Below are 542,619 nucleotides of genomic sequence, written 5' to 3'. Positions count from 1 at the left end.
GATTCATTCAAGGGAAAACATGTATCCTGGTAAGTTGCTGCTGCCCTATGAAAAGGAATCCATGGGCTGCTGTTATATTCAGAGTCAAGAAAGTGTGGTTTCAGGACAATGTGAGAGTGGAAAGTAGGGGATGGGAGCTGCCTTCCAAGACGCCGGCAAGCCCATCACTAGGAGGACCATGGCCCAAGGGCATGGAAGCAGGTGGCCGCTGAGAGGGCCGTCGGACATCCCCACCTCCACCCTCGTGCCAGGTCGTGGGCACAGGCTGGCATTGAAAAGGACACTTCGCCTGCTTAGTCAAAAGGTGGCATTGAATAATCTCGGCTGTCACATGTTTTGTTTAGTTTCATGGATAGTATGGGACCAAACTTGCAAATTAATCATTGCAACCTAAGGGGAAAATAGAAGAAATTAAGGTGGCGGAGGGAGCCCATGGGGACAAAAGTAATTAAAATCCACTGAATTTAGCTATTTCACTTGGGGCAACATTTAATCTCCAAGATTAAATCTTGGTTTATGGGGAACATTGTATATTTTCATCTCATTTTTATGTATCGTCTTTAAGACAAATCGTTAAGTGCAAATGAAAATCAGGTAACATACAAAGGCAGTTCACCAAATAGTTAAATTTCCTATGAAAGTGAGTGAAATACGTATTTTTATAATACCATGTTCAAGTGAAGTGTTTTTCCTTTCTGCCAAGAGTCATTAAATGATATAGCAAGTATTTGGGTCTCTCTTGGTGTTATCAGGATTAATTGCCCAAGGCTGCGATTTTGTGAGCATAGAAAAGGAAAGCAAGCATCTCGCACAAGCAGTGACGTGAATCTGTAATAATGAGTGAGGCTGTTAGCAAATTTTGTCTGATGGCAGATAACTCAGTTTTGGAGAAAATTAGAATCACAGCTACCAAGAAGCACATACCGTTTCAACTTTCCTACCCAAGTATTAGTGAAGTGATTTAGGACCTTGATTTATGTTTCTTCGATAAGCTGGCTTGAGGCCTTTGCTTCATTACTGTTTGATGAGGCATGATCACTTACTTTAAAAAAAAAATAGGTGAATGTATTAAATATACTTAAAGACATAACAGTAAAGGTTATTCTTAATGGACTCTCCTAAGAAGCTAAGTCAGGCAAACTGAGAACGCTTGGCGTGTTCATAACACCTATTACCTGCTCATCTGAAAACACTCAAAAAATGGACCTTCATGCTGCCTCTGACACCCCAGGCTTAGAGTGGCCTTCCAGGTTTGCAGTCTAATAGGTGACCCTCCACAGGACACCTCCAGGCGATGTCTACATTGCCACGCCCTGGGTGAGTCTCTGGCCCTCCCACATGCATGCCCTGCCTTCAGAGGACAAGTTGGCAAAACTGAGTTTCTAAAAGAAAACTTGAATTTGGCGGTCTGTACAGAGTTGTGCCAAACTGCAGTTTGCTCCTTTGCTCTGCCAAGCTGGGTGATGAGAATGTGTTTATTTTATTGCTGCTAGCTTTCTTCTCCAACTGACCCTGTTGTAGGGGCTGAATCCCCCACCGTGTTTCCTACTCTGGAGCAGAGCCTACGTGGCAGACCTCTCCATCCAGAGCCTTTGGGGAGTGTTACCAGGGGGTGGACCCTCCCTGCAGCCGCCATCTCCCTGTGTCCTTCCATCTCCCATCAGGCCATGGCGGCCACAGCTACTCAGATCCTTCCTGCAGTCAGGACAGAGGTTACACAGCTAAGACAACTCTAGTGACAATCTCATAAAAACTAAAGTAAGACCTCTTGTCAGAAGATAAGGATTGAGGAAACCTCTGCACTTGGCTTGCTCATGGGCCAGCTCTGGTTCTCTTTTCAAAGACTCATGACAAATGGTTGTAAAGTATCTATGGAATCAGCACATGACCAAGTATCTCAACTCCCTGTTTCGCAGAGATGCCTGGATGCGGCATGTGACGCAGTGAGTGACAGGGAGGCTTGGCTCCGCAGTGGAGAGTGCCTGCAGGAGGGCCGGGTTCAAGTTTATCTGGAGTGGGAGGTAAAACTGCACTTCCACCTGCCAGGGTGTGGCTCTGCAGCAAACCAGCCCGCATCCCAGGTTCTGTCTTTCCAAGGGTCTCCCACATACAGAGATCTTCCCTGGGAACTGTGAAAATGTAAGGGCTCGGAGTTGGGGTGGAATCTATATGCTTCAGTGAGCATGGTTAGCTTTCACTTCTCAATATTGTAAATGTTACTGAAGGAGCCAGAGAGAAGGGCCGGGTTAGAAAATGCAGGGTCAGGTGAGACCCTAGAGAAACATCCACAGCGCTGACGGGAAGAGGGCATTCACCTTGGACTGTTTCTTCAGGTTCAGGACTAAGCCCATCATAGCCCTTAGCAGACTCAAGAAAGAAGAAAGGAAGGGAGGGAGGGAGGAGAGAGAAGACAGAAGGGAGGGAAGGCAGGAGGAGAGGAAGGAAGGGAAGGGGAGGGAGGAGCTCCTCCCTGGGAAGAGGACCCAAGCGTCCACTTGGCTGTGTGTGAGACCAGGTCCTGGGAGACTGGCGTTTGCCTTCTCTGTGCTGGCCACATTTGCCTTCACCACCAAAGCTCAAGAAAAGGAAAATTACATCAAAATGAACATGAGGACAAAGTCATTTCAGCAGGGGGTGGGGTTGGGGGTGTCCTGGGCTTTTACATTCAGAGGCTGCAAGGTTAGGGGTTTCTAACTGCCAGCCCTGTGAACGGATAGTTTAAAAATGAAAAGCCATCTGGTAAGATCCCGTTGTACTCACCAGCTCTGACCTACTGAGCAGGAAGAAAGAAATACACAGATCTGCAGGATGATCCGTACAGGCAGATAATACTCAGTGGCCCTTCATCCAACCGAGGAGAAGGTGGCGGTCTTGCTGCACAGGACGGGTCAGTGCCCTGCTCAGGCACTGGAGGCACAACGGAGGGCATTGTCCCTAAAAGCGAAGGACCTCAAAAAAAAAAAAAAAATTCCCTGCACTTCTCCCTTCCTTTTAGAAACGTCGCTGTCTTCCTACTTGTAGTATCAGCAACACCACCTAGAAGTCAGGCTTCGTCCTCGTCTCCGGGGGTGGAGAGTTTTATCTTGTAGCCAGAGAACCTAAGTTAAAGTTTTACAGAGAGTGCCTAGGATCAGGCAGGGCACACAGAAATATCTTGGGCCAGGGTCGCCTGGTCACGTTTATCGAAGAAACTAAACAGAAACCAACCCACCATCCGCTTCCCAGTGAACCTAATAGGCCCTAGAAAGTCCAGCAATTCCACCTAATCTACCCAATTTGTGCCTTTGATATGAGCTTCAGCATTATATCTTACTTTTTCCACTAGTCGCCAAATCATTTTGAGTGGAGTGTCATCACACGTTAATTACCTAGCCTGACAATCCCCAGGGCAGCTGGTTTTCTTGGGCTGTGTCTGCCAGGAGGCAGCGGGAGTTATTAGAAAAGTTTGGGCTGCCAGGTTAATATCATCCCTTCCAGTATCAATATGTAATGTCCTACTCCGTGCCTGGGCTTTAAGTACCAAAATTAAAAACAGCTCTCTCAAATACATGACAGGCTGAGAATCTTATGACTATTCTATGTGGCTCCAAACTTCTAAATCACTGCTCATAGTAGCTGCCCTATGGCCAAAGAGCTATGCCATCTCAAGGCTTGAGGGAACTCAGTGCCATGCTGTTGAGTGGTGATATCCAGCATTGGCTAATGACAGGCAGGCCAAAGGGAGGCAGAAGCCTTCTTAAAGACAGTGGCATCCCCAGTAAGGACAAGGAGCTAAGTCGCAGTACTCAGGAAGTATGCAGCTCTGAGTGCTGACTCAGGAAACCTTTCTTTGGTTTTTAATTTTCAATTTGTTTCTTTTTCTTTTTTTTTTTTTTTTTTTTTTTTTTTTTTTTTTTTTGAGACAGAGTTTTGCTCTGTTACCCAGGCTGGAGTTCAGTGGCGCAATCTTGGCTCACTGCAACCTCCGTCTCCCAGGTTCAAGCAATTCTCCTGTCTCAGCCTCTGGAGTAGCTAGGACTAGAGGTGCACGCCACCATACCCGGCTAGTTTTTGTATTTTTAGTAGAGACGGGGTTTCACCATATTGGTCAGGCTGGTCTCGAACTCCTGACCTTAGGTGATCCACCTGCCTCTGCCTCCCGAAGTGTTGGGATTACAGACGTGGCTTCCCAGGAAACCTTTCTAAAGCCATTTGGTAGCTTCCTGTCATGCTGCTAAATACAAGTTTCCTCCAATCAGGGAGCAGTATTGCTGGGGTGCTGGCTTCCCCGAGCTGCAGCTTCCTCCTCTCATTTCTCTTTATTTGACCCTTGGTTGCCAGAAAAAGTTATCACATCTCCTTCTGGGCCTCAGCCTTCAGACTCAGCTAGACTTTATCTTCTTGCCTGACAGTTCCTCCTCCTGCCGCACAGAACACCTGGAAAAGCAAGATGTGAATTTGATTCCATTCATCAGAAAAGGAGCATTCATGGTCCACTCGCTACAAACTGTGGCGTCTCCCCAGCCTCTTAGCAGGAAGAAGGGCAGGGCAGGGGCTCACATCCCTTGGGTTTTTGATGACTTCTCATATTTCTCTGGGTATCCTGCACCCCCGCTTCCAGATCTTTCTTCTGATATCCTTCGGGGTCCCCTAGGTGGGTCCTATCCCAGAACCAGCCCCAGCTCTCCCGAGAGGAGACGATAAGGCAGATGGACAGCCTCCTGGCAGGTTCAGTTGGCCTCAGCCTTTTTTCCTTCCTCTTTCAGAACAAGGACATGTTGACCAGTGACGTGGCAATGTGTGTCCAATTAAATGTTTTTAACCTATTCTGCTGTGCCAACAATCTGCCAGCCACATTTTTCCCTTCAGATAAGTTGCTGATTTTTTCCCAGCAGGCAGCCTGCTCTCCAGAGCCCCGTGCTCTGGGCCCTGGGGAAGGCCTGTGAGTTCTGCCCAATGCCCTTTGCTCAGCTAGGAGCGACCTTCCTGGACCTGGAGCGGTCACTTCCCAAACCTCATCCATTTCCCACTAGTTATTAACAGTCTATTCAGCACTGCGCTATGCCAGAAACATTTTCTCTGCAGCTAACACTCCTTTATGACAAACCTGCCATTATAAAAATTTGAAACACCCTTTACAATTACGAGCACCTGTGTAACGGGCAGTGCCCCCTAAAAGGGGGTACCCTGGGTCACTGGTGGGTGAAGGTGAGATCTGTGTCCCTTCACTCCAGCTCCTCTGCGACCTGGCCCCAGTGCCCAGTCCTCCTCCAGCCTCCCAACCATGATGGTTAATTCTAGGTGTCTGCTTGACTGGATGAAGCAGTACCCAGAAACCTAATGAGGCATTATTTTGGGGTCTGTCTGTGAGGGTGTCTCCAGAGGACACTGGCATGTGAGTCTGAGTGGAATAAGTGGGGAAGATCCACTCTGAATGTGAGTGATACCATCCGATCAACTGGGGGCCCGCAGAGAGCAAAAATAGAGGAAAGGCGAGTTGGTGTCTCTCCCTCTTGGAGCTGGGGTGCTCTTCTTCTCTTGTCCTTGGACATCAGAACTCCAGGCGCTCCAGTCTTTGGACTCCAAGACTCACACCCATGGCCTCTGGATTCTCAGGCCTTCGGACTGAGCCTCACCACCAGCATCCCAGGGTCTGCAGCTTGCAGATAGTCAGTGGTGGGACTTCTTGGCCTCCCACAAATGTGTGAGCCAATTCTCCCAACAAATCCCTTCTCATCTAGCTATCTAGATAGGTGTAGACAGACAGATACTATTGGTTCTCTCTCTCAAGAACCCTAATACATAGCCTTAATCTCCAGCCGGGGCCCCACCACCCACAGGCACACCACTGACAACCCGGATGGCTTGGGACAAATGACCCCATGAGGGCCTCCTGTCTTCATCTCTGAAACAGGTGCATGCACTCCTGTGGCATCACATTGTAGGGAGGGTTAAATGAGGGTTCATGCAGTACCCCGCTTCTGAAAGGCCCCAAGCTGCATGGCTGGCCCACTGGATTTGATGTTAGTCAGTTAGCAGAATAACACCCCAAATGCACCTCCCACAGCACACTATTTACACCATCAGGGCAGGTTCCTCCCAATGCTTGGGCCTCCAAACCTTGCCCACCCTTCACCTGACACCCAACGTTAGCCTGAATCAGAATCAGCTGAGGAGCTGATTAAAGCACAGGTTCCTGGCCCCACCCATAGAGCTTCTGATTTCTTCCATCTGGGGTGGGGCCGGAGAATCTGCATTTCTCTCAAGTTCCCCGAGGCTGCTGTTGCTGGAGAACCATTGCCCTGTGGTGTGGTTCTGATGATGGCACTTTCAACATAATGTGTCACGGGAGTGCGTCTTTGCTAATCACTCACTTGCTAGCACAGACAACCTTGTGAGACCTCTGTAGATAGCGGCAGTAACATGGGTCCCGATTCTCACAAATCCAAAATGACTGCATTCACTGGACTGAAAAATGCATCAGTGGGTGTCACCCTCCGTGGCTGCCTCCCTCTCCTATTGCCTCTGAACTCCCTCTCCTGCAGCTGCAGGAGCTGTACTTTCACCCAGGCAGCCCTGCCCTTGTGAGCACCCGAGGAGTGGGCAGAAGCACAGGCACATGACAACACAAGACCTTGGACCCTTCAGAAGCCATGCGGAAAGACGTGGGGAGCACTTAGGAGGACCCCCCCAGGATGTGGTCCACAGGTTGTTTTTGATATAATTGGAGAAGCAGACAAGGTCACACTGAGTTAACCCACCAAGACCTTGGTGTGGTTGATGACCCCAGAAAGGGAAAGGACAGTGCAGATAAGAGTCAGAGAGAACAACCTGGAAGAGGCCAAAGAGGAAGGGGCTTTGGGAGATGGGCTGAGATGGTATGAGACAGAGTAGGAGCAGGAGAAGCCCAGAGGAGCAAGAGAAGCTCAGAGGAGCAGGAGAAGCTGGCGCCAAGAGCAAGACTTGTTGGTGGCACAGTGAGCCTGAGACCACGGTGCAGTTGGTGGTGGGACAGGCAGGACGGAGAGAGGGAGATGAGTCAGAAAGGTAGGTTAAAGGCTGGGTGTGGTGGCTCATGCCTATAATCCTAGAATTTTGGGAGGCCGAGGCAGGCGAATCACCTGAGGTCAGGAATTTGAGACCAGCCTGGCCAACATGAAGAAACCTCGTCTCTACTAAAAATACAAAAACATTAGCTGGGCAGGGTGGCGCATGCCTGTAGTCCCAGCTACTCAGGAGACTGAGGCAAGAGAATACTTGAATCTGGGTGGTGGTTGTAGTGAGCCGAGATCACACCACTGCACTCTAGCCTGGGCAACAGAACGAGACTCCATCTTGGAAAAAAAAAAGTAGGTTAAGACCCATGGTTAAGGGCAGTTCATAAAAGCATAAAAGGCCTTGACTGGCCAACTAAAAGGTTTGCACTTTGCCTATAGCTACAAGAATATAAAGTTAATAAAGTTTTCTGAGCTTGTGACATATAAAACTGGTATTTTCTTTCAGTCATTCGTTAATTCATTTAAAGCACAATTATCAAATGCCTGGCCAGCACTAGGTGGGGACATAGCAACAATTATACAGTCCCTTCTTTAAGAACTCCCGGTAATCTGAGGGGGCAGAGGAAGGCCACTGTGACTGGAGAATGAACAGGAAGAGTAGAGGCCCTGGCAGTTCCCGGGGAGTGCCACCTTGGATGGCCAGTAGGAGGTGGCTGGGCCTGAGCCAGGAGGACCAGAGCTGTTGGCTGTGGGCCCCCAGCGGCTGGGGACAGGAAGAGTGTGCACTGTGGACTGTACAGTCCATAGATCCTATTGGCTCTAATTTTACTCTTCTCTCTCTCTCTCTCTCTTTTTTGTTTTGTTTTGTTTTGTTTTGTTTTTTGATTTTGAGACGGAGTCTAGCTCTGTTGCCCAGACTGGAGGGCAGTGGTGAAATCTCAGCACACTGCAACCTCCGCTTCCCAGGTTCAAGCAATTCTCCTGCCTCAGCCTCCGGAGTAGCTGAGATTACAGACCCGCCACCACACTGGCTAATGCTTTTTGTTGTTGTTTATTTGATTTTTTTTTTCTTTTTTGCATTTTTAGTAGAGACAGGGTTTCACCGTGTTGGTCAGGCTGGTCTCAAACTCCTGACCTCAAATGATCTTCCCGCCTCGGCCTCCTAAAGTTCTGGAATTACAGGTGTGAGCCACTGCACCCGGCCACTTTTCTGTTTTTAAAAGAAAAGAAATGAGAGTGGATGGCAGAGCTGTACCTGAGCAGGGCCCCGCACTGTCTGTCCAGGGGCAGATGTTGATTTGGATGTCAGGGTGGCTGTGGGTGCAGCACCTGCCCTGGGCCTGTTCCTGGTCCGGTGCAGGAGGGTGACAGCGGGGCCACATGCACTTCCCGTTCACCGCACTGGAGAAGCTGGGAGGCAGCTTGGGTTCCAGGGAAGGGGCACCAGGTCTCACAGCACCTCCAGGCCTCCACAGTGAACTCTGGCCGCTGGGCACACGGAGCTGCCAGCCTAGGGTCTGCTCCTGTACTTGGGGGTCCTGTGGGAGGGAGAATTAGGTAAGACCCACTTAGAGAGGAACAGTCACTGATCCTAATATTGATAATAATGACAGCACCTATGCAGCATTTACTATATATCAGGCACTGTTCTAATACATAGATTAACTCATTTAATCCTCACCCTCTCCGCGAGGTGGACCCTGTTATATCCTCATCGTACAGAGGAGGAAACTGAGGCCTCCATTCGCATTATTTATTCATAGTGTATCTTGGGGTCACATGGCTGGAATGCAAATCAGGTGAAATTTTTGCCCAAGGTCACACATCTAATAAATGTCACAGCTCGGATTCAAACTCACATCTAGCCTACAAAGCCCCCACACCCCGTTGGCCCAGGCAGCAGACTAGAAGGGAAAGACGACTGTAGCCTGAAATTGAGCATTTGCTAGGTCTGGGGCAAGAGTGAATGCAGGCCCAGGTCCCAGACACCTTCGTAAAAGTTATGCGCAACAGTCATCCACCAAGCTCACAAGCTGGGAAGTGAAATGTGCTACGTCTCCTTCCCTGACAGACAGCTTCATGGCAGCATGGACGGCCAGGTTCAGATCTGGAATTCTCAGACTCCTCAGAGGCCCAGCACGACACAACGTGGGGAGAGCCGCCGGTCCGGGCTGCGCCCTTTCTCCTCCCTCAGCCGTGGCTCCACCCTGCACCACAAGGCTTCGCTTGTTTTGTTGTTGTTTTAGTCTCTGCCTTCATTGATTCTTTTTTTTTCTCTTTCAAATATTTTTTATTGAAATGACAATAAAATAAAAAAATAACAGTGATCACTTTAACCAAACTTTTACTTTACAAATATAAAAATATAACCAAAACTTGTTTCTTTTATACATTTTTGTAAACGTAGTATCAGAAAAGTTCTCAAAGCCAAACTATAAATGACGCTTGTATACTGTGATGTGAACACAATAACCAAAAGTTTAAATTTCTAAATACATGACCTTTCCCTCAACAGAACAGCATAATCGATATATCTTCCCAACTTATCTCTATTTTTATGATATGATCTTTTTCATTCTTTCATTTGGACAACAGACATCTTCTGTAGGCATCAGGCATTGTGGTAAATCCCAGAGAATCAAAGATAAATCAGATATAGTCCTTGCCCTCCACAAGACCAAACTCTAAGACAAGAGAAGATACCAGAGGAAAAAAAAAAGAAAACAGAAAAAAACTATAATAAAAAGTAGAAAGTCATGAGAATTTTAGGGGAGGGTTAGATAAAGGGCCAAGAGAGCAGAGAAGAGAGAGAAATTGCTTCTCCCTCCCTCCCTTTCTTCTTCCTTTCCTTTCCTTTCCCTCCCTCTCTCTCTCTTTCTTTCTTTCCTTTCATTCTTTCTTTGTCTTTCTTCTCTTTTCTTGTTTCCTTCCTTCCTTCCTTTCCCCACTCACTCTCTGGCTTTCTTTTTTTTCTTTTCTTTCTTTCTTTCTTTCTTTCTTTCTTTCTTTCTTTCTTTCTTTCTTTCTTTCTTTCTTTCTTTCTTTCTTTCTTTTTCTTTCTTTCTTTCTTTCTTCTTTCTTCCTCCTTCTTTCTTTCTCTTTTCTGTCTTTCCCCTTCCTTCCTTCCCTCCCTCTCCCTCCCTCCCTCCTTCCTTCCTTCCTTCCTTCCTTCCTTCCTTCCTTCCTTCCTTCCTTCCTTCCTTCCTTCCTTCCTTCCTTCCTTCCGTCTGTCCGTCTTTTTTTCTTTGTCTCTGTTGTCCAGGCTGGAATGCAGTGGTGTATTCGTATCTCATGGAAGCCTCAAATTCCTGGCCTCAAGCAATCCTTCCGCCTTAGCCTTCCAAAGCACTAGGATTACAGACTTAAGCCATTGCACCCAGCCCAATCTGATCCTTAAATGTCAACCTCTAAACCCACAGGACCTGAACAAATGCAGGTAAGAAGCCCTTTTAGAAGGGAAAAATGGACCATCAGGGTGGCTCACACCTGCAATCTCAGCACTTTGGGAGGCCAAAGTAGGCGGATCACCTGAGGTTAGGAGTTGAAGACCAGCCTGGCCAACATGGTGAAACCCCATCTCTACAAAACATACAAAAATCAGCCAGCCGTGGTGGCAGGCGCCTGTAATCCCAGCTACTCGGCAGGCTGAGGCAGGAGAATCACTTGAACCTGGGAGGCAGAGGTTACGGTGAACCGAAATTTTGCCACTGCATTCCAGTCTGGGCAACAAGAGCAAAACTCTATCTGAAGAAGAAGAGGAAGAGGAAGAAGGAGAAGGAGAAGAAGGAGGAGAAGGAGGAGAAGAGGAAGAGGAAGAAGAAAGAAGAAGAGGAAGAGGAAGAAGAAGAAGAGGAAGAGGAAGAAGAAAAAGAAGAAGGAAGAAGAAGAAGAAGGAGGAGGAGGAGGAGGAAGAAGGAGGAGGAGGAGGAGCAGGAGGAGGAGGAGGAAGGAGGAGGAGGAGGAGGAGGAGGAGCAGGAGGAGGAGGAGGAGGAAGGAGGAGGAGGAGGAGGAGGAGGAGAGAAAAGTGTTAATCTGCTCTAGTCTACCTAGCCTAGAGGAAGCCTATGTATAGTTTTCATGGTGGTGTTGCTTTTTCACAACCTCTCAAGTAGCATTATAAATATAAATGGCAGAATTCCACAGTGGATCAGAAATAACAATGATTATAGTAACAAGCATGTGGACAACCCAGCCTGCAGTCCAAATTCCCCTGCCCCTCACTGGCTGCCCTGGCCCTCCTCAGGCCCAGAGGCATGAACACGTGCAGGGCTAGCCACTGGAGAGGGTGGACCCAGGGCAAAGGCCAAGCCTCAGGGGTCTCAGGGCTGACTGAGCAGGAAATGACAGGCCCTGGCCTTGTGGATTCTTCACCTCAGGGTGAGGCAGCTGCAGGCGTAGGCACTCTGCAGCTGGGGCTGGGCTGGGCCCCTTGCCTGGGGCCTGGTACAGCGGGTGTCCCACTCCAAAGCCCAGGCTCACCACACGCAGGAGAGCTGGACCCTCTTCATCACCTAACTCAAAGGCCCTTGTAGGAGTCACCAAATGAACACAGTACTGGAGACCCGCTGATACCCCTCGGAGACTAATACATGGGTTACGATTTTCTTTTCTTTATTCAGATACTGAAGTGCATGCCAGCCTTCACATTCCCATCTTTGCTTTGGCCATCAGAAAACTCGGAGCTAAATTTAATCTTGCATCATAATAATCTTAGCACCTTCTTGACTCCCTCCTTCTTCGGCATGAGTTTTCAATTTTCTGTTCCCATTTTAGCAATCTTATTGTGCGTGTATCTTTTATTGGAAGCTGCCTCCAATCCTTTTTAGAAGCTGACAGGGTATAAATTGTAAATAAAAATAAACACTGCTGAAATCTTCCCATGGTAGCTTTCTTATTTCAGGGGGTATCTGAAATCCTGACTTGACTTTTGTGATAAATTCAACACAAAACATCTCGTGCATCAACTCAGTTTTAAGTTTCTGCTTCTGTAAAAGATCCTGGGTTGCTATAACCCTGAGCTCTGAAATGAAAACTTTTCAATGGCAAATGGTGGTGGCTGTTTGCGACACCCCGCTTTCATCTTAAGTATTGTTTAAAATTTGGGGATTACGCTTAGCTAGCTGGGACTAGCTGGAGTGGGAGGCTGGGAAATGTGGAGTCACTTCTGGCTGGAGGAAAACAGTTGGAGAATGTATGCGCTCGTATGGAGATTCCAAGTCATTCCTTATTGTCTGCCATGAGCGGGACCAGAGGAGAGAAGGGCATCCCTGCTGGCTGGAGTGCAGGAGAGGAAAATGAAGGCTCCTCTGGTGTGGGTTTAACTCTAAAGAGAGTTCCGGTTCTGGATGAATGGAGACCCCTGAGTTTCCCAGGTTAGAACAAAGGAAGTTTCTTATCTCAGGACGGGGAGAAGACACCACGAGAGAGAGCCCAGTGCACACCTTGGTTTCAGTCCTTTCTTTTTTGAAATCTAACTCTGTGAGATTAAATACTTGTTATTTAAGGCTATTGGTATGTAGCAGTTGTAATAGAGAACTCTACATTGTTCAAAAGAAGCGGTGGACACACACACACACACACACACACACATACTCCCCTCTCCGTGCAGCCCCGCACCCCCTCTTTCTCACCTCTCCCACAGCTAGCCTGGCCCTGCTCCTGGCCTAGGAGACCCCGGGGTCTCTTCCCCACCCCATCCTCTCGGGACACTTAGGCCTCATTCTTCCAGCACCGATCCTGCTTATTTACCAGGGTCGTGTCTCCTCAGAAAGTCACATCCCCTGGTTCTGCCAGAGCGTGGAAGAAAGCCTCCTCCCCAAGCTCACCTCCTCAAGAGAGGCCCAGACTCTCCACATCTTCTGAGCCAGACGAGCAAAGTACCTGCCACTTACAGAGGCACTGAGTCCTAACTGCAGGTCATATTTGGAGAGAACAGCACTCTTGGTGCGTCTAGGAAACTAAACTTAAAAAGTGATGGCAAAAGTCATAGTTCCAGAAAGGCTGGCATGTGGCATTATTCCATGTGGACAGTGACATTCAACCCACTTAGGTAGACAGATGCATCTTTTCACGTGCGGCCATCATGGGGCACTGGGATTTTAAACCTTTATAATCTACTTTCCCCATTTTCCCTCAGTGAACATGGCTCGTTCTTCTAACTTAAGAAAGTGAAGGAGGGGTATTTGTGGGATGGTTGTTTTTTGAGAATAAAATAATCGTTGCCTGCAATACATGGGTTGATCTAACACCCCAAGCAGTCCCCAGGCCCCGTCTCTCCCTGGGGAGTAGAAGTGCTTGGAATCCTCCTTGCTGGGGCTCCAGGCTGCGCTCTGCCTTCTAGGACCACTCCGGTGAGGTGAGATCATGACAACTTTCAAGGTTCTCTCTGCCTTGGGAGTGAAGCCCTATGGACTTTGCATGCCCACCTGGAACAGGCCTGCTGTAGGTGGAACTGTGTCCCCACAAAAGGTATGTTAAAGTCCAAACCCCTGGTGTTGAAGGTTTCAGTGTTGAAGACTTCTTTGAAAATCAGGCCTTTCCATTTTCATCAAGTTAAAACGAAGCTATACACACACACACACACACACACACACACACACACACACACATATATATACAGGGACACACACACACTTTATTATTTTTATTTATTTATTTTGAGAGGGGCAGGCTGGAGTACAGTGGCACGATCTCAGCTCACTGCAATCTCCACCTCCTGGGTTGAAGCAATTCTCCTGTCTCAGCCTCCTGAGCAGCTGGGATTACAGGTGCCGCCACCAGCCTGACTAATTTTTTGTATTTTTAGTAGAGAAGAGGTTTCATCATGTTGGCCAGGCTGGTCACAAACTACTGACCTCAGGTGATCCGCCTGCCTTGGACTCCCAAACTGCTGGGATTACAGGCGTTTTGTTTGTTTGTTTGTTTTTGTTTTTTTGTTTTTTAATAGAATCTCACTTGGTCACTCAGGCTGGAGTGCAGTGGCGTGATCTGGGCTCACCGCAACCTCCACCTCCGGGGTTCAAGCGATTCTCCTGTCTTAGCTGGGATTACAAGCGCCCGCCACCATGCCTGGCTAATTTTTGTATTTTGGGTAGAGATGGGGTTTCACCATGTTGGCCAGGCTGGTCTCGAACTCCTGACCTCAGGTGATTCGCCCTCCTTGGCCTCCCAAAGTATTGGGAGTGCAGGCGTGAGCCACAGTGCCCGTCCAAAATGAAGCTATATTTGATGAGAGTGGGCTCTACTCCAAGACCACTGTTGTCCTTGTAAAAGGAGAAAAGACAGACACAGGAAGACAGGGCCATGTGGCCACAGAGGCAGAGACTGGAGTGACGGGAGACAAGCCCGGAACACGGAGGACCCTGCAGCCCCAGAGGCCAAGAGAAAGGCGTGGAACAGATTCTCCCCCGGGCCTTCGGGGACCTTGACTGTGGACTTCCCGCCTCCAGAACCCCGTCTGTTGGTCGAAACCTCCGGGTCTTCGCGGTGCAGAGGAGGGCCAGGCCTCCGGAGCCTCACCTCCCGCCGCCCGCGCTCGGCCCCGGGTCCTCCCTCGGACGCCACCTGTCCGTCTGCCGTCGAGTCCCACCGGGCTTCTGCCGGCACGGCCCGTTCACCTGCTGTCCCTCCCATGCCTCCCGGCTCCTGGAGGAGCTGGGACCGCGTCTAGCTCCTCAGTCCTCCCCGCGCGCTCGGCGCCCCGCACGGCCCACGCTGGACAGATGTCCCCCGCCCGCTCCCCGGACGTCCCCAAGGCCCCTGCCTTCCCGGCCGAGCCACCGCTGCCGCCGCTTGCCGGTTCTCGGCCGTCCCCGCGGCGCTCCCGGGGAGCCGCTCGGCCGTGGTGCTCGCTTCGCCCAGCAGAGGGCGGCCGAGGCCCGGGCCTAGGCGGGGCTGTAGCCGTCTGTGCCGGGCGGGCGGAACGAGGCACTGCCGACCTGACAACGAGGCCCGGGGGCGCGTCCCCACAGCTGCCTCCCGCCGCGTCCGGGACCAGGGCTGCGGGGATGACCGCTCGCTGGAGGCCTTGGCTGCCTTTTGCTCTTTTGTTTTCTCTCTGGTCCCCTGGAACCCGGGCCAGTGGAGGCTCCCGGAAACGCGCAGGCGACATCTCCCCGACTGTCCTCATCAGAAGCCCACGCAGCCCGTCCCGCCCACGCGTCCTGAAGGCGTGGCTGCGGGTCCCGTGGTCCCCGGGTTGAGCGTCCGGCCGCGCCCACCGGGCATCTCCCTGGACGCCCCCAGGCGCAGAGGCTGAGCCTCTTCCCGGCTGCAGCGTCGGTCCCCGGGCGTGGCCGCCGTTCCCCTCCTGGGGTCCCCCCTGTCCCCTGCGCGTGCTCCCGGGAGAGCTCAGTCCTCAGCCTCCGCAGCCGCACCCTCTCGGAGCCCCTCATTTACCCACCTGTATCCCGCTCCCTACCCCGGAACTCTCAGCATCCAGGGGCCGCCCTCTGCATGGTGGGTGTCAAAACCCAAAAACCAGATGTCGGCTTTTCTTAGTGCCTATTTGAGATCTAAGTGGTGTTTCTGGCGGTTTGGGTTTTAAAGTGCCATTTTCTGTCTACTTTCTTTACTTTCTCTAATGACTTTTTTTCTTGTTATAAGTAACTACATGTTCAAGGTCAAAAAATGAGAAAACATAAGCAAAAAAGGCACCTGAAATCTCCGCTTCCATCAATAACCATAGGGACATTTTGGTGTCTGCTGCCACATTTTCCCCTCTGCGTGTGGGTGTGTGTACGGTGATATGTTATTTTTCCAAAAGAGGGATCCCTCCCATCCACCTCTGCAATCTGCTTTTCCACAGAGCAAGGCAGTGAGAACCTCCGTAAACCACAGTGAAGACGCACCCCGCAGGGGACAGGAGCTGGGTCTGCTGGGAGGGCGAGTGTGGGCGGGGCATAGCCTGAAACCCAGCCCACCTGAGGCCTGGCCAGGGGAGGGCCCTCCCTGCGAGCCTCCTGGGGGCCCACGGGCCCTGTCACCTATGTCACCTTGGTTGGTGAGGTCTCGTCCCTGGCTGCAGCTACCAGGCTTCAGGGTGTCCTTTTTAAAAGAGTACCTCGAAGAAGAAAATCCCATTCTTTCCTCTAGTCCCCGCAGAGTCCATCTGCAGTTGAGGACGGGCGCGGTGGCTCACGCCTTTAATCTCAGCACTCTGGGAAGCAGAGGCGGGAGGATCACGAGGTCAGCAGATCGAGACCATTCTGGCTAACACGGTGAAACCCCGTCTCTACTAAAAATACAAAAACATTAGCCGGGCGTGGTGGCGGGCACCTGTAGTCCCAGCTACTCGGGAGGCTGAGGCAGGAGAACCGCGTAAACCTGGGAGGCGGGGTTGCAGTGAGCCGAGATCGCGCCACTGCCGTCCAGCCTGGGCGACAGAGCAAGATTCCGTCTCAAAAAAGAATAAGAATAAAAATAAAGAGTACCTCGAAGAAGAAAAAACCCATCCTTTCCTCTAGTCCCTGTAGAGTCCATCTGCAGTTGAAACAACTCTGCCTTTTGTAGAGTGACTCTTTCTTGTGTGGATTTAAATATAAAACAAATCAATATTGACCCCAAGGAGCCCCAATCCTCCCTCCGCCTCCGGACAACTAAGGTGCCTCCAGATCAGCAGTTCTCAATGAGAGGCTGGGGGCAGGGGTGGGGGGGGGGCGCGGAGTTTTGCCTTTCTTCCCCAGGGGACCCTGGTATTGCCTAGAGACATTTCCCCCCTGGTAGGTAGAGGCCAGGATGCTGCTAAGCATGCTGCAATGCACAGCACAGGCCCCCACGAAAAAAGAATTAACTGCTAAAAATGTCAGTAGTGCCCAGATTGAGAAATCCTGTCCAGATGTTTCCCGACACTCTTCCAGGGCCCAGGAGTCCCGAAGCCTTGGTTGCCTACGGCACCGTCCAAGGGGTAATGGCCCTGGCTAATCACTCCTAAGCCATGTCCATTAACCCAGGACCCGAAAGGACTGATGACCAAGAAGGGCAAGAGGTTGCAACTGCAGTCTGTGGAAATGAGAGGCCCTGGGCAAGGGGGCATCAGGGGAGGAGATGAATTCAGTAAATGGGGCTCTATTTCCTTTTGTTTCATTGTGCATGGATTCAGGCTGTTTCCTAAGGTTCTGGGGGAGAGATGTGCCTCGTTTATGAGTCTTTTCTTTCAAGACAATTCAAGATGTCCCAGCATTTCAACCCTCTGACTGCAGAACCCCACATTGCTAGAGCTCAAAGGAACCTGAGACATTTTCCGCTCCAACTGTCTTGTTTTCCAGATGGGAGCCAGACTGAGGTTTATGCACAGCTTCAGTGCCTCAGTTTCTTTCTCAGTAAAATCACAAATAATGATGTCTCCCTTTTGCCAGGCCCACCCCCACCTCCATGCCTCAGGCACTGTCACGCACGTTATGTGTGATACACGGACCCTGGGAAGGAAGTTGCCCTTCTCATTTCCCAGGTGACAGTGCTGGGCACTCAGACTGCCGGGAACTGACCTGTGACCATACAGCGAGCAGGTGGAGGAGGCGAACGCCAGCCCCAGGTTTCTCTTGCCCTAAGACTGGACCACTGGCTGCCTGTTGGAATCGTCTGGGGAGTTTTAAAAACCCTGATGCCTGTCACACCCCCTACCCCTGTCATGGATGTGATGGAGGCCAGGAAGACTCAACTTCAAGAAATGGTGAGATCTTTGAGTACCTTCTTGGTACCAAGCCCGTTTTTTGAATTGAGAACCATTAGGATTAGCTCCAAATGACTTTTCTTTCCATCTGAATATTGAGACCTGTGTTTTCTGGCTGCTCTTTCCTCCCTGGGTGTTTGCAAAGTTGAAAAATCAGCTAAAAATATACACAGGGGCCACACAAGGCAGGAAGAGCGAGCCCAAACTTCCCAGCTCTGTGCGGGTGATCAGGGCCAGCCGCTTCCCCAGGCTAAAGGGCCCGAGGCACCACATCTCCCGGGGATATTTGCATTTTCAGCAGAGACTCCGGAACATGGAACAGTCCTCAGATGAACAGCATATCAGAAGGCAGCATTTCAGGCACCAAGAGGCCGAGGGAGGTGACTGGGTCTGCAGGGGCTGCTACCTCACCTGCCCACCCCTGTACAGTCTCTCCACAGCCCCTCTGCAAGTCTATCTGCTCATCTCTCTCTAAACTGCCTCAAATCTGAGGCAAAGCATACAGAACTCTCTAAGCAGGTTGGCTTCTCTTGAATTGGATGTACCGTCTGCATTTTAGTCTCACTTTTGGTTATAAGAGTGCTTTGAGCCTTGCAGAGCAATTGGGCAGCTGGCAAGCTCTGACTGTTGGCATTTTGTGTCATTGCGGAGAGGCTAAGTGAGTGCCAGCAGGCGACAAGGGCCAGGCTTCTGACTCAGGGTCCCCATTTTCCACCTCTCCACCGCCCCCCTTAGCTGCTGGCCTCTTTCGTTGGGGCCTTGGTCATGTCTGAAAACAGGTGCAGGCTGTGCCAACATTTTGCGATGCTGCTGACCGGGTCACCAGGGACACTGTGTTCACACACCTCATGACCCCTCTCGCCTTCAGCAGGGCTCCTCCCTACCCACTGCTGGGCGTTGACATCACTGCTTGCTGCTTCTCAGCTTATCCATGGCTACACCTCGACATTACAGCTGCTTCTGAATGGTTCCATCTCTGTCCTAGCATTGGACAGGTTTCTTTGACTTCAAAACTTCCTATTTTCTATATGTCTCCAAAATTTACATCTCTGGACCAATCATATTATAACATTACTTTTCTCATCTGGTTAAATGGTTTTATCATGTCTTTAGCTCTCATTTTGTTTAATTTTTATTTCTCCACATTCTCCAAGCTCTACTTTGACAGAAACTTTTACATAAAAAAGGTTTGATCCGTTCTGCAAGTGTTTCTCTGTGTGTGTGTGTGTGTGTGTGTGAATGTGAGTATGTGCCTCACTTCTGTACCGATTCTCGAGTGTGGCCCCAGAGCCATCACCTGGAACCTGTTAGAAACGCAAATGACTAAGCACAAAGCCAGACCTGCTGAATCAGGAACTCTAGGTGGAGTCCTGGAGTCTAAGTTTTAACAAGCCCTCTGGGTGATTCTCTTGCGTGATGAAGTTTGAGACCCACTTATCTATTGTTGTTTTATAGGATCTGCTCCTTACCAAGGAAAGAGGGAAGTTGTGCCTTTGTTAAGACAGAAACATGTAAATAATAGCATTCTTGACACCATTGCAGGAGGTCAGCAACTTTTTTCCTTCAAATTTCTTCATTCACTATTTAACTTATAAAATGTGTATGTGTGCGTGTGTGTGTACACATGATGATGGCTAGTGATGGAGGTGGAAGTGGTGGTGTTGTTAGTGTTGTTGGTAGTAGGAGTAATAATATTGTTACTCCTATGGCGGTGGTAGTAATGGTGTTGATAGTGATGATGGCAGTGGTTGTGATGGTAGTGGTGGTGATGCTAGTGGTATGGATGGTGTTTGTGGTGGTAATAGTGTTGGTATTGTGGTGGTGATGGTGGTAGTGATAGTGGTGATGGTGGTGGTGGTGATAGTGATAGTGCTAGTGTTGGTAATGGTGGTGGTTGTGCTGGCAATGGTGGTGGTAGCAATGGTGCTGGTGCTGGTGTTGGTGGTGATGATGTTGCTGGCGATTATGGTAGTAAAGGTTTGGGCAGTGACGGTGATCATGGTCATGATGGTGGTGGTGATGGTGATGGTAGGGATGGTGGTGTTGGTGGTACTGGTGTTAGTGATGGTATTGTGGTGGTGGTGTTAGTATTGGTGATGATGGTTTAGTGTTGGTGTTGGTGAGGATGGTGGTGGTGCTGGTGGTAATGGTGTTGGTGTCATTGGTGGTGTTATGGTGATGGTGGTAGTGGTGATGGTGATGCTGTTGGTGGTATTGGTGGTGTTGGTGTTGGTAGTATTGATATTGATGGTGTTGGTGGTAGCGATGGTGTTGGTATTGATGGTGATAGTTATGGTGTGTTGATGGTGGTGGTGGTGGTAATGGTGCAGAGATGGTGTTGGTGGTAGTAATGGTGTTAGTGTTGGTAGTAGTGTTGGTGGTGGTGGTGACAGTGTTTTAGTGCTGGTGGTGATAGCAGTGATAGCAGTGGTGAGAATGGTGGTGGCGGGATGGTGTTGGTGTTATTGGTGGTGATGGTGATTGTGATGGCAATGGTGGGGATAGTGGTGATAGTGTTTTTGTTGGTGGTGGTGATGGTGTTGGTATTGGTGGTGGTGGTGGTTTTGGTTGGTGGTTGTGGTAGTGTTGGTATTGATGTTGGTAGAGATGGTGGTGATGGTGGTGGTGGTGCTAGTGTTGGCAGTTTTGGTGTTGGTGATAATGGTGATGGTGAGGATGGTGGTGATAGTGGTGATGTTGGTGTTGGTGATGGTGTTGGTATTGGTGGTGGTGTTGGTATTGGTGGTGGTGGTGGTCATGGTGTTGTAATGGTTTTGGTGGTGGCGGTGATGATGGTGGTAGTGTTGGTATTGATATTGGCAGTGATGGCATTGTTGGTGATGGTGGTAATGATGGTGATGGTGGTGATAGTGGTGGGGGGGATGTGGTCATATTGGTGCTGGTGATGTTGTTGGTATTGATGGTGCTGGTGGCCATGATGTTGTGATGGTTTGGTGGTGGTGACAGTGATGGTGATGGTGGCGATTGTGATGGCAGTAGTGGTAGTAGTGTTGGTGTTGATGCTGGCAGTGATGATATTGCTGATGATGATGGTGATGATAGTGATGGTGGGGATGGTTGTAGTGGTGGTGGTGGGGATTGTGGTGATATTGGTGGTGGTGGTGGTGTTGGTGATGATGTTGGTATTGATGGTGGTGGTGGCCATGGTGTTGTGGTGGTTTGGTGATGGTGGTGGTGGTAGTGTTGGTATTGATGTTGACAATGATGGTATTGTTGGTGATGATGGTGAGGATGGTGGTGGTGGTGGTGGTGGTGGGGATGGTGACAATAGTGGCAGTGTTGATATTGGTGGTGGTGGTGGCCATGTTATGGTGGTTGGGTGGTGGTGGTAGTGTTGGTACTGATGTTGGCAGTAGTGGTGTTGTTGGTGATGGTGGGAGTGCTGGTTACATAGCAGCCCCTTAGATCATATTGCCTGACTCCCCCGTGTCTCACCCGAAAGGCCTGCCTGGCTTGTGCCATAGTGTGTGTGATGGTGTGTGTGCACATGGACGTGTGTAAGTCTGTGTCTGGCCACTTCAGCCTTAGTGCCTCTGAAGTTTACAAAACCCCCAAAGTTTTAAAATAAAATTGGGGTTAAACCATTTGGATCCTGTAAATTAGAAAAAATAAATGAACCACCCAGCTGCAGTTATAGGCAATTAATGTGATTCTGGGAGGGCTTCACTGCAAGATAATGGGAAAGCTGATTATAAATGAGCCAGGAGTAATGAGGGAGGTCATGAGTCCCTTAACTCTGAAGGAGAAGCCGGGGCTCCACTCCGGCTGATGCTGGCTGCTTCGAGGTGCATGCAGATCTCTTTCCACACGCGCTTCCAATCCTGGCCGCTGGCCCACACCCAGCAGGGAAGGCAGGCCAGGCCCGTGGGGAAGGGCCCAGCTCAGCCTGGTTTACCGTGGCAGGGAGGGGCCTGGGAGCGCTGGAACCTGGACTCTTCTATGCTGTCCCTGCAGCTTCACAAGAAAAGGCTTCTGAAAATAAACCCAGAGAAGGGCCAGAAAAATGAGGACAGGAAAGGAGTGCATGTGAGGGGAGGTTCCTATGAGAACAGATGGAAAGCAGGACTTCTGACCTGGAAAGGCCCTGGCAGAGACAGCCTCGGAAGCCGAGAACCAGGGAGACTGGAAAGCACAGGCGTCTGAATCCTGACCAGATTTCTCTTTTCACTCCTGCAATGAGGAATCTCAAACCCAGGCGTGCAGGCTGGCCAGGGACCTCAGGCAGCTTCCTACAGCTTGGCTATTTGCATTCTCGTTTTATCCTTCTCTTGATTTTGTTTCTAACCAGTCCCCTGGGTCTTGTAAATATCTTTTACATCTTTTGTGTTTTGCTTGCACATATCCTACTGCAAATTCTTTTCTAACAACAATAGCCTGTGAGTGACTAGATGGCTGCGCAAGCCACAGCACCTCACACTCCGAGCGTCTGCTGCCAGCTGACCAAGTCCGCTAGGCAAGTCGGGGTTCGGGTTGAGCAAGAGCGATCTTCAAGCACAGCCTCATTTTCTTCAGAACCTGCAGGATTTGCTGCGTTCTCGCTGGAGACCTGGCCCGTGGTCAAGGAGTCTTGGCCCTGACTCGTCATGACCCTGGCCCAGGCCTTCTGTTGTGGAGTAGATGGAAAGGCCCTCTTTCTGACCCTATTCTGGTCTCAGAGGAGTTCTCTGTCCTCACACTCTCTGTAGTTTTGAGGCAAGAGGAGCTTCATCCTCTTCCTCACACAGTTGGGGTGCAAGGAGCATTCCCACTCTGTGCCTCACCCTTCAGGACACAGAGATGGCTCCTTAGGGGAGGAACTCAGGTGCGATCCTTATGGGATGTCATTGTCCTCTGGAGAACGAATCCGTCACTCCCAACCTAGGCTTGTCGTGCTGCACCTTGTGAGTGATGTGTGGGACCCACGGCGCCCGTTGGTTTGTAGTGTGCATGGGAGTGAGGTGGCAGCTCATGTCCACACCTCGCGAAGCAACAGCCTGACTGAGTGGCTCAGAGCACAGTCCCAGGCCAGGCTGCCACTGCCCCCTCGTGCCAGCCTCTCTGCGCATCACTGTCCTCCCTGTCAAGTAGGGATACACCTACCTCACTGGGCTACTTGGAGTATTTACAGATAAGAGACTTAATGTGCAGTTCAGGCCAGGTGCGGTGGCTCACACCTGTAATCCCAGCACTTTGGGAGGCCAAGGCGGGTGGATCACCTGAGGTCAGGAGTTTGAGACCAGCCTGGCCAACATGGTAAAATCCCATCTCTACTAAAAATGCAAAAATTAGCTGGGCTACGTGGTTCACGCCTATAATCCCAGCTACTTGGGAGGCTGAGGCAGCAGGATCGCTTGAACCCGGGTGGTGGAGGTTGCAGTGAGCCGAGATTGTGCCACTGCACTCCAACCTGGGTGACAGAGCAAGGTTCCATCTCAAAAAAAAAAAGTGCTCGGTTCAGCACCGGGCAGATGCAAATTATGACAATGATCATGTTTATGGTGATGATTTCCCCTGGGCAACAGTCAGACACCAGCCTAATGGCCTATTGGAGAAATTGCACCTTGAGTAGCTCTGTCGGGGTTCAAAGCAGGTGCCATCAGGAGCCACAGGGCCTGGTACCGGTACCCGCACCCAGAACTCCCCAGCTGGCAGAGGCTGCCCAGCTCCGGAATGCTGGCTTTGAACATCCAGGGCTCTGTTTCCCAGGCCTGCTGCCCCCTTCCCCACAGACACCAGGTAAGGCCCCCACAGAGACCTATGCCCAGGAGGCCTCAGATGCAGAAGCCAAGCCCTTGGCCTGGGTGAAGGACACTTTCTGAAGCCTCCTGTTATTTGTTGGTTTCTTTTGCGTCTCATGCTCCCTGCAGCTCACAGCACTGGGGCCTCTTCTGAAGGTGCAGAGTTCCCATTGACTGCAACTTTGGAGAGGCCAGCTCATCCCGGGTGTCACGCCCTCTTCCTCCAAATAACCTTCCTCTGTTGGAGGAAATCCCCTGTTATGAGCCTTGACTTCTCTTTTTTTTTTTTTTTTTTTTTTTTTTTTTTTTTTTGAGACGGAGTCTCGCTCTGTCGCCCAGGCTGGAGTGCAGTGGCGCGATCTCGGCTCACTGCAAGCTCCGCCTCCCGGGTTCACGCCATTCTCCTGCCTCAGCCTCCCAAGTAGCTGGGACTACAGGCGCCCACAACCGCGCCCGGCTAATTTTTTGTATTTTTTTAGTAGAGATGGGGTTTCACCGTGGTCTCGATCTCCTGACCTTGTGATCCGCCCGCCTCGGCCTCCCAAAGTGCTGGGATTACAGGCGTGAGCCACCGCGCCCGGCCGAGCCTTGACTTCTCGACATGGAAGCCAGGATTCAAAGCCCAGTTCCCCCTGCAGTGAGGACGCAGGCTCCACCGCCAGATGCGGCCCAAGGGGGTGTCAGCTGCCAGGGAGCGATGCGCAGGAACAGGCTCTGTGGGTTCCTTTTCCCTGGTGCAGGTGGAAGCAAGTGCCCCTAGTTCTCGTGGTGACAGCAGTTGGGGCTGTAGTGGCCCAAGCTGCAACTCCCAGCTCCATGCAGAAGCCGCATGGGTGTGGGTGGCAGTGCGGTGGCCGGGGAGCCGATTTTCAGCACTGGAATCTCGGCCTTGACCTGTCTCTGCAGCCCTAGCAGTGGTCCCATGGACCATCGCATACACTGTAATAACTCCCCTTCTACACAAACTTCTCAGGTGTGTTCTGTTGTTCAGAACTGAGACAGCTGGCAGAGAAGCCATGGCTGCATGCAGAGCCTCCCACATGCTCACCAGCCTTTTCCTACATCACCCCATGCAGTGCTCATGGCACCTTAGTGCAAACGGCCAGCTTGAGAGATTGAAGCCACCTCGGGGCACTGACTGGGGCCCAGTGTTAGGCCTCTTGGAGGGAGACTAATTTTTTGTCCTCAAACCTAAAATCCACTCCTGGCCCTCTCTAGAGGAGACCAGAGTGCAGGGATGGGCTATGGGGATCACCCCGGATCTCAAAGGTGCTGCCCGGGGCTGGGTCTGAGGGCAGACGCAGCAGGACCTCAGCATCCTGGAATTGGGGAGTGCGAATCTCACCCGGGCCCACCGGTCTATGCCCTTGGAGCCCCTGCCAGACACAGGTCAGGGCTGTGTGCAGTCTCTGCAAAGCGCCTGCGGCCACTCAGAAGGAACGCTGCTGCCCTAAACTCGTGTGTGTGCGTGTGTATATGTGTATGTGTGTATGTGTACGTGTGTGTGTGTGCATGTGTATGTGCATGTGTGTATGTGGGTGTACATGTGTGTACGTGTGTTTGCGTGTATGTGTGTGTTTGTGTGTGCATGTATATGTGCATGTGTGCATGTGTGTATATGTATGTGCATGTGTTTGTGTGTGTATGTGTGTGTTTGTGTGTGTGTGCATGTATATGTGCATGTGTGCATGTGTGTATATGTGCATGTTTGCGTATGTGTATGTTTGTGTGTATGTGTATGTGTGTGTGTGTGTTTGTGTGTATGTGTATGTTTGTGTGTATGTGTGTATGTGTTTGTGTATATGTGTGTGTGTGCGTGTGGTGGTAGTTCTTCCAGGCATTGTCCTTTACCTCAGTCCTAACTTTATTAAAGCATCAGAGCCACTCACTGAATATTCAGAATACCCAATTAACCACATCTTTTGAGAGGCCAGTGCCAGTACAGCAAAGGGATGGCCGTACTCAGTTTCCTCTCCTTCAGTGACCCCATCCCAAATCAGAATCACAGAATATTAACTCTTCCTGCGAGCAACACTTTTTGTCCCTTTAAATTACTTCCTCTAAGCCTAAAACAGAATCTAAATTCTGGAATCAGATGGTTGCTTTATGCTCTTCATTCATTCAACAGTTTTCCTGAGTGCATGCTCTGTTTGTGTGTGCCAGGTGCTGTCTTAAGCATGGGGACTCCAGTGTACACACACAGGTGGCACGGCTCACATGGAGCTTGGCGTGTAGGGGAAACCAGGCACCACAAATACAGAAGATAGCTTACAGGGAGGGCGAGGGCTGTGAGGAGCTGGGCCATGCAGCACAGTGGCAGAGCCTGCTGGGTTTCAGGGCAGTGCCAGGCAGGGGAGTCCTCGCTGGGAAGGCAGGTCCACTTCAAGGGCTGGGGAACAGTCCTGAGCACCAAGAAGAAAGGGAGAGCTTTGGGTGTTCAGAGACTGATGGAAAGAGTGTGGGGACAGGACAGAGTCTGTGGGATCAGTGGGATCAACTGCAGAAGGAAATGCGGCCTCCTGTCCAACAGCTGGTCAGATTTCAAAAGGACAGCAGAGCGATGCCCAGGTTGGGGCCCCCAGGTCATAGGCCTCTGCAGATGCCGAGGGTCCCCGAGGCTGGCCCTGGGTGAGAAGAGGGGCCTGAGGGGTAGCTGGGGCCAGATCACAAGGCCTGGGTCCCAGGGAAAGATCTGGGCTGGGTTCCTCTCACAGTGGAAAGCCTCAGGAAGGTTCTAAGCAGCAGTGAGCTCTGGCACAGCTTCTGTCTCTGCACGGTCACCGGGAGGCCATTCTGGGCCTAGGGAACAGACAGGGCCTATTGCAGAAGAGTGAGCGGGATAAAGAAGAGGAGAAGAGAACAAAGCGGGAAGAGGTCGGATCCGGCTCTGTTTAGAGAGGGGGCGGGCAGATTAGCTGTGAGGGGAGAGAACAGGAAACCCCCAAGTTCGACCTGAGCCTGCAAGTTTAAGATGCCCATTAGATCCCAATAGGGTATGAAACGGGCCACCTTGTTCTACGGAATCAGCGCCTTGTCTAAGCAATGCTTTTTTCCTCTCCTCACAGAAGGCCAATGCCAGCACATGACCGACCGCAGTGCTTGTTAGGAGACTCCTCGCAGTTAGAGGCCGTGTTGCCAGATGCTAAATCTCCCCCATAAGAAATCTGAAGACAAAATCGCCGCAGCCACTGTCCAAAACCAATATGTACAGAAGAGCCCAGAGCCCCGTCAGAGCAGCAGGTGCCGCAGCCGTAAACACGCGAGCTGAGCGTGTTGACTTTGGCAATGCTCATGCGTGTCTTGCCATGGAAATGGAGTTTATTGAAACTGAAACCTGGGAATAGATGGCTCAGCACAGACCATGCCCTCCACCAGCATCCACAGTAACATCAGGAAGAACAGGGGGACATGTGTGGTCCAGTCAAATGTCCTGGACACTGTCCACATATTCTCTGACTTAGTCCTCCCAACGGCCCTGTGAAGTGAGAATGATTATCCTATTTTTCAGATGCTGGAAATGGGGCTCATGAATGCTGAGTGATTTGCTCAGGATCACACAGACAATTAAATGGAGCCCAAATTAAAAACCAGTGTGGCAGATCCTGTTAGCTGCCTACCAACTTCCAGCGCCCGCCCCCCCTTTTTTTGAGACAGTGTCTCACTCTGTCACCCAGGGTGGAGTGCGGTGGCACAATCACGGCTCACTGCAGCCTCACACTTCCAGACTCAAGCAATCCTCCCACCTCAGCCTCCCAAGTAGCTGGGACTACTGGTGCATGCCACCACATCCAGCTAATTCTTTTAATTTTTTTTGTAGAGACAGGGTCTCATTATGTAGCCCAGGCTGGTCTCGAACTCTTGGACTCAAGTGATCCTCCTACCTCAACCTCCTGAAGTGCTGAGATTACAGGCACAAGCCGCAGCACTGGCCGCACCTCATTTTTATGGCAATCTGGCTGGCCCCAGGGGACGGATTGTGATTGGTCTTAGCTGATCACAAGAATCCTGTTCCCCTTTGGCAGGGGCTGGTATGGGATGAGCATGTAACCCATTCTGGCCAATGGGATGGAAGAGAAAGCTTTGGGAGGAGGGGCTTGAAAGATTTTCTCCCTGGTAAAAACTGGGGAACAGTTCAAGGGCCAGTGCCTCTTGATCCATTGTCTCCTTCCTGTCTGTGGACATTTATGGAAGTCAGGTGTGTGGCCTGTGGCAGCCTTCTGAGACCCATGAGGTGACATGGAGAAGGCCAACAAGCTGAAGAAGCGAAATGGAAGCTTGGACCATGCCCAGGTCCAAAATGGCATCAGGAGTTGTCAAACCAGCCTAAGGGTCACCTGCCTCCAGACTTCTTGGTGAGAAAGTGATAAATGTCCTTATGGTTGAAGCCACCATTAGGTATTTGTAAGTTATTTTCAGCTGAACACCTCCTAACATAAACCCCAGGTTGGTCTCACTTCAAAGCCCATGATCTTTGTCCTCTTACACTCTGATGTTTGCATGGGGGTCCAGCTGTCATCCCACGTCCATTGTCAATGCCCAACAATTATGGCAACGATCAGAATTAGAAACTGAAAGGAAAACTGTCAGTTTAAAGAAGGAGAGGTGGTCAATTCAGCAAGATCAGAAATCTGGCTCTGGCCTTAATTGTTCTTGGCATGAATCCTGGGTCACAGAACTTCAAAGCTGGAATGGACCAAAAATATCATCTGATCCAACCCCCTGTTTTGTAGAGGAGAAAATTGAGGCTTTGAGAGGCTAAGTGGTTTGCCCAGCGGCCCACCGATGGCATCAGCCTTGGCAGTGGAATGCAGCTCTCCTGGACGGCTGTCTGCCAAGCCAGCCCTTTCTTGCTCAGCACTCAGACTCACTCAACTTTGTTCCACACTCTGACTAGTCAATCGCCTCGAATCAAAAGGAGGTTCTCAATTTAATCATACGCTTGTGACAGGATAAACTTTAGAGGCATTACCTGAGGTTTCTTTCACATACATTTTCTTATTGTATCAAGTTACCACCCTCTTCCAATTATTTTTTATTTTTTAAGATAGGGTCTTGGCCGGGAGCACTGGCTCATGCCGTAATCCCAGCACTTTGGGAGGCCAAGGAGGGGTGGATCACTTGAGGTCAGGAGTTCGAGACCAGCCTGGCCAACATGGTGAAACCCCGTCTCTACTAAAAATACAAAAATTAGCTGAGCGTGGTGGTGGGTGCCCGTAATCCCAGCTACTCAGGAGGCTGAGGCAGAAGAATCACTTGGGCCCAGGAGGCGGAGGTTGCAGTGAGCCAAAATCATGCCATTGCACTCCAGCCTGGGCCACAAGAGCAAGACTGTCTTTAAGAAAAAAAAAAAAAAAGATAAGGCCTTGCTCTGTCACCCAGGCTGGAGTGCAGTGACGCCATCATGGCTCACTGCAGCCTTGACATCCTGGGTTGAAGTGATCCTCCCACCTCAGCCTCGCTGGGGCCACAGGTGTGCACCACTACACTTGGCTAATTTTTAAAAATAATTTTTGTAGAGATGGGGTCTCCCTATGCTGCCCAGGCTGATCGTGAACGCCTGGGTTCAAGCAGTTTCTCCATCTCAGCCTACCATAGTGCTGGGATTATGGCATGAGGCCATGCACCAGGCCTCCAATGTTAATCTGGAAATACAACCCGATTCTATACAGAGAACCCAGACATACAGGGGAGTGAGGGACAAGTTCTTGGCTTTTCAGATTAAAATCAATTTTTGAATCTCATCACAGATAATTGTCTTGAAAGCAAGCGCTGGGTATTTAGAAGTGGAATGGCTAAGCCCTGAAGGGACCTGGTCGGAAATGTGTGCCAGCGACTTGCATACATGAAGTGGGAAGAGAAGAGATGAAAAGTCAGATGACCCCACTTAAAGGCTTCATGAAGACTATCAGGCTGGAGGGAGAGGAAGCTTCACTGCTGGAGAATCCCGTAGAAGGGGACTGATGTCCAGGGAGGAGGGGAGGGAGGACAATAAGGATAGCAGACAGGCATGAGGGGGTTCCCAACTATTCCTGGCGGGAGCCAGGAACAGTTTGGAACTGTTGGGGGAGTTGAGGGAGGTGGGGGCGGGCAACAACAGATCGGTAAGACAGGTTTTGGGATGTGAGCACAGAGGGCTTGGCTAACTCCTGTCTGGAGGTCTGGGAGGCTGTGCAGACAAATCCATTTTGTGTGGACTAGGGGATGGAGTCAAGATGTTTTCCTGGGGACCAGGGTAATGATGAGATGCCACCAAGGGAGCCGAACATTCTCCAGTCTCTCACAGTCAGAGGGCAGCCGGCACTCCTGGTGCCCTGCGAAGGCATGGCTGTCCGCTGAGGGGAAGCAAGCTACGCAGAGGACACCACAATGCAGGCAGAGCCACGGGCATCACAGTGACTGTGCAGGCCTGAGGCCCATGGAGCCTTGGCCGCCCCAGACAACGTCAGTGAGGGGCAGTTCTTCCCTTTTCTTTTACTTTCTTTCTTTTTTTTTTTTTTTTTTTGTATCCCCCAGGCTGGAGTGCAGTGGTACAACCTTGGCTCACCGCAACCTCTGCCTGTGGGGTTCAAGTGATTCTCCTGCCTCAGCCTCTCAAATAGCTGGAATTACAGGTGCCCACCACCACGCCCAGCTAAGTTTTGTATTTTTAGTAGAGACGGGTTTTCACCACGTTGGCCAGGCTGGTCTCAAACTCCTGACCTCAGGGGATCCACCTGCCTTGGCCTCCCAAAGTGCTGGGATTTCAGGTGTGAGCCGCCGCGCCCGGCCTGTGAGGGCCAGCTCTGTCCAGTGGATCTCACAGGGAATAGGTATCAGTAATGAACTACAAGAGGAAGACCTTCTATTTCTGCAAATGCAAGTGCAAGAAGGGCAGATGCTTCCCCTAGATAGCACAACCTCGTGTGCATCGTCCCTTCACTGCGATGCTGCCTAATCACAAGGAACACGTATTTAGCTCCGAGACTGCCGGACTCAGCGCCCCTAATGCAGGGTCTCCCCTGAGCCTGCAGTAGCTGTGAGCTGCTTTCTCATACGTCTGGGGTTGCTGGCTACAGTGGCCTCCATCCCATCCAGGTGAGCCAGCTGTGCTCCACCTGCCTCTCGTTCTCCTGGGATCCATGGGCTGGCATGGGCATGTCCTTCTGGCAAGGGCAGAGGGGAAGATCAAGCAAGTCTAATCATGCAAGTGCTTTGCAAGCCTCTAGTTGCCTCATACTTGCTGATATCTCATTGGCCAAAACAGGTCCTACGACGGAGGCTGGCGTCACTGTGGGTGGACACACGAGAATTATGTGGCAAAGGGCAGAATAGAGGGAGAGGTGAAGTCAGGCCATGCTTCCAACCTACCACACCAGGTAAGCTACCACCCATCCAACCGCCGCACGATGAGATGCTAGCGAGAAAACTGGCAGAAAATCCTGCTCTTAGCTGCTCTTAAGCACAAAAGGGGCTGCTAGATCATGAAATTGTCTGAGTTTACCTGCAATTGACTAAGTTGGGTTTTCTAACCATTAGAAAAGAAGTTCAGGATAAAAATTTAGCTTAATTGTAGGAAAAAAATTACAATTTTTGCTTATGTGATTTTGTGACTGCAATTTGTATGCACTACATTCTTGAAGCCAAAGGTTCAAAATCACCAGATAGATCAATAAGTCAGCTTTAAATACTCTAGAAGCCAGCCTTCAGAAGACCTCCAGCCAAACCAGGAAGTGGCATCCAAAGCTGACATGGGCTGACTTCCAAAGAGCAGATAGAGAGGTGAAGAAACTGATTAAAAATTCTGAGTTTGCCTACAAGTGTGGATTCTGGAACAAAGTGTCCTGGAGCCTCTGACACTTTTCCTAGCATATCACCTTTCCAGTGACAGCCATCGGTGTAATTACAATGATAATTGCTTCCAATGTAAAATACCACTTATCTGGCTAGAAGAGCCAGCTGGGTCAAGGCAAAAAACAAAACACAAGACAAAACAAAAAAACAATGTTCAATTGCTTGTTGTCAAATTAATAATGTTATCATCATTAAACCAATTCTAGAGGATAATCTTGTGGAGGAAGGTGGCTTAATTTAGGACTGGCGGGGACATCAAACTAAATATGAGCGTTGTGTATTGTTCCACGCACCAGAAGTCCTTTCTCAACGTTTACAGTGAGACACCAAAAGTAAAAGACAGGGCCCAAGCCCAGGGAATTGGGAGGCAAGCAGGAAGGGACTTAAATGCCACAGAATGGAAGGCAGGATTCCACAGATGTGAGCAATTTATCTCCAAACAAGCATTTCACAAGGCTGAGAAAGGAAAAAAGAGAGAGAGAGAGAGAGAGCAAGACCTCGCCCCCCATTTTCACAGTGATAAAAGTGGGCTACCTTTCCCAAGGTCTCTGCCATGTCAGGGTCTTTGTGTGTGTGCATGTGTATGTGCGTGCACACGAGTGTGTGTATCCATGTGTGTGCACACGAGTGTGTGCACGTGCGAGTATGTGTGTGTATGCATGTGTGCGTGTGTGTGTCTGTGTGATGTTCTGTTCCAACGTTTCAAAAAAGTTTTCGAAGAATAAAATGTTTGTGTCCTAATTATAAGCCAGAGTTTCATGGCTAAGGGGAGAGGAGTTGACCAGATTGGTTCTTTTGGTCCTGATATTTCCCTGTGACTTAAAATCCCAGGGCTCCTGTGGGCCTCTTGGTCAGGGGCTCTGCACAAAGAGGGATCTCTTGAAGGGCAAGGACTCCTTCCACCAACTCAACAGAAAAAATGAAGTCCAAAAGGGCCTGCGATGAGCTTCCACTCCCCACAGGTGACTCGTGTGGCTCGTAAATTGTATCTCAGCAAAGTTGTTAAACAGAAGTGGTTGTGGAGCATCCGGCTCTGCCATATCTAGGGGCCTTGGAGGCTCTCACAGCACCCCAAAAAACCACCCTCCCACGCTGGGCCAGCTCTTCCTGTTTTAACACCTGCGAGGCCACCCTGAGCAAGGGTTTCTGGCAAGTGGTGTGCACACGGCCGTCCATGGCAGAACCACCAGCGGTGGCTCCAGGGTGATGGCGTGGTCACACACGGAGCTGTCCTCACCCATGTAGGGATGATCACAACCACCATGGCCATGTCAACCAGGACAGAAAGCTGCAGCCACTGGTCTCAGGTCTCCGCCAACTTCTCAGGTCTGATCTGCAATGCCAAATCTCCCCATCCCCAAACTCAGATCTCCCACCTGCGATGAGCACTCACAGGGGCTGGGTCTGTCCAGTCAGAGGGTCCCCAGCCTGTAGATCAGGGCATTCAGCCTTCCCAAGAAGGAGACTCTTCCTGCAACCCCCTGGAATACCAGGAAGCTGGGAAAATCCAACTACACCCACAGCAGCCAGTCCAGGAATCACTTCCAGCCCTCTTCAGACCCCAGGATGGTGTCAAGCAAGAGCCAAGGTGAGCCCAGGGCTCCTAGTGGGCTTGCCTCGGAGAGAAGTGCACAATGATCACGTGACTCTTGAAATCGGCTGCGGCTTCCCAGTGCAAAATGCTGGAAGCCCCCCAGGATAATCTGTGGTGTGGAAACTGAGGACCAACCCTTCACCTCTCCCTCTGGCATTAAGCTTCTCCTTAGCTATTGTGACACTCAAAGCCCTCTGGCTGAGCCTGACCATTGCACAGCCCCTGATGCTCCCAGGTTGTGACAAGAAAGTCACCTGGGTCCTGGAGCAACCTGCATACTGGGCTGGGCTGGGGTGACCCAGAGTCAGTCCCTGCAGATGCTGTTTTGATCCGGGTCAGATGCTGGACTCTGTTAAAATTTCATGTGAGGAGGGCATGTGGTCTGTTCTAGATCCCTCGTGCACCACTTTGTATTGCAGCCTGTCGTCCCTGTGCAGGGAGTCCCCAGCTGACCCCTCATGGTGGACAGCAGCGCGGCTGTCTGCCCAAGACAACTTTTTCCAGGCTGCAGGTGCTGCCAGGGCGCTGTGCCCCAACCCTGCTGGGAAGTCCTTTCTCTACACCACATCCCCTTCAGGATTTAGTGGGTGCTGTGGGTTGCCCAGACAATACTCCCGATAACTTTTTCTTCTTCATAGACCCCAATTTTGACTCAGGGCCAAGCAACTGTGCCTGCTGCTCCAGGGCTACACTGTGATTGGCCCGAGCCCAGGATCATGCACTCCCTGCAGTGAATGAGTGTGCAGGTGGGCACAAGACCAGTGTGGGAAAGAGTCTTGGCTTTTAAGAAAGAGACCAGGAGAGACAGTCCCTCCTCTGAAGACTGTCTGGATGCCACAGCCTAAGGGGGACCCAAAGCCCAAGAACCAAATCTGGTGCCACCTTCCCTTCCAGTGCCGGATTTGAAAGAATCCGTTTCCCTATCAAATGAGCCAGCTTCAGCCGGGTTTTTTCATTCCTTTGGCTGAAAGTACCCTTATGGCCACCCAATCCCATAAATGCTGGCAACACCCCCTGGCTTTCTGGAGCCCAGTCCTGTTTAGTCTTGCCTCTTCCCACACGGGCATTTCCTTCTCCTCCTCACCTGCGTGCTCTGTGCTTGACCTTCTCCAGCCATCCAGATCTTCAGTAAGAAACTATTGACTCTTCCACCGGAGTCCTGACCCATCCTGCTGGGATGGAGCAGCAGCAGGGGAAGAAACTGCTGTTTGCCAAGACCCTGCCCTGGGTCAGACTAGTAGTTTGGCCAGGGGCTTATACATTTTAATTCTTTTCTTTTAAATTTTGAGTCAGGGTTTCACTCTGTCACCAGGCTGGAGTGCAGTGGTGTGATCATGGCTCACTGCAACCTCTGCCTCCCAGGCTCAAGGGATCCTCCCACCTCAGCCTCAAGAGCAGCTGGGACCACAGGCATGTGAGATCACGCCTGGAATTTTTTTTTTTTTTTTTTTTTTTTGTGGAGATGGGATTTCACCATGTTGTCCAGGCTGTTCTCGAACTCCTGGGCTCAAGGGATCCACCCACCTTGGCCTCTGAAAGTGCTGGGATTCTAGGCAGGAGCCACTATGCCCAGCCTACACATTTTCATTCTTACCATCACCTCAGGGACCATTATTATTCTGATTTTACATGCATGGTCACTAAGGCTCAGAAAGGTTAAGTGACTTTTCCAATGTCACAAAGTTGGCAGTTAGTTGGCAGAAACAGAATCCAATTCCGGAGACAAAGTCCTGTTCCACATGGGACATTCCATATGGCTGCACTGGCACCTGCATCCCACCACTCCACTCCTCTTCTTCAGTGTCCCCTGCTCTTCACCACACTCTGCATCCTGATATGGCTTCATGTTGATGATGGTGATGATGGTAATGATGGTGGTGATGGATGATGGTGATGATTGATGGTGATGGTGACGATGATGGTGATGGTAGTGGTGTTGATGGTGATGGTGGTGGTGATAGTGTTGATGGTGATGCTGGTGATGATGCTGGTGATAATGTTTGTGATGAGTGTCATGGTGATGGTGGTGATGGTGTTGGTGTTGGTGACAGTGATAGTGATGATGGTGGTGGTCATGGTGGTCAATGGGGTTGATGGTGATGCTGGTGATGGATGATGGTCATGGTGATGGTGGTGGTGGTAATGGTGATGATGGTGATGGTGGTGGTGGTGATAGTGGTGATGATGGTGATGATTGTGGTGGTTATGGTGGTAGTGTTGATGGTGATAGTGATGGTGGTGGTGATGGTGGTGATAGTGGTGTTGATGGTGATGGTGGTGATGGTGTTGATGGTGATAGTGGTGATGATGGTGATGATTGTGGTGGTTATAGTGGTAGTATTGATGGTGATAGTGATGGTGGTGGTGAAGGTGGTGATAGTGGTGTTGATGGTGATGGTGATGGTGTTGGTGATGGTGGTGATGGTGGTGATAGTGGTGATGATGGTGATGATTGTGGTGGTTATGGTGGTAGTGTTGATGGTGATAGTGATGGTGGTGATGGTGGTGATAGTGGTGTTGATGGTGATGATGGTGTTGGTGTTGGTGATAGGGGTGATGATGGTGATGATTGTGGTGGTTATGGTGGTAGTGTTGATAGTGATAGTGATGGTGATAGTGATGGTGGTGGTGATAGTGGTGTTGGTGATGATTGTGGTGATTATGGTGGTAGTGTTGATGGTGATAGTGATGGTGGTGGTGATGGTGGTGATAGTGGTGTTGATGGCAATGGTGGTGATGGTGTTGTTGATGGTGATAGTGGTGATGATGGTGATGATTGTGGTGGTTATGGTGGTAGTGTTGATGGTGATAGTGATGGTGGTGGTGATGCTGGTGATAGTGGTGTTGATGGTGATGATGGTGATGGTAGTGGTGATGGCGATGGTTTTCTGCATCATTCATTCTTTGGAGGAATTAATAGAATGCAACCAGTGTAAGGCCCCTAAACCAGATGGCTCAGGAGGGGAACCAGAGGCTTTCATGTGGGGGTAACTATGGAGATGATTTCATGATGGCAGAGGAGCTATGATCAAGGTGGCTACTGGGGCTGTGGTGGGGACTGTAAGGGTTTCCCAGGGGGTTGGGGTGGTGGAGACAGAGGCGGCTTTGGCCGTGGCAAGATGGACTCCAGGAGTGAGCACAGACAGGATTGCAGGAGAGGTTGTATTAGCCTGACTCCTGAGATTCTGGAGCAGTTTTACTTCTTGTATCCAGTGTTACCTTCATTACTTTGGAACCTTCCAACTCCTGATCACCCACAGGTCTTTTTGTGCCGGACTATGTAGTAATTGTCCAACCTCTGGTTCCCATTAAAAACCACCATTTTAGTTTTAAAAATAAAACCTCTGTGTGCATGTGCATGTGTGTGTATGTGTGCGCACACATGTGTGTGTATTATATAATTCAGGATGGAAAATGCAGAAAAGACTCTATGGGTTTCTTTCATCTTCATATTCATTTTATTATAAATTTAATGTTTTCTGATTGTTGAAGTAATACATGCTTATGGCAAACATTTCTAAAATACATAAAAGTATTTTTTAAATGATGGAAAACATATGGCTACTGGTCATATATCACATGTAGGGTTAGAGTCATCTCAAGGTTAGAGTTGCAGAATCTTTTTCTCCCCTATTTGGATATATATTATTAAAAATCTGTCTTTCTTATACCTTATCAGAGGGCTGGAAGCAGAAAGGCTTCTCTATCTCTGGAAGTTTTCTATATTCTATGTTGCTGTACGACCTGCACAGCATGTTTAGAGAAATCCTGTAGGTTAGAAACACATAAAATCTTAATCTCTCTCTCTCTCTCTCTCTCTCTCTCTCTCTCTCTCTCTCTCTCTCTCTCCCCTCCTCCCTCCCTCTCCCTCTCTCTCTCTCCCCCTCCATCTCTCTACTCCTCCCTCCCTCTCTCTCCCCCCCCACTCTGTGTGTGTGTGTGTGTGTACTCTTATAGAATTCAGGATGGAACATGCAAAGTGAAGTTGATTCAACTTCCAGTGCTGTTCAGCAGGACTTGCTATTATTTGCAGCCTGTTCACTATGGAAACCCACCCCGGGCCTGTTAGAAACTCAGGTGTTCCTTGTCTATCCTCAGGGCAGGTGCCTTGTCCCTGCCAGGATCTGATCCTATGGCTGCCTCCCTGGTTGTCTGGATCGGGGGGACAAGGGACAGGAAATTCGAGAAAAGTTTTTAACTAAAGGATGGACATTCTAGATCTTGCACCACTTTCAAGTCAGCTTTAGCTTGCTGAAAGCAGTTCTTCCCTTGATAGGAATGAGCATGAGCTGTGTGTGGCCAAGGGCTTGGGACACACCAGGGTAACCTGCCCTCCATCCAGCTGCCCCACTGGAGGGGAGAGGCATCCTTCTCTGGCTCTCAACGTTCTATCTCATATCTCCCAACACTCAGGTTGGATAGTGAAAAGAAAATAATTTCATCAAGGGTTAAGCCAGTGGATTAATTATCCTTCTTTTGTACAATGCTTGGCCAATTACTTTGCATAAAGCAGGAAAATGGGTCAACATAAAGAGGCTGGGTGGGCAGCCCCTCTGCAGAGCACACCCTCAGCAAGCAATTCAGGGGGCAGAATCGATGCTTCCAGGGGGCACGTCCTAAGTCCACACCACAGACAGTGATGAGCACACACTCCCATTACTTCTCAGCATGACATACTTGGAGTAACAGCCAGGCTGCAGCTGCTCCCATTTCATCTCTGGAGTTCTGGGCCCAGCCTCTTTCAACTCCCCTTGCCCGAGAAGGCAAGTTCTTGTTTTCTTTTCTTGTGTTTTCAAGGTTGTACCTGTGAGTTTTGGTAGAAAGTCCTTGAGGCTTCGAGGCTACTGTGCCTCTGGGCCCTTGAACTTGAATGCTCTCTGATTCCAGTCTTCTTTTCTTTCTGGGCACTCGGCTCCTGGTTTCCTTTGAAATCCTCATAGATAAAATGATGAAACAGCCTGGAGGCTGTTGAGGCTGAGTGACTAGTTGAACAAGTATGCCTGAAACATGCTCTGTAAGCAGAGGGGTGTTAACTGCAGGCATCTCCAGCAGAGGGCCCAGCTGCTTGGAGCACATCTGTGTTCTCTATTTGTGTCTGCAATGACTGAATTCAGACATGATCCAGGTGTAGACAACATGTTAGCCTGAGAGTTAAGAGTATGACTGGCAACAAATTGCTGGGTTTAAGTCCAGCTCTGTCACTTACTAGCTAATTGTCCTGGAGCAAGTTATTGACTGTGCCTCAGTTTACTCATCTGTAAGTGGGGATCATAATAGTTTCTATTTGAGAATTGTTGCGAAGATTAAGAGTTGAGACTCAGGAAGCACTTAGAGTTTATTGTGGAGTGCTGGCTGTTGTTACTGTAGTGATCATGCTTATGAATAACAGGCAGTGGAGAGTGGAGACACCAGTGGATGGCAGGAGGACTCAAAGCACAGTGGACAGAATCAGGATCCAGAGGATCTCAATAAGCTATGGTGATGGGTGATTTTCACAATACATTATTGTGTTCCCAAACCCCCAGCTGCAGAGGATGGGAAAAACGTGACTTGGCAGTGGTATGGGTGAAAATGGCTTAGGGGGTTTAACAGTGTTTCGTGTGGGACAGCCACAGGGTGGGTCTCCCCCAGTTAATGGTATCTTACCCAACACCCCTAGAGATAGGTGTGGGAAGAGAGAGAGCATTGGCCTCAGCCTTGGATACACAGACCACACCTGGACTCTAAAAAAGGAGTCTAGAGGCAGGAATGTGTGCAGAGGAGTGAGCTGGTCACAAAAGGGCTTTGTGGCATGTGAGTCAGTCAAAGTGATTGGAGCTGCTGTGACAGGTAAGCCCCTAACCACAGAGACCCAGCACAACCGCTTCTGGCTTGTTCACCTAGGAGGGGCTCCTGAGTGGAGATCAACCCTCCCCTAGCAGTGACCCAGGGCAGCTTCCCGTTGTGCAAGAGCATGGAGGACTGTGAGTGGCCACATGCCTTCTGCTCACATCCTAGAACTCCTGTGGCCACACCTACCTGCAAGAGAGGCTGGAAAGTGCAGAAGAAGAGAAGAGGAGCCTGGCGATCAGTCAGCAGCCTCTGCCACCTCGCACAATATGAAGGAGGTCCAAGAAATTGAGGATGTTGAGCCTAAGAAGTGGACCCAAGATGTGTCTTCACTCACTCAGATGTGTCTTCACTCAGAGTTGGGAAAGAGGGGATCATCTTTGTTTTGTGCCACTCCAAAGGGGAGATGCAGAACCCATGGACAGATGTAGGGAGGCAGGTAGGGTGAACAGCTGTCCCTATCTGGCTTTAGCACTGAAGGTTCACTCTCCTGGGAAAGCCCTCAACCCAGGGCAGACCGGGATGGGCTGGCCCTCCTAGCTTGGGCAACTTTAGGTCCACACAAGTGTATCTATGCTGAGAGCTCTCCAGGAAAACACTCCTCTCCACAAACCTCCACCCTCTGAAATATGAGTTGAAATGCTGTTGGCCGTAACGTCAATGTTAATGAACCAACAATATATATATATATGCACATATTATGCACATATGTATATAAATATATAGATACATTATATATATCAAATTAGTTGTCTTTAAACAGAAATACACATAAAACAAGATTACATATCGATCAGTAGGCAAAAATGTGACCAGAGGCTTGCAGGAACCTAACCCTGTATTTCCTCTAGGGGCAGTGGTTCAATGTTTGCTAATTCAATGTTTGTGGTGACTTTATAGAACAGAACTACCGAAAATAAGGAGAACCACTTGTATATCAATACAACAGAATACGATTTGGTCATTAAAAAACAATGAAGTGCTGATGTGTGCTAAACATGGATGAACCTTGGAAACATTATGCTAAGTGAGAAGCCAGACACCAAGACCACATATTGCATGGTTCCATTCATGCGAAATGTCTGGAATAGGTCAATCTAGAGTGACAGAAAGATTAGTGGTTGCCTAGGGCTGAGGGAGTGGGAAGCTGGAGACTTGGGAGAATATGACAGCTAAAGGGAAAAGGTTTGTTTTGTTTTGTTTTACGTGATGAAATGTTCTAAAATGGACTGTGGTGATGGTGGCACCTGTCTGTGACGGTACCAGAAACCACCGAATTGTACACTTTAAATGGGTGAATTGTGTTGTATGGGAATTATATTTCAGTAAAGCTATTTTTAGAAAGAAAAAACCCCTCCCTCCTGGGGAACTCACAGGAGGAAGCAGAACAGGGCATCCCTGGCCAGCGCAGCTCTCACCTGAGTGCCTCCCACACTGGGGCTTTGACAAGCCCTGCTCTTTCCGGGCAGGCTCCGGGAGGGGCTCAGCCCCCACACCTCCCAGGGAATGCTGTCTAGCTGAATTCCCTCATCACAGAAGAAAGACTCTGGCAGAAGGGCCCACAGGTGGCATGAGTGGCCCGGGAGAGAGTAAGCTCCTCCTTCTCTAATTGCCTAAGCACAGGTTGGTGGAAATGCTGGGAGGGGATTCAAGCAGCTGAGAGCAGAGATTCCAGGTGACACAGTTCTAAGGTTTCTTCAAAGAGTCTTGAACCCATCAGGAATGCTTTTGATCACAAGTAACAAAACAGCTGACCAACAGGCACTGGGCAGTGAAGAGAGGCCGTCAGCTCATGCGGCCAGAAGTCCAGAGGTGGGAGGTCCCAGCTGGCACAGGTGCAAGAGGATGAGTGTTGGCACCAGACTTCCTGGTTACCTGCTCTGCCACCCACAGCACACGACTGTCCGTGCCAAGCCTGTCACCTCATGGTCACAAGATGCCACCATGTTCCAAGTATCACATCATCACACAGAAGCATTGGAGGCAGAAAGTTGAGGAAGGTGCAGAAAGGTCTTTTCCCTACATGTCTTTGTCTTGTATATGAAGAGAAATAAAAGTATTTCCTAGAAGCCCCATCAGCAGGCTTGCTCTGTGTCTCATTGGCCACAATTGGGTCCCATGCTGAGTCCTGGGCCAAACATGGGATTACAGTGATTAGTTTGGACCAGGCACAGTGTACTTTGGGTGGTTGAAATTATGCAATCGATATCCCTCTACCTAAACCCAATCCAGCTTCTACTACAAGGGAAGAATGGAAAAGGGGAATGGCTGTTGGGTGAGCTGTGAACAGTATGGTCAAATGTCATAGAAAGTAGAAAAAAAGACTGACGGTGTTCTCTTGCAGGAATACTATTTTGACATTTTGCAGAACTACTAGAAAAATAAAGACTTCGATGTTTGCGATTATGAGCTCTAAATATAACCAAGTTCTAGTAGCTGTAACCCCAAAGCCCCTAGGGCTTAAGATACCAGAGCCGGCCTGAAGAATAACAGTGCCAGCACCTCTGCTTCTCCACCGAGCATTTCCTTGGTACAAGAAGGTGAAACTTTTCATTGTGTTACTGGAAATACATCATGAGGCCACCGTCTTGCCTCGGCATGGCCCCTTCATTAGCAGGTTCTTCAGATGTGGAATGCAATTTGGAAGTAATCTGTTTGCTTGGACACGGCTGAACGATGGCTCCTATCTGGAGATAGCTGGTGCTTCTGCGACAAGAAGTCGATGCCTTCTGCATGCATGAGACTCAGAGACACACGCCCTAATGTGCCCACCATGTCTTGTCAATATAGCAAAGCAGCTGCAACCTTCTAAAAATTAATTGGTTTCTGGATCATTTGCATTTTTTATAGTTTGCCAACAACAGATAGGGAGAGGGGAGGGAATTTATTAATGTTTGAAGAAATTCTCCAAAAGGGGAAGAAGTGAGCATTTTTAGCGCGACCCAGAGATGCTCATCTAAATATGACATGGCATTACCTTTCAAGCTGCCTCTCCCGGCAAGCCCCTCTGAAGGGAGAATTGATATACAGCTCTAAATGTAGACAGCTGCTGCAGACCTCCAGAAACTGCCTGGGGCTTACAGTATTTTATTTGGGGTCTACATTATGGTTCAGTAACAGCCGTTTTCAGAAAACAACCGAGGCAATTTCAGGATTCACTGTCACAACAGGTCCACTAAAAATAAAGTCAGCATAAATAGATTAAGAAATGGACAGAATAACAAGGCATAAAGAATGAGAATGAATGCGCCTGCTGCAGATGACGGGGCAGCACACTGTGTGGGGAGCTGGGGAGCGACGAGAGGGAAGGTTGGAGCTTTATCTGCTGACTCTGTGGTTTCCAGATGTTTTCTGACTGTGGGGAGAGTTTATTTCACAGGGACAGTCAGCCCCTAATCTAATTCTGCATTAGCAGCAGTGGAGGCTCTATATGAAGTGGGGAGAACAGCTTTCATTGTGGCATTCCGTTTTTTCATGGCTGATACCTCTTAAAAGACAGAGTGGGCCAGGCTCGGTGGCTCACACCTGTAACCCCAGCACTTTGGGAGGCCAAGGCGGGTGGATCACCTGAGGTCAGGAGTTCAAGATCAGCCTGACCAACATGGTGAAACCCCGTCTCTACTAAAAATACAAAAATTAGGCGGGCACGGTGGTGGGTGCCTGTAATCCCAGCTACTTGGGAGGTTGAGGCAGGAGAATCTCTTGAACCCAAGAGACGGAGGTTTCAGTGAGCCAAGATCATGCCACTGCCTTTCAGCCTGGGCGACAGAGCAAGACTCTGTCTCAAAAAAAAAAAAAAAAAAAAAAAAATCTTAAGTCTTCCATAGCAGGATCCCTAGTCCCAAACATGAGTTTGGGGAAGGAAGAGATACAGTGCAGAAGGAAGTAAGTTGGAAAAAAAAAAACAAAAACTGTTTTTAATTCAGTCATGTCATTTGGAGAAAACGAATCTCTTTAGAAAACTGGCAGGAGAGAAAAAGATAAAAACTATCTGCTATACACTTACTGTGCAATCATAGGCCAGCGCATACCGTGGTAAGCTCGGGGAGATGGACTCTTTCTGATCTGGGGGTCCAAGCAGTCTTACTCAACTGGTTAATCACAGAGCTCTGGTTGGGGCTTCCAGCCCCCACTTGTCAGGATCGCTGGAAAACATCATGATTTATTTTCACATCTGGTCAGGCCGGGAATGCCAGAGAGAAGCAGCCAGGGTGCCTGGTGTGGCCCCCAGTTCCTCACCGTCTCGCCCTTCACCGATTCTACAGCTTTTGTTGAATAGAACAGAGCAACAGATACTGCTTCTATGGCAACATTTCGTGGAATTTTCTGCAAAGTCATTTCCCAACCAAGTTCCCTGGTGTTAATAAGTATTAGGTGAAAAAAAAAAAAAAAGAGTTCTCAGCTTAAGTACGTTGCAAAAACAGATGAATTTAGCTAAGCAGGTGAATCTCTTTCAAGACTTCTCAGCATCTTTGCTAAGGTGAACTGCACTGTGAATCTTACAGAAGAGAGAAAGTGGACAGCATTTCTCCAATGAATCTTAACATTAAAATTGTCCCTTTGGAAAATATTTTCCATGGAACACCTTGGTAGGACTCTCTGGAAGTATGTTTCGTCCTCGATACAAATCATATGATTTTCAGTTGATTGAATATAAGAATGTGAGGGAACATAGCTCTCTACATTTCTGCCTGGCCAGGACCAATTTTCTTTAAAAAAGGAAACTTTTTATTATTATTTTTCCAGTTCAGTAATCATTCAATTATCTCCAGGGGACATGACTTAAAGAGCAGAAACGATGGCACTGAGTTCTCCAGGCTGGGAAAAAAGAGGGGACTAGGTCGGCCCAAACCATGCCTGGTGGCAGATGCCTGCCCACGCCCCTGCATGCCACGCTAGTGTTTTGGCAGGCATTCATCAGAGGTCAATCAAAGTTACATCAGTGAAATGAAGCTCTGCTGTGGAGACATTTAATCATTTCCTTAAGCATACTATTGTGTCCAGGTGCTTTGCCAAGTATAGTGCTGGTTATGGCTTCATCTAATTCCTAACTGCTGGGAAATGTAGCCAGCAGCCCTCAGACGCTCGTGCTCTGCCTCCCCAGGCAGCTGCTGGAGAGGCGGCCAAGACGGGCTGCTGGAGGAGTTCACCTTCCATGTATTCCAAAGGCAAACAGGGTCTTCTTGTCAAGTTTCTCCAGCCTGATTGGAGTTAAGGGAAGGCAAGGATGCGGCAGGAGTGGGAGGAGGTGGAGGGGATCTGAGGACTCCAACTTGGCCAGGGTTTCAGAGCACCTTGGGCATGCAGAACTTTGGTCCACAGTGCGGAGTGCTCTTCACATGACAGGCTTTCTGGAAGACATGGTGTGGGGGACTCCCCCTACCTCTCAGAGGCCTGTGCACCCATCTACAGCCAACCTCCACTGGGACAAGGCTCACGGAACTTCAGGGTACAGAAGATCAGTCAGTGCCTTTCGTGGTGGGGACCCCGTACAGTGAGCAGTGCCCATGGATGAGAGTGGGGGACCCTGTCTGGGTATAACGGGGAGGAGTTTCAGGCGATGAAGGCCAGGAGCAGAGAATTTTAATACAAGATTATAAAATGAATTAAGATGCTCCCTAGAATAGACCCCTCATCACGTAGGTGGTTCACTGATTTTCAACAAAGGTGCAAAGGCAATTCAATGGGGAAAGGATCATCTTTTCAATAAATGATGCTGAAATAACTGGACACCCATATGCAAAACATGGGACCTCTATGCAGACTTTGAATCGTATGCCAAACTTAGCTTTGAAATGATCCTGGACCTCAGTGTAAAAACTAAACTATAAAACTCCTAGAAGAAAATGTAGGAGAAAATTTTGTGACCTTGGTTTGGCAAAGGTTTCGTAGCTACAACATCCAAACGCATGATCCATAAGAGAAAAAAAAAAGTGATAAATTAGACTTGTTCAAGATTAAAAACTTCTGCTCTTCAAACGACAATGTGGCTCACACCTGTCATGCCAACACTTTGAGAGGCCAAGCTGGGCTAACCGCTTGAGCCCAGGAGTTTGAGATCAGCCTGGGCAACATGGTGAAACCCCATCTTTAGAAAAAATACAAAAAAAATTAGCTGGGTGTGGTGGTGTGCAACTGTAGTCCCAGCTACTCATGAGGCTCAGGTGGGAGGATCACTTGAGCCCAGGAAAGTTGAGGTTCCAGTGAGCTGTGATCATGACACTGTACTCCAGTCTGGGTGACAGAGTGAGACCTTATATCAAAGAAAAAAAAGACAGTGTTAAGAGAACAAAAACACATGCTATAAATTGGAACAAAATATTGGCAAAATACTTATAAAGGACTTGTACCTAGAATATAGTTGTTAAACTCTCGAAATAATAAAAAAGAAAACAGTGCAAAAACAGCAGAAGATTTGAACAACTTGCCAAATTGTCAGATAATGTCAAAGAAGATATATAGATGGGAAATAACCACATGAAAAGATGCTCAAAATCATTGGTCTCTAGGGCAATGCAAATTAAAACCACTCCCACCTGCTAAAATGGCTAAATTAAAAGGAACAAACCTACTAAGTTCTGGTGAATACACTGAGCAGGGGGATCTCAACTCTGAGTCACAAATCATTTGGTTACTTTCTAGAAAAAGATATTTTGGAAGAGTGCAATATTACAAAATAACAGTCCGTTTGATGTCAGGAACCTAAAACTCAGTGTCCAGGGTCCACAATCCCAGGAAGAGGGTATTATCCTTATCATCCCTGTTTAACAGACAAACTGAGACCTGGAGAACTTGGATGGCAAAATGAGTTCATGGTAGGGATTAAAAGCAGGTGGATGAATTCCCCAGCCCACTGCCTAAACATGGCCTCAGTCATGCTTAGGCATGACACACCTAAAGACCACATGAAAAGAAACACCACACCAGCAAGGACAATGAGAACCGCCCCACCCCAGATACACTGCTAACACCCGGACGTTCTGCATCCGTATTTGCCAGAACATGGTATGATTGGGCCAGGCATGTTGGCTCACACCTGTAATCCCAGCACTTGGGAGGCTGAGGCTGGTGGATCACTTGAAGTCAGGAGTTCAAGACCAGCCTGGGCAACATGGTGAAACCCTATCTCAACTAAAAATACAAAAAAATTAGCCTGGCGTGGTGGCACATGCCTGTAATCCCAGCTACTCGGGAGGCTGAGGCAGAATTGCTCAACTCGGGAGGCAGGAGAATCGCTTGAACCTGGGAGGCAGAGGTTGCACTGAGCGGAGATCGCACCACTGCACTCCAGCCTTGGCAACAGAGCCAGACTCTATTTAAAACAACAACAACAACAACAAAAACTTGCTATGGTTGCTTACTCTACTACACAGAAATCTGGGCTACAAAGGAAACCTTTTAGAAGTTTGGAAAGAAAGAATATCTCTAGAAATAAAAAGTAGGGATTGTCAAGGAATCTTCTTCTGTATATAGTTTCTCATTCCTTGCTACCCTCAACCAGAAGGGGGAAAAAAAGTTAAATATAGACTATTGGGATACTTCCAGACTTGAGCAAATAGACATTCGGAAGATTGCTGAGAGTTACAGAAAACTGAGAAACCAATCAAAATTGTGTTCTTTGATGACTTAGTATTCACCCGGTACTATTCTAAAGGCTTTATAAGTGATAATGCCATTCAACCCCTGCAGGAAGGTATTATTAGCCAGATTTTAAAGATGATTAAACCAGCCATCAGAGAGGGTAAGTGATTGCCTAAGGTCACACAGCTAGTTGGTGGTAGAGCTGGGATTCAAATCCAGGTTTGTCTGATATCAATGGCTGACTTTTCCATCCCATCACTGCCATTACCAATAAGCAAATAAACAGTCCTACCTGGGCAGGTTCGTATCCTGTCTCTATCCTATTTGTCCTTCATGTTTACATAGTGGTACCAGATGTGCATCCACAGCTCTGTAATTTTCAAGGACCTGCCTGTCCTTCCCCTCCCAACCTGTTGGCGTTTATAAATGCTTCCCAGGCACCATATAGGGTCGTTATCTCTCCTCTCTCTCTGCGACTGCACCTTGGCCTGTACCCTGACTCTAGATAGAAACCTTATAAATGGTTAGTGATTACTCCAGCCCCAGACAAGGAAAGCCGCCCTTGCCCGAGCCCCCTAAAGGCCTAAGCGGATTAATACCACCTCGGCAAACCTCCAGACCGCCCAGGATTGGGGGCAGGGGTATGCTTCAAAATTTCTTCTCTGGTCAGCTGTGAAAATGAGTCCATGTCCAACAAACAGCATTGTTCCATGTGAGCAGCCGTCAATGCATTTGGCAAGAATAAGGACTTGGAACACACTGGTGATTATTTTTAATTGGATGGGCCTCGTGGCTGTAACAAAAATCAATGTATTTCTGACGCGGCTGCGGATGCACTGATACATCTCGGCCCTGTGGTGCTCTGGCGGCCAGAGGAGACCAGTGCCCCACAGAGCAGCCTTCTTTTGACTTTGGGGCCCTGAGGACCAGAGGCTCAGGGCTTCCCCACAACAAGGCCACAGGACCCCGCTGGTGGGAGGGCCGGGGCCCCGCGCTGACCAGACCAAATAGAGGCCCCCATTGGGGGATGGGCCCCGCGGTGCGGGAGAAGCGGGTCTGGGGAAGGAGGGGACTGCACAGGGGGGCGCCTGCACCCTCCGCTCGGCTGTAAGCTTGGAGGGTTTGCGTTTCATGGAAAGTGCAGAGGCCTGCTGAGCATTTGCTGCTTGCATCAGGAGTGACGACCTGCCCACGCAGGACAGGGCCAGGCAGGGGGCTTATGAGCCAGAGAGCCTTTTAATGCTTTCATTTCTGGCTGGAATCACCATTTGTGAAATATTAAAACCAAACAACAGAACATGGCCTCCCTGGTGTGATGAAAAGCACGTGGCTCTTATCCCTGCTGGCAGCTGCCCAAGGTCTTCAAGGAGATGGGGTTGCTGTCTGGGGAGACTGGGGTTTGTCTTTCTTGGGGGGAGAGTGGGGGTTGTCTGTGAGCAAAACAGATCAGACAAGTGTTCTATGGAGCCAATTTTTTAAATGATACATTGAGGGAAAAGAAAAGTAATTGGATACCCATCCAAGGCTTAAGGAACCCTTGAACCTGGTTTAAAGGTTTTTCTCAAGAAAGACAATAGCATGGGCTCTCTTGTCGTCCGGCAGTTCATGGACAGGGTGAGGTCTCCGAGCGGCTCACATGGAACAATGCTGTTTGTTGAACACGGACTCATTTTCATAGCTGATCAGAGAGGACATTTTGAAGCACCCCCTTGCCCCTAATCAGGAGAGGACCCTGAGTCTGGAGAGCATTCCTCCACGAGTGGCCCAGGAGCAGGTAAGTGCCGCAGGCAGATCCCGGGGTGCAGACCGCAGACTGCAGCACCGTTTCTTCCACAGCGTCTGCAGAGAAGTGTTTTCATGCACACGGGAGCTCAGAGAGTGAGCAGCCACCATCTCAGTGACGTGTCTTTTGAAGATTTTTTGGAAGCTGCTTCTAGACCACAGTGCAGCCTCACTAACAATAAAAGGAAAAATTCCCTGGAGTGCCAGGAATGCTACTGCCATTCCCGTGAACTGTGTCACCTGTCGCCCCCGTGTCCTAACTGAAAAGCTCCCCGTTCACACTCAACAGAATCAGTAACAATTTAAACTACTTTATGGTGAGCATGATTTGTTTCTAATCCCTCTTTTTTTTTTCTTGAGACAGTCTTTCTCTGTCTCCCAGGAGTGCAGTGGCACAATCTCAGCTCACTGCAACCTCTATCTCCCAGGTTCAAGCAATTCTCCTGCCTCAGCCTCTGGAGTAGCTGGGATTACAGGCATGTGCAACCATGCCCAGCTAATTTTTGTATTTTTTAGTAGAGAAGGGGTTTTTGCCATGTTGGTCAGGCTGGTCTCGAACTCCTGGCCTCAAGCAATCCACCCTCCTTGGCCTCCCAAATTCCTGGGATTACAGGCATGAGCCACCTTGCCCGACCTCTAATCCTTATCTCTGGGGTTTAGTATAAACACGCACTGGAAAAAGAGATCTCAGCCTTCAGACACCCCCTAAACCCACCTGAGCCTGCTTCTCTGCAAACACCCTTGACATCTCCATTAAGAGCCCGGGGGACCTCTGCTTGTAGGCTGGGTTGCATTTGCTACAAAGCCCCTGATTTTCACAGCCACATAAGCTATTTCTCTCTCAAGGCATTGCTTTTGTGTAGAAATTTATCATATTTTTTCCTCAATCCAGAAGTAAATCATATTTTTTTTCTGAAAACTTGAAGAAAATCCTTTAAGCTGTTTGGACTTATCCGAGCATGTAAAAAGGGTATTTCAACCCATAGTTCAGCTGCTTAGAATGTTCTCAAATAGCTCAAATAATCTGAATTTAAAACTTTGAATTGGGCCTCTTTATATAGCATCTTAAAAAGGTGCCATTGACGAAGAAAAATATGGCCATGAAATAAAGGATATGGGGAGAAAGTGATCCTGCTGGTTACAGTAATAGATTGAGACTCATAAATCTTGGTTTCTATTCTTGGCTTTGGAAAGAATTTATGTGCTCACTGCATTTGGCACATGGCGGCAACAGGGAGATAGACTGAAGGACTTGGTATGAAGGAAATAACATCTTCCTGTACACGTTCAATTGTGAAATCCACACACAAGGCACTGGAGACAATGCATACAAAGCCACCTTAAAGAAACACAACAATTTGCAAGTCAGATGGGGCCAGCCAGGACTGCCCTGGAGGGTCTCAGAGCAACTGCCAGGAGCTCATATCTGAGCAGGGGGAAGGAGAGGAGGGAAAGGGGTGGGAACTGAGGAGAAGTGGGGTGGGTGGGATGGGTGTGGGGTGGCCTGAAGCCTTCTGCTTCAGGGGAAACAGTAAAGTGTCCCTGGCTGACTGGGGATCCAAAGCTCTGCTCTGCCAGTTCTGAGCTGTGCGATCTTGAGTTAGTTACCTAACGTTGTGTCTCAGTCCGTTAAAGCCCCTATAACAAAGGGTGCAGCTTGGCTGAGTACTGGTGATGGCTGTCCAAGTTGCAGGTGGCAGTCCTCTCCTTGTGTCCTTTATAAAGGCACTAATCCCATTCATGAAGTCCCCACCCTCATGACCTAATCTCCTCCCAAAGCTCTCACCTCCTAACGCCATGACACTGGGGAAGAGGATCTCAACACATGAATTTGGAGGAGGACACAAACATTTAGTCTATAACACCTCAGTGAGCCATAATAGCTTCATTTGGGAAAGTGGAGACAACAGTTCTTAACTCATGGAATTAAAGGAGGATAAAATGTGTATACCTCACTTAGCAGTTAGGAAGAGGTGGTGAGGACTGTGCTGGTAGGGGTGGCAGTGATACTGGTGAGGGGATTGCCATTGTGGTACTGGTGGAAGTGGTTATAGTGGCGGTGGTGGTGAGCCTATCATCAATGCAGAGATGGCCAGGTCCAGGCTGGCAGAGCCTGTTGCCATGATCAATGCCCATGAGCCAAAGAAACCAGGAACACATAGTTGAATAAAGTTGGGTTTCTGGGTACTTGTTGCCACAGGGGAAACTGCACACCACAGGGAAGCTTGGGGTGTCTCAGTAAGAGGGTGGTGGGTGACCTTGTTATAGGAGTTGAGCTAATGTTAGGTGACTTGGGGAGCATTTGCTCTGGATTGAGTATGATTGGATATCGCTAGTTTTTATCCAGGACGAGAAGGGATAGAGCGAGCTAAGGCTGTCATTGGTAAGGAAGTTGCCATCATTGACATTGGATGAGAGGGAGGCACATGTGCTTGTTTTTGTGGTTTGAATGGCATGCTGTGTGTGTCTGTGTTTAAACGTGATTACCTTGTTTGAACAAGTGGCCTTGTTTTTGTCTCCCCCATCCAGTCACAGATTTGCTTTGTTTAATGTTGGTGTCCAGGAAAATTGTGTTTGTTCAACAAAAGACCATCATGGTGGAGTGGTGGGCACCAGGCTGGCTCCCAGCTGACAGCTGGCAGGGTCTGCCTGTTTGTTCCTCACCCTCTCACCCCAGAATCCCTGCTGCAGTTCATTGCTCACCAAGAACCTCTTGGATTAGAATGGGGTTTCCCACGTGTGGGGCCTGCAGGAGACAATTGTGGTCAAAGGGATCTGAGTATCCCAGACCCCTGTGGTGATAGTAGTGTGGAACCATATGAAATTGCCACTTTTATAGGGCAGAAGCATTCAAATATTGGCAATTTCCCACAGTAGAGCCGAAATATTTATCACCATGAGTTAATACATTGTTATCCTGCAGCCCACCATAACAGTTTCCTGTGGGCCTCCTGCGAGAGGAAGCCCTCGGTCTCTGGGTGAGAACAATTTGGGGTTTCTGATCCTCTAAGGCAGAGAGGTGAACTTTAAACCACACTCAAAATTATCAAGGTAATGTGAGACCCTCCAGAAAATACCAGGATTTTCCCCCATGGCACCCTCTTGCATTTATCAGAGGGAACCTGGCTCCGCATCCACTTCTGTCTGTCGGTAAGTCAGTTAGCACAAGTTCGTAAGTCTTGTGAAATGACTTACGAACTTCTTTGCCCGGGCTCAGGCACTGCCCATCTCTACCCCAGGTGGAAGGGATGGGCACATGAAGGGAAACAAATGAGACAACTCGAGACACAAGGACCTGGGGCCAGGGTTGAGAATAAATGTTTAACTGGAAAGCGGCTGGGGTGTGGACAAGGAAGTCATCCTGGGGCAGCATGGGTGAGCTGGGTGCAAGCCTCACGCCCGGCATCACAGCTTCCTGTCGCTCGTCCCAAGGTCCATTACACACACACACACACACACCGGGAGCGCAGTGATACGATCTCGGCTCACTGCAACCTCTGCCTCCCGGGATCAAGCGATTCTCCCGCCTCAGCCTCCCAAGTAGCTGGGATTACAGGCGCGTGCTACAGCGCCCAGATAATGTTTGTATTTTTAGTAGAGATGGGGTTTCACCGTGTTGCCCAGGCCCAATTTTCACCTCAGTAAAATTCTGGGGGCACCTGCAGCTTTAAGTGATCCTGTTGCTTGGCACGAGTTGCCGAGTGCCTGAGTAAGTTAACAAATTCAGGCGAACAAAACCACCTGCGCTTTGAATGGTGCTATTATTATACAGGAGTGTTTGCTGAGGCCAAGAGAAGGAAGCTTGGAGTCTTTCCAAGGCTCTGTCAGGCTGGGCTGCCCCCACTGGTTTGGGCACTTCTGGCCAGAACCAGTCATCCCCAGAAATGTAGATCACAGCTGCTGGACTCTAGGGGAGCCCAGGTTTGGGGAAGAGAAGTATATTGGTTTCTGTGGCTGCTGTTACCAATGACCACAGCCTTGGTGGCTTAAAACAACAGATGTTCATTCTCTCGTGGCTTGGAGGCCAGAAGCCCTAAACCAAGTGGCCACTGGCAGTGTCTGGCATTCCTTGGCTTGCAGCCACCTCACTCCAGGCTCTGCCTCAGACTCCACATGGCCTCCTCCTCTCCTGTTTTTCCCTTCTACCTGTCTCAAATCTCCCTTTGCCTCTGTCTTAAAGGACGCTTGCCACTGGATTTAGGGCCCACGCAGGTAACCCAGGATGATCTCCTCATGTCAGGATCCTTAATTATATCTGCAAAGACCCCTTTTTCAAATAAGGTCATATTCACAGGTTCTAGGGACTAGGATGCACACATATCTTTGGGGGCCACCATTCAACACCCCACAGGCAGTGCAGGGCAGCAGCCGGCTTTGCCCACAGTGCTCCTCCTGAGCGCGCTTCATTAATGGGCTGGTGCTTGGGCAACACGACAGCGTTTTCCAAGGGCAGGTGTCCTTTTCTCCATCCCACCTTGGAAGCCTTCCAGAAGTGGCCAGGCCCCTGTGGGACTGTCCCCACTGCAGCGTCTACCTCCATAAACACTTCCCGGGATCCCCCTTGGAGACCTGGCTGCCTGGCTCCCCTCCCTCCACCCTCTTCCTCAGCAATTACCCCAAGCTGGCCGGCTGCAAGGTGCTGGGGATCCCCTGGAGTAGGGGGCTGGAGCCCAGTTCAGCCAGACCTTCCCCTCCTCCCTCCCCAGGGCTGGGTCATCCGCCCCTGCACCCTGGAGTGCAGCTCCCACGTGGGGACACCCTCACAGCCCATCAGCCCTCCCCCAAAACACACACTCACTCACGCTGGCTGCTCATCCCCTGGAATGGCTCCTAATCCCCTCGGCAGTGACTAAGCACCTTCCAGTCACTGCTCCAGCCATTAATTTAAGCGCGGGCGCGGCCTGGCTGTGCCGTTCTCCTGGAGCGCCAAGACTGTCCGTGCAGCCATTGATTTAGGAGACAATATCACTTGCTTCCAAGTTTATGAGGCAATAAACAGCCCCGGCATATTGATGAATGCCGAGGTGTTTGCTCAGCACATTTGCTGTGCGCATTTATTAAGAGGGCTGTGCTTTAAAGCAAATGAAACTGCAACTATTTTCATTTCCTCCGGTAGGGCCGGCCCCTGGCCCAGCGGTTGTCCTAATCTATTTGATCCTGGATCCCTCTTCTCTGGGTACTGGGCTGCAACCCTGTGACCAGCGGAGACGCACACCTGGTCGCTGCAAACACCCCTGTTTGCTTAGGCCTTGGGGAACCTCAAAGGGCCCCAGACACAGGGCTGGGAGGGTCTGGAATAAGAGGGGCAATGAAGAGGCTGCATTTCCAGGGCCCCGCCCTCGAGGCCTCGCCTCCTCCTCCTCTCTGGAGAGAAGCAAGCTTAATAAAAATAGAAACCGCCAGCCACCAGCATCTCCTCCCCTCAGGCAGCATCACACACCAAATAAAACTCCTTTTAATCTTAAGAAGCTGGGACGCCTACAAGGCTGGGCTGCTAGTCCATAAAGATGAATCTTAGAGCATTTACTAGTTGGAATGCCCTGTGAATCGAAACTGGTTTATTTATAAAATATTAGGACGGCTCGGAGGAGGTGGCGAGCCGGCGGGAGCGACCAGAGGAGATTGATTGCGAACTTTGTGCCAACCGAGCAGTTCCCTGCGAGCCGAACAGAGAACAACACTTGAAAAATGTATCAGATTAGCCCCAACACAAAGCTGATTTATAGCCGCAGTAATCCGCATCTTGCCGTCCATTTCGGTAATAGAGAGAGATTAGGATGGTGGTGGGGCTTTGTTGGGTTTCTCCAGCTCAATCCTCTTCCAGCCCCCAACCCCACAATGAATCTTGCAGTAAAATCAGGGGTTAGCAGTTTCACTAGACATTCAGATGTGGAGGGTGTTGAGTTTTGAAGCATTTTTGAGTTTGGCATGAAAACTGACTGGATGAGGAATTTGTTTTTAAAAATCTAATAATATTGATTGCTTAAAATCACAAAGAGTCTCCTGGGGAGATGGAGGAGGCAAGTTCCCCAGTAGACCCCAGGCTGTGTTTAAAAGAGGTGTTGGAGCTGAGTGGCTCCCCTCCAGAGGCACCCACGTTGCAGCCCACCTTGAGCATAACCCCAGCCCATGCACACAGCATTTCAGGCCACCTGAGTCGGGAAGGACAAGGATAGAGCCTACTTTGAGACAACGACATTCACCCCCACCTGTCACTGGCTACTTGTCTATTCGATAGGCATTTGAAGGTATGTACAAAGCACCATTCTAGGTCCCTGGGAGATGCAGAATGTGGGGGTGCCCTCCTACTGCTGCTAATTGCCATGTGGGACATTTGAGGAAGATCAGGGGCACTGCCCTCCAGAGCCTTACCATCCCCGCTGGAACTGGGCACAGGAGCCAGATAGATCAATAAATATGGAACACGCACCAAACCAAAGAAATGACAACTGGCATCATGTCAATCAAGGGCAAAGGAGAGAGACCGAGAACTCCTGGGGATGGGATGAGATGTGATCGAGGAAACTGCTCTTTCTGTGCAAAGGGCTCCTGGGAAGAGCGGGAGATGGGAAGATGCGTGACTGGACCTGGCCTCTCCACAGGACCTGCCTGCTGATATGTTCTGCTTCTCTGGAAGAACCATGACCCCTAAAAGCTGTCTTTGAAGCCTTTCTTCAAGGCAAATCTCATTCCCAAGCTTATTGTTCTAAGAAATAGTTTAGAGAGTCGTCTTTTCTCCCATTGCTCATACATGCACAAGACTGTTCAGGACTCCCTGCCAAAGTCTGATTTGCCTGAGCACGGCAGGAGATCTGCCCTCTGCCCATCCGCCTCATCAACAGATGAATCCCTCAGGCCTGGGAGGAGGGGCTGCTCTTAGGCTGGAGGGTGGGTAATCCCACCACCCGGAAAGACTACCAGCTGCCATAGCTCTGGGCGTGAGCACTGGTTCCTGCCCTATAGAGCTGACCACGGAAGAGGGGTGGGGACAGCTGCCCTTGGGGGTGACTAACAGGATGGGGTGATGAGACATGCTGTGCACCAAAACACCCGGTGCAGACAGGAGGTATAGACATCAGGAGATTCTGGTGATAACACTGGGACCCAATTGCTCAAAGAGAGATGTGGGGTGACCACTGTCACCACCATCACTAACATCACCCTCATCCCCACCGTTACCACCAGCACTAACACCACCCTCATCCCCACCATCACCACCATTATCACCATCACCCTCATCCCCACCATCACCACCATCACTAACATCACCCTCATCCCCACCGTCACCACCAGCACTAACATCACCCTCATCCCCACCGTCACCACTGTCATTATCACCATCACCCTCATCCTCACCACCACCATCACCACCAGCACTAACATCACCCTCATCCCCACCACCACCACCAGCACTAACATCACCTTCATCCCCACCGTCACCACCAGCACTAACATCACCCTCATCCCCACCGTCACCACCAGCACTAACATCACCCTCATCCCCACTGTCACCACCATCACCATCACCCTCATCCCCACTGTCACCACCATCACCATCACCCTCATCCCCACCATCACCACCATCACTAACATCACCCTCATCCCCACCGTCACCACCAGCACTAACATCACCCTCATCCCCACTGTCACCACCATCACCATCACCCTCATCCCCACCATCACCACCATCACTAACATCACCCTCATCCCCACCATCACCACCAGCACTAACATCACCTTCATCCCCACCGTCACCACCAGCACTAACATCACCCTCATCCCCACCGTCACCACCAGCACTAACATCACCCTCATCCCCACCATCACCACCAGCACTAACATCACCCTCATCCCCACCGTCACTACCATCATCACCATCACCCTCATCCCCACCATCACCACCAGCACTAACACCACCGTCATCCCCACTGTCACCACCAGTACTAACATCACCCTCAAACCCACCGTCACCACCATCATCACCATCACCCTCATCCCCACCATCACCACCATCACTAACACCATCCTCATCCCCACCGTCACCACCAGCACTAACATCACCCTCATCCCCACCGTCATCACCAGCACTAACACCACCCTCATCCTCACCATCACCACCAGCACTAACACCACCCTCATCCCCACTGTCACAACCAGCACTAACACCACCCTCATCCCCACCATCACCACCATCATCATTATCACCACCACCCTCATCCTCACCATCACCACCATCACCACCATCACTAACATCACCATCATCCCCACTGTCACCACCAGTACTAACATCACCCTCATCCCCACCGTCACCACCATCACTAACATCACCCTCATCCCCACCGTCACCACCATCACTAACATCACCCTCATCCCCACCATCACAACCAGCACTAACACCACCCTCATCCCCACCATCACCACCAGCACTACCACCACCCTCATCCCCACCATCACCACCATCATCATTATTACCATCACCCTCATCCTCACCACCACCACTAACATCACCCTCTTCCCCACTGTCACTACCAGCACTAACACCACCCTCATCCCCACCGTCACCACCATCATCGTTATCACCATCACCCTCATCCTCACCACCACCACCATCATTGTCACCATCACCCTCATCCTCAACAGCACCATCACCACCAGCACTAACGTCACCCTCATCCTCACCACCATCACCACCATCATCACCATCATCACCACCATCACCACCATCACCCCCATCACCCTCATCATTCCCACCATCCTCACCACCACCATCGCCATTACAATCACCATCACCACCACCAGCCACTATCCTCACCATCACCACTGTTATACTCTCTATCACCACCATCTCAAAGGTGCCTGTGGGGTGGGCCCTTTCCTAAGAGCTTCGTATATATCTAGAACAATCCTCACAATAATCCAGTGCCAGAGGGGCCACGATGATACCATTTTATAGATGAGGGTACTGAGGATTAGCGAGGTAACCCTGATAGTAAGTAGCAGAGCAGGAATTCAGGCACACGCGGCCTGACCCTGCGTGAGTATTCACAATACAGTAAGTTCCCCTTATTGCTGGGGGATATTTTCCAAGACCCCCAGGGGATGCCTGAAGCCTTGGATAGTACCAAACCGTATATATACTATGTTTTTTCTTATACATACATACATACATACCTATGACAAAGTTTAATTTGTAAACTAGGCACACTAAGAGATGACCAACAATAAAATAGAACATTTATAACAACATATTGTAATAAAAGTGATGTGAATGTGGTCTCCCTCTCTTAAAATATATTACACTGTGGTCACCTATTTTCAGACCACGGTTGACTACTGGTTACTGAAACTATGGAAAGTGAAGCTGTGGATAAATCAGGACTGCTGTACCAAACTGCCCCCTCCTAGGCTCCGAGCCTCTGTTTGCTGCTGTTTTCTTGAATGTTTGACCTGGTGAGATTGATCTTTTGATCAGTTGCTGCTGGTCACGGGCCAGCTGCAGGTGTTGTGAGTGGAGATGTTATTGTACCTCCATGAGCTGTTTGTATCACTCATTCCCCCATTCACCGCTGATCTGAGCCGGGAGGGTATGAAGAGAGGAGGCACGCCCTCCCTAGAGGAGTTCATCCTTTTGACCTTCAGGGGTCAGATGTGGCCACATGGCTGTCCTCACCTGAGAGGATCACACAGGGCCCAGACCAGCGTGTGCCCCCTATGCTGTGAGAGAGCAGGGGCCGGGTGGCAGGCAGCCCTGCATCCTCATCTGCTGCCTCCCTTCCCCCACCCACTATCGATCTGAATGTTGCACGTACACACACACACACACAGCCTACCTACACAAGACAAAACCCCAATTCATTTTGCCAAAGACATTTTCCCTTAGATTTAAAACCCTGTGTAATTTAAGAGATATGTAATTCATGTGTCTGCATTTAAACCATCAAAGTGCTTTTAAAAGAGCTATTTGAAATCTTTGGAGCTTTATGAACCTTTAAAGTTCTTTCTTTGAAACATGGGAATCACACACTGCCAAGGATAAAGATAGTCAAATACCAAAGGGCTAGGGGTGGGCTTGAGACTCGAAATCCGTGACATTTCACTGACAAAACTGAATTTCTCCTCTTTAACATCCACTTCCAATTAGGACAGCAGGCTGCCTGGCATTCTCCATCTCTGCGTGCCCAGGGTGGCGGCGGGGCAGCACCGGGCACCCGGGCCCGTCCGCAGGGGCACCTTCCTCCTCGCACCAAAAGGCCCAGGAGCAGGCCCGAGTCTGCGACTCGGGTGCTGCCACGTGCCGAGGCCGGGACTGGTTAAATGCGGGTGCCTGGGCCCCTCGCCAGGGTGGGCTACCTCCGCGGGCCTGGAGGGCCCCGGGCTGCGGGGACCACGAGTCCCCGCGACCCTGACCCTGGGGATGCCCGAGCGCACAAGCGTGGGTACCTGGCAAGGGATGGCTCGGGCGCTGCCCGGCTCATGCCCGCCGTCCCCCGCTGTGTCCCTGGCCCCGGGTCCCACGGAAGGAAGGTGAGGGGTGTGGGCGCCCCGGATCCACCTCGACGGAGCGGTTCCCACGGTCCCCGCAGGGCCCTAGCTCGGGCCGTCCTCGCCGAACCCGGGAGGCAGTCGGTGTGCGAGCCCGCTGCTACCCCGCTGCTCCCCGGGACCTGACAAGCGCTGTTGAAGGCGGCCGAACCGCCGCACTTCCCGGGTCAGGGCCGGCGTGGGCCCGGGAGGCTGCGTGACGAGGCCGAGCCCCTCCACCCGCCTCGATCCGCAGGTCATCAGGGCGCCGTGGACGCACGGTCCCCGCAGCGCTCCGCCTGGGTGGAGCCGCCAGGGCGGGGGATGTCCCCTGCGGAGCCCGCGTCGGAGCTGTCGGGTCCCTGCCCCCAGCTCCGCCGGCGCCTACGGGGTCCGAGGCCGAACGACCCAGGCTTGCAGGAGGGCTCTGGAGTGGGGCCACCACCTGAGCCAGCCGTCCCCGCCAGCCCTGCCCCGCGGATGCCACTTCTCCCGGCCCAGGAAGGGCAGTCCCCAGGCGAAGCCAAGCGCAGCCCCCGGGGGCTCCGAGAGCTGGGCGTGTGAAGTCGGGCACCCATCTCCTCTCCGCTCTCCGCTCCCCTCAGTTCCTGGGCAGCGCCCCCTCCTCTGTGTGCTCCCCTGGAAGGCGGGGTTTTACTCCCTCTTCTGCCCTCCCCACTGCTTGGGACCAGCTGCGACTCCCCTCACCCCTGAACACCTCCCAAGGCAGCCACCACGGAGGAGTGAGGATTGTCTGAGGAATCTGACTCTGAGTGTCACTGCGGCCGCAAGCAGAGCGGGGCAGCAGCCCGGGGCCTCTGGGCAGAGTCCCTTCGGCGGGGAATTGAAGGCTGGGGTGCGCTGCTCTCTCCGCAGCTGCCTGCCCCGCACAGGTCTGTACCCCACAGCGCCCCTCCTGGGCTCCACCAAAAGCCATCAGCTCCCAAGTTCTAAGCGCTAAGGAATGCTTTTAGAAATGGTTATATTCGGCCGGGCGCGGTGGTTCATCACGCCTGTAATCCCAGCACTTTGGGAGGCCAAGGCGGGCGGATCATGCGGTCAGGAGATCGAGACCATCCTGGCTAACACGGTGAAACCCTGTCTCTACTAAAAATACAAAAAATTAGCCGGGCGTGGTGGCGGGCGCCTGTAGTCCCAGCTACTTGGGAAGCTGAGGCAGGAGAATGGCGTGAACCCGGGAGGCGGAGCTTTCAGTGAGCCGAGATCGCGCCACTGCACTCCAGCCTGGGCGACAGAGCGAGACTCTGTCTCAAAAAAAAAAGAAAGAAAGAAAGAAAGAAAAGAAATGGTTACATCTGGTCGGGGGTGGTGGCTCACGCCTGTAATCCCCCAACACTTTGGGAGACCGAGGCGAGCGGATCACAAGGTCAGGAGATCGAGACCATCCTGGTGAACATGCTGAAACCCCATCTCTAGTGAAAATACAAAAATTAGCTGGCCATGGTGGCGCATGCCTGTGATCCCAGCTACTTAGGAGGCTGAAGCAGGAGAATCGCTTGAACCAGGGAGTCGGAGGTTTCAGCGAGCCCAGATTGCACCACTGCACTCCAGAGCGAGACTCCATCTCGAAAGAAAGAAAGAAAGAAAGAAAGAAAGAAAGAAAGAAAGAAAGAAAGAAAGAAAGAAAGAAAGAAAGAAAGAAAGAAAGAAAAGGTTATATAATGGTTATATTTGAACATTGGCATAAGATTTAGAGTCCTGAGGCTTGGGTTCCCTTCCAGAGTAGTAAAGCAAGCCCAGGCTGATGCCTCCAGGGAGGGTGCCTGCCCTGCACACTGACTCCATCATCAGCCTGGCCTGCTTTGGTCCCCACCTAATCCCCACCTTGCCTGAGTTTGCCCATCAGGCCCAGTTCTGACCACTAGCAACCTAGGGACTCCCAGGTCACCGCCCCCAAGCCTGAGTTCTCACTGTGTCTTTTTCTGATGACTTTGGCTGTCCTCAATGACAATGTCATTGGCATGAGAAATCCACCCTGTTCAAAGGAGAGTATCTCCTCCCCAACAAACGCTCCCCTTTCCAATTTCCCCACTTATTGCACCACTACAAGTTGCAATACTCCAGTAAGAACACATTTGACTTATTTTGACATCTTTCTCTCTCTTGCTCCTCTCAACACCAAATTCAATCTGCTCCAAATCTTGGAAATTTGAAAAGTCACTCAGATCCACATGGTGTTCAATGAAGGTTAAGCGTTGAAGGTCAAGAGTGAGGTGAAGGGTGTTTCAGGCCAGGAACAGCGTGTGCAAAGGCAGGGGCCAGTGAAAACACCTAATGGTGAGAACCAGCCAATGGTTTGGGGGTCTCTACTGGAGGGCCCCACCACCTGGCCTTTGTTTCGGCAGCTGGGTCTAGTCTTCTAATCTTCCACCACTCAAAACCTCCTCTCTCCTCTGTTCTTAAAAACACCCAGTGGCCAGCTGAGTACGGTGGTTCACGCCTGTAATCCCAGCACTTTGGGTGGCCGAGGCAGGTGAATCACCTGAGGTCAGGAGTTCGAGACCAGCCTGGCCAACATGGTGAAACCCCATCTCCACTAAAAATACAGAAATTAGCCAGGCGTGGTGGCACTCACCTGTAGTCCCAGCTACTCAGGAGGCTGAGGCAGAAGAATGGTTTGAACCTGGGAGGTGGAGGTTGCAGTGAGCTAAGATCGTGCCACTGCACTCCAGCCTGGGCGACAGAGCAAGATTCCATATAAAAAAACAAAAACAAAAAACAAAAAACCACCACCACAACAAAACTAGTAGCCCTTGAGTCCCATGATCTTTTCTGTCCTCATCACTTGTTGGGGTAGCAATGAGCTTTCAGAGTCCATTTCCCCAGGTGTGAGCAGGGCTTCCTGTACACACACCCAAACAAACACTAGTGACCACATGCGATTGTCTTGCTATTTGTAAACAAGCCTCTGTCCATCTCAACCTCTGAAGATTGGGACTAGGTTACTGTCTTTCAGAACAAAGAGGCCCAACCAACCTTTTCTACCTTAGTCTTTTCTCAAAATCTCCAATAGGCAAGCCTCCCCCGAGCCCTCATCTGGACCCATTCCTGAGCCTGGACTCATGGGAGATGTCACTCACGGGGCAGCAGCAGGTGTTACAATCCTTCCGTGTTGCTGAGATGAAAGCTGGGACCAGGGCCAGATGGAGAAGGGAAGCTCTTTGGGCCTGTTCATGGAGAACATTAGCTTCACCAAACCATTAGCAGCCACACGGTGCAGGGGAACGCTGCTGATCACACATGCAAGGCCTCTTGTTGGAGCCAGCCTGGGAAAAGTCGTGGCTGGGTGGTGTCTGCTTACCTGGACATGTGCTCCTGGAAATGGACTCAGCATCAGCAAATGCAGAAGGCCCCATTCGACAACTTAAGATCTAAGAATTCTGTGAGCCTAGAATTCCTTACTCTGTGCCTCTTCATCCAATTAAATACAAAGATTTGGGTAGCAGCCACCAGTCTTCCAACAAATCACCCGGAAATGGGGAGATTTGATCTAGGACCTTGGATCCTCCCATCACCATGGAAACCGGTGTTGCCACTGCATGAAATAAAGCCAGTTGCTGACCAGAACAAAAGGTTGCAGGGGAGACGGGCCCTGGTCAGCTCACCCCTGCCAGGCTGTACCTGTCTTGCCTGGCTTCGTTTCTTCCGTCCCAGCCTGTGAGGGAGAGGGCCACAGTTCTGTAAAGCTTTCTCTGGGTTGTTCCAAGGGATCCCCTCCTCTGCCTTCAGGGTGGGAGGTACAGTAGAAGGAACAAGGGACTCAGATTGGAGCTTGCATCTATCCTTTCATAGCTGTGTCATGCTGGGGAAGTACATGCCCTCTGAGCCTCAGTTTCCTCAGTGAAGATCAGAATAATAATTGACGTACATTGTTTCCTGTTTAAAGGAGAGTGATTTATGAATTATAGAGCCCTGTACAAATGTCAGCTATTGTTCCGATCCTTGACTTTCTTGCAGTCCCCAGGGGCTGGAATAGGAGCCAGTAACTTGTGGAGTAACAAGAATAATGACTAACAATTTTGCAGCTCTTACTACTCTGAGGAATGATACTTCATATCAAGTATTTAATTTCATCCTCACATCAATCCAAGAGCATAGATACTATTGGTGTTTCCATTTCCAGATAAGTACTGAGGTTCCGGGGCTAGCCAGCCAGAGTTCTAGGTGGACCCTCAGTAAACGCAAACCTCCCATCCCTGTTTGGAGAGTGTCCTCCATTCCTAGCTGTGTCCTCACACCAGCAGTCCCTGAAGGGCACCTGCACGGAGCTCAGCGTGTTCCAGAACTTCTCCGTGCCCTTATTCCACATGTTTGGCTCCTCAGGTCCATTTTCCGCCAAGTGTGGAGGCCGATCTGAGTCCCCAAGGGTCAGGTTAAGGAGTTCTGCTCCAGAGCCGAGAAAAAAAGTCCTGTCCCCAATGGTTGAGGAACCTCTCTGGTCAGGTGGCCTGGCATCTGGAGTGTTGTCTGCCATCAACCAGAATTGTCACTGGGGCGGGGGGGGGGCACCTGCCACATTTTAGAAGGTGGGCTTCCAGCATCCTGCCTTGGGCTGGGGCCCCTCCCTAAGTTTGTGTGCACCCCCTCAGTGCCCTGCTTCTACAGAACTGGGGTGAGGGGTCATGGCCAACACTGCACCGACTCCCTGCCCCTCAACTCAGCGTGGAATCAGACTGTCTTTCCACGCAGGGCACTGTCCTTCATGCCTGTCCCCTGGTACCCTCCATGTGTCTCCTGGCCACCATCAGAGATGGTGTTCCAGGATGCCAGGTCAGGCCTTCCAGGCTCTGACCCCTCAACACACCTCTCCATTTCAACATAGCCTGCCCCTGGCCCAGCTCCAGCCAGGCCCTCGCACTGCAGGAGCTGGGCTGAGGATGAAAGACCCACGGTCAGAGAGGACATCCCCGCTCCAACTCCTACACGCTGCCTGGAAATCCTCCTCTGACCAAGAGACAGTGCAGTTCAACCAGCTGTGGGGCGCCCCAGTGGGCCAACTTTTTCGTGTGTGCGGTATTTTTAAAGCAAAGCCTGCCTGTCACATCACACAGCCACTAAATCAGGTGCACATTATTGGAGATATCTCAGAGGAGGCATATTGGCTATGTTAATAATAACAATGCACTCATAATGTACTTTTCAATTTGAATTAATTTTTGTAGCTAATTCTAGCTACTGAATGTCTTCATTTAAAATATACATATCCATGTGTTTTGTTCAGTGTTTTAATTAGGCCCAAAGGAATATACTTTCCATTTTTGGTCCACTTCATTTGTTATATTAATGAAAAGGCACTCTAAATCAAGTTTCACGTTGATGTTTCATTACGTATGCTGTTCTCACACATCTCTAAAAGAGATTTACGTTGCAGGGAGTAACCACAAATACTGGCAGTGGACATGCTGTTAATTTAAAGTGTAAACTTTTCTTTTGAGCTGCAGCAAAAATATAAGGTCACACTCTTCCCGAGCGCAGCTGACTTCCCTGTAATGTGGCTGCACCTGGAATTCAAAATAGGGACCCTTCACCGCCCCCTCCTAAAGCGTGTGCCCACCCAGGCTCCGAATAATAGAGATCAGAGCCCGACCTGAAGGGCTGAGCCTGACTTCAAGGTATCCATGACTGGGAAGGAGAAGATTCAGGAGCTGTGGGCCTTTGGACTCTGCATCCGCTGTATGTGTGTGGGGCGGGGGAGGCTTAGGTATGGGGGCTGGATTGCAACTTGTGCCGCTGACACGCACACATGTGAGCACACACTCACTCTCAGCAATGATGATGGCGTGCCCGGGGCCCTTGCCACGTGAAAGGCCTCGAAGTTGGTGTTGGCCTTGTCCTGGGCTGCCATTGAATGTCTCCTGTGGTCCGGGCACTGCGTGGAGCCTGTCAACCCTGTGCCATCTGACTGAATCTGCACCAGTGCCTCTGGGTAGATAGCAGCACCCCGTCCCCGTGTGTAGAGGAGGAAGCCGTGCACCTGGCTGGTGCATCACAGAGTGAAGATGTGAAGCCAGGCCCAGTGCCTGCCAGCACAGGCCGTGGGAGCAAGTTCCGCTGGGGACAGACCTCCCCATCCCCACTGGTGTTGGGATAGTGTGACACCCTTTAGAGGTAAACGTGGGCCTAATAACTACCTAAGAAGAGCAAAGCGGTTGAGAGGAGGGTGAATTACAGCTCCCTTCATTGCTGCCACTGATATTTAGCCTTCAAACGTTCAGCTCCATTAGACACAAGCCTCGGTACTAAATTGTACTTTAACACTTAAGAGCAGTTTGTTAAATCTTCCATCCTCCACTCCGCAGACTGAAAGCATGCTACCCAGGAAAACAAAGCTGGAAGATGGTTTTCTGGAACTGCCTGGAAGCTGTGGTCTTGGTAGGTGACACAGACTCTCTTCCTTCTCTCTCAGGAGAAAGAGGAGATAACTGGGACAATTCTGAGAGTAACAGAAATCACTCCACCCCTTCCTTTCCATGGCCCTCAGTGGCCCTCCACACACCCTGACGGACACTGTTTCCCCGCATGGCCCTGGGGCCTGAGGTGTTATTATTCCTGCTTTGTAGACCAGCTGGGATTACAGGCATGTGCCACCATGCCCGGCTAATTTTTTTTTTTTTTTTTTTTTTTTTTTTACATTTAGTAGAGACGGGGCTTCACCATGTTGGCTAGGCTGGTCTCCAACTCTGAACCTCAAGTGATCTACCTGCCTTGGCCTCCCAAAGTGCTGGGATTACAGGTGTGAGCCACCGCACCCAGCCCTGCATTTTAATTTTAAAAGAGTACTTTTAAATGTACAGGCAAAATACGTTATGCATGGCTGGATGAGATTCAGTATGGTATGCACTGAACTAGCCTCTTTATAGAAAGTTAAGATAAATAGCAGTTTAGTGCACCAAAGGATGTGTTTCATGAAATGTTTGGAATTCATATTTGGTGTGACTTTTAAAATTGTCATTTTCAATAATTAGACATAATAGCTACACTTTGTTGAGTACCTACTCCTTGTGGCTGCGTGGATTATGTCATCAATTTAAGTTTACACATTACTTGCCCGCCAGCCACTCCACCCAGCCACACCTGCCTGCTTGGCCTACTACTGCGTCAAACTCTTCCTCACTGCAGAGCCTTTGCACCTGCTGCCCCAGCTGCCTGGAGTGTCCTCCCCTAGGCTTTGTGTGTGTTGGCTCCTCCTATGCTCCAGAATGTCAGGTGGCTGTCCCTAACCATCCACTTGCCCCCTTGGGATGCTTTCACGGCACACTGGCCTTTTCTGCCTAGCACACACCAGAATCCTGGAATGATGTTATTTCTGTATTTATTTGTTTTCTTTCTCTCGCACTTAGGGTTGCCAGACAAAATGCAGGATGCCCAGTTAAATTTGAATTTCAGATAAACAATGAATATTGATTCTTATGCTAATTTAACTGGGCATCTTCTGTATTTGTTTGCTAAATGTGATGACCTTGTTCTCACTAGCCCAAAGGCTACGCGAAGAAGGAGACTGCCTGGTCCCCCAGTGTGTTCCTGCTTCACAGCCGGTGCTCAGTCATTATTTGCTAAATGCATCTTATAAGCTGTTGGGTGATGGTTCCAACCCAGCCTTCCCCACACCACAGCCTGTGCCTCTTCCAGATGCTGTCAGGCCACTGTGTCCCACATCCCCAAACAACATATCAACAACCCCAGCCATCCCCATTCCCCACTGTCCAAAGACTAGAGTCCAAAGCAGGTCAGCAAACCTTCTAGAAAACTATCTTTGAGATGCTTAAAACTGAGCAGAAAACAAGAGAGTTGGTCAGCGGGGAGCACATCTTAGGAGGTGAAGCTAGACCCTCAGCGTGCAGGGTAATCTGGGGAAGAGGAGGCTGTGAGATGGGGGCGTGCACCGGCAGGGAGGTGACAAGTCTCAGCAAAAAGCAGCGGGCGTGACCTCGGCGCATCCATTAGAGGTGCTCGTCGCCATGGAGACCAGACAAGTGGGCGAGCAGCCAGGGGGGCAGGAACAAAGCGGCTGCTGGTGCGATGCTCACGGAGAGCCTTGGAGCTAAATGCACCTGAGGCGGCTGAGTGGAGACTTGGGGTTGCCCGGATGTCCACCGAGACGTGCATGGAGGAAGGGAAGGCCACAGCTGTGACTCCACAGGACAGAAGGAGCTCAGAAAAGTTCCAGGAAATGTCTGGTGGCTCTGAGGTAGCTCTTCTGGAGGTGGCATCTCTGGGTACGGGGGATGATCCCCCAGGAATGCGCCCTCACCCTCGGTTCTGGGCCCACGCACAGACCCAGGCAGTTGATGCTGGGCTGGGGACAGCTCTCCCAATCCTACAGCCTGGGGTTGCCTCCTGGTTTTGGTCCCCACTCAGGGAACCTGATGACAGAGGCTGGTGTCAGGGCTCATCAAACCCCAGAGCTACCCTTGGTCTGATGTGACACTCCGGTACCCTGCAAGGCAGAGCCAGGGGAACTCAGAGCCACTGTCTCCCTGGGAAGCCTGAGGTGTGGAGCAGAGAGGCTGCCACCCGCAGCCCTGCACAGGTCTTCTGACTCTGTCCCACGCTGCCACACACAGATGCCAGGGGCTGACCTCACGGCTGCCTCTTCCTTTTCCAGGCCCAACCATAGAGGCTAAAAACTGGGTTTCCTTAAATTTTAAGAGTCACGACATAGGAATATCTATGAGACATCATGAGCCCCGTGTTGCCAATTCTGTTTTCCTAATTTTAAAAATTATCTTATAATTTTATCAGCTGAATTTCAGACTTGGCCAATTCTGGATCTTGTTAATGACATGTGTTGATAAAGCCACGGAGAGCTTGGGAGAACGCCCCCTCCACCCTCCCTGGGTCCAGGCCTGCCACGGACCCTGACTCTCCTCGCACTCGCGGACACCTGGGAACTGCCCCCAGCATCTGGAGGCAAGCCCTGGAGGGTGTGGTGAGGTGACACCCAGAAGTGAGAGTGCAACTTTACAGGCAACGGCCTCATGGCAATTGATTTGGAAGCAACATCTGAAAGGAAGGAGGGGAAGGGTGTTGCTTAGTGAAGGGTAATTGACATTTGTCATAGAAAAATGCAATTAAAAGAACCAAATAAAAATGGGTAACCCCACCTCCTAGTGGTGGAACTGGTTAATGTTTTGAAGGCTATGCTTCCAGACCCTGGTCTCCACGTGTGGGCATGCGTGCATGTGTGTGCGTGACCCTGGTCTCCATATGTGTGTGTGCATGACCCTGGTCCCCACGTGTGTGTGTGCATGACCCCGGTCTCCATGTGTGGGTGTGCGTGACCCTGGTCTCCGTGTGTGTGTGCATGATCCGGTTTCCACGTGTGTGCGTGACCCCAGTCTCCACGTGTGTGTGTGCATGATCAGGTCTCCATGTGTGGGTGTGCATGACTTTGGTCTCCACGTGTGTGTGTGTGCAAGATCCAGTTTCCACATGTGTGTTTGCATGACCCTGGTCTACATGTGTGGGTGTGCATATGTGTGCATGACCCCAGTCTCCAAGTGTGGATCTGCATGTGTGTGTGTGCGCATGACCCTGGTCTCCATGTGTGGGTGTGCATGACCCCAGTCTCCACGTGTGTGTGTGCATGATCCAGTTTCCATGTGTGTGTCTACATGACCCCAGTCTCCACGTGTGTGTGTGTGTGTGTGTGCACATGATCCGGTTTCCACGTGTTTGCATGACTCCAGTCTTCATGTGTGGGTGTGCATATGTGTGCATGACCCCAGTCTCCACGTGTGTGTGTGTGCATGCACATGACCCCGGTCTCCACGTGTGTGTGTGCCTTATCCAGTTTCCACATGTATGTGTGCATGACCCCAGTCTCCATGTGTGGGTGTGCATGATCCGGTCTCCACGTGTGTGTGCATGATCCGGTCTCCACATGTGTGTGTGCACGATCTGGTCTCCATGTGTGGGTGTGCATTACCCCAGTCTCCATGTGTGGGTGTGCATGACTCCAGTCTCCACGTGTGTGTGTACATGATCCGGTTTCCACGTGTGTGTTTGTATGACCCCAGTCTCCACGTGTGGGTGTGCGTGTGTGTGTGTGCACATGACCCTGGTCTCCACGTATGTGTGTGCATGATCTGGTTTCCATGTGTGTGCATGATCCCAGTCCCCACGTGTGGGTGTGCATGCACGTGTGTGCATGAACGGCTCACATTGTTCTGAAATCTCCTTTTCATATTTAGACATAAATTCTTTCATGTCGCAGAATTGATTATTTCCTCAACCAATAAATGGGGGTAGTTGGGCCATGCCTTGCATTTCTGCAGCAGTTCAGCCTTGCCCAGCATTGGAGGTTCCTGGTGTGGATGCCCTGACCCTCCCCTGGGAGGGACCAGCTCCCACTCACACCTGCAAGCCTGATTAGCGAACCTGACTTGGTTATTCAAGTGTGAAACTCAAACTCAGGCAGGCATTGAAATTCAAGTTTCCTGGAGCTATGCTAAGGGCCTGGAGACCTGAACCGGCTGCAGATGAGGGAGGATTATACCAGACATATCGGGCAGAACGCAGCCGGCTTGAGCTCTTGAAAAGACTTTTGGAGTCAGGAGGTCGTTTGGCCCAGCGATGCATTTTGTAGATAAAGAGACTGAGGTCTGAAACGTAGAACTGGGGGTGGGGGGGAGGAAAAAAGTGACAAAGGAGATATTTTTAATGATTATAATTCAAACAGAATAAACTTTTATAAAAGAATAGTAGTCTGGTTAAAAAAAAATATTGACGAAGGATACAAATAGAAAATTTCCAGAAAACAAAATACAGATGGGTTAGGAACATACCCAAAAAAATTTGATCTTGCTGACAAGGAAATGAAAACAAAACAAATGTCGCAAAGAGGGACAATAACCCAGTGCCGGCTGGGTTCAAGGAGCTGGATCTAGATCCTTTCTTAGACTTCTGCTGGGATTTTCCATGACATTCCAAGAATATAACTTGGCCACATGTCCAAATAGCTTTAAAAATAGTCATACCATTTGAAACACTGTTTTCACTCCCTGGAATTTATCTTAATGAATTAATTAGAGATAGTGACAAAGATTTATCTTCTGGGATGTTTGTTGCAGCATTTTTTTATGAGGGTGAAAATGTGGAAAAGACATAAATGTTCAACAACTGGGGATTGGTGAAATAAATGGGGCCCTAGGCAGCCACAAAGGCTCAAACTTTAGAAAAATTAATGACATGAAGAGGCTTATGATATAATAAAATTTAAAGTTTGCTTATAAAATTGAACACTTTATTAAAGTGGATATTTCTGGGTGCCAGAATTACAGGTAACTGATATTTTTAACTTTGTTTCTCTATGCTCTTGTACTGTTCTAAGTTTCTACAATGGACATATTTTTAGCTTCTCATTTTAAGAAAAGGACAAAGAAGGGAGGGTGAACAGGAGGACGCGAGGGAAAGGACTATTTGTGTGACTGTTTGCTACCTGCCGTCTCCCTGTTAGCTTGTTAGCTGCAGGCTCCGGGACTTGGTTGAGGCAGTCTTGGCTCCCTGTGCCCCTCGACGTGTCCAGCACCCACACCCTGGGCCCTGGCCTGGGCTAGCAGGTGGAGGCCAGCAGCAGATGCAGGAGGTCAGCGGTAGGCAGGTCCTGCAGGAAAATGCAGTGGTGTCCCAGGCCAAGGGCAGCCTGCAGGCCCCCAGCTGGCGCCTGGTTCCAGCACTCAGTCGACAGACTCAGTGGGTGTGGGGGCATTGGATGGTCTCTGGCACCCACTTCCCCTGGGAAACTCAGGGAGGAGACCAGTGTGCCTGGCTGGCGAGTGTGAAAAGACGGCACTAACGCCCCTTTTCCCTACGCCTAAATTGTGTCCAACCCAAGCGGAAGTAGACATGGCTGGCCTGTTAAAAGTACGCTCCTGAAAGGAAAGCCCACGTGATTCCTTCTGCTGGGACAAAACCCAGACATTTGGCCACACTGAGTGAACACCTGCTCAGTGCCAGGCACCCTTCCAGACTCCGAGGACCGAGCAGCGAGTAAAGCAGACCCAATGCCTGCCCTCGTGGAGCCCTGAAGGTTAATGATCTCAGTGCAAGGATTGGGGATATGAGGAGGAACAAGGGAGGAGCGTTGTCAGAGAGAGGGAGCACCAAGAGGCTGCTGGAGCCTCCCGGCTCGCTCCGCAGCCTGGCCGGGCCCCGGGAGGTAGCCGCTGCCTAATTGGCTCCTGCCTGTTTCTAGTGGTGTCCATTTGAAGCCATCTAACGGCTCAGTTCCTAAGAAAGTTCCAGCAGAGGCCCTTGATTGCCCTCTGGAAGGCTAATTAGTCCCAGAAACAGAGCGTCTGTGGGGCCTGCGGGACGGGGGAGCCCTCAGCCGGCACAAATGGCGGAGCCGGCATGGGGCTGCCTTCTAATGGCTTTTTGAAGGTTGCTCTGCGTTTGATTGACAAATGCCATATGTCCCTAATGCGCTTCTCTGAGCTCTCTCTTGTTCACCTCTAAAACAGGTTCCTCTTTGCTTTGATTTCATATATACGATTTTACGAGTCCCTGTTCTTTAAAGGAAGGAAAGTCCTAACAGCTCATCCCCACACGAGGCCCCAACAGTCGCCAACTCCCGGCTCTAATGACTGCAGCCGAGTTCTCCAGCGCCTGCCGCTGCAGGGGACAATGGAGAGGGCCCGCCGGTCCCCCTCAGCCGCTCCCCACTCACCCCCTCCAAGGCTGCCGCTCGGCTGAGGGGGATGCTCCGAGCCACGGGGATGAAAGGCCTGGTGATTGCTGTCACCAAGGCCCCAGAAGCCCCAAAGGCTCAGGAGATGCACGCGGCTAAAAGCACCCGATGGGATGCTGGCCTGGGCCTTAAATAGCCATGCTGTGTCGAGGGAATGTGCGGGGCGCCAAACCCAGGGGCCACCGGAGCCACCTGCACGGGGGTGCTGCCCCAGAGACTGCAGCTCCCTGGAGTCCTTCCCGAAGCCGTCAGCCACAGGCTTCCTCATGCCCAGCCACCTCCTCGCTGCTGGAACCACTGCCCTTTCTTCCTTGTTCTGCTCGAAGCCGAAACAGAGCCCAGCCGTGGCCCTCAGCATCCCCTCGGCAACGTGACAGGCGTTATTAACCTGTGCCTTCTCCTTTCTCATCTTCGCCTCCTCCCCTCCCTCTGGCCTTCTCTTCTCCAGGCAATTCCAGAAACTTCTAATTGCTTTTATCAATCTTCTCTCCCAGAGACACATGGAAGCTGCATAGATCTTATTCGTCACTTGGATCTGCTGGCTGGAAAGGCTTGACTGTGAGGACGGACTTGCTCCTGAAGGGTAATTGGAGGTGCAGGAGAAATTAGAAGCCACTACAGCTGTCACCGAGCACAAGCGACAAGCCCATTACCATGCTCGCGAATGGCCGCTGAATGTTTCCCTTCAGTGTGTCAAAAATAACATCCTCATCCTCGCACAGCACTCCAGCCAGCACCTGTCTGTCCCGCCCCTCCTTCAGGCCAATGTCTTCCTTTGCTGACACCAACGCAGCTTCTCTTCTTCCTTAGGGTCCCCCCCACTCTGTCATCCATCCGCTCTGCCCCATCCAGGAGCACCCCCGGACCACTGTTGCCTGCACAGGACAGACGCCAGCCACCTGCTCTGGGTTCCCTTGGGAGGTGGCAGTGCTCTTGGGGCCCATAACGGGAGGAGGTGCCTAAAACATGAAGAGACCGAGAAGTCGTTCTGCCCAGCACGCTTTTAGCATGAAGTGGCCCCTCAACATCCGCTGAGCAATGGGAGCCTCCTGGACATGAGTGCCAAGGGCTTGCGGGGGACCAGAGGGAGTGACGCGGAGGGGCACCGGCAGTCACAGTCCACTGCCACTATGGGGGAGCGCCCAGCACTTTCCTTTGGTACTGGAGGAGACCTCCTCCTTCCAAATCAACTTTGGGGGTTTGCCTGCCTGCAGGGCATTTGGGCCGTTTCTGGTGCCCATGAGTACGAAAGATCCCCGGCCCTGTGACACCAGTGGGATTCTCTGTGTTTTCTGCACAAAGGTTGCAGCTGTCGCTTCACTCCACCGACCACAGAGCAATGCATATGGGCCTCCTCGGACCAGTCAGGAGCTGCTTGTCACCTGGAGGGCCCCGGGGCCGTCCTCCTGCCTCACCACTGTCCTTCAAGGAGTCCTCCCTGGGGACCCATCTGTGTTCCCCAAGCTGCCCTGCACTGGAGCAGACAGAGCCACTCCCTCCCAGGGAAGGGAGGAAGGAAAACCACAGCTCATAAATGGCCCCACAATGTCACTGAGGAAAGAGGGAACACTGCCTTCTCTCCTTAACAGTAAAATCAATCGATGCCCAGTAAGCTAAGGAGAAAACACACCCACAAGCGTGGGCAGCTGTTTTCCCGGAGGGTCTTCACCTTACCACTGCTACGTGCTTTGCCTTCCAGGGGCCCAGCCCCACCCCAGCTGTGAGCTGGGCAAAGGCCCTGCCCTCACAACTGGCGTCTGGGTGGACGAGGGATGTGACCTATGCCACATATACAGAACACGGCTTCTGACTGTTTACTGAGGAAGGAGCAAGAGAACTGGGCACCACGTGGCAGGAGCCACCCAGGAGGGCTGGGAGGAGGCTCATCTTGAAGAAATGACAAGAGGAACCAGGCCGGGGCCAGGTGGGGGCAACCGCTGTGTGAGCCACTCTCTAAGCTGGGCAGAGCCATAGAGTCATGTGAGAGCTGCTGGGACAACCCTGCCTGAGATGAGGACAGTGACCCAAGAGGCCAGGTCAGAGTGACGCCAGCCCACTCTCTCCAGCCCTGCCAACTGGCAAAAGGGCGTGCGACTGTGATGAGAACCTGGAAAGGCAGGGAAGAGCACGTCTGGCAGCGGGAGAGGCAGACGGCAGGCAGGAGAGCCTGGGCACCCCAGGCTGGGGGCACAGGGCTGGGAGTGAGGGGACATCACCATTCACCAATGGGACGCCAACAGATTCCTCTAGCCACAGAGGGGACGGATGCATTGGAGCAGAGCCCTTGGCTGGGGACACTGGCAGGGTGACCCTTCCTTGACTCAGGAACGAGGCCCCAGGGTCCTAGGAAGGCAAGGGGAGGGTGTCCCAGGACTTCCAGGGATGTGGGACTTTCGGGGCCCAAACGAGAGAAGTCCCAGGAAAGCTGGGACCAGTTGGTCCCCCTATCTAGAGGGAACAGTCTCCGGAACTCTTGCTGCACCCCACTGAGCATGCAGGGCTCACGCCCTCCAAAAGCCACACACCTACATCCCCACACCATGCAACCATGGAGCACGGGCGGGAGGCCTCCCAGGAGGAGACCCACAGGGCTGCTGGGGCTAAGACTGGCAGATGGCAGAGGCCACACCTGAGCACAGCCCTGGGGACCCGAGAATGCAGGTGGCAGGGAGGCAGTGAGGATGCCTGGGTTCCCAGAGCTGGGGGGCCTGGGGGCGCCTGGCTCCAGGACAAGCCCTGGCCCAGCGTGTGTGTATGTGTAGGTATGTGCACGTGTGTACACATGAATGCGAGAGTATGTGTGTGTGACTGTGACTGAGCGTAAGTGAATGAGTGTGTGTACGTGTGTGTGCATGGCTGTAAGTGTATATGTGTGTGCACGCATGTGTGTGTAAAAGTGTGTATGTGTGTGTGCGCATGCATGTGTCTCAGAGTGTGTGCACGTGTGAGTATCTGTGTGGTGAAGCCAGCAGGGAGAGGCCTGTGAGGACAGAAACCAGGGGCCCTGGCATAAACTCTCATCGTCTAGTCAGGGAGGAGGCATCTTCAGAGTCCCTGTGATAGCAGTAACACGAGGGCAGCAGGCCCGCCCAGGCTGAGTCGGCCCCTGCCGTCTAGGAAAGTGAGAACTGGCTGCGGGCTCGCGGAGCTGTTTCTGCGCACGCGCACTATGCCGGCCTGGCTTCCTAGTCGCCACACCGCCCTCTGGTTCGCACACAGCACCGGAGAAACCGGAGAAACAGGAGAAACCGGGAACGGTACACGGGGCCCCTCCGTGCTGTTTTTGCAACTTACTGTGAGTCTACAATCATTGCAAAATAAAATGTTTTTAAAAAGGTATTATATATATTTTTCGTAATAAAAACCTGGCTATGTTCTAGGTCACAAAAGCTGCAGCGAATTCCAAAAGAAACAGAAGAGCTGGGACGTCGTGCTCCCCAGGCTGTGGTGGTGCAGCCACCTGTGGCCAGGAGCCAGCCAGGGGCGGGAAGGGGGTGAACAGAAGGGACTCTGGAGGTGCGGGGTCCCTTCAGTTTCTCTTTACTCCTTTGTGTGAGACTGAACTATTTCAACACAATTTCCAACAAAATCCATCTCAAATCCAATAGATTATGGAGAAAAATAATTGAACGTATAAAAGATCCAGAAATGTAAACCAAGGGAGCTTATGTGAGCAATTCCAGCAACTATTTTCCTGTGAAACTGATGTTCTCCAAGAAATAGAAGAAAACTCTATTCTAAAGGAAACTCGGGAGAAAATTGCCTCTGTGAAAAGAGAACCTGGCCAGGTGCAGTGGCTCAAGCCTGCAATCTCAGCACTTTAGGAGACTGAGGCAGGAGGATGGCTTGAGCCCAGGAAGGAATTCGAGGCTGCAGTGAGCCATGATCGTGCCCACCCAATACCCACACCCCACCCCACTGCACTCCAGCCTGGGTGACAGACAGAGACCCTGTCTCTAAAAGTAGAAGAGAACAATTTGAGACTTTAAAATAGTGTTTTATACCAAGATATGCACAGATATATAAATACAAATAAATATTGTTTTTAGAAGTAAAACATTAATTACTCATTGGTTTTTCAGCTCAACAGAAGCCATGAACAGCACATTGGATATTACAGAGAGCTAAACTAATGACTCTAGAAATTCTCTGAAGACCCAGAAGAAAAGATAAAGAGGCAAAAATAATAAATAACATAAGAAAAAGGCAAGAACGCAGAATATCTGTTGGGTATTCCTGGAGATTCCAGAAGGCAAGCATGAGCAGAGAAGTAATGATGGAAGAAATAAGAGATGAAAAGTGATCAAATATATAAATTATATAAGCCCTATGTTATGATAATAATGCAATAAAACTAAAATTCAATAGTACAAGGTAAAACAGGGACAAATAAAACCTATTTCAAACTAAAAGAGCCTCCAAAAAAATCACGAGTAGGAGAGGAAAATAACACAGCCATCGTGGGTTTTTGTAAAACAACAGTCATGGCATAGGAATGTTCTGAGAAGAAAACTGGTAGTTTTTTGTCTTGTTTTTGAGACAGGGTCTCTCACTCGGTCGCCCGGGTTGGAGTGCAATGGTGCCATCACGGCTCACTGCAGCCTCCACTGCTTGGGCTCAAGTGATCCTCCCACCCCATCCTCCTGACCAGCTGGAACCACAGGCATACGCTGCCATGCTCAGCTAAGTTTTAAATTTTTTGTAACGATGGGGGTCTCACTACATTGTTCAGGTTGGTCTGGGATTCCTGGGCTCAAGTGATCCTCCTGCGTCAGCCTCCCAGAGCTGAGATTACAGACGTGAGCCACTGTGCCTGGGGAAAATGGATAACTTGAATGTGTTTTACAAAATTCAACAGAAATGAAAATAAATGTTGTAATTAAGAAGCAGGATAGTAAAGAACAAGCTAAACTGGAGGGAAGGAGAAGAAAGGGTAAGCTGAGAAATTCATGACTCAGCAGCGAGTGGAATCACTGACACTGAGAGTGGGTTCTCTGCAGCAGACACGCCTCTGGCAAGGTTAATCAAGGAAGAGACAGCGCGAACCCCAACCTCCACACACCTTCATGAGAAGAGGAAGAGCCGCAAGGAGAGGCCAGGCTGGCAGGGAGGGCTGTGGGCAGCTCAGCAGGAGGGGCTTCCAGGAGGCTGAGCGTAGACCAGGGAGCCCTGGGGAAAGGGCAAAGCAGGCTCTCATTTCCCGGGAACACCTGTCAGCCCCATCTTTGGGGACAGGGAGCAGCCTCATAAAAGGGAAACGTGTTGTGTCCCTCTCCACACGAGCTCTTGGTGAGAAAAACCCGGCTGCTGGGCCCTGTGGGTGACTGTCGTGGTGTTCTTTCTGTGCTGGTGCAGACAGGCTCCCAAGACAGGAGTGGAGAGGACAGCAGGCCAGGGCACCCCCACCTTGGACTGCTTGTGACCTGTCCCCAGGCCATTCGCCGGCCCCCGCTCCCCAGTGTGGCTGTGCTGCCTGTGGGGGGAAGGGCACCATCAACCTAGGTGCTTACCTCGGAATGTGCCAGGAGCTTGGAGAAGTCTTGAGGCTCTGGTGGCCAGGATGAGACTTCGAGAGAAATACAGGACCGGCAGAAGAGGAGGCTGGGATGGAAGGTGGATAGGCACCGGCCTCCCACTCCTCGCTCACCCAGGCGTTCTCGCCTTAGTAGTCACTAGCCACACATCCTGGGATCCAATCTGTGCCTCTGGAGTCCCGGGGCCCTCGGTCTGGGCAGGCCAGGACACAGCCACCTTGGAGCTGTCCAAAATGCCTCACTTTCTAGGTTTGTCCCACTAACTTAAGACAAAGGTGACAAAGCCTGTGGTTTCCTTCTCCAGGTGTGGACACCCTGTGAGTGGTGGAGCACGCTCCCATTCTTCTTTCAGCCCAGCCGGGGCCCCTGGGGAGCCTCACCCAGGTCCTCGGCCTCACCTTCAACCCCAGACCAGTTCTCCACGCCTCAGGATCGAAGGTGCAACCTCCAGAACAGAAACACACCCCAGGAGGCAGCTTCCTTGGCCGGAGGAGGCGCTCTGAGGAGTGCTGAAGGCCGTTTTCTCCACCCACACTTTGTGAAGAGTGAAGTAGGATGATTTTTCATAGATGAGGAGAAGCAAGGTCGCTGGTGGGACAGGGCTTTCCAGAGTGGGAGTGAGCCGGGTGCGGAGGATCCCAAGTCCCTGTCCCGAGAAGCCTCTCAAAGGGTGTGTCCATGGAGCAGCCTTTCACAGCAGGCCCTGAAGGTGGGCAAGGGCAGCACTCCCCCGATGCTGGCCCTGTCGTCTGCACAGCCCTCCCCATCAGCCCACAATGCTGGCCCTGGCATCCGCACAGCCCTCCCCATCAGCCCACAATGCTGGCCCTGGCATCCGCACAGCCCCTCCCAGTGCTGGCCCTGGCATCTGCATGGTCCACGAGCTCCCACTGCAGAATTGAGGGAACCATGTGCCGCCATCTGGGCAGTCCTGCAGCCTGGGCCCGGTGGCAGCGTCTCCTGGAAGCCTTCGGCTCTTAACACCAACATGAGCTCCCTGGCCTCTCCCAGCGCCTCACCCGCCCTCTCTGTCCTGTCTTTCTTGGCTCCTCTTTCCAGCCTGCCTCTTCCATGCTCTTGCTGGGAATCTACTCCCACCCTCAGGTCTCCACTCACCCGGCACTCCCCACCTCTGTGGACATGACACCAACCCTCTCCTCGTGCTGAGCCCAGACCCCTGCAATCAGCTGCTCCCTCACCGGCTCCCCTCGGACATCCTATAAGCACCACAGACTCAAAAAGCCCACCTATCAGTGTCCTGGTGCTTCTGCAACAAATCACCACCAACTTGGTGACTTAAAGCAACACAGGTGGATGAGCTTACAGTTCTGGTGGCTGCGAGTAGGCCACAGGCCTCCCAGGCTAGCCTCACAGCGGGGCAAGGCTGCGCTCCTCCCAGGGCTCTATGGGACAGCCTGTTTCCTTGCCTTTCCTGGTTTCTTGGCCATGAACCTTGCTCTGGCCTCTCTGGCCCTCACTCTACAGTATCGTCTCCCTGGGCCGCCTCTTCTACCTGCTGACATGTGTGGCCCCATGAGGCCCACGATGATGCTTGTTATTTGCTTTCAGAATGAAAAAGCGTGATGGTTTACTGAATGTTGATTACATGCTAGACTGTGCTCACGCTTTGCCCACTGTCATGCTGTAGCGATGACACAGACAGAGACATGGAGGTGAGCAGGCTCTGAACCAGGGCCCCTTGACAAAGACCCAGCCCTCCTAGAAGACAGAGCTGGGTCTTGCACCCTTTGGCTGCTCTGGAGGTCATGACCCCTCACCCCAGTACCTTTGCTGAGTGGCGGGGGATGAGAGTTGGGGATGAAGTAGGAGCTCCCCTCCATCGTGAAAATAAAAAACAATACACTTTTCAACTACTGAAAAGCCATAAAGTAAGCCAGGCAAGAGGCTTGAAGCAGTGTTCTCCAAAAATCTAAGTTCAATATCACATTCAAGCATCAGACTGAAAGCAATTCATGGCACTTATAGATCTCACCATTCAACAACGGCTGCTAACGACAGACTCTGGGTGGGTGGGAAGAGATGCCAGTTCCTATCAAGATTTGATTGCTCAGTACTCCAAGCCCACAAGCTAATATATCACATTTAATATTTGAAAACAGGGCCCACCAAGATGAACTTCTACTAATGAACAAAGCCCATTTTTTTCCCCAGATGCATTCCAATCTCCTATTACCCACACAGCAGAAGTCGAATGTTAAATGTGGGGAGCGGGGATTGCGTATGGAAAGTTGGCTGGGAGAGGCCTTCACTCTAAGCTCCCCTTTGGAATTGAAACTCATCTGGATAAATCACTATGGCTCTTTGCCATGGGGACTCTTCTCCCTTCAGATCTTATGGCCAAGAGAAGCTCTGGCCATATGTTCACACCATTTGGTGAAAAACACACTGAACCAACAAAACAAGCATTGCACTTATGGGTAATTTTTAAAAATCATGCTAAGTGTATTCATCTTAAATGTGTAAAATATACCACGCCACTTCCCCCCATAGGAACAAATAAGCTGTCTTACGAGACCTGAATTTTTATAGCCATGAGCCAAACCTAAGCAACTAGTGTCCTCCCCAAATGTCCTTTGTCACTTGTCATTCCTCAGGTGTCTTCTTCTAAGTCTCAATGGATGAATGAAAACTGAAACATAGAAAAAAGTATTGAATCAGAACCCTAAGTGTTGTCTGACAGGGGTGCTGGAGGTCATTTATTAAGTGGAATAGTAGCCCCAAGTCAGCGAAGCTCCCAAGAGGACCTAACTAAACCCAGGGCTGAATGTTACACCAATTCCTGCGGGACAGGCCCACTCCCCAGATGACTATGAATTTCAGCTTTAAGTTGGCCAGGGTTTGGTTAATGTTGACAGCAGCAGAATTCTAATTTATAATAGAGCTTCATTTATTTTTTTAATTTTTAAAATTGTTTTTAGACAGAGTCTCGCTCTGTTGCCCAGGCCAGAGTGCAGTGGTTTGATCTTGGCTCATTGCAACCTCTGCCTCCTGGGTTCCAGAGTCTCCTGCCTCAGCCTCATGAGTAGCTGGGATTACAGGTGCCCGCCACCACACCTGGCTAATTTTTGTATTTTTAGTAGAGATGGGGTTTTACCATGTTAGTCATGCTGGTCTTGAACTCCTGACCTCAAGTGATCTGCCTGCCGTGGCCTCTCAAAGTGCTGGGATTACAGGTGTAAGCCACTGCGCCCTGCCCATTATTATTATTTTTTCTGAGATAGGGTCTTGCTGTGTTGCACAGGCTGGAGTGCAATGGTGCACTCATAGATCACTGCAGCCTTGCACTCCTAGGCACAGCCTCCCAAGTAGCTGAGACTACAGGTGTGTGCCACCTCCTGCCTCAGCCTCCCAAGTAGCTGAGACTACAGGTGTGTGCCACCATGCCTGGTTAATTTAATTTTTTTTCTTTTGTAGGGACATCTTACTATGTTGCTCAGGCTGGTTGTGAACTTGTGGCCTCAAGTGATCCTCCCGTCTCAGCCTCCCACCATGTTGGGATTATAGGCATGAGCCACCATGTCCAGCATAAAATATAATTTATGAAAGCCCATGGGCCCAGGTCATTTTTTGAAGAAACCACAATTTCAATAAAAGTTCTGTGGTGTATTTGAAGATCCTGGTGAGCAGAAAATGTGTCTGACATGCTTTAGGAATTTTACTCCTTAAGAGAGTATGTGTGTCAAATAGGGACTCAAACTTGAATTGCTCATAGGAGTTCACACAAGTCTTGGGCATTAGAATAAGGGAGACCCAAAGAGGTCGTGCAGGTGTGAGCCCTGTAACAGGAGCTGCTTACACCAGGGAGGCATGATAATGCCCTTTATTCCTCAAAACATGCAGGGAAGCTCTGAAGGATTACGAGGATGACAGCAGTAAGGAGACCCTTGGAAGAGCCTGCTATGCAAAGACAGAGCACTGCTGATACCATCCCGATTTTGGGTTAAACAGTAGCATTTTCATATAGGCACAGATATAAAGTGAGCATATGACATTACATCTCCAGAATGAAGAATTAACAAAAGACCCCTCTCTCCCTCTGACTGTGGCTAATGTACATCACAGCTTCTGTTTTAAAAGTCCCTGGTCTCCCCTGGATTTTGTGTAAAGCTGCAAAATATCTTGGGTACATACACATTCCTGGTCTTGGCTTGGTTCTAACTCAGCATGTTATTTTGGGTGTCAGCCTCTGCTTCTGTTTTTGGAGGATGGATGTGATAATGTTCCACACCAAGGCTTCTGTGAAGAACCACTAATAGCCACGACATTCTTTCAAGTGCAGAAAACATCCAGATGTGAAGTCATCACCACTTACCAGCAGGCAACTCGACCAATGCTGTGGCTCTTGCCTGAAGGAAGCACTTTTGTTTGGTGAAGACCATTTTTAGGAGCCACATCCAAGCTTCAGTTCCTTAACTCTTGGGGGAAAATCTAGTTTGTAGAATATACAAATCCCGGGCCAGCTAAATACCAAACTTATGCAGATCAAAGCTCAAGCTTCATTGATTCACCAGACCTTAAGCCTACAGGGAAGGGAAGAGTACTGTGAATCCCACTTCTCCAGCCCACAGTGCTGCGGCCTATCTCCAGCTACGCATGAAGACCATAGCGGCCTTTCTTTAGAGGAGCTCTCTCTGCTGTGTCAGATGAAAAGGAGTATCAAATAAAACACTGTGGTTGGCCATCTGCCACATCTGACCTTTGAAAGGTGTTACAAGCCACTTTTTTAGGTTAGGGCAGGGTAGGGCAGAGCAAATTTACTGTGTGACTGTAGTCCAGAGATTTGCTTCCCCCAGGTCTGCAAAAAAGGTGGGATCTTCCACCACTGCAGGGTGCTGGCCACCCAAAACTGACATTCGGTACCAAAATTATGCAGAATCAAGCTGGTCTTGGCGAGATGCCGGGCGATTTTAAATACGAGTACAACAGAATGGGATCCTCAATCAGAAGGATGCGGGGATCTGAGGAGTGAACTGGAGGCCGAACCCACTGGGGGTTTTGCAGAACCCAAGCAGGGCAGGCCGGGCTGGGAAGGGCAGTGGCCGCCAACTGAAGCCCTTAAAAGACCAGACAGATTCAAGGGTGGGAGGGTGGTGGGATGTAGAGGTCGGGTGGACATAGGGATGTTTTATAGTACAACGGCTTAGTCCATTGAAAGCCCGTATTTAGTGCCAAATACAGGCCTTCAATGGACTAAGCCGTTGTACTATAAACCAAAAACAGCAACAAAGAGTCACACAAACTGTGTGGCTGGTTATGAAAATGGGAAGCTATTCTCTTGGACTTTGTGTGAAACACATTTTAGAACACCAGTCAAAGGAAAAGTGTATGTGTATGTACGGATGGATGTTTGGGGTTAATATACACTGATCACTTATGTGACGAGGCCTTTGTATACATCATCTCATTTAATCCTTACCAATCCCATGAGATGGGTGTCATGCCCGTATTACAGATGAGGAAACTGAGGTTCAAAGAATTTAAGTACCTGGCTCAAGGCCATGGAGATAGCAAGAGAAGATTCCATGCTCTCTTCTCCCATGAGGACATCTTAATTTTGGTTTCAGGAGTAAGAATGCAAGGAGCATTCTGTCCGGGGCAATGCCAGGCATGACCACTGGTGGATAAAGTTGTTTCCCAAAGCCCTGCAGCATGTTTTCAGGAATTGTTTTTTTTTTTTTTTTTTAAATTTCAAGGTTAATTACGTTGGGAAATGCCCAGATTAAACAGGTGTCTCTTCTGCAGGATTTCTATCTTTAATATGGTAATGTGGACTATGGATTGCCAAGAGAGTATGTAAGGAGATTTTCTGGAGATCTCTTCTGTTTCTTAGAACACACTTTGGAAAAAGCTGGGGTAAAGCTTCGAGTCCCTGAAATCAGATTCAGGAAGACAAACGAGTCTCATGTTTAGGACACACTTGGTGGTTGCCCCTTCCGCCTCCAGCCCCACCGACTTCCCCCTTAGGGTTTCATCATTTTAAATCCCAAAGTCAATTAACTCAGCACTTTGACTTTGGCATTTTAGAGGATGACATGACATGGATCGTCATACAACCAAACCAGGACCAGAAACCAAGGGTAGAAGCGCTAGCACAGTGCCTGGAGATGCAGGTGGGTGCACCTGACAGCGTGGGGCTTGGGGTCAGGAGGCCTTGACTACAGTCTTTGCACAGGTGCAGTCAGTTCCTGCATTTCTAAGGGCTGATGGTGTAGGCTGGGAGCACCGGGTACCAAGCCACTGCTGCTTTCTCCTTCCACGTCAGGACTCAGCAGCACGCTGGCGGGAGCCTGGGCAGGCCAGGAACCGTATGCTCTGCAGGAGCAACTCTGAAATGGGAGGTCCTCGGACATCTGCAGAGCACAGTTGGGAGCCTACAGGCCACACCCCAGTTGAGACCTCAACTTTTAAGTGTTTTTGATTTTCAGTCCAGAGCTCATCTCATCACATCCCCTTATTCTCAACAGCCAGTGTCTTACTTTATTTCTTAACAAAAATGAGTGTTTTCAGCCAGGCATGGTGGCTCATATCTGTAATCCCAGAGGTTTGGGAAGCAGAGGTGGAAGGACTGCCTAGGGCCAGGAGATCTAGACCAGCTGGGGCAACATAGCAAGACCCCATCTCTACAAAAAGTTCTTAAACATTAATAGCTGGGCGTGGTGGCACATGCCCGTAATCCCAGTTACTTGGGAAGCTGAGGGGGGAGGATCACTTGAACCTATGAGTTAAAGGCTGCAGTGAGCTATGATCATGCCACTGCACTCCAGCCTGGGTGACAGAGCTAAAAACCCTGTCTTTGAAAAAATAAAAGAAGTGTTCAATGCATAAACATGGAGCGTTCTGAGTGTTTTCAATGTAAAACGCTGCATTTGGAAGACTAGTTTACTTCTGTAATTGTCTGACATGAAAGACTAGAACATAATTGAAACAGGGTCATTGTTTATTGAGGACTCCTCAGAGCCTAGAACAGAGCCAGGCACATAGCATGTGCTAATACATCTCTGTTAAATTCATGAGTAATGTTGCCTGTTAGCAGATTAAATGCTGCTACCAAGTGTATTCATCAGAGTTTTTAACAATCTTGCCTGACCATGAAGTTTATTTCCAAGTTCTCCTAGGCTAGTGCTGAGCAGGACTTCGGGCAGCTGGGCCATGGCCCTTGAGATAAAGAAGTGAACCAACACTCAGCAAGAAGAAAAGGACTGTTTGCACTGTCCATTTGTGGCTCGTTTATAATACTTCCTTTGCTTCCTCAAAGGTGAACAGACACGGGAACAGGTACATGTGGTTTGATAGGAAATGAAAAATTTCCAACAGTTTTAAATGGATGGACTTCAGGGCAAAGGCTGGCTTCTTTTGATAAAGGAGGTAGTTAATAGCTTACATTGTATAAGACTGCCCATATGCCCTGAAAAAAACCATTCTTCATTATAAACTCTGAAAAAAACAGCTTAACTAGTCTTTGAACAGGCCACCTTCATCAGTAAAACATGCTTCTATATCATTCTCGTCCTCGAACAAAACACTGTGAATAGCTATTGCCGAGCAGACACCACCCAGTATCTCTTATGTGACATTAAAAAAATCCACTCAAATACCAACAGATTCCACTTTATAGCACCATTCCAAAATACTAAACTTTCTTTGCACCTTTATTTTTTTATCTTTTTTTTTTTTTTTTTTTTGGTACACATTTAAAGTCTGGGCATCCTGTAAATTTCTGAAAAGCCTCATAGTAAAAAAAACCGACTAATTTTTAGGACAAAGCAATAACTCAGTTTATAGGCAAGATGATCTCAAGCAGGCTGGAAATTCTTCATGGGCTTCTGTAAATCTTGATTCGGGGGTGAGAATATGGAAAGGAGGCTAAAGTCTTCCTGGATTAGTCTAGAGACTATGTTGCACATCAGGATAGAAAAACTTGTTGCGTATCGGTTACAATGCAAACCATAACAACAGTCTTTTGTTAATTATTTTACTCTTTTGATTGACAAAGGAATTGGGATACTGGATATGTTCAGAGTTTGTATACACCTTTTATTTGTACTCTGTAAGAGAGAAGTTAGAATAGTATTGAACTCCCTCTTACAAATCTCCATATTTGAAGCTCGGAGCACTAAAATGTGTTCTTAGCAAGCAGATGTATTTAAAGTAGAATTATAAATGGGTCTTTCATTCAACATATATATGGTTGCATTGTTATGTAAGGAGACTGTTTGACTCAGTAATGTGGGAGTTGACAGAAGAGAGACTGCTTGCAGAAAAGATGATTTTTTTCCTCGTGACACTGGAGAGTCACGTCTCACAATGACTGTAACTGCATGTTCCTGTCTAACTCTTCCATCTATTACTGTGAGTAATGTGAACGGACACAATGTATGCGAGGGGCTGGGTATTCTGAGTATACTGTGATTGGAAGAGGGATGAGAAGAGGTAGAGGTCCACTAACAGCATAATTATGCAGCAGTTTCAAAGAAATTGATTATTACACAGTAACAGTCAATGACCCAGGAAGAGAAAGTTTAAATTAGAAGTGACTAGTATTAAAAAGCTACTGTGCACCAGGTAGGAAGGAATATGAGAACCATAATATGCCCTGAAATAGAAATAATCACTTTGCACTATGTACACCACATACAATATAACAGATTCTTTTTTAACATTGCACAGTATAAATATTATACACGGTGGAGTAAACTAAATGTAAAATAACTTTGAGGCACACAGAAGAAACAAGGAATAGATTGAACTTTGATTAAACTAAGATGGAGTTAGTAAAAGGCAGAATGTTAACATTTTCAGGCCAGTTAAGCTTCTGAGATCTCACCTCAAGTGGGTCGGCAGCCACCTCCCGTAAATACTGGAAATGATCATACCTCAATGTCGTTAGACTAAGTTAATTGCTTCAAAGAAAGACTAATTAGCTAAGTAATTTGAGAAAATCAAACTGTTGCTCCCCACTCTAAAGTAGGTAACCCCTAAAGGTCTCTTCCAAATGTAGGGTTTTATAATGTGAATACACTGCTGCATTCCCCTATTTCTTGTAAATAACTTGATTACTAGGAAACCACTTTAAGGAAACTAGAACAGTATTCAAGAACACCCATCACAGTGCTTAACAAGATTTAATGTACATTTATTCTTAACATGTGGAACATATAAAGATTTTATACTGAATAAATGATATTCATTAAGCCAGAGGAAAAGGAGGAATTTACATCAAGTTTTTTTCTTTTTTTTTTTTAAACTACATTATCTTGAAATACAAATGTGGATTCTCGTCACTGAAAAATCTTTGAAGTTGTGTTTCTTCCTTTTAGTTGTATTTTTTTCATTTTCTCTTTTTTGTCTGTACTGGTAACCATTTTCTAAATCAATCCATATACAACCATTTCCACACCTTGATTCATGAAGCAGTGATCAGTTGCTCTCCTGAAATCGAGCATGACTTTATACATACAGAAACTTGTACATTACCCTCTTTTTTTTTGTTTTTTTTTTCTTTTGTTTTTGTTTTTTGTATTTTTTCTTTCTTTTTTTGGAGATATGGCCCTAATGAAAAAATATATAAAATAAAAATAAAAAATTATTTAAATCTACCATCACTTCGTAGTTACCACATCATGAAAAAGAAACTAAAACTTTGTACTAAAAAAAAAAAAAAAAAGAAAAGAAAAGAAAAAAATGAGGGTATGTTTAATGTACAACTTCTATATACATCACAGCCCATAGGCAGTAAAAAAAATATTTAAAAAATGATTAAAGGAATTGTGAAGAACTGTCATGTGGAAGGTCAAACGCCGACAGCAGGCATGACGGGAGTGGTGAGGAGCAGTTTCCGGATCGTTGTCAGGTATGTATTTTCAATCTTAAAAAACATTGTTTTTGCTCCCAGCCTAGTGGAACCATTTTCCTGTGGAGAAACCAGTATCATTTCATAGTTTTGACTACTGACTGACATACCTCCTTGAGCCCCTATACCTGTATCTGTAGAAATTTCTATTGCACAGAACTTTGGGTGATGGGATGCAGTTTTTTTTCATTCTCTGAGGAGTAAAACGCATAGGAAATGGATAATTTTTCACCTTTTTGACTCAGTGTGGTGAAATTTTCGCATCTTAGCATCTTTTGCCACAACTTTTTTCTTTAAAGTCAATTTGCTTCCCCCAAAAATGCAATACAACATGGAAAAGAACATTAAAAAGATCTGTGAAAAACCAAAAGTGACCTTTGAATGCACTAGACAGCAACTTTGGTTAAAAAAAAAAAGAAAAAAAAAAAAAACCCCAAAGGATGTACTTATACACACAGACAGCAAATATTAATTTCGTAACTGTTCAAATTAATTATTTAATTCCCAATTGGTAAATAGTGAATGGGGCAGAGGAGCAAAGATTTTCTTTTCCTTCTTCCTACGCTGGATAAACAAGAACAGAAAACAGCCAGTTATATGTGACCCTCTAATCTTCACTCACACATGCTTGCCTTCTCACTTATGTCATAACTGCCCAATCTGAAACAGTACATCACAGATGACAGATGCAACCAGAGAGTTCAGGACAGCTGATATCGAGATATCCAGCAACCGGCCCTCGTGCAAAAGGAATTCCGAGCGGTTTTCGTCCACTCTGGCCATGGCTAGCAAAGCCTTGGCCGCCCTGCACATCATGTCCACGCTAGGTGGTTCCAGGGGCGGGGGCTGCATGTGCATGAGGTTGTGCTGGCTCTGCTGGTACTGGGCCATCGTGACCCCATCCTCTAGGAAGCTTATCAAGTTTCCAATGCTTCCTTTCTGCACAGCTATGGCCCTTGCTGCTAGCGCGTCCCCTTGGGCAAGGTTCGATAAAAGCGCCATGGACATTTCTCGACAGACTGGGTTTTTGCGATCCCCAACGTACCTAACTAATGTAGCATAGAATTTCTCCTGACGACTAAATGGAGGAGTGGCCAAGATCAGGTCCACATTATTGTCCTGGATACTGAGTTTACAGAGGGTCTCCAGCACAAGTCTCTGAGGCGACAGGACCGAGTTGGGTCCCACAGTTGGAAAGGGATCTTGTGCCTCTGCAGACGGGCACACCATCCAGTGCAGCAAGCCATCCAAAATTGGCAAGCAGATGCTTTCCGTGTAAGCAGACAAGTCTAGCTGCCCGGAAATGTTGGCCAACGTGACCAACGTGTTATCCCTCAAGACCTCGAGGCAGTCCCACCACCACTCATCTTTGCTGCAGGCCACCCCCTTGTCCTCATCCTCCTCTTTCTCGTAGGTCTGTGGTGCTCGCTTTCTCTCTGGATGCTCGTGGTGAAGAAGAATCAGCTTCCCCAGGATCAGCACCAAGCCTGGATGTTTGGACATTTCGGCATCATTGCCAGGCACGAACGACAAGCTACGGACAATATTGGACACACAGATGCATCGCTTAGCCAGCGAGTCCTGCCAGTGTGCAATGGTGCACAGAGGAGTCTCGTCTCGGCTCCTGGGCTCGTCCTCCAGCAGCTTGATGTTCCGGTGACTTTTGGCTTGCTGGATACCAAAGGGAAACTTACTGCTTTCCGTCTGGGGCCCAGGGTTTGCATCTTCGGGCAGTGCCCCTGGCCGAGCAGAGAGGACGTCATCGATGGTTGCTATGATGCTTTTCTCTTGCTGCTCTTCAGAGTCTCCTTTGCCTTCTTGCTCTTTCTTTCTACCTGCGGAGCTTAAGGGGGGAGGTGGGCGCCTGCGAGGAGGAATTTCCATCTTGCTCTCAAAGTGAGTCTGAATGTGCTCGGTGGTGTCGCCCCCGCCGAGCTGCCAGTGCAGAAGGCCACTATTGAACTCCTGCACACGCCCCAACTTGTCAGATCGGTCAACAACAAACAGGTTGTTCTTTTTGACTATCTTTATTGGCAGCTTATCGAACTTACTGGCTTGCTTGGGCTTCTCCTTTGGGTCTGCAGCGGCATCCGGGGCAGTCAGAGCGATGCTGCTCTTTTCATCGCTTTCTGTCTTCTCGCTGTCTTCCTCCTCGTCCTCCTCGTCTTCCTCGTCGTCATCGATACATTCAGCATCTTCCTCCTCTTTCCCAGAATCGTCTGCCAAGGACTGGCTGTCGTCCTTCCTTGCTGCGTTGTGATCAAGTGCTTTTTGGCTGGGGTCTCCCACTTCATATTCCATAAGAATTCCAAAAATGTCAATCAGGCATTTTCTAAAGTACTCGACTAAAAGTTCCAGAAATCCAGACAACTGGAGAGGAGGAGGAGGAGAAGAAAGAAAGAACAGGTACAATGTCATGACATCAGATATGATCGAGTAGGGTAAAGATCCTGAGACCCGTCAATACCTTTTCATAATTGTCACATGTTTGTCTTCCTTTTTGGCTGGACCATGAAAGATAAACTACCTTTCAGGTACAGCGATTTCCTGAATTTCACAGTATCAACTACACCGACATTTAGCATGTTTCTTATTTGCTGCTTCCTTGCTTAGACTATCTACACAAAAACTTACTTTTTATTCTCATATTTCTAATATTAGCACTGAGGGAGTGCCTTGCTGTTCTTTACCTTTCTGTTCCTGATTTAGAGACAATGTGCTCATTATTAGAAGAGTTAGAACACGGATTTTATAGACTCTTTTGCCCAAAGTGACTCTGTTCTCTTCTATTATTTATCTGAGACTTGCTTGCCAGGATTTTTATGGTTGTTTTTCTTAGGATTTTATGGTTATTTTTGTCTCAGGTACCATAGGTTACCCTAATTTATGTTCTCTATATATCTTTTGGAGGAGGTAATTTCAGCAATGTGGTAGCTCATGAACACTGAAAATTAAAAACAAATCAATTTAGCCTCTGATAAATAAATTAGAATGTTTCATAAAATGCAATTTTACATTTCAGTTATTTATGACTCTAGCTGAAAGACAAAAAAAACTATGAGAGAACCACTGATTACGAGAACAAGTTCGGTTTCCTTTAAGCAAATGTTTATATCAAGAAAAAACCAATACACTTCATGATTAGCAACCGCCCTCTCTCCCAACACCCCCACCACATTTAGGAACTCTAGAGAGTAAGTAACAAAAAGGATTCTTTCCCGGTAGATGTTCTGGAAATCAGCTATACCTTCATATCCTACTATCAGTGTCTTGAAAGTAGAGTTGGAAACATTTTTAAGAAGTCAGGGGAAGCCCCAACTAGAAAGAATTGCTTTTAACGTGCTGAAGGCACAATGTTCCAAGGGCATTTTCCCTTTTTTTCCCAGGGGAGAAGGGAAAGTTAATAAAGCAATTCTGGTTAAGAAAATATGTGATCAACAATTCACCTAACGTAAGGATGAAAGCGCATTTTACTCTAGCAAATGCAGTACACAGTTTTTAAATACTTATTTTCTGTTAACACAGAACTCGTACAATGTTTATGACCTTATTAATAAACTTTCTAGCCATTGAAAAATTGCCTTTCTAGGCTGATAATGAGGGCTTAAATGAGAGAAGAAAGAAGTAGAAGATTCTGGCCTTATTTCCATAGAAGCAAGGAAATTAAGTGTTTTCGTTTTTGCACTGAAAGTAGAGAGTTGTTTGTATACTGTAGGGAAAATGACCTCTTTCCATTTTTTATTTCTAAATATTTCTTTAAAAGTCTATAGTCCAGTGGACTCTTGGGCATTTCTCCCAACCTTCAGTGCTCCTCTCTTCTAGCTATTATGCTGGAAGCTACCTGAAGCCTAACTCCGAACAAAGGAGGGGTTTAAGCTCATTAATAGTAGTAGGCTTTTACATGACTGCTTGAAAATAACCTGGTCAGAGGCAGAAATGGGAGAGCACAGACTAAGAAATAAGTTTAGCCATGAGTTCATAACTATTTTAGCTGACTGAGAGGTGTACATGGGGGTTCATTAAATTGTTCTCTCTCCTTCTATATATATTTATACATTCTATAAATGTATAGAATATAAAATTTCTAATCTTGAGTATCTTTTTAATGAAAATAAAGATGTCAAGTCCTCCTGGAAAGTAGGGTAATGTCCCATTGCAACCAATTGTGTTTCCAATGCTGACTCCAGTCACAACTTAATGTTACATTTTGATTCCTTCCCATTGGCCTGCTAATATTCATTCTAAACAATTTAATGTTACTACTGTCATCTATACCATATACACATACACACAGTCACTGTTCTCTTGTAAGAAATAGAGGTGTGTATGTACACACACTAAAGACTACAATGAATATTATCCCAGATGACTCTACATTGATTAAGTCTGGCTGATAACAACTGCAGTGATTAACAGTGTTGGACGCCTAGTGCTAATCAATTTAGGCATTAGTTCAAGCACAAGTGTGCACGGCCTGATGCTCTCCTATCCTAATTTGGTTGTTAGTTGGACTATGCTGGCTTACCTGGGAGAGATTGAAAGTAGCAACAGTGCTGTCATCATACAGAAGAATATTAATAGTGTCCAGAGCCCACGTACTTTCAGCCAAAAGACCTGATTTAAGGGACATCATCACACGCCACGCCTCTGGAGTAACTGAAGATGGGAAAGAACAAGGGTATCATGAATGTTGACTCTATGCATAAAAGAACAAAAGTTAACAAAAGAATAAGAAAAAATAAGTGGAGTGTTAAGTTAAATATTGACTTTAAACAAATGCTCTCAGGGACAGTTAAGCGTGATCATTTCGGATTTTAAATGGAGGCCATAAGCTGTAGTGAGAAACTTTCGTGGTTTAAGGTCTTCTCGCTCTGTTGGTCACGTAGGAGCCGAAAGTGCTTCTAGAGGTGGAGTGGCTGAGCACAGATGGTCCTTTCTCATGGCCGGGTTATTTCTTTCAGCCACCCTACAGAGTCTGCAATGTGGTATCAGAGCTTTTAATAAATGAGTCAAACCCAAAAGTGGTACTTGTCTTCTTTTGCCTTTGCCACTCGCAAGTGTCTCGAGGTGGCGTCCTGGAAGGCCGCCAAGTATGCAGAACATGGAAGCAAAATTTAACTCCAAAACAGCCTCCTCAGACACACGGCCTTGGCTTCTCAGGCTGCTCTCCTCTAGTCCTATGCTCCTGCCTCGAACATGCTGTGACAAATATCAGCACTTTGATGGCTCAGATTTCTCAGGAGTGTGGTCGGAGCCAAAGAATGGGAAGTGATTTGTTGTTTTCCCTATTCCTGCTACTGAAGAAAAGAAAATGATCAGGTAGAAAGTTTGTAAGATTTGCCATGAGATGGGGCTGTGCGAACAGACTCAACAGGCATCGGAATTTCCCAGGAGTTGTGGCAGCAGTGCAGGGCACCAGCCCGAGAGGGCAGAGACCCAGCTCGGCCAGACCCGTGGAGCCGTCCGGAGGCTGGGGGCATTCTCCAGGTGCCAAGAATCATCGGATGTGCAGGAGGACACTGTGGCTTTTCCGCTTTTATTTTAATTGCATCTGCTTTAAAATTTTCTAAGACAGCTACATATTATTTTTACAATAAAAAAATCAAAATTACTTTAAAAAATAAAAATATGGCTGGGCGCGGTGGCTCACGCCTGTAATCCCAGCACTTTGGGAGGCCGAGACGGGCGGATCACGAGGTCAGGAGATCGAGACCATCCTGGCTAGCACAGTGAAACCCCGTCTCTACTAAAAAATACAAAAAAATTAGCCGGGCGAGGTGGCGGGCGCCTGTAGTCCCAGCTACTCGGGAGGCTGAGGCAGGAGAATGGCGTGAACCTGGGAGGCGGAGCTTGCAGTGAGCTGAGATCCGGCCACTGTACTCCAGCCTGGGCGACAGAGCAAGACTCCGTCTCAAAAAAAATAAATAAATAAATAAAATAAAATAAAATAAAATAAAAATAAAAATAAAAATAAAAATATACATTTCCCTAGGTTGAAGACAAATGCTATATAACCTGCACTGGGAGATTTTTAAAAAATTTAAATATATTTATTTAAACATACACACACACACACACAAACACAATATATGTGTGTGTATATATATATTTCTATATATAAAATGGTGCTCAGTACCTATGTCTCCTTCTCTCCCTCTGCAACCCCATATATATATACACACACACACATATATATAGATACAGATATACATTATATATAAAGGGATAGATATATGTACATATGAAGGGATATATATAAAGGAATATATATATGTGTGTGTATGTGTGTGCATACAGTGGCACAATCACTGCTCACCAAAGCCTCGATCTCCTGGGCTCAAGTGATCCTCCTACCTCTGCCTCCTGAATAGCCGGAACTACAGAAATGGATCCCACTTTTGGCTAATTTTTTTCTTTTTAATAGAGACAAGGTTTTACTAGGTTGCCCAAGGGTGGTCTCGAATTCCTGAGCTCAAGTGATTATCCTGCCCTGGTCTCTCAATCTACATCTCCTTAATGTCCAGTGACTGACCTCTTTCAAATTATTAATATCTTTAATTTTCTAATCACTGCAAAAGATTTTAAGTCAATTTGTTCTTGAGTTTTTTTGAGTAATTTTTCCCAATATAACTCAGACCTATTATCTTTCTTCCTGTGTTAAAAGTACTTCAAAAATAGTGCAGAAACCCTGTGTGTACTCCCAGATAGCGCAGACCTCTGATTAGTATTCACAACATCCCACAGAGGATAAACAAGCAACATCAGCATTCAATTGACATGGTTCTTGCCCCAAGTCTACCAGTGCGTTGGATGATATCAGTTCTATGTATCACAGCATAGCATGTTTTATATGTCATACCATCTATCAATCTACATATTACAGGCAGGCTTTAACTTTTTCCCATGGAAATTCACTGTAGGTTGTCACTAAATTACAGAGTGGCTTGCCTTCAGATTTTCTCAGGTCACCTTTAGCATTTCGTTAGCCTCGTGGGGGAGTCTGTTATCACGTATTGTAGCGATTAAGTGGCTTGGTTAAGTTCAAATCTTTAAGCCCAAAATATAGTATATAATCACTGAGGATTCCCTGATCTCTTACTTGAAGCTCTGATCTTGAACACAAATAACACTCACGTGTAAAACTACCATTTTATTTCAAAACTCTTTTCTGGCACTATTTCTTAATTCAGATTAGCAGCCTCCAACTATTACTCCTATATAAAAATGCATCTTGATAATTTCTAGTCATAATTTTTTCATCCCTTTAAGATGAACAGGAACAGTATCTATACTAAAATTAAAAGTCTACACTGCAACTGGAATTCATTTCGGAATGAAAGCTTCGGAATTCTTACCGATATCTTTGGAGGTAATCTTTCGCCTTTGTTTCAAGACTGGTTGTGATGCTTCCACTGAGCCAGGAGGAAAGGTGATCTCCCTTCTGATTGGGGGTGGTTGGGGTGGTGGCCCGGTGACCTGGGATGCGGGGACCGTGGGCATGACCTTCTGCATCTTCATGGAGGGCAGAAAGGGAGACTTGCTTGGAGACATGCGGTTCTCCAGGGAGCGCTGGAAGGATGCTGGGCTGGGCGCCCTGGAGATGTGATTTGGCAGTGACGGTGGCGTCTGGTAGGACGGCTGTGGCGGGCGCGTGATGGGCTGCATGGAGGCTGAGGACGACATATAAGGCTGACGCTGGCTGACGTGAGAAGGCCACTGGCTCTCATGATTTATCCTCTGATCGGGTACCATCATATCGTCCGTGCGGTTCATGCCTGGGTAAGGGGGCGCCTGTGCAGGGCCGCCAGGGCCCTGCCTGTTCTGGTAGGGATAAGGCATATCATTGCGTGCTGCCCACATATTCTGCTGAGGCCCCTCGCTGGAGGACGACTGCAGCGGGCCACCCATCATCTGAGGCGGGATTCCGTGCGTCTGGATCTGCCCCGGGCCCTGCATCCTCTCCCTGCTGTAGGGATATGGGTACTGGCCCTGGATGGGCCTGCGGTCCGGGCCCGAGTAGGAGCCTCCGTACTGATTGTACATCTCCTGCTGCTGGCTGCTGTACTGCATGTTGTACATGTCGCCCTCGTGGCGCTTGGCTGGGGGCCCGTACATGCCGTCCATATGGCGTTTGTAATTCTGGAATTTGCAGAAAGACAAATCATCCTGATGTGCTCTTACAGGTATAACACACACTGAAATTATGCAAAATAGTTATTACCTGCTAGAATGTTCATTTCACAATGAATATGGGAAGCTTCTATAACAACTGAGAACAATCTATGTTCAATATTTCAGTATTATATACACCATGTCACACACTCAGGAGAGGGCATCCAAAATTTGTTTTCACGTGTTTGAAACTTTCTGTGGGGGGGAAAAAAAAAAAGCCTCCTCTCCTTAGGCTGTGCCACCGGGACAGCCAGCGTTGAACTCCCACACAGGCAGATGGCGCCCGGGCTGGGAGCTGCACTAGGACCACAGCAGGAGGCAGAAGGACCCTCTCGCAGGAGAGCCAGCATCCAGGGGCTGGCCTGAAAGGGTCTCGGGGTAAAAGGGTTTCTCAGGCCTCATTTTATGGAAAAGCCTCCAAACAGGACTCGGCTCTCCAGACTGGTCATCCGACATCCATCCCACAGCTCCTGCCCTGACTTCTGGCCTGGCCAGGTGCGGCTCCCCCAAAGCCCCACTGGTCACAGCACTGAGGACAGGGCTGGCACCACACCGGCTACTAAGCTTGCTTCCCGGGATGCTCCAGGACCAGTGCGGTGGGTAGGTGGGACTCTGATGGGAGGCAGTGAGATGCTGATGTTTTTCACTTTACTTGAAAACTGTTTAAGATCAGTTGGTTTAAAAATGCAATTCACTGGCCAGGCGCAGTGACTCATGCCTGTAATCCCAGCACTTTGGGAAGCCGAGGCAGGAGGATCACCTGAGGTCAGGGGTTCGAGACCAGCTTGGCCAACATGGTGAAACCCCGTCTCTACTAAAAATACAAAAATTAGCCAGGCCTGGTGGTGGGCACCTGTAGTCCCAGCTGCTTGGGAGGCGGAGGCATGAGAATCGCTTGAGCCCAGGAGGCAGAGGTTGCAGAGAGCCAAGATTGTGCCAGAGCGAGACTCCATCTCAAAAAAAAAAAAAAAAAAAAAAAAAAAGGCAATTCACTGTGCCTATATGCTCCAGCAAAATTAAATAACTGAAAAATAACATACATATTATTATATATAATTATTATAATTATATAACATATATATAGTTTTCAAAATTTTTATTTTTTGCATGAGGTCTCAGATCTGAAAAGTTGTTTAAAGATAGCAAAGTCCTGTATGTCTGGAAAGCCACACCATGAAGGGCAGTTCTCTGCAACAGCACTGGTCACTGTAAGGGGGAGATCTTGCATAACTTAGCATCTCTGAGCTGCGATGGTCACCTGTGAACCAGCAAAAACCTGTCCCACTTATTCAAAATAAGTATCATTAGCATCTTATCCCATTTTTTAAAAAGCAGATTCACTTTCACTATTAGTATATAATATTTGAAGTTGCTTTTCTACACATTCTCCTTAAAGCACTGACGAATTTCTGCTCTAAAATGGCTTCTGATACAGTAGTATGCACAACAGATACATGTTTAAAATATACTCACTCTAGCTCGGGCTTGTTATTATTTACAAGGACGAATACACTCAACTTCTTGTTACAGGTTATATTTGTTTCAGGAAACCATGTATCAAGAGTTATTTTTAATGTGCTGACTTCAACATCCCAGGAGTACTTTCTAGCATTAACTATATCCTGAATGCTCAACAAACACTAATCATTTTTGTTAGACATCTGAAAATCTTCAGAAATAAGACAAGTTTGAGTTTTAGCCTCCAGGAGAGAACCAGAAAACACAGCACCCCACGCCCACTCGCCAACTCACCGGCTGCTGTGGGTACAGGCCGGGCTGGTGCCCTCCATACGGCGGCTGTCCCGAGGGAGGGCCTTGGCCTGGATACTGCTGCCCATAAGGTTCATGCCTGGAACGAGGCATTCAAAGAAAACTTAACTGAGAAAAAGCTTCAGGCAAACAGAGAAATAAACAATCCATTTCTGGAACCCTGACTCCCCCAAGCAGCTCTGTGTGGCCTTCCCCGCACACCCCTCCGACAAAGGCCCTCTGAGAGGCAGCTGCACGCCAACTGTTAGCACCAGGGATGGGAACACCCATTTTGGGAACGGTGCCAAACTCCTAGTTCAGGCTGTTGGCTAATAGGTGTCAGAGGAATACCGGTTGAGCAGGCAGGCACCCTGTAAGCACTTGTCAGAGCCTCTGGCCTCTGCCTGGGAGGCCGCAGCCCCGCCTCTCCACTGACGTGTACCTTAGGAAGTGTCATACAATGCTGTGATGTGAAGCATTAATGGAAGCAAGAAACGACGAGAAGAACTGAAGACTCAAAGGCAATGTTCCTAGAAGTACCGGAACATCAAAATGTTTGTACTTTGCACATTCTCATTATGAATGGAAAATGTTTAATTCTTAAAAGCTATACTTCAAATTTAATTCCAATGTTAGCTAATCATTGTATAAATACAAGTTCTCAGAATTTCACAGTCCTATGCCCTAAAAGGCTACAGAAAAGAATGACAGGGATGATTTGAACGTACACCTATTACATCTTAAAATGGAAATGAATAATACATTCATTTTTCAACTACTAGTATATTAAGAAATTATAAATATCATAAAAAATAGCATGTTTTAAAAGGCAATAGATTTGGAACTTTGAAAAATACATTGGTTTAAGTTAATATACTAAATCTTGTAAGAAAGGGAACAATGGACTGAACATATTCCTAAGCTGATCAAGGAATGAGAATAAAAAAAACAAATAAAAGAATTTTTAGATTATCACATGTGAAACAGACATGGGAACTTTTGATAACTACTCTGATATCTAAGAAGGAAGCTCAGAGATCGGAGGAAAGAAATGTATTTGACATGGGTAAAATTTAAGTTGCATAACAAGCAACATTTTTCAGAAGAGAAAACTTAACAATGAGGTAAACCCCTCTTTAATGTGGTAGAGCCAAGATAATTGTTCTTCTTCTAATCTTGCCAGCTACCCCCTCAAAAAACATCTGTAGCTTTTCCTGGACCCTCAAAAACAAAACAAACCTAACTGAAATCCTTGATTCAGCACACTAAACATTACCTTATAGTTAACTGATTAACGAATGTATCACAAGTAAATATTGGCCACATTATGGCCAGGTTAAGAATCAGAAGAGTCAATTCCTAGGTCCCTAGGAGAAAGCACCGTGTCTCCTTAAACATGGGATGGACGCCCAAGAACAAGGCTCACAGACAGTACCACAAGGAAACCTCATTTGGTACAGCCGTGATTTTTCAACGTTTTTCTCCTCTGTATTACACTGAGGAAGCTTTCCCACCGATGGACCTGTCCCTGTGACCCCAGCATGTGGCCTGATGAAACGTGGGCGGCTCTGGCCCAGCCGGTCCCCAGCAGAACAGCGCATGCAGCTTCCGAAGGCAGCGATCCCAAAGCCAGCTCCACCCTGTGGCACACCACTGTGGCTCCGGGGAGGGAAAAGCCCTTCTATTAGGACTCTATCTTTTTTTCTTTAAAAATCTGAAATATCACATGAAAACCTTGCTTATAATCATGTCTCTTACGAGGAGTTAGAGAACATACCAAAGAGGGGAAGCGGTTTCTGTGACAATGAGTATCGAAGTCAGGGCCCAGGCGAGGGACTTTCTCCACAAAAAGCAGCCTGCCCTATGCCATCATCTTAGGAAGCAGTTTTCAGATTACCTTTCAGAGCCATTTCAATCACTTTTCCTCCTAATTGCAAATCAATCTGAATCATCAGTCCTGCAGCTGAACTTGCCATTTTAACTTGCAAGTTTCACTTGCCATTTTAAGTCATTTCAAGATTAAGAGAGGCTGCAGTGAGGCCTGTGCTGTGGGTTTTCTAGAAATGTTGATTAAGGAGCAAAGTATTGTCCCTCTGTTTAAAATAGTCACAGGGAAAAAGCACTGCCTGGAAGACCTTTCCAGAATGCTGAAAGCCCAGTGTGGCTACCACTGCATAGGCCTTTCCCCCAGACAGAAAGAAGGGAGGGAGGGGAGCTGGTGCTCTGGAGGCCCAGGCATCCAGGAGCTCCAGGTGAGCCACATCTGGAGTGTGCAGCTGGCAGTCCCTCAGAAGGAAGCGGGGTGCTGGCGCTGGGTGCCAGCCTGACTTGTGGCGGCCCTGGCTCTTAACTTGGGGAAGAAGATGCCTACCAAGGCCAAGGTCCTTCTCCCTGGTCCTGAATAGCCATCAACTGAGGGCAGTCACCTGACACGCACCTGGTGACCAGCAGCCATTGCCTCTTTACTTTCACAGGAAAGGGGACACTGTATATTGTCATCAGTGGCTCAGCTGCCAGGGCTCAGAAATGTGTGTGTGAGGAAAGCACAGTTTCTAGTAAATCATCTTACCGCCATCTTAAAAAGTACTCACCTTCGGTCGTAACTGGCTCCATAGGGAAACTGCTGGCGCTGCCCCATGCCCAGGTTGGACATTGCTCCGGAGGGACTTTGGTTGTACATGTCCTGCATGCTGCTGTTGGGCATCTGTCCTTGCGTCATAAAGGGCTCGCTGCTTCCAGGCACTGCAATATTTTAAATAAAATGCATACATTTAGGCATTTCTGAAAGTCAAAGGCCCATCCATCCCTTCTAGTAATCTCTATTGTCTTTGTACTTTTTGTTTTTTTTTTGAGATGGAGTCTCACTCTGTCGCCCAGGCTAAGTGCAGTGGTGTGATCTTGGCTCACTGCAACCTCTGCTTCCTGGGTTCAGGTGATTCTCCTGCCTCAGCCTCCCGAGAAGCTGAGATGACAGGCACCCACCATCGCACCTGGCTAATTTTTGTATTTTTAGTAGAGAGGGGGTTTCACCATGTAGGTCAGGCTGGTCTTGAACTGACCTCAGGTGATCCATCCACCTCAGCCTCTCAAAGTGCTGGGATTATAGGCGTGAGCCACTGTGCCTGGCCTGTACTTTTTTTTAATATGGTAGACCATAATACTATTGAAAGAGCCTAAGGTGTGGAGCCAAGATGTGCTCTGTGGGGGCAGAAATCTAAGACGGCCTCGAAGATCCAGCCCCCTCTGCCTGGTGGGCACCTCCCCTTCAGGACCTGTGAATACCATGGTATCACTCCCATGATTATGTTATGTTACATTGCAAAAGGGGCTTAACAGATGTGATTATAGTTACTAATCAGCTGACTGCGAGTTAACCAGAAGGGAGACTGTCCAGGTAGCCCTTTAACTTTGGATCTAGAGCTTAGAGAGGAAGCAAGTCAGAGATATTTTCCTGCTGGCCTTGAAGAAGCAACTGACATGCTGTGGAGGGGGATCACGTGTTAGGAAAGGTGGGCAGAAGACAGTCAACAAGAAAACGGGACTGTAGCCTCACAACCACAAGGAACTGAATTCTGTCAACAACTTAAATAAACTCGGAAGAGGACCCTGAGCCCTCAAGGAGCTCACAGTCCTGGCAGACAGCTTGATTTCAGCCTGTGGGACCCTGAGCAGAGGCCCGGTCACACTGTGCCAGATTCCTGACCCACAGACACTGTAGGATCATACATTTATGTTGTTTTAAGCTGCTAAGTTTGTGGTAACTTGTTATGTCACAACATAGAAAACTAACACAGGCCCAGATCCATTCCTCACTTGGGTAAGTTACCTCTGAGCTTAATTTCGTTTCTTTTTAACATTTTTATTATGTTTTTTAGAGACAGGGTCTCGCTCCATCACCTAGTGATAAGAGGTGCAATGGTGCAGCTGCAGTGGTAAAATCGTAGCTTACTGTAGCCTCGAACTCCTGGGCTCAAGCGATCTGCCTGCCTCAGCCTCCTGAGGTGCTGGAATTACAGGCATGAGTCATCACCTGGCCCCTATTTTCTTGTCTATAAAATGAGGCCAGTAATATTATCCCATGAAATGGTTGTAAGGAGGACATAAAATATGTATACAAAGTTAGTTCCCTTCTCTCATAAGAAAAAAAGTGAAAACCTTAACATTCAGCCACTGATTCACTCCAAAATAAGGATTAAAAAAATTATTAGGGAGTTAAGAATAGCTCAAGATGGGATGAAATACAACTATTTCTAACACAGGATGGAGTGCCAGTTAGGTAGTATATGCAAATCAGCATCAGCTCAGAGCCTGAAGGAAATTGGGTTCAGTCCAGAAACTAGCCTGACGGCAAATTAAACATTTTAATATAAATTTTCATCACTATACAGTATTGCTACCTTTCTCCATCCTAAGATTATGTGAAGCAAAAGCTGGTTAAGATTTTGTGAGCGGATACATTTTGTTAGGCTGGTAGAGAGGGGCCAATGCCAGCATCAAGTATTTTCCCTTGCAATGTGCTTTCACCTATTTTATCTATTTGATCTCACATCAACCTGTGGTAGAACCAGTTTTGAAGTTACTTTCTATTTTGTAGATGTGAAAACAGAGATAAACAGAAATCACGTGGCATAATTAAATAGCTTTTCTCTAATACACAAGGAAATTTAAAAGCAACACCAAATTAAAAATGGGCAAACACATAAATGAACATTCACAAAAGAAAAATAAATGGTCAATCAACATATGAAAAGATGTGTGAGTTCACTAATAATGGAATGAATCCAAGGTAAACAGTAACGAGGCTTTCTCCCTTCCATCTGATTGGCCAATGTGAAAATGATGGACAATGATCATTTTTAGTAAGGGGGTGAGAACCCACACACCCTCACATGCTCTTGTTGAGAACATTAAACTGGTATAAGGTTTGCCAATACCTGCTTTACCTGCTATGGGAGGCTCTGCTTTGGCAACCCCTAAAGAAGCGCATCTCCCAGCATTCGCAGCCTGGGAAGCCCCTCCCATGATGCCTTTGGGCTTGGTCATGTGATTAGCATTGCCTAAGAGGGTTCCAGCAAGTGAGATGCAGGCAAAAGTTTTTAAGTGCTTGCTCCCGGGACCTGTCCTCTTGGAGTGCTCCCTCTTGAAATCCATCTGCCATGTTATGGGCACCTAAGAAACTACATGGAAAGGCCCCATGGAGGAGGCTGCAGCCGACAGCTCCAGCTGAGTTCCCAGTAGAGCCTGGGGATGATGTCAGCCACTCGTGACACATCAGAGCCCAGCAGAGCTCTCAGCCTGGTTCCCAGATGATGGTGGCTACCTCAACGTCCTAGCTGACAACATGACACACAGAGCGAAGAACTACCCAGTCTACCACAGAACTGAGAGATATAATTAAGTGTTACAGTTTTTAAAGTCACTAAGATTTGGGGATAGTTTGTTATACTGTAAAAGCTCAGATATTCAGTAAAAAAAGTTAATATCCTTTGATTCAACAGTTCTACTTCTAGGAATCTATTTTGCAGAAACATTCTTACAAATGTGAAAAAACTGTACTTCAATAATCGCTGCTTCATTGTTTATAATAGCAAAAGATTATGGAACAACTCACCCATTACTAGAGCATTAGGGTGGATCTATTCAATTAAAACAAGTAGAGCTATGTGTACAGATATTAATAGACATTTGATATATACTATTCTGTCAAACATATAAAATGATGTTCATTTATATGTAATCCATCAATTCCTCAATCAGTGAAGTAAGGTAGTAAGAAGGCAGGGAATAGGTCGGTGAACAGGCAGGGCCAGGCCCCTCAGGGCCACTGAGGGCTAATATTAGATCAGACTCTTTGACCATGCTACCATACTACAGGTTAACACCAACAGCAGCAGCAACAGAGACAAAGAGTATGTTTTCCACTGAAGTTAGTCATTAAATAGAAAATCATAGCACCATTAAGTTTACTGACAGAGTAAGGCAAACTGAAGAATGGAAAACTATACAGAACAGGAGTAAGACTCTTAGAAAATCTGTTTCCTGTGGATTTTCTGCTTATCTGCTTTTATTTGGTACTGAATACACCAGTACCATAAGGCAGCAAGTGAACTGAAATATACTAGAGATTGTACTTGCCACTGGGGATCCTTTACATGGTTGATGAAAACATCACAGACAGTCACCAAAGTAGGATGGCTGAACCTTATGATGGCGTGAAAGCGACAGGCATGCAGTATGCTCCTCAATTTAAGATGGGGTTATATCTGGATCAAGTCATTGTAAATCAAAAATATTGTAAGTGAAAGTGTGTTTTCAACTTACCAATATTTTCAATTTAGGATGGGTTTCTTCTGATGTAACCCCACTGTAAGGTAAGAAGTATCCGTATATATCTTACCTAGGGCCTAGCAAGGTGATCCCAGAATCATTCTACCCCAACACACTTTATTTTTATAACAAGAAAACTTCTAGGCATAAGGACACAAGGGAAATACATCTACAGTTGTCTAATGTGGTGTATCGGTGGGATATGGGAATGGTTTGTAAAACATTTTGAGGCCAAATTCCAAATACTACTAATTATTTTTTCCATGTTGTCATATTTTCAGAGTCTAAAGCCACCAAAAGCACTAACGAAATGTTCTGTGTAGCATCTCATACCACTAAGAAAAATAGCTCCCCCAACATTCACAAAGCTTTTGAAATTCTAAGCTTCTGGATTTACTGCATGTTCTGCAAAATCCTCACTTGGAATCAGCAGCCCTGAAACTTCTGAAAGAAAAACAATCATAGATGATCTTGCTTTATGAGTGTTATCTGACATATTATACACAAAATACTATGAATTTCATTTATAAATGGTATATGCCCTATATTTAAATTTTAAAGATTTTCCATTGTTCTTTTTCATTGGTCTATAATACATATGAAAACCAAGGCTTTGTACTTTATGCTTCTCTCCATTCAGACTATATTATCAAGAAATTCATGTACCCCAACATCTAAGCACAACACAGGTACTATTATTTAAGGGATTCCAGAGTAAGTGCTTCCATAAAAATACTATTCACTATTTCTTCTGTATTTTTTTTCCAATAATATTCATATCATTCTTCAATTTCACAGGCCTTGAATGCATTTGGAAGAATGCCCAAGAGCAAAATATCAAGTCTCCACTTGTGGCTTGTAGACTGCGGACAGAACTGAAGGACAGTGACTCAGACAGTCACAGCTTCAGTGCTGCCTCAACCTTGGGAGTCGGCGGGCATCAAGGGAAGGGCCAGCCTGATGTCTCCTGATGGCAGTCACAAACTCCTGCACTCTCTCGCAAGGATCTCATCAATCCCATCACTGCAGATGCCATTTCTACATTTACTACTCCAAGATCATACCGACTCCAACATCTGCTCAGCTCCAGCCATGCATTCCATGCTTTACCACAGTGACACACCCCAGACGGTCTCCAGGTTCCCCTCTCTAGCCCAGTCCTTTCCCAATCCTCCGCACTGCAGGGAATGATGTCTTCACCTGCTCAGTTGTGGTTAGCTTCTCCCTCAGGGCCCGCATTCACTCCGTGAGCACCTCTGATGTACGCTCTGCCGGCGGGTTCCCTCTGCGCTGCTGATGTCCAGCTCCAGTTGGCCAGCTCCCCCTAGACTCTCAGTGATCTCCCCAAAGCTACTCTTGCCTCTTTCCAGTGCATTCTCCAGAGACGGCCAGTTATTTACTTATTTATGTATTTATTACAAAAAAACCTACTCACATCACTTCCCTGCATAACATCTTTCACCTTGGTGAAAAATCCAGATTCATCAATACGCCCACAGACACCGAAAGGCTCTGGCCCCGCTGGCCTCAACGACCTCAGCCTGTCCCCGGGCCCGTGCTCACTGTGCTCTGGACACCCACCACCTGTTCATACACCAAGCTCATTCCTGCCACCACCCCCATGACAGGTTCTCAGGGCCCTTCCCTCCTGACCACCCAGTCTAAATCGCTCTCCCTCTCTCCCACCGCGCCACCCAATGCCACTGCTATCTGTATTCTTTCTTCCTTTCACTTTCCTGTCTTCCACCAACCACAATCTTTAACTGCCTATTTGTGCTTATTTTTTGCTTCCTCCCAGGAATTAAGAAGGCAGGGAGTCTGTGATTCCCTGAAGGTGGGCAGCGACTCTGATTTACCAATCCACGAGCTAGCGCCCAGCACACACTAGCACAACACCATGCCAGGTGCTGTGAAGCGCGTGCTTACTTACCACCGCCGCCAGCCACTCTTGTCTGAGCTCTGTGTGCAGGAACTTAATCCTTAGCATGCCTTTGGAAGTGGGTCCTATTATTTTCCCAATTTCTAGATAAGGAATGTAACTTGGTGTGTGTGAGGAGGTGGCAGGTATCCAGAAACAGGGAGCATGTGCCGGGGAAAAGGCCGAGGGCACTGAGGCCAGCTGGGGACAGGATGAGGGCACAAAGAGGCTAACTGCTTTTCCCAAGGCCACAAGTGGAGTGGGATGGGGACCTGGGACCCACACTGAGGCAGCCTGGGCTCAGAGGTGTTCTGAGTGAAAGGTAAACTGTTGTGGAACAGTAGACAGTAGAATGCCCACTGGTCCACGCCCGGGTGGAGGCCCCTCTGCACATACCTTTTCTCATTCCCCCAAAGGGGTCCTTGTTGGGCTCATAGGGCATCCTGCCCATCACATCGGGCATGCTCATGCCCTGCTGGTAGGGGGCGTTTGGAGTCATGGAGTTCCGTTTCGGGAAGGATGAATCACTCACGTCTGAGAACGGGTCGTGCACACTGATTGTACTGCTTCTGAAGAGATGCAAGGAATGAAAGCTTACTGATACAGCGGGAGTTACCTCCAAACAGTACATTCAGAAGATGAACCAATCTTGAAATGTGCAAATGGCAAAAACCATCCAAAATAAATGACATGAAGAAAACTGGTAGTCATCAACATTTAAAAACTCTCTAGGAAATACCATTTCTTCTCTCTGTGAAGTTTGCTCCAGAAAACTAAAATATGAACAAACGTGACTTTGTATGGCTCATAGAGTTATTGGAACATACCTTCCACCTTGCATTGGGGTCATCTGTCCGTGAGGGGTGGAGGCTGGGGTAGGTGGCTTCAGGTCACCTGGAACCTCTGCCATGGAATTGCTGCCAGTTGACTGAGGGGTCTGTGGGCCTTGCAAGGATCCCGAGTTAGCTGATAGCAGCAGCATCAAGAGAAAACAGGAAGAAATCCAGAGATTACCAAGTAAGCCCAGCCGCCTTGCTAGTTGTATAGGTGAAAGAAATAAATGTAAATAAGACACCATAATGATGTTGTAAAATTCATTGCTTTTATATTGTTTACAGTAAAAATTAGTAAAGAAGATTTTGAGTAAACATATTTCATTTGTGAGCCATAAAACACATTTATATCTTTTGACTGGATACTTATTTTCTGGGGTATTTATCCCAAGAAAATAATCTAATAAAAAGGAGGCTTTTGGCAGAAGAGTGTTTATTCGCTGTTGTCTAGACTGGAAATAATCTAAATGTACATTTTTATATATGGGATGAAAATTTTGGTGCATCAACTCGGTGAATTATTGTGCTGTTGTAGAAACAAAATTAGGAAACTTAGTTCTGGGTCTTAGACAATGTGAAATGTTTAAGATGAAAAGCAAGGACACAAATTGACAATGAGCCTTATGTCATTTCAATAGCTTCTCAACATCTGAATGCGTCTGTGCTCTGTCATTAATAGTGTCACTTGTTGACCTATGAAATCAGAGTTGTTATCAAAAAGCACAAGTCATACTGGTTTGGAGTTTTTAAATGTTATCAGGGTGCTGAGATGTGGCTTTAAGTATAATTACATTATAGTAACAGAATTGAACTGGTTTTTTCCAAATCTTATGTGGGACTCTGGGAAAAAATTAATTAACCTCACCTTGAGGGAAAAACATAACATTTGCAGGGCTCCTGCTCTGTCATCTCTTGTAGTCCTTAGCATGCTAGATCATCAATAGATACTGGTTTCATGTGTGAATTAAATACTTAATAAATGAGTAATACGCCTACTATAGCCTAGGCTCTCTTCTACGCCCACATACACCAGTGGACCAAACTGACAAGAAAGACAACAACCCCTGCCCTCATGGTAAAAAAGTGCAGAACCCCCTGAACAAACGACAGGATTACTGCTGCTTGTGAATCACATTTTCCATGTTATTGTCTAGAATACCTTTCCCTATGACGTTCCCAAGGCTCACTACAATTACTATTATTCACATTTTACTTCAGTGGCAACAGAGGTGAAACAAACCACGAGAAGTTACAGAGGACACTGCGAAGGAGTCAGAAATCGAAAGGAGTACATTGTTTCTACACGGAAAGCCTCAGCTGGACAGAGACATTTATAGTCCGATGAGGTCTGCTCAGCCCCTGGCCTGGGCTGGAATGAACGCTGGCCGACAGAGCTGAACACCGCATAACATCCGTCCCTGTGAACCCTGCACTGAATGACTTAGAGAAGTTCTCAGAGATGCCAGAAAGACTGACTTTTTAAAAAAAGCTTTTATTTCCTTTTTTTTTTTTACTTTGATTTTAAGTTGAGGGGTACATGTGCAGGATGTGCAGGTTTGTTACACAGGTTAAACGTGTGTTATACGGAGAAGATTGATGGCTAATGTAGATGCCTAATGTAGGTATAAAAGAAAAATGTATTCACTCATACTTACAAACCGAATTTGCGTAAAACCCTGGAAACGCATGTTAAAAAGGTATATCGGAATAACGGAAGAAAGTCCTCTTTTGCAGATATAAAAGGGTAATCATCCTGCAGACATGGCTGCCTGCCTAATGCCGTGGAAGAGCAGCGACTTGCTTCCAAAATTCAGGCAGGCTCTGCTACAGCCTCGACAGCTTCCTTGGAAACATCACTTGCAAGGCTTGATTTCAGAAAGACCCTTATTTACAAGTATTCACATTTATAGCTAATAAAAAAAAAAGGAAAAATCTCTCTTGCCAGTGTTTTTTTTTCCTTTCATGAAAAAAAAAAAAAATGAATGCAACCTCTTGTAACTCCATTAATAGAGGAGGCTGGCAGGCTCTCTAGGACATCCCTACCTTTTGCCAGAAGCTACAAATGTATACTCTAAAGTAAACAATGGAAAGGTTACTGAAGGTTAAGCACATTCACACACTTCAGACAGCATGGCCAGGCTCCTAGCTGGGAAGATAATTTACCCGGCACGAACCTGGTGCCCTAGTTCTGGCTGGGTTGCGGGAAGTAGGGTGGGGAGAAGGAAGAGCTGATATGTCCCAGGTCTACAGTGACTAGAGGTCAACCAGAGGGCACCTCTGTTTATAACCCGAGCCCCTTTCTCATTTATCTTCCACTGAGGATTCCCTAGTTGGATCCATGACAGGTTTTGTGACATCACCTGTCAGCTAATAATAGAAATTCAGTCAGCCACCTGCCAGCCAAGATGGATGGGTTTTTGGTTACAGACTTACTAATTGAATGTGGAGCTCCATGCCCCACCCCTGCCCCACTTCTCCCAGCCTGGTCCCTTCCATTCCCCTCCCCATCTCCAGCTTACAGGCTGCAGAGGCCATCTGGGGAGGCGCTTCCTACAGCACTCATTGGAAATCCCCCACACCCTTTTCTAGATGCTTTATAACGAGATCCCCACTGGCACCTTAAAGACAAACCACACCCCAAGGCCTTGCCTCGGTTCACCTGGGAGTCTCAATCACTGACTTGCTCTGGTGGCTGGAAGACAGGAACCCAGAAACCCAGTGTGAGAAGCCACATGGCAACTTGGCAGTGATGTGTGGGGTGCAGCCCCAGGAGCCAAGGGGCTTATACCTCCCAGAGGCTAACAGAATTGAAGCCTAGAGCTGTATTAGCACCCCAAATCAAAATCTGACTAGAGACAGATGACTTGGAGTGCTCTTAGAATACAGTAAAAAGACTTAGGATTTTAGTTGGTTCAGAGCAAAGGCTGGGGGAAAAAAATCTAAAATGTTTCTTCAGAATCTTTTAGTTTAGTCTGCCTGAATGTGCTGGTAAAAAATAAACTACAATGATATTCTTCCGGGAAAAAGTGATTCAAAGAACGTCAATTTTTACTGTAAATTTGTGTTTAAAAATTTTGTAATAAATGAGACTCTAACATGGCCAATACTTGGGAATAATTTTATTTTCCTTTAACAACAAAAATGTTTCCAAGACCATGTCCCTAATGATGGGACTGGAATTGGAGAGGCCACCTGCCGTGTGGGTGGCACTGAATCGAGAGGCTTCTAAAGACCGGGGTGCCTCCGCCTGAGATCCCCGGACGCCTGTGTGTGCCTGGAGCTCCCTGCACGTGCTCTTGGGGCTGGGCGAGACCAGGAGGCTTTCCTTCCACTGCCTCCTGTGTCACAGGACCTCGGCTCCCTCTGGACTACTGAGAAGAATGTATACCAGGAGTCCATCTGCAATCCAAGCTCTTTTGTGTAGTTAAAATGATAATGTTGCCATAAAAATGGCAGTTTAAACAAGGGGAAAAGGGAAGGGCTGGCTGTTAAGAGAACAGGCCCTCCACTTTCTGAAGGATCTATACGCCTCAGCAGGGCCCCCGTCCTGAAGCTGATGCACACTGGGAAAGCTATTCTCCATACACAAGGGCAGCCCATTCAGTGACACGAGTTCTTTCCTGGCAAATAAAATGTACCCTTAGATCTTTGCAGACATCACCACTTTGCTCCCTACGCCCCACTGGGTTTTTATTTTGGAAAAATAGTTTCAGAGCTGTTCATGGGCAGCTTGTTTTACTCTGTGAACTGGATGTAATGTTGTGAGATTTTTAAAATTAGATTTCCCAGTTTTTAAGGGACACCAGAGTTGGCAAAGCCTTTGAATCTTTATGGATGAGGTTAGCGAGGATTTCTCCTTGTTTTTAGAGCCTACGGATGTAATCCTAGGTATATTCACTACAAGTGCACTTTGGGCCTACAAAGTATTTATATGAGATCCCTTGATTAGGAACCTTGGCTATCAGCTTTACCATCCAGACAGCAGCTAGAGGAAATCATTAAAAGCAAAATAACTTCTTGCTCTGGCTTCTGTATGTAAACATCTCATGTGTTAGAAAGGTATTTTCAACGCAGGCAGAGGTGTCTGGTGGGTATCATGTATACTCTAGCACCAGATGCCCCAGGAAAGACCTTCTACTCCCCAGCTAGTTGGCTTTGGGCAAGGTACTTAGATTCCACGAGACCTTCATTTTCTCATGGATTTTAAAATAGTTTCAAAGTCACAGGACTGATGTGAAGATGAAATGATAGCACTTAGAAAAGGGCCCGGCACACTGGAAGTGCCCAGGAAACATGGGCTGCCAGCCACGCTCAGAACAAGCTGTGTACAGGAGCGGCGGGTGCAGCCACCTCTCGTAGCCAGGGACCAGGAACAGTGAGGCTACGTGCTGAAGGTCGCTGACTGGGAGCCAGACACAGATAAGAGAATGGTCGGATCTACTGGAGTGAGGTCACCACCCAGCACTAAGGTGCCAAGGTCTTCCCCCCTCTACTACTGCATTTATCAGAATATATGATTTTGTAATTTCAAATTTGAAACCCGAACGGTAGAACAAAGGCTAGCAGGGGAGCTGGAAGGAATGGGAGGGTCTCTGTCAGTGGGGAGGGGAGGGAAGGGAGCTGGCAGGTGTCACTGACGCGGCTTGGCCTGTGAGCGTGTTGGTGACGAGCACTGCACCCATTCCTAAGACCCCTGACTTCCAGGACAAGGCTGCAAACGACCACCTGTTTCCAAAACAAGACTGTGTGAATCCTTACCACGACAGCTTGCTAAACACCCTAGAAGTGAGAACTCGCTGGGCAGGGGACGTTAGAAACTAAGCCCAGGCTTCATTTTGCTAAAGTTCAAATCTGAGGGTTTCTGACAGAGGGTGGGCGCGCTCGACCTGTCAAACCTGCAGGGCGGCATTTCCTAGAAGTGCACAAGTGTTCAAACAGGCCACTGGGGATCTTTATTTTGTGTAGTGGTAGATGGAATCTTTTTGAACACTTGTATAAGGAATAAACGTATATGGCTCAGAATTCAAAAGCCTGTTTTGATTAAGGTATAGCAAAAGAAGGGGTGCCTTCCAAGGGCCAATCAGAAATGGCCACATGCCAGATTTAATTCTCTCATCCCTTAACACTGCCAATGGGCGTCCAATTAAATAAACAAAACGACGCAGGAACCCCGCCTCTCAAAGGTCCCGAGTTCTCTGTTGGCCTGACTGTGAAACGACCTTCCCGGAACCTCCCAGGCCAGACGCCTCGGCATTCCTGGGCCAGTGACTGCAGCGCCGCCACTTACCAGGAGATGGCGGCTGGAGCTTGGGCTGCTTTTTGGTGTCCCCGGTGCTGAAGACTTCCGGCGGGGGCTCCTCCCCGCGTTCGATCTTGCACTCGAAGGCAAACAGGTACTGAATATACTGCTTTTTCAGGGAGCTCGCTGCACTGCTTGAGGTGCCAACGTTTAGGTTGGTGGCCAGCTCACGCCACTTCTTGTTTTTATTCACCTAGCAAAAAACACGGCTGGATCATTGGTTTGCAGCAAAGTGGCTTGTTTAAAGCCAGGAGACAAAAAAAGCACTTAATGTCTTGGTTGACTTTTTTTCATTTGCCTCTTTTAACTAATGCTCATTACTCCCACTCAGGAGTGCATAGGCAGCATTTACAGTTATAAAACCATTAGGGAACCTGCTGATGGCAACAGAAAAAGCACTGCTCCGAGGTCCTTCTGCCCGCTGTGTCTCCCAACGCCTCACACTTATCCCACTCCACCTCCAATTAAGGAAAAAGGGCACGTCAAAACGTTTAAAAAGCAACAACGGCACTATTTTGCAATTTAGGTTTTTGGGCAGTGATGTGAGAGTGCTCATTTCAGCAGCTGCAAGCTCTCAGAAGTGGGCCTGGGATTCTGGGCCGTACCCGTCCCCTCACCCCAAGACTGCTTGGGGTGTCAGGCAAAAGCAAAAGCAGCACCTCGTGCGAAGGCGAATGAGCCCCTGGACCGACGGCCCCCAACTTAAAAAGCCTGATGCGATGCCACTGGCCACCAGCCCCGCCGACGGGGCAGGTGCACGCCTTCCTGTGCGGTGCTCTTACTCAAGGAGGCTTAGGCTGGAGACAACACAGTCACAAAAGGAGAAGAAAGAAAGAGAACTCCTGAAATGCGACATCAAGATCTGAGGCATTAATTTTAACCTTTTGATTCCCACTTGGGAACAGGTTATGAAAGGTTAAACATATGAATGAAACATGAGGATTTGCAAATAACTTGGAGAAGGTTTTGCCTTTTGATGTCTCCTGTGTTGTGTGGCAAGGGAGGGCGTAAGGGGACAGTGGTTTTCAATGAAATATTAAATTTCTGGATTCAGACTTTCTCACACAGCCCTTATGTCCATTTACTTAGTACTTGGTGGTGCATAAGTTGTGGATGCGCCCGGAGATGCCCACCGCCCTCTTTTGGCACTTAATGCAGGGCTGCAAACCGTGGGTCTTTGGGTTACTGCAGAAATGGCAAGCCGGGTGCTGCTCAGTGTGACCTAAGAAGGAAGGCTGGGAGCTAGGCTTTGTGTGGTGGCAGCACCTGTTCCCAACCATATCTGATGCCCATGAGGTAAAGAGCATGATGGGGTGGGGACAAAGATGCAACCCAGGTACATTCCAGCAACTCTCATTACAAGCCCGCGGAGAGTCTCGTGATAGACCCAGCCTGGTTATATACACTGTGGACACAGTCACAGTAAGGAAGTAACCACACAGTATCTACTCTGAGCTGGTTGATAAAATCTAATGGTTTGAGCAGTCTTGGTGATTCTAAAAAAATCCATGTCAGAAGAGGGTAGGTGCAGGGGAGAAAGGTCAGGGGAGTTGAGGGGTAGAAGGCAAAGGAGCCCAGGTGCAGAGAGGAAAGGTCCTTACGTCTGCACCCCAGGCAGCTCCCCTGTCACACTGAGGCCTAGCCCGCTGGAGGTCACAGCACTGGCCCTCCTAACTGTCCAGCTATGGTGGGCATGGTTTGACAAGTATGACTTAATTTTCTGATAACCTGCTCTGGAGAGAGGGAAGCAGTATATGTGACTTATATCTGACACAGATAATTAATTCAGTCATTTGTAAAACATTTCTGAGTATTTCCTATGAACTACTGGCAGATTCCAGAGAATTCTGGAGCTGTAAGGAAACCTACAGGAAAATCTAGTCTGACCCACTGTATACATGAGGAAATTGAGGTCCAAGTACATGACCTGCTGAGGTCACACTGCGAGTTGGTGGCAGAGCCAGGGTCCCCCAGTGCTCCCTGACAGCACACAAACATGGGTTGCAGGAAGGCGACTTTCACACAGGCTTAGCTTTTCCTTTGTGAGAAAAAAAAAATGAGTCCACACATTCAAAGAAAGACAGTATAAGAACTTATCCATAATGCTTCCTTTTTTCCTCCCTCACTCATTCTTACCTGGGCCAAACCCCCAATCTCTTTGACGCAGACATAGAGCCGGAACAGGTCCAGAGGCTTCTTGCCCACGGCAGGCAGACTCGAGACAGGAGAGCCTCTCTCTTCCATGAAGGTGAGGTATCGGTCGACCCAGAGCTTTCTCTCTGGCTCATTCCCCAGTTCGTACACCTTCGTGATCTTCTCCCCAGTGGTGGTGGAGGAGCTGGACTTCTAGTACCCAGAAGCAGCATGTGGAGGTGGGGCATGGGTGGGCAGACGGAGAGGGAAGAAGGTGAGAAAAAAGTAATGAGCTAACAAATACAAGAAGAGAAGAGATTAAAAACTACTGCTATCACACAACAATTAGGAATGAAGGCTACTAGTTCAGGCACAAACTATACATTTTCTTAGTTAGGAATTTACTTTTACTTTAAATAAAAGGCCCAAACTCCCCCTTTTATACACTTAAAAACAAAAACAAAAAAGAACAAAGCCCGTTTTGGATATAAGCGTTGAATCCCAGAAGGCAAAATTCCAGTGATACCTCATGTTATTTTTAAAAACAAAAGGTTCTAGCTCATGGAGTGATCACAGTGAATTAAAATTTTTACATGTGATATTATAGAGCCCAAAACATTAAATGGACTCCTACTTTTCCCTGTCAAAACAAGAATGGCTAAAGGGTGTCTTCGTTAAAATGCCACAGCATCTGGAGGATGAGCAACCACATGGTGCTTGCTGAAAAGTGTAAGGTAGATTTCTAGTCACGGGAACCAGTGATGTGAGCTATAAGCTCGGTTTTCTTTTCTTTTTCTTTTTTCCTTTTTTTTTTTTTTAAGATAAACTAAGGGTCAACCAAAGCTTTGGGATTTATGGATAAACATATACATTTATTTTTATGCCTATGTATTTATATGCTCGTGTGTTTTACACTGATACTCTAGTTCTTGCATTTCTATCTATCTGCTTTTACCTGACACTAAAATATCAAGAGTTGCCATTTCTTAACACCTGAAGCCTACGCCGTGAATTACATAATCTGGAGGACAGATAACACTTTTAGCCCTAGGCGGGGCAACTGTAGCTCTTCCCTTTTTTTATATCGCTATATTTGTAAAAATATTTACAATATTTGCAATACTAGGGTTATTGTTCAAAATCATTTCTCAGTTCTCAATACAGATTTCTTGGAACGATAATTTACTTCATTTATTTATGCATACTTAGGTTATTATTTGCAATATAGAGCAATCATTATAGACAGAATTCTTAAGTTTTTATCCTTTTTCTTTATTTAGCTTAACATAATTTTAAACATATTTCTGAAAATGTGGGGGGTTAAATAACATGGCTGCCATTGAGGCTAGATGTTACCTTATTTAGCAGAATGATCTCCAGTAAAAGTAGGTCCCTGAGAAAGGATGCCTGAGAATGAAACTTACGCAGCACGTGAGGCCCCGCTTTCCCTTTAACTAACACGTGATTCGCTAGAGTCACTGGGCTGCGATTTTAAGCCTTCGGCTTCAGAATTACTGAGGCATAACATCTTTATCAAGTATGTAATGGGTGATACAGTTGATGTAAATATAAAATGTAGAATGATAAAAAATAGTTGTTTTATATTTTAGAATATACTTTGATGCTGAGGTTAAACTTCAAGTCACTTAAAAATTACTTTAGAAAGAGCTTAAAATATATATGTATACATATTCATATATGTGTGAATATATATGTCTATAAACCCATATGTACACTTAGAATATAGAAACTATATATCCAAATAAGTTTTTAAAGCTTATTTTTCATATTCTTGTACCCAAGTCCTACTTGACTAGGAAAAGAGGCTGCTCTAACCCACTTCACACAAGATTCTCATCTGGACGGCACCTCAGAAGCTCTGCCGTCATTAATGGGACAGTTATTAATAACAGGTTCCTAAATTGTAGTATTGAGTTTTCTTTTTATTAACAGGACACTTATTATTAAGAGGTTTCTAAATTTTAGTATAGAGTTTTTTTTTTTTTTTCCTTTGGGGAGTTACAGTTAAAAAAATGGGTCTAACGTTTTTTGAAAGTGAAAATTTGAAATAAGAACATGAAGAAAAAGGCACTATAATCTATAATCAGTTAACAGTAAAACAACTTCCCTCTTGCATTTTATTTGTAAAAAACAGAGGTAAAAGTTTGAGATTCAATTGAAAGATAAGACAAATAAAAGTAATCATTTCAATTTAAAATTTCTCCAATTAGCTCAATTAATATCCTGTTTGTAAGATCCATCTGCCATTCCTGGTTTGGTCCTCTCTAAACTGAAACTGGGGAATGGTTCTGGATGAACAGTTAATCAAGAACTGAGCAATGGGGCACAGAAATGCTTGTTCTTGCTTCTGAAGGGACTGGATTGTTACAAGCTGGAACAGGCCTTAGATAATGATGGACGCAGTTTTACTATATATTAACTTTTCTCTCCTTGGTTAAATAAACTTAAGTTTAATTAACTTGTGCCTATCTCAATTTGTTGTCATAACATTGGAAAAATTAAATGAAGATACTTTCTAATAGAATAGTTCTATTTTTCATAATTTTCAGATCTTCTAAAAAGCATTTTTATGGCACCATAATGTAGGAAAATGAATCTGTATGGAACTGACACGGTCAGGCCTCAGTTTACATGATAAATCCTGAAGAGGCCTCCCGAGGTTGGCTTGCTTAGCTAAACCAGGGCCTCAGTTTCACCACACGCTTTACTTTTCCTTTGCAGCACTATGTCACATGCTGCGTAAAATTGTACGTTTTGCACGTGATTATTTGTCTGACACCCATTTTTCTGACTAGATTCTAAGTTCCACAAGGTAGAGTTTGTGTGGATGTTAATCACCAACACTTAGTGTGGTGCCCTGCACGCTGGAGGGCTGTGATCGCGTTTTTTTTCCTCATGAATGATTACTCCAGTGGACAAAAAGGGTGTGAAAAGCTTGGCAGCATGCTAACAGGAATTAACAGCTGATTCAAATATCCTATAAACAGGATTTCACCGAGCAAGGTGCGGAGTGAACGTGGGCACAGTCTAGTAAGGCTGAAGGCTGAGCACGAGGTTGTGCCCGCTGCCAGCACTCAACGCCTCCACCCCAGCTTAAGGTTCGCATACTGGGCAGACAATGACCACAGCCGATATTTGGTGTCTGAATAGAGGGCAATTAAAGACTTAGTGAATAAAGAGCATGTACGTTATCACTCTCATCACCGACCAGGCTCAGGATATACTGTCTTTGTTCATAGACACTAGTTTTGGATGAAGGTCTTCATCTACACTCCTCCCACTGACAGTGGCCAAACCACCTTGCCCTTTGGAAAGATGGATTCACTTTTACCAGTCACTAAGGCCTACCTAGTACTGCTTCAGTGTTGTAAAAATTGTATCCTACTGCTGTGAAACTTTTGTGGAGGCAAGAAAAAGGAATGGAAATTGCTGTAAAATTACAGCAAGACATTATTATGGTGCCACAAATGTTTTCCTTGCATATACTTTAATTAAGCCTATAAGTACATTTTCCTCAAGTCTTTTAGGCAGATTTACATTTCAGCAGTCTTTACCATATGCCTGGTAATATGTGTATGTGTATGTGTACGGACAAATGTTTATTTTTATTTTAGAATGTTTTGTAACAAAACAATGTTGGTCCACAGTACACTGTCAAAGCATAGAGCATCTTCCTCATTTTGCCTTTTCCAGACCTGCTGTTAGACAGGCTTTATTAAGGACACTATTGAGAGCAATTTTAAGTCCAAACTGAAGTGGCATCTCAGAAAGAGCAGTTAACTATTCCGGGGTTGCATGTATTTGCGGTGATTTGATAGCAGAGATAATGTTAGGTCCTTCATTATACTCTCTTTTGTTCCCCTTTTTGAATTAGCACCTCATTCAAAAAAGTGGCTGTTTTCTCAACACAGAGCAATAGTCTGACATTTTCTACTACTGTGACCTTCAGTTTCTCTTGTTCCTATCTACTACAGGAGCCAGAAGTTTGCTTGCAAATTCTTCAAACTATTTATGGTACAGGAAGAGACCATGTATATGGAAATATTGAGAAAAAATATACAATTTCAAGTTTAATTATAATCAGAAAATAAAGTTTATAATTCAGTTTGCTATTGTCTTACATTAAAGGAGAAAGTCAGATTTTGATAAAGTCTCCTACAGTAGATGGAGATAATCTTAACTAGTGAATTAAAATATTGTGACTAATTCAAGCCTTCTTTATAAGTCAATGAAATTAGAAAGATGAAAAGTTTTAAACAATATAATACGGTCTATTGTTAGTCTTTGTTTTTAATAAGTTCTTATTCTTATTTTTTTTATTTTTATTTTTTTTGAGATGGAGTCTCACTCTGTTGCCCAGGCTGAAGTGCAGTGGCATGATCTTGGCTCACTGCAACCTCTGCCTCCCGGGTTCAAGCGATTCTCCTGCCTCAGACTCCCGAGTAGCTGGGATTACAGGTGCCTGTCACTATGCCTGGCTCATTTTTGTATTTTTAGTAGAGACAAGGTTTCACCATGTTGGCCAGGCTGGTCTCAAACGCCTGACCTCAGGTGATCCACCCACCTTGGCCTCCCAAAGTGCTGGGATTACAGGCGTAAGCCACTGCACCCAGCCCTTAATTATTATCTTAAGTTTTAAAGATTATTATTTTTAACCTCTGAAATTCTCCCTCTGAGCTAACGCACAAATACTTTCAAAAAGTTATCTGAATTCTACCTGTTAACTTGAGAGCATTACTGATTCAGGAATGCTTTTCCTATTAAAAAAAGAAAACAAAACAAAAAACCAGGGTAGACCAAGAGGGAAAAACACACAATGTTGTCTGCCTTCTGAGACTCAAAGCGAATAACACAAAGACATCAAAATGCAGGAGTCGCGCCCCTTCCTGCGAGTTCCGACGCACCCCTCCTAGAAGCGCTCTGTCTGCTATACCCATCCTAGAAGCGCTTTCTGTTTCATCTCGGGTGCTGCAAAATCGAAATGTAGCTACAGAGAAGGTAAGAGCGAATATCGCCCTTTCTTCCTCTGAAAGGGAAAATGCTGGTTATCCTAGAGCTGTATGTGAATTTTACAAACATTTACTAGAACAACCAACTCTTCAAGCCTTCTGGCTCTATCTGTTTAAACCAGTGAATGGATAATTAATAGCAGCCTCCTTTTGGGGTTTTGACTAGATTGCCAGATTCTGCACAGCTAGGGTCTTCTTGCCTCCAACTTGCCTTCCTGAGCCGTGCTCGTCAATACATCGTCTTACAGAAATGAGCATGTTAATTAAGCCTTCTTGGCAAGTAATTGCATGTTAAGGCTTTTTTTTTTTTTTTTTAAGATCTTTTGATGCTTTATATGAATGTAAAATAAAGGTTGCTACAGCACCATTACTTTTTTTTTTCTCTAATGGTACAGAATTTCTTTAGTAGGAAACTAACAGCCCACTTCTAGGGTCAGAAGAACACTGAGGCTTACAAAATTCCCTGATACATCCATGACATTTTTGTTATAATTTATATATCATACAGAAATCAACACTTAATTTCAAGATTATCAGCAGTCTTGTGCAGAATACAACTGTTCTATTTCAATTGATTCTAACATCGGTACACATTATTAAGCTAAAAATTCATTCACATACTAACATTTCTACGCTTTTATTAATTTCAGACAAATGGGTTGAAAATAAAGCAGGGCTAATGTTACGCTAAACCATACCCAGATTGAATATTTACTTCTTTCAGGCAGGCAGTTTTGAAATAGATAGAACATGCAAAATACAGGTCAGGGGCCAAACTTATCATTCAGTCAATGGCTGCTATTAGTTCCCATATAAATGGAGAAGTAACGCATTTGAAAAATCTTCTATAAGTGCATAATGGATTAGACATTTAAAAAAAGTCACTGTGTGAAGGAGTTTGGACCCAGTTAACACACTCGCATGCTTTGTATAGAGGTGCTTCTTTATAACAGTTTTCATTACCAGAAATCAACTTCTCTGATGCACGCAAACTATTCATTTTGTCACTAATATTATTATTTATAAAGAAAACCCTTTCATGGATAAATAATGAAGAAAAAGTCTTATAAAACAAATAAACAAGCAAGCATTCAAGTAGAATTAATTAATTATCAAAAAACCCCAAAAAAACAAAAAACAAAAAAAACAAAAAAAACCAGAGCCACTTACAGGGCTTGATGGAGTCTTTGGCCAGCCTGGGCTGCTAATGCTATCACTTTCATCTCCATGAAATGAGGAGATGCTAGCAGAGCTGGGGGACATTGGGGAAGGGACTGGCAGGTTGCCTGGGGTTGGGGGCTGAGAAATACCCTGAGAGCTGTAGCTATCCTGTGGTAGAGGAATAAAAAAAAAAAAAAATGACAAAGGTAGGGCAAACTTTATTTAAAATAACAAAAAGTACATCCACTTTAACAAACTAATTTATATATATATACTATATATATATAAAGACACGTACAAACAAACACACAAAACCACACATAGATAAAGGTATTAAAACAACATTCTTAATTAGTATAATTGGGTAAGTCTGCTGGATGCTGGAGAAGGCCAGTACGCCACCATGCTTACTTCAAGCTTACATGGAATGCTAAGCATGGGTTACCCCTTATGAAAGAAAGAAAAAAAAAAAAGCTGTTCACCTTATTTATCAAATAAGGCAGGAAAGCAAAATATTAAGTATGTTGTTGTTGCTGAGGCGGCCAAAACAGGAAGCTATAAACTGAAGGCAGAGAAAATGGCTGCAAGTACCGAAACCAGGCAGGACCCCTACCTCTCCCCACCCCGAAGCATTTTTCTTAGGTGGGTCTTGTCCCTCCACCCCTCTCCCCCAACCATGAGTTAATGCCATAAGAACTAGTAACTTTCAGATCCACACCATGAAGGGGCTGGGGAAAGAAAAGAAGACTACGAACATGTTGCACAAAATGAGGGCATGCAGAGGAGACGAAACGAAAAAAAAGTGGCGGCCAACACCAGTGAAGAGAGAACGACATGGCAGCTTTTTGCTAGGCAGACCCCACACTGCGTGCAGAGGCGGAAGGAAGTACCTTTGACTTGCTCTCGGGCTGTGGAGTGCCTTCTTCTTTGCCGTCTGCTTTGAGAGGCAGGGGCAGTTTGGATTCACCAGGAGACATCATATCTGCAAGACCCATAGATGCTAATCGAAAACAGGAGAAAGAGTTTAGGATTATACGTGTGATTCGTCAGACTGTACTCCTGCCAACACAAGTTACAGAGTGAAGCAGGAGGCCCTTGCATTTCCCTTGAAGGAAAAAAAGAAAAAAGAAATTGTAATGGGGAGCATATTAATTTCTGAAATGCAAACAGCACCGCATTCTGGCAAAATCCTTTTTTATCTAAAAAAAAAAAAAAAAGGGCAGTCATTCTGTATGCTTAAGACCCAAACCACTGAAGGTCAACTTATGTCAATATTATTTTTTCAAAATTATTATACCTTTGAAAGAGTAGGCAACAAGTGGAAATAAGGCAAATGTTTAAATTACTAATCAGGAGTTGGAAGCAAATGTTGGGTGTGCATATTTTTTACCTAGGTACTAGAGGATTTAGCGCCTTCTTAATTTCATAGGTGCAAATAATCTATAGTTTGCAAAATTATTTGACATTTCACAGTGTTTCTTCTGAAAACCTTATCTATTGCATGTGGTCTAGTCAACAATAAGGGAAGACAATCACAGCAGACGGCTTCAAAAACAATATAATTAGAAATAAATTTTTGAAGGAAAGGATTTCTGATTACTTTGCAATTGTGCTGGGATCCTTTCAGTCTGAGAGCCTGTGGTCATTAACCCTGACAGCAGCTCGATGCCCAGGTCAGAGGCCCGCAGCAGCTCCAGAGTCAACACCACATTTTCTAGCCCTAGGCTCAGAAATCCAATCAATTCTATGTAGGCTTTAGCATGAAAGGTTCACCAAAGAACAACTGATTTCTACACACATTCATTGCAGATACCAGTAGACATTTTCGGGTTAAAAATATGGGGTTAGATTTCTTTTTAATGGAAGAACAAGGCTAGAGTAAAGAATCAGTGTAGCTATCCAGGGAATAACAGCTGAATTTCTACAGAACCCCACTGTGAAAACCATCTGCGGAACACTGGGCTGCAGGGGCTGCGAGTGAGGCACCAACCAGATGTGAGGAGTCAGAGTGAGGAAGAGAGGGAAGGAGAGAGAGGGGAGAGAATGATGAGCCCTATACATGAGAGGGAACCAGAAACTAGGCCTATTTCAGATGAAAATAAACCTGAGGTTTGATGAACAGGGCCCATTCTACATTCTGCAAATCAAAGTGCTGGCTCAACCAAGACGGGACACATGTAGCGTCATGTGCCAAGAAAAAAAAATAAAAGCTTTAAAAAAGGCTCTGCAGATTGCCCACTACAAAATGATTATTGCACATATTCATGTATTACTATGTTTTAGAAAATAATTAGTTTTAATTACAGCAGTGAGAGAGTGAGCAGGCTCTGGTGAATTAGCTGGCAAGCTTTGTGGTGCTAATTTGCTAATATCGTTAGCATCACTGCAGGTTGAGACCATAGGTCCTGCCAAAAAAGCCTACCCTGCCACGTGCCCATGAGTTTACATCAGCACACTCAACAATACACTTTGAAATCCCGTATTTTCCACGGGCACATTGGCTTGCTTTTCAAAGCCCATTTGCAGCCCAGTCAGTCCTTAAAGTCATCACAACACACACAAATCATAATTGGGATGTTTTTCTTTTTTTCAAATTACTTTCAATACTTAGACTTTAAGAACTGGAACAAAAAGCTTTTTCAAGTGATGCAGCTGCAGAGAAAAATCTATTGGGATCAGCTAAAAATGCTGTTATTTTTGTGAATGTGTGAAACCTCAAGCAGCTGAGAGATATTACACCACGAAGACCGCCTTGTTCAAAGCAGCGGATTGGACTGCTTCCACGCAGTTTTGTCTCTGGGGTCTAACGAGATATGAATTAGTAAACCTGTACATTAAAAAACACCCTGTTCAGAAGAATAGCAGGATAAAAGAGCAGGATGAGTGCGAAAAGAGGGGCTTATGTATGCGAGTCCACATGTCCTGGCTAGTTGATTCAGAGTGGGTTCAAAGGAATGACAGCCAAAACAATTCCAGAGAAAGCGGTAAAGTCATGGGCACATGGCTTCTGTGGCATCGCGCTTCTCAATGGTTTTAAGTGGTAGTTTTGTCAGTATTTACAATAAATTATGTATGAATATTATTTTGAAGGCGGGAATAGTAAGATTCTATTTTACGCATTAAATGTGTTAGCGTACACAAAAGCAACTTGTAAGCACACAGAACTAGGCCAATGTGTATTATGGAAATTACTGACAATTTACACTGATTTGAAAATCAGACTTACATGAATATAAACATATTGTTGGTCTGAAATTCCCCAAATTTCCTCATTCTCTATTATATATTTTAAAACAGGCATTTTGGGTGTGCAAATAGAAAAATTATCACAAGTGGCACTGTTCTATTATTTTGAGAGATAAGTAAGGATAGAATTTAGAGTAATAAAGAGTTCTATTTAATATTTCTACCTTATAAAATATATGGTTTATTTTAACTAAATGGATTAGAAGGTCTTTCCTTACTGTGGTTTTTACTATTCTTTTTATTGAAATGCTTATTTTTGACTTTTTTTTTTTTTTTTTTTTTGGGATGGAGTCTCGCTCTGTCGCCCAGGCTGGAGTGCAGTGGCCGGATCTCAGCTCACTGCAAGCTCCGCCTCCCGGGTTTACGCCATTCTCCTGCCTCAGCCTCCCGAGTAGCTGGGACTACAGGCGCCCGCCACCTCGCCCGGCTAGTTTTTTGTATTTTTTTTAGTAGAGACGGGGTTTCACCGTGTTAGCCAGGATGCTCTCGACCTCCTGACCTCGTGATCCGCCCGTCTCGGCCTCCCAAAGTGCTGGGATTACAGGCTTGAGCCACTGCGCCCGGCCTATTTTTGACTTCTTACCAGAATTCTCAATGAATCACTGAAAAGAGCCATATGCCTCCCAAGGCAATGGGACTCCGGGGACACTATTTTTTCTCCTTTCCCAGAAGAGAAGGGCCACTACTATTACAAGGACGTGTTAAATCAAGGCACTGTTCTTTCTCCTATTGACATGAGTAATCCAGTATGTAAAGTTCAGACATAAAAAGGGGCAGTAAAGAATCTGTGACTGCAGAAAGTGCTGCTTGAGTACTGTAAATACGTTTTAAGCACCAGCCTCTGGCTTTACCATTGAAATTTAAGAACTAGAATGATTTCTTAAAGTAAGTGTGGGTCCAGGTCCTAAGGCAGCTATTCCACACTGGATTTAATATATTCAAAAGGAACGTAAAGAACATATGACATGAGTCAAACCGAACTTCAACACTCATGCCTGCTTTCGTCCGCTTCCTTTACTCAGTCTCCTCACAAGTCTGCAAAATCATTCCCAGAAGATGGTGAAATAGGTCAGAAATGCACAGTTCTTTTCTTTTCATGGTAATATACCAGACTGCAAAATATATGATTTCTTGTTTTTGAAAACACAGAGAACTGGCTGGGCGCGGTGACTCACGCCTGTAATCGCAGCACTTTGGGAGGCTGAGGCGGGCGGATCACGAGGTCAGGAGATCGAGACCATCCTGGCTAACACGGTGAAACCCCGTCTCTACTAAAAATGCAAAAAATTAGCCGGGCGTGGTGGTGCGCGCCTGTAGTCCCAGCTACTCAGGAGGCTGAGCCAGGAGAATGGCGTGAACCCAGGAGGCGGAGCTTGCAGTGAGCCGAGATTGCGCCACTGCACTGCAGCCTGGGCCACTGAGTGAGACTCCGTCTCAAAAAAAAAAAAAAAAAAAAAAAAAAAGAAAACACAGAGAGCTGATCTATGTATGTACATCCATGGATGTTCATGACTATGTTTACATGTGGCAAGATAGAAAGTCCACCGTGAAGGTAACACACACAGGATCTGAGAAGGGCTGGCGAGACGCATTGCTCTCATTGGATATGCAAGGCCCTGACAGCCCTGACCGGGAGGACCCTCCACGGCACAGGGTGGAGCCGACGAGCACCCTGGAGGCCCTGCATACCCCATCATTGCCATCAGCGCCCCTCCCCACTGTGGCCACCCCCAGGACACTGGCCATGCTGGGTGGCTTTCCGAGGAAAGCAGCTCCCCCAGCCACCTACAGAGTCCGGAGCCGTCCACATACTTTGGCATAATCTCAGGATATATTTTCCCCCAGTTTAAGAGATTGGTTTTCATAATTTATCAAAACCCTTTTATCAAGTCCTTTGTATATGGGGGGAGGGCAGCAATTCACCTGAAATCATTACCTTAGAGCAAGCATGCAAGTGGGCACCCCAGCAACCGCTACCAACACCCCGGACAACCAGCCCCTTGCAATGGTGCTGAAGACCCAAACCTTCCTTTGTGAGAGGCCCTGAAGTCCCAAGACAGAAAACAGTGATCCAGCTGGAAGACTGATACTCTAAGCGTAGTTTTGTGAATCTTTTCTTGTTTTTCAATTTCAAAACAGCAAATCATCTGGTAAACAGCAAATGCCCCATAGAGCTGGAGGCAGATCTGCCAGGAGACTGTTGAGCGAAATACCGCCACACTGGCGCTTCTCAAACTTGAGCTTGCATGCAGGAAAACTCCCTGCAGAGGTGCTCAGGGGTGCGGATTCCTGGACTCCCCTCAAGAATTCTGAAGGGAGCCCCGGAATCGGTAGTTTTAACAAGCACTGCGGGAGGTCCGGAGGTAGGAGGTTCACACTTTTTGTGGCAGTGTGATTGTCTTTTTCTTTGTAAAGGCCTACCGGGGTTGGTACCCTGTGCTGGCAGGGCATTAACAGGACATTTGCGTGTGGGACTGAGCGGTGCTAGGTTAGCAGAAGGACTCACTTCTGGAAGGTGCCCAGGGCTCTCTGTGAGAAAAGCCTGGTTCCAGCGGCACATATGGCCGCTCCTGTACTATTTATACGTGGCAGTGGGAGAAATGCCCTACATTTTGTGGAGTAACGTCTGGTGAGGCAAACTTAGAACCACAGATGGGAGATATATTTTTTGGAATTTAGATGTCCACTTTAAGATGATGGTTTATATGCAGACAAGTGTAAATGACTAATGAATATTATAAAACTCAACACAAATAAGTAAAACCTAACCCAAGACACATGTATTGTATGACAGTGTATTTAATAAGGGTATACATGATTTGTAATTTTGCCCACAGTAATACATAATTCTAACCTTTTAATCTAAATAATTGAAACAAAACAAAACCAAAAAAAGCTCTTTAGAGGGAAAAATTCCCACTGCTTACCATCCTACTTCCCTTGGCATTTTAAGTGAAGAAATAGTTGTCACATTTATACTCACACTGACTCCATTTAAATAATTACTTGCTCACTGAAGCCTGTAACAATTTGTCACTACACAGGAGGATTTTGTTTTTGGCCCCGTACACTGTCTACAACACAGTTGTTTGAACTCAGCGAAGAGCATGCTGGAATGCCAGTTGCACTGGCTGCTGAGGTTCAGAAAATTCCACCACCAGACCTGGTCATCATTTGTACTGTCCTCGCTTTCTCCAAAAGTATATTTTGATGGAGAAATGCTTTGCTGTTATCACTGGTAATTTATCTCCGTGGGCCCAAACCAAGGAGACTGAAGTGATGGTGATCCCACCATTTCTGGCCCATCTTTTGTGCAGTCAGGTGGACACTTGCGCATCCCGATGCTCACAGGGCTGTGCTGTAATGCTCTGTGTCACTCCTGTCTCTCTGAGAGATCAGAACGCAGTAACAGCAGATTCACGTGTACCTGCCGCTAGATGCACAGCCAATGCTAAATGGCTACTCCTCCTCTGACGTGCATTTCACTTAATAATGGTGGGATAAAATCAGATCAATGTGTAGAGGAAAACTGGATGTTTAAATTATTAAAAATTCAATGTTTCAAAATGTACAATGCAGTAAAAAATATACTACCACCCCATACAAAAGATCGTGAGGATGGATAGCCTTTCACTGAACTGATTTCCTCTGCATGGAATAACGAATAGTCGAATTATCTGAATAATAATAATAGAAAGAAACCCTCTCTGTAAATCTCCATTAAGCTGGCTGTTCCTTAGGAATACATAAATCTTCTGAGGCAGGGCACTGTGCCATCTGCTTGTTGTCGGTTGTTTTTGTGGCTCTGGGGTCCAAAGGAACAAGGGAAAAATGAGCACTGCTAACAGTAGGTGAAAACTGATTGTGTGGTTTTAATGCTCTCAAGTAATTTTATTTCAGCAAGTCAGACAAAACAGAATGTCACAACCCAATACTCTGTTACCTGGGCCAGCACTGCTTAGGGAAAGAGGAGGCTTCCAGCTAACAGGCTGTTTGCAAGCTTTTCACCTTCATCTCGAATGTAAAACACCCACCAAATTGTGATGGAGAAGCACTCAACGCAGCATCAGGAAGGGCTATTTTATTTATTTAAAAACCTTCATTTTTACCATGAATTTCTATGTGTTCCTCTTTCACAAATCTTTCAAGAGAAGTCATCACGGAATACCACCCCTCAATTAGGTCCTAGAAATCAATGATGCAGCTCAGACAGGAGGCGAGCCCAGCCTCTTACTGCCTGTTCCGTCTGACAGAGAAACATGAACTTCTCGGGAGGCCTTTCAAAGACAAGAGGCGAAAAAGGAAGTGAAAGGCAGAAGAAATGAAAAAATGTCATCAGAAAGAACCAAGGCTCTGGCTCTCCCATGCACTCCTAATGCATCACAGGGCATCACAGGATACACACTGGCTAAGCCACTCTCTGCAGTCTCTGAAGGAGGGAATCCTCCAGTGAGATCCATTCTAACATGTAACAGAGAGTAAAAGGTCGCTTGAAATACACATCACTTTATGTAAAAAGTGGCACTCATTGTCTTAAGGTAATTACGGAACCAGAGGAGGGGGTTGAAGGATCTTGCAGAGTCTAAGATCATGGGAGATGTGCACAGTTTTAGACACTCTCGATGTTTTCCACACATTGGCTACTCATCCACTGCACTCATCAGGCATGACTTTTAAGAATGCTACCTTGGAGATTATGAAATGGGTTAAAATAACTAAACATCGTGAAACATTTAAAACAGTTTCCCAATAGAGACAATCTGCACAGAGCACTTACGAAGCAGCTACTTCCAAGCATACATTTAGAGGTGTAAGGTGTAAATGTAAAAACTACGTCAAACCCCCTTTGCTCTGCCCTTCCAACCATTTCCCCTGAAATGCGAATTCGAAATGTCTGTCTCCATCACTACCCAATGGAGAGAATTTGAGGATCTTCCAATACTAATAATTCCCAAAGAGAAAGAGAACATAGTGTGTATATTTAACAATCTCCAATAATAGTTGAAATGTGTCCACTTGTTATACAAACACAGACTGAATAAAAATAATTTACATAAAATGTAATTCTCAAGTCTTAAATAGATGGAGCGCCTTTCTGAGAAGCAGAAAAGTAGTATGATTCCCACTTTCGCCAACCGATCCACCTTCTCAGGCCGTTTAGGCAGATTCACTGGCGGCGCCTAAGAGGAGGAGAGGGGAGAGGGAGGGGCTCAGGAGCACGGAGCTGCCGAGGTTACCTGTGGAGCTGTTCACCATGGCGGGCGCCATGCTGTAGGGCGGCGCCTGTGTGTTCATCAGGCCAGAGCTGTTGTTCATGGGCTGGCTGTAGGGAGAGCTGGAAGCCATAAGTCCACTCTGGTTCATGCCGGGGAAACTGCCTTGCCTACAGGAAGAGAAAGCACAGCACACATATACCGACCATGCACATTAGCAGCGGTTTGCCCTGGCAGTCATTTCTACTAATGCATTTATGTAAGGGGTGGGGCTATAACTTTTCATGTTTGTGTAAAACAGATTATTTCCTGGAGAGAAAGGCTGAAATCTATTGCTAGGTAACTCTTGAATACACCCCTTTACAATTCCAAATATTACAAGTTCTGCAAATAAATTACACATTTTTAATCATGTCAAGTGTTCCAGGTTACTATTTATATAGAGGAATATAAGCAAGAAAGGGGGAACTTGAAATAAGAACAGGAATTACAAAAGCAAGCAAAATTAACTTCTGACTATTAACACTACTTAGTATCCTCACATAAAAACCCAAAGGTTAAGAAATGAAAAACAATTGGGCAGTGTGGCAATGTTTTTTACAAAAACTTCTTTGACCTAAATTTTCTGATGGAATGAATATGGGAGAAAGCACTTCCAAAACTCTCCCTGACCCTACTCTTTAACTTTGGTAATTAGGTTCTATTAAAAACATACCAATTTCCCTACATTAAAATGCCACAGTAGACATCAGACTTCCACTTCGTGTTAGTTGGGCTTTTTACGTTACAGAGGAGGATGGGCACTTAGATCAGCTGCCCGTGTCTCTAACATGAAGTCGCCCGTCCCCAGGGTGGTGCAGACATACGAGGCGGTCTTGGTGACTTAGTCTTGTTAGTTTTGTCTTACGCCCTGTCAGACTTCTCTTCACTCCTGCAAAGAGGTCAAGGGTATTCTCTCTGATTTGAAGCTGTCACACAATGTCCCTTCTCTGACTGTTGGTAATGAGATGGGGGAGAGGGGGAGAGACTTAAACTGCACAGTGGTGTAGAGATCCCAGGGAAAATTACAATGCCCTAAAAAGAGAAATGATAGCAAGGTGGCAAAAATGTCAAAAGAGTCCACCATTGTAGTCAAGCTTTTGTTAGGTAAAGAGCATACCTTTAAAAATTTTTTCCAAGTTTTGGCTAGTCACGTTTCATCTTAGGAGTACAAGCTAGTAAGAGGGGTAAAACTCCAAAGACATCCTGCCTATCTGTTCCTAAGTAATCACAACCCCCTCCACCACCATTAAGCTACCACTTGGTATAATAGTTAACATTTTAAAATGAGATCCTTTAAAAGATTAACATAAATCTTATTTTTTTATTTTTTTGAGAGGGGTCTTATTCTGTCGCCAAGGCTGAAGTGCAGTGGCGCAGTCTTGGCTCACTGCAACCTCTGCTTTCCCAGGCTCAAGTGACTCTCCAGCCTCACCCTCCCAAGTAGCTGGAACTACAGGTGTGAGCCAGCAGCATCCAGCAAATTTTTTCATTTTTGTAGAGAAGGGGTTTTGCCATGTTGCCCAGGCTGGTCTCGAACTCCTGAGCTCAAAGCGATATGCCCACCCAAAGTGCTGAGATTATGGATGTGAGCCACCATGTCTGGTCCATAAATCATTTTTTAAAAAACAATATACTGTTCCTTTTGTGTACCTATTTTCAGTGGACTCAACTGAAAAATGTCTGTACAAAAAGTTCAAACATGGGCCATCTGCAAAATCAAGCTATCGAAGGCATAACTGGTCTACTTTAAATATTAGACAAACTAGGGAAATTCTGTACAATCTAATGCTCCATGATGGCGTGGAAAGAGCATTGTTGGAAGCTGAAAGAGTCTTAGGTATGAGGGTGGCTCAGGGAGAAATGGGTGTTACTTTAGCCTGCAATTCTTAGCTTCCTGAGGGTCCACTTTGAATAACTGCAGACGGCTAAATCAGAATTAGAATACCCCTTGGAGTTCATTAAGAACAGATCTGAGATCATCCAACAGCTTCTGATTAACCTCTAGGTCATCACATACTTATGCATACATTGCACTGTAGCTATAAACACATCCCTATATGGTTCAGGGCTTTACATCATCTTGCAGAGTGTTGGCATTAAGTCAAGTACCTTAGAAGTATCCCTTCTGAGGTGTTCTTCAAACAACGGACAATTTAGCATTTATATAACTGCTTCAAAAGTGGCACCTGATGGGACTGCTCTGTGTCTTAGCAGATAATCACTGAACAGCACCTTCACTTGTGGACAGTTACGTTTTCTGGAAAGCTACTTCCATGTCAGTGACTGCCTCCAAGTCACAGCCAATTTTGGCCCATTCTCCAAGATGCATGTTAGCAGCCACTGCTCTGTGATGGCTGTCCCTGTCACCCTTCCTGAAAGCAAGCCCTGCCTCTCCACTGAGCTTCATCTATGCTTTTTGCAGCACTGAGCTCTTTCTTTTGCAAATAATTTATGCATGTCTTGGTTCTTCTAGGTACGGAAGCCTCCTGAGAGGAGGAGCTGGCCCTAATTAATCCTTGCACATGAGAGTTACTTAAAAAAAAAAAAATTGTTAAAGGGATGAATTACTAAAGAACATTTTTATTCTTGTAAAAAGGCATTACAAAGATGGTCGCCTTTTCAAGCTTCCATTAAATTCCGTCTCATATATAGTATAACTAACATGTAAGAAACTCATGGTTCCTTGAGACGCTTGTTTGTACTAAGGTAAAAAAGAGAATCAGAATAGAAAATCTACCAGGCAAATGACTGAATGAAGTAGCCATCCAGCCCTCATCCAGGATTTCTCCCCCAGGCTACCACTGTCCATCTTCAATCACCAGAAGATGATGAAGGCACACACTACAGGTTTTAAGAAATACCTTTAAACTAACAATGACAAAGAAACATCAAAGACTTAAAGGTCCATGCCTTGGATGTCAGTTGTTGGTTACAATGGTCCTTCATTAAAGCACATCCTGTAGTTTTAAAAGTTTGGTTAAAAAAGCCAGGGGTCTTGACTCTGTCACTGGAGCTCTGGGAGCTCTGGTCCTTTGGATTTCAGTCTTTACAACTGAACAGGGAAGGGCTGGTAATGATAGTACAGTAATTTATTAAGTATTTATTGCATGCCTGGTGCACATTCTAGGCATACACATTTAATGTTTTAGATTTCTGGAGGAAGGTAGGTGGAATAAGGCTCATATATTAATAAAGGCAATAAAGATCAGAAAAGTTAAGTAACTTGCCTAAAGTCACACAGCTACTAAGTAGCAGAAATAGAATTTCCCTAATCTACTACCAGTGCGGTATACTATACTTCTTTCTCTATGGGACTCTAACACGCTAACACTCAGTGAGACCAAGTACCTGGCTCCTGGCAGCCTGCTGCACCATGCCTTTCTGTCTGTCTGGTGTATGGACCTGCAGTTGTACAAAGCTGACAAACCAGAGGGTGTAAACTCTCCAGGAGTCCTGGAATACAGGCTTCAGGGAGGTGGCCATAGTGAGGGGTAGTGGGAGACATGAATACAACAGCTCCCTGGACACCTGCTTCAGGCCTACTGGGCCTCCAAGGCAGGAAGTGAGTCCTCCCAGAGCGCAGGCCACACATGGCCAGGGCACAGCAGCAGGTGCCTGTCTGGGTGGGGAGAGCCAGTCTTTCACCACTGCACAGGAAATCCAATTTGCTGTTGCTTGAGAAACTACTGCCAAGAGTCTTGGTAATTCTGAACAAGCAACATGAGCGTGATACCAAAATAAGGCTCGCACTGCACGCCACTGATTTTGGTTAGTGGAGACAGCGGGCTCTGTGGATGGACTCCTCGGATGGCTGCCGCCCTAACTAACCTAGCACTCCTGCTTAGCGTGGTGTTGCTAACCTAGGAGGACTCTGTGGCTCACAACAAAAAGCTCCTTGTTTGGTGGGGCTGAAAATACAATGCCCGAGACCACAGCGACCTGGGTTCCGAGGTGACCTCAGCAGCAGCTGGGTCCCTTCCACAGCAGCGCTCCCTGGCTGCTGAACCCCTTCTGACCAACGCAACATTTGGATGGCTCCACATGAATGAGGAGTGTGAAGAAGTAAATCACTTGCTTTTCTCAAAAGCAACAAAACAAAAACAGGCAAAAACACGAATTGAAATGAGCAGCACATTTCCAATGTGACACCCTACAGAAACCTAAGCTGTACCTGGAAAAGCAAAGCCTTCCGCCCAGACCCTTGGGCTCTGGCTTCCAGGGGCCCTGCGGGCTTAATGTCTGTTACAAAGGACAGCTGTCCTGACTCTGCAGATGCCGAGTCCATGGCTGTAGCAATGACTGCCCAGGAACATCTCAGGAGTGTAAGGAGACAAACATTTACAATAAACCGGTAGATGCACACTGTGGGGGTGACCCTGGTTGGGTGGTGCTGCCCCCAGACCCCGGGATGCCGACTGGCACTGCGCTCGCCTAGCCAGGGCTAGATCATGGCACCACTCCCTCCTCCTCTTAAATGGCAATGTTCAAATTGGGGAGTTATTACTTAAACATGCTGACCTGTGGAATAACCAGAAGAACGTTATTTAAATCTGGTTGGGACCAGAGGTATTTAAAACCTGTCATTCTATAAGCAAAGCCAGGTTATTATAGGGAGAATAATTGAAAAAGTGGGGCCTGCGAGTTTTCCCTACGGCACTCCTTGTTCCTGCCCTCGTACTGCACCCATGCCCCAACAGCTTTTTTACTTTTTCCTTTTATTCACTTTGGAGATTTCTCAAACATCACATATTCATATCCCAACAAAGGGCGGTCTTTGGGGGAAAAAGCCCAAAGCAAACACCAGTTTTCAAGTGACTATTTCCAATGGTTCAGTGTGAAAACAGAAAGAGGAATATCGCTTCCCACTACAGTTTGCTTTCAGCAGTTAAAAATATTAGTATGTTCATGGAGTACCCATATCTTTGTAAATATCTGGTTTTAAAATCAACTACAATAAAATGTACAATAATTTTGATGCTTTAGAGAAGAATATTTAGGCCTTATCATCTTAGCAATCAACACTGTATTTTCTCAGCGGTGACAGACGGTGAAGTATGAGGTTATCTTTAAAATGAATGGGTTTCTGAGACAGTTCTTTGGAGAAGGCTAGGGACAGAGAGAGGAGGTGCAGACCCTGTGAGTGGAGCCACTTTAAAGTCCCGTCCCAGTGGCAGACACGGGGGAAGCTCCAGCACGTCCACCGCAAATACCACCCTTGAGTTATGCTCGGAATGAGCACCACGCAGTGCACGCTGTATTGGGAAAATGAGTACGAGTGCCAGGTGTCCATAACTTTCTCTATACGGACTGTCACTGTAGATGCAGCTGAGTTATGAACCAGCAAAGATTGCTTACTGACAAAATAAACTAGGCGAACACTAAAATTTGGGGCAGTTTATCACTTAAACCCAATCGTCATCAGAGCCAGGACTCAAAACCTCAAAAAGTTCCAATTCCAGCAGTTTATTGCTAAATGTGTTATGTTATTCCCTTGGAGAGATCCAGTTGCACACATAACATTACACAGGATGCCCTATTTAAAATGTTTTATAAACACAAACTCTTCTCACACATGTATCTAGCATCATTGGTGAAACAGATTTTCAACCCGAATTACATGGTGACTCTTCCAAAGCAGTACTGAGAAGGACAAATTCAGTCGAGATTATTTTAAATTTAATATTTTAAGACGGAAAACCACTATGTACCTCCCTGCCCCCCAAATTCAATCAAAACAGAAAATACGGCTGTCAAGCCCTGGTCAATCTTTGGTGTGGCTAATCCATCAGCGTGCTTGCAACAACAACTGCATTAGCAATTCCGGTGGCAAAATAATGTAATTTCAACAAGCCAGTGGCTCTGGCTAGGAATGAATCCTGTGGTGGTAAAGTGGCATTTGTCTCATTAGACAAAAGACAAAGAATAGAAGTGTCTTTATTTAAAAATGTAGATGCCTGTAAAAATATATAACCATATGCTACTAAAAAAATAGATTCTACCCCTTTTGCTCAGGGAGACATGCTAGAAATACTTAAAATTAATCAGAAATTCCTACTGCTTAGTTGACAGTTACAATCATTTGTCCAAGATGAGTGTTTTAAGATAAGTATGGAAGAGGAATGAGCACAACAGCAGGCCAAGACTAAAAACCAACGCAACCAAAGTCAAACAACCAGGGCAGCGAGTGTGACGCTGCGACCACATGCGTGGCTCAGAGAGGTCTGTGCGTTCTGTGAGCTCACAGCAAGGACAGCACAGAAAAACGTCCCAAGGAAGGGATGACATCCCCTCCACCCCTCAGATCTGAGGGATCAATCCATTGGAATTAACCAGGTTAGGAGAAGAGAAAAGAGAAACAGCAAATTCAAGGGCCCTGGGGCATCCAGGAGAAAATATGGTAGAACAAAATAAAAAGTGAGAGTGGTGGGGGCCAGGCTTATGGTTCTCTGGGTTTGGTCTTTATCCTAAGAGAAACAGGAAGAGGCTTGGGATTTTTAAGCAGGAGCAATGGCATTAAAATATGTTTATTTTAAAGACATGGTTCTCTGGCCGTGTTGGGAAGAACACATCGGAGGCAGGAAGAACGAGGCTGTTACCACAATACCCAAGGAAGAGATGATGGCGCCTTGGAACAGGCAGTGGAGCACAATGGAGAGAGTTGAGCAATATCGTGGAGGTGAAATGGACAGGATTTGGTGATGAATTAGGTCATCTGGGGGAAAGAAAAGTTGCACCTAGATGTCTCCTAGGTGTCCAGCTTGTGCAACGGGCAGATAATGGGGCAGTCACTGAAATAAAGAACATCAGGGGAGAGCGCGGGCTTAGTCTTGGACATGTGGACAGGGTTTGGCTTCGGACAGGCCTCTGAGTACCTAGCGTCACACAGGCAGGTGGACCCTCGGGTCAGGAAGCAGAAGGTTTGGGGTCATCTTTCCTCCCTATGCAGGAAGCCCCTGTATAAGACTGCATGAGTCTTGTCTAAGTCTTCCTCCGCTGGCGAATGTGACCTGTTCTCCATGCAGTCTGTTCACTCAAAGAAAGCTTCCACGTGTTCAATGCTAGCAGACAAGCTGGAGCAGCCACCAGTTATCTTCCAGTTCCCTGTTAATAACTCTCCAAACCCTTTGGTAGCTGATATGTTTACATTTTGTTTTCTTCCTTTAAGAACGGGCAGAGAAGAATATTGTTTTGTGACAGCTTTATGAAAGAGAACTTCTAAGTAAGGGAACAGTAGTAACTTTGTCACCATACTCTCAAGAATAATCTTTTCAGTGGCTACGCCTTAGCTCTTCAGAATAGAACTTCTCCCTGGCACGTCTTTGCCTGGGCCTTTAAAATGTGGCACTGCCCACAGGGCCTCTTGTTTTCAAAGCATTTCTCCTGATTGTCTCCACATTTCTCCGAAGAGCTGTATTTTTGACTCCTGCATCTTGGCGAAGCTCTTCTTGCTAAGCACTGAGGAATACTGCATATTCCAGTCTGGATTTCTTAAAAGCGTCTAACATCAGAAACAGTTTTCTCTTTTGTTCATACTTCACACAGACTTCTCAGAGGGTTCCGACCTGTTACCAGCTCTGCTCCTGGCACTCCCTGCTGAAACGGCACCTGTTGTGCAATTTCAAGATTCAGCTCTTCCTTTTTGCTTCAATGCAGGTAACCCGTTTTAGTTGTTCCTAAAGCAGCTCACTGATCTTCACCTTTTCTCTCAAAGCAACCAGGAGAACAAATAGAGCTCAAGGGTTCTGAGGCGAGAGGCCTCCTTGTCAGGGTGTGAAGAAAACGCAAACACGGTGTCTGGCTGCGTGAATTTTAGCAACTGATAACTAAGGATGTTCTCTTCATCCTCAAAGTTGATTTTGGTTTGTTAAGCCCATTGTTCTGCTACTACGAACTCTTTCCTGGCAACCATACAAAAGTGAACCTCAACACTGTGAAGGCATTTAGTTCAGAGATTTTGATTTCAGCTCTTCCCTGCTGATCCCCAGCACACGGCCTGCCTCAGGTGTGGATGAGAGCCACAGAGGGTAGCAGTGGCTCCCAAATCCTGTCTTTTCCCGCAATGGATGACTCTCCAGAACTTTGGGGGTTTGTATCACGTCGCATCCTACTGACCTCTGAGAAGATGTAAATGGCACAGCTCCCTGGGCTGCTGAAACTAGATCCATACAGCATGAAACAAACATTAGCTGCCATGGATGTCACCCACAGAGAGAAAGCGCCATCTCTACTGCATTCTATTTAAGGATCTTTACTTTAAAAAGTTTATCTTGAGATCATAGTACCATTAAGAAAAGATCTCCAAGTTATTTCTAAGGAGGGCTATTACTTCTCAGTGCTAGGAATAGCCACATCTTTTATTCCAGGACATCCCCTTCCAGGTGTAAAGGAGAGTGAACTGCTAATCCCAAAGTGGCTTAGCCCCCGAGGAGCCACACGAGCAGAGAGGAGGGAGCAGGTGTCTTAGAGGTCTGGAGCCACGCAGCCTCAGACACAGAGAGCTTATCAGCCCAACAATACTTGGAGTAGATAACAATCCCTGATGGATGAACCTGAGTTTTAGGAGTGTGAGGGTGAAGCACACATCCATCTTATATGCATTCTATGTACCTCTCATGCCTTAATGGGCCTGTCAGTAGGCTTAAGAAACTTAATTTGGGTCCCGAGTTCTCCATCCTATATTACTGTGTCACAGCAATATTGTGTATAAACCTCCAATAAAAAATGCCCTTGTCCAGGAAACAGAAAAACAGTAATTTCTGATCTTAAAAAAAAATCCTCCTAAAAATTCTTAGAGATTTCCTGAGTTAACAGTGGCCTGGGCCACAAAGTGACTTAGTTTGGTAAAGTCAAACATTGTTCAGTTAGGGTTAAAATGCAGGCAAGGTTTGTAAGCTGAGCAAAGCTATAGTTCTTTTTGTCCTCACCAGCCACTCCGTGCAGGACAGGATTCAGACAGGTTCTTACCTGGCAGCAATTTTAACAATCAAAAGTAATCCAGTATGAGTTTACTTTTAAAACAAGGGCCATAATCTTACAGGTTTCTGTGAGTTTTTTGTTGTTATTATTATTTTTTAAAAGACAGGGTCTCACTGTTTTACTCCAGGCCAGAGTGCACTGACAGGTTTCTGTCTGTGAGTTTTTCATTATTATTATTATTATTTTTTAAGACACAGGGTCTCACTGTTTTACTCCAGGCCAGAGTGCACTGGCACGATCCTTGCTCACCGCAACCTTGAACTTCTGGACTCAAGTGATCCTCCCACCTCAGCCTCCTGAGTACCTGGAACTAGAGGCATGCGCTACCATACCTAGCTCACTGTTTTTCACTTTTTATAGAGACTAGCTCACTATGTTGCCCAGGCTGCTTGTGAACTCCTGGCCTCAAGTGTTTCTCCTACCTTGGCAGCCCAAAGTACTGGGATTATAGGCGTGAGCCACTGCGCCTGGCCTGTTTGATTTTTTAAATCTATGTAATGGCAGAAATGGAGTTCAAAATAAGAATGAAGACCAACATTAAGAGGAATCTTAGCATTTTAGTGAGTTGCTTCTCATACTCCTTACTGCTACTAAGATACCCTGTCACCCATGACACCTTCCAAACCCCAAGCTGCAATATAGTAAGACACAGCCACAGCCTCTTCACCACTTACAAACTTTTCCTGCTGCCTTCAGCCCAAAACACTGTTGAGGTTACCAGATTTCAGGGCTGTGAAAAATTCACCACCTGCTGGTCATCGGCCTGATACCTGGCAGGTTGGCATCACTGGCCATTGCCACTCCTGGTGCACACATGCAATTTCAAAGATCCTGGCCTTTCGTAACTCTGAACCGCCGGGGTTTGCTGTGCTGTGCGGCTGATGACGCCCAGCGATGGGTGCGCTCTCATGCTGGTTCTCGCTGTGATGGTCCCAGGACATCTGGTGTGAGAGTGTGCATCTATGGGGGCAGGATGTTAACAGAGCCATGAAGCTGGAAGTGAAGACAGGTGGCATAGACACTGGTGCGCGAGTCACTGGGAGCCATCTCCTAGTGAAGACAGCCACCAGCTGTGAGAGGGCCAGACCCAGACACAGTGACGGGAAAATCTGAATGAAGAGGGCAGGCTAGATGTGGTGGGGAACTGAGTATTTCAGAGGATGAGGAGGATACTGAGTTCTGAGAGGAAGCAAAAGGGCAGAAACCAGGACAAAGCGTTTGGAAGACACACTCTGCCATGATCAACAGATCGCCAGAGCCTGAGTCAGGGTCAGGTCGGCGCAGACTCGAGCTTCTGAGGCCGTAGAGTTCTCCCAGTGGGAGCCCCAAGTGCTCCTCATGCGACATCCCTCAGGAAGGCCGCATAAGGAAGAAGTGTCCAGAGCATGCCTCCCAGCCCTCCCCTTCAACGCTGCCTTCGTGCTCTGCAGTAGCGGCTATTTCCGAGGCCCCCCTCAGACCCGAGCTGGCTTCCACACCAGAACCGCCCGGGGATGTTGGAGTTGAGGCTCCCGTGCCTCGGCCCCGTGGCTGGGTGAGGGTGTACAGTGGCTGCCGAAAGTCTCTGTGTGATACTCATCAGTGGCCTGGGGTGCCTCGTGGTCTCCGGTCCCTCCCAGGTTGGCTGCACATTTCATGCTGTGATTTCTTGGCTCTCATTAAAATTAAAGAAGAAGGCTGAGACGGGCGGATCACGAGGTCAGGAGATCGAGACCATCCTGGCTAACACGGTGAAACCCCGTCTCTACTAAAAAATACAAAAAAACTAGCCGGGTGATGTGGCGGGCGCCTGTACTCCCAGCTACTCCGGAGGCTGAGGCAGGAGAACGGCATAAACCCGGGAGGCGAAGCTTGCAGTGAGCTGAGATCCGGCCACTGCACTCCAGCCTGGGTGACTGAGCGAGACTCCGTCTCAAAAAAAAAAAAAAAAGATTAAAGAAGAAATCTCTGGTCTTTTTAGAATTAGTGTTTTACTACTTTTTGATTTGATGATTTATCAATGCACTTTATGGCTTCCATAATAGTTCTGTAATTCTAAAAGTTTTAATTGAAATCATAATCTTTAAATACTAACATAATAACATTCATTCAAATTCTAAATTTTGAAGAGAAAAAAGGAGCTAAAAATTAAAGCATAGTATTTAGAAGATAATGCAAAGGCTTACATTTAATTGTGGAAATAAAAACTCTGTTTAAGCCTTTGAAATCTTTTCTCTTTGTCTTTCAATAACATGACTTTTCAAATCATAGCTATTATGTTAAAACCTAATTGTCCAAAATCCAAAGGGCTGGATTCTTGGTTAAGACAAATCGCTCACTGCTCTTTAGTGCATGGACCCCACTATAACTGGGGCTTGACACACTTTGAAGTTTTTTGCCCCTTCTCTTTGACATTTTAATGCACTATCTCCATTAACGTATTTCCACATCAGCGGCTCTTCGTCCATCAGCAGAATTGCATCATACTGGCTTCAGAGGAAAATAACACAGAAAAAGTGCCTTGCTGGCAAATGGCAACACAGGATATGAATTATAGATACACCTCAATAAAGAACAGCGGCGGGAAGGTGTGTCTATGTGGGGTGCACATGAGACACAGATACAAGCCCACTGTATATCCAACAAGCCAGACCAATTCATTTGCATTTGTAAATAGACCAGGCTTCTTGCAAGCATAGGAAGGCGGCTAGTCACATCCTCTCACAAAACACTCAGCTCCTCCAACAGCAATATGGTGGGGTTACTACTGATCTAGCTACCTTACGAAATTTATTCATCCTGTTAATGAGTGGCTGTTAATGAGATTTAAAAATAATCTTAACTAAAGTTCCCAATTTCCTAATTGACTCAACATAAAACATGTGAAAGCTAATTTCAGTGACCCTAGTTTTTGGTATGACGTAGTATTAAAATGCAGGTCTACAGAACAATATTTGTGATATTCAGTATTAAAACTTCCCTGCTAGTCAAGAGTAAGAAGACTTCTCAAATTAAATCATTTTACCCTTTTTTTCTGAAATTAAGAAGTCTGAGACTTCTCCTTCTTCTAATACTCAGTTAATCCACCAAGGACTCTCTCAGGGACAGCAAAGGAACAACAGCGCTTATTCCAGCATCACGTAGGTGTGCACCTTTATCCGTGTCAATATCACCACCTTCCCACTCTGCTCCCCGACAACTCGCAAGTACTTCCACAGCCACACTCCAGTCCCAACAATGTTAAATGCCAAAGCAGTGTTGGTAAAAACCTCAAATGGGGAAAAGGACAGAAACTCAAACCGGCCCCTGTGCCAGCAAGTAACTGTTACTTATCTCACAAGGTGCTTGGCTCTGGAAACAATCTAACTCAAGCTACACGTGGAGTCTGTGGAGTCTACACGGGAACATGCAAAGCCTGCATTTCCTTTTAGGTGCAGCAGAGGTAATGAAATTCAGATAAGAGAAAAAAAATCCAGATTTCAATGCAAGAGGTGGAATATCCACTAAGATACTCATTACTATTTGGTTTCTAATAGCAGGATTGCCTTTAGCTATGATGGAGAACAAAAATGAAGAGGTGGTTTGTAACAAAACAAAACAAAAAAGTAGAAAGAAGAGCAACAGGCAGGGCGCGGTGGCTCACGCCTGTAATCCCAGCACTTTGGGAAGCGAAGACGGGTGGATCACGAGGTCAAGAGATCGAGGCCATCCTGGCCAACATGGTGAAACCCTATCTCTACTAAAAAAAAAATACAAAAATTAGCTGGGTGTGGTGGCTCATGCCTGTAATCCCAGCTACTCAGGAGGCTGAGGCAGAAGAATCGCTTGAACCCGGGAGGCAGAGGTTGCAGTGAGCCGAGATTGCGCCACTGCACTCCAGCCTGGTGACAGAGTGAGACTCCATCTCAAAAAAAAAAAAAAAAGAGCAGAAGAACAACAGGACCAGGTGATAGGGGACCCTGCTCCTGACTCAATGGTCCTGAGTGGGTGATGCTGTAGGTCTTTGTTGACTCTACCATAAAATCAAGAAGTAGAGGCTGGATAACATCTAAAACCTTCCCAGCTCTGAGATCCAATCGTTCTGTAATTGAAACTCTGCATCCTTATGAAACCTCTTCTTATCTTAAAGATCCCTACCAGAATTTTGACACAAACAATCTCAAGTCACTCAAGACTTGATCAAAATTTATATATGTGAGTTGCTAGGGCCTTAAGGAATTAAAATCTGTTTGTCCATCTACCCTGGCTTAAAGATCTAGGGCTTGTGAGATCTTCTGTAAATTCAGTGAAATCATGCTTCCTCCTAGAGCTCATTTCCAAGAAAAAATTCTGGATAATGCTGAAATTTTCAAATCCACAAATCAGTTGTATTTTGAAGAGCTGTCAATTGCTGGACATCACCAGGTACCATCTAGGACTCATAAAAGGATGCAAGGCACACGGAATGACCGGGGGGAAGTTATTCTACCTGCGCATGTCTGCACGCACAGGCTTTAAACGTAATGGATTCAGTCATTTAAAAAATGTTACAAGGTCAGGAGTGGTGGCTCACACCTGTAATCCCAGCGCTTTGGGAGGCTGAGAGGACTGCTTGAGGCTAGGAGTTCATGACCAGCCTGGGCAACATAGTAAGAATCTGGCTCTACAAAAAAGTAAAGACAAAATCAGTCAGGTATGGTGGCACGTGCCTTTAGTCCCAACTACTTGGGAGGCTGAGGTGGGAGAATTGCTTGAGCCCCGGAATTTGAGGTTGTAGTGAGCTATATGAAAGCCTGTGTTTAGCCTGGGATCCATAGCTATGCTCTTTAGGAAGTGGTAGGCCAAAGTTCTTCCTAAGCTTCTGGCAAACCTTGGCTCACCTATGCTCAGGTAATGGCTCAGAATCCTCCAAAATGATGCTACAGACAGCCATGAGCACTGATCTGCAGATGGATGGAACCCATTTGCCATTCCTGAAGTAGGCCGTTAGTAAGACCAGCTAGTATTTCCAACTCTCTGTTTCTTGTATCTTCAAAAGTAAATTCCTTAACTAGCAATGCTTTAAAACTGTACACAACCATGCATTTTCTGATACAAAGTGTATCAGTGTGTGGGAGGAGGAGGGCTCTGTACAGATGTTACTTATAAACCATTAACTTCAAATGACTGGATATTACTGCACAGTGAATCTAGTACCTGAACAAGAAGATTCACCAGATTCTACTGTAAATCCTCTGATGATCAAAATGAGGAATTTACTCAAAAGGTGAAAAAGAAAAAAAAATTAATCTATATGTTTCTTAATTTATTCAATGCAGCAGGTCGATTTTACCTTCATACTGTCACTCTTAAAGAAATTAATAAAACAGCTTCTGACCAGTTAAACTTGCATGTTTTTTCTCTATACTATCTTGTGTTTCACCAGCTGAGAAAATCTGAAGCATAATTGCCACAATCCTTCATTTTTACAACGAGCATTCTGTTTCTGTCTAATTGCAGACACACACTCACTCACGCTCCACCTTCATCATTAATTTGTCCTTTTCAGATTCTTCCATGGGCTCCAGGTCCTTTGGGATTGTGCCTTGAGAAAGAAGTCATTCAGACAGACTCTGTGAATCCTGCACTATGCCATTTCTTCCTCTCCCAAAGAGAAACTAACATTTAGCAAACTAGCTTTTCTAATGGCCAACCTAACTTTAACCTAACAGAGCCATCAACGGGGAAACAAACACCAAAGCAAAACCACGACTTTGCTGCAATGAGCTGTTAAATAAGTAAAGCAAAAGGATGTTGAAAATCAGATTTCTCAACTCATAGCACTAAAACATGTCATACACATGTTTTCTCAGATTCAAGCTTCTGCTTTTAAAAAAAGGCACAACACAGGTTATGTGTATTGCGAAGTGAACAGAAGGAAGATTTAAAATAGAAATAAAACTTAACTTCTTTCTTTTTTAGAAAGAATAGTGTAGACATACAAGTTAAAATTCACAGTTAACAGTCACGGGGCTATGAATATGAGCCCTTGCCAAGTGTGCTTTATCAGATTTACATAGAATAACGCCAACATTTTTCTTTTTCTTATTTTTAATTAAGGAGGAGGTGTTGTACTCTAAGGAAGCTATCTGGATGCTGCTGGCTGGAATACAGATTTGATCTCCTTGTGCTGGTTAGCTAACATCGATTTTCTGCCCCAGTGGAAGAGATTTCACTCTGATGCATGCCATTTAAATTCATTTTACACAGCTGCTTAATGTGGCTTGGCAAGGCACAGCCCAACTAGCTTTGTGGGTGTAAAGAGGCCTCTGGAGTTGGTGAAAGGACAGATCCTATGGATTAGCTGCAGATGATGAATGCTTGCTTCCTCCGACTGCTATCTTCCTACTGACTCATGAATTGACCTTGAAGGCACCACAAGAAAGTAACAAAGAGGAAAAGACAATTTCCCAAGAATAAGCACGTTTACCTCATTCTATATTTGTTATTTCACTTTGGGGATGATGTTTACAGGATTCTATATTTGTTGGTCCACATTTAGGGCCATGTTTACAGACTTCAGAGCTCTCGATTCCAAAATTATCATTCGTTCTGTCTAAATAAATATAAACTGAATATAAAACTACTAAAAAGCTCTGTCAGGCATTCATAACCAGTAGTGAAAGCATAGTTCTATAAATTTACTGTTTAAACAAAGCTAGGTGACATTCCCTGTTTGATTTTAACCAAAGATGATGCGTGTCTCTACTAAAACTAACATGATTAAGGCAAACTAACTACCAAACATGGTTAAGTCTGTCCAGGATGATAGCAATAACTTTTTTGCTTAGTAATTCACTCAATACTAATAGACTTTCAGAGCATTTACTAACCTAAACAAGGTGACAGAACCTGATACTACATAGTTTTGTAGTAGGAAAAAAGAGATACTTTTTGTTGCTGTATGTAATTCCTGTGTTGAAATTGAGAATAATATGGCAACACTGTGTTTAGAGAGAACATTCTCTGTTGGATTATTTTGTGGTATTTTCCTGGTGACTTCAATATTCTAATACTCGCTGGAGAAGAAAATAATAGAAGTCTTTGGCACAGACATTTGCTTGGTGGTGATATAATGAAACCCCTCCTAAGTCCTGTGAATAGCCTGTGTCAGCTCAACTGCAGTGATTGTCTTGTCAAATGAGATGCTGTGCTCTTAATTTGGGGGTGGGTATGGCAGCCGCTCACTGTAGTGGCAGGAGTGAGAATACAGTCATGAGAACAGCGCTGCACAACACAGGTTCCTAGACAAAACAACGACAACAATGGGGGAAATGACGCCAGAGTTGGTGACTCGTGTCTTCGACACAGACCAAAGTTTCTATTTCCCTCTCAGGCATGAAGGAAAGCAGCCATGCCGAAAGCCATGCAGACAGGGCCTGAGGACACATGCGGGTTTCCACCGAACGGCCACAGTACTGTTAATACGAAAGGAAAACGAAACAAACACACCAACAAAAATGGACACAAGGACAACCCCCTCGGAGATGGATTTCCTGTTAGGTGTTTCGCTTTCTTGGTTTGGGTGTTCCTTTCGTGGCCAGGTGGCACGATCTTTAACAGTTGCAGAGAAAACGCCCAGGTCCCGCAGCAAGTCGGGGTGCGTTGCTACCTACCCGTACTGGTCAGGCTGGTGCACCATGGGAGCCTGAGAGTTGCCATAGTTGGGGTGCTGGGAAGAAAACATGGGGCGTCCGCCAGCCCCAGACTGGCTGGGATAAGCAGGCGACCTAATGTATGGTGGCCTAAAGTGGAACAGAAGAACAGCCTCTTGGGATTTGTTCTGATGCACAAGCATGAATCCCTGTCCATCTGTCACCCCCACACGTAGGTGCGGGGTTTACAGACCGCAGAGGCAAGCTGAATACCTGCATCCTGCCGCTGCCTGAGGGGTGGGGGGTATAGAAAATGCCTCTAACAACAGGGTGGGGACAGGCAGAGAAAAGTGAGATTTCTCAATTCTAATCTCCATTTACCATTTTAAAGTAAAGCTTTGACTTTGGTAAAAGCAAACAAGAAGATATACAGCCCCCATTTAAAATCCTGGTGAGCTAAAATGGGCAGCAAGTTGAAGGCAAGGCTTTGGAATGATCTACGCATTAGAAACAGAAAATGGCAATGCATGGATGTGTATTTATGTATTGATTACTTCAGAATGATATAAACAGTGACTCAGAAAGGGGGCACGCATGGCTTCGTAACCACACAAAATCATGCCTGGCTCTCTGTGGCTATCTTCTGAGGTCCCTCCCGAAGGCTGCGTGCCAAATGCAATCAAATACTTTCCACTTAAAAAAAGAAAATAACTTGTGCTTTATGAGTTGCAACAATGGACAATTCATTTAAACTTGAATTCGAACTTCAATTTGAACAGCCAAACCAGTTTTCATAGACAGGTTTACAAAAACATTCCCTAAAGCCTGTGTGGGTTCAGCAGAGGGCTAGACTGCTGGAGTTCAGAAAATTTTAAGTAATTGTAATGTGGAGACAGAAAGAAAGATAATGATTGATTTTCATTTTATTTCCTCAAGGGAAATTTATTATTATTTGGAGAAAACAATAAGACTGGAGGGGTCCCACATTCCCCAGATAGCAGCTTCAGAGGAAAAGTAAGAAAAGACACATTTAAAAACACACGCACACACATGCACACACGCACACACACATGCACACACGCACACACACATGCACACACACGCACACACATGCACACACGCACACACACATGCACACACGCACACACACCTTAGCTTTTGTTTCCCTTGGACAAAAATCAGAATCTTCTACCTTTGCTTCTGAAGATACCATTAAGATACACATCTTTCAAAGTACTCTATTTTAAAACATATTTGCATGTGCTTTTAAAACGTATTCACCTTTGCCTTATAAATTTTTAATTATGTTATTTTTATCCAGGTCAAGTATTTACTTCAAAATTAATTTTTAATTCGGGATTAAAAATGAGTAATTGTAGCTAAAGCCTTTCGCTTTATCAGCTCAAACTTTCTAAAATATTATCTTTGCTTTTTAAACCACATTTTGGTTTGGACAGATAGATATGCCTGGAAAAATAAAATATAACGTAAGAATGTAAAGTATCTAAATTTCACACATATACGTTTAGACAAACACACAATAGACGTATGTATACATACAAAGTTTGTATTTTATGAAGATTCTTGTGATAGGCTGAAAAAAAGGTGGGGAGTGTGTTTCCTTTTCAATGTTTTAGATTTTAAATCGTTCCTAAGCTTTAGTATTTCCTGCTTAAAAGTCACTGCTTCAATTGGTACCACGCAGACACTTCCCTGTGCAACCGGATCTGGTTTGCTGCTGCAACGACTATTCACAGGCATTTCAAATCACCTCCCACGACTGATGTGCCCACCGCTCATATTCCTTCCTCATGTATCATAAAACATGGTTCGTCACTTAGTTCTCTGATCTTGACGCTACAGAATATATTTAACACAAAAAGAACGGCCAAGCACAGTGACATTCTACTGCTCTGTGTGACCCCGGGGAACAATGCAGCTACGTGCGCAGTCACGTGGTCACGCGTAGACACACAGCGTACCTGCCCGGGGCGTGCTCCTGGGTGGCGTACCTGCTTTGTGCTGAGTTCGCAGCAGCCTGCATCACTGCTGCGGCTGCCTCCTGTGCCTTACGGTTCACAGTTGGCATTGGCGGCCCCATTCCTGGCCCTCCCTGCTGAGACATGCCAGGAGAACTGGGGGTCATGCTGCTCATATTTCCAGGAAATGGTCTGTTCTGCATCCCAGCTGATGGCATTCGTCCCAGGGGCACAGCACCACATGGCTGGCTTGGCCCTTGTCCATGCATCTGGTTGTTGGCACTGATACCCATACCGGGCCCTGGGCCGCTGTAGCTTGCACTGGGCACCCCACTATACGCTGGGGGTCTGGAGTAGTTACCTAAACAAAAAGCAAACACAAAGTAAAGTCTTTTATTTAAACTTGTGACAACATTCACTGGAAATACTTTTTGTCCAACAATGTGATCAGCAGGAGTATTAGTCATGACCCTTATTGGCCCTTCCTATTGGCGCTGGTGCAGCTGCCAGTCTCAAACATGCTCTCTCTCTGCACACTCCCAGGCCCTCAGAGAGTGACTCAAATACGGACAGCCCCAGAGGACCACTGCACTGATGAAGAGAAAGTCAGACTGGTCATAAAAAGAAACAAACGACAAACAAAAAAACAAACCCTATGAATAGGCAAGGGATACCGAGTGCTGCCTCAATCCGTTCACCACCACACATTCTCATGTTTCAACCAAAATGGTGAGCATCACTCTGAGATCACACCACTAGATCACTGCTGCCTTCAACAGCCATGTGAAAGGGCTCCACAAGACAACGTGTAAGACGAGATGCACATATGGTCAAAATCATCCCTTAAAACCCCACAGGAAGGTGTCGCGCGGGAACCTGACATGAGCCCCAGTTTTCCTCTAAGTTGGGAATAATTTTTTTCTTTCTTTCTTTTTTTGCTTGGGTACCAGATCGAGCAGCTGGTTTGTGCTGGCTGCCACAACTCGAAAAACTGTCCCAGCACAAGCACGGCACACGGCAGAGAAAGAGCTGGCGGGCAGGGGCGGAGGCGGGGGTGAGGGATGGCGGGCAGGGATGGGGGAGGGGGTGAGGGATGGCGGGCAGGGCCGGGGGAGGGGGTGAGGGATGGCGGGCAGGGCCGGGGGAGGGGGTGAGGGATGGCGGGCAGGGCCGGGGGAGGGGGTGAGGGATGGCGGGCAGGGCCGGAGACGGGGGTGAGGGCCGGAGACGGGGGTGAGGGCCGGCGGGCAGGGCCGGAGACGGGGGTGAGGGCCGGCGGGAAGGGCCGGGGGCGGGGGTGAGGGCCGGCGGGCAGGGCTGGAGGCAGGGGTGAGGGCTGGCGGGCAGGGCTGGAGGCGGGCAGGGCCGGGGGCGGGGGTGAGGGCTGGCGGGCAGGGCTGGAGGCGGGCAGGGCCGGGGGCGGGGCTAAGGGATGGCGGCGGGGCAGGAGGTGGGGGTGAGTGCCGGCGGACAGGGGTGAGGGCTCCCGGCGGGCAGGGCCGGAGGCTGGGGTGAGGGCGGTGGGCAAGGATGAGGGCTGGCAGGCAGGGCCAGAGGCGGGGGTTGGGGTGGGGTGACTGATGGCGGGCAGGGCCCGAGGCAGGGAGGCGGGGGGCGGGGCGGCGGTAGGTGGGTGGGGTGGAGGGGTGGGGTGAGGGACAGAGGGCGGGGCCAGAAGCGGGGATGAGGGACAGTGGGCAGGGGACAGCGCGCAGGACCAGAGGCGGGGGTGAGGGAAGGAGGGCAGGGTCGGAGGCGGGGGTGAGGGAAGGAGGGCAGGGTCGGAGGCAGGGGTGAGGGACGGAGGGCAGGGCTGGAGGCAGAGGTGAGGGATGGCAGATGTTTTCCCTTCCCTTTCACACCTTTTACTTTGTGTGTAGATAAATTCAAGTAAATCAAAGACACACGATACTACTTCAATCATAATTGAACTGCTGAACCAGTGTGTGCTGGGCACCTGGTTAAGTGCTTTGCACCAATGAATTCATTCATTTCTTCCAATAACCACGTGAAATATAGATAGCCCCAGGACTCCATTTACAAATGAGAAAAATCAAGAGCTAGAAGATTAGGACTAAAGCTCTAGCAAACTGACTCGGGGACCCATGTCTTCAACCAATAAAACGTGCTGCCTCCTGATAAATGAATGTTGAAATCACATAAATGTAAAAGACAAGTGTGTGTGTGGAATATGGATTAGTGTTTCCCAATCAGTCCTTACTACTTTTCCTTTTTCCATCCATGTAACATAACTATACACTTACTATACACCAGAAGCTGTTCTAGGCACAGGTGACATAAAACTAAATACAATCCAATTCCTGCACTCGAGAAGCTCACAATCTACATGGGTGAGCATGCGTGTGTGTGCATGTGTGCACACGTATGGTTATGCGTGTGTGTGTGCAGTAAAGCAGCAAGGGTAAAAACAAGAAAAAGTATAGAAGCAAAACAAAAAAAGCATGCAATGTGAAAAGTGCAGACAGAAGGGAGAGTGAGTCTGATGGGGGCTGCAGGCTTGAGGGCCCCCTTGGTGGGGGCTGGTGGAGAGTCCTCTGAATGAGCACTTCTGGAGCTGAACCCTCAGGAGCTGGCTTCAGGGGCTGGGAGAGCCTGCAGCTGGGTGAGTCTCTGCATTGCCTGCCTGCAGGACCTTAGGGAAGTTGCTTTCATCTTTTCTTGTTTCATTCTCTTCTCTGTAAAACAAAGAGAATCCTAACATTGTCCACGTGAAGAAGTGTTCTCAGGATTAAACCAAATAATGTACGCAAAGTATCTAAATTGTGGGTGCCACTTGATGGGGGCTTCATTGTTGGCTGGGGGCTATGGCAGAAGAGGGGAAAGGGCACTTATGGCTGAGAGGCTGGGGACACCGGCTCGATGGCAAGGGCAGACTGATTTGGACAGCCACTGGAGCGCTGTGTGTGGCTGTCGGGGGGTAGAGGGGAGAGGCTGGGTCTGGCAGGGCCTTGTGTACCAGGCTTCTAAGTTTGAGGTTTATCTTGTTGATAAGGAGGAGCTTCTCAAGGATTTCCAGCAGAGATAGGACTGGATTAATAACTGCAATAAAAGCAAACACTTAATATTTACTATGTGCTAAGCTCAGTTCCAAGTTCTTTGTGTTAACTCACTTAATCCCCAGATCAGGCCTAGGAGGTACACATTATTATAATCCTCATGCTGGAGATGAGGAGCCTAAGGCATAGGGCTGTGAATAACAACAAATGTGTCATGGTCATGTGGCCCACAACTGGAGGAGGAACCTCTCAGCCCAGGCAGCCCGGAGTGTAGTTTAGAGTCCAAGCATGACACATTCTGCTACACAGTCTCTCAAATATTTAAGAAAAATCACATTTATGTAACAATGTTACCATAATGGTCAAAACCGGCTTTCTTAAATTCACACATACAAAGTTCTATCACCTACAAATCTGCAAGAGACCTCTGCAGACTTCTCCATATTTACTGTGCGCCTGCTCTCTGTGAGAGACACTGCGTGCATTTTCATTTGGCTGTCCGGGAGGCATGTGTTATTCCTTACAGGCGACGCACGGGCCACTGTCCGTGCAGATGTGGGCAGGCACACTTTTGTCAAGGGCCAGATAGGAAATAGTTTAGGCGTCTGGGGCAAACAGTCTCTATCATGATTACTCAATCCTGCCACAGTAGCCCCCAAAGCAGCCACACACACAGATGGGAGTAGTGATGTTCCAATAAAACTTTATTTACAAAAACAGGTAGTGGGCCAGAGCGGGCCACAATCTGTGGACTCCTGACACAGACCGGTCTTGGGACAAGCTAATAAACTGCTACACTAGCAACGGCAAGTAAGACCTGGTCAAGTCAGCAGCTTCCTTAACCCCGAACACCATCTGGAAGGCTGAGAAAGGCTTCAGGGGATGCCGGAGTGCGCAATGGCCGATCTGAGGAACTGGGAAAGAAAGTGGAAGACAAAGGGGAACAGGAAACAGGAACAGGAGAGGCACAGCGAAGACACCTTGGGTGCGCTGGGCCACATGCCATTAGCCTTTTATTGGTGGCTCCTTCAAGTCAAACTGCTTCGGCATGAAGAGGCACTGCTTTTGCACAGCTGCAGTTTGCCGATACCATCAAAACTCTGTTTTCAAGTTAAAATAAAAAATAAAAAAACACCACTGTTCATCAGTTTCAAAGTTCTTTACAAAAATTTCTTAAGTTGCTTCTGAATCTCCCATCCCACGGGACACACATACACTCCGTTTTCCCGTCACGCAGTCTTGGCGGAAAAGGCACCTTCTGTGCTCCCTGGTAGGCGGGCACAGAGCAGGGGCCAGCTGCTGGGCCCTTCCTCTTCCCACGCTTACCCAGAGACAGCCCCAGTCCTCACGACTCTTCGCTGTGAGAAGGAATTCAGACTCCTCCTCCTCCTCCTCCTCCCTGAGCTCACATCCCCTTCGCTTCCAGATGATCTGATAAGATCAGTGAGATACAGTGCTCCTTCTTGGCTCTTGATTTTATTAAAAATAAATATGCTCATTCATAGTTTGAATGCACAAGTAATTAATTCATGTATTTATGCCATTACTTGGGGGCTAGTTTCCACCCTCCCCCAACACTGGATAAGTGACTCAGTTGGTAAGAAACCTTTTTCAGTGAAAACGTATGTGCCTTTGCTTTAGAAGGAAATGAAGTAACGCTTTAATCTTGTTTTAGAAAACAAGCGTTTAGACTATACCCATCATGTAGTTTTATTAGAGAAAGAAGGTTTCTGAGTTTGTTGAACTCTGCTTATAGCTGGAATGGGGAAATGTTGGCACTCCAACTTCCTGGGTTTAACTGGCAGTCAAGGGCTGTATTTTAATGAACACAAAGGAAAGAAACTACTGAGATGTTTAGTTACTCTGTACCCTACCTTCATCTCTCACTCATGTTATGTGCTAAAGAGAGGAGAGCTGTGTTTCAGTAGCTTTGCTCAATTCGGCAGCTGGTCTTCATCTTCTGGCAGGAAGCGTCTGCAAGCCGGTGGAGTACGCGTTTGAGCACAGCCATGCACACCAAGACATGCGTGTGTGCACTTGTGCTTAGAAAGGCGCTTAGGCCTGGGGTGCCAATCTCTCTCTCTCCAATCAGTTGGGTTGATTCCAGGGATTGGCACTCAAAAGCGCGTGTGAAGGAAATACGTTCTAATTACAGAGGCCTCTATCGGATAGAAGAAATACAAAGTCCCCTTTTCTTTTCTTTGAAACTTTCCTCATTAGACTCACGTGCCTGGATAAAAATAGTTTCTAAAGGCTTAAAATGGTTTAAGAGGCAGCAATGGATAAAGCACAGGCTTCAGAATCTGGGTGTGAATACTGGTTCTGACACTCCCTAGCAGCGTGACAAGTTGTTTAGCCTCTGAACTGTGGTTCTGTCATCTGTAAAGTGATGACGATAATGAATAAGAGGCTGAAAGTAACAAGTGCAGCGCCAGGCACAGTGCTGCCGAACAAATGACAGCTGCCATCGTCATCAACGGCCATAACAACATCACTAACATCACCCCCCCATCTTTTAAAAATGTGTGCATGGGGCAAAAAATGATTCATGCCCCCCCAACTACTCGATAACGTATCTTTCTTCTCAAAATAAACAAAAACCAAATATGTAAGCCAAGCAAAATATGAGAGGAAAAGCCAGGAATGAGAAGTGCAATCTTATTTCCATGTTTCTCTAATAGGTTAGTAATTTGTTGGCACTGGCTTTGACAGAAAACAGATGGATCCAGCATTAAGCACAATGAAGGCGGCAGATGCCGGGCCAGCCCACCTCAGCTGGACTGGTCTTGCAGCCAAGTCCAAGAGCCCACAGTTTTCAAGTGGGTTCATCTTGGCACACTAGCTTTGGAAAATTGGTCACCAATAGAATTCAGATTTCTACCCACCAAGAGTTCCATTCAAGCCCAGAGAGAGGAAGCAGAAACTAGACCCTATTCAAGTCACCGTCATCATTTCAGGCAGATCACAAAAAATTCTGTACCTGACTCCAGAAAATTTAAAGTTGCTAGTTACAATACGTATTCAGAGAGTACTGCTTTTTGTAAACTACTAAATGTTTCCACTCATATATGAAATTTTGCTTCTAAGTTTCAATCACTCAACAGTTATGAACAACTACTGTGGGCAAGGTTCTGCATTATTCCCTATATGGTAGAGGAGAAAATGGAGGCACATGCCATAAATCAGAAATCTTACCCTTGTGGGAAAAAGAAATGCATAATTAACTGCATACTATGATAAAGTCAGTTGTGAATTAGGGCTAAATATGCATTTATCTTGTCTTGTAGCCAGCAATGTTTACCATTTTTATAACAGTCACTACAAAATATTGTGTGTGTGTGTGTTTTTTTTTTTTTTTTTGAGACAGAGTCTTGCTCTGTCACCCAGGCTGGAGTGCAGTGGCGTGATCCCGGCTCACTGCAACCTCTGCCTCCTGAGTTTAAGCGATCCTCCCACTTGAGCCTCCTGAGTAGCTGGGTTTACAGGCGTGTACTACCATGCTAGGCTAATTTTTGTATTTTTAGTAGAGATGGGGTTTTGTCATGTTGCCCGGGCTATTCTCAAACGCCTGGCCTCAAACAACCCACCCGCCCTCGCCTCCCAAAGTGCTGGGATTACAGGCGTGAGCCAATGTGCCCGGCTTTGTCATGTCTATATTGAGATATAAAAAAATCTATAATCCTGTAATCGACAGCACAATCAAGGTACAAAATATTTATCTCACAAGAAATGAAAGGAGGAAAAAGTTCCCTCTTTCCCTTCTGTAAGTCAACCTCATGCCCACGCCACCCCCTGGCAACCACTGATCTGATTTCCGTTCATGTCATTTTACTTCTCTACAATGTCGCATGGAGTCGCACAGTATAGGCTTTCGTGCTTGGTTTCTTAGTGTCACGCCTTTGACATCCATCCACACCGTTGCATGCATCTGTGCGTTCCCTTTCAGTGCTGAGTAGTAGTCCATTCTTGGATATGGTTTCTAGTTTTTGGCAATTATGAGTAGAGCTGCTAAAAATTTGTATACAGGTCTTTGTGTGGTAGGAATATGTTTCATTTTTCTTTGTAAAACCCTAGAAATGAGATTGCTTGGCTGTATGGTAAGTACATGTTTATAAGAAACTGCCAAACTGTGGCTGTACTATTTTGTATATATTCCCACCAAATACTGTGTGAGAGTTCTAACTGCCAGCACTTGATATTCCAACTTAAAAAAATTAGCTATTTGAATCAGTATGTAATAGAAATCAATGTAGCTTTAATTTTCATTTTCCTAATGAAAAAAAATTTTGAGCATTTTTCATGTGTTTATTTGTTGGTTATCATATTTAAGTAAGATCTTTTCTGTGAAAAACAAAGTTCTATTTCAATACAGCTTCTTTCAATTCTATCTTTCTACTTGGATCTATCATACAATGCTGCTCTTTTAGCCAGGGAAATGTATCAAGTAGTTAGATGATCACAAATACAGGTTCACTGAAATGAAAGCTGACTTACCACAAGTTGCATCAAGTCCTATTTGTGGGAATAAATACACAGAATTTGTTTTCTGAACTATATATAAGGTACCATATTTCTCTTAGGTCAATATGCATTTAAAAATTACTTAAAATGTAAAACTTACAATGTTACACAAAGTTTGTAAAAGAAGGAGAAAGACCTATTATCTTACCTTACAGTGTCACTTCAATGTTTCACTTTTGGTAGTTTTTTTTCCATTTATGTTACAACAATTATTGCCTTCCTTTTTAAAATTACAAAGTAATGCAAACTCAATGCAGAAAATATGGAAGCATAGAAACAGACAAAAATTATCCTTAGTCTCACCCCACAAGGATAATATACCAGGTACTGCTCTTAGGCATCGAATGGTCAACCCAATACCGGTCAAGCCTCAGGGCAGGGGGGAAGGAGTATCAGTGACTCTGGATTACTCTGCCTTAGCAGAATTCATTCATTTAAGAAAGAGTTATTAAGGGCCTCTTACATGCCAGGCTCTGTGCTAAATGCTGGGGATTCAGCAGTGAATGAAGACAAAGAGCTTATGTTCTGGTGGCAGGAGACAGGCAAATAAAGAAATCAAGACAATGTCATGTGGTGACGAGAGTGATGAAGAGAAACACAGGAGGGAGGACTCTGCAGAGTGGTGAGGGGAAGGGAGCCATGTGCAAGCCGCTGCCTCTCCCAGGGCAGAAGTGGATCCCGGACCAGGGCTAACGTCAGAGGCAGACCCCAAGGATATGTGGGTATGCTCAGAGGCCAGCATCTGATGTCGAGGCAGCCAAGTGAAGAAGAGAGGCCTCCCAGGAGGCGAGTCTCACTGTCTGGTTCTGGGCAGGTGACTCTGGAAAGCTACCTGTTACTCCAAAGCTCAGTTTCCTCCTCTATAAAAAGGGTGTAATAAAAGATTCTCTATCTCATGTGGTTCCTGCAGGGAAAAAATATAGTAACTACTGTAGGACAACTGACAATGAATAGATAAAATCAGCCAAGGAATAGGCAAGAAAGTGTTCTTTTTATTTTTTTCGAGACAAGGTCTTGCTATGTCACCCAGATTAGAGTGCAGAGGTGCGATCTCAGCTCACTGCAACCTCCACCTTCCGGGGTCAAGTAATTCTCCTGCCTCAGCCTCCCGGGTAGCTGGGATTACAGGCGCATGCCACCACATTAGGCTAATATTTGTATTTTTGGTAGAGATGGGGTTTCACTGTGCTGCCCAGGCTGGTCTCAAACTCCAAGGCTCAAGCAATTCACCCACCTCGGCCTCCCAAAGTGTTGGGATTACAGGTGTGAGCCACTGCACTTGGCCTAAAAGGTGTTCTAATAACTGTATAATTAGTGAAAAGAAATTATCTTTACATTATCATATTGCATTATATGCCTAGTTTTACTTTCATCACGCACAGATACACAATTTATTTCTCAAATAGAAGAATGTATAAAAGGTAAGCACTGACATTAAAAAATATATAGAGTCCGGGCACGGTGGCTCATGCCTGTAATCCCAGCACTTTGGGAGGCCGAGGCAGGCGGATCACTTGAGGTCAGGAGTTTGAGGCCAGCCTGGCCAACACGGTGAAATCCCATCTCTACTAAAAATACAAAAAATCAGCTGGGTGTGGTGGCGGGCACCTGTTATCCTAGCTACTCCAGAGGCTGAGGCTGGAAAATTGCTGGAACCCAGGAGGCAGAGGTTGCAGTGAGCTGAGATCGCGTCACGGCACCCCAGCCTGAGCAATATGGTGAGACTCCATCTTAAAAAAAAGAAAAAAATATATATATAAATAAAATATTATATATATATTATATATACATATATACACACACACACACACACACACAGAGTTATTAACCCAACCCAACAGTCAACTGCAGTGTGAAACAGTCAAGTCTCTATGGTAAGAACCGAAGGTGTCTAAGCGTGAGAAGTGGCAGAGTCACACACGGCAGGGGCTGTGTCTCCAGGCTCAGTTGCTGTGCCCTGCACGCCCCACACAGACTGCAGGGGAAAGGCACCCCCTGCAGGTGGGCCAGGGAGGGTCCTGATCAGCCACCACTAACCACAGGCGGAGGGACCCTCCTCCAGGGTGGCTGGTGTGACTCTGGAGGATTTGTGAAATATGTCAACAGGTAATTTCCTTTTAAACATTCGAATAAATGGAAGAGCAACAGGCCTCAGGAAAAGGTACCTTGCTAAGAGGGCAAGTGAAGCTGCATGTCCACACCCTGCCTCTCTACATGCCACCCACTGCTGTCTTAATGAACCCCACCTGACAGGGCATATACGGTGGTGGGCTCGGTCATGCGGTGAGGGCAGGGGGTGTGCCCCTCTTGAGTGCTGCAGATGTTAATTACTGCAGTAAAACAGCCTCACATTAGTCAAAATTAAAGTTGCTCGATTTTTTTTTCTCTGTTTTCATTTTAAGTTGATTTGTACTGTATATTTTCCTGAGTTTTTCTCCCTAATTCCCAGGTTTTGATAAAATCATGATGTGATGATCTTATCAAAATCATGATGATTATCAGTCTAAGAAAAATTCATGCTTAAGTCTTATAACTTGAAGGCTAGATTCAGGCATCACAAGAAGACTTGATTACATTCACCTCTCCTTTGCTATGCAACCATCTAATTCAATTTTTGCTTTTTCTAGTATTAGCAAGACAGATTTAGGAGATTTCCTTAGTCAAACGTAACAGTATAGAACAAGGAATTAATCCTTTTGCTTTGCACTGTCAATTTAACCAAAAAAACAAGGTGAAGATAAGAAGCTGTGGCCTCATCAAGTCTATCAACCTGTTTCAAGAAAACAATAAAATGAGCACACTGAAGGGATGAGTGACCTGCACAGAATCTAGTCTTTGGAACGTCAGAGAAGAGGATCTTGTCAATCTGCGGTACCATCCACGGGAAGTCTTTTGACCACACAAAATGAATCCATGTGGCAGACAGACCCCACCTGTGCAGAAGAGCAGCTGTATTTAAGTCAATTCAATAATAAGACTGAGGTTCTCTCATGCCTGTAATCCTAGAACTTTGGGAGGCCGAGGTGGCTGGATCATGTGAGCCCAGGAGTTTGAAACTAGCTTGGGCAACATGCTGAAACCTTGTCTCTATAAAAAATTCATGTAATCCCAGCACTTTGGGAGGCCGAGATGGGCGGATCACGAGGTCAGGAGATCGAGACCATCCTGGCTAACACAGTGAAACCCCGTCTCTGCTAAAAAATACAAAAAAAAAAAAAAAACTAGCCGGGCGAGGTGGCGGGCGCCTGTAGTCCCAGCTACTCGGGAGGCTGAGGGAGGAGAATGGCGTAAACCCAGGAGACGGAGCACTGCACTCCAGCCTGGGCGACAGAGCGAGACTCCGTCTCAAAAAAAAAAACAAAAAAAACAAAAAAAACAAAAAAATTTAGCCCAGCGTGGGGTGCATGTCTGTGGTCCCAGCTACTAGAGAGGCTGAGGTGGGAGAATCCCTTTAGCCCAAGAGCTCGAGGTTACAGTGAGTCAAGATTGCCTCACTGTACTTCAGATTGGGTGACAGAGTGAGACTCTGTCTCAACAACCAACCAACCAACCAACCAACCAACCAACCAACCAACCAACCAAAGACGGAGGTTCTGAACTTAGAAGAGTAGAGACTGAAATCCTGGGTCTCAGTGACTGCAGGGCCTATAAGGTACCCACAAGTAGCTAGTGGGCCCACAACTCTTGACATCTATACCTTGTCCCTCTAGAACCACAACAGTTTAAGAGTACTGCTGTGTAATTCACTAGTCTGGAACTGTATTCATTTCAACTGAATATCATTTCAAGTTTGCCTCTGTTGAACTTTTGAGACACATATAATGAATGAAGGGAAAAGGAAAATTTCTAGATGGCATCTAATTTATTTTAGTGAAAAAAAAAATATTTAAACCCTTCTGAAAAATACCTTTGGCAAAGTACTTTAGAAATAAAAGGTTCATGAGACTCACCTACTTGTAAGTCCTCTGCTTCCCAAGACACACACAATAAAAATTAGGCATAAACCCAGGTGTCAGCACAACCCATATGGCTGTATGTGGTGGCCCTACCCAGACTCCCATAGGCTAATACAGAGTGAGTGAGGCCTGGGAGGAATCCAGACTCAGAACTACTGTTACCTGCCCAAGGTAACTCGACTTACAGCAAAACTAAGGCCCGAGTGTTTATAATTTGTAACTAGTAACAACGGCTGGGCGCGGTGGCTCAAGCCTGTAATCCCAGCACTTTGGGAGGCTGAGGCGGGCGGATCACAAGGTCAGGAGATCGAGACCACAGTGAAACCCTGTCTCTACTAAAAATACAAAAAATTAGCCGGGCGCGGTGGCGGGCGCCTGTAGTCCCAGCTACTCAGGAGGCTGAGGCAGGAGAATGGTGGGAACCCGGGAGGCGGAGCTTGCAGTGAGCCGAGATCGTGCCACTGCACTCCAGCCTGGGCAACAGTGTGAGACTCCGTCTCAAAAAAAAAAAAAAAAAAAAAAAGTATTTCTGGATAGTCAGTGTGATAGACGTTCCTCTAGGGAATGCAAAAAACAAACAAGATAGTTTTGTCCTTAAGAAACAAAAAGGTTATGGATATGAAATTGATTTTAGCTCTCTTTTTCCCATACAAACTCACTTACTAATAATTAACATGTTAATTACATAATCCTTTCTATTTATTAAAGCAAGTCCCCACAGCCCTTTTCCTTGTAAACACTTTGCAAGGGTAGTTATTATTACATGTGCTTGCTTGAAGGTGGCAAAGTGCTGTTTCACAAAATATACTGTAATTACATATTTTTACACATTTAGATCGGCTTCATTTGTTTATTTAACAATTCAGATTTTATAGTATTAATGTACATTTCTAACATTCCCCCTTCTTCACACCACAGAAATTTTATTTTATTTTTTTGAGATGGTCTCACTTTGTCACCCAGGCTGTAGAGCAGTGGCGTGATCAGAGTTCACTGCAGCCTCAAACTCCTGGGCTTAAGTGATCCTTCGATGCCAGCCTCCCGAGTAGCTGGGATTACATATGTGTGCCATCACAACTGGCTAATTTTTTAATGTCTTTTTGTAGAGACAGGGTTTTACCATGTTGCCCAGGCTGGTCTCTAACTCCTGGGCTCAAGTGATCAGCCCACCTCAGCCTCTCAAAGTGCTGAGATTATGGACATGAGCAACATTCTTAATCTCTTCAGTATTTTTTTTTTTTTAAAAAAGACAGGGTCTTGCTCTGTCACCCAGGCTGGAGTGCAGTGGCACAATCTTGGCTCACTGCAGCTTCCACGTCCCGGGTTCAAGCGATTCTTGTGCCTCAGCCTCCTGAGTAGCTGGGACCACACCGGCTAAGTTTTGTAGTTTTAGTTGAGGCGGTGTTTCACCATGTTGCCCAGGCTGGTCTCGAACTCCTGACCTCAAGTGATCCACCCGCCTCAGACTCCCAAAGTGCTGGGATTACAGGCATGAGCCACCATGCTCGGTCAGATTTTTAATATATATTTCCATGCCTGTATTCTTAAGACGTTTCTTGCTCCATAAAGGCGAGTTGTTTGTCATTTTGGTTTTATATCCCTAGCGGCTCACTGAATGAATGAACTGGCAAGAGGGCAGTGCAGTTAAGGTGTGGGAGGCAACACCACCAGTGACTACGGGAGAGGCCCCTCGTCAGTTAGTTTCCATTGGTGGGAACCCTGGGCTAGCCACTTACTGTAACAGCTGTGGGATCATGGCCAAATCATTACACTTCTCAAGGCTTTGGTGTTCTCACTTATGAAATAGAGACAGCCTCAGAGGGCTTCCCGTTAATTAAGAGACTGGGTGAATCAGCCTGGGTTTGGATCCTGGTTTGACCATTGTAGTCACTGTGCATCCTGGCAAAACTGTTCACCTGTTCTGTGCCTCAGTTTCTTCCTCTGTAAAGTGGAGTAATAACAGCAACTTCTGTGAGGATTAAATGAGTTAATATAAAAAACATTTAGAAAACAGGACCCAGGACATAGTAGCATGTTCGATAAATGCTGGTTGTTATTACTAATAATTTTGGAAAAGCTGCTCATATAAAATGTGAGTAAAATGGTTGCGAAGTATTTGAAACTTCTTTAAAAAAGCAAAACCAGAAGCAAGCCATGAAGTGAAGAACAAAAACAGAAAAAGGAGACTGATGACATCTTGGGTGGCGGCATGAGTGAATCATTCCAGAGATATGAACACGTCTCATGTGAAGAAGGAAGATGAATATGTCACTATTCATCTGAGTAGTTAATCAAGAGGAGAAAGAAAAAACCCTTTACTTGGATCCCTTTCTAAAAGGATAACAAAGACGGAAAAAGCGAAGAGCATTTATTGAATTCAACAATCCATGTTGCAAATGTGATCTCCTGTTGCTGAGTGTTTGCTGAGGACAGGAGGCTCCAAGGGGGAAAAGGTGATGATTTTGAATTGGACATTGAGAGTACCAGGACCCTCACAGCACACAGCACTCAGAGCAGGAACCCAGCGGCACACATGCCTTGGAGGGGAACAAGGTGGCAGTGTCACTCAGGAGAGGAGAAAAGGGTGCATGGTGCTGGGAGGGGTGCCCAACTTTCAGGCACCAGAGAGTGCCGAGTGTGGGAATATCCTTCTCATTTCAGATCGTTTCTACGATTAACCTACACTCCAGGATCATGCCTTAAAACACTCCAACAAAAAGCTGAACTGTGACGCAGGAGCCCAGTGGGCTACCCTAACAGTAAAGGTCCTGGAACTGAAGCAAGGCTTTACTCACAGAACATTAGAAGTGGAAGCAACTTCCAATGAATATAATCTCATTTTCTCGTTTTCTAGACAAAAAGCAATTCAGAAAGAGTAAGCAATTTTCCAAGGAGACACAGCAGTTTGGATAAGAACTCTCCTGGGCTCAGTGCTCTTAAATTAAGAGTCTTCACGTTCAGTGATAGCAAAAACCAGGGATTTAGTCAAAAAATAAATCCATTCTATAGTAATTTCCTTCCCTGCTATTAGTTCCTATAGCAAAAGTTCTTCCTTAGTTGTTCACAAAAGATTTACTAGATAGCCCAAGGCTCAGTCTTCACGTATGATGAGTAGAAAAAGAGGCTACAAGATTGAATTACTAAAGAGTATGGAGACAAATTTCAAAAAGCCCAGGAAGGGCTTATGGTCTTAAGAGTTAACTAGACCACCTTCACCCACACCCAGTTCTGAGAACAAGGTCTGGACCTTGTTTCCAATTACATTAGGAGCAAAAGCTCACATTTTCTGTGCCTACCACGACTTACAAACCGCTTTTCCAACTGCTGCTAAGATCTCTTCTTTCCATGACAGCTAAAGAAGCCTGGCTTTGACAACACCCACCACGTTCAGTAAGGGTGGTGGGTAACCCACAGTCCTGCCTCTGCCCAGCAACAAACAGCTACATGTTATAGTTACTGGCGCTGACAGGGAACCAGCAGATCGTTACTGCCGACTGGGACTGAAATTCCTAATGCTTACTGGAATTGCTAACATGGAAAACTCTTGATGATGTGATATAAAGAGAATTGGGCAAAACCCAAGTCTCACTCTCAGGACAAGCCTGAACAAAGGCAGGAGAGGCTCTCTATAGATGTTTGCTTTCTTGGGTATCCCCATAGTCTTCCTACCAACAGAAATATTTGGAAAGTAAATATAACAAAGCCCTCTAAGGCCAAGAAACAATGCTCCATTGGTAGCACTGAAACTGTTTAAGATCTTTTGGAAAAAGATCTTCAGCACACAAGAAAAGAACTCGCTTTTCAAGCTGTAAAGTACTTTTCATCAGAAAGATGCGATTTTCTGAGAAACGGCAGGTAAAAAGGGAGGTGACTGGGCCTCACCTTATATTTGCCTGGCCTCATAGATGGGTTTGCTAAACAGCTGCAAACGCCTCTAGGAAATACCAAGGGTCTCCCCCAGGCAAACCTGGTCTTGTTGTAGAAGTGGTAAACATTTTACTATGGTTTCCCAGTGGCACTCATCATCTTCACCCGGAATGTTCCTGGTATTTTCAGAAATGAGGGAACTCTGGGAATTGTGCCAGATTATCTCATTCTCTCTAAATTATCCATTAAAGTCTAATTTAAATAAACAAAATAGAAGGAAGGTGGTAAATTCAAATGTCTTATTGCTAAAAGTGACTTAGAAAAAAATATATATACATGTATGTTATATATATGTATACCTACACACATCAGGTTAAAAACCTTGATAAAAGGATTGTATGTGTACGTAACAGAACCTACATCCACTTCCAGGAAGAAGGAAGGCCAGTGGTGCGTGCTGGACATGATTCCACTTAGTTCTCCGCTCCTCCCTTACCTTCTCTTGTGAAAGACATGTAACCATTTCAGGCTTTGTCCTGTCTCCAAAGAGTCAGACTGGGGATGACTGGGGAAGTGAGAGCTACTGCTGACCTGATGCGGCACCTCGGAGAGAAACTGGGAGGGATGTGCGGGGCAATGCCGTCCTGAGCTGTCAGCTCAGGGTTTTGACAGAGATCACTAAGAGGGAGGGGCCAAACCAGAATCCAACCCAACAAAGCCCAAGTTTTACATCAGAAACCTTCTGAGAATGTGGCTTGTGTTTTTTTCTCTACGTTTAGAACCACGTCACAGAAGGTAGGGGTCCCCTACTTCATTAGCAACACAAGGATGATGAGCACTTACCCTAGTGTCTGATACATAAATGCTTAACCAATAGTGACTGTAATTATTGCTCCCGTCATTAGGGGCAACTAAAGTACTGTGGGCTTGTATGAACCTCACAAACCTGTCAGGTAACAGATAATGGATCTTACGATATGTTCACAATATTAAAATCCTGAAGGACTAACACATTAAGAAAACTTCTACAACTTGCTGCCATGCATTTAGGAGAAGCTTTGGTTTTACCTTGTGGTCCATACTGGCTCATCTGTGGACCGTAAGTCCCACTTGAGTTACTCTGCTGAAAGCTACTGATTCCAGCATGCATCTGGCCCCCAGGAGAAGGATGAGGCGACATGGATGGTCCTGTCTGTTGAGGTCCATACTGAGCCATCTGAGGGTTTCTTTGTGTGCCTGCCATAAAACCTAAGTGGGAAATAAATGGAAACATATAAATGCAGGTGTTTCATAATCTCTGCATACATAAAAATGGACATGGACTTATGTGGCAGGTGGCAGGGGATAAGGCTGGTACCATGAGATTTTCCTAAAAAACAGCTAAAGACATCTCAATTCGGCGTGGACAGTCTGGAAGGTGCCCTGGTGAAACCCTGGTCCTAACCCTGAATTCCCAAGAGGACTCCCAGGAAGCCAATGGCTTGTGGACTTAAAGTAGGGAGGGGAGGAGGGGGAGCAAAGGCAGATGACCTCCCCCTCTTTTGCAGATAAAGTTCCTACAAAAAGTAACAGCGACCGACTGCTGTACTGCAAACTTCTGCCCCTGCCAGGCTGGCCACGCCGTGCGTGCCCCCTCCAGGCCTTTGCTCACTGCCCAATCCCTGGGACGCAGCTCTCTGGTTACTCAAAAATCCTACCCTTTAGACCCAAGGTACCAGCTCTTCCCTGCACAGAGCTGTTTTTCTCCCCTCTGGTGTCCTCAAGCAGTAACCGTTAAACTTGGCTCCTAAAGGGCCTGCAGACTTCTAATACCTGACTCGCACCACCCCACAGGCCAACTGCAAACAGCTGCAGGCTTGCACTGTATTCTGCTGCGCCCCAGCAGAACCTTTGACTTTCTCCTTCAAATCTGTTGGGTCTTGGGACTTATCTACCTCTGTAACTGGTATGGCCACTCCTCCCAATGCTCCCTCAGACACATGGGACACCCACAAGGTCAGCCTTTCCTTCTTTCCTCTAAGTGTGATCCATCCATCAGCACGTCCTGGTGACTCCGCTCTGACACAGACGGTGCGAGGTACTTCTTCCTTATTTCTACTCCTACCAAAGCCAGCCCCAGTCGTGTCTTCTGCCCACACCACAGCTGTACGACCGACCACTCAGCCTTGCTAACCCCAGTCTTGCTCCTTTTGGTTTATTTTCCTCAAAGGTGGCAGAATAACTTTCAGGAATACAAAAGGAAATGAGAGCACATCTCTCCCCTGCATAAAACTCATCAAAACTGGCGGGCATGGTGGCTCATGGCTGTAATCCCAGCTCTTTGGGAGGCTGAGGTGGGTGGATCATGAGGTGAGGAGTTCAAGACCAGCCTGACGAAGATGGTGAAACCCTGTCTCTACTAAAAATACAAAACTTAGCCGGGCATGGTGGCAGGTGCCTGTAATCCCAGCTACTCGGGAGGCTGAGGCAGGAGAATCCCTTGAACCCAGAAGGCGGAGGTTGTAGTGAGCCAAGATCGCACCCCTGCACTCCAGCCTGGGCCACACAGTGAGACTCCATTTCAAACATAACAAAACAAAACAAAACAAAACATCATGAAGACTTCCCACTGGCGCTAGAATAAAATGCACACATGTGACCTTGTCTGTGAGACCTTGTGAGCTCTGGCTGCTGCCTTTCTCCCTTTAGCCCCATTTCCTAGAGCTTTCTCCTGCTCCGCTGCCCTGCAGGTCCCAGAGTTCCTAGAAGACAACATCATGCTTCTTCCCTCGGCAAAGCCTCTCTCCCCGATTCCCTCCTCCCAGCTGGCCCACGATCTGCTCTCCACGCCGCTAGGTCATTCTCATCCTTCAGCCCTCCCTCCACACCCGGTCAGAGGCCACACCAACCCTTGTCCTTTCCCACTCACCTTCCTTCGGAGCACTTTTCATAATCACTGGTAATCACTTTATTTTATTTGGACTCACTTATCATCTCTCTTCCCCACTAAAACATTAGGTCCACGAGGGCAAGGATCACACCTGGGTTCACTATCGTATCCTCGGTGCCTAGCAGAGCACTGTGGGATGTGGTGGCTAACAAAAACTATTGTTTTTTAAAAAATGAATGGACGTTTAATTCTTCATGCGCCCAACGGAGTGCTGAGTACAACACGAGGTGCTTGGTGGGTAGATGATTCAAATGGATAAAGAAAACACTTCTTTATGTGTCACTGGAAAGCCAGGTACATTCACTTTCAGGAGTCCAGGCAAATAGAAGTGAGATCATAGACGGAGCTGTGAAATACTCATTAGGACAAAGAGGACCCCAAATCAAGACGGATTTGAGAAAAAGCTGACGTTATCCATCTAGCATGCTAACAAAGGACAGTTTGAAAAACAACTCTCAGAACACAGGGTTTTGTGCTGGGGAGAGGGGCCCACATTACCAGGTGAAGGCTCTAGCTGGAGACGGGCAGGTTTCTGCTCCAGGAGAACCTAAAGCAGTAGCTTCCAAAGAAAGTCCATTGAGGCAGCTGGAGGGTAAGATAATCCTAGATCTAAGGTTGGCTTAAGGAGGTTAAACGGCATGTTGTATTTACAAAAGTGTCCACAGTTTACATTTCAATTAAAAAAAAGATATTCTAACGTCGCTTCTGTTTAAAGAGATAGACATAAAATAAAAGTAAGTTGAACTATTTCTTATTATCCTATTTAACTTATTTATAAAGATAAGCCTTATGAAATTGAGCTCAATTGGCAGCTTCCAGATATAAACCATCATAGAAAACATTTGCTTTTTCAATCTGAAAACAAACAGAAATCAGCGCACTAAAATTACTATGAATGATTGCATCTTAAGATGTTACATGAAATATTTATCTAAGCTTTACTATAAAATTCTCAAGTGTTTCAGATAGAGTCCTGTTTAATCAAAAAATGTGTTTCCATTTCACAGCGATCATGTGGGTCTCCCCCTAAGTTCTTTGAAAATAATGATTGCTTTTTCTTCCTTAGTTAAGGAAAATAACACAGGCCCTTTAATTAGCATTAAATTTCACTCCAACCATGAAGGTATCCATGCCAAAGGGTTTGGAAGCTCTGATAGTATACTCTCTCTCCCTATATTATTTAAATATATACATAAATATATATATTTTATTTAAATATCTATCTATCTATCTATCTATCTATCTATCTATCTATCTATCTACCTATTTTTTGAGATGGAGCCTCACTCTTTTGCCCAGGCTGGAGTGCAGTGGCATGATCTTGTCTCACTACAACCTCTGCCTCCCAACCTCAAGTGATTCTCCTGCCTCAGCCTCCACAGTAGCTGGGCTACAGGTGCACGCCATCATGCCCAGCTAATTTTTGTAATTTTAGTAGAGACAGGATTTTACCATGTTGGGCAGGCTGGTCTCGAACTCCTGACTGCCAGTGATCTGTCTGCCTCAGCCTCCCACAGCACTGGGATAGCAGGCATGAGCTATAGAGCCCAGCAGTATAGGATATTCTTAAGTTTTTGCAGCCTCTGCGACACTCATTATAGGCTTAAGGTTTGTTCAAATGAGTGCCAAGAATTCTTACCTAGGCGACTTATTTATTTTTCTCTTTCCTCAGGCCTTAAAAATACATATGTAATGTTCCACTTGAACTATCTCAATTGTCACTGGCGTTTTACATAAAATCACATTTACAAAAAGGAGGTGGAGTTTCCAAAAGGAGATAAAATCTAAAAGGGAATTCAAATGAGGCTGCTTTACAGCATCAACTTCCCATACCTTAGGGGACAAAGTTCTACTGGGTGTGGAACTTACCTCCTTACAAAGAAATTAAAACTTGAAAGCTATTTTTTTCTTTGTATCACTTACGTTTGCAATGGCACCAATTAAAAGAGCTTCCTGAAATCTTGTTTTCTGTTTTTGGTGAGACTCACCCCTTTCCCTGTGTCCCCCAAACCATGAAAGGGGAAGCTGACACATTTCCCTGACTCCTTTCTAAGCTAGCATCATCTAACGGCAGTGGACTGCGAATGGAAGGCATAGACTGTGGTCTTGTTTGTGTCATGAGCTCTGAATCTAGTAGGGGAGACAGATATGTAAGTAAATGGACTGCAGTGGGTATTGAATACAGCTTGCTGTATGACTTTAGGCAAATCATAACTGTTTGGGTGAGGGAGAAAGGACAAGATGGAGGAAGGTGAACAAGAAGGCACAATCCATGTTGCTTCCGGGTTCTTCCTCACCAACTTTCCAGCGCGCGGGAAAATGCAGCCCACGCCCGGGAAGATGCAGATCAACTGAGCATGTCCCAGGTGATGTAAATCCGAAGAGATCGAAACTTACCCGGCCACGCCTACGTAGACGCCCCTATCACACCCTTATCCCGCCCACTGCCCTCCCCCTTCCAGTACCAATGCATAAAAGTCCGCCGCCAGCAGGAGCCGGTGTGACTTCTTCGGCCCCTGCATTAGTGGACCGGGGAACCTCACCCGAGAGCCGGGCGCGACTTCCCTGGCCCCCCACACCTGAGGACCAGAGAACCTCGCCCGAGAGTGTGGGCATATTTGCAATAAAAGACTGCCACTTTCTTACGTACTTTGGCCTCATGTTTAATTATTTAGCTCTCCTAAATTAAATGAAACAAGACAGTTGGTGCCGAAACCTGACCCAGGAGGAGACCCTTCCTCAACATCCGCAGGGGTCTAACAAACCTCCTCCCCAGTGAACCGGCTCCCAACCCAACCAGCCACCAACACCGAACAAGTGTTCCAGCCTCCCACTGGTGCCGCTCTGAGAATTTCTTCTTTGGTGAGTACTCCCCTTTGTTAACCATCTCCGTCCGTTTCCGTGTCCTTGGCCTAGAGTCGTACGCATGCCCAAGGACGTAGCCACCCTGTGGCGCAGTGAGGTCTTCAACCCGTAGACGTCCGTCTTGAAGTTCCTCAATTCTCCGTTAGTGGCTCCAGGAGCCCCCGGTCTCCAGCAGCGGCAAAGGACACTTTGCCACTGTGTGAGGTCGGTTTCCATTTCTGGTGGTTAAACAATGGGAACCTCACAATCGAAAATCCCTAGGAACACCCCCTTAGGGTGTCTCCTCCAAAACTTGGAAGCCTTACTTCTAGCTCAAGATTTAAAATGAAAGCAGCTAATTTTCCTCTCCACTGTGGCATGGCTGCAGTATAAATTAGACAACCAATCTCAATGGCCACCAGACGGCACACTTGACTATAACATTCTATTAGATCTCTCTAATTCCTGCCAAAGGCTTGGAAAGTGGTCAGAGATTATCTATGTCCAAGGCTTTTCGGACTTGCGCTCTCGCTCAGACCTGTGCGCCCAGTGTTCAATGGCCCAAGTCTTGTTAGTTAAAACCCAGCCCTCGGCCCCCACACCACAAGCAGAGGAAGATTCTACTTCCATCTCAGACGAGGCTGACGGCGGGGCACCTCCCTCCCGACCTACCTACCCCCCTCCCTATGCTCCTCCTACCGCCCCTCCCTCAGCCACTCCTCTTACCTCTCCCATTTCCGCCCACACTCGCTCCAAGACCGTGGTAGCGGCCCCCACTAGTCAGCCCTCTACCGGTCAGCCTGCCCCAACCCCCTCTACCAGTCAGCCTGCCTCAAGCCCCTCTACCAGTCAGCCAATCTCAACCTACCCGACTGGTCAGTCTGTTTCAACCTCCCCTGTTAGTTTGTTGGCCCCCCTCCGAGAGGTCACCGGAGCCGAAGGACTAGTTAGAGTCCATGTCCCTTTTTCCTTGGCAGACCTTTCCAAGATTGAAAAACGGCTCGGTGACTTCTCTGCTAACCCCACCCTATATTCCAAGGAGTTTCGATACCTATGTCAGGCATATGATCTAACCTGGCATGACTTACAGGTCATTTTGTCCTCCTCCCTTAACCCAGAGGAAAGAGAGTGTATTCTGCAGCTGCCAGGCAACATGCAGATCAATGGCATTTAACTGACGCCACCGTCCCGTTAGGAAAGATGGCTGTCCCGTCCATAGAACCAGATTGGGATTATCAACCACAGCAGCCCGGCCGCCATAGGAGAGACATTATGGTTCAATGTCTCTTGGCCGGTATGCAGGCAGCCTCTAACAAAGTGCAATTTTGATAAACTAAAGGAAATCATCCAGCACCCAGATGAGAACCCGGCTTCCTTCCTAAATCGCCTTACAGAGGCACTAGCCCAATTTACTCGGCTAGACCCCACCTCCCCAACCGGAGCAGCTGTCCTAGCCTCCTATTTTATCTCCCAGTCAGCCTCAGATATTCGAAAAAAGCTAAAAAAGGTTGAAGATGGGCCTCAAACCCCCATACAGGACTTAGTAAAATTGGCCTTTAAAGTTTTTAACTCCAGAGAAGAAGCAGCTGAGGCCGCAGAGCTAGACAAGGAGAAAAGAAGGGCTGTGCTTCAGGCGCAAGCTCTAGTGGCTGCCCTCCAACCAGCACTGCCCACTCTGCCAGCAGGGAAGACACAGGGCAAGTCTCCCAAGGGCTCCTGCTATAAATGCGTAGACCTAGGGCACTGGGCAAACCAGTGTCCCCAGGCCAAGCTGGCCACTCTGTCTGGCCCATGCTTTAAGTGTGGCACAACTGGGCATTGAGAAAAAAGGTGTCCAAATCCTCGCCTGCCTACCACACCATGCCCAACCTGCCAACAGGAAGGACACTGGAAGTCTGATTGCCCCGCCAGCAGGGCAGGCATTGCACCTCAACGTGGTGCCTCTCCTCAAGGGTTGGAAAGCTCCTTCCAGCTCCTACACCTGGACGACGACTGATGGTGCCCACACTCAGAGACCCGTCACCCTCGCCGAGCCTAGGGTAACTCTACAGGTAGCGGGTAAGCCAATTTCTTTTCTCATCAATACGGAGGTTGCCTATTCTGTTTTTTCAACCTATGGAGGTCCTAGCCAGCCATCCACTATCTCAGTAGTTGGGGTAGACGGTAAACCGTCCAACCCTCTCCAGACCCCAGTGTTAAGTTACTGCCCGACTATGCATGCTTTGCCCACTCTTTCCTCATCATGCCCTCTTGTCCTACCCCCCTCTTGGGATGAGACATCTTAACCTAACTCAAAACATCTATTCCCCTTCCCTTTCTCCAGGTGACCAGGTTCTACTCAAGGATCAATACCCTTCTCAAATTTTCCCACTTCCTCACCATACTTCATCTTAACTTAACTGACTTTTCCCTCATAAACCCCATAGACACCCTCCTTCCCGACCCATCCCCCAACCAGTAGGTTTCCCAACTTTTTACTCTCATAGAAGACCTAGCTTGGCAAGGTGCCCTTTGTGATTTCCTAATTCCCATACTAATCCTCTGCCTTATGTTATGTCTTGCTCCCATTTTAATAAAATTTCTCCGAGCCAAGGTCCAAGAGATCACCCGAGTCACCTTCAACCAAATGCTCCTGCATCCCTACACCCAACTGCCAACCTCAGACCCTAACTACGCCCCCTAACAGCAGGAAGCAGCCAGACAGACAATGGTGCCCCAAATTCTTATAATCAATAATAGGTTGGACTGTTTGGGTGAGGGAGAAAGGACAAGATGGAGGAAGGTGAACAAGAAGGCACAATCCATGTTGCTTCCGGGTTCTTCCTCACCAACTTTCCCGCACACGGGAAAATGCAGCCCACGCCCGGGAAGATGCAGATCAACTGAGCATGTCCCAGGTGACGTAAATCCGAAGAGATCGAAACTTTCCTGGCCACGCCTACGGAGACGCCCCTATCAGGCCCTTATCCCGCCCACTGCCCTCCCCCTTCCAGTACCAATGCATAAAAGTCCGCCGCCAGCAGGAGCCGGCGTGACTTCTTCAGCCCCCGCATTCGTGGACCGGGGAACCTCACCCGAGAGCCCGGCGCGACTTCCCTGGCCCCCCACACCTGAGGACCAGAGAACCTCGCCCGAGAGTGTGCGCATATTTGCAATAAAAGACTGCCACTTTCTTATGTACTTTGGCCTCATGTTTAATTATTTAGCTCTCCTAAATTAAATTAAATGAAACAAAACAATAACCTCTCTAAGCTACAGTCCCGGATCCTGTGAGGATCAACTGAAACAACATGGAAAGTGTCCTATAATCCGTAATGTGATGTACAAAAAAAGCAAGACATTATAATGTTAATGTTTGGTTTATAAACTCCCAAAAATATCTTTTAACATGGATAGCCTATACATTCAGATGGAGCTTCCAGCTGGGATGAACAAGTTTTTATTTCTGCATGTTTTTTATTTAAATGTCTGGAATCCACATTACTCCAGCACTTAGGTAACTGTGTACAAATTATAAAAGGTTAAAAAGGGTGTATTATGGGAAGTACCTCTCACATCCCTGAGTTCCCCTGGCCAAAGGCAAATGGTTTTTCAATGTATTCTTTCAGAGATATTGTATAATTTGTGGTTGTGTTTGTATTTCGGTTATCATGAGTCAATGTGAACATGTTAAACAACTGTCTTTACTTCCTTTTCTATAAATGTCTGTTTATATCATTTGCCTCTTTTTCTATTGGTCACTCTCTCTCTTGAATATGAAGTATTTCCTCTGGCAGGTACAGCTCCTATTACCAAATGAATGGCTACATGGCTCACCCAAACCTCTGTATCTGCAGTCCTGTGAAAAGCTGGTCTTTCAGTTGGGGTAGTAATGGCATAGACCATATATTGCCATAAGAGGAAATGGTATGACCTGACTTGCATTTGTTTTCTTTTTGAGACAGGGTCTCTCTATGTTGTCCAGGCTGGTCTCAAACTCCTGGCCTCAAGCGATCTTCCCACCTCAGCCTCCCAATTAGCTGGAACTCCAGGCGTAGGCCACCATGCCTGTTGCATTTTTGAATGCTAACCCTACTGTAATAAGCATCATGAAGAAAGGATTGAAGTGGAGAAAGGTTACATGTGAGAGGACCAGTTAGGAGACAGATATGTGACACATAATAGAAAATCACAATTAAATGCCAACACTAGCTAATCCTACTAAAAAAGTATTCCATTATGGATATTTTTAAAGGTTATTGAATATTGCCATAATCTCCGAAACAAATTGATAAAAAATTAGGAGACAGAAGTTAGCTAAAAATGAAGTATTTCTATTCATCCTAAATACAGAAATGATGCAGGTCTATCAGCACTTTCCTCATTTGTAAAATGGGGGCAATCACATCTACCTCATAGGGTTGTAGTGAGGATTAACGGAGATAAACATGCATAAAAGGGCCGGCTCACAGGAAGCTTTCAACAGCAATAGCTTTTTTGTTTCTTTTTTTTATCTGAGATGAAGTCTCGCTGTGTCACCTAGGCTGGAGTGCAGTAGAGCAATCTTGGCTCACTGCAACCTCTGCCTCCTGGGTTCAAGCGATTCTTCTGCCTCAGCCTCGTGAGTAGCTGGGACTACAGGCATGGGCAACCACGCCTGGCTAATTTTTGTATTTTTTGTATTTTTTTTTTTTTTTTTTTTTTTTTGAGACAGAGTCTCACTCTGTCACCCAGGCTGGAGTGCAGTGGCACAGTGGGGCGATCTTGGCTCACTGCAACTTCTGCCTCCCAGGTTCAAGCGATTCCCCTGCCTCAGCCTCCTGAGTAGCTGGGATTACAGGAACCTACCACCATGCCTGGCTAATTTTTTTTTTTTTTGTATTTTTAGTAGAGACTGGGTTTCACCCTATCAGCCAGGACGGCCTCGATCTCCTGACCTCAGGATCCACCCACCTCGGCCTCCCAAAGTGCTGGGATTACAGGCGTAATTTTTGTATTTTTAATAGAGACAGGGTTTAACCATGTTGGCCAGGCTGGTCTCAAACTCCTGACCTCATGATCTGCCCGCCTCAGCCTCCCAAAGTGCTGGGATTACAGGCGTGAGTTCTTGTCACTATTATAGATTCAAACAGGGGTACAGGACAGGTGGCATGGTAACCAAGAGAGCACTGGGTGAGGATCTCATCCTGGCCTCCAAGTCTGCTGTGCAGATTCCAGCCAGTGACTTGACCTTTCTGGCCTCAGTTTCCTCACCTGCACTCAATAGTTGCAGGGGCACTTCCAGCTATAGGTGTGTGTGATTCTGGTTTAAACGTTTTTCTTTCCTAGGAAGAAATCTAAATCAAGTCTGTAATTTCCAAGTATACTTATTTGGAAGGTAGTTCTTTTCTTGTTTTGTTAAATTTTTATTTTTGAAAGAAATACATTTTAAAATGTTTCCCAAGAAATCAGATTTCAACTAAGAATTTTCTTCCTATTTATGGGGACATATTTGTTTGATTGCATCTTGCTTTTTTCAGAACATTCTTCTAAGATGGTGTCTTGTAACAGAGTTTGCGAATAGCAAGCCTGACAGCTGAGGGAATGTAGCTGTGTCTTTAAAAGGTGTGACCTTTTCTAGTCATAAGCCATCTGAGTTTAGAGTACCACACTTTCTAGTAAGGGAAATTCAGAAAACAGAAAAAGAATTTCCTGTATATTGTGAAAGTATATTGAATTACTAAGTGTATTATGGAATTATAGGGTCCCAAGTAAATATCTAACATGGGAAAATTCTAGACAAAGCACTAAATTAGATATCATCTACATGATACAAAGCAAAGTTTCTTAGAAACCTCATATGAAAATATGATTAATACATTCATCCGTAACATAAATCTGCACCAGGTTTCTGACGGTGAATTTCCTCGTTTGGAGTCCTTCGCGCATGCTCACACAGTCACCAAACTTGTATTACCACATTCCAAACGCAGAGTCAGCCTTCTGATGTGGAAAACCAGACTACCCTTTCTGCCCTTTAGGGGAAAGAAAAATCAAGCAAAAGAAAAATCCTCAGAGAGAAGGTAAGGTAGTGGAGTAGGAGAAACACACCCACTATGGATTTGTTTGGAAGCAGATCTGTTTAGAGGCTGCCTCTCCTGCTCGCTGTGTGGGTCCACAGGCTCCTTTGTAAGTGGAGAACGCACATCTCACTCTGGCTTACAAGATCATTCACCCTGAGAGTCAAATAAGAAAAATCCATGCAAAAATGCTTTGCTAAACTGAAAACCACCATGAAAACACTACACAAAGGCATTACTATTGCCTTTATAGTGATTCTGTGAGCCCTTTATTCACTGTGTGGGTTTCTATCTAAGCTATCAAACTGGTAACTTAATCCACAGTAATGTCACACAAATCTTCTACCGGCATGCACCTATTTCACTCTAACATTCTGGGAACTGTGGTAAGACTAAGAGAGTATTTTTTAAAAAGCAAAAGATGTGATCCTTGCCCTTGAGGAACTGAAATTTTAGTTGAACAGAAAATAAAAGCCCATCAATAGGGGAAAATAATGAATTAAAATTACGAAGCAAGGTATAACTTTGTATGAGACAAAAAAAGTAACATCTCAGTCAACTAAATACCACCTCCTTTCTCTTCCATTTCTGGGTCATTCACGAGGTGCCAGGGGCATGATGAGCCAAGCACAGGCAACATCTACCCTCACGGAGTTAACATTCCCGTGGGAGACACAGGCATCTCACAAATAACTCAAAGTCAGTGTGTGATGCGGAGAACCGAAGTGCAGGTGCTATGAGAGTATCAGGGGAAGACCCAATTTAGACTGGGAGGGTGGAAGGTTTCCTTGAGGAAGTCACATTTCAGCTGAGACCTGAACAATGCATAGGAAGGACCTGGGCAAAATCTGGCCAGACAGTTTCTGAGACGCTCCACTGCGACCAGTGGGTGTCATCCAAAGTGGATGTCCCCAGGCATGGACTTGGAAGCTAAAGTTCCTGCACTCATTTGAGTCTAGAGGCCACTGGAGGTGCCCTTGTATTTGGCTGGTTTAGAATTTTACCTTTTTCAAACCATCTGTAGCTCAGCTACCAACTATCAACAAACGAGCGCCCACACCACAAGAAAAGCCAGCACTGATGACTTCCTGCCCTCTAAGCTTTGAGCATCTCCAGCCAGGCCCCAGGCTTATTGGTTTCCTCCTCTAAGAAGAAAACCTTCTGCTTGTGCCCAAGGCTGGTGCTTACACTTAGGCGCTGAACCGCCTTCCGCATCTCTCAGGGATCTGTGTTCATTCAAAAACCACTCACTGTCTCTTGACTCCTCAACTGGCTGAAGTTAGCCCAGCACACAAGTCTGCCACCCTACCCTGGACACGCAGTCAGCAGGTGCTCCCACTCTGGTTCCATCACTTAGGCTCTGAGCTCCCTGTAGCCCCTGGGATGCTTCAGACCTGCAAGTCCCTGCACATCCAGTCACTCAGCAAATATGTATAAACTTAGCAAATCTGCATTCTCAGGTTCTAGGTAAGGTGCCATTCCCTGGCCTATGAGCAGCTGATCTTTAATGAGCATATATTATATGCTAACAGCTTGTTCATTTCATCTTCAAATCAACCTAAAGACATTGAGGCTCACAGAGGTTGATTTGTGAGGCCACTTTCAAACTTCTTTTTTTTCAGCAATCCATACTTTAGAGACATATTTTATGTCATGATCCAATGTGCATGAGTATATATTTACATACTTACACATACTATTCACATACACTCTACATTTCCCAAAACAATGTTGACCTTTATTATGTACTACTACACTCTGATATTTTACATACCATGGAAAGATCCATTAATGGGAGGCATAGCTTAAAAAACAAGCTGGTGTGCTGTGTCCTTTGCTGCAGCTGTTTTTACAGATGTGCCTAGAAGGCCACTTGCCTTCATACAGCTGATGTACACCTGTTCTGTATGACTCTGTTACTGCTATCTTCCATGACACTCCTTGCCCTTCCAGGAAAGCAGTCACTTTTATATGCTTGAAAAGCACCACAAATGTTAACTGTGGCCAGGCAGTTAGTACACTGCTATCGTTTTTTGCGCAACTGTCTCTCTCATCAGACTACAAGTTCCAGAGGCTCTAAAACACACTCTCCTCTCATCTGCCCAAGCAAGGTATCTGGCCTAGAGGTAGAACCAAAAACATGTTGTCTTAGTGAACACAATAAACCATCTTCATTTCTGACCCATTTGTTTTCACTTTACAAAAGCAGCTTAATAAATTGGATTGTTTCGTTCTTCATCTCACGGTGTTTTCAAAGAATCATTTCTGAGGAAAGGGAGACAGCTGTCCAAGAAAGGACTGTTGTGAGAAGGAATAACTGATAGCTGACAGCAAGGCAAGGAAGAAAAACGAGTCTACTAGGCCAGAAAGCACAATTATTTCCATGGTCTAAATATCTATCAGACGCATCCACCCTGTGCATCTCCACAGCCACTGCGAAGCTGTGAGGAGTGAGGGCTCTGCAGATCAACTGCCTGGGCCAAATTGTGGCTTCACCACTTACTAGTTCAGCAGCTGTGGGCACGTAAGTAACTGCAAAGCATCACTTTCCTTTTCTGAAAAATGTGGATGACAACTGAGCCTACCTTGTAAGATTAAATGAGAAAATGTGTAAAGCACACAGCTCAGTGCTTGCACACACTAGAGGTTTAATAAATGATAGCTACTATTATTCATATTATTTTTAATGCATTCTACCATTTATTTCCTGTGTGAATGACTCCAAGTTTCCAAACTAATTTCTCTTGCCAGGTTTCCCTACATGCCATTCATCAGTGAAGCCAGAAAATGTTGCAAGTCCCTGGATGGTGGTTAATCTCTGGAGGTGCAATGCCACACCTGTGGGCCTCCTGGCACGCCTTCCGAGGCTGCCCCGAGGGAGCGGTGGCTCTGGGCTGGGCCTGCCTGTCCCACACCTCCTCTACAAGGCCAGCTAGAGCTGAGGGGGATCCTGCCTCACTTAGCTCACTATGCAGAAAGCCCTGTGCCCTTCCAGATAAATGGTTCCAGGAATAATTGGCCGGCCATGTTATTTGGCTCAGAAAAGCTCAGCTTGTCAGTTTTAGGCCACTCAACCAACAGCTATAGTACTGATTAGCTCTGGGCGGCCTAAGATGCAGCATACATCCTTCCTGATCTGGCAGATTCCCCAGAGTTTGCTTCTCTCTCTCTCTCTCTCTCTCTCTCTCTCTCTCTCTCTCTCTCTCTCTCTCTGTGTGTGTGTGTGTGTGTGTGTGTGTATGTGAGAGAGAGAGACAGACAGAGAGAGAGAGATCTCAAAATCCCCGTCAAGTACCTGAATAGACTCTCAATGTCAGGAGAAGGGCCCTGACTTCTGGTTACCATGGGATCTCAAGCACCCATGGCAGTGAGTAGCTTGATAAACGTTTGTCTTAATGGATGGAACAACCCATTAGGTTTTTTGTGGGGATTAAAGGAAAATCAGTCTGAACTAAGAAGACTATTCCCAGCCAGGTGTGGTGGCTCACACCTATAATCCCAGCACTTTGGGAGGCTGAGGCGGGTGGATCACCTGAGGTCAGGAGTTCAAGCCTGGCCAACATGGTGAAACCTGGTCTCTACTAAAAATACAAAAAAAATTAGCTGGGTGTGGTGGTGGGCACCTGTAATTCCAGCTACTTGGGAAGCTGAGGCAGGAGAATCACTTGAACCTGGGAGGCAGAGGTTGCAGTGAGCCGAGATCGCGCTACTGTACTCTAGCCTGGGACAGGGTAAGACTCCAACTCAAAAAAAAAAAAAAAAAAAAAGAAGACCGTTCTCTTTCTAGCTGTAAGTTAGAGCACGCAGGACCCTGGCCTAGGAAACGGTGCCCTGGCAGGTTCTGCTGCCCCAGAGCTTGTGTGAAGGTATAAGCCCGACCTGGGCAGGTTCATTTCCACCACCTGCTAAGGGGCGAATCACTTGTCCTCAAGTTCATTCCGACGTCACATGGTGTTAATTTAGATAATGGATTATAATACAATTTGATAACTGTTTGAATTCCATATTTGGTATATCTAATAGCTAAAGACAGGGGTAGTGGTGGGCTGCCAGGATATTCCCTGGAGTCATTCAGCCTGCATTTTGAAAGGACTGTTTTATTTAGGGGCATTCTCCTGTGAATAGTAATATTAGCATCAGTGAAAAATTCCTACTCCAACAATCCATTCTCGTTACATGGCAATGTAAGCGGTGTTCACGTAAGTCTAGGGAAAACGCTACTTCAATCTCTATTACGGAGACCTGTGTTAAAGACTAAGCCAAAAGACATTTTTCTTCTATCAATTAAAAACAAGAAATCTCTTCACTGCCCTCTTGGAAAACTGGCCTAGCTGGCCTAATGACAAGCTAGTCGTTGTCACAGGTGCTTAAGACCCAGTGGTAAACAAATTACCATTTCTAAAACATGTCCCTGTGTTATTCTTAGATAAGTGAGTTTTCCAGACCTTTCCAGTGTGTTCTGCAGCAGTGTCCTATCTGTGGTTTGTTTAGCGGAGACTTTCCCTAGTTTATAAAAACGCTATATGTGGGCCAGGCGCGGAGGCTCACGTCTGTAACCCCAGCACTTTAGCAGGCTGAGGCGGGTGGATCACTTGAGGTCAGGAGTTCAAGACCAGCCTGGTCAACATGGTGAAACCCCGTCATTACTAAAAACACAAAAGTTAGCCGGGCGTGGTGACACGTGTCTGTAATCCCAGCTACTTGGGAGGCTGAGGCAGGAGAACTGCTTGAACCCAGGAGGTGGAGGTTGCAGTGAGCAGAGATTGCGCCACTGCACTCCAGCCTGGACGACAGAGTAAAACTCTGCCTCAGCAAAAAAAAAAAAAAAAAAAAAAGGTAGATATGATTCTCTTATTTGTAAAAGAGATAATCTTTATAGCAAAGATCCAGTGTTGCTTTCTAAATCTTAGCAGACCAAAAAAAAAAAAAAAAAAAAATTAAAGAAACTGATTTATGACGTCCTTATAAGCAAATCACATCTTCTACATAAGAGAAGAAAAAAATGAGTATTTTTGTGTAGTAGGAAGACAGAAAAATTCTTCCCCAGTTAAAAGAGAGACCTATCTTTTGAAGCGCTACAGAAACTTTCAAAAATACAACGAAACTGTATTTAATTTTAAAAGTAAACCGAGTCCTTAAAGCATATTTGCGGGTAGACGACCTAAAGGAAACAGTGATGGAGCTCCATGAACTTAAACAGGGCAATGTTGTCAAAGCTCCAAAATCGCCAGGGATAGGTCCAATTAAAGTACCATCCAATGAAAACATATCTCCAAGTTTGAAGGGTGTTACAAAACTGAGTTAGAAACAAAGTCAAATAAAAAGTGAAAGCAAAACTAGGAAATTTGGGAAAATTAAACGGGGAGGAATTTTAACATGTATCTTGTTTAGCCTCCAAATTGTGTATTCTTTTCCTCTTCATGGGACACAACAAATTCTGCAATGTAAGCATTCGAGACTTTAAATTCTGTTGGAAAAAGTAGAGTCAAGCATGAAACCCAAGTCACCATTCATCCTACCCATGAAAGAGAAACCAGCAAAGCCAGAAAGCATGCATGGCCAGGCCAATGCAGGAGAGCACAAAATCAATTACAGAAAACTTTAATTTCTTCATCAAAGGTGCCTCGTCAGCTAGCAGAGAACTACAGCATTGTCAGGATATCAACAAGACGTCCAAGGTAACAGAAGCCACCAAAAAGCAAGCACGTCTTTCGTTTGGCACATGGACAATTTATTTTCATGTTGGCATCTGTTAAAAATTCAGTCCAATAAAAGCGGCTTTGCCATGTGTGTGTGCCACGGTTACATACCATGCCACCTTTGCGGTGTCTCCACCCAGAAATACAGGCAGAGGCGCTTCTCTTCACAAATAGGTGTCACATCCCCATTTGGAGAGAAAAATAGATTAAAAAAATATATTCTCGTTACATTTAACTATGTTCAGTGTTTATCTGCCTGCCTTCCTCTCTTCACAACATGAACTGCTTTGAGGAAGACAGAAACTAATGGCCCGTTCAAGGCTTTAACCCAGGCCCCCCGCGTGGCACCAGCTGTGCTGTTAGGTTAACTGGCAAAACTGCTCCCTGTTGGATACTTGGAGCCGGGCACAGCAACCTCTAAGCTGTCCCCATCCACCCCACACACTCCTCTCCGCTGCTGACTGCTCCTGAAACTTACACCACCTATCACTGGGCAAACGAGAGTGCGGAGAGGGGTCAGACTGAGCACCCAGACGGCAGATGGGGGCAGAAGGTCCAGTCATTCCTTACACAAATCTTTTAAGTTTTAGCTGCAAAAGTCTGCTTCAGTGCTGAGGACAAAGACAATGTATGTATGTCACTATGTGCTGGAGAAGCAGAGAAACTACTTTTTAAGGTTTTCGATCCAGGTCTCACCTGAGGTATCTGAACCTGATCTTACATTTACCATGTTCATGGTGCTTTGCAATTTTTACTGTTAGATACAAAATCTTATTTGAACTGTGCAATTTATCCATGATCCTCATCTCACAAATAGTCCAAGGATACAAAACTAGTTAGTGATAAAGCTTGTACCTAAACCCAGATCTTCTGATTCTAAAGTCCCTGCAGATTAAAATGAGAAGGTAAAACATGAGGCCCTGGAGTTCTGAAACTGACAAGGCCATGGTCCCTTCACTCGCAGAGTTCTAGAGTCTGGAAGACAGTTCAACTGCGAATCAACTGTAATCCCAGCTGTTAATGGGTCACCAATGATGTACACATCTGGGCTGCTTCAGAGGGCGCCTAGCCCACAGGGGCAGCACCGTGACTGGTTATGCTTCCTTCCTTTGTTCACCCAACAAACGCTGACTCAAACACCTACTAAGAGCCAGGCTGAGGATCTGAAGAATTAGGACAAGACACACAGGTAAGAAGACCCACAGGGCTGGTAAGGGTGCGGCTGAGGTGGGATGGCTGCAGAAGTGTTCCAGTTGGAGAGAAGAGTTTATATAAAGATTCCAAGAGGTTCAGTGTGGCAGGTGTTTGAGAGAGAAAGCAGTGTGATGACAAGGAGGCCAGCAAAGGAGGCTGGGGCTGGATAAGGACAGGCCCTTGACCACACAGGTCAGTGCACCTTTATCCAAGGCACAGGCAAGTGACTAAAGGCACAGATGGTGAGGAATGATATGCTCTCATTGGTCTGTGGAGGTGGAATATGATCTCAAGGGCATGAGGCTGGGGACAGGAGGAACAGCGAAGAGGCTGTGAGGTTAACTAGGTGTCTGGACTAGAGTGGTGACAGCGGGTACGGAGAAGGGGTGTGTGGAAACCTCTACTGGCGAAGAGTTGGTGGAACTTGACTAATTAGTTTGGGGCAGATGGGGGAGAAAAACGCATCAAGGATGGCTTCTGAATTTTTGGTTTTGGAAAAAGACAATGGTTTTTCACTGAGACAGAAAAAACACAAAAGGAACAGGAAAAAGTGTTGTTATAAATCAATGAATTTACCTAAGATCCAGATGTTCTCAAATACTTTCAATGAAGAGTAATGAGCCAATTACAAATGAGTATTAAGTACTAAAAGCCCACTTTAATTTGTAATTCAAAAAATTACTGTATATAACAAAAGTAACAAAATATGCTTCTTTTAAAATGTTCTAAAATTTCCACTGATGATTCCTCAGTGAATATAAATGGACTCTTATTGTGTGTGACATTTGTTTTCCCAGCCTTGGGATGCACCTATTTCTGGACAGCAGGTTTAAAAGGAACTTAATGATAAACCTAACACAAGTGCTGGGCCATGACTGCCTTCGTCACTGACTAGCTTTGGCTTGGTCCACAGTCTCGCACAAAGGCAGAGTTCTGAGGCTGAAGAAATTAGAAGTAGCTTTCCAAAGTGGTGTCGAGATATTCTCTTTTGTATAAAGCCTCCCATTTGAGTTTATTTTCATCTTTCACACATCACAAAGAAGGGATCTTCAATTAAGAGCAGAGGCTAAATTAATTGCATCTGGGGGTGAGGGTAGATTATTGTTGATGCCCTACCAGAGTGATCTATAAACTTACACAGCATACATTAGGAAAATGATGCATTTACTCTTTAAGACTAGGAAGGTAGATTAAGAGAACATTTTCTGACAACCAGTATATCTTATGAAACATCTCAGCATCTGCAGATTTACTGTCACACTTACAACTGGGAATCCAATAGAAAGAGGAACAAAATGATTTCTGTAGTTTGCAAAAACAGAAAAAAGTATCAAACCCCACTTCCAGCTCCTTAACAATTATCTGGGTGATCTCCTTCATTTCAGTACTGACTTGTTAATCTATTCCTGAATATTAAGGAATTAGGTCAATTAAGATATTCAAGAGTCATTTTCAAATTAAAAAAATAACTTTTGGTAAAAATATCACCATGAAACTAGTTGACAACAATAAAAAAATTTCGGCCAGGCACGGTGGCTCATGCCTATAATCCCAGCACTTTGGGAGGCCAAGGCGGGCAGATCACAAGGTTAAGAGATCGAGACCATCCTGGCTAACACGGTGAAACCCCGTCTCTACTAAAAATACAAAAAATTAACCTGGCGTGATGGTGGGCGCCTGTGGTCCCAGCTACTTGGGAGGCTGAGGCAGGAGAATGGCGTGAACCCGGGAGGCGGAGCTTGCAGTGAGCTGAGATCCCACCACTGCACTCCGGCCTGGGTGACAGAGAGAGACTCCGTCTCAACATACATACATACATACATACATACATACATACATACAAATTGTACTTATTTCTATCTAAATGCCCCTGGGTCATAAAGAGCATGGTTGGGGTTGGGGAGGGGCCTCAGCACAATCCATTTAGTGCCAGGCTCCAGGTGCAAGGGCTGTGGCCCATACTGACACCCACTGTAGGGCTGTGCAGTCATGGAAATGCATCTGGGAAGAAAGGGGCAGTGGGGAGCAGCAGCGGTAGCTTTAATCTTGTGTAAGATCCAAATACTAACACTGAGTTCACAGGGACAAACACTATGTTACAGCAAATGACATACAGTATTTATCGGTAAAATTGTAAGCTTTCTTAATTCCACAACAGTAAAGATTTTCTAGTTTGGTTGTCCTGTGCTATGAGAGGGTGAGAGAGCTGGATGGCTTTAGTTGTCCAGCTCAGTCTCTGTTGAGCATCTGTGAAGCCCTAGTCTGCTGCCGATATGGGGGTCCCTGGCAGGGGATGAACACCGAAGGCCATGCAGGCCCTGGGGAAGCTCAGTCCAACTCATAGGAAGACGATGAATTCATTCTCTTCTTCCCCTGATTGCATGAAAAGGTAAGAGAAGGATTTGCCCCCAGCCAAAAGATGTGCCCTATGCAAACAGAATGTGACTCGAAATTTGATGAGGAATTCTATTCAGACTTTGTAAAGAAGCTAAAATATACCATTAATTTGTGGGAATAAAATTATACCAAGGCAGTTAACATTTGGGGTTAATAACAGAAGCAGCATATAAAAAATGAAGACATATTGAATAATGAAATATTCAATAATGAAGACTGTTCGGTCTAAATAAAATATCTAAGTTTGAAACCTCAGACTTTTGAAGTATAGAAATTTTGATTCACCTTTTGTGTCAATATGCAAAAAGAACCTCTAAATGCCTGCTCAAACCCCATCTGCTACACACTTTGCTGGGTAATGGCACTGTCTGTATCTATAAAAGTGCAGCTACTGATAAATATTACTCTGCGAACATCAGATTCCAAAGATGAGATTTTTGTGATTCTGCTGACAAACAGCTGTCAAGATCCCTATGTTTGGCTGGACAAAATACCAGAGGCTTAGAACAACACAACATTTTGTTATCTATTTTCTCTATAGAACTATAGAGAAATGTATAGAACTATAGAGAAAATACACAACTCACCCAGCTCACCTAATGTTGATGCCACCGATAAGCAAAAGCCAATTTCAATCAGGTACAGCGTGCTTTGACTACAACTCCTCTTTTTCAATAGTGGAGAGGAAAAGCCAGTCCTTGTGTAGGTTGGAAGGTGGGCAGCAATGAAGGCTGGGGGCTGTTATTCCGTAATTCTGGAAGATTTCACCCAGGATGCTTGCAGCACCGATGTGATGGCCACACAACGGTGCCAGAGAACTGCCTCCAGCAACAGAATACATTTCCTCGTGCCTCACAGTCCTGGAGCAGCATCCATTCTGCTCACATCCATGTCCGAAAGGGGAAGTTCTTAGGGGTTCTGCTTCAGCATATCTCAAGGACTAATTAAATCCTCATTACTACCTTCTAATTATTCAAATACTGTGGGATTACACTAGGAAAGTCCCTGCTGGCTCACGAGATGAAAAGGGTTAAATAACCTGTGTTGGTTTTGGGAATCCAGATCTAGTTCAGACCTTCAGAAAATCGCCGGTATTAACATGAATGTTTAACTAGACACCACTGTGAAATTAAAAGGGAATTCAATTAGAAGGTTTTCGAAAAATTAATTCTGACCTCTCTACATCTGTCCAAATAAATAAGCTTTCTTTCAGCATTTTCACCTAATTGCTAATCCAATAAACTAGAAGGGCATTTGTTAGTTTCATTAAGCTTAGCGTGTCATTGGGGTTAAAAATGTGGTAACTTTAATGTTAATAATTATTATACTTATTTATCTACTCAGATGACTATTCCGTATTCCCTCCAAGACTTCCTGAGAAAGAGGACAACCTATTACTAAGCCGTTTCCTATTGTTCTTTTCGAATTTCAAGACATATAAAGATTAAGAAATAAGGATAAAACAAATGTAAACTTGTCACCTACAATTTTTGTAAGATCCATTTCAGTATTTTAAGGTTATCTGAACTGTTCCTCCAATGCCTTAGGTGGCCTAATTTACACTGCTTGATTTTTTGGCAAGGTGACTTAGTAACAATTCTGTATATTGCCATATGAGATCTACAGAGAGGTTTAAAATAAAAACCAATGGCAAATATGTTACTACAGAATACTAAACTGAGGTTTTGACCATTTTTCTTTAAAATTCATACAAGTAATGAAGAAGTAAAGACCAAAAAATTTGAACTAATTTTCTTTATTTAGTTAAAAAGAAGTTCCGCTGGGCACAGTGGCTCACGCATGTAATCCTAGCACTTTGGGAGGCCGAGGCAGGCGGATCACGAGGTCAGGAGATCAAGACCATCCTGGCTAACATGGTGAATAAATACAAAAAAATTAGCCGGGCATGGTGGCGGGCGCCTGTAGTCCCAGCTGCTCGGGAGGCTGAGGCAGGAGAATGGTGTGAACCTGGGAGGCGGAGCTTGCAGTGAGCCGAGATCCCGCCACTGCACTCCAGCCTGGGCGACAGAGCAAGACTCTGTTTCAAAAAAAACCCAAAAACCCAAAACAAACAAACAAACAAAAAACCCAAAAAAATAAAACCCTTCCAGCAGCACAATACTAAATCAAGTTTTATACTGGAAAACAGAAGAAAATGTAGAGGAAGCAACACTATGTAAGAGAGTAAAGGGCCCAGTAAACATCTAAAGTTTTCCCTCCATTTGTAACCTATGATGCCATGTCTATCTTTACTTGTACAAATACCTTTTATACATAGAAAATATCAAACTGTAGAAACTCACAGTTCTTTTCATCTATGTACCATGTGGGGAAATGGATTTGTGACTGATGTCCTGTGACAAAACTCAATACCAAAACCACTAGATAAAATGGGCACCGAAAAAGCGATGAGGTGGGGACAGGGACTGCAGGTTTACAAAGGACTGCTGTCAGGAAATCCGGGCACTTCACTGACCTTGCTGTCACCAGAGGTTTGTAGAACCTCTGAAACACAGGGTACATGGTTTATCAACACATGCCCTTCCTGAATGGGAACACAGGACCAAGTAGAGAAGAAAGATCAGAGCAAGGGTTCAGCTTCTTGAGACTGGGGGGACTTAGGCTCCAGGGCAGTGTTGCCAGCATCACTGCCCCATGAGGACTTGGAGGGAGGACTCAGAAAACTGCACCTCCAGAGAGAAGTAGGCTGCATCATCTCTCACTCTCCATCATCTCTTGTCTCTGTGCAAATGTGTTTCTAGATTCCTTGCCATTAAAGAAAATGTTATCTCCTGTGGGTACATTAAAGAAAGTAGGTATGCAGTGGAATATTAGTATTATTATCATAATCTTATTTATTAAAACAAATTAAGTGTAAAAAGAACTGTTCAATGTGGTTATTTTAGCACTCAGCAGTAGAGAAGCAATGTCATTATCTTTTCTATCCGGGTCTATGGTTCCCGTGATATACCTTTTTTTTTTTTTTTTTTTTTGGAGACAGAGTCTTGCTCTGTTGACCAGGCTGGAGTGCAGTGGCGTGATCTCAGTTCACTGCAGCCTTGGCTCACTGCAAACTCTGCCTCCCGGGTTCCAGCGATTCTCCTGCCTCAGCCTCCCGAGTAGCTGGGACTACAGGCGCACACCACCATGCTCGGCTAATTTTTTTGTGTTTTTTGTAGAGATGGGGTTTCACCATGTTGGCCAGGCCGGTCTCTAATTCCTGACCTCAAGTGATCCGCCCGCCTCAGCCTCCCAAAGTGCTGGGATTACAGGTGTGAGCCACCATGCCCAGCCTGACATACTTTTTTTTTAAAAAAGACGCTAACTCACTAATGTATTTCTTGGCCTGTTTCTTTCAGCACTTCCCTAAACAGGGCGGGTATATATCAATTGTAAGAGTATAAACAAAGTTAAGTTACTTTCCAATATGGGGGGATCAATTTTAGGGAATTTCTTAGTAAGAGTTTTGTTAGATTTACTTTCCATTGTGTATGCTGCTGGTACATACCAAATGATGGTCCAACAAACATATGGTTTTATTATTGTATGAAAGCATTAAAGTGACTGTCATTTGCCATTTAAACACCTGATCAAGTGGCATTTGATCAAAGGTTATTAGGAGCTAACATTTTTTCCTAAATTTTAACACATAATAAAGCCATTTTCGCTAGAGCCTTGCTACCCAGTGCTGGAGGGAATTTCACCCATGTGAGGCAAAACATCTTCTAACATAACAGTCATTTTAAAATAGGAAGTTTTCCTTTTCAGGGTGTTGCCTAACCAACAGATACACACAAAAGGGAATGCACACAGTGATACAGCTTGGCTTTGTGTCCCCACCCAAATCTCATGTTGAATTGTGATCCCAAATGTTGGAGGTGGGCCCTGGTGGGAGGTGACTGGGTCATGGGGGTGGTTTCTAATGGTCTAGCATCACCCCCCTAGTGCTATCTCGTGAGAAATCACGAGATCTGGTTGTTTAAAAGTGTGTAGCACCTCCCCTTTCGCTCTCTTCCTCTTGCTCCTGCCATGTGAGATGTGCTACATTTACCTTCACCTTCCACCATGACTGGAAGTTTCCATAGGCCTCCCACAGCCTGCAGGACTACGAGTCAGCTAAATCTCTTTTCTTTATAAAGGACCCAGTCTCCAGTAGTTCTTTATAGCTGTGTGCAAACAAACTATAACAATATAATAATGTCTCTTCAGAGGAGGTCTAGAGATCACATTCATAAAAATCAATTCACATTTAGCAACTTATATAATTTATATTTACTATTTGAAAGAAATGGTCATGGCCAGGTGCGGTGGCTCACGCCTGTGATCCCAGCACTTTGGGAGGCCGAGGCGGGTAGATTACCCGAGGTCAGGAGTTCGAGACCAGCCTGACCAACATGGAGAAACCTCCATCTCTACTGAAATACAAAATCAGCTGGGCGTGGTGGCACATGCCTATAATCCCAGCTACCTGGGAGGCTGAGGCAGGAGAATTGCTTGAACCCAGGAGGCAGAGGCTGCAGTGAGCCGAGAATGCGCCATTGCACTCCAGCCTGGGCAACAAGAGCGAAACTCTGTCTCAAAAAAAAAAAAAAAAGGAAGTGGTCATTATAACCACCCAGTTTGTTATGTATCTGGTATCAGTTACCCAAACTACACTACATATAATAAAGGCAATCAAAGAAAAACAATAATCATATTAACATGGTAATTTCCATACAATAGTACCACTAAAAAGCCTAGAATTTGCCTTGAAAGTGTGTTAATTTAAGCTAAAAGTTTGATTTAGCTCAGTTTCCTAATTGTCGTCCTGCTTTTCACATCTGGCTTTCTACACTGCCCAATTTCCCAAGCACGTATCTGTTGGAAAAGGTTGGGAAAGACATTGTTCAAGGAGAGGGTTTCTCTTTTCTTTCTTCTTTCTTTTCTTTCTTCTTAGTAATACAGGTTAAAATTTTAAGACTTTCAAATAAGGGACCTCTTACCCTATAACACTTGTTAAAATAGGAAGAACTGTGAGAGTGATGTTACGGGGTTATGGGGTGAGTCTTCATCTCAGTTCTCTGCCTGACCCGAGCAGGCACCCAGTGCAGGACAATTTCCTTTTTCCCCACAGTGACCCAACCATACAACACAGGTGCAACTCACAACCCAAAACAGGATTTTAGTCAGAGTCACGCTTGCTTGGCACCAGCACACTATGAACTTCTATAATGCCTTCAAGATGACCGGAGCCACATGAGTTAATACAGATCAAGCAATTTATAGAGACGATATGGGATGAAAGGATGATTTACAGCAGGTCACGGTAGAGAATTTAGGGAAACAAATGCACATATTCACACAATTATTAAAATCTATTTTTATTTTTTTGAGACAGGGTCTCACTCTGTCGCTCAGGGTGGAGTGCAGTGAGTGGTGTGATCGCAGCTCATTGCAACCTCGACCTCCATGGGCTCAGGTGATTCTCCCACCTCGAAAACCTATTATTGCACCATTAGAAGGCAGTGGTTCTCAGGTACGGTCCTCAAGTCACCAGCATCAGCAATATCTGAGAACTTGCCAAAAATGGAGGTTTTAAATGTACCAATTCAAACCTTCTGAATTGGAAACTTGGGGGTGGGGCCTAGGAATCTCTTTTAACAAGTCCTCCAGATGATTCTCACATACTCTAAAGTTTAAAAACCATGAACTATTCCATTATTAAAACATTATATTATCAACTACACCTTACACTATAATAAAAAGTTAAATATGTAATGGTATTCGAAAACGAAAAATTCATTTTATCCCTCTGAAACATTTCAATTCAACACAAATGATGTGTAGATAAAACAAATCTATCTTTTCATTGACATTACTTTCTAAACATGCTGCTGAGTTTTTAACATGTAAAATAACTTAAACCTCATAATTCTAATCAGAAATCATAATTCTAATCAGAAGCAAATCATCATCTCTACAACTCATATACAAAAAGTCATCAACAGCAGGAGCTCAGTACATATTAGCTGCCAAGGTGGGAACTTCTGGCCTCCAGGCCTGTGTGAGAGAGGAGGGGAGTGGAGGACAGTGGTATTTCTCTCTTTTGGTATGGGATGGAGCAGGCGAGCCTTGCCCCACAGCAAGGGAAGTGACCTGCCACTGCACCAGGGGTGCACAGGTAGGCTTCTTGTACCTCCTCAGTACACCAATCTGGATTAAAACCACCACAAAGAGTAGCTTTACTGCTTCAAGTGAGAATGAAGACAGAGGTAACTATGGGTGGGCCCAAGGTCTCTGCAAGGCCGTAAGAAACGCATGGCAGGGATGACAGGCAGGACTGAGCTCAGGGTCAAGAGCACTAGCAGATGTGGGGCTACTTCTCTCCAAAGGTTTCAGAAAAGCCCATATTCTTTTTCTCTGGGACTGGCACTAACTAGCTCCTGAGAATAAGGGAAGTCACACCTAACCTCTATACTCCTCAGTTGCTTTAGGTGACCGGGGCCATAGAAAGTTTTAGGTCTGCCCCAGTTCTAAGATTTTACCATTGATTAAGACAGGGTCTTGCTCTGGGTTTAAAATCTTACTATTAAATATCAGGAAATAACCAGTATTAACACACACAACCCCTCACCCCCAACCCACGTACATACGCATTGGGACTGATACCCCAGTTGAGTCATTCACAGTTATTTTTACACAACTAGATCAAATACCAGACTACAGTCACATGTGAACCGTGCTTCATGGTGCTATGTGGACACACACATTCTTAGGGCCTTGAACTGTAGTTTGACAAAGCTTCACCCAACCTGCAAGAAAGCATTCTCCCTCCGCTCCATATTTATTGGAAGGGTTTTTGTTTGTTTCTTCCATCTGATAAGAAAACATAACATCCTTTCAAAAAAGTCATGATAAGGAGGTGCACAGGTAAGCAAACTCACGTAAGCCTTATCGCCTGAAAGCACTATAGGCATGTAAGACATGAACTGGAGACGAACCTCTTTCCTGTGGCATTGGTGACTGGCTCAAGGCGGGATGGGAACTGGATTCTGACTGGCTCCCGGGTGGCTGCGGAGGCATCTGACTACCTGTAAAACACAGGAAGGGAAGTGGAGATGGGGGAACCCTTTGCATTAATAGTGCAGTCATGCAAAACCAAGACACATTTAATTTTTATGATCACAAAAGGTATAGCCCCATTAAAAAAAGACATAGCTCAGAGTGTAATAGTTCATCTTTTCCCTGGGAAACAAAGAGGAAACATGAATAAACATATTTAGCTACACACCTGATGAAAAGCTGTTACTGAATGAGTTCCTAAACTCATATATGAATCAATCTGTAGCTGAAATTTTTTGACACACACTTTTTCAAGGCATTTCAGAAAATGTAGGGCCATTGGGCCAAACTCATCTTCCTGACTCTTACGTGAGTTTCCAGGTGGGCAGGCATGCAGAGTGGCCGACAATTACTCGTGGTAATATCCAATCAATACAGTAATATCAATAGACTTCTAAAAAATCTTCATCATTAGTCAATGAGAGACTTAACATAAACTTAGAAGACCTCCATTAAGAAACAAAAAAAATTCTACTATAAAATGCAGTATATATGATCACTAAAGAAGGGACTATTATTCTGCATCTCTTTTGATCTTTATTGCTAACACAGCAATAGTATCTATTTAATTTCTAGTTTTAAATGTATGCTCAGTTTGTCTTTTCCAAATATAACGTAACCTCCTTAAGATAGGAATCTTATCTGTATTCCTTCAATCCCTTTCTGAGCATAACAAATACGTAATAAATCACAATTTGATAATATTATTTAAAGGAAGATACTTCTTACTATAGTGATAAAAGAAAGATGAGTCATGTGAAGGCAGGAGATGAGATTTTGAAATTTAAAAATCATCAGAGGTAGCTGATGATCTCAACTCACTTTTTGGCTCAGAGGTTTAGATGCATTTCTGTGACTAAAAATGTAATGGAATTAAAAAGGCAGTTGAATTTAGCACAGTCCTCAAGGCACTAGCTCTCGTGACATGAGGACCATGCTATTTTATCTTCTGCCCTCCCCCTTTGCTTCAATAAATTGGAAACACAAATACACTCATACGCACACAAAAAGAACACTGTATAGTCCTCTGGTGTGGTGGTCCTGAGAACCTGGTTGGATCAGGCTAACTGCTCTGACCCCATCAGACCCACTGCTCCACAGTCATGCATATTGCTCAAAAGAAATACAAATAATAAAGAAACAAGTTAATGTCCTAAAGATCATCACCAATTTGCCCCCGTGAAGGTCAGGACACATTCGGCACAAAGCCTGGTATTTGATAATGTACAACAACCAACCCTCTTGTGGTTCTATAAGATGGGTGTGTTACCCACGTGGCCAGGCAGGACACGGTCCCAGAATCTCTCCGGACTGTCACTCCAAACTGAGTCTAATCGTGGTGTATGTGTGGCAGCCAGAGGGTCAGGAATACGATTTTCAGTTTAGATAACATATACAAATAGCTGCTAAAATATTACTATAAAACAATTGTTTTCAGGGGCTTAGGCTTCACTTAGAGAAGAATGCAAAACGTGTTAATGTATTTCTGAGTGTTCCTGAGTGTGTAACTGCCACTCTCATTTTCAGATTAAGTGAAAATCAAAGACCTGAATTTATAGACACTGAGAAATATGCACTGTGTCACTGCTAGAAGCTGCTTTTTACATTAGAACCATACCTAGTCGGGATAAAAGACCTGGACAAACAGCATAGACTTCGTTAAGTATCCATTTAGTGTCAGACATTTGTAGTAAATTAGTATTAGTACCAAATAATTAAATGTAAAGTAAAAAACACTTAACATTCTGAACCAAAACAATTTCAAGGGTAAATACTGGTCACCGACTTGGCTACAGATCTACAAAAGTTGCTGTGTGCTCACTGCAGGGTCATGTGCTTCCTATGAAATACCCTAAGGCCTCCAATCTATAGTCCATTTAGAAATTTAAAGCACTCTGCAGCCAATACTGACTTTTTAAAATGTCACTGGGGAATCAGCTGCAGCAAGACAGTAAGTGCTTACATTATCAGAATCACTTCTGCATGACAGGCTGGATTCATAGACTCACGGCAGTAAAAACAAACAGTAATTCTATGTGAACACAGGGCACCGTGGCTTAGATGGTGCACGCCCGAGGCACTGCTCTTATGCACAATATTTCAAGTAGAAATAAAAAAGGCTGTAAGAAATGCATCCCATGATTCATAAAATACCACCACAGCCAAGCAGCACTACCGGTTGTGTGGTACAATTCTAAAGCAGATGTCCCTTTAAAGCAACGAGAATATTCACATATTAAATTCATTCTGTTAAAGAAACAAGAGCTTTATCATGACACAGATTCACCCAAACCATCTTATTCATTTTCCTTTACTCCCTATCTTTCTATCCATAGTTCCATAACTACTAAGTCATAGTTACTATAATTCAGTAACTATAGTTACTAAGAAACAACTCGATCTTCCACAGGCATAGTTTAAACATCGTCACGGCAGATGATGCCTCAGAAAGTGCATTTGAGAACGTGAGACAGAAGACTCATCTGTGTCCGTGGTCCACATAAAGAAGAAAATTCAGAGCCCTCTGAACCAACCGAATGCAATAAACACCTTCAAAACTACAGATTTTTATATGACATGTGTTGGTCACAAGTAAAACCTCTCAAACAAAGTGTGGTAATAATTTTTAAAGAGAATACTGCCAGGCACAGTGAACCAACCCACTGGATGAAGGCACTTTAACATTAAAATAGTTTAAAAAAAAAAAAAAGAGCCCCGTGTTCTTTCCTCAGCAACGTCTATTATGAGGTAAGCATGATGGAAAAAAATACAACTGGAAAAAACTATACTATGAATTAAGAATAAGTTCCACCATTATACACTTGTGTATTCTCCAATGATCACATATACAACAACATGCAACATTTAGGTGCAGAACTGTCACCTGAATTTCTACTTTTACTGACATAAAATTATCAGCCTAATTCTATGCTATCATTTTAAAAACATACTTTTAGTTTTAATTAATTTCAGACTTACAGAAAACTTGTAAAAATAGTGCAAGGAGCTCCCTTATATCCTTTAGCCTACCTCCTCCAATGTTAACATCCTATATAACCATAATACAATTACCAGAAGAGAAGCTTACCTAAAGACCTCATTTGAATTATACCCATTTTTCCATGTCATGTCTTTTTGTGGGGATCATCGCACATTGCATTTAGTGACTTCCCCTTAGCCTCCTCCAGTTGGTTGGTACCTTAGTCTTTCCTTCTATTTTGTGACCCTGACACCTTTGAAGAGTACTGATCAGTTATTTTGTAGAATGTTGCCAAAGTTGATTTGCTCTGATAATATTTTTATCACTAAAACGAGGTTATGAATTTGGGGAAGTGTACCACAAAAATGTCATATCCCTCTCAGTACAATCTATTTTCCCTTTGTAGTTGGTAAGGATTTTTTAGAAGATATTTGAGACTATGCAAATCCTATGCCTCCTCAAACCTGCACCCACGAATTTCAGGATCCTTTAGAAGATCTTCTTTACATTTACTACAGTGGTATTGGCAACGAGGATTCTCTATTTCCCCTTTTTCTTCCACATTTAGTTACTTGAATTCCATTGTGAGAAGAGCCATCTTCTTCCTCACTTGGTTTTTTATTTATTAGACTATTTCTCTCCACTCACTGTGGCAGACACACCCTCAAGTGACCTCCAATGAGTAACACTGGTGAGTAATCCCCTCCTTTCGACCGAGGGCAGAACCTGTGATTCCATCCACGGAATGTGAAGAAAGTGATGGGCTGTCACTCCTGCAATTATGTCAGATGACAAATGTGAAAGGATTTTGCAGATATAATTAAACTCCCTAATCAGCTGACTTTGAAATAATCAAAAGGGAGAGAGATGATCCTGTATGGGCCTGACATTTCAATGGGCTCAGGCCTTCTAGGATATAGGCCTCTCTGATGTGAACTGAGCCTAAGGCAAGAACGGGGAGGCCTCCGGAATCTCAGGACCTCACTCCAACAACTGCAAGGAAATGAAGCTGCCACAATCTGAATGAAACTGGAAGTCGACTCTTCCCTAGTTGGGCCTCCAGATGAGAATACAGGCTGCCCAACATCTTGAATACAGCCTTGTAAGTCCTGAGCAAGGACCCAGCTAAGAGGTGCCTGAACTCTCTGCCAGGGGAAGAGATACTGAATGTGCCTTGTTTCAAGCTGGTAAGTTTGTGGCACACCCTAGGTATCTTTTGGGCTTTGCTTTTTTTTCACACTGTCCTGGACACACTGTCCTGGGCTCCCCAGTACCTCTCTATGTGAGTGCTCCATAGTTGACTCAACACTCTCCTGTGTACGGACATTTAGACAGTTTCCGATCGTCTGCGGATGTATTTTTGTATTGCTCAGGTCTATGTTCAGGGAAAATTCCCTGAAGTGGGATTGTTGGGTCTAAAAGGTTACACAATTCCAAATTTCCTTCTAGAAACTTTGTACCAATTTACATTGCTACAAGCAATGTTTGAAAGGCCTGTCTCTCCATAACCTCACTAATAGACTGTATTGCTGTTTAAAAAAATTTTACCAGTCTTGGCCAGGTGCGGTGGTTCACCCCTGTAATCCCAGCACTTTGGGAGGCCGAGGCAGGTGGAACACGAAGTCAGGACTTCGAGACCAGCCTGACCAACATGGTGAAACCCCGTTTCTATTAAAAACACAAAAATTAGCTAGGCATGGTGGTGCGTGCCTGTAACCCCAGCTACTGGGGAGGCTGAGGCAGGGGAATCACTTGAACCTGGGAGGCAGAGGTTGCAGTGAGCCAAGATCGCATCACTGCACTCCAGCCTGGGTGACAGAGGAGTGACTCCATCTCAAAAAAAAAAAAAATTAATAATAATAATAATAATAATAATAAATTACCAGTCTTACTGATTCTGAATGAGTTTGACTACTCTTTCATATTTTAGGACCATTTTAATATCTTTTCTTGTGAATTGTTTGTTCAAGTCTTTCTATTTTCTGTTTACGTTCTTAATCCTTTGCCCCGGAATTTTTAAGGGTTCTTTATATATTAGAGATATTAGCCCTTTGTTTGTAGTATATATTGTGAGTATCTTCTCCTACTTTGTCAGTTGTCTTTTAGTTTTGCTTGCGGTGCCTTTAATAGTGGAAATTTTTTTTAATGTAGTCAAATTTATTAGTCTTTATTTTTATTGCCTCTGGGTTCCGAGTCACAGTTAGGAAGCTATTGTCTCTACACCGGGGCCAAAGAGGAATTCACCCTAGTTTTCTTCGAGTACATGCATGGTTTTTTCCCATCTCCCTTGAGTTTATTTGATGTGAGGATGGATCTAACTTTATCTCTTTGCACATGGCTCCCCAAGCATTCCAACACAATTTATTTAAAAATCCATTCTCAGCCCAGTGACTTGAAATATCGTCTTTGTCATTTAATACATTTTCATATGTATTTGGTCAAATTCCGGACTTCCTCTTCTATTCCACTGGCCAGCACACGCTATTTTTAGTTCTAGCATTTTTATACCACGTTTTAATGTCCAGTAAGAATAGTGCCCCTCACCTTTTCTTTTTCAGTGTTTTCTAAGTTTTCTTGCATGTGTTTCTATATGAACTTTAGCATCAACCTGTCCAACCATATAAAATAGCTCACTAATATTTTCATGGCAATTGGATTGAAATCATCAATTAAGGAGAACTTATGACTGCTGAGTTCCTCCCATCCAAGAACAAGAGACATCTTTCATTTGTTGAAGTCTGCTTTAGTTTCTTTCAGGTACCTCGAGGGTTTGCACATTTTATGTTAAGTTTATTCCTAAGCACGTAGTCTTCCTTGCTGTTACTGTAAATGGGATTCTCTTCACCATTATATGTCTTTTAACTGCTTATTGTTTATGTATAGAAAGACTACTGCTTTTTGCATGTTAATTTTATGTCTCACTACTGCATTAAATGAATTCTCTCACTGCTAATTTGTCATTGATTCTCTGGGGTTTTCCAGGCATACTATTATATCATCTGTAAATAGACAGTTTTATTCCTCCTATACTCATCCTTATGCCTTTAATTGAGTTATCTGCCTAACTACATTGGCTAATATCTGTAGTATATTATTGAACAGTAGTGAAGATAGTGATGATACTTGCCTCATTTGTGATCTTAGTGGAAATGCTTCTAGAGCTTCCCTATTCCATAAGTGAAACTAAAGCATATACATTTTACCATGTTGGAAGTGTATCTCTCCATTGCTACTTCCTTGAGTGTTTTTATCATAACTGGGTGTTGACTTTTGTTAAAGGGAGGATTCCCCCCACTAGATGTATATTAATAATAGAGCTTGCAGTGAGCCGAGATCACGCCACTGCACTCCAGCCTGGGAAACACAGTGAGACTCTGTTTCTAAAAAAAAAATAATAATAATAGAGTTGTTAGGCTGGGCACAGTGGCTCATGCCTGTAATCCCAGCACTTTGAAAGGCCAATATGGGCAGATCACGAGGTCAGGAGTTGGAGACCAGCCTGGCCAACATGGTGAAACCCTGTCTCTACTAAAATACAAAAAATTAGCCAGGCATGATGGCAGGCTCCTGTAATCCCAGCTACAAAGGAGGCTGAGGCAGGAGAATCACTTGAACTTGGGAGGCGGAGGTTGTAGTGAGCTGAGATCATGCCACTGCACTCCAGCCTGGGCAAGAGAGTAAGACTCTGTCTCCAAAAAAAACCCGGTTGTTAATATTGAACCAACTTTGCATTCCTGGAATAAATGCCACTTATGGTACATTATTATTATTATTATTTTTTTTTCTTTTTTTGAGACAGAGTCTCGCTCTGTCGCCCAGGCTGGAGTGCAGTGGCCGGATGTCAGCTCACTGCAAGCTCCGCCTCCCGGGTTTACGCCATTCTCCTGCCTCAGCCTCCCGAGTAGCTGGGACTACAGGCGCTCGCCACCTCGCCCGGCTAGTTTTTTGTATTTTTTTAGTAGAGACAGGGTTTCACCATGTTAGCCAGGATGGTCTCAATCTCCTGACCTCGTGATCCGCCCGTCTCGGCCTCCCAAAGTGCTGGGATTACAGGCTTGAGCCACCGCGCCTGGCCTGGTACATTATTTTCTTAATGCACTGTTGGATTCTGTTTGCTAATATTTTCTTTAGAATCTTACACTAGGAGACGTTTTGGGAGAATTTTATCCAATTAAAAATAGCTTTTAAGAACTAAATCAAGATAAGTACCAAACGAAATATTCAAGTAACATAACTCTGAGATTTTAGTATATAACACAATTGGGAAAAAGTGGCTAATACATATATTTTGGTAAATTAGCACACATCCAGTAATGTATAATGTACAGTGGATGGACTGAGACATGAATATATTATAGCTTAGCATACTTCATAGAATATTAGCATACTTCATAGAATAAGATGGTGGGGCAGTACTAACAAGTGCCAAGTTCTATGATTTTTTACAAGCGGACACAGTATTAACACTTCCCATAGTTCTTAATTTAATTCTGTTCTTTGTTTGTCTCATCTGACTACAATGTACATTCCATACAAACAGAAAATTCCGTCTATTTGGTTCCCTGCCATATTACATCTCTTGAACTAGGCATATAGTAACTATTCAATAAGTATTTGTTGAAAAAAAAAATAAATGTATGGCTAATGATTCCAGGAACCAAGCTCAGATTAATAGATAATTAGATATTTATAACTCATCTGTAATCATGCAGTTTTATCTTATTATTCTAGATGAGGATTAGGCAGACTTTTTCTGTAAACTGCCAGATAGTAAACATTTTAGGTTTCACAGACCATATGTTTTATGTTACACTACTCACCTCAGCTGTTGTAGTTCAAAAGCAGCCACAGACAATATGAAAACAAAATAGCATAAATAAAACTTCACTTGCTAAAACAGGTGGTTGTCTGAATTTGGTCCTCAGGCTGTAGTTTGTGATCCCTGTTCTAAATGATAATATCAGTAAAGAAACATTCAGGAGGGCCAGGTGCGGTGGCTCACGCCTGTAATCCCGGCACTTTGGGAGGCTGAGGCGGGTGGATCACGAGGTCAGGAGTTTGAGGCCAGCCTGGCCAATATGGTGATATCTCGTCTCTACTAAAAATACGTGAAAATTAGCCGGGCGTGGAGGCGGGCGCCTGTAATCCCAGCCACTCAGGAGGCTGAGGCAGGAGAATCGCTCGAACCTGGGAGGCGGAGCTTGCAGTGAGCTGAGACTGTGCCACTGCGCTCCAGCCTGGGCTACGGAGCGAGACTCCATCTCAAAAAAAAACAAAAACAAAAACAAAAACAACCAAAAAAACACTCAGGAGGAATACTTGCTGAAAAAGCCAATACAGATGAGTATTTAATAACAACAGCACTGACATATACATCTCACATTCTTCCATATTTAAAGGGGAAGACTTCATAAATAAATGTCAGTAACAGAAGTTGCTTTATGCTCTCTCCTATCTAGATGTAAGAATGCACTGGGTTCCTTAGCACTTAATGCAGGCAAAGGTCTAAGACTTAAATGGTAAGTACATTTAGCAGGTAAATGTTTAGATAAATGATTACTTGTAGTTTTATTTTTCCAACTCTTTTGGATCAGACACAAACCAACAAATCAGATCAACTACTGATCAGATGCAACTGCATAAATTATACTCTACTACTTTTGTGTTGGGATGGTAGGGAATAAACATGAGGTAAATAGGATTCCCACATTAATCCTTTATTGAGGCTAACAATCCCTGGGAATAATTCCTTTCTACATTACTACAGTATACAACTATAGAAACTCACAAGAACACTAGCTCTGAACCACAACCAATTCTGGCAAACAAACCATTTTCAAATAATCCTGCATTATTTCCAGTATTAGTAATACTAACAGATATAGAAATATTCAGAAATTCCATGTTTCAAAAGTAGTAGTGGCCATAGAAAAACCACTCCTTCCTTTCACATCATTATAGCTAAAAAGCCAACTAACCTAAGATGGATTTAGTTACCTGACATGGAATATTGACATGATTAGTCAAGATAGCAAATCTGGAGTCTGAATGACAGACAGTACCTGATTTCAGTTTTAGTGCCTCAGATCCATTCCATCTTCCAATTTTCCTACATTAGCTGACTCTGGGCAAAAGTGAATAAAGAAGGAACTAAAGAAAGAGCACTGCCTAGAATACGCATTTATTTGTCTTACAAGTTTGCGGGCAAACTGGAGATAGTTAGCTTGAATGTACCAAATGAGGTTAAAAAAAAAAAAAAAAAGAGTACTCACTATATAGAGGGCAATGTCCTAAATTATATTCTTCCATGAGTAATTCAAGAAGATTGACTTTTTATAATTAACATGAAAAGACATGTTAAAGCGTGGACATTTGGACAATTTTATTGGCCAGTTATCCTCAATACACGGAGATCATGAGGTGTTTATAGTGGCAAGTACTTGGGTCCTTAAACACACCTATTCTTAGGTCCATGTGGATTAAACTGGTTGTGGTTCTTGTTGAATTCTGAGAAAAAATGAAGAATGCTTCCAATCACTTTGCAAGTAACTCTATCATGATCAAGTTACTCCCATGAAATATGCTACAGAATCAATATGTATTTCATAGCTTTCAGCAATTAGCAATTGAATTAATTCTTCTACTCATCAAGAATTCTTGGTGGTGTCATTAACTTTAGTGAGAAATTAAAAGAACACATTGTAGCAACCAAATACTGATACATTCCTACATGATCGTGTTCATCTTCTAATTCCCACTGACTATGCAATTCTGCTGCATCCAAAACTGAAACACTGGGTTGTTTTATTCTAGTACAGCCTCATGGAAATCGGCTCTTTCAAATCTTTAAAGTAGAATATGGGTCTCACCTGCCACCGTCTGACTTTACTGATCCTCTGGAGGATACATTTCTTATATTCTGCCAAAGCTACTAGTAATTACACTACAGCTTCTTACCATGGGTTGCATTTAGTTGCTCCTTTAATTTCTGAAACATGAAGAACTGGTCAGGATCTTTTCTTCCACCATGATAGATGACAATATAATTGTGTTAAGAGACAGCATTGGTTGGCTGCATGGTAGACTCCACATCTGTGGAAATCACTGTACATCTTATCTAACTTACTAAGAAGCTAGAGTGGGGTAAGATGGTACAGCTCTGCGATACAGCACAAGGATTTCATGGGTCATTTCTTTAAAAACCTGCAGGTATATTAGGTATTAACCTAATGGTGTAAATGAAAAATACGTTTTCCTAGTCTTAGGCATTTATTTAGATGAGTTAGAAAACCCACAAGTTATTTAGACATAGCAACCTTCTGTTCAGTGTTTTCTATTTCACTTGCTTCAAGAACGGAAAAAAAGCCCACTTACTCTCAGAATGAAGAAGCAGGCTGGCTGACACCAACTTCGATATGCTCCAAGCAAACTACTGATACACAGAATCTGCTCGAGCTCCCGCTTAGTGGTTCTGGTTAACAGTTTATCTGAAGAGAGTGGGTGTGAACTTAGAACATTTCCTATTGTTCAGCATGGGGGGTGTGTGCCTCTGCCTCTAATAAGATCATCTCGCCCTTACCAAAAGGTCCTGTATTAGGGCAGAGCGGTGGGGAAGATGTTTGTGAACAGGCTGTCGACACAATTCTTTATTGTGAATAAATCCTATCTCAGATGAGAGCAGTATAAACCAGAAAGTAATGTTCTTCCCTACCTTTCAACTGAGAACACAGAACCACAGCAGCTTGGTGTCCTCACCTTTAAGGAGTTAAGCCTCTGCTTTGGGAGATAAACCTTTTCATGTCATATGGCTCAAAAGTTCATTCAAAATAGGGCTAGACTTTCCTAAATCCTTATGCAAACTGTTACGCACTATCGATGTGTCATTCGGTCCTAAAAGTACAGATAAATGGGCATGTCAGAGGCTATCTGACTGGGATACTCCTGAGCCATGAAGGGAATGAGGATACTTCCAATTCCTGAACTTCACGGAGCAAGAAAGCTCCCGCGCACCGTTCACAGGGCCGCATACCTTCATTCTAAACAAACTAATACACTGCCCAAAACCTGCTGGATCAAGCTTTTCAACTCTTCTCCCTACTGTGGTCTGAGGGTTCCAAGTCTTTTTCTAAACCTCACTGCGAGGCCTGAAGATAAATTAGCTACAAAAGACGATCAGCAAACAGGTAGAAAACAGAAGTGAGTATGATGCGGTCTATGTGAATGATGCCCTCATAAAAGCCCTTAAAGACCAACTTATAAAACGTTATTCACCCAGGCTACTATAATAGATTTCAAACCGGAACTTTTCTTTTATTAATTAAACGTATTAAAACTACATAATGTTTTTCACATGGGTTCTCTTCATAAACTCTGTGACAGGTGCAAGGGTAAGACAGACCCTTGGAAGTTGGTTTAATAGTCTGATCACTGATACCCATGCGATCCCTTTTGGGGAGATACCTTCCCACAGAGAACTTGGGGCAGAGAAACCAGAAAGTCTCTGGCAAGGCAAAGGACAAGTTAAGTCAGAGGATACACAGTGATGCACGGACTTCTAGACTTGACTATTTAAGTCAGCACAGCTTTGACTGAAGATAAACTGGAGTTGGACCAGCGCAACGGCTCACACTAGTAATCCCAGCACTTTAGGAGGCCGAGGCAGGCAGACTGCTTGAGGTCTGGAGTTCGAGACTAGCCTGGCCAACATGGTAAAACTCTGTCTCTACAAAGATACCTGGTGGTGGCCACCTGTAATCCCTGCTACTTGGGAGGCTGAGGCAGGAGAATCGCTTAAACCTGAGAGGTGGAAGTTGCAGCAACCCGAGATCACGCCACTGCACCCCAGCCTGGGTGACACAGCGAGACTTCGTCTCAAAAAAAATAAAAAATAAAAAATAAATAAATAAACTGGAATCATAAAACATTTACATATAAGGGATTCTCCGCATTAAAATGAGACATTTTTAGTCTGGATGACTGCTAAGTGACCTGAAAGGTGTGGGAATATCGTGTGCTTTGGGTTTGACGGAGGCGTGACTCTCAGGGCGGCGGCTGGCGCAGCTCAGCCTGGGTTCCACTGTGCTTGCCGCTCCACTCAGGACCGACTCTGGGGAGGTGAATGAAAACTGTCTTTGTGGATAAAACAGCCATTAAATAAAAGATGGAACTTTAAGGAAAGCTTCTCCACTTTAGTTAACTTCAGGTGTGAAGACATGAATAGTAAATAGGAAATATGACCAAAAACGTGATTTGGATGAAAGCAGGAACCACGTCTAAATTTGGGAATCTGGAGGATCCGGCAGGCACCCCCTGTGAAAGTCCATGATGTCCTGAAGTACATCAGTTACCACGTTGAAAAGCTGGCATTCTCATCAAAACACACCCTTTGTAACAGCTTTAAAGCTCAGGCATACAATTCCCAGCTCTACTGGGCCATGTGAAAACCCACTTGTGAGGGAAAGGTCTATTCTGCACATTTGGGTATGGCATCGCTAGCCCGGCCTTCCCCAGGAAGTCCGGATTCATAACACTCTGCTATCTGTAAGGAAAGAGGTAGGTTCTGAACTTTCCTCAGGCAGAACACCAGACATAAAATGCTGAACAGCCACCAGCTCCATTCTCTCGAATCCTCGCTTTGATGTAAGGTAAGAGGCGGGGGGGGCAGGGGCGGTGGGTGCGACACATAGAGCGGGCGGTTTATATTTCTCTCACCAGGGCAAATTAATAAAAACAAAACCTAATTTTCCCTTCTCTCACCCATTTTTATTCCTCCTCAATATTTTTCCTCTTTCTAAGATTCCTTTTTTGTTTGAGAAGCTTAATATTTGGCTGCCTTCTGAAGAAATGGGTATCGTGACAGATGAAAGACTTGTATTCATCGTCTAATTCAGAGTAAGGGGAAAAATCGACTGCTGTGCATTTAAGATTCTAACAACCTTGCAATTTTGTATAGTCGTTTCCCCCACCCGTTCTTTTGAAGAAATCTGCTTTTATTCTGCTAATAACTAACCACAGTTGCAGCAGCATGGATCCGATTAGCAGTTCTTATGACACAAAGGGGAGAAGGAAAAAAAGCCGTGAACAGGGTTGCCAATTTGTCCACCTGGGCCCCCAGGAGGAAGATTAGCTGAGGCGCCTGCCCGCTCCCTTTCTTCCACTTGATCGCTGCTCTATGCTGCCGGATAGACACAGGCCTTTTGAAAGCCAAGGCACTTTCCTTTAATCAAAGTTTCACTCGCCTCCACCCTCTCTTGTCACAAATTTCTCATTCCGGGTTCCAGTGCTTCGTGACAATTCTGCCTGTAAACACGGGTGGCTGGCTATGAAAAGTGCCACACGCGGATGCTCACTCCCTTGGAGTCATTTTGCACCTAAAAGAGAATATAGCATGTGAGCGCCTGCTGTGCCCTGCAGGTACCAGGGACCGTGTTTTCCAGACCAAAAGGTGGCACACGTGGTCAATCAATGGGCATCTTTATGCTGCTTCTGGATGTGAGAAGAGGGAGGGAAAAATACAGGGTTTGGGAGTTAAATACTGGAATTTGAGGGAAATAACACAGACTGTATAAAGTTGAGACCAACAGATAAAACACTGGTACTATAGGTGGCATGGTTTCTAGAAATTCTCCATTTAGATATAGAATTAAGTGTCGATTTATGTACTAAAATAATATGCTTTTTCTTACAGAGTTTAAAATTTCATTGCATTTGTGATTACACTAAGTAATGACAGCTTGTTTTCATGATAAAACTTAAGATTTTTTAACCCTTGGCATAAAACTCATACTTTTAAAAGTAAGGAACAAGACAGCTAAAAGCACTTACTGTTCTGAAAAACTTAAAAAACAAACAGAAATCTCCAGGATCTAAGGGGGATAAATCAACACTTCACAATGTATATTTAAAGGAAACCAGCACCCGCTTACCTTGCTTAGACATCACAGTTCACAGCATGACATATTAATACATTTGGGTATTTAAATAAGTGCTTTTTCAAGAGAGAAAGAGTTGCACAATGAAACCCGGATTAATCAATAACCAGACTCCTTTTTAACAGTGCTGGGCTTGTGAGGTTGCTGCGGGGAGAGCAGACCTCTCCAGCACGAGGCTAGAACTGGGGGGCCCAGGCGGGTGGCAGTGGGCATCCTCAGGGACCCGCAACTCAGGAGTAAACTCTGCCAGAGGCAGTGCCAGCCTGGGCACGGCTAAGCTCTCCATGCTGAGTGCCAGAGGACAAGGAGGGCTGTGCAGGCCACAGAGCCTCTGACTGTGGCAATGTGGAGAGGAAGGTTCTCGAGCACGACCTCAAGTATTCTTCATTACTTCTTTCAGATTGGACTAAATATTCAGCAAGCACACTTGTGAAAGGTATCTGTCACAGCGGAGTCGCTTTCAGGAGGGAGGGGAAAAGAATGATCCCGTGGAGGGTGAAATGCAAAGGCAGAGAGACGGCTCCAGGCCCACAGGGGAAAGGTTATGTAAGTCACCAATTTCAGAACTCTCTTCTCTTGAATTCCCATTTTTCTAAGAGAACTGGGAGTTCTTTAAGTTGGCCCACGTTTACTGAACGGCGCTACTTGCCAGGCACTGTTCTTGGCACTGGGGACAAAAAGAAGAAAGAGGCTCTCAGCCCGCCAGGGGCTCAGGCAGCTGGGGCAGCCCCGAGGGAGAAGCTGAACTCGGGGCTGCAGGGGCCAGCAAGGACTTTGTGAAGGGAAAGATCCTTTAATGGGGTCTTGAAGGATAAGTAGGAGTTTGCTGGGCTGCATAAAAAGTGGGATGAATGTTCCAGGCAGAAAGGATAAATAACATCATTCTTTAATGCAGCTCTAGGAGCAAAGATCTGACACAAAGTCACGATCAGTGGTATAGAAACAGGGAATTCTGAACTAGTTCCTCCACCTGCTTCTAAGAAAAGGCAATGAGGTCACATGAAAAACAAGTAAGCAGCAAAAATATTTATCCACTGAGGTTCAGTCTCTTAAAACATGGTACCTTTTTTGCCTTTTTTCAAGTAGAATTAAAATAACATGATTCTTGGATTTCATGCGAAATGAACTTAATGTAACAATTATGGAAATAAAGGAGGCTACTGCTAACTGAATTGGACTTCAGAATACAACAGTATTTTTGCATAAGAATTTTTTCTGTGACATAACTTTCAACTGAGCCAAATCTAGTTCTAGAAAGGTCAGGAAAAAAAAAACTCAGCACTATGCCACCCTTAAAACATGAGCTATTCATCCCTCAACTTTCCTGTGAGAAATGTATGTGCTCCTAACCGGGAATACAGGCCTCCTTCTCAGCCATGCCCATGGAGCACTGGGGAAGTGCTAAGCTGTCTTAGACACAGGTGCTCTCTTCCATATTCTAGAAACATTTCTCTTCCATTTCTTTTTCACAGTTTCTATGTTTTTGGGTACCCCAGGGTTTCCTCAGAATTCTTCTTTCAGTGATTCTCAGCCTTGGCTGTGCATAATAACCACCCAGAGAGCTTTAAGAAAGTACTGATGGAATACCCTGCGTCAGACCGATTAGGTAAGCATCTCCGGGGCTGGGCCAGCATCGGTCCTTTCCCAGGCATGCTGTGTGGCGAGTGCTGTGGACCGCTGACCTTCACTCACTCCCTAGGCCAGTACTTCCCAGATCAGCAGCTTCCGTAGAACTAGAAATTATTGGAAATGCAAACTGTCAGGCTCCACCCCACAACTACTGAATCACAAGCCCTTCAAGTGATGCTGAGGCAGGCTGGGTGCCCAGGGGACCTCATCCTGAACCCTAATGCCTCACACACTCATTTTCCCACCAAAATACTGCCTGAGTCCAGATCTTATCCAATCGCCTATTCAAAATCTCCCTTAGGATACCCAGTGGGAATCTCAAACTCAAAATGTTTAAAACCAAACTCCTGGTTCCCCTTCAAACACCTGTACCTCTATCTTCTGTACAGAACCATCATTTACCCATTCCTTTGGCCAAACTCCTTCTGCCGCTACTCCCGCTATGTGTACATCCAAGCAGCGATCAACCCTCCGCGTGCCTACTGCAGGAGCCTCTGGTGTCTCTGCTCCCACCTTCCCCTACAGTATACAGTCCACTTAGCAGCCACAGTGAGCCTCCTAGAACCTAAACAGGATTATGCTATTCCCTGCCTTCCCAACCTTCCAGAGGGTTCACATCACACTCAAACTCCTAAATCAGCCAGGCGCGGTGGCTCATGCCTGTAATCCCAGCACTTTGGGAGGCCAAAGTGGGCAGATCACCTGAGGTCAGGAGTTTAAGACCAGCCTGGCCAACATGGCAAAACCCCGTCTCTACTAAAACTATAAAAATTAGCTGAGCCTGGTGGCACGTGCCTATAGTCCCAGCTACTTGGGAGGCTGAGGTAGGAGAATTGCTTGAACCTGGGAGGCAGAGGTTGCAGTGAGTGGAGATTGTGCCACTGCACTCCAGCCTGGAAGACAGAGCGAGACTCCTTCTCAGAAAGAAATAATAAAAAAACCTCCTAAATCATCATCATCATAACCTACAAAGTCGTTAGCTCTTCTCTCATCTAACTGCCCACGCATTATGCTCCATTGCCCGTGACCACTATGCTCCGGCTGCACTGACTTCCTGGTGTTTACCGCCCAGCACACTAAGCACAATACTAACTCAGGGCCTTTGAGTTTGCTGCTTTCTCTGCCTGGATATTCTTTCCTAGACGCTCACATGGCTTGCCCCTGCCCTTCCTTCACTTCTCTTGTTCAAGTATCAACTTCCAAGAGAGACACCTTCTCTAATTAGCCACTGTTATCTAAAGAAGTAACCTGATTTTCTTCCCCGACTACCTGACAATAAAGTATGTAGTTATTTATGTATCTCCTATCTTTCCCACTAGATTTTTTTCTTTCTTTTTTTTTTTTTTAAGACGGAGTCTCGCTCTGTCTGTCGCCCAGGCTGGAGTGCAGTGGCGCGATGTTGGCTCACTGCGAGCTCCGCCTCCTGGGTTCACGCCATTCTCCTGCCTCAGCCACCCCAGTAGCTGGGACTGCAGGCGCACGCAACCACACCCAGCTACTTTTCTTTTTTTTTGTATTTTTAGTAGAGTCAGGGTTTCACTGTGTTAGCCAGGATGGTCCTGACCTCATGATCTGCCCGCCTCTGCCTCCCAAAGTGCTGGGATTACAGGCATAAGCCACCACGCCCGGCCAAGACTTTAAGTTTCACCAGGACAGGACCCCTTGCAGTTTATGTTCAGTGCCTTTACCCCACTTACTACGCCTGCAGCATAATATACACTCAGTGCTTTGCTAAATTAATGACAGAATAGAATGATAAAATAAGGAAGGAAAATGAACAATTAGGCTAGTTGGCTTTCCACAGGGTATCACCTGGTGTATCCAACACCCAAAGTGCAACATGCTACTTTTCTAAAACCAAAACCAACAAATGAAGTAATATATTTGGCATCCTCAGCAAGGCCACGCTCTTGGCATTCAGCTTTATGCATTTAATGCAGTTTGCAAGTACAAACTCCTATGTTACTTTCTGTTTGGAAGGGAGAATATCAACATTAACAATTCCTGGTTATATCATTTATAAACATGCAGATGTGGATTATGAAAGATTAATGCATTCTAGGATTGGTGAAGGCATTCCGTTTGTCTCATGCCGAAACCAATTCTGCTCTTCATTAGTCAACGACAACCCATATCACCCTGTTATGGAAGAGAAATCAAAGGTGCAAGTGTGTGAATTGAGAATAAGGGATGAAACTGATTAGTAAGAGTCTTAACGGCTATAATCAATCAACACATCATAATAATCCTGGCCTCAGGGTTATCAGAAGATTGGGAAATAAACCTAACACTCTCTATAAAATGGTTTTGTTCCTTACACAATTGTTACTTATTCTCTTTTAGGAAACATGGTGATATACCAGAAGTTTGTGAAATCAACTTTAGGAGCATCTTGACTCTAAGTACTATTCATTTTACCACCCTTTTCCAAAATGTACTCAAGTGATTTCTGAAATGTTTTACTTCCAGGCTAAAATTAGTTCATAAAAGCTTTTGTACCCCTCCATTCTGAATCTTCATTCTCATTGAAGGGAGAAGGCAGCAGGTCAATGCCAACAGCATTTCCACAGAGGCAGCACACACGGAGTCCAGACGCAGTGACATGCAGCTGAGCACAGGTTCGGAGCAGGGACAGCCTACTCAGCTCAAGAGTGCAAACAAACAGAGAACGAGGTGTCTGAAGTGCTTCTCCAGCGAACAATGCAAAAAAGTAATGGCGAAGTGGGAGTGGGAACACATGAAAACACATGAGTCACTGCGGAGATTGCAGAGCTAGAAAAAGGCACATAACACTGCCTTGGTGACACAGGCTTTCTTGTATTTTCATACACAGAAGAATAGAGACAGGGAATGGAAATTGACAGGATAATTTAAACTGAGTTATCCAACTTTTCTTTTTAATTAAGAGAGGGAGCAAAACTAAGTGGGAATTTGTATTTTGATAAATGTCTAATGTTTTCTTATTTCTGAACATGGAAGAAAGAAGAGGGGGAAAAGGCTTCATTTGAGGTCTGTTGGAATGAAAGATTGAGAAGATTTGTGCTTTTGAAGAAAACAATACGCATTCCCCATCTATCAGAATACCTGACTTGGGGTCTGGAGTGACCTCTGAAGGAGAAGAGTAGCTCAGAACGCTGGGGCAGTTCTTCAAACGCAAGGCCTTGGCCGCCAGACAGCAATGGAGCATGCCCTCTAGAAACAGCGCTGAGAATACTCATGACCCATGGACTTGCTGAGTTTCCATAACCAGGATCTTGGCCTGAATTTTAAAGCTGTTATCTTAAAGTGGGAGGTTCAGTATCACACTACCAATAACTAAGCCATACAGCGATGCAACCCCATCTCTCAAAGAGACAAAATATACAATTTGCTTTCTTAACTATTACGAAGCAGCATTTGGAAGGAATGGAAATAGTTTTGTGTAACACCCAAATATTTTACTTTGTCAGGGAAAAAAAATACTGGCTTAAGTTCTCTTTGGTTTGCAGAACCGCTGAATTGGTTTTCTGTGCTGCCACAGATTAAAAACATGGATATATCAATGGCATTTTGTGTTAATTTTTTTTTTCTCCTCAGCCTGCCAATAAGCAGCATGCACCTTCCTTGCAACAAGCTGTTGCAGGATTTCCACCTCCAGTGAAGCCAAAAAGGAACATTCGATAGATATTTAAAAATAAGATTATTAGGTAAGGTGATTATGCAGACTTTCAGATAAAAAATTTCTGTCAGTACACGAAATGCCATTTTAGAGGGTCTACTGCTAATGTTATCACGAAAGGACACTGGCTAAGAACTATTTACATATAGAAATAAACTCATGCTTTTTACCCTGAGTTACATTAAGGCCAAATTAAAAAGTAGAAAGTTTATTTACTTAGGATGGGCTTGAGGCCTAAGAGATCTAGAACTCCAGGAGAAAGGGGTTAAATGAAAGAGAGACACTGGTTTGCATCCTCCATTGTTCATCTGATAGGTATTAATCTTGACAAATTAGACCAGGAGCCATCATTTCCTCTCACTGGAATCCTTCCTGTTCACTCTGGCCTATGACTAACTCCTAACTGAGATTCATTTTTCTCTTTCCCATTATAGCATCCTTCCAGATTCTGCTTGTTTGAATGTCAAATTAAGCAAGAAAATTAGTTTTTTGACCAGAATATCTTCTTGTTTGGATCTGCAGCTATATCGGCTGGTAGAGAAATCTACTTAGCTCTCGCTTGCTGAAGGGTAGGACTGGGTGAGCACTCACACAGAAGAGCTCTAAATATACCCCAGTGCTGCCAAACAGTTCTTTTCCATATTTAATCCAATACGTGCCACCCTTTCTAGAACTCATGCTTTTTGTGTCTGAGATTTTCCTGAGGGGCACAGATTCATCATGGCTGGTTGGTATGCTGGATGCATCCCTCGCCCTCTAGGAATGGCCACGAGAAAGCTGCAGAGAATCAGGCTCCACTAAAAAGGAACTGGTGCTTTGTGGTGTAGGAGGACGAGCTCTGACCAAGCGATTTCTTCAGGCTCGTCACATCTGTGATCCTTTTCAAAGGACAGAGACTGAAGTTCTTCGCTGGGTATGAGTTCACATTAGCAGAAGGGTGCGGGGCACCACATGCTGTGCACTACGGAGGGGCTCCTGGAGGTGGTTACCCTAGGTGGGAGGCACACATGCAGAGGTGATCACTGGAGTGGGGTGAAGCGTAGCTGGCTGGAGAGGGAGAAGGGGAGGGGAGGTATCAGTAGAAAAAGATGGGAGCAGTGAAGGCAGCTTCTGGAAGGTGAGTGAGATTCCTCCCGACCTGGGCCTCCTGGCTTCACAGTCTCAGCTCTGAAGCCGCCCTGACCCATCCCTCACACCCAGCCAGACAGCGGGTAGTCTGTCGAGAGGCCAGGCAGCAGGTGAGCGGCTGGCTCCAAATGAAGCACGGAATGTAAAAAGACAAGGGGTTCCACTTTCATATCTGATGCAACTCTATTTTGCTTCTGTCTGTGATAGCTAGGATGATGTTGCCTTTGATTAGTCTTACCTAGTACGAGGCAAGAAGAACAACAGTCATGAAAACAAATAGCTCCTTATTATCTGCTAGCGTGAAGACCTAATTCTGTATTTTTGACCCTAATCTATTATGATCAGTGGCCTTCTGCTGCCAGATCAAAGTGAGTTAACTCTACTTACACTGGAATTGGTACAGATACCAAATGCCTAATGCCAAAAAAAGAATGGGGAAAAGTCTATTCAGGAATTTTCAGTTACTATCCTTAGATCTTCATTGAAAAAACAGATGAGCTTAGTTGTATAAACAGAAGTGCCAGCCAGGCTATGAACAGTTAACACCTGCCTGTCCATTCCTCACCCCATGGTGTGCTCCCTCTTCTCAATATTTAAACGCTGCCGCTGCTCACAGCACACGGAGGAAAAGCTGACAAAAGCCTCTGGCCAATAAAATAAAAAATTGTAAAGTTTGGCTTATTTACATTTTTGCTTTGTTAGTAAACTGGAATGGCTGGCTCTGGAGGCAGGACAAGTGAAATTAACATCTGCAGAATCTTCTGGCAACAGCAGTGCATTCAGAGGCTGTGCTGAGTCAGCTTCCACCATGCATTAGGGGCAATCAGGCCCAGCCTAAGACCCATGACCTGTTCAATACACATCCAGAACCTGGCAGTTCTCCTTACGCCAAAGTGAAAAACGCTAGGATGTAACCCAAGAAGCAGCGTAAGTGCAACGTGATGGGATCATTTACTAGAACATCAGCATTATGTCTAATATCATACATTTCAGAATTAACTGTACCTGACATTACATCTGCTTAATTTAAATGTAGAGTATATGAATACACACTGCCAATTACAAAGATGGAGCTATTTCATTTCTGACTCTAAATATAAATACATCAGTAAGAAGAGGAGAGAGAATGTAAAAAACAAGAAAATTTGTAATGGCACTGGAGGGAGAGTATAGTGTTTGTGTTTCTGTTCTCAAACGCTTGTTTAGAGTCAACAAGCAGGCCTGAATTCTTACCTTCTAACTATAGAGAGCTGCACTGCTGGAGCCCAGGAACGTGCAAACAAAGGGAGAGAATCCATGTGGCTACTTAACATAAAAAATCTCCATCCTCCTTCTCCAAAGAACGCAGAAGGAAAAGCCCCGCCGAGTTAGGGATGTGGTGGGGCAGTGTTGTACCAGTGTATCATAGTAGTGTTTCCCATGACACTCACAATGTTTGTGAGGCAGCAAGACAGGAGGGCAAATCTGCAGTGAGTGGAGGAAGAGTTTAACAGGCAAGAAACAGAATCAGCCACTTGGGATGGTTTACTGGGCTTCATTTATCTACCTCTGTGATACTTCTCATTAGCTGTCAATTACATTTACCAGGGTAGAGATGGAGAAAAATGATTGTTCTATTTCAACAAATCCTAGGAAAGCAACATCAGGAAGAATTCCCTGCAACATTTGGCTTTACTTCATCCCAGCTATCAGCTACATAACAGCTGCACATTTTACAATGACTTGTTGGAGAGACAATGATTGAAAGAGCCAGTCTGTGAGACATGGAGAGGAGGTGGTGAGATATAGCAGGAGGCAACAGCAGAGGAGAGAGGCCAAACATAAGAGGGTGCTGGGAATAAGAGGAAGGAAGGGGACAGGAAGAAAACCAAAGACTACATATAGAAAAAAAAAAGGGAAATTCCTAACAGATAGCTTGACAGCTTGAGCATCATGCCTGGGAAAGCATGTCATCTCTACATGGCATGCATGCTTCACTGGCAGACTCAGAACCAAAAGAAGGTGGACTGCATATGAGCTTGGGATCTGATGTACAGATCCACACCATTTAAATATAAGGAGTAGAGATGGAAAAAGGAGGAGGGAGATGGGCCTCATTATTCTCTAAAGGAAGGTGTATTTGCATTTAGGTAAAAGTAAATATAAAACAAAAAGCAAAGACAAACTTTATGATCATCTCCAAAATGTGGTTTTATTACCTATGACCAAGTTCACACAAATATATAACATAAAGCAAGTTGGATAACTCGATATATTTAATACTTCTCAGAGAATAAGGATATGAATCTTAGGGCAATTATTTAAAAAATTAAAAAGGACAGGGTGCCTAGGTGGAGGGAAATGGAAATAGAGGACAATCATTTTTTTCCCCCCAACAAAAACCTGTCATGAGCTTTGTGTAAATTCCATTAAAATAGCTGCATATAAAATGTTTGATGAACAGTTATCAAAAACTGACATTTCAGTGCCCCTAGGCTTAGCTGTGGGAACAGAGAGAAGAGAAATGGGTATTACCTGGACTGAAGCCATGGACTACTCCCCCAAGGTCTAGGACAAGGTTACTGAGGGTAACCTGGCTCCTCTGTATGAATGAGAAAATGGTGCCCCTTCCCACAAGAGGGCAGGTAGATGTCAACTCCCATTCACCACTCAGACCCTGTGCAATGGGCTACCTGTTGAAGGGTGTACGGCAGCCCTGGCAGGGACCACTGGGCGGGAAGTACTCTCAGTTAGCTGATGTGGCCTCCGCACAGGCAGAAAGAGGGAAAATAATCCAGGATTTTATACTGCATCTCATGTTAACTTTTCTGTGTGGCAGGCAGGCAGTCTAGCATAAATCAGTTTGCCTATGATCTGACTGAAGCAGGGGCTAAGTGTCCAGCTAAAATTTTCATGTGTAGAGACAACAGTAGAAATTCTGTTAATCTCTGGGGTACAGTTACTTCTATCTTTTGTTTTCTGGTCTTCCTCTTAACCTTTTCAGGCTCAACCTCCAAGAAGAGGAACGTGGACCTTTTTTTTTTTCTTTCCTAGAAGAAAACTGAGTTCAACTTTGTGAAAATATATTTTGCTTTCATGGCTAGCTCTAGCAGTCCTACTGAACTACCTCAGCAAACACACCAAGTCATCACTGGGAACAACATACATGTCTTCTGAATTCCACAAAAACAACACTGGATTAAGAACCAGAAGACCTGCTGCCTAAATCAACCGTACAACTCCGGATAGTAATTGTCACAGACAGTCTCAGTTTGAGTAATATCCATAATGGTGAACATAACATCGCAAGAATCAACAAGCACCGAGTGCTCAGCCTGTACCAGTCTCATGTGCAGTGACACATTTAATCTTTGCATTTCCCCTGTGAGGTGGGGTCATCCTCTTTACAGATGCAGAAGCTGAGGCACAGAAAGGCTTAGAAGCTTCTTCAAGTTGTGTGGCTAGTATCAGATCATTATGAAAGTCCAACCAGTACAAATGTTCGTACTTCCACTTGGAAGAAAGGTGAACAAATGCCAAAACCGCTTATCAGATTTTCTAAGAGGTTACTCCATGGAGAATACACAAAGAAATGTTCTCTTTGTCATATTTATATAATCTGATCCCATGTAGCTTCACATTTAGCAGACAGTTAAGAATTTACTTGAAGAATATCCCACCAAAAAAAAGGTGGAGCTTTTGCTGCCTAATTTCTTCCCGGTACTAAATGTCAATGAATAGATTTACCAAGCACCATATAGATGTTGGCTACAGAGGAGCTGACTTGTAATAGTACAGTGAAGCAATATGGTGGTTAAGGTTTCTGACACAGGTTTAAAAAACAAACTATATATTTTAAATGACATATCCAAGAAAGTGGAAAGCTTTCTAGGGGTTAGGGAGAAATGGTAGTGAGGTGCTTGTGCTCTCTGCCCGCACACATCTGCAGTCACTGTGAAGAATGGGCATCCTTTGTGATGGTGTATAACCCACTCACCAGCTTTTACTCTGTGCAAACCAACTAAACCACAGACTCTGATGACAGTTGAATTTGCTGAGCTACCTTCTCTGTAAAATACTATATAATGTAACACCTGATACCCAGGATCATGTGCCCAAAGCGAGGTATTCTGTTGGGTTTTATGTTCTGTATTGCATCAAAATCCAACAATGAAAGTACAAGTTTAGAAATCCCCATTTGAAATGAGAGACGTGGAAAATCTTCAGATGGCTAACTACTCATGTCAGGAATTTAAAATTTAAAACCATTATATCTTTATACCTCAAGAAAGTTTTCATTTAGGTTTTTAGAAAAAGTCCTTTTGACTCAATTGAGAATGACAGAGTGAGCTCTTTGAATAATGCAATATTTTGCATGTAACTTTCCAACATTTAGGTAGGTGACATCTCACAAACCATGTCAACACCAAAAACTGTGTTAAAAATTCTAGACTATAGTGTATTCATAGCATTAAAAAGTGAAAAGCAGCAGATAAGTCCAGGTTATTACAAACACTGTGAGGACAAACAAACATTTTTGAAAGAAAGATAACATCGAAATGCTTTAATCAAAATGCACTGAGTGTATACCTATATCAAATTACAGATGAATCTTAGAAACACAATGTTTAGTTAAAAAAAGCAAATTTTAGCATATACTATGAGTGGGGTGACCATATTATCTGATTTGCCCAAGACCTTCTGGTTTATGCCGCTGTCCTACTGTAATTGTTAATAGTACAAATATAATATATTTCTGTAAAGCTAAAAACTTAATAAAACAATATATGTATCTATGAATGTTTGTAATAAAATTCTTAGGAAAAAAACCCAAAAACCAAAAAACCAAAAGAACAATATTTTAAAAAAGATTCAAAGGATATTTGAAGTGAGGGAGAGGTATAGAGCTTGAGATAAGGAAGAAATAGACAGGTAGATACAATGGCATTATGATACTCTAATTCTTAAACCAGATGGTGAATTCATGAATGTTTATTTGATAGTTAATGTTTCAAATTGGCGTGCTATATATGTTATTTTATTTAGAGATATATATGTGTAATATTCTAAACATTCCACAATATACTTTTTTTTTTAATATAAAAGAGGTGAAATGTTAAAAAGCACAGACTAATGCCCACGATTTTGGAAGGACAGAATAAATTATCTGGTTTGGTGATAAAGGAAAGCTAGTTGCGTGATAGATTTGAATGGATGAAGTTTGATGTAAGAAAGCTGGATGAGGATGAAGTAACTGACAAATAAATAACCAAATAAAAAAATAGCCTTGAGAACATAATAAAGGGAGCAGAAGAGAGAGGTGATGCAAGACAAGTGAAATAACTGAACATGGAGTTAACCAGAACACGGGCTCCTTGTGTGAAAGAGAAGGCACGCGTTTGTATCAGTAAGAACGCCTCGACCATGCTCCAGAAACAACCATTGCCTGGATGTGATCAGACACTGGTAAGTATAGACCGTGGAAATGTTTTAGAAAGTAAATGCTGTGGCAAGTATTAAACAGAACCACGAAAATATAAGGTCGATCCTCACCAACAATCTCACTTTAGTGGTACTCATCAACAGAAGATCTGATGTAACACAATCATTACAAAACATATGCTAAGAGGATAAATAATACCCTGTTTCTGGCATAAGTTAAGGTAAATATGCAAATTGAAAATAACAATGTAATTGGTCATTTTATTAAAGGGGTAGTTATAATCACCTGTTGAATATCTTCAGGAACTGGGACTCTCATATGCCTTGGTGAGAATTCAGTTATACTCTTAATACGTAGCCACTAGGTTTTTAAATAGTAATGAATTGTGAGTTGCTGTTGATGAACATGAGATCTCTCTTTATCACAAAGTAAAACAATAATTATTAGGAAGGTAAATACCTGGTATACTTGCAGGAGAGATTGGGCCAGATCGAGACTGGTTGCTTCCTACAGGAGAGCCAACAGGAGAGGGAGATGGGCCCCCCGGGATGCTGGAGAGATGAGGCGACGCATGTGGGGAGAAAGGCGACTGCGCGGGGTTGCTCTGATCCCCTTGGCTGCTCGTGGACCCGGATGCACTGACTGCTGAGCTCAAAGTTGCTTCCGTTCCCGTGGGGAGGTCATCAATGGAGCCAGACAGATCCTAAGAAAGGAAAAGATGTATTTATAGAGTGACATGTTTGGATGAATATCTCATCAAAAGACAACTTGATAATCATAATGATGTCCGCTTCAGAGATGAAAGTTTTCTGGGTAACAACCCAAAATTCAAAGCATGGCCACTTTTTATTAGATTTTAATGAGGTCGTTTGTAAGTTGAACCAATAAGATCTTGCCTCTCTCCTAAAAAATGAGTACAGTTGTACTTCTCTTTGATAAAACCATCCTCATACAGTTTGCCCTTCAGCTGTCAGCACCGAGTCCATTAGACCTGTTCAAAGTGCCACACAAGACACACGGCACTCTGCCTGGTGACTTACCATAGGAATGGAATGCCTGGTTCTTAAATGATTACATCATAAAGTAAAAAACTATAGGCTTTGAGTCCTTTTTTTCAGAATTTGACATTGGTGGACTATGTGAATTTCAAACTAGGATATGCTAATGTAATAGCAGTCACAATTTTAACCAAACTTTGTGATGAGAAATACACACACACACACACACATATATATATAGTGATGAAGTCTCACTCTTGTTGCCCAGGCTGGAGTGCAGTGGTATGATCTTGGCTCACTGCAACCTCCGCCTCCCGGGTTCAAGCAATTCTCCTGCCTCAGCCTCCCGAGTAGCTGGGATTACAGGCGCCTGCCACCACGCCCGGCTAATTTTTGTATTTTTAGTAGAGACGGGGTTTCATCATGTTGACCAGGCTGGTCTCGAACTCCTGACCTCAGGCAATCTGCCTGCCGCGGCCTCCCAAAGTGCTGGGATTACTGGCATGAGCCACTGTGCCTGGCTGAGAAATTCTTACAATAAAGTGGCATTAAAAGAAGATAATAATGTGTGTATTTATATACGGTATTGTGAAAATAAATCTCTTAGAAGTTTTGTTGGCAGAAATGGGTCCTAATGTTATACCTTACTTTTTAATACCAAATTTACACTGTCATTGCCATCTATATTTTATCGCCGTACTCTCTGAGGCAGTGATTAAAATCTCCATTGATACAGATACAAAAAAAATGGAAGCTCAGAGAGTCCAAATTACTGTTGAAGGTTACATTACTGAGGACGATCTGCAGGTGCTAAAGACGAAAAGAGGAAGATGAGAGAGGAGGAAGAAGAAACTGTCTTCAGCTCTGTCAGCAGAAGGGGACACAGACAAAGCCTTTACTTCAGCCTGCATCACTGGTGTGCCCCCGCTCCCCGGCTCCCATGGAGGTCCCATCAGCAGGTGCTCAGTGCATCCCCACTGCAATGACTGGACTCCCAGATCACTGACCGAGCGAGCTGCCAGTGAGTTCTCAGGGCTGAGTTACAGCATAAAAGATACTTGTCCTGATAATTGAAGACTACGTACTATAGAATGGAATCAGAAATATCTGGTTATGCTACTGTTTCCAAGGCATATTCAATCCTAATAGATCTCCACCCTCTAAATTTTATCAATGTTAAATTTTACCTCACTGCTTACAACTGGGACTTCTGAGAATAGGGCTTTAGAATCTGGTAGAAGAAGATGCTAAGATTCTAAGAGTAAACCTAGACCAGCAAGTATGAAAAAAAGCAAGGGAAAGCAGAGCTGGTTATAGCTCTTCAGGGCACCCTGAAACGTCACGAAGCAAACTCAGGATGAGGATCCTAGTACCCTGGACAGTTTAGTTTATCTGTTGATCATCTGTTATAGCATATAATTAACTTCTCTCTAAAAACCATATTCTAAAGTATAGCTGACAGAACCTAATCAAAAAGAGAAATGCTACGGAAAAACAAAATGTCTTCTGCTAAGAAGAAAAACATCTTTCTAAGTAAAACAGAAAACGTCTTCATTCCACAAAATCTTCAATGTCCAATGACTGTGCTTATGGGGAACAACAGAACAAGGACAGAGCAGACTGAAAATAGCACTCCTAGAAAAAGTTCATCAAATCTCCAAAACGGAAGCCTGGTGTAGTGGAGCAGCCTGTGGTCCCAGCTACTTGGGAGGCTGAGGCAGGAGGAGTGCTTAAGCCCAGGAGTTCAAGGCTACAGTGAGCGACAAGGGTACCTGTGAGGAGCCACTGCACTCCAGCCTAGGTGACACAGTGAGACCCAGTCTCAGAAAAAATCCAAAATAAAATTAAGTAAATTCCATCTGATTGTTAGAATTCAAAGGTATATAAACATTTATGCTAATCCTTACGATTAGCAGAAATGTCAGGGCACGTGAGATGCACGGTTCTGTACATATTCAGCTGATGAAACTTTATATTTAACTTGATTACTGAGCTCAACAACAGAAGTCTTGACAGAGACCATGGGGGCTGCAAAGTTGAAAATATTGACTCTCTGGCCCTTAATGGAAAAAGCTTGCTGACCCCTGATTTAAAGAACCACGTGTATTCACACCGTCTCTATTGCCTTTGTCTATTCCTTGGGGAAAAAACAGGAATTAGGACAGGCCTCAGCTGAACTGCACAGTAACTTTACATACATCATGACTGGTACAAGCTTTAACAGGAACAGGAACTTACCCCATTACTACATCCCTCAGAAAAATACTGAGTGACAACTCCATATGGTCTTACTGTTTTTGAAGGGATCATAAAAACCCAGGATGGGCGATGGTGTCCATGTCCAGGCCCTGACAGTGCCCATCACACGCGATGACTAATAATCAAGGGGTAGTCAAACAGCCATTGGGCAGGAAATATGCTTTTCATGTTTCTCCACAGAAAAAATCTAGTAGATAACTAGATATTAAATCCCATACTATGTATGAAGTTAAACATGGAAAGGACAAATAAGATTTAATTTTTGAAAAATCATCTATTGTAGTTAAATAATTTTATGCAAATCTCTCATCATAAAATCTGAAATTTTACTTTGAAGTTCTTGTAATTCTCTGCACAACCTACAAGTTTCGTCCCCATTCTCCCTTAAAATTCCATATTATGGTTGAAAAAGTGACTCAGATGGGTATTAAGAGAGCTTGACTCAGGCTGCAAAGGCATCAAAAACATTTCTGTTATTCAACAAGCTGATCAAGGAAGTATCAAGAGAAAAATATGAAAACGGTGGCTTTCTTTGTGTTCACGTGTCATCAGAATTTCAGTGCTCACTAGACCTCAGTGTAACAGAAGAGTAATAAAAAGATATAATTATTATATCACTGTTACATACTCAATGCAACTTTTATATGTAAATTATACAGAAATATTCCCGCCCTGCAGATAGTTAGGGTATCTGTATGTAGAGCTATCTTAAAACATGCTAATAAAAGAAGTTCAACAGTGGTTTAAGTATTCAGCCTAGTTAACAAAGAAGCTCTGTAACTAATACTCCTCTAGAGGACAATTTAGTCAGCAGGGCACCAACTCTATTCTTCTTTTATAAGTACTATCAGATCTATGATGCCTGTAAAGAACAGAGAGACCTTACTGCATCTCATTCTAACCAAGGCACCTTCAAGCTACAGTGCTTCCATTTATCTTGCTGGAAAGCTGGCAGGTGAGGTAATTGCAGGCAGTCTCTTTTAAGGGACAAGGAGAGTCCCCCTGCCCCACAGCATTCCTTAAATCAGTCCTCTTTTTGTGATGGGGTGATTGGCAAGGCAATGACTTCATGGACTCTCGCACATAGTAAAATCACCATTTTGCTATCATCATGTGATTTGGTGAAATCTTGCTATTAAGTTGGGTTTTCAGTATCTGACCTCACTCAGAATACTGATTATTTTTCTGGCACACCAAAAATAACTCCTACTATCAATGATGAATTTTTTAAAATCCCTGCCTTCAAAAACCAAAACCATGAAGCTGTTTTAACTTTAAAACTTAATTTAAATGACAATTCCCTGCAATGACTCTCCCTCTGTAACCGCCATCCTTCCACGGTCTCTCTGCCCATGTAAAATTTTCATTCTGACCCTAGTGACACGTACGAGAGATTTCACTCTGCTTAGAATGAAACGCCACCAAAGCAGTAACAATCTTACCAGACTTTGACAAGAGAAACATTCACAGATTAACACACAGCACAAATATGTTCAGATTCTCTATATTGGGGCAGGCTCGGGGAAGGCAGCATCAGAAGGAATAAAGACGGGACGTCCCACAAAGAAGATGCATGGGAAGGATTTTTAAAAAGCTGTAGATAATTGAAACAGACATTAAGTATAAAGACTCTCTCATGCCTACAGATTGTACATGATCCTCCCTAAAAATATTTTACATTGCTACATTATGACTTGCTCCACATCAAAAGACATATTTGGTTTTGATGGTATTCAATTTAGCATAAGTTAGCTCACCAAAGGATAAATTCAGTCAATACTGGTGGCTTTACTTTCTCAGAGAACTGGGAATAAGTCAGAAAATTTTACTCCCTTGCTTAATTAAATAAGTGGGTTTTTTAAAAAGCAAACGAAAATACTCTAAGCTATGGTTCTCAATACAATTAGCTGATGGTATTAGATCAGCTGCTCATAGAAAGCTGCCAAGCACTGCACATATTTGGGCATCTCTTGCTCAGAAGTGCCCCAGGAGAGCATGAGGACAAACACTGAATCAGAAATAGAGAAGATATTTCAATCAATGAGACCAGTTCAGGTCTCTTGTTTAAGGATTTTAATAGGATACAGTTAATGATTTCTCACTGTGACTTCCCATGGGTTTAAAGCACAGGTTAAAACGCCAGTTCAGTGGTCTTCAAAAAAAAGTCTCTTAATTATCTTAAAAAGCAGAAATAGTGTCTCTTCTCCTTTTTAGAACATTAAAATGAAATAAAGCCATGTACTTTTTCTTTTTCTCTCTTCAACTACATCCTCACCTTCCTAAGGGTCGTGACTTCTTGTGCCAAGTGCGGTGCTAAAGACAGAATGGGTATGACTGTTCATTGGTAAATATCACTAAATTTATAAGCTCTACAGAAAAATACAGCTGCAAACACTATAGAAAGTAATCCAGCCCATGCAAATATTTCTAAATATTTACCAAACATGCTCTACTGAAAACTACTGACTTAGCTATTAAAACTTAGCAATGAATCATCAGCCCTCTGTTTCTAATTAACATCCTGGATATCAAGTATCCAGTGTCATTAGACTCTTGGTTCTTTAGAAACACACTGTAAAATTACTTCACACCTTCCGCCTTATTTTGGAACTATCATTTTTGGTCATGTGCTATGAATACACCTTGAAATTGATACGAGAATTGAGAGACACATACACACAAAAGGAAAATTCTCACAGTGACTGTTTAATTTCCATGATGTTTAAAGGCTTTTTCTTGCATTAACCTGTATTGTAATAGTGTATGTCCAGATACCTACAAAAGTCCCTGCTGCTTTCATTTGTCTGGACAGCAAATGAGTTAAAAGCTCACACTTCCTATCTTAGAGCACATTAAAAAACAAAGCAAAGGCACCAGAAAAATAGAATCCCTGGAAAAAAATCCTTCCAAGCACTAATTATTAGGCCTTAAGAGTATCCTCTTTCCAAGTTAAACATATGTCACTTTTTATTTAAACAAGTCCAAATACGTATTTATTTCCTCATTATGTGACAGTATATACAGTACACACCCTTTAGATGTATGAAGTCAGCTGGAAAAAAAAAGGTCGACGTTAATTTAAAAGTAGTTTTAAGCTCCAAAAAAACCCTATCAAAAGTCAGAGATAACACAAGAAAAACTAATGGGCCAAAATTCACTTTAAGAGAGGTGGCCAAGAACTACCTTTGGGTGAAATGACTTCCACCTGATAAGTTTGTGTTATTTCTCAGGCAAAGATTCCATTATGGATAACTCTCATTTTAAGGGGACATTTGTAGGATAGTCAGCTAAAGTGACACTTTACAAAAGCAAAATTCAGAGTTAGACATACCATTTTAGATAAATACCATTGTAATGGTTACTTTTTCTTTGGTATTTAAAAATCAGCATCTAACATAAAAGCTATTCTCAAAGGTCCTTGGGTTAAAACTCCTGATATGAAACGTGTTGCCATTCTAAACTTAGAAGTGGTAAACAATGAGAGTATGAAATACGCATCATAAAAGGGACCTTCTTCCCCACTGCACAAGCCTCAAGGAGTTCCTAAAATAGTCTCAGTTTTCAAACTTTTTTGAACAGATTCTCCACTCTTCCACTATTAACAGTCTCAGGAGTTATGTCGACTAGAAAGAACAGCAAATAGACCTCTCAACATAGTATGGGCAGTCTTGAACTCAAAAACAATTTGGTACGAAAATGTATGTATAAATTTGTTTTGGGTATATAGAATCTGGGATCTACCTTTATCTGGAAGTAACATTTCCTTTCTTGGTTAGACTCCCAGGACCAGCCTCAGAAACGCTCATGATTATGGCCCTGAGAATGTTGATTTCAGCAACAACTAATACCACCACTGATCAAGGGCCTTCAAAGTGCCCCAGATATTATGCATATTTTCTTATGTGAGAAAGTAACAGTGTCTTGTTAGCGGCAGTTCGTTGTTCCTACCAGTTAAAATGCTTTTTATCTGATTTTATCATACTTAAGTCCAACATGCTTAAGACCCTTCCTGCCCACAAGTCAAGCCCCATATCAGTGCTAAAACACTAAAAAGACTCGTGTGCATAACTGCTGGCCCTTTACTATTCCAGGAACAATGATGTTTTGAATACAAATTATAGTGTACTGATGAAATTAAAGCTTTATAACAAAGTGAGATACTGAATAATGTGGGGAAAGGTATTTTTGTACTAGAGTCACCCTTAAGCAAGCCCTATCTAAGTTTTGTAGTCAGTGCTGTGGGATGGGTGACAGGAGGTGCAGAAAAAGGGAGAAGGCAGTGTTATGTGTGGATGACCTTTTATATTCATATGTGGACTTGTACACTTGAATGTCCTTCTATCATTGAGTCTCAATGAAGAGAGACAAACCACACAAACAATAATAAAGTGCAGAAAATTCTATGATGGAGGGTGAATTAATAAGGGCTAAGAGGACAGACTGACGGGTAAATGTCCAGGGACTGGCATCCAGACCAGAAGTAAAGGGCATTCTAGGACAGGTGGTGGGAAGGGGCACGTGGCAGGGAGAGAGACAGGAAGCAGATGGGACAATCCACGAAGGCACAAAGGGCAGGAAGAGCGAGGGGAGTGCAAGCTCATTTCGGGACAGGAGGCACTTGGGATGCTCAGGAGAGAGGCAGGCTGGGCATGGCCTCACGTGCCTATGCCAAGGAACAGGGGCCTACATTTTTAGGAACCAGGGAGTCACAGAGGTCCAGAGAGTGAGTCTTAATATTATTACAAGAGGAAAACTGTGCAATAGGGTGCCAATGAAGAGACTAAGAATACTTTAAACACAATTAAAATTGCAGGTACTATTTTTTCTTTTCTTTCTTTTTTGTTTGGAGATGGGAGTCTCGCTCTGTTGCCCAGACTAGAGTGCAGCAGCGTGATCTCAGCTCACTGCAAGCTCCACCTCCCGGGTTCACGCCATTCTCCTGCCTCAGCCTCCAAGTAGCTGGGACTGCAGGTGCCTGCCACCTCGCCCTGCTAATTTTCTGTATTTTTAGTAGAGACGGGGTTTCACCGTGTTAGCCAGGATGGTCTCAATCTCCTGACCTCATGATCCGCCCTCTTCGGCCTCCCAAAGTGCTGGGATTACAGGCGTGAGCCACCGCGCCGGGTCAAATTGCAGGTACTATTTAAGAATAAATCTGTAAAGTGCTTCTTAAAAAATCCGTATATTTTTGGCATTATATAGAATTAAACAAATAAACAACACAATGACAACAAAATTGTCTGAGTAACTGAGTCAGGGGTAAATAGCAACATGTTTTCTAGATTGCAATAGTTTTTAAGGATCCACATCGTCATCTGACTCATTTCAGGTCCATGTAACAATCAGTGGGAAACATGAGTTGGAAGATACATGCCTTCACCTTAAAACAGCCTAATGGTATCTAAAAACTATGACTAACATACAGTTCTAAAGATTATAGTCTCTTAATTCTATATTCTACTCCAAAACTGCTGGTGATGACTCTCAAGGTATTTAGTTATATAAAAAAAAATCACCTAATAACACTGAGGAAGAGAGAGATGGGTTTATGGGTTGGTGCTTCACAAACATCATTGCCAGGTATGAACCTATAAATATTAATGATCCATGTGCTTTGAAAGTAAATTGACAAACTAACAAGACCTGTAAATATGTAAGATTTAGACTTTGCCTACAGATTCCTGTTTTTATAACTGAAAGTTTACAATAAATCTTCAGGACAGAAAAGCCATCAACACCACCACTTCCATCTCTCATGGTAAAAAATCCCCACAACAACTTTACTGTTTATCTTAGAAGTACAATGCTTAGCACACATAATCTCTAAAAATAAAACAACAAAAAGGCATGAGCCTTCTGGAGACATTTATTTCTTCAGTAGTATAGCAATAAAATGCTTATGAACATTAAGACTTATAGGAACTGTAAATAAATTAGCAACTTTAAAAAAATTAGGCAGGAGTATTGCTTGAGCCCAGGAGTTCAAGGCTGTAGGACACTATGGTACCCGTGAATAGCCTCTGCATTCCAGCCTGGGCAACATAGTGAGATCTCATCTCTTGGGGAAAAAAAACACAACCTAACAGAAAAACACACAACTTACACACACAACTTACAAATTGTATGGAGTCTGCAATGAAAAAAAGAGAAGTTTTACTTGTAGAACGTTACTAAACTTGGTTATTTTGATATTCCACCCATTCACATGAACCATAAGAAAAAAATGTATTTGTTCTTCATCCTTCACTGAACTTTTTAACTTTCAATTTTGAAATGACTTCAGACTTACACAAAAACGGCAAAGACATTTCTAAGAGTTCCTTTACATCCTTCATCCAGTTTCCCTAACAGCAACATTTCACAAAACATGGCACATTTATCGAAAGTGCAAAATTAACACTAGTACAACACTTAACTAGAGACTTCATTCATATTTTTCCAGCTTTGCCACTTATGTCCTTTTTCTGTTCCAGGACCCAACCCACCATCCATGTTAAATGACTTGCTGTGTCTCCTTAGCCTCCTCCATTCTGTGACGGTTTCCCAGTCTTTCCTTGACATGTTTGAAGAATACATGTCAGGTATTTTGCAAAATGTCCTTCATTTGCACATCTTGGTGTTTTCTCATGATGAGACTGGGCTTACAGATTTTGGGGAAAAATACCACTGAAGTGAAGTGTCCTTCATATTGTACCATAGTGGGGAGGTCAGCATGATGATGTCAACATGATGATGTCAACATGACTCACCACTGGTGATGTTAGCCTTGGTCACTTGGTTTAAGGTGGTGTCTACCAGGTTTCTCCACTGTTAAGTTACAGAGTAATTTTTAGGTTACTATTTTTCCCTGTCCATACTCTACTCATGAAGCGAGTCACTAAGTCCAGCCCACACTCACGGGAGGAGAATTAAGCTCCACCTCCTAGTGAAAGAAAATTGAAAATTTTGTGGATGTATGTAAAAACCAGACAAGAATAAACATTTTGGGTGATAAATATGAAATTATGCAAGTATCCTAGTAGAAAATTTGTATATTTTCATTAAAATCATTTTTAAGACTTCTGAATGCTTTAGAAAAGTAGAGAATTCAGAAACTTTTTCCATAATTAGATTAACTAGATTACACATGGAAATGTTTTATGAAGACTATTTTTATATTTTAAAATCAAATTCAATAAATGCAGTACTCCCGCAAAAGTCAAACTTAAAACCATGCATTTTTCTTATTTTCTGTTATGATTCATAGACTCACTTAGATAAGAGGTTTCCAAAATGAGTTGTTTTTCATTTTTGTACAGGGGCAGCTGGTCACTTAATACCTCAAGTGCTAGCACTCAAGTGCAATTTTACATAATAATTTTTTCCAAGAGCATATAACCACTTTATAACTTGTTACTTCAAAAACTTCAAAAGGAGGTGGTCATAAACCTATTCAGGGTCTCAGAAAGAAACTTCCAATTCCAATAATAATAACCACGATGATAAAGAAAATAATAATAACATCAATAAGGAATGGAACGAGCACTGGACACCCAGTGTGTTTCACACTCAACCATCCTACCTCTCCATAAGAGCCATTCATACACCACGCCATGATGTTACTATACCTCACCTGTATAAATAACTACTCTGTTCCCTGGAGCACGTTCCCAGGCTCTAGAGTAGGATAAAAAGTTTCCTCTGATAATCACTTTACTCCACTAAAAAGGGTCTCAAAGACAGCATAAAATAAGACATGGGACTCCTAAAGGCACAAGAGTAAAATTCACATTTCCTTTGCATTGTAATACCTTTGAACAAGGGACAGACCTAAAGAACTTGACTCACTAGCCCATCATATTGCCTAATTTATCTTTATCCAGGTAAATTCTATATCTGGACAAGTAAAACTGGACTTAAACTCTGATCAATAATCTGTAAATTGGCCGGGCGTGGTGGCTCATGCCTGTAATCCTAGCACTTTAGGAGGCAGAAGTGAGCGGATCATCTGAGCTCGGGAGATCGAGACCAGCCTGGCCAACACGGGGAAACCCCATCTCTACCAAAAATACAAAAATTAGCCCGGTGTGGTGAGGCACAACTGTAATCACAGCTATTCAGGAAGCTAAGGCACGAGAATTGCTTGAACCCAGGAGGCAGAGGTTGCAGTGAGCTGAGAGCACGCACCACTTAGTTCCAGCCTGGGTGACAGAGTGAGACTCTGTCTCAAACGAACGAACAAACAAACAAACAAACAAAAAACAATCTGCAAATCTCTGGAAGGTGCGGTGAAGCCTTCTTGCTACATCTTATTCTGCTCCTCTAATGAAACCTGCTTCTCAAAGGCATGCAATCAATGTTCAAGTTTTCTTTTTGATATTTGTATGGGATCATAACAGTGTTCTTTTTGTTTTGGGGAACGGGGATGATTACAATAGAATTCAGGCTCCGGAACAGACAGCTGCTGGTCAGTTTCACTCACTCGGAGGACTTGGGCAAAGGCCTGAGACACAGTCAAACCCTACTGGCCACCACGCCACTTCTATGTGTAGCACGTGGATAATAAATAATTTACTCACAGTGTTGGGAGAGTTAACTGAGTTGCTGTAGATAAAGCAGCACTAAGCATGATCTGTCTGACACCAAGATCTGTGCTCATTAAATATTTACTGTGATAAAGTGTTAGAATAATAACATGGCAGCTAACTCCTCCAGCAGGAATTGTGGGGTAAGAGCAGTGTAAAATCAGGTCCTGGTGCAATATTTCTTCACCTAACCTTAAGCACGCCCCCTAAATTCACTGAGAATACTTAATTTCACCATGCCCAAAATAGGGAAAATAACATTTATGCCACAGTGAGAATTAAATGCAATTGTGAATCTGAAACATGAAGCATACAATAAGTGCTCAACAAACAGTGGCTATGTATAAATGCATACATCCACATATAAACACAATTCAGACACAGACTGTTTTTAAACACTGCTTATAAGGTAAAATACATTTTGAGTTTGGGCTGGGCGCGGTGGCTCAAGCCTGTAATCCCAGCACTTTGGGAGGCCGAGACGGGCGGATCACGAGGTCAGGAGATCGAGACCATCCTGGCTAACACAGTGAAACCCCGTCTCTACTAAAAAATACAAAAAACTAGCCGGGCTAGGTGGCGGGCGCCTGTAGTCCCAGCTACTCGGGAGGCTGAGGCAGGAGAATGGCATGAACCCGGGAGGCGGAGCTTGCAGTGAGCTGAGATCCGGCCACTGCACTCCAGCCTGGGCGACAGAGCGAGACTCCGTCTCAAAAAAAAAAAAAAAGAACGTGCAAATGACTTGTAGAAAAATATCTCACTTAAAAGATGGGGTGAGTAAGGCCAGGCGCGGTGGCTCATGTCTGTAATCCTAGCACTTTGGGAGGCTAAGGCTGGCAGATCTCCTGAGGTCAGGAGTTCGAGACCAGCCTGGCCAACATAGTGAAACCCTGTCTCTACTAAAACTACAAAAATTAGCCAGGTGTTGTGGCATGTACCTGTAATCCCAGTGACTCAGGAGGCTGGGGCAGGAGAATCTCCTGAACCTGGGAGGCAGAGGTTGCAGTGAGCTGAGATTGTGCCACTGCATTCCAGCCTGGGTGACAGAATGAGACTGTGTCTCAAAAACAAAAACAGAAAAAATGGGGTGAGTCAATAGTGGTGGCATAAATGCATCCCATTCTTTATCAAATATTTATCAGATAATTATGTGTTAGGCAAATAGTCATATTAACAATCAATATTATACTAAGTAAATGGCCTTTGGCACTTCTTTAAAGCATACAAATACTACACACCAAAGACAGCACTGACTAGAGAAGAGAACCAGCCCAGGTTGCAAAGCCTTGGTTCAAGTCTTTGCTGTAATACTTCCCAGTGGTTTGACATTGGGCAAGTGATTCCACATCTCTACGCCTCAGTTTCTTCACCTATAAAATGGATCTTTGTCTCAAAGAAGCCGAGAGAACTAAATGAGTTAAAGAATCCATTTAATATATGTTAGTGATTATTCTGATTTTTGCTTTATAATATCACATAGTATTAAGATAATTTAAAACAGGAAATAAGAAAACTGGACGTTGTAACAGCAATAAGTTAGAAACCATCTAAATCTCAGTTTAGTAGTGAGCAATTTAAAAGTATATAGAAATTATTAAAAATGTATGTTATATTAATATAAACAGCATAATTTTATTGAAAAGATTGAATGAAAATCCAGTAACAACAGAAAATAAACATCATAAAGATTGTATGAGCATGCGGGCTTATTTATACACAAAATACACTTGTGTAGATGTGCCTTTTAAAATGCCTAACAGGTATAGACTGGTGCTGAATAAAATATTAACAGTAACGATTTGGGGTGATCAGATTTGGGAGGATTTTCACTTCCTTCTTTGTACTTGAGAATTTACCAACTGTATAAATGCTGAAGCTTTTTTGGTAAAGGAAATAAAACAAAAGGGGACCCTGGAGATTCTAACACATAACCACAGCACAGCTTAATGAAGAGAATATTAACTTACGCCCACTCGAAGGTGAACAACAAATCCTGTTTGAAAGATGGGAAACAGATGAATAGCAGTAGCATGAAATCACATTAGTATTTTCAGAATAGATGTTAAAACTTCGTGAAGACATATACAATAAGGAAATGATAAGATCAAGTTGGACGAAGAAAAAATTCTGCTCATATGCATACTTTGCACATTTGATCAAGCTAATATTTTTAATAACATTTTCTTTATGGTCCCCGTTTAGGAAGTCTGTAAATACCTGAATAAGATAGCTGACAGCTGGGGAAAACTTCTAAAAAATCAGATTTTGGGTAAGTAGAAAAAAGCAAAAGTCTAAAGATGGGTTTTAATAGGATGGCCTTTTGATATACCAGCCCCAGTCTAACAACCCAACCTTCCCCAAAAGACGAACAAACAAATTCAGACATAGGAACTTCTAGTTAAATGCGTCACAGAAGCTGGCATCTTGAACCTGAAGATTCTCAGAAGAAACAGAAGTCACATGCCTATCAATACTTTACACCGACTTTATAAAATAAATTGTTACTCTGTCACTGCTGGCAACTCTTGGAATAGGACCAATTATCCAGAAACAATGAATACCACTGCTTCAGGTATAGGCAGCACCTGTGCCCGGAATAACTCCTCAACAATCTTGTCAATGATCTCATTCTAAGAGTTACATGCTTAATGTTTGTATGTTTGTTTGTTTTTTTGTTTTGTTTTGTTCTACTTTCAAAGGAAATTACAATTTTTAAGACAATTCTTCGTGAACTGATGCTTTTAAAGTTCCTGTTTCATTTGGAAATTGTAGAAGTCTTAAAGTAATGAAATGGAGTGGAAAGAGTATCCTAGAACTATAATCTGGAGTCCATTTGTCCTACTGAGCTCACTTTTTGCTCTTAGGATGCGTCACCACGTGAGATTGTTTAGGAGCACCACGGCAGTCCATCAGTCTGCAGAGTGTGATGGGACCTTCCGTGATACGCCCTTGTGTGGAGTGCACCTGCCTCTTCTTGCCTTCTGTATCCTGTCCTCTTCTGAATTTTTCTCAACACTGCCAAGTAGATAAGACATTGCACTAAGGATAAAATGAATTTTGGCTCTGAGAATAAAAGCAGCATCTTTAAACATAAACATATGAAGATTGATAAATGTTACTTAGAAATTAAATAAAAGAAGAGTGAAGGAAAAAAATGTAAAGCTATGAGGAGCACAGCAATCTGCTCCGAGCTGCACGAGTGCCAGTTTGTGGGCCCCAGGGCTCGGTAGGATTTCTCTGTACAGTGCCAAACTCCAACAATATTGTTATGGTTAGAAAGGAATTTCTCACAAGAGCTAACAAAGGCAGAAGGTCATAAATAAACCCAGCAGGATTGCCTTGTCAGTTCTCATTATTAGCGCTGCAGGCGTTTGCTTTTCTATGGGCTTCTTACAGGTTCATTTAAGTGTAAGAGTTCCTCCTCAAAAATTCACATGCTCGTAAATAAAACTGTTCCTAATCTAGCAAAGTAAAATACTTGAAAAGTAAGAAAATAAGTAAGCAAGTAAATAAACAAACACATAAAGGCCAGGAGACCTGCAAAGGGCGAGGGATACTGCCGCACGCCCCGGAACTTCATACCTGAACTGCTGGCCTGATTGACTACCCTTAGTACTGACCACAAGAATTGTCTGAAGAATTATATCTGGGCAGGAAACGACGCTGAGCTCCTAAACTGATGCTGACATATGTTATAAACTGAGCAAAGCACAGCTGTGTGATCATTACTGTAATTATGAAGTGACATTCAGTGTTAACTTTATTTTATTGAAGATTTTTAACCAGTAACAAAAAAGGAGGTGTCAGTATATTAGCAATAGGAAGAGATGTTGATATTTAGCAATTTAGAATATCAAAACTTAACAATAATTCCAATACAGATTTTTATGCAAAGGAAAAAAGATCTGATAGACTTCATTTCATGTACTACTAACTAAAAAATATATCTTTTAGCAATAAGAGAAATATATTTTATCTTTCTTTAAAAAAAAAAGAAAATGAACAATTTAAGGTAACACAGCTTCTTATTCTTAAAAAAAAAAAATAAGGGAAACACATTGGAAAACAAAATAGAAAAAAAATAATCAGTAGTGCCACTATTCAGAGCTAACTAAATTGTAACAGTTTGCCCTATTTCCTTCTAGTCTTTTTTCTTAGGTATAGACAACGTATCTTTACACATAATATGTATGCAAAAACAGCTATGCTATCAACTGACCTACTTGCTATCCTCTATCAGGAAAAATGAATAACATCATGCCTTTTAAAAGAACAACTACAATTTCCAAGGAAAAATGTTATTCCTATAGGCTAGGATGCTGGAATGCCGCTTCATGTAGTCAACTAGTCAGTCCTAGAAGCTGAAGTGTTAAGTACTGGTATGTTACAAAGAAAGGTATGTCTGCGGGATTCCTTTCCACTAGCTTGCAACCTCTCATTACCTACCACTCATGATCATTACTGTCAAGCTGATACTGATTCTTCACAGGAAAAAGGCTCCATGTTTGCTTGAGGCACTGGCAATTGGTCTATGCTCTGAGCATTCAAACAGGATTGCCCTTGAATAACATAACATTACTGGTACAAGGAACGTGAATACATGCTGGAGCAAAGGGAATTTAAATGTTCAAGAGTGGCAAAAAACCGAGAGGCCTCACTTTACATTGGTGAGGAAAAGTGGGTTTTGTCAGAGAACATTTCTGAAGCAGCTAAGTAACTGTATTAACTGTAGCCTACCTGCAAGAAATTAGTAGTGTTAAATTTGCAATAGGTTGCAAACATCATATTAAATTTTATTAGATTAATGGCTTTATAACCAGGTGGCCCATGGTTGACAATGAGAGCCATAAACAGTCTTCAGGAACTTGCTACTGAATATTCTGACAACAGCAATAAATAGTAAAAGCAAGGTTCCCATACCTGACACACTCAGGACATGAATAATATAAAAAATAAATGGAGCTATATTTAGACTTGTGACAGCTGACCTATGTTACTCTCAGCCAAACTAGACATCATCATTTCTTAGAGCAGTTTAGCAGATGTTAAGGGAGCTCACACTTGAGTACAGAAAAAGAAAAAAAATAACCACAGTATTTCAGATAAAAACATGATAGAAGGTAAACATTAAAATGTAGGGGGAGGCTAAATTTCACGCAGAAGAGAAACACTTATAACTGCACAGAATTTTCAGAACTGAAAGACCACAGTAGACATTTACTCCTATTCTGTGTTTTCGAAATGTGAAACAGAAGTCCGGAGAAGCTACGTTATTCAAATCAAAACTACGTACAGGTTCTACAAACACAGACTACATTAGGAAGCAGCTTCTAGATGTATTCATTAACAGCATCAGCGCAGATATTGATAGCTGCATCCAAGAGGGCAGAGGATGTTTTGTGTGCACCTGTGTACGCACGTGTGTGAGAGGGTGTATGTCTCTAGTTAAGTGCATTCTCTAACAGTTGTTTCACACTATGTAAGCACATGACGATCTCAAAATCTTGTTTCATTTAGTAAAAATATAACTTTGTAAATGATAAAAGGAAGAGCAAAATGCAAAACTATGCAGCAGAAATGTCACAGTATGCATAAAAGCAGGATACACTTTGATAGATCCTTTGGTGACTTAAAATAGATCTCTTGTTTTCTAATTTCCACCCTTTGGTGGGTCTCACAGAATGTTTTCTCCAGTTCTCCAATTGCTTGGACTTGAAAACATATTAATATTTAGCGTATATCTCCTTGTGGGTGATCCCCAACAGCCTGCGTTGTGCACAGGTCCATAAACCAAGAGTCCATCATCAGATTCAGCTGAAGACAGCTACCTCCCACCAACACAGGCAGAAGAGAATGTCTTCATCATGAGCCTACCTGACCTGTGCAGGAGACCCACCTCTAATACAACACAAAAATTCATGATTACATTCAGAGGGAATTTAAAAAGCAATAAGTAAAATGTATTTTGTCATGAGTGCTAATAATTCTGCTCAAATTGATAAGGCAACGGATTTTTGTTCTGTCGGCTGATTCCCCATGGGATGCACAAGAGTGAAATATAAGAGAACCAAATTGTGAAGACAGAATGTTTTGTGAAATCACAGTCCATGAAGGAAACCATCTGTGATCTAGCACAGTTCTCAACTTACAATGGATCCCTGGTGCCAATGGATGTGATAAATAGTTTATTGTATAAAGTTCTGAAGTTATCTATAATTGTTTTAGGTCTTAAATATATGGGGTATGGCACAAGCTGAATTTAGGTTCCTGAGAACAGTTGACTGTGGAATTAACTGCACCTAAGGAGAAGCTGACCATGTATACTCCACAATTACATATGGCAGGATACAGGAAGAAAGGGGGAATAAAGGGACAAGACGAAAATGGGGAAAGAGAGCAAAAGACAGAAAAACACAGGCACCGCACAATATGCAGAACAAGTGCATATTATAATACTTTCTGTATGAATAAACAAACAGGTCAATGACCATACACAGGGTAAAAAGCAAGGAAAGCAGACAAAGGGTCGGGCAGATCTAGCAAATAATCAATATTATTGAAAACCTTAACCTATCACTGCTAAGCTAAATGATACAGGAAACTCTACGTGCACATTTGAGTGGAAGAACCTTTGTGAGAAGCAAAAAAAGGTGGCCCTATGGGCAAGATGCAGCCCCATACAACCATGGTTCCTCTGTGGAAGGAAACTGTACCCCGTTCTCAGGAATGAGGGGAACAGGGAGACTCTTGTCTTAGCAGAGTGCACCAGGCCAGTTTCAAACCCCATTTGTTCTCAAGAAATTAACACTGGATGCGCTGTCACAGTGACCCTGCTTGGCACTAGTAGATGGCCTGTATTTCCCTGACAGATGAGCAGAGCTTAGTGGTTAGGAGCATGGGTTTTGGGACCTGAACTTGGTTCACTCCTTACTTCTACTGGTTACTAGCCATTCAGCCTTAAACACTTGACTTAGCTCTGAGACCTCAATTTCTTCATTGATAAACTAGTAAAAATACTGCTAAAAATCTTTGTTTATAATGATGTAGAAGAAAGCCGTGGAATCTCTTTGGCAAACAGTGAGAACAAATAATAGCACTTTTTGCTTTTTTATCCAAACCATTTTTTAATGTCATTTAATCCTGACAGCCCACTCAATAAGTAGGGACAACTAACTGCATTTCATACACAGGAAACAGATTCAGAGGGTGAGGTGGTTGGGCCATGATTTCAGTCCAGCTCTCTGTCTTCAAAGCCTGTTTTCAATGTTCTGAAGTCCACTCCTCTAATACATGTTTTTCTCCTTTCTACTCCCACACCAAAGGAAAAAAAAAAAAACAAGCCAGAGAAAGAAATTTTTAAAAATTGTGCTCTATCAGTGTTTTCCAGGAGGTTCACGGTTTTTCTGAAATTAAAATCATTTAATAATTCAAGTGCATCTCCTTCCTCTCCTAGCAAAACAAGTATTATTTTTGCTTTGATGGAAAATGAAATCTCTCCCACTGCAATAATTACCTCCCAGATCTTCCACGGGAACAGAAAATGGCAAAACACCACTCCCAGTATCCTAACGAAGGGACTAAATGATTCTATTATTTGGAACAAAAGACCACCATGAACTCAGACATAAGCTATCCGTTAAGGGCTATAATATCATCATACAAGCAAGACAGTGTTTTGGCCCAAAAATGTCATTAAAATTAAAACTTTCTTCATTGAGATATTTATATATTTAATGGAAGATATTTTAAAACTAATTGTGCATTATATTTTATATTTAATTGTCAGGAGACCATTTAAAATTCTGAGATTATATACAGTCCTCAGAAAAGAGTAATTACAGAAGAAAGAATAGTAAAACCAAAATAGAAAAGAATTGAACTACACCTTTTCTTCCTTTCTGTAATTTTTAAAGGGTAACTCTTGAGTAACTGATTTTGAAAGCAAAGAATATTCTCTTCCATGACATCCATTTTGTCTAAAATTTCTTTTAGTTACTGTATGAAACAGTAAAAACTGATACTGACAGAAACTCCTTGAATAAGTTTTGTGTTTTCTTCACACAAACCCTCTTATATTTTAAAGTGAAGAAGATTGTTTTTTGTAGGCAAGACTGAAAAAAGGCTTACCATTAGTGACCATCGGTGACTGGAAATTTAGCTGACTTTGATTCAGACAGTGTGGTGGGGGTGGGGACGGATGGATAAATTCAGACAGTGTGGTGGGGGGTGGGGACTGATGGATAATGACTCAAAAGAGGCATAAGGGGGCTTTGGGGGTCCTGGTGGTGTTTCTGAACTGAGTACTGATTACACAAGTGTGTTCATTTTGAGAAAAAGTATCAAGCTGTACATTTAAATTTGTGCATGTCCCTGTATTTATGTCACGCTTCCACAATATTTACATTAAAAAATGGACTTCTACACAATGACAGCATAGTCATTTGTCATGGCATTAGAGGAAATAAACCAGCCATCACCCAAATCCTTATGGTCTTATTTCATCCTGATAGGTCAGCACTAATGTGCGTTAAACTCTTCTTCAGTATTCTCCCTGAAAATATGACCTGCTCTCAGAAAAGCAAGAAGTCCAATTGAAACGGAAGTTCCTATGGGTAGGTAATGGTTTGACCCCTGATCCCACTACCATGATTGTTCCAGTTCTCTAATGATTTCTCTGCAGGGGTCATTTACCAGTTCTGGGTCAAAGACCAACATGCCCATTAAGTCAAGGGGTCACCCAAGCAGTGCTGGATGTATTTGAAAGTAACTGTACCATAAAGGCACCTTTCCTCAATTAGAGATGGTTTCTGAATTTAAAATAAAAGTATAAACCACAACATCATCATTATTTATATTAACGAATTCAGAGGCATACACATATGGAATGATAGATCCCGATTATGGTACAGAACCAGTAAATACCCAGAGCCAAAGTAGTTTTGGCTTAAAAAAAGAGAGGCAATTTTACCTTCCTATCTTCAGTAGTATCACGTTTGAAAGCATTCTTCATTTCTCTCTCAGATTTTCCTTCAAGTTTTCATTACTTTGAACTTCTTTTAACTTACATTCCTCACGACTTTGACCAGCACGGTTATATATGGGTTAGATAGGGACTTGGAGAGGTGAATTTCCCCAAATATGATAAAATGCTGCTTTAATACTCTTTTAACTTAAACACTACTTCCTTACTTTCATATCTATAAATGTAACTATTTGCAAATAATAATTTTTGTTAAACAAACTACTCCAGTAGAGAATGAATGGGTTGAGCCATTTGGACTTGGAAATGGAGTATCTGCTGGAATTATAGTCAGTTCCTAATAAAACAACAAAAGACAGTAACTTCCTTTACTGCTTATTTGTCCTGAAGAAGAAGGAAAGGGAGTAGTCATCAAAAAAAGAGGGAGAGAAATTGAGAGCCTGGGCTGAAGGGCAGGGGGCAGGCCAAGGTTGTGGCTGGGGTGCACGCAGTATCAGGCAGAGGCCGGAGCCAGGGGTTAGAAGCTGGATCCGCCAGGGGTTAGAAGATGGATCCACCAGGGCGGAAGCTCTGAAGTATAATCCACTCAGCTGGTCAGGAGAGGGTGTGGGGACAGTGGGGCATGACACTCATCAGGCGCAGCAGCTAGAGGTGCATTTGGAAGTGTTCTCGGTGAATCCAGCCGGGGTTGTGCGTTTTCCACTTGATGGACTTTGTATTGGGTTACAAGTGCTCATGAATAAGAAGCATTGGAAGAGTAAAAATTAAAACAAATCAAGTCTTCACTGTTCACTGGGAACAATGATACACTCAAACCACAGAAGAAACCCTAAGAAGAATGTTTCCACATCATCATAAAAACTGAGCATAGCTTCTAAGTGTTTTATTTTGCTCTTTAATATTACAGACTAAACATGCATTCTGGAGAAAGGAGCTTTAGATTCTCATGACTATTCCTGTTCAGCAGACATATGCAAAGTTAGCTTAAAGAGCCAGGCCAACTCCTAAATTGGCAGTACCTATCATCAGACCAGATATACTCAGATAGCTCAGGAAAAACTGTATCAGTCAAACGAGGGGCTGATCAGCCAGGGAAGAATCTCAGAGGTGCTGCAAGACAAAGATGACAGTGGGGGAGGGAATCCAGGCCAGTGAACATTAGAGATGACTGCACAACCAGAATGGGATTCCTACTGTGGAGATGCAGGTTTCCGGCTAGCCTAGTCGGATGCCGCAAACCTTCTGATTATTTAACCACCTCATGTTCTGATGCCCCCCCTCACAGACTGGCCTCTCCCTGCGGAGGTCGGCCTGCAGGTAGAGCACAGCAGTGCCAACCAGGGTGGCCCATGAGTCTTCATCTGAGAGGGGTCATCTATCTCTCAGTATTCTCCTGGTAACATTGGTTTCTGAGTCTTGTAAAATAGAGAACCAGACCTCGGTCTTACAGACATTTGCTAAAGGAAATGTCACCCTGTGATAAGTCATGAAAAACTAAAACCCTCCCTGATAACACACTAGCCATTTGGATGTTGTACAAGGACTAGATTGTCAGGTCTACCCACCGGCAGTAATTCCATACATAACAATGACATTGAGAAGTCTCACTCATTAGAAATACATTTCATATGAGTTTTATATTTTACACACATTTTATGTTGGTAACTCACACGTGCTTGGTAAGTTAACATACTATTCTTCTACACTCAATTCTTCTGGTATAATAGAATTAAATTCACCTTCTATAGGCAAGTCAAGCAATAGCACAACTATCTAAAAACATATCTAACAGAGGAAGAAATGGCCCCTGTGATAAGCATCTTGGTGTGGGAAAGGCACTGGCTTTTTCTTAGCTGCATGCCTCACTGTATCAGCTACCTAACCTGTAAGGCTGTTTCCTCCTTTGTCAAAGTGGCATGATACCACCTGTCTCTTAAGGTGGGGTGTTAAAAGAAATGCAGGGCATCTGGTATTTGCTTGCTGCTCCGTAAGTGTAAGACCCCCAGCCCCCACCCCTTCTAACCTTACTCAACATTTCACACTGGCATGAAAAAATGGCTGGTGGCTCATTTACCTGTCCTGGAAACTGTCCTCTCTCCCTTGGAACTTGATGGTAATCTAAGATTCAAATGTTTAAAAGAAAAAAAAAGGGAAAAGCCACCATATTAAAGATTCTCTACATTCTTCAAATCCAAGATGAGGATGGTCAGTAGGATCCATCCGTTCTCATTCTGAAAAGTAACTTATTTCTTTAAAACATATTTTAGGCTGGGCGCGGTGGTTCACGCCTGTAATTCCAGCACTTTGGGAGGCTGAGGCAGGTGGGTCACCTGAGGTCAGGAGTCCGAGACCAGCCTGGCTAACAGGGTGAAATCCCATTTCTACTAAAAATACAAAAAATTAGCTGGGTGTGGTGGTGCACGCCTGTAATCCCAGCTGCTCGGGAGGCTGAGGCAGGAGAATCGCTTGAACCCAGGAGGCAGGGGTTGCAGTGAGCCGAGATCGCGTCATTGCACTCCAGCCTGGGCAACAAGAGCAAAACTCCATCTCAAAAAAAAAAAAAAAAAAGCATATATGCATATGCATATATATTTTTTAAAACATACCAGATTAATAGATGCTTTGTATAAAACAACAAACATCACAGGAGGAAGGCAAGAAACGAGTGCTCATCGGACCACTGTCATCAGTTTCTTATGGTACCCTGTCCTCATACCTTCTATGAATATACAAGGGAAAATTTAAAAACCAAACTTCTGTCTACAGCAATTAACAAAAGGAGAAACAGGCCATGTGCGGTGGCTCACACTTGTAATCCCAATACTTTTGGGAGGGCAAGGTGAGAGGACTGCTTGAAGCTAGGAATTCAAGACCAGCCTGGGCAATATAGTGAGACCCCATGTCTACAAAAAAATGCAAAAAATTAGCTAGGCATGGTGGTGTGTGATTGTGGTCCCAAGTACTTGGCAGGCTGAGGCAGGAAGACTGCTTGAGGCCAGCAGTTGGAGGCTGCAGTGAGCTATGGCGCCACTGTACTCCAGCCTGGGCGACAGAGGGAGGCTCTGTCTCTAAAAAAAAAAAAACCAACAAAACAAAAGGAGAAACAGAAACAGGGGAACACACAATAGGAAGAGAAAGCAAAAGAATCTAATGTTGTAGCTGTTACTTGGAAAAGTAGATTCGGCTTATCATGACTGCTTCGTCAAACATTTTATTATCTCCAAAAAGTGACAGCAGTGACAGCACGCATGGGCTGTCTTTAGCTCCTTTCATTCTTGCTGTCTTGCTTTTCCCACTGCAAACTCAGTGGTTATTAGCTGCCGGAGAAATTTACCATGGTGATTCTTCCATAAAAATACTTTCCTCCTACCACACGATGCACGTTCAGAAAAAAAACATGGCATAGACATCTCAGTTTAATTGTTCTTAATTGGGTTGTCTGAAAAACAAAAACAGGCTTTTTTATGCTGTGAAAAAATACACAAAGGGTGGAATCACCTATCTTTTTTATTTCTGGTATATTATTTAAGGAAAGGCACAGAGTAGGCACTTTATTTGGATGGATTAGAGTCATCAGAAAAAATATGGGAACTCAAATTTGTATTTCAGAGAAATAACAAGTGTGTGTGCCATGCAATATTTGGACTTTCACTAAAATTTTATTCATTGCTTATGTGAAATTCGACTACAACTGGGCAATCTTTTTTTTTTTTTTTCCTAAATCTGACAACCCTGAGATGGTAAAAGCAGTAATAACCATGAGTTAAAACACCCATGCCCACTGCCCAAACTCCTCCCCACAACTGTGAGATGTCAAGCAAGGGACTTCACCTCCTGGCTCTTCTGTTCTGTTCTCTATGAAATGGGATATCACCTGCCACACCTCGCAGGGGTGATGTCAGGAGCACTTCCACAGGCTCGGTACCATTCTAGGTGCTGCCGATAAGTAATGTAACTCTATCTTCACCACTTTTTGAGATACTTAACTATTATTGCTCCCATTTAAAACTTTACTGTTATAATTGCCATTATGCAAACAGCTAACAAATGTAAATTCAAATGCAGCTAGGCTCTTAATGCGGTAAAAATAAATATATGATAAAATGAAGAAAGACACAAATAGGAGATACTACAGTTAAAGAATTAGAAGGAATTAAACTCTGACAGAAAAAAAAAAAAAAAAGATCGCCTCGGTTGAGGGGACAGCCAGAGTCGAGAGTCCACAGGAGGTGAGACAGACCACAGAAGACCCTCTGCCCATCCAGAGGTGCCACAGCAGGTTGCGGGGTGGGGAGTGGGCAGAGCACTCCACTCTGTAACATTTTTTAAAAAGGCTGAAAATAAAAAAGACCAGCAGCTCCATGGGGAAGAAGCTGTAAAAGATCATTTGTGAGTTAACTAACCATAGATGGGCAAAATTAACCTTGGTGTGGACAAGGAATTTGTTGAGATGGAAAGGAAGGACAGCCCAGAGAAGCTGAGAAGGAAAAAATAGCAGGGGGTTAAGGACTGAATCAAAAATGTGTAAAGTAGACCATCAGCAGATATTTATTAGCATCTCAGGATCGTGAATCTGTGCCAAGACAGCATGGTCGGGCTCTTGAAAGTGATAAGACAAGGAAAGAATAGTAAAAAAAAATAGTTCAGATTTTGCTTCACATATATTAAAATGCTTTCAAAATTACTTTAAATCTATATGTTAACCAGATTGAAACTTAGTAGTTGTGTGTGAATTTGTTGTTATTGAAAAGTATTATTTAAGAAAAACTACTAGTGAAACAAGTGATATTGAAAAATTAATTATTCTTCTATGGCACTAGACCTTGGAATTTTACATGTATTAATCAAAGTATGTAATGTTTGTGTTTGCATACAAATACATACTACTTTGCAAATAATTATTAATAATTATTTTTGTTCCAGATAATCTTAAAAAGTTGCACACATGCCTATACCCTATTACAATGCAAACATTGAACACTCTCTGCTTTACCATCGTGTTGGTCTCTAAATTCAGAGCTGAGAGGCACTATGCTATATAATTTACCTTAAGAACTGTCTTTATCGACTGATGGATTGTTTTCCCAGATGTGGACTTATCAGTGGTCTCTTTAGTACTGGTATCTAGACAGGGAGTTGGCAGTAAAATTCCTGTTTCACTAATTACATTCCTTTCCAAAAGTTCACCCTGCCTCGGTGTCCAGGTAATTGCAATTAAGTCAGGAATCTGGTAATTAGAAATTCAAGTGCCCTGCCAGGAACAATACACTTCCTCTTGACGTGCTGCCCACAAGAACTAATTCACTTGGAAAGGGCAGAAGCTGATGTGAAGTGGCAGTGTAGATGTTGATTAAGCAACAAGCACTGAAATAAATGTTTCCCCTCCTTGTTCTAAAACAAAATGCATTCTATCGCATTTAAACTCCTAGAAAGCATTTTGTAAATTCTGAAATGCACAGACAAAAGCATAATCACTAATATTCAAAAAAGCTTGCTCTCTCTCCCTCACAAAATCTTTCCCAGGCCAGGCAAGGGCTTTAGAACCCACCAGGTCTCCCAGGCAGTAGAAGTGGTGTGCTAAGGAAATTTAGGATCACTTGTATCTTGCTAATCATTGTTTAACCCCAGAGCTTTCCACAGGGCCTGATCCACTGAAAACAATAAATGTTGAGTAAACCAGTCTCAGAACCTCTTTGTTAATACTCTAATCTCAGAAACCTTTTGGTAAAATATAAGAATAAACATTTATTTGACTTACCAATAGATTAATTTCCATTACGTGAATCAGACTCTTAACAAACCTCATATTCTGCAGTGTATTATCAAATATTTACAAACAATTCACTATGTAATGAAGATTTCAGGTAAGAAAGGAAAACACAAACATAGTAAGTAACTTTATCTCTCTAAAAAGCAAGGGCCTAGCTGATTCTTTAAACCATTTTCTAGGTAATGGAGTAATTTCACCAGCTTCTTTTATTCCTGACATCACATAACTCTATTATATAACAAACTGTTATACATGATAATGTAAAACTTCCATTTATACATCAATTTACTATTTTCCAAGCACTTTCACATTTTCTCATTTGATTCTAAAGATACACAACTAATCAATATATCGTCTCTTAAGTCTTTCTCAAGCCAATAGATACCACATACTGTTGATACATGAATATATTTTTATTTAAAACAAAAAAAAATTCCAAACTAAAGTACCTTTGGCTATAACTCATCTCATTGAAACATCTAGGCAAGGTGTTTTAGGGCCTCCAAGTCTTTCCCACCAAACTCTTCAGCCCCAGCTAGATCTGCCTATTCATTTCCGCCTGTCTGTGAGGCTACTCTCCTCCGCAAGGAGCTAAGTCAAATCTCCTTCAATGCCTGATCACCCCAGACCGCATAGTATTTTCCCTCTTCTGTGTCATATTAACCACATATCGCTGGTCAGGTGCTACCCAGCCCCATCTCTCCAACTGCATTGCCAATGATGAGGGCCAGAACCACGTCTGCCACCGCTAGGGTCCTCATCACCCAGCACAGGTGAGTGAGGCAGGAGGATGCTGTGAGCCACAAGCTGTCTCCTGCGGATCACATGGCTTGCTTCCGTGAACATCAGGCCATATGAAAGAGGATGACTGACTTCACAGTTGCAGGAAATAAATAATTTGACACAAAGATCAAGATAAAGTAGGGCTGGGCGCGGTGGCTCACGCCTGTAATCCCAGCACTTTGGGATGCCGAGGCGTGTGGATCACCTGAGGTCAGGAGTTCAAGACCAGCCTGGCCAACATGGTGAAACCCCGTCTCTATTAAAAATACACAAATTAGCCCGGCATGGTGGCATGTACTTGTAGTCCCAGCTACTCAGGAGGCTGAGGCAAGAGAATCGCTTGAACCCGGGAGGTGGAGGCTGCAGTGAGCTGAGATCGTGCCACTGCACTCCAGCTTGGGCAACAGAGTGAGACTTTGTCTCCAAAAAAAAAAAAAAAAAGGCCAAGACAAAGTAGTTTGAGAAACAGTTGCTGATAATAATTTAGAGAAAAGCCTGATGGCGTTCAGGTGGTCATCTGAGCATACCTGAACTTTGTGGCCCTACTGGAGGTGAAGTGAGGGTGGTAGCAGAGAAGCCACCATAGGATCAGACAGGACAATGACTTCGGTGTGCATGGAAGCTGGGTGTCTGTCTTGCCTTACTATGCCACTGCTTTCCTTAAATACTACAGTTTATCTTGTAGTCACAGAAGTTCCCAAAAAGGGGCACATCTATAAAATACTCCATCAAAACTCAAAAAATTTTGCAAAAGAAAGAAAATTAATTAATAATTTTCATGTCAACATTAGTAATTCTTCTGGAACATCAGAAAACCACTCAATCTACTCATAGAGTATGTTGTTGGTATCATCAACCCTATCTGAAATTAACCCTCCTAAACTTTTGTTTGATTCTAGAATCAAGTACAGGAAATATTTATTGCTATTTTAAAATTTTGACGCATTTTCAAAAATAATGAGACTTGCTTTATATACATTTTTAAATTTTCGGTTCTATGGAATTCCCCCACCTACAGGACTGAAATCAAGTGTGTACAAATCCTATTTAAAATATATTATTTTTCTCGGCCGGGCGCGGTGGCTCAAGCCTGTAATCCCAGCACTTTGGGAGGTCGAGGCGGGTGGATCACGAGGTCAGGAGATCGAGACTATCCTGGCTAACATGGTGAAACCCCGTCTCTACTAAAAATACAAAAAACTAGCCGGGCGTGGTGGCGGGCGCCTGTAGTCTCAGCTACTTGGGAGGCTGAGGCGGGAGAATGGCGTGAACCCGGGAGGCGGAGATTGCAGTGAGCCGAGATCACGCCACTGCACTCCAGCCTGGGAGACACAGCGAGACTCTGTCTCAAAAAATAAAATAAAATAAAATAAAATAAAATAAAATAAAATAAAATAAATAAAATAAAATATATTATTTTTCTCTAAAGTAATTCGGAAAGGAATCAGTGTTCGCAAAATAAGTTCAAAATAATGAGCCAAACATGGTGGCACACACTTGCAATCCCAGCTACTTGGGAAGCTGAGGTGGGAGAATTGTTTGGGCCTAGGAGTTCAAAGTCAGCCTGGGCAACATAGTGAAACCTCGTCTTAAATAACTATCTCATCTATAGAGTTACAGATATAGATACATGTATACATATATACCTGCAAACATAATTGAAAAGGATAAGATTCTTTAAAAGATAAACGATAGTTCAGATTTTTAAAATATGTTGTATTATATTTGATTCACAGAATTTAGAGAAAAATATATAATTATTTAAAAGTTAGCCATGCACGGTGGCTCACGCCTGTAATCCCAACACTTCGGGAGGCTGAGGCAGGTGGATCACGATGTCAGGAGATCGAGACCATCCTGGCTAACACAGTGAAAACCTGTCTCTACTAAAAATAGAAAAAATTAGCCGGGTGTGGTGGTGGGCGCCTGTAGTCTCAGCTACAGAGGAAGCTGAGGCAGGAGAATTGCTTGAACCCGGGAGGTGGAGCTTGCAGTGAGCCGACATCACGCCACTGCACTCCAGCCTGGGCTACAGAGCGAGACTCTGTCTCAAAACAAAATAAAATAAAATAAAAAATTCAAACAACTAGGGTGATAAAATAAACTGCACAACTCTCATGACACATGCTTACCTACATAACAAACTTGCACATGTACTCCTGAACTTAAACGTATTTAAAAAAGAGAAGAAAAGTTTTAACAAAAAAAAATTTAAAACAAAACTCAATTGCCTAAGTTTCTTATTACATGCTCCAAAAATAAGTCAAAACTGAACATCAAAATTTTTAAAATATTGTTTAGACAAAATTTTTTTCTAAGCATTTCAAGTCTATCAAACTAACCAGACACAGCAGGGCCTTCTTTTTCTATTATTTGCCTAGGAAGATTCATGAGATCATAACCAAACATAACTACTGGAAGAAACTGAGATCATAAAAACCTTCGACAGAAGCACTGAAAACAGAAACACAGCACATTCTCCACCCACCCCAGAAGTGCATCAACTGCACAGTAAGAGCCTGTGGTAAGACATTACTTATCTTGCTCTATGGCAAAGGTTCAGAAGCTCACAATAAAACTGCTGCTATGATGGATAGCTCTGTTAAAGATGTTTATCATTTATTTTCAATGTTGTCAGTCAAATATGTTCCATAATATCCCACTCTCATTTTTCCAAAGCTGCATTTTAGAAAAATTCAAGTTAAGGACATTTTGAGTACATGTAGAAAAAAACTTTGTATCTTTAAAATCTGAGGGCAAATGTGAAATCAGTAGCTGTGGGAGGCGGATTTTTAAGATGGTTCCTAAGACTCCCAGCCCCTGGTATACACACCCTACATAATGCCTGATGCTAAGTGTGAGGGGGGCGGGGTGTGGAGATGACAGATAACACTCCTGCGATTGTGTCACTTTATTGGGTAGAAGGGATTTTGCAGATGTAATTAAGGTCCCTAATCAGTTGACTTTGGTTTAATAAAAGAAGATATTCCTGGGTGGGTCTGACCTAATGAGGTGATCCCTGAAAAGAGGTGGGGGAGATTGAATGCAAATCTCCTCCTGCCTGCTGCAATGTTGTGGAGACAGCCACGGAACTGCAGGTCACCTCCAGAAACTCAGAAGGGTGCTGGGTTAGCATGCGGCATGATGGTGGGAACCTTAGAACTCCAGCCACAGGGAAGTAAATTCTGCCAATGAGTGAGGTTGGAAGAGGACCCCAAACCTCAGATGAGACCACAGCCCTGATAATACCTTATCTCAACTTCATGAGATCCTGAGTAGAGGACCCGGTTACTGGACTCTTAGCTACAGAAATTGTGAGACAATTAGGAAGAATAGTTTAAAGCTGCTGAATCTGTGGGTAATGTGTTACTCAGCAACAGAAAATTGATACATTTGAAACCTCACTTACCTTTCAAATCTCACCAGAGGAGATCTGTAAGAATTTTCAAATTTTCCTTTTTGTTAGATAAAATTAGCTTTCTATTGTTATCAAGAATATTATAATCAAATTTAAGGACAAAAGAGGAGTTACTACAGTGAGCAGTAAAGGTTTGAAATTTAAGGTGATATTTACATTGATGTTTTCTTTTTAAAGCAAAAATTTTGAGTAGCTACTTCTAAAAGAGTACTTTGTACAAGTTCTACAGGTGAATTTAAATGACAAAGACAGAAACAACAAAAAAGATTACGTTACTGGAAAGAAGGAAAATCAAAGGCATAAAAATAAGATGGGCAGGCCAGGCACGGTGGCTCACACCTGTAATCCCAGCACTTTGGGAGGCCGAGGAGAGCAGATCACGAGGTCAGGAGATCGAGACCATCCTGGCGAACATGGTGAAACCCTGTCTCTACTAAAAATACAAAAAAAAAAAAAAAAAAAAAAAATTAGCCGGGTGTGGTGGCGGGCGCCTGTCGTCCCAGCTACTCGGGAGGCTGGGGCAGGAGAATGGCATGAACCTTGCGGGGGCAGAGCTTGCAGTGAGCCAAGATTGTGCCACTGCACTCCAGTCTGGGAGACAGCGAGACTCCGTCTCAAAAAAATAAAAATAAAAATAAAAAAAATAAGATGGGCAGACTAATGATTATTCCCTAGTTAACCAATTAATGATCTGTATCTTTTCTACAGCAGTACATTATTGGAGACCTGGCTTGAAGTAGAAGGAAAGATAATTACTCATCATTTCTGAAGGGGGAAAAAAATGTAAATGGTCTCCTTGTCCCCAGAGGAGGCACTAAGCTCCACCCGAGGCACCTGCTGGCTTCAGTGGTGAAGTGGCTCCTCTCTGGAAAGCCCCCTACTTCCCGGCTGATGCCAGCTGAGGAGGATGCTTGCCAGTGGTGAGTTCTGTTCCCTCCTCTGCAGGTTTATGCTACGGGTTCCTCCAGTTCTAAAACTGAATGGAAAATGGACCCAAGTGATGCATCGGTGTGAAAAGAGACCCACCACTGGGGATGAGCGAGCTAGTAAAACGCTGTTGCAGAATGAGGTATGGCCGAGACGGCGGTGAACCATGGACAGGAGGGAGGTACGGGTGAATAGATATTTATGTGTTTTATGCTACAATAAAATGTATTATGTTTGCATCATTTCCAAAGATTTCTGCTTTAACCAATCTGATAATCACCCCCGTAACAGTGACATCTAGTAAGTGGGCCTAGGCTGTGGTTCTTTTGCCTTTCACAGCTCAGTGTGAACAACTGTTTCCACAAACCTTGCTCTTTAGGTAAGAACCACTTCCTCAGACATAGAACAAAAAGCCCCAGATAGGAAGCGAGGAGATGTGAGGTCTAGGTGGTTACTAGTCCTTCCATGAGCCTCACCTCCTACATTTATAACACAGGGATAATGGATTACATAATTTCTCATGTCCCTTGTAGCTCTAAATCCTATCACCAGATTTACATGTTTATTATAAAATAATATAAACACATTATTTCAAAAAACTATAACTCACTACCATTTAAAAAACCAACTATTTAATTGGGCAGTAAGAACATTAAAAGATGCTAAGGAAATTGAAGACAGTTTGATGCTGCCTTGTGTTACAAATCTCAGTTTTAAGATACAGCATTTCCAAGTGGAAAAACCTAATCTAAGGCAAAGAATCACACAGCTTCCGGCCATCTACCTTCTTTTTTGTTTTTTTTGAGACAGAGTCTCACTCTGTGGCCCAGGATGGAGTGCAATGGCACAATCTTGGCTCACTGCAACCTCTGCCTCCAGGGTTCAAGTGATTCTCCTGCCTCAGCCTTCCGTATAGCTGGGATTACAGGCACACACCACCACGGCTGGCTTTTTTTTTTTTTCCAGTCGGATTTTCTATCTTGTTGCTCAGGCTGTAGCACAATGGCGCTGTCTTGGCTCACTGCAACCTCCGCCTCCCGGGTTCAAGCCATGCTTCTGCCTCAGCCTCCCAAATTGCTGGGATTACAGGCACGTGCCACCAGGCCTGGCTAATTTTGTATTTTTAGTAGAGACAGGGTTTCTCCAAGCTGGTCAGGCTGGTCTCGAACTCCCGACCTCCAGGTGATCCACCCATCTCAGCCTCCCAAAGTGCTGGGATTATAGGCATGAGCCACTGTGCCCGGCCTAATTTTGTGGGTTTTTTGTTTGTTTGTTTGTTTGTTTGTTTTTTATATTTTTAGTAGAGATGGGGTTTCACCATGTTGGCCAGGCTGGTCTTGAACTCCTGACCTCAGGTGATCCATCTGCCTTGGCCTCCTAAAGTGATGGGATTACAGTCATGAGCCACAGTGCCTGGCTCATCCACTTTCATAAAAGAAAAATTTCATGCTACCATAATAAATCAAACTTACAGAAAGGCTTGATAGGATATTACGTAAGCAACAAAAAGTCACAGACATGATTCTTTTCCTAATCACATAAAACAAAGCAAACCCCATTCAAACTAAGGTCCTTAAAGAAGGAATCATTTCTACGTTCAAGTGATAATAATTATAGCCAAGATTCAGGAACAAAGTTGCAGGACTGAATAATTGCCTAGTAGGAAGTTGAAATTATAAACTACTAGTATTAAAAAGATGTAGAAAAGTTAATAGTTTTGTATACTGCTCTGTTTATACTATTGACAAGAGAAACCAGTCAAGACAGCACATCCCCAAAGGGCTATTGCTATCTTCAGTATAATTAGCTTAAATTCTGCATGAAAGGCCAGGTGCGGTGGCTCACGCCTGTAATCCCAGAACTTTGGGAGGCCAAGATGGGCAGATCACCTGAGCTCAGGAGTTCAAGACCACTCTGGCAACATGGTGAAACCACGTCTTTACTAAAAATACAAAAAATTAGCCAGGCATGGTGGTAGGCGCCTGTAATCCCAGCTACTTGGGAGGCTGAGGCATGAGAATTACAGGAGCCCTGGAGGCGGAGATTGCAGTGGGCCGAGATCATGCCACTGCTCTCCAGCTTGGGCTACAGAGTGAGACTCTGTCTCAAAAAAAAAAAATAAAAATAAAAATAAAATAAAATAAATAAATACAATAAAATAAATAATTCTGCATATTTTACACTGTTGTAACTCAGCCTGGTGAAAATTGCTCTTAGGGCTAGGTGTGGTGGCTCACACTTGTAATCTCAGCACTTTGGGAAGCTGAGGTGGGCGGATCACGAGGTCAGGAGATCGAGACAATACTGGCCAACATGGTGAAACCCTGTCTCTACTAAAAATACAAAAATTAGCTGGGTGTGATGGCATGTGCCTGTAATCCCAGCTACTCGGGAGGCTGAGGCAGGAGAATCACTTAAACCAGACAGTCAGAAGTTGCAGTGAGCCGAGACTGCACCACTGCACTCCAGCCTGGTGACAGACCAAGACTCCATCTCAAAAAACAAACAAACAGACAAACAAAAAAACTGCTCTTAGGTGCTGTTGTTTGGTATAGGTTGCTATGTTTATCCAATCTTTGTCCATTTCTTAAATTATTTGAAGCAAAGTGCATCTTTTCCTTTGTAACTTCTATTTTGCTTTACAAGATATTCTGTATAAGCAGCCTTTCAGATTATGCCTGTGTAAGTTCCAAGAGCCCACTTTGGAATTCCAAGGACACTGATTAAAATATCCATAAGGAAACTTCACTTTGTTTCACAAGGAATGTGCAAATAAAAGTGCCAATTATATTGGGGGAAAGTAATCAGCCCCAACAAAACTTATTTGAGTAGCATAGAGTGGCATCTGTCTACAGTTGACATCCAGTCCAACAGGCCGACTTGATTCCACACAGATCTATTACCATTCAATATCCTAGTTGAAAGCTATTCCCTGATCAATTCTTCTATATGAGATAAGTCACACGGGTTGAGAAGCTTGACTGTCTAGAGATAATTCAACAATACATTTCTTCATTTTACAAATATATATATATAAAACTTCTGCTACCCAACCTTTATTTTCATTTCTTCATCTACAAGACAAAACAGCACAATTGGAGACATTTTCCTACATCATTACTTGGTAAAATACAATGTACCTGGAAGCCCACAATGTGTAGAAGGCTTCAGCCTTCAGTTTTTAACAGTCTTTTTCTGCAAACTGCTGTCCTGGCTGCATTTTCAAAATATTTACGTATTAATTAACTGGGCAAAACTAAAATAAAGCAAAACACATCTAATCATGTAAATAACCATACAAATTACAAGAGAATTTTAAATACTTTTATGAAATATGGATACAAACTAATATATCATGTGACAAAAGAAACAACATGAAAAGAAATACACCACTCTCCATAATTATTTTTGCATAAAAATATCAATACCTAAGTGTGTGGCGCATGAGGACTGTACCGACTGCCTCAGATCCTGTTACTCAAGAATCATCTGTATGCTCTCTAATTATATTTTTACATTCTCCTGGTATTATAAATATTCATCTTTTTTTTTTTGCTTTCCTCTGCCTGAATTTATTGAAAGATACACACAGGCACAAGAAGTCTAGCATTCAAACATTCAAAAGATACAAAGTATAAAATTCAGAATTGTTGCATATTACATTTCAGTATAACCTAAAGTACAGTGTGAATTTAAGAGGTTACAGATTACAAATAGTCATCTAAAATAAAAACGATTCCTTTAACATTTTTTTTTTTTTGCTTAATATGAGAATCCATTGTAAATTCTTATTCCGATTATTATTTACTGAATTCTAAACTGCATTTTCCGTTAGCATTTAAATGGATAAAGGGAGCTGCCTGGAAGATCTAGTTTCGTTGTGCTCATTTCTATCTGCTGTTTTAGTTTAAGGCACATTTTCCTTTATTTCACTTTTCCACAAGCCATAAAAAAACTCATTTCTAATTCATCCGTTCGTTCAGCTTAACCTCTCTTCTCAGCAATTAAAGCACTCTGCGCATCCCTCATCTATCACACAGCCAGCTAAATAATGCATTGCGTCCCCCGCTCATCTTTTATCATCCCAAATGACAGGTATTAGCATATCTCCCCAGTCAATTACAGTGCAGCAGAATAATCACAGCATAATTGGGCGAAAGCCACTCTAATCACCAGCCCTGCAAATGCGCAGAATAAAAACTGAGTGGCAGTTCAGACAGGCCTTGCTCTTGTCCATGACTCTAGCCAACAAGCCTGGCAGATCTCCATTTCCTGCCTTTTAGAACTTATCCTTTAGGGAGGTCAACTTCTCTGTGCCTCCTATGTAAAAGGAAAGAATGCATACATATGTGAATGGGACATATTTACTGTGCGACACACATATACATGCATCTATTAATATTGTGCCTGTGATGTTTGCACATACTATTACACAGCACATCATAAACATTTCCACTGTCGATCAGAAAACAAAAAAAGTCATTTTATGAGTATGATGTCATTAGAAGTACTATTACAGGGTTCATATGAAGGTAAAACAAAAAAATTAACTTTTTAAATGAAGGTTATTTACTACCAAAATCGAAGCCCTCTAAGTGTCTACATGATAAAGAAGTACCTTCTGCAACATAAAACTCAGGATTTCTTCTTCCCAAATTATTCACTTATCACAAGTAACTTTTTATTTTTGAGATAAGAGTCTCGCTCTGTTGCCCAGGCTGGAGTGCAGTGGCGTGATCTCTGCTCACTACAACCTCCGCCTCCCGGGTTCAAGCAATTCTCCTGCCTCAGCCTCCTGAGTAGCTGCGATTACAGGCGCGCACCACCATGCCCAGCTAATTTTTGTATTTTTAGTAGAGACAGGGTTTCACCATGTTGGTTAGGCTGGTCTCAGGAAACTCCTGACCTCATGATCCACCTGCCTCGGCCTCCCAAAGTGCTGGGATTATAGGAGTGAGTCACCACATCCGGCCACAAGTAACATTTTTTAAATTGAATTATCTGTTGTTCTTCCTTGTCGGGGGACTGGGTCCAGGGGGCTTTATTTATGATACACAAGGTGAAGCTCCTTTGGCCCCTCCCACCCTTCTGGGCATCTGCGATGGAAATTGGGGGTGGAAGAGCCTCAGTGAGGTGGGGGCTGAATTGGGCAGGGACACCCCATAACTGAGAGTGTCTCTCTTCCTTATGCTGGGGCTGATGGTCCGGGGGGCCCTTACCCCTTGGAGACCATGGCATTGTTACTCTTGGACTGCAGCAGCACTCAGTACATGTGTGAAAATCATGATGATATGAAGTGCAGGTTAACACATTAAGATGACTGAAGAAAAGACACTTATCCTTTTATAAGGAGATTAAAACTTAAATAAGACAAAAATAGGAATACAATGTGAGAAGCTTTAATAAATGTAATGTGAAGATTTAAAAAGAAATTCTAGAAATTTTTCGAAAATTTGTTTGAAATTAATTTTAGAATACTTCTTAAAATTTTATTGACTTTACCATGATATTTAATGTGTAAGAGGCAATCTAAGCCTATATCCAATTCTCATTATAAATAATATGTATTCATTTGCTGTTCTGTTCTTCACAGCCCCTCTTCCTCAATGAGATACAAAAAAAAAATATTCTGAAAGGAAAATTTAATTTGTGGAACAGTGAAGGGAGGTTGAGACATTTCTTATAAAAATAAAAATGTACATGGCTTCTTAAGAAATAGCCAATTAAATGCTTTAAACTGCCATGTGTAGCTAGGGGAAAACAACAGAAATTTCCTGTAGGACTTAACTTCCTCTATGCCAATTTCAAGGGCCAGTCCCGCCCTTCCCCTTCTCTTCTCTTCCGTACTTCTCCCCTTCCGTACTTCTCTCCCGTTCCTCACACTGACCCCTCCTTTTCACATGGCCATCTAAGGCCACACCTACTGCAAGCAGAAACCTGCCCAGCTACCAAAGGTAGGTCACACCTGAGGAGCACTCTGGCCAGAGAGAGGGAAGGCTTCACCCCACCTTGGCCAGGGTCTAGAATCAGCCCAGGCAGAGTGGCCTTGCTGGGCAAAGTGAGCAGCAAATTAAGGCAGCAAGTCTTTTTTTTCTCCAGACTGAGTCTTGCTCTGTCACCCAGGCTGAAGTGCAGTGGCATGATCTCAGCTCACTGCAACCTCCACCGCCTGGTTCAAGCGATTCTTGTGCCTCAGCCTCCTGAGTAGCTGGGATGACAGCCGCCCACCACCACGCCTGGCTGATTTTTGTATTTTTAGTAGAGATGGGGCTTTACCATGTTGGCTAGGCTGGTCTTGAACTCCTGACCTCAAGTGATCTGCCTGCCTCGGTCTCCCAAAGTATTGGGATTACAGGCGTGAGCCACTGCGCCTGGCCTCAAGGCAGCAAGTCTTGGTGACCTGGCACACTGGAACACAGAGCCACTGCAGGCTGCCTGGATGCTCTGCTGTGGCTGTGCACAGACGAATACATTACACACGGCAAAACTCTCTGCTCAGTGATTCCATTGTAATCAAGACACCAGCCGAATTCAGGAAAGCATGAGAACAGGCGACTATGACAACAAAGCAAACAAGACATGATATTTATTACTCTTATTATTTAGAACTTGTAATATTGTCAACCACAATTCTGTCAGACAATGTATTCCTTCAATACATAGGAACACACTAAGGCAATAATACATTATCAAAAGCCAACTGTTAAAAGACCAGAGTAAAAGCAGAATTTAGACAAAACAAATAGTCTCCCAGACTTTTTCTTGCTTCCAAACTTGTTATTTTAAGTTATAATGTGAAATGTTTTATTTGCATTATCACTTCCAGAGCTCTGCATGCATTTCTGTTGGCATATCTTTGCAAATGGACCCACAGGATGCATTACTTCGGTTGTAAAATGGTACTTTTATTGCTTATTTGGGAATATCTTTTACAAGTATTTATCAGTGATACATCTGTTATGCAAGTATTAATTCAACAGGTTTCTTAATCTAAATCTGATTTTTAAAAATCATCCCTGATATATTCTTTAATTCACATAAATGTTCTACTTGGCTTTAAGCATCTTCCAACATATTGGCTCTTTCAACACCAGCCACGTTGACATTCTCAACTGACTTGCAAAAATTGACATGGCTTGGGAAGAAGCCAAATTTAAGGCAGGAGGAGGGAAGGAGGAGGGCTTTCACCATCTGAAGAAACAGAATCTGCTTTAAAATTTGGCAGTGCAGACAACCTAAAACACACGCAATCAAAATCACCCCCATCTTCCCTGGGATATTTTCTTTGCTTCTTCCCAACAAAATCTCAAGCAGCTTGATGATTATTAATATGATCACAGTAACTGTATGCAAAGGAATTTTACAGGCAAGCCCCGAAACATGCCTCTAATTATATGTGCATGTCCCAAATGAACAGGTGTTTGAGGGTGGGGATAAGAGAATATATGCATTTTTATTATTACTAGAAAATTAAGTCCTCAAAAACTAGTGCCAAAATAATGTCCCCAGAGAAAACGGGAGTCAATCAAACTCCAAATTATACAAGTAAATAAGCTTGCTTCCAGCATAACTCCTTGCTCTCTTGAAAAGACCACTTTTCAGACACATAGCACGTGAGGCCATGTTTAATTCCTAATGTGTTTTTATAAAAATGAACAGAATCTGACAAAGGCAGGCATGAACGATACTAAATTATGGGCCCCTCCACTGACCATATCTTCACCACCACTAGGGCAGGGCAAACATTTCTGCACAGTGGACTTAGTAGATCTTGGGACAGCCGCCATGCTGTCAATGAATCTATCTAAATACTCTGCCATCTACCATCACCTGACAGAATACTTGGTCCGGAAGAAATGGAGTTCCTACTACACTAAGAACTCCCTTGATCATAATACACTACTTCTGATTTTGCATATAATGCCAAAACATACTCTGGAAACATCATACCTTCTTTGCTGGGCTTTGTGGCTTACTGGGTACGCTCACGTCCTCCACAAACATCTTGTGATCACCTAGTACTTCACAGAGTGTGCTCACACCCATTCCAATAGGAATAAACTACTTCTAAAGAAAAATACTGTTTTCACTATTTTTTTTTTGAGATGGAGTCTCGCTCTGTCGCCCAGGCTGGAGAGCAGTGGCCGGATCTCAGCTCACTGCAAGCTCCGCCTCTGGGGTTTACGCCATTCTCCTGCCTCCAGCCTCCCGAGTAGCTGGGACTACAGGGACCCGCCACCTCGCCTGGCTAGTTTTTTGTATTTTTTAGTAGAGACGGGGTTTCACCGTGTTAGCCAGGATGGTCTCGATCTCCTGACCTCGTGATCTGCCCGTCTCAGCCTCCCAAGGTGCTGGCATTACAGGCTTGAGCCACCGCACCCGGCCGATTTTCACTATTGAAAGTTGATCTAAAATGATATTAGAGTCCTAGTACATTGGGTTGAACCATATGAAATTGCCAACATTACACCATTTTTTGAGCTGTGAAATGTCAATTCTGTAAGATGTAACCTAATATAGAGTTCCTAAACTTGAGAGGACTGATTTAAAAACAACAACAACACAGACATTGCTGGAATTTTTTAATGAAGTACACAGGCCTGGGAAGCAGCAACTTCTAGTTGAGCTTTACCACTAGACAGTGACTAAAATAAGTCACTTTCCCTCCCTCGGCCTTCTTCATTGTGAAAAAAAGAAATTGGAAAAATCTTAGGTTACATTTTCTCTTTGAGAAAATGATGAAAAATAACTGGCCAAGGCAGCTCTAAAGGAAATTAGGAAAGAAGATTAAAGGTGGCAGAAAATAAAAATCCTGTATTTTATCTTTCTTTTAAAATTTTTTGCCTGGCTTCACTTAATGAAAGGATTTGTTTGTGGACAACAACACAACGACAAAATTCTGTTTTTCTCAAGACAACAAGAATACCTTAGTCTACGAAACATCAGCAGGAAGAAATGGAAGAATAATAAATGGTAAAACAGTTGCACTTTGGATGAATACAGGAGGCCTGTTAGCATTAAGGACCTGCAGAATTTTAGGGCTGGAAAGAAATTTAATGATGTCTAGAAATCAATTCTCCAACCTTACAATGGGACTTACAGTAGAATATGGGTGTGTTCAACTCCCAGTCAAGTAGTCTTAATCGTAAAATGGCAGGAAAAAATTCCTATACCATATTTAATCCAAAGCCAGACATCAGGTGAGACCGCTAACAGCTCTCAAGTAACTCCTCATTGGCCACTAAAGGCCTTTCATTAACAGGGCTCTACCCTGCCTCTTCACTGCATATGCTTTGGCCTCATAGTCTTCTGTCTTTTCTGAGTTTTAGACTTGTGTATTCCTCTAAAGACAGAATTGAAAAAAAAGACTAAAATATCCCTTCAAAAGATAATTAAACCTAACAAAGAAAACTGCATCAAAATATTACAGTAAATATACATAAAGTATTTCCCCAAAATCGTTTCCAAATAAAAATAAAGCAAATTTGTTTTAAACTCAAACATGTAACTGTTTGAACTACCAGCAGATGGCAGAAGCAGAGGCTGGGAAATTTTCTAACAAAAGAAGAGAAGAGCTCAATATGGATTCCTGGATTCCCACATCCGGGAGAACTTAAGATCCTTGAGGTCCTAGAGAAACACTGCCGATTCCTCTCCCCACACCCCCTTGAATCTTTCTTTTAGAGGAAATAGTAAATTTTTTGCTTTAACAGTATGTATTCTATAATTTTAATTTTGAGTCAATATTGAAACAGTATGGAATAAACTTGGTCCTCTACTGCTCTCAAGGTTTTGAATAGATTTTAATTAAATAAAAAAGATTAAAATGTAAAAATAAATCATATTATGAAAAGTAATATAAGTTCATACGATTATGAGTTCAAAAAAACTGTTTGCTAGTTTTGTTTCAATGACATTGGTTATCTTAAATATACTTCCACCTAAGTTAAAGTCATCCTCACTCAGAGAGTTAGCCAAGTAAATTCACTAGAAAACACGTCCCACTAAGGGTGGAGCTTGTAGTGAGCCAAGATCGATCGCGCCACTGTACTCCAGCCTGGGCGACAGAGCGAGAGACTGTCTCCAAATATATATATATATATATGCTAAATGTTTTTAAACAGAAGATTAGTATATGTTTTCATGTGGTTACACTCATAAAAGAAAGAACTATTTTATTGGGTAGAATCTTACAATGCAAAATTAAACATTCTAAATCCAAAATAATATATTGGTAGCCTGGGGACACATCTTAGGCAAATCAATGAATTAATGACCCCTTATAAATGTCACTCTAGAAGGATGCCAAATTTCATGACCCTGTTTAAAACTTTTCTATTCTCAAGATCTAATGAAACTTGTCAACTTTATAACAGTTTCTATTTCTTTCCTAAGCAGAACATCCCCTCTGCTTTATAGCACTTTACCCAAACAGCAAATTCCTTCTGTTTTCTCCTATCTTTTCAAATCCCTAGTTTTTAAATCAATTTTTTAAATGACTGTTCTAATTGTGAAATGTGTTATGCTAAAAGCTGTCTGTATATACATACTTGGAACCTGTATTTTCTAGACCAGCTCAGGCAACAGAACTCATTGTTAAGATGGACGGCTCTCTCTATGCACTATGGCAGTGTGGCAGCCACCAGCAACATGTAATTGTTGAGATGTGGCCGGTGCAACTGAAGAAATGCTATTTGACTTTGATTTAGCTTTAAATACTTTAAATAGCCACACATGGCTGGTGACTGCCGCACTGGATAGCACACCTCTACAGAACCAAAATGAGCAATGAGAAATGATTAAAGCTGGAAAAATGTAACAAAAGACACAGAGTCAGAAACGACTAAAAACAAATGGACTTTTAACACACTTCAAACGGGAGCCCTCTAAGTTAGGCGGATCAGAAAAAGAAGCTACAAGTGAACCTCCCGCTTTTTCCTAAGGGTCATTATTTGGTTATTGAGCCAGGAGACCCATTCAGACATGGGCTGCCATTGTATTTTTTTCTGTTTCCTCCTTAGCCAGTATGATAAATCCTATAGTTATAGACTGCATCATTTTGTTTTTATATGAGGGAAGTGAAATATAGATATTTTCATAATGATCAGACGTCAAAAGACAGAAAGCAGCTCAAATTTGATTTAAGTCACTGCCAAATATGATTCCCAGGCTATGTATTTTCCACAATTGAAAATACCTTATTTTAAAATGACAAAATAAATTTTTCCACTTTTATTCTATTTGAAATTATATTTACGGGTGACTAATCCTTCAATTTCCTTAAGTCAAACTGGAATGACATTCCATTTTGTAGAATACAATAAATAGATTCAATTAAGACAATTAAACACCAGAAAAGCATACAATTATATCCAAAGTTTGCATCTCTTCTTGGATTGTTCCCTGACATCAGATCATTCCAAAAGTTGTGTCTACAATGTAAGATCTGTGGAAGCAAGGACTTACTATTCTTACCACTGCATCCCTAGTACTTGACAAATAACATGTATATCCCATAGCTATTTGTTTGAATGGAAAGCAGTGGAAAGAAGTAGAATGATATGAATGAATATAACTGCAGAACTTGATTAATGAACATATTTAAGATAAGCCAGGTTAAAAGGAACCAACTAGTTTCTGATGCCAGCCATACTCACTCAATAGCTTTAACAAACATTAACAATGAATATGTCTTCCTTCAGGTGGGCATTACAGAGCTTAAATAGGAAATGCCAAGCTCACATATTAGCCCAGATAACGGGAGAATCGGCAAAGAAATCCCAGAATAGAGAAGAACACAGTAGGGACATGTTAATATCACACATTTTATGCTCTTAGCAATGATAATTGTTAACACTATCAGTAAAACTCAGAAAATCATCAGTACTTACTCACTGTTTACCATGTGAAAGTCAATATGGATATAAAAAGATGAAAAAAATGGATTTTCTAAGCTTACCATATTACGGGGGAAAATGCCACATAACGGAATTGGGCTAGGCCATATCATGCTGTCTCCCAAATACAAAAGAACACAAAAACAAGTTGGTAGCTGAGAAATTCCAAATGAGTCCTAAAGGCAGTGAGAACTGTTGAGCTCTGAGGATGGCACTCAGAAGGCTCCAATGCTGAGACAAATCATAGAAGAGAGAGGTTAGAATGGAGCCTGGAGGGAAAGCAGGATTTTGAAATGCAGAAAGAGGAAGAGTAAGCATTTTAGGGGAAAGGCAAGGTGGAGATTAGGCTGGAGGGAAGCTAAGGGCAGCAAAGGGCATGGGATATTTAAGGGACTATGTTAGTTAGGGGTTGGAAGACCAGTTTGAATGCTGATGTTATTTTTCTCTAAGATATCTAATCAACCAAAATACAGGTAAAAAGTAATACAAGTCTAGGATTTACTTTAACATCTTATATTCAGATACTTTAGCTTAGACCTTTCTCTTTTATAGTAATAAATTTTAGGTGCCTAAAACAAATATTAAAAATTATCAGCAAAGAGGATTAAAGTTAAGTGTAGCCTTAGTGCGGTGGCTCATGCCTGTAATCCCAGCATTTTGGGAGGCTGAGGCGGGCAGATCACTCGAGGTCAGGAGTTCGAGACCAGCCTGGCCAACATGGTAAAAACCCATCTCTACTAAAAATACAAAAAACTTAGCTGGGCGTCGTGGCGCAGGCCTGTAATCCCAGCTACTCAGGAGGCTGAGGCAGGAGAATCACTTGAATCTGGAAGGTGGAGGCTGCAATGAGCGGAGATCATGCTACTGTACTCCAGGCTGGGTGACACAGTGAGACTCTGTCTCAAGAGAAAAGGAGTGGAGGGCTCCTGTGATCTTGTGGGGCCCAATGATAGCGTAAATTGCATCGTTTTTCTTTTTCTCATTCTTTTTGATATGCTTCCCCTTGATTATCCTCGTAATTCATTTTCAACTGACCTCTCCATGTGTATTTTTAATAGTTTATATCAAATATTATTAAGAGTCATAAAATTCAGAGTTTTCTTCTCCAAAAGAACATGCCAGCCAAAACACCCTATCAAAATATTTTTGATTTTCTGGATTTTGATGTCCATTTAAAACTGGAAGACAGGTATAGCAAATGAATAAACTGGTAATACATATTTCTGTCCCTCCATCTTTCAAAGGGAAAAGTCTTTAAAAATTATTTTGATAACCAAATTACGTTATTGTCAACTAGGCAAGCACTAAGAATTTACCCTAGGAAATACACTGTATTGAACAAGAGATACATGTTTTCATCTTTGTCATAGCTTTATGCATAATTCACTCATTCGGCAGGATATTTAAGAATATACCCTGGAGGAGGAGGGGAAGATGTAACGTGGGGTGTTAGTGATATTATGTAGCAGAGAGGAGAATCTAGGATGAAGCCCTGAACAAATGCATTACTGCCTGTCTGTGAAGAGGAAGACGAGTCTGAGAAATTGAGGCCAGACCTGTAGGAGGCGAATCAACAAAACACTGCTGAGGAAGCCACAGGAAGAGTGTGTGCCAAGGAAGAAGTCCATTAGGTCAAACGCACAAGGAGGCAGGCACAGGGCAAGCAGTGGACTGCTCTGCTAGATTTGGGTGTGTCATTAGGGACCTTAGTAAGAGGAGTTGAGTGGGGCAGAGGTGACGGTGGCTAAGAAGATGGGGAGTAAAGAGTGAGAGGCAGGTACAGGGTACCCCCTATCAGTTCCATCAGTTCTCAGGACATTCAGAAAACAGACAAGGTGCTGGGGCTGACCTTGTTGATGCAAATCCCAGTTCTGTTATTGATCGGTTGTGTGAACTTGAGCAAGTTCTAAACTCTGAGTTCCTGTTTCCTCACCTAATACTGGGGATAACAACAGTGTCCACATCTCATATGAGAGTGGATTAAATAAAAACGTGCTTTTCTCTAATTCTGGACTTAGCTACCTAATCAAAACACGAAAAACATTCACAGTCATGAAATTTTGAAGTAACTTATTAGATTAATAAGATTTCCTAAGAAATTTATTAAGAAGTTTATTAATAAGTTATGTTTACATGTTGCTTTAATGACTCCGGGCTAATTTACATACTCCTTTCTTGTTTACACCCCTTACTATAATTTTCTATACTACTATATGTTAGAATCCATAAGCAACAAGTCAATGTTTTAGTCTTTTCCCTATATTTAGTAATATAATCACATATGTACACATATAAATGCTTAGCTGATATATCATCCCATTATCACCAGCAGCTTTAGTTAGTTCATTAATGATATACACGGCACAGTGATCCTATAAAAAGAACCAACCCATGTTGGTGGCTGCTGGGACTTCTGATTTATTTTTCTATAGAATTATAAGCTGTATAATATATTCAAATCATGATCAAAGCTGAAAATAAGAATAGTGGTCTACAGTTTGCAGAACTTTACCAATAAAGGCATATATTCACCCATTTTTTATTTTGAAGCACTTCTATTCACCTCAAATTCTTGTTCCATTATAAATAGATATAATTTAAAAATAATTATCTTAATTATACCTGTATAGAAACAAACTCAAGAAAATAAAAGTTACTTAAATTCAGAGGAAAAAAACTAACACCACTGGAAAACAGCAGAAGTGCTTGTTTACTATACTGTGAAACAGTTTCAGCATTTCAAATTCTAAGTTACCTTTAAATGAGATAAGCCTAACAAAACAATGAATCTCTATTTGTGCAAAATTAAGATGTAAGAAGTAGGAGAACACAGATACTTGCCATTTGACTAGATGAAAAAGTTACTCTCGAATCAACCCTAATAGTCATGACAGTTTTGTAGGACCACACACTGGTTGCCCTGGGTTGTAGTTTCACCACACGCACATACAAAAATAAGTCGTTCGCACTGCTGGGTCCCAACGTGTACACTCATTTTCCAGTAAGACTGACAAATTTGTGCTAAGTCAATATTAAGCTTGTAAATTTAATTCTGCTTAAGAGAAGGCAAAGCATACAAGTATAAAGAAGTAGTAGAAAAAAAGTACAGAAAGATAAAGGCTCATTAAAGATCATCACTAAAAGGAGCGGCGACACACATGGGACACACACTCCATCCAGTAGGCTCTGAAGTGCTCTGTGCATTTGCCAAGAGGGTAGCATGTGTTACCACAGTGACTCAGACACTTGAGTTACCTTTCCCAGTGTTATAAAAACAGGAAGAAATACCAACTGTGAATGTGTTTAAAAACCTGACCAATGCTGAATACCTAGACCTTCATGAAACAAGGTAATTTTGGCCGGGCACAGTGGCTCACGCCTGTGATCCCAGCACTTTGCGAGGCTGAGGCGGGCGGATCATGAGGTCAAGAGATGGAGACTATCCTGGCCAACATGGTGAAATCCCGTGTCTACTAAGAATTCAAAAATTAGGTGGGCGTAGTGGCACACGCCTGTAGTCCCAGCTACTCAGGAGGCTGAGGCAGGAGAATTGCATGAACCCGGAAGGTGGAGGTTGCAGTGAGCTGAGATCACGCCACTGCACTCCAGCCTGGCGACAAAGCGAGACTCCGTCTCAAAAAAAAAAAAAAGAAAAGAAAAAGAAATAAGGTAATTTTTGTAATTCAAAAATATACTTGCCGAATTCCAGATAATGAAGCAGTAAAATGTCAAATTTCCCATTTTTAATTAGATGTATAAACACTTTGGTATAGATCAGCAAAAGCTAAAAGCATCTCTTATTGTGAAAGTCACTGGATTGTTGAAAAAAATTTTCACTGTTGTTTCAACATATTAAATTTAATGCTATGAGATCAGAAGCCGTGGCTAACACCTGTAATCCCAACACTACTCTTTGGGAGTCCAAGACCAGGGATCACTTGAGGTGAGGAGTTCAAGACCAGCCTGGGCAACATAGTTAGACCCAAATTTTTATAAAAAATTAGCCAGGCATGCTGGCACATGGCCAGCGGGAGCACTGCTTGAGCCTGGGAGGTTGGGGCTGTGATGAGCCATGATCATGCCGCTGCACTCTAGCCTGGGCAACAGAGTGAGACCCAGTCTCAAAAAAAAAAGTTAAAGCTACAAAAGGAATCTGTTAGGTTGGCCACAGAACAAACGCGGAGCCTTCACACAGCAGGACGGACTATGAGGGCTGCTGGCTACACTAATCTTCTATAATATTGCTGCATATTCAGTAAGTATGAAGGATTATGAAAATGAGCTCATAAGAACTGACCCTACAGGTTTATTAAAAATGCAGTGAATATTCCACATGCATGCTGGGCATTAAATAAAAACTGAAAAATTCACAAGACAACCACATGTTAAATACTGTAAATAACACTGAGTTAGGTTCTATTTAGAATTAATAATTTCTTTTGGCCGGGCGCGGTGGCTCAAGCCTGTAATCCCAGCACTTTGGGAGGCCGAGACGGGCGGATCATGAGGGCAGGAGATCGAGGCCATCCTGGCTAACACGGTGAAACCCCGTCTCTACTAAAAAATACAAAAAACTAGCCGGGCGAGGTGGCGGGCGCCTGTAGTCCCAGCTACTCGGGAGGCTGAGGCAGGAGAATGGCGTAAACCCGGGAGGCGGAGCTTGCAGTGAGCCAAGATCGCGCCACTGCACTCCAGCCTGGGCAACAGAGCGAGACTCCGTCTCAAAAAAAAAAAAAAATAAAAATAAAAAAATAAAAATAATAATAATAATAATAATTTCTTTTAGTAATTTTTGGCAAATACAGAAACAAAAAATGTATTAGGGTTATAAACTTGCGTTTTATCAAGTATTTGTAAAGTATTAATTTAATTTTCTTCATATATATTTAAGGAAGTAAAATCTTGCTACATTTGTAACCTCAGAAATTTTGCTTTTGGTAGTATTACAGTGTCATCTTACCTGTCATTACTGCACAACTGGTAGACTGGGCTTTTAAAATGTCAAGCACATAGGATGAAAAATGGTAAAAAGAAAAAATACATAAATAATCCAATTTGGTTTCAAGCCAAAGATGTAACACATGGAAGAGTCACGTGAGGGTCGTCACCAATACCTGGTGTTCTGTTACAGTTTCTACCAACCTTCCTATTCTCCCAAACTGACTTCCAAAGTAACTGATGGCACCTACCCTATACTTCTACACCTCTATAAGAAAATGGAATCAGAGTTCTCTAATAAGTGTCTCCCAATTTACTCAAAATTTAACAAATTTAAAAAGCATCAACAAATATGTACAAAAGGTAAGTAATCTGATCGACAATTCAGGTCTGGAAGATTGTAATTTTTAAAAATCTGTAATTCTTCCTCTTGTGTTCTCTATCTCAGAGTGACACCATACAGTCCCTGGACTCATCTTGGTCTCCTGTCTTTTCCTACTCTGCACACCCCAGCAGGCACCAGACCCTGCATACTGAGGTCCCAGTCCTCTTCCCTCTGATACTCCTTCTACTATGCCAGCTCAGGCCTGTGTTTGCTTTTACCGGGTTTATTCAATTGCTTTTGACTGGTCTCTGGTTTAATCCATCCTCCAAAAAGTGGCCAAAGTCATCTGTCTGAATTGCAAATCTGACCACTACCTGGCTTAAAATCTTTTAATAGTTTACCATTTTCTACAGGAGAAAAATATCTTTAACCTGTCCAGTCTCAGATCTTGCTACACGGGCAGAACTTAACTATTTTTAGCTTCCTCTGATATTTTTCATGGTGGCTGTTCTACCTGAAAATAGCTCTCATTTCTCCTGCCCTCCTTTCTTGCCTCAATATAACCCAAGCCCTCAAAACTCAGCCCAGGGATCCACCTCCTAGAAAGCCTTGCCACTCTCCACTCCACCTGACTCGCAGCCTCTGGCATGTTTCTTGCATGGATACAGCCACCCTGTGGGATGATTTATCTGCTTATAGGCTTAGATCTGTCAACTGGTCATGAGGTCCTCATGGGAAGGAGCTAGGTTTTCAATCTGGTTGTAACTGGACTGTAGGGGTTCTGTCTGAAGCAGGGATGTTTATAAATCAATGAATAACACTGGAGCTCTGAACTAAATACAGCACTCTGATAACATCTTACAATTCAGTGCCCCTAAACTGGGGCAAAATTTAAGTAAATCTTGTGCTATGCTGAATTGAAATTTAAAAGTGAATTACTACTAAACGAAACTCTTATTTTCCTGCACTGTTTCTCATATTCTCCACAACAAAGAAGGTAACGAAAACACTACCACAGTCTAATCTTAATCACAATAAGATAAATCTTAAACTTGTGAAGATTTTTAAACCTCAGTACTTTGATTAAAAAAAAAGTAAGTCCTCTCTTGTTGAGCCTTCAAGATCCACCTAGGAGGAACTGACAAAACCTCTACAAGGAACTACATCAGACTACACACCTTGAGTCCAAAGGCTGTATCCTCCGAGGCCAAGACTTCAACCTGAAATCATAAGGAAAAACATAATTTAGGCACTATCAAAAACCTCTTTGAGTCTAGCCACAGAAACCAGACACAGGCATGGCCTAGAATGGAGAGTTCTGAGAAAACTGGCATTCAATTTGTCAGTTGTCAAGAAAGAGAGATCTGTGAGTATCTTCCAGAGCTGGGTTGAAATCCCAGTCACCGTCTGGGTTTCAGTTTTATAAGACGGCGGGAGCTCCTATCAAACGAATCCATCTGCCATCATGTGGACGTACTGGTTGAAGTTCCTCAAAAACAATCCAGGAAGTGAGTAGAATCATCCTTCTCACCTCAATCACATGATGCATATGCCTTTTGATCTTTTACTGACAGACAGTGAGGGGAAGCTGCCTTTTGTGGAGCAACCTCACTATGCATATGTGCTACCAGTAGATTCTTGTCCTGCTCAGATCAGAGTGGGCAGCGCTGGGTCTCTGGAATGTTGCAGAGCAAGAGCTCCTGAAAGCAATACTCTGGAAAAGGCAGGCAGAGTCTAAGCAACAAGTTGTGAAATGATGGCAAAACTTCAAGACTGCCTGTCAGTCTCATGCATTAGAAGACAGAGCTCATTAACATGAATTTTAAAAACCTGCGAGGAACAAGACGTGTATTGATAATTACTGTTTTTTAAACAAAATTATTCAGTGTAGTGTGTAAAGCTTTTAACTTTGACTATTGCAAAGTACCAATACACAATGCAAAAGAACAAGGAAAGAAGGCAACAGAACACATCTGAGTATTTTTAAAGAGGAAGACTGGGTGGGCGGGCAGTATGAGACTGCAACAGGCTTCACTGTCAGCTTTAAACCTTTTAAAATTAGGCACGTGTGGCAGGTGTTTAAGTAGAAGGCATATAGGCCTATCTAATGTATCCTGCTATAAAACAAAATTGGATTCTTCCCTTGCGGAAAGAAAATATAGAAAGGAAGACCATGACAATAAGACTTTCATCCAGTATGAAAGTAAAAGGCTCAAAAAAAGAAACAAGGAAGCAAATTGTCTTCTCCAACTGCTTCACTGAAAGCCAGGCTCACTGACCATCCCCTGGCACTGACAGAGGCTGGTGCAGAAAGCAAAAGAAAGATACTACCATTAGGGATGGAGATGAGCAGCCTCGTTTTCATAGAAAACCATATGTTGCTGATACCAAATATGATTTTAGGCTAAAGACTGAAATGTTGGATCAATTAAAGCAGAAAAAATCATTTTAAGTTTCACCGACAGCATTTCTGTTTACAGTTTAATTTTCAACGCTGTTAGGTTTAGAAACAAGGCCTTATTATCTACTTTTCATTTAAGAAAAGGAAAAAAGATTACATGTTTGAATTTCCCAAGCCCTGACTTTCACAATGCTAGATTACTAACCTCAACCATTTTTAAAATTAAAACCTCTAATCAACATTGGAGACTTTAAAGGAAAGGTGCAAACAGGAAATTTGCTGAATCTTAAATATTGTGAACATCATACGACATTTGCTTGTGAAGTACACATATAGATCATATCTGCATACCTCACCCTTGATGTGCTATTTTTAACACACATAGAATTATTTTAAAAATATATTACAGTTTAACTTTGCAAAAAAAAAAAAAAATCTTCAGAGTGTGAGTTCTGCATATTTTATCATATTATAATAAGTCAATGTAACAAGAAAATTCAATAGCAAATAGAGCTGTATTTAAAGATAAGGCTTTAATATATTTGACAACTTGAGGTGAGAGCAAGTCAAAGCTTTCGTGTGAAAATTTAGAACTCTCCCTGTGGCTATTTCAGCAGACAGAGACAGTGACAGACCTTGGGGGTGGGAGGAGGGAGCCAGATCTCACCAGGGCACCCTTCACCCCAGATTCTATCTCCAGCAGGGCTGGCGGAGTTGTTTTGAAACTCTTAATATACCTTTAAAAAATTTAATTATAGCAACTCTACAAAAGTATTTGTTTTGTTCAAAAGCACTGTTGTTTAAATACATATGTACCCTAGTTCAAGTAGCCTTTACATCCTCTGTTTCTGTAAGATTTTAATATCAGCAACTACAGAAAATCAGCTGATTTTAAAAACATGAGATTATCCTCAATTTAATACAAAGGGAATATCAATGTCATACAAGGTTTTCACATTGGGTCTAAAGAGCATTTTTACCTAAGTTGGAAGGAATCCCCCTCTAGTGGGAGCAAAGGAGTATTTCAACTTTCACACTTGATTTCCAGGTAGTAGTCATAAAAGTTACCGGCCGAAATCAGCTAAGCTTTTTTTGTTCCTTTTGTCATAAATTTGAACAACAACAACAAAAAAGTCAATAACTATATTTCATAAGCCAAAATCACCTATCATTCTTATTCATAAACTAGAAGTAGATCTGTGCTAATCTGATTAAAACAAGAACATACAACTGAAAAACTCTGGTAAATTCTCAATGGAAAAGACTGGATACTGTACTGGGAAGATACAGCATTGATGTTAAAATATCAATTCTTTGCCTATAATCTGCATTTATCTGCTCTAATCTCAAAAAAACCATCACTCATTCATAATACACACTTTCCAGATATTTATTAAGTGCAATGTTTTGTGCTTAACGTCATAAGAAAATCAAAGTGATGAGTTTAGCTTAGGTATAACTGAGTGAAATGTATTTAAGTATCCATTACACAGTCAAAAACAAATTCTAATTCAGAAATGAAAAGATAAGATTATTCATGGTGTCATTTTTCTTTTTAAACTTTGATGTGGGGAGACTTAAAATTAGCAGTAAGAAAAAAAGTCACAGGTTTAATCAAATGTAAAATCAGGACATAATAGCCAACGTTCTCCTCCTCCACACAGATGCTGTAACAAATGCAGAGACAAATTTGAATACTCTGATGAGACCCATGTTTCACTTCAATGGGAGAGAGAACTTTTTAAGGATTCCTGAAGTACAGAGGTGTGAAGGGGCAGGTTTAAGACAACAAAGTAGAAACTTCCTAAAGCCAAAGACAAGGCCCTTTCCATTAACTCACACTTATTTCAAATGTTACAATCAACATTTTATAACACAAGTGCCTAAAAGGATTCCATTTGTAGAGAACCTCTAAGAGCTTTGTGAAAGTTCAATCTGTAAAGTTCAGCAGCAGCTAAGCCATTTACAGTCCTCACTCTCCTAAAGCACAAAAACCTTCAATTGACATCTCTTTCCCAATTACCCTACGCCCCCCTCCACCAAAAATAACACAAATCACCTTAATTTCCAATCATTCCAGTAAGAAAATTGGGAAAACGAGAATTCATGAATTTGGAAGTAAAACTGGCTGTACTTTCCTTTCTCTTTCACTTTCAAAGTCCTTTTTATGTTCATAATGTAAAGCACTCATTGAAAACAGAGTATACTAATTCTAGCAGCATTATCATTAAAATAAAGCAATGCCAAAACTATGCTGCAATTTATTTTTCTTAGATAGTTCTAAAATCAGTATCACTGTCACAAAAAGAGGAACTAAAGTGAGAAATAATGCCCATTTATAACAATGTGTAACGAACCGTACTCATAACTAAAGGAATACAAATAAAGTCATATTGTACTAAAGATTAAACATCGTGATAATTACAACATATACACAGGTTTGGGTAATTATTCAAATCATAGCCTTGCACTGCTGATGAAAATATATACTGGAATAAAATACAATTGGCAGTATCAATCAAAATGCACATGTATACGATTACGTATTAACCCCAACAATTCCACTGATCCTGAAGTATAAAAATAAAGATTTAAAACGATGTTTACTGGAGTTGTTTGTAACAGTGAAAAGTGAACATAACGAAATTTTCATTGCCAAGGGAGTTAAGTTTATAGTAAATTAGTGTATAGCCGAACATAGAAGACTATGCTTCAATTACAAAGATTGAGGTAAATCCGTGTGCAGATAAGAAAAGATTTCCAGGATAGTCTATTAAGTAAGAAGAATGGAAAGGGTGTGCACAGTAAGCTACCATCAGTTTTTTTTAAAAAGGTGGGGGTGAGTCATATACTTGATGTACTTAGAACGTTTTTGGACAGAAATGGAAGAAACACATCAGTGTAAGAACTTTCCCCAACAACTACATGTGCTTCTTATTCAATTAAAAGTAATTAGTTAAAAAAAAGTCAATAACATTATCCATTGTTCCATGTCAATTAATAATCATAGAAATGTGAATAAACATCTTATCTTTCAAGGTGGCAAAAATTAAAAATACAGTGGTCCAGGTTTATGCGTACACCTAGGTTCTTCAACATCTACGGTGGGCCAGCAGCTAAGAACAGCCTGCCCAGAAAACAGTCTTCCACTACATATCAACATCCTCAAACATACTCATGCCCATTTATCCAGCAATCACGCCACTAGAAAGAGCTATCTTAAGGTTACAGTTTGTGATCTACCGTTTATATATTAAGCATGTGCACTACATTATTTAAAATAACATTAGAAAAAAATGTACAAATATGGGAGATGGTTAAAGTATGGTATATTCACCTGATAGAGCATTAATAATCATGAAAAATTCAGGTTTTAAGAGATATTTTGTAACATGGGAAAATGCTCATAACTGTGTTCAATGTAAAGAAATCAAAAACAAGAAATTTGACATTTTAAATATTCAAATGTATCCATTTGTTTTCCCCAAGTTTCTAGAGTTTGTGCCATGCTGGAAAATGTCTTCCTCATTGAGGTATTTTAAAAAATATTCATTTTGGGCCAGGCGTGGTGGCTTACAGCTGTAATCCTAGCACTTTGGGAGGCTGAGGTGGGAGGATCACCTGAGGTCAAGAGTTCAAGACCAGCCTGGCCAACATGGTGAAACCCTGTCTCTATTAAAGATACAAAAATTAGCCGGGCGTGGTGGCGCATGCAGGTAGTCCCAGCTACCTGGGAGGCTGAGGCTGAGGCAGGAGAACTGCTAGAACGAGGGAGGTGGAGGTTGCTGCAAGATCGCACCATTGCACTCCAGTCTAGGCAACAGAGTGAGTCGCCATCACAAAAAAAAAAAAATTTCATTTGTTTTCTTTTAATATATTTGATTTTATTTTTTTACATTTAAATATTTGATCAAACTGTAATTTATTGTGAAATAACAAGAGGAGGGGGTGACTCAATTTTAGTTTTCCATCTGAATAACTGTGATGAAGAATATTCCATTATTTTTTCTAGTGATTATAGATATCATATCTTTACCATAATTAAACATTAAAATGATATAGATTTTGCCTCCAATTCCAAGGCAAGGATAGGAAAGGCAAAATTACTCAAGTGAGCTGTTCCACCCAAAGGGGAATAAGGGCAAGGGGAGGAGGCTAGTAACAATCAACAAGAAATTGATTGAATTTCCAGTCACAATAACATTTATCTGCAAGGATATTACCAAGAATTTAGACGCCCTTGGAAAAAATAATTTTTGCCTATATTGGCGTCCAGGGAATAAAAATACTCTACTTACAATGTTTGCTGTATCTGCCTTGATTGGGCCAACAAGTCCAATACACCAAGTACAACCTATTCCATTAATCATACTTTTACCTACATTAAGGAAAAGTAGTCACTAATAAATAAACTGCTCTCCAAAACTATGTTCCAGGATTTATGATAATTTAAACTGCAGGAGAAGCATTTGGGTTCCAAAGTTTTAATTTTATGAAGCAAAGAAGTTGTTCCATGTTTTTATTTATTATTATTTTATTAACTTTTTGGGATTTTAATCCATTAAAAACGCAGAACTCTTAAGAAAAAAAAAAAGGAAAAAACCATAAGCCACTGCCAGCATTCCTCTTTTACTTATTAATTCTCCTCGTTCTCCTCATTAGCATGACAGACCACATGACAGCTCAAGGACACGGCTTGCTGAAATCACTCAGTGCACGGTTGGCCGGCAATGGGAAGAACACACAAGGCTGCCTCGTGCTGCTGAGTACGGCGGCTGTCCTCTGAATGTATTGGAAATGAACTAAAATCTTGTCTCTATATAGGGATCCAATAAATATTGGTAACAATGAAAAACACATCTATGCCATCCAAAAGCATTTGTTAAACTTAATACTGTAAGACACGATTTCAAGACAGTGTGATGTATTATAATTACACTTTTCACCACAAGTGATATGCTCACATTATCTCCTGCACTAGGATGCTGGTGTGTCTTTCTATCCAAGGCTGTTAAATTTAAAGCAAAGTCAGTCAGCCCTATGGTCACACCCTTATTTCCAATTATGTTCTCTAACTCAGTGAGGACACCTCCACATAGGATTTACAAAGCAATGAGGACACCTGGTATGAACCAGTCTTGAACTCTTGGTATCACTTAGAGACACAGAGACCTTGAGTGTGCAAAAACAGCCACTACTATGCAATGTAGTGTTATAGCCTCTTCCATCCAAGGTGGAGTCTAATTCTTTACCCCTCACTCTGGACAGGATTTATGACTTACCTGGGTCAAGAGATTGCTGCTGCAGCAATCATGCTGTGCCACTTCCAAGTCTAGGACTCAAGAGGCAATTCTAATCATTCTCTTGAAACTCAACCAACCACCACATGAACAAGCCTAGACTAGCTTGGTAACACATGGTCCTGTTACCACATTGCCTTAGCTAAGAGCCAGTCAAGCCAACAGCCAGTCAGTCCAAGAGCCCGAGAGGCAGAGCCACTTAGCTGGTCAGTGGCTGACTGAAATAGAAGGAACAAGCCCAGTACAAACCAGAACTACCCGGCTGAGCCCGGCCCAAACTGTCAAACTGTAGAACCGTGAGCTACATAAATGCTGGCTGTTCTGAGCACTACCACAAAAGCTAACTGATGCACTGTACAACTTTAAATAAAGGAACTCTAGGTACCATGGATTTACAGGCAGAGTTCCAGGCAAGAACACCATGACACTAAAGGAAGTTCTGAAAGCATCCATGCAGCCAAGTGCTTCTTCAATCTCCACTCCCTCCTTGAAACCTTCGAAGTCTTCCAAGATCATAAAATTAAGCCGATTTGCTTACCATGGTCCACAAGAAGCTAAACCACATGGCTCCTGCCTGCCTTGCCAGTCCTCGGTCCTGCCACCCGCTGCTCTTCACAATGTTCCCGCTGCACTGGCTTGCCTTCTTTTCCTCCACATGGCCACTGTTCACCTGAGGGCCTTTGCACTGGCTGCTCCCTCCTCCTGAGTTACTGTGCTACCAGATCATCCTATGGCCAGTCCTGTCATACCAATCACTCCTCAAGAGAATCCTTCTCCTTCTTTTGTATAATCACCTGAGATGTTCTTGTTTATTCATTCGTGTATCATCTTTCTCCCTTTACTGAAATGTCAACTTCACAAGAGCAGGCTCGCTCATTCACTGTTGTGTGTCTCTTACCTAGAAGCGTGCCAGACACAGAGTATGAGCTCGCTAAATATTTGTTGAATAAATGTATATGAATGAATGCGCTAAAGACTATAACAAAACAATAAAAATATATGTGTATGAACCCAAATTTGACACAGCTCATTATGACACAGGTGGGGATATAACAAGGTTTAAAATATGCTCTACCTAATATAACTATGTAAGTAGAAGTCATATGTACCATGTGGTTGGTGATACACTCTTGCATTACATATGACTGTTACTAAAAATCAAACCAAAAACCAATTTTGCTATATTGAATATATATATATGCATTTGACGCATTTCTCTCTAGCCAAGAGCAGACCTTAAATTCCTTAAAAAGGGTTAGTTCTTATAAACTGATAGCAATAAAATAAGTATGTATGTTGCTCAAAGATAGATCTTTTCTATCCATCCTGAGTTAAGAGGTAATGATTTTTAGACTTGAATCATATCAACAAATGACTCCAGTTAGACTACAGTAAATATTTTATAAAAATATATGCAGTTCATAGTCCTTCCAAACACTTTTAAAAAGTAATTTTGAGCTTTCCAATTTAGGTTGGGTGACCATAATGCAGTGGATGGTAAGAATATCTGCCTATGCTATAGGGCATGATTGTAAAGGACACTGACAGGCCCAAATTCTACAGAAGAATAGTGGCACTCAGAAGGCTTACGTGGGTCACAGTACCATACTTTTCCCATAAATAATTTTCTTGAGAGAGTGGAATAGTGTAACCCTGTCAGTTACATGATGACATTATTTGTAGATTTGTGGGCATTAAGAATGCTATACCTAAGGAAATCACATGTATCAAAGTTTATCATTTCCATACTTCTAGCATTTATCAAAAAACATGGCTATGGAATCATGAACAATATAGACCAAAATATAGTTATCTATTCATTATCTCATTTGGCCTTTCCAGTGCAACACACGTGTACATATAAAACATCTAGATTTCTAAACAAACATTTTGAAAACAGGTCGTATTTTCAATAAAAGCAATGCATTCCCTTTAGATCTTTCTGTAAACTATATCTTATTAAATTAGAAAACACTAATACTTATTCATTACATTGTTATTTCTACATGATTGATTTTTCTGTATAATTCAAATTAATAACTATTTCTTCTTAACACTTTATATACTTATTCCTAAATTCTAAAACGTTTGATGAAGGAAAATAAAAATGATGGGTGTCCAGGCAGTGAAGGACTGTTAAAAATATTTGAGCACTAAGTAAACGGTAGTTAATAAACTTTAAAAAAGTGAAATAATATTTAGTCATATTCTAAATATTTATTTTGCATTATGTGATATGATTTGGTCATAATTCAATGCCATCTTCTTTAAGCAATAATTCCCAATTTACCCAACCATTTACACACACACACACACACACACACACACACACACGTAGTTTATGAAGCCAATGTATTATGCCACAGCTTGGTAAGTTTAGATTCTCTAAAAATGTAAGACAACAAATAAACCCTTTTCCTAATTTTGACATTTCATAAAAAAGAAAATATTACATTTAAAAAATACCTGGATAAATCAACTAAAATACTAAAAGATAAAAATGTGGCTAAGGTACTATTTGATCATACTTAAATCCCTCTCCCAGTCCCACCCCACCATTGACGTTAGAAAAGCAAAATGAAGGTTGTTACAAAGTCACTATGTAGAAGACATACTGTGGACACACAGGCTGTGACCATCCCCAAGATAAAGGAATGTAAAAGTTAACTATGGTGTCAAAGAAAACAAGGTGCAACAAAGATGACTTTATTGATTAGATGAGAATGAAAAGGTGCTTGAAAAACAAATACAGTTTTAGAACAACAAATTAAACTTCTATTACAGCCAGCAAATGCCTGTGCATACATCTCATCTTGATTGTGTGTCACTGGTTTTCTTTCTGCTGCCCTGTTCCCTGTCCAAACGTCCCTGTCACTTGGGTCCAAATGTCAAAAAACTAACAGAAGAGATTCTTTCTTATCCTAAAACACTTCTATCAAAACAGATGGGGGTTTCAAACACTGAAATAGTGGTTACAATCAAAGACATTTATCACAGTGCGTATTTAAAATCTTTCAAAGTTCAAATTAAGTAGTATAGTACTATTCTGATTATCAAATTGGAATGGAAAGGCAATTCAATAAAAGAAACAAAGAATGTAAGATTAGGTATACTGAAATTTAACCACATAGTTTTATCTTTTACCTTAAAATGAATTCTGGAAACTTATTTTGAAGAATCTATTTAATTAGGTAAACTAATAAGTTCGAAGCTAAGAAAAAAAGACTCTAGGGAAGACAGACACCTTTTTTTTTTAAATTCTTTTCAGATTTCTCAAAAGTCCTATTTGTCCAAAGAATCTTAACTAAACTGGCTCCCCACCAATCACGTCATCTCCCTTTCTTCTCTCACATAAACTGCTTAATACAGCCTTATCTGCTAAAAGCAATAATAATAACCATGTATGCATTACATGGGAAGGAAACTCAGGCTACCTAATACAGGACATTCTGTAAGAGGTAAATTTAGGAAGAGGAGTTCGAAGTTTTACAGGTAACTGTCACAATACCACTATTCCACTCTGCTCCCCTTCGCCTCTTTAAAAAGTGTATCTTCTAATAGCCAGGCGCAGTGGCATGCATCTGTAATCCCAGCTAATAAAGAGACCAAGGCAGGACAATTGCTAGAGCTCAGGAGTTCGAGACCAGCGGGGGCAAAACAGTGAGAACCCCTCCCCCAACCATTTCAAAAATAAAAAGGGTCTTTTAGCACAAAAAAAGTCACAGAGATGATTACAAATGCGCACAAATTACAGATGCATACAAATGCGATGATTCTCTGCGCACCTAGGAAACAGGTTTCTGAGGATTCATGAGGCTTAGGTGAGACTGGAAGCAATGAAGAGAAACCTGAAAGCTAGACAGCTCTGAGACGAAGACTGGCCCCAAGAAGAAGGCAGGCGCCGCCACTTGTCAGCGTGCTCCTCTAGACCAAGTGCTCTTGATCTGTAGCTGCTTTATTAAATAAAACTACTTCATATCAAGGGTACATCTTGACATTAAATAATAAAGTCACTTTAAAATACGATTGACACACGATTACAGTGCTCTCCCAAAGAATAAACTACCTGAACATGGAAAAGAGGAGGAGTCTTTTGGCTCCACCACAGACAGCAGTATTGCTTGGAAAAAGAAAATATAAGTGATTTGTCTCTTTCCATGATAAAAACATAGGAGATCTGATTTTTAAAAACAGGCCAGGCGCAGTGGCTCATGCCTGTAATCCCAGCACTTGGGGAGGCTGAGGTAGGTGGATCACCCTAGGTCAGGAGTTTGAGACCAGCCTGGCCAACATGGTGAAACCCTGTCTCTACTAAAAATATAAAAATTAGCCAGGCATGGTGGTGGGTGCCTGTAATCCCAGCTACTCAGGAGGCCGAGGCAGGAGAATCGCTTGAACTCAGGAGGCAGAGGTTGCAGTGAGTCAAAATTGCACCACTGCACTCCAACCTGGGCAACAGAGCGAGACTCCACCTAAAAAAAAAAAAAAAAAATATATATATATATATATATATATATATATTCCAGCTGAAATATATATATATACCAGCACAATATTACAGCCACTTTGGAGAAGTTGGCAGTTTCTTACAAAGGTAAATGCAGTCTGCTATATGATCCAGCAATCCTCTACTTCTAGGTATTCACTCAAAAGCAATGAAAATATATTCACATGAAAGCCTTTATGAGAGTGTTTAGGGAGGCTTTCATCATAGTTGACAAAAACTGAAAACAATCCAAATACCCTTCAACTGATGAGTGGATAAACAAAACTATGATCATATCCAAACAATGGAAAACGACTCACAAATGAAAAGGAATTGACTTTACTGACACAAACAAGGACATGGATGACTCTCAAACGCACTGTGCTAAGTAAATGAAGCCTGACTCAAGAGGCCACCCACTATATGATTCCATTCATATGACATTCTGGAAAAGGCCAATCTACACGGAAAGAACACAGATCTGTGGCAGCCAGGGCTTGGGTGTAACAGGGAGGAACTAACTATAAAGATAGAGGGGAACTCCTTAAGGTAACAGGAATGTTCTACCGTCCTACTAGAATACTGTTCTGCCTTACGCATCATTGTTAGGCATTTCTCAACATAGTAATCCATCCACAATGCTCAGAAAACTTTCATCTTGTCCAAATATTCAGACATGAATTAAAACAATATCCCATAGTTTCTCATCTTAAAATTCCTTTAGTTTCCACTGTGTAACGCATCTTTTTGTTTTGATAAAGTGTTCTAGAATACAGAGTTAAATTTTACATTTGATAATTTCTAGACATTTCTGCATGATTTGGGAATTGCTACAATTTTCTTATGGAGGAGGCCAAAGTTTTTGAGATTTTTTGCTTTGGAGTAAGGGATCATTTATCTACTAAATTTCTTTGTTATTTCATACAACTGCACAAAAATGTCACCTTTAACATGAAAACCGGCAAATCAACTTAAAATCAGAACTGCAGCCAATGGTGACGTCGTCTGTACAAGCGCAGGCATGAAAATTATTACACAACCTTCAGATCTGAAGCATGGCACTTAACATTTCATCACCGTACCTTTTTCTTACAGCTCAGAAATGTCCAGAATTACACCATGAAGTTCCTTTCTACTTGGTAGCAAAAAGCACGAAATGTAGTCTCAAGGATGAAAAGCTAAATATTGTTTTCTTTCTTTTTCCTTTCTTTTTTTAACAGAATCTCACTCTGTTGCCAACGCTGGAGTCCAGTGGTGTAGTCAAGGTTCACTGCAACCTCTGCCTCCAGGTTCAAGTGATTCCCCTGCCTCAGCCACCTGAGTAGCTGGGATTACAGGTGTGTGCCACCAGGTCTGGCCGGTTTGTTGTTGTTGTTGTCTGGCCGGTTTGTTGTTGTTGTTGTTGTTGTTGTTTGTTTATATTTTTAGTAGAGATGGGGTTTTGCCATGTTGGCCAGGCTGGTCTCGAACTCCTGACCTCAAGTGATCTGCCGGTCTCAGCCTCCTGAAGTATTGGGATGAAAGGCATGAGCCACTGTGCCCAGCCCCGAAAAGCTAGATTTTTGATGTATGAAACATCTACACCCAGTAAGCCCTTTCAACATTCTAATATTAAGTAGACTCAATTTGTCCACTCAACTTTGTTCATACAAATCTGCTTTTAAACAAAAATGAGGTTTCTGAAATAATTTACAACCAAACATAAAAAGAAACTTGTCACTTGGCAGTAAGATTCATTTATGTTATGTTTTTCCAAGAGTTTATAAACAACCTTGGTCAGTGTTTGGGATGAAACGACCCCAGTTCCTGAAAGAGTTAAATCACATATCGTTTTTGTGGCAGGAAGGGCATAAGATGCAGTGTTCCACAGAGCGGCACTTCAGCACCGCTGACGCAAAACGTTGTAAGACAAATCCTTCTTCTACAAAGAGGCCTTCAAGTTAAGTAACATCTCTACATAGGCAGATAAATCTCATATGAAATGTAGGCTGAATGCCATGGTTTATGTTACCAACTATTTTTAATAAAAATTCACTATTTTTAAAATGGGGAAATTGGTGAAAGTTTAAAGAATAAATAACCTGAGATAATGTAGCTACAATCTACATGCAAAATTAGTCAAGCCATACACTTGCTTGAAATCTCACTTGAATGTATTATTTATATCAAGACTACCTTTAGCAAAGCTAGGGGAGCATAGGACTCACCCACTCACTATGATATTAGGTAGGTAAATTTTAACTTCAAAATTTGCTGTAAACTTTGCAAATGTTTGTAGCAAATAATAATTACTGTTGGAGGAGCAGAAGTCATAAGTGACTCCCAAATAGATAAACCTTGTTGATATTTACTTGGGTTAAGATTTTAAAATCCAAGACTTTCCAAATAACATTAAAATAGTGGCTGCAAACTAAACTTTGATGTACCTACAATGTCAGACCCATTATGACCAATGGCAGGTCAGTGTAACAGCAGAACATGCCAGGACGATGGGGGGAAATCATTTTTTCACTCAACTCTCGTTACACTGTTTTCAAATTGCTCCAGTTTATGTAAAATAATTTGTATTGTTTTCTTTTTTAATTGTACTTATCCCTTCTGAGATACACAGAAAATTAAGCTTTTCCATAAATTCAGTATTCACAAAGCTGGGGAGTTAAAAGCTTGTAAACCCCAAATTCACTGACCTGCATCAATTTAACCACTATTACAAGAGACTGCAGCTCAAAACCTAAAAGGAGTTGCTAATCCTGCCCTACAGATAGTAACCAGTGAGTGTTTATTCTCACAAAGCATTTGCTCTTCCTGTTAGGAAGCGCAGGAGTGAGGAGAGGATAAGGAGGTACGAGAGTACCTCCTTGTATGCAACTCACTCCTTCTTATGAAACACGTAAATAATATGAAATTTAACTTAATTGAAACTGTAACTGGCAAATGTCATCAGTTAACAACAATGATCAAGGTTAGAAATGTCCCTGCTATCAATTATTTTTATAAAATCTGTCTGTATACAGATCACACACACAGAAATTGCTACATGAAAATTTCTATGCATATTCACACGTGTGGTAATTACTACAAGGCATAAAAACAAACAGAAGAATGTTAATATTTAGAACTCTTCAAGGCCAGTTCTCTTAACCATCTCAAAATACTTTTGGATTCTGTCTCTACATCAACACCGAAAACTTTAAACTACATTGTTATAATGGATCATCAATTAAATTTGCAGAATTCCAAAATTAAGTTGCTTTGAGTCTGATAAAAATACACACATAACAAGTTATAAGTTATCTGCATAAGAAGTATCAACAAGAGAATAAACAGCTAGAATTTACGGTCAAACAAATTCTATAGTCCACAGAGTGAGAAGAAAGTGTAAAAAGCAAAGCGGCCATCGCTGATTGCTACTAGTAGGATAAAATTCATGTCTTGGTTAATCTACTATAGTTTTATGTGTTGTTTAGCTTACTTGAAAAAGTCGCCAAATGCCCCTAGATTGCAGACTGCAACATTCTACCTAAAACACCTACAAGTGACCAAGAGACCACCCAGTGATCCCAAAGTCTCCAAGGCAGAGACAGGATGAAAAATATCCCGACAAGACTCTTTAGCATTTAATTAAGAACAGGAAAGCACACGCAGGAGATGAAACTTTACAAGCCTAGGCGTTTCTCGGCTTTAAAAAAAAAAAAATGCTGTGAGTTGGTTTTCCCAGCAAGGAAGGTTGATGAGCATGCACTTGGCTCCAAGATGCAGCTATTACACAAATACAATCCAAGTGCCTGGCTAAGCCGCCCAGCCTCGGTGCGTCGGGCAACAGCCAATGGCGGCGGTGTGCCAGCCTCGCCTCGCCCACCTCCCGCTGGCCCCGCCCCTCCACCTCGCCCCCTTCCGCGGCCCCGCCCCGCCACCCCGTCGCCCCGCCCGGTTTTCGGCGGCCTGGGCTCGCGGCACGGCCCTTCCTCTATAGTTCCTGGCTTTTCCACCGTCAGCTGCTCGTTTCAATTACGCGAACGAGTTCCAACTCATCCAGCCCTTAAGTTTGGGTGGTGGTTTTGAGAGGGGGAAAGCGATGCACCACAGGAAGCAGGGGAAAAATAAAACCTTAAGCGCTGGGCGCGCCACGCGGGACGCCGCGGTTAGGGGCGCGCAGCGAGGTAGGGGGGCGGCGGCGCGAGACGGCGCAGGGGAAACGCTCGGTGCCTGCGTGAGTCTGGCCGCGCCAGCTCATGTGAACGGGAAGCTGTGTCAGCATAAACTTTAGAAAACACGCTGTGCGTGAGGCCGCCGCCTCCAGGAGGAGCCTACGGGCGCGCGGGGCGGACGGTGCCTGCAGGCGGCAGCCGTGCGCGTCCGGAGGGGAATGTGGCTGCGGCCGGCGCCTCCCTCCGCGGAGTCCCACAAAGGCCCGTCTGTGCGCGGCGCGGCCCGGGGAGCGCCGCGGCGCCGTCTGAGGAGCCCGGGCCTGTCCGGTCAGGCTGGGGACGCGGTTGTTTTCGTCCCCCTGTCCCCGCCCCCACGAGCCTACGTGAGGGGTAGGGAGGGCGGTGCCGGAACCCCCGCCCGAGGCGGGCCGGGGCGAGAGGAGCGAGCCGGGCCTGCCAGCAGAGGCCGCCGGGCTGCTGTGTGGCTCGGTTCTCGCCGCCCTCATCCTCGCCCGGCGCCTCTGCGGCAGGGTTAATTCCGCCCACAGCCTGGTGGTCCCACGCCCCGGGGGATTCCGGGATCCGTGGAATCACTGGTTCTCCCTTCGGAGGTGTCCGGCTTCGTCCGTGGGCGCGGGCGAGTCTCCCCGCTGCACCGCGGGGCCGGCGCGTGAAGAAAACAAAAGAAACCAAGGCGAGCTGTGGACGCGCAGTGAGGACCGGAAAGCGCGGCCTGAGAGCCGGCGGCCTGGAAGCGGCCCTGCGTCCTTCACACCCTCTCTGTAAAATTCCCTCTCTCAAGCCAGGCTCTGGCCACGAGTGAAAGCGCAGCCGAGGAGGGAAGGACGCCGCCGCCGCGCAGGCATCCGGGCGGGGACGGGTGGGCGGGAGATTCCGGGCCGCTGTTTCAGGGCGAGCGCTGAAAGTTTCCGTGTCCCGAATCTCTAATTTCTTTATCAAGTTCTGCAAAGAAGCAACATTCCTTCGGCCATTAAGATTATAAGAATGTATCGTTTTTAGCCACAAGTTCCAGGTTACTTTTTGGAAGAAAAGGACTCAAGTAGATCAGGGAAAGAAACCACGTACAGCATAAACTCACGTTACCACTCCTTAAAAAAACATTGAGTTATGACCAAGAGTTATATAAAGAGAGAAGTGACAAGTCTTTGGTGAGGAAAAGGCCATGGAAAAAAAATTGGAGAAGCAAAAATAATTTTGAGGAAATTACAGTTTGAAACCACCACCATTTAATATTTTGACTCGGGATCTGAGTAGGAGAAATGGCCAAGCTAGGCTTCTCTGTTGTTTATGTGATGCCATCTCATTCAGCTCTACCTACTATTTATAGCTCCAACAGCATCAGAAAGAAAAACATGCCTGGTGGCTAGAGAAGAATTAAAACACAACCCCTTATAAAAAAGTTAAAGTTTGGGTTAATTTTTTTAAAAATTTCAGATTATATATTTTTAGGTTCCAATTTACAGTTGTGTGGTTATATATCATTGCAATAAACGATCTGCCCATGGACTGGTTTTCGGTTTTGAGACATGTTTAAATTATATCCCTTACAGAGTGCTCAATTGCATGGGGGCAAATGACTAACATAAAATGACTACAAGGTTAAAAAGCAAGAATAAAGAACTACATCCATTTTAGGTCAGTTCTTCATCAGAGAAGGAATGTTAAAAATTTATTTCCATCCAATTCATTTTCTAAGTATTAATTTTCCTAAATAAAACATTTCCTTAACGGCAAATTTGCTTGTTATGTCTATTCCCTCCTTCCTGAAATGACTTTCTTCTGACAGTTTTGTCTTTTGCTACTTCTTCATCCTCCAAATTGTGCCAATTTGTTTCACTTTTTATTCATCTTTGCTAAAAGAGAAAGGCAGGAGGCGAAAAAACCCTGAAGGACTTGAGATTTTCAGATGGTTCTAATTCTAGAAACATAATGGCTGCATAAGAAGGGGAAGACAGGAGTCATCCAGATACACCCAGATTTTCTCTTGGCTTGGTGGGCTGAATGAATGGCATGGTTGTGTCCTCAGCAATTTGACATGCTTGTGGTATATCCGTGGAGGTGACCCACTGGCAGTAGGAAATATGCATCATGGTACAAGTTGCAGGAGACTAAAGAACATGGATTCGCAATTAGATGACAGTTGTGAGTGTGGATGACAGAGTTTTATCATAAAAAGTCATCGCAAAGGATGAGATGAGAATAGATAGAGCCTAAAAAAGAACCTTCAGGAGTACCAACATTTAATGGACAAGTTCTTCCCTCCTTCCTTGATGAAAGCAAAAGCCATCAGGCTAGAAATTTTACAATTTCAGAACTGCTTTTTCCTCCAAATCTAGAGAGAAATAGGAAGTGAGACATGGACTCAGGTAACACTATGCAGAACTGAATTTAACTCCTCCAAGCAGTGGCTTTGGAGAAGTCAGGCAAGTTTCTTAGCATCTCTGGGCTTCAGCTTCTTCATGTATATAATGACAGCCTGCTCTGATGGTTGTTATGAGAATGAAATCAGCACTTACCAGATGCTGGCTATGAACATCATCTGACCATTCCTGAAATACAGACTAGCCTCCATTCCCATTACCAATGCCTTGAGACTTGCATCTCTCCTCCTAAGCCTAGAATACTGTGAAAGTGGCTCTTTCCAACCCATTCTCCCTCACAGTGCCCCCAGTGCCCTCTTCAGATAACAGATTTGAATATGTCATTCTACTTAACATCCCTCAGACCATAAGAACTGGGTCTAGACATCTTACCTCAGGATAAAGGGCTTTGGAGAATCTGTTCCTAATCTGCCATGTGATATCACCCCCTACCCTAAACTCATTAATGGAACATGAAGCACCCTGTCATGATGAATGTGCTGAACCTACTGTATTTTTTTTTCAGCCCTTTATTCATACAGATCCCTTCACTTTCCCTGTATGTTTGCCCTTTGAGGTCATGCTTCCAAGTCTTCCCTGACGTCCCATGGTTGGAATGTACTGCACTTTATGTACTACTGCATTGGACTGATAGAATTTTACTGTTTTATATGTAATCGCATACATGTCTATTTTCCTTTTAACCTCTATGAAGGCAAGGTCCATCCATTGTGAATTTATGTATATTTTCCCACCTGAAGAATCCATAGAAAAGTTTGCTACAGATTAATTTAGCTACTAAATTTAAGCAGAAATGAAAGATGTGCTGGAAACCAGAAATTCTCATAGGCCAGAAATCCAAAACTTCAGATTAGTAAACAAGAGTAAGGTTGAGACCTGAAAGTTATCTTTCTCACATGTAGATCAGTAATAATTTTTGACAATCTCTAGGAAGCAGAGGTTTATCATAATAAGGAAGTAGTTATGCCAGGCATGGTGGCTCATGCCTGTTAATCCCAGCACTTTGGGAGGCCAAGGTAGGAGGATCATGAGGTCAGGAGTTTGAGACCTGCCTCATCAACATGGTGAAACTCTGTCTCTACTAAAAATACAAAAATTAGCTGGGTGTGGTGGCGCACGCCTGTAGTCCCAGCTGCTGGGAGGCTGAGGCAGAACAATCGCTTGAACCTGGGAGGCGGAGGCTGCAGTGAGCCGAGGTTGCACCACTGCACTGCAGCCTGGATGACAGAGCGAGACTCCATCTCAAAAGAAAAAAAAGGAAGCAGTTATTTTTAAAATGTACTACTTTTTGTTTAGACATTCTTGCCCTAAACAGCCAGTTTCCATTTTATTATTTTACTTTTAGAGACAGGGTCTTGCTCTGTTGCCCAGGCTGGAGTGCCATGGCACGATCGTGACTCACTGCAGCCTCAATCTCCTGGGCTCAAGCGATCCTCCCACCTTAGCCCCTCTAGTAACTGGGACTACGAGCACATGACACCATGCCTGGCTAATTTTTTTTTTTTTTTTTTTTTTTGGTAGAGATGGGGTCTTACTATGTTGCCCAGGCTGGTCTCCAACTCCTGGGCTCAAGCAATCCTTCTGCCTCAGCTTCCCAAAGTGCTGGGATTTCAGGCATGAACCACACCGCACCCAGCCCAGTTTCCATTTTAGAGATGTTTAGGCTCTAGACATTTGCACCACAGCAGAAGAAGCTGGAGCTATGCTGACTTTCAATTTCAAAGCAGATTCTGGGAAGCTATGACATTCTACATATGAGGCCTTCTTTACTCATGGATTGTCCTAACTACAGGTTTGTTTTCAGATGAATGCAGTCTGGTCTCAGGAAAGACTCCCAAAGAGGTTAAAAAGCAATTACCTAGAGGAATATGAGTTTTTATTTTTGAATTTCAACTAGTACTGCTCATTTGTTACTACTGATGAATTCCTAAAGAAAAATAATCCCTTTGGGAACAAGGTAATAAGTAAACACATATTTTATAAAATCTAACAGTCATTTAATAGCCAAAACAAACATATTTTATAAAATCTAATAGTCATCTATTAGCCAAAACAAACAAAGAAGATCTTCCCGTGGTCCCCAGTAGATGTTTTACTGATTGGAAGTATTATAGCTCAGTGAGTATGAATTATGTCCCAATCTGCCCTTTCCAAAACTCTCCCTAATCAACAATGTGGCTTTAAAATTTACCAGAATTGTTGATGGATTACCAGAGGTTTATACACTGGGCAGTGACATTCGAAATAAGGGCAATCCACCACTATAACAGGTCCACAAGGAAGGGCTACTCGCTGGGGCGAAGAAGTTGTGTTTGGTGTAGGTTTGTCTACAGCAACCCTGTCCAACAGAAATATAATCCAACTACATATGTAATTTACCATTTCCTAGCAGCCACATTAAGAAAAGGGAAACAGGTGGATTTTGATAACATGTTTTATTTGACCCAACATACCCCAAATTTTATCATTTCAACCTTTAAGCAATACAAAATTAATGAAATACAGTAAGTCTTCACTTAAAAACATCCATAGGTTCCTTGGAAACCATGACGTTAAGTAACATGCCCTATGAGGAAACCAATTTTTCTATAGGCCAATTGATATAAGAAATAAGACTCAAAATACTTACAATATTAAACATCGAAACAAATGTGAGCTATATACACATTTAAGAAAGATTAGTAAAAATAAGTAATATCATTATTTAACCAAGTATTCCACTTTGTAAAGTTTGGGGTGCACATGGGCGGGACCCACTCTGGCCAGAATGCCACTCCATTGCAGGGCCACTCACACCCACAATCACTCACAATGGGACCACACAGCCATGCCGGGTCCCATAACGGGCACATCTTCGGGATGTAAGAGGAAGCTCCACACAGACAGTGGCCCCAGCTGGGAATTGATATTTTTTTTTTCTCCTCAAAGTTATAAGGAAACAACACTGAACAAAACAATATTATTCAAGGACTTGCTGTATTTTACTTTGTTTTTAATGCCATGTCTTCAAAATCTGATGTATATCTTTTACTTGCAGCAGATCTCACTTTGTAAAGTAGCCACAATTCAAGTGCTCAACAACCACACTGGACAAATCTAGATATTTGGGGTGGGGGTGGCAATGGTGGCACCCATTTGCAATTGAGTACTGATGTTTAAAATTATATTGAGGAGGCTCTTTTTTAAAAAAACTGAAGACATAATTGCATATCAATGTATCAGTGATTACATTGTTGATATGAAAATACAGCACAAAGCATTAAAAGGGGAAATAATGATTAATGCTGAAATGTTTCTAATAGTACAAAAATAGCAGCCAATAGTCATTTGACGGACACTGTTTACAAGCCAGGCTGGCTCAGGTACTGTACTTAAACTAGGCAAATGTCTTTGAGATAAAAGAACCACTTCTACCAACCCTTCTCCTGAGCAAACTGAAAAACATTTCCATTTGTGAGAAGATATCTCCCTACAGCTATATCAAGAGGCTCTGAATTGGTCTAATTTTTGCTGTCTTGAAGGCAATGAAGATGCAGGATTCACATCACAGCTTTGTCTTTCTTTCAGATGGTGGGGGGATGTATGCAGCAGTAGGGTTGGAGTAACGCTGTGATTGGCACAATGAGGACAGGAGAACATCTACAATTTTACTATAGTGCCAGGAACGAAAGCAGTGAAGTGAAGACAGAATGACAGCAAACGCAAGGTTATACGACAAGTCAGCACCTGGGAAACTCTGAAGTTAGGAGAACCAACTGCTCCCAATAGAAACAGGCTATAGAAGCGTTCTAACTACAGTGGGTCCCCTTTAGAATAACTCTGATCAGTTCTAGAAATGTCAAATTTAAAAGTATTATCTTCCCCATGGATCTATCAGAGACAATCTTTGCACTTTTCTTGAGCAATCTCATTCACACCCAGGAGAATATCAGATATGGCTTCAAATATCAAATATTGTGATGAATCCTAAATCTGTGCCTTAGTTTCCTCCACCCAAGCTCCAGGACTGACCAGACCTCTCCAACTGCACACTAAACAGTCTCATGAGGATGTCCTTCAAAAACCTTGAATTTAACATGTCAAAAACTAAACTAGGCCGGGCGCGGTGGCTCAAGCCTGTAATCCCAGCACTGTGGGAGGCCGAGATGGGCGGATCACGAGGTCAGGAGATCGAGACCATCCTGGCTAACACGGTGAAACCCCGTCTCTACTAAAAAATACAAAAAACTAGCCGGGCGCGGTGGCGGGCGCCTGTAGTCCCAGCTACTCCGGAGGCTGAGGCAGGAGAATGGCGTGAACCCGGGAGGCGGAGCTTGCAGTGAGCTGAGATCCGGCCACTGCACTCCAGCCTGGGCGGCAGAGCCAGACTCCGTCTCAAAAAAAAAAAAAAAAAAAAAAAAAAAAACAAAAAACTAAACTAATTTTCTCTCATCATTCTGCTGATCCCTAACCAACTTCTGTATTGTCAGTTATTGACAAACTATTTCCCAATCTGCCCAAGCTCAAAACTTTGGGACTTATCCATTTCTCCTTGTATTGCTCCAATCAGAAATCATATCACTGTCTTTCTCTGTATCTCCATCAGGCTCTCATCAACTCGTTATTCTTCAAGTCACAGTTCAGTTCAAACTTACTCCCCAAATATTTTCTAAGTAGCTACCATGTGCAGGGAGGGCATTGTGTGAAAAACGCTGGATTAAAAGATGCATTGTCATCTCGTCTTTCCCGGTCTGAAGCCCTCAGTCAGGTTAGCCAGCTGCTCTTCAAAATATTGAGTTATAATAATCCGATGGTTTTTTACTTTAGCCTGCATGTTCCTGTAAGATGGAGAGTGGCATATTTTGCTATTCATTTTTTTATTCCTGGCATAATAGAGAGACTAGTACAGTATTTTAGTATACAAAAGGTAATTGATCATTTTTGACTCATCATTCTTTAGTTTACAAAGGAAATTTAATGGCTCTAGATACCAATCTAAAGATTCATATTTAACCGAAAACCACTGTGTTCCTCAAATTTGGAATTCAGATGATCACCCTTCTATCAAAAAGCTGATTAATTCAATGGTGTTGACAATATCACCCAAACTGTACTGCACATGGTGACTCTGTCATGTATCTATAAAGCCTAGTAGCTGTATTGGGTGAGATGAAAAAAGTGCTTATATCCCACAGCAACATAATTACAAATAAGTTTTAACCTATTGCAGTGTAGAGTCTCTCTTATCACTTTTGTAGCAGGACCCTAGTTACCAATGATTCATAGCATACCTCCCCTTATTTTAAAACTCGTATGATAGCTGATTTACTAACTGCAGCAATCAGCGTTCCTAGAAAGAACAGAAACTGAATCGAGCTAACTAAGGAAGCGAATTTCATTAAAAATATTGGGTTAGTTTACAGAATCTGTAGTGGAGAACCAGAATTGCACAAAAGCTAAGAACCAAGGGAGACTGGTCAACAGAAATAATTTGCCCAGAATGTCACCACCAAGAGTTCTAATAATGGACACATGATGTTGACAATATTGCTAGACTCCAAAGTCTGTGGAGTTTAACCAGGCAAGAGCTAATGGCTGGCCAAGCCTTAGTCATTAGTCACATGCTCCCTCAGTAGCATCTAAGATCTGTTTCCTTTGGATTCAGTAGCAGAAAATACATGCTGCGTTTTAAGTTTCATACCTTTCTTTTGTCCCCCAAAGAAAGCAGGTTTATATGCTAGTCACCAGAAACAAAACAAAAAAAACCAGCAATATTCAAATATTCAATAATGTCATCAAAAATTTCATGATGCCCAAAGGTTTTGTGTGTGCATTAGCAATGTACAAAGTCAAGGAATTGATCTTGAGCAAAGCACCGAGTATAAGATTCCCATAGTGCTAGCCTGTGTTACTGAACAGACTCAAGTGGCTGACTCCTTTCATTGATTTTTGCTTGTCACTTCTATTCTGTTCAGGCCTGCCACTGAATTCCCTTCGTGCTGATATGTAATTTGGCTATACTGCAATCAGTTTCTAGTCAGTAGAGGAAAAAAGGTAAGTCCATGAGATTGTGTGCAGGCACCCCTCAACCTTCAGTAGACATTTAAACCAAAATCATCCTGTGGTATTTAATGTGAGTGCTGGATACCAGGGTCACTTTGAGCAAAATGCAAAACACACACTGAAATACCTGGCTCGTGACAGATCCTGTTTTCAGTGTTAACTAATCTGGCAAATGCCTTTTAACTAACCCAAGGAAGTAGATATGAAGCAGTAATAAAGCACCTAGCATTTCTATTTTTATCATTACCTTCGACTGAGGTCTCAACTTCAAGGCACAACAGTTGCAACACAGAATTCTTTTCCTGCCATCACTCCATCTCACATGAATGGTACTAAGTCCATAGGCTTCAGAGAGCTCTGGATCTAAATGTCATGCAACAGAGGAGGCCACTCCTGGGATCATCTCAGAGGGTGAGGAACCTAGGTTGGGACTGAGTTTTGAAGGCACTAAATGCCTCTGCAATTACTGCCTTCAAAGTGCCTTAGGCAGCACTAGAGTGGCAAAATGGCAAGTTCAAAACTTCACGCTGGCAGGGTGCAGTGGCTCACACCTGTAATCCCAGCACTTTGGGAGGCTGAGGTGGGCAGATCGCCTGAGGTCGGGAGTTCAAGACCAGTCTGACCAACATGGAAAAACCCCATCTCTACTAAAAACACAAAATTAGCCAGGCATGGTGGTGCATGCCTGTAATCTCAGACCTCGGGAGGCTGAGGCAGGATAATTGCTTCAACCCAGGACGCGGAGGCAGTGGTGAGCCAAGATCATGCCATTGCACTCCAGCCTGGGCAACAGGGGCAAAACTCCATCTCAAAAAAAACAAAAAACAAAAAACAAAAAACAAAAAACTTCATGCCATACTTAAAAACTTCACCACGTAAGGTCCCATACCATTCCTATTATTTGCGCACATTTGTTGCTTTCATTGTTAATTTGCAGTATTATTCATAGATCTGAAATGAACACTGGATATTAACAGTACAACTTCTTATTTCACAGATGAGGAAAACGGAAGCCAAATGACTTGTCTAAGTTCACGTAAAATTAATTATTTGAGGAAATTAGACTAAAGCCTAGGTCTCTTGCCCCCTGGCTGTTACTCTTTGTACTATAGGATACCATCCCAATAATATCTTATATTTACAGTTAGTTACAGTCAACTACTGACAACCAAGGCCAGTTGCGTACAGGCAGCCTGTGCATACCAGGGAGCCCTTGGTTAGCCTCCAGTATACCATATATTCACCAAAGGTAGTCCTAATCCTCATCATGTATTCTCAATCTAAGTGACTTTGTTCTTAGTTTACACTTGACTTGTTTGCTGACAATGGAGCCCTCATAATTGCCTTATCGCCCCACTCCCGTGTTCTCACAACTGCCTGGTGGACTTCTTCAACATGGACTAACTCATGTCATTTCAGGTTTTTTTTGCTTTTAAGTCCACAAATTAAGCACAATTATTATGTTATATCATGTCTGTTTGGCTTTACTGTGCCATTCTATCTGTTTACTATTCCATCTCACATCTCAGGTATTCCTTCTGGGATAATTTTCCTTTGTCTTAATTAGATGCTGCAGAAGTTCTTTCAGAGGAATTTCAGAGATCTTTGCTAAAACTCCCTCAGCTGTTGTTTATCTCTAAATGTTTTCATCTTGTCATAATTCTTGAACAGTACTTGAAATAGTCTTGCTAGATTGCGATTTTATAGAAATTTATGTGTTTCTTCTGAGTTCCATGGTATTACTGCCAGTCTGTTTCTTTATAGATGAGCTGCGCTTTTTCTCTGGCTGCTTTCTAGACTTTCCCTTTGTCTTTGATGTTCTATAGCTTCAGTCTAGGCATAGATTTCTTATTCACTCCTGGAATGCAGTATGCTTCCTGAATCTGTGGGTTCCTTATTGTCATAAATTCTGAGAAATAACTGTACCTTTTGAAAAATGCAGCACAAGTATCAACCAAAATAAGGTAGTAGAGAAAGACAATAGTAATGTCTTATGGTGCTTATGCATGTAGATTCATTTGTGATAAAAGACAAATCCTCTGATAATATTCACATTAACACTATACAAAAATACATAAAATACAACTACAGTCAAACTATGGACCATTATGTCTACTGTGATATGATTGTTCATGGACCATGGTTCATAAAAACATAACTTTCTAATGACAAGAATTCTTTCCTCAAGACTTTAAAGTGAATTTATATCACATTTTCATTTTATACTTCACCATAAAAATTCCCATAGCATAAAATAATGCAATACTTCACACCAATTAAGCTTTCTTTTCAATTTTTCCACTTAGTTCATTTTAACTAATCAAGGCATAACAGCTACATAATTTGTTTTTGGCTCTAACTACTGACTAAAGGTGTAGAATTCATATGGAAGGGAATTTATCATAGAACTACAATACTTTTTGGACAATTAATTAGAGCTTGAAGGAACTAAAAAATTCTCAGATAGCAATCTAATTATCTTTTGTTCATTTTTCCAACTCTTTAAATTTCAATAATATATACAAGCTTTAATGACAAGAATACGGAAATCCTTGACCATGATTAGTCACCAAGAGTTTATCGTACCTGCACTAAAAACAAAAGGTAAAAGAGAAAGCAGAACAAATGAAAAAAAGTGCAGAATGCTTTCTCCGTTCAATTTGCCCTTTCTACACCCCCTCCAAAGCAAAACCCAAAAAACACACACCATAGGGAAAAGAAAAAAAAGAAAAACTATGAGAGGTGTCCTGGCCTTCTGACCAGGCTGTTGCAATTAACTGCATGACTCATCTCCCCTTTCCTTCATTAAAAAGTTAAACTAGTAATTTCCTGTGATAGTTCTATTAGTGATCACAATCTATAGATTTCCTACAGAAGGAAAAATAGGAAAGTAGCAATTTCATAGCTAAAAACAAAAGAGGTCACACCTACTATCTTTCTTTTTTTTTTTCTTTGAGACAGAGTCTGGCTCTGTCGCCCAGGTGGAGTGCAATGGTGTGATCTCCGCTCACTGCAAGCTCTGCCTCCCGGGTTCAGGCCATTCTCCTGCCTCAGCTGGGACTACAGGCGCCCGCCACCAAGCCCTGCTAATTTTTTGTACTTTCAGTATAGACGGTGTTTCACCATGTTAGCCAGGATGGTCTCGATCTCCCGACCTCATGATCCACTCGCCTCGGCCTCCCAAAGTGCTGGGATCACAGGCGCCAGCCACTGCGCCCGGCCCACACCTACTTTCTTATAGTGAAGGATTAAGCACTTGGGAAAGATTTTTCAGTTTCACACATGCAAAATTTCAATTTAGATAAACTGACACAAGTTAATTTGCCTAAACTGAAAAGAAGCCTTGTTACATGAGAACAGTTAAAAAAAAAAAAAAAGAAGAAGAAAAGAAAAAGAAGAAAAAAGAAAAAACAGGCCAGGAGCGGTGGCTCATTCCTGTAATTCCAGCACTTTGGGAGGCTGAGGTGGGCGGATCATGAGGTCAGGAAATCAAGACCATCCTGGCCAACATGGTGAAACCCCGTCTCTACTAAAAATACAAAAATTCGCTGGGTGTGGCAGTGTTTGCCTGTAATCCCAGCGACTCGGGAGGCTGAGGCCGAAGAACTGCTTGAACCTGGGAGGTGGAGGTTGCAGTGAGCCAAGATCACGCCACTGCACTCCAGCCTGGCGACAGAGGTAGACTGTCTCAAAAACAAAACAAAACAAAACAACAACAAAAAACAAAAACAAAAAACATAACAAAACAAAACAAACAGGCAATGCATAAATGTTAACCAAGTTAGAAGCCTAGAATTCTACTGATCAGGAGTAAATAATAGCTCAGCCCTATTCGAGGTTACCTAAAGACAGAGAAAAACGAAAACAAAACCCTTGAGTGAAAAGCAGTGAATAAGTGGTACGAGTGTCATCATTTTAGGTTCCCTCCTGTTGCTAAGAAAATCCAAGCAGTTCACGATACTTCATTTTAGAAATTCTCTTCTTATTCTAGGTTTCCCTAACACTCTTTTATATGAGAAGGGGTAAGAGTTACTAAAAGATTGCGTCATAAATTACCAAAGAGCAGAATTTCACAGTCTTTGTGTAGCTGACAACCTGTGTTCAAATCCTGGCCCTACAGGGACTGAACTTACGACTTACTTAACCTCTCTGTGCCTTGCTGTCCCACCTCTGCAAAGAGGTGCCATAGAAGTAACTGTATAGCACAGAGATGTCGTAAGGGACTCGACAAATAAATGCATATAAAACACTTAGAAAAGCATATTAACAAATATGAATATTACCACTATCAATTAATCATTAGTGAAATGTCTCAACCGATGAGCATTTTGCATCATATTAGCTATGACGTTCACGAGAGTATGCGCTGCTCAGATAAAGCTTTTATATCTAATAAAATAACATACAATAAATACTTGCTGAATGAAACTATATATGTAGAACCCAGTCTAGAAACTACACTTGTCTCTAGGTCCTTTCAACTAAGAGAAATGTACTTTCTATATTCAGTACTATCACCTAGTTTAGGGCCAACTTTTCCACTATTCTGTCTATTTCTTCACTGGCCTCCCTGCCTCTAGTCATCTCCTCCAGGTCATTTAGAGAAGAGTTCCTCATACTAACAGCCTTGTGCATATCACTTCTCTGCTCAAAAACACTCACTTGCATGCCATTACTACCTTGAAGCCTCACTTCCCTTACTGTACCTCCATTTTATTCAACACAAAACTACTGTGTTTTCCAGTGAAATCTTGCAGTTTTTCATCAACAATTATAGTTTCCTACAAAAGACTGTGAGCACTACTGTCTCTGTAGCTGATGGTTGCTTCAGTTCAGTGACCAGAGGGCTTCCTTCTCCTAAACCCTATCTGAAGAATATTTTTAGGCCAAGCACAGAGGAATGACTGGTATTTACAAAGAAGCAGATTATTTTACTATATGAAGGGTCAGCCTAAAAGCTAACCCAGTGAATTAATGACCTTCTTTGCGACTGTAACTAAACTATATTCTTAAAGGAAGCCCAAATATCTTAACACTGGAGGCAGCTGGAAGTAGTTGGGAAGGTGGGTGTGCCAGTGTCATACTGAAACTTGCCAGCTCCCAGCACCACCACCCATTACAAACTGTGAGATCTCAGACAAGTCACTGTCGGGATGACCAGTGAAGGCCCATGCTGTCATCTGAGTGCCACCCCCACCCCCCATGCCGACCCCGTACCCAGAGGTCTCTTCTACAGAGAGATGGGCATCAGCGCTGCTAAGTGAGCCACGCTTGGTAAGGCCTCCCACCACCTCCCTCCCACCCAACTCAAAGTCACATTTGCCTAAAATCCTTCCAACTAATAGGGATTGCAGTAATGAAAAATCACAATCACAGTGATCAGGTGTCCCAGTCAGAAAATGATGTCTGAGTTAAGCTGAACAGATCAGGGTGCAAATCCGTGTTTTTTAACCCCCTACATGGACTCTGAACCAGAGCCTTTGAAGATAGAAGACAACAGTAACTTTGGAATGAGGGAATGGCTTTCAATAATACTTAGCAGCATCGAGGTTAAAAAGAGAAAGATTACAGGAGGTCCCTAGAGTAGTCAAATTCAGAGAGACAAAAAGTAAAATGGGGTAGCCATGGCTGAGGGAGTGAAGAGTTAGTGTTTACCGAGTACAGAATTTCAGTTTGGAATGATGAAAAGACTTCTGGAGATGGATGGATGGTGGTGGCGGCTACACAGCAATGTGAATGTACTTAATGCCACTGAACTACGTGCTTAAAAATAGATGAAAGAGCAAACTTTATATCATGTATATTTTACCACAACAAAAAAGTGGGAAGGAAAGGGAAGGAAGGAGGAAGAGAGGGAAAGCAAGAAAAGGAAAAAGAAACCTATGCATCTCTGTAATAGCACTTATTTGCAGAATTTAAATGTTTTGATGAAGCTCTTTGCTTAATTTAAACTTTAAAAAGCTTTTAAAACTTAGGGCTTCCTTAACTATTGCTGCAAAAATTCTTGTGGAACTTCAAAAACACTGATGTTCCACAAATTTTTCTTTGCAATTATCTTCTTGTAAAAACTCTCTGACTCATTTCTTATAATTCTCTACTTTCTTTTTATTTTAATATTTCAAATTCTAGGGCTCATCCTTTCCACTGTGTCTATGTGTACACGTGCAAATCTGTAACAGAAGCTAAATGGTTCACTTTAAATTAAGAAAACATTTCCAAAATATGTAGAAAACATTAATGTATTTAAAGAAAAGCTTTAGAGTGCCAAAAATCGTTGACCCCAGTCTGGCAGCAATTTTCAATACTTATTAAACAATTAAAAAGCAGAAAAGAATAACATTTCGGGATTCTTTCTCTTCATTATGAAAGTAATATAAGTACAAATACAGAAAATTTAGAAAACTTGGGAAAATTCCTGAATTTAAATTTAACATTAAAAAGCATTTTTCTAACTTCCTGAAAGTTTTAGTAACCACTATCTTTAGTCTCATAAAATTTCCATTTGAAGGCATGTGTGAAAATTCATTAAATTATGTCCCTTCCATGAGTCCTTTAGGGGTGTTTCCAATTTTTCACTAGTCTAAATAAGATACCAAGAAATGCCTTTATACACACAGCTGTCCCATGTCCCCAACATTTTGGATTATTTCCTTAGGAAACATTCTCAAAAGCAGAATTACAAAGTTAAAGGATGGGACCATATCAATGTTTATCAAGTTTATCATGCCTGATAAACTTTGATTTTGTGTGTGTGTGTGTGTGTGTGTGTGTGTACATGCATGTGCCCAGAATACACAGCATTTTTTCTTTAGAAAACTGATAACATTTCCATTTAAGCAAGAGTAATTTAAGATTACTTCCGCATGAAAAAAGACAAAAAATTTCTGGTAAGTAAACTTTCTTGTGAATAAAGTCTCCTTTTTCCACTCTAAAATAAAAAATTCAATTTAGAAATTGCAGCTGTGTGCTGAAAGCTTCTTCACAAAAAATGATAATAGTACAGGCTCTTCTCTGGTCTATTAAAATACTACATGCTGCTCTGAGTATCTGCAGCGAAGTAAAGTATTTCTTCCTTCTGATTATACATTTCTTGTTGACATCATTCCAATGTTAAAAAAACCTAAAGAAATTTCCTAATGATTAGTAACTGAAATAAATTAAAACTGTGTTTATTGGTAACTAGGTTAGTTATTAAAAACATTCTCCTAGGCATATGCAAAGGATGGCTGCTTAACTGGTACTGCTCTCCAGTGACATCTCTATACTGTAGTGATAGTTTATAAAACAATATAATTTCAACCTTATGCTACAATTCTTTAAATATAATTTCTCTCTTCAGAATGGTCATTTTGTTGCCCCAGGAGAGAGGCAGGGAGGGAGGGAGGGGTGTCGGGGAGGACCTAAGACAGTATTCCACATGCACCATGTCACATCAGGTTACTCTCATCACCAGCATTTCCATAAAACGGCTTGCAATACACTGAGGCTCTGATATAACATTATCAATCAACAGATTGTGTGGAACTGCCCATCAATGACAGAGCTCAGAGATGGTTCCAGATGGTCTCTAAATCTTAGTTCCCTGAGGTAAGAATATGTGCTGTACGTTTCCGTAATAGTGAGATCAGATACCACTGAACTTCCACGAAATAGCAAGGGCAAAGGAGTGTATTTTCCCTGGCTCTCTCAATGGGGGATGTCTGGGGTGGCAAGAATAAGAAGGGGAATAGAAGGAAGGGCAAGGGAAGACAGAAAGAAAAGAGGAAGAAAACATGAACATATAAAAGCCTCTTAAAATAGCAACGTCGCTATGGCATACATTTCCAAAGCATAAGAAACAAAGTCAAAAACTATTCCTGGAAAGTGACCCCAGAGAGTTTTAAGTTCTGGGAGTTAGGAGGTAGCTGAGGAGACAGAACGTGGTGAAAAAGGTAGAAATGCAGGGCAAACTTCTAAAAAGCATTTTTAAAAGATCTGAAGTTATTTTGTTAGTTTATGAACTTAAAATGCATTATGTTAAATTCCTCTGCTCATAAACTTTACAGTGTTGGGATGTGGTGAGTAGAAAGGAGATCAGGGGAGGAACTGCCATTGCTCCTTTCAAAAGTTCACGAACAAATCACTAACAGAAGTCCTGCGGAGAAATAAGTTTTACCAATTATTTCCTTACTCGCCTACTCTGGGCTTTTCATCTCGAGCTACAACTTAACTATTCTCCCTGGCAACCCAGTAAGTATTGTCATTTTTGATACAAATAAATCTTTTGTGTTCGAAATGTCACTACATAAGGGCCTGGCATGGTGGTTCACGCCCGTAATCCCAGCACTTTGGGAGGCCAAGGTGGGTGGATCACAAGGTCAGGAGTTCGAGACCAGCCTGGCCAATATGGTGAAACCCTGTCTCTACTAAAAATTTAAAAAAAATTAGCCAGGCTTGGTGGCCCATGCCTGTAATCCCAGCTACTCGGGAGGCTGAGAGAGGAGAATTGCTTGAACCCAGGAGGCGGAGGTAGCAATGAGCCGAGATCCCACCACTGAATTCCAGCCTGGGCGACAGAGCAAGACTCCGTCTCCAAAAAACAAAAACAAAATAACAAACCAGCCCCACCAACATGGTAAAACCCCATCTCTACTAAAAATACAAAAATTAGCCAGGCATAGTAGTGCCCACCTGTAGTCCCAGCTACTCAGGAGTCTGAGGCAGGAGAATCGCTTGAATCTGGGAGGCGGAGGTTGCAGTGTGATGGGATCACGCCACTGCACTCCAGCCTGGATAGCAGAGCAAGACTCCGTTTCAAAAAAAAAAAAGAAAAAGAAAAAAGAAATAATACTACATGTGAAAAGTACACACACAAAAAACTAAAGAATCAATTAAATTCTTTCTAACATTCACTGCTGAAAACTGACATAATTATAAGCAATATGGTACAAAGTGTATACTTTCCCAACACCCTCTCCTAACACCGGCAATAAAAGCACTCCAGCCTCAGGGGAGGCGCAAGTAGTTCACACAGCCAAGTCCAAGTGCTTGGCTGTTCCGAGCACGTTTCTAAATTTAAGGTAACTATCATTTCGGGGGGAGTTCTTATAAAAGAGACCAACTTTATCTTTTAAATTACAATTTATATTTTAAAATTTCAAAATCTACGAAATAAAATTAATATTTAATCTCCTTCCATGGCCCCAGTGTCCTTTGAGCCTTTTTGTCAAGAAATTACACTTCGTAAAATCAAGCAAAATTATGGTATTTTATCACTTAGATCTCTGTTTCTAACATGTGTTCACAGGAAGAACAAAATGGCTTCATTTAACATTTTAGGGCTGCAAAATGATTTCACTTGCTAAACACTTAGCAAACATATAATTTACAAGGCAGTATTAGAGTTCAAGTTCTTTTTTGGCCTATGTTTAATTTCCCAAATTGAAGACATTTCCATGGAAAACATCATAGCATGTGCCCTAATGTTAATCTTGGATTTGGACAGATTAAAAAATCTTGGATTTGGACAGATAAAAGGCAGAGATAAAAGGCTCACACCTGTAATCCCAGGGCTTCAGGAGAACGAGAGGATTGCTTGAGGTTGGGAGTTCGAGACCAGCCTGGGCAATATAAATATAGCCAGACCCCATCTCTACAAAAAAATTTTTGTTGTTGTTTTTTGTTTGTATTTGTGTTTGTTTGTTTTGACATAGGGTTTTATTCTGTTGGCATGCACCACCACACCCAGCTAATTTTTGTCCTTTTTGTAGAGATGGGATTTCACCATATTGTCCACGCTGGTCTTGAACTCCTGGGCTTAAGCAATCCTCCTGCCTTGCCTTGAACTCTCGGCCAAAATGAAAAAAATATTTTTAAATTAGCCAGGAACAGTGGTGCGCACCTGTAGTCCAAGCTACTTGGGAGGCTGAGGCAGGAGGATTGTTTCAGCCAAGGAGGTAGAGGCTATGATGGTGCTACTGCACCCCATAGGCTAGGCACCCCAAGGCTATGATGGTGCTACTGCACCCCAGCCTGGGCAACAAAGCAAGACTCTAACTCTTAAAAAATAAACAAATAAATAAGAAGACACGATGTTACTTAATTTAGCTGCCATTAACACTTTACTGTAAGTAGTCCATTCCCTTTTGAGGATGAAACAAAAAATGACCTTGTTCCTGTTCCCATGTACCCTTATCCAGGCAGATAAGCCCAGTCAGAAAACCAGGTATCTCCCTGGCTCCTCCCCTCCCTCCCTCGCCTTTACAGCCATACATTACAAGGCCTGTGGATCGTCTTGCTTTTCTCCACCTCTGCTGTTGCTGCTTAAATCTAGACCACAATAATCTCAATCACAAATGTCTACAATTTCTCCTCTGTCAGAGCCCCCATGTAAGGCTGTCCGGGATGTACAGTTCGAGGTGGGGGCCAGGCATTCACATGATGCTCCCTCACTCTCTGCAGGACCCAAACTGCATGGCTGTGTTGTCCATACACAAAATCCTCCAGGAGCATCCTTAGCTCCAGTCTGGTCCCTTGCAATCCATTCTCCACATGGCAGTCAGAAGGATCGTTCTGAAATTCAAGTGTACTCAGGTCATGTCCCAGGCGAAAATAAAATCTCTTTTCAATGGCTTCTTCTTGCTCTCAGGATCAAGGCTAACCTCCTCACAGGCGCTTCAAAGCCCCTCTGTGATGGGGCCCTAGCCTTTATACTCCCTACCAGCCTCCCAGCCTCCCACTTCCTATGCTTCCTTCCCTAATGGATGCTGCTTTCCTTGGAATTCCTGGACTACACCATGCCCTGGCATGTTTCTGGTCTCAGCTGTCCGCTCTGCCTACAGTTCTCTTCTCATTCTCGTGCCTGGCTACTTGTCCTTCAAGTCTAAGATGTCACTGAGATGTCCACCTACTTAAGGAAAGATTAACACTGTTTTCTACATAATCCTATCTATCAATTTGCATTTTACCTGCAAGATGTTCTCTCCCACCGAATTATAAAGTAACATGAGGGCAGGTCTGTTTCCTGTTCATTACTGCAGCTTCACTTCTAACACAGCAGATGCTCAACAAAAATGGGCTGAATCAAAGATCAAATTAACAGTTTCAGGCAGACTAAATTAAAATACACCAGCAACTATTTAGCAATTCTAAGAAATTATTTTAATGTTTTTAAGGCATTTCCCAAGGACAAATGTATCACAACCATAAAATAGATCATAAAATAGAATGAGGAAGCCTCAGAAACTGTTAACTTTGTTTCCCTCCTATAAACACAAAGCAGGTTTGTGTATTACAAGTGTCAACTTTGTATAAGAATAAATTTAACATATGGAAATTTTTAGTCCTCTCACAGATTAGAAGGCTTTTAGAATCCACAGGTTAAAGGAGAAGCCTCCAAACTAAAACAGTAAACAGAGAGTAAAGATAACATAAAGATACCTTTGGGAGAAATTCTTTTCAAAACTAGAGGTATAGAGATCTGCAAAATGAACATAAAATAATAAAATTTCAAAAATACCATGTTTAACTTTCAAAGTTAAATATTTATCTCAAGATAGCAAGTTGTATCATAATTATGAAATCTATTTCTCATCCCGACTTGGCAATCAGGAAACATGAGGAACTTTCCTAAGTTCTAGTTACTAAAGCTAATATTTATTTCTACCATACTTTGCAATTTATAAAGCACTTTGAAATATACTCTCCCAGCTAAAAGACAGCAACCCAACGGCACAGGCAGAGCAGGAGCTGTGTGGACACATTTTCATTCACCTGCACGCCCTCTCAGTAATACAACGAGGCACCTTTGGAAACGAGCAGGGTGCAGAGACCTCGCCGCCTGCTGTTGGTAAGGTGTGCAACTTATCGCCAAAACTCAGTCCATCTCTCCTCCAGCCGAATTCCTGGGGGATTCTAGGAGACCATCATCTCCTGCTTCACCACCTGCCACAGGCTCCACTTTCTTGGAATCTTAAAGCTGAAGTAATGAGTCAATCCACCAAGGGCAAAGAGGGGGACAACTGCATTTTAAATGCTTATAAGCCCAGGAATACAAAAACTTCCACTTTCTCATTTTGTTTTCCGTTTTTGTCAATAAAAATACAAAAACTTCCACTTTCTCATTTTGTTTTCCGTTTTTGTCAATATAAATACAAACCCTCATATAGCTCAGATGTAGTACTAAGATATCAAATGAGGTTCCCTGGCATTTTAAATGCTCGGTAACAAATGTCTGCCACATTCTTTTGGGACATTTAGTAACTTAAAACAGGAGACCATGAAGTAGCTGCTTCGACAGTCGGTCTCTCAGGCTGTTCTCCCCGAGAAAGGAGACATCAGACAAAATGTGCCAAGTGAACCAGAACCTCACGTCATCTGCGGCTGGTCAGAGGATGGTTCAGATGAAAGCCTGCTCTTCTCATATTTACCCAGGTAGACTGAGGGGGACCTGACAGAGACTGAGCTCCGAATTAATACAGATTCAATCTTGGCTCCACTACTCATGAGCGACCCCTCTCGGAGCAACAGTCCCTTCACCTTCAAAATGTGACCATTTCAATCTGGGTGCTGTGGCAAAGATATCTTTGAAAAAGAACCCAGGGCCGGGGGCGGTGGCTCACACCTGTAATCCCAGCACTTAGGGAGGCCAAGGAGGGTGGATCACCTGAGGTCAGGAGTTCGAGAACAGCCTGACCAACATGGAGAAAAACCCGTCTCTACTAAAAATACAAAATTAGCCAGGTGTGGTGGCGTGTGCCTGTAGTCCCAGCTACTCGGGAGGCTGAGGCAGGAGAATTGCTTGAACCCAGGAGGCGGAGGTTGCAGTGAGCCGAGGTCGCGCCACTGCACTCCAGCCTGGGCAACAAGAGCAAAACTCCGTCTCAAAAAAAAAAAGAGAAGAAAAAGAAGCTAGAACACAGCATGTGCTCAGCCAAGCATCCACGCCCACCCCGTTTCCTTGCTGCATGACATTAAGAGAACAGCTTTAGAGATTAAATGTGTTTCAAGTTCTAAAGAAACTGATAGCTATAAAGTGTGTTCTAGAGCATTTAAGATGCTATGAAATGTTGCCACAACAGTCATTTCTAACCTGGGCATGCTTTATTAGAAATGGGTTAGGTGGGGCACAGTGGCTCACGCCTGTAATACCAGCACTTTCAGAGGCCGAGGCAGGTAGATCACATGAGGTCAGGAGTTTGAGACCAGCCTGGCCAACACAGTGAAACCCCATCTCTACTGAAAATACAAAATTATAGCTGGCCGTGGTGGCGCACACCTGTAATCCCAGCTACTCAGGAGGCTGAGGCATGAGAATCGCTTGAACCTGGAAGGCAGAGGTTGCAGTGAGCTGAGAACATACCACTGCACTCCAGCCTGGGCAACAGAGTAAGACACTGTCTCAAAAAAAAAAAAAAAAAGAATAATTAGAAATGGGTGTTCAGAAAGGGTGTAAATCCAACATAATTATTGGAGGAATCACTCGTTCTACCCCCAAAATGCTGGTGGGAAAATGTAAGAACATTGTTCCACATCCATATAGCATGCTAAATACCAAGTAAATAACTACATGTGAAATCAGGATTTTAGGATTAGTCCTATAATTATTTTCAGACTATAAAATATGACACAGTACTTCACAATATTTCTTTTCGGTTCATAGTACACAGGATGTTTTAACATTTACTTTACTGTTCTCACATCCCCATCACAAAGAAACAGATATAAAATAGATCTCCATTTGATAACTAAGGTAAGTTTCCAGAGGCAAAGCAGCCTACTGTGGTTCACAGTGATTTTTCTGGAGTGCTATTCAGAAACATGGCAAAGAAGTCTGCAGGCTCCAGTCAGCTCTAGAATTCATTCAAGGAGGGAGACTCTGGCCCGGGCTCGCTCCCTCTCCAACCTCCCAGGATCCACCTCCAGTTTCGTCCCACCCATTCCTGTAGCAGGCCCTTTTCCTCGGCCATCCTTCTACCCGGAATGCTCTCCTGTCAAACCCTTGCCTAGGTGGCTCCTTCTCCTTCACATTTTAGTTGCAGATTTATTTCCTCCACCAGGTCTTCTCTGACTGCCCGAAAGAAATTAGCCTCCCACTCACTCACTCACTCCATGTCAGTGTATTTCACTCTATGCATAGCAAGCATGTCTTTCTGATATTATCTTTTTAATTTATTGGTTGTCTTTCTCCTTTAGAACACAAGCTCCCTGAGAGCAGCAACTGTGATTTCTAATTTCGGCATGCTTTATTAGAAATGGGTATTTAGGCTGGACACTGTGGCTCAAGCCTGTGATCCCAGCACTTTGGGAGGCCGAACAATGGAATTGTTTTTCCACTGCTGTGTTCCTAGTGCCTCAAAGTGTGCTGGCACTGAGAGGCAGGCAGGTCCTAAATATCTGCTGAAAAGGTGAGCTGCTGACGGGGCTCAGTGGCACCTGTGTGCTCATGTACCCAGACAACACAAACACTCATGCTTCCTAACGGAACATCCTGCTGCCTGGGTTTCTTAGGCTCTTCACCACTAACATCAGTGTGGGAAACCAATGGCAAAAATGGAAAAGAGAGTGACAATGTCTTGAACCCCCTGCGAGAGCAGCTCTTGTTTTGTATTTGCTGACTGCAACAACAATGATGGTGACTGCTTTATTGGGTCTTTAAGTGCCAGGGTCACACCCTGGCTCCTCTAACCTTTTGAAGAGCCACTGTTACAGAGGGGATTGTGACCTTCGTTGTATACATGAGGAAGTTATAACTCACAGAAATCAAGAATCCTTTCCAACGTCACATAACTTGTGTGCACGGTTGGGCTTTATCTGACTATGATTACATGCTGTTAACCACCATATCCCAAGGATAACTAGTTAATATGAAGGTTTTAAATGAAATCCTAATGTACTGACCATTACAGTAAATCCCTACACTGGAAAGCAGCTGTGCCCCATACCTAAGTACAGGGCTCATGGAGCATCCAGTCTCCAGGCTAGTGTGACTGCAGCACTACCACGGCCACCAGGGTTGAAAGTCGCTGGCCCAGAAGGTTTGAGGACATGTCACATGAAGCTAAAGTCACAGCTGAAGACAGGAACATAAAAAATTCCCCCTGTCCCACCTTGCATTCCTTCCAGTAGCTCTGCTGAGGTACTTGGAACATGTTCTCACGCCAGCGAAGCCTGCTGAAAAGGCTCCACAGTATTTTCTCAAGGGCCGTGTTCCACCATAATTGGAGGAAAAGAATGCTTTCTTCCTCTTTTCCAGACAGAATAAATACAGCTCGGAGTTGCCATTTTATCACAGAATAGAGGACCAGAGAAAATGCAGTTGTTTATTTTCTCCCTACTACTGTTAAACAGACCACTCTAGACATGAATAAAGACATGCAACTTTCATGCGCGGTGCTGCTTCCATCGCGGCTCCCCCGCTCAACAATGGAGCTGGAGAAAGCCCATCTCCAGCCTCAGGATGAGTTCACCGGTGTGAGGCTGCTGTTGGCTGCACAGCCGCGCTCAGCTCGCAGCGGTCATTCCTCCTGCCCCTTCCACCTCTTGGAACTTTTCTCAACTTCTTTCAAAAGAGAACAAGAGCCGGGCACGGTGGCTCATGCCTGTAATCCCAGGACTTTGGGAGGCCGAGGCGGGCGGATCACGGGGTCAGGAGATCCAGACCATCCTGGCTAACACGGTGAAACCCCGTCTCCACTAAAAATACAAAAAAAAAAATTACCCGGGCGTGGTGGCGGGTGCCTGTAGTCCCAGTTACTGGGGAGGCTGAGGCAGGAGAAGCGCTTGAACCCAGGAGGCAGAGGTTGCAGTGAGCAGAGATCGCACCACTGCACTCCAGCCTGGGGGACAGAGTGAAAACTCTGTCCCGGCCCCGCCCCACCGCCCCAAATAAAAAAAGAGAACAAGATTGGGAGAGGGGAGCAAAATAGAAAAGCTAGATCTAGGCACACTCTACTGTCACATCACGAACATCTTCAGAGTTGCTTTCTATCCATACCAAGAAGCACAGATGCAAGGACTGCCAGCCTGCACGGCACCCACAATCCATGCTCTGGAGTAGTTACGACGACGAGGCTGCTCTTAAGCTTTAAACAGAAAGAGGTAGAATAGACCCCGTATTATTGTCCCATAAGAATTTATTTGCACCCATTCTTCTAACATTTATAAACACTTTTCTAGTATTCGTATTTGCAGATAAACAATTCCCTGGGATAATGATGTCTTTATGCTTATAGTTTATTTTATGTAATTGCAGTCTTCTACTAAATCTTTCAGAAATAATATATGTATACAGAGTTTCATGCCAATTCTTAATAGGAGAATCTTTAGATATTCAAATACATTCCTTTATGCTAATGTAAACTTAAATATAAAGTTCTAGAAATGATGGTTCTTGTGGAAAACAGTATGGTATGGTGGAAATAACAGCAAAAAAAAAAAAAAAAGTTAAAATGCAAGTGTTTAAATCTCAGCTCTACTACTTCCCATCTGAACTTTGTAAATAAGAATTTCTCTACATCTGTTACCTCTTACATAGAGAGGATAAAAATGCCTACATGTTTACCTCTTGGTAATTGTAAATATTTAATAAGATAATAAGAGAAAACATCCTGAAAGCTATAAAGTGCTATTCAAAGGTAAGAATTCATTGGCGATATAAAGAATTGTTACTTCAATACTAAAGTAAAAGGGATGCCACATGTATAATTACAATACCTAGACATTTATTTACAGAATAGGAAATAGGTTGAAGAGTTGTAACACAGAGAGTAGGGTTTTTGCACAGACATGAGAGGAATCTGTAATATAATCGTAAACTTCTATGGTTTCTTTAGATGCATCAAGTACCCAACCCCTAAATTTTGTCAGAGAAAAAACATCATGTTTATACAAATAACTAATGTAATATGCATGGTAAATCACAAATTTTAAGACCATCAATTTTATACCCATTTTGGTGTTTCCCATAGACCACATCAATTCACATGTGCTTGTGAAATAATATGTTTGAAAATAATTCCTTGGAGATTGAGAATATTGAGAATTTATGTCTTAAGTAATGCTAAAAATCAGGTTTACTAAGACAACTTCACCCGACTGCATACTCTCTATGAATAACACACATTTCTTTTTTCCCTTCTCAACATCAAATATCATCATATTTTCTCAGAAACTTTTAAGTCATAGATTAAAAGATTACCATGGCTATCTACTAACATGAACAATTCAGGCAAATGTGTGATTTAAAAAACAAAACATTCAATCAGTGAAGGTGCTGGTTTTAATTTGGACATTAATGCAATTGTAAAATTGTAATTCCAATTCCCAAAATTTATTAACTGTTATACAGTAAAAATCTAATTTAATATAAGGTATTAATATGGGTTAAAATTCACATTCTTTTTTTATAAAACTTCCAAAAAACCCAAAATGCAGCATAATAGTAGTATTAGTAGGCTTAATACCCTCTATCTCTAAAGTACTCCACAATCTACAAAATACTTTTACATATTTTGATTTGACTATTGTTTATTTTTGGTTTCCATAACAATGCATTGAGGGCATATATTATCCCATTTTGTAGAGAAACAAATGGAGGCCCAGAGACAGAGCCATGACTCACCTTCTGGTTCAGTACAACCTCTTTCAATGTTACCATTCTGTCTCTAACCAGACACACCATGAAGGTGGTAGGTTGTTGAGGTTGACTTCACAAGATTCCCTTTCAGAGGGACTGGGGACATTTCGGAATAGTCAGTCCCATCTGGTTGCCCTAGAGTCTCATCAAGACATGCCGCTGCTGCAGGAAAAGAAATCCTTACTTGAGTTAGAGCTCAGCTCTGAAGCCATTCCTTACAGCTTTTGCGACCACCTGCAGAGACAGCCTAAAAGCAGCATCCAGCCTGTGGCTTAGATTACTCCTCACCACCCAAGCTTTTGAAAAAAATTAAGAAAAATTAAGATTTTGGAGGATAGAAGATATTTCTATTATTCACGCAGTGCTTGAATTTGCTACAGAGTTAAAGGATTCAGCCCCTACTATTGAAGAGTTTAAAGATTTAGGGAAGCTAAAATGTAAGCGTTCCAATTTTGTGTAGGGTCCTGAGGTTTTTCAGCAGCTTATATCAGAGAGAGAGAGGCCTCTTCTCATCACTAAAGTGAATTCCTTTTCTATAGGGCTGCCAGATTGAGTAATATATTCTATGTAATATGTTCCACGTAATATAAAGGACACATTTAAGCTACGAAATTATTCCTTGTTTATCTGAAATTCAAATTTAACTCTGTGTCCTGTATTTTATCTGGTAATTCTACTTCCACATCAGTGACATGAAACATGTTACAAGGCTGCAGATTCTCCATCTCATCTGGTGATAGCTTAATAGCAGCTGGTATAGTACTGACAATAATTGAATCTTTGGGCACTCTGTCACTGAGCAAAGCACTGAGCACATCTTCTCACTTGCACTTGTCTGTATCAGTGAAGTCTGAAGCTCAAAAAGTTAGTAAGTAGCAAGCTTGAGGATCTAGTCCCAGATTGTTCAGTTCCTAGTACAGTGTCCTGGGCTTGGAGCAAAACAGATACTTACAGTACAATGTATGACCACATGGTTTGCAGCAACAAATACTTAATCCTTGGAATGCAGCCTGCTCACAAGTTACCAAAACTCTGCTGCTTATTCAGGACCATCTCTGTCCATAAAGAATTCTAATCAGCAGGTTCCTAAGTCAGGACGCTGTATAGGTCCTTTGTAAAAATAAGGTTCAGGTCAGCTATTTAAAATCGCTACCTTCTCTTTGGCTCCTTTTGTACCTTTCAGGTAAACAGAGTTCTTTTCAGTGAGAAAGTGAAGAAGAAAGGAAAATGAAATTCATTTTTCAGGGGCTCATTCATATGTCACCTCAGGCTTCCTACTGTGTTCAGGTACACCTGGAGTCCTAAGCCCTCTGGAACCAGTAGGGCCCTCTTCAGAGACAGAGGCACCTAGGAAGGTGCAGGTCCTCCTCTGCTCATGATCGTCACATTCCAGGAGTGCAGGAGGGGCCCCTGCAAAGTCAGTCTGCTCAGACCTAAGTCTCGGCAAGTGGCCCTGACTCTTCTGCCCTCAGTCTACCCAAACCCGGCTGACAGGGCAGGGCAGTAAGAATAACCCAACCGTCATGTGCTGGCAGGCACTGATGCATGGCTGGGAGAGGTAGGGACACCGTGCTCAGGGTAAGAGAACCTCTCCAGGCACTCCTGTGAGGAAACACCAGGGCACAGAGACCACCACTCTGTCCACTGGTAGAGGCCAATCCTAGGCAGTCCTGGGCTGGACTCAGTCTTCTGTCTGGGCTTGGACAGGTTACTAAACGTCACTGACACTGGAGGGAACAGTTGAGAATCGGAGACAGAGCACAGGGGGTGGCCCAAATCAGGCTGCCCATAATGGGCGTGCGCTCACCCTACAGACTTACGCATGTCTTCAAAAGAGTTTTTTTTTTTTTTTTTTTTTTTTTTTAAAGCTGCCTCTGATTATCCAAGAATGAGGACTGGTTTTTACTTAGGAAAAGCATTTTATGAAGGTATTTTTTTCCTTGTATATTTGTTTAAGTATCATTTCCTCCTTTTGGAGGAAGTAAATCAATAATGAAGCCTTGTAAATTCTTCCATGGAGATCCGGAAACAATCAAAGGGCATTCTCTGGAATTTAAACTGCTGAGAGAGTATGCTGGAAGCTTTAAAACCCATTAGCGCATTCTGCATTCAGACTGCCTACCACCTACATATACAGTCAGATCTGACTGACACTGGCTTGTTATTGAAAGAGAATGCAGACCCACATACACGGTGAACAGAGTTCAAGGATCGACAGGGACTGTAAACAGGTGACCCATTCTAACCCTTCATTAAGGGCAAAAAACTTTTTAAATCAGTCACTATTTCTACCCTCACTGCATCAAGTATTCTTAAATTGTACTTACGGAAAAAGCAAGCACAGAAATCATGAACCAAAAAAAATCACCAAAAGTTTAAAACTGCATCTTAATTTCTACACACCTGACAAACTTCATGTTCCTACATAATGCTTTCTGTGATGGTGCAATGGCCCCTGTGAGCCTGACATACTCAACAAATATTTATTTTATAATTTGAATAAGTGCCACTCGATATTTGTATTACGTATTCAGCAAAATGTTTGATAGCCTATATATTTTACAAAGAGATAAATTTAAAATTTCTATTTGATTTTTATAAATTTTTGGACATATTATCCACATTTATCAACAGAAATTTAAAAGTTAACAGAAACAAGTCAACAGGCTACTTCAAAAAGAAACAAGACTATTTTGTTTCTGGCTTTTACTAAAGAGCAATGGTTCTAACCCATGCTTGTCAATGGAATAAATATTATTCCTACTACATTCAAAAATTTTTGAAATTGGGGATTGTTGTTTGGCACTATCCTTACGTATACAACTTAAATGGCCAGTCTGAAAAATCAGTATTTCGGAGAATCTAAAACAGTATAATATCATAGCCTTAAAGGTCTAATATATTTTGTTATCCAAGCATCACGTCTATCTGTAAACTAATATATAAAGTTACACACACATCTTGTAAAATAGGAAATAACTGCTTGTGGTCAGAATCACCATACTGAGCTAGCAGAATACTTTTGCTAAAAACTTGAGGCTAAAAATAAATTTCCCCATCCTTTGTCACAATAAGAATGTAGATCTCATTAGATATGTTAAAAATGTGCCAGGCATGGTGGCTCATGCCACCCAGCACTTTGGGAGCCTGAGGCTGGCAGATCACCTGAGGTCAGTAGTTCGAGACCAACCTGGCCAACATGGTGAAACCCCATCTCTACTAAAAACACAAAAATTAGCCAGGCATGATGGCAGGTGCCTGTAATTCCAGCTACTCAGGGAAGCTGAGGCAGGAGAATTGCTTGAACCGGGAGGCAGAGTTTGCAGTGAGCTGAGATTGCGCCACGGCACTCCAGTCTGGGTGACAGAGCGAGACTCCATCTCAAAATAAAGAGAGAGAGAGAAAAAAAGCATATACATATAAAATTATGGCCTAAAATGGCTCACTGATAAAAATTCAGCTCCCTACACAGGGCATCTGAATTTTAGAACGACTTACAAGGTCTTTCAATTCACTGAATACTATTTTTTAAAACCACAGTTGATTTCTTTTTTTAAATCCAAAACATAAACTTGGCTAACTGCAGAGTGACACAGAGGTGCTAGGCAGTCCTGTCTGCAGCAGACAGCTCCCTCCAACACTGTGCCTCGTGCTGACCTTTATGTTGCCCACCGCACAGTGCCTGCAACCTACTGGGACTGCTCACAGCCAGGGCAGTCTTCCAAGGCCCAGTGGCCTCGGAGAAGAAACAGGCCACAGCTGCTCCAGAGAAGCCAGACAGCTGCTGCAAGCTTTATCAGTGCCCAGGCCCCACAGATGGGAGGCCCTTCTGAATACCTCCCGCTCCAGAAGCTACGGCCCTGGTGCTAGCCGTCTGTCCCCTCTATTCCTGGGGTGCCTTTTCTGATAAGGAAAACAAACAGAAAACTCAGGAAGATGCTCACCAACACTGAAAACACACATCTTAGAACAAAGCTGTGGAACCACTGAAAACAGATTAACCATCTTCTAAATTCAGAGGCTGTGACAGTAACTCAAAAGTAATTGGCTTTTTATATTTTACTTCGGAGATGATGAGGTATTAACATGTAACAGTTACATGTCATTTTTTCCCCATGAACCTTAGAAACTTAGAAGGGGGCAACCGAACTGCAAAGATACCCAATAGCTTCCCCAAATGAAGGACTACAACATACACACAAGCACGCTCATGTCTGTATCTACAACTAGTTAATATTTCACAGCAGGAATACAGAAGCCCAAAAGCTAAAATGTTAGCTCAGTGCAATCTGAATTGACATATTACCTGGTACAGTTATTATACATGACATACATAGCATACACATTACACACTCTCCATAAAATATTTCTGTTGGAAAGAAAAGTAAACTGTAAAATAATGCCTATGTCTAAGGTCACTGTTCATGACAAGAGATCTTTGTAAACTTTATTGACTTTTCAAAAATATTGTTTTCTTTGTTATTAAATTAGGATTACAAATTTGTTAAATATCTTTGGCTAATTTTAAAGATTCAGTTTATAGATAATGCACCTCATTTTTTTTTTTGAGACACAGTCTTGCTCTGCCGCCCAGGCTGGAGTGCAGTGGCGCTATCTGGGCTCACTGCAAGCTCCGCCTCCCGGGTTCACGCCATTCTCCTGCCTCAGCCTCCAGAATAGCTGGGACTACAGGCGCCCGCCACCACACCGGGCTAATTTTTTGTGTTTTTAGTAGAGACGGGGTTTCACCGTGTTAGCCAGGATGGTCTGGATCTCCTGACCTCATGATCCGCCCGCCTCAGCCTCCCAAAGTGCTGGGATTACAGGTATGAGTCACTGCGCCCGGTCGCACCTCATTTCAATAGAACTTTTGAAATCTGAAATGTTTGGGAAAAAACTCAGGACGTTTAGAATAATTTATTACTATGTGTACAAAAACATATTGGGTTCCAATTATTCCTAATTAAAATAAATTAAAAATCAGTACCTTGATAATGTATTCCGGAAAATACCCTTTAATTTACTGAAGTTCAAAAAGGGTGTAAGAAAGATATAAGTACTAACTTTTCCCCTCAACATTTCTCTAATTCTGATTTGGTACAATAACAAAGACAATCCTAGCTTAATATAGAAATGTGCTGGGTGCAGTGGCTCATGCCTGTAATCCCAGCACTTTGGGAGGCTGAGGTGGGCGGATCACCTGAGGTCAGGAGTTCAAGACCAACCTGGCCAACATGGTGAAACCCCATCTCTACTAAAAATACAAAAAAATTAGTCAGACGTGGTGGTGGGCGCCTGTAGTCCCAGCTACTCGGGAGGCTGAGGCAGGAGAATCGCTTGAACCCAGGAGGCGGAGGTTGCAGTGAGCCAAGATTGCACCATTGTACTCCAGGCTTGGGTGACAGAGCGAAACTCCATCTCAAAAAAAAAAAAAAAAAAAAAAGGAAAAAGAGAAATGCATCCTATTTCCCAATGAGTATCACAAGAGACAGGTTAGCATGGGAAGTTCTGCAGGCCCAGACTGCCAGGGTTGAAACTGTCTCTGCCATGTGCACCAACTGTGCAACAGTGGGCAAGTCAAGTTACTGCTCCTCAGAGCCTCATGAGGAAGTAAAACTAACAAGACCAATAACAGCCCTCATAGGAATGTTGTGAAAATTAAATGAGTTAATACATGTAAAATGTTTGCAAAAGTGCCTAGCTCATAAGTAAACCCTCAATGTTAGTTGTTGTTACTATTATAGTTACAATTATTAATCATCTTGGCTGTGAAATATGATTAGCCATGAAAAGCCATTTATGATACATAATTTCAGTTAGTAAATGCAATAGAGCAAAAATATAAAATAAAACGAAGGGTTAAAAGGTTCCTATGTCAGGAAAAGGCCTGACATAGCAGCTCACACCTGTAATCTTAGCACTTTAGGAGGCTGAGGAAGCAGGATGGCTTGAGGTCAGGAGTTCGAGACCAGCTTGCAAAATATAATGAGACCCTGTCTCTACAAAATATGTCCTGTTTGTTTGTTCATTTTGAGATGGAGTCTTGCTTTGTCTCCAGGCTGGAGTGCAGTGGTGCGATCTCGGCTCACTGCAACCACCGACTCCCTCATTCAAGTGATTCTCCTGCCTTAGCCTCCTGAGTGGCTGGGATTACAGGCACATGGCACCACGCCCAGTTAATTTTTGTATTTTTAGTAGAGACGGGGTTTCACCATGTTGGCCAGGAGGGTCTCGATCTCCTGACCTTGTGATCAGCCCGCCTTGGCCTCCCAAAGTGCTGGGATTACAGGTGTGAGCCACAGCGCCCAGCCTACAAAATGTTTTTAAAAATTAGCCCAGCATGATGGTGCGTGCCTGCAGCCATAGCTACTCAGGAGGCTGAGGTGGGAGAATCACTTGGGCCAGGAGTTCCAGGCTGCAGTGAGCTATGATGCTGCCACTGCACTCCAGCTTGGGCCACAGAGTGAGACCTTCTTAAAAAAAAAAAAAAAAAAAAAAAAAAAAGTTAAGGAAATCTGTTCTCTAACCAGTCCATTGACTCTGCAACTCACTGGATCTCAAGTTCTCTAAGGACAAACACCACCTCCTATTCATAATTTGCTCCCCAAATAGTAAGCCCAGTAAGAGAACACATGCTCCTAAGTATTCACTGAATTAAATATTTTCTGTATAAGAAATTTTAGATTATTCACTGCAAAGGTTGAAAATCAAATTAATTGGCAAGAATTATACCAAGGTATCCACCATAAGCTTAGATGCCTCTGATTAAATATTAGATCACTATTTCCTGTCGTTCTCCCACAGGGCAGCAATATAGAAGATTCCCATCACCCAGGAGGCAACGTATATCTACCACTGGTACTACCACTCCCACTACCACCTCAACTATTTCTACCTCACAACTCTTGACAAGGCATTTATTTGATGTGCACTTAATAAGAAATCAGCAAACATTGTTAATTTCAATACTGAAGTCAAGGGGAGTCTTACTAACTTCTCAGACTAGCCTGTGGGGTGGATTGTCATCTCTATTTTACAGGTGGGGAAAGTGAGGCTTAGAGATGTTAAGTAATTTGGCCACAGTCACACAACTATCAGGTGGCCCAACTGGGATTAAAGGCCAAATATGTGTCACCTCAGTGTCCTTACTTAATGACTATCTAATTTTGAGTAAAACTTTAGTATTTCAATTTATATACTGGCTTTGTATAGTACAGATATGACGACTTCCCAAAACTTTTTGAAGATTAACATGTATTATCTTGTGACTCCTTAAATGCATCATCTTCTCTTTTGCTTGGAATCTTCATAACCGCAAAAAGATAAAATCCTACTTCACCTTGACCACCAGGACATAAGACAATCCTTTGCAACAAAAATGCCAACAGCCAAAGTTGTGAAATTTTGCCCCAGCAGTGTTTCATGGAAGATATGGGAGTAGAGACATAGCGTGGCTGACCTGACTTAGAGTGGTTTTGCAAAGCAACCAGGGAGTGAAATAATCAAGAGTAATACAAATAAAGTATGATAACCATGGCCAAGAAGTTAAATCCAAAAGGGAGCTCAAAGAATGGGAGTAGGAGATCACAACACTCTCAGGTCTCTGTGTCATAACAGCAGGATGACGGAACACAGTAAAAGTCAATAGAGTAGAGTAGATCCCTGTGACAACATGGCCTTAATGTGGCCATGGGTCCAAGCTACAGGAGCAGAATACACAGAGGCAAAAAATGAGAAATTATTTTTATGGCACATTTCTCTGATTGTAGGAACGCACATATGCGACTGTCATGAATACTGGCTGTCATTCTCTAATCCGCACTATAGTAAGGAATTGGTCAGTTAAGATAATAAAAGCTCCAGGTGCACAGGAAAAAAGCAGTAAAACGCACCAATGTCCCTCCCTATCAGATGGTTCAACATGCTGAAGTGTGTTGAAAGTGATTGAAGCGCACTTCCCCATTCTCCTGAAACACAGGCAAACCAGCTGTGTTGGATGCTGCAGTGGGCAAGTTCCTAAGCTTGCACATGCATTCAGACAAACAGGAAATGAGCTGTCCAGAGCTGGCAGGTAAGAGAGCTCCTCTGGCAGCCCTTAACTACTTGCTAGTAAGACTATTCACTTCCCAGTAGAGACAAGAGGATGTGCTGCCCCCATTTAAACTACGGAAGGAGTGGCCAGGAGACACCCAGAGAAGGACTCCATGGGTGCACCAGCCCTTCCTCCTCTCCCCCTTACCGTGTTTTGCAGCGAATCCTGAGATAAGCACAGCACCCAACAAACAGTGGCAGGCTGCAGGCACCACGCATGCATGAATGAAGATAGTATGAAATGTGAGTCACCTCACTTATTAAAACAGAAGTGTTCCTTTGAAACACCACACAAATTGGGCATATGTAAATTAAGTCACTGGCCCAACAGTTTACATTATTTAGCATATTACTGGTCTGTTTTTTATCTTATCCCCTTAAACTCCCTTCAAGCTCCCAATTTGCAACTACTAAGTATGTCTCCAGCTAAATCCTTGAGCAAGAATCCCTCTACCTTCACCCTAAAACTAGTTGCGGCAAATCTGAATTCCAATAGATCAGATTTTTTTTTAGAGTGTTTTGCCTATATATACAAACAGTAAGCATCTAGAATGCAAGACTAAGATATTGACCATTTCCACAATATTCCATTATCCCCAACATCACCAGCATGCACACACATATTATCTGCTATAGATTAATTACCTGCATTGCATTTCATATGGATATTTGAAAACATATTACAGAAAGTACAGAAAGGTACTATTCAACGCAAAGGAATAACGTCTCAACAGGACACAATTCTAGATTCGAGCAAGATACTCTGAAGGGTAAATAACATAAACCAGGGCTAATGGGGCCTGTCAATGACTAAAGCTTATGTATTACTATAACTATCAAGTATCAGAATAGATTAAGTTTGCAAACAAAACAAAAGACTCCACAGGCTAAGGAAATTCAAGTGATGTCAAATGAAAAAAGCAGAAAACACAGGCACAAAACTAGCCCCGCTATCTAGAAAACCGACTAGAAAAAGGAAACAGAAATATTAGCTGTAATTATCTCTCTAGAATGAAAGAAAAACAGGTGCCCCATCTTATATTTTGCCTTTTTTTTTTTTTTAATTTTTTGAGATAGGGTCTCTCTCTCTCTCTCCCCCTCTCCCTCTCTCTCTCTCTCTCTCTCTCTCTCTCTCTCTCCCCCTCTCCCTCTCTCTCTCTCTCTCACCGAGGCTGCAGTCAGCAGCAGTATCACAGCTCACTGCACCCTGGACATCCTGGGCTAGAGCCATCCTCCCACCTCAGCCTCCTGAGCAGCTGGGACAACAGGCGCACCACCACACCCGGCTAATTTTTTATATTTTTGTAGAGATGAGGGTCTTGTTATGTTGCCCAGGCTGGTCTCAAACTCCTGGGCTTACGCGATTTACCAACCTCAGCCTCCCAAAGTGTTGGGATTACAGCGTGAGCCACCACACCCAGCCTATGTTGTTTTATTAAAACAAAGTACATATAATGAACTGTCAGTTTGTGTTTTAATCCTGTTTAATCACTTTTACTACCATTTTGCTACCACTTTACTACCATTATGCTGACGGCTGAGTTTCCTTTAAAAATGGTAGCAATGGCCTTCAAAAAAAAAATAGGTCCAGATAACTACACTATAGTCTGTGTAGAAGTATCTAAAGCTCTTTAATAATAATAGTCATAGCAACAGTAACAGCAAGCATTTGCTGAGTAATTACTATGAGCCAGGCAATGCTCTAAGCCCATCACATGCTAATCTTAACCTAAGATATAGGTTCTATTGTCCCATTTTGTAGGTAAGGAAACAGAAGCACAAGAAATGAAACAAGCTGCCCAAGTGGCAGAGCCAGATCCAAATACAAGGGCCTAATGACGAGCCCCTGCTGTCTCTTATGCTGGCGATTTTACTGTGCAGGGGGGGTTTATGCTTTGAATAAGCTTAAAAATAATTAGACAATCAAACTTTGGAGACTTAAAAAGCTTTTTATTAAATAGAAATTAGAACTGAAATGAAATTGTGTATTTAATAACAATTAGCCACAAGCCTGTTCAAGAAAGAGGATGTGTCCCTCTAATAATTAAAAATTCAATACCTTCCCACACAGGTGTTATCTACTTAACAAGTTAAGGGGCTTAGAGGAAGGTCAGAGTGACTAACAAAACCAGTCCTGAGGCCTTGACACCTGAGGACAGGTAACTGATAAAAATGAAAATTAGGTAACTCCAAAAGGAAGGGCTAGAGATCCTCCCTAGATCCCTTTCCCTTCCCCTGTGAATCCTCACAGATCAAAGACAGAAGTCTTCCAAGTAAAGGAATTTTACCAGAAATTAACAAAACCTAGCAGAAAAATCACAGGAGGCAGGAATACTTTTACTGAAAATTACTCAGTGCAACAGGACATCACATCTCGAAATGAAGCAGTAAAGGTTCTGCTTCAGCTTTGCTTTTAATTCCCATCCAATAAACCCAGAAGCAGGCATTGTCCTGATCCAAGATGAGCCAGGCAGGGCACAGTCCCATCTCTGAGAGTGACTTGGACAGGATGTTGATATTTAGGTACGAGTTCCCTTACAGAACTGTGTTCTGTAGCAGTGTGCATATGTTTAAGTTTCATTATCATACGGTTCACACTTTCAGGCTACAAAAAGTATATGCAATAAAACCCAATACATGTACGAAAATTTTAATAATAAAAAGAGATTCGGCTGGGCACGGTGGCTCACACCTATAATCCCAGCACTTTGGGAGGCCGAGACGGGTGGATCACGAGGTCAGGAGATCGAGACCATCGTGGCTAACGTGGTGAAACTCCATCTCTACTAAAAATACAAAAAAATTAGCCGGGCGTGGTGGCGGGCGCCTGTAGTCCCAGCTACTCGGGAGGCTGAGGCAGGAGAATGGCGTGAACCCCGGAGGTGGAGCTTGCAGTGAGCTGAGATCGCATCACTGCACTCCAGCCTGGGCGACACAGCGAGACTCTGTCTCAAAAAATAAAAATAAAAATAAATAAATACATAAAAAGAGATTCAAGACACAGTAGTTGTTTATAAAAAGCAAAACTTTTAATGTATGGGAAGCTGAACACTAAAGGGAAATTAAAAAAAAATAAACAGCCAATGTAATATAAAAACATGAGTTAACTGAGGTTGTTAATGTCAGTTAAATGGCAAACAATCCATTACAACCAATGTTTAAACGTGTGTCAATTAAATATGAGCAGACAGCCTTGCAATTAGAGTTTAAAGATTTACTTTTACTTCTTCCAGATCCATATATATTGTCTTTCAAACATGAACACTTTCTCTGAATTAAAAAACCTTCCTTTACATTTTATACACAAACTCTAAGTACAAAAATGCTTGCTAACTATGTTTATCAATGCAGGGGATATTATCACATTGATTTTAGAAAGAAACATGCCAAAAAGTATTATCAATTTCAAGCTTTTTGAGTGATTTTAACAGAATCACAACATTATATTCTCACTTCTCTTTGCTTTTCTTCCAGGATTGCTGTCAATAAAAACGTAGCTGACCCTAAGAGTCACAGCCTGAAAGAATCTCAAAATGGTCTAGAGTATATGGAAGCTTTCTTTCCGTAAGAACTTTAAAAATATATAAAGCAATATTTAATAATAACTTACTTTTATTTGGAAATGAAGTCTTACTCTCAAACAGTCTCTGTATGAAAATAAAGTACTGGTCAGGTGCAGTGGCTCACACCTGTAATTCCAATACTTTGGGAAGCTGACGTGAGTGGATTGCTTGAGTCCAGGAGTTTAAGACCAGCTTGGACAACATGGCAAAACCCCATCTCAACAAAAAATACAGAAACATTAGCCAGATGCGGTGGTGCACGCCTATAGTCCCAACTACTCAGGAGGCTGAGGTGGGAGGATCACCTGAGCTCGGGGAGGTCGAGGCTACAGTGTGCCATGATTGCACCACTGCATTCCAGCCTGGGCAATAGAGTGAGACCCTCTCTAAAAAAGGAAAAGGAAACGGAAGGAAAGAAAAGAAATAAACCCCATTTAGCCTGACCTAAATGTTCTGATTTCAAGTTTCACATTGAAGTTTCATCCACAACTGCACCCCACCCACTACCCCACACCCAGCACCTGTGGATTCCTATGTTCCTCACTTGACTTTGGCTTTCCAGTAACACCAAGTCACTGTCACGAACCCTTCACATTTCAGTATCAACTTCCTAATAAGTCAGTAAACACCAAGCAGGTCCTAGGACGTTTTCACTTATCCAGAACGCCCTTTTTTCCCCCAGTATTCTGGTACCTTAAAAGAGCATGGCAAAGAGCACTGTGGGGCAGAAGGAAGGATCTGAAAATTCCATTCTGATAAGACAAAGGGGTAGAAATGTGAAGAGGTCCAAGGGGAAGCTGGAAAGAGAATTAGTTCCAATGATACTAAACTAACGCCCCTGCTATGGCTCCCTCATTCTGGAGCTGCCGGGGACTGCTCTGGGAGCATGCCTTGCTGTGCTGTTTCCCATCTCCGAGGTTTGTCCTGGTACTTCCTGGAGATGCTCAACCTATCCCCTCCAAGCTCCAGCCACTGCCTGTCCCCAACCAGGTGCAAGAAGCCCAGCCAGAACCCTACCCTTCCAACTTCCTGACCCCAAGAAAAGGGGAGAGGTAATGCAATGATTATTTTAATACAATGAAGTTTTGAAGTGATTTGTAAACGAAACAATGGTGCTAACAATATATGCAGATGGAAAGCAAACAGAGGAATGAGAAAAGGAAGGTCAATCCTAATTGGCTGAGGGGCTCAGGAAATCAGGTAACAAGAAGGAGCAAATCAACACAGCTGGTATAACCTGAACAGCTCAAGAACTGGAGACCACCAGACCAAAACCAGATTTAAATCGAGAGTCTGTAAAACCAGAGCATCAGTCCACCATCATCCTTCTTCCATTGCAGACACGACACCAGAAACGAGTAGGGCTCACAGAGATGAGGCGGTTTGTGAAATGGCCACACAGTATGTAACACTGCGATCCTAAGCCCCATAGCGCAGCCCCATAGCGCAGCCCCGTAATGTCAGCAGCCAGGCTTAGACATCACCCACCATGTCCTCCAAGCAGAACATGACCGGTGTCTTCTTTGGAGAAAATAAACTACTCCTGAGCAAACATTTCACATATCAACACGAGGAAGTTCCCAATGAAAAAGCTAGGTGATCACATGATAACCCCAAAGAAATGCCACCTGTCCACATGCCCAGCTCACACAGGCTTCCAATCAGCCTATTTTTGTTGTTTGTTTGTTTTTTGAGACTGAGTCTCGCTCTGTCGCCCAGGCTAGAGTGCAGTGGTGCGATCTCATCTCACTGCAACCTCTGCCGCCTGGCTTCAAGCGATTTGCCTCAGTCTCTCGAGTAGCTGGGATTACAGGTGCCTGCCACCATGCCCAGCTAAATTTTGTATTTTTAGTAGAGATGGGGTGTCACCATCTTGGTCAGGCTGGTCTTGAACTCCTGACCTCGTGATCCACCCATCTCAGCCTATGCTGGGATTACAGGCGTGAGCCATCGTGCCCGGCCTTTTTCTTCTTCTTTTTTTTTTTTTTGAGACAGGGTCTCACTCTGTTGCCCAGACTGTACTGCAGTTGTGCGATCTCGGCTCACTGCAACCTCCGCCTCCCAGGCTCAAGTGATTCTCCTACCTCAGCCTCCCAAGTAGCTGGGATTACAGGCACGCACCACTACCAATCAGCCTTTTAATGCACCTCACTCTTAAACATGAACAAAGATTCTCACACTTTTGAGGAAGCCTCCGCCTAAAACAGATTGTAAAAAGTAAAAAGGGTAATTCAGAAGAAACACATAACGCAAGGAATAGAAGAAACATTGTAAAAAAAAAAAAAAAAAAAAAAAAAAACAGAGAGGAAAAGTGATTACATACAGGAAATACAGAATGCTATTAAAAAAGGAACTATGTATAAAGAAAAACACTTTGAATTAAAAAATATAAAGAGAAAAACAAGATGATTTAACAGTCAGATCGGCAGATACAGTCAAGGTTATCTCCCAGGCAGAAAACAATAACAGAACAGAAGAATTAGTGGGGGAAAGAAAAGATCAATCAATCCAGTATATCCAACACCCAGGAGCACCAGAATAAGAAAGTAGATTATGGGAGAGAAATAAATTACCAAATAACTATATAAGATAATTGCCCCCAAATGAAGAACAGTACAAACCTAGTGCCCAGCACAATGAAGATAAAAAAAGACCCATAAAGCCACACAGCACTATTTCAGGGCATCACAGGCGAAAACCCCAACAGCTTCCAGGATCACATAGAAAGAAAGGGCAACGTCACAATGGCATCTAATTTCTCCACAGCAACAGGAAACATCTGAAAGCAGTAATCCCAGAAGTCAGATGATTTTAGTTTTTAATTCGTCGAGAAAATTATTTCCATGCAGGATTGCGATATGTAGTCATTCAATTTAAATATAAGGGTATATAGTAAATGTGTTTTGAAAAATACAAGGTCTAAATAATTTATCTCCCATTCACATTTTCTCAAGAAGCTACTGAAAGATGTGTACAGCCAAAATGATAAGTGATTGAGGAAACAGGAGATCCACACGTGAGGCAAACGGAAGAGCTACCAAAAAAAGGAAGGGACGTCCCAGGAGATGGCTGTACGCATCTGTCTCCTGCGTTAACAACCACTCCAAACTGTGGTGAAGACTATGGAAATCCAGAGGGGATGTCTCTTCAGAAAAAATACTGGGGCTGAAAAACTTCTCTGGCAGGTATGACTGCATGAAGACAGTACTGCCCAGTTGTTGGAGGGCACAGGAAGGCCCAGTCAGATGTTCAAAGAAAAGCATGTGAAAAAAAATGAGGTAATGAACTCCAAGCAAAACTAAAAGTTATTATAGTATTACGGTATAAGTATAGTATAATGCAATATGTAGCTTAGCGAACAAGAGTTAAGAAGACATAATAACATAAACAGTAACGTAGTTTTAACCCAAACCTGATGGGATTAGATGGGTAGAACACTGAAGAGTGTGAAAAACACAGTGTACAGCAAGCTACAATCCTCATCTAATAGGAAGCCAGTAAATGATGCCAAATTGAAGAATTTAAAAGATAACATATAGCAACGATTGCATGTATATGTATATTTCCAAAGAAATATACACGTAACAAGACAATTTCATTTGATTTTCATCATCTATAAATTCATCATACATTCCTAAATTTTGTGTATTTTTGAAAACTTCGATGACCTGGGTTACAGTTTATCCTAGGAGAAAGGGAGATATGTGCCTTAACTCCTTTTTGTTTCTGAATGCTTAATTCTATATACTTGATGTGAAGAACAGCAGAGACTCTCCATTGCCTGATGCAGCTACCTTGGAGGTTAATAATCCCCTACGCTCCACTTTACCACCACCCCTCAAAAGAAAGACATCAATCATCCATCCTGCCCACAGGTCATATGGACCTGCAGCAATCTTAGACGAAGAGACCAAGTCAGTGCTTTCTAACAGTCACAGCAGCGCTGCTCCCCCTCAGGAGGACACAAGGGAGGACAGTGGCTACAAGTCTCAAGAAATTAAATACCTTTCCAGTTTTTGCTAAGTCATGAGTTAAACCAACAAAAACAGTGGCTTCACTTAACTGCCATGATTACACAGATGTTTATGCTAAAATGTAAGCAACAAAATAAACACTAACTAGATTTATCATGAAATGTTTCTTCTAATGAGTGAAATGATTTAATTTCTGTGACCCTCCCTAAAATAATAAAAGAGATTTTCCCTAAAAATATAAACCAATATCTGTGTCTTCTTCTGTATGTCAAGGGCTCTTCATTGCCTCAGGCTGAAATCTAAGCTCCTGGGTACACTGAAAGCTGCCAGCCTTTCCCCAGAGGGTGGGGTTCCAGGCTGCTGCAGGGGTCCCTGCACCGTCTCAAAGGCCGTCCCTCCACTCCAGGGATCCCTGCTTAGGCTCCTGCATATCCTCAGCCACAACGGTGCAGGGGATACTACACGGCACTGTCTACGAGTGCCCCTGCCACTGAACCGGACTCCTCCTACGGGAAAAGCACTGTGTGATTTCATCGCTGTATCCCCAGTGACTAGCACATTGACTGGCACACAGAAAGGAGCTCAATGATTCTTTTTTTTTTTTTTTTTTTGAGACGTAGTTTGGCTCTTGTCGCCCAGGCTGGAGAACAATGGCATGATCTCGGCTCCCTGCTACCTCCACCTCCTGGGTTCAGGCAATTCTCTTGCCTCAGCCTCCTGAGTAGCTGGGATTACAGGCACCTGGCTAATTTTTGTATTTTTAGTAGAAATGGGGTTTCGCCATGTGGGCCAGGGTGGTCTCGAACTCCTGACTGCAGGTGATCTACCCGCCTCAGCCTACCAAATTGCTGGGATTACAGGCGTGAGCCATTGTGCCCGACCTTCAATGATTCTTTTCCACATATACTTAGCAAATTACAATGACACTGACTATGGATCTAAGCATTACAAAAAATTTTAATGAATGTTTAATGGCAAATACTAAATTTTTACATATACTTTCCTTAAAGTCTTTTAACTTAGGTGGCAAAAAAGGAAAGGCCACATTGCAATCAGTGTTTAAAAGGAAAGACCAGGCTGGGCGTGGTGGCTCATGCTTGTAATCTTAACACTTTGGGATGCCAAGCCATAGCCAAGCTATGACTGCGCCACTGCACTCCAGCCTGGGTAAAAGAGTGAGACCCTGTCTCAAAAAATAAAAATAATTTTAAAAAAGGAAGCAACAGGCCAGGCACAGCAGCTCACGCCTGTAATCCCAGCACTTTGGGAGGCCGAGGCGGGCAGATCACGAGGTCAAGAGATAAGAGACCAACCTGGCCAACATGGTGAAACCCTGTATCTACTAAAAATACAAAAATTAGCTGGGCACGGTGGCGCGTGCCTGTAGTCCCAGCTACTCAGGAGGCTGAGGCAGGAGAGTCACTTGAACCTGGGAGGCAGAGGTTGCAAGGGGCTGAGATTGAGCCATTGCACTCCAGCCTGGCAACAGAGCAAGACTCCATTTAAAAAAAAAAAAAAAAAGGAACAGCTGATTCAAATAATTCATGTTTCTATTTCATGCAAAACACTAATGTCCCTGGACTACTGCCAAGCTCAAATTCAGGTAGATCAAGTAGTAATTTCCAATACCCCCACAGCAGCAAGGAATGTAAGCAGCATTGTCCTGTCCTCCCAAACTCATCACTGGGGCAGGTAATTTCTCCCCATGGCAGGATATGAAGAGTTTAAAGCTGAGTCAGTTCACCTAACACCATATTCTGTATAAGGAAAACAAGATTCACTGGACCTGACCTAGAAAAGTAAGTTTCCACCTGGGCATCTCAGCAGTTACTTCAGATTTGTACTGTATTACATGACACAATATATATAGTCCTTGCAAGGTTGAGATCCTTGTCAACTGAGAACTTTCAAATGACTCTGTCACCTGGTAAGTATAGAAACAGTAATAACAGAACTACAAAACAGAAAAGTTCTCAAATCACAACACTACTAGTGCTTTCAGGATATTTCACTTTACAGAAACATAAGCACTGACGACACATTTAAATCTTTTATTCATTAAGCAATTCAATAGCATTAAAATGGATTTATCAGCCTTAACTGAAAAAATGTAAATGTATTATCATATACATTTGAGTCAGCAGCCATCTGGATAGAAAATGGAGAGAAATTTGGAACAAATGGAATAACATACTTTGATTCTGCTATAATGAAGGCTAAAAGAGTATGTGGCTAGAAAAAGTAATATATCACATTTAAATATAGTCTACTGGAAAGTAAAGTTTATGGTAATTCTTTTTACACTAATAAAACCCCAAATTATATTCTTTTGAATCATACTAACAAAGATACTCTACCATGAAACCAAATGAGATTTTAAGTAAAGACCCACCTAACAAAACAACATACTAAAAATAACTTCTGCATAACGACACAAAACAGCCTCTAATAATTTATATCACACAAGAACAAAGGTTTTCATGGTGATGAGATGTATTCTACACTGTATAAAGGGACTTCCATATTTCTTTACTTGAAAACCACACACAAATGATGTCTAGCACAATGTTTATTCAACAAAACTCAAGGAAGATATACATATTCTGTCTATAACAGCTATGAAGAAATCAAAATACTTCTTCCCTTTTGTTAGATTCTATTCTCCTAATATTCATTTCTGTCACAGGGATTGCATTTACTTTTCCCTTAAAAAATAAAAATAGAAATCTGGACAAGATCTGTAGTGCAACCATTTTCAAAACACTGACCATCAACAAGGATCTTGGTCCCTGAGAGACAAGAAACAAACCAGGTGAACCCTCTAACTGCCCCAGCAAACTGCCTAGAACACACTTGCAGGTGAAGGTGCCAGGAGCAGAAACCAGGTGGAGTCTGGAAATGGAGCTGGGAATCGGAGGTCAGTAAGAGGTTGGTGTTTCCAGGGAAGAGTAAGAGACAGGGAAAGTTACCCAACAAGAACGCTCCTGGTATTGGCAGAGTCTTCCTTCCCATACTTGGCAGAGTGATGTTCAGCCTGTGTGTGTGAAGAAACCATGTGAGGATGGGGAAAGCAGCACCCAAAAGGATTAGAAGAATCCTCAGGGCTCACACAGAAGAGTTCCTGCTCCCACCAGCCAGAGAGGGAAAACCAGGCAGAGGTCTTGGAAGGAAATCTGCCTGAAAAGTGGGCAGAATCAGTGCAGACGCTGCTCACCCTGCCCCAGCTCCCAAAGCTTAAAGTAACACCCAAAACGATCAGCTGTTTCCAAGTAATATGCCTGTCCCAGACCAAAGTTCAAGGACATTTATAGGAATAAAAAGAAAGACACCCAGTAATCAACAAGGTAAAATTCACAATGTCTGGCACACAATAAAAGTTATCAGAAAGCAACGAAGCAAACAAAAACAAAAAACCCCAAACGAAGAGAAAACTCAATCGATTGAAATGTACACAGAACAACAAAGATGATGGAGCTGAAAGTCAACAATATTAAATTAACTATACTCCATATGTTCAAAAACATATAGTGTGCGTCTTAAGGTAGAGATATGGAAACTAAATCAAATAACCCAAATTGAACTTCTAAAGATATAAACTTTAATGATGCATATAAAAAATACATTTTCACTTTTTTCACTGGATAGATTTAATGGTAATTTTTAAATGAAGACTAATAAGCCTGAAATTGAAGACACAGCCCACAAAGGAAAAATAAAACACAAAGAGAAAGAAAAACTGCAGAGGTCTAACATATATATTTAATTAGAGCTGCTGTTAAAAAAAAAAAAAAAAAAAGGAGATAGGACAAATATCTGAAGAAAAAAATGACACGAATTTTTTCCAAATTTGATAAAAACTCTAAATCTACAGATATGAAAGGTGAATAAAACACAACCAAAAGACACACAAAGAAAACTACACCAGTCCCATCGTAATCAAATTTCTTAAAACCAAGGATAGAGAAAAATCTTTTTTTTTTTTTTTTTTTTTTTTTTTTGTAAATATGTATTACATCCCTAGAAAAAGAATCCCAGGATTTTCCCTCCTGTGTGTTTTCACCTTGCTTCTTCATGGTCCATGATGCCAGCTGAGGTTGTCAGTGCAATGAAACCAAACTGGCGGAATGGAAGCAGATTATTCTGCCATTTTTCTAGATCTTTGAGTTGCACATCAAATCTGAGGCTGATCACTCCACACTTGTGTAGCCTGCCTGTGAGGTTTGCAACAATTTTCCCAGCTCTGTGATCATCAATGATTTCAAATTTGCCAATGTAACTGAGTCAGGAATTCTTCCTGCCAGTGGGTTCGTGGTCTTGCTAACTTGGAAAAATGGGAGCTGCAGACCTTCGCGGTGAGTGTTACAGCTCAAAAAGAGTCTGCCGACCAGGAGAGTGAGCAGCAGCGCAGTTTATTGAACAAAGTGAAAGGAAAGCTTCCACATGGTGGAGGCGGACCCAGAAGGGTTGCCCTTGCTGGCTCGGGTGGCTAGGGCCTGTGTTACTCCCTCCTATTTCTTTCTTTTTGTCCACTGACAGTGGTTCTTTTTTCAATCTTGCCTTGGAGTGGTTAATTTTGAATCCTTCACTTGATCGGTTAAGAACTCAAAACCCTGTCACAGTTTGCAAAAGTCCCCAAACTGGCCCAGGAAGTCCCGCCAACTCCACCCCTTATAACCCTGCTTCATCATCACAGTGAGAAACCAGGCAATGACTTTGGAGCACGGCTTAAGAAGCACCTGGCGTTTGCATCTCTTTCTGGCATTGCTGATGTTCTTGAGCGCATCAGCCAAGACATCCATGTGCACTGTCAGGCCTTTGAGCCCAAGCTAAGCGTCATATCCCCTGTGACCTGCACATACACATCCAGATGGCCTGAAGCAACTGAATAACCACAAAAGAAGTGAAAATAGTCAGTTCCTGCCTTAACTGATGACATTCCACCATTGTGATTTGTTCCTGCCCCACCCTAACTGATCAATTGATTTTGTGACAATACACCCTCCCCGCCCTTGGGATAATGTACTTTGTGATATTCCCCCGCCCTTGTGAATATACTTTGTAAGATACACCCTCCGCACCCTTGAGAAGGTACTTTGCAATATCCTTCCCCGCCCTTAAGAAGGTACTTTGCAATATTCTCCCGACCCTTGAGAATGTACTTTGTAAGATCCTCCCCTGCCCACAAAAAAAAATTGCTCCTAACTCCACCGCCTATCCCAAACCTATAAGAACTAATGATAATCCCACCACCCTTTACTGATTCTTTTCAGACTCAGCCTGCCTACACCCAGGTGATTAAAAAGCTTTATTGCTCACATGAAGCCTGTTTGGTGGTCTCTTCACACGGACGCTCATGACATGCACCATTGTGGTGGCGTGGAAAGATGGAGTAAAGAGGAGAAAAATCATAAAAGGAGTCAGAAAAAACACATTGCATAAAGAACAATAAAATTAAAAAGACTTCTCACCAAAACAATGAAAGCCAGAAGACAGTGGACCAGTATTTTTAAACAACTGGAAAAAAAAAAGAAAAAGAAAAAAAGAAAATACGGTCAAACTAAAATTCTATATCCAGTGGAAAAAAGTCTTTCAAAAATGAGGCAATTTCACACCAAAAGCACAAATGATTTTTAAAAATGGAGAAGTTGGACTTCAGCAAAATTAAAGGCATTGTTTTGCTTCAAAAGATACCTTTAAGCAAGTGAAAAGATAAGGCACAGCCTGTGAGAAAATATCTGCAAATCATATATGATAAAAGATGCATATCCATGACATATAAAGAACCCCTAAAACTCAAGAAGACAAAAACCATCCCATTTTAAAATGGGCAAAAGATTTGAACAGACATTTCACCAAAAAGGGTATATAAATGGCCAATGCACACATTAAAAGATGCACAACATCATTTATTATTAGGGAAACGCAAATTAAAACCCCAGTCACATCCACAAAAATGGCTACCATGCAAAAGACAAAAGATAAGTGCCAGTAAAGCGTGGATGGGAACACTGCTTATAAGAATGTAACATGGTTCAGTCATTTGGAAAACAGTGTAGCAGTTTCTTCAAATGTTATACAGAAATCACATGCCCCCAACAGATGCTACTTCTAAGTATCTACTGAAGAGAACTGAAAAATATGTCTATAGTAAGACCTACACATGACTGTTCCTGGCAGAACTATTCAAAAGAGCCGAAAAGTGGAAAGAACCCAAATGGCCATCAAATGGTAGATAAAATAAATATGTGTTGTAGTGCTTATAAAATATTGAGATATTAAGGGCCAGGCGCGGTGGCTCACGCCTATAATCCCAGCACTCTGGGAGGCCGAGGTGGGCGGATCACGAGGTCAGGAGATCGAGACCATCCTGGCTAACACGGTGAAACCCCGTCACTACTAAAAATACAAAAAATTAGCTGGGCGTGGTGGCGGGAGCCTGTAGTCCCAGCTACTCGGGAGGCTGAGGCAGGAGAATGGCGTGAACCCGGGAGACGGAGCTTGCAGTGAGCCGAGATAGCGCCACTGCACTCCAGCCTGGGCGACAGAGCGAGATTTCGTCTCAAAAAAAAAAAAAAAAAATTGAGATATTAAATGTATGACAACAACAGCAAAAAGGTAGAGAAGGGAGAAACAGTGTGCGCTGCTGTAAAGTTCATATACTACATACGAAGGATGTAAGGGAACTTGAAAGTAGGTTCTGATAAGTAAAAGCATGTATTTTAGTAGCAGCTAAAACAACGTAACAAATTACAGCTAATAAATTCTGCTCCATGTGAAGCTTCTCACTGAGTTAAAACAACTCTGCCAGTATCTAAGAAACAGTAAAGATTTCTATGCCTATACTTGTATTTTTAATTATGTGAATTTCATTAATATAAAATATGTCTTGTGTGAAGAAGATGTCAGAGAATACATGTGGGGGTTTTTGGTTCTGTGTTATGTTTTCAAGGAACAATTTAACCTTTCTCTTCCTCTCCAATCTTAAACAAAACTACAACAGTTTCCTCTTTACCTCCACACAATTAGCTTTTCAGGTACATTAACCAAACAAGATTATTTCTTATTTATCATTCAATGTGTTTTAAATGTTGCTTTGCTTCAAAAAGAAGAGTCAATAATGATTCCCTTGCAAGACACTAAGTAGGAGAAACGATTCTGGTACTCATGTAGTTTTGTTATTACAAGGTTTATAAAGATAAAGCTCCCAAAATAATCTATATGTTTTAAAAATCCTGAACTGTAGGCAATCTGAACTTGTTTAAATTACACATCTTTATTCAGACTATTAAAAAAATAAAATGTACACAGATATAAATGAAATATAAATAGTAAAAACTCCAAATCCAAAACTAAACTACAGTTTTCACTTCATTCCTTCCATAGTCTCTCTCTTTCTCTCTCCTAAAATCCTGGGCACCGTCAGACCTGGATGAATAAATGTTTTCAAGTCAGGTGCCCTTTGGGAAATCACACCTAAAATTAGCCTAGCAAAATGTTGTAGAAAAATGTTCCACAAGGAAAAAGTTTTCAGACAAAGAGAGAACTTCTATTCAGGTCACATAAAATCTAACCTGAACAATCAAGAGGTTTTGAAGAAGGAAAACCCACAATCAGAATGAAATATGCCCACGAATGTCTTTGAGGAAATTTTAAAATAAATTTGGTAAATATTGAGATAAACTGGTAAATCAAACTGAAACAAAACTAAGTGGGGGGCAGGGACACAGTGGGGGCACTGCCTGTGGGTGCCCTCTTTCAAGACAAATCAAGTCTCAGTTCTCCTGAGAGCAGGAAGGGTTTGGAGGGCTAAAAAGTAAACTAACATAGGATTTTCTTGTATTTATTTCATTCGCCTCCAACTCCCATCTGATATGGAAATTCTGTGATCCTTAAAAACTAAGTTCTGTTTAAACCAATAATCAAAAATGTTTTTCATTGTATAGTAGTAGAAGACATGTAGAAGATGAGCAGCTTAGAAACTCACAAGTAAAATAACCCTGCATATGCTATTAAAATGCACTAAAAAGTAATTCATAGCAAACAATATGGCACAGAATTTGTGAATCAGAAGGGCTGTCAAAGATCATTTATTAACAATTACTGCTTCACGATAGGAACTTATAAACTACATATGCGTACACCAGCACAGTTCTAAAGAACTTGCTGTTACCAAAAAAAAAAAGGTTCTATAATCTGTGCTGTCCAATATGAGCCAATACGACTGCCACATGTAGCTATTCAGAATTCTAAAATCTGTTAAAATAAAATAAAATAAATGTACAATTCAGTCCCTTAATTACTAGCCAATTTTTGAGTGCACAATACATGTAGCTAGTGGCTACTGGACTGCACAGCACAATGTCTTAGGCTTTTGCTTATATAATGTGAGACTATTAGTCTACTATACATAGTCTATACTCTGTAAACTACTATATATATGGTTTTATATAATACAATGAAAGGCATACTAAACTACCATGTGTTAACTATTCTCAACGGCATTATTAACAGATACCAACCAAGGTATCACTTGAAATGATTCTTGGCCGGGCGCGGTGGCTCAAGCCTGTAATCCCAGCACTTTGGGAGGCCGAGACGGGTGGATCACGAGGTCAGGAGATCGAGACCATCCTGGCTAACACCGTGAAACCCCGTCTCTACTAAAAATACAAAAAACTAGCCGGGCGAGGTGGCGGGCGCCTGTAGTCCCAGCTACTCTGGAGGCTGAGGCAGGAGAATGGCATAAACCCGGGAGGCGGAGCTTGCAGTGAGCTGAGATCCGGCCACTGTACTCCAGCCCGGGCTACAGAGCAAGACTCCGTCTCAAAAAAAAAAAAAAAAAAAAAAAGATTCTTTAACTTTATTTCCTTCCATCAAATCAAAATACAAAGAAACTGAAAGTTTTAAATGTCTTTTTACTGGAAATTTTTAAGCAAAATTCTAAAAAGTGACCACCTTTTTGGTGGTTTGTTTGTTAGCGCATGGCTCGTTTTAAAGAGGAGCATCAGAACTGTAATCAGTCTGATTGCTAAGTCCCGCAGGTCACTCTGGCTGGAACAGACTGACACCTGAATCCCACGTATTACCAAGGGGATAGCGAGGGTTTAACTGAAAAGGTGAGACAGAAAGGAAGTCTCCTATTTTAATCAATAATAATGGAAAAGCATTACATGCTTATGGTTCTGATTTCAAACCATGGTATCCAAATTTATGTTCACATGCTTACTAAATGTTCATCTTCCACTGTTAACTAAAGAAAAATCCTTCATTGACGTGATACGATCCAATTACACTAAATATCTTAATAAAGTAGATCTGCACAATTTTACACTCAGAAAAGCAAAAGCTGTGGGCACAGGAGAAGGGGTGAAGTGGACAGCTTATCCAGCCCTCAGCACAGGTGCCCCCATGCAACCACTGGACACCCCTGGGCCTTTGGCTGGCCCCAATCCCTGCCTCACAGTAATAAGGTCATGGGCCTAGACCATTTGCTTTATTTCTGATTGTCCACTCCTGACACTGTTTGAGAATGAGTATTGTGACTAAGTATACATCAGCTAAAATTTCTTCCAGAATTATGTCTTGTAATTTTCATTTGAGAATTCTGGGGGAAATCTCATACCAACTAAAACAAAAAGAACTGTTTTAACTTTTATGTATTATACTATTTCTAAAAAGTTTAAATACAGAACTATATGAACTAAGAAACCTAAGTCCTGCCTAGCCCATGCTCACTCTGTGGGAGGCAGAATTCTGCGATGGCCCCCAGGATTCCTGGCTCCAGGTACAAACACGCGCTCGACCCTTGAGTGCAGGAAGGACCTGTGAATGTGTTGGGATATCACCCCTATGATTAAGCCACATTACACCGCAAAGGTCAAGGGACTCTGAGAATATAATTAAGGCCCCTAATTAGTTAATCGAAAAGGAAATTATCATAGGTAGGCCTGACCTAAGCAGGAGAGCTCCTTAAAGAGGGATCAGAGACAGACTCTGGCTGGCCTTGAGGAAGCTAGTTACCATGAGCTCCAGAGCTACACGGAAATGAATTATGCCAGCAACCACAGGAGCTTGGAAGAGGACCCCCAAGTCCTAGATGACATCACAGCCCCAGCTGACACTCCGGTATCAGCCTTAGGAGATTCTGGGCAGAGAATTCAGTATGTCTGCCCAGATTCCTGAGCCATAGAGACTATGAAATAATACACAGGTGTTGTTTTAAGCCTCCAAATGTGTGTGGCAATAGGAAATGAACACACTCCCAAGCTCATCCACAGTTTACTGTCTAATGGATCTAGTTCGGATATTTTCTACGCATACATACACAGGTGTGTGCACACACACACAAAGTTCTCTCAACATCTCTATGTTACATTATGTTATGTGTTATTATGCCCATTTTAAAGATAAATAACTTGAGGCTGAAGAACATGAGAGTAAATTGATTAAGGCACTATGCTAAGCTCTTTGTTCAGTTGGTTCATGTAATCTGTCTGTCAGTAAAGAAAGGAGGCTCATTTTACAGATGACATTGCAATTTAAAAGAACATATTTTTTCCAAGACCACAAAGAAAGTAAAAGCAGAAACAGGAATGTATGAATTCATGTCTTTTAGAATCCAAAGCCCCAAATCTACAACCACCCTTCAGTTTTAATTCCCTGGTAATTACTCTTAATTATGAAGAATTTTCCAAAAATTTCATCAACAGTGAACTTCAAGAAGGATGAAGATGAACGAGGACACAGCAGTAAACCTGTCATTTGTGTGGGTGACCAGCATCAGGGCTCCACCGGCTGCAGAAGCTGGCAGCAGAGGTTAAAACAGGACCCAAAGAAGATCAGACCTATACTTTCACGCAAAGAGCACACTGGGGAAAATTCTGCTTCTCTGCTAGAGATCCAGGTGGGCAAAGACAGGCTGAGAGAGAACCGGGTCGGGCATAAGATGGGTCCCTTCCCCAACCACAGACATCAGCTGCTGTCATTCAGAGGGCAAAAGGCAGCCACCTGCTCCAGCCCAGCAGTGAGTGCAGAGCAGGTAAGAGATTGGGACAGCAATGTAGAAGGAAGGCTGGGCACTGAAGCATTCCTTTTACATGACCTACAGACAGTTGTTCTATAACCTAAAAGAATGATCTCTTTTGAGTGTTGTTTAGTAATCATAAAAATTTGGCAGTATTAATGAAATAGGATTAAAATAGTTTAGAATAACCCAGGCATGGTGGCTCACGCCTGTAATCCCAGCACTTTGGGAGGCCAAGGCGGGTGGATCACAAGGTCAGGAGATCGAGACCATCCTGGCTAATACAGTGAAACCCAGTCCCTATCAAAAATACAAAAAATTAGCTGGGTGTGGTGGCAGGCGCCTGTAGTCCCAGCTACTCAGGAGGCTGAGGCAGGAGAATGGTGTGAACCCGGGAGGCGGAGCTTGCAGTGAGCCGAGATTGAGCCACTGTACCCCAGCCTGGGCGACAGAGCGAGACTCTGTCTCAAGGAAAAAAAAAAAAAAAAGCTTAGAACAAATTGTTTTTAATATTCCAAAATTTGCAACAACATGGCAGACTCACTAAGTAATCTTGGTTAAATAGTTAAAGCACATTTCAAGTGTGACAGAAGAGAGTGAAATGCCAAACTGTTTTTAAAAGACAAAAATCAAAAGTAATTTTTGATTAAAAATTTTTTATTTAAAAAGTCAAAGCTTGGCCGGACGTGGTGGCTCATGCCTGTAATCCCAGCACTTTGGGAGGACAAGGCAGGTGGATCACTTGAGGTCAGGAGTTCAAGACTAGCCTGGTAAACACGGTAAAACGCCGACTCTACTAAAAAAAAATATATATATATATATTAGCCCGGTGTGGTGGCGGGCGCCTGTAATCCCAGCTATTCGGGAGGCTGAGGCAGAAGAATTGCTTGAACCCAGGAGGCAGAGGTTGCAGTGAGCCAAGATCACACCACTGCACTCCGGCCTGGGCAACAGAGTGAGACTCCATCTCAAAACAAAACAAAACAAACAAACAAAAAACCACGAAAGTCAAAGCTTTTATTCTTAATAATTAAATACAAATTCTACATTCTATAGTTCACTAATTGACACAGAAAATGTAAATATCAATTTTCAAGTCTGAATTACTTTAATCTAGTGCTGGTTTGCCTGATACCAGTCAATGCAAAAAAAACCCAAAAAAACCAAAAAAACAAAAAAAGCATTCTAGAATAAGAAATAAACAAGACAGAAGAAAACAAATTGAAATTATTGAGCCTTCTAAGTTACTAGACAGTGTCTTCCCTTTAGAAAACTGGGATATAACACTGAAGTATGCTTTTAAACTTCTGTTTTAGTAATTGTTCCAGAGTCTAACTTCCCCTGGCCACATAAAGCTCGTATGAATCACGTCTAACATCTAGAGTCACAGATTAACAGTTAATAAGCTAGTACCATTGGAATAAGGTTGAAAGTGGTTAATTAACTTGGCTCTTGGGTAACTACAGGTATTAGATGTACAGCAATTCTTGTATTAGGAGGCCTTAAATGTTTTTGTGACATCTCTTTTCAGTAAATGCAAATAACTGTGGCTCGCCACGTCTACCATGTGTTCAGAAGCTTAAACAGTGAGTTTTGCTGTGTGTTCTGAACTCAGACTGCACTGCTTCCTCCAGCTGGTTGTCTTAAGACAGATACCAGCACTCACCGGGAGAGCCTGCAGTACAAATGCAACACAGCTGAACAGGGAACCACCACCCCCCATCCTGGGGCTGAAAGGGGGACAAGTTAAGCCCAGACTAACAGACTGATTTTGAACTGCGATTTGCATTCATATGGAATATTTTCTGGATAACTTTGTCGACACATGCAAACACACACAAATCTACTGAGATATAAAAGCAAGATACGTCTTCACTCAGTGTCCACTGAGGTAATAATTTATAAGTAAGTTATACTACTCAAGTCCATCGCTAGGTCACACTGTTTGGAACCTGGAATGTGTTTGCCAGAAATATACTAAATTGAAGTTAAATCCTCAGCCTATGGAAAGTTTCAACCCATGAACAGAACCCATTGGACTGGAAGTGAGCCATCCTTTTCAACAGTGCAGCTGCGTGCACACGGAGCACCTCCCTGGGGCCACCTCTCCACCTGGACTCCACTCACAGAAGACACCTGCTCCCAGGGGCTTGCACCCTTCACTCCAAGCAGCTAGCACACACCTCAGGCCAGAGTAACCATTCCCAACACAAATCACCGCCATGCACTGAGGCACTGCAGTACACGATCTCTAGTGATCCTGACAATGAGCCTGTGAGGAAGGAGCCTTTACTCCCATTTCCAGCAAAACAAACAGAAAAGTCAAATGAAGTGCTCAGGTAACAGAGCTAGAAGTGGTGGCACCAGAATTCAAACCCAGATCCAACTAACCCCAGCAGACTACAATCCTATAACCACTGAAGGTGATGAGAATGTTGAGACTCCGGGTGATACTCCATTCACACTGGGTATTTCTAAAAGCATGTACAAAACCAAAGAGCAAAAGCTGAAATCAGTGGGAGCTGGATGGGGTTCTGCCACCAGAGAGCAAGACAAAGAGGATGAGAATGATGAAGGAAAACAAAGGCTTAATTTACATTCTAAAACATAATGCTCAATGGGGATTTACTTTCTTGCTAAGGGGCAATGAATAGTCAATTTAAGACAAAAGATTTTCTGTACTCATCTTCCCCAAGTGTTTCATATCTTTACATTTTTCCGATATAGATATTTTCATCACTAATATTGTTCCTCTCAATTTCCCCTTTCTCCTCATTTTTTATAAAACGGCAAAATGAACAAAATGTTCAAATATTTGTATCAATTTACAGTAGACTAAAATTAAAATGCTGGCTACCAAACAGCATTACCAAAACAACAGTTTACGATAATCATTTCCCAGGTGAGGTGCTTACAGACGCTTGGTTAAAGCTCAGGACAGTGGCTACACTAACGGGAAACAGCTCCCTGCAGGAAAGAGACTGCAGACAGGGACCAGGAAAGGTCACCTGTGACCTATGAGGAGAAAAGGACAGTCCTTCCCAGGGCCGAATGAACAGGAAACAAATTCAGTGCCCCGAAAGTCTACACAAATCTGAACTTTGCATATGTCAATGACAAAAATTTATTTAACTGAAAGAAAAGTAAAATTTAAAACAGGGCACCCTACTGGATGAGCCAAAGTTCCTTGCAAATCTTACCACCAATTTCAATATACACAGAAACCCCCAAAAGGAGGTTCATACAGCATCTATGTTTCAAATATAAGTCTACGTTATAAAAAAGAATAATTTGACCTCATTAATAAGTTCAAATGACTTTATATACATTCAGAAAAGTCAAAACTTAAATTTTCATAACAATGAATATAATATATAATATAATCCATAACAGATTGGAAATTTTTATTTCAAATGGAATATATAGGGCAAATTAATATTCTTCTGTTTTTAAAGCACTGAAACAAAACTTATGTAGCAAATGTACAAACATACACACATTCTCTCCCTCCTCCTTTCCTCTCACTCATCATTTACAGAGCAGTGAAAATCAGTCAAAAGACGAAAGCATCAGGAGGAAAAAACCCATTTCCAAATTAATCATTAACCTCATGGGTGACAGCTAATTTATCTTCATGACTTTTTCATATCTATTTAATGACATTTCCTATGGTGATTTGTGTCTTAATACCACCAAATATTTTTATCTGAAAAGACTGTGTGTGAATTTGTATGTGTGGATATGTGTATGCATTTGGCTATGTGTATGTGTGTGCATAAAACTAATTTGTATTCAGCAACACGTATCTTCCAATGTTCAAATGTAAGGCAGACTTTGAAAGACAGTAAGAATACTATGACCCTTTCAAAATCCCCCAAAAGACTAGGTTTATGTATCTCTAGTAACTTCTAATCAAGGCAATTAAAAAGTAAGACAGTGTTATCAACATTAACAAAGAGCAAAGACTGAGAAGAAGAAAATGGGCTAAGTTACTAAAAAAAAAAAAAAAAAAAAAAAAAAAAGGCCAGAAAAAAAGTCTATTAACGGTTATTTACGGCCAGACATGGTGGCTCATGCCTGTAATCCCAGCACTTTGGAAGGCCGAGGCAGGTGGATCATCTGAGGTTAGGAGTTTGAGACCAGCCTGATCATCATGGAGAAACCCCATGTCTACTAAAAATATAAAATTAGCTGAGCATGGTGGCACATGCCTGTAATCCCAGCTACTTGGGAGGCTGAGGCAGGAGAATTGCTTGAACCTGAAAGGCGGAGGTTGTGGTAAGCCGAGATCGCGCCACTGCACTCCAGCCTAGGCGACAGAGCGAGACTCAGCCTCAAAACAAGAAACAAAAAAAAAAAGTGATTTATGGTCGGGCGCAGTGGCTCATGCCTGTAATCCCTACACTTTGGGAGCATGAGGCTGGTGAATCACCGGAGGTCAAGAGTTCCAGACCAGCCTGGCCAACATTATGAAATCCCATCTCTATTAAAAATACAGAAAAATTAGTCAGATGTGGTGGCAGGTGCCTGTAATACCACCTACTTGGGTGGCTGAGGCAGGAGAATCACTTGAACCCGGGAGGCAGAGGTTGCAGTGAGCCAAGATCACATCCCTGCACTCCAGCCTGGGCAACAAGAGCAAAACTCTGTCTCAAAAAAAAAAAGAAAAGTTATTTATGTCTGTATTGTAGTAACTTTCCCTTAAATTGAAACACTGGTTTTAAGCATTTACACTACCAAAACGAGAAAATAAACAAGATTTTAAAGTATGCCTTCTTAAATCTTATGTATGAGGGCTGCAATATACCATTGAAGTATTATCTACACACTTCAAAGGATTTTAATGTAAATTTCAAGTTAAGCAAGAAATGGTTAATTAGAATTGGTTTGGCTGTGGGCCTGTCTTGTTGAATGATAAATTAGCAGTACATACAGATGTACTGTATGTACTAGTCCCACTTATTGGAAAGAAAATAGGCAAAACATCCTAAATATCTTAGCTTTCTACCAGAACTTGTGGTCCCTGTGATAAGGACAATCAGAGCTCTCATTTGGTTGTGCTGGTACTGCATTAAAAGAAAATAAAAGCAAAGCACACCTGTAAATAAATAATACATCCTAGTAATTAAAACAAGTATACACTGCCCACAACTTAAAAGACACAATTTTAAAAGTCTAGTCTGAAAAGTCTCATAACTTATTAAAGATTAATGAATTTTTTTTCATAGTCTGCAATAAAGTGCAAGTGTATATTTAAATATGACTTTTGGACAATCCAGCTAACAATAAAAAAATCTTATTGTTTACAAACTTCCCCCAAAAATAATTAGCAAACTACAATTCTCCATTAGGTTCCAAAATTTCAAAACCGCATTAAATATAAAAGATCTAGAAAAAGAGGCTACTAACGGTTATCCATATTTGTATTACAACAAATTTTTCCCTAAATTGAAACCACTAGGTTTATATTTTAAATTTAATATGTGTTTAATCTATGCTTTCTACAACTATTAATACACATTCACCGATTGAAGTGCAGACTTAGTTTACTCAGTTAACGCCTGCTAAACTAGGCAGAGCAGTCATGGAATAACCAACAGTGACTTTTCTTAAGTGACAATCATTTTCCATACTTTTTAAGGATAAAATGGAGAAAGACTGAGCAAGAGCGAGCTGCTTCAGAACAACGGGCACATCTGGAGGAAGACAGGTGCCTCTACGAAGGGTGGAAAACCCCGGGCAAGCCTAGAAAATTGAGAAAATGAAATAAACTGTGCAACCACATTCCAGATAGGCATCAACAAAGTAATGATGGGGAAAGCACTGCAGAATTATGTTACTCCTTTGAAGCTTTAAAAAAAATGTGTTTAAAAAATAAAAATAAGAAACTCTTGATCCCAGCTGCTCTATGCAAAAGAAAAGTAGAGGAAATAACTAAATTTCAAACTACTGATAAGCAACATACAGCACATAGGGAAGAGGACACATATGTAGCTGTATATTCAATGCCAAAGTAACTCTTATGAAATATTCATTTGAAAAGTAATTAAGTCTTACAATTGAAAAGCTAACCTTTCACAACACAAAAACCATCATGCAGCTTTGAGATTAACACATTCTTCTGTCCTCTGGTGCTCATTACAATTTATTTAGCACCTCATCTACACTGACACTTGGACTGTTTATATATTTTTCATTTCCTACAAGCTGAAACAGAAAAGAACCAAGGCTGATTCTCCCCCAAATATCTAAAACAAAACCTTTACAGATCACATATATAAGACTTATATAAAAACCTTAGTGTTAAATCATGCTAAAATATTAATGAAAATAGTTTTTTTTTCCATTAAGAGAATCCATACTTCAACTGAGGTTAAGCTGTCAAAAAAAGAAGATGGTTTTAAAATCTATATTCTTTTTTGTAAAATCAATGACTCCAAACTTTCAACTGTTACACACATACGTAACATTCCATGGCCTGAGTATGTGCATAAAATTATGCCATCATAAAAGAATTTAAAACCACAAATTTCTCAAATAATCATATCCTGATTTTCCCTACACAGAATATTAAATTAGCCTTTCTGTGGTCTCACAGCACATGAGGGATGAAGGGACTTCTTTTTCCCCCCCAGAAGAAATGAGCAGAATTTTAGGCTTTAAATGCCAAAACACTCTATTAGGTTCCATTTGGCTATTAGTCTGATAAGGAGAGTGGTCTCTAAAGTGTCTGCAACAGATACCAATAAATTCTCAAAATGAGACTTAGCACCTGCTTTTCTGATGTCAAAGAGAATGAAAAGGAGCTGACTCAGCATATGTGGTATATCCATTCAAGTCACATACTACTGATGTCACTGCAAGCTTTGACAGCTCATCGTCTTGACAAGCCAAAGGTGGCAAGATGAGTTAATAAGGCATGCGGCTGAGTCCATGATGACAGGCTTTGGGGAAGGCTGGGGACAACATCCCCCACAACTGCAGGCCAAGGGGCAGAATCCTTCTGACTGCTTCCAAGGGCGACAGAGAGATTCTGAAACTGAAACAAAAGAGCAGTGGAGAAGAATTTCTCCTTCAAGTGCAATTAATCAGCTGCTTTCCATAATTGGCAAGCACACATTCATACTAAAGAAAAGGGAACAGAAAACCGTTTCCAGAATCCAAACCTAAGCCACGTGGGCATAGTTCATGCTAGAGACTATTATATATCCTGCCTCTCGGACTGCTACCTCATAAGCACATTTAAAATTTCTGTTGTGCAAGATAAATATTATACAATTTCTGTGAACAAGAAGAATGTCAAATAAATATACTGAGAAAAGTTTGTTTTGGTTTCAGGAGATTTATTTGATTACAAAACAAACTCTTCCATGGTTTTGATTTTATGTAGCATTTGATCCATTTTCATAAATACTACTTAGAATTTTTTAAATGCTTAAGTATCATTCTGAACACTAAAGATTAATATAACAAAAAAGACAACTAAATTAAGCAATACTTAGTTATATAGTCTATTTAGATTCTTTAATATTTTTTTAAACAGGCTTATTCCATATGAATGCTAAGCAATCATTTAAAATGACCTATGCAACTGTATTTGACAAGAAATTACATTTTCCAAGTAGATAATAAAAACAGTACATAGAATATGACCGTTCTTCTAAAAGAAATTATCCATGAATACACACAGAGAAAGAAAGAGAAAATAGTAATCATCTCAACTTTATAATGAAAATATTAACTATGTGATTAGGATAACCAGTAGAGCAATTTTTAAAAAGAGAAAACTAACATCACTGCACAGATTTCTTATTTCCTAATCTAACTCTAACTTCATTACTTGATGCAAAAATGCAACACAAATACAGTCAGTGCAGGCAAAACAAAGAGTGGCTTTTAAGCCCTCTAAAACAGACAGAACCTACCAAAATACACTATAACTAACTACATAATACTTCTAAAGAAATTGGGGCCAGGCACGGTGGCTCACGCCTGTAATCCCAGCACTTTGGCAGGGCCAAGGTGGGTGGATCACGAGGTCAGGAGATGGAGATCATCCTGGCCAAAATGGTGAAACCCCGCCTCTACTAAAATACAAAAAAAAAATTAGCCGGGCGTGGTGGTGCACGCCTGTAGTCCCAGCTACTGGGAGGCTGAGGCAGGTGAATTGCTTGAACCCGGGAGGCAGAGGTTGCAGTGAGCCGAGATCGTGCCACTGTACTCCAGCCTGGCAAGAGGGCAAGACTCCATCTCGAAAAGAGAAGGGGAGGGGAGGGGAGGGAAAAGAAAATTGGCCAGATGTGATGGCTCACACCTGTAATCCACGCACTTTGGAAAGCCAAGGCGGGCGGACCCCTTGAGCACGGGAGTTTGAGAACAGACTGGCAACATGGGAAGATCCCATCTCTACTAAAAATACAAAAAACTTAGCCCCGGGTGGTGGTGTCTGCCTGTAGTCCGAGCTACTTGGGGGGTTGAAGTTGGAGGATCGCTTTAGCCCAGGAAGTCAAGGCTGTGGTGAGCTGTGATTGTGCTGCCGCACTCCAGCCTGGGTGGCAGAGCCAAACCCTGTCTCCCGCCACGGCCCCCAACACGCCCCAAAAGAGAAAAGAAATAGACACAGGGACAGACATCTGAAAAACATTTTTCTAAAATTAAAAAATAAAATTTTATAACACAGCTTTTTAAAAATAACTGTTGAAAGACACTAACGGCAAAAGAGGAAAATCCTGCTGAATTATCATTTACCTTTCTATAGTATTTTTAAGAATATTTGTGTATATATAAAATTATTCTATCAGAGAAATCAGTCCATCCTTTCGAGTAAAAATAGGGTCAGTGTTACAGTGAAATTGACTTAATAAGAGATTGGAAGTGGCAGGCTGCTCCCTACCCAAACATTATGTTTATTTCAAAATACAGAGAATACAAATTTTCTTTTTAAAAATACATTCCTCAGTAAACAAAACACTAATCATAAACAAGATCAGACAAGAGTTGCTCCCAGCCCTGTGTGCCCATGTATTTGTACTTCAAGAAACAACCAGTGCGTCCCACCTCTGTACCAATTTCACATTCAACAGGAGGTAAGCGCGGCTCACACAGCGACCGTGCCCTTCTGGCCTAGTCTTCAAATACTCCCAGTGCTGCTAAGGACCACCAGGTTTCCACCAAGAAGGCACTTGAGTGGAGAAAGGGCCCAGGATCAGGTGAACGGAGCCGCTTGTGTTCACCTGACTGTCCTGCCCGTGCAAGGCGGCGGACCCGGGAGAAGACCCCGCACCAGCCAGCAAGCCGCTGCTGGCAGGGCCCGAGGCTGTGCCCAGGGTATCACCACAGCACTGCCCGGAAGAGGCAAAGCTGGCATTTCCCCACCTCCTAAACAGCCTGACTGGTGATTTCTTTCATTTCACTCTCCAAAATTACACACCTCAAAGTTGTATGGAATAACATCATATTTTCAAAGTATCATTTGAACAGTCTGCACGGAGGCCTGTTATCTGACAGAGAAACCTGACTAAACGTACAGAGTGTTGCAGGATTGGTTTCCATGAAGCAGCCCCATGTCCTGCGCACTCTGCCACAGAGCACGCACACGGGGCGTGTTTAGGGATGTTAAGCTGCACCCTTCTTTCTAGAGTAAGCAGTGTCTGTCTCCGCAAAAGCTCAGGGATTTGGGTTAGAGGTTTGGGGTTTGTCTCTTTGTTTCCTAAGAGAGTGATTTCTTTCCTTTTCTGTGGGAACACAGAAATCTTCAAATTTAGAATCAATGTTCCATTTTACAATGATTTTTCCTTTTCAAAAAGATAGAAAGGTGGACCACTTTGCACTGGTTTTTTGTTTGTTTGTTTTAAACGGCACCCTTAACTTGAGAGGAAACACTTCCTAGGATTCTATTTCATAAAATGCACAGGGAATAATTCTGCTTCTTTACTCAACAAAATCATTTCTCTAACTTCATGCCTTAAAAAAATATAGTAAAGTGCTTTGTGCCTGTAATTCTAAAACCCTGTGGCTTTCCTCAATCTGAGTCACATTCTAGTTTATCAGTTGTTTTTTACTCCAGAGAATAATTTGGGGTTCTCCCTCACTTTAGAACTGCCCTTTAAGTACACAAAAATGAAATGCGAAGACTAGTAGTGAAATTGTTGCTTGAATTTTTAAGACTGTAGCAAATAACTGCACCATGAATACTGACTCAAAGGAATGTATACCCAAACCCATTCAAACTAAACACATAAGCAAAATCAATACATAAAAAAAAAAAAAAAAATAGTACTTTTAAGGCCCATACTTTGTCAAAAGCAAAGTTTATTCACATTATCTTTTACTGCTTAAACTAATTACCAAATGAAAATATACTTTTATTTTACCTTAAATTAGAATAAATTATTTTAAGGACATTAATTCCATTACATCAATGTCCAGAAAAACGCACTATGAGTCAATAAGGATGTCCATCATACAAACAGATGCCTCAGGACACATGTACACAGCCCAGTTCCCTACCAAAACCCAGAAATTTCTGTTTTGTTTTGGTTGTGGGTTAAATTAAGAAGGGGACAATTGGCCAGGCGTGGTGGCTCATGCCTGTAATCCCAGTACTTTGGGAGTCCGAGGTGGACAGATCACGAGGTCAGGAGTTCGAGACCAGCCTGACCTACATGGTGAAACCCCGTCTCTACTAAAAATACAAAAAGTAGCTGGGCATGCTGGTGCATGCGTGTAATCCCAGCTACTCAGGAGGTTGAAGCAGGAGAATCGCTTGAACCTGGGAGGCGGAGGTTGCAGTGAGCCGAGATCGCGCCACTGCACGCTAGCCTGGGCAACAGAGTGAGACTCCGTCTTGAGAAAAAAAAAAAGTAAGTTGACAATCTTCAGACAATACTGAATGAAAATTTCACCAGCACACAGGTGCAGCCACACAGCAAACCAGAGAGAGCAGCCTGGTGTGCAGACCTCCCGCCCGCCACCATGGATCGAAAGGCAGGAGGGGATGGTGGACATTATGTTTTATTTACTTACCTGGGAGAGATGGAGAAGAATCTGTATTTTTAAAACTGATCATATATTTTAAAAGGACTCTGACTCAAATGATGTAGTCGGACAATTTAACCTTTACACTGTCACACTTTCTAAAGATTTCTCATAAAATTTTATAAAAAATATTTTAATAATAGAACACTACAACCCTCCTGACCCTCCTTTTAAGAGATTTTAAGTACAAAACCCTACACACTGTAACAATAAACAGATCAAATTAAGCAAGACGTTTTGAACAGAATGAGGTACAGTTGGTCCTCCCTATCCACAGGTTCTGTGTCAGCAGACTCCACCAACAGCAGATAAAAAAAATTGGGGGAGGAAAAGCAGTAAAAATAATACAAATTAAAAAGCAAAGTACAACAACTATTCATAAAGCATTTACATTGCATTAGTTATAAGTAATCTAGAGATGATTCAAAGTATGTAGGAGGATGGTAGGTTACTTACAACTACTACCTTTATGTAAGGAACTTGAGCATCTACGATTTTGGTACTCGTGGGGGTCCTAGAATCAATTCCCTATGGATACCGAGAACTATACATAATTTTCCCACACTCACCCTTCACAAACAGAATGATACTATGCTCAACCATTAAAAACAACACAAGTCAAGTGGTCTTCCCAATAGAGAAAACATTTTATTCTGCATTTCATCTTTCCCAGGCAAGTCCCACAGACTCATTTAATAACCTTCCCGTAATCTTATTAACCAAAGTACGATAATTAAATAGTCTTTGGGGTTTGGTGTTTAGGTTGAGGCACATATGAGTAGTTAATGATTTTACTTAACTGAAAATCCCAGGTAATGACCACATTGAAAGAAAAGAAAGGGGCTCCTTTATTTTTCCTTACCTTTAAAAGTACCTTGCTTCATTAGTAAACTAACTCCCTATCGTTCCTGGCCTCATCATCTTTTTTTTGCTTTGCTTCATTAACTGGACTACAATCACCCCTTGGTTTTAATGAGAGCTTTTTTAGCAGAAATTACCCAGATTACTGACTTTTCCAAAAGGAATGGGGAAGACTATTATTTCACAAAAGAGGAAAGAGAAATCCAGACTGTAATTAAAAATAACGATTATTCAAAAGAAATACTTAAGACATTTGGACAACATTTAAATGTCCTTCAACAAGATGGGTAAAAGTATACTGCAACAAAACATATTTAGCTGAAAAGCGCTTCACGATCTTAGGGACTCTGTATTTCTTCAAACCAGGAATGTATCCATCATAATAGCACACTACAAAGGCTCAAGAATTGCTTAACAAAATGAATTCATAAATTCTCCTTCTCCCATCATAAATAAAATGAATTAGGTTTATAGACTGAGTAAGAACAACTAGCAATAACAACCCATCCATCTACTTTTCATTCCGAAGTGTACAGTATGCCACAGAATCAAACAAATACTGAGAAATCAGTATTACTCATTCCTAGTGTTTTTCTTTCTTTTTAAAGGGGGTAGGGGGGAACAGAGATAAACTGTTTAGAAGTGAAAAAGATGTTCCCAGGTGCGGGGCTGCGACTATGAGAAAACAAGTTAGTCTTTAACCTCCTGGTATCAGGAAACAGAGCCAGAAGACATGGATTGGACTACAAATGGTAGACTGCAGTGTGCAGTGAGATGGATGTGGACAACAAGCCAAAGTTGAGTTTGGAAGACGGGTGACAAATGAATCACAGATCCTGGAACATATTATTCTAACTACCCAACGATATTACACTGAATGTAAAATGCAGTCCTTATGAAAATTCGAAACATGCAGAGCACTAAAAAAGTGAATGAAGTAAGTCTAAGAGGAAGGCGACACCACATAACAGATTCCCTAGCAGAATACAGAACTCCAGTTGTTCGGGGGGCTTGGAAGGGGCAGCAAGATGGACTCAACACATGGGTATCCTGGCGTCATTATCTCCATCAGCAGAACCCCTACTCATCCAGCAAATGAGGATACCAGCCTTAAAAAGCCAGAGTCCTGAAAAGCCCTAGGCTGGCCTGAAATTACCAGATTCTAACTATGAAATTATTTGAGACTCGTGGGAGAAAAGTCCTCCTGATCTCCTTTACAATTAAACAGAAAGAAACATGTTTTAAATATCAACACACATCATTTATATACATTCAAGTGACATTATTTACCAAACCATAGGGTACGAATCAACCCTAACCTATTTCTCAGATGCCACCTGGGCTATGAGAAAGATGCCAAGTGATGGACACTCCATATCCTAAAGCTCCAGCTTCTTAAACCTGCACAGTGATCCTGGCAGCCAGAACGCTGGAACTCGGCCTGCCACTCTGCTTCTGTGGCTCACACCTCTGCCTGACCTTGAGTCTGTGCCATCCTACTACCTGAAGCTGACCCTGGTACTGGTGTGTATGTGGGAGGGAAGTGGGAATGCCCACAGGAGATCTTCAAGGTACTCAACTCATTTGTAATAACTGTTTCCAATAAATAGAGATAACTGAAAACCCAGAGAAAGAGGCAAGGAGAAAGAAGTGGGGCACGGTGGCTCTGTCACTTGTAAATCCGCACCCAAGTGCACTGCCCTCTTTCACCGAGTGTGCCATTCTTACTCCAGGAATCTTAGTTCCCGGCCTACATGCCAAACCCTGCAACAGATAAACTCTACATCTAAAATATATTTGTTCCTTCAATCTCTTGTCCCCTTATAAAAATGAGGTAAGTTTAAACGCTAGCTCAGAATACATTACAAATCAATAACTTATATGCCAAGAATCTGAGAGTGTTAACGTAAGCACATTGTTATTTTCACCAAATTCAGTCTGTAATAAGATCCTGACCATACGGGATCCATAATCTAGAACTGCACTGTCCAGTATGGTCGGCACTAGCCACATGAGGGTATTTAAATTTAACTAAAATGCCAAATTCCTCCTGCCAGCCATATTTCAGGTGGTATATAACAACATATGGCAAGTGGCTGACGTACTGGACAGCACAGATAGGGACTGTCTTCATCACTGCAGAAAGTTCTACTGGACAGTGCTGGTCCAGAATATCCCAAAGTCCCTGCAACAACCTGCCTGCTACACACGCTATCAACAAAATTCACTCATATATTTTTCCTTTTGGAGGGAGATGCAAAATACAATGAATGGAAATCTCATTAAGATATCAGTGGAGTAAGAAGCTATCATCCACCCTTCACCCCAAACTCAAGCCCAAACTGCAGGCCGGTTAAAGAAGCCTCCATGATGACCTAGCAGAGGGCCTACGGACTGACCACAGAAAGGGTTGCTGTCCCTAGAGGCCACCTCCAGAGGACTATTTCCTACCTGCCACTCCACTGCTACCAGCACTGGTCTGAAGCCTTTTTTTCCGGTCTATAAAACCTACTGAAAAATTTTCATTTGTAAGTGCTCTGCCTCCCAGGTTCCCATGCCCAGAGCTCACTGAGTCCTGGCGTCTGAGAGAAGGGTGGGGGGAAGAAGCGGGGAGAGTGTATGACAAGTCCGAGTGGAAATTATGGGTCAGCCTCCATGAATTCACAAAAGTACCTGGGACTCATTCAAAAAAGAATGTCTTTTTCTGAGTGGCCCACTTGCCTCCCACTTCCTTCCCCGGCTAGAGGCAGCCCCTTCGCACGACAGAAGCAGGGGCCCAGCTCTTGTCCCCAGTACCAGGCCACCGTGCATGTCTTCCCCAAGGTTTATATCCCTAGAAAAGACTAGGCCAGTTTTGTCTGACCTTATGTCCAGAACCCAGCAGTCCTGGATGGTTGTCAAGCAGTTGGTGGTAAAAAGCAAAGCACAGGGCACTTGGCAGATACACAGATGAACACAGGAAGGTAAGGAAATAGAGCAGGCACTGCTTCCACCACCTGCGGCCTCCAGTAACCTTCCTAACGGGATAGGGTTTCTGAGACCAACAGACCTCCTCCCTAAAATCTTAGGCCCCTGAAATGGGGCTGCTTCATTTCTAAGATCCCAAGTCTAGGGTGAGTATCTTCTGCCTTGAACCCCATGACATTCAGGCTCTGTTTCTAGGGCCCGTCTGGAGATGGGCACAGGTTCTCCTACCTTTTCTTGATGCTTATCTTGGCCATTCCTCCTGGACACAGGGAAGGAGCTGAGGCATATCACTCAGGTGGCAAGGTGAACTAGCTTAAAAGGTAGATTTTCTTCTCTCAGGCAGAAAACTCGATAAAGATAAAATTATCTCAACAGCAAATTATGTATAACTTACAATTATTACAGAGCCTTTATATGTGTTATGTCATTGGAAGTCATATATAAGCCACAATAAGTCATTCTGGAAGACAGCACTGTAACACATACGGAAAGGACTATAGTCCTGGTTGTTCTGGATTCCCACCCAGCCTCAGATAAAGTCTCTAGGACAGGATTGTGGTTAATATGTAATGTATGGCCTGGAACATACAGCAGCTCTAGGTTTATTATACCTGGATGAATGGCAATAACCAGAATGTCAGAAAGCTTTGGATTTAGCCTATTTAACTTTCTATATTAAGAGCCATCATGAGACATAAATTTAGAGGGGACACAAAGCTAGGAATTATACTAAATACAATAGATGCCAGATTCAGGATCCTAACACACATTAGCAAGCTTGAACAACAGCCCCGACCCAGTCCAACAGCCCTGACCCAGTCCAACAGCAGTCAGGAAGGGTCGATGAGCACTTGAGCTCAGGTGCAGGATGGATGAGATGTATCCTTCGGAGCAGCTCCCATCACAGTGGCAAGAGTGGGCCGCAGCTGCTGCAAAGCCCTGCAGACCGACGCCTCTGATACACGGCAGTGTGACAATACCACACAAAGCCGGCCAGGTGGCCTCCACCAGCCATGCCTTTGGAGCCTGCCCTTTGGTTGTGGATATTACATTTAGAGGTGCTTACACAAAAACGAAGCTCATTAAGGAATTAAGAATAGGGTGCAGGGGGAACCTGAGACCACATAGTGGCAGAAATAGTTAAAGTAACTATTAATAGCCCGAGGAAATCCAAGTAAATGAAAACTAACTTCAAATAAGCCATCATATAGAAGAAGGATTCAGATTTACCTTGTGTGGTTTAAGAAGACAGAAGTAGAACCAGGATTAAAAACAAAAACAAAACAAAAAACAGTTCGAGCTAATAAGGAAAAACTTCCTAAACAATTTAAATTACCACAAATAAAATACTTCATAAAGTAATAAATTCCGTATCACAAGACATTAAAAATGATGTTTTAGTAGGAGTTTATGTATCAGGTAAACAGGGACCTGTATATACTATACAAACTATTAAGATTCACCTTTATTCTAAAGAAAAAATAATCACAAATGAAAAAAAATCATATATATGTGTGTGCAAACGGTCTTATTCCATACAGGCTATGTCAGAGCATACTGCTTCAAAAGTTACATCAACTAAGACATTTTCAAAATGTCCAACGGTTCTCCAGAACCTTAAACTGTCCTTCCTTTACTGTCTCACGTGAGGGTATAGTTCAGGAAAGGGGCTAACTAGAAACTTGAAACCAAACAGACATCTTGATTCAATGTTATCTCATATAGTTTTTTTTTTTTTTTTTAAAAGAACTTCATTTTTAATATTTTAAAAGCTTAGTTCCTTAGAACTTTATCTCCTCTGAAACTGTCCAAGATCAAGCAGATAATGGGTTAAGTCCAAAAAATAAAGGAGCAACAGAGCAAATCTGACTGCATGTTTGAAAAAGCCTATAAAATGTTACAAGCAAAACAGGAAAGCCTGTGTTAATAATGCATAAACCAAAAGAGAAAAAAAAGCTGCCCATTTAATGGAATAATGCTTTTATCCTTGCAGTTAAAATGAAATAAACCATGACTATTAATCTAGTAAGACCATGTAAAAATGTAATTTTTAAACATTTACTAAAAGGGGATAGTTCAGTAACCACTCTAAAAATCAAGGCCTTGTGTACAGCAGTGTTTAAACGCTAAATACCAATCTCCTGTCTGCGGAGGCCATTACCCACCCTGTCACCATAGCAACGCTAACAGTATGCCTGACTTCAAAGACAAAGATGTAATTTCAGACTTCCAGCAGCCAGAGGGAGTGGTAAGAATATTCTACCCAGGCAGTGTCAGCTGATGATAAATTATAAAAATATCCAGGAAGGTTATGAGGCGGACGGAACCACATATTCTCATATTCCTGGGGGAAGACTTACATTAGTCAAACACACTAGGAGACAGCAAGAGTAAAACAAAAAGTAAACAAGAAAGAATCTCAATGGAGTCCGATTTTTTTCTTTTTTTAAAATTACACAGTACAGAGTTCTAGCCTTCCTTTTCTCTTGCTCCCAGGAGAAAATAAAAATAGTTTCTACCATCTTCTTTCTCATTCAAATTAAGAGTGACTGTAGACCTGCATGAATGTTCCAAGGGACTTGCAAAACCACCTCTATAACTGCTACTTCTATATTTGTGAAACTCCGGCGTTTGACAAAAACCGTTTTAAGCACCAGTGGCCAGCTAAGGGGGCCGAGTTGATCCCTGCATTGAAGCTGCAGAGGGCAGCCGTCCTAGCGCTTGCAGCTTTGCTTTCCAACCACCCAATCTAACCCCAATAACTCAGGATATTTTTAAAGCCCTGTGGAGGGGAAAACACTGAAAAACAATTTGCCAATTTATAAGTTTTTGTGTCTTAAAATAAATAAATGGATAAATAAATAAAAAGTGCGTAAAGCTGACACAGTACTGTTTCACAATTACGCAGTTGATCCGATTTTAAAAGCCCTAGCCCTGGAATTGAGAGGTTGAGAACATCACAAAATGCCCAGTGAGTAATTTTCCCAGAGGTAATGAGATGCAAAAGGATAAAGCTGGAGCTGAAGTCTTCTTGAAGACTCTCTACAAGGAAGAATTGCCAGACTCCAAGGATTTTCGCCTACTCGAAGGAAGGCATAAATGACTAGCTTGGCCAACAAACACACGGATGTAAGTTTTACTACAATATTATTGTTTTACAGGAATAAACATATACATTAAATTCTCTTTCTGTTGAATTCTCTTGTATGGTTTTGGGCTCAAAAAGTCTAGTTCCCTTACTAACAGGAGCATGACCCGGCTGCCTCTTTCAACAGACCCTGCTCCCCACTCCCAAAGGCTAATGAATGGCCAGAAGGGTGTGGAGTCCAACCAGGGCTGGTGTCAAGATCCCTGCCCCCACTGCTCACTGGCCTGCTCCCACACCCACTCTCAGCAACCAAAGTGCACAGGAGCCACGGCAGCCTGAGCTTCTTCCACGACCAGCCGTGGTGGGCAGGATGGGGAAATCGAGCCGGCCTCGGTGTCCCCGCCACCCGCACTGGCCTTCTGCGGGAGGCGGGCCCACGAGCGTGTTCCACGTTACTCCTTAGGAGCACAGCTCCAATTTTATAATGTATTCAAGTCAAGAAGTTCAAGAAAAATAAAGCACATAAATTCACTCACAGATATAAACTGTTATCATCCTATTAAGCTATTAGTGGCATGTTTGTTCTGTAAAATTTAGACCATCACTAGTCTCATGAATTAATCTTGAGCCCTCATCTTAAAACCCAAGGATCAGAAATCTTCTCCCAGAAAAACAAGCTAAATTACAAATGTCACACAACTATCCCTCAAAACAAAGAAAATCACATGTATAAAAACAACACTCTATTCACAATTCAACTCTTTCCTGACTAAATGGGTTTCCACCCTGGTATACATTTTATGCTTATAAAATAATTATTTTTAAATATTATTGTGAAATAAAAATGGGTTCAGTAAGCTGCTACTTTAGACAGACTAACAAGGTAGTTAAGCAAATTACAGCAAAAATAGACAATCATTCAATAATTTATGTGGAATGACACCTAATTTAGGCCTCTGGTAATTTTTCCAAATACGAAACCACTTTTTAAGCACTGTATTAAAAACTCATATTTTGGCCTCATTATTCACTATTTTCAAGAGTATATATTCCCTTATAAAGTATTTCCTTTTACAATATAATAAAAGAAAAATAATATCCCTTTCTTAAGAAATGAAGTGTTGGCCAGGTGCGGGGGCTCACGCCTATAATCCCAGCACTTTGGGAGGCTGAGGCAGGTGGATCACGAGGTCAGGAGATTGAAACCATCCTGGCTAATACAGTGAAACCCCGTCTCTACTAAAAATACAAAAAATTAGCTGGGCGTGGTGGCGGGTGCCTGTAGTCCCAGCTATTCAGGAGGCTGAGGCAGGAGAATGGTGTGAACCCAGGCGGCAGAGCTTGCAGTGAGCTGAGATGGCGCCACTGCCCTCCAGCCTGGGTGACAGAGCAAGACTCTGTCTCAAGAAAGGGGAGTGGAGGGGAGGTGAAGGGAGGGGAGGAGAGGAGAGGGAAGGGGAAGAGGGGGAGAAGTGGAGAAGGGGAGAAGAGGAGAAGAGGAGGAGAAGATAAGAGAAGAGGAGAAGAGGAGGAGAAGATAAGAGAAGAGGAGAAGAAGAGAAGAAAAGAGAAGAGAAGTGTTTTACTTTACTAATTAGGTAATTCCAATTTTTCCCCCTTTACTTTGGTAGTCAGGAATGCAGTCTTAAATTTAATCATTATTCATCAGTAACTGCATTATCATGGTTTGTCTGCTTCTCTCTTTTTCAAACTTTTTTTAGAACTTGTAATCCGCTTGGAGCAGTCTTTGTTTATACAAACGTTTTACTGTAAGTCAGCTCAAATCCTTTCTGGAAGCACAAGGGTTATAAATTCTGTATAAAAACATCATAGGATATGAAACATTCTGTCACACCAGGACTCTTTCAGTTAAAGGTGGCCATTGATATATTTAAAAATAACCATTTATTTATAATTTTCAGGGATACATGTTGAAAGAATATCTCATCCAAGCTATTTTTAAACACTGTTATTAAGAAATTAATTCTTACATTTTGATCATTAAATTATAGAGTATCTGGGTCATACTTTATATTAAAATACCACAGTATTTAAAAAAATTCATTAAGGAGGCTAAAATTGCATCAATTATATTATACTTTATATATTTTTATTGTTTTATTGAGAAATTAGGTTTGCAGGTAAATTCAAAGGTAAAGCTGGTAATAGTAAGTATGATATATGAGAAGGGATATGACAGGACAGTCAATAAAAATGTTGGGGAAAAGTAAACTGCATTAATCTATTTGCAATGGTAAAGTCATAGTCATTTCCTCTATAACTTCCCCAGGTATCTTTCCACCAGTTACCACTGGGTCTTATGAATAGTTTAAACTTCAATAAATAAAACTCGGAAAGAGCAGCGCTAAGAAACCAGGACAGCTTTCAGGGTGTTACCCCCTGCAAAATACCACCTGGCTCACAACAACATATTCATTTAATGTCATCTAATCAACTGCTATGGAAAAAGGCAGAATTGAAAAAGGTATATTTCCTATATTAATGTAATTATTTAGGCATGTCCCCTTCTCTTACTCCCCCACGTATATATATACACAAACCTATATAATATTTTAAATAAAGATTCAACATTAAGTATTTGACTTCAAAGTGTATTTAGTGATATTACCTGATTCACCATCTTTGGTCTTCCGCTAAAGACTTGTGTTATCCTTCATGGCTGGTTGCTCCTATTATGGTTATAGGGTGTTTGTATCAAAACTCTGAAAACTCTCTGAGCAATCTGAGGAGTTTACCTAAAGCAGATTCACTGCAAACCAAGTAGATCTGTACCCTATGCCTTTGCTTTTGCCTTCTTTAAGGTGATCTTGCTACTCACTAGTAATACCATGAGCTGAAATGAGTGAGGGAGAGTGAACCCCAATCACCGCAGCCACTATGCTACCATCTGACTCTGAGGATAAAGCTGGGGTGCAGACCAATCTAACACTAGTCACTAACATCACATTTCCAAATTATCAACATATTTTAATTGTCCAAACTATACACCTGTAATTATTCCTAATGAGTTACAAATAATTCACGAGTTAGAAATAACTCACTTGTTAGGAATAATTAAACTGTATTAAAACCTAGAGGATTTCACCCCTTCATCTTCACTCGTCCCCATAGTTTAGTCTTTTGTAGCTCAGCAAACCAACAATGGCAGCACAACACTGGGGAAATTCTTAAAAGCACAATGTATGTTAATGTAGTTTTCTCTTCTTTGTGATCTTCTGTGCGGGGGGTAAATAAAAAGTGATAAAATATAAAAAACATAAAACTGAGGAACATGAAATAAAACGGATGCAGAAGAACCTCAGTGGCATTTACACTCACATTCTCTGCATCCAAAGAGGACTACAGTATCGGGGTTCAGCAATGAAATCACAGGCTAGGAGTGCCGGGGATCAGATTTAGGCAAGAGTCAGCTGCCTGTTCCGGTTCCTTGCTCAGAGGAAAGGAATGCTGAATCTCAGGGAAGGGTGGTGCACCGGCAGCCCTAACCGGCCCCGGAAGCCAAATACCATTTCACAAAAGGAGGAGGGCAAAGAAAGGGTAAGAAACTGACATTCACTGGACACCTGTGTATGTGGCAGGCACTGCCCACGAGGTTTATGCACCTTAGATCTCATGTATGTGCAAAGGACTCACGGTGGAGTATCCAGGCCATAAAGTTCAATTAGATGTGAAATGTGCTTTGTCAAAAAACAACGTGCATATTTAGATGTACTTTTATAAATCTGATACCCCCAAAACAGGCCAGAATTATATCAAAGATGTTTATATCCCTATAAAACATACAAAATGCCAATTACGTCAGCAAAAAGATAGTAAAAATAATAAAATCCTCATGAAGCCACTCAAGACAGCCAGCATAAACGTTACTCTTCTACACCAGGTGTTCACAAAAGTGTTGGGAGCCTGGGAAGGCCGTGTTCTCTTCCTCTGAAACCACCAGCGCTGATAAGACATGACTCAATGTCACCTGAATGTCTTGTATAAAAAGCTCTGACCACAGTTGTGTCATAGCCATTGCTGCTCTTAAACTTTCAAATAGTCAAGACTTCCACAAGATGGCAAAACACTTCTGTGAAATTATATGTGCTGAAAGTATGAATTCAGAAACTATATGTATGTGGTTCTCTGAAGATAAAATGAAAAAAGATGTTAAAGTATTTTCAGTAACCAGCATCCCAAAAGTAGATATTTTCTGTTGAGGATTTCTTTTCTTATTCCTGAATGTGTTGTGGGAAAAAACAAACATTAACAAGCTAGTGAAATAATTTGATTTTTTATTTTTCTTTACATCTAATATAAAATCTTAGACATAAGACATAATGAATGATTACTAAACACAACTGAATTTTTCTGCATAATTGAGATGTGGAAAAGACAAGATATTGCGTCTTAATTGAGGATGCCAATATTTAGGCATGTTGGCTAACGAAAGGCATAAACGCAGCAACTGGGGCTGGGCGCTGTGGCTCACATCTGCAATTCCAGCACCTGGGCGGGCAGCAGAGGCAGGAGGATCACGTGAGGCCAGGAGTTCAACACCAGCCTGGCAACAGAGTGAGACACCCCCCACCACACCCCCACCCCCAACCCCCGCTGCCCCCATCTCTACAAGAAATTTCAAAATTAGCCAGGCGTGGTGGCACATGCCTATAGTCCCAGTTACTCGAGAGTCTCAGGTGGGAGGCTGAGCCAGGCATTCAAGGCTATGATCATGCCCCTGTACTCCAGCGTAGGTGACAGAGCAAGACTCTGTCTCAAAAACATATTAAATAGAAATAAATAAATAAATGCAGCAACTATGAAAAGCAAACACATTTGGGGAAATTTGACCACATTTGTATTTATTCAAGAATACCCTTTAATCAAAATTGGCAAAATAGTTTTTTTATTTCAAAGGAGAGACTGTTTTAGCTTTGAAAAAGCTTACAGGACGCCATGGTGGCACCACGCTCAGGAGCAGGTGCCTGGAGGAGCTGCTGTCATGACTGGAACAAGCTCTAGACAGACCACTATTCCACTGCTGTTCAGCTGTCCTGACATTTTGGAGCCTCTATTTTCATAAATGCACATTACAGCTCAAAAATAATCCAAATCAAATTAAATATATAAAAATACATGCATGTTAAGAAATCGTTAATATTTTCTTGTTTCATTAATTGCCCTCGGCAACTGCAATATGTTTCATCTTTAGCTTATACAAAAAGAATTTTTTAAAGAAATTAAGCCAAAAGTTTTTCTCTTCATCCCTAAAGCAAAACCTTTGCTTTTTTCTTTGTCATTTCCTGGAGTAAAATGACAGGGCTTTTTAAAAATGAAGAAAAAAGAGGGGGACGGGCTTGATATATATATTTTTTAATCAGCCCTTCAGAGTTCAGAGTAATCTTTCTAAATCTAATCCCATTTCCTCTGCTAGGATCCAAATGTATCAGAAACTCCTGGTGCTCAAAGTGGTAACCCATTTTTACAAAATAAAAGGGAATATCTTTCGAAATAGCCTGTTAAAGTCAGGTTCCCCCCACCACCGCCCCATACTCACACACCTTACATCTGCAAAAAAGAAAAAAACAAGTAAAGGCATTCAATTTGTAGACTATGCCATACATACCTATACCCCCAAAAGGTTTCAGAGAAGGAGGAATTGCTAATGAGGCAAATTAAACTAAGAAATATTCCTCCAAAATGAACTAAATTAAGAATGTAGCCTAAATCATTCAAAAGTATATCAGACAAAGCAATACAAAGTAACCTGTCTCTACCCAAGAAAAGGAACCTATTTGGATAGAAATTTACTAAAAGCAAAGAAAATAAGACTAGCCTGAGTCCCAACTGAACTACAGACTTTCAATTTTTTTTCTTGGGACTGTGCTCTTGCCCTAGTCCCAGTTACAGTTAGAGACACTCTGGGATGATGTGTTGAGTTGTTTATATACATTCTGCTACAACACCCTTCAAATCATCTCCAAAAATTTAAAGGAAATGCAAAGTTATAGCCAATGCCATCATTCTTTCAACATCAATTCTAATTTATGACGATGTTTTACTTCTCATATAAATAACTATATAAGAATTAAGGCTTTAGTAGCAAAGATGAGTGAGTTGCTTCCTTTTAGATGTTACAGGATTTGAGCAAAGTTTTTCAGGACTTGCTTTACTCTCTTAAAAATCTCTGGGCATTCCTTTCTCTTCCCACCACCATTTCCCTGTGTTTGTCAGCAACGCCACCAACACATCCTGGTCACGCAGATTAAAAACCTCAAAAGCATCTATCCTCCCTCCCTCCCTCCCTCCCTCCCTCCCTCCCTCCCTCCCTCCCTTTATTCCAACAATTTTCTTCCTCTGCACTCCCACTGCCACCACAATTTCACAGCATCGCGGAGCTAACACTCTCAAGTGGTGTCCCTGCTCCAGTATCAGGACAGCATTTTGAAAATGAAGGTTTTGCGTATGTTAAAAGGGTTTACAATTCACTTAGTAACCTGGAAGTTCTAGACTTTCAAAATACTATAGAAGAATGGAGTGGGGGCCACACTCGTAATTTTTATTTTTATTTTTACTTTTTATTTTTAGTAGAGACAGGGTAATTTTACCATGTTGGCCAAGCTGGTCTCAAACTCCTGACCTCAAGTGATCCGCCCGCCTTGGCCTCCTGAAGTGCTGGGATTGCAGACACAAGCCACCATGCCTGGCCCATTATTCTTTTACTAGCAGTCTCTAGTGTCCATTAACTAATATTTTCACTTTTGTTGTTGTTGAGACAGGGTCTTGCTCTGTTGCCCAGGCTGGAGTACAGCGATGCGATCACTGCTCACTGCAGCCTCAATCTCCCAGGCTCAAGCCATCCTCCTACCTTGGCCTCACAAAGTAGTTCGGACTACAGGCATGCCCTACTACACCCAGGTAATTTTTGTATTTTTAGTGAAGACAGGGTTTCACCATGTTGGCCAGGCTGGTCTCAAGCTCCTAGGCTCAAGAGATCTGCCCACCCATGGCCTCCCAAAGTGCTGGGCCACCATGCCTGGACAACATTTTCATTTATATAAAACAAGGCTTTTAAAAATGGCGTCCAATGAATGAAGTGTCATATTATCATTCTGAAGCCAAACTTTTTCCAGGTACAGCATAATTACAAGAGACCAACTACACATTTTCCCCGGGTGTGGACTGACTCACTGCATACAGCTCAACCACCCATGCCCATGGGGAAAAGGAAGACTCGGGGAGATCCCTACCTACGCGAGTCAGGAAATTCTACAAACAGGAAAGAATATGCAGGCACAGGTGCCAGGAAGCTGCAACACACTCGGTGGTCCCCAGGCTCACTGTGGCCTGCTTTAGAGAGGACATCTGCCTGAGGAGCAGGTGTGGCTTTTGCTACTGCCTCAGTGCATACCATTTGGTGCTCTGACAGAACGAGGAGCGAGAAAACAAGTAAAAATGAGAACTGTAACACACCACTCTACCCAGATGAAAACCAGTGAGCTCTACACACACACACACACACACACAAAGGGTTGGGGGGGCATGGCGGAGGCATTCTCCAGAAAAATGGCTTGGGTTGCATTGAAGACAGTGATTTTCATGTCTCTGGGTTGCTACTACTTCCATTCATGTTAATCTCGGTTTAAAAAGCATAGTGTGTTTTGGAATGACTTTTTAGTATAACAAATGTAAACCTGAGGTTTGGAGGTGAACGGAGGCCCTCAAGTACATACCCTTAGGGCCTTCCTTCTCCCACCAAGAAATGAAGAGCAACTGCCACGTGATCAACTTGATTCAGAAAACCGTCCGGTTGGCATTAGCCTTTGCATTACAAAGATTTCGGCATCCTGCAGCTTTTTCATTTATTTGGTTGGTTGGTTGGTTGTTCTACTTCCCCCTTTCCTTTCCTTTTCCCTAGACTTCCCTATATGCAACAACATCACGGCTCCCAAACTGATGGTACAGGAGAGGAAGGAGGGACCTCTGGAATCTCTAGGATGAACGAGAAGAGGGAGACCACAGAAGGTCTGTGGCTCTCCCACGGCCTGCACAGTAAGATTATATACTCAGTAAGGCAACCCCAAATCCCTCAGTAAGTTCAAGTGTCCCAGCTACAAAAGCAAATGGCACCGGAGAATGGAAGAGAGGCCACCAAGTGGCACACAGGGGCTGTTTCTGAAGATTTCAACGTACCTGCACTTCACTCACTCCGCTGACTTTCTCCCAAATGCAAAGCAAGAGTCCATTTTTATCAGTGCTTTTTCTCATACACTAACAAAGATGGCTTTTAATGTAAAATTTTGAGCTAGAAGGTGCTAGAGTTTTCTAAATCTAACTTACTCATTTTTCAAAGAAACAGCAGCTCTAAGAAATGACATGGATCTCTCAAGGCCAGAACCTTAGCTGAGAGTCTGCCCTGTTGGCATTCAGTGTGGCGATTAGCACAGGTCTCCCAGCCAAAACATATTATTTTATCAAAACAGTAAAGCCATTGTTTCTTCCATACGAGTCATTATAAGCTGTTCATTTTCATTTTTGTGAGGAGGAAAAAAGGCAAGTTATATAACTACTTTCAAATCAAAATTTTTACAATGACCTGATGGTAAATAAAACGGTAGTTAAATATTTATATCATTTCAGTCTAACAATCAGGTTAAATCAAGAGAACTCTAAAAATTAGCTATCAGTAAATAAATGCTAAAAATGATATATGTAATTTTAGAATATTCTCACATGCAATGAACATGTACCATATGCACAGACGCATGCACACAGACAGCAGCAAATACAAACCTGCACACTGAAAAACGTAAATGGTATCTCAATCGTGAACCAAGTAGAAAGATGCGCACACCATGATCTAAAATTGGGTACAATTTCAGTCCTGTGGAAAGAGACAATCGTACCTACATGCTTTTTTTTTTTTTTTTTAAAGAATGCATTATGAAGAAAAGTAGCTGAGAAAGCTTAGTCACTTTTTTGTGGCTTACAGCTTTTTTCTCCTCTTTTATTCCAGGCTTAAACAAAGTTCAGTGGGGCATCAAAATGCCTGTTTTAAATTACAGTCTGTATTTTAAAATAGAATGCACGCACGGCATGTTCCTGAAGCTAGGGGGTGGGAGTGTTATTCACGGAAAATTGAAGGCTTGTTGAGTCAATAATCTTCTTTCACACAGTAACAATTTTCAGCTAAAATTTCTTGACCCAAACAAAGGAAAACAAGACCATTCAGTTATTTTACAACAATTTAGAGAAGGCAAAAGAAAAAGATGAGAAAAAAAGAGAGACACCTCTAAAATCCTACATTGTGAGGGAAGAATAGGAAATTCTGGCTCAGGTAGAACCTTCTCTACATGTATTTATTTCCTCTCCTAAACTGACAGTTAACATTAAAAATTGTTACTTCCAGTCCCAAAGAAACATAAAAGCAAATAACCAGTCCACAAATGCTACTATGAGCTCCTGCTGGTTATATATCCCTTGTTATATAAAACAGATGTGTGCCTTCAGAGTTACCTGCGAAGTGAAAATCTGTAAATTAAAAGCTATTTTCCCACCTAACTTGGATAATATAAAGTAAAATGCATTCAACGCCTCACGCCGGCCATTGCCGGCAGGAGCTGGAGGTAGCAGATCCCAGTGCCCAGGAGAAGCAAGAGGAGGAGGAGGAGGAGGAGGAGGAGGAGGAGGAGGAGGAGGAGGAGGAGGAGGAGGATGGCAGGGGTGAAGATGGCATCTAGCCCAACACGGCAGGCACTGCCATGCCAAAACCAGAAGTGCAGACTAGGGTGAGAAGAGGGACCTCAGAACATTAGAGTCATGTGGTTTTTTTTCTTCTTTTTAGCATAAAAAATAAAAACTTACACTTGCAGGAGCTGGAGTCCTGCCCTGGCCTCTGCACCATTGCGGAGCTCCTTGTATGCTCTGCTCTAGGTGGCTCTAGACTCCCTGAGACCCACTCTGGCTCCCCTTTCTGCTGGCCTGAGGCCCCGTGGGGTCCGGGCTGCCTCTCTGGCCCAGGCATCCAGACCACAGAAGAGCTCTGTGGCCTCACAGAGGTCACTTGAAGAGCTGCAAGCTGGTCAAAGCCTGCCCATTCCTCATTTGTTATGGCAAAATTTGTATGCTGACTTTTCTATTAGCCAGGAATATCTGCATTTATCATCCCTTACTAATGAGCCTCATTTATCAACTATAGATCATCCTTATCCTTCTATTATCAAAACCAATATCCTGCAAATCAGTTATGTTTCAGCCTCTCTTAATCTCCAATTCTGTCTAGTGTCTATTTTTTTATAGTACTCCTTCATACTCCTTCATTAATTTTTTAGGAACTAATTGACACTCTTATAAAATGGGTTGAAATTCATTTCCCCCATATTTTAAATGGAAATTTTCAGAATACTATATGAAAAAGTTTGCAGGGGCATGCTTAGTTGAAATGTGTTTTAAAAAATTAAATTCTTAAAATTAATGCATTACCACTAAGCAAATATCTCAGCTATGACAAATTTAGAATTTTATTTTAAAGGAACTGAGTATGTCAACTTAGAAACACTTTGCACACAAACATCTGAATTATTTAAAAGCAAACTATAGTTCTTTCTCAATATTAATTTATTCAGATTTTCCATTATATTTAGCTTGTTTTTTTCCTGGAAGAATTCCAAACTGTTGAGGTTTTATTGAATTTTCATTTACAGAACAAATATTTAAATGGAAGATTGTTTTGAAAGAAGGAGAGAGACATACTTTCCTACTTCCTACCTTGTTCACGTTCAAGCATTATCCTCTATTTTCAAAATGACTATCAATATCATGAAAATATCCTAGGGAACAAAATCACAGGATAGCACATCCTAAAGAAATAATCCATTTTGGAAAATAAACATCTGTCAGAGTCATTATATTTTCTAAATTCAGGTTTTCCAGCAAGGTCCTGAAATGCTCTTCTTAATCTTAATCCAAAAATAACTGATATCCCCAGATAGAATACACCAGCGATTAAAATTATGTTCAAGAACTTGATGAATCCTAAGAAGCTGAAGTACTGGGTGTTCCCTTTAAAACTTCCCCAAGACATCAAAATGTGTCTGTACCTTTGGTTTTGAAACTATGCAAATGATAAGGTACACCTGTAGATGTTCTGGGGGACAGGGCACCATCCTTCAGAGAACCTCCTCTTCCTCCCTGGCACAGGAGGCTTCCATTTTATCAAGTATTTTCTCTAAAACTCTAAAACTCAACACACCCTAATAACATTTTGGGAATACTGAAAATAAACAGCTCAAGTCTTCAGCTACACACAGGCATCATCCGTGCCTGAACACTGAGATAAGCCTGACGACAGATACGGGTTTTCCTTCATTAACTTATACTTTTTTTAGTGTTCATAATGATTTGAGAAGGATCAATCAACGGAAGACAGCTCCCCTCTTAACCTTTTAAGGACAACCATTTAAATCAACCTCAAACAAAAAGGTTTCAAAATACTTCATTCAATAGCCATATATCTAATTCTTACCTGGTAGATTTTAACTTTTGCCAAAACCTGCCAACTAACAGGTTGAGATGGTCTTTTCTTTTTATATTTCTAGCTGGGTTGGACTGAGAACTAGCAAAAAGCTGAAGCCAGTTAAAAAGTTATTCCGGGTAGTTTCTAATCATTCACAAGAACTATATTATCCAATCTACATGCTTAGAACATCCATATTAATGTCATCAATAATCAAATACGCTTCCAAAATACGTGACCTTTTACCAGTAACCAACATAAGTGTCATTAAAGATTAAGAAACAAAAACCAACACAAACAAGAGTATTCTTCTTTAATTAAAGGCAGAACACTGCATGCTCTGCTGCTAATAGCCAAGCCCAAAGAATATTCTTGGTAATAAAAGTTTTCCAACCATTCTCTTTCAGGCTTCCAATATCCTGTTTAACACCCTCTATTTCAAAGAACGACCAGCATTTACTACCTCCTTCCTTTCACAAAGAGCCAAAAAACATATGCTTTATCTAAAGCCCAATATTTCCGTCTAATTGCAAACTAAACAAAAGTGCCATAAGCACTATTCGACACATTTAGGGATTTTTAGTTAACTCAGAAAGATCAAACCCTTTTCGTGTCAACCTCTTTAGATATTTCCTATTTAAGGAAGAAAGGGTCACAAAAAGGTTTTTAATGACCTGATGAGCCTTCTAGAATAGCCCATATTTATAGACGTATTTTACAAAGTCCTAACAAAGCAGTCCATTTTCAAACGCTCTTAGAATATGACGGCCAAACTGATTGTATTCTGTATCTTAGGTAAACAGAATAATGAACCTCCTATCTGAAATACAAAGCTAGCGGCATGCCTCTCTGAAGAATAAAACAAATTATTTATTTCTAAACTGAGGAATATTAACAACTCTTCAGGTCCCTGGAGGGAAAGCACTATAAGAAAGTGCTTATATAGTGTTTTATAAGAAAATAAAACTTCTTCCTTTTCCATGTTTACTTCCTTTTATACACGGTTATGAATATTTTATTAACTATCCATCTGTAATATAATTACTGAACTTATGATTACCATTTCTGTCAATTAATTTTTTATAAGTAAAAAATATGTATTACTAAGAACAGAATGCTTTCAGGGTATTTTTAGCTTAATTATGCAAAGTGTCCACTTCTTTTCTTAAAGCTATGGTAACCAAGGTAAATCCAAACATCACTTGGTAAAATAGAATCATTTGAAGAATAATACACGCCTGGCGATGCAGACGTCCACTCATTTAATCACTCAGCAGCACCAGCACAAAGAGAGCACAGGTGCCCCGGGGGCCATTCAATGCCACCTAACAGACCCCTTAGCAATTAAAAGAAAATTCTGAAACTGAGGAAGTCAATTTATTTAAAAATCATTTTTATAGAAATTTTTGAGGAAAATATTTACTGAACAGGACATAATAAATACCACGAAAAGCTTCCAGTCAAACAGGGGAGCCAAAACAATGTTCAGGATAACTATAATAAAAGGGTAAATAATAAATGTCACAAGAGGTGAAAATTTAACTGAACATTCAACAAAAAGTGTATTAAACCCATATTTGAGGGCTATCTTGAAACATAAATTGAGGGATATGCAATGTTTATGAAACAAGAAATTAAGTAAGTGACAGCATCTTTTAGACCTTCCACTGTGTCTTTAGCTTAAATGCTGGGCTTATTTCATACCAATATTAGAGGTTGTGAAAGCTAAATGTGCTCAAATTTTAAGTGATAATAGTCTAAGAAAGAGAACTCTTCAATGTTAAGATTCATCAATAGCAGTAATACCAAGGATGTATAAACTAATATACCTCAACAGGGAAATGCTGTATGACTAAGAGGTATAGAAATAAGTGGACAATATTAAGGAGGATTTGTTCAGAGCTTAGGTCTGAGTCCACTAAGCAAAAAGTAAATATGACTGGTCATGGCCCCAAGACAACAAGAGAACAAGTTATTAATTTATCAATCATTTGCTTTGTGCAGATGATGTGAAGATCTATCCAAGTTAGCTGGAAAATAGAACTGCATTGCCTACTGAAGGTCATGAAGAATTTAATGACATGCAAATATAGAAAAACAGGATCAAACAACAGTGAGGACAACTTGCTGAGGGATCAAATGATAGATGTAGCATAAAGATACTGGAAATGCCTTCATTTCTTATAATGGAAAGTTGTTACGTTGTAACAAACATGCTAAAAGAAAAATATACTTAGGATACAGGTAGAAAATGTCACATGCAGAAACATATAACAAACCTATCTCAATGTAAGCAAAAAGACTAAGAAATTACTACTTGAGAGGCATTCTTGTCATCGTCATTATATAAAATGAATAGAATAATTACACATTAGAATCACTATGCTGCATTTCATAAACGGTACAGATAACACAATACACTTAATTCCAAATTACAAAACTACAGGTTTCAAATATCATGGATTGACTTTAGGTGAAAAGATAAAATTTACATCCCTGACACGTGAAAAGGAAAACCAGAGCACAAGAGTAAATCTACAAAGGATCCAATAGCAAATTCAGATGTGATAACAAATACAGCTTTATGGGCTCTCCACAATCAACCCAGCCAAGTTAGAGGACTACAGTATCTAATAAAAGCAACACTGTAAAATACAGACTATTAGAGCCATAACAGAGTATCAACAAATCATTCCCTGAAACCACAATGACCTTAGCTGTGTGCAACTTAATTATAAGTATCCACATAAATAAAAATATTTGTAAGCCCCATATAGAAAGCCCCTTTACACATGCAAAGCCCTTGTGGAAAACAAAAAAACTGGTGTAATAAATTTCATTTAAATAAAGCCAAATTTCATCCTAACAGATTGGGGGTTTCAGGTATAGCAGGTTATCTTACAGTTTGTCCTTTATTCAGTGACTGAATCTTCCACACACTTAACATAAAACCTGGAAACTCTGTTCTCTAAAAAGAGATTACTGAAATGTGCTTGAAGAACTACTGAGTCAACCAGCATCTTATTTATCTGTGAGTTACAAAAACAGAAAGAAAATACCAATAGGGGTATTTCATTAAAAAAACAAAAAAACTTACATTAGGACAACTTTAAATACTTTTGGGAAGTAGGCAAGATAAAGGTTAAAGAAGATAGCTGTTACACATACACAACAAGATAGAAATAGAACAATTCAGAAAACATTTAAACGGTTGATGACTATATTCATCTCCTAAATGCTTTCATCCACTTTTCCAGCAATCTAGTTAAAAGCTCCTATCCCAGAGCAAACTCTTCAGTCAGTTATCTGAAACTACAATACTTCATGCCATCCCTAATAACACTGTAGAATTAGCTGAATGTCAACCATCCATTCCAACACAGATTCATGGCAAAAGGCATCTACTAGTGAGTGATGCTGAAGTTTTTGAGTAGATATGAAGAAAGCAGTTTGCCACAAAGTATTCTTACAGCTATGCAGAAAATCTGCATCCATTTATGACAAATTTACCAACCTGTGTCACAGTACAATATCATCAGCCAGTGACAAATCTACAAGGTTGAGCTTCTACAAAACCACTAAAAAACTGGTGAAAAAACTGGAATTCACTGTTTATCTGGCTCCCATGCATCTATTTTAAATTTCATAGAGCCACAAAAGCTAATTTCCAAATATGTAGTAAATGTAGTATTTATCAACAGCATGCATGCCTCTCTCTCTCTCCTCCCTCTCTCTCACTCACGCGGACACACTACATGCTTACTAGGCTGTGAACTATCTGCTGAAGAAAGTTTAGCAGCATAAAACGCGAAATCCAACCCTATTTCCCTCCTTCAAAACCAAATACCTAGACAATAAATACATCAACACAACTAAAAGGGGGGAAAAAACGCCACAATAAGATTTCACCCTCTCTCACATAAAACTAAAAGGTATAAAAATTAGAGTTTCAAAAATACATCCATCAGATTCAAAGACAGCAGACATCCTGTGGTCATCACTTACCTTCTCTAAATCTGCATATACATCAAAATGTATATGGTATGGTATGCACGTCAAATGTCATGTATAACATTCACTACAAATGTTTGTTCTCATGTTTAGAAGTAATATAATAAATCTAAGTTAATGCAAACATAGTTGAAATTCCAATTAAAATCATGGCCATCCTGAATTCCCATCTTAAACAAACCTTCTCCATAGAAACTAGGCAATGACAATAATCCTTCAAATAAATGTAAAAATATTTATTTGTACAGATTTATTCTTTTTTTTTTTTTTTTTTTTTTTTTTGAGATAGAGTCTCGCTCTGTCGCCCAGACTGGAGTACAGTGGTGCGATCTCGGCTCACTGCAACCTCCGCCTCTGGGTTCAAGCGATACTCCTGCCTCAGCCTCCTGCAGACTTTTTCTTTTCGTTAATAAAGAAGACTTCCTTTAAATTAGGTTCTCTATAAAAAAGGCAAATTAAGAAGACATGAACTATTTATGGGCATCAACACGATACCCCATGTAATAGCCACTATTCCTATAAATAGAAACCTCAATCACCGTATACTATTTACTGGTGGAAATACTTAATAAACAGTTTTGTCATTTTTTTGTTGTTGTTGTCTTTTTTGAGATGATGTTTCACTCTTGTTGCCCAGACTGGAGTGCAATGGCACCATCTCAGCTCACCACAACCTCTGCCTCCCGGGTTCAAGCGATTCTCCTGCCTCAGCCTCCCGAGTAGCTGGGATTATAGGCATGCACCATCACGCCTGGTCAATTTTGTATTTTTAGTAGAGATAGGGTTTCTCCATGTTGGTCAGGCTGGTCTCGAACTCCTGACCTCAGGTGATCCGCGAACCTCGGCCTCCCAAAGTGCTGGGATTACAGGCGTGAGCCACCGCATCCGGCCTCAAATTTTAAACTACTTTCTTTTGGGAGATTTCTCATTACATAAATAGAAAGTCCTAGAAGAAATTCAAATTACTATCAGATATTTTATCTCATTATTTGTATCCTTTGCAAAGTGCAAATTTCTTTTAAGTTTTAACTCCTATAAGGACACCTCTGTTTTGTATCACTACCAAAAAGCAACAGCCTAAAGAAAGCTCAACTGTACAACAGCAATAACCGCCTGCACACACAAAATCGACCAGCCGCATAAAACCTTCCAACTGATGTCTACACTCTGCAACAGAGATATACACACATGAAATAGACTTATCCAGGACTACAGAGCTCCTAAAAGGTAAACCCTGAAAAATTAACCACAAAATATACCTAAAATCTAGAAACTTCTCAATCATGTCATAATATAAAGTAGAACAAACAGAAACAACAGCTCTTTCTAAAAATCTTTAACTCATCACAATTCCAAATCAGCACAATAATGTCTTACTGGTAAACTTGATGGTCTTTCTTGTTGTATTAAGTTCAAGTCTTCATGGTTAGGTTTTCCGGGGGCCAGAGGAGGTTGAGATCTAGTTCCATAGCCTTCCTGAGACATGTCCTAAAAAAACACAAACACAAAGCACTTCATAAACATCTCAATGAGTTGTAAGCTTCTTCAGTAACTAAAATTAAACAAAAGCTTGGCTGGGCACAGTGACTCATGCCTGTAATCCCAGCACTTTGGGAGATCAAGGCAGGCAGATCGCTTGAGCCCAGGAGTTCAAGACCAGCCTGGGCAATGTAGGGAGACTCCATCTCTACAAAAATAAAAAATTAGCTGAGTGTGGTGGTGCAGCTACTTGGGAGGCTGAGGCGGGAGAATAGCTTGAGCCTGGAGGTGGAGGCTGCAGTGAACTTTGACCACACCACTGTACTCCAGCCTGGGTGACAGACCAAGACCCTGTGTCAAACAAAACAGAACAAAACAAAACAAAAGCTTATCACAACCAACAACTAATGTTACATTTTAGCAGACATAAATATGTTATGGCTATAATTTAATACATTATCAGAAAGAAAAATTTTAAAAAGCAGTGAATCATTAACAGCAGAAATATAAACTATATATACATTTTTATATATATATATATAAAATTAACAACTAAATTTATTATGAGACCATACCAAGTACTGTATTTGAGTTTTGCAGGAAGAAGACTAGTTCATAAAAATGGGGAGGGAGGTCAGCTGTAGCCAAACCAAACTGTCTTTGAACCCAGAGCAAACCAAAAGCTCTCTGTATTGTTGAATTCCGATTTTGGTCAAACTGTCTTTAATATTACCTCAAAAAATGGAAATAACTAACGAAAACCTTACTATCAACTACATCTGAACACGTCCTCTCAATTACCCACAAAACAGCATAAGTCGTTATTAAGCTCATAGAATCCGGGGTCTGTACAAAACCAAAAAACATTCATCTACAGAACTCCATATGTTCATGGGGCACAGTTTTCAGAGAACCACCATAAAGAAGAAAACAACAGTGGGGAACAAAACACACCCAAAAAACCTGAATGGGGACAGTAAACATAATTAACACGGCCTTTCTGGCATCTTGTCAAACACTCTTCCGTATTCTGCATGGCTTCAGCATTGTGCTGAAATAATTAGCATATATGACCCAAACACCACACCACACCACATTTACTGTACACCAGATCCCTAGCTACCTAACTGTATGTCAGCTACTAAACATTCCACCACCATTTCCCCCTGAAGTCAAACAGCAGGACAGAATTGTTAAATACCTATTATAGCATGTCTCAATTGGCACTGAAAGTTGAAGAACCAGTTTCTAATTGAAGAGAAAAAAAGAATGGAAAATATTGCTTTAAAATAAAATTATCTCCCTTCCCTTGTCAGTTCAAATATGTGCTGGCATTAAAGAAACATCATATACAAGTTCTACTTCTGTTAAGTCCCTGGAATATTGCTTTAAAAATTAATGTTTACTACTTGAAATCCTATAAAAAGCTTCTGCTGTCCCACCCCTTTCTTGCACACTTAAAATTACATGGCTTCTTAAGCCAGGAAACTTTGGACCAATAGCTGGTACCACAAAGTACACAAGCTGTACAAACTAGATTTAACCAGCCTAGTGTTGGTTCGACCTGCCTTTCAACAGGCTCTGAAATACAGGAGCGTGCCAATAATTCCAGCTTTTCCCATGTAACCATTCTTCCCTTTAAATACATCTCTATCAAAAAACAAACAAACAAACAAAACCCTCAGATATTTAACCTCTACTAGTAATGCACCCAGTTCATATCATATTTTTCTAAGAGAATTCAATCCTATTTGTCCAGTTTTGCTTTGATAACAATAAGGTGAGAGTAAGCACAGGCAATCCAAGGACACTTAAAGAGTGGCTCTGCAATCTGGTTGCCAGCAGAGGGTGACAATTAAGCTTGTGGGGTACAAAAGCAAAGGCTGAAAGATTATGACCATTCCCCCCACCACCTTCCCCCACAAACACCACGTTTCTTCCAGATCCTAGATTTCCACTTGTCACACAGACTTCCTGCTGGGTGCCCTGCAGGTTCCTTTCCATAAACAGCATGGATTTCAAGTCAAGCAGGGCACAAGGCCTCTATTCAGGGGCCTTCACCCTGTTACAAAAAAGCACAAAGGTGCAGGACAGCCTCACAATGGGCAAACAAATGAGCAGACCCCGCCTCCTCCTCCAACACACGTGCACACAGTTTCTGCCCAATGCCTAGGCTCTCTCTTTTTTTTTTTTTTTTAAGTAAACTTTAGCTAGGAAATAGTAACAGGCTCAAAAGTCCTATGCATATTACCCTTTTATGTTTCTTTTTATTCTCTCTTCTTCACTCAATGAACTGCTTTCTAAAGAAGTTGAAAAAGATCATTACAACTACAGTGGATAAACATTTCAATTTAGACATCATCCCCCTAAAATAAGCAACACAGACTAACAGACTACGAAAGCTATTAGAAAAATGTATTGTGGCCTTACAATTCCCTCTTTAAGGCCTTAAAAGTTCAAAACAATTAGATTCCACCAAAATCTCCAATACTATTCCTAACCACAAGAAGCTTTCAGCTATTAAGTACAGTTGGAAATAAAATCAAAACAAAATTTAAGTGAGAACTATTGAACAGGAAACTTGTTCTGCCTCAGTTTATGTTTGAACATGAGTATTGATTTAATAAGGGAGCACACAGAAAAGGTGCCAAGTTGAAACCTATAGCAATCATCAACTATATATATACTTACAATGGGACTATAAAGTCTGTTTGGCTGCTTTAATAACGATATAAAAATATTCCATACGAAACTTGAGCTTTTTCATCTTAAAAGCTGTATTTATTTTTTGTTACATACTTATTTTCATCTCAAGAAGAGTAAATAGACAGTAAGAAGGCAATGACAGCATCAGAAAATAAAGAATATGTTCAGCATCATATTTTATAAACAAAGAAGCACAGCTTTACACTTTAAAACATTACTGCCATCTTTGGTTATTTGTAAGTTTAAGCAGCCAGTGAACACCAGTGTGTAAACCAATATACGCATATAAATAATGACATTCATCTGCTGTATATATAAAGAGTCGTAACTCTTTAAAAGAATACCATATTGTGATAATACTGCAATGCACAAGAACCAGGCAATGGGAATGAGGTTTTCCCTTTCAGAATTCGTCAGTACTATTTTTTATACATCTCACTCACAATCTTTTAACCATTGATGGACTCTGGCCTTAACCTTCTTTATGTTATGTCAAAGGTTAAAGGGAAACTGACTCCCAAAAGTGTGAAAAAAAGTTTAGGGTAGTAATAATTACACATTTGTTTCAGAAATTTTCAGTTTGGTATTTCTTTCCCTTTTTTTTTTTTTTTTTTTTTTAAGAAACAAGGTCTCACTCTATGGCTCAGCCTAATCATAGCTCACCGTAGCCTCTAACTCCCAGGCTCAAGCAATCCTCCCGCCTCAGCCACCCAAGTCCCCCTAGTAGCTAGGACTACAGGCATATACCACCATGCCTGGCTAATTTTATTTTTATTTATTTATTTTAATTTTTTAAGGACGGAGTTTCGCTCTTGTTGCCTAGGCTGGAGTGCAATGCACAATCTCAGCTCACCGCAACCTCCACCTCCCGGGTTCAAGTGATCCTCCTGCCTCAGCCGCCCGAGTAGCTGGCATTATAGGCATGCACCACCATGCCTGGCTAATTTTGTATCTTTAGGAGAGACGAGGTTTCTCTATGTTGGTCAGGCTGGTCTCGAACTTGCGACCTCAGGTGATCTGCCTGCCTCAACCTCTCAAAGTGCTGGGATTACAGGCATGAGCCACCATGCCCGGCCTAATTTATTTATTTTGAGAGATGGGGGTGTCACTATGCTTCCCAGGCTGGTCTCCCACTACTGGCCTCAAGTGATTCTCCTGCCTTCGGCTCCCAAAGTGCTGAAAATCAGTAATGAGTCACTGTCTCCAGGCCTCTTTTGACACATGTCAGAGAAGCTGACTGAATGCCCACTATGGGCTTATTTCCTTTGCTGGGTACTTGAACATATCACAGTATGAAATGAAACATGACCAGGAAGAAAACACTAGAATCCCACTTCTACTACAGGAAAGAGTAAAGATAACTATTACAAGGGCCTAGTAGAAAGGCCAGGAGCAGGAGTGCTTCTGTTTTATTAGGAAATGAATAAAATCCTATTGGCAATAAGTAACTTTGAATAAAATGTAGAATAACCAAAATGTCAAAGACCCTTTTTAAAAAATTAAAAAGGGAAAACATTCCTATGGTATAAGCTTTGAATTTTTTTTTTTTTTTTTTTAAAGAGACTGAGTCTCGCTCTGTCGTCCAGGCTGGAGTGCAGTGGCGCGATCTTGGCTCCCTGCAACCACCACCTCCCGGGTTCAAGAGATTCTCCTGCCTCAGCCTCCCGAGTAACTGGGACTACAGGCATGTGCCACCACGCCTGGCTAATTTTTTGTGTTTTTAGTAGAGACGGGGTTTCACTGTGTTAGCCAGAATGGTCTCTATCTCCTGATCTTGTGATCCGTCCACCTCAGCCTCCCAAAGCACTGGGATTACAGGCATGAGCCACTGCACCTGGCCAAGCTTTGGATTTTTTTATTTACCTTTCTGCAATTTTTCAATGTGTTACCAAGTTCAAATGTGAATTTAAATCCTTTTTCCTTTATATATAACTAGAGCATATTTTCTGTAAACAGCATATTGTTCAGCCTCTTAACAATATATTGGAGAGCTCATTCTATATCTACAACTAAATATCTACTTTATTCTTTTTTTTTTTATGGTCGCACAACAATGCATTATTTGTAGGTACAGTAACGTATTTAACTAGTCACTTATTGATGTACATTTAGGTTGTTTCCAGTCTTCCCTTCTTCATACAGCACAGCATCCTTATGCATACATCTTCATATGAAAATCTCTGCAGCATAAATCTTTACAAGTCAAATTTCCATCAAAGGGAAATTGTCCATTTTCACACTGCTATGAAGAAATACCTAAGACTGCTTAATTTACAAAGAAAACAGGTGTAATTGGCTCGCAGTTCTGCAGGCCGTACAGGAAGCATGGCAGTTTCTGCTTCTGAGGAGGCCTCAGGAAGCTTCCAATCATGGTGGAAGGCAAAAGGGGAGTGGGGTGTCTCACACAGCGGGAGCAGCAAGGGAGAGCAGGGAGGTGCTATACACTTTTAAACAACCAGGTCTCATGAGAACTCACTCACTATCACAAGAACAGCCCCAAGAGGATGGTCTGAAACTTTCTTATTCAAGAGAAACCGCCCCCATGATCCAATCGTCTCCCACCTGGCCCCACCTCCGACACCAGGGATTACACTTAGACACGAGATCTGGGTGGAGACACAGATCCAAACTGTATCAGATTGCTACAGGTGAAATTTTTACATATACTGACAAATTGTTCTTAACAAAGAAAGTGTCAATTTATACTCACAGTCCATCATTTTGGAATAGAACAAAACTTACTCCAGGTATCAAACTACATCATGTGAAAAAGTAGCAAAACCAGAGCAGGGGATGAGTGGGAAGATGGGTAGACAGTAACCAAAAAAAAAAAGAAAGAAAAAGAAAAAAAAAGAATTTAAGAGCATATAGACTATAAACTAAAGGATGACGGAGGAACGGAGGACAGGAAGGAGCGCCTTGGTCCCTGACAAACAACTGGCAATGGCACCTAGTAAGAGGTCAATGAGGAGGTCTCCAGATGCCAGCAAAATCCAACAAAGAGCGTCAGGTCAGAAACAAAATGCAACAGAGCTTCCATGGTGTCTTGATCTGGAATAAGTGATAACTGTCATGTTATGTAAGAAAAGTTTTTCCAATCCTCACATCAAGTACAGATGTGCTAGGAAGAGAGTTAAGATGGCCACATTGTTATGATCTTGCAATAATTCAGAAGGAGAGAATGAATGACGATTTGAGCAGTCTCAATAATTTCCTGATCCTTTTCCCTTCATGCTTTGGAAATTCCCTATCACCAATTCCAAATCCTAAAAGGGAAACAGAAGCCCATCCCAGCATGTGAGGGTAGGGGGAGAGGTGGCTGGGACTACCTCCACAGAGAGGATGCCTGGTGGCCACACAGCCTGCCACGGTTTAGTGAAATCATCCCTAGGCTTTGGACGTCTGGCGTGCTATTGACCTCCCTCCACTTTCTGTGTGTAGACGAATTTAAAATATCATTTCCAAAAAGAAAGCGATTAAATTCATACAACATGCACGTCAAGGATGGCACGCTCAGCCCTTGGCACCTCAGGAAAGCCCCAATGACAGCTCATATTCACAAGAGGGGACTTGTGACAGGTACTGTGCACAGAGGTAGTGTGCACAGGGGTAGTGTGTGCAGTTCGTCCTAATGACACCACCACAAGATAGTTGCTATTGCTACCTCGTTTCTTCCTACCAGGAAACAAAAACTGAAGTCATTTGCAGAGCTAGCTTATGAGCACTGTGCTGGAGTATCTGCAAGTGATGGATATCTCTTCATTTCTATAATAACTGTACACTAGAGACAACTGGAAGCGTCAAACACTATCACATAATAAGGGATTGAATATAATTTTTACTTTTTAAGGTTTTAGCCTGGGCTTCATATATTCCCCTAAAATCTCTTTTGAAAAATTACAATCTTAAGTAGTTTATATGTGGAACACTTCTAAAATATCAACTCCAGTATCATGAATAAGTAAGAAATGCTAAAATGAAAAATTCTCTTCCACAGGTGTGAAGGCAAGGCCGCACTCCTTATCATCAAGCATTACTAGAAGCCCACAGGCTGGCGGGGCAGCCAGGTGAAGGAGCCCGCCCACCAGATTATGTTCTTTAAGGATCTTCTACCAGCTCTTCTCTTTCCCCTGTCCTTTAAGAACGGGGGCTCCTCGTGTCTGCACCCCAAGGACTCCATGTGGCCCCCCTGCTTGGTGATGATACCCAAATCTCTACAGGAGGTCCTTAACTACATCCTTAATGTCTGGACCTTTCGAGAGAGTGCCTTGCACTCATCGGGACAAGAAGTGACTCTCCCAAATGACCCCACAGACCTGTTTCTTCTCCCTTGGGCCCCCACCTCATCGAAGGTGAGCACCCAGATGAGATCGCTCAGAGCCACCCCACACAACTCATTATCTCTTCTGCAATCTGTGCATGTTTGACACATCGCCAAAGCCCAAATCATCATCCAGTCTGTCCCCTTCCTCCCGATCCAAGAGCCGACACCTGCACTGCGGTCAATGTTGCTGACTTCCTCAAATACGAGTGCTCAGAAAATGCCTCCCCAACGCCTACAGAAGGAAGTCTGAGTCCCAGTCTGGGCTCAGAAGAGCTCTTCAGGCACCCTCCGGCCACGAGGTCAGCTTCCACAGGGCCGGCCCCAGGGTGCAGAGCAAAACTGTGCTTCACCTGTTCAGCTGCCCGGGTCCCGTGGGCCACGCGGCCACTGCTCCTCGGTGCCTTGCAGCCGGTGCAAGTGGATGCCCTTCCTCCTCCTCACTCTCCTCAAGATCCTGCTAGAAGTTAACCCTATCACCCTCCAAAACAACTACCTCAAGCCAACTTCAAATGGGCTCCTCTTAAAGAAGTTAGAATGCCATATCTTAACTATCTGTTGTGTATGCCAAACTGGATACCATTTCTCCAAGACGGGGATGCTGTCGTCTTGGATTCCCAAGGGCCCAGCATGGTTGGGTACTGGATAACAGCCAGGTGAATGACTGAATGGTTTCTATGAGCTTACACTTAGAATTAGACACAGCAACACAAAAACAAGTGTATTAGGACAAACACATAAAACTGAACAAAACTTGGGCACACAGCCAAGAATATTTATCATGTTAACAGCTACTTGCCTGGTAAATGTGCTACAGAACACATTTTGCTGTTTGTTACAGGCAGTCTTATGGCAAAAGGATGACTGCAAAATAATGCAGTAAAAATATACTGGAAATTAAGACTGCAGAAAGCATCACTGAGGCCACCAGAATGGTGGTGGGGCTGAGGGTGGGGAAATCAAGACATTTGATGCTTACCAAAGAACAGATCAGGAATAAAATATCCTACCTCCCCAAAAATGATGAGTTTGGCAAAACCTACAGATCAAACCACTAATTTTAGGAAATAAAAAGGTCCAAGCAACATGTTAAACCATTGCAAATCAATCAGGAAATCCCAGGCTGTGGGAATTTCTACTAGACAGATGTCCCAGTTTCAATAAATAAACGGCAACAGAAAAAAACAAAGTGAGAGGACGAGAAGGAGAGGAGATGGAGGAAAATCCTAGAAATGAAGGGATTAAAAGATAACAACAAATTGTTAACACTGGACTTTATTTGGATCCCAATTCAAACTACCCCAGAATGTAAATTAAATAACAATATATACTCCACTTATGAGATTATTGGAAATTTGAACACTGATAATTGATATGAATAAACTATTTTAACGGTGATAGCTGTATTTTGTCTCTTTTTTAAAGTCCTTTATCTTTTAAAGGCACACACTGAAATATTTACCCATTAAATGATACAACATCTAGGCCAGGCGCAATGGCTCACACCTGTAATCCCAGTGCTTTGAGAGGCTGAGGCGGGTGGATCACGGGGTCAGGAGTTCGAGACCAGCCTGGCCATGGTGAAACCCTGTCTCTACTAAAAATACAAAAAATTAGCCAGGCATGGTGGCAGGCGCCTGTAATCCCAGCTACTCGGGAAGCTGAGGCAGGAGAATCGCTTGAACCCGGAAGGCGGAAGTTGCAGTGAGCCAAGACCGCACCACTGCACCCCAGCCTGGGCAACAGAGAGAGACTCCTTCTCAAAATAATAATAATATCTGGAAATGTACTTCAAAATAATAAAGGGGTCAGGGGATGGGGGCGTGAGACAGGAGAGGGTAGAGGTAAAACAAGATGAAGGTGGAGTGACATGTGCCAGATTCATTACACCATTATCTACTTGTGTTTACGTTTGAAAACTTCCTTTTAAATGAAAGTAAAGTTAATGGTATGAAAGGCAACTTCATGAACCTAGAGTGGGGCTGAGACTGACTATGGCTTTCATCTGAAAAACTATGCCTCCAACCTCCTCCCCTGTGAACACACATTAAGCATTAACCATAGAACTTTCAATCTTTCTGTTTCATAACGCCCCCACCCATTTTCATCTTTAACCTGTTTGCTGCACTATTAAATCCTAATGCTTAGCTCTCTTAAACAAACAAAACCCCTCCATGATCTTAACCAAATTGACCTTAACAATTTCATTTTTCCCCTAGGTTCCCAAAGTAAAACCTGCTCTTCTTGTTGACTCAGTGATCCTTGTTCAATCTGTTGATCTCAGCTCAGGGTGCCCTCCTAGCCTAAATCTGACACTCTGACTTTATCTTAGCCCCACCTCTTAAAGGCCTGGTGTCCTATTTCACCAGCTCCAAGAAGCCTTATGCAGCCACAGACCTCTTCTAAGCACCCTGAACCTTTGAGTTCAGACAAACCCAAATTCAAATGCCAACTTCACTATTCACCAGCTGTATGATGCCAAACAGCTTAGTTTCTTATTCTACCAGCCATATTGGGTGGCGATGGCCTATGCAGACCACAAGTGCATCACATCCACCTTCACTCCTCCTGCTTGTCTATCTCAGGCTCATGATGCTCAGAGAACAGGGGTGGAATGGGTCTCCTGCATATGCCATGATGAGTACTGTTCATTATCTGCTCAGAAGACTACTAAATCCCTTTAATTCTTCCCAGTTCACAGCGATGGTTTCCCTTCCCCTCTGCTCCAAAAATCTTTTAGTTTAGATAAAAATCATGTGTCCAAAGTGCAAATGTTTTTTGACTGCAACTAATTCCAGAGGCCAATTAGAAGCTTAAAACCATTTTTCTTCTAATAAACTACATATATTATTGATGAGTCCAAAGAATATTCAGGATATTATTTCTATCAATGCAAAGGAATAATTATTTCCAGACATTTTTTAACCTCTTCTTTTTTTTTTTTCTTTTTTTTAGAGAAAGGGTCTCACTGTGGTGCCCAGGTTGGACTGCAGTGGCATAATCATAGGTCACTGTGACCTCAAACTCCTGGGCTCAGTGGATCCTTTCTCCTAAGCCTCCTGAGTAGCTGGGAGTACAGGTGTGTGGCACCACACCCAACACAAAACCATTCTAGAAAAAGGACAGGCTTGTATCAGGTACTTCATGATGCTTTCCTACTGATAAGTCTCAGTCTTATTGACAAAGGACTCATCACTGCGAAACGCCTGCAATCCACAGAATGTCACCATGGCACAGACACCCATGTAAACAAGGACCTGCAGTCCCTGGCTTCAGTAAAGAGGAACCCCGAGGGGATTCGGAAGAAAAGAAGCAGCAACACCAAGAGCAGCCGTGTCCCCTAAGCTTAAGAAGCAAGAATCCTGGAGGCTGCTAATTTATATTCAAAACTTAAGACAAGCTTTTAAATTTGCCTTCTTTCGTAAGAAAGAAGTTTTCGTAAGACTTCTTCCTAAACTAAAAGTGGGCTCAGAATGAGAAAAGAAGCCACATGGTTGCCTAAAATTAATTTTCCTAAAATAAACAACATAATGATAGGCAAGACTAAAGACTAAAGTAGTTAAGATTTTTAATAATGAATGTATTTTAATAAAGTCATAAAGGCAAATGAGCCACAGTAAATGTTCTGCTCTCTATGCTTTTTGTAGGGAAAAAGTAACGTATCTAATAATTTAAAAAAATCTATACAACATCCAAGAATCTCAACTCCCTGTAACTTGTTACCTAAAGAATTCCTTTCCTCATCCGTAAAACCAAGATACAGTAGCTCCCCACCACCCTTACCCGTGGTTTCGCTTTCCATGATTTCAGTTACCCATGGTCAACTGTGGTTCAAAAATATTAAAAGGAAAAAATTCCAGAAATAAACAATTCACAATTTGTAATTGCCCACCTGGATGTTACTCCTCCCTTTGTGCGGCAAATCCACGTTGCAGGCGCTTCCCATCCACTGGTCACTTAGGAGCTGTTACCAGATCCAGTATCAGTGCTTGTGTTCAAATCACCCTTATTTTACTTCGTAACGGCCCCAAGGTGCCACAGTAGCGATGCTGGCAATCAATCAGCCAAAGAGAAGCTGTAAACTACTTCCTTTAAGTGAAAAGTTCTTGACTTAATAAGCAAAGAAAAAAGTAGCACATGCTGAGGTTGCTAAGATCTAGGGAAAGAATGAATCTTTTAACCTTGAAACTGTGAAGGAAAAACAAATTTGTGCACAGTGTGCACAGAGTTCAGTACTATCCACAGTTTCAGGCATCCACCGGGGATCTTGGAACTTATCCCATTCCCTGGCTAGCAAGGGGGACTACTGTATAAGGGACCTGCTATTAAGATACAGGAACCCACCGTCTAAAGTTGGATTCATGACCATGACACACTGCCTTCAGGCAATTAGCACTGTGCCTGGTGCCATTTAAATGTTCAATAAATGTCAGCTATTGTTATTTTTAAAAGCATATTTACAAATGAGAATCAGTCTGGCCACCATAGATTATGCCTGCAATCCCAGCACTTTGGGAGGCTGTGGCAGGAAGATCGTCTGAGGTCAGGAGTTCAAGACTAGCCTGGCCAACATGGTGAAACCCGTCTCTCCAAAAAATTAGCTGGGTATGGTGGCACACACCTGTAACCCCAGCTACTTGGGAGGCTGAGGCATGAGAATCACCTGAACCTGGAAGAAAGCAGAGGATGCAGTGAGCCGACATTGCACCACTGCCCTCCAGCCTGGGTAACAGAGCAAGACTCTGTCAAAAAAAAAAAAAAAAAAAAAAAAAAAGATGAGAATCAACTAATAGAACTTTATCCAGTGGCCATGAAGCTGACAACACGTTGGTAGTAACAGCAGCTGCTAATAATTCTACATCACTTACCGTCTATGAGGCACTCTCCTAAGTGCTTTGCTCATACAATAAACTCTTGGATTTTCACACTGACCCTATAAAGTAAGTACTATTTTACTCATGAAGAAACTTAGGTTGAGTAACCTGCCAAGGTCACTCAGTTGGCAAGTGGTGGAACAGGGATGGGAACCAAGATATTCTTTCTCTAGAGTGTGTGCACTTAACGATGCTCCTACCCACCAGATAAGGAGGCACTTCTGGACCCTACCTGACGGCTGACAATTCCCAACCTGAGGCTGGGGTCCAGGAATCTGAATTTCCCAGATTTGCCTATAAATTTCAAGGACTGTTGATTAAGTATAGTGTCAAATTTTCATTAAATTATAATTAAGTGAGTCCTACAATGTGGGGTTTTGGATATTACTCCATTACCTAGCATCTGTAGTAAGGCATTTTGCTGTAACATTAACAATGATTAATTTCCCGAGTAGATACCTGTCCACCCACGCTTCACCTATCCTCCTTGGGCCAGCGATGGTCTCATTTGTCTTACTGTGGTTACAGCAACAACTTGAGAAGATCATCATCAGCTTTGCAATGACATGGCCCTGCACTGGCATCTCACACTTGAAAGGCTAACTCTTGCTCTAAGAACCCAAGCCCCTTCCTCTCCTAGCCAAGAAGTAGACCACCACGGCACATGAGCCACAGACCTGAAGGGCCACAGGGGGCCTTCAGAAACTAACAACATCAGTTCTTGCTACCCCACTGAGGGACCATAACTCATATCTAGGGCCTGAATTCTCGACCTGGAGTAGAAGGGCTTTGAACACTCCCCTGAGAATACAGCAACTCTGTGATGCATGTATTTGTCTGGGAGGAGAATCTGTAGCTTTTACCAGATTTTCAAAGACTCCAGAAAGATTAAAGGGTAAGAACAGAGATGATCGACAATGGGATTTACCAAAACTGAGAACATCATGATTTCATAGAGATGTTTTAAACCAGATTAGCTGCAAATAACTACATTCAATATTGTAATACTTTTCTAAATAACTGAAATACAAATAAAAATTACTCAAGAATTTGCAAATATGTCATTAGTATCTGAATTAAACATGCAATAAAAGCCCAGACTGCTTAAGTAACTCTAGTCTGAAGAGCTATCTAGGCTGGGCACAGTGACTCACCCTGTAATCCCAACACCTTGGGAGGCCGAGGCGGGCGGATCACTTGAGGCAGGAGTTCGAGACCAGCCTGGCCAACATGGTGAAACCCTGTCTCTATTAAAAATATAAAAACATTAGCTGGGCGTGGTGGCACGCACCTGTAATCCCAGCTACTTGGGAGGCTGAGACAGGAGAACTGCTGGAACCCGGGAGGCAGAGGTTGCAGTGAGCCGAAACTGCACCACTGCACTCCAGCCTGGACGACACAGCGAGACTCTGTCTCAAAATGAAAAAGGGTGGGGGGCAACCTATACAGGACACCTTACGTTATTATCCATATGCTTCACTTAGAGAGATGGATACCATGGGGGGTTGCAAGTGGCATGACAGCAACCTGCGGAGACAGAGCTCCTGAGCCCACGTGCTGGATAAACAGGTCCAGAACTATTTTTTGTCAAAGAGAGTGAGGTAAAGAAGTGCCAGAAAGATCCTGCCTCAAAAGCCTGCCTTGCCAATTCGTCCCTAAAACTGTTGAGGGAGTTAATCTCAAAAGTTGTCTGATTTCTCTGTGAAATGCCTATAGAGTGAAAGCTAAAATAACTGAATGAAAGAGAGAGAGAAAAAAAGCTAGAAAAACAGAAGAAACAGCCAAAGACAATGAAAGATAAAGAAGCTTCTGTTGTTTTGCATTGTATCCATAATGCTTTCAAAATGCAAGAAGCATAAAGGATTCTGCCAAATTTTTTTACAAGTATGTATTACTTTTTGAAGTTTTTACAAGATGTTAAAATGGATCATTTGATTTACAAAATTATCTCTTTCCCCATTCTAAGAGTACAGACTTTCAGAGAAATAATATACTACAAAGAACTTAGCATCCAATTACTATCAACTTTACCAATCTTCTATGAAAGTAGACAGGCCACAGGCATCCCCTTTCTCTAAGAAATAGCAGAAAATGTGAATTTTTTAGAGATTCCCTTACATTTTGAGAGAGAGAGAGAGAGAGAGTGTGTGTGTGTGTGTGTGTGTGTGTGTGTGTGTATGTGTGTTCCCATCAAGTGGTGCTATTATTGTAGGAGACTTTTTACCTTTTAAACAGTCAAATTTCTATTTGGGGAAAAAAACAAAGATGACTCCAGAAATTTAAAGATTATCATCAATTACATAGAAATTAAATTAAAATAAAATTTATTTCTTTACCCACTTTATTTCTTTAGGCACTTTATGTTAAACACCTCCAATTTTCCAAGGAGGGCAAGCTATACATTCATTCCACTTTATGTTAAAATGAACACCTCCAACTTTCCAAGCAAGGTGAGTAATATATTCATCCTGAAGATAATCCCCTTCTGCTCTTCCATAAGGAAAGCAGACATGAGAACCATTGCTTTGAAGCAAGGATGACACACCAAATATCTGGCAACCGGTAAAACGGTGGGGTCCAGGGTCCTGGAGTCCCCCTGCTAATTAATTAATTACTGCCTGTAATCCCTCAGCTACTCGGGAGGCTGAGGCAGGAGAATCACTTGAACCTGGGAGGCAGAGGTTGCGACGAGCTGAGATCGCACCATTGCACTCCAGCCTGGGCAACAAGAGCGAAACTCTGTCTCAAAAAAAAAAGAAAAAGAAAAAGAAAGAAAGAAAAACACAGCTGTATACTTACCAAAGGGCCTTCCCTGCCTGACTTCCTGACGCCATCTTCTTCTGCCTCCCTAGGCTAATGCAAAGAGACATAAACCCATTCCTCTCCCAAAAGCCTAGCACTTTGGTGAAAATCAATCAGTGACCTACAGCTGGTTCTGTTCTTTCTTTTCCAGAAAAAAAGAAAAAGGTGACCACCACCCACATTAGCAAATGCTAAAAATAATGCTACGCTTCAAACATCTGCAGATAATCTTCCTCTGGAATACAATATACATAGAGCTTGTTACTCTAAAAATTTTAAAAATCAAAGAAATTGATGAAGAACTTTAATATATGTATAAATTATGTTTTATTTCATTTTTCATAGTTTAACATATTGAAATGAGCATGTTAAAGACAAATGAAAGCAGCTGAGAGTAGTGAAAAAACAATCCAGGAAAAAAATAATTCCCCAATCTCCCTTGTGTCACAATATAAATATCAAAGAAAGAGAAGAGAATTGAGTGAATATATAATGAGCCTCGATGATACTTTTAATTGCACACTGCATTCTCTTCCTAACTTCTTCCCTCAATACCAGTGGGGGCAGGAGCAGGATATCAGAGAGGAAGACAGATGGGCTGTCAGGCCCAGGGAATTGAAGAGGAGGGAGGTGAAGGGGTGCAATGAGGAGCCTTGCTCGGAGAGTGCCAGTTCTACCCAACTTTCTGGTTTAGAAGAGCGGGCTTCTTCTTCCTCCGGCTGCTGAGTCCAGGAAACTAGGACTAAAATCTAGAGAAGAAGGCAATGTCCATTCATGCGTGAGGACATCTGGTTCAATTCCATAAATCCTCCTCAGGTGGGAGAGAGGGATCACTCACCTACAGTTAGTTACAGCAGTGTTAGGATCAGAGAGGAGGTGAAGCTTAACTGCTCTTTAGACTAAACCCTCCTCTTAAGGTGTTTGAAGTTTTTCTTAAGCCTTTGATGAAATATATCTTCATTCATTCATTCAAAGAGCCAAGGTCTCTGTCACCCAGGCTGGAGTGCAGTGGTGCGATCAGAGCTCACTGCAGCCTTGAACTCCTGGGCTCAGGGATCCTCCTGCCTCAGCCTCCTGAGCAGCTGGAGCTACAGATGTCCGCCAACACACCCAACTAAGAAATACATCTTCAACGATCTAAGGTTGTCCTCTCCTGTCTCCATGGTAGACAGTCATGCCCAGCTGATGTGATCTCCTCTACATTTCTAAACTGGGCTAAGCAGCTGCCCAACAGCGTCTGAGATGCTTCAAACCGGGACACAGCTGGCCGCACACTCCAGGCCTGCCTGGCTTCCTGGCTACTCTTCTCAGGAGGAGTCCTCCATCCCCTTCTAAAATTAGTATTGAAAATATTACTACTATATAATTCCTCACTTCCTGGTTTGATTCTGGTACTAGAAAGAAAAAAAAAAACTTAAAATACATGTTAAACATGAAAATGAATAAATAGCATTATCAAATTATGATCCAATGCAATTAAATTCCCAATTGTACTCCAAAACATATTTTAAAACTACTGAAAGTTTTCCATTAAAAGCCAAAAATGCTTTGATACTGGAAGTGATGTGTATAAAATCCGAGGATTTTTCTCTTGCTTTTTTCTGCTACCATTAAGGAAAAGCAAAGGCCCAGGCAGAAATAGTTGCAACTAACTACAGATTCACCCTGATTTCTACAGCAATTAATTAAACCAAATTCATACCAAAAGACATTTTAACATTCTCAAAATGTTATTTTTCTTCATTCTTCAATGAGTCTTTTTTCCTATTTTTTTATTTTAAAAAGCTTTCAGGAATAACACCACCAAAACACACAATAAATTGAAACTGTTAATGCAGCAAATTACACCTATATTCGAAACGAGTGCTGAGCTTTGACTATACTAGTTTTTCCCTCAAGGGAGAAAAAGGGAACAGAGAGAGGAAGGTCACTACTCCTCGCTCCCATCCTCCTGGCATCAGTCATCCTGCCAGAGCGAGCGCAGGCAGGCTGATAGCTCCTGCAGTCTATCTAACCCCACCTCTGTGCTCCCAGAACCGGCCCCACAAGGTTAGAAGCCCCAAGTCAACAATCAGAGTCTAGGAATAGGCCTTGCTCAGTCACTAAGTGACACACAAGTTGTCTCCTCGGATGCTCACGAGCTCTTTAAACTTAAAAGGAAATTTGCCTCAGCAATGGTTCAAAGCCTGAGACAACCGCAAACAGGGTAAGCAAGAAGAAAGAAAAAGATTCAAAATTCAAACATAACCCAAGGCTTCACGAAAAATATCCTTTAAAACAAAGAATAACATTAATTAACTACATTCTGGGTTTTATTGAGTTAATTAATAGACTATGTTAATATCTAAAAACTAAGCAATTAATGACAACAAACTATATATGTCCTTTGTCTTTGCTCTATTAATAAAATCTCAAAACAAGTGAAAGGAACACTTCAGTGGCTTTCCACAGGCCTTGTAAGGTTAATTTTCCCCAAAAATCTGCAGGATTGGCTTATAAATTAAATTCTGGTCTTATTCTTACATAAGAAACAGATGTGCATAATATAAATCACAATATAAGGAACTGTTTACCCCACAATGGATCACAGCCTCTGTCCTTAATGTGACTTCTGTGTTCCTTCAATGGCTTGAGTGGCATGCTGTTACAAGCTTTAATTCAAAAATATATTTCACTATGTTTTTAGCTTTCAAAAAAGTATTTTTCTAAGTTAAGCTCCTTTGAAATATTTTGCTTATTATGTTGATCATGGATATTTTATGTTAAAAAATTCAAACTTATTTTACCCCCATGTTCCAGTACTATTTCCTTCTTTTCCAAATGATTGCCCATGTGTCAAATACTTTCAGTTCACTACATCTCCTTTTAAAAATGCTGATCACAAAGATGTCTGGAGAAAGGGATATTTTAGAAAATATAACTTAAACACCCATCTACCTACTCTCAGAAAAGTAGACTCAGATTTCCACTTGGTCCAACTACCAAGTGATCTACTGCTAGAAGTTAACTGCTAAACTAGTATTATTTTCTGTTTTAAACGATATTGAACAATAAATAACCTCATTTCATTTTTAATCACTGAGGCAAAGGCAATACAAATCAACAGTTCTCACCATAATTAATATGCTCCATCTAAATGACCTTGACTGTTAACTGACCTCATTGTCTAGTTCGGTATCTCTCAGGAACGGGCATCCCATTTATTCTCACTAACTGGGAACCGGCCCTACCCCAGGATCACTTCTTCTCTCACCAGCAAAGTCTTCCTCATTCTTCCAGACCTCCTCTGAGACACTTCCACCAACAATATACTTTCCTAAGCCTCACAACACTAGAATCACAGCTTGTAACACACCCCTCCCAAGGCACCGTCAACCCTCCTCTTCACCTGGGGGCTCCTTTAGGTCAGCGACAACGTCTGTTTCAACACTAGATTCCCACAGGCAAAACAGTCCCAAGCCCAAAGCAGCTCATAAAATGGTTTATGTTTTACTTGTCCAACAGACCTGAGGTACGTAAGTACACTTTTATAATACCCATTATTTCTCTTAAGAATCTGAAGCAATTCTATCAGCTTGAAGAGAAACTATACCTATAAAAGCAAAATTTGAAATTATGTCACTGCTTTACACTAAGGTTTTTAAAAAAGATCCATCCTCTCAAAAAAAAAAAAAAAAAAAGGTGACTTCTTAAATGGGGTTACTTCCTACAAAAAGAAAAAGATTCTTCTGGCTATGAGGGCACAACAGTGTCCCTTAAAGCCATGAAAACAGACAGGGTTGTACAAGGATGCCAACTGTCCCAGACCAGCAGAAGACCTAGGTCACAAGAAAGGGTACTGACAGACAGCCCCCTGTCTGTGGCCAGGCAGCTCTCTTTGAGTTACCTGATTCTTGGAACACTGGCCTTGACACTTAACACACAACACCTGCCAGGAGACGATGGGTGAAGGTTCCTGGAGAAATGTGGGCCTCAACAGGAAAGGGGGTCTCTTCCAGGATCTTAGGAGAGAGAGTCTGAAGCAGAACAGGAGTCAGAGGTAAAAGGCAAACGATTCTCAGTCTAAAGCTACTAGGAGGAGAGAGAAAGGTCATGAGAGCTTCCTAAGAGGGGACAGGGAACCAGGAAGCAGACCCGCACGAGATGCATCGAGACCTGAAAATGGTGAAACGTAAGGCAAGCAGAAACGTTAGAGCAAAACAAAACTAAAACTAAAACACAATATTAAAGGAGTTTTCCCCTTTTATACAAAAGTATTAAATCTCAGATAATGAAGTCTGAGGAAGTAAGCTAGCATGTAAAAATAGTTTAAAGTGGAAGCAACTTCTTCAAATAGCTTTTTTTAAAAGGCCTTAAAAATAGATACTTTTTAAAAGGAGGAAATGATGAGTGTTGGGTAAATAAGATATCTGATGAAGGCACAGTATGCACCTCTGATGTCCTAGTTATCCTCTCTCTACAACAGGAAGAATAAACCTGGCCTACGCACTCCAGTTCTAATTCTGCCCCCTAAAAAGAGCAGCAGAGACAAGAAATGGTGACGGTAATGAAAATGTAAACAACAAGACGTTGTGGAATTTATGGAGCCGCAGTGTCAACAGTAAATCAAAAAAATTACCAATGTCCAACTGTGTACTTCTTCCTGATACAACCGAGTTTCCACGATCTGTTCTACCATTGTAACACATCACCTAGATCCATTCGACTTCCAAATTCTGTGAGGTCTCTTTAATTCTGTTGGTGCTCAGAAAACAGTTAAATTCTCACTAAAAATAAAACTTAAAATACGAACCATTGGAAAATATAGATTAAAATGTAGGAAAGTGAGCTGGGGGAGGGCATAATTTGTTAAAACCTTCTAGAGAGGAATTTGATGTAAAAAAAAAAAAAAGGCGGGGGGGGCCTTTTTTTTTTTTTTTTTTTTTTTTTGAGACGGAGTCTCGCTCTGTCGCCCAGACTGGAGTGCAGTGGCGCAATCTTGGTTCATTACAACCTCTGCCTCCCAGGTTCAAGTGATTCCCCTGCTCAGCCTCCCAAGTAGCTGGACTACAGGTATGCCTCTTGTATTTTTAGTAGAGACAGGGTTTCACTATGTTGGCCAGGTGAGTCTTGAACCCCTGGCCTCAAGTGATCTGCCTACCTTGGCCTCCCTAAGTACCGGGATTTCAGGAGTGAGCCACTGAGCCGGCCCAAAACCAAATCTTTAAAATGTGCCTGTTCTTTTTTTTTTTTTTGAGACAGAGTCTTGCTCTCTCACCAAGGCTGGAATGTAGTGGCACGATCTCAGCTCACTGCAACCTCTGCCGCCCGGGTTCAAGTGATTCTCCTGCCTCAGCCTCCTAAGTAGATGAGACTACAGATGCGCGCGACCACACCTGTTTAATTCTTTATATTTTTAGTAGAGACAGGGTTTCACCATGTTGGCCAGGCTGGTCTCGAACTCCTGACCTCAGGTGATCCACCCACCTCGGCTTCCCAAAGGGCTGGCATTACAGGCATGAGCCACTGTGCCTGGCCTAAAATGTGCCTGTTCTTTTGCCCAGCAATTCTATTGAAGAAGAAAGCCTGTTTGCTCACATACACGCAACTATACTGCACAAAAGAACCAGCTATGAAAGCATTCAACAAAGCACTATCTGCAATTCCAAAGAAATCACAAAATTTAAATACCAAGCAGTAAACGTTTATCTTCTTCAACACTGTAAAGTATATTTACTATGTTTCAGCAAATAAAAAAGATTTTTTGAATGATTAAATCAACAATTTTCAACATGTTTACTAAGTTTCTAGTTTGTGCAGGCATTGACCTAGGTGCTGGGGACACAACAATGACAAAACAAAGTCCTTCCACTCATAAATCTTATTTTCTTAAGGGGAAACCACACACAATATTAAAAAAAAAAAAAAGAAAGAAAGAAAAGAAAAGAAAAAGAGTGGGCTTGACAGAGAAGAACCAAAGATTTCAAAGTGTCAGGAAGGATGGATTGACATACATATTGTTGGGATGGGGGAAAATATAGACAGGGCAGGTTTGTGGATAAAGGGCTTAGTGGCCAGAGGCCTGCTTTGGATATACTGATTTTCCCAAGCCTGTTGGGCATTCAAATTAGTGATTACCTGCAGGAGCTGGACATACATAGATGCAGAAACGACAAGACAGGTCCAAGTTGCAAAAGTACATATGAAAGTCACAAGCCTCCAGATACTTAAAGTTTTGAGAGTAAAAGAAATCATACAGGTAAGGTGGGTAGAGCCACAAAAAAAGAGGGGCCAACACTGAGCCCTGGTCATGGGCCAGTATTTGGAGGCCAGAGAGATAAAGAAAATCTAGCAAAGAAAGGCAAGGAGCAGCCACAAAGTAGGAAGAGAGCCAGGAGAGGGTGGCGTCCCAGGAACCAGGCAAGACAGGTGCTCCGAGGAGGAAGATACCATCAACTGCGTGGAATGCTCATGACAGGCGAAGGATGGAAGGAATGACTATCACCCATCGGCTAAATAACAGAACACTGGAGGCTTTGAAAAGAGCTGTTTCATACCGCATGACCTCACTCAAATGTGGCCTCTAGAAAAGGTGATCTCAGAAGTAGAGAGTGGAATGGGGGCACCACGGGCTGGGAAGGGCTGGGAGTTAGGGAGTGGAGAGTGGAATGGGGGTACCATGGGCTGGGAGTTAGGGAGTGGAGAGTGGAATGGGGGTACCATGGGCTGGGAAGGGCTGGGAGTTAGGGAGTGGAGAGTGGAATGGGGGTACCATGGGCTGGGATGGGCTGGTTGTTGGGAAGTGGAGAGTGGGATGGGGGCACCACGGGCTGGAATGGGCTGGGAGTTGGGAAGTAGATAGTAGGATGGTGGCTCACGGGCTGGGATGGGCTGGTTTTTGGGAAGTAGAGAGTGGGATGGTGGTTCACAGGCTGGGGTGAGCTGGTTTTTGGGAAGTAGAGAGTGGGATGGTGGTTCACGGGCTGGGGTGGGCTGGGAGTTCGGGAGTGGAGAGTGGAATGGGGGTACCATGGGATGGGATGGGCTGGTTGTTGGGAAGTGGAGAGTGGGACTGGTGGCTCACGGGCTGGGGCGGGCTGGTTGTTGGGAAGTGAAGAGTGTGATGGAGGCACCACGGGCTGGGATGGGCTGGTTGTTGGGAAGTGGATGGTAGGATAGTGGCTCACTGGATGGGTGGGGGTGCTGGTTATTGGGAAGTACAGAGTGGAATGGAGGCACGATGGGCTGGTTGTTGGGAAGTGGATAGTAGGCCTGGGGCAGGCTGGCTGTTGGGAAGTGGAGAGTGGGATGGAGGCACCACAGACTGGGTTGGGCTGGTTGCTGGGAAGTGGATGGGAGGATGGTGGCTCACTGGCTGGGTGGGGGTGCTGGTTATTGGGAAGTAGAGAGTGGAATGGGGGCATGATGGGCTGGGAGCTGGGAAGTAGATAGTAGGATGGTGGCTCACAGGCTGGGGTAGGCTGGTTGTTGGGAAGTGGAGAGTGGGATCTTCATGTTTCAGCAAATAAAAAAGATTTTTTGAATGATTAAATCAACAATTTTCAACATGTTTACTAAGTTTCTAGTTTGTGCAGGCATTGACCTAGGTGTTGGGGACACAACAATGACAAAACAAAGTCCTTAGTAGGATGGGAAGTCCCATAATAGGATGGGAAGAATAAGTTCAAGAGATCTATTGTACAACATGGTGACTGTAGTTAGTAATATACTGTATTCTTGAAAAATGTTGCCAGGCGCAGTGGCTCACACCTTTAATCCCAGCACTTTGGGAGGCTGAGGCGGGCAGATCACGAGGTCAGGAGTTCAAGACCAGCTTGGCCAATATGGTGAAACTCTGTCTCTACTAAAAATATAAAAAAATTAGCCAGACATGGTGGTGCGTGCCTGTAGTCCCAGCTACTCAAGAGGCTAAGGCAGAAGAATAGCGTGAACCCGGGAGGCGGAGGTTGCAGTGAGCACAGATCGCGCCACTGTACTCCAGCCCGGGTGACAGAGAGAGACTCCATCTCAAAAAAAAAAAAAAAAGAAAAAAGAAAAACGTTGAGAGGATATAAAGTGTTCCTACCACAAAAATGGTTAATTATGTGAGGTAATGTATATGTTAATTAGCTAGATGTATTCATTCTACAATGTAGTATATATACTTCAAAACATCACATTGTACACAGTAAAGACATACAGTTTTACCTCTCAATTTACAAAGAAAGTGGAAAAAAAAAAGAAAGTATGAAAAGAGTCGTTTCAATAGAATAGTTGAAATAGTTGAATATTGAAATAGTTTCAATAGAATAGTTGGGACACTAGCAAGTGGAGAGTACCAGAAAAGAGAAAAACAGGCTGATTTTGGTCAAGAAAGGTGTTTTTGTTTCGTTTTGTTTTGTTTGGGGTGGGAGAAATGATGGCATGTTTAAATGGCAATGGGAAGGACAGAGAAACGGATGGTGTGGGGAAAAACCAAGAACTTGAGTGGACCAGGGGCATGGGGCAGCCTTCCAGAGGAACAAGGAGATTTCTGGCAGAGTGTGTACATCACAGAAGGCAGACGTGATAGGCAGACCCAGGCTAGCTGGTACCTGTAAGTTCTCCTAATTGCTTGTTTTGATTTCTTCAATGAAACAGGAAGCAGACTCACTAGCTCAGAGTGAGGAGCAGGGCTTAAGCCTTTTGGGTTTGAAGACAGAGGGGGATTTGAAATAGCCTTAGGGAAATGCAAAGTTACAAGGCAAGGATGATCTCACATCATTGGTCACCAACTCAAAGGAATAGCAGGGTCTTCCCTCCCTCTTTCCCCATCCCACTCACTGGGCATGAAGCTGTACTTCATCAGGCTTGCATAAATAGGTTTATAAGATGGGGCTGGCAAGTATTTAAGAGTACATGCAGGAGAGGGAGGGCAAGTATAATGATGGGCTTGGAATTTTAGTTGGGTAAGGAAGAAAGTGATGACAGGAGGGGCATGAGAAACAGTTAAAAAAAAAAAAAAAGGATTGACTGACTATTTCATTTAGTTTGAAGAACTGAGCCACTATTTTAGATATTTTGATCAATAGAGACATTGAGAGCATCTATCTGCTATACCACTGGAACGGGTAATTCCTTACATTGTATAATAGGTAACGTGGAATCCTTTACACATTTAAGAATATTATATATGTGCTCCATGCTTATGTAGACAATTTAGAAAATACAAATAAGGCAAAGGAAAAGAAATCTTTACTTTCTTACCAGTTTTTACTATGTATTTGTATTTTATTTACAAATTTATAACATTTCCAGACTTTTGGATAACTTACCTTTTCTTTTTACCAACTCTGTGAGCATGTTATTTAAAGTGGTCTTCTATACTTTCATTTCTATAATTACTTGTGTGGTGACTGAGCCATGGGCTCTCTGCCTGCTGGTGGTTTTGAGCTGTTCGTCCCACACATCTGTAGCAGCCTCATTTGCACCTATGGAGTCCATGGCTACCACACACCCAGGCACAAGCCTCTGACTCCCTCACAAGCCTTCTAATGGAGAAGAGCCTGAGCATTTACTTAAGAGAAACACAAACGTGTTATAGGCGGCTTTCTGTCCTTTCCTACCTCTTCCCAGTACACTCAGGGCATTATACTCATGGTTGAAATTTTATACATAGGTAACTCACTTTACGTCTGAATTTCAGAACCATTAAGGACATATATAACACATGCAGTGACAGGATTTCAAGGGAGCAGTTAGTTGTCACAGGGACACAGAAATGCATTTAAACAGTGGCTGTAGGGTAGGAATGCTAGCTTATCTTGCAAAGTGTAAGAGTGAGTGATAGAAAAGATCAGCATGCCACAGCCCACACTACTTTCAAAAGTGCCAACATTCGGGTATATTTAAAAACAAAGCAAAAAAAAAAAAAAAAAAAAAAAAAAAAAAAAAAAAGGCCGGGCGCGGTGGCTCAAGCCTGTAATCCCAGCACTTTGGGAGGCCGAGACGGGCGGATCACGAGGTCAGGAGATCGAGACCATCCTGGCTAACACAATGAAACCCCGTCTCCACTAAAAATACAAAAAAAAATTAGCCGGGCGTGGTGGCGGCCCCTGTAGTCCCAGCTACTCGGGAGGCTGAGGCAGGAGAATGGCGGGAACCCGGGAGGCGGAGCTTGCAGTGAGCCGAGATCGCGCCACTGCACTCCAGCCTGGGCGACAGAGCGAGACTCCGCCTCAAAAAAAAAAAAAAAAAAAAACTAATTATTTAGCTGAGTCTAGAACGCAACACCATTTTGCAAATAAGAACAAGGTGTTCTTAAAATCATCTTATGACATAATAAATCTTCCAGAAACAAAGCCATCAAGTATATTGAGGGAAGATTATACTTTGCTTTGCACAGAACTTTGCCAACAGTTGCTCACCATTTCAAAAGACGACATCACCACTGACAACCCTGTTTGAGACATCTGAGTTGCCAATACAACATTCCTGCATCAATCTCATTTTGTAGCTGTCAAGTTCACAGCGATCACACATATACATCAAGCATCTATTTCACAAGTCTTCTAAAGTAGTATGCCTAAACGTTTGCTTAATCAAGCATACAATATTACAAACTTCTTTCTTTTCATTTTCCATATACAGTCAGTGCATTATTCTAATTTTGTTTAAAATTTTGTGTGTGGAGAGTTCACATTATCTAAGAACTTTATTTTAAAAGAATAAGGGAGACACTAGAAAAGTCTGATTCAAAACAATGAGAAGGTATTATCTATATGTTCTAAATGATCTATCATAAATATTACATATTGGTATGGTTTCCAATTGTATAAAGGATAGCAAAGAAACAACTAGAAAATATGAAACTACCAGTTCCAGCAGTATGGCGGATTAGATGCTCTAAATAGCTATCGATTGAAAAACCCGAAATAGTGGATAAAACGCCTTTTCTAACCCTTTTTAAATGAATCCCAGACTTGCCATAAATGTGAGTGACACGAAGAACACCTAGAGAGCAAACTGAGAACAGAGAAACCAAGACAGCGGTAGAAGCTGACTTTTGCTATAGAGTCTAACTTTCCCTTTGATGACTATACGAGGAACAGGGAAAGGAGAGGAAGTCCAGGGCCTGCCAAAAGGGAGTAAAATACAAGACAATACCTCTCAGTTAAATTAAGGACCAAGAAGGGCTATACCCATCATTTAAGAGCTTGCAAACCCACTAAACAGAAAAGAGAAATACCTTTCTTGAACTTGATATGCTGAGGTAGGAGGACTTTTTAAAGTGGCTCCTTTAAGAAACAGCAACCACAAGCTAACCATCACCAGGGTATCCGGTCAAAATTAACACTTCATGGTGCGGTCTACAAAACCTCAAGAAGATATTTCATTTAGAACGGCCCCAGAGACCATCATCACCTAAACCCTCTAATCAATCTTAACTTCACTGTTGTGGGACGACCAAACATTACGCTCCATCTGATACAATAAACCCACAGCATTGCCTCTGAAGCATCTAGAACAAGTCAGTCAGAAATGATGGATAACAACCACCCCAAACCCAGAGGCCTAGGGTCACCAGCATGTGTTGTGCTCACCAATGTAGTTTGTGAGGAATCTGGACAGCGTACAAAGGGAAGCTTTATCTGTCCATCACAACGTCTCTTCAGCCTCAGCTGTAGCTGATGGTCACAAGAAAGGCGGGGGCTAGAACCACCTGGAGGCTCTTCACTCAAAAGGAGGATCACAGACCCATCCTGTGAACAAGAGCAGGCCTAAAATGTGGGAACATAATTTACAATGACCACAGACAAAATGTTAATCTTCAAGCCTGTGGATCTAACTTGCAATGTATAGGAAACAGATGAGCAAGTTAAGCCACATCAAGAGAAAATAAGCAGACAAAGTCATTCCACAGGACAGCTGACCCAGGATTTTCAAGATGTCAAAGCACAAATTTGGGGGAGGAGAAACTGTCCTAGATAAAAAGGCTTTAGAACCAAATCAATGTAATAAATCTTGTTTAAATTTTGCTTGAAACAAATGATATAGAAGGGTATTCTGAAGACAACTGGGGCTATCTGAACATGGTTAGGTTTGTAGACAAGTGGAATTATATTTAATTTAATAAGACGTGGTGACAGCGATGCTGTTATATAAGAAACACCCTTGTCCAGACGCAGTGACTCCCGCCTGTAATCCCAGCACTTTGGGAGGCCGAGGTGGGCGGATCACGAGGTCAGGAAATCAAGACCATCCTGGCCAACATCATGAAACCCCATCTCTACTAAAAACACAAAAATTAGCCAGGCGCGGTGGTGCACACCTGTAGTCCCAGGTACTCGGGGCTGAGGCAGGAGAATTGCTTGAATTCGGGAGGCAGAGGCTGCAGTGAGCCAAGATTGCACCATTGCACTCCAGGCTGCGCGACAGAGTGAGACTCTGTCTCAAAAAAAAAAAAAGAAAAAGAAAACGAAGAAAAAAAAGAAATGCCCTTACATTTCATACACACATACAGAACTATTTTGCGGAGAAAAGTTGTATCTGTGACTTAAAATACTTTGAAGAAAGTCGGAAGAGGAGGAAAAGATGAGACAGGGAAGCAAATGTGGTAAAATATTGGTAATATTAAAACCAGGTGAGGGCATAGGAGTGGTCATTATGTTATTCTGTGTATCTGTATATTAAGAATCTTCTTGTAATAAAACTTTCACAAAATCAAACACAAAACATTGTTTGAAAGGACTGGTACCCATTGGCAACTGGCAAAAGCAAAGACCCATCAATCCTTCTGAGGAAACAGAATGCAAACTGGCCCCAATAAAACTGTCTTCAAAAAATACAAGGAATGAAGAAAAAGAAAAAAATTCTAGAACTAAAAGAAAACAAAAATGATGCATATCAAAATTTGAAAGATTCAGCCAAAGCAGTACTTAAGAGAAAAAATTTTAGTCTCATATTTAGCTTCATCAACAACAAAGGTTCAAATAAGCATTCACTTGAGTGGGGGTGGGGGAGGAAGAACAGCAAAATAAACATTAATAAAGGAGAAAGCAAGACGTAATCAAGGTGAGAGAAGAACTTCATTAAGTTTGTTTACAAGGACACACAATAGAGACAATAAAGACCAAGTCACTTTGGAAAGGGTTTTACCAAGAATAAAAGATGAAAAACCATTATGAATTAAAATGCCTTAACTCTGGATGGTACAGAGATTAAAGTAATAAAGACTATTACGAACTTTATGTTAATAAAGTTGAAAAATTATATGAAATGGACAAATTCTTATACATAGGAATATATATGGCAATACTCACACAAGAAGAAATTTTTAACTTGAATATGCCTATATTGACAAAAGAAATGAAATCAAAAATTTTAAATGGCTGCGCACAGTAGTTCATGCCTGTAATCCCAGCACTTTGGGAGACCAAGGTAGGAGGATCACTTGAGGCCAAGAGTTTGAGACCAGCCTGGGCAACAGAACAAGACCTCATCTCTACTAAAGTTAAAAAATCAGGGATAAGACAAAAGGTAAAAATCAAAAGCTACACAACCCTTTATAGCTTTATAAACACTTTTACCATTCAGAGAACAGATAACAACACAAACTCTTTTAGTAAATTAAAAAAGGGACTCATCTTTTTTTTTTTTTTTTTGAGACAGTCTTGCTCTGTCGCCCAGGCTACAGTGCAGTGGTGCGACCTTGACTCACCGCAACCTCTGCCTCCCAGGTTCAAGCAATTCTCGTGCCTCAGCCTCCCAAGCAGCTGGGATAACAGGTGTGTGCCAATACACCTGGTTAATGTTTTTTGCACTTTTAATAGAGATGGGATTTCACCATGTTGACCAGGCTGGTCTCGAACTCCTGACCTCAGGTGATCTGCCCTCCCAAAGTGATGGAATTACAGGTGTGAGCCACCACGCCTGGCCTCCAATTCATTTTCAAAGCTCAAAAAGTACAGATACCAAAACCTAACAAGGATAATTACAGTTCAATCTAATTCATGAATTTCTGATTCAAGAAACCTAAAACAAATGTTAGTAAACTGAATCCAGTGATGAATAAAAAAGATAATATATCATGAAGCTATGTTTATTATAGAATGCAAGTTTTGTTTGATACTTAAAAGGTAATTTATCTCAAAAACAGATTATAAGTAAAATCAAAGTGATCATCTCGATACCTACAAAAAAGACAGAAGATAAAATTCAGTATCCACTCATGAAAAAAATCTCTTCGCAAACTAGAAAAGAAGGGAACTTCCTTAGCCCAACAGTGGACAGCTACAAAAAGACAGGGAAAAGAGAAAAGAAAGAAAAGAAAGGGGAAACACTGTATTAAACGATGAAATGCTGGAAGCCTTCATTTAATCAGGGATAACACAGGAATGGCCAGATGTTTCAAAGAATGCGTACAGAGGAGCCAGTCTGCAGAAAGGCAAAAAAGTAGGAAGGCAGTGATTTTTTAAAGTTTTATTTTAATGAAAAAAACCTCAGATTTCGCAAATGACTAGAAGTAGCAGAATTCACAAGAATTTAAAAGGTGGCTGGACACACAGACACAGAAAGTTAATATACAAAGTCTGTTACAATTGTATACAACAGTAACAATGAGAAAATGTAATTTTTTAAAGGATACAATTTACAATAGCAACAAAAAATAAGGTACATAGGAATAATGCTAACAAAAGCAATACAGCAGCCATTTTTTGAAGAATATTATAAAATAAATTGAAAAGTACCTGAACAAGTGGAGAGATGGAAAGCTATTCCACGCAGGAGAGGCAGGGATGGTGGAGTGGAAATGTGCGAAGGCAAGCAAAGGAAAACCAGACAGAAGAGCAAGCAGACTGCACAGCTCCTACAGCACAGCAACAGTGCCTGAAACAACAGGCGCCTAGGGCCACTTGTTGACGACAAAAATGACAAACCATCCCCGCTTCTTTTTCTAAGTGGCTGGAGCTTTTTTTTTTTTTTTTTTTTTTTTTTGAGATGGAGTTTCGCTCTTGTTGCCCAGGCTGGAGTGCAATGGCGCGACCTCAGCTCATCACAACCTCCGCCTCCCGGGTTCAAGCGATTCTTCTGCCTCAGCCTCCTGAGTAGCTGGGATTACAGACACGCCTCCACGCCTGGCTAATTTTGTATTTTTAGTAGAGACAGGGTTTTTCCATGTTGGTCAGGCTGGTCTCGAACTCCCGACCTCAGGTGATCCACCCGCCTTGGCCTCCCAAAGTGCTGGGATTACAGGCATGTGGTGACTGGTGCTTCTTTACCAATGACAACCCTGCCCCACTTCAATCCTCCTGTCTCCTAGATAAAAATTAAAATACCTAATCACAAAAGTAGCCCCAGCTTCTTGAGAGCAGCCAGTTGAGGACCACCCCTCAAGATGCCACCCCCTCTTAGACTCATCTAACACACACCCCAACCCTCCTACAGCCCCACCTCCCCGTTTCCACAGTGCTCCTGGGGCTCCTCAGGACCGCATCCTCCCTGGCCTGCAGCCACCTGAGCTAAACAAACCCATCTTTTTATTACAGGGATATTTCTCATCTTTGGTCAGCGGGCTCCAAAAAGGAAAAAGCTATTCAAGTAAAGTGCTTCTGCGTGTCTTATCGTTATTCTTTTCCAAGTGCCCTGTTTCACAGAAGATCCCATTATAACAATAACAAAAGATAAAATTCTTAGAACATAGCGTGATAAAAAAGAAAAAGTTTATGTGAAAAAATAAGCACATACAAATAGCAAAAGGAAAAAGAAAACCAACAACTGAAAAAGAAGGATAATGAGGATATACTACCCCTATCAGATACTAAAAGACAATAGAGAAACAGTACAGTACTAATGCATTAATAGAAGAACCAATGGAAAATAACAGAAATCCCAAAATGACCCCAAACACCATACACCTAAGGAAATTTAGTTAATGATTTTACTGGCATCTCCAGTTGATGGGGAAAGATAGTTGCAATGGTTAATTTTACACGTGATCTTGGAAGGTACTGTAAGTGAAATTAACAATTTCAACTGGAGACTCTAAGAATAACAGATTGCTCTCCATAATGTGGGTGGGCCTTATCCATTTAGTTTGAAGGCCTAACTAGAATCAAAAGACCAGCCCCATCTAAGCAAGAAGGAATTACCCAGCAAGCTGCCTTTGACTTCATCAGACCATCGGCTCACCACCTGCCAGCCCATACTGCAGGTTTCGGAAATGAAAACTCCGTAAGCATATGAGCCAATTCCTTATAATAAATCTCCGTGTGTGTGTGTGTGTGTGTGTGTGTGTGTGTGTATGTATTTGTGTGTCCACGCACGTGCACGTGTGAGCACAATTGATTCTATTCTATTATTCTACTCTATTGATTCTGCCTCTGGAGCTAATAACTCATATTACAGACAAAGGCCCAGTCTCCCTAATATACAAAGGGTTTTTAAAATTATTTTTAAAGACCAACAACTGAAGAGAGAAAATTCAAAATAAAAATATATAAATTTACAGTTCCGGAGAAAGGAAACACAAATGCTTTTAAATACACAAGACAACACTCAACATTACTCATAACAAGATAAATGTAAACTAAAACTATATGCTTAGAAAAAGAAGTGTTTCAGATTTTGGGATATTTGCATATATACAAACGAGATATCTTAGAGATGGAATCTAAGACTAAACATGAAATTCATTATGTTTCAAATGTGTCTTACATATATGGCCTGAAGGCAATTTTATGCAATATTTTAAAATAATTGTGCGACTGAAACGATGTTTTACATGTGTTTTGAGTGTGACCCATCACATGAGGTTAGGTATGGAATTTTCCACTTGCGGGGTCATGTTGGCACCCAGAAAGTTTCAGATTTTATAGCATTTCATATTTCAGACATTGGGATTTAGAATGCTCAATATGTACCAGATGGGCAAAAATCCAGAAACTTTGTAAAATCACGCTACTAACACATATGTAGGAAGAGTCCTCTCACGTGCAGATAGGAGTGTGAATTGGCTACAACCTGCAATACCCACTGGGAATGGAAATGCACACACCCTTTGCCCAGCACTGTGGCTTCCCGAATTCATCCTGCAGATATTACTGCCCGCTTATGAAATGACACCTACACAAAGTTTAGCATGGCATCATTGTTTCAATTCAAATAACCAGCACTAATCTAAATGTTCCTCAAAAAGAACTGGCTAAATATATCATGGTGTGTCCCTAAAATGTAATGAAGCTATAAAAAAAAAAGGAGGGACTGCTGTATGTGCTCCTTTGGAAAGATCTCCAGAAAATATATCTAAGTGAGTAAAAGAAGGGGATGAGAAAAAAAAATACATGGAAGAAGGCATATAGTATATACTATATATACACCATCATTTGTGTAAAAATAGGGTGAAAAATAAAAATACGGTGTTGTGCTTCTTGATATAAAGAAACTCAAAAAACATACAATAAACTATAAATGGTCATCCAGTCAAGAACAGGGGTGGTGACGTGGGCAGAGGGAACTAAGATGGGAAGAGACTTTTCTCAGAATCCCTTCCTTGCACTTTTTATTTTTTGAAACCAATGAATGTATTGATTAGCCAAAATATTAAACATATGAAAAATATTGAAGACACAATGTGAGGTATCTTGATGGAACCCTAAAATTACCATCTGTATCAATCGCATTAACAAGACACTACGTACTACTAATACTTGCTAACTGACTGTCTTATGCAAAAGCAAGAGATTACGTAAACCACATTTGAAAACAAAAGGAAAGACTGCATAAAGAAATATTCTGGTCGTTATGAAATACTGGCTGATTAAACTAAATATGGTTGTTTCTTAAGTTTTTAAAGGTATATGAATTCAGTGTTATTAAGATTTAGCTTGATTTTGATAATATTTTAATGGTAATTTTTACTTTGTTTCAGGATAGATTATTTAGGTTTTGGAGGTGCTAAATATATCTATAATGCCAGGTATCATTTTTTTGAAAAACTTTCCAAATCTATCTGGCCATCCAACTCCCTAAAATCCAAGACTGTTCCTGTCGAAGCAGACCATCCGATGCGGGCAACTTTCACCTCTCTACCCCACAATGAATATAACTTTCACCTCTCTACCCCACAATGAATATAACTCAGACATTTTATAGTTAGGAAGTACGAACCCAAGAACAAGTTTCCAATGTATTCTGAGCAATGTTTGGTTTTATCCAGAATATGCAAAAATTACTACAATTACATTAAAAAGTCATGGTTATGGAATATATCTTACCATACAATTTATTGTATTCAAATCAATAAAATAATGATAATCAAAGCATAAGATAGACTGAAACTAAGCACATTAAAATAATATTAAGATTTTACCTGTAGGATGCTTTAAATATTTAAATATGAAAGATATTAAATAACTAATTGCCATGTGCTAGAAGTCATCAGTGAAGAGTTTTTAAAGGAAGTAAATTTTGAGCTTGGTCTTGAAGAAAATGACAGGCATTCAGAATCCTTAATCAAATTGGTTTTATGATCAGAGATTCATTTCAGCATACTACAGTCAAATGAGTAATATAATTTATCTATTGAGTCCTTAAATTTTGATGACACGACAAAACACTCTGGGTCTACAGATATGTTCAATAAGGCTCTGAAAGCCCCTTGAAAAAGGTTTTAACTTTATCAAAACTCCAGATACCAGCCTCTCTCATCTAAAAAGAAATTATATTAAAGTGTTTTAAAATTTTCATACACTTTAATAAAAGATTTGACCAGGTAACTATGAAATGATGTACATTCCTACTGCTACAAACCCCATATGTTACCACATTTTTTTTGCGACAGAGTCTTGCTCTGTTGCAAGGCTGGCATGAAGTAGAGCGATCCCGGCTCACTGCAACCTCCACCTCCTGGGTTCAAGCTTTTAAAAACATGTATGTGAAAACAAGACTGTACTGGGTCTCAAATCCAAGCTGTTGTTTTAACATGTTTTGCTTAAAGTCATAAACTCTGTTCAGAATTCTCTGGTAAGTCACATGGAAGTACACTCCAACAAACCCAAGAAAATATTTAAGAAACCAGCCAAACTGATTAAAATTAAGCTCCATAAATTTATTTATATTGCTTAATATCCATGATCTATTCAAGCCACAAAAGAAGTCCTTCAAAAAGGAAAAAGTCGACGCTACGTGTCCATCTTCTCTTTGCTACCTCACCACACAAAAGAGAAGGAAGAAAGTATTAAAGTGGAAAACTATATATGTGTGTGTGTATACATATATATCTATATATATATATATGTATTTTTTTTTTTTTTTTTTTTTTTTTTTTTTTGAGACAGAGTGTCTCGCTCAGTCGCCCAGGCTGGAGTGCAGTGGCACGATCTTGGCTCACTGCAAGCTCCACCTCCTGGGTTCAAGCCATTCTCCCGCCTCAGCCTCCTGAGTAGCTGGGACTACAGGCACCCACAACCACACCCGGCTAATTTTTTGTATTTTTAGTAGAGACGGGGTTTCACCGTGTTAGCCAGGATGGTCTCGATCTCCTGACCTCGTGATCCACCCGCCTCATCCTCCCAAAGTGCTGGGATTATAGGCTTGAGCCACCGCACCCGGTCGGAAAATTTTATTTTGATGCTTATGATTGGATGTGCTATGAACATTTTATCTGGATTCAGAGTAAGAGTCCCTCACTCACTGCTCCTTTTCATGTCACTCATTAGTGACAGTCTCTAAAACATAAGGAAACTGAATCATTTTATCACATAACATATATACTATTTTTCTAAAAATTCTGTAAACTTTAATATATAACCCAATAACCTAAAAGAGTATTTTAAACTAGAAACTGCTTGACATAGTTAAAGTACATGATTCCAATTAGTATTTTAATATATTGCAACTGAAGTGAATATCTACTTATAAGCGAGTTTAAAGAGAATAACACAGTCAAAGGCAACAATGTTTTCACACAGTAACACTTACCATTAAAACAAAACAAAACAAAACAAAACAAAACAAAACAAAGGTCAAGATAAAAATACCATGCATGTGCCAACTACAAGGATTAAATGATTGATAAAATCCTTCTCCTGAATAAGCCTTAACAAAGTGACAGAGTGCTTTCTTGAAAGGTTCAGAACACAAATGACAGAGAACAAGTAATGACTGATAACTTTCTACTGCCACTAACCAATAATGCAAACAGCTATTAAACCAGTCATTCTTCTCACCCTCCAATCTCAGAAGGGGAAAAGACAGAGGGAGAGATGGGGTTAAATTAGGTTATAGTTGTGCATTTTCTCAAAACTAATTTTTTTTCCACTGAGAATATAATTTTTAATAAAGGACAGGAAGATGTTTCAGAACCAGGTCTGCCTCGGTGGAGAAAACAGGGCCCTGCGGGCCAGTGCGCTGTGCTCACCTGCTGCGGCTGGTACCTCTGCTGGGACTGGGACGGCAGATACTGCGCCTGGGGCGGGAGGTGTGGGGGCTGCGGCTGCTGGCTGTAATATGGCTGTTGGCCCTGTTGGCAGTAACCACTCACACTTTGCTGTCCATACTGAGGAGGCATCTGTCAAAAAGTCAAGCAAAGCAAATAAGAAAGTCAAAATGTGCAATTAAATGAAATTGAATATGGTTTCAATTCGGCAACATGAAGGGGGTTCTCTGCTAAGCAACTAAACTCAGTATTTGTAATCCTCTCTTCATTAGACAAATTGACATGCTGCTTTCTATTCACATACTATCAATGAAGTCAAAAGGCAATCTGACTTTGCCTTTAAAAACCATCATATTCTATCAGATAGAAACTATTGAATAATACCATAAAGACGGAGTAGGGAGGAAGTGCTAAATACTGATACTAAAAAATAGCCTCTACTAAGAAAGAGACGCATGATATGAAATCCACTCCCACCTAACAGTGAAAATTAAAATGAACTCAAATAGTCCAGGTTAACTCAGTAATACTTTATAGGAGGCTTGTGGTTGGGAATGCTTTATTATGGTATATGTTTGTTTCTAAGTTCAGAATAAAAAAGTCAGAATATACCAACTGCCTTTACAGCACATACATACCAGTTAAATTATCAATTTTATTTACTATTTTTGCTAAGGATGGCATTTTCTTAGTTGATAAAACAGGTAACAATGTAAAGCAAGGCATATGACAGTGTAAATACCAGAGGTATAGACAAAAATGGCCTCAACCAATCTTCTCCATCTCTAATTTACATCAGCCTAAAAATGCCTGAAAGCATCGTTTAGAGGAAAATCCTTCCTCATGCAGTAAATATACCATGGATAGTATTTTTGAATTTTTTAAAATGAGAAATCTATTGCCTCTTTCTGTAATTTCAAGAGAGAGCAGGAAAGGAAAAGAAAAACAAGATATCAGGACAGCAAAATGTACTCTAGAGACAAGAATGGCACAGTCATTTTGTTTCATACCACAATATGGCCCATTGGAGAACTTCAAGAACTGGAGCCCCATAGGCAGACACACTTACAAAATTAATGACGAGCACCAGATACGCACCTAAAACCCAACCCCACTATAGAAACGCTGAATGAGGACACAGATGAAATGGTAAAAGATGAAAGGAGTAAAACCCTTAGCCTCTCAGAAAAATCAGCACAGTAATTCCTAACACATACAATGGGGTAAAAGGGGGGAAAAAATGAAAAAGTTAAAGTTCCTATATTTCTTTCAATCCAATCCAGATTATTTTCAACATCTACCAAAAAGGATGAGAATAAATGTGACCACAATGTCTCACAGTACCTCTCATCACACAGAGCCTAAGTTGTTGGAGCAGAAAAGTCTGCATTGAAAGCCATTTAACAGCACAGTTGAATTTTTTGCTTTTATTTATTTTACAGCTTGATATCTCATAATGAATGTATGTCCCTGCCATAAGCCAAGCCAACGAATTTCCATAAAATACAACTCCACATGCTAGAATACCATATACCACTACAACACACATCCTTCCGTTCAACACCCATATGTTTGATTTGATATCTAATACTATATTTCACACAAGCATCTTTGCAGTTTGATTTAAAGCAGTTAGGATAACACTTCTGCCAGTGTTAAAATGACTGTAAAGCTCAGTCAACACAGCCAGCAACTCCCCTATGAATTGCGCTTTAATATGTTGACTTTCTGGTTACAGAAACCCTCACACACAATATGGAAGTGTTGTTTGGGGAGGGGGCGCTGTTTTCTAAGCAAGATAACAACAGGACAGATTGCAGGAACCCACTAACACTAGAGCAGCCACAAGCTGACTAGAATTTTTTACTACCTAGTCCAGCTCCAGGAAGTTTGGGTGCAGGGTGTGGGGCAAGGAGGAGGATAGGTGGGCACAGCAGAAATCTTCAATGGAGCAACCGCCTACAGAACTGAGCAAACTGAGACCTGGGTGTCCTCAAATATGCTCCTCCACAATTAAAACCAATTTGCTCTCCTTTCAGACACATGGCTCATTCATCTATTTAGGACCAACTTCACTGGCACCCACCTTCTGCGAGCCTGGGCTGAGGAAATCTGGAACAGCACAGAGGGGCTCTCCCTGAGACCTGGGGCCCGGTGCCAACCAACTGGACCCGGTCAGCTGTCCTTCAGTGGGAGCCATGACAGGACGGATTGCTCGACTCTAGTTTACCCAAAGAATCTTTGGGTTCGAAATACATGGACTCTAAGTCCAATTCCCTTTGCACGTGAGTTGTGTGAATACGGTCAATCACATGACTCTGCCTTACATCTCCAACTGCCTTCCCAAGTCATGCGGATGCCCTGCCCAGTCCCACCTGGAAGTCTATACAGGTGCCATTAAGATTTATTAAACTAGAAGTTGTAGTGCTGTCTGTAAAATATTAATTATTTCCTAAATGTTACCTTTAAAAACCAGTTTCTCAATTAGAATACCCCAGCTGACTGAAGCTGAAGTCTAACTCTTTTTTGTTTATTTGTTTGTTTGTTTAAGACAGAATTTTGCTTTCGTTGCCCAGGCTGGAGTGCAATGGAGCGATCTCAGCTAACCAAAACCTCCGCCTCTCAGGTTCAAGCTCCCGAGTGGCTCAACCTCCCGAGTGGCTGGGATTACAGTCATGCACCACCATGCCCGGCTAATTTTGTATTTTTAGTAGAGACAGGGTTTCTCCATGCTGGTCAGGCTGGTCTCGAACTCCCAAACTCAGGTGATCCGCCCATGTCAGCGTCCCAAAGTGCTGGGATTACAGATGTGAGTCACCATGCCCGGCCTAAAATCTAACTCTTTAATGATCACTATTGTTTGTGTGTTAATGCATTCAGATGCAAGGCTTTGAAAGATCTAATATATACTGTTCAGACTTCTGAAACTAAATAGCATTATGAAACACAAATCAACAGGCTGCCCCACAAGACATGGAAGGCCCTAGAGCCTTCTGCTGGATGCTGCAGACAACAGCTCCTCTGATTTCTGGTGTCTGGGTGGCTGTCCCTCTCCTCAAAGGCCATCAGAGCAAGCCAGCACTGCTCACCACTCAAGCTCAATCCCCACCCGAACCCAGTTAGGCTTCTAACGTGCTGAGGACCAAGACACCCACACACGCTGCCCACACAATGAGGGCCCAAAGGACCGATCCGTGAGGAAAGCACCTGAGCTTCACTGTCCCAAGTTTTGCAAACCCTATTCTGATTGCTGAAGAGTTTTCAAATCGTTTAGTTATTAACCATATGCAGGATAACTAAGATAACCAGACAGTTGCATGCAAGTGACATGCAACCAACAGTTACTGAGTGCCAGCCAGCAGTTGCTGGGAGCTGGGGACACAGAGCACTGGTAGCTGAGGCAGCCCTCCCTCCCCAGTCTAACCCTAACCATGGTCATTCTCCTGCCTTGAACAACCTGATCTTATCACAGGGGAGACTGATTTAGTTATGTACTGAAACCCTTAACTACGTGTTCACGTATTTGCTGTCTGTCCTCATCACTAGAATATAAGCTCCTGGAAGAGGATCTGAGCGTCAACAAATATCTATTGAATGGTAAGTACTGTTCGATGATTACTAAAGCAAGCTATTATTATATGAAAAATTTTAATGAATCAAGGAACACATTATAATATGGAGATCTCTTGACTACCCAAATCTGACACACATGTTCAGCTTCATCTACAGCCACTGAACGGTACACTAACAGCACAGTGTACTTGGACAAAAACCGCTGGCCCACAGAAGTCCTGACTGTCCAGCGCATGCTTTGCCTTGAACACAGTTCTAACAATACATATATATTTTGTACCTGCAAAACTGAACTAAATGGAGATCTTAAAAAAAAATGCCTCGGATCAGAACATTTCCATTTGTTATTTAAAAATAAGAATCTGGTAGGGCACAGTGGCTAAAGCTTATAATCCCAGCACTTTGGGAGGCCAGGGTAGGCAGATCACCTGAGGTCAGGAGTTCCAAACCAGCCTGGGCAACATGGCGAAACCCTGTCTCTACTAAAAATACAAAAATTAGCCAGGCATGGTGGCGCACACCTGTAATCCCAGCTACTAGGGAGGCTGAGGCAGGAAAATCACTTGAACCTGGGAGGTGGAGGTCACAGTGAGTCGAGATCGCTCCAGTGCACTCCAGCCTGGGCAACAGAGCAAGACTCTGTCAAGAAGAAAGAAGAAGAAAGAAGAAGAAAGAAGAAAGAAGAAAGAAGAAAGAAGAAAGAAGAAAGAAGAAAGAAGAAAGAAGAAAGAAGAAGAAGAAGAAGAAGAAGAAGAAGAAGAAGAAGAAGAAGAAGAAGAAGAAGAAGAAAAAGAATTTGTTTCACTCATTTCTAAATAAAGACCTTTAAGACATGAACACACATAACAACAAAAAATTTACAGCTAAAAATGATTCACTTAAATATTTATTTTAGAAAATTAACCCAATAAAGAACACAAGTACTACCTTCCACATTTCTGTATCATGTTAGATATGCAGGGTCAGGACTCATTTTTCATTTCACCATACCCTGAACTTTTGGCTCATCCTCCAAAATTAATGAAATGACCAAAGGTTACCCTCTCTCCCTTTTTCCTTCTAAAGAAGTTTGGTTTTGTTTGGTTTTGTTTGAGATGGAGTCTCACTCTGCTGCCAGGCTGGAGTGCAGTGGCGTGATCTCAGTTCACTGCAACCTTTGCCTCCTGGGTTCAAGTGCTGCCTCAGCCTCCCGAGTAGCTGGGACTAGAGGCGCCCGCCATCATGCCCAGGTAATTTTTGTATTTTTAGTAGAGATGGGGTTTCACCATGTAGGCCAGGATGGTATCAATCTCTTGACCTTGTAATCCGCCCGCCTCGGCCTCCCAAAGTGCTGAGATTACAGGTGTGAGCCGCCGCGTACATTGTTTTTTTTTAAATTAATTAATTTATTATTATTATTACTACTTTTGAGACGGAGTTTTGTTCTTGTTGCCCAGGCTAGAGTGCAGTTGTGTGATCTCAGCTCACTGCAACCTCTGCCTCCCGGATTCAGGCGATTCTCCTGTCTCAGCCTCCCAAGTAGCTGGGATTATAGGTGCGTGACACCACACCCAGCTAATTTATGTATTGTTAGCAGAGACAGGTTTCATCTTATTGGTCAGGCTGGTCTCGAACTCCCGACCTCAGGTGATCCACCTGCCATGGCCTCCCAAAATGGTGGGATTAGAGGCATGAGCTACTGCGCCCGGCCTGAAGAAGTTTTGGAGAGCAGCTTCCTACCAGGTTTAAAGGTACACTGACCCCACGACCCAGCCATGTACCTTGTAAGTATACACCCACGAACACGCATGTTCCAGAAAGGATATTCAATGCAGTCCTGTCTACTACAATTGACAGAAGAGGACAAAATCTAACTCTAGGACAGGAGGTAAATTGGAAAAGTTAACTTTGCTATAGGCACACAATTAAACGTATACAGGAGTAAAAAGGAAGGAGTAAGACATCACACATCAAAATGGTTCAAAACTAAAAAATACAATGTTGAGTTTAAAAAGAAAGCAACAAAAAGTTAATGCAGTAGCATACCATTTGTATAAAATTTTAATACATAAGATATTAGTGTATACTGTTTATAAACATACATATAGCAAAAGTATAGAAACACGCATTGAAAAGGATTGGGGATGATGGGGCGTGGCTTCAGCCGTGCTTTGTTCCTTTACAAAAAGAAAGATGTGAAGCAAATTGGGTAAAATGTTATTTTTATACCTGTATATAATTTTATATACATATATTTATATATATATACACACACACACACCTGTATATACTTTATGTGTAATTACACAAGTGTGTCTGTTATATTTGCATCTATAATTTTCTGTAAGCCTAAATTATTTCACAATTGTCCACTTTTATAATAAAGACTTTGCCTCCACCCCAGTCAACCTCCTCCCAAAAAGAGGTGGCCCTGGGAAGCTCAAGCACTCACACAAGGCAGGAGGGGACACCCCAGGAGGTGTCCTGGGAAAAGAGAGCTCAAAGGCCAAGTCCCTGACTACAAGACCAGGTGCTCCAATCACTCCCAGGCCTTTCAATACCTAGGACACGCTCCAGGCCATGGCTCTTCTGAGTTCTGGTGTCTGAGTGGCTGTTCCTCTCCTCACAAGCCATCAGGGTATTCAGGACAGAACTAGGAGGAAGCCTTCATTATGGTCTCCTCCCAAGGGAAAGAAGTGTCCTGTAGGTTGGTGAACCTCTAACAGATAGAACTTTACGCCAGCATTTCCCTAAAGGTCACTGATTTCCCTATGGGTCCCACAAGGTACACTAATTCTATAGAATATCACACAGAAATGAGTTCTATAATTTAAAAAAGTTTAAAAAATAAATATACTATAAAAAGAAAACATACCATATCATCACACTAAAGGATATGTGAAATCCTTTAAAAAGTCTGGAAACCTGTCCACCTTTACATCCAAGATTTCTCCAACTCATTAGACCACTGAACACCACCACACCACTGGACTGTCCACTGCACAGGACAGGCCTTTGCTGGTTTAGTTCATCACTGTATTCAGCACGCCTGTCCGGTACTAAGAGCTCGGTGAATGTCTGTTGACTGAACTTCCCGAAATACGTATAGAAATCACACACCACAGTCAATGGAAACGTTAAGAGCTGCTGCCTTGCACTAAACGAATCCAGTCCAGTTCTATCGCTTGGAAAGCACAGAAAAACACTGCAACAGGTATTAGAACCTCCTCGATGTGAGCTTTGAAGTTAGGATACTAAAACACGCCCCAGTTTCTATCATGGATCTGGTGCCTCTGAATATCTCAATCTACTTAGGTTGTCAGTTTGTTCCTCCTTTTGGAGGAAGACAATCTATGAACAAAAGAAATACTTGGCATTGTCCTAAACTTATCAGAGACATACTTAAGGTGGTGAAAACTCCCCGCTACTGAATTCTCACATGCTATTTTTTTGCTATGTAATAGAATGAGTAACTTTCTCCTGATCTTCAATGTCTAAAGACTTTAATTTTTAATTGTGCTAAAATATACACAAAATTGACCATTTTAACCATTTTAAGTACACAGTTCAATGATGCATAAGTACATTCACACTGTTGGCCAACCATCACCACCATCCTTTTCCAGTATTTCATCATCCAAAACGGAAACTGCGCCCTGGAAATAACAACTGCACATTCTGTTCCCCACCCCAACCCCCGGCAAGCACTATTATACTTTCTGACTCTATGAATTTGGTTAGTCTTGCTACCTCACATAGGCAGAATCACACAATATTTGTTCCTCTGTGTCTGACTTATTTTGTGTCTGAGTTAGCATAATGTATTCAGGGTTCATCCACGTTGTGGTGTGTATCATGTTTCATTTTGTTTTAAGGCTACGGAATGTATACAGCATAACTGTTTATCGACTCACCCACGGATAAACACTGGGCTGTTTTCAACTTTGGGGTATTGTGAAAAATACTGCTCTGAATAGGGGTTTACAAATATCTGGTCGAATTGTTGCTTTTACATCTTGGGGTACATTCCCAGAAGTGGGATTGCTGGAGTATATGGTAATTCTATGTTTAATTTTTTGAGAACTATCATACTGTTTCTCACAGTGGCTACACCAGTTTACACTCCCACCAACAGGACACAAGGGTTCCAATTTCTCCATATCCTTGACAACACTTGGTATTTTCTGGGCTTTTCTTAATATTAAGTATCAGCTGTACTAATACTGGGTGTGAAGTGATAACATACTCACTGTGAAATATGAAATTTCTCTAATCATCAGTGCTGCTGAGTATCTTCTCATGTGCTTATTGGCCATGTATATATCTTCTTTGGAAAAATGTTTATTCAAGTCCTTTGCCATTTTTTAATTGGGTTATTTGTTTTGTTGTTGATAGGAGTGTTTTATATAGATATTAATCCCTTATCAGATATATGATTTGCAAATATTTTCTCCTATTCTGTGGGTTATACCTTTTCACTCTCTCGATAGTATCCTTTGATGCTCAAAAGTTTTTAAAACTTTGAAGTACTCCAGTTTGTCCTTTATTTTGTTGCCTATGCTTTTGGTGTCATATCCAAGGAATAATTACCAAATCCAGTGCCAAACTTTTCCCCTGTTTTCTTTTAAGAGTTTTATAGCTGGGCACAGTGGCTCATGCCTGTAATCCTAGCACTTTGGGAGGCTGAGGCGGGTGGATCATTTGAGGTCAGGAATTCAAGACCGGCCTGGCCAATGTGGTGAAAATACAAAAATCAGCCAGGCGTGGTGGTGAGTGCCTGTGATCCCAGCTGCTCGGAAGGCTGAGGCAGGAGAATCACATGAACCGGGAGGCGGAGGTTGCAGTGAGCCGAGATCACACCATTGCACTACAGCCTGGGGGACAGAGCAAGACTTCGTCTCAAAAAAAAAAAAGAAAAGAAAAAGAAAAAAGAAAAAAAAAAGAGTTTTATAGCTTTAAACTCTTACACACTTAGGTGTATGAAAGATTATTAGTTAATTTTTATATATAGTGTAAGGTAAAGTGTCCAATTTTATTCTTTTGAAAGACTTATTGTTTTTATTCTACACAATTTTCACATCAGCTTTGGATCTTTTTGTTTTAAGATGTACAGTTTGGGCCGGGCGCGGTGGCTCAAGCCTGTAATCCCAGCACTTTGGGAGGCCGAGACGGGCGGATCACGAGGTCAGGAGATCGAGACCATCCTGGCGAACACGGTGAAACCCCGTCTCTACTAAAAAGTACAAAAAAAAAAAAAAAAAAAAAAAAAAACAAACTAGCCGGGCGAGGTGGCGGGCGCCTGTAGTCCCAGCTACTCCGGAGGCTGAGGCAGGAGAATGGCGGGAACCCGGGAAGTGGAGCTTGCAGTGAGCCGAGATCGCGCCACCGCACTCCAGCCTGGGAGACAGAGCCGAGACTCCGTCTCAAAAAAAAAAAAAAAAAAAAAAAAAAAAAGATGCACAGTTTGGTATTTACACATCCATCAAGAACTATTTTTTGAAAAGAACTACATTAAATGTATACATTCTTAACACACTGTATGGTCTGTCTGCATGAAATTCAAAATCAGGCAAAATCAACTTATTGTGACAGAAATTGTAACAATGATTGTGGGATATGGGGCCCGGCTGGAAAGAGACATGAGAGAATTTTCTAGAAGTGATGGAAATACTCTAATTAGGATGGTGGCATCCTAGACGTACATAATTGTCAAAACTCACTGAACTGTATGTTTAAGATTTAGGCATTTTAATGGATATAAATAATAGCTTTAAAATATTGGTGGAATATGTATATATACTTAATGCAGAAGTCTAAACTGTTCATCTCCATTTTTATCATTCTGTAACACACATTTTAACACATTTATGCTTAAATCATTCTTGCCTTTAGACCTAGATGTAAATTGTTTCATAATTAATGACTGCTCCTAGATGCTTATCAGTGAGTTTTTATGTTTTCATTTTACATAATCCAAAATATTACAGAGCAACAGGGCAAACTGAAATGATCATGGTGAATATACAAAGTAAAATATGTAAGGCAAGTCATAATATGTATAGAAACAACATTCCTTTAACCCAAAATTCTACTTTTGGGAATTTATCTTAAGAAAAAGTATGAGGCCGGGTGTGGTGGCTCACACCTGTCACTTTGGGAGGCCGTGGCAGCCGGATCACAAGGTCAAGAAATAGAGACCATCCTGGCCAACATGGTGAAACCCCGTCTCTACTAAAAATACAAAAAAAAAAAAAAAAAATTAGCTGGGCGTGGTGGCGTACACCTGCAGTCCCAGCTACTCAGGAGGCTAAGGCAGGAGGATTGCTTGAACTAGGGAGGCAGAGGTGGAAGTGAGTCAAGATCACGCCACTGCACTCCAGCCTGGGGAACAGTGCGAGACTCCGTCAAGAAAGAAAGAAAGAAAAGAAAAGAAAAGAAAAGAAAAGAAAAGAAAAGAAAAGAAAAGAAAAGAAAAGAAAAGAAAAGAAAAGAAAAGAAAAGAAAAGGAAAGGAAAGGAAAGGAAAGAAAAGAAAAGAAAAGAAAAGAAAAGAAAAGAAAAGAAAAGAAAAGAAAAGAAAAGGAAGAAAAGGAAGAAAAGGAAGAAAAGGAAAAAAAGGAAGAAAAGGAAGGAAGGAAGGAAGGAAGGAAGGAAGGAAGGAAGGAAGGAAGGAAGGAAGGAAGGAAGGAAGGAAGGAAAGAGAAAGAGAGAGAGAGAAAGAAAGAAAGAAAGAAAGAAAGAAAGAAAGAAAAGAAAAGAAAAGAAAAGAAAAGAAAAGAAAAGAAAAGAAAAGAAAAGAAAAGAAAAGAAAAGAAAAAGTATGAAACAAGTATGCAAAGACACGTGTGTAGCAAGGAGTTTACTGCAGCTCCACTCAAAAATAGGACAACACCCTAAATGTTTAAATGTCCATCAATAACAAATTAGTTTGAGATGGAAAAGAAAAAAAAAAGCAGAGGTGAGGTTTCAATAAAATATTGTAGAGCCATTGAAAATAACAATTATCATTTTAATTATATTTAATAACAAAAAGTTCTATCCTTATATTATTGAGGTGAGGTTTAAAGATAGCAGGCTACAAAACCATATGTAGTATAATGTTATTTTTGAATGTGAAAATCTGTGTGTGGTATAAAGAATTAACAGCCTCAAAGAATATATACCAAAATCACTCCTTAAACCAACTCTGTTTTTCATGAATCTAGAACAAAATGAAATTTATTTAGGATTATTTATTGCTGCTGTCTTTCTAAGAGTTATCAAAAAGTATATTATAACAATTTATCTTAAACAGAAGAAAGCTCCTTAATTTTTATGTGTTTGTTTTTCACCACAGATTTGAACCCCTCCAGGTAAATTCTACAAAATGGGAAAGCAAAAAGCAGAAGAAAAATCTTAAGTCCACAACAGCTCCATTCACATGTGGCAAATCCTGCTGGCTCCTGATTTCATAGGAAGATCAAACACCATTTTTCATGCCTAAGAGACAGACTGAAAATTCCCCACAGCAAGGAATTCAGATGCTAAGCTGATGCGTGGTTGAACCAATTGCATGAGGAAATTTTATTATGTCAACATGTCCAGTCAAAAATAATGTGCTAGAAGGTAATAAAGTTTACAAGGTCAAGATCTTACAACTGCTCGACATTCCACAGTCCCAAATGAGACTTCTAAACAACTTAGGTGCCTTTTTTTCCCCCCACTTTCTTATTTTAAGAAGAAAAATAAATCTTGTCCTTAGTTGTATCTAAGGAAAAAACCAACAACAACAACAACAACAACAACAAAAACTTCACGATTTCCTGAAATTCATCTTTCATCCTTGAAAAATGAGAAATAGTCAACAAATGTATATTGAGCACTTACTGTATACACGGTACACTAAAGCTAAGTTCCTTCCAGTTTTATCTGGCTTCTCTTGACTAACAGGAAAAAGATGACCCAGGATGAGAAAGAAGTTAGCAAAGTATACAAAAGGGTCAAGAAGGATCTCACACTGCAGAATGGGCTAGCTGACCACCCTCACTCACAAGCTGAGTCCATGGCTTTCACGTTGCTCTGAAGTCCACTACGTTCTGGTCTGGGCCCTGGTTCCTTCCTAACAGGTAACTTCTGGGCCATAAATATTGCCAGTTTTTAACAGGCTTTCTGAAACCAGCACATCTGGGATAATTTAACCCTCCCCACTAGCTTAGAAATTTTAAAAAATTCATATGGTAAAACAGATTTACCTTTTCTGATTTGGGAAACATTGAAAAGTTCTCATTTTTTTTTATCAGTAACAAGTCTTTTGCTGTGACAAATTTTTTTTTATAAAACTTAAAAGGGTACACACGATATAAGATTATAAAGACATACACATACAATCCCTCTTGGATTTCTTTACAATTACTAATTGCCTACAAAATCTCACTGCTTATTGTAAGTTCAACTGCTCTATATTTAGCAAATCACAGCTTCAGTGAATAGCAGGTCGGACCAATGTTCTGCGGAGTGAACATTCCATATAGCTGTGGGAACTAATGCCTCTCGTGTAGTGCCTCTCATGACCTCAATTTCCAGAAGTCAGGGATATGTCCTGAGCAGACTTTATTTCCTCTTAATAACCAGTATGAATCTATTATCCATGAATTTATTTATACACTTCTTAAATTAATTTATATTTCCAGTTCAGGCTATCTCTTTAGGGTAACAAGCTCTGCCATGTTATTATCCACTTTGCAAAGTGGTACATCCTTTAGTTTTCACAAAATTAACTCCTTCAAGCTTCAAGGAGTGTTGCCTAACTCCTGTACATAGAATTTGATTAACGAACGTATAGTCAACCAATGCAAGTCAATTATATCAGCCCAAAGCCTTTTTATTTTTTAACCATATCAAAAATTCCTTGCCAACTACTGTCCATGCCACTCTGTCCCTTGATTCTTTTCCTTGGCCTATCTAAACTGCTGTCACCCCGTTCGCCTTTATTGTGAAACAGCAGCTAGAATAGCACAAACGATCCTGAAGGCACAGTAAGCACAGCTGCACACAAGAGTGAGATCACTTTTCGAGGTACCTGTAAAAAGAAATCTCTAGTACACATTTTGTATTCTCCTCTCCCATCGAACTACAGATGTTTTCACCTTTCTTTCCAGGTCAGCCAATTAGAGGAGATTTTATTTAAGTATTCATAAAATGCAGGCATTCACTGGCAGTAAAATGCTTCCTCTCATTTACAACCAGTGTTCAACTAAAGTCTTACTGTACACAAAATTAACACACAAGTGTATAATTGTAGTTTTATGCTCAAGTGCCCTAATTACACACTTTAAAACACTTTCTTCCTGAGGATCCAATCGAGGGTATTCGATACCACAGATCTATAAAGTCTACAGTGTTTTTTTTTTTGACAAAACAGAAGAGCAACAGGAAAAAATCCGCAGCTTCTGAGAGAAGAGCATGTGTTTAATACAAGGGATGACAAATTTTATTCTAAAATAGCTTTAAAAAACCAGCATATTTCCAGTGTATATAAACTTGGTATGGTAGGAGGGTTGCCTAAGAGTTAAATAATTCATACTGCCTATTCTTGAAGAAAACAGAGCTGGCATTTTAAAATGTGGTCTTTCCTAAACTGTCACAGCGGTGAAAAATTCACCTATAAGCTTGTGTGCCTTATTGATATAACAATATAAAACAGGAAAGAATTTTTAACAGTAAAAAGAGCCACACTCACTTTTAATGTGGAAGCTTTGACACCTAGGGTACCAATATTTGCATTTAAAAATAAAATTTAAAAATTAGTGTTTTCCATACCAAATATACCATCATTTTTAAATGACAGAATTATAACTATGGAAGTGCATCAACCTGACTTCATAAAACTCTATTCCTATGAAGGTCACAGGATACGTGGAAACAAATGAAGGGCTCAGAAGGCAATCTATAGTAACGAATGGGTCAATTCTACTCACAGAAGCAACATTTTCCTAGAAAAAGCTGAAGGAAAATAAAAAGGCCAGAGCTGCCTTGTCTCACAGGGATTTGGTTGTTTTCATCCCAAAACGCTGCCCCAGGAAAGCGCACACGAGGTATCATTTATTTAGTAATGAGTACATCTCACTACAAAGCAATTTGGATTTTCCCTCTTTCTTGTTATATCATTGCCGAAACTGTAACTGGTAATTTTGAATCCGTGAAGGTACTCTTTGAGTTGTTTCCATTGTTTTTAATGCAAAAGGATTACAAAATCAAAAGTCAAAACAGTCTAACAGTACTTCACACACATGTAAGAACAGCAGGGTTTTCTAATAAGACTTTAAAATAAGTGTCAGGCTACAGTATGTTCGTGTTTCTAAAAACCACCCACTTGGTCCACAAGCACATGGTGAGGACACCATTTACTACACTGTAAAACAGAAAACACTCGGGAAGCAGAAGTGATGGGAATTACAGAGGAGCTTTTTGCTTATCTGCCCTTCTGGCCAGAGATTTCTATTTTTATAAAGCACAAAAAGAGAAGCCAAGAGCTTTACCACTTTCCTATATAAACCCAGCTGCCAAAATGAATGTGCCAAAGGGGAATTTCAGAAAATTTTAAAGAGATAACCTTTGCTGAGGCTGCAATGTCAACTTTGTAACCGCATGACTGGAACATGTGCAGTGAATGCTTGATTGAAAAGAGACTGTTCTCTTTGAGATAACTATGGGGTGGGGGCAGGGTACAGAAAATAGGATTTACCAGAAGAGGACTAGAATTTTAAAAGAGTCAACAAACAGACAAGCAACTGGTATCTTCCAGTTTGGAAGGGGAGCCTTGTAGGCGAACAGGAGGAGCAAGACCATTCACAGCAGGCCACTTTCTACCCTGGGGACCGGATACTTGCATGACAAATGCATATAAATTACTCATTCGTGTGTGGGTTTTAAATACAGCCTTTGAAATTGTTTCTTCTTTTTTTTCAAATGAAAGAATTGGGGGTGAGGTGAGATTATGCGGTTGCATTGTTACCAGGAGTCAAAAGCCCACTCTCTGAGGGTGCGGGAGGCTGGGTGCTCCACAGCCTTTCTATATCCTTTTGCTCTTCTGGCCCCCCACCCTCGCCAAAATGATTTTTGTAACTAAGCTGATGAAAATAAAAGAAAATGCCAAGCCCCTCAAAAATGAAAATTCCAAAAAATGCATCAATTTAAAGCATCATCCTTTAAAAAGATATAGTCTAAGTGTTCCATGAAGATACTTCTCAGGGAGAAAATTTCCTCATTAATCTATCTACCCCTAAATTTAAATGATGTACATGGTGAAAAACATAGCAATGGAGAGAAGTAATGGCAATGGTGATCATACAAGGAGTCCAACTTCTCCACAGACCGTCCAAGACCCAACTTGGCTCTTAAATTTCTTCCTCTGAGACTTTGGGAATCGTGTCGACTACAGAATCCATGAACAGACAGTCCTGTGGGAAGAGCCAGCATTGGTACATTACTGACACCCACTGCTCTCCTGAGAGGAGGCTGCACACTGACACAGACTGAGACAAGGCTGCACACTGACACAGACAGGGAGGAGGCTGCACACCGACACAGACAGGGAGGAGGCTGCACACTGACACCGACTGAGACGAGGCTGCACACTGACACAGACAGGGAGGAGGCTGCACACTGACACCGACTGAGACGAGGCTGCACACTGACACAGACAGGGAGGAGGCTGCACACTGACACAGGGAGGAGGCTGCACACTGACACAGACTGAGACAAGGCTGCACACTGACACAGACAGGGAGGAGGCTGCACACCGACACAGACAGGGAGGAGGCTGCACACTGACACCGACTGAGACGAGGCTGCACACTGACACAGACAGGGAGGAGGCTGCACACTGACACAGACAGGGAGGAGGCTGCACACTGACACAGACAGGGAGGAGGCTGCACACTGACACAGACAGGGAGGAGGCTGCACACTGACACAGACTGAGACGAGGCTGCACACTGACACAGACAGGGAGGAGGCTGGGGGTTTTGTCCCTATTACCTAGGACAGGACAGGCTTCAAATGAGCATGAGTCTTCTGTCTCCTTCCTGAGTTTCAGAATGTTCTCATAACAAATGAGGAGTGGGTTTATAAATAAATAAATCTTTCTACATTAGAAGATGCTGCTACCACCAGCCCACCATTTCACAAAGCAATGATTCCTCCCCTGAATTCCGTGTGCAAAGGTAGGGTTAGTGGAGCACAAAAGCCTATCAGTGGTTCAAAAACTGACTCCTTGCAGCTTGTTCCCTGGATCATAGTTTGAGTTGGGGTAAAGGGAAGGGATGAGGAGATGCTCAAAAATATATCCAGGACACAGTCCACATATTGCTGGATCAATGAGCTATTGTTTTCAATGAAAATATATGTATCCAATCCCTCCCTCCTTGGAAGGCTCGGCACAGTTACACATTATTAAGAACTACCTTATTTTATTAAGAACACTTCTAGAACTGGAAAAGACTTTGAAAGGCCACTGGTTCAACTCTGTCCTTGTTATGGTCAAGAGCTAGGAAACCTGCACCATTTCACCCAGTAGTCACAAATGGAAGTGCCCATTCCACTCTCCCACAAGGCTTAGTCATTAAATGGAAGTGAAAGGTGGAGGAAGCGAACAGCCACTCAGACTGGGACAAGAGAGGCAAGGACACTTTGGAGGCCATGCTGTGTCCCAGGAGAGCAGTACGGGGTCAGGCACGGGGAGCCCAGAGGACACAAGAGAGCCAGCAGGGGTGGGAAAAGAAGCTGGACAGAGGAAGGAAGCCTGCAAATGAGAAATACACACACACTTCTTTAAGTTTTAAAAACTAAAATTGTTAGCCAGGCATGGTGGCAGGTGCCTGGAATCCCAGCTACTCCAGAGGCTGAGGCAAGAGAATCGCTTAAACCCAGGAGGCAGAGGTTGCAGTGAGCCAAGATCACACCATTGCACTCCAGCCTGGGCGACAAGAACAAAACTCAAAACAAACAAACAATAACAACAACACTAAAATTGTAAAACCATGTAGTTGAGATTAATTTAGGAAGTATGCGTAGAATGTCCCTTATCTGAAATGCTCGGGATCAGAAGTGTCTTGGACGTCAAACTTTTCCAAATTTTGCAATATCTGCATTACATAATTGCTGGTTGAGCATCCCTAACCCAAAAATCCAAAATCTTAGATGCTCCAATAAGCATCTCCTCTGAGCATCTCATCAGTACTCAAAAAGTTTAGGATTTTGGCACATTTCTAATTTCGGATTTTCAGATGAGGGATACTCAACCTGTTTGATATTAGGATACAAAATTTCTACCAACACAGACACTGTAAGTTCTAGGCACAAGTGGGAAGGGGAGAGTTTGTTGTGAGTCATTTAGCACATAAACTTAACTTATATGATAAACTTGTCATACCAGGCAATAAACAAGAACTCCATTTTAAAGTTGTGGCAATATGAAGAAATGATGCTTTGGATAAAGTATCAAAGTCCTTGAAATAGCAACATATTTCAAAGTAAATGTTTATATAAAAAGACGATAATTCAGTTATTTTCCTTGAGAAAAACAATCTGCAACTTTTAAAATTTCATCAGGTGGAAAATGTACCAAGTAGTCCCAAAAGACTGGTCAGAAAAAAATATAGGATGTTGACATTTCAAAATCAGTAACAGAAAGACACCTAGGGGCAGGCAGGGGAAAGGGAGGAGGACTTACTAAATGTAGAATTTTCAGCAAATTAAATGTCTCACTTCTTTCCATTGCCTCCCCGTTTTATATTTACAAATCATTAAAATTAGGCATCCTAAAAACTATACATTTTGCAAATCAATAAATAATCATATAATGATACTTATCCACCTCAAACCAATACTTCAACATGGATATATTCTGATTGCCCATTCTAAACACCTCTGAGGTTAAGTCAATAGACTTCAGTGAAGCCATTTCACTATTTTGGACATTAACTGGTACAAATATCTGTCTTAAGACAGAACCCTCCAAAACATATAAGGATAACTGGGCCAAAATATTTTAGTTCTGAAATTAGATCACATTCCAATTATACTTTATTTTAGCTATATTACCATTAGAAAGTAAAGCCAGGTTTCAAACAGTATCCTACAATGATTTTCATTTTAACAAATCCTTTAAATTTGAAAGATACATTGTATATGTTACACAGAAACATTATTTCCAACTATTCATTTGACATATTTAGTTTCCTTTCAAAAATGTTTCTTACAAGAACAATGAAAGTTTATCCTAGCAGCAACACTGTAGTCAGGAAGGATTTCCCTGAGCTCAAGACAAGGTATAAGGAATTGGGGGAAAATGATATTTTCTGACCAGAGATACTACATTCCACAATCCCTCACAATCGTTTAAAACCTACAGTTATTTCTTACTGCCAGAAAAAAGAATTAGCAACACTAGTATCTGGGCATTCGGTGGTTCCTGAATCTCAGAATCTTTTTCCAATGCACTTCACTCCCCAAACTAGTGGCAGCCTAATAATCCTAGAAACACTGTGGTCACCCCCTTAGCAGACACGTGGTGACTGTACAGCATCCAGGAAAAACCAACTGCTGGGGTTTGGGTGCTCCATCCTTACACCTCCTAATCCTCCCGGACGGAACACCCATCTACACAAGGCCCTCCAGGTGGCCACCTTACCCTTACCTGCTGGAGCCTTACTGGGAAGGCACACTGATTAGGCGGCAAAGACCTGTATGAAATAGAGAAGACCTGCCGTGCAACTGGCAAATCACTTAGCTTTGGTTTCAGTTTTTCATTAGGTTGTCCCGGAAATAGACCATGTTCTAAATCTACTTTAACTGAACTATCAAAAAAACAAAAAAAAATTCTTAAATTATCATTAGAAGGAAAAAGGGAGAGGAGAATCAAAGGAGATTAAAAAATACCAAAAGTTAATTAGAGTAACGGCTGTCAAATGTTTTGACTCCAATTCGGAGGAAGAAACATAGTTTATGTCAAAACCTTGAACACAGAGGACACTCGCTGCATGTGCTACATGTGTATCTTCTACTCTTTATATCGAATTCCTTCCATTAAAAACATTTCTAGTTGCAGCCTAATACATTACTTTCATGCTCCCATTAATTAGTCATAATCAGCAATTTAGAAAACACTGCATTAGGGCACGATATTTTTTTTCCCAGAGAATCTCAAAGAAAACAGTTCCAAGTGATACTGTATCAGAATAAACGAGGGTCCAGCAATTCTGGCTCCTGAAATGCCTCTTCCCCGACCTACAGATGTTGTTGACACAGAATGCCATTGCCAGAGAAAGAGAACTTACTGCTGGTCTGAGTAGGCTGAAGAGCCAGAGCAGGTCAAGAGGAAACCCCCACACAGGAGGAAGGCAAACACCAACAGAACAGGTAACAGCCTACCTGCAGCACCTCCAGCACCTGCCTCAGAGGAGCGGCAACTCTTAGAAGTCAAGAGTCAAAGCAAGGAAAGGTGAAGAGATGGGGCTGGAGCCAGCCAGGTGACAGTCCCAAGGTGAGGATGGGAGAGTGAGATCATGCTATGGGGAGCGTGGGCCGAGTGCTGGGGCTGGCGTGTTGTCAGGCTCACGCTGGAGACGAAAGCATGGAAGATATGGCGTTCAGAGGCGGCACGGCCAGAGGAGAAGGAAGTAAAGCTCAGAAAAGTAAAGAAAAACAAGGAGAGGAAGGGCTATGACTTATTTTAACTTTCCACACAGATCCCCAAAGAAGAAAAGCAAATTGTCACGAAGACAAGGCAATCTATTTGTCTGCAGTGGAGGACCCCAACTGTGGGAGCTCTGAGAGCACCAAGTCCTGGGAGTAACCTGGGAATCCCCTAGCAATGAGCTCTTTGCCAGGTTTATAGGAATACTAGGCAAATAATAGCTCTGGGAGAAATGATGGAAGAAATTATAACTACTACCCCAAATTTACAATAACGCTACCAAGAATACAGACAGTTAACATATAATTAAGAAACTGCAAGCTGATAAGGAAGATCTGATGCAGGGAGAGAGCCCCGAAGTAAGATGCTGTCGGTAGGAGGTGTCTAAAGGCACCTCACAAACACTCCCTGACCGTAACTCCCAGGAAGGCCAGAAGAAACCTCAGGCAGTTGTGTTAATTCAGGGTCTACCCTTAGAGAATGCAGAAATTAAGAGAGTGCACTCTCCCTCTTTTCAGGTCCCCCTTGTAAGATTTTATCATAACCTTACTTTGTTCTCTATCCTGAGGCCTCAACATAAAAGCCCCTAACCACAAAAATACAGTATAAAGCTAATCAGCTCTGTTTACTACAAAAGGATTTACAAAATAACTATCAAACAGACCTCATTATAAAATGTTCTCATCGATATCACCTTCCCTCACCCAAAACTAGCACTCACAACAATAGCAAGACGTTATACAGAGCACTTTTAAACGTTTTAAACTATTTTCACACAGATGATCTCATTTACCTCCGTAACAATCCTACGAAAAAGTGCAGAATCAGTATCCTTTCACAGAGAAATGTCTAAGAGTATGCGGCCAGTGGGTGATGGAAACTGTGCTGTATTTCTGGTCTCCTGACTGAAAGAGACCACAGCAATGGAAGAAAAAGGCAAGGCAAGGCGCCCTTATAGTCCGTATCTGCAGCGAGGCTTTGTTTTCCCAAATGGATCTCAAACACCTTTATATTTTCCATTATTCACGTGTGTTGACTGACACTTTATTGTGCAATGATTAGATGTCCACAGAATCATCCCAGGCCCCACAGATGGTACAAATATGAATAAGACAGAATCTCTGCATAGAAAGAGCCCCTAGCAGAACAGAGGGAGCCCATGGGCAAACAGGGAGATTCTGAGGGGCACCAAAGAAGCACAGCAAAGAGGCGGGCTGGCCAACTCTGCCCGAGGAGTTGGGGGGAAATGGATCCCAGAACATGGGAATTGCTGCTCCACCGGGACCAAGGCTGAGAGGGAGGACTCACTTTCAACCAGCAGAGAAGAGAAAAGAGAGTGAGATCTGTTGAACAGCTGCAACCTGGTTGGGGAAGAAAGGAACACCTTAAGAGAAAGAGGAATCATGCAGGACAGCATAAGCAGTGCTGGGGCAGAATTTTATTAATTCCCAGGGCCGTGCTGTGCATGCAGCAGATGCTTAAAAAAGTACTGGCTGTATGAATGCTTGACTCTGAAATAAATTAGTACATTTTATTTTAAAGCAGAAGTATGTATGTTACTATGCAAATGAATGAGTTCTAGTTCTCAAATATCAACTGTGCATACTTAAGCATCAGGGCTTCCCCCAATGCTACACTGGCCTTCAGGATGCCCCCTCACATTAGTCAGGAACACATCTTTGCCATATGAACCCAAATAAGCCATGGGGAGGAAGTTTAACTTGCTGCCACCCCAAATCGAATACTGCAGCCCCAAACCGTGAGGCAATTTTTAAGGAATATCTACCATTTGGAATGACTGCTGTAACTGCTTCCCCACAATGGGGACAGGAACACTGGAGATCCACCAGTATGTATCACTAAAGACTAAAATTCCAACCACAGGTGTTGAAAGTAGCCCAGTACTGAGGTATGGGAACCCATGCAGTCCTCAGGCTCTGAGACAGAATGATGCAAAACCAAAGACAATATGCCATTTGCGCAGACGTTTAGAGAGAAGCTAAAGGTATTACATGTGACACTATATATATACACACAGACGCTGGGATTACAGGCATGCGCCACCACGCCCAGCTAATTTTTGTATTTTTTAGTAGAGAGGGGGTTTTGCCACATTGGCCAGGCTGTTCTCGAACTCCTGACCTCAGTTGATCTGCCCGCCTCAGCTCCCCAAAGTGCTGGGATTATAGGGTGAGCTATCGCCCGGCCGATGTGTGTTTTTCTTATGCAAAACTTACACAATAAATCTAAATAATTCTTTCCTACTCTACACAGAGCCTTAAGTTTGACACTTTAAACACTACATCATCTTATCTACTATCTTAGAAATGCCTTGTAGTAAGCTTTTGCCTCTAACACAATCACGGAACATTCTCCCTATTTTTCTTTCTCTCTCCTTTCACGACCAACATTCCATTTTGTAGCTCCTCGCTTCTCTCTCTTATCACATCCCTCTTTTCCTTTGACCTGCTCTACTAAACGACCTGGTCATTCACTCACACTGAGATGTCTCCCTCTCCCAGAAAACCTCTTTTTCTTCCCAGTGACATTGGCCTGCAGTCTCTTGCCACCTGGCCTCCACCTCGCACCTCAAATATACCGTTGGGGGGGCATCTGGGCTCCCAAAAGCCCGCAGTCCCTATTGGAACAGGCTTCGGAAATCTTCTAATGCTGGAAGGGTTCTTCTCCTCTGATCACCATTTGCCATCTGCTGCAGCAGAGAGGGTTTGCGATTTAGTTTGTTGCAGTTTTTGCTTTGCTTTGCTCCCAACATCATGAACGGGTTGACTCTTAGCTTTCCTGCTGTATGTGAAAGATCACTAGTCTAAAACACAGGAAGGCTAAACTTACACACACACACACACACACACACACGCTGCACGTATATATATATACGTGTCATATGTTTATATCTTAACTCCCAGCAAGAGTTGACTTTACAAAAACAATGATATAAACCCTCTGCTTCCTGTAACAGAAAAGCTACCCGATACTCCTAAAATAAAATTCGTAAGGGTTTGCAGAAGTGTTTAGCACGATATGATAAAGAATCCACTAGAACACCTCTTATAGTACTTGTTTTGAGGCACTTCATTCCCAAAACACATTTTCCATTGTTATAATCTTTTAAAGTGCTCATCTATCTGGCTTCTACAGCAATTTACAAGTGTGAAACAAATATGTAATTCACAGAGGGAAAAAAGGGCAAAGGCTTAATTTACTGCACTCTCATTTGCCAGAGTGTAGAGTTGTGGGGCACAGCCACAAAAGTGACTGTAAATTCCACTGGTCTAGTGAACAGATACAGTTTTCCTAATTTTTATTGCTGTACTCTACAGCTGAGTGATTGTCAGGCCAACACCAAAGCACAGGTTCCATTTGAATGACATATGGCATCAGTCAACCAGAGAGATGTTCAACATTAAACAACACAAGTAGACAGAACAAGAATACAAAATGCCAAATTAGGCCTCACAGAACCAGATACCCTAGTACGCATCTCAGTCCTTTGGAAGAGGCTCCGAGTGTGATGCGAGCACGCCTCCCTGGCCCCTTGCAGTAATGCACAGGGCACAGCGGGGCCAGGCTGGTGTGGAGGAGAGCCTTCACGGGCACCGCAGTTAGAAGCTGTAGTTCCGCCCTCAAGAGCTAACTGTCCCATCTATATCACACTGCATTACCTCCTTGTCCAGCAGACGTTGAATAAATGTAGGTAGAGCCAGCAGGCAAGGAAGAAGCACGGAGAAAGAGAAACCTGAAGGAAACAGGAGATAGGAAGGAGTGTGGGTCTACGGGGAACAGTACAGCACACTGCGGAGTGAAACACAGCACCACGCAATCTCGAACTGCAAGCATCTCAGTAAAGTGGTGCTTAGATCCAGGCTGGAGAGCTGACAGCAATAAGGGTGAACAGGAAGACAGGAGCCCAGAAGGGTCATGCCATCAGATTCACAAGTTTGGATTTTATTTCACAACAGATATTCACTAAAGAACTTTAAGCGGGAGAATAACATAGCAGATTTTCACTTTAACAAGATTACTGTGAAAGCTCTTTGTGAAAGAATAAATAATAAGTGGTTGTGAATCATTCGGGATTCATAAGACCTTTGAGAGTATATTGGCCAGAAAAATGCAACTACACACATATATAGAAATCTTAATATTTAATTTCCAGGAGGCTGAGGCAAGAGAATCGCCTGAACCTGGGAGGCAGAGGTTGCAGTGAGCCAAGATCGCACCACTGCACTCCAGCCTGGCGACAGAGCAAGACTCCGTCTCAAAAATAAACAAAAAGAAATCTTAATATTTCATTCCAAAGGATTCACGGCTTCCTGAGGTCCATCTGTGAACACTCAGGGGTCTGTGGACCTCAGAGTGAGAATGGTCTGGAAGTAGGAGGGTGGTAACTGGCAGAGACACTGGTTGAGGGGCTAAAGCAACTGCCCACGCCAGTGATGGCAATGGCCTCAACTCGGGTAAAGGCTATGAAGACAGGACGCGCAGAAAATGTCTGAGGCCGTCTTCAGGAATTAGCGCTCAAGCGGAGGAGGGTAGTGAGGGAAAAACACCAAGGACAACTTCCCAGGCGGGCAACTTAAAGAGACTGAGCAGTGCCATGTTTTTGTGGGGGCAAATGGTGGACTGGGGAAAGGAAACACCATGAGGATACTCAGAACTAGGTTGCTGGAGACACTCCCCGGTGGACACGCCCAGTCGGCATCAGCAGTAAGTGTCAGTCTGAGCGGCCGTGGTCCGGGCTAGAGCCTGGAACTCGGATGAGACAGCTGAGCCTACACAGACACCTAGGCCCAAGTTCACAAGGCAAACCCAGGACTCAACCTAAAGTCCACAGGGCCAGATGGGTGAGGCTGAGGAAATAGGCCCACAGTTGACTCAGAACACCACCACAATATCATCCTGTAAATATTAACACAAACTTATTACTCTGTGCATGTGATTTATTCACACAGTCACATCAGTGCCATCTACTCCAAAATATAAAACTTTGGCAAATGTCTTTATATAACTCTGTTCAGTACCTGGTAGTTACAATGGGAAAGTCAACACTATCATCCAGAGATACAATTCTAAATTTTTTCAGAGGCCTGACTTCAAAAAGGACAGTATATGCAGACAAATTTTAAAGATGCTTTAAAAATACCCATATAATTTGGAATATTCAACAGTACACTTTAGTAACACTAAAATCTGGAATGGAATTTGCAATTTCAGGAAAGCAGTTCTTTAACAGAAGTATTTAGCCTGTTATACAAACATGTTATTCAGAGAAATGTACAACACAGGGGATTTTCATCACATTTACTACATTTGTTAGCCAAAACGTAGCCCTCTTGTAATCACCAAGAGAGCTGCAGTAAAACCTCTATAATATTAAACAACAGCACAACACGGCAGTAAGCCATCCTTTTATTAAGACAAAGAAAACATACTTAATATGCGCAGCTTTGTCACTTTTTTCCTGAGGAACTCATTTTAAACAGCAGCTCACTGAAAAGGCATGAACTGTTTAAATCTGAACAGAGACTGGCATCTTTATTTTGTGAGGAGAAGCTGGCAGGGAGAAAGACTGTAATAATTTTAAGGTTCTATCAGTCTCACGCTAAAATCTAGAGTGTGAAATAAAAAATATCAAAAACATTAATCCAGAATCGAATACAGCTGGTCAATGAAAACTTTCTCACCTCACCTGGCTTTTAACATTGACCACTACAAATGTAATTAATTTTGAATAAATGGCAAAGCATTCCACACATTTTTAAGGAAGAAAATATAGATGTCACTAACTGGACTGGAAAATGGACGCAGATAATAAGAAAGCTTATGGTACTCAAATGAGTGATTTATAAAGCTCTGAAAGTTGGTCATCCAATGCACAATCACAACCACTTCCTATGAAGCTAAAGAATGACTTTCCTTTCATACACTGAGTTCCTGCCACACAACACACGGCAGTGTGATGGTGCAGTGTCTGTTTAATGAAGGAATGAGGGAACAATGAATAAATGAACTGCCATCAGCCTCAAATATTTATCTAGACACTGCTCTTAATCCATATACTCAAATAGGCCATTCAGAGATGGTCTTTCAAAGAATACTGTAAATTTTAACAAGTAAAAGTAGATCCTATATGTGAATTAAAGTCAAATATTTACCTGATCAGTTACTATGGGTGGGCTATTCCACTTTATGCCACAGCGATAAAATCCAGATGTGGCTCCTGCTCTTAAGGGCCTTAAAGGAGCAAAGGACCCATATTCCAATTACCATAAGTCAAGATTCAATATGCCACAACCATAAAGAGACACCCTTAAGGTACTATGCACGTTCTGGAAACGGATTAAAGCTCCACGAAGGAGAATGGAATTGAGCTTTGAGGAGTAGCCAGGGTTGCACCAGACAGAGATACGGGGAAAGAGATCAGGACTTCCAAGTCACAAATAATGGCACCATGAAAATGTGGGACCTATTTAAGAAGATGGGGTTTGTGTAAGAGGAATGAAGGACACAGTCAGAAAGGGGCAGGCCTGGAGCCAGCTGAGAGGACCCATGCAAAACAGAGGCTACACTGAAAAGGGGATTGCAGATGCACCTGCTGATTTTTAGTTTGGGGGAAATGTGTCACGCCATGCATGCCAGGCCTTGAGCAGGGGTGTTCAACTCACCCTTACTAACTTCACTCTACAGGTGAGAGATTCCCACAGCACACAGCTGATAATCAGTCAGTGAGAAGGGGAATCAGGACAGTCAGGGCCCCTACTCCAGAACATTAAAACAAACTAAACGGCTGGGCGAAGCGGCTCACACCTGTAATCCCAGCACTTTGAGAGGCTGAAGTGGCTGGATCGCTTGAGCCTACCAGGAGTTTGAGAGCAGCCTGGGTAACACAGGTAGATCCCGTCTCTACCAAAAATTTAAAACTTAGCCAGGTGTGGTGGCACGCATCTATTGTCCCAGGTACTTGAAAGGCTGAGGCAGGAGGACTGAGCCCAGGAGGTCGAGGCTGCAGTGAGCCGTGAGACACTACACTCCAGCCTGGTGACAGAGTGAGAGACCCTGTTTAAACAAAACAAAACAAACAATAAAAAAACCTAAATGTGAGAAATTAGTCAATACCCGAAAAAAGGGCAAAATCCAATTTGACTCTTTGGCACTGCCCCCATGGGCCTGGGGATACTATGATTCCATTAAGAGAAGACGTGGGCAAAGCAGATGGAGGAAGAGCTGTTTCTGAGGAGCCCGTGGGTATCTGAGAAATGCTTTGGCGGGTGCTGACAAGGCTGGCCCGCAGCTGAGACACGGGTTGGGGTGGAGGCACAGATCCAGGAGAACGCCTTCTAAAGGACACCACTCATCAGATGCCTGAAGTTACCAATGCCTGAGACTGTCCACAGGTGGGGAAGACCGGGCCATCCTTCAGGAGGCAGGAAGGCAAACACACGTAAGTGAAGGAGAATCGCCAAAGCACACAGGTACTGCAGTAAAGCCCTGCTGCATAAGACTCCATTGCATTTGCTAAATAATTCACATTGTGTATCACAGCTCTGCACGCAGCCAACCACAGAAACACAACTGCATCAACCTAGATCGTTTGTAGATTCCAGATCTTCAGTGATGTTTATTCAGATTCCCACTTATCCTGTAGATCATCAATTCTCTCCTTCAAAAATTGATCATTAATTTTTACAAACTTTACAAAAATATTCGTGACTAAACATGCTTTAAATTTAAAGTAATAAAAGACTAGTATTAGTTACCCTCTCCTCAAAGTATGATAAAAATTATTCAGTTTGAACTTATGAAATGTCAGAATCTTAAGTTGACCACAATTATAATGACAGAAAATTCTATCCGGTAGGCTAATCCAGAACTTTCCAATCATTAATCACATAATTAATTACATAAATTAATCACAGGTTAGTTTTACACTGATACGAAAATGTATGCCTATTCCCCAATTCTTCAACTCTTATTCTCTGAGAGCCTTCTGTTAATCTGTCAAGCATCATGCAAGGTGCCAGGAGCAAACATGAGAAGCCATGCACGGGGCTGCTGGCGTGCTTAGAGGCTAGAAGGGAAAGAAAGAAACGCATGGAATGGCCTGTTCAGGTGGTCACTGCCTCGCTGTCCGACAGTTCTGTTAAGAATGGCTGGCACAAGAAGGAAGGAAGAGTAGAGGGGTCTTCAGCACACGGAGTAACCTCAGAGCAGGAGGGGGTGTCCAGCATGAAATACGGATGAGCTGATGGGCAGGGGTTCCAGGAGAAAAACAGCATGGAGGAAAACAAAGCACCAAGAAACAAGCTATGTGTAAGGATGACCAATGACCACACCAGCAGGTTCATGGAACATCTACTCCACAGCGTGGGGCCAGCAGTTGCAACAAGGTGCTGAAGAGACCTTGTTACTTCTCAAATACCTATTTCCCCTTTTTCTGGTCCCTGGAAGGCTCTGTCCTACTGAATGGAAATTATTTTAAAAAGCTTAGCAAGCCAATAAACCAAACAGACTAAAAACCGATGGGTTAGGCCAGGCGCAGTGGCTCACACCTTGGGAGGTGGCTCAGCACTTTGGGAGGCTGAGGCGGATGGATCATCTGAGGTCAGGAGTTCGACACCAGCCTGGCCAATATGGCAAGACCCCATCTCTACTAAAAACACAAAATTAACCGGGCATGGTGGCGCACACCTGTAATTCCAGCTACTCGAGAGGCTGAGGCAGGAGAATCACTTGAACCTGGGAGGCAGAGGTTGCAGTGAGCTGAGATCGTGCCATTGCACTCTAGCCTGGGCAAAAAGAGCAAAACTCCATCTCAAAAGAAAAACAAACAAATAAACAACAACAATAAAAAAAAACACAGTGGGTTAAACTGACCAGGTATGATTCCAAAAACAGACGAAATGGAGGAAGGAGATTTATTGAGCACTAAGTGCCAGGTCCTAGGCGACCTGCTTTTACACATGAAATCTCATTGACTAATCCCAATTCTTATTTAATAAAAAAGAAATTGTAGTTCAGACGATTTAAGTAACTTGTTCAGGGTCAATCACCTTGAGATGTGGCTGTTGCTTAAATCCAGTTTATTTTATTTTATTCTACACAGACTCTATTCCAACTTCCCAACAATATGTCAGTGTATAGTATTATATATGCATATATTCATTCATTAACTCCTTTACTATTTTTTAAATCTAAGAACATGGAGAAAAACAGAAAGAGAAAAACAAGTCTTCAATTAAGTATACATTAAGCCATCAGGAAAAAAGCACAATGTGGTTCCTCAAGAAGGAAAACCAGAAGTGAATGCTCTTGTAACTTACAATGAGCACAGTTCCAGGAAGCCCTGGAAGGACCTGGTATCATCAAGCAGGACATGTACCTGCACAGGGATGGTCCCTCAGCCTCCCATCTAAGAAGCCCTGTTCCTGCAGGAGGGGAACAACACAGATGTGCCAGCTGCCCCCGCTGTCATATGCTGTCCCAAAGACTTGGAGCAAGTAAGAGCATATAAGATACTCGTCAACCAGAATGTTTCTTTCCATGTGGCATCTCCAGAGTCCTAAAAGTAGGATAAAACAGTAATTAGGAGCAACAGTGTTGGAGTCAGTCCAGGATTCCCATCTTGGTCCTGTCACTTATTAATTAGGTGACCTTGAGCAACTTAATCACTCCAAGAAAGCCTCAGGTCCCCATCTGTATCAGGCCTTCTCCACTATTCCCTATCAAATGTACAAAAGGGTTATCCATGCGATCTGATTTCCACTCTGTCTAGCACCATTTTTCATACTGTCCATTGCATTAGTGAACAAGAACATTCCATGGGGTGCACTTAGCATTCCATTACTGCCTTCCATTTATTTGTCCATCACCTACTGGATGCCAGGCACTGTACTAGCTAGGAGGTGATAAATACAAAAGATTAGTAAGCTACGGTATCCCTGCCCTCCAAAAATCTCACTTTTCTACACCACAGGCTGGCGTGTTGTTTATATGAGTATAGGTAAGAAACTGTAGCAAGACAGGATGCACAAGAAAGGAGAAACCAGGACAGCGGTCTTAGTTTCAAACCTCCTCAGATTAATGACAGGGCAAAAAAAAAAAAAAAAAGTCACTCAGATTCTAGTTACGAAACTTACTGACATAAATATTAAACCCTTTGAGGCATAATGCTAGGAAATCCAAAGGTTCTAGATGCTTGAAAACAATAAAAATCCCAAATACAAAACATGTACAGCCTTTAGGAATATGGTTTGTTAAATGTTATTGGGACATTTTTGGATACAGAATCATTACTAAATATTACTACAAGATAACAAAGAGGTTTGGTAAAATATTCTAGTTCTGATTGAGTCTAGAGTCCAATGTCACACAGCTTTCTAAAAATGTAAACGTATCTATAATGTGCAATACAACAAAATTAGCAGCTCTTAGCTTCTTAGCTGGATGTATGCAAACTTTTTTTTTTTTTTAAACACTACCATTTTAAGTATTGCTTTTAAAGTACTTCTATTTTCCCAGCAAATCCAGAATCCACATTTCCCCACCCAGGTCTACGTTACCACACAGACTCAGTCTTTGACAAGACTTCATTCAAAGCAAGCTCTTCAATCCACAGCTCCCAAGGCATGGGAGACCTTTTAAACTATAGATACATAAAAGACAACAAAGGCAATTTAACCTAAATAATTTGTTCAATGGCAAATATATTTATTCCATGTTACCCTAAGCCCTGAAGTGAGACATTTTCAGGTCTCCCTGGCCTCTAGCACCAGGCTGGAAGCTTTATGTTCAGGATCAGGTTATAAACACAGCCAGTGGAACGTCTCCTGGAGCTCCCTGCTAGCGTCCAGCCTCTCACCGCCAGGGTGGGCCTCAGACGGGGCCTGCATGCATCTGACGACTGGGGGAGGCAGCAGGATTTACTGAAGTTCCCTGTGAAACAGGAGGCGCCCTCCAGCTTCTCTGGTTGCCACCTCCACTAGCAAGGCCAGGTCATGAGCGGGCACTTCGGCCACCAGCTCTCCTACTTCTTCAAAAACTGTAATCCAGGGTGTTTCGGAGCTAGAACGGGTCTGGAAGGAAAACAGCAAGTCCTGAACGAACCGGACCACCGGAATGGCTACTCCCTGGGAAAGGCAGAGGACAGCCTCTCAACTGCTTGCCCTCCCTGCCCCCACCCTGCCCCAGCCACTGCTCCCTGGTGTGTAGGGAGCAGGGAGATCAGTTCCCAGAACTCACTCAGGGAGATCAGTAATGCCTCAATTATCAAATGCTCTCTCCTGCTACTATGAGGATTAAAACATTATTGGAAATGATTTTTTAAATATTTTTAAAGACATATTTTCAACAGATGTCTGAAGTTGTTAAGTGTGATTTTACTGCTTGCTCTCAGAACCAATTTTCCCCCACAGGAATGCTCACTCTTTTTTTTTCCTTAAGAATCTCAATGGGCATATAAAATTTGATATGAAGAAATTCACTTTATAGCTCACTCTAGACAAATCCATCTCTTCACATACTTTCTGACATCTGTATTAATTCCTGATGGCTTCCACTTGCATGCCTGCAAGTCTGTTAAAAGGGTGAAGAAAAGCATGGTAAAACAGTCTTTCCATGTCCTAGCCCTTATGAAAAGTAGTTAATATAGGTCACTGAGACTTCCTGAATACCCTATTTTCAGGCAAATCAAATATATGCAGACTAACAACTTATAAGCCCATAAATCTGAGTGTGAAATTTTGCTAATATTTATGAGGCAGATATAGTCCTCAATGTTTACCCATAAATTATATAAAAATGTCTCCCATCCAAAAATTCACATACAAATTTCAAATTCAAAAAACCATTATTCGCTTTTATGGACAGATGTTGAGGCAACAGATGAATGAACTATACCAAAAAAGACAATGACCTATGACAGAGACAAAAAAATATTTGTTAATCTCTTGTCTTTGAAAGAAGTATCATTAGAAAAAATAGCTGAAAGTATTAAATCTGAAAATTTGGCCTCTTCTGATACAAACTTGAAAATAGACTTCCAAATCTTTAAATTCTGTTAAAGAAATATATAGACAATGCACATACAATATAGCAATTAAAATGAAATCAAAAGTTTTAACTGATGACAAAGAACATTTAATGCATTAGAAGCAAAAAAACTAAATTCATTTTTTAAAAATCAGAAATGTTTTACAAATCACCAAATGCCTCTTCCTTCAGTCACTTAAAATTACATACTCAAATAAACCCTATTCATACTTGGTCTGTCACTTCTTTTATGTTGTAATGATCTTGCTGAATTCTTCTTTGACATTAATAAAACAAAGTACCGTGTTATTAAAAATTGACAAAAATTGTCTCTAAATCCTATTTCTAAAAAACAACATTTACGGTTCTAAGTAGTTTCATAAGAATACCGAATTTATTGTTTTGTATTGTCTTACATCTGCTATGGTCTGAACATTGTGTCCCTCCAAAATTTATATGTTAAAATCTAAACCCTCTAGGTGACAGCATTAAAAGGTGGGGCCTTCAGGAGATGACTAGGTCATGAGGGTGCAGCCTCATGAATGGGACTGAAGCCCTTAGGGGAAATAGTCAGATGGTTACCCCCTTCCACCATAGGAGGACACAGCCCGAAGGCACAGTCTGGGAACCAGGAAACGGGCCTCGCCAGACACTCAATCTGCCAAGCATCTTGATCCCGAACTTCCAGCCTCAAAAACTGTGAGAAATACATTTCTGCTATTTATAAGCCACCCAGTTTATGGTATTTTTGTTATAGCGGCCTGAACAGACTAAGTTAAGCCCTTTCAGCATGTCTGTTTTCTAAAGCCGTTTCTTTATCATAGTAGGTTTAAATCCTTAATATTTATCCTCATGTTGTAACGATACAATAGAAGCACCCACATATATCAGTGACGACAACCAAGGAAACACCAGTTCCTCAATTCTCTTTCCAGGGAGGAAGAAGAATGATGAAGCTTCTTTTATAATTTACACTTTACCTAAATAGTTCAACAAATACAAAATAAAGACCATGTGGAAAACTGATCCAAAATAATGAATCAGATGTTTGTGCATGGCTCGGTACTGAGGCAAGCATTCACCTGGCGGCCTGCTACAAGGCTTTCCTCATAGAGAGGCAGGATGGAAATGACCCAGCCATCAACCGCCACTGTGAGGAAGAGTGCTAGGGACGGGAGGGCACCGGGACAGTGTGGAACTGTAGCAGCCGTGCTCAACGACAAGGTGCATAACTGACTGCGAACACAGCAACTCATTTTGGACATTAAACTGATTTCTGAAACAAACATTTGTTTTCTCCACCTGTCTTTTTAATGAAAGCTTATTTGATTGGTAGGGGAGCTGTATCTTGAACTCCAATGAACAGCCTGAGATTTAAAGGGCAGGGCATGTAAAGAGGAGCTTGAGATCTGTTGGACCACTTCTAAGGTAAAATGATATTTTTTAACAGTCACACCAGAAGTAGATTCTCGGTCTTACTCTTAACCTGAAAAGAAGGCCTGAAGGAAACCAAAAGTATCTCCAAAGTTATTTTAAAACTTCAAAATAGTACATTCACATACTGTTCAAATGTAACCAAACGAAAAAAAAAAAAAAATTAACCAGCTGGTATTCCTGATAATGACATCACCCAGATACTTTTAAAAGCATTCAATTAAAGGATCAAATATCCCAATAAAATACAATCACTAGGTCAGCTTTCCACAGGAAACGGTGCTCATCACGCCTCTCACAGTTTGTGGGAGGAAACACCCCTTTCTCCCAGCTCAGTCTATGCCCAAGGAAATGGATTCCGGCACCCAGCCTGTCTCTTCCAGTGTCCTCGGCAGTGACGGTTCCTATTGCTGCCATCCACGCGGCTCTGGCCAGGGCTCCCAGCACAGGACTGCCGCCAGTACCTAACTGCCTATGGTGTTTGCACCATCTTTCCATGGAGGAGTCTCAAGCCACATTAAAACTTTGATTTTAACATCCAGCAATATGATTTCCTTTGGCACCCTGTAGCAGGTCCAGAAATGTCATTTGTACACCTTTTGTTGGTCGTTAAAAATCAAAACTGTCCGTCAAGAGTATGCAATGGATGGCTGAAAGACAGGTCGCAGAAGACTCCAAGGAAAATACTTCTGAAACAAATGGCATTATAATAAGTCAGCACTGTGCCAGGCCACGTTAAAGGGAGATATTCATGTACAGGGAAAAACTGTGGTCACAAATAACTTTCCTATGTCTGCACAGAAAATAAAATGCACTAAATCACACTTAAATGAAGGAACCTCATGATGCCTGCAACAGCAACTGAGTTTTTCAACGTTTCCAAGTAGTATAAACCACTCAAAAGAACTCCTGTAGACAGTTCTTGTAGCTGTTAATTACATTTTAATGTCTGTGACAATTCTGTTTATGTATTAGACAGACAGTAACCCACAGCTATGAACATATTAACATAAATTACAAAGGTATTTATAAAGTAGCACACAACAGCAGTCAGACCCACAAATGTAAACGAAACCAAACTGTTTTCACTTTATGACTCACATATTTTTAACCTAAAGAGACTCTGGATAAAGACAGCAGATTCAGCACTCACATCTAGTAATAAAAATGGCAGTACTGTTTGCTTTTTGCTTGCCTGCTTTTTGTTTATTTTTATAAAACAAACCTACAAGAAGAGGAACAAAAACAGCCAAAAATTTTGGAAGCTAGAAACAGATGGACAAATAGTAACTAACTTAGCCAACCTGGAAAGGTTAAGTCTCACACCCAGCTGACAAGGCAGAACTATCCAAAGGCTCAGCGATTGGTGGCAGCAGACACCTCCGAGTATAGTGTGGCGGAAGATGGACTGACTATGAAGCACTCACTCTCCCACTAAGCACAGCCCCTCCTTCACCCTAGCAGATGCCCAGAGATTTCCTCCTTGTAGAAGAGCAAAAGAGAGGTTCCTCAGAACCACCACTGTAGAAGTACTACAGCAGCATCTACAGAATCCCCTCGCACAATCGACCTTGCCAACAGCCCTCTTTCTGTGGTAAACCTGAGGCTGGACCAGTAAGAAAGGTCTAAATACAGCCTGGGATGGGAGTGGGAATGTCCCAGATTTCCCTAAGTGAGCCCACCAAGGTCCCCACAGCAGTTCTTACGATGAACAACTGGCCAGGCAACCAATAATTACTTGGGGAAAGCCTTTAACATAAAAATAGAGACCAAAACAAACAGAAAAGGGCAAGTTAGACGACAGGGAATCTGCAAAACACAGTACAGTCAATATCTCAAAGAGGTAAGAAAAACAATCCACCCTCAAATAAGAACAGGAGGCTATTAAACAAAACAGAAAGAATCAAGAAAAGGAAAAAGGAAGAAGGTAGAGGGAAGGAGGGAAACAGTCTTAGAGGACCAGAAAGAGCTCCTGAAAATTAGAAATATAATAGAAATGAAAAACTCTTCTAGAAAATGGAATAAAAAGGAAAAGATATGAAAAATAGAAGAGATAAAGTTAAAAGTCTAGTATGAGACGATGAGTTCTAGAAAGCCAGAAGAGTAAAAATGAAGGAGAACAGGGAGATAAAAAGAAACTTAAGAGCTTTTCCATAATCGAGCCAGAGTACGTGGGGAAATGAAATAAAATGGACTGAAATAAAACTAAAGACCAAAAGAAGAAGGTCCTACAACATTAGAGGCTGAAGGAAGAGAGATGCAAAGGATTAGGAAACAAGAAGCAAGAATGGCTTCAACCTTCACAACAGCAACACTGGTGGTGAAGACAGTTGAGCAAGTGCTTCAGAATTGTGAAGGAAAGTGATTTCCAGATTCCCATTCTCAGTCAATCTCTCAGTCATGCATGAGGGTAAAATAAAAGGCATTTTCAGACATGTGAGATCTTAAAAATGTGGTCTCCTGAATCATTCTTAAGAAAGCTACTGAAGAATTGGCTCCACCAAAATAAGAAAGACACAGAATCCAGGAAACCAAAGATCCAACAAAAGAAAGTGAAGTGAAACTCCAAGTAAAGGAAAAATCCAAGGATAACAGTTGAACATCAGTAGAAAGTGAATCCAGAGAGACCGCAGCAAGCCAGAAATCTCTAAGATAGGGAGTCCTCTAGAAGACAAAACTGATGACATAACTGATGGGTCTAAACATCTTACAAGGAGAGACAGACAGTTATAACCGATTAAGATTCTAAAGGGGAGTGCATGGTAAGTTTATACAGAAAATTTTTAAAAAGAAAAAAAACACCAGTTATTTAGGAAGAACAAAGAGCTGTGTAGAAAAGGAAAATAACAGTTTATGACATCGCTCATTTCTGAATAGCATTTCCCCAGCCTTCATAATGTAAATACCAGAGTGATCAAACCACAATTCCAACAAGTCTATACTAGGAGGATGAGAGAGGATAAAGGGTCATGCTTGTGGTGAGCGCCAAGTGAGAATGCAGTACTAAATCATCATCTTCCAGCAGGGACAGCACCAGACAAAGCCTAAAACTTCAAGGAGCAGTGTAAGAATGTGATTCTAGACATGAAGGTATCCTCAAAGACGCAGCTAGAAGAGTTGAAAGTGGATGCCTCTGGGGAAGGGGGCATGGGCGAAGGCGGGCAGTACCTACTGTTACTGACAGCAAAGTTTACACAAGCATGGACTCTGTAAACCATTTACACATATAACCTTGATACAAGTAACAACTTTTTAAAAACTAGGCTAAAAGAAAAGATTAAAGATAGCTAGTGGAAAGTACAATATCATAAGCCAAAAACAATTTTAAAGCCATCCTATATATTACCATTACTTAGAATCAAGCCAAGAGCCCAAGGGAGACATGGAGGGTATACTCACTGCTCGAAGCACACTTCTGAAAGACAAGATAACAATTTGTCAGAGAGCATCCTCTCCTTATCTCCCTCAGAGGGCTGCAAGATTATTAATCTTCAGAATACAAAGAAGTGGAAAACTACAATTCCCAGTATACCCTGCAGCCCATTCAATTACTTTAAGTACATAAGGCTTTGCTATGAGGGAGAAGATTAGTTTTAAGAAAAAATAAAACTAGTCCTCACAAGTCATTTCCAGCCTACTGTGTTCTACAGACATAATTTTTCCATTTTCTACTTGAGGAAAAAAAGCATACAAAACAAATCATCTGTTATAGCTTGAAAATTATTGTTTAGTTATTTCAAGGAACAATTTTGAGATGATGGTATTGCAAGTCTGGAAACGGAATGTTCAAACTAGTGAGGCCCAAGAAGTTATGGAATCTCTCCTCCCCTCCTCTCCCCACACCCCACACATCCAATTTTGCACATGGATTTTGCCAAGGACTCAAAGAGGCCCAGCGTCTATCCAAAATGCTTAGAAGCCATGTGCAGCATCATAAAGGGAAGAATTCATCTTTCATCCAACCAACAACTGAAAACACAGTTTTGGCAACTGCTCAATCAATCAGGACACAGAACTGGAGTATTCACTAACCTGGGTTCTACTTCCTATTTCATACTTTTGGGAAGTCAATATTTTAATTGCTTCCAGGTTCCCCATCTATAAAATAGACATAAAACTCTCCTGTATTTCACAGGAGAGTTTGATATATATGTTGTTTAAAGATTCTTAAAGGAAAAAGAAATACAAACTACTCTCTACGGTCCTCAAGTATCCACAACCAATAGAATCATTTCAAAATCACCATATCCAAAATCAAACTTATCATCCTCATCTTTAAAACTGGCCTCTTCCCCTATACTCAGGCTCTTGGCTGAGAGACCCATATTCTTCTCTTCCATCCAACCTAGAGAATCCAGAGTCATCCAAGTCTCCTGCTCACTCATCCCAAACCTTCTTGCCCTAATGCAATCAACTTCCCTGCCCTGCCTGGTTAGCCCCCTAAATAGATTTAAAGCCACCCCTTTCCTTCTCATCTCTTATTACCCACCACTATACTAATCTGCTGAGATCCCACCTTATTCTGGTCTTTGTGTGCCTAGACTCAGAACAGGTGGTTTCCAGGTTCCTTCCCTTTAAATCCTTCTTACTACCACAAGCAGCAGGTTAAAAAGTGACCTAACATGCTAATTTCAGGCATTCTTAGAAGTGGAGAGGAAGTACAGGGTCCAGTCAAACTTCCCAACTTAATCTTCACATCCTCCATGACTGTCTCCAGGAGCATCTCACATGCAACTAAGGCACAGGCCCATATTCCTTCAAGACACTGACTCCACACTTCACCTCCTCTGCTGTTCTTTCTACCCACCTGCCTTTTGTTTTTAAATGACTGTTGTTCATCTTATGAAACTCAGCTCATCATCTGTTCTGTCATTCACTATTTCCCTGGCTCTTCATGAGCAGGAAGAGTGATCTAGACATGACTTTCCACTGCCAGGGCCCAGCCCCCAGGCGGGCACAGGGTAGGCCTTCAGTAACACAGAAGCACTCCTGGCTCTCACACAACAAGACATGCAGTCCCAAAGAGCCGTCCACATCCAGGGCCTCCTCCTTTCGTCATTCACTCCTTATACCACTCCACTTTGCCTTGTACCTTCAATCACTGCAGGAAGGCTCTCTAGCCATTTCTTAATCCTAATTTCTCCCTGACCCTCTGTAGTACATGATGGTGCTGGCCACTGCATCCTCCTTTGGAATGGCCCATATCCATCCATTTTATGACAGAGCTCTTTCCTGGTTTTTTTCTCTTACTGTTCTGCCTTCGTCTTACTTTCTCACTGTGCCCTCTTTCACCATGTACCCCCCTTAAGTGCTGGGATGCCAAGGTGTGCTCAGCCCCCTCCTTGAACAACACACATCTCTTCCTATGGCTTCCACTGTGGGCCTACAATTGTGATTCTCAGCCCTGCTTACACAGGGCCAAGGGCCCGCGCCAGGCCGACTGTAGTAAAGTCTGAGGATGGGGCACACCGTGGCTATTTGTTAAGGCTCCCCAACTGATTCTAATGGAAAGCCAGGGCTGAGAACCACTGAGCTACATAGTAACTGCAGACCCAAACCTCGAATGTCTCTCTTCACCATCCACAACTCCCCTGACCCATATTTCCAACTGTCCACTGAACACTTCTGTTTCCTCAAGACATCTACCATAATGCAAATTATGTTCAAAAGCAACGTCACTGTCTTCCCTTAGACCTGTTCCTCCTGGATTCCTTGAACTCTATACTGACACCTACTTGGATGCCCATGCTGCACACTGGAGAATCATCTCAGAAACCTTCCTTTGCCTGACTTTAAACTCACAAATGCCCCCTGGGTCAGCCCTGCCTCCCTGTTGGTCCCACTGCTTCTGCACATCTCAAGGTCTACAGGGTCACTCCCTTGTCACTCACCTTCCTTTCAGGCTTCCTGTCCAGCCCACTTTCCATACCTTCAGCAATCAGCCTTCTAGAGTACAGACTTCACACCGCCTCCTTATTAAAGTTTTGTAAACAAAGAGAAAGAGGGCTCTCATTTCAGCATGATAAAGTTCAGATTCCACGGAAAGGCGTGTAAGACCATTCATATTCACAACCTGTCTCTGGGTCTAGTTTCTTATTTATTTATTAATTTTTTATTTATTTATTTATTTTTTAAATTTTTTGAGACAGGGTCTCACTCTGTCACCCAGGCTGGAGTGCAGTGGTACAATCACAGCTCAGGGCAACCTCCACCTCCAGGGTTCAGGCAATCTTCCTACCTCAGCCTCCCAAGTTGCTGGGACCACAGGCTAGCACCACCATGCCTGCCTAATGTTTTTTGTATTTTTTGTAGAGACAGGGTTTTGTCATGTTGCCCAGGCTGCTCTCGAATTCCTCGAAATCCTGTGTGCAGTGATTCCCCAGCATCAGCCTCCCAAAGTGCTAGGATCAGACGCATGAACCCCTGTGCCTGGCCTGGTCTAGTTTTCTTTTTTTTTTTTTGAGACGGAGTCTCGCTCTGTCGCCCAGGCTGGAGTGCAGTGGCCAGATCTCAGCTCACTGCAAGCTCCGCCTCCCGGGTTCACACCATTCTCCTGCCTCAGCCTCCCAAGTAGCTGGGACTACAGACGCCCGCCACCTCGCCCGGCTAGTTTTTTGTATTTTTTAGTAGAGACGGGGTTTCACCGTGTTAGCCAGGATGGTCTCGATCTCCTGACTTCGTGATCCGCCCGTTTCGGCCTCCCAAAGTGCTGGGATTACAGGCTTGAGCCACCGCGCCCGGCCGGCCTGGTCTAGTTTCTTAACCCAAACTTGTATCACATTCTCCAGGTTACTCTTTGTCAACACATCATGCAAGTTTAGGATTATAAAGCAATGAATAAACTGTTTCCCCTGTCAAGAACATGCCTGTCCCCCCTCCCCACCACCACACACACAGAGTCCTGTTGTTCCTTCACTGACACCTCCAAATGTCACCTATCCTTCCTGCAAAGGCTCCCCTGTCCACAACCAGTATCTCCCCATCTCTACTCTACTAACTACCACAGTGTATAAGGTTGCTGACATACCTGCTACGTGACTCTCCTATTGTTCTCTGAGGGCCTGGAATGTATACCTTTTTCCAAACCAAGTTTTTGTTTCATTAGAGAAATTCTAAAATGTTGGTTGCAAAAAAGCAAGTAACTCTGGCACAAAGAGAGTGCTTAAATAGACCAAAGGCTTTTTCTAAAGAGATCCAGATTTTCTCAAGCTAGAAAAGAAGTAGAGGGGGGAAAAAAAAAGATTTCTGTTTTAAGTTCTATGTCCTAATTATGAAAAGTATAAAACGCTGTTCCTCAAAAATCTATTATTAACATCTTAACGAAATAATCTTTTGTGGGTATACTAAAGATTCCATTACATGGAAGTTAGAACTATCATTTTGCCAACTGAAGACTGAAATCCTTTTCTTCTCCTACAACCATCTCCAAGTAAATTAAAGAGTCAGCTATTGTCTCCAGCTTGAGACGGATGTTAGATAATTAACCTGCAGAAAGATCAAAATTTACAGTTCTGGAGTATAGTAATGTTCTCATTTCATCTTACTACCTTTTCATTGGCATAAATCCCACGATTTAATGGTCTTCTTGTTCCTGACTATTAGAAATTATTGCCAGTTTACACTACTAACAGGCTTCCGTCATGTTTCATTTTCAAATCCTATTGTGGCCATTCATTCCAATCAAAACCAAAATAGATCAATTTTTAAGTAAAAAAAAAGAAGAAGAAGACACTGAAAAAATAAGTTATGTGGACAATTCAAAATCCTTGTATTATCTATAATAAATTCTGAACATCAAATAAAATTGAAAAGCACTATTATATCATCAACTCTATGCTATACTGACTTCAAAAAGTAAAATCTAAGCATATGGCATTAAAAATTTGAAAGCATAGTCTGCAAAATTTAAAGCATATTCTGCAAAGGGAGACATATGCATAAGTATAGGTGCTTTTGTTCATATTCATGTCATTTATGCAATGGACTTGTCCACTAACAAACTTATTGAGCAGAAGATTCCATTCTGAACACTTTCAAGGTTTAACAGATTCTCAAATCTGCCTCAGTACTGTGCCACAGCTCTCTCAAAATTAATCTCTCTCTCTCTCAAAATAAGGACAAGACCAAATGGTTGAAACAACTCCTGCTGCATGCAATTATGTAACTAGACAAGAAGGGTGTGAAAGTTTGAATGAAAACATTAGAAGTGACAGCTTTTCACCTTAGTCTTTCTGTGCCCTCTCCAAACTGCAGGGAGCAGATGGTAATTTTCAAGCACGTTTAGACCAGGCTTGGAAGGACAACTCAGTGGTAAAGAAATAACTGCACATGTAAAAAACCACATGTTTTGCAACCTACGGCTTTTAATCTAGAAAAGCTTTAATACCAGTTAACACAGAGAGAGAAGCTGCCATAAGCATTGTCCCATATAAAAGGCTGGTGTATAACTTATACAATAATTCAACTTTAAGTTTCCTTTACACAGGTACACTACAGCACGCCTGTAAACACTGGAATTTTTTTTAAAAAAGAACTAAAATCTAAACATCAAGTAAGGCATCAAACATCAAGTAAGGCACCAAACAAAAAATTCCAACTCTTAAGGGAAGGCAAACGCTCCCCGCTCTCCAGTCTTTTATGGCCAAAACTCAGGCGATGGGGAGCCATCCTAACGGGTTCAAGCAAGTAGTCTAAGAGATGACAGAAAAGGAATAATCAGACAATTCTGATTCATTTACAGTCATGCACCACATAACAATGTTTCGGTCTACCATGGACCACCTATACAAGAGTGGCCCCATACACGTGATGGCGGGCACCTGTAGTCCCAGCTACTCGGGAGGCTGAGGCAGGAGAATGGTGTGAACCCGGGAGGCGGAGCTTGGAGTGAGCCGAGATCACGCCACTGCACTCCAGCCTGGGCGACAGAGCAAGACTCCGTCTCAAAAAAAAAAAGAAAAGAGTGGTCCCACACTATTACAATGGAGCTGAAAAATTCCTATCTAACAGTGACATGGTAATCACCATCATGTTGTAGTACAATCATTTAAAAAATTAATCTAGTGTAGCCTAAGTGTACAGGGTTGAAAATGTCTACAGTAGTGTACAGTAATGCCCTAGGCCTTCACATCCACCCTCCACTCACTCACTGACTCGCTCAGAGCAACTTCCAGTCCTGCAAGCTCCAGGCACAGTTAAGGACCCTACACAGGTGAACCATTTTTATGTTTTTTTAACTTTTATTTTTAATTGTTATGAATCCATAATAGTTGTACATATTCATGGGGTACGTGTGATTTTTTTTTTAGACAGAGTCTTACTGTGTTACCCAGGCTGGAGTGCAATGGTGCGATCTCGGCTCACTGCAGCCTCCACCTTCCGGGTTCAAGCAATTCTCCTGCCTCAGCCTCCTAAGTAACTGGAACTACAGGCACATGCTAGCACACCTGGCTAACTTTTGTGTATTTTTTAGTAGAGGCAGGGTTTCACCATGTTGGCCAGGATGGTCTTGAACTCCTGACCTCAAGTGATCTGCCCACCTTGGCCTCCCAAAGTGCTAGAATTACAGGTGTGAGTCGCCGAGCCCAGCCTCTTATGATCTTTGGATAGAAGCATACAATGTGTAATGATCAAATCAGGGTAACTAATATATCCATCACCTCAAATGTTTGTCGTTTCTGTGTGTTAGGAACATTCCAGTTCCAGTCTTTCAGTGATTTTGAAATTACAATACATTATTGTTAACTATAGTTGCCCTACTGTGCTATCAAACACTACATCCTATTCCTTCTAACTGTATATTTGTACCTATTAACATCCCCTCCTTATTCCCCCCTCCCATCTCTCCATTACACTTTCCAGCCTCTGTTAATCATCATTCTATCTAGCTCCATGAGTTCACTTTTTTTTTTAAGCTCTCACTGATGAGGGAGAACATGCATTATTCGTCTCTCTGTGCCTGGCTTATTTCATGTAACATAATGTCCTCCAGTTTCATCCACGTTGTTGGAAATGACAGGATTTCATTCTCTTTTATGGCTGAATAATATTCCACTGTGTCTGTGTACCACATTTTCTTTACCCATTCATCCCACTGATGGACACCTAAGTTGTATTTTTACTGTATGTTTTCTATGTTTTAATATGTTGACATACAAACACTTGCCACTGTGTTCCAGTTGCCTAGAGTATTCAATCCAGTCACATGCAGCACAGGTTTGCAGCCTAGGAGCAACAGGCTCTGTTATATAGCCTAGGTGTGCAGCAGGCTAGACCATCTAGCTTTGTGTGAGTACACTCTATGGTGTTCACACAATGATTACACTGTCTGACGACACATTTCTCTGAACATATCTCTGTTGTTAAGCAACATCAGTGTATATTTCCAATGCAAAACTGACAATCCCAGCACTTTGGGAGGCAGAGGCGGGCAGATCACAAGGTCAGGAGATCGAGACCATCCTGGCTAACACGGGGAAACCCCGTCTCTACTAAACTACAAACAACTAGCCGGGCATGGTGGCGGGCGCCTGTAGTCCCAGTTACTCGGGAGGCTGAGGCAGGAGAATGGCGTGAACCTGCAGGCAGAGCTTGCAGTGAGCCGAGATCGCACCACTGCACTCCAGCCTGTGCGACAGAATGAGACTCCATCTCAAAAAAAAAAAAAAAAAGAAAAGAAAAACAAAAACAAAAACAAACCAAAAAAAAAAAAAAAAACTGACTACTATACCAGTTAGGAACAGAACGCTATTTGCCTCTTTGTTTCCTCAAGCCAAACTGAAACAAAAAACTAAAGTAGTTCCAGAGTATGTGGCCAGCACCTTGGTCATGGCTCTTCAGCCCCCTTCCTAGCTCCAACAACACCCTGAGTTTCCAATTCAAATAGAAAGTTCAGAACAAAGCCCTCCTTCACACTTGAACAAAAGGGCTTCTTGAAACCCCATACTAGAAGTTAGCCCCCAGGCCAAGGACACAACAGAGCTTCTGCTTCTAACAGCCATCTGTCTTTGCATTCTCAGTAGGTATGCCTGGCACCTCAGTTTCCCAGGGGCTCCATAGAGCCTCCATAAAGGAGGGGACCAGGGCACTGACACTCTCTTGAAATTGTAGGTGATAGAAACAAAGAACATTGTTTTGTCATCAACTTTTGACACTTCAAAACTGTGTAACCTTAGGAAAGTCACTTAACCTAAGCCTCAATTTCCTCATCTGGAAATACTTTTCGTGCCATTTAAGAGAGCTATCATGAGGTTCAAACGAGATTGCTGATTTAAAAGCACCCAGCAAACAGACAAATCTTACTACATTGGTGTTCTAGTTGTGGTAACAGTTCAAGCAAAGCTAGGGTACAACATGTAAATTTTCCTGAATTCCAGCTCCTCCATGCTGCTCCCATAAATCCAACTGCAAGCCCTTCTGGACCCTTCTAGCCTTGGGGTGAATGAAGTCAGATAGCCCACCCTACCCTTAGATCACCAGCACGTCAAGCTCCCAACGGTCCAGTTTGGATATGTATTACTTTTCTAGTTTCTCCCCCAAATTTCTTCCCCTTACATTTTGTCACAGTTTCAACACAATATGACTGATATATTTTACAATTAAGTAAAGGCAATGGGTTTTTCAGCATTGAGATTTACTAGACTTAAGCATTTTAGAGACAGAGAGAGAGAGGATATGCATGCCCACACACACAGGATGCATTAAATGGGCTCTGCCATATACAGACACACACATGTGGATATACAAGTGTTTTTAGTGTTTTTATAATAAGACATAGTGCTTGATGCAGGGAGGCAGCATGGAGCGGTGGTTACGGTCAGAGTCTGGATGCAACCCCGGCTTCTCCACTAGAAGTACTTAGGGAAGTTACTTAATCTCTCCATGCCTTAGTTTCATCATCTGTAAAATGAGTTAATAGGACATACATCCTAAAATTCCTAAGAAGTTGATGAGTTAATGTACATAAAATGCCAAAAACAGCACATGACACGTAGTAAGAGGTTATAAGTGTTTATGTTATTATCGTTCGATGCATCCTGAAAAGCATAGGTTATATGGTCATCACATACACATACATACATGGTTCTAGGCATTGGTATAGTTGAATGCATTTGTTGAAACATACACACATCTTTCCACGTGGCACCTGCAGTAAGACCGCTCAAGATAATGTTAGGCAACCTCCATCAGTTTATGTTGTTTACCTCACTCCAGGCACTGCTGTAAGACCTCAATACTTAGGAACACATGTCGTCCTCATAAAAACCCTACAAAGAAGCAGGGGTCCAGAAAGTCTCCAGAGCCTGCTGTCTTCTCCTCCATCTATAAGCAGTCCACACGAAGAGTTATAATTATAATACATGAAAATTGGAGGTCACATAACCACATTTTTCCTGAAAATTTTGATAACAGAGAACAAACCACTATAATCTTTATTCTCATACTGGTATTTCAACAATTGTCCTTTTCATAAAAGTATGATAGCATCTCTGAGGATCCTATGAGTAAGAGTAGCCAGGTGGTTCCTAGATGCCAGAGCTAATTTCTCCAATGTAAATCACTGAATTCCATATTCCCGTCTCTAGTTGTGGCATTAAAAAAAGACACTCACATGCCCGCGCGCGCAAACACACACACACACACACACACACACACACACACACACACAAACATGATTTAGGGCTCCATTCAAAATGATGAACTGTTTTGATGAACTTAGGTTTCACTATTTTAACCAGTTTTCATATAGCTAACTTATTGTTTGGCTTGTTAATATTTCACCTTAATATAATTATAAAATCATTATTCTTCACACTTTATCAGAAACACTGATTGAAATGTGTGATATTTTGTCAGAAAAGAAACTAAAAATAAAGGTAAGCGTGTAGTCTACCATGCGAAACGCACAAAGTGGATGGGCCTGCAGTGTTTTGTGGGCCTGCATCCCACGCGTGTTAGCACACGCCTTCCTCAGACACACCGGAACCCTGTGCAGAAGGTACACTTGCACACAATATTTTTGTAGCTGAAGTCTACGCTTAGTGTAAATTCTGACTAATTCCCAAACTTTCGAAAATCAAAAAAACAGTATGTTTACTAATGGGCTTTAAAAGTATAATATCATCCATACGCCTTAAAAATCTATTTCTTAAGAATAACTTAGATAATAATATTACAAACCTGCTCTTCCAAAAGTGGACATCATTCCCCATCTCTCTGACCTATGTTCATCTCTTCGTGTTAACTTAGACACCAGTGACATTATTACAGTTTGAATTTTATGCTTCATGAAATGCCTTCCATGATATATGATAAGCACCCATCCCAACCCCAACTGCCCCGAACTCAGAGTTTATCACAAAAGTCTTATCAAACGGCCCAAGTGGACAAAAACGGCCTAGTAATTAGCTGGAAGTTAAGAGGCCAGAGCAATCAACAGAAGCCCATGTTACAACTTAACACATTTTGTTCATTTATTCTTATGATCATATTTTTGTTTTAATTATTTATGGTAATTATAGCAGTTAATGTGCTGTAACATTTTTGCAAAAGAAATGAACTCTCAATAAAACCTTCCTAAATCTTTCACTGTTTCATCTGTGCCCTGTATATTCAAACACAACAAGCAAATAGCACAGTGTAAGCTGGTTAGAGGCCAACACAATTCTGCGTGGCTGGATGGCTGGGATGGGCGCAGGGGCACACCGAGATGGTTCACAGTAGCAGGCTCTAAGCACTGGGAAACAGGCCACACTTCCTCAGTCCTGAGACAATTTTGTCAATTTTGAAAGCTGACCCAACACACTCCCTGGGTCTAGAGAGGCTATTTAATAAGCTTAACATCCCAGACCCTGGAGGAACAAAGCAGACACCTGAATCGTCTGTGCTCTGCTCCAGGACCAGCCCCTACCCCTGCTTCACAGCCCCAAAGGGCTTCCTGAATGGCCTCAGGTTATGGGTCATAAGAACCCTAAATTTTCTGAATTCCATAGAAAGTCCCCAAATACAAGTCAATAAACCAAGGAAAATAGCCTTTCAAGCTCATTCCAGCTCACCATGGCAATTGTGTTGGTTCCTTAGTGCCCCCTGCCAAAATAACAGAAAGAAGACGAGGTAGGAACAGGTACTAGTTAGCTAGCTTTGGTTGATAAAAGGAAATTGTTAATGTCACAGTTCACAACTCCCTGAAGAATAACATGTTTTATGAAAACATTCCTAACATTCTCACCAAAAAAAGTTTGTTTTTTAGTGAGTGAAAGCATTAAATTATTTACAAGTATCACCTCATTTAACCTCATAAAAACGTATGGGCCAGGCGCAGTGTGGCTCACACTGTAATCCCAGCATTGTGAGACACCCAAGTATGGGGATCACTGGAGCCCAGGAGCTCGAGACCAGACTGGGCAACATAGTGAGACCCCATCTCTACAAAAAATGAATTTAGCCAGCATGGTGGTACATGTCTGTGGTCCCAGCTACTCAGGAGGCTGAGGTGGGAGGATCACTTGAACATGGGAGTTCTAGGCTGCAGTGAGCCACGATTGTGCCACTGTACTCCAGTCCGGGCAACAGAGCAAGGCCTTTTCTTAAAACAAAAACAAAAACAAAACGTAAGGAGGCAGGTAATACTATCAGACCCATCTGACAGATGCAGAAACCATCTCTTCGAGGTTAGGGCTGAGCCTGAGAGCTCAAAGACAAATAGGAAGGAGTACTGTGCCATAAAGATGAGACCACAGAAAACAAGAGAAGCTGTGCTGGCAGATAGAGGAATCACAGAGTCAGACATTTCTACACCTTGCCCCCTCTTCTACCACAAAAAGCGCACGTGGAAAGAGAAAGAAGCACCTGTCCAGCAGCCTCCAGCTACTGCTCCTACAGGGTGACCCAGGTTAAGCCACTACCTCCCTAGAAAGGAAGCGTGGACCTCAAACTGACCACTCTAGAGGCCTGGGTCTACCATGAGGGCCCATTTTCATGCGCACGGTGGGAAAATACTCATCCTTGGGACAATACTAACTCTCCGAATAAAAACACAACAAGATTGTTTTAAAGAACATATCCAAATATTTCAAATTCATTTTTACAGAGACTTTCATCTAGTCTCACAACACATTTCAATACAGGCATACTTAAGTACTATAATCCCAATGCGTTAAGTAAGATTTAAAGCACAGAGTTAAACCTAGAATTCTGAAGTCCTAATTCCTAATCCAGTCCTTAAGCACTGTAAGATTTTAAAGTACCACCCTATACCATGGTCTTAGTAATTCCGCCAGTCAAACCGATTGCCGTCGGTGCAGATGATGCATACGGCACATTCCTTAAGGAAGCACAAAGCTTCCAGCCATCATCCCTATCAGCATTATAACAGGCTACTCCACTTCACAGCAAGCTCACCAAGGCATGAGGGAAGCTTTGGGTTTTCAAACCTGTTTGTTAAGTAAACCTTCTTTTGCTCTCCCAATTAAGTGAAGGAGGAAGAAATATTAAGTTATAAAACAACACCAAACATGAAAAGAGAGGCTCTTACTTTCAGAGTAAGAAAGACAGCTGTAGCTGGGGTCGCTGATATCTGAAAGGTCTAAAATAGCATAGAGTTCACAGGCAGGGGAAAATATAATACAAGTCATTAGCTATTAATAGAGCCAGAGAGCCCACTGTTGTAATTAAATCATAGTTTAATCCTCTGTATAATCCTCTGAGTTAGTCTTGACATGTTTCCTTGTGGTTAGTTTTGGAAAAACATCTGCTAATGGTAAAATCTGGGGCTCAGAGGGGGGAAAATAACATCCTTCTGGCTGGAATAGAGTCATACGAGTAAGTCAATGAAAACATTGAATTAATGAAGGTACAAATCACTGGCTCTTAATTTTTTTTTTTTTTTTTTTTTTAAGAGACAGGGAAACAAAGTCTTCTTGTTCTGTTGCCCAGGCTGGAGGGCAGTGGCCTCATCACAGCTCACTGTAACCTCAAACTCCTGGGCTCAAGGGGATCCTCCCACTTCAACCACTCAAGCTTGGGACTACAGGTGCATATCACCACACCCTGCTAATTTAAAAAAAATTTTCTGTACAGGGAGGTTTCATTATGTTGCCAAGGCTGGTCTCAAACTTCTAGCCTCAGGCAATCTTCCCACCTTGGCTTCCCAACGTGCTAGGATTACAGGTGTGAGCCACTGCGCCCGGCCTCTATTTTTTTTTTTTTAAGTCAAAAGAGACTTAAACACAGAAACAAACTAAATTTGTGAAGGCTACCACAATTGAACAAAATATTCTGATTAAAAGTCCCTATATGCTCTTGCCAGAGGTAAAGAATAGAAATATAACTTGACCCAATTAGGAAGGAAATATGTAAGAAACAAGTATTTGTACTGAAAGTATCCCTTTTCTAGACCAGCCTTACACTGAGATAACAATATCTCCATAATACCTTTAAAGAATGAGAGGCTGATTCAAGCCACAGTCCACAGGGATCAATTTACTGCCAGTCAATTTGCTAAAGACCATTTAGCTAGCTATATTCAAGCCTAGAATCTTTTAAAAAGCCAAGTCAGCTCTGAGTATGTGCTGGGCTTTTTCATTATGCTAGTCTTCTACATGAAGCACTAGACCAATAAATATTCAAATAAATTAACTGTGCCAGTAAAAAGTTTACTGTACTTAGTCATTTGAATGCAGAAATAGTAATTTTAACAATCTGTGCACAATTCCATGTTACATTGTGCAGGCCCAGTTCAAACCCACTCCTGACACCCTACAGCTATAAATTATCTCTGGAGCTTGAAAGTGAAAGACAGGCCAGGTCTGAAATAGCACAACAGTTGGACAGTTCCAGCTTCAAGAAGACAAACCCTGTAATAACCTAGATCCAGAGCCTTCAGAAGGAGTCTAACTCACTGTCCAAAACTGGGGGGAAATCCCTTCCAGAAAACATTCTTCTTTTGAAAAAATATACTCTTCATTGTTATTTCCTAAATATACAATTAAACACTGGAGTGTCAAAGGCAAAGCAGAAAATAGAGAATGCTAAACGAATAACCAGGAACAAGCTGAACCCTTCATGACTGAATGGTCTTGGAGAACAAACAGGGTACCTTCCTCCTCGAAGTCTGGAGCTCTGGGTCCCCTTTCTAGAAGCAGCCCCTAGTGCTCGCAGGGGGCTCTGGCATACACAGAGAGGCAAGGTAACTGATTCTTTCCCTATTTAAGACTCCTCCTTGGGGACTTTTTCTTCATGTAAAGCAGCAGTGTTCAAAGAGCCAGAGCTGGCCCATTCCCCCACGGTAATAAATAACATAACCACGCAGAACATTCAAAAACACTGCCCAACGCCGTTAATAAATACAGGACAAATATACAAGGTTCAAAGATTAATAAAACACCTCGTTCCCTTCATACAACTCCTTGTTATCTGTGAGTGGAAGGATTATGGGAGAATTTTTGTGTCTTTTATATTCCTTTACATTATCCGGACACTTCACAGTAAATACCTATCATTTCTCCTGTCAAGGGGAAAATATTTAAGCCATTTTCCTTTTTAATTTTCTCACTCAATGTGGTTTCAAAGAATGGATAGTAAGTCTAACTGCTTTAACCAGGTTAGTAGTCTTCAAAAGGTAACCTTAGTAAAATTTAAATAGACAAATCTTTCTCCCCAGAAGAAATTCTGAAAGAATATTAGTCTAACATATTTTCAGAAAGAAAAAAAAAATGCTTAAACTTCCTATACATTAAATGCTTGCCTGAGAAATTACACTAATTACAATGAGGAGCCACTCTGTAATCATTAAAAATTACTATGCATTCAGTGCAAGGGGTGATTCCAGTGTTTCTGCTTCCCCATTCTGCTTTCTACTACTTTTCATCCTTTTAGGCACTTACGTCTTAAAAGTGGCAAATTCTACAAAATTAGGAATTCAAAATACAAATTCACAAAAGCCACTTAATTTTAGAAACAGGTCCTCAAAAAGAAAAACATTTACACAATTTCGTGTGAGAACTCAATCCTAAATAAGAATACTGGCGTCCAAAATCACCCAAAATGCAATAATAAAAATATACAGATTCATACTGTCCAGTCAAAGAGTCTCCAATCTAATCATATATTGTAGCATTCTCAAAATTTCCTATCACTTTGTCCCATCTTTTCCATTTTCAGAAATGAAGTGGTAATTCAAATGGGAAACACAGTAATTGTTGTACAGTGTAGCGTGTAAAGTGGTCTAGTTCTCTTCTGTACATCACCTTACCTTAAATACGTGCAAGCCAGATACACTCTCCCGGGGTTGACGGGCCTGCATCTAGTAACTGCGCGCTAAAACTTGTCCAGGGCTACTAGTTCAAAGACAGCCATGCAATAACACTTCCAGCTCTAACAGGTGCCACTTTGTGCAAAAACATCCACAGGAGTATTACAAAAAGAGACAGCACTGGGTTTCAGAAAGCCTGGTGTCAAAAAGGTGCTTTCATTCATTTTTAATCCGAGAGAGAAAGTGAACAATTGTCCTTCGATAATCAGTGTCAGGGCCAATGACACAGCTTCCCTTCCTTAAGGTCCACCCAAACTGTGACAATTGGCTTACCAACTACGGTCCTTAAAGGCTTTAAAAACAAAACAAAACCAAAAAAGCTATCCTCCCCGGCACAAAAAAAAACACCCAAATATTTGTCTTTTTCTTCTTTTGCCCCTTCCATCAAGTAATAAATAAGAAAAGAAGGAGAAAATGAATGTGATTGCCTGCTCTTTGGAACAGAAAAACATGCAAAGACTGTAACAATTTACACAAAGAGGTGTTTAAATTTTGACTCTTTTAGACTACATAAATTCAGATGCTTCTCTCTATGAATTAATTAACATTCTGCCATTTAATATTTTAAGTCTTAGCAGTGGGTCACACATGGTGGCTGACTGCAGGGTATGGCCTGAAAATTATTCGTAATGACAATTCTGTAACATTATCCCTCACTGTACCAGATTCCTTACCAATGTTTAACAACAAAGCAAAGCAAGGTGTCAATGGCATTTATTACTTTCACACTATGATTTAGTATATAAAACTCTTCCAGGGAAGAGGGTATGGAGGAAGGGGGACAAAAATGGTTTTCTAAGTACTCCTAGGGGAGGAGAGGGAAGAACCCTGGTAACACATGAGTACCTTCAGAAGAATCCAAGCAACAATTGAGAACAAAAAATAGCATACATAATCTCAAGGAAATGCTGGACATAATTTAGGAAAAATGCCACTGGACACAGAAGACCAAAAATGAAGACTAAATGTCCCCAAATTTTTGACATTTAATAAATATGTTTCTCCAGGAACCTGGTGCTCAGTTAATTAGTGAAAGTATATGGACCCAGGCGGTGAAGTTTCTCCCTGGCAGATGGTGCAACAGGCTTCAAAAATAATGGGAAATTTACTTAAAGTTGTCTCCTTGGTTATTGTAACAAATATCTTACCAAAAGATATCAAAGAAAGGGACTGCCATCAGATGACTCTTGTCTTTTATTTACGATGACAGAGCTAAGACTTAGCGAGGCAGCAGGGCCTCCCCACACTTCTGGTCTACCAAGCCAGAGAAGGCCCCCCGGCACCTCCCCTCATGCTAAGCTCCATTCCCAGGCCAGACAAGGCTATAAAAAGCCTGGCCTTGGGCCAGCTGGCAGACCACACACCGGGTATTTTTAACTTAAGGGGGCCTGAGGATCAGGCCAACCCCAGGGCACCAAAAATGTGCAGAGAAGAATAACAACCTCCAGCCAGTATGGTGGTCTACATGGAAGATCCTCTTCCTGAGCTATCCTAATTACTAATGGGTGTTTTAATCCTGATGAAGACATTAAAAGATAACATTTGGGGAAGCTGATAAAAGTGGGTAGATATTTCATTTTGGAAGTGCAAGATCACTTTGAAAGACCATATGTAGAGTTATATAAACAGCAATGTGAACACCAAACACTGGCCAAATAAATTGAACTTTTATTCTTTATTCCTGACACATAAGGCTACAGACTTGACTTTTGTTATAATTACTCTAACAGTTTGCTGTTGTTGTTTTTAGTTTCATGCCGGTCTTGGCACTGGGCCACACATACAGATACTGTGAAGCTGTTCCCTTCGATAAAGCTCAAATACAGCAATAGTACAACGGAAGGCTGAGGAGCTAAGGATTATGCTATAACGACTAACTTCATTTTCTGGGTTCATAAGTATTAATCGGAAAGTTCTTTCCGTTTCATTCTTTATTGTTAAAAATTACACTGAAACACAGACATTAGTTATATTTTCTGCCTTAAATGAGCACCACTGCATCTTTCCCTGAGGACTGAAGACAGGGAAAGTCTCTGTCACGATTCTAAATATGAATGCTTAGTATCACCTGCCCAGTGACAGGGCAAGCGGAAAGCCAGGTAGGTGGGGCCTCAATTACAACAGCCTCGCTCTGACTGTTTTATGTACTGGATTCTCCACAGGCTTCCAGGGAGGAGGTCGAGTTGGGTTCTGCGACTCCTGGAGAGCAAGCCACATCTGCAGAGAGCCGGGCCCACAATCAGAAATTTCTTTTCGGACTAAATATAAGCTTAAAATACTTTATTTAACTTGCCTCTTTTTTTCTCCTAAAAGCAAAGGATAACCAGAAAAATCATGTCTACCTGCAGATGTGCATTAATAACCACCAAATGTAAACACATTCAGGGTATCCTTAACATTTACAACACCAGGATCACCTTCAGCCTCATTAAAATATATCTGCTGTCATCTGCAAGAAACCTCCAAAACTCTTTCCTTCCCATCGTCTATCTCAGCTGGACTCTCCTGTCTGTCGCCCTTCACTGGGGATGTTCTCTCCAGACCCAGACCTGATTTCGCCTCTGGCTGGTGGGAGAGCCTGGCTGGCCTTCCCACTTCAGACCTCCCATTTGCTGGGTCCTAAACACAGCTGGGAGACCCCTTCCCCTGAGCAGCACTTCCTGAGTTCCCTGAAGCTTTTCCTGGCTAATCTAAACAAAGGCCACCCCGCCCTTACATGGCCTCCTCAGGCCAGGTTGCCTGCCTGCCAGAGACACTCCAGTAGTGCTGCTTAATTCATTTATTCTTAGGTTTATTCTTAGTCTACCAATTCCTTGAGACACTGAAAACTCTGGCGCATTACCAGATAGCACAGTATTAAAATCTCCTATGTAAAAAATAGGTTGGTTAAAAAAAAAAACACAAAAAACTGCTTATTAAAGATGCCTTTGGAGAGGTTTCTGGTAAACAGATCAAACGCTCATGTTTCTCTCTACTCGTTGATGGAACCCCATTAAAATGACAGCAAAGGAATAAAAACAAAAGTACCACAAGGCCAAAGAAAACATGAGGTGAGATGGTAACAGATAAGAGAGTTCAAAAAATTTTTGGAAGGAGAAAAGCAGAAAGACAGGTGATAATTAAAGTTTTAATCTGTTCTAGGTGAGAGGATAAGAAGCAAGCTAATTAAAGTGCAGAACCCCAAAGACAGGAATCAGAGGGTGGTGGGGGGCTGGACAGTAGGGAGCAATTCAGAGATCCCCCTTCTCACTCCCCACCCCTCCTGTCGGAAGGCAAGAGGAACTGCCACCGGGAGGGGCCAGCAGCAGGTGAGTCCATGGAAAAGGGGCATTAGGTTAAAACACGTGGGCCCATGCCCCAGTGGGCCTCCAGCTCTCCAGACACCCTGACTTCTGCTCTGAGAGTCCATGATGAGTTAGTTACTGGGGAGGGGGAGATAACAACATGTGAGGGTCCGACAACAAGATGGCCCAATCCTCTCCCCACCCACAGCAGCCCCATCCACACATCCTGCATGCAGATCAGTTCTCAGAACTGGCTGTTAACAGATGTGCGGAAAGCGAAGGACCACCAGACATCTCAAGAAGGCCTCTGGCCAGGCACGGTGGCTCAGCCTGTAATCCCAGTACTTTGGGAGGCCGAGGCGGGTGGTTCATGACGTCAGGAGTTTGAGATCAGCCTGGCCAACATGGTGAAACCCTGTCTCCACTAAAAAGTCTCCACTAAAAATACAAAAAAAAAAAAAAATTACCGGACGTAGTGGCGCACACCTGTAGTCCCAGCTACTCGGGAGGCTGAGGCAGAAGAATCACTTGAACGCGGGAGGCGGAGGTTGCAGTAAGCCGAGATTGTGCCACTGTACAGAGTGAGACTCTGTCTCAAAAAAAAAGCCTCCAACCTTAAAGACTGTAAGACTGTGTAGGTGAAGGGCTAAAAGGAAATACGGACTAGGAACACCGCAGAGGAGCTCTTCAAAAAGAATCCCAACATTATCGTCAGCGAGATAAACCATCGTAGCCACAAAATAAGAGTAAGATCGTATAAAAAAGAAAAATTTGGTGAACAAAACAAGTTCGTGGAAAGTGAAACTACAAAAACAGAACAAACATCTGCCAGGAACTAGAACAAAAAAAGCAAACAGATGAAAGTAGGATAGAAAAAAAGTTTCAAAAATTAAAGAATCAATCCAGGACTTACAACATCCAACTAATAAGGTTTATAGATAGTAAGAACAAAGAAAATAAAGATAAGGTAATTATCAAAGAAATAATACCATCCCCTAACAAAGAAAAAAACAGCAACCAGTTTACTACTGATGAGTCTAGCAAAATGGATGGAAAATACCAACTCCAAAGTTCATCCACATTTTAGAAATCAAGGAAATCAAATTTTTTAAGTCTCCAGAGAGAAAAACAATCAGTGACATACAAAAGAAGAGGCCTTGGACTTCTCAACAGACATGCTAGAAGCTCAGAGGACAGTGGGGAACAACAGCTTTTGAGGGAAAATTATATCCAATCTAGAATTCTACACTCAGCCAATCCACCCATGAAGGCCACCTTTCTGACAAGCAGAGGCACCCACCTCTCCTGCACCCTTCCTACAAAGCTACTACAGAATGAACCCTCCTAAAACGAGGGATTACATAAAGACAAGACACGGAATTCAGAAAACAGGGTTTGAGGTCAAAGTAATTCCAAGAATGGCAGTTAAGGGATGCTTTTCTCGGCATACGCAGCAGGCCAGGAGGGTAATAAAGCACAGAATGCAGAATGTGGCAGGGGCCTCCCAGAGGGATTCCAGCTCTGACCAGGAGATCACCACTGCTGCTGAAAGCCACACAAAATTTAAAGAGCAACATGCAAAGTGCTTACTTCCAAATCAAAGTCTAGTATGGCTGGTCTAATTAAAAGAATTTAAGCCACCTGAATGCATCCCTGGCTGCAAGAGAGGCTGTGAATTTGAGTTCTGAATTCTAAATTATGGAGGCAGAGCTTTTTACGTGTGGACATCTCCCTAGACACAGAAAGGCTATTCAAAAGATGATGGTCATCCACGAACATGAAAAATGTTCACTCCGAGTCTGATTAACTAATGGGTTCCACCATCTTGAGAGGAATTGCACAGTTCTATCAGAGCTTGAGGATAAACTGGTGATGTATACATTTCTTAAAAAGTGAAATAATGGGCAGTTATCAACTCCTGGATAACAGAAAGCTGTAGAGTAAGGAAATATGCTTACAGTCCATGACTCAACTACAGACAGTTATTTTATAGTTATATCAATGTAAACACCGAAAGCTGATTTAACCAAAAGTTATAATATGGAAAGATGATAGAGGGAAAAGGAAATACAGGGCAAGGCAGTCAGTTTTTATTCAAAACTTCACTTCTTTACTTATTTCCCTGTCGTCCTTCACCAGGTTAAACACACCAGAATAAATGCTCAGTGTTGAGTATATTGCCTGAATATTACTTTAGATTTTTGGCAAGTTCCTATCTCCAAAGGCAAAAGTCATCAGCAATGTAGACTGCAAAGCAAAATATTAATTCTTTATATATAAACTTAACTGCCATAGAGGTGCTATAATTGCATGATGCACTCTGATATAGAAGAAAATAAGGTTAATAGAAATCATACACCAATTTTAAAAAGTCTACTTATCAAAACAGTGTTTACAGACATACTGCACTTCCATTCTCTCTGGAAACATGGATAGATTATGAATTTTTTTCACTCTGGAAGCCTGAGCCCTTGCTCCAAGTATGAAGAAACAGTTTCTCTTCTTAAAAAAAAAAAAAAATCAAACAAGATCCAGCCAGCCTTTAAGCGGCAGCCCTGTGGCTTTCTGAATTGATCCATCAAAGCACCAAAGCAGAACAAAGATGAAAGGAAAATTTGGAAGCAAGAAGGGAAGAAAGCTAGATTCTATGCTCTTAATCATATGTAAACTGAAAATGTGAAAAACTCTGTAAAATTCACAAAGACCCCTTTACAATCTAATTGAACTTGAAAAGCACACTCTACCAGCTCCCCAAGAACACATACCTCTCTCCCCAGATCCAGCAAACTCCTACGGCAAGATCCAGGTCTAGGGGCACCTATTCCCCACCCCATGCAGCTTCAGGTGTTCCCAGAGTATGGTCCATAGATCTTGACCCAGCACTCCTCACACTGCATCCAAATACCTGGTACGTGTCTGTTCCCATGATGTACTTTGAGTTCACCCACTTAGGGCTACCAATAAACATCTGATGACAACTAAGTGAACAAACTATCAAAGACCTTAATAATATTCTCTCAATTTCTTCAACCAAAACAATAGCTATGGATAGCAATGGATACATGAGATAATGGCATTTATCTAAATGCAAAATATCAATTTTTAAAATTTAGTAAATACATATCATTATTAGAATCGGTCTGGATTCACATACACAGCCTAATACTTCCCCTACATCCCGGTCCTTATCCCAGCCCAGGGGTGCCCCTCGGTGTTACCACAGCCCCAGGGTAAACATCTCTACCTGTGCGCACTACTCAGCATATCTCTCTGCAGAGTGTCCCTGCCATGGTCCTCCGGAGCAAAGCCCCAGTTATGGCCGTCTTGGTATTTCCCCATGACTAGTACAGGACTAATCACACTGTGGACATTGAAAATACATGTGCTGAGTTAAACTCAAAGTAAGTAAGCTTAACTTACAGTAGGAACTGTTTTTCTTTCCAGTGAAACACTTTTTAATTCAAATAATTGTATTTTAAAATAAAACTTTGCATACTACCATAAATATAAAATAGTATTACTTGTCATAAACAGAAGATTACCAGAAAAAAATGAATACCATGAAGAGAACACAATATGGTTACATTCTAACCAGATGTTGATGCTACCCAAGGCATAGACGCCTGTTCTTCAGAAAAAGGAAATGGGGTAGGAGGCACTATGAAGTGTTGGAAGGGTGCTACGGCATACTGACACCAATGAGAGAACAACTTCCCTGCTCTGTGACTCCAGGTTACGTAATGCTGTGTCTCTGAGCCACCCAAAATGACCTTGCCTAACCCCAGTGGAGTGTGTTGCACATACAGCAATGCTGGGCTGGAGGATCTTTAAGGCTACTATCTACTAGAAAAGCAGAATTCTCAACTTAGAGTTTGTATGCACTTGGGCTACCTAACCTTTGTTTCCCCACTGGCAAAGTGAGTAGTATTACTTACCTCATGGATTTGGCGAGAATTATAGGAAATGGTGTATGGAAAGGGTTTGGCAAGATTCCCTGACACTTAAGAGTCTCAGTAAATAACAGACCAATGGTAAAATCCTGTTTCTAGTGTAAAATGGTACAGCCACTATGGAGAATGGTTTGGCAGTTCCTTAAAAAGTTAACATACAGAATCACCATATGATCCAGCAATTCTACTCGTAGGTATATACTCAAAATAATTGAAAGTAAGTATTCAAATAAATACCTATACACAAATGTTCACAATAGCACTAGTTATAATTCCTAAAAGGTGGAAACAACCCAAATGTCTATCAATGGATGAATAAACAAAATGCGATGCACACATCCAATAGATTTCATTTAATTTAATACTGATTTAACAACAGATTTAATTTAATACTGATGAGTCTAGCAAAACAGATGGAAAATACCAACTCCAAAGTTCATCCACATTTTAGAAATCAAGTTTTTAAAGTCTCCAGAGAGAAAAACAATCAGTGACATACAAAAGAAGAGGCCTTGGACTTCTCAACAGACATGCTAGAAGCTCAGAGGACAGTGGGGAACAACAGCTTTTGAGGGAAAATTATATCCAATCTAGAATTCTACACTCAGCCAATCCACCCATGAAGGCCACCCTTCTGACAAGCAGAGGCACCCACCTCTCCTGCACCCTTCCTACAAGGCTTTATTATTTTATTTATTATTAAGCCATAAAAAGGAATGAAGTGCTGGTACGTGCCACAAGAGATGAACCTTGAAAACAGTATGTTAAGTGGAAAAAGCCAGACACAAAAGGTCACATATTGTATCATTCTATTTACATGAAACATCAAAAACAGGTAAATCCAGAGGTAGAAGGCAGGTTAGCCATTGCCTGGGGGTAAGAGGGACAACAGAGAGTGACTACTTAAGGAGTCCAGGGTCTCATCTGGGGGTGGTGAAAATGTTGGAACTAGACAGAGGAGGTGGCTGTACAAAACTATTCCTGCAGTAAACATTACTGCACTGTACACTTTTAAGGGATTAATGTTATGTTATGTGAAATTCCCCTCAAAACATCCCTCCAAGTGTGACAGGCGTGGCAGGTAACATTCAATTTCCAATTTGTTAAAGGTCACAAAAGGCTTTACGTGAAACAAATATTCCAGTCAAAATGAGGCTACCTTAATTATAATCAGTCTTAGTATTTAAGAACTCAAAGGAACTCTAGTGTCAATGACGAGGATTCCAGCTTTACCAGAATCATAAAACAGTGCGAGCGTGCGCCCAGAGTTCAGGCGCTAAGGGACTGACATGCTTGTTCTAGCACTTAGTAGGCAAGTAACTTTGAACAGCCTGATTAACCCCTTCCCCTAGCCTCCTCATTTGTAAATTGAGGATGACTATATAATAATGCCCATCTCAGAGGCCGTTACATGGACTGGGTGAGTTAATCCATATAAAACAAGCAAAACAAGCAAGTGCCTGACCCAGAGTAAACCCTCAATAAACATGAGCTACTATTACTATTCATAAAATGGGGATGAATAGAAAGATGGCAGGGATTAAAGGAGAACATCCATGTAAAAGGACTTACCATAAGACCTGGCACAGAGATTGCTGTTATTGTTATTGTCATCCAGAGGCAACTTCTCATATGATACAAATAAGAAATTGGGCCCAGAGAGGAGACAATGATGATGATGACAGTTACATGGAGGCACCACATTCCTGTCATTATCGTCATCAAAATTATTTATCTATCATAGATCCTCAACCAGAATAAAGCACACAGCAATGATTTTTAAGAATGCAACCTAAATTTCATTCCTCTACTCTGAGGTGCAACTGTCATTCCAGCCGTAGCCATGACCTCTGCTTTGGAAACAGGCTACGATGCAGTGTATGCATAATGGCAGCAGCCCCATAAAGCACTGTGAAAATCAAGTCTGGGTCCAAACACTCAGTGACAGAGAACTAAAATGCCATCAAAAGCCCTTTCCGGGATCCCAGCACAAACATGGATGTGAACTGTGCCCTCCCCACAGAGGCTCAAAGCCCATCTTACAGGCCCTGTTCTTCCACCATACGTGGCAGAACTCTCTTCCCTCCAGCAGCAAATCGCTAACAGAAGAACATCTGTTTTGTATGTACGGCATCCTAACTACTTGGCGACGTTCTCCAGTAAGCACTGTTGAATGACTGGTGTTGGGATGAAGAACCTAGCTCCCATCACACATACACCAAATCCGACTCAACCTTCTCCAGACCGAGGTATTACACCCAGCACAAGGGATCATTCTGAGACATGACGGGCCTTACAGCAGAATAGCAGCCATCTCCGATTTACTCAACGGGGTTAGAATCAGAGAGGAAGAAACATAGATCCCTGATATGACACACACTGAAATGAGCAAGACTGAAAACCACTCTGCTAGAACAATCTCTCAGGCATCAAAATTTCCTTAGGAATCTGAAAGCAGCATTAAAAACACAGTCCCGCAGCTGTCTCCAGGCTTCGTTCTCAGAGCACCTGGGCACCGGGATTCTAATGGAAACTATGAAAGCCTTGGTGAACGAGCCCACCTCGGAGCTAACCATGGGAGGCAGATACACGGCTAAAACACACAGACATTTTTGCATCAAGCTGGACAGATTTCACTCGTCAGAGTCTACGATTCAGCAACTTCTTTATTTGTAGTTTGGAAATGTTTGTGAAATGCCATGTAGGGCTCTAGATGATGGGTCCGCACCTGGGGAAAACAGTCCCTGCCGGCCTAGGGCATATGTTCTAATGGAAGCATCAGACGAGTGAGGTTCAGGAGGGGATAAGAGAACTGGAGAAAACAGAACAGGGCAGGAGGCAGTGGGAGTGTGCAATTTTACTTAAGTCAGAGAAATGTCTCAAGGACCTGAGATAGCAAGCCCTGCAAGACCTGGCCAAAAGCCTTCCCAGCAGGAGGAAAAGGAAACACAAAGGTCAGAACAGATGAAAAAGGCTGAGAAAAAGATTTAAAGGCTGAGAAACAGAGGAGGACCAGTTTGTGACCCAGGCGGTGGGCAGGAAGGAGCTACCAGGTACTGAGACAGGAAAACTATAGGAGGCGACACTGAAGAGGGAAATTTTCACACAAGAAAAACTTTGGAACTGTCAAGAACAATTCTGTGTTCCCTATAAAGAGTGAGCAATCAAAAAGTCCTGCCTTCAAACTTTAGAAATCAGAAATCAAATTTGCAGCCTCTCTTGCAGCCTGTGTACATTCACATGACTCAAATTCTTTGTTAGATCACAGCAGAGTTTGACTGGGAAGTAAGCACACTGCATGATGCTCCTTGCCAGACCTTGGTGGCTTTCCGCAGCAGTGGTGATTTCCTGGTCAGAGCTGGAATCCCTCCTGGAGCCTCGTGCCTCATTCTCCACTGTGTGCTTATCATTCTCATGGCCTGCTATGTATGTGCAGTGAAGCATCCCTTAACCACCATTCTTGGAAGTGTGCTGTGATACATCAGATGCCATGAAGACTAAGGGCCAGTGATGTGACCAAGTTATCACTCTTCCCATCCTTTTATTTTGAAGCTAAGAAGGAAGAAGAACAGGTGAGAACTCAGCCAGAGACACTAGGGCAGAAAGAAGAGATTAGCTCTTTCTGGCAGCTGAAGGGAATTCTAGTATTTCCTCGTCTCCCCAACTGCTATGATTTGAATGTATTCCCTAAATTTCATGTGTTGAAATTTTAATCTCCAAATTCATATGTTGATTGGAGGTAGGGACCTCAGAAATCAATTAGATAAGGTCATCAGAATGAGGTCCCTAACAATGGGACTCATGGCTTTATGAGAAGAGGAAGAGAGATCTGAGCCGGCGTGCTCCTACCCTCTCACCCTGTGATGCCTTCCACCAAGCTATGAAGTAGCAAAAGGCCCTCACCAGAGGCCAACACCATGCCTTTTAACTTCTCAACCTTCATAACAGTAAGAAATAAATTGTCTTTCTTTATAAATTACCCAGTCTGTGATATTCTTCTATAGCAACAGAAAAGAAACTAAGACACTAAACATCAAATTTTGGCCAATTACTGAAGAGTAAGATCTTGTCGTCCCCATGACCCCTAACGAATGGCACAGGACCCACAAGTAGGAAGAAAAGAAGGTAGGCCCTATTTCTCCATAAAGCCCAGGACACTGAGGAGAACCTCCAGAGATGTAAATCCTTAAGATGTCTGGAAAATGACTATTGGGATACCTGAAGATCCTACTGGAAATCTCAAAGTAATATACTAATTGAAAAAAAGGGGGCCGGGTATGATGGCTCATGCCTGCAATCCCATCAGTTTGGGAGGCCAAAGTAGGTGGATCACGAGGTCAGGAGATCGAGACCACCCTGGCTAACAAAGTGAAACCCGTCTCTACTAAAAAAAAAAAAAAAAAAAAAAAAATAAGCCGGGCATGGTGGTGGGCACCTGTAGTCCCAGTTACTTGGGAGGCTGAGACAGGAGAATGGCGTGAACCTAGGAGGCGGAGCTTGCAGTGAGCCGAGATCAAGCCACTGCACTCCAGCCCAGGCCACAGAGCGAGACTCTCTCAAAAAAAAAAAAAAAGAAAACAAGGGAAGCCTCCTTGTTGGCTGACCCTTTTAAGAAAGCATCTGAGGTCACAGATCCCATAGGCCAATAATTATTCTGGCCTTTTTCTTTTCCCAGTTCTCTTTGGAAACAATGATTATGATACTGATTATAAAGGAACATCTAATCCTTACTTAGAGCGTTTTTGTGTGTGTGTTTTGTTTTTTAATTATTACACTTTAAGTTCTAGGGTCAACTCTGTACAACGTGCAGGTTTGTTACATAGGTATAAAGTACCATGTTGGTTTGCTGCACCACATTAGGTATTTCTCCTAATGCTATCCCTCCCCCAGCCCCCGACAGACCCCGGTGACTTAGATCGTTTTAAGAGCTATTGCTTTCAGGCATGCTCTCGCTATCACTGGCAGCTCAGGCTGGAAAACCATCCCTACGTAGCTGTCTTTTCTGCGGTGCATCTCAGACTGAAGCTTTCTTCCAAAAGACGTTTGTCTCCAGCTCTCTTGAGGACTAGCTACTACAACTATCCAAGTGAGGCTGGTTATGCCATGTCTCAGGACCATTAAGTAAAACTTAATTACCCGAGCAATGACAGGTTTTTGCATTTTAATTCTAATACCTGCATATTTTTGCTATTAACATTAGTCTGACTCTGTTTCTGAATGTTCGGTGTTTTACAGATCTTGACTTGGATTCCTGCCTTTGACTAACCCTGAAGAGCCAATTCTACAGGTTGGTTTGCTTGGTAGTTACTTAAAAAAAAGCATGCTCTTACCAAGTCAATATCAATAAAGGGGGATGAATTTGGCTCATTATTTGGAATATGGTCTGCTTTCTAAATTAAACACACTTCTCCGTAAGAATTGGGAAGCTGGGTAACTCCTGCTGTTTATCTAGTGACCAAAATTTTGGGTTGGGGCTATTTAAGTAGGCAAGGGATGTTTGTGTTATACATGCACACTACCCACACTCAGATCTCAAATCCAGGACGTCCCAAACATTTCTAAACTCGAGTCCAGCTGCAGAGCTGCTCTCGAGGCCTGACGAAGCCTGGATTAAGCAAGGCTCGCTGGCTCTGCGGAGGGGTCCACAGGCCACTCTGAGAAGCGAGGCTGCTGCTTCTTTATAATCCCCTACTTCCCTCACGCTCCCACCCATCTTCTTCCTCTGCACCTTCTCAGCTTAAGAGTTTTCTTAATTTCATTCACAACTACAGATTTAACTTTTAAAGTTCCTTTTCAAAACTATAATAAGGGCAAATAGCTTTAATAAGTTTGTTACATGTAAAAATAATCAAACTGCCATAAAGAATTTTTTGCCATAAAGAATTTAACTATTGGCTGGCTATTAACATAAAAGAAAAAACTTCTTGCCTCTAGAAAAAAAAAACCTATTTTCAAATACAAAAACAAAGCCATCTAGCCTACCTCATGGGAGTTAAAGAGTTAAAGTAATGCCTAGAACATAAATCTTGAAACTTATTTCTATCCCAACTTCACTTTATACAATTTGTCCCAATACTGTACAATATATACTTCTTTTCAGAACTACTTAGAAAGTAGCAATGTCTTAAAAATGAGTAATTGCTAGATCTCTCTGCTTTCTTTTGTGATTCCAAGAATGTCAACCTTAAGATTTTCTACATATCAAAAAGGACAGGCTGCACTCTACACATCTAACACATACCAGGTTCTCTCAGAACAAAGACCTTATCTGAGAATGCATTCATTTAAAAAAAAATAATAAAATTAAGAATTGGAAAATAATTTATTAGACTGATTCCAACAATCTGCTAATCTTTGAAGAAGAAACACCTCTTTCTCTTTCAAAAAGAATTTTAAAGAATTTGGGTCAGCAGTTATATTAATACAATTTGTCAAGCATCAACCCATACATTTCACAAGACTGTTGAAATAACAAGACTTTAAAATCTAATACTGAGGCCAGGTATGGTGGCTCATGCCTATCATCCTAGCACTTTGGAGACCAAGGCGAGTGGATCACCTGAGTCCTAAAGTTCAAACCAGCCTGGGCTACATGGCAAAACCCTGTCTCTACAAAAATATTAAAAATTAGCTGGGTGTGGTGGCATGCGCCTATAGTCCCAGCTACTCAGGAGGCTGAGGTGAGAGAATCACCCGAGCCCAAGAGGTCAAGGCTGCAGTGAGCTGTGATCGTGCCACTGCACTCCATCCTGGGTGACAAAGCAGGACCCCATCTCAAACAAACAAACAAACAAACAAAAATCTAGTACTGAAATAAAAAGACATTCACTTACTGTTACTTTAAAGGGGAAATCCAAGCTGGGAGGTCTTATAGTCCAACCCTCTCATCTGGCAGAGGAGCACGATGAGATCCAGATTTTCCCGGTATCACACACAGATTAGACGTTAATAGGCAAGGACTCAACCAGCCCAGCTCCTGGTTCTGGGCTCATCTCATTCCTTTGGGTCAGTGGTGAGTTTCTGATTCACCGAGTGGGCCAAGAACCAGCCATCACCACCAAGCCTCCAGAGGGTGTAAGCTGCCCCCGCTCGCTGACGTGGCCTCACTCTAATACCCTGACTCACAGGGCAGTCACGGGAGATTAAGGCCTTCACAGTCAGGTGTCATTGATATGGGCATCCTTAGGCATCCGTGGCAGGATTTTCTTAATGCCCTGGGAGACTCTAACATTCGGCAAAGTTTGAGAACCACTTGTCTAAGATACGTCACTTAATCGCTTTAACTTTCCATTTATCTTGTGGGATTTCCGTTGTTGTTTAGCGTTTGTTTTTCAAGGAGCACTGAAGGGATATGGTTGGTTGATTTTACTGATGTCGACTGTTACCTTTATTTGAATTATTAACATTTTAACAGAAATATCACGTTTAATGTTTCTTTGGTGAAAGCAAATAAATCACACTTATTTAAAATATACTCAAATAATTCAATGCTACCTAAAACACACACTTGTTCGACACCAACCTGGGCAACATGGTGAGACCTCGTCTCTACAAAAAAATTTAAAAATTATCTGGGCGTGGTGATATATGCCTGTAGTCCCAAATACTTGGGAGGCTGAGGTGGGAGGACTGTTTGAGCCCAGGAGGTCAAGGCTATAGTGAGCCATGTTCATGCCACTGTACTCCAGCCCAGGCAACAGAGCAAGACCTTGTCTCTAAAAATTAAAAATAAAACATACATTTAAGATTTACATCTCAAAAATAAAATAGAAAATCTTACAGATATTTTAGGTTGAAAGTCTATATTGTAAAATACATAGTGGAACTCATGAGTACACGACAAAACAGTATAAACTACCAGCAGAGAATAGGCGCTATATACTGTTTATAAGCTTAGATAATTGAGAATAATGTAAATGTACAGATAAAAAACAAATGTATCAATATAAACATCCTGATATAAAAGCAGCTTTCCAAATTAAAGTGAAATCATCTCACATTTTCTCATTAAACTTTCAGGTAAAATCTGATCTCTCACTTTCAAGAAAAAGGCTAAAGATTTAAAAATCTGTATTTAACCTGAAATGTGATCTCTTCTAATATATCGTTCTAAGAATGTCACAATTCAAACATGTTTAAACCCAAATACAATATAAAAAGTAAACAAAACCAGTTAGGTATTATAGGAATTTACAAATCTTTTCAAAAATATTTCCTTCTGTTGTTGTTGTTGTTTGTTTGTTTGTTTTTTGAGAAGGAGTCTTGCTCTGTCGCTGAGGCTGGAGTGCAGAGGTGCGATCTAGGCTCACTGCAAGCTCCACCTCCCAGGTTCACGCCATACTCCTGCCTCAGCCTCCCGAGTAGCTGGGACTACAGGCGCCTGCCACCATGCCCGGCTAATTTTTTTGAATTTTTTAGTAGAGACAGGGTTTCACCGTGTTAGCCAGGATGGTCTCGATTTCCTGACCTCGTGATCTGCCCACCTTGGCCTCCCAAGGTGCTGGGATTACAGGCATGAGCCACCGTGCCTAACCCAAAAATATTTTCTTACTACAAAACTCCATCTACAGGGAGCTTTGGCATCACAGCCAGTAGCATCTGCTCTCTACTTGGAAGCAGAAATGTGAGGTATAAATGTATTTTGCTGGTAAACCTTAAATACTTTCATGTTCACTGCTGAAGAACAACTGAGGAAACCACCACAAAATGTGGCCAACAAAAGGCCATTATTTATAAAAATCTGCAATCTGCTGAGGGGCCTCCAGACATTTCAGGTGCACAAACAAATCAGCTGGGCTCCAAGTCTCCTAGTACAGAACATGAATGTATGAAAATGCTGTAAATAACACAGTGAAATTTCACAGCATTTCATTATTTTACTGGCCAAAGTGTTCACCTTCATTTTATTTGTGTGTTTATATATGTATATCTACAAATATGTTTAACATATAAATATACATATACACATATGTTTCATTACAGGAGAATGCTATTGTCACATGAATGTTGTTTTTTATACACGTGGGAGCATATATGTGCACACAGATATGAACGGGCATCTTTAAGTAAATATAAAGACTATCAAAAAATTAAGAGTCTGAATGTAAAACAGGCACCAGGCACCCATTCCTCTCCATTATACTAAGTCAACTTATCCTTTCTCATCCTGGACACACCATCACAGTTGCAAACATAGGAAGTCTAAGCTCTTTTTTAGATAAAACAAAAATCAAGCCCTGAGTATTGGATTCACATTTAGGATTCAAAGATTGAATCATAATAAACATTTCATGATGAAAAACTCTGGAATTTTTAAGTCTTAAACCGGTCTTCCTCTCCCCATTCATCCTTACTTTTCAGAGCTATCATGCAAACAAACTGTATCAAAACATGACTTCAATTACATTTCAAAGAAATTTTTTTTTTTTCCTGAATAGATCAACAATATAAATTAACACAGGTGGAAACCCTAGAAATTGCCTGGCTGCCTTAATAACCCCAAAGGAAACATTTATTTTAGCCAAACAATTGTAATGTTTGTCTCCTTTTTAGAAACATCTGCTGCCAAAATAAACATTTGCATTGGAAGAAGTGTTTTGGCTGTTAAGAAGGTACCAAATAAAATGCTTATGTTCTGAAATAAATATTTCACTCAAAAAACATGCAGCAAAATTAGAATACCAATCTTTTTCAAGCCCTCTTCAAGGAAACCTGTTTTGAATTGTTTTTACTTCAATATGAAGTAATAAGTTCAGATGAATCACCTTAACAAAAATAATTAGTTTATATTTAATTTTGCCATTTTCTATTTCAAAACAAGGATCATCTTCTATGTTCCTGCTTTAAAGTTCTTCACAATACAGATACGCCTTTAAAAACTAAAAGTCATGTTTTCCCATCATAAAAGCACGCATGAACTTAAATCTCTCATTTTGCTTTTTTCTTTTTGCCCTGTTTTATAATTCCAACAGGCATATATCAAACATCTATAAGAATAATTAAAATATCAACCCAATTACAAAAAAACTCAGGGAAAATCTTAGTCCACATAATTGAAATCTACTTGACACAAATAAATAGCTTAGCTTCTGGAAGCTGTTTCTCCTGGGTGCCATTTTATATGAAAATATTATTTAAAACAAGTTGGCAAAGGCCTAGGTGTACATTTATGATCATAAAGGACAAGAACAATGAAACAAAATCAGCATTCCTGATCCAGCAAAGTATATCTTGGTGTCTTTAAGGTTGGTTTTTTGTTTTTTTTTTTAATCTGAAAAACTCAAGAGTCAGATTCTAGTAACCTCAAAAATTATGCATCTTCTGTATAGCTGTCTAATAGATTAAATCAGCCAAAGTACTTCTGTTAACCAACCCCAGGTCTGAATTCCAGAAGCCTGGAGGCAGAACATTCTCCACAGAGGCATAGAAAATTCATTTCCCCCCTGAACTCAATAAAAACTCAAGTAGACTAGTTTTTAGGGCACCGTGCAAAATTAATCTGTTTAGCCATGTATTTGCCTGATGATGTGGGAGAATCAGCAAGTGAAAGACCACAAATCTAGTTCCAGTTAATAAAGACTAAAATGATGTACTATTATCACATCATGCTTCAAAGATCCAGTCATGAGTATATCTCAAAAACACAATTATCACCATACAAATCAAAGACCACCAGGGTAATACTAAAATCAAACACAGTCAGTGGCCAGTTCCTTCAGACTTTCAGAGACAAAAAAATAAACAGTGATACTCTCCATGTTAAATTTCACATCAGCACTGCAGTTCTTTCTAACAAAATACTCATTTAAAATTCATATCACAGGAGCAGAATGCCAGCCAGGAATCAAACTGTGACCCCTGAGCCAAAGACAACTTACCACTCAGCTGGTAAGTGGGCAACTCAATTTACAAACTTGAATTCCTGCATTTTAATCCTGTGCAGAAATATATGAGCAGTATTAAATGAACTGGATTCAGCTCATTAGAGGTTCACAAACCAAACACAGAAAGTTCTGGAAGCTATCCAAAGCAAAGTCATGCCTAGGTGGTGATGTCCACTCAATAAATACTCAATGTCATAATTATCTTTCAACTTTTTCCCCAAAGAACATTATTAGCCCCAACTACAACAAAGGTTAGCCAATTACATTAATCCTAAGGGAAGATGGATAGGACCAGCAGCCAATCACAGTGCCAGGACCTTCTTTGTGGACAAATTTATAATTATCCAAAATTCAGAAACAAAGCAATTCACTGAAAATTCCTCCACAAAGAACACAGGCTCAAGCTAACAAAATGAATGCATGTGCTCTAATAACCTTTGCTCTAGATCTTCACTATTTTTTTCCATTTCAAAAACTATTAAGAACTGTTCACATGACCTTGGTATTATAAAAGCTGTATGTCTTCTTTAAAATGTTATACACATTCAAAAGTGCATTCCGTTATTTTTAACCTTTTAAATTTTAAAACAAGATACTATATTTCAAAGGTGTATTTAACTAAATGAAAGGGTAAAAAGGCAATACAGATTATTTAGACCTATGACTTTGATTAACTCATTATGAAAGTTCAACACTTCTGCAGCCAGGATATTCAATTTCTTACCAGATATACTATTTTCCTTTCATTATCAGAAAGATCTGTGCTTAATTAGAACTGAGTATTTCTTTTGGTTAGCAGTAAAATATCTAATCTAAAATCTTAATTAAAAATTTGCTGAAATACTTGATGGGCAATCTACATCAATTTGTTCCTTCAAATAAATCTAAGAGTCATTGGATTTAAAAAGTGTGTAAGAGTCACAGGGATTAAATAAATGGAAGAAGCTAAGAAAATTGAGATTACTCTATATATTTGTGTATGTCCTCTACTTTTAGCTTTACACATTTGGGAAAGAAAATAATGAAAAACATTTCCTAGGTAATCATTCTTCGCACACCCTCTCCATTTGTTTGACTCCCACTTTGGGACTGGAAACTAAGCCAACATCTAGAACTTCTAGTAAGACTTAACTCCTTCAGAGACCAGGGAGATCCGGCTGCTTGCCATGAACAGCACCTTTTGAAACTGACTTTTTAATCTTACATCAGGGAAACATGCTGAAAAGCAAGGTGGGGAGACCAAGAGTGGCGAGCATCCACTTCTCTCCGCCTGTCCCACTACTTCTTACTACCCTCCCGCCTCTGCTCTCTTCCTGTGGCCAGAGCATCATCCACAACTATTAGCTCCCACATAAAATCAACAACGGAGTGCAATGGGGACTTTAGCAGCCAGCTGCCTGGGCCGTCTTCCTCTCAACTAAAGGTGAAGTTGCTTTAAAACTAAAATGAAGGAGAGAAAATTGCAACTCTTTCACCTTGCTTTTCATCATTTACAAATTATTTCCCTCTCACAATTAGCAGCCACAACTAAAGATTTTTACCCTAGGCAGCAAAATATTGCTGGAAAAAAAGGAATAATGTGGAAAACATTAAAAGAACAATTAAGTATGCAACTGACTGCTAGAATTCTGAGTGGATAACCTTCAGTAATTGAAGGGTGAGGTCTTCTGACAACAGCAAAGGGTGTTCAATCTGCATCTAGGATTCAAAGGCTGAGCTACCTCTATTTTCCCCCATAATGGCCTTAACATAAAAAAAATCATCCAAGTGGGAGCAAAGATAAAGAGGAAAGACAGCATTTTATTTCTTATTATATAAATAAAAGACTTATTTTATTTCTTTTTTTTTTTTTTAGGGTCTCGATACATCGCCTAGGTTGGACTCGAATTCCTGGGCTCAAGCGATCCTCCCACTTGAGCCTCCCGAATAGCTGGAACTACAGGAGGGTGCCACCATGCCATGCTATTATAACATAGACTTATACAATGTCATAATTACAATAAATTTCGATAATAAATTAATAACAATAATAATGAAACAAACAATAAATCACAATACAGATCAAATAGTGTATAAACGAGAAGGCTCAGAAGCAACCTACTGATGAACTGTTCATATACAGCTATGTCTCATGGAAAGTATGATCAATCATTCTCCATATCCACATCAGAGAGAACAGAAGTTATATCTAATTTTTTCCCCCTCAACAAAAGATGTCTGGTCAGATGGCAGCATTTCCTGAGACAGCACTGTCAGGCCCTGTTGTCGGTTGCGGTGGCAGCACTATGGGACGCCCCGGCCTGGGGCAGTAAAATGTGCAGCAGCATCGGCCGACCCCCTCCCTGAGGGTTTAGGCACGATATGGCGATTTATCAATAAGCCTTTCTGGTGCTCCTAGTAACTAAATACCCTAACAAGTCTGAATCTAATTGATTCTTTTCCAGATTTCATCCTTCCTCCAGCCAGCATAAAGGGGTATTCTTTCAAGTATCCAAAAGACTAGGTTTATTACTGCTAGATGGTAAATGGTCATCTAAGGTGACACCATTTGATTCTAGAGAAAAAGAAGGAAAATGTTGGGTCTTTTAAGAGCAGGAAAAGTCTTTTTTAAGTAAAAACACAAAATCCATCAAGACCTAAGAAAACAGATGCACATCAAATCCTCTTATATGAAATACAGAAATCTTTTCCAAAAGGTCCAGAAGAATTTGTTAAGAAATGAAAGCAAAATAACTTTGGGAGACTAAACCTTTTTTTTTTGAATTTTAAAACCTTGATGTCACCCTCATGGAAAAGACCTTTAAAAGACTTGAAAATTCACCTTAAGATAGTCTATTCACAGCTCAAAATCTGACACAGTCTGACAAAAATGTTAGAATGCCAAGTTCACTTTAGAGCTTACATCTGTTATAATCTGCCGCAAATTTATGACACAGTGCATCTATCAAACACAGCTGGTCCCGCTGCCCTTCTACCAAAGAGTATTCTGTCCACTTTAAGAAGCTCACCTTTCCATCTTTAAAAGAAAAAATTATACTTGTGATTATAGAAACAATAAAAATTAAAGCAGAAAATCCGTGCAATGCCCCCTAATTCTCTTTAACATCAATCTCAGGTGGACAGCAAAGGGCAAACACAAAACTATCACAAAAAAGCAGGGGGTCGGTGGACCAGCACAAACCTGCTGCTGAGGGTACTGCATTCCGCCCATGGCCCCGGGAGTCCGACCCTGGATGCCAATTGGATACCGCTGTGGGCCTGGGGGGCCATAGGAACCTCCTGGGTACGGACTGCTCTGCTGAGGCTGAGAATGAGGGTTACTGCCCATGCCATACAACTGAGGTCTCTTCATCACCATTGGATCCATTGGGCTGCCCTGTGAAGACATAAAAGAAGTCGGTTTATTAATTCATTCTTTATTACAAAGGCAGAAATTTTTGTTATGTTAACATATGCATTAATAACACAACTATCCTTAAGTTTTGAAAATATTAAAAACAATGACCTGACAAAAAAATTCAGAAAGGCATTAGGGAAAAAATCTAGATGGATACAAGAAATTTTATTTTTTACTTTTAGGAAGGTTTTAACAAGTAAGAGAGCTCTGGAGTAAACAATACTAAAAAAGATTTTGGACCATAAGCAGAGAGAAAACATTTGCATCTAAAATTCTATTATGCGTACAGGAAAAGAGCATGATAGTTAAGCTCACCCACCTCCTTTTAGCTTACTAGTAATAAAAGAGCAGAGGGTATTGAGTGATTAACATTTTCTGCCTTCAAAGTATTCTTAGAACAATGATTTTATTTTACAACTGAGTCTGCAAGTCTTGATCAAACCTTAGTGCAACCGAGTGTTCATTAAAAAGTGAAAAGACAAATTTTAGATCATGCACATGTCCAGGGTAAGATTTTGTTCAGAGACCAGCAGTGTGTAGGGATGAGCACCCAGACTATGAGTCACAGCACCTCTCCCCATGTAAATCAGCATCTTACCAAACACAACCAGTTCACAAGTAGACGCTGAATTTTATTTTTGGTTTGGTGAGTCAGGCCCTGGGCTTCAGGGCCGAGGTCATACAGGAGGGCTAGGAGTGGAGCCTCAGCCCTTCACGTCTCGGGGCGTCAAAGGAACAAAGCTATGGGCAGGAAGGCCCTCACCCAGTGCTACAGAAGCAGGCAGCATTCACCCAACAGCTTCTTCCTTCCCTCTTCTGCCCTTCCAAAACCACATATTGATCCCTACTGTGTGCCAGATGCTGCGTTCACACTGAGGTAAGTACACAGGGACTTTCGGGAAGGCTTAAGAATTAGCAGGGTAAGTTGAAGACCATTCGGGCACCATCACAAGACCCTGTCTCTACAAAACTTAAAAACTTAGCCAGGTGTGGTGGCAGGCACCTATAGTCCCAGTTGTTCAGGCGAAGGCAATAAGATCGCTTGACCCCAGGAGTTTGAGGCTGCAGCGAGCTATGACTACACCACTCCGCTCCAGTCTGGGCAACACAGTGGGCCCCTCTTAAAAAAAAAAAAAAAAAAAAAAAAAAAGGCCGGGCACGGTGACTCACACCTGTAATCCCAGCACTTTGGGAGGCCGAGGCGGGCAGATCACTTGAGGTCAGGAATTCGAGACCAGCCTGACCAACATGGTGAAACCGCATCTCTACTAAAAATACAAAAATTATCTGGGCGTGGTAGTGCATGCCTATAATCCCAGCGACTCCAGAGGCTCAGGCAGGAGAATCACTTGAACCCAGGAGGTGGAGGCTGCAGTGAGCCAAGATCGTGCCACTGCACTCCAGCCTGGGCGACAGAGCTAGACTCCGTCTCAAAAAAAAAAAAAAAAAAAAAAAAGAATTCCCAAAATAAAGAGCAATAACACGTCCAAGGTGGGAAGGAACAGCACGTACAGTACACAGTGCAGAAGAAACAGCTCGAGGCACTGGGTCAAGAAAGATGAACTGCCTGGTGTGTATCAGGAAATAAAAACCGTCTGGATCCACGTGAAGCACGAATTTGCAAAGAAGATGCTGAAGCAGGCAGAAGCCAGAACATGGGTGAGCCCTACAGGGCATTCTACAGGCTCAGGCTGCCTCTGACAGAAGAACACAGGACTGCTCCCTTGGGCACCCGACCCAGCTGGAAGCAGGTCACATTGCCCTTTCAGGCAGGTGAGGCTGAGGTCCTGAACTGGCAGCAGTGGTGGGAGGAAGCAAGCCCAGCTCCAAGGCACAGTTAGGAGGGAAATGCGGCAGGATTTGGAGACCGAATGAGTGATGGAAGCCAGGAGCCAAATGAGATGGAGTGTGCAGAGGGAGAAGCCAATCACCGTATCCCCAGGAGTGGGAGCCTTCAGTGGTCTACACAGGAAACTTGAGGCTCTGATATGAAATCCAGGTGAAAATACCCAGAAGGAAGAGACACAATGAGCTGCAGCTTGGGGAGTAAGGCCTGACCTAGAAAAACAGGTAGAGAAGTCAGCAAAGAGGACATCCACTCCCAGAGAGCGGGGATTTTCTCTGTTTTATTCACTATGATATCTCCAGGGCATAAGCTGAACAGTGTACCCAGCACATTAATTGATGAATTAATCAATAGGAAGCAATAAAACCCTTGAACTTTATTTAGGAGGAATATATGAAAGGAAAACAATGGGTAGTGAACAGAATCCTAGAGAATATCACCGCTTAAGGGAAAAGGGAAAATGAACCCACAGACAAGCTGGAAGAATGGTCAGAAAATGTAGAGACTCTGGAGAGTGTGGTATTACACGAGGGAAGGGAGCCAGGTGTAGCAATGAAACAGGTGTACCAAATGCAGCCCAGGAATGCAGTCAGGTGAAGGGTAAAGGTTTCTGCTATACTCGACAAGAAGGCCACCGCTGTGCTTGGCAAGGACAATCTCACGGCAGAAGTGAGGGCTGAGGCTGGAAGAGGAGGAACGGAGGGGAGGTGAAGACGGAAGACAGGAGCGCAGACCCTGAGAACTGCCAGTCCTCCCTTCCACCGGCACTCCCACTCCAAGGCTGCATGGGTCCTTCCCATTCTCTTTCTTCCTCAATATTCTGGTGTTCACTTTAAGGATTTGGTGAATCCATTCACCACACATTTACTAAGCACCTACTGTGTGCGTTGTGCCCAGCACTGGAAGCAGAAAGATGAACAAGCTTCCATGTCCTGGAGATTCACTGAAGGAGACAGACTGAACAGGTCGCAGTGCAACACAGCAGCCATCCAGAACGGACAAAGTACCAAGGCAAGGCGAGAACAGGGTGTCTCACTGGGTCTGTCATGGATGGGTTTTAACAAAGGCTTCCTATAGGAAATACCTGAGCTCAGCCCCGAGGGATCCACAGGAATGTGCCAGGAACCCATCTCACCTGAATGAAGCTCTGTGGAGGACACAGGAGGAAAGAGGGTGATTTGCTCCAGGACCCACAGCCTACAAAGAACTGTTCTGCTCGAAATTCACCATGTGATGCAATTTTAAACTGTTACTACTTTCACCAGCCAAGACAGTGTTTGGACTTAAAATGACAGAAATTAAATGACAGTACATTTTTTGCCCAAACAATATACTGATTTTGCACAACCTGAGTCACCTTCGTAATTAAGTGTACAAACATATATGTTGATATATTTGTAATAAAACTAAAATCTAGGGCTAAGAATTCATTTTCTCATAATTATTTAAACTAGAATTTATGCCTGATAAAAATAAAATGTGATTATTTTCTAGATTTTCCTGAAAAGGGTAAAACTTTTTACGGAAGTATGAAAATCAGGGCTGAGTTGGTGATTTCAAAATCAGCCAACTGAATGAAGGGCCTATGGAGAGGCTGAGTAAATCAAATTTCAGGCTAAATTTCCAATACGGGGCCCTGAGGCAGTCCTATCTTCACATTCAATCTAGACAGCCCAGGGCATAGGAAACGTCTACTTATTTCTCTTCAAATAGTGCACGACCAAAACTGCCTTAATTAAAGCAGAAATGTTGAACGGGAAAATGATTGGAATGTCTATGTTTTAATGCTATAGATAACAGTGCAGCAAATTCATCTTATCAGTGACTAAAATTGTTTTGTAATATCTGTCTCATCACTGCCATCAACTCTCACAGTCCTACTTAAAATTCAGTTAATTTGCACCATGTCAAAAATGTTAGCTTAACCCTGAGATTTCTGAAAATTGAAAGCATGAAATACACAGATTATCTGAACCTCTCAAAATTCATCAAATATCTTTCAACGAGACTTCAGATAGAAAAACAGATACTCATACAGTGCAAATTATTTAATTTTAACCTCTCCTTATGGCCTATTATTAAATATTCATCCACAGTCCAAATCCATCCTGCTGTGTACTACTCTCACTATTTTGAGCATTAAAAATGTACAACTGAGGGTCTCAACTCTTGCTTCTCACTACTAGTCCCTTGAAGAAACCAAAAGCTGGCCGGGCACGGTGGCTCACACCTGTAATCCCAGCACTTTGGGAGGCTGAGGCAGGTGGATTGCCTGAGCTCAGGAGTTCAAGACCAGCCTGAACAACATGGTGAAATCCCGTCTCTACTAAAACACAAAAAAATTAGCCAGGAGTGGTGGCGGGCACCTGTTATCCCAGCTACTCAGAAGGCTGAGGCAGGAGAACTGCTTGAACCTGGGAGGCAGAGCTTGCAGTGAGCCGAGATCGCGCCACTGTACACTCCAACCTGGGCAACAGAGCAAGACTCCGTCTCAAAAAAAAAAAAAAAAAAACACAAATCTAGGACTTCTGGAAAACAGAAAGGCCAAGCTGCTGCTCATATTCACATCTAATCTGAAGCAATTTTAAGTTTTTTGTTTTGTTTTGTTTTTTAAGACAGGGTCTCACTCTGTCACCCAGACTGGAGTGCAGTGGTGTGATCTCAGCTCACTGCAACCTCCACCTCTCCGGTTCAAGTGATTCTCATGTCTCGGCCTCCCGAGTAGCTGGGATTACAGGCACATACCACCACACCCAGCTTACTTTTGTATTTTTTGTAGAGACAAGATTTTGCCATGTTGGCCAGGCTGTTCTCGAACTCCTGACCTCAAGTGATTCACCCGCCTTGACCTCCCAAAGTGCTGGGATTACAGGCATGAGCCACTGTGCCCGGCCAATTTTATGTATTTTTTTAACATTTATCCGGGTATGACCATTTTCATTTCTCACTGAAACTTTATGTTCTATCAGGGTTATCATCCATATCAAAAACAGTTCTCAACAACTTCTCTAAATAGGTTATCCAAGCATGTTTTCATTTCTAGATGGCATTCCACAACTGCTGCAGCTTGAGTTTCAATTCCAGAAAATAAGACAAGTGCTGTGAAGGCCACAATATATACACCACCATTTTCAAAGAGCTCTTAACCTAACCAGTCTGGTTTTAGTTACTTGGCTTTTAATGAATTTTTTTTTACTTGATAAGACTTTCTTCCTCCTTATTCAAAGTAAGCTTTTGGATGTACATGTAAGTAGGAGTTATTCTCTCTCTCTCTAAGGAAGAAATACATTGTCTATTTTAAAGAAATGTTTGTATACAGATTCTTCTAAACATATTGGGTAGCACAATTCAGCTGTATTACATGTTAAATAGGCTTTCAGAGGCTGGCCTGGGAATCCAACTATCCTTTTTAAGATGAGCCAAGTTAAAGGACAACTTGCTTATATACTTTCTAAAGTATATACTTTCAGTATATACTTTAGATATACTTTATCCTTTTCATATTTAGATAATCTGTTATCACACTTTCAGAGTATCCCTACACATGTATTTGTAGTAAAAGGTATCTATGTAATTGTATTTGCTCCTAAATATCAAGTTAAGGACATAGTTTATTAGCTGTCTTTAGGAATATCATATTTTACTACTTTTTTCAGCCCAATTCCTTCAACCACAAATTGGAGAAATGCTTCACAAAAAAAAAAAAAAAAAAAAAAAAACCCACAGAAAGAACTATCAAATCTTGTTGATCTAAAATCATTTCTAACCATGTGGATTAAACAAGAGCTGATAGAAACGAAAACTCTTCCCCCTTTTGAACCATTGTTTGGGAAACAACATTCTCTTACCAGTAACTAAAGAAAACTTTCGTAATCTGTTCTGATCTATTTCTCTCGCTCAAACAGGGCAGGGGTGTTTAATCACGTCTGCAACTGTATACTGAATGGCACCGCCCAGCAAGGCAGCAGGGGCTCTGGATTCAGAATGGATTCACAGCCTTGTCCCACCAGGGACCTTGAGTACACTGTGACTTTATTTCTTAGTTTTCTCATTCACTAAAGGAGAAATAAAACCCACCTTGCAATTATTATGAACATCAAATTCATCAGCGCTATAAAGGCTCGCAGAGGTCACAGGGGCTATGGCAGCACCTGGAGCCCAGGGCCCATCTACTCATTGAGAAAAAATGGAACAGCCCAACCGTACAGAAGTAGAGAATCCATGGCCCAGCCGTAACAAACCAACACAGTGGACCACACGCGGGCATGGAGAGGACATGTCAGGTAACGTGCCATTTCTTCAACGCTGATGCACACGGATCACAGCCATGTGAAACAATCTCAATAAGGATCGGGGTCAGCCACGGTGGCCTGTAAATAGTTGCTGTCATATCGGGAAGCAATCTGTGTTTACTTTTCTGTGATGGTGTCTAAATATAGCTCGGAATGCCTCTGTTTTTCCCTGAGCATACTACAAACACTACTCTGGCCCTCCGTAAAGGGAGAACAGGAGGTGGATGCAACACAGCCATCTAGCCTGTCTTCCGCCCTCACACACCCGCCTGGTCACGGCACACACACAACGGTGGGTAGTGGGCACCCACTCCACCTCACCACAGAGGTCCCCCACCACGTGCCAGTGGTACCACACTGAAGCCACCGTGGGACAGACTTCAGAGCTGCTGTACACACCTGCAGAAGACACAAGTAAAGACAATGATAATACTGAATGCACACTCTGGTCAGGTTCTTCTCCTAACGGCATAAAAACCCGTTAATGGCAAAAGTAAGAGTGGGCACTAAAGACTCTCCCCTTGTTTCATAACAAGTACCTACTCCTCTCCAAGCCAGAAAGAACCAAGAATCTCAGCTACCACTGCCACCACTACTGCAGAATGTAATCGCCAAAGAGATTCTCTCATGCCCGATGACACAAGAGAGGCTTGGGGTGGCAGGCCTCAGACCAGAGTCAAGTCTCCCGCCTCAGGTCCACAGTCCCTTCTCTGGTCTGGTGCTTCTACACATGATCATCAGACTGAAGTAGGATAACATGCAACCCTGCATCTAAAACCACTATGTTTTTTACTTCAGTGCACAACAAAATAGTGCCTGCTTATTAAGGCTTGAACTAACACGTTGGAACTTCGAATGTGAGTATCAACATATTCAAGAACTTCCTAAATCTCGTAGCAAGTTCTTCTTTTGTCAATACAGGAATATTTGCCACATTTTCCAATAGTACAGAAAGGATCAAGAAATGGGATTCTAAGATATTAGACAAGACTGGCCACTCATGGTGGCTCACACCTGTAATCCCAGCACTTTGGGAGGCTGAGGCGGGCAGATCACTTGAGGTCAGGAGTTCAAGATCAGCCTGGCCAACATGGTGAAACCCCTTCTCCACTGAAAAAAAAAAAAAAAAGATATTAAACAAGGCAGAAAAAGTTGTTTTGTTATTAACTCTAAGAACTATCAAATCATTGGTGCCCTCTAACCATGACGTCATTAGCAATGTTGGGGGAGAGACCTCAAAACACTCATAACTGACTTAGAAATATGACCACTGCCTGTGTTTTTGGTCTTGGTTTTGGTTTTCTTAAGCAAGATGCAGAGAACATATGTATTTGTGGAACCACGGAATCCCCAATTTAGCATACAGTGTCAGAGGAGTTCACGGAATCCACTCTAGAAACCCATCCAAAGATCCCAGACTTACATCATCAAATAATAACAACATATGCTATGCATTTCCAAAGCACTTTAATATATTCTCACATGATCACAATTCTTAAGACACCCTGACCAAAGATTCAAAGATTCAGCAATGTAACTCAGAATCTTAGAACTGCAGAGAGCCTCACTGGTCCATAAGTGATGTACATACAAATCCTTTCAAAGCATCTACAATGAATGTTATGAATTTCTTCCTCCTATGTAACAAAAGTTTGCTCCCTGTCATTTATACCCATTGGTATTACTTGGGTCTTTTGGTAGCATATTTGAAGAGCGCTGTAAGCTATTTCCCTTTTCTGTGTGACATACACCCATTCTCAGCCCCCTCAACACAAAAGGTATTATGGGGGTTTGGGGGAGCCGTTCTTGCTTCCTTTCTCCAAGAACCTGCACTGCTAACAATACAGTCTAAGAGCTCTGCACTCTTGGCAGCCCCATCCCCACCATCAGCTGACTAAACGCCACCTCCCCATCTCCGATCAGACACTTGGTGAGCTGACCCTAGTAGAAGTTTGTCTTTATCTCTGCTTGTTTGCATTTCGCTTATTTCTGAACACCATTCTACCAGGATGAGATTGTTTTACAGATCTTGATTTGGCTCTAACATATTATAGCAACTGCATTTTGTAGCTTGACATCAACCATCAATGAAATCAGCATACTATTTCATCCAAGTCTTCATCAATGAAAACACTGAAGCGGTGTTGAGGGGAGACAGAGCCTTGGACTCACCACCAAAGCTATTCATAAAGACTGATATTTAAATCCAAGCATCAGCATTCTTGAAGCAGATCCGAACAGAAACCTTTACACCGGTTCCCAGGAAGCCTCCCATTCCTTTACTACTCTTGCTATGCAAGTACAATACTGTATATTTGCCTTTAGGTGACCACCTATTGACCACTTCAGATTCCTACATCTTTTCTAATATAGAAAATCAATCCAAAGTTTAGAAACATAATTTGAAGAAAAGGTTATAAGGGAGCAGGCAGGGGGTTTCAAGTCAGACAAACCTGGGCGAGAATCCTGCCTGTGCTACTTATTAGCTATGTAAACTTATGCTATTCAACAGAATACAATCATACTCACCTCGCAGTGTTGCTGGTGGATTAAATGAGATATCACAGGATTTATCACATAAAAAGAACTTCCTAAATTTCTTTTCTTCTACTCTTAACAAATTAGTAAATTGAAGTCAGAACTAAACCACTCAATAATTCAATCTACATATTTTCCTGTCTCCCCAGCAGACTGTTAATTTCAAGGTGAAATTTTTGTCTTACTCATCTTTGCATACCTAGCACTTACTACAATGCCTGGCATAATTAACATTTGTTGACAGGAGAAAGGAACGGCTTCCTCAATACCACATGGCCGCTTAAACAGCAGGGCTCTAACTAGAATTTAGGCCTCTTGATGACCACAAGATAGAAGAGGTAAAGACCCTTCTAGTCTCCCCTCCCTGCAGACAATGCTTCACTTTTCACAAGTTCACCCAGACCACGGCTTCCATCACTTCCCCAAGCTTCTGTCTCCCACACGCTGCTTCCCTTGGCTGCTTCCTCCAAGCCCCAGAACTCTGCAACATTCCTGCCCAGACATCCACAGGCTCCCCTCTGCCTCTCTCTGACCTCAAAGACACCCCATCCACCCAGATGTCCAAGTCAGAATCCAGGACACGTCCTGACCCCTCCTCTCCTCTCCACCACAGCCAGCTCCTTACCAAGTCAATCTGTGGGACCCACCATCACTGCCCGCAGGAAATCTCCCTCCAACCACGCTGGCCTGCACAGGGCTCTAGAAAACCCACATATATTCCACCACCGGGCCAACCACGCTGGCCCGCACGGGGCTCTAGAAAAACCACATATATTCCACCACCAGGCCAACCACACTGGCCCGCACGGGGCTCTAGAAAACCCACATATATTCCACCACCGGGCCAACCACGCTGGCCCGCACGGGGCTCTAGAAAACCCACATATATTCCACCACCGGGCCAACCACGCTGGCCCACACGGGGCTCTAGAAAACCCACATATATTCCACCACCGGGCCAACCACGCTGGCCCGCACGGGGCTCTAGAAAACCCACATATATTCCACCACCGGGCCAACCATGCTGGCCCGCACGGGGCTCTAGAAAACCACACATATTCCACCACCGGGCCAACCACGCTGGCCCGCACGGGGCTCCAGAAAAACCACATATATTCCACCACCAGGCCTTCAAATATGCCATTCTTTGACCTAGAATGAGCTCTGCTCTCCTCCTGCAGAACTCAGCTCCAACATCATGTCCTTAGAGGAGCCCTCCCTGAACTCCAGGCCTGGGCAGGATCCTCTCAGAGTAACAGTGGGCTGATCTCTGTGACTACTTGATCAATGTCTGTCCCCCAGCCTAGACTGTCCCAGAAGAACAGGAATACAGAAGAGGAGAAAAACAAGTATCAAACCCATCTATAGCTATCATCCAGGTGCTACAGAATAAGTCCGGAAAGGAAGACTATTTTGGTTCCCCAGTTTTTCCTTGATTTTTATAAATTGGCAAAATCTATTATTAGCTTCATCCCCCAAAGCTCAGCAGCTTGTAAGTCAATTCAATGAGTAAATTACTGTCTGACTAAACTATACTTTTAAATTTAATTTAGCAAATGTAATAATTTTATGAACAAACCAAAGGCTATATATATTGTTTATTTTGAGAGTAAATTAGATCTAAAAGGAATACCAAAATAGTAATAGAATATATTTCCATTTTTCCTCACATTTATTACTCTTGCTACCCAAAAAAATTGTAAAGCTTTTATCATGGCTTTAACATTTTCTAACATTTACATCTCTAAGTATGCAATATTGTTCATATCAATGTGTCACTACTGACAGCCTAGTAGCAAGCACTTATTTAAAAAGGAGAAATAATATGGTATATTTCCCATACAAATACAGATTCAAATTGAGAAAGAAGCTTTTGTGAGAATATGTCAAATTTTAACCCCACCACTTGTAGCTGTGTGATGCTGAAGAAAGCTACCACTTAACTTCTTTGCACCTCAGTTAATGGATCTGTACACAAAGAACACTACCACTATCATTTCAGAGCTGTTATAGAACTGGAGACAATATATTCAAGTTCTTGGTATATAACAGGCTTTTTTTTTTTTTTAAAAAAAAAAAAAGGACAGATTTTATTATCATCATTATTATATGGAGGTATAATTCCAGAATAATCAATGAGGCATGGAAACCCTCTATTGCTCCATCAATGTGCAGAAGACAGACATTGCTAATCAATCCTAGCATTATTTTCCCTAAGTCCAGTAAGCCTCAGAATCCTTTGTCCTGCAGAGTTGCGGGCAGTTGTGTCAACTGTCAGAATTTGCATAAGCAAAAAGCAATTTGCCATCTCCAGTAAAATGTAAAGAGCATAAAAGTATGTCATCAGGTACACCTGGGTTCACATCTCTCTCCTACTTCTGACTAGCCATGAAACGTTAGGTAAATTATTGAAGTACTCTAAGCTTCAATTCCCTACCTCTCAAGTAAAAATAATAATACCTCCCTCAATCATTCAAAAGATGTTTAGCGTGATTTGCAAGGATAAACAATTCCAAATACTTATCAGAGCGCTACCTAAAGACAGAGAAGTTACTAATTTCCCCAGCAATCCCTATGGTTGCTACCATGCCTCTTTCCAACTATTTTATCAATATTTTAAATAAACAACTTAAAACTTTTATTAAAGAAAATGCCAATTAAGATATGAAAATTACCAACTGACTTACCTATCTTGGGACAAAGGGTGCTTGTCCTGCTGATACACAGGCTACTTGCCCCTGTTTTTAAAATGCTTTTCAGAGATATGACCCTATTAGATATCTAATTTGCCAGAGCTGTAACTATGAGAATGCATATATTGACTCTTACTGTAATGTGGTTGATTACAGAAAAACAAGTTAACATGACTAATATATGGTCAAATCTTATATTCTAAAAAAAAAAAAAATAGGGCAACTAAACTCAACATATAAAGGCCAGACAGAATCTTATACTGAAGGAAAGAAGATTGCTATATAGATGCTATTAGGACAATAGACAAAATTAGAATATAGACTGTAGGTTAAAGTATGCAATCAAATCTAAGTTTCCTGACAGTGATAATTGCACTGAGGTGTGTGTAAGAGCATATGCTTGCTCCTAGGAAATACACTCTGAAGTATCCAGGAGTAAAGAAGCGGAATGTATACAACCTACTCTCAAAAATGATTCTGAGAAAATACATTACAAATAAATGATGGATGAACAGATGGAAGGATGAACAGACAGAATAATAAAGTAAATGTAGCAAAATGTAAAAATGTAATGCATCAGAATAAAAGGCACATGGGATTTCTCTGCACTATTCTTGCAACTTTGCTGTAAATTTAAAATTATTTCAAAATAAAAGTGTGTGTGTGTGTGTGTGTGTGTGTGTGTGTGTAAGAGTCAGACAAGGTCTTGCTCTGTTACACAGGCTGGAGTGCACTGGTGCAATTACAGCTCTCAGCAGCCTCAAATTCCTGGGCTCAACCCATACTCCTACCCCAGCCTCCCACATAGCTGGGACCACAAGCATGTGCCACCACATCTGGCTAATTTTTTTTTTTAGAGATGGGGTCTTGCTATGTTCCCCAGACTGGTCTCAAACTCCTGGGCTCAAGTGATCCTCCTGCCTCAGCCTCCCAAAGTGCTGGGATTATGGGTGTGAGTCACAACATCAGGCTGCTTTTTTGATACAGATTCTCCCACTCTGTCGCCCAGGCTGGAGTGCAGTGATGCAATCTCAGATCACTGCAACCTCCACCTCCCAACTTCCAGTGATTCTCCTGCCCACCACGCCTGGTTAATTTTTTTTGTATTTTTAGTAGAGACAGGGTTTTGCCCTGTTGACCAGGCTGGTCTGACCTCCTGACCTCAGGTGATCCACCCACCTCGGCCTCCCAAAGTGCTGGAATTACAGGTGTAAGCCACCACACCTGGCCCTTTTTTTTTTTTTTTTTTTTTACTTAAAGGGCAAATGGGATGAAGTTCCTTACTTTCTAAAGTGCTATAGTTCTAGAATCGTTCCTTCTCCCTCCCTGCCAGACCTTCCAATTATGCTGTGGTATCAAAAAGAATGTGGGCTGTTAGAGATACTTCTCCTTTCTGCCCCATTCTTTGATCAGAAATCTTATCGATAAACGTCCCTGAAGATCAAAAGAAAGAGAGAGGACACAAAGGGGTCCGAAAAATCCAAACTCCAGAAGGACAAATTCAAACAAACACGGTTCGCCTCAAGGTGACAGGCCCTGCGACCCATCAGGCCTCAGCCCGCCCTGTACCCGGACAGCCCTCTTACGCACCGCCAAGCCGACGCCTGAGCACACAACTCCAAGCCCATTTCTAGAACACTCTGTACCCAGCACAGCTGTGGCTGCCCTGTAAACGGAAGAAGCACTTCCAGACTGGGGAAATACCAGTGAGTACAGCAGCCTGCCTTCACAAGGCTCCACCGTTCCCCACAGCTCTCTTATTTAACAGATAGTCAATTTATCACCATCGACTGCAACTCATGGTTTACCTCTGCCTCCTTTATCAGACAGTAAGTTCTTTAAGGCCAGATATGTTCTTTTCCTCACCCTAATTTTCCTCATAGCCCCAATTTCTGACAGCCAGTAGACAACTATTACTGCTATAGTTTCTTTAATAAAAATCCAAAATTAAAGAAACCCAAGTGCATCTTTTAACCCTTACCTCTCTCCAAGCCATCCTTTTCTAAACAATACTGTACTGTCTTCCTACTTGTGTCACGTATAAGTAATAAAATTATGAAAATAGATACACTGTCTGACTTACAACAGGCACTTAATAAATGTTTGGTATGTGACTGCTGGAAAGACATCCATCTCCTATTCCAAGTGACTTCTGAATTCAAATTATAACGCTCCAAACATACGCATTTTTTAATTTCCATGCTATAATGTCACTATTTCTAGTATTCTAAAAACAGTATTTCCCAAAGTATACGAATAGATGTTATTGTAATTAAGAATGGAAAATGTGTATAAAGCACACACCATTCTTTAAGATTCATAACATATATTAACATTAGAAAAATCTAAAATGTCCTATGTAGAAAAAACTTATTTAACTTGGTTGAACTCAAACCTGTATGGGGAATGTTTTTTAAAGCAGAACACAGGTGGGCCGGGCGTGGTGGCTCACGCCTGTAATCCCAGCACTCTGGGAGGCAGAGGCAGGTGGATCACGAGGTCAGGAGATCGAGACCATCCTGGCTAACACGGTGAAATCCCGTCTCTACTAAAAATACAAAAAACTAGCCGGGCGAGGTGGCGGGCGCCTGTAGTCCCAGCTACTCAGGAGGCTGAGGCAGGAGAATGGCGTGAACCCGGGAGGCGGAGCTTGCAGTGAGCCAAGACTGTGCCACTGTACTCCAGCCTGGGTGACAGAGCGAGACTCCGTTTCAAAAAAAAAAAAAAAGCAGAACATAGGAAAACATGAACTACAATGATATAAAAATGTAAAAATGCATTCCATTTTCACTGTTATCTAGGCCTAGTTAGGTAAACAAACAAGCAAAGTGTCAATAATATAAAGAAAGGTAGAGCTTACCTGTCGATTTTTATATACAGTTGGATAGTAACAGCAACAACAAGGTATGCTGGTCATATATCCTTAGCATTTATGGCAAATTATTAATCAAGTCCCACCTGAAACAATTTGTTAAATTGATTTTAATCACTGGGCCTCTCATGTGAAGCTTTGTATAATCAGCATTTCATTTACAAAATTAATTGCCTGATTGATTCTCAGGAGGCAGTTGCTGTCATTACCCTGCTGTCATAACTTCTGAGTAGGGTGTCACAACATGAAATTCTGACAGTATGAAAAGCACTGCTATTTTAAAAATGGGTGTGGGGAAAAAGGGAGAAAGGAAGAAAACTAAAGAAGTTATATTATCCTTTTCAGCCTAAAAAAGTTGAAAGTGTTTCATGCTAATTACACTCCGTATCAATACCCTTCTGCTAAATGAATTAATATACCAATCTAGCATCAGGGCATGAAGGATTTTTACTATCTTAAAATAATAACTAGAATGTATATGGACACACTCAACAGTAGAAAATTTTACCCTACATTACAAAACATATACATATGTCTGGATATGTCTATATCAAGATAAAAGCAGCACTATCTTAGAATGGCATACTAATTGTCTACTGCCAGCCATTTCAATTTCCCATACTCTTCCTTTCTTAGGCTTTCCAATAAAAAAGCCATGACCAGAAATTTTAGGAATTTACAATGGAGATACAAAATATATCCATTTTATGTATACTCAAAACACATAAGCATGCAGTTTTTCAACAATATTTGAATATTATTGTTATATACACACTTTTATATTGAATTTCTTCTTGCTCACTATTTAATATGTAATAGTCTATTGATAATTGATGGGTCTTCACCTAAAAACTTGTCATCACAATTAACAGAGTTAGAGTAAAAAGCATTTTTTGTATTTAAAAAAAATGAGGTGTACAGAACAAGGGAGGAAAGGGGATTTTTAAAAGTTATTGAGTATCATCCTCACAAAAGTGAAACAGCATTGCCTACAACATCCTATTTCAAGTGCACCCACATAAACATCAAACCAGCCAAAGATTCTACTTTTCTTTACCACAAATCTGCCTTCTCAGAAAGATGCCCAATTCTACACAGGTCCCTAAATCCTGGGACCCCATCTCTCCCGCAAGCTCATGGTTCCATTTCCCACATCCTCAACACTAACTAAAAGCAGGATTGACCACGCCAAGCCAAGTTGTTTTCAAAGGCATAATATAACTGCCAGAATATAGAGGGGGGCAGACTTAAAACAACCCCCATTTACTGCAATCCAATTCCAAACACGGCCTCTTTCAAGTAAGTCACCTTGAATTTAAAAGAGGCTCCCTGTGGAGACCAGATGTACATTACATTGGTGTTTTTATTTTTGAGACAGGGACTCTCACTCTGTCACCCAGGCTGGAGTACAGTGGCAATCATGGCTTACCTGGCTCAGGTGATCCTCCCACCTCAGCCTCCCTAGTAGCTAGGACCATAGGTGCGTTCCACCATGCCCAGCTAAGTTTTGTTGTATTTTTTTGTAGAGACAGGGTCTTGCCATGTTGCCCAGGTTGGTCTCGAACTACTGGGCTCAAGTGATCCTCCTACCTCAGCCTCCCAAAGTGCTGGAATTACAGGCGTGAGCCACCACTCCTGATGTATTAATATTTTACCTTCCTTTCAGTACATGGAATATTGATTCTTATGTATTCCTTTAAAAATAAATATCACCTTATAAATTTACTCTATTATCTTGTGACCAAAAGCATTTTGTTTGCTGGCACACTGTACCCACTCTTGTGGTGCAGGCTATCGTGAAGAATCCACAGCGCGGGAGCACGAAGGCAGGGTCTGACCAGCACACCCATCCTTGAGATGGTCTGGAGGGCAGGCCCCTCCTGAACCTCTAGTGTTATTCCACTGCAAAAAAAAAACAGCAACAGCTCCCAGTTCTTGCTTGGCTCACAAGGATGCTGTAAGTATTGATAAGGTAATGTTTGCAAAGCGCTATAAGCTCTGGAGAGAAAGGTCTCATGAAAGCCTAATATATGTCTAGGGTCACTCCTTAAGTGCCACAAACTGGAATCATTTTGGAGAATAGGGTTCAACAAATTCAAATGCGTATCAATTTAACCCTGTCATTAAAAAAGAATCATATAAAGGGAAGACAGAATAATCTCTTACACACGTGCAAAGGTGGTGAAGACACAATACCACACCTGAACACTTAATTCTAACTTCACTACTTCCTATAACAGGATTCTATAGTATATCAGAAATTGTTTAGAGCAGTAATTCTCAAGGGTGAAAATGAATGAATGCTACATAAATAAGAATGAGGGCTACAAGAAGGGTCCAGTTAAAATATACACCAGGATAGGCCGGGTGCAATGGCTCACATCTGTAATCCTAGCACTTTGGGAGGCCAAGGTGGGCATTTTGGCTGAGCTCAGGAGTTTGAGACCAGCCTGGGCAACATGGTGAAACCCCGTCTCTACTAAAATACGAAAAAAAAAAAAAAAAATTAGCAGGGCGTGGCAGGATGCGCTTGTAGTCCTAGCTACTTGGGAGGCTGAGGCAGAAGAACTGCTTGAACCCAGGTGGCGGAGGTTGCAGCAAGCCGAGACAGTCCCACTGCACTCCAGCCTGGCAACAGCACAAGATTCCGTATAAAATATATATGTGTGTGTGTGTGTGTGTGTGTGTGTGTGTGTGTGTGTGTATTCCCGTTATAATTTTCTATTTGGAAAAGGAGGAAAGCTATTTTTTTTATAACATACCACATGAAAGTGGAACTTGATAAAATAATCTCGATTGTTGAGGATCTGTAGGAAAAGTCGAGCTTGTCTTGTCAAGGGAGATGGGGGCTGCAGGCCTGGTCTTTTGGGAGGAGATATCTGAAAAGTGGAAGGGGTATAAGGAAACCTACATTTTCAAAAGAAGGTGTGAGTTGGAAAGGATTGAGAAACAAAGATTTAGATGAAAGCGGAAACAAATTACCTCAGAGGCCATGCCCATTCGTTTATTCATTCATTCAACATTGTTTAAACTGAATAAATATTAATGTACAAGGCACTATGAAAAAGATAAAGTATAAGAAGGTCCTTGACTTTAAGAAACAGAAGAAACAAAAGATGTATACAAATAATACACTGCAAAAATAAGCTTATAAATACCACAGGACAGAGGCTTATAAATGCCACTGTTCTGTGAGTTCAGGGGAGGGTAACCACTTCTTTTTGGAAGAAATGGAAGGATTCATGGGGAATTCATCATTTAAGGTAGATAATAATCAAAAAAAGAAATCAGCCTGGGCAACATAGCAAAACAAAAAAATACAAAACTTAGCCAGGTCTGGTGGCACATGCTTGTAGTCCCAGCTACTCAGGAGGCTGAGGACAGAGGATCACTTGAGCCTGGGAGGTTGAGGCTGCAATGAGCTGTGATCATGCCACCACATGCCGGCCTGGGTGACAAAGGAAGACTCTCTCAAAAAAGAGAGAGAGAGATGTAGAAATATCAAGGCACAAATACAGTAACAACAGCCACCATTTAATGAGCACCTCCTGTGCACACGGCACACTATGGGTGATTTACACATGGCACAACCAATGCGAACAAAAATCCTGCAAAGCAGTTAATGATGCCAACCACTATTTTAGTTGAAGGAAATCATCTCCCAGAGCAGGTAATTTGCCCAAGGTCATATTATAATATAAGGGTCATGATGCTTTTTGGGGAAGGCATTTATACCCCAACTGATATCCCTTGAGATAAGCAGAATGTAAACTAGAAGACTTCCTTAGCCTGCTACAGAATGAATTGTGTCCCCCACTAAAATTCCTACGTCGAAAAGCTAACGTCCAATGTGATTGTATTTGGGACTAGCGTCTATGAAGAGGTAACGAAGGTTAAAAGAGGCCATGAGCATGGGTTCTAATCTGACAGGACTGATGACCTTCTAAGAAGAGACCAGGCTTCTGGTACAGGCATGCACAGGCTCCTGCATCCTCTCTCTCCCCCTGCACATGCTCAGAAAGACCATGTGGGCACACAAAGAGGTAGCTGCCTACAAGCCCAGGAAAGAGACCTCAGAATGAAAACTACCTTGCCAGCACCTTGATCTCGGACTGCCAACCTCCAGAACTGAAAGGGAGAAATTCTGTCTGGCATTTTGTCATGGCAGCATAAACAGACCAACAGAAACCACTGCTATTTTTATGAATTATAACACACAACCTGTAGTTATAAAATAAATAATTCTAAAATAAATCCATGGGATTTATGCCCCTGGTAGCCACACTTCTGTGTAATCCTCTCCTCTTGAGTATGGATAAGACCTGTGACTTGCATCTAACTAAGAAAATATAGCAAAGGAAGAGACTTTGCTGACAATAATTAAAGCCCCTCCCTAATCACATGACATTAAGTTAAAACTGTGTCCTGGATGGGCCTGACCTAATCTGGTGAGCCCGTCAAAAGAGGGTCCAGGCCTTCCCAAAAGTTAGAGATTCTCTTTCTGCTGTTGGCATTGAAGAAGCAGGCAGGTATGAATTCTACAGCCACCAGGAAATACATTCTGCCAACAGTCTGAGGCGGCCTTCCTCAGCCAAGCCTCTAGATGAGAATGCAGCCCGGTTGACACCTGGATTGCAGCCTCTGAGACCCCAAGCAGAGGATGGCAGCTAAGCCATGCCTGGACTCCTAACCTCCAGAAACTCTGACATAATCAATGTGTGTTTTTTTATGCCACTCAATGTATTGTACAGCAACAGCAAACTAATCCACAAGCAAATACAAATAATACGCACTTCATATAGCTCTTCCTCACTCTTGCCCCTCCCACATAAGACCCGCTGCTGTGCAAAATATTGGTGCTGGTGCTCTCACATTCTCACTGATCAGAAGCCTGAAGACACACGATTCCAGAAATTATTGGGGGCTGGTTCCACATCTTTCAGGCCTTGACTCAAGGATCACCTTTCATGTCAAGTTTGTCTTGAAACCACCAGCAAAATAAAAATGATCAAGAGATCAGAGACCCCTGAGGAAACCTGTGTTCTAAAATTTAGAAGGTTTGGTTGCCCTTGTCTGTTTGTCTTCTGGACACCAGAGGCTGTGAAATAGCAAGAGAGTTTACAAACCAAAGGAGAACACCCCTCTTGCTTTACAAGGGAGACAGAACAAGAGCAGGAATCCAACACAGCTCCAGGAGCTGAGGCAAGTTCCTCAACTCCCCAGGCCTCAATCCCCTCATCTACAAAGCAGGAGGGCTAGCAGGTGGATCTTTGGTAAATGGCAGCTGCTACCATTTACATTTTTATACCCAGAACCTACCACAATGTATATCTGCAGATAGGATCAGTATGACAAAATATTCTTGAGAGGCCACCCTAAATTCTAACTCAAAAAAACAGCAGAAATGCTAGCAATAATACCAATATAGGAAAATGTATACAAAATAGTGAACTGAAAATAAGTAGTTTAAACCGCAACTATTTAACAGTACACACGTATATGCTGACAAGGAATAGAAATGATTTTCAATAGGTACTTTTCGCCTTCCTATACTTCACATGTAAAGCACATGTGAAGGTCACACATGGGGCCTGCTGCACCTGACGGTCTTCACCTCACTCCTGAATCTGATTCCTCAGCCACATGCTATGCCGATTTCCCAGATGATTGCTTAAATCTTCAAGTTCGGAGCTGCATCTCTTTGTCCTTTGCATGCCACCTGACCACATAACTGTGCCCACCTCCACACAGCTGACTTTACCTAGCCTACCATGCTGAGCCTATGTCAGAGCCAAGGCCAGCTCCACTTTCCGGTGGCCCTCAGCCAGGTGACTTAAGAAGACTTTTGAATTATTTTTGAATGAACCAAGGGAAAGAGAGTCCTTTTTTTTTTTTTTTTTTTTTTTTAAAAAGGCAAATCTTCACGTGCTCTTGACAGTGGTGGTGGTACAGGAGCTTCAGATCTGCCCACTTATCTCAAACCTACATCTAACCCAGTAATTCTATGTAATGCAATTGATTCACTAGTATCATTTTACAATTCTGATTGCATTTCTCTAAAATCCTGTTTATTAAGTTGCTTCCTTTAAGCATGCATAGTTATTAAGTTGCTTCCAACTAAATCAGGTATCATATGGAAAGATTACACCGCAACAGTGAAAGAGCACTCCAGGGATTATGTTTCATGTAGATCTCAAAATTCAAATAGGCAAGAATTTTACAACTGTAAAATGTCTTCTTAAAAACAAAGTCAGCTTAATTTACACACAGGATTCTGGATCCATAAAATGTCAATATCCCATTATAACATCCTGTGTACAAAACGACCACATCTTTCACATAGCACATAAAGCTAAGGCCAGCAGACTCAATGTGGCTATCATGTGCTGACTTCCTCTTAATCAGGAGGTCAGTCATGGTATGACACTGCTCAGCAGTGCACAGAGCTGAAACAGACTGAGCCTTTATGTGCCTGCTTGAAAGTACAGAATAAGTAACGTAAAGTAGGCCAAAAAAAGACACCCGGTACTTTGTAAAATTAGGTTATTGATGTTTTACTTTTAAAAGATTAATAGCAAATCAACAAATCACATTACTAAAATGAATAAAAACCTCCAAAAAGAAACTTCAGTTATTTGCTAAGCCATGTGACTTTGATTAACTTTAATTAGAGTCACACAGATAAAACAAACTCCTGTGTACAAATTTTAAGACATTTCTCCCCAAAGCACAATGAAATAAAAATCCTTAACACTGTTTTTAATCAAGGATTTTAGTGCCTCTAAAAATATTTGTTAAAAGAAGTTTCTCTCCTTTCATCAAGCAAAAGTAAGAGCATTTATATTTTAAAACCAAATGAGCAAATAAAGAATGTGCACAACTAACGAATAAATCCTTATTAAACAATACAAATAATGTTTTTATTTTCAATTTTCATAGTGGCATGCAGATTAGAAAAAGATTTATGGAGAGGCAGTACACTTAAATATATATATATATTTAATTTCAGTTGAAACTGAAAACAAAACAGGTAAAAAAGAGAATGAAAGAAAAGTATGATTGCAAGGAAATCTGTAGTATGAGGACTGTAAGAGAATTACGAGCATTGACTTTAGCAACAGGGCTGCTCTGGTTCACGGTCAATGTAGGCTGGAGCCCACACTCACAAGAGCACCACGTGACAGGCTGCCAAGAATGCAATGAAGGCTCCCTTTTTCAAGAGAATTATTTACAAAGTTATAGCCTACATTTGACTAGAATACCTATTGAGTACCATACCAAAAAAAGAATGAGAACTCTGAAGTATTTTAAGATCAACATTATACCACTACATGTCCTCCTTTCTGTTTTCCCTGTTCTTATTTCTAAGCTAACAAGACAGAACGAAAATAACTTCAGGAAAAATAAAATAAAATCCACCTGATGTCTTCCAAATAGGAAACGCTCTCATCTCGCAATTACTTTTGAAATTTCGGCCAGGCGCGGTGGCTCAAGCCTGTAATCCCAGCACTTTGGGAGGCCGAGACGGGCGGATCACGAGGTCAGGAGATCGAGACCATCCTGGCTAACACCGTGAAACCCCGTCTCTACTAAAAATATAAAAAACTAGCCGGGCGAGGTGGCGGGCGCCTGTAGTCCCAGCTACTCCGGAGGCTGAGGCAGGAGAATGGCCTAAACCCGGGAGGCGGAGCTTGCAGTGAGCTGAGATCCGGCCACTGCACTCCAGCCCGGGCTACAGAGCAAGACTCTGTCTCAAAAAAAAAAAAAAAAAGAAATTTCAATTACTAAATTCAATTACTTTGAAATATCTACCTCTGCTTCTGCTTTGGGATACAATAGGGTTAAAGTCTCAACACTAACACAGCTTAACAATGAAGAGGTTGTATTTTTTATAGCACACTCATGGTAAGATGTTATGGACAGCGCTCAATGACACGGGAGTCTAGGACTGCATCTGAGGCTGTCAGAAAAGGAAGTCACGCAGGGCTCAGACCCAAAGACCCTATGCTGATCCTTCCGGGCAAATCTTGCCAACTGCCTCAAAAGAGGGTGACATTCCAAAATGATTCCACAGTCCACAGCAAAAAAAAATGACATTGTGTTTTTTTCATTGTTCAGTGACTGTTTCGACAACTGAGAACCTCTCCTGCTCACACACCAAATTACCCAAAGCAAAAAGCCGAACCACTGTGGTGTGATCCAAGGAACTTTCTATAAGGAAAAGTTCAGTCAGAGAACACGTACAGTATCATCTTATATACAGATGTTTACATCTATATAATTGTCTATGTTCAAATGCAGTATTTTAAAATATTAAAATCAACTGAAAGACACATTTAACTTAAGAGCATATACTTGTGGGAAGTGGAATCAGTAAATAAGAGTTTAAATATTCAACATACACGTTTTTGCCAGTGTTTGAATCTTTTAAGAATCAAACTATACTAATGCACTACACGTCTGTAATTCTTTTTCAAAAAAAAAAAACCTTAAGAAAAAAATCTCAAAACTCTAGGTGGGGCAGAAACTAAAGAACTGACAGAGCTCCTAGAACATGAAGAAACTCAATTATATAGTGGGCAGTAAAAATCAAAACAAAACAGAGAACCCTGAGCTTGGTTTCTGCTGTGCAAGCTTCTTGCTTAAGGCGTTTCTGATACCACGTGATCCACCAGCTCCCTTCACCCTGGGCTCTTCCACTCCACAGATCTGAACTTTCTCCCAGCTCCCTGTTAGCTGAGATGCTAGAGAATAAAGAGTTGTGCAAACAAAGATGTTTCATGGGGTGGGGGGTGGTGGGTGCACAAGACTTGGATAGAACTGGAAATGGAAAAACGTACGCTGTCCAGGGGTTGGCAGGCTACGGTCCTCCAGCCGAATCTGGTCCACCGCTTGGTTTCTGTAGGACCCATAAGCTAAGAATATGTTTTACATTTTTAAATGGTTGGGGGAAAGAAATCAAAAGAAGAATATTTTAAGACATGTAAAATTACATTAAATTCAATTTCAGCATCCATAGCTTTTCTGGCATGCAGCCTCCTCCCACGTTCATTTACGGATTGTCTATGGACACTTCAACACTGCCTCAGCGGAGCTGAGTAGTTGAAACAAACATCATCTGGCCCAGAAAACCTGCAATATTTACTATCTGGCCCTTTATAGGAAAACTTTGCCGACCTCCTGATCCAAACGTGTCTCTAAGCTAAAGAATCACCGTAACACACCACAGCAACAGTGTGAGGTACAAAAGCTCAGATTTGGGTCACAAAACCTGGTTTGAAATCAAGTCGTGTCCTTAACCAAGTCACTGTGTCTCTGCTTCAGCAAACACAAAACAGGGATATTAACCAAACCTCGCCAGATTACTGTGAGGACAAGATAAGAAAAGCACTTTGGAAATTATTAAATGATCTGTAAAGTAGTATTATTAAGCTAAAGCAAACAATCCCCATTTAAACTTTGGTTGAAAATATGATACAGTAAAGTCTGTGAAATGTGTTTTTAGTTGAAAGGACACGTCGAGAGCAGGAACACCTCCAAACCAGCTCTAAGGAGGTTCTGAAAGCCAGAGGTAGAACCTGTTCTTCAACTGAGTGGCACGGTAAGGCGTGGTGTCCCAACTTGAGAAACTAGAAGAACTTTCCAAAGACCAAAAGCCTTTGCTTTTTTTATTTAAAAACCTTTAAAGGTTTAATGTGCTGAACACGAGTTTGTCATTTATTGAGGACTTGGGCAACGCACCCTTCCAGCAATTCACTTAATTCCCATTTTATGGACAAGGAAACAGAACCTCAACAAGGTTTATGGTTATGATTTTGGGACCCAGCATTAAACCTAATTTAGTGAATGTGACACATTAAAAGTGGCCAATATGGAAATTAGAAATGAGCTTTCTAACTGGAGTGAGGGGGAACTCACATTACAAGGTTTCAAAGCTGAAAAATGTGGCCGGGCACAGTGGTTCACGCCTGTAATCCCAACATATCAGGAGGCCAAGGCAGGAGGATCACTTGAGGCCAGGAGCCTGAGGCTAGTTTAGGCAACACAGTGAGACTCCATCTCCACAAAAAATTTTAAAAATTAGCTGTTTGTGGCGGTGCACATGTGTGATTCCAGCTCCTCAGGAGGCTGAGGTGTGAGGACCACCTGAGCCCAGGAGTCCGGGCTGTGGGGAGTTACAATGGTGCCACTCAGGAGGCTGAGGCAGGAAGGTCACCTGAGCCCAGGAGTCCGGGCTGCGGGGAGTTACGATTGTGCCACTCAGGAGGCTGAGGCGGGAGGATCAATGAGCCCAGGAGTCCGGGCTGCGGGGAGTTAGGATGGTGCCACTCAGGAGGCTGAGGTGGGAGGATCAATGAGTCCAGGAGTCCGGGCTGCGGGGAGTTACGACGGTGCCACTCAGGAGGCTGAGGTGGGAGGATCAATGAGCCCAGGAGTCCGGGCTGCGGGGAGTTAGGATGGTGCCACTGCACTCCAGTGTCTCGAAAAAAAAACAAAATTAAATAAAGAATAAAAAAGTTGCAAAGTATATGTAATTATTTTTCCTATTTTTTCTTCCGTGTATGGAAAGGAAAGAAAATAAAAGCAAAGGTGACATTTAGATAGAAAAAAATTCTTCTTGTAGGCCCTCTGAGAGCAGAGAGAGCATACTCCTATAGGCAAACCAACAGCTACCCTTCCTTGGTGAAGTGTAAACCTACTGGGTTTCCTCAATAATAGTAATGGTAACAATAACAGCCGACACTCAGATAACATCCTATACGCTTTAAACATGAGACCTCATTTAATCCTCAAAATAACTCCAGACCTTAGATATTATCACTATTCCCATTTTACAAAAAAATGAGTGGCAGAGCTGGGGATTGAAACAGACCCCTTTATTCCCAGACCTATCCTGTCTCCTCATTCCCTCACTACACATCCAGCACAGCAGGCTGCAGGTGGAAGCAAAGTGGCTCCACCAGATTTTCCCTAAGATTCAAATCCAAGGAGCCAATACTATAACCCTGAAAAACTAAACTAGGGCTCAACCCAGAAACTCTAACTTGGCCTAATGAGTAAGCTGAGAGAGGCCTGTTCCCACCAGAGCAGTATAAGCAAACAAATGCATAGTAATAAATTAGCAATGATTAGCTAAACATCCAAGGATTAGTAAGTGAAGTACTAAAATTTAGTGAGATGTTTACATTTGTTAAAATCTTGTCCTATTTACATGTCACTTTATAAATACTGGCCATTAGTAATATTGCCTAATCTTTAAATTTTATTTTTTTATTTATTTATTTTTTTTTTTTTTTGAGACGGAGTCTTGCTCTGTAGCCCGGGCTGGAGTGCAGTGGCCGGATCTCAGCTCACTGCAAGCTCTGCCTCCCGGGTTCACGCCATTCTCCTGCCTCAGCCTCCCAAGTAGCTGGGACTACAGGTGCCCACCACCTCGCTCGGCTAGTTTTTTGTATTTTTTTTAATAGAGACGGGGTTTCACCGTGTTAACCAGGATGGTCTCGATCTCCTGACCTCATGATCCGCCCGTCTCGGCCTCCCAAAGTGCTGGGATTACAGGCTTGAGCCACCGTGCCCGGCCATTAAATTTTATATTTTAAGGGTGGGGGAAATAGGAACATTAAGACACCTAAAGGGCCAATTTTTTTTTTTTTTTTTGCACCAATCAGATCACATCTCTCTTAGTAATAAAATTCTTCAATGGTTTCTATGACCTACAGAATAAAATGTAATCTTTTCATGATATACCGATACGATTTGGCTGTGTCCCCACTCAAACCTTATCTTGACTTATAGTGTCCCCATAATCCCCACGTGTTGTGGGACGGACTTGGTGGAAGGTAACTGAATCACGGGGTGGTTTCCCGCAGGCTGTTCTCGTGATTGTGTTAGTTCTCTGTGTTAGTTAGCAGATCTGACGGTTTTATAAAGGGCCTCCCCCTTGCTGGGCACTCTTTCTCTACCCTGCCACCTGTGAAGAGGTGCCTTCCACCATGATTGTAAGTTTCCTGAGGCCTCCCCAGCCATGCAGAACTATGAGTCAATTAAACCTCTTTCCTTTATAAATTACCCAGTCTCAGGTATATCTTGATAGCAGTGTGAGAACGAACTAATACAGTAAATAAAGCTCGCTTTATGATCTGGCCTCTAATTATCAATGTAATCCAAAAATGAGGGGTGCTTTTTTTTTTTTTTTTTTTTGAGAGGGAGTCTTGCTCTGTCGCCCTGGCTCGTGGGCAGTGGTGCAATCTCAGCTCACTGCAACCGCCGCTTCCGGGTTCAAGTGATTCTCCTGCCTCAGCCTCCCAAGAAGCCGGAACTACAGGTGTGCACCACCACACCCAGCTAATTTTTGTATTTTCTCATAGAGACGGGGTTTCACCATGCTGTCCAGGCTAGTCTCGAACTCCTGACCTCAAGTGATCAGCCAGTCTCAGCCTCCCAAAGAGCTGGGATTACAGGAGTGAGCCACCATGCCCAGGCTTAAGGGGTGTTCTTTAGAAACATTTTCCATCATACCAGGGAATTCAACATTACAACTATTACCTCTGCCACTCACATTTAATGAACACTTATTTTACATTGGATGTAAAGCTATATGCTTTACATACCTCATCTAATTCAGCTCTCTTAGCAATCATGTTTAAATTAAGTTTCGTCATCCCTATTTGCAGATGAGGAAAACAAGGCTAAGTGTTTCCTAAACATGATGAAAAATGGCCAATTGTTTAACATGTATTGAAAAAAAGGTAATAACAGGCCGGGCGCGGTGGCTCAAGCCTGTAATCCCAGCACTTTGGGAGGCCGAGACGGGCGGATCACGAGGTCAGGAGATCGAGACCATCCTGGCTAATGCGGTGAAACCCCGTCTCTACTAAAAAAAAATACAAAAAAAAACTAGCCGGGCGAGGTGGCGGGCGCCTGTAGTCCCAGCTACTCGGGAGGCTGAGGCAGGAGAATGGCACAAACCCGTGAGGCGGAGCTTGCAGTGAGCTGAGATCCGGCCACTGCACTCCAGCCTGGGCGACAGAGCGAGACTCCGTCTCAAAAAAAAAAAAAAAAAAAAAAAAAAACAACGAAAAAAACAACAAAAAAAAAGGTAATAACACCCAGAAAAAATCTTATAGGAAAGTCCACCCAAGACAGGATGTGGAATGGGACACTTAAAACTAACCCCAATGTGGGCAGCTGGGGAGGGACAGGAAGAACTAGATCAAAAAAGCAATGTTTTTTTTAAAAAAAGAGAAAAAGATAAAATGAAAGCAAGAAAAAACACACCATGAAAACAAAGATAAAGCATTCACTTGAAGAGAAACAAGCAAAAAATCAAAATGCAAAACAAAAGCAAAGGTAAGTCTAAGTATAAGACAAGTAAGTACAGAGGGTTGAAGATGATGGATGGATAAAGATTTATAGATAGAGACAGACGGCTTAGAGAACGGAACGGAACGGAAAGGAAAGGAAAGGAAAGGAAGCAGGAAGCAGGAAGCAGGAAAAAGGAAAATATTTTGGTTCTCTCTTAAAAAGGCAAGTAGCAGCCACTACAGTCTTTGCAAGATCTGTTACTCTTCTATACTGAAAAATCACAGGAAATGTACATACATTTCTATTAGACAACATTATAAATGTGGACTGCATTTCATAAATAAAATGTTGGCTCTGAAATCTTCTTTGAAAAGGCTTAATAAATGTACAAGACAACACACACAAAAATTCTATCATCTCTGCATACTAGAGTCAATCTGATAAAAAGAAAACATTGTTGCTTGGAAGTTGTGTAATCAATTTATTATACTCTTTACATATACCTATCACTACAGCAGTAAGTAAAAAAAAAACCAAAATAGGTTGAGGGGACAGAAAAAAAAAGTTCATACTCACACATACACCCATCAGAAATAAAAACTACATGGAAAGATGCAAAAGTATAATCAGCTGCATTAGTATAAGGATCATGCTTTATTTCTATTTTCCGTATTTGTAGTTACAATAAAACTGTGAAATATATTGTGTACCTACACAAATACACACAGCTACATACTCATAAACACATATGTACACATATATTCATACATCTCTTTGCTTATGAGATGCTGAAAATACTTAGAAATATAAACAATAACCTTCAACTTATACTTAGCCACAGAAAAACGACGTCAACACATAATCTTTCTCCTTATTTAAAAGCTTTGCACTCTGTATGGCACATCTATTTTGGCCATTCAATGGCCTATATTAGCAATTAAAGCCCCAGTGGGCTAGGACAGCTGTAGCCTTCTAATAGGTGGGGATCTTGAGAAATCCTAACCTAAGAACCTAAATAGAAGCTTCAAAAAGAAAAGTGAAGGAACAGTCAAAAATTTGAAGTGCTCCTTATTAAACCTCTGGCCATTCCTTAAATAAACATCTGATATTTTAAAAGTAAAAAGTATATGATTTAAATATTTTATCATTTTTCAAGTTAAGCATTATTATTCCAACTACTAAATCCTAAAAAGAAGGGTAAAATATTCCAAGTAAAATGAAACACAATGAATGAATATGAAAGAATATGAGCATAAATAACTAACATCCTTTACATATCATCAAGCTTTCAGAGACACTAAAAATGTATTTTTGCTTCATCTAATGATGATGTGAAGTAAAATGTTTGCAAACAGGAAGTTTATTTCTTCTAATCCATAGCCTACAGGACTTCCTAATTATTCCTCATAGCAACACTGTAATCTAACACTTTCAGAAGGGCTGTGATTTTTCTGACAGAGATAGAGGTCTTCTAGTGTAGACAAGCTGTGAAAAATTGGGTAGGAGAGAAGGAGAAAGGTGCCGTTTACACATTTATCTGCTCGGCTCACACCTTCGATAGAATAGCACCAGCCAGTTAAACATTCGGTACTGCAATAATTTTGTCTCCATGCTTTTGACAATTTGTTTCACGCCTCATTGGCTATGAAGAGTTAAAACATTTTAGTCAATCTTGAGAAAGCAATTCGATTTTTTTTCCACACCAAAATGCACAATCCATTTCAACTACCAGGCCACAGGTTAAAGTTCAAACTGCAACACAGAGAGAAATCAAGGACTTTCCTTCAAACATCATGGAAGAAAAAAAAACCACTAAACTTACATTTATTTTCAGTGGATATAAAACAAAATGAAGTAAAACAGCCTTCCACATGTTTGGTTCCAAACAGCCTTTTCTCTACTATTAAAAAAAAGCAAAAACCAGACCCCTCCCTGCTCTTACCATCCTTAGACAACACGGCAGAGCCTGAATAGATGCTTCAAGCAGAGGTAGAAATCTTTCCTTATTTATAATGTTGTTTTATTATTTTTTGGTATTATTATTATTTGGTTTTTCATTATTTTTAAAGTTTAGATCACTGCAATACATTTGTACTATCAAAGATAGTTTCAAAAACAATGATTAGGCCAGGCGCGGTGGCTCATGTCTGTAATCCCAGCACTTTGGGAGGCCGAGGCGGGTGGATCACGAGGTCAGGAGTTCCAGACCAGCCTGGCGAAGATGGTGAAACCCTGTCCCTACTAAAAATACAAAAAAATTAGCCGGACACGGTGGCGGATGCCTATAATCCCAGCCACTCATATTCTCTGCTGAGGCAGAGAATTGCTTGAACCCGGGAGGCACTGGTTGCAGTGAGCTGAGATTGAGCCACTGCACTCCAGCCTGGGCGACTCAAAAAAAAAAAAAAAAAGAGATTATTCAAGATCCTACCCTACTGATAGCCATCCAAAATTCAAGTAGTTCACATTCTGCACTTGCTAAGAGTCAGGCACAGTACTAGTAGGTTTAAATTGTTAGAAATACTACAAGATGCAACTCAAGAGTCTCTAGAACACTGTCCCAGAGAGCTTTCTACAGTGATGAGAATGTTCTAGATCTATTGTGCAACTTACGACAGAGAGCTACTGACAACAGATTGCACTGCTGAGCACATACAATGTGGCTAATGCCACTGCAGACATTAATTTTATTTAATTAATTTTTTTTATTAAGAGACAGGGTCTTTCTCTATCTCCCAGGCCAGAGCGCAGTGGCTCACTGCAACCTTGAACTCCAAGCTCAGGTGATCCTCCACCTCGGCCTCCCAGGCAGCTGGGACTACAGGCACACACCACTATGCCTGGCTAATTTTTTAATTTTTTGTAGAGACGGGGTCTTGCCATGTTGCCCAAGCTGGTCTCAAACTCCTGGGCACAAGTGATGCTCCCGCCTCAGCCTCCCAAAATGCTGAGATTATAGGTATGAGCCACCATGCCCAGCCTAATTTTAATTTATTTTTATTTCCTTTTTTTTTTTTTTTTTTTTGAGATGCAGTATTGCTCTGTCACCCAGGTTGAAGTGCAGTGGTGTAATCTCAGGTCACTGCAAACTTCACCTCCCGGGTTCAAGAGATTCTCCTGATTCAACCTCCCGAATAGCTGGGATTACAGGTGCCTGCCATCAAGCCCGGCTAATTTTTGCATTTTTAGTAGAGATGAGGTTTTACCATGTTGGCCAGGCTGGTCTTGAACTCCTGACCTTAGGTGATCCACCAGCTTTGGCCTCCCAAAGTGTGGGATTACAGGGGTGACCCACCACGCTCAGCCTAATTTTAATTAATTTTAATTTAAACAGCCACGTAAGGCTGATGGCTGCCATACTGGACAGAGCCATATCAGCGTACACTTTTAACGCTGAAAAGGTTTTTTGTTGGAAAAAGGTTCTTCAGACCCAGGAAATGCATCCTGATTCTGAGTTTTCTCTTTAGGAAGGGGGAAATGTAATGAAAACTAACCAAGTACAAAGATCCCCCTTTACATTCTCATCAAAAGAAGAAATATGCTTCAGTTCAAATCTGCTTTGTAACTGGTGGGACAGGAGGGACATTTATAACAAAAGTGCTTGCCATGGCAGGGGTAGGGGTGGGGGTTCCCGGTGGGCACCTTAGAGCCATGTCACCTAGGACCCCGAAAACAAGAAAACAACTCTTGTTTCACCTGCTGGCTGGGAGTCTTATTACTGTGCAACTTCTTCAATGATTCAGTTTCACAGGTCTCCCTAACCAAATGGTATCTTCTTGGTGGGAAAGGAAGATCTTTCTTCATCAACTTTTCCACTATCTTCAGAGAATATCAAATGATTTGAGGCCGGGTGTGGTGGCTCATACCTGTAATCTTCACACTTTGGGAAGCTGAGACGGGCAATCACTTGAGGTCAGGAGTCCGACACCAGCCTTGCCAACATGTGAAACCCCATCTGTACTAAAAATACAAATATTACCCAGGCATGGTAGTACACATCTGTAGTCCCTGCTACAAGGGAGGCTGAGACAGCAGAATCGCTTGAACCTGGGAGGCGGAGGTTGCAGTGAGGAGATCGTGCCACTGCACTCCAGCCTGTGTAACAGAGCAAGACTCCATGTCAAAAAAAAAAGAATATCAAATGATGTGAATGCAAGCAAGCAATAAAAAAATTCTATTATAACAACACCTTTCACAATGTAAATTCAGACCACTTGTCCAACTCCACTCATTCCAGTCCCTCCTGAGAGGCGATACAGCATATATGAAAAGGCAATGGAGTCAGAATGCCTGGGTGCAAACTGCACCTATGCCACTCGCTAGATGTGTGCCTAAAATGAGTACCTATGCCACTCGCTAGATGTGTGCCTAAAATGAGTACAGCAGTAGAACCTACCTCACAGAAAATGCATATAGAGTTCTTAGCACAACGCTTGAGACCTAGAAATTGTTTTGACAAATTATTTTATATTATTAATTATTCAATACTTAACATTTCACTACAACAGCAAAACAACTGATTTCCCTTTGAGGTTCCACATATCATGAGGGAATCTGACCTACAGTCTGTAATACTTGAGACGGGACACGTAGACGAGTTGGAATTTTTTTTTTTGAGACGGAGTCTCGCTCTGTCGCCCAGGCTGGAGTACAGTGGGGCGATCTCTACTCACTGCAAGCTCCGCCTCCCAGGTTCATGCCATTCTCCTGCCTCAGCCTCCCGTGTAGTTGGGATTACAGGCACCCGCCACCGCGCCCGGCTAATTTTTGTATTTTTAGTAGAGGCGGGGTTTCACCGTGTTAGCCAGGATGGTCTCCATCTCCTGACCTTGTGATCCGCCCGTCTCGGCCTCCCAAAGTGCTGGGATTACAGGTGTGAGCCACCGCGCCCGGCCGACGAGTTGAAATATAAAGAGTGGTTTTGTTATAAATATATGGTAGGAAATACATACCTGTGCAACATGAGTTATTTTAATATCAGAGAATAACCTATACACACAGAGAGAAAACTGTTTCAGATCTGCCAAGTATTTTAGTATCCAATCCTGAACGACAGCTCTCAAACATAAGCTTTCAGAGGGGGTAAAGAGAAAATGTACAATAACATTTACTTATGCTGACCATGCTTTAACCCAAGATTTTTGCCACACAAGTGGCAATAACCAAACTAACTCCCCAAATGCAATAATCTCTATGAAGTTTCTCCAGACACTCAGAGATGTCTCCACCAAGCCAGCTGACTCACCACATCAAGGTGACAATCCAGTTTACTAAAGAGATCAAAGGTACCCAAAATATACTGGTAGTTCAATATATTACAAAACTAATCTTCTAGAAATATCTGTAAACAGTCTTCCCCTCAACCTACAAATCTAGCAAAATATTCTCCACCCTCAACAAGTCGCGAGGGCAGCACAGGCTTTGGAGTTCATCTGCCTTAGGGCTGACTCCTGGTACCATCATTTATGGCCTTGGCCAAAGCACATGCACCCCTCTTTGTACTTTACCTTAGAATCTATAAAATGCAGAAGGCAAAGCCTGTCACCTAGGAGTGCTAAGGGAACTCTATCACCAGCATACTCTGAGCCCCACCGCATGCCAGACACGACCCCAGGCACTGGGTCACAAAGAGCCAGGCGTGCTCCCACCTTCCCGAGCAGCTCCAGACCCACCAGAGAGGAGGAAGGGTGGGCAGACATGCAGGGGCCCCGGCAGGGAGCGACCAGCACAGCGCCCGGCAGAGAAAGAGTAGCAAGCGCAGGCGCTCCACCCTCTTCCAGCGAAAGAAGAACACACGAAACACCCCGCTCCTCTTCCAGCTGTCCAGAGCCTTTTTCTGGCTTCCTATCCATCTCTCGCTCCACCTACTGCAACCTGCCGCCTTCCCGACCACTCTTCTGAAGATCACCGGTGACGAAATGACCACAATGCCCGCCCCCAGGCTTACTGGGCATTCCTCAGTGCTCACCTCAGCTGTGCATGTTTTCCTGCCAGAAACGGCCTTCCCGTGACACCCGTGGAACTCTCCCCAGCTTTTCCATCGCCCTTTCTGGCTCTCTGGGTGGCCCCTCTTCACCCCTAAAGGTTGGTGCTCCCTACAATACCCCGGCACCTCTCTCCTCACCAGGCACGCACTCCGCGGGGCAGTGTCACTGGCCTCTCAGCTGGCACCTCAGGCTGCGGCCCTTGTCCCCTCCTCAACTGCACATCCCTCTTTTCCTTCTGCTCCAGCATCTCCATCGAGCTGCCTGGAACCCATCTCAACCCAACATGTCCAAAACCACAGCCTGGCACCAAGTACATGAGATGACTCAAAAGCAGGAACACCCTCAAAAAATCCAGCACTGTATGATTCCTTCCCGTGGAGTCAGGTCAAGAACCTTGCGCTTGTACCCCCTCTTTTGTCCAGCCTGGAGGAAATAAAGGTGGCATCGGGGCTGCTACTGGTCATTTCAACCGCGGGTAATGGAAATGCTACATTTAACAACTGTCCTGCGGCACAAGAGGCTCAGGCTGGGCATCTGAAAGACTAGAGAAATAGCTGCGATGATTCCTCTCCAAACTGATTTCACTGCATATTCATCCCCAGCTCCTTCAAACCCAATATTTAAAAATGTTCCATTATTTTGAATTCCCTTGTACTGCTGTTCATCCCTACAATAAACGGCAGCACCCCCATGTGGATGGTTGGTCTGCTGTCGCTGGGATTAAACTTCACTGGAAGGTAAGCCTTATGAAAGTAGGGACTAGGTTTTGTCACTGTGGTATCCCCAGCCCCTAGAACACTGCCACAAGGCAGGCACTGAATAGATACCAACATCTGAGTAAACAGCAGCAGCTATTTGATGAATGAGGGAAGTATATACACAAAGGGGGATGGTATCTGGCAACTGCTGGCAATCAACTCAGGCCTCCCAACCACCCCAACCCTGGCTCCCCACTCTCCTTTCCCAGGGTCTTGGGGTAAGGAAGGCATCCCTCCAAATGCCTCTTCTACCAGGTTGGTGTCTGAGGCTCTCAAAGACCTCAAAGCGCATGAGGCTGGGCCTGCTCCTCACTGACCCTGCCGGCTCGGAGGCCCCAGGCTCTGGCTTCTGCTCCTACTTCCACCCCAGGGCTTAGCAGAGCCCACCATTTCACCACTTGTCTGCTTCGGCGAGCCCCGCACGCTAGCCTGCGCCCACAGCTGCATGACGAACTTCTCCACTTTGTCCTTGTAATATGGCAAAAAGGGTAACTATCCTCTATGCCTGGAAAAGGAGGAAATGGCTTGATTCTTCTCCAACAGGGAGAAGCTCAGGAGCATTCCGACAGTTATTTTCTTAGGGCTTTCTCAGCTGCTTCAGAATGTTCTCATTGCTGAAATCTTACCACTAGATGAATGATACATTACTACTGAAATTCCCCGAAAGAAATAACACAAGTAGACAGGTGTTAGCTTTCTAGGCAAAAGATATCTTCCATCACAATGATCGACATTTAAATGTGGCTGCTAAGACACTGAAGATGCCCAGTCCCTTAATTAAAAAAAAAATAAATAAATAAAGGTCCAGTCTTAAGAGACACACAGCAAAAGTCTAAAAAGCAGGTTACAGATTTTGTTATTTTTTCTTCCTGTGGGCTCTTAAAATAAACTGCCCGCTCAGTTGCTTGAGATGGGTGGGGCACAGTCAGCTTTAACCTGAAAAACTGGAAATCCATGATTACTCTGATAGTGATATGTTACCATAAACAAGAATGCAAGATAAAATATTATAAAATAGGAAACAAGAGACAGCAAAGACTTCATTGAATTCTAAGCTAAAAACAGAATTACAGGGGTATGCCATTTGGAAATAGTCTCGGCCTCAAATTAGAGAGAAAGCAGATGAGCGCACACGCTGAAAACCCAGAAAACAGGCATGAGCAAAGCAGTGCCGAGCTTTCCCACCGCAAACAGGCATGAGCAGAGCAGTGCCGAGCTTTCCCACCGCGCAGGAACTGCGGCAGGACTGCTTACGTGAAATTTAACTTAACACCCCTTGTCTAAGACAAGGTTATGAGCTAAACTGAATTTTTTTAAAAGCCGAGTTTTATTGGCAATTGAAGAGAGGAATAGTTGGGGACATAAAGAGAAACTTTTCCCAGTACTGTACTTTACCCATAAGGCCTAATAATAATGAAGAGAAGGAAGGGCGCAGAGGGGTCTCGGGAGCCCTCCCACACCTGAGGAGGCCTGGGCAGCCTGGGGAGGGCGGGAAAGAAGTCGTCCGCTGAGTGCTTTCCACAACCTCCTGACACCACTGAATCTAGCTCCAAAATGACCGTGTGGCAACAAAGACAGAAATAATCAAGACATACATGAAATAACCCCACTGAAGAACTGGAGGAGTTTTCTGCCTTACATCTGTTCTTTTAACTATGCATTACCGTCTTGATGATTTTTAGATATGCTAATTTTGGTGTTTGGTTGACAACTTTTAACACCATAGTAGTTCAATCTGGGTACATAATGAATATTATATTTTGTTGGTTGCTTACTCTAAAATTATCTCTCATCCGGCTGCCTGGATTTCCCCTTCTCTCCTACCTTCCGGTCTCCCTTCCCTTATTCTCTCTTCCCACCTCCTTGGACTCATGGATTTCTGGACTCGTAAACCCCAGCGAATCTGAGACACCGTCCAGTCTGTGTACCAATTCTCTTTCATCCAACACAAATGACCTAGCACCCACTGTGTGCTGTCTTACTCCTTTCCAGGCCCTGCAGCAGCCTCTGCCTTCTGAACCAGCCAAGCCAGGGGGAAGAGAATCCAGGCTTTCCTCTAAACGCCTGCTGACTAGGTCACGGCTGCTGACTACTTCACGGCCGCCCCAGGTAACGATGCAATGACCCAGACGTGGTAGGGAGCAATGACCCAGATGATGGTAGGGAGTTTCCCTAAAGAGCAAATGTAAATTAACGTCTGGTGATGTGATTAGAAAAACCCAATGCCACCTTCCAGCCCTTGTAGCCCAAATTCTTGCCTCTTCTATGTCTGATAATGACTACAGAGCCAAAATACACTAAAAGCTCCTGAACTGTAAGAATGTGGGCCAGGTGCAGTAATGCTCACGCCTGTAATCCCAGCACTTTGGGGGGCCAAGGCAAGTGGATCACTTGAGCTCAGGAATTCAAGACCAGCCTGGGCAACATGGCAAAACCCCCATCTCTACAAAAAAATAACATAAATTACCCAGGTGTGATGGTGAGTGCCTTAACTCCAGCTATTCAGGAGGCTGAGGTGGGAATCACTTGAGCCCAGGAGACAGAGGTTGCAATCAGTGAACCAAGATGGCACCACTGCACTCCAGCCTGGGTGACGATGTGAAACTGTCTCCAAAAAACAAAAAAAAGAATGTGCCAGGCTCCATGGTTCATATGAACGACTACACCCAGACTGCCAGGCCTCCCAGGTCAAGGCAGGAGGATCGCTTGAGCCCAGAAGTTAGAGACCAGCCTGGGCAACATAGCAAGACTCCATCTCTACAAAGAATTTAAAAATTAGCTGGGCATTGTAGCATGCGCCTGTGGTCCCAGCTACTCGGGAGGCTGCAGTGGGAGGACTGCTTAGGCCCAGGAGTTCAAGACTGCAGTGAGCTGTGATCATGCCACAGCACTCTAGGCTGAGCGACAGAGCAAGACTCTGTCTCAAAAAAAAAAAGAAAGAATGCAATTGTACATGTCTTCACAATAACAAAAAAAGAAGTCTTTTTTTTTTTTTTTTAATGTTACCACTAGCTCTTCAGTGACCCCTGTGAGAGGCAGAAAGGTGGCCTTCCAGGCCATTCCACAGCCTGGGTGATTCTGAAGCACAACTGGGTTTGAAAACCACTAGGTTAGTGGAAAGAATGTAGGCTTTAGCACCAGACAAACCAGGGTATTGAACAAATTTCTAAATTGTACCAGTTTACCTGTCTATATAATAGAGATAATGATGATGTCTTTGCAAGACTGTTGAAAGGACTGCAGATAATAAGCGCAATGTGCCTGGCACACATAGTAGGAGTCCATTAATGGTAGTCATTATTACTATTACTACTGCTTTTTGTTATAGCACTATTATTTATGGCTCTTCTAAGTCTTTCTCTAAACCTACATTTCTTTATTTGAGAGGCAAGAATGAGAAGCAGCATATCTGTAAGAGTTTTGCCAATCACTCCTGACTAGAACGACAGGCTGATTTCATGTTTCCCCAAGTATCAGTCCTATGCAGACCACCCTTTTGAAAAAATCTTGCAAGGCCTGGCCCAGTGGTTCAACACCTATAATCCTAGCTCTTTGGGAAGCAGAGGCAGGAGAATTGCTTGAGGCCAGGAGTCCAAGACCAGCCTGGGCAACAGAGTGAGACTCCATCTCTACAAAAAATTTAAAAAGTAAGCAGGTATGGTGGCATGAGCCTATAGTCCCAGATACTCACAAGGCTGAGCTGGGAGGATTGCTTAAGTCCAGGAAGTCGAGTCATGACCGCACTACTGCCCACTAGCCTGGGCAACAGAATAAGACCCTGTCTCAAAGAAAAAAAAAAATCCCACAATGCTCAGCTGCTGACTCACGGCCACCCTGGCATTTCTACTGCCTCCTCTGCACCCAGCTGGCTGCTCTCCTTCACTGTGTGCACCAGGAGGACCACTCTGCACTTGGCCACCCTGACCTTAATGACACGCCTGCCTTGCTACTTCTCCAATCGCAGAATTCCCTTTTGCCTTCTCAGGTGCCAGCCATGCCTCATGCCCTCACCCCAGTATTAATCTGATATTAGGGCTGTGCTGGCTGCTGCATCTTCCCAGGTAGGCATGAAGATGCTGTCATCACTGGATTAGCGCTCCTTATGCCTGCCATAGGAACCGCAGTCCATGAAAGCCCACCCATTCTACAAGATTGTGATAAGATACTTTCCCCAGTTTTTTTTTTCATTGTCCTCATCTGAAAAAGAAACAAGTCATCCTAGGGTCAAAGGATAATTCTGCTTCCCCTATAGTCTATCATATCCATTAAGCAGATTCCCTACACAGACATCCTAAGAACTAAACCTATTTTACACCCATGGAAAGAGCCAGGTATCTATGACAGCTCCCACAGTGCCTGTAACGGATGCTCTGACCCACGGTATTTCATAAACCCTAATGTACACAGGAAAAGCTCAGCTTTGAAAGCTATACAAAAGCACTCATAAATTTCAGACTGCCCTAAGCACCCCTCCTTTTGCTAAGACACTAGCTGGAGTACCACTTCAGACCTATTATTCTTATAACGACAACTTTCCTTGTGCATCTTGTCCTATCAGCCTACTCAAGCACCATGGCTATTATTTATACTGAATTTTACACTAACTGCAAGTATGTTTATTAACAAAGCAAAGATAAATGTTCTTTAAAACTAGTTTTGTCTAATAAAGATCCAAAAATGCGCTATTAATTACTTTTATTCATCATTACACTATGATGTGTCTCACTGTGTTGCCCAGGCTGGTCTTGGACTCCTGGCCTCAAGCAATTCTCCTGCCTCAGCTTCCCAAAGAGCTAGGATTATAGGAGTTGAACCAGTGGGCCTGGCCTTGCAAGATTTTTTCAAAAGGGTGGCCTGCATAGGACTGGTACTTGGGGAAACATGAAATCAGCCTGTCATTCTAGTCAGGAGTGATTGGCAAAACTCTTACAGATATGCTGCTTCTCATTCTTGCCTCTCAAATAAAGAAATGTAGGTTTAGAGAAAGACTTAGAAGAGCCAGAAATAACAGTGCTATAATAAAAATACTCAGCTATTACAAAGCTAAGAACTCTCGTATGTGTAAAGCTTAGAGCTTCAATTCATAGATACTTAGAGTATCAATTCATTTCAAAATTCCACATACAGGTCATACATTCATCTCTCCATTTTTAAAGGATTTCTGCTTTTGAAAGACTCATCTAAATTGTCCACCATGTCAAAAGCATTTAATTCCTAGCATTAGAAAATAAACAAACATTCAAAGATTTCAAATACATAGTTTGGAAAGGAAGAGAAAGAGGAGAATCAAAATGAATTAGCAATGGCCATAATAATGTCCTTTTTTAAAAGGACACGGTTCCAGAATTTGTACATTTATCTCTCTATCTCCATCTATCAGTTGCTCTTCGGATCCCGCACATCAGCACATTATGCACGGACGGTGGGTATTTTCACCCTGGACCAGGTAGAAAGCTTGCCTGCCTGTACACGCTGACTGCCTCCCTGTGTTATCTGTCCGCGTTCCGTTTGAATCCAATTTCCTTGCATTACCTCTGCCCAGGTCAGGGATGAATGGCCGTCAAATTCCCAGTGGAATAAAAAGAAAAACCCTTTTCTTCCTGAGGCAGCAAGTTTCAATTCACAGAGCACATGGCTAATCTACATATGTGAAGGTCACGGCACTTCAGTCAAAGAGGTTAAGAATGGAACAGCTCACGTAAGGGGTTGTCTTAAACATCTTGGCATGATGCCCAACAAGTAAGACTGTTGAAAAGCAATAGATAGCTTCTGGCAGCAGCAAGGGGAAAAATATTTTGATCATGTGACGCCATACACATTACCTCGTTTATTTCATGTGTGAAAGTTTGAGAGTCCCTGAAAAATACCACATATGCAAATCAAATCCAGATTTCAGCTTTACCAGTTTAGCCATGCTAGTACACCTTCCTCTTCATAAAATACATTTATATGGAATTTCTGGATGCACCAAGAATAAAACTTCAACATATTGACAGCCAGTTGGCTCAAATATCTTAACAGCTGATTACAACTTCTTTGCATTAGTTTTCCCATGAAGCATGAAACTACTTAGACCGGGAAAGGGTATTTAGACTAAAAAAGCATATTCTTTTAAGTTATCCAAATATAACTGTTTTAAATAAAATTCATCTTCTCCATCTCTATTCTTCTCTCCTTTCTCGCTAATAATATAGCAATATGGAAAATTACAGAAACTTAGTGCACAATGAAAGATAAAACACAAAACTGCTTTCTTTTCAATTTCCCTCTTCAGTAATTAATTGTAGAGTAAAACATTGGTGCTTCTAAGTGCTTGCAGCTCTGACCAATATCAGAGTGGAGGAGGAAGGACAGAGTCGTGCTATATACAACGGACATGGGTGAAAGAGGAAAAGTCAGGATGGCAGAGGGCATGTCTCTGCCTCCTGTACGCATGGCGCCTTCCTGAAATGCGTTCTGCATCAGCCAATTCAGGTTAAAGGGAATTGGCACTAAGATGGGGCGGGGAGGAAGGGATGATTTCCACACCCAGCAAAGTCATAACAAGTATGACTGTAATTTTTAAAACTTTCCAACAGTCAACAACAATAAATACTTGTTTAATACACAAAGAAAATAAAGCAGAAGCAAAAGATCCATTTTACCAATTTAGAAACTGTCTGCCAGCCACCCATTTCCTTCAACTCAAAATTCAGATTCCTTATGAGGCCAGAGTTATTAAGTCTATATTTCTAATTAAATGGAATACTAAGTAAAATTTAAACACCCCACAAACTATCTTAATTAATTTAATCACCACTACTTACTCAGTAATCTAAGGATATCACTCTATGCTCAACAATTAATACAATGTTTAACAATTTACAAATATTTTCTGGATATCTACTTCTGTGATAGTGCCCCTACAACAATATCACTAAATGTTTATTGATGGTAGGAAAATTAAATTCTTCAATTATAAATCTTTTGAATTTATTTCCTCACCAGTTAAAAATATGACTGTTTAAAAAAAAAAAAAAAACAGGAAAACTACAGCAAACATTTTAGAATTGCTCAATAACTTACTTTTCCTAAACACTGGACAAGGTAAAAACATATCAGGAAATTTGAAAACTGCCATGGTATGGATTAGAACTAAGCTTCAAATATAAACCTGTTAGCTCTGAAAGACTGATAGGCTGCTAAGTAACTTGTTAAATTAACTAATAGAGAATCACCTCTAACTCATTTTAATTCCCTATTCGTGAGAAAATACAATCCTTGTTACTCTATTAAAATGTCCTTTTCATTGCCAAGCAGCATACAAGTTTCTTACAAAGTTTAGTCCTCACGAAAATTCCATGAGTTAAGCATTCTTTCTCATTCTTTGACAAATGAGGAAACCACACAGCACAGAGAAGCGAAGTGTCTTGCCTGAGGTCACACAGCTAGTAAATGTCTAATCTTCCAGTGCTCTCTAACCTGCTAGCTTTTGGCTCTAGCCCTTGCCCCAAGCCCCACATCTCTTTACCTGTTTCTCATCAACCAAGTCTTAGCTCATCAGACCTCCTTTGCTGTAGGAGCCTTCCTGCCTCAACTCCATCCCAGCCTAATCTATATAAAGTGACCCTCTAACATCAAAACTTGTTTCACAAAATCCTTTACACCGTACTGTGTAGCATGTTTACTTGTCCTTAATTACTGCACTGTCCATTTGTTGAAGTCAACACAGGATCCCATCACCTAGCATGGTGCCCGGTGCACAGTGGGCTCTTCACAAACATGTGCCTTCTGCCCACATTATCGCCGTGATGACACAAATCTATAGTTCCAAAGCCCTGACGTAGATGGTTCAATACAGTGAAGTAAATGAACTGAGTATTAAATCCTTCATGTTACTGATGTGAATGCTTTTCTTTAGCAGAAAAATCACCATATGAATGACACCCAAAACAAAATCCAAATTAGGATCACTTTCTCATCAATGTCACGGCACCAAAGAACAATCTCCAAGTACAGTGACCTTCCCCATAGAATAGCAAATACTGACCAAATGGATTTCCCTGCAGCTGATATTGGAAATGAATAATACATTCATTAGGAAAGTTTCAGTTTGAATACATCATCAACTACTCCATAAATACTTCTTAGATGGTGCGCTTTGAAGTACAGATATAGTCTTTCTGCATAAGAACTACAGAAGAAAACTGTAGCCATTCACTTTAATTTCCACTTTGTAAAACACCAGGAGTCTATGATAATTCACCAGGGAAAATTAAGGATCATATGTCATCTTTACTCTGTGTATCTGAAGCACCAAGTGGTGCTCAGTAAGTATTTGTTCATAATAGAATTACATTTTGTCCCTGATAGTTTTATAAATCTCAGCATTTAAAAAAAAATGTTCTTTATATATTTGAGGGAGGACGCTGGTATTCTTAGATTTGACATTCCTGTTTTGACTATTTAAGAGCAGCCCTAACCCTCCATGTGTAGTAAATTATAATTTTGCTAAGGATCAAGTCTAAATCATATATTCAGTGAAGTTGAAGCAAACACAGAAGCAAGTTACTCAGCTAATGAGAGACCAAAGTCTAGCACCCAAAAGCTCCAAGAAGCCTACTTTTAAATTTTCGCAACTTCGTTCCTTTGCAAAAAGTAATTCTCCTAAGAAGCCAGTCATTTTTTGCAGATCATCAAAGTGGGAAGGTTTAGGAAGTATAACAGAGGAATGATTGTTGGCCAGAGAAGAGACTACTAATTAATATGAGGGATGGGATATTGAATAGGACAGCAGCTTGGGTCCAATGGCATCAATCGTAGGCTCAGTGGGTAAACCAAAACCAATTTATATAACTGCTGAACAAGAGTCCCAATCAGTACAAAACCATATTCTGTAAGGGAAACTAGAGTGGAATGCAAAAATCTATGTATTTGCACAGGTCTCAGTTTATATTCACAGAATATGTCTGGGATCTAGTGTAGTTTAATAAGCTGTTCAGTGGTGCATAGCTGATTAGGCACTATTTGTTTAAAAATTCAAAGCAGCACAAAATTTTGGAGTTGGGAGGGGCTGAGCATCACCTAATTGATGCCAGCAAGGGCTTGTCCTATGTCAGCCACACCCCGAAGTGCAGCAGGACCAGGCAGAGAATGAGAAAACAAGCCCCACATGGGAAGACAGGTAGGCAGAGAAGAGAGGGGCCACATACAGATGCCACAGACACACATCCATGACCTCAGTGAAGGTTTTCAACAACCCTGCCCTGCAGCCAACATTCCAGGTAAGGAAACTGACTCCCTGCTGGAGCGCAGACAAAATGGGTGCTGAGGTCTCCGAATGAGCTAAGGTCTGACCAACTCCAAGCCCATGATCTTACCATTCCATCAGGATGCCTCATCATAGAGGCTTATTCGCTCACAAATCCTCAGAATCACCAAAATAAACTAATACACAGCAAACATGCCAGTCCCCTCGGAATTATGTCTGCTTCTTCAGAAAGATACTTGCTCAGCAGTAGCAATGTTCCACATTCCTATTTCCAAGGTCATTTATAATTCATTGGGTAAAGTGAATTTATTATAAAATATACCAGTGGTAACGCAAAATTTAAAGGGCATTAAAATGGGTGTGTAGCTTGATATATGGTCACTGAATCTTAAAAGGTGGTTCTCAAGATTTCACAAATTAGATGGCAGCTTCTAAATGAATTTTAGAATTAACAATCATTTCAATATAAGGCTATGAAATATGGTAAGTGGTTTAACTTCTAAGATGCTCATCACAAAAAGAAACAGTAGATACTAAGAATTCTGGAACTGCCTCCACTAATCATCAATGCCTCGCTTTCTGAAAGGTTTATTTCAGGACCCAGAAGCAGTAGCTGAATTTACTCCTCAGCCAGCATACATTATCTAAACAGTTACCAAAAATACCCTAGCAATCCAAGTATCTTCCTAAATCTGAACAGACTGTTTTAACTTTTTTTCCAAGAATCTATGTAATGTAGAAAACTGAGAAAAAGAAAAAGGACCATTCTATATAAATTTGAAAGTGATTATATTTTCCTTCTTTTAGTTATTATTCTCGGTAGTGGATCTGTATTTTGCTCTGGCACAAAGCCAGTAATTGATTGGTAGAAATGGAAAAGAGTCACTAGATCACATCAACTGCATCACAACAACCTACAATTGTTGTTGGCCAGATTTTGTTTTGCCAAAATGTACTCCCCCACCCGAAAAAAAAAAAAAAAGGGCAGGCCAATAGACTGCTGACCCACATGGTTGCTATCTGCACTCTGTTTAAATGAGCCAGTTCTAAGTCAATGATGTCAACACCACCACAATCCAGGTATGGAGGGAGCAAGCGTTAGCAGTGTCTCTGCATGATCCACATACCAACAGCAGCGATCTCCAGACCCCAGCTATTGTCTGTCTCTGGCACAGGGCTGATTAAGAAAGTGGGAGCTCAATAAATATTTGCCCACTGACTGTCTGGATTTAGATATTTATCTAACATATACCTCACTGCATACACAAATGCTAAATGTTTACACCTTAAAGAAATAATTATTGCTTCCCAGTACAAGCTCTTAAGTAACAGTTCATTTCCTCTCTGTGAAAGCTGGTGTTAAAAGTACATACTGATCTTATGAAGACGTGGTTACCTATCAGCAGGAGCAGCAGTTCCAGTACAATTCCAACACTTTACACCAACTAAAGACGCCTGTTCGTGAGACCAGGCAGGATCTAGAAGTCTCCCTTCACAGCTGCTTTTCAAATGTAATTCTAAAAGATCAATCATCTTAATTTAGTAATTTTCCACATACAAAGAGTTTCTGAAGTTCTGCAGAGGACTAAAAAGTAAAAACATGAGGGGGAGGCACAAATTTGGCGGCAGAGAACACTATGGAAAAGGACATGGCACCACCTAGACTCTGGGTTTGCTCTGGGTTGGCGGGTGTGAGACGCCCAAAAACTTCAAACACAGAAAGAAAAGAAAAAAAAAGTTATCACTATAAATGATTTTCCCTAATAGTGGGAAAATAAAATTAATAATTTTTAAGAGACTACAAATGCAAAAGGTGGGGGAAGAAAGGCAAGGGAAACGTGAGAACGGTAACAGTTCATTTCCACACTGTATTATCTAACCAAGGCCCAGGATTCTCTCAACAAAATACTCTCAATCTTTAAACTTTAGAAAGTTTCCCAAAAGCTGCTTTTCAAACTTTTAATAATATAACTGGCAATGAAACTACTAACCTTCGTAATACGTATCTCCAAAGAGACTAACTCTATCAGGATTACCCCAAAGTTAGAATTGAAAGAAAGTAATGTACTAATAAAAAACAAAAACAAACAAAAAAATACCATCAGCATCCTGATGGAATGTCTGTGGAAGAATTTACTCACAAACTATGAAGTGATCAGATTAATGGTTACAAAAACAAGATTATTTTACTTACAATACACATTAGTAGCTAACAATTTTAAAGAAAAGAGAAAAATATTTTTATTTCAGTTTGAGAAAAAGGAAAAGTTCTAGGGATAGATGATGACAGTGACAGCCACACAACAATGACAATGTACTTAATGCCACTGGAATGTATGCCTAAAAATGGTTCAAATAGTAAATTGTATGTTACATATGTATAGCTTACCTCTATTTTTAAAAAAATACATATATTTAATTTTTTAGCATCCCATTACAAAAAAGAAAAAATGTGGCATTATGGTCTAGGATTTCTTCTGGATTTCATCAAATATGGCTTCCCTTCCAGAGTCACCTGATAAGGAATGGCTTCTCGTCTAGTTCTCCAGCTCATCATCCATCAAGGCCCAGGAAGACACTGAGAAGTGCTCCTTACAGAAGATGGTCAACAGAGGGTGAATCTCCTCCAGATTCTGCTGCCATCTACCTGATTTTAATAATGGAAATAAGAGTAGCTATTCGTAAACCAGATATGCTTAAGACTTCAGGGCTTTAGTCTGGTGCCTGGTAATAAATCTCATCTAAGAAACAAGTTAATTTCATCATTAGTTCATCTGTCAAACTCAGCAGCCTTCTAATATTCTTGGCACTGATCCATACAGATGTGGGTTTGGAAACTGCCTACTGGATCCTATTCAAATAACTAACTCTTGCCTGGCACGATGGTTCACATCTGTAATCCCAGCACTTTGGGAGGCCAAGGTGGGTGGATCACTTGAGCTCAGGAGTTTGAGACCAGCCTGGGCAATATGGCGAAACCCCACCTCTATGAAAAATACAAAAATTAGCCAGGTGTGATGGCGTGCACCTGTAGTTTAGTCCCAGCTGCTTGTGGGGCTGAGGCAGGAGAATCACTTGAATCTGGAAGGTCAAGGCTGCAGTGAGCCAAGATCGCACCACTGCACTCCAGTGTGGGTAACAAAGTGAGACCCTGTCTCAAAAAGAAAAACAAATAACTAAATGCAAGGAAATAATTTTATTAGAATTACTCCAAGTCGAAGACTTTGAAAATAGAACATATTTAGTGAAAACTTACTGTGGAAACACATATTCTACTCTGATATAATTCACTCAGTCAATTAAAGTGAATTGCTAATTAAAACTATATAGTATATGTATATCAATCATTCCATTCATTCAGACATCAGTATAAGGAAAAATAAATGAATACTTAGGACACTCAGGTAACAACTGATACCTAAGTCATTTTATCTTCACCAAATTTCCTGAAGAAAAGTTGCTAAAGTACACCAAGATTTTAGATCAGAATTAATTCACTCAATTACCCAATTAAACCAAAAGGGCCATTGAGTCTTATTCAAATAGCCTCCAAGCTAGAGAAAAGATATTTATAACAGTTCTACATCTATGATACATAAATAGATTTTTGGTAGAGGAACAGTTTTGCCTGATGTCTCTCCCGGACACCACAGGGAACAGGGTTTGGGATTCCTCAGCCTTAAGCAAGCACACACAGCAAGTGTGCGGCACTACTTTACATATCCACAGAGAACCTGCAAAAACCTCCCTCCCGTTCAGGAAAGGGCACCCCCGAAAAGGCATGCAACCAAAACCACCCAATCCCAAAAAGGCCTAAGCAGTGGATACGGCCCCCTGAGTAACAACAGCAGTGTAAAATGTCACAAAAATTGTATAACATCCAACTTGAAAACCTAAATATTGCAAAAAAATCAAATAATGGAATTGAGTTTGATTAATATGCATGTTCAGCCTCCATAAATCTGTTATTTTATGCAACACACCACAGTTCTGTCAAACATAAATACTGATTTCAAATTTACAAATCTACACATACACCCCAAAATGGAAGTGACACGAGTGAAATATTAGTCCGTTTTCCACCCACATGGATCAAAGCACAGAGCCTCATGAGTTGAGCAGTGTCAGTCTAGCGTAGAGCTACGAGAAAAGCCTCCAGATTGAGGACACCGGCAAAAAGCTAATACAGAGACCTATGCCAGCACATCCTAAATTTACATCCCCAGTCAGTCTCCAAACTGAGTAGAAAATTTCATGGAACCCTAACAAATGTTCATCAAACCACGCATCTCCTAGGAAAGGGTAGGGTTAAATAAATGGAATGATCATCTTTTCGGTTTGCCTGTGATACTGGAATTTATCCTAGGAAAACAAGTGTTCCTATTACATCAGAAGTCATCTTTTTAGATAGATACACCCTGCCCAGAATCATAAAGAAATAAAGTCTATTAATAAGAAATAGAACTGAAAACTCAACCGTATTCTATTATACCTATTCTCTTTAAAAGGTATCTGTGTCTAATAAAACGATCAAATGAACTTATATTAAGTCTTCTTCTACATTGTCTTATATTTTTAAAGTCAGTTCTCAAACCAGAATTAATATTTTTTTAATATCAGAATAAAGACGTTATTTTCTTCAATTTCAGTAAAGGAAAATGACATTCAGAGGTTAAATATATTAGTAAAAGTGTCCAAGTGTGATCTGCATTATTTCCACATCCATAACACACTTCTGATACACTATGACATTGAGAAAAATGGAGCAAGTATAAAAAGCCTTGCCAAAAATTCATGACTAAATATAGACAAGCAGAGCCAAAGCAAAGAGGGGTTAAGGTTCCTTATTATAGACTCAAGGTAAGTATATGCTAGTCCCTAGCATATACTTATTGTTTTAGTATTAATATAAACATAAACCTAAGTGATTGCTGTCTTAAAGAGTGGCTACCACTAAAAAAAAAAAAAAAAACCAAAATATTGTCAAAAGTATGTACCACAAAAATCAGGACTCCCAATGAAAATGATTTTAAGTCATGCATAATTTCATCCCAGATGATTTAGAAAACAAAACTGCAAACATTTGTTATATTTTCTTTTTCTGTTTTTTAAATGATAGGCCTTTTCCATGAGCCACAGTTACTAAGTCCATCTTTTCTAACTATACACAGCCATCCATACTTTGGCAAATATATAAATTTAGGCCACAAAAATTTATTTACAAGATTTAAAATATCAGACACCCTAAGATTTAACTGGGAGTGATTTTATCAAATAATGTACCTCACACACATTTTAAGGTAATGAGGAACTAGTTTGTAGCTTCCTGCTTCCCATGCTAGCTAGTCACTTTTCTTCCAATGGTAAATAAGGCTCTTTTCTTAATACATTGTACTACGTTTTATAAAACTAAAAGTTAAAACAGCATTTACGGAATTCAGTAGAAATGTGGACATCATAAAACCTATGTGTATGAGTAGACCTCAATATTCCTTTTCAGACTGCTCCATCTGAATACTCATCTCACAAAAATCTAATAACAAACTGAATTGTCAAATGGCTTATTTCACTTTTTAAAAAGACCCTTCTCCTACTATATATACACGTTTTGTCCCAATTACGAAAACATTTGCCACCCAATAGAAACTATTTCCTGAAATCAAAAATGAAACTAAAAACGTATTAAAAGTCAAAATATTTCATCATTTAACAATGTGATTTAATACTATTTTATGACCTACAGTCAGGCAGTAATTTAATATTTTAGACAAATGACTGTTTCTTAGTATAATTACAACAACAAACACTAAATAATACTAGCCTTCCAAAAAGAAAAGAAAAAAGGGATTGTAAAAAAGACGCATTCCACATGTTACACGGTAAGGTACTTAAAAGAAATTCCTGAATCTAGGTCGCATGTCCATCATATTTCCCCCTACCTCAAAAAAAAAAAAAAAAAAAGCTATTCCCAAGGGTCATAGGACATAATGGATTCATTCTCATGCTAAGAAAACAAAATACTGAAAATGATTGGTACCATTAAGAAAAAAATACTCTAAAGCAACATGGTCCTACATCTGCCTCTAACTTCATTCGTCTCTAGTTTATGAAGATGTGAATTTTAAATTGCTCCTTTAAAAGCAGGCTAACAAAGCAAACCTTTTTAAAATTATGTGGATTTATTTCCATGATTCTTCTCTATAATGTTTTTCCTCGTGTGAATCAAAAACAAGCTGAAATCACAAGTTTTCTATCAAGAATAGAAAAATATATTATCCTTAAAAGCCAAACTCCAATAACTAAAGATCTGAAAGCAGTGGACAGCAGTGTTCAGCCTAGGATTCACAAGATTATTTGTTAAATTCAGCCCTTCCTTCACTCTGACAAGTCTCTAAGGTATGATTATTGTTAAAATACCTCTTCCTCAAATAAATGAGTTACATAAAAATATACATACAACGACTGTTGCTCCCCTCTAACAGATTAGAATTTTTTAAACGTTCATAATATTAACATGAAAGAAAAATTATTTGGAAAAAACACACCCAGCACAACTTGCTTAGAATATGGTTTCCCTAATTCATTGTGTAAGCAGTTCGAACAAGGCTCAAATTACCTAATCTAACAAAACAATCAAGAAAAAAAAAAATTCTTGGGGCATTTCTGTATTCTCCAAATCAAAAGCAAATTGTTAGTATTTCACAGGAATAACTGATTTTTCCCTTTTTCATTATTGTTACCTGCAAAAATATTTATGTGATTTTCTTATTTCGTTTTTTAAATATGTCAATTCTAACCAAAACTCCTCATCCATAAATATCTTTAAAAATTCAGAACTGATAAATCACAAAAAAATGAAACTGAAATCTTGTTTATGTGAATTACGCTTCACCAAAATATATTGTTGCCTATCAAAATATTGAAATTTTCAAAATTTTAATGTTATATTAAGCCCCGTGTGCTGATAGAATTCAAATTTTTCCATAGTCGAATTCGTAAAGGGGAGACTTTTATAAAGGCTTTACAAATCCAAAAATTGGTAAAATTCGTGGTTTACTTATTTTTCAATGGCCTTATCCTCAGCCTCCAATTAAAGTCCATGATATATGTAATGTGCATATTGTAAGACTGTCATCAAAGATCAGAATTTTGTAAATGCCCAATACTGGAAACCAGCGAACCGTTTTTCCGTATTTGATCCTCTTATTAATAACTATGATTCATAATAGTTTCGGCTTTAAATACTGAACCTTACATCTGCTTGTAATAGAGCTCAGTTATTATTTGTGGCAAGAATTTTTGTGACTGTACTGCTCAGCACTTCTATTTACATCAGCAGTGCTAAATGCCCAATGGTGAGAGGGGAGCCAATCAGATGGCAGATTAGATGTCAACTCAGAGGCAGCTGTCTGGAGACTATTACAGCCAGTTTACCTCCACAATTCAAATTCCAAACCTTGCAAAGGAGATCAAGTCAGTCTTTAGGCTCAGCCTACTAGCAAGAAACAGTAAGAGTGCAGGACACTTCCTAACAGCGCTGTAGGACTCGGGTGACAGCAAAATAAAGAAAATCCAAATAAATACGATCCCAAAAGATCAATTTTCACTAGTCTGCTATCTTACTGGATTTGCTGAATAAAATGCATGCCTAATCCATGATCAAAATAAGTTCAATTGATCCGGAACGTGCTCCTTTCACATAGTCTCTCTGTTGAAGGTGACTCCCTGCAAGCAGCCCGTAAGCCCAATAATGGATTTTCCTAGCTATTCTAAGGAACGAATCGATGTATTTTAGAATATTGCACCTCCACGTCGTTGTGGATTTTGGTATTATTCCTGCCAGCAAACGTTCGAGCTCGAAGCCCGCACCGAGTGTCTCTGAATGGCTTTCCCTAAGTAGGAAAAACCCACTTGCTTGTCACAAAGCTAACCTATTTTCCCTGCCTGGACCTCGGAAGCCAAGAGGGAACGTGCGGTGGCTAAAGGTGGGAAAAAGTTCCTCATTCTTTCCCCCGTTAAAGCACATTGTGGGCGCTCCCAGAGCCGATCGGGTGGCTCTTCCCCCCGACCGTCCTGGCCAGGAGAACCTATTTGTTACAAAAGCACCCGAACGGTCCCCGCCGCCCCAAACGGCGTCCCCGCGGGTGGCGCCTCGGGATCTCGCCTCGCGTTCCCAGGCCTGGGGGAGGGGGGGGCGCGGGTGCGGGCCGGCGGGGTCGAAGCCACCCGGCCCAGCCCGGCCCGGCCCGGCCCGGCGAAGCCCTCCCAGGCCTGGACAGCGCGCCGGCCCCCGGGGCGCCCAGACCGCGGCGGGAGGCGGCCGCCCGTCAAGATGGCTTTGGGCGCCGCGCCCCCGCCGCCCCCGCGGGAAGACGGGGAAAAGTACGCGGCAAAGAAAGAAACTCAGGCTCGCGGCGCCGCGAGGCCGCCGGGCGGAAGCAGGCCCGGCCGGCGCGGGGGTTACCTGGGATCTGCCCATGGTCGGTCCGGGGGTGCCGGGGCTCATCGCCGGGTGACTCCTTTGTTGCGCGGCCGCCCAGGCCGGGCTGGCAGCGGCGTACTGGGCGCCCATGTCCTTGCCCAAGCCCATGCCCGCGGCCGCCTGCTGGCCGCCCGCCGCCGCCCCCGCCGCCTGGGACTGGGGCTGCGACGGCGGCGGCGGCGGCGCGCTGGGGCTGCTGTACTCGGGGTAGCTGCCGCCGTAGCTCCGCATCATGGGGCTGGGCGAGGTGAGCAGCTGATTGAGGGTCGGGGTGGCCCCCGACGGGTGCTGGTTCTGACCGGCGAAGCGCTGGAAGCCCCCCGCCGCCGAGCCGGCGGCCGCCTTGCTGAGGCTCGCGGCCCCGCCGCCCCCGGGGCCCATCATCATGCCGCCGCCCTGCTGCCGGGGGGAGCTCAGCACCCCATACCCCGCGGACGAGCCCCCATAGCCGCCGCCGCCGCCTCCTGCTGCTGCTGCCGCCGCCGCGGCCGCCGCCGCCACAGCTCCCGCTCCTGCTCCTCCTGCTCCTGCTCCTGCTCCTCCTCCTCCTCCTCCTCCTCCTCCGCTGCCTCCTCCTCCTCCTCCTCCTCCACCGCCGCCGCCGCCCGCGCCGGGCCGGCTGTAGCCCGGATAATGGTTGCACTGGCTGTTGGGGTACCCTTCGTGGGAGTTCTGCAGGGGGTCCATGCTGCCGGGGGCCCCGGCGGCGGCGGCGGAGGCGGAGTGCATCATCCCCATCCCGGGGCTTTGTTGTCCGCCATGTTGATCAAAGCAAGGCCCAGCGCGGCCGCCGGGGCCGCCGCTCGCAGGGGCAGCGCTGCCATAGTAATTATTAAACTCCGGGACGGCCGCCGGGCCGCCGCCGCCCCCGGGCACGGCGACCGGCGGCTGCTGCGCGCCCAGGGCGCCCAGGCCCGGGTGCTCGTAGCGGCCGCCCGCCGGCTCCCCCATCTTGGGCGGCGCGTCGTCCTCGTCGCCCGGCTTGCTCAGCAGCGGCGGGCCCGGGGGGTCGGCCTGGCCGCCCGCGGCACTGTCCTTGGCGCCTCCATGTTGCGGCTGCTCCATGTCGGGGCCGGGCTGAGGCGCGCTGCCGCCTGCGCCGCCCAGGCTGTTGTTGTTGGAAATGGGATGTTGCTGCTGCTGCTGCTGCTGCTGTTGTTGCTGCTGCTGCTGCTGCTGCTGCTGCTGCTGCTGGAACTGGTTTAGCTGCTGCTGTAGTGCGTGGTGGTGGTGGAGGTGGTGGGCATGGTGGTGGTGGTGGTGGGCATGGTGGTGGTGGTGGTGCTGCTGGTGGGGCGGCGCGGCGGGGGCTTCGCCAACGGTTTTCAGTTTGTGGTTGGGGAGCAGCCCCGTCTCCATGGCCGAGCCCGGGCCCGACGAGGAGGAAGAGGACGCCGCCGCTGCCGCCGCGGAGGAGGAGGAGGAGGACAGCGCGGCGGCACTTCCAACCTCCTTGAGAGCCGCCTCGGAGCCGCCGCTCTTGGCGCTGTGGGTGCCGGCGGCGGCGGCCGCGGCGCCCGCGTTATGGGCCATGTTGAGTTCGTGACGGGGGAGCAGGGGGTGGTGGTGCACACTGTTCAGGCCGCCGCCGCCGCCGTCGCCGCCGCCCCCCAGCATGGGTCCCGGTGCCGCCGCCGCCGTGCCGCGCGCCCCCGCCTCCAGGTCCCGGGCCCCGGGCGCCGGCCGCGGCCCGGGGGGCGCCCGCCGTTCGCCGCTGCCTGCCCGCGCCCGCGCCCGCGCCGCCGCCGCCGCTGCTGCCCGCGCGGCCATGATCGCCGCGGCGTGGCGAGGCCGGGCGGGGGGCGGGGGGAGACAATAACCCCCACTTTTCAGGCCGCGGCCCCTCCTGTGCGCATCCACGCGGCCCGCCGGGAAGCCGCGACCCCCTCCCCCTCCGCAGGCCCCGCCGGAGCGCCGGGCCGGGCACGCCTTACGCTCTGGGCCTGCTCCCGCTGTGTGCTTTCATGGTGAAAGTTTTTAGTTCAGGTTTAAATGAAACTTTTCTCTTTTCCTCTCTAACCCGGATATGGGTAAATACACGACTGGCTGAGCCTATCGGGCCCAGCATGGCATGAGAGGGAGCTCCGGGCGAGCTCGAGCAACTATTATCCACTTCGCTCGCATTACTCCCGCGCACTCGCAAAACGCGGACTGGACTCGTCCCCGGGCCGCCGCCGCCGCCCGCCTCGGCGCAGCCTCGCGGGGCCCAGCCGGACTGGGGCTAAGGCTGGGGCTGGGGCTGGGGTTGGGGCCGGGGCCGGGGCCGGGGCGGCTCGGCGGCCGCTGGGAGCGCGGCGGCGTGGTGCGGCCGGAACCTGCACTTTCCCCCCGGGCCGCTGTCTCCTTGCCAACCGGGCGTTCGCGTGTTTGTTTTCACGTCTAAAAGGAACGATACAAAGGTGGAAAACGAGTCTGACCAGCAGACAAAAGAGGGAGAAGGGCTGGGAAACAAAGTTGTCTATTGGCCTCAGAGGTTACAGGGAGCCGACGGAGAAATAAAATATTTAGGCAATCTGTGCAAAAGCACGGTCTCTCCCAGGAGTTACGTAATTTTCAGAACGTTCGCCTCTGCCTTGATTTCGGGCCATCGGCGTAATTCCCACAACTTCTTCCAACTGCAAAATTGGGAAAGATTTGAAATGAAGGTTAGCCCCGGTCAGAGAGCCCTGTGACCTGTACACAGTAGGTACTCAATAAATGCTTATGACTGACTGCACCCGCCCCAAAGAGAATGTTTACATAACTCTTTTTGAGGGCACCTTAAACACGTATGTAGGCTTGTCAATGAAAACTCCAAGTATTCCCAAAGGAGCGTTTTTCTTACATGCACTTGGATGTCCTCTCTCGAGTATGTACACTGGTGTTTTCTGCGCCAACTTTCACATGAAAATTTAACTCTTGGTGCCAGAACAGCGACAGCTATGGGTTAGCTCGTATCTTCATAAATCTGTATGACACCTTTCATCATATTTCTGAGTTTGATGTGCATAGTTAACGCTCTTGATATGCATTCATTTCAAAGAGATGTGGAACGAAACTAAAATATTACAGACATTATACTTAATAAATACAACAATAATAATATAAAACAGTCAACTCTAGTCCTAAAGTAGAAATGTTCCATACTTTGTTCTCTTAAAAATTGGTGTCTTAACATTTTATGTTTGTAATATTTGCATTGTTATTAATGTTTTCAATATTTGCGTTATTAGTCACCTAGTAACATTTTGAAAAGCAAGACTTCTTAACCTTAGGCAATGACCCACTTGTACTAGTGTGGACTCAGTTTTCATTGAGAGAAAGCATTTAAAACCTGGCATAAACAATACTTAAGGTTTTGGTAGAGTATAGTTTTCCAAAATTATTTCATTCTTCAGCTTTCCATAAAAACTATTTTAGTTCATTTCCACTGCAGTGGTTGTTTGTTTGACCAAGTGTAAATATGTTACATGACTAAATGGAAAAGGATTGACGGGAAAACTGGTGACTAATTGGGGTGGGGGGGAGGGAATCAGGTGCACACTCAAGGGTCATTATAGAGTGTAGAAACAACAAATTGCAATTCTACGCAAACCACTGGAAAACGGGGTATATCGTCGTGCGTTAGAGAGAATAACAGAACCATAAGATGAATTCATGCCAAATCATTCATCAGTTTTTGCCAAGAGAATACTACATCTTTGTTAGTGTGCCTTTTTGACATTTTTTCCTGGATTTTCTCCCTTTATATATTCAAATATATACTAATTATACGCATTACACCACAGAAGTTGAATTTTTAGTTTTTCATATGCAAATATAAATATATGTCTGTTTTGTGTGTATCTATATACATATATTCTAAAATCAATTACATATTTATGCTTTTAGACATTTATAGTCAAACTAAGTATGTACACATAATCATAAAAGTGCATTTTTTCAAATTGATAAAATATATCAAAGTCAGTTCATACAAGTGTAGCCATATGTTGTAGCTTATTTTCACAACTAATCTTAAAAGGGAAAATGAGTCACCAAGTTCAGCTATGGCCCTTTTCCTTAAAATATTTTTTCATATTGGAAAATCATGAAACTAAAAAAAAATTAGTAGAGAAATCAAAATCTCTTTTAATTCCATTTGCTTCAGCAAGTCAACTAGAAGATTGGAACTAAGAGGCTATAAAATAGAGGCCCCCAGCACAATGAAATCAGTCTGCTATAAAAGGCGACACATGCCAGTTTTTCCTCCCCAATGGCAGATGCCACACCCTAAAGCAGACAGAAGGCACTGCAGCCTGTAGGAGAAGCACAACACAAAGCCGGCAGGACTTGGTTTTGTCTTTTAAACCAGGGAGAATGCTAAAATACCTTTCTAAAGCATCTTTGCTGAAGATAAGAAGTGCACTCGAATTTGTTCAACTTTTCAAACACACCTCAGGAAAACAAAATAAAAGCCTGTTTCGTTTCATTTAAACATCCAGGGCTTAATAAAGAAAACACCAATTATCAGGGGTCTGTTACAAAGTGATGAAATTGGTTCCCATTACACAAAAGCACAATTCAACCACAGGTTCGAATTTCCATTGTGTTCCTTGCCTCAACTATCTCATATGGCAATTCTACCTTATTGTTTCTTTTTGATGAAATAAGGTACTAGAAATCACTGTGCTCATTTTTCCTGATGAATTCCTTAATTTTACACCTCGTGCCTAAATTTCAAACCACAATGACAACTTTAATAAGTTACCCTAACCACAAAGAAGCCATGAGGGGAAGGCCCAGAGGCTGCCCGCGGCCACCCTGGGTCCCAGCCGACCTCCCACCCACAGGGTGCTCCCCACGCCTTCATGTTTAGCCAGAGGATTACCCATTATTTTGTTAAACATTCCTTTTTGGTTACAAAAGACTTTTTTTTTTTTTTTACTGTATGGAAATATTAATATTCAAATACTGCGCCTTTTGAATAAGTTTTAGGGCATTGAATAAAAGGCTCTTCAACTTGGCCACTTAAAGAGGATTGAGCCAGATGGTAGTTTAAGAATTCCACAGTTCTGTTCTTTTTGCCTCATGGTAGCCCATCATACTCTGTTTGCTTTCAGATTAGTCCCCTTTTACCGTTCTACTTATTTATTCGATGACTGAAACTATCACGATTCACTGCCCATCATATTTCTAACTATTCTTTATGTAATTTGGAAGCAATTTAGAATAAAGCCCTGTCAAGGTTTTACAAATAAGAACTATTAAAGAGTAAAGCTTTGGATACTTGCTTTCCTTTTAGATTTATGAGAAATGCGATGAATAGAGCTAATGGGATTTCCCTACTGATCTTGGGCAGGGACTTAAGAAATCACCAAACAATTGTCCTTTTCACTTCTCCGATTTAGATGTTAGCAGTGAATAACTGCATCACTGCAAGATATGGGATGTAGCATTTGATTTGAAACAACTATGCAAATCAATTAGGTAGGATTTGAAAAAAAAAAAAAACCTAGGCAAAAAAAATAGTTTAAATTTGGGAACTATGGCAGACGGTGTCTCTAATAAACTTACTAAGAAAATTATTGTGGGGTTAATAAACCTGGATGGAGATAAACTGCATGTAGTCATTCAACAAATTTATCTGGAGTCTACCTTGTGTCATGCCTTGAAACTAAAAGATAATTACCTTGGTCCTGTCCTTCATAGGGGAGATAAACAATTAACAATCACTGAAACCTACTAAGGTCTGCCCTTCAATGTCACATAGGATTTGGCCAGTAAAGAAGCAAGCTCAGACCTTCCCCATCCCACAGCATTTCCTGCAGCGGAACCTTGCTGGCTGCCATTAGCGGTCACCTGACCCTAATCCTCCCTCTGACACAGCTCCAGCTTGACACCTGGAACCCACCACTGTGGAGTTGGGACGTCCAGAATCTTAAGTTTAACATCAGGCTACTACAGTTTCTCTCCAAAGTGCTTAGAAACATAGTAACACCAGTGAAATACATTTAGAAACGCCTTACTACATTTTAATACATTGTACTTTTTATTTTATCCTGGACTGTCCTCTTTTGAGTGGCTTTATTACAACCTCATTTATAAATTTCTTGTAACTTTTAGACAAATGTGTGTTCAATGGCTTCTTTCCTTTTATTTCCAGTACTGTCCTCAATCATTTTGCCATTAGTGAAAATAACTTACTGAACACCTACCAGTGTTTTTCAATATTCTCCTTCTACATCACGTCAGGTAGTGATCTATGTGGCTGTTCTTAGTGATAACATGCTGCCTGGCTGGCTAAAGGTCCTGCATAGGTAACTCCTCTCTAGTTCCTCAAAAATAAATATTTGAGTAGTAAGCATATATAATCAGGTATACAAAGAAGTCACTTGGCAGTTGAATCACCTCAGTTTTCTAGAAAAGTTTCAGCAACTTACCTGAGGGCCTTCTGGGTCTCTCACAGATATGATTAATTGCTTTATAGTACAGGTAAACTTTGAGAATAAGACTATGTTTGAAACACAGTAAGTCCCAAATAACAGTAACTTGTGCATTAATGGAGCGCATTCCTCGTTTTTAGTTCACCTTGCTTTTACCCAATGACTTTGTTTCTAATTCATTATGCAAGTCAGTGAGCACCTTTAAGGGTTTGTGACAGTCATCTAATTGTCTTGGTCAGGGCCAAAGGACTTGGTTATATGCTTTTCATACACAAAATGACATAATTTCATTGAGGAATCTGCTTATTAACCCATTCCCCTAAAAATGCCCAAGTTAAATATAAGGAATTTTTTTCTCTCTCTGATTTGAAGTTACATTGCAACATCTAACTCTAAGACTTAAATTTCAGTGAGCTCTCCCTGGCATCTTCTTGGGCCCTCAGGTGACACCTGTGTCAAGCTGTACTCTGTGTAGTATAGGTGACCCTCTTTCTCAAGGACCAGACATGCCAAAAGGTTTCCCTGCCGAATCATAACCCACAATGAGCATCTGGGAAGGGGACTCCTTGCCTCAACCCCGATTATTCATTTAACAAGGAACTGTCTATCACCTACTCTGCCCTAGCCCTGTGCTAGGTGCTGTGGCCACTGTAGTGAACAATAAAAACTAATAATACGGCCGGGCGCGATGGCTTACGGCTGTAATCCCAGCACTTTGGGAGGCCGAGGCGGGTGGATCACGAGGTCAGGAGGTCGAGACCATCCTGGCTAACACAGTGAAACCCCGTCTCTACTAAAAATACAAAAAATTAGCCAGGCGTGGTGGCGGGTTCCTGTAGTCCCAGCTACTTGGGAGGCTGAGGCGGGAGAATGGCGTGAACCCGGGAGGCGGAGCTTGCAGTGAGCCAAGATCGCGCCACTGCACTACAGCCTGGGCGACACAGCAAGACTCCGTCTCAAAAAAAAAAAAAAAAACGAATAATACTTGACCACATTGAATGTACCGGATCATTCATGGAATGATCACTAATGTAGAGTTCCAAAGCAATGGGTTTTGAAGGAAAGGTACGGGGTTCTATGAGGGAAATAGCCAAGGAGCCTGATGCAGACTGGGGACTGAGGGACAGCTTCCCTGAGAAAATGTGACTTGGGCTGAACACTAAAGAAAGAGGAGAAAACATTAAATAAAGAAGAGAAAGAGTGTCACAGACAGCAGGAGGCAAGTGGGACTGGAGAGCAGGCATGCTGGGAGTGGTAGCTGAGATGGGGACCACCATGCTTGTCCCAGGCCCAGTTAAATCAGGGCTTGTGACCCAAAAACTGGGAAGTCACTAGGGCATTTAAGCAGGGGGCTGACATCAGATCTGGGTTATGGCAAGAAACCACTGCTAGGAAGACAGCACGTTGGAGGTGCAGCCAGAGCTGGAATCGGGGGGCAGGTCCCAGGAGTCCAGGCTCAGACCTCTGGGACCAGGGAGGCCTGGCCACTCTCATTTATTGAGGCTCTGAGGATATTATGATATTTAAAAAAACACAAAATAGGATCATAAAATGTTTAATGTTTACATTTTTAAATTCCTAATGTACAGACTCAAGAATACAATGCTATACAAATATGCCTTTTGCAGAATAAATCTTAAGATTTATTTATTTTTTTAATTCATAGGGCAGTGTGAGCTGATAATAGATCCCAAACTAAAAAGCAAAAAACATGGTGAACATCTTTTCATCTAGTCGTCGTATCTCTAGGACTAAATGTATAACGTACCTGGCAACAACACCAACGTCTAAATGTAGGCCTCTTTGTAAGTGGCTTTCCTAATTATCTGTGATGATCGCGCATAGCCCAAGTGAGAAGAGAGAGATGGTGGAGTTGTATGGGGACCAGAGGGACTATGGGGATAGAGACAAGTGAACTGACCCCACAGAGTCCACTACTTCATAATGTGCAGGTTGCTCACTGCTCAAGGCCAAGAAGATGGGTGGGGTCTCTGATTCAGCTGGGGCCTTGCATGCCACTCTTTGAGTCCTGGCACAGAGCTGAGTCCACTGGAGAATGGGGTGTCTTTTCCTAACTTGCACAGAGCTGCATGTATGCTCGCAGTGGCCTCCATGAGAGAGACAATGTGGAGGTAACACTGAAGAATGAGGTCGTAGATTAGATAAGAAGGTGAAAGGATGGCAGGGCCAAGGCCTTCTTTCTTCTTTTTCCTCTCCACCCCTTCCTGCCCAAACCAATTTATGAAGCAACTGGAAATTCCAGCTTTTATCCTTGCTGTCCAGACCATTCCACCCTACCCATCAGTCCTACCCAGCTTGCTCTCCCACCCCTGCTCTGTTAAGCCAACCTGCTCACAAAAGAAACTGAGATCTAAAGAAAGCTTCAGGCTGGGCACGGTGGCTCATGCCTGTAACCCCAACACTTTGGGAGGCCAAGGCAGGCGGATGGCTTGAGCCCAGAAGTTCCAGACTAGCCTGGCCAACATTGTGAAATCTCATCTCTATAAAAAAATAAAAATAAAAATTAGCTAGGTATAGTTACATGTGCCTGTAGTCCTAGCTACTTGGGAGGCCGAGGTGGCAGAATCACCTGAGCCTGGGAAGTCGAGGCTCCAGGGAGCTGTGATCAGACCATTGCACTCCAGCCTGGGCATCAGAGTGAGAACTTGTCTCAAAAAAGAAAAAGCAAGCTTCAAGGTTTAAGAGGCAGAAGACAACTCCTCAGCTCCACACAGTGGGAACATTCTGTAGCCTGAGCATCTTGTCTCTTAACTAGGTATCTGTGAGATTGAGATGATCCATGGAAAACCTTTCAAAATAAATAGACCAAATTCAAGACATCTAGCCATGAGTTAAAACCAACCCCTTCTCAGGGCCACCTGCTTGCACAGCACCAGGGGCATCTTGCTTGTTGTCGCTGATATAGAGGATGTCTTGTCCAATGTGACTGGCATGTCCCTGTTTTTTCCCATTTGCCAGAGACCTGAGCTGTCATTCACAGGTGCTGAGAGGGAGCAGGAGAGGCAATCAGAAACTGAAATGCCCAGGCCTGGGCAGCGTCCTTGTTTTGCATCGTGACTTGGCTGCTTCCTGCCACCTTCACACAGGTGCGAAACCTTAGGGCAAACCACCTTGAATATCTGCAAAAGGTAAAGGAGAAGCTGACCCAAGCGGGGATGGGGATGCCTCCAGCCTGCGGCACACCCCTCCCTTGGTCTCATTCACTTACCTATTTAGGGATAGTGCACAAGCCTAGAAAAGAGAAAACCTCAGACACAAAGAGTTGTGTTTAATCAATGAACCAAACCACCTCTAGGCTACATTGAGCTTGATAACTGTTATTACATACCATTTAGTATGTTTATCCCGTGTCTGGCACTGTGCATACATATGGCAGAGAAGCAAGTTGCCTAACCCAATATCTGTTCTTCCCACCTTTAGTTACAGAAGTCCCAATTTTTAGCTGACCACCTGTTTTTGTTGTTGTTGTTGTTGTTGTTGTTGTTTTGAGACGGAGTCTTGCTCTGTGCCCCAGGCTGGAGTGCAGTGGCGCGATCTCAGCTCACTGCAAGCTCCGCCCCCCAGGTTCATGCCATTCTCCTGCCTCAGCCTCCCAAGTAGCTGGGACTACAGGCGCCCGCCACCACGCCCGGCTGGTTTTTTGTATTTTTTTAGTAGAGACGGGGTTTCACTGTGTTAGCCAGGATGATCTCGATCTCCTGACCTTGTGATCCGCCCGCCTCGGCCTCCCAAAGTGCTGAGATTACAGGCTTGAGCCACCGCGCCCGGCCAAGCTGACCACCTGTTTTTAAAAAATCTACATTTTGCAGATTCCCTTGGAAGTCAGTACATCCACATGCCCAAGCGGAGCTTCAGGGCAGCTCGGCTACTGGCTACCTCCTGACTTCGTGTATTAGAAAGAAGAATAAACTTCTGTCTTGTTTAAGCTACTGGTATTTTTTGCTTTGTTTTGGTTTTTTCCCCCCTTTTCTCTCTTTTTTTAGTAGAAAATCACATCTAAACCCAACTGATATAATGCATTATGATTTCTCACATAATCCTCACAACAACCCTTTGAAGAGTTTGTAAACGTCCCAAACCTTGGTTTCCTCCTGTATAACACACAGATCGCAGTAGTACTTACTTCCCCGGGCTTCTGAGGATTCAGTGAAATAATGCCTTCAAAGTTCTGAGCACAGCACCTGGCACGCCGGAAGTGTTTGATAACCACTTTATTAAGGTACTTTTCATCTCTGTAGCTGGATGATCAATTTCTCAAGGACAAAGTCCCTATCTTCAGTTTCTCTTATATTGTTTACCACACTCAGAACATTCCCGAACCCACAGTGGGCACTCAATTGTCAACATAATTTTATGGCTGAATCCAAACGTGCAAATAAAATTATTATATGCATTTTCAAATTAACTGTTTCTTTCAATGCAGAGAACTGATGTAGCTAAAGCAGCAATGACTCTTTATGCTAGTCATTTAAAATAAAGACAGGCTGGACACAGTGGCTTATGCCTGTAATCCCAGCACTTTGGGAAGCTGAGGCAGGTGGGTTGCTTGAGCCCAGGAGCTTGAGACCAGCCTGGGCAACATGGCGAAACCCCATCTCTACTGAAAGATACAAAATTCAGCTAAGCATGGTGGTATGTGCCTGTGGTCCCAGCTACTCTGGTGGTGGGAGGATTGCTTGAGTCCGGGAGGTTGGAGGCTGCAGTGAGCAGTGATCACACCACTGCATACAAGCCTTGGCAACAGAGTGAGACCCTGTCTCAATAAAATAAATAAATACAGGATTCCTAACTTGAAAAAAATTAGTTAAAAGGCAGAGAAGGCCAGGCATGTTGGCTTATACCTGTAATTCTAGCATTTTGGGAGGCCCAGGCAGGAGGACTGATTGAGCTCAGGAGTTCAAGACCCGCCTGGTCAACATAGTAAGACCCTATCGCTACAAAAAATAAAAAAAGCTGGGCATGGTGGCATGCACCTGTAGTGGTGCATGACAGGGCAAGACCCTGTCCCCCTGCGCCCCCCCCCCAAAAAATGGAAAAAAAAAAAGGCAGAGAGCATTTTTCTTAAAAGATGGTTTCTACCTATTAAGGTAACATATGTTTCCAGCTGTGTTCAGAGAGCTACTACTCTAAGAAAGGAACTCTGTCTGACTTACCACCTTCCTCCAGGTAGACTTCCTCATTCTTGTTAGCTAAAGGACTATTGTGTAGGCATGAGGTTCCTAACTGTAGAGAGCATTGCAGCGTTGCTACGTACATGTTTTAACGCTCAGGCACATCACAGTAAGGCTTGGTCTGTACTAGTCTAGCATGGCAGTTGTTTACAAACAACATGATTATTAGTGCTGATCCTACAAGATTGGTTTCCCGTTGACCCCAACAGAAACAATGCAAAATATTTACCCTTTTCTAAAGCATCGTAAAACTCCTGTGGTTTTTGAAACCAGACCAAGAACACATGTAGAAAACCCCATGGATTATTTTAAGTGAACTTATTTTTTTAAATCTCATTAACTTTTCACCATATGCTGTTTATTTTTATATCCTGCATAGGCTGAAAAGTGAAAATAGACCAGGCCACTGTGTTTCATTTCAAGCAAATCATTATGAGGATGACACACACAGACTCTGGGGAGTTCAGAGAAAAACAAAGATGATTAAGGGGCCTTTTAAAAATGACTTACAAGAAAAGGTACTTAAAGCTCTATATGTTCCTTAAGAAAACAACCCAGGAGGCAAACAGGAAAACTGCTCCTCATCACATGGATACAGTATTCCTGCGGGGGGCTTCATGATCTGTGGAAAGAAGGTAGATTCGCATCCCAGCTCCATGTTTACCGGCCGTGCAAGTTTGGGCAATGTACTGACCTTCCTGTGTACCACGATGTACGTGAGACACTAAATATCCACTTCGTACAATTTCTGGGGGGTAAGAATTAGAAAGTGTGTGTAAGCACTTAACATATTGTCTGGAATTAAACAGGTAAGGAGGTTTGAGAATGTGTGTGTGTGTGTGTGTGTGTGTGTGTGTGTGTGTGTTAATTTCTAAGTAGAGTAGATGTGTGTTGTATGCCTTTAGGAAAACCAGGTATACTCCACTCAACCCCAAGCATTTCTCCTGCTATGTAATTAAACTTTCTCCATTAAAGATTTATGGATTTATTCTTTTCCGCAAAGGCTTTGAGTCTTGTCAAAATACAAATTTGCTTCTAACGAGTAATACCTTAAACTTGTATCAGTTATTTACACCTTCTTATGAACATATTTTGGATCTGTTTCTGAAAGCCTGCTTTGATGAAGAAGGAAAGGAGACAAGAAAGTGGATGTGGGTGCCAGAGAGAAGGTGAGCTGAAGCAGGAGGAGAGACCTCAGTGAATGGGAGGCTGAATGGTGGGGACAAAGTCTATTTTCTGCACAATATCCCCTCAGACCCAGCCCTAGATATTAATGAGCTGAAGGTATGAAAAGGAGAACATACCTAAATATTGGAAAAGTTTTTCTTTCCATCTGAACAGTTCAGTCTCATGGGTCCTCAACCCATTCCCTCAAGATTGGGATCCCAGGGTTTGCCACCACTGACCATGTCATGATAGACTCTTGGTGGGTGGAGATGGGTACTGAGAAGGAGAGTCATGCAATAGGGGAACTCTTTTTCCAAGCAAGCCCAAGTTAATTCCATGATTCTGTGGCTACATAGGACAGGGGATAATGTAGAACATTTTTACTTTACAGGTGATGACGAAGCACTATAGATCCTCTACCGCTACAAAAGGAGGCTGATAGCAAGGCAGGAGGGAAGAGGGAAGTAAAGGAAGCTGCTGGCCCTAGGCCTCTGGAACCTGCACCCTCCCATGTGGGGCCATGTGGGTCCCTTTGGCTGTAATGACAAGGATTGGTGCATGCACAGAGATGAAAGTCCACGTCGCCCACAGTGCTGTGGAGAAGAGGACAAAGAAGGAAGAAACTGGAAGGGAATGGAAGTGGAAGTGGGCAAGAAGAGGGAGGGATGAGAGAGGTAGAATGACAGAGAGAGGAAGAGACAGCCAGACAGAGTTACTAAAGACATCACTGGGTCTAGGAAAAAAACAATGTTACAAACTGTAATTTATCATTTGATACATGTATCATTAACCAGGCTAGATCCTCTTACTAGTGTGAGATAATTCATGGAAGTCATAGCAATTTTAGGCTTGAGGTTAAAACTGTAGAAGATGGATGGTTTCGATGGCTCATACTTGTAATCCCAATACTTTGGGAGTCCTAAGTGGGAGGGTGACTTGAGGCCAGGAGCTCAAGGCCAGCCTGGGCAACAAAATGAGACCCCGTCTCTACAAAAAAAATAAAAAATAAAATTAGCCAGGTGTGGTGCACTCCTGCAGTCCCAGCTATTTGAGAGGCTGAGCTGGGAGGATTGCTTGAGCCTGGGAGGTTGAGGTTGCAGTGAGCCATGATCATGCCACTATGCTCCAGCCTGGGCAACAGAGCAAGAGACCCTGTCTCAGAAATAAACAAACATAAAACTGTAGAAGATGAGTAAGACCCTGTTAGCCTTTCCAATTAGTATTTTTTCTTGCTGATTTTCCAGAGAGAAATTCCTTAAACAGTTGGCCCCACTGACTCCATTTTATTCCATAACCCCTGCCACATTCTAATTTCTAGCCTCATCTGGTCCCTGGAAAATTTCCATCTCTGGTTTCTCATGACCTTCTTCTAGAAAAACCCTCTTGTCTTTTTTTGGCTTTCCCCTGCTTCCATCTTTTGGAAATATGTATTGATATCTGGAGCGTGGTGTTTTGTGACTAATTCTACTCCTGCTACAGCTGAGATAGGAGGTCTGTTTACATGATATAAGCCCTTCTAAGTGCCAGATATGTGCGAGAGGACTCAGGGGTGAGGGTGGGATGGAAGTTTCAAGGACAGGTGGCGGTCCTCCACCTGAAAGAGGCACCTACTGACAGACTTCAATTTCCTTAGCTATGAAAAGTGGCAAATGGACCAGTTAGTGGCCACCGATGATTCTGTGAGTCTCAAAATTATTTTTCCCCTTCGCTGATTTCCCTGAGAC

At 42.8% G+C, this 542,619-nt stretch overlaps 1 protein-coding gene and 2 long non-coding RNA genes across 10 annotated transcripts; 1 reads left to right on the top strand and 2 right to left on the bottom strand.

Moving 5' to 3' along the window:
• Nucleotides 1-59,827: 59,827 nt before the first annotated feature.
• Nucleotides 59,828-62,015, bottom strand: LOC139363144 (uncharacterized). Its single transcript, XR_011623059.1, has 3 exons — nt 61,946-62,015; nt 61,624-61,858; nt 59,828-60,814 (listed from the first exon to the last, which is right to left on the bottom strand). It is a non-coding gene; the product is annotated as an uncharacterized lncRNA (long non-coding RNA).
• Nucleotides 62,016-82,451: 20,436 nt separating this feature from the next.
• Nucleotides 82,452-530,291, bottom strand: LOC105478732 (AT-rich interaction domain 1B). Of its 8 annotated transcripts, XM_071096638.1 has the most exons (22): nt 528,115-529,917; nt 475,894-476,088; nt 403,562-403,711; nt 368,380-368,490; nt 265,658-265,699; nt 216,080-216,323; nt 189,752-189,841; nt 162,739-162,918; nt 146,343-146,670; nt 144,352-144,480; nt 127,745-127,890; nt 120,152-120,261; nt 119,271-119,429; nt 113,074-113,283; nt 110,926-111,130; nt 105,633-105,771; nt 105,202-105,374; nt 99,152-99,302; nt 96,564-96,660; nt 93,995-94,778; nt 91,165-91,295; nt 82,452-89,009 (listed from the first exon to the last, which is right to left on the bottom strand). In XM_071096638.1, the coding sequence occupies exons 1-22, from the start codon at nt 529,900-529,902 to the stop codon at nt 87,285-87,287; spliced, it is 7,287 nt and encodes a 2,428-aa protein (XP_070952739.1). In that variant the 5' UTR covers nt 529,903-529,917; the 3' UTR covers nt 82,452-87,284. The 8 variants fall into 8 exon arrangements, with proteins under 8 accessions (XP_070952739.1, XP_070952742.1, XP_070952741.1 ...); XM_071096641.1 differs by lacking the exon at nt 119,271-119,429; XM_071096640.1 differs by lacking the exon at nt 144,352-144,480.
• LOC105478730 (uncharacterized) lies at nt 180,230-192,433 on the top strand. Its single transcript, XR_985416.3, has 2 exons — nt 180,230-180,369; nt 192,283-192,433. It is a non-coding gene; the product is annotated as an uncharacterized lncRNA (long non-coding RNA).
• Nucleotides 530,292-542,619: the final 12,328 nt, after the last annotated feature.

The sequence above is a fragment of the Macaca nemestrina genome, chromosome 5, assembly GCF_043159975.1.
Source record: "Macaca nemestrina isolate mMacNem1 chromosome 5, mMacNem.hap1, whole genome shotgun sequence".
Taxonomy (NCBI): Eukaryota; Metazoa; Chordata; class Mammalia; order Primates; family Cercopithecidae; genus Macaca; species Macaca nemestrina.
The sequence above is the reverse complement of the archived record's forward strand: the minus strand, read 5'-3'. Positions and strand labels throughout refer to the sequence as shown.

Bases quoted from the DNA above. Each gene is read 5' to 3' on its own strand.
- LOC105478732 (XM_071096638.1), bottom strand. From the start codon at position 529,902: ATGGCCGCGCGGGCAGCAGCGGCGGCGGCGGCGCGGGCGCGGGCGCGG. The intron at 265,700-368,379 runs GTAAGACATTAT...TTATGATTTCAG, and splicing joins AAAGACCATCAAGTTTACCA to GTTGAAGTCTTGGCCTCGGA. The intron at 105,772-110,925 runs GTAAGTGGCGGC...TGCTGCTATCAG, and splicing joins GCTCCAGCCGCCATCTCCTG to CTAACTCGGGATCCTTGCAA.